Source organism: Clupea harengus, chromosome 22, assembly GCF_900700415.2.
Source record: "Clupea harengus chromosome 22, Ch_v2.0.2, whole genome shotgun sequence".
Lineage (NCBI taxonomy): Eukaryota > Metazoa > Chordata > Actinopteri > Clupeiformes > Clupeidae > Clupea > Clupea harengus.
This window is the reverse complement of record NC_045173.1, coordinates 4425342-4923326: the sequence shown is the minus strand read 5'-3', so window position 1 is coordinate 4923326 and position 497985 is coordinate 4425342. Positions and strand designations below refer to the sequence as shown.

At 43.8% G+C, this 497985-nt stretch overlaps 23 protein-coding genes, 1 long non-coding RNA gene and 1 other non-coding gene across 42 annotated transcripts; 17 read left to right on the top strand and 8 right to left on the bottom strand.

Moving 5' to 3' along the window:
• Positions 1-6812: 6812 nt before the first annotated feature.
• usp53b (ubiquitin specific peptidase 53b) lies at positions 6813-23001 on the top strand. Its single transcript, XM_042703092.1, has 18 exons — positions 6813-7661; positions 8207-8299; positions 8572-8706; positions 9229-9342; positions 9549-9631; positions 9853-9958; positions 11197-11343; positions 11624-11773; positions 12179-12347; positions 15149-15274; positions 15628-15756; positions 17567-17814; positions 17893-18323; positions 18517-18581; positions 20696-20762; positions 20939-21783; positions 22103-22196; positions 22415-23001. Exons 1-17 carry the CDS (start codon positions 7518-7520, stop codon positions 22177-22179), a joined length of 3129 nt encoding a protein of 1042 aa, XP_042559026.1. The 5' UTR covers positions 6813-7517; the 3' UTR covers positions 22180-22196; positions 22415-23001.
• A 137-nt stretch (positions 23002-23138) lies between these two features.
• On the bottom strand, positions 23139-25363 carry LOC105903930 (fatty acid-binding protein, intestinal-like). The gene is made up of 4 exons (XM_012831730.3): positions 25165-25363; positions 24419-24591; positions 23700-23807; positions 23139-23550 (listed from the first exon to the last, which is right to left on the bottom strand). The coding sequence occupies exons 1-4, from the start codon at positions 25229-25231 to the stop codon at positions 23500-23502; spliced, it is 399 nt and encodes a 132-aa protein (XP_012687184.2). The 5' UTR covers positions 25232-25363; the 3' UTR covers positions 23139-23499.
• Positions 25364-27187: 1824 nt separating this feature from the next.
• LOC122128629 lies at positions 27188-37814 on the top strand. The gene is made up of 2 exons (XR_006151515.1): positions 27188-27512; positions 37242-37814. It is a non-coding gene; the product is annotated as an uncharacterized LOC122128629 (long non-coding RNA).
• A 470-nt stretch (positions 37815-38284) lies between these two features.
• Positions 38285-40307, bottom strand: LOC105903929 (fatty acid-binding protein, intestinal-like). The gene is made up of 4 exons (XM_012831729.3): positions 40169-40307; positions 39438-39610; positions 38753-38860; positions 38285-38603 (listed from the first exon to the last, which is right to left on the bottom strand). Exons 1-4 carry the CDS (start codon positions 40233-40235, stop codon positions 38553-38555), a joined length of 399 nt encoding a protein of 132 aa, XP_012687183.2. The 5' UTR covers positions 40236-40307; the 3' UTR covers positions 38285-38552.
• A 3181-nt stretch (positions 40308-43488) lies between these two features.
• gucy1b1 (guanylate cyclase 1 soluble subunit beta 1) lies at positions 43489-61316 on the bottom strand. Its single transcript, XM_012831750.3, has 13 exons — positions 61155-61316; positions 60686-60759; positions 56435-56535; positions 56167-56285; positions 55735-55932; positions 54169-54399; positions 53391-53507; positions 52778-52908; positions 51296-51493; positions 48208-48445; positions 47255-47395; positions 45301-45455; positions 43489-45038 (listed from the first exon to the last, which is right to left on the bottom strand). Exons 1-13 carry the CDS (start codon positions 61155-61157, stop codon positions 44906-44908), a joined length of 1839 nt encoding a protein of 612 aa, XP_012687204.1. The 5' UTR covers positions 61158-61316; the 3' UTR covers positions 43489-44905.
• A 978-nt stretch (positions 61317-62294) lies between these two features.
• Positions 62295-69665, bottom strand: gucy1a1 (guanylate cyclase 1 soluble subunit alpha 1). Of its 2 annotated transcripts, none has more exons than XM_031559675.1 (8): positions 69167-69665; positions 68880-68941; positions 68320-68414; positions 67524-68230; positions 66215-66700; positions 64233-64376; positions 63162-63316; positions 62295-62855 (listed from the first exon to the last, which is right to left on the bottom strand). In XM_031559675.1, the coding sequence occupies exons 1-8, from the start codon at positions 69398-69400 to the stop codon at positions 62678-62680; spliced, it is 2061 nt and encodes a 686-aa protein (XP_031415535.1). In that variant the 5' UTR covers positions 69401-69665; the 3' UTR covers positions 62295-62677. The 2 variants fall into 2 exon arrangements, with proteins under 2 accessions (XP_031415535.1, XP_031415536.1); XM_031559676.1 differs by having other exon boundaries at positions 68320-68378.
• Positions 69666-79884: 10219 nt separating this feature from the next.
• On the top strand, positions 79885-87509 carry map9 (microtubule-associated protein 9). Its single transcript, XM_031560180.2, is given in 15 exon segments — positions 79885-80044; positions 80513-80587; positions 81918-82002; positions 82090-82812; positions 83581-83777; positions 84065-84170; positions 84400-84464; positions 85095-85165; positions 85428-85590; positions 85833-85922; positions 86012-86156; positions 86159-86172; positions 86299-86444; positions 86795-86930; positions 87044-87509. Coding segments are annotated over 14 exon segments (2136 nt in total). The 5' UTR covers positions 79885-80044; the 3' UTR covers positions 87164-87509.
• A 541-nt stretch (positions 87510-88050) lies between these two features.
• Positions 88051-91214, bottom strand: npy2r (neuropeptide Y receptor Y2). The gene is made up of 2 exons (XM_031560181.2): positions 90938-91214; positions 88051-90564 (listed from the first exon to the last, which is right to left on the bottom strand). The coding sequence occupies exon 2, from the start codon at positions 90541-90543 to the stop codon at positions 89443-89445; it is 1101 nt and encodes a 366-aa protein (XP_031416041.1). The 5' UTR covers positions 90544-90564; positions 90938-91214; the 3' UTR covers positions 88051-89442.
• Positions 91215-99152: 7938 nt separating this feature from the next.
• Positions 99153-101510, bottom strand: si:dkey-30k22.5 (lecithin retinol acyltransferase family protein). The gene is made up of 2 exons (XM_012831702.2): positions 100866-101510; positions 99153-99570 (listed from the first exon to the last, which is right to left on the bottom strand). Exons 1-2 carry the CDS (start codon positions 101421-101423, stop codon positions 99415-99417), a joined length of 714 nt encoding a protein of 237 aa, XP_012687156.1. The 5' UTR covers positions 101424-101510; the 3' UTR covers positions 99153-99414.
• Positions 101511-103434: 1924 nt separating this feature from the next.
• On the bottom strand, positions 103435-114309 carry lrata (lecithin retinol acyltransferase a). Of its 3 annotated transcripts, none has more exons than XR_006151531.1 (4): positions 114150-114309; positions 113399-113498; positions 112491-112546; positions 104237-104350 (listed from the first exon to the last, which is right to left on the bottom strand). XR_006151531.1 is itself a non-coding variant. In XM_012831778.3 (2 exons), the coding sequence occupies exons 1-2, from the start codon at positions 105201-105203 to the stop codon at positions 104198-104200; spliced, it is 675 nt and encodes a 224-aa protein (XP_012687232.1). In that variant the 5' UTR covers positions 105204-105949; the 3' UTR covers positions 103435-104197. The 3 variants fall into 3 exon arrangements, 1 of the variants encoding a protein (XP_012687232.1); XR_004162883.2 differs by lacking the exon at positions 104237-104350 and adding an exon at positions 109273-110927 and having other exon boundaries at positions 114150-114303; XM_012831778.3 differs by lacking the exons at positions 112491-112546; positions 113399-113498; positions 114150-114309 and adding an exon at positions 104682-105949 and having other exon boundaries at positions 103435-104350.
• On the top strand, positions 114275-117288 carry fgg (fibrinogen gamma chain). Its single transcript, XM_012831822.3, has 9 exons — positions 114275-114432; positions 114527-114574; positions 114724-114907; positions 114992-115076; positions 115201-115331; positions 115683-115816; positions 116100-116284; positions 116616-116893; positions 116980-117288. Exons 1-9 carry the CDS (start codon positions 114370-114372, stop codon positions 117153-117155), a joined length of 1284 nt encoding a protein of 427 aa, XP_012687276.1. The 5' UTR covers positions 114275-114369; the 3' UTR covers positions 117156-117288.
• A 3462-nt stretch (positions 117289-120750) lies between these two features.
• plrg1 (pleiotropic regulator 1) lies at positions 120751-124771 on the top strand. The gene is made up of 15 exons (XM_012831858.3): positions 120751-120888; positions 121139-121245; positions 121417-121544; positions 121725-121778; positions 121902-121995; positions 122137-122227; positions 122480-122581; positions 122681-122773; positions 122933-123082; positions 123174-123275; positions 123554-123656; positions 123752-123860; positions 123952-124091; positions 124214-124407; positions 124520-124771. The coding sequence occupies exons 1-15, from the start codon at positions 120880-120882 to the stop codon at positions 124577-124579; spliced, it is 1536 nt and encodes a 511-aa protein (XP_012687312.1). The 5' UTR covers positions 120751-120879; the 3' UTR covers positions 124580-124771.
• Positions 124772-124873: 102 nt separating this feature from the next.
• LOC105903901 lies at positions 124874-127498 on the bottom strand. The gene is made up of 4 exons (XM_031560314.2): positions 127330-127498; positions 126701-126901; positions 126076-126275; positions 124874-125717 (listed from the first exon to the last, which is right to left on the bottom strand). Exons 1-4 carry the CDS (start codon positions 127464-127466, stop codon positions 125545-125547), a joined length of 711 nt encoding a protein of 236 aa, XP_031416174.1. The 5' UTR covers positions 127467-127498; the 3' UTR covers positions 124874-125544.
• Positions 127499-128258: 760 nt separating this feature from the next.
• dchs2 (dachsous cadherin-related 2) lies at positions 128259-159076 on the top strand. The gene is made up of 20 exons (XM_031559493.2): positions 128259-130337; positions 135190-135381; positions 135479-135710; positions 137703-137939; positions 139697-140728; positions 140958-141145; positions 141344-141443; positions 141547-141698; positions 141838-142672; positions 142931-143170; positions 144902-145036; positions 146231-146443; positions 146640-147518; positions 148584-148697; positions 149693-149904; positions 150288-150439; positions 152113-152243; positions 152608-152894; positions 153257-153398; positions 155143-159076. Exons 1-20 carry the CDS (start codon positions 128580-128582, stop codon positions 157725-157727), a joined length of 9816 nt encoding a protein of 3271 aa, XP_031415353.1. The 5' UTR covers positions 128259-128579; the 3' UTR covers positions 157728-159076.
• A 20388-nt stretch (positions 159077-179464) lies between these two features.
• sfrp2 (secreted frizzled-related protein 2) lies at positions 179465-183683 on the top strand. Its single transcript, XM_012831779.2, has 3 exons — positions 179465-180070; positions 180448-180528; positions 181045-183683. Exons 1-3 carry the CDS (start codon positions 179572-179574, stop codon positions 181347-181349), a joined length of 885 nt encoding a protein of 294 aa, XP_012687233.2. The 5' UTR covers positions 179465-179571; the 3' UTR covers positions 181350-183683.
• Positions 183684-190102: 6419 nt separating this feature from the next.
• ncapd3 (non-SMC condensin II complex, subunit D3) lies at positions 190103-203810 on the top strand. 2 transcript variants are annotated; one of them, XM_042703059.1, is made up of 35 exons: positions 190103-190205; positions 190668-190822; positions 190992-191154; positions 191492-191670; positions 191970-192164; positions 192392-192453; positions 192634-192718; positions 192849-192985; positions 193195-193267; positions 193522-193647; positions 194283-194544; positions 194878-194922; positions 195081-195155; positions 195267-195340; positions 195473-195607; positions 195860-196074; positions 196307-196498; positions 196818-196915; positions 197503-197603; positions 197834-197947; positions 198106-198220; positions 198438-198533; positions 199443-199681; positions 199943-200022; positions 200162-200299; positions 200517-200650; positions 201107-201291; positions 201470-201580; positions 202177-202350; positions 202541-202641; positions 202946-203007; positions 203107-203148; positions 203277-203339; positions 203431-203482; positions 203617-203810. In XM_042703059.1, exons 1-35 carry the CDS (start codon positions 190157-190159, stop codon positions 203678-203680), a joined length of 4191 nt encoding a protein of 1396 aa, XP_042558993.1. In that variant the 5' UTR covers positions 190103-190156; the 3' UTR covers positions 203681-203810. The 2 variants fall into 2 exon arrangements, with proteins under 2 accessions (XP_042558993.1, XP_031416172.2); XM_031560312.2 differs by having other exon boundaries at positions 203104-203148.
• Positions 203811-207556: 3746 nt separating this feature from the next.
• arfip1 (ADP-ribosylation factor interacting protein 1 (arfaptin 1)) lies at positions 207557-223903 on the top strand. Of its 2 annotated transcripts, XM_031559568.2 has the most exons (10): positions 207557-207732; positions 210117-210694; positions 215673-215771; positions 216777-216879; positions 217625-217726; positions 218530-218642; positions 219144-219365; positions 220820-220977; positions 221216-221390; positions 221706-223903. In XM_031559568.2, the coding sequence occupies exons 2-10, from the start codon at positions 210119-210121 to the stop codon at positions 221859-221861; spliced, it is 1704 nt and encodes a 567-aa protein (XP_031415428.1). In that variant the 5' UTR covers positions 207557-207732; positions 210117-210118; the 3' UTR covers positions 221862-223903. The 2 variants fall into 2 exon arrangements, with proteins under 2 accessions (XP_031415428.1, XP_031415429.1); XM_031559569.2 differs by lacking the exon at positions 217625-217726 and having other exon boundaries at positions 207560-207732.
• An 856-nt stretch (positions 223904-224759) lies between these two features.
• fhdc1 (FH2 domain containing 1) lies at positions 224760-247526 on the top strand. The gene is made up of 12 exons (XM_042703051.1): positions 224760-225113; positions 234975-235701; positions 237026-237087; positions 238210-238312; positions 240230-240315; positions 240490-240590; positions 241970-242040; positions 242502-242609; positions 243411-243481; positions 244054-244171; positions 244352-244516; positions 244678-247526. The coding sequence occupies exons 2-12, from the start codon at positions 235270-235272 to the stop codon at positions 246826-246828; spliced, it is 3468 nt and encodes a 1155-aa protein (XP_042558985.1). The 5' UTR covers positions 224760-225113; positions 234975-235269; the 3' UTR covers positions 246829-247526.
• Positions 247527-251750: 4224 nt separating this feature from the next.
• trim2a (tripartite motif containing 2a) lies at positions 251751-279978 on the top strand. 5 transcript variants are annotated; one of them, XM_031560492.2, is made up of 13 exons: positions 251751-252047; positions 253924-253994; positions 273134-273315; positions 273991-274228; positions 274557-274708; positions 274861-275041; positions 276489-277218; positions 277720-277823; positions 277993-278160; positions 278369-278537; positions 278647-278717; positions 278838-278978; positions 279269-279978. In XM_031560492.2, the coding sequence occupies exons 3-13, from the start codon at positions 273179-273181 to the stop codon at positions 279419-279421; spliced, it is 2244 nt and encodes a 747-aa protein (XP_031416352.1). In that variant the 5' UTR covers positions 251751-252047; positions 253924-253994; positions 273134-273178; the 3' UTR covers positions 279422-279978. The 5 variants fall into 5 exon arrangements, with proteins under 5 accessions (XP_031416352.1, XP_031416354.1, XP_031416351.1 ...); XM_031560494.2 differs by lacking the exons at positions 251751-252047; positions 253924-253994 and adding an exon at positions 254025-255726; XM_031560491.2 differs by lacking the exons at positions 251751-252047; positions 253924-253994 and adding an exon at positions 260126-260954.
• A 2932-nt stretch (positions 279979-282910) lies between these two features.
• mnd1 (meiotic nuclear divisions 1 homolog (S. cerevisiae)) lies at positions 282911-298600 on the top strand. Its single transcript, XM_012831694.3, has 8 exons — positions 282911-283064; positions 284264-284329; positions 286980-287037; positions 288990-289138; positions 290612-290686; positions 291836-291950; positions 294617-294661; positions 297048-298600. Exons 1-8 carry the CDS (start codon positions 283062-283064, stop codon positions 297152-297154), a joined length of 618 nt encoding a protein of 205 aa, XP_012687148.2. The 5' UTR covers positions 282911-283061; the 3' UTR covers positions 297155-298600.
• On the top strand, positions 283759-283831 carry trnav-aac. Its single transcript has one exon. It is a non-coding gene; the product is annotated as a tRNA-Val (tRNA).
• A 283-nt stretch (positions 298601-298883) lies between the features above and the next one.
• Positions 298884-336971, top strand: tmem131l (transmembrane 131 like). Its single transcript, XM_012831854.3, has 34 exons — positions 298884-299159; positions 299886-299956; positions 303131-303174; positions 316090-316161; positions 319627-319750; positions 320588-320704; positions 320841-320945; positions 323300-323377; positions 324489-324642; positions 326477-326532; positions 326616-326721; positions 326875-326968; positions 327159-327306; positions 327516-327686; positions 327891-327960; positions 328645-328768; positions 328896-328965; positions 329165-329274; positions 329402-329471; positions 329633-329763; positions 329964-330106; positions 330283-330469; positions 330598-330783; positions 331017-331163; positions 331347-331929; positions 332098-332228; positions 333277-333434; positions 333949-334149; positions 334474-334552; positions 334837-334949; positions 335370-335502; positions 335651-335727; positions 335840-335976; positions 336439-336971. The coding sequence occupies exons 1-34, from the start codon at positions 299036-299038 to the stop codon at positions 336739-336741; spliced, it is 4617 nt and encodes a 1538-aa protein (XP_012687308.2). The 5' UTR covers positions 298884-299035; the 3' UTR covers positions 336742-336971.
• Positions 336972-338556: 1585 nt separating this feature from the next.
• tlr2 (toll-like receptor 2) lies at positions 338557-341377 on the top strand. Its single transcript, XM_012831691.2, has one exon. It carries the CDS (start codon positions 338690-338692, stop codon positions 341033-341035), a length of 2346 nt encoding a protein of 781 aa, XP_012687145.2. The 5' UTR covers positions 338557-338689; the 3' UTR covers positions 341036-341377.
• Positions 341378-342772: 1395 nt separating this feature from the next.
• On the top strand, positions 342773-351561 carry tmem154 (transmembrane protein 154). Its single transcript, XM_031560258.2, has 9 exons — positions 342773-342945; positions 343828-343890; positions 344243-344296; positions 344494-344538; positions 346044-346235; positions 348236-348290; positions 349140-349216; positions 349657-349713; positions 350529-351561. The coding sequence occupies exons 1-8, from the start codon at positions 342837-342839 to the stop codon at positions 349689-349691; spliced, it is 630 nt and encodes a 209-aa protein (XP_031416118.1). The 5' UTR covers positions 342773-342836; the 3' UTR covers positions 349692-349713; positions 350529-351561.
• Positions 351562-353541: 1980 nt separating this feature from the next.
• On the top strand, positions 353542-486940 carry fbxw7 (F-box and WD repeat domain containing 7). Of its 9 annotated transcripts, none has more exons than XM_031559324.2 (13): positions 353543-353698; positions 379562-379633; positions 409652-410554; positions 466359-466441; positions 467738-467879; positions 469756-469890; positions 471504-471627; positions 471851-472008; positions 472501-472614; positions 479920-480101; positions 481157-481382; positions 482383-482593; positions 484133-486940. In XM_031559324.2, the coding sequence occupies exons 3-13, from the start codon at positions 409721-409723 to the stop codon at positions 484399-484401; spliced, it is 2478 nt and encodes an 825-aa protein (XP_031415184.1). In that variant the 5' UTR covers positions 353543-353698; positions 379562-379633; positions 409652-409720; the 3' UTR covers positions 484402-486940. The 9 variants fall into 9 exon arrangements, with proteins under 9 accessions (XP_031415185.1, XP_031415184.1, XP_031415182.1 ...); XM_031559322.2 differs by having other exon boundaries at positions 353543-354047; XM_031559326.2 differs by having other exon boundaries at positions 353547-354047; positions 471872-472008.
• The last annotated feature ends 11045 nt before the right edge of the window (positions 486941-497985 follow it).

The window sequence follows — 497985 nt, the reverse complement described above, 5'->3', positions numbered from 1 at the left end:
TTTTTTTATTTTGTTTAACAATGTTGAATATATCTCTTTCACAGATATCTCTTTCGCATGACACACAATATAATATGTAGCCAATGCAAATAACTTTCAATTTCAAATATTGTCCCGATCACTTTAACTGAAAGTATACTATTAAACTATACTATACTATACTATACTATTAAACTATCTGTTATTTATAGTGTGTTGTCTAGATACAAAACAGTATATTATATTATGTGTATTATTTATGTATTTTAGTGTGTTACCAAGTATTTTAATGTGTTACCAACTGCCCAAGAGCTGTATTACATTTGCAACAACCTTGTGATATTTGTAATCTATTGGAAAGTAATGCCATAAACTGATTATATATATATATATATATATATATATATATATATTGCTGTACTTGCATTACCTCTTTGTCAGCATAGATTTGAACTGAGCATGTATACAACTTCTACAACATCTACAAAAGCATAAATAATGTTTGTAGTTGTGAAGGTGACTTTCTTGAATCAATCAGCTAGACGTCTGGGGTTCTGCTCTTTCCTTGTTGAGCCTCTGGGGAACACAGCATAGGCCTCAGTCTTTAGCCATGTGATTCCGACATGCTCTCAACTTTTATTGTGTTGTTTCCATGCAGATCGGTCAATTTCCACGGTTCAGATATGATTGCTGTGACTCTGTGGGGATGTGTGCACAGAGTATGTGGAGTATGTGGGAAGAAGCTAAATACCTCTCTCTGCATCCTACATAAAGTGCAGAATAGAACATCTACGTGTCGCAACTATGGCAATCCTGGTGAAAATAGCATGAATTTAAGGCTGACCTATGCTACCTCTCTGAGTATAGTTTGGTTTACCAAACTCTGATCTCAGTATGGTAATCCCATATTCTATGTCTCAAAAGCAAAAGCAGAAACAGTATAGCCTTCAGACCAGAGATGCACACCTTAGAGTCACAAAGAACAGCTACACAGTAATACGTGATTTTAACTATGAAAAGGGAAGCTAGAAAGAAGAGACAAGCGGTGGGGAAGAAGAAACCAGGAGAGAGTGGGAAAGAGAAACCAGGAGAGAGTGGGAAAGAGAAACCAGGAGAGAGTGGGAAAGAGAAACTAGGAGAGAGTGGGGAAGAGAAACCAGGAGAGAGTGGGGAAGAGAAACCAGGAGATAGTGGGGAAGAGAAACCAGGAGAGAGTGGGGAATAAGCAGAAACACAGAGGGGAATGTGTATGCATTAGAGGTGGGAGTGTAGTATGGCTATATCAGCGGCAAGTATCACAATATTTATCTAGTTAATATTATGACTTCAATTTTATTTTGGTACATACATCTATTCTGATGACATTGTCTCTAAAGTCCACAAGATGGCACAACCTCGTTCTTCTGTTGCGTCACAGCGTGAATTGGAAAGGGAAAAGAAATGTATTGTGCCAAGACAGCTGCAGAGACTCCCAGTATAAGAAACATAATACATGGGAGGAATAAATCGCAATGTATCACAAAATCGAATGCCAATATTTGTGGTATTGTAAAATGTAAAGAATCTCAATAATATCGTATTGTTGCGTGTGACTGTATCGTATCGGCGCCTTTGTGGAAATTCCCACCCCTAGTATCCACATAGCACTAAGTAGTGAATACTTATAGAGGTAGAGAAGATGATTACAACTCCATATATGAGGATATGTCCATAGTCAGTGCTACAACTATTACTCCTGCTACCACTAAATGATAATAATATTGATCATTTGAGCATTAGAACATGACCGGGAATGTGATCATGAATCTTAACTGTGATGGACAGGTTGAAGCAATGTCCACCACTTAGGTAGGTTGGAATTACTCCTACTGCTACTGCTACTACAACTACAACAATTACTACTACTACTACTACTATTATTATTATTATTATTATTATTGCAGTCACTGATTTGCCGAAAGTGGCAGAAAATATTTAATTTTGGGCAATTTTCAAAATTCTGTCACGAGATTCACTCATTTGCAAAATATTTATCTTCGGTTGATGTTACACATTCTTGTTGTTCTGAAGCTTCCCAATAACCCAGACAGTATTCGGTTTTAAAACCTGGTCTGGGAAAACTGGCAAACGCATTCTGATGTCACTCAAACAATTAATCAATTACACATTTACCGCAGCAGCTGCAGCTCCGATCTGCCATGTGGCTGTTCTGCAACAGACCTGCACTTGTTTCATTAGCTAAGTCGGCAGCCATGTCTACAGAGCTGAACGGCTTGAAAGATTAGTGGTTTTAGTGGACACTAACCTATTAACCCACTTACAGTGCTTGTGTTTTTTTCTGAGAGACTAGCCCAGGGTCCCTTCTTACAATTAGTCTGATTGCAGACTAAGATTCCGCCACTCTCTTTCTTTCACTTATGGAAAGAGGATTACTTCACCTGAGCAACAAACAGTGTATACACATTGTACTGATTATGTGACGGACACGTTGTACTGATTATGTGACAGGTCTCCAAATATGCACGCAGTGCGTTTGTATATGCATACGATGGCAAGGATTTGTGGCAATTACTTTGGATCCATTCCATTACCTTGGAATTGGTACCATGGGTTTCAGCTCCATACATTAAACTGAGCAGAGATTGAATGCATCATAAGAAACCTGTTGTGATGAAAAACATTTCCAAAATAACAGAAATCAATCAATTCCTAAAAACATACAGCTGAACTGATTAGAGATGGGTTGTTTGTGTGATGGCATGGACTTTGGTATTGTAATGAGACCTCTGTTCATCCTCTACTGTGTAGAATTATCGACAACAGGTTCATAGATTTCATGACCGCAGCTCCCTGCTAACTAATTCCAAGACAAATTGATTACATTTGATGATGATTTAACACAGATTGTACCTGGTGTATGCCTTGTAATGAAATTAGCAAATCCATGGAACACTTTATTGTCACATGAAGACATACATAGATGCAATATTTATTTGTATACCCTGGTGATGAAATGTACTCTTGACAGCTGTTTTATTTTTTATTTGTCATGCAAAATAAAACCATTAATAAATATAGCTGCAAACGGCAATGAGGGGGCCAGCAGGCTAGAGTTTGTGGCCTCAGCCAGCTGGTCAGTCCTGAACATTTATTTTGGTTCCCAGTTTAATTTGACTGCTGATTCCCTGTTATGGCAGTAGGGATGAGAAAATGGTGTGGGCCAAATCACCTCGATAAGGTGTTGGAGTTTTACATACCTGTAAATGTGATTATTTATTACGTAGTTATTTCTTTGTTATTTAGCATACAGAGAAATTCTATGTTTATGTTTCAGGGTCTGTCTCGTCATCTGTGTATTGTTTGATTTTTGTGTCTACCCCTTTTTTAGAAATGGTGCTGGCCACCTCTTATATATTTTGATTGTTCTGTCCAGGGAAAAGTTTAGTCTTCTTGTCTTGTCAGGTATGTGCATCTATGTATTGTCCTCTGGTAAATGAGAGGTGTAGCAGGTATTTTATGGAGATTGGAACTGCTGATGATTGTCCTATGCTCATATAGAGGCTTAGCAGGTTATATGTTCAGTGAGACTGCTGATTATTGTAGGGCCAATGATTTTCCGTTTCAAAAAAATGCATTTTCCGTTTCACATTTGGTGAATTCCGTTTTTTTTCCCGTTTCAGCTCATTTTGTTCACTCTGAGGTAGATTGATGGCTTAAAATTAGTGAATAACATGTGCCCTTCTTAGATTGTTGTTTGCCAGCCATCAACAGAACAGAAGACTAAACATTTTTTGTTTTAAATGCGATTGGGAAGACGAGCGCGTGAATGTGACTGAATGTGACTTTAGCGGAGGTGTGTGGGTCAACGGTTGAAAAGGGGGCGTGGCCGGAGCGGAGTTCAGGGCAGACGTGACATTTTCTCAGTGGTTTTGTTCTTTAATTAATGTTTGTTCATCTTTGCAATCGTTGTTGTGTTTATTTGAAAGAAATATAGCCTTGCAGCCCAAAATACAGGGGAATTTGGGCGATTTGTATGAACAAAATGACGTTTCCGTTTCAAAGGTGCAATTCCGTTTCAAAGTGTTCATTCCGCGAATTCCGTCCGTTTTCCGTTATCGCGGAAAATCATTGGCCCTATTATTGTCTTCTGCATATTGAGAGGCCTAGCAGGTTTCCTGGATATTTTTGAGAAATGATTAAATCAATATATCTTTGAACCCTCACTCTGTCTGTGAGCTTTTTGGGCCTCACCCACATTTTGAAACCCGAGGCTCGGTCCGTCACACTCAGATATGTTTGGTGGCTTCGCTGTCAGTTTCGAGTGGTTGTGACAAATGCTTTAGAAAATCAAAAATCCACATGATAACTTTTGTGAGGCTTGGCCTGAAGAACATACATGCCAATTTTGGTGATGATTTGACAAATATGTGTCCAGTGAAGACCTTTTATACCATATACGATACCGACCATACCATAATATTGTGGAAAATCCAATACGGCAGGTGTCGTAGGGTGCCTTGAACTCTGGTTGATCCAAGGAATCAAGCAGTATCTCATTCTTGAAAATTGGGCATATGGTTCAAGTTACATACATAAACGCATCTCCTACTTTGACCCATTGGTGGCGCAACAATGATTGAGGCGCAGATATGAAGCTTGGTGAAAAGAATCAGGGGACTGTCTCCAATCAGTATGCCAAATTTCAAAACTTACCATACTGTTATCGGGGCTGCAATAGACACACTAGCCAGGAGAAGAAAGTAAAGATAAATAAGAAAAGGTAGAAACACAATGGGGGCCTACCACAGGTGTACAGAGATGGCATCTTGAACAGAGGTGTACAGAGATGGCATTTTCTGCATCTGTTCAACCAACCAAATGATCGGTATTTGTATCTGTATTCGGAGAGAAGGCCGGAAGTGGGCATGGTTTATACCATAAGTCACGTTAAATTGAGCAAAATTGTCACACTTCACTTCACCAGACCCAACTACCCAATGCTTAAACGAGATTAAACACAATTATGAATCTTTAATCACAAATGAACAGGAGCAGTGAAACAGTGTGAACCATGAACACTGACTGACAAAGAACTGAACAAAACCAAGGATTTAAAATACACACAAAATAACACATTAGGCAGTAATGAGGGGGCGTGAAGAGGCACCAGGGATGACTGAAGCACATGGAATACAGGAAGTAAACAGAGGAGCACATGGTTAATCAAGGAAGTAAATACAAGGAACAGAAAAATCAAGATCAGATGCCGAGCTGGAGTTGTTGGACTAGTCAGTAATAACGTATTAGCTGTCTTGCTATGTCTTGTGTTGCGCTTGCTTGATGTTTGGCTGTGTTAGGAAAAGTTGTTGACTCGCTAGTTTTTCATCAAAAACATCCCTGTCAATGTTGTTTATGAAAGGATGTGATGTACGCTGTAATCTTATCCCTGTCTCACAGAGATTTGTACTTTTTCCAGATGCCCAAAGTCATCAACCTCAGTCCCGTCTCAGTTGATCAGTCTTCGTCAATCTCACGCCAAATAAGCCTTGGAAGTTTGCAACCTTGCAACTCAGCTAGCTTGTAATAAATGACAGATTCCAATGTATATTATCCACAATATGTGCTATTATCATATCGCCAAAAACCTTTTAATACACATACTCCACAGTCAAACGCTTAGAAAACCATGTACGCAGGCAGTATTTCAGCAAAACAAAAAGTTGTCTTTTTTTCTTATTCTTTTGGTCATGTTTGGCATTCATCTATGATGTCACAATAAATACAACTATGCACAGTCATATTTCTGTAAAATCTTGTATTTATTTCATCATTGTCCCAGCGGCGGATAAAGAAAGTGGCCCATGGGTGGATTTGGGAGCATCCCTAGTGCCTTACAAAGCTTCGCTGTTTGGCCCCTAATGAACACAAAATAATCCTATGAAACAAAAGGCAATCAAAAATGTCATACCCAACACACTGGCTGTGTCAAACTCAGTAGAAACGTCACGCTGGCACATACAATAGAGGGGAGCTAACTGTTGGAGGGGAGGCTCTGATAGAAATGGTAGTATTCCACTAACTAGAATATATTCCATTGGTCTAGTCGGGATCTAGTTTAGCAGAAAGTAAATGAATGAACAACTGCCTCCAAATCCTTGGGTGAGAGGATTTTGAGTTTTGCATTAGTTCTGAACTAGAAGAGACTGGAAGACACACAATAGAACTTTTTTGTCAAATTGTAAATCTGAATCAAAGATGTAAAAGCTCACACAGCCTTAGTGTTAATACTCATTGCTTGTCTGAGGTGTTTCTTGACACTTTTGATATTCTGTATGGTAATGTAAGGTTTGTTTTTTTGTTTTAGTGTGGTTGCACGATAACATAATTTAAGACCAGTTAAGACACAAAAACAAAGCTATTCATATTAAACTCTTAAGGGAGTTAAAACAACACCATACGACATAGGATGAACACTCTTGTATCATATATCTCCTCCTGACCCTTAATCGCTAATTAACATTGAGTTGAACCCTGTAATTCCAAACGGAACCTGATGCAATGGTTGAACCTGATCCTGCACCCTGTAAAGACAAATTACTAGGGATCAGAAGTATTTGTAGGAGAACTTTGAGTTAGTTTGTAATTAATAAACATCTGTGGGTTTTGTACAAAAGATTTGCATTGTTCTAATGTTTACCGTTTATCTTTTTATGAATGTTTCATCTTGAATATCCTATCCTATTGAGGGACTTATTGTGTCTCTTTTGTTACTCTGACCTTGTGTACCTTCACTTGACCCACAAAGACAGAGAACAAGAAAGAACGTATAACAGATAACTTGTGACCTGTTGACCTATATGCACAAAGCACAGACCTTTCACTTCAAATTTTGGCTAATTTAAGGTGACTTTCTGTGCCATAGCTATTGATTTCTCTTAATTTACCCCTTCTCATTTCTTCTCCACAGGCTTTCCTTGTTATCAGATAGTGAAGTGCTCCACTCTCAAGCTCCTTTATGGATGATCCTGGGAAGGACCTCAATTGATCTCTTGGACAGACAAAGGAATTGAAATGGATCCATCTTGCAGCCACACTACTGTAGCACGGACTCTGCAGAGCCTTTTCACACAGATGTTCTCCCTCGGGCAGTGGAGAGGGGGGATGGTGATCAAAATGGAAGCTTCTGGAATGATAGCGCAAAGCCACTCAGTCTGGGGCGGAATGGCACCTACTCTGTAGGACTTCCATGGGGACTCTCACCTGCCCACAGCGATGCTTGCTGCTCTTTGCCGTTCTGTTTTCTTCCTTTACCTCTGTGAAAATTCATGTAACACATATGCACGCTCATGTAAAACATATGCACGTTTAAGGACTTCCTCTGGATCTTTCTGGACCAGTTTTTGTTGAGTTTCCCTCATCCACTGGACCCAAGTGTGTGGACACTCATGCTGCCCATGGACCACGGCCAGGCCAACCAGTACCTTTCGCTGTAACTCTTCCTGTGACTCATTCCTCGAGGGGTGCGGGGTACAAACCCAATGGCATGGGTGAAACTCTTCAAGAAGCAGGGTGGCAGTCTGGGGAAGACGTACCAGCCTGGCAGCATGCTCTCCCTGGCCCTCACCAAAGGCCTGCTGAATGAGCCGGGCCAGAACAGCTGTTTCCTCAACAGTGCTGTACAGGTCTGTCCCACTTAATCACGTCTCTGCTCTTATTTATCATTTTGTGGGTGGACAAGACCTTAGATATGTTTGCTTGTGAATGAACTGATGAACCTTTCAAATATATGGGTTACAACCTTTACTCATAGATAAAAGTTGATATCTATTACTGCCATAAATCCAGTAAAAAGAACAAAATGGGCTGTGTGATCGTAAAAGCAGATGTTGTAGATGTAAATACATGTCAAATATAATAGCAAGAAATGAAATTCCATGTTATTTGAGGTTTTAGTAGATAAAAAAGAAAGTAGCTGTAATGAATCAGTGCTTTTTTGCAACATGGTTAGTTTCTCACAAAATTGCTCAGGGTTAGTTTAGTAATATTGTTGCTGGTTGAAGATCTGTTTTGGTGTTTGATTCATTCAGTACTGTTACATTTAATGGACAGGATACTGCATGCATGTTGTTTCAAAGTAATCACAGAGTTCAGTTCATAAATGTACTCATCACCAAGTGATTGACCATCACAGAGGCAGTGATTGAGTTCCAATGGTTGTTCTGTACAGGTGTTATGGCAACTGGACATCTTTAGGAGAAGTCTGAGGCAGCTATCAGGGCATTTCTGTCTAGGTGATGCCTGCATTTTCTGTGCTCTTAAGGTGAGTGCTTTAATGCCACTATCCTAATTGTTTACTGTAGTTAAAACCCACTCCTACAAAATCAATATAAGAGTTAAAGGATACCTTGTTGGTGGGACATAGGAGGCTAGGTGAAGCTCAGGGGTGGATAGTGGTGTACTTCATTTTTGCTTACTTAATTGATGCTCAATTAGTGTACGATTTGCTCAGAGTATTCCAGTGTTTCTAATCGCAGGTAGTAAAATGCTACACTACACTGAACCTGTGTGTCGCCCCCTTGTCTGTTCCCACAGAGTATTTTCAGTCAGTTCCAGCAGAGTCGTGAGCGGGCGTTGCCGTCGGATACGCTGCGCCACGCCCTGGCTGAGACGTTTAAGGACGAGCAACGCTTTCAGCTGGGCCTGATGGATGATGCCGCCGAGTGCTTTGTACGTTTCCGGGGCTGTTGTGACCTCATTGCAGTGTTTATTTACAAAGCTCTGGGCAGGGCAGGGCAAGGCAGGGGAGGGCAGGGGAAGGCAAGGGAGGGCAGGGCAGGGCAGGGCAGGGCAGGGCAGGGCAGGGGAGGGCAGGGGAAGGCAAGGGAGGGCAGGGCAGGGCAGGGCAGGGCAGGGCAGGGGAGGGGACGGGACGGGACGGGACGGGACGGGACGGGATGGGGGAGAGGTCAGGACAGTGAGTGTCTTCCTGTGATGAGTGTCGGCAAAGTCACGGCAGAACAATCTTGAGGTGCATGTAAAGCTGGAGTGACTCCTCACCGATTATTTTTTCAATCCTGGGTTATAGTGATGGGTGAGACGCCAGCTCCAAAACACACACATTCTCCTGATGTTAATGTGCATGATAGGGGAACTAACACTAAAAACTAGTTTGGGACAGAATGAAAACATTGTGTCTACATTGCCGCACTGTCTCATAATTTCCTGAGAAATTCGTTTTTGTGGTTACAGGAAAACATTCTTGAGCGAATCCATCTGCACATTGTGGCAAACACCGCTACTGAGGTCTGCACCTCCAAATCCTGCATCACGCATCAGAAGTTTGCTATGACGTTGTACGAGCAGGTGCCACAGATGCTCTCATTCATTCAGTATTCATGTGCTGTACACTTGATTTCTGCTTCCTGCTTTGACACCTTTACGTGTCGTTGCTTTATAATCACCCGTTGATAGGATGAGAGTCTCATAAAGGCACAGAGTGTTTTTAGAAACAGCTCTCCGACTCCGACTGACTCACTGTCAAACATCTGTGTAATTGTTGTCATCCCCAGTTTGTGTGTCGAAGCTGTGGCGCCTCTTCCGACCCTCTTCCTTTCACAGAGTTGGTTCATTATGTCTCCACAACAGCACTCTGGTAAGTGGGCCTGCTTTCAGCTGGGAATTTGCATAAATTGCTGTCAGAATGCTCTTCCTCCTCCAGTATTTTTTCCCTGCTGATGAAGGAATGTTATGGCAAAGCAGTAATTTACTGGACCTTCTAAGCCGCATTTACACGTACTCACAGAGGATATTTAAGGTATGCATGTGGACGTTACAAGCCCATAACTGTTCCTGTGATATTTCTGTTGCTCTCAGCCAACAGGTGGAGAAAATCCTGGAGAAGAGTGACAGACTGAGAGCAGATATGTTTGGGGAACTCTTGCAGGCAGCGAACACTATGGGTGACCTCCGAAACTGTCCTGTGAGTGAGGACGTGTCAAATACTCTTGGCTTGTTTCATATCTGTGTGGAACTGGCTGGTTGAATTAATTGAGGCCTGAAGAACTTTTGTGTCAGGAGTGTGCAATCTGCGTTTGGCATTTCTGGAGACTAAAATGGTCAAGCAGTGACTAAAGCTGACGCAACAATGTTGTTAGTCACCAGTTAAAGTGGCCTGTGGCATACTTCAGCAGGGTTGCTTACATGACACTTTTTGTTGTAGAAGGAAAAGTCAGCATGTCATGTTAGAGTTTATACTAGGTACTTGGTCTATTTACATGTCTCTTACATGAATGTGGGACTTTGCTGGTGTGGTGATATTGGTTGGTCTGGTGTGTGCCGTGACATTGTGCTGTGTGCATTCTGTGCATCTGAGCAAGGAATTTCACGCAGGGTTTGAAAAAAAATGTGGACAGTTGCATTAAAAGAACTGAGACAGTTGTACAGTATAAAATGCACACAAACATTAAAAAGCATCTTTTATCTAATCCTTTAGAATTTGAACAGAATCTCCAGACTGCTCCTTTAAAGGCACTGCCATTGAGAAGAACCTTTATTTAATTCTGCTTATTTCTGCTTTAGGTGGCTATGAATATAATATCAATATATGAATATCTTTTTTGGTGCTGACGAGTCTGGGAGACTGCCTCTGTCTCTCATATTAGGGAAGAAACAGTCCGAGCAACTAACCAAGAGTCAGCAAACCAGCACATCTTCCTGATCTTCCTATCAACCATGCACCCAAGCCAGTATATGCACTGAGGGAGGGGCTTTGGGGACAGCCCTGAAGGGAGCAAGTGTTTTCTGGCAACCAGTATTGCTGATTGTAGCTTTGAGTTGATTTCTTCTCAAATCTAGTGATTTCATCTTATTTAGTTTTGATTAATTTCAAGACTGTTTATCTGTCTTCTTGGACTATTATCTGCCATAGTGGTACGTTGATAAACTTGAGAAGACTTTTCTGATTTGACATGGTTGTCTTTACAAAGGCAGGGTTTATTCACAATGTTTCCATATAGTTCTCAAAGGGTATTTAAGAGGAACCTAATGCTCCAGTGAAGATCAATAAATAATTTGGGGCTGTGTGCAAAATCAGTATTTTGTGGTGTGTTAGGGACATGACGGCAAACAGATCACACTGCTTTAAGTAGCTTTTTAGTATGTATCTGGGTGTGGATAAATTGTCCAGATGACTGACGGGTTTTTCCCCCTTTTTTGCAGAGCAACTGTGGCCAAAGTATAAAGATTCGCCGTGTGCTCATGAACTGCCCAGAAATAGTCACTATCGGGTTTGTGTGGGATGCCGAGCAGTCTGACCTCACAGAAGATGTCATCAGGTCACTGGGTCCACACCTAAACCTCTCGGGGGTAAGGGACACCGTCTGGCCCACAAGCCACACTCCGTACACCAGTCTCACATAGAACAGAAATCATGCACAACAGACTGTGATTTGCATGAGTGATGTTGTGCTGTCAGTGAATTGTTGGTATTTTAAATGGCTTTATGGAAGTACTTTAAATGGAGTTATGCCATAAAAGCAATGATGTAAAAATAAACCGACTGCAATGTACACATATCACTCCATAGAGTACACTGTGTCTGTGTTTTTGTCTTGTTCCTCATACACCCCGTGTCTCTTTGGCTCAGCTTTTCTACCGGGTCACGGATGAGAATGCCAAAAGGTGTGACCTTCACCTGGTGGGAATGATCTGCTACTCCAGTCGCCACTATTCCGCTTTTGCCTATCACAGCAAGTCTTCCAAATGGGTGTTTTTCGATGATGCTACAGTAAAAGAGGTTTGTTTTTACAAAGACAAGTTGAATTATTTAAATGCCTATATACTATATATTATATTTGCTTTTTGCGTTGTTCTATTAGCATTAAAAATGCCAATTACATTTTAAAATTTTAAACATTAAATGTTGGTATGTTATTCTTTGATAAAGAGCCTAAAACACATGGTCTTGGTTCAATAGAAGAACTCTTTTATGTTTATGCTTATATAGAGAAGAATGGTGGGATTTCTGCTGGTAGAGGATTTAAAGGGGATAAATCCTGCCATTAATAACAGGGATACCACATGGATGATTTTATGTACTATACTAGAGCCCAGTTGGGAAAATAACAAGTATATCCTTCCTTTTGCTGTCATTATTTTGTGTTCTGCATTTAAGCATTCCTAAAATGCCTTCTCCCTTCAGATTGGATCCAAGTGGAAAGATGTAGCCTCCAAATGCATGCGGGGCCACTTCCAGCCTCTCCTGCTGTTCTATGCCAACCCAGAGGGGAGTCCCATCTCCAATGAGGATGCCCCCAGACAGACCACCATGTGGTCCCGCTTTAAGTCTCCCATCAATGGGGAAGTTTCAGGTGAGGTTACTTCTGCTGGAAGTCCAAGTAACTTTTTGAAAACTGCAGCAAAAACCAGACCAGAGTGTTCATCTGTAATGTCAGTGATTTTGAATAGTGACATGATTAAAATGAGTGCACCACAGTGATTGTTCTGAAATTCCCATCGCCGGTTTCTATAAATATCACAACTCAAGCGAAGACTTGAGGCGAGGGAGGTAGACAGTCACAGAATCCACCTCTTTCATCCCCGAGTGCCAGAAATACTCTTTAAAAACCCTGTTGCAATGGAGTAGCTATTTTAATCGCACCAGGTACCATTTTATTAATATCCACAATTCACTTGTTTGAACTCTGACCTTGCTTAAATCCCATTTCTCTGGAACTATAAAGGCCTTCCAGATATAGTGTGCCAGGAATGGCACAGAGGCGCCGCGTCACATCACTCGGCAGAGTGGCAGAGTGTTATATAAAAGCATAAAAAGTCTGCCGTTGTCAGAGCGCAAATCTGTATGTTACAAACACTCTGGCTTTGGGTCCAAATCCCTCAGTCAGAGTTGGAGTGCTCCAGAGAGTGCCGGGTCGGTCCACACACACACAGACCTGAAGTCGGATGAGGACAGACACTCTGCTGTCGCATGGAGATTACCGCCTACGCCCCCACACTCCTCTCTTTCTCCTTCTCTCTTTTTTCTCTTCCCCTCACACTCTCTCCCCTGCTCTATCACCATCTCTCTCTCTCCCCTGCTCTATCCCCCTCTCTCTCTCTGTGTCCGTGTCTTTAACTGTGCTGTAATCCCTGAGTGCAGCCTGTTGGGCTGTCTGACGCTGGACATTACCTACATGTTTATCTTCCACTCAGTTTCGCCTCGTTTTGCTCAAGCTCATGGATTTCCATGGATACTTTTCCTCAAGTCTCTTATGCGCAAACCTCTAGTGGAATGGGACTCAGTTATTATTACCACATGAATCTCTGTAAGTAGCGCCGGCAGTATTTCTACATTCACAGTTTTGCAATTTTGCTATGGGGCTCCACTTGTATTGAACCTGTGTTTAGTCTTGGTGGTGAACTTGCCTTTAAATGTGCACACAGGGGCTTAGAGCTCAGTGCTCTCCTGAAGTGCCTTAAAGGAGTATGTGGTTTGAAGTGGCTGCCAGTTTGTTAGTCATGCTTTGCTGAGCACCGTGGTTTTTTTTCTTTCCGTAAAGTGCTTTTGCGCTCCTTTGGCAGTGCTTTTGCTGAGAATAAAGTTGGCCATTTGGAAGTACTGTAATGGGTGTGTTGGATGCCAACATTTTATGGAATTTTCAACCCTCTCACCGTCCTTAAGTGCCCTCTCAAGAAAAGATGGTACCACCAAGCTGAGGTGCCTGCTATGACAAAGATGCATTTTTGATGCACCTTTCTAAAGATTGAATCAATGCAAGAAAAATGCTCACAAATCGTATCAGGACTATCATTTAGTAATAAACACTCCTTTTTGCTATCAATGAAGTTGGGTTTTGGCTACAGTCCACTGTCCAGTGCTAGAAAATGCAATCGTCTGCTCTTTTCAAGCAGTCATTGGGCTATAATCATTGTGTCACTCTAATACAGTTTCTGGGAAAATAGCTGATGTAAGCATTCCGAGTTTCACCTTTGTGATCTTCACTCTGAAGCCTGTTGAGGAAGCCAAGAGTGTGTTGGGGACACACCTCTCAGTGTGCTGTTTGGAGAGGAGTGCCCTGGATTGGATTACTACAGATCATTTCCCTGATGGATAATGCCACACAATCATTTTCCCTTTCATCTCTGGGCGTAATCCCCCTCAGGTTCCCAGAGCACGGCCTGGCCTACGCTGCTCAGCATCTGGGCCAGCAAGCGCCGCAGCTGCCCTATATAACTCAGCACAGCACACGACGGCAGCCCACTGACTTAACAGATTTTAGAACACGACACAACACACACGACAGCAGCCCACTGACTTAACAGATTTTAGAACACAACACAACACACACGACAGCAGCCCACTGACTTAACAGATTTTAGAACACGACACAACACAACACACGACAGCAGCCCACTGACTTAACAGATTTTAGAACACAACACACACGACAGCAGCCCACTGACTTAACAGATTTTAGAACACGACACAACACAACACAACACAACAGCCCACTGACTTAACAGATTTTAGAACACAACACAACACACACGACAGCAGCCCACTGACTTAACAGATTTTAGAACACGACACAACACAACACAACAGCCCACTGACTTAACAGATTTTAGAACACAACACAACACACACGACAGCAGCCCACTGACTTAACAGATTTTAGAACACGACACAACACAACACAACAGCCCACTGACTTAACAGATTTTAAAACACGACACAACACACACAACAGCAGCCCACTGATTTAACAGATTTTAGAACACAACACACACAACAACAACAGCCCACTGACTTTGACAATGAAGTATAACACAACAACTGCTGCTGCACAGAGTCTACAGTATATCTTCATCCAGCATACAATTAATGTAATTCATAATGCAACTCTGGACTGCAGTCTTCTTACTAAATAGTTTCAGTACAGCACTCAAATACAGTAAACTGTCTGGCTGATGATATTTTGTTAACCGACAAATAAAAAAAGGACTGATGACTCAGGTCAGCGTAGCCAATGTAAAAAAAACTTCACTGAATGTTCTTTTCAGGCTGAGGACGTATTTGATGACTTATATACTAGAAATGTCGTATGTGTTGCACATTTTGTTGTGTTACGCTGTTTTGTTAAGTCCTGCTGGTGTGTGTGTTGTTCCGCAGTGACGGACGGTCCTCATTCGGGGTCGAAGAAGCTTGACGGAGCGAGGGACAGTGCTCCTCTGCGCACTGGACAGAGCTCCCATAAGTCCACACAGCAGACGGCACCTAACTCAGGCTACAGTAGACGTAAGGAACAGGAAAGACTATGTAACACTGACAACTCCAACCAGCTAATCCATATTTTCGGCATCCAAATTTGCTATTCAGATAATTATATGAAAAATCAAGTGCTATGCTCTCACAAAAACAGTCCTACGTTGTAAATGGCTAATTTATGTATTGTGTTTAATATAACCATTTGGTATGATGTAAAACACTTTATGGGATGGATTCACCAGAATACAATAAACTGTCCAAAATATTGTGTTGGTGTTTTATCCTGCATTTAACCACAGTTTTATATCAATGAACATGCTCCATAAATGACCTTCTCATGGTACTGATGTTTCCATATTTTGCGCTCCTTTTGCATGCTGTAGTCAAAGCTGCCCCTGGCAGTCCAAGCCGATTGCGTGAGTCTTCCAGGGAGAGTGCACAGCGAGGAGGGGAGGTGCAGAAGAAGGAGAGCGAGAGGGCCCATCGGAGACCAGACTCTTTGCAGCACCGAGGTACTGCCAAACTTCCAACCAGTCTGCTGCCAAACTCTATTGATTATGTATGGCTGTGCTCACATTGATTCAGGCAGTCATATTGTTTTTGAGTGTTTCTTAGGTCGCTTAGTCCCACTGTCTAGACAGACAAGAGAAAGTTTGAATTTTCCATACATTCCGAATAAGGGGCTAATCTAGGTAGAGCTTAAGTTTATTGGAAGATTGATTTGTTGGACTTTGACTTTACGGTACATAATTCAATGAAGCCTCAAATTCTAACGTTTTGAGACGGTAATTCTAGCGTTATGAAACAGTAATTCTAACGTTTTGAGACGGTAATTCTAGCGTTATGAGATGGTAATTTTAGTGTTATGAGACAGTAATTCTAGCGTTATGAGATGGTAATTTTCTTTTTTTATGATCATTGTGAGGCTGGCTTTAATCTCTTCTTTTTGAACACTGGCACAAAGCATCATTTTGCTAAATGGAAAATGTTCACTTGCTTGTGGAATATGCGGAAGAGTGACACTGTTAAATTGTGTTGATCTGTGGTAAAAACAGGATTAATGAATGAATGCATCTACAGTACCATTACCATCTCTGCTTAAAATAATCGGATTTAGAAAATTTAGGAAAAAAAGGTTCTGCCTCTTTGCTTTTTTTGTTTTGTTTTGTTTTGTTTTCAATTTTCGACTCATCTTCATATGTGGGTACCAAGTTTCTATGTGTTAAGAGCCTAAAATAAAAACAACGTGATGGCTTGTACAGCTCATGTTTGACCAGAGGCAACTCCTCAGCTTACACAATGTTTGTAAACACACATTTCTTGGCATTCCTCTCCAAATGAAAAATGTCTTTGTGATGTTATGCCCATGGGCAGAAGATGAAAGGCCTTCTCAGCCGGCTTGGGCCATGGGAATGATGTTAACTGTTTTGACTCCTTATCCATAGAACCATTGTATTCTCAACATCCCATTTTGTAACACTCTTTATGCAGAACTTTTTCACATCATGAAATATTTTTAGACATTATTGCAACCCCCATTAATATCTACACAAGTGCATCCTTCATAGAATTACAAAGTGTAACAGTTAAATATTTAGGCAAATGTGTCCTGAGCCAAAACAGTACCGTTTTATGTGAGCTTTGACAAAACCATTTTCGTTCCCTAAATGCCCTCGATGTTGCACTGGTGGCTTATACTCTCTCATGCGAGTGGGCGATTCTGGATGCGTCACAATTTCATTTTATCCTTTTTTTTTGCGTTTTAGGGAAAAGAGGGCACTGGCTTTAACAGAAGGGCAAAGTAAGGGCGACTGGTAGTCAGGAAATGCGTTACAGCGCTGGCACATCTCCAGAGGCCAAGAGCACCATCTGCCTCCAAAGCAGAGGAGAGCGGGCACAAGGCAAAAATAGACCCATGGAGAAGGGCTTCCACTCTGCCTTTACAATGTTGTCTTCTGCTGCACTTTGCAAGGGTTAGCCCATTTAATGTAGGACCTGCCAGTGCAGTGGGCACAGCGAACAGCATGTCCGTCTCTGCTTATTCACTATGCAGAAAACTTACCTCAGTTATGGACATGTACACCGATATGATGTATTGGAACTGTGGCAGTTACTACAGAATGGGACAACAAAAAACACCAGGTAAAACGTTTATTAGATCGGAGCTTTTAAGGAGGGTCACATATTTCAAAGGATGTGGTGGTATTTAGGGTGATGTTATTATTTACGGTGATATGTATGCGAAAGTTATTATAGTTACACTTTTTGTCGATTGCACTGTTCAGGTACCTTAAATAAAGACTTTTTTTTGTCTCCTGTCAGATATGACATATCCTAGGGCCACGTCACCCCCAGAAAATGGCCTGCGGTCTCACCCAGACCAGCGGATGCGTTCGTCTCAAGGCCGGGGCTCCGTGCGGCAGGACCGCTCCTCCCTCCATCCCCAGCGCTCGCCCCAGGAGTCCCGCCCTCACTCCCACCCCACTGCCCACAGCGGTGCCACTCGGAGGCAGGAGACCCGCGAGACGGACCCGCAGCAGGAGCGAGGAGGAGGAGGAGGAGGAGGAGGAGGAGGCGGGGGCAGCGGTGGTGGTGGTGGTGGTGGTGGTGGTGGTGGTGGTGGTGGTGGTGGTGGAGGAGGTGGAGGAGGAGGAGGAGGAGGAGGGGGGAAGCCGCGTGCTCCGTCCTGGCGACCGGTGCGCGAGGTCCTGAATGTGGACAGTGTGTTCAGTGAGTTGGAGCTGCGGCAGCAGGGCAGCCCGCGTTGCACCCGCTCCCAGGGCCAGCAGAGGGCACCACTGCCCGAGCGCAAGCAGAAGGGCCTGATGACCATCTACGAGGACGAAGGCCGCCACGACAGCGAGAGCCGCAGCTCCCAGGACTCACAGCAGCACGCCGCACGCTCCAAGGGGGGCACCAACGCGCCCCTGCGTGCCGACAACTGGACCATCCAGCGCACGGAGTCGGGCTATGAGAGCAGTGACCGACTTAGCAGCGGCTCCACCAACCCAGACTCGCCAGGCGTGGAGAACTTGGCTGGAAAGGAGCTGAAGCTGGCGCAGGACACGCCTCCGCTCAGGTAGGCACTCCAGTCACTGGGGAGCATGGTGGCATGGTGAGCATGGTGGCATGGTGGCATGGTGGCATCCTTGGATCCTGTTAAGAGAACAGCACTGGTCATTGCCAAAGTACACTGAGATTAATGAGGATTAATCATGAACTCAAATGCATCAGTTTACTGAGAAACTGCCTACTTGTTTGTTTGTCCCTAGGGGTCAGGTTCACCACAACAGAGGCGAGATGACGAATGACCCCACTCCTTCTCCACTGTACCATAGTAAGTGACCCCTCATTCTCCCCTCTACCATAGTAAGTGACCCCTCATTCTCCCCTGTAGCATAGTAAGTGACCCCTCATTCTCCACTCCATAGTAAGTGACCCCTCATTCTCCCCTGTACCATAGTAAGTGACCCCTCATTCTCCCCTGTAGCATAGTAAGTGACCCCTCATTCTCCACTGTACCATAGTAAGTGACCCCACTCGTTCTCCACTCTACCATAGTAAGTGACCCCTCATTCTCCACTGTACCATAGTAAGTGACCCCTCATTCTCCACTGTACCATAGTAAGTGACCCCACTCGTTCTCCACTCCATAGTAAGTGACCCCACTCGTTCTCCACTCCATAGTAAGTGACCCCTCATTCTCCCCTGTAGCATAGTAAGTGACCCCTCATTCTCCACGCCATAGTAAGTGACCCCTCATTCTCCCCTGTACCATAGTAAGTGACCCCTCATTCTCCCCTCTACCATAGTAAGTGACCCCTCATCCTCCCCTCTACCATAGTAAGTGACCCCACTCCTTCTCCACTCCATAGTAAGTGACCCCTCATTCTCCCCTCCATAGTAAGTGACCCCTCATTCTCCCCTCTACCATAGTAAGTGACCCCTCATTCTCCACTCCATAGTAAGTGACCCCTCATTCTCCACTCCATAGTAAGTGACCCCTCATTCTCCCCTGTAGCATAGTAAGTGACCCCACTCCTTCCCCACTCCATAGTAAGTGACCACTCCTTCCCCACTCCATAGTAAGTGCTCCGTCAGTCTGAGTCACAGTGTTAGATGCCGGGAAGCTGCACCGTGCTCTGAGTCCCAGGCCTCATCCTGTTTGTGTTTATGAGAAACCTGACTGACATCTTTATGGATGCTGCTATAACATTACAGGAGGGTGCTTAATTACTTGGCCTCTGACATGTGGAGGTCTCCATGGGGTCAGGTGTTTCCAGTAACTGTTTGAAAACATTGTTACGAGATGGAGATTTAAACCAGGTTTAACCACCTGGGCTAGTGGTTCATAAGAAGGTGTTAATGAGGGCCTTGAGAGGATAGATATCTTAGAGCATTCAAAATAGCTGGTGAACTGCCCACAGAATTTCAAATTACATGCTTTTTGCAGATATTTAGATTTTTATTTATATTTCATTTTCATATTTTGGTAAAATAAGTGAATAACTGCTGGGGTGAAAACTACAGAATGTTTTGACCCAAGTTTAGAGCAAAGGGGTTTCAAAGAGCAAAAAGCTGATTACAAGTCCCTGTATGCCATTTTATCCCCTTACTCAATAGTAGAAGATTATGTTCCAGCGAGCAGGAAGCAATGGGGCCGCTGGGAGGCAGACCTCTGTCATGTCTGTGCTGATTTACGAGAGCGGTGAGCTGGCCATGCACAAAGCCCAGCTAGCTCCGCTGTCTAATCTGCATTTACTATTTAAAAGCCAACTGCCGTTTCTAAGAAGTAAGCACCAGAGATAGTCAGTTTCGCAGGAATTGCGTTGTAAGGGAGACACTGGAAGTCTCATCAGGTGAGGTTTATACAATCACAGGGATATTTTTACAGATGAAGCATATCACTTTGGAAACACCTCATGTTACCTTAAGCTTTTTCTCTGCTTTGTCTTAAAATGTTTCACTTTAATCTGGAATGTAGAACTGCCAACATTCTCCAGGCCCATTGACAACCCAGAAGCTAATGTGTCTGATCATCTCTCACAGCTTTTATCCTTGTGTGGACCTGTAGGTCAACAGGAAAGGGAAAATAACTTTTCTATTTATAAAGTGGTGGAATTTAGCATGCAAGCAGCCTCCTGGTGAACTGGGCTGGGTGGCTGCCTCTCCCTCCCTCCTCCTGGGTCTGGCTGTCCTGTCTCTACTCCTCTACTGCCCTCCAGTGGCCACATGCTGAAATGATAATTACCGACACTATCACATGCTGCATTTCAAAATGGAGGCTGTATCATCTCAAATGAAAATCTGAGATGGATGATACAGTAACTTAGTTTGAGAGCGCAGCTAGTTACAAGGTCTCATGAAATGATGGCATTTAGTAATCTTTGTTCTTACTTCTGCTCTCACGTCACTTTTTCATTACATTGTGTTTCATTTGACCTCTCACAGGTAAACATCTGCTGAAATCTCAGGGAAAGAATTCAGATCATCTGGTGAAATGCAGTCCTAGTTCCAGGTAATGCATGGGACCTTGGAAGCCTATCAAATCCACAACATAATATTAAATCAATAATTCATAGAAGTTATGTTAAAGTTACTGTAGTCTATGTAAGGATGCAGTGCAGTTGTTTCCTTGAAGAGGATGGTGCTCTACTCTAACTTGTTTACTTTGTCTGTCTTTGTTCCTTGCAGAAGGAAGCTCAGATATTCCTCCAGCAGCTCAAAGAAAGGTGGCACCTCAGAACGGGATCCCATGCCCTCCAACTCTAGACATGAACAGGAGGATTTGTCCCTCCGGGGCCACCGTTCAGACAGCCCGCCACCTAGACACCTGGGTAAAGTGAGCAGTTCCGAGTGCAACAGCTCGGACGAACTGACCAACCCGCTCTCCGAGCAGGAGGACAGCGCGTACCGCTCCAGCACCAGTGAGACTGCTCTGGCCGAATCCCCCCGGCCCCCCTACGCGCCCGCCACCCAGCTCCCGTCCCCCCGACAGGAGTCTCCACTGGCGACACCCCCCATCCGCGCCAAGCATGCTGCAGCTGCTGCGCGCCAAGGGGAGGGGCGCACACCCCCATTCCGACCGCGTCTGCTGCAGGAGCCCTCTCAGACGAGCCCGCGACCCTTGACCCGCAGCGCTCCCGCCTCCGCCTCCACCTCTGTCTCCCACCGGAGGACGGAGCCCGGCGGCACCCGCACGCCCTCCTCAGACGTCAGCTCAAAGTCAGGCTCGGACCAGGAGCGCAGCGATGGAGGTGCAGGGGAGGGGGAGGAGAGGGGCCGCGGCTCGGAACGCAGCAGCAGCGGCGGAGGCAGTGGCGGCCCTCAGGGGACGGGGGTCACGCTGACCACGTATTTCTCGGTGGATAACTGCATGACGGACATGTACCGGCTCAAGTACCACCACCAGAGGCCCCTGCTGCTGTCTGTGGCCGAGCCCAGGCCCGTGGGGAGAGGAGGAGGAGAGCACCGGGAGGTGGGCCACCCCAACGAGACGCAGGGCGCCTCAGAGCCCAGCAGGAGCAGAGCTGACCTGGGTTAGAGCTGCCAGCACTCACAGCACATCAGACCTCCACCCTGAGGAGAGCCGTAGGCCTACATGTATTCTGTTATCCTTAGGTGACCATCAGAGGCCTAGTGCCCCAGTACCCTCACATGGCCCCCTCTTCAAGTCCTTTCCCCTAGACCCTAATCTCAGAGGATCTGGACTATATAGCTGCTCCGCAGACTAGATCTTGTCCTGACCTTAAAAGCTTGTTGCTTTTGTATTGAAATGCAATGTAATGTTAATGGCTCCATACTGGCACAGCAGCAGATATTTCACTGTTCTGACTTGGCCGTGTCTTACAATTTTAGGCTATGCAAGCAGTAAGCCCACAGCAAAATGGAACCCAGTGACTCCAAAAGGACTGGATGAGCATGGCTTTTTGTGATGAATGTTGCAGTATTGGTAAGTGGTTTTGTTTGGTCAAAAGTCAAAATAATGTGACCTCTAAATGTATAAAGGCGGGATAGATGAGAAACCATCAACGATATTTGTCTTTTAGTCTCACTTAAGCATATTCATGAAGAGTTCAACAAATTTCACTTTCACAACGTGTAGTTGCATATTCAAGCACACTTCTTGTGACACGTGTGTGTGTGTGTTTCTTCCTCTTTTCTCTTCAGGGTCTAATATGGAGGGGAAGTCTTGAGATGGATGCCAAAGAACACTTGTGGGAAATAGATCCTAAAACCTCAGATAAAAGGAACATTGCCAAATCGTTAACCTGGTTATTGTGTACATATAAACAAACTATGTAAGCCATAAATGTAGTGGAAGCTGAATGATCCCTCCTCTGTTCAGCTCTGGTGTGGAGTCGTTCCCTCAGACGGCCACCAGAGGTCAGTATGCACCTTTACTTCTTGCACCTATACTCCTCTTCGCTTGCTAACATGGTTGGCTAATTTCTATGCTTTAACTCAAGTGGTACAAATAATGTATGAAATACCTTTGCATAAGGCTTGTCTAAAAGATGAGTCTAAATATTATTTGTTCCCTCAAGCTTTACTGTTATGTTGTATTTTCTTTCAATGTGGAGTTTGTACATACTTGTCAGATGTTTATTTATGGAGTGCCTTTCCAAGTTTTTTCATGAATAGATATTATTCATGAGTCATGAACAATGTTGTAAAATGATGTCCACTTCTATATTTTTGGAGATGCCTATGCATTTATTTTTATTCTTTGTTTAATAAACTTCATTCAAACATGATGCGTTTCACTTACTGTCTTTGTTTTATCCATATTCTACACAATATCATCTGTGTCATGACTTGCATGACTTCACAAGAATTTATATTTTATATTATTTTCTACCAACCAAGTAAGTCATGAGACTTTCAAAAATGTGGAAGCGTTTAACGAAAAAAAAAAGTATGCTTCATGTTTCAATGAGGAACAATGATGAGGTGGTGACTCATCAGAGTATTAAAAAACACACAATTACTGAACTAATCGCTTTTATTTAATTTCATATCAAGTGTAAATAGATGGTTTTAAGTGCTGTGTGTTGTGAACAGTGCATCACTGAATGAAGGACGTATGGCAGCCTGTCATACCAGTAAAATCATATCTCAGCCATTGGTGTGCATCACAGTCTTTTTGGAATAGTTGAAGAACTAGAGAAAGTTCCCTCAGTGCCACCTTGTGTAAGGTCATCCAAGGGGAGATGCTGTGTGTCTGAAAGACGGCTGGATCATCTGGATTTCCTTTAACCTCTTTTGAAGATCCTCTTGGCCTCCACACCCTCGTAGCTGTAGCTCTACAAAAAAGATAGACCACTTAAGTAATAATTTACTTAATTTCACAAATTCCTTCTCCAACTGAATTAAATGCAGGTGTTTGTGTTAGTGACATAGACTTTCATAAATCAAGTAAGCCAAATAAGTTGTTTTATTTCTTTTGACTCACCTGAACAAGCTCGTCTCCAACAATAACCCTTGTCGTTGTCAGGACATTGTTGTTGTCTTTCCTGTTGAAGGTGCCCTTCATGGTGTCTCCCTCCATGGCCCAGGATCCCTACCACACATATACCTGCCATTAATGCTCTAATACTCCCTACCACACATATACCTGCCATTAATGCTCTAATGCTCCCTACCACACATATACCTGCCATTAATGCTCTAATACTCTGTCTAAGTGCAGCTCTCAGCAGATAATGTAGCTGACTTAAAAGTGTTTACTTACTATGTGTATGACTGGTTGAGGCCTCCACAATAGGGATCATGATTAGCTGTTATCTCATAGGCAGACTAATTGCATAATACTTTCTCATAGACCTTCACTACATTTTGCACATGCTATTGTTGCACATTATTACTCCACACCCTTTTGTCATGTCAACCTTTGTCAGCTGTGGCATGTTCAATAGAGGATATCATTTATGCAGGTTTAGAATGTTGAGTGTGTGTTTTACTTAAATGCTAAATGTGTTTTAATCTGTGTCATAATGTCTCTATTTCACACTATTTTAGTAAAATATGTATTTGTAAAACTGTATAATACTGAGGTTATACACACAGCACATCCCTGAACTAAGACGTAATAGACTCAAGTAAGTTCAGCAATGTGATACCATGAATTGAATGTGGATGACTGTAAAAAAGACAATCCTTGGTAATGCTTACAGCGAGCTCTGTTCCGTCAGTTGGGGAGTACTCAAATTTGACCCCCAGAGTGAAGTCAATCTCCAGGGTCCTAAAGGCACTGGATTCCTTGATGCTGAACTTGTCTCCTGTCTGCTCGATGATGATCTTCAGGTTGTCATGGGCAGCCAGCTTCCTCTTGACCATGTTGATACCTGTTGATAAAGCAATGCAGGTGCTATTAAGATCATGCCTCAGCAGTGTTGCCTCACTGCTTTTAGCCACTGGCAAAGGTTTGAGTAATACATGAGAAATGATCACACCTCAGAGTACAATGCTGAGAAGCGAAGGCTTGTCTTGTCTTGTGTGTTCTTGCCTACATGACTTGCCATGAGCAAGCATTTGCAATGTAAACCTGAGCCAGACTATAGTCGCTTTTACGCTGTATTTGTAGTTAATGGAAATTGTACTGTTGCTATTTCCACAGACAGAATAAATAATCCATATAATAACAGACCTTGAAGAAAATACAGTCAGGATCAGATTGGTGGATCTATTTAACATGTCATTCCTTTCCCTGCAACATGTATTCATTTGTCATGTATTTATGATATTTCTGCCTGGACTCTGAACTTCCTACACAGTGCCCTGCACTCACATTCATTAATAGTTCTTTTTCAACCAATGAAAACAAAAGGAGGTTTTTTTCAGTGTTTGCTCTTTGGCTGCCCCAAATCCCAGATTCCAGGCAAAGAAATTTCCCAAAAAATCCAAACACAAGTCCATACCCATCTTTTCCATGAATTTGTCAAAGTTGTCGCTGCGGTCCACTTTCCAGGTGCCGTTGAAAGTCATGTTTGCTGTCTGTGCGGCTCAGGTGGTGATGTGAGTGTTGCTGTTGGGTGCGTCCTCTGGGAGTGCCTTGCTGCAGGGCAGAGCCTTCCCTTTTAAACTGTTCCAGGAGTGGGCCCACTTCCTTATCTCTCCCTTCACTCTCGTCATGCTGATGTGGACGTTTAAAGCTCGCATTGAATAAATCAGGGCTACGTCACACAGTAGCATGCAATGCTTCTGCTGTTACAATGCGTGGATGGGATAGCTGCACTGATCCACTCTTTGGGACTCTATGGGGGGGGGGGGGGGGGGGGGGCGGTGTTAGTTGTGCACCAGTTGTTTACAGTTTGCAGTTGTGCACCAACATCAGTACAATCAAGTTTCAAGTTTCAAGTTTCATGTGCTTTATTTGTCACATACACGAATGTAGTGAAATGTAAAAGGGTCTCCACTGTGCAAAAATAAAATAAAAATATAGCTGCAGGCAGCAATGGCGGGTTCCTCCAAAGATTGCGAACCAGGGAAAAATGTATATTCTGCACAATTTGTCACTGTATAGAAAAATCCATGCTGCAGACTTACCAATGGGATATTCAATTTGAAATGCAATACTGTCAAGATCCACAAGGGCCTTGGCTTCAAGCTAAGGGGTGAGTGGGGGCTTGGTCAGAACACAATGTCATGAAATAGTGTGTGTGCGTCTCGAGAAGCTTGCGCGTGTGTCAGTGTCTGTGAGAATTGGCACGGGAGCGAAGGAGCAGAGAGGGAGACATTACACTGGAAATCGTGGTAGCAATTAGCCAAGCATGCATGTTTCAAATATTCACCAAAAATCTACTTTTCATCTTACAGTCAACTTTTTTTCAGATTTGTGTACTAAACATTCTCAAGTGTCTTCATATGAACTTGTGATTGAATCAGAGTATCACTTTTTGAATGAAAAATGTGTAAAGCATTATTTTAGCGTTAGCGATTAATGCAATCTGCTTCATATCAATCATTTTTGAAGATATGAAGTTGCCTTTGCACATGGGGACATGTTGTAGTGTCTTCCACGTGCATACCAAGTTTGGCGTTGATATCTGAAAGATTTGCTGAGATATGACTTCACTTCCTGTTTGATGGCTTTTCTGCTGAAATTCAGTGGCTGTACCGGACAAACGGTTGTGAGGATCAAAATTCTGTTGGATAAATGTTGTGAGGCTTGGTCTGAAGATCATCTCTGGTGATTTTGAAGAAGATTTGACAAAAATTGTAGGAGTGGAGGCCTTTCAAAGGTTTTTGATAAAACCGGAAATTGCGGAAAATCTATATAACCGGAAATTGTCGGCATAGGGTATCCAATGGTACCTCATTTTTGAAAATCGGTCAAACGGTTAAAAAGTTACAGTGTTAACAAAAGTCCAACTTTGACCCGTTGGTGGCGCTAGTGTGGTCTAGTGGGAGACATGAAACTTGGTGTGAGTGAAGAAGGGACTGTCCTTAATGAGTGTGCCAAATTTCAGAAAAAGTTACCATACGGTTCTAGGGACTGCCATTGACTCCCATTGCACTAGAATAATAATAATAATACCTACAATAACAATAGGTTTCCTCCTGACGGAGGAACCCTAATAAGGAAAGAGTGCTGAATTTAAAGGAGGAGGAGAAAAAAAATTTAGATCAAGTGTCTCACTGCCTGTGGGTAAAACCTCCTTCTTAGTCTCTCAGTCCTTGAATTTAGACTGCTTAGGCGTCTACCGGACGACAACAGGGTAAAGAGTCTGGCATTGGGGTGTGAGTCATCCCTCATGATATTTCTTTCCCTCGAGGAGGAGAGCACCGGGAGGTGGGCCACCCCAACGAGACGCAGGGCGCCTCAGAGCCCAGCAGGAGCAGAGCTGACCTGGGTTAGAGCTGCCAGCACTCACAGCACATCAGACCTCCACCCTGAGGAGAGCCGTAGGCCTACATGTATTCTGTTATCCTTAGGTGACCATCAGAGGCCTAGTGCCCCAGTACCCTCACATGGCCCCCTCTTCAAGTCCTTTCCCCTAGACCCTAATCTCAGAGGATCTGGACTATATAGCTGCTCCGCAGACTAGATCTTGTCCTGACCTTAAAAGCTTGTTGCTTTTGTAGTGAAATGCAATGTAATGTTAATGGCTCCATACTGGCACAGCAGCAGATATTTCACTGTTCTGACTTGGCCGTGTCTTACAATTTTAGGCTATGCAAGCAGTAAGCCCACAGCAAAATGGAACCCAGTGACTCCAAAAGGACTGGATGAGCATGGCTTTTTGTGATGAATGTTGCAGTATTGGTAAGTGGTCTTGTTTGGTCAAAAGTCAAAATAATGTGACCTCTAAATGCAGGGGCGGTTTTTCCTACAGGCGGTATAGGCGGTCGCCTAGGGCGCCACTCAGAGGGGGGCGCAAAAAACTGCGCCCAGCAAAAGAGAGAAAAAAAAAAACAAGAATTGTGTTTTTTTTTTTGCTGGACAGAGTTTTTTTTGCGCCCCCTTCTATATCTCCAACCAATATTTTGACATAAAAAAAAATCTAACATTAGGGTAAAATGAGCCAAAAATCGAAAACGGAAGGGGTACGTACGTACTTGGTGTTGAGTTCCGTTCTGCTAGCAACGATAACCCACAATAACCCCAGGAAGTAAAACGAAACGAGGAAGTAAAATGAGTTTGTTGTATCAAATGAAAGGTTTTTACAACAAACAACCCTGTTAATCGACTGGGTAATATAAAAACCTTTTATATGCAACGAGTTTTATTGTTCCATTTGTCCTAATGATCGGGAAAATAGTTAAAAGCGTGTTTGAAAGTTATAGTAGCCTATTTGTCATTATAAAGTCCTAATCTGTCTACTCGCTAGATCAGACTTTATAATGGTATTTTGTTAACTGTGCATTATATTAACTTGCTTTAAAACAAGGTAAGATATAGTGAGTTAATTTTAAGCGTACAGGATACTTTGATAATGACTAAGATGTAGCTGAAAATTGACAATTAATATTACTTTCATAGTAACATCAAAATGGGTTAAAAACGATTCACTGATGTTACAAAAGTATGATTTTCTTGTTTAAATATAGGGAACACTGACTAAACAGGCATCATTGCAAATATTGTAGTAAGAAACAGTAAAACACACAACAATCTGCTGATAAAAGGATTATGTCTTCAATAAAGTTGGTTGAACATGTTCAGAACACTGTAAAGAAAGGGTAAAAAATGTTTAGCAGTAATTAATCTGGCCATTCACTGTGAAAAAACACTTGACACACAGATCACACAGGTGAAAAGGGATTATCTCCAATGCCAGGGTATTGCCATGTGACACGTATCAAACTTTGCTGATGAAACTAAAGATTGTGTCTCAATGAAAGGGGGGTGGAATATGTTCAGGACACTCCAAACATTAAATAAAATGTGTGAAGTAGTTGAGATTTACGTCCCTGAATGCTCCACAATACTCTAAACATAGGTGATCAGACAGGCGATAATGCATTGTCTTCAATGGTAGGGCCATGTGACATGTATCACTCTTTGCTGAAAAAACTAAAGATTGTGTCTCAATGAAAGGGGGGTGGAATATGTTCAGGACACTCCAAACATTAAATAAAATGTGTGAAGTAGTTGAGATTTACGTCCCTGAATGCTCCACAATACTTTAAACATAGGTGATCAGACAGGCGAAAATGCATTATCTTCAATGGCAGGGCCATGTGACATGTATCACTCTTTGCTGAAAAAACTAAAGATTGTGTCTCAATGAAAGGGGGGTGGAATATGTTCAGGACACTCCAAACATTAAATAAAATGTGTGAAGTAGTTGAGATTTACGTCCCTGAATGCTCCACAATACTTTAAACATAGGTGATCAGACAGGCGAAAATGCATTATCTTCAATGGCAGGGCCATGTGACATGTATCACTCTTTGCTGAAAAAACTGAAGATTGTGTCTCAATGAAAGGGGGGTGGAATATGTTCAGGACACTCCAAACATTAAATAAAATGTGTGAAGTAGTTGAGATTTACGTCCCTGAGTTCTCCACAATACTTTAAACGTACGTGTCACATGGCCCTGCCATTGAACATAATGCATTTTCGCCTGTCTGATCACCTATGTTTAAAGTATTGTGGAGCATTCAGGGACGTAAATCTCAACTACTTCACACATTTTATTTAATGTTTGGAGTGTCCTGAACATATTCCACCCCCCTTTCATTGAGACACAATCTTTAGTTTTTTCAGCAAAGAGTGATACATGTCACATGGCCCTGCCATTATAGATAATGCATTTTCGCCTGTCTGATCACCTATGTTTAAAGTATTGTGGAGCCTTCAGGGACGTAAATCTCAACTACTTCACACATTTTATTTAATGTTTGGAGTGTCCTGAACATATTCCACCCCCCTTTCATTGAGACACAATCTTTAGTTTTTTCAGCAAAGAGTGATACATGTCACATGGCCCTGCCATTGAAGATAATGCATTTTCGCCTGTGTGTAAGCCTATGTTTAAAGTATTGTGGAGCCTTCAGGGACGTAAATCTCAACTACTTCACACATTTTATTCAATGTTTGGAGTGTCCTGAACATATTCCACCCCCCTTTTATTGAGACACAATCTTTAGTTTAATCAGCAAAGTGTAATACGTATCACATGGCCCTGCCATTTAAGGTAATGCATTTTCGCCTGTGTGTAGGCCTATGTTTAAAGTATTGTGGAGCCTTCAGGGACGTAAATCTCAACTACTTCACACATTTTATTTAATGTTTGGAGTGTCCTGAACATATTCCACCCCCCTTTCATTGAGACACAATCTTTAGTTTTTTCAGCAAAGAGTGATACATGTCACATGGCCCTGCCATTGAACATAATGCATTTTCGCCTGTGTGTAGGCCTATGTTTAAAGTATTATGGAGCATCCAGGGACGTAAATCTCAACTACTTCACACATTTTATTTAATGTTTGGAGTGTCCTGAACATATTCCACCCCCCTTTCATTGAGACACAATCTTTAGTTTTTTCAGCAAAGAGCGATACATGTCACATGGCCCTGCCATTGAAGATAATGCATTTTCGCCTGTCTGATCACCTATGTTTAAAGTATTGTGGAGCCTTCAGGGACGTAAATCTCAACTACTTCACACATTTTATTTAATGTTTGGAGTGTCCTGAACATATTCCACCCCACTTTTATTGAGACACAATCTTTAGTTTCATCAGCAAAGTGTGATACGTGTCACATGGCAATACCCTGGCATTGGAGATAATCCCTTTTCACCTCTGTGATCTGTGTGTCAAGTGTTTTTTCACAGTGAATGACCAGAATAATGACTGCTAAACATATTTTACCCTTTCTTTACAGTTCTGAACAAGTTCAACCAACTTTAATGAAGGCATAATCCTTTTATCAGCATATTGGGGTGTGTTTTACTTTTTCTTAATACAATATTGTCTGTTTAGTCATTGTTCATTATATTAAAACAAGAAAACCATACTTTTGTAACATCAGTGAATCGTTTTTAACCCATTTTGATGTTACTATGAAATTAATATCTCTGATAGTTTAAGAAAACACGGGGCTAATACGGGACTTTTATTTTGAAAAATCGTAACCGGAAGTCGCTCGAGCTCATTTGCCTATAGTTGCTCACTGAACGCTGCTTTGGTGTTGTCAGAACATGTTAGCACAGTGAGGCGTTTTGTTAGAGTGTGTGTGTTCAAGAAACTTTGAAGAACAAAATAATGAAGTGGTTAAAGCCATCCGGGGCGCAATTTAAGAAGAAAAGTAAGGAAGAAGAAGAGAAACGTGCCAAGGAGAAAGGTAAATCCTTAAATCCTGTTCTAGCCTAGAATGAATTCCAGATAAGAAAACGTTCACGAATGCGTGAATTGCCCCCGGCACTTTAGTGGAGTTAAGAAGAAAAGATGTACCTTATCATTGAAAGTTTTCATACTCCCTGTCACATAGTTCTTTAAGGATTTTACAGAGGCGGGTATATAAAAATTATATGTCCATTTATTCTACATTATACAAAAGACGACATGATAAAAATAGGGGCGCATATATAAAGCCAATAGCCAGTGCAACAACACTACACATATCTTACTCGTTGCATAGCACACCCATTAAGGAAGCCAAACACGGCAACTTGTCAACAAGTGAGGAATACTGGTAAAAATCCAAGTGTTGTATTGTCAACTTTAGCGAATGGATTGTATGTAATCTTGCTAGTTAGCTAACGCTAGCTAGCCAGTGACTTGTGACGTTCATTGTTATTGCCATTCAGTCGAAACATCAGTTCAGCTGTACCGCAATTTGCGTCATTTTGCGTCAAAAAAATGTGAGTAATCATAACAACGTTAGTTTTGGTGGAGCGAGCTAGCCAGTCCAGTCCAACATTAGACATGATTCAACTAATGAAGAGCTATGCATCTTGGAATAAAAAAATGTCAGGCTGTCCAAATACACCAAAATGCTTAATAACTACATAATAGCTAAATTTAACAAATGATGATAATGCATACTTTTGTTATATCATTTTAGATTCACTTTTAGAAGACTAAGAAAACATTATTTGCAGGCGATTGGGAAGATGACGTGGAGGTGTGTGTGTGTCCATAAACAGTTGAACAGGGGGCGTGGCCGGAGCGTAGTCCAGCACAGGCGTGACATTTTCTCAGTGATTTGTTCTTGAATTAATGTTTGTTCATCGTTGCGATCGTTGTTGTGTTTGTGTGAAAGAAATGCAGTCTTACAGGGCAAAATAGCGTTTGAAAGTTGCAATTCCGTTTTCGTGGGGAAAAATAAATAAATAATTGGGGGGGGGGGGGGGGGCGCCAGGAGTGAAGCTCGCCTAGAGCGCCAAATGTGCTAGGGCCGCCCCTGTCTAAATGTATAAAGGCGGCAGAGATGAGAAACCATCAACGATATTTGTTGGAAATGTTGGAAATTCTCTTTATTTGGAATAACCAGTGTTGTATAGTAACGAAGTAGAAATACTTCGTTACTGTACTTAAGTAGTTTTTTTGGATATCTGTACTTTACTTTACTACTTATATTTCTGTTTATTTTTACTTTTACTTCGCTACATTTTGCAAAGAAAACGGATACTTTTACTCCGATACAAAATAATCATGAGAGTGACGAGACCAACGACGGGGACTGTGGTAGAACACAGGCTGCAAGCAGGTTTGGCGAATCAGTGGTCCTAGCGCACGTTAATGCGTTATTGACCGTTACCATGGAAACACCAATGAGCGTGAACCACACAGGCCAAAGTTAACATTGAGCGGTGGGGCACTTTCAGATGTGCCCCACGAAATCTGCCTGGCAACTAGACTGGAATAATGCGAAAACCGCGAGACCTGTACCCCGTGACTAAGAGAAAACATACAGTCAGATCAAAATCAGACAGATCAATGCCAGTAACGTTACTGCTAGTTAGCTATCGCTAGTTTTCGATTTGCTCAAGCAAAGAACCACCCCGCCAACTTCCTATTTAAGTGATCTGCATTGGTGAGTCAAACCTTTTTTTTTTTTTTTGAGCTGATGGATGTATCAATGCAATCTGCAAGGACATCGTCTATTTACAAAGTTTTGTTCATTTAGCAGCATGTTTTGTTGCTGTTATTTGTTTAAGTTGTGCCTTTCGCTTCATATTGTATGCCACACGTGTGCCACAAGCTTAATACATTAGTTAAGTTATTTGAGCTATGTGTCTGTCTAATATTTTTACTTTGTTGCTATCATTTTACTTTAATGCTGTATTATAGGCAACATCTTTGTGTTGCACTGAAGCATGTGAAATAGGATAGGATTTAGCATTTTGAAATAGGATTTCTGCTCCCTGCTGGCACTCAAAATGCAGCCCATAACATATCTTACTGGTCTACTGCTTAAAATAATCAGCTACCTCTAGTTTTTTGACGGTGACATGAAGTCATACAAAATTGCCTCACCAGAAATTTCAGGCTGAAATCGCCACTGCTCCAGATCAAGGCAAAATGGACTGCAATATGCAGTGGAAGGATATATTCAAAACATTAAGATCAACAACGAAGGGGACACAACAATAATCGAAGCAAAAGCACACAGAAACACCACGACCTCTTCATTAAATGCCACCAGCACAACCTTGTAGACTAGTCATGTTCTTTCACCGCTGGGTAAGATCTGTATATAATATTTCAAGCTAGCTAATAACCTACAAAGATTATTTATTCTTATTCTTTATTCCATCTCTGGCGAAGTATCTAGCTAGTTAGCTAGGATGGTGTCAATCTACAGTAACGTAGCAGTGTGGAGCAAAATAGCTGCTAGTAACGTTATTGTTCAAGGGATGTGTGTGCATGTTGCTGAAAGTATTTCACAGTCACTGTACAGATAACTTGCTTGTAAAACTGATGATCCTGATGTAATGCTATGGCTTTGTATCAGATCGCCAGGTTATTGCTCTCAGGTTGTGCCTTATGCATACCTTGGGATACTCAGGAGCCCATTCACAAAATGTTACAAAGATTAAAATTAAAAAAATTCATAATGGCTTTTTGGGACGTTTTGTTTGAAGATGAACAAAACATTTTTCAGTTTCAAGTAATGACTGGGTTGTTACTTTCGGTGCTGCTTTAGTATCGCCTATTGTGTTAAAATTGTGTTCAAATAAGGCCCAGTTTATAAGTATGCTCATTCTAGTCGGAATAAACTTCTAATTCTCAAAATTCTGACCCTTTGCTTTTTTATTAACAGCATTTACTTGTACTTTTACTTTCAATACTTAAGTACATTTAATATCAGAAAATTACTTTTGATACTTAAGTACAGTAAAGATCAGATACTTTAAGACTTTTACTCAAGTAGTATTCTAAAAGGTTACTTTTACTTTTACTTGAGTAATTTTCCAGGAAGGTATCTTTACTTTTACTCAAGTATGGCTTTTGGGTACTTTATACACCACTGGGAATAACCCCTTGAGATGTACCATCTCGTTTTCGAGGGGGTCCACAACACGACAGTAAACATACATTACATGAACATAAAACAACATAAAAACAACAATAAGACAGGACACACAAAAAAAACACACAACAAACGATCAGCAGAATTGCAGCAAGACATCAGATACATACCAAATCACACGACTGCGCTCCAAGCGGAGCACAACAACAGATCATCAGCTCAGGAGCATAATAATGTTAATGATAGTAATAAATATATATATAGTAATAAGTACATATATATAGTAATACATATAAATATATATATATATATATATATATATATATATATATATATATATATATATATAGTCAGCAGTCACATCCCCCAACACTATGTTAGATAAAAATAAAATAAATAGATATATATAAAATAAATAGATATATATAAGAAGAAATTAATTGAAACAATTGCAGCAGTTTGCATAATAAGAAGAAAGAGTATTTTTAAAGACAGGTAATGATGAAATTGACTGAATATTTCCCGGTAGATTGTTCCAGTCTGATGGTGCTTTAAACTTAAAAGCCTTTTTACCAACAGATTTACTGACTGTGGGAGTAGAAAAAAAGATTTGAGAGGCATGTCTTAAATTGTAATGAGATGAGACTGGTACAAATAAATGCTTTAAGTAAAGAGGGTAGTTGAAATGAATACATTTAAAAATAAAGTGATACCAATGCAACTGTCTTCTTATATTGGGAGAGAGAAAGTGAAGTGTTTCATACATTGTACAGTGGTGGGTTGTGAAAGGACAGCCAAGGATAAACCTACACAATTTATTGTACACAGTATTAAGTGGATGAAGATTTGTTTTTGAGGCCACCATATAAACAACATCTGCATAGTCAAGAATTGGTAATATAAGTTGTGAAGCAAGTCTCTTCCTAACAGCAATCGACAAACAGTTTTTAGATCTATAGAGGACACTAAGGCTGAAATTCAGTTTCTTTACGGTGTGATCAATGTGATACTTAAATGATAGTCCACAGTCTAACCAAAGTCCAAGATATTTTATGTGTTCAACTTTTTTCAGTGGTGTACCATCGAGACAGGTGATCATATATGAAGAAGATTTTAACTTAGTTTTAATATTTTGTTGAGTGCCAAAGATCATGGTGTGAGATTTAGTTTTGTTAAGTAACAGTTTATTTGCTGGCAGCCAGTGTTGTAGAGAATTAAAGCCAGATTGCAAGGCAGATTGAATTTGAAATGTGTCTGTTTGCGATATATATAACACAGTGTCATCCGCATAGAGCTGGACACAACAATCAGAACAGAATGAGGAGAGGTCATTGATAAAAATAGAGAACAGGAGTGGACCAAGAGTTGAGCCTTGTGGCACACCATATTGTTGTATGGTTGTGTCAGATTTAGAACCTTGAATGACAACACATTTCTACACAGTTTTCTATTATGGAGATAGGAATTAAACCAGAGCAATGCATTGCGAGACAGACCATTAGAATAGAGCTTGTCCAAAAGGAGGTAGTGATCAACCAAATCAAAAGCCTTTGTCAGATCAATAAAGATGGCACCTGTTAGTTTAGAATCATTTGAAGCACAAAAAATATCATTAGTTAATTTTAGCAAAGCTGTAGAGGTAGAGTGGTTTGATCGAAAGCCTGATTGATAGGGGGACAAGATATTGTTCCTGTTAAGATAACTTGACAATTGATTATAAATTAATTTTTCAAATACTTTGGCAATAGAACATATAATTGAAATAGGTAGCCTGGATACCAGACCGAACTTAGCCCCGCCCACACATTTTTTGGTTGGGAAGTTCGGTCTGGCATTACTCCATTGAGGAGAAATTATCTGCGGCTCGATATCGGCCGTACCAATCAAATTGTTAAGGCGGGCTTTATACGATGATGGACAGATGATCAACAGTAACGTAACCAACCACGTCACCAACACACGAGTTGAATTCGTTTTCAACAAACATGGCTGCCGCTGCAGAGCTGAAATGCATAGATTCGAGTCCATTTAGACATTGACAGTGCATTCATTTTGAAAGAGGAACAGAGAAACGCGATCAAGGCATTTGTCAATCGAAAAGATGTTTTTGCCTTCCTTCCTACGGGATCCGGTAAAAGTGTAATGTATCAGCTGCCCCTGGTCACATACTACGTTGTTCTGATTGGTTGTAGGTAACCAATTGAGCGAAGAGGCATTTTTTCTCCTGGTTCTGTTTAAACACGCCCCATAATCACAGCCCAATGGAGCGATATCAGACTCATATTCTGACTAGAATTATGAGTATGACATCGTCAGGCTAGGTAATACGTGAACATTTCCAAATGTCACAAGTGGCTAAAGACAGGTTAAAAAGATCACAAAGAGGGAACATAAGGACATGAGATGAAAGCCTAAGAAATTTCGATTCAATGCCATCCAGGCCGGGCCCACTACTAATCTTTAGCTCATTAATTGCATCCTGGACTTCAGCTGGTGTAATTTTTCTGAATGAGAAAACGCAACTATTACGGGGAGGGCTTACAATTTTGAAAGCATCGCTAGACGAAGGGTTAGATATAAGAGCAGAACAGACAGATGAAAAATGGTTATTGAATGCCTGAGCAATCAAGAATAGATCCTTTAGTATGATATTGTTGTTCCTTATCTGATTAAGGGGAGGTTTATCTGAAACATTAGTTACCGATTTTATTGTTTTCCAGATTGCTTAGGGTTTTTGAAGTCATGATCAAGAGATTTTTTTGAAATAATTAGATTTAGCATTTCTGGTCATAGTTTTGCTTTTATTTCTCAGGTGTCTGTACTGTTCCCAGTCAACTGGATCCTTGGTCTTACGAAATTTGGCCCGAGTTATCTCTTTGTCTGAAAGGTCAGAGGATACCCAGGGCAGATGCCTTCCTTTAACTTTGACTGTTTTAATTTGTCTTTTAGTCTCACTCAAGCAGATTCATGAAGATTTCAACAAATTTCACCTTCACAATGTGTAGTTCAAGCACACTTCTTGTGACACGTGTGTGTGTGTGTATTTCTTCCTCTTTTCTCTTCAGGGTCTAATATGGAGGGGAAGTCTTGAGATGGATGCCAAAGAACACTTGTGGGAAATAGATCCTAAAACCTCAGATAAAAGGAACATTGCCAAATCGTTAACCTGGTTATTGTGTACATATAAACAAACTAGTATGTAAGCCATAAATGTAGTGGAAGCTGAATGATCCCTCCTCTGTTCAGCTCTGGTGTGGAGTCGCTCCCTCAGACGGCCACCAGAGGTCAGTATGCACCTTTACTTCTTGCACCTATACTCCTCTTCGCTTGCTAACATGGTTGGCCAATTTCTATGCTTTAACTCAAGTGGTACAAATAATGTATGAAATACCTTTGCATAAGGCTTGTCTAAAAGATGAGTCTAAATATTATTTGTTCCCTCAAGCTTTACTGTTATGTTGTAGTTTGTACATACTTGTCAGATGTTTATTTATGGAGTGCCTTTCCAAGTTTTTTCATGAATAGATATTATTCATGAGTCATGAACAATGTTGTAAAATGATGTCCACTTCTATATTTTTGGAGATGCCTATGCATTTATTTTTATTCTTTGTTTAATAAACTTCATTCAAACATGATGCGTTTCACTTACTGTCTTTTTTTTATCCATATTCTACACAATATCATCTGTGTCATGACTTGCATGAATTCACAAGAATTTATATTTTATATTATTTTCTACCAACCAAGTAAGTCATGAGACATTCAAAAATGTGGAAGCGTTTAACGAAAAAAAACAATATGCTTCATGTTTCAATGAGGAACAATGATGAGGTGGTGACTCATCAGAGGGGTTACAGTAAGACATTCATGTGTGGGTTTGGTTGGAAATTCCTCTTTACGCTCAAACATGACAACTAATACTTCAAAGTCATCACAAATATAGAATACCAATGAGCCGGAGCCGAGGAGTTTTCTGTATAGAAGTGCATGTTTGGACCATTCTGCAGAAGTGCATTACCTTTACAACAACACGCATGATAACTGGATGACTTATTGCTCCTTGTTGAGTTTATTTCAATGAGTATTAAAAAACACACAATTTCTGAACTTTTTACGCTTTTATTTCATTTCATATCAAAACAGTGCAAATGGATGGTTTTAAGTGCTGTGTGTTGTGAACAGTGCATAACTGAATGAAGGACGTATGGCAGCCTGTCATACCAGTAAAATCATATCTCAGCCATTGGTGTGCATCACAGTCTTTTTGGAATAGTTGAAGAACTAGAGAAAGTTCCCTCAGTGCCACCTTGTGTAAGGTCATCCAAGGGGAGATGCTGTGTGTCTGAAAGACGGCTGGATCAACTGGATTTCCTTTAACCTCTTTTGAAGATCCTCTTGGCCTCCACACCCTCGTAGCTGTAGCTCTACAAAAAAGATAGACCACTTAAGTAATAATTTACTTAATTTCACAAATTCCTTCTCCAACTGAATTAAATGCAGGTGTTTGTGGCAGTGACATAGACCTCCATAAATCAAGTAAGCCAAATAAGTTGTTTTATTTCTTTTGACTCACCTGAACAAGCTCATCTCCAACAATAACCCTTGTCGTTGTCAGGACATTGTTGTTGTCTTTCCTGTTGAAGGTGCCCTTCATGGTGTCTCCCTCCACGGCCCAGGATCCCTACCACACATATACCTGCCATTAATGCTCTAATACTCTCTACGACACATATACCTGCCATTAATGCTCTAATACTCTGTCTAAGTGCAGCTCTCAGCAGACGATTTGAGCTGGCTTAGAAGTGTTTACTTACTACAGTATGTCTATGACTGGGTGAGGCCTTCACAATAGGGAACATTGATAGCTGTTATCTCATAGGCAGACTAATTGCATAATACTTTCTCATAGACCTTCACTACATTTTGCACATGCTATTGTTGCACATTATTACTCCACACCCTTTTGTCATGTCAACCTTTGTCAGCTGTGGCATGTTCAATAGAGGATATCATTTATGCAGGTTTAGAATGTTGAGTGTGTGTTTTACTTAAATGCTTAATGTGTTTTAATCTGTGTCATAATGTCTCTATTTCACACTATTTTAGTAAATGTGTATTTGTAAAACTGTATAATACTCAGGTTATTCACACAGCACATCCCTGAACTAAGACCTAATAGACTCAAGTAAGTTCAGCAATGTGATACCATGAATTGAATGTGGATGACTGTAAAAAAGACAATCCTTGGTAATGCTTACAGCGAGCTCTGTTCCGTCAGCTAGGGAGTACTCAAATTTGACCCCCAGAGTGAAGTCCAAGTCCAGGGTCCTAAAGGCACTGGACTCCTTGATGCTGAACTTGTCTCCCGTCTGTTCGATGATGATCTTCAGGTTGTCATGGGCAGCCAGCTTCCTCTTGACCATGTTGACACCTGTTGATAAAGCAATGCAGGTGCCATTAAGATCATGCCTCAGCCATGTTGCCTCACTGCTTTTAGCCACTGGCAAAGGTTTGAGTAATAAATGAAAAATGATCACACCTCAGAGTGCAATGCTGAGAAGCGAAAGCTTGTCTTGTCATGTGTTTACTTGCCTACATGACTTGCCATGAGCAAGCATTTGCAATGTAAACCTGAGCCAGACTATAGTCGCTTTTACGCTGTATTTGTAGTTAATGGAAATTGTACTATTGTTATTTCAGACAGAATAAATAATTCATATAATAACAAAACTTGAAGAAAATACAGTCAGGATCAGAATGGTGGATCTAATTAACATGTCATTCATTTCCACGCAACTTGTATTAATTTGTCATGTATTTATGATATTTCTGCCTGCACTCTGAACTTCTTTCACAGTGCCCTGGACTCACATTAATTAATAGTTCTTTTTCAACCAATGAAAACAAAAGGAGGTTTTTTTCAGTGTTTGCTCTTTGGCTGCCCCAAATCCCAGATTCCAGGCAAAGAAATTTCCCAAAAAGTCCATACCCATCTTTTCCATGAACTTCTCATAGTTGTCGCTGCGGTCCACTTTCCAGGTGCCGTTGAAAGTCATGTTTGCTGTCTGTGCGGCTCAGGTGGTGATGTGAGTGTGGCTGTTGGGTGCGTCCTCTGGGAGTGCCTTGCTGCAGGGCAGAGCCTTCCCTTTTAAACTGTTCCAGGAGTGGGCCCACTTCCTTATCTCTCTCTTTATGGTCATGCTGATGTGGACGTTTAAAGCTCACATTGAATAAATCATTGCTACGTCACACAGCAGCATGCAATGCTGCTGCAGTTACAGTGCGTGGATGGGATAGTTGCACTGATCCACTCTGTGGGAAACAAATGCTCACTTGTGTGGAGCTCAAAGAATGACTGTTTGCTATTCATTTCTCACCAGCGGCCAAAAGCCCCTTTGGTGTGTGTGTTTGCGTGTGTGTGTGTTTGCGTGTTTGCGTGTGTGTGTGTGTGGTGGGTGGGGCTGGGACCTGACGTTAGCTGAGGTTTGTAGTTGTGCACCAACATCAGTACAATCATAATAACTATAACTATAAAGTACAGAAATGATGCAGGTGCTACTAAGAGGAGTTGTTACACTGATAGCACTGTTAGCAGTGTTCTAAATATAGCCTAAGGCCCTATGTACATAGTAGGATGAGATTCAATTGTTTAGAAGGTATGTATGTGAACTCCTAAATAGAGGTCAGAGTTAAACTCATTGACAGAGGTGCATTGAGGAACTGTGCAATGGGTGAATGTAATGAGAGCAGCACATGTGGTTTTCCAACTTCTGTTGCCGAAATAGAATGTTAAGGCGAGTCCGACCTCTCCTCTCACAGGTCAAGTTGCCAGGTAATTGTTCTCAGATGTGGAAAGGATGTTTGTCTGCGTGGCCTAAACCTTGACACAGAAGAAAGGTCATGCTCTAGGAAAGATCTCAGGATCTGTTAAACTCTTTAGTAATCACCCGCCCAGTGAAACTTTTATTAAAACCATATATTTGGCCTACATACCACAACAAATAACTTTTATGGTATATTGTTCTACTTATCACAGGACTCACTATTTTTAGATCAACCAGTCTTATCAGTGAGCATATAATCATCAGTGAGTAAAAGCATCAGATCATAGTAAATGTGTTTTGGTTTACTTACGGACTGCTGTGACATTTTTACTGCAGGTGTGATCTGGGTTATAGGTAGACCTGCACCAGTGCATACTGGTGACCATTCTGCTGAGAATAGACACGTATCAGATCACTATACTGTGGTTTCACCCACAGCTTAAACTCAGCCCTTGGCATATATGCACATGTAAATCTAAAGCCACCATGTCCAGACTGTGTATGTTCTCGGGTTCACCAAAGTGTCACTCAGAAGTGTTTCACATGCAGTCTAAGACCCAGGAACCAACAGAGGTGCTCTCATCAGAGCCACATAATTTATGATTAGTGCTGACCAGTGAACTCTAAAGATGTCCTGATAAGACTTATCAGCATGAGTTGTACATGACTGCACTAGTGACCTTGAATGGGGAGACTTGAAATCCTGATTGCATGATGATACTGATATGTTCCATTTCGACTTCAACCCTGGTTGTTTGACCATCCAATAAAAGAGACCTTTGTAGTTTACAAGCTATAGATCTTTGTACAGCTTAGTACTCAGAGGGCAGCAACAAGAAATAGCAGTGAAATGCTTAGATCAAGACACAAAACAGCCAGCAGTCAACCCCATCAGCAGAAGTATGACCCAGCATGTTCCACGCTTGTTCAAACGGAAAGCAGGAGAACTACCTGTGCAAAAATGCCCATGATCCTCTCCTACACCTTACAGGAGCTACAGCTCTTGCTCTGAAACTGACCATATTCCTTATTCTCAAATGGTTTATAGCTACAAAATGCAGCTTGTTATTCACACAAGAATGTCCAATGCTTGCTGCTCTACTGATCTGAATATTTATGCATGGGATTGTCACTTTCATTCACAAGCCATATATCCCTAATGGAATCCTTTCAACTCCATATCTCTGCCCAATCTTACAAGATAACAACAAGCAGTTTATGGTTATGATGGTTTAATGTTTCACTGTACTTACTACACCACTGCACTACCAATAAATCACACATCACACACCTAAACCACAAGATGGCTCTCTCCTCTCATAGTTTGTCAATGGAACAGTACCTCAATCTTACTCCACTACATAGCCCATGTCTTTATCGCCACTTACAGATCTGACATTATCTAAATTATCATATTAATTATCATTTTAAATATATGAATGATCTTGAGGTCATGTAAAAGACTATTTTCATGATAAAGATTTTGTGGCTAGTCAACTATCGTTTTTATCCAATAAACTGTTCAGCGACGCAATCAGTCCCTACTATCCCAACATCCATTTGAGATGTAGACCCAATCACTATACTGATTAACAGACTTGGCATCCAAATAAGTGCATGAGATGCACGGTGAGATCAGCTGTAGTATCACTGCTGCTAGTAGGAGTTGTAATTAGTGTGCAACTGAGGGTACATGAGGGGTTTGTGTTACACAGCGCATAAAACTGCTGGCAAAGCCTGATCAAGGAATGATCATTAATCATAGTTTGGGGTAAAGCTGTCAGAAATTATGTTAGTTCCAAAGGAAGCAGTTTTCCTTCTCTGTGGAGACTCAAGGCTATTAGGTGTGCTGTGACATCATCATCTGCTTCACGGTGTCACACCCTAGGCCTTCATCGGACAGTCATGTTACTTGCACTTTTTTAAACTGAGGTCTGATGGCAGATTATTATCAGTTTGCATCCCCACACATCATTCGGAACAGTTTTATGCAATTTATCAGAAATTCTTTTGAAAGCAAAAACCAAAATTCATAAATTAACATCCAGCTTCCACAATGTGTCAGAGATGTGAAGGTTTTCATTCAGGACAGTTTGTTCACAGATCAGCAATGGGGTTATTTGAGTCAATAATCAGGAATCGAGGAAAGTGGCTTTATAAGGGCAACACACAGATTTGGCCCGGGGTGTTGGGAAGTGACTCCAGGCCAAGGATAATATTTTGTGTTGTGAGGTTGCTTGCTGCTTAGCTTAGTAAATGTCTTTAAATAAGAATGTAATCAGTATTAACTGTAGATCATGGATTTACGTGTGTATGTATGTATGTATGTATGTATGTATGTATGTATGTATGTATGTACTGTATGTGCAGTATACTGTTCTTGGAAACACCTTGGAAAATGGAAACACCGTCTTGGACAAATTTCACGCTATTACATTTTTTACTTGTTTAGAGATAGAGATAGAAAAAGAAAGAACGAAAGTCATAAGAAGCGCCATCGATTGCTTTATTAGTTTTCATGTTTCACACTAACATAACACGGGAATGGATACCTTGCATAACTTCTCATACCTCAGAAGATGCCTTGCCAATTCTGAAATGCAAGTGAAAAGCAAAATATAGCACCTCCTAAAAATAACGTCAAAGCATACCTGGCAATGTTACTAAAGATCAGATCAAATCTAAATAGGCCTATATTCTTTCAGACACTTCATTAAAAAGGAAGAGGAACCTGAAGGTAATACTTTGTGAGGCACTTGGCACATTTCCCCATCAGGAACACAACACAGTATAGGAGCACATTTCAGAAAAATCACAACCACAGTCTCATTTGGTTCATAAATAACTTAAGAATAACTTAGATAGCTGTTGCCAATTGTGATCTTTGAAGTGGTACAAATGTGTGAGAAAAATAGAGCCTATATTTCTCTGTTGAAGATACATGATCTGCACCTACTCTCTTGCATCAAGATCATCTGGTCACAAAGGTAACTTGACATAATACAGGTCAGAGCTTCAAACAAAAGAGGACGTGAAAACAGATTAAAAACTAAATTTAATAAAACCATAAAACCTAAAATACTACTTAAATATATACCGGTATGCAAGCTATTGACGATGGCACAAACTCATATGATTGGTCTTCTGTCAGAATACGGTTATAATAATTAGAATCAAACAAAGGATAATTGCAAATTTCTGTTTTAGGAATAGAGCTACTTAAATATGAACTCAAAGTGAGATTACGTATATTATCATATATATATAATACTATAAATTACGACAGCAATTATGGTCCACATTTTGGAAAGTGTACATACATACAAAAAATAAATAAGTTCTGCTTTGCTTAAATACAGCCCTGTGTTCAAAAGCACATTTTAAAAGGCTTATCTTACTTTTTGAAGCTTATGATAATATTTATACATATATAAATGTGAATGTCAGCTGAATAACATTGGATCTTTTTAATCACCAACAATACTGTGTTACCTTACCTTGCCTGAGAGCCTCCATTGTCTAGCAGTCTAAATCGATAACTTTAAAAGGAGGCATCCAAAGGCTTAAGGAATAATAATATAAATAATCACAGTTTGTGAACTCTAGAATATTGAGTTGTCAACCAAGAGCAAATACAAATCATGTTATTTTAAGATCTGTTTTGGTGTCTTAAGCCAACTGCCTCCTATAGTGAATGTTTAAGCGGGGAAAAAACCAATACAACATACAACAGGATTCATACAAAAACCATACATGAAAATGCACACTATATGACTTATGTTAATAACATGTAATTAATGATTCGTTTCACTGGATTGTGTGCAAGGTAAATATGAGGTGGCTGCGCAATTAGGGACGAAACTCAAACATTTGAAAAGGGGAGTGACTGGTGCTGTAGGACACTAGACGTTTGTTTCCGGTGTCTTCCGTGACAGGAACCATACTTTCATTGGTTCCTTTTTACCCTTCATAGCGATTGGCCCTCTATACTCCAGATGGAACTGGGGATCTGCATTTTCAGCTGACTGCAAACACCTGCAACACAACAGCACCCCCATATCTATTAGAATTGTACTGCTACAAACATCAAGATGAACAAAACCCCATTGCCATTTATGTGGTAGATACTTTCAAGACTCAAGAGAAAGATTCAGATTTTATTTACATTTGAATTGAACTGGTGCAAACAATGCAGGACTAAGTGCTAAAATTGCTATATTTAGATATTTCTCCTCTCAATCTTTGAGAGAATAACAAACAATACTTGGTGTAGCACTGGTGTAAAGTCACTTTTCACCTGTAAGTGTACTCAGATACATTGATCTTGCCCCTATCTCCAGTGGTCTCAGTGCGACTCGTCAGGTTAACAGTGTTTCCAAACAGGCAGTAGCGGGGCATCCTCTGGCCAATGACCCCTGTGACCACCTCCCCTGTGTGGATCCCTATGGTTATCTGGAGGAAAAAAAACATCATCTTCATCATTTCATTGTTTACTTATATCCCTGAACAGATGTCATGATATCATAACAACAGAACCTCATGGATGAATTAGTTATGGTAATTCTCCAGTGCCCAGCATTGCTGTGAAGAGTTTTGTCATGAAAACTCTGCTCAGTTGCATCAGAGTCTAAGCAGTTGCAGAAGTGTCTCCATGTCTACCAGGCCTGTACATGAACTCATGCTTACCAGTGCCCTGAATGGAAATGTTTACAAAGAGAAAAAAAAAACGTTTAAAATACTTCAAAAGCCTGGAACGTCTTTGGAAAGTCACTAACTAATACTGAAACCCTTACATTATAAATTAGAGATATGGAATTACAAATATACTTTGTATCATTAAATAATAGTGCCATATTAAATCTGTTATTGTGGCATGTTGACATTTCTACACTTGCTTTCATTTCGCAGATTGTTTTATCTTTAGGGACATGTTATTTTACGCTCTTATTAGGAAGCCTCTCCACCCTTATATTACGGATTGTGTCCCCAAGTGTCATTTGCTAGTGGCATGATATTTATATATAGTTCATGCAAAGACAGAGCCATGTGTTTACTGTAGCAAGGCGCTCGCCTGAAACTACTCATGCCTGCCTGTGAAAAGGCACGCTCACATTTACATGTTGTGCCTAACCTCTAGGGAAGAAACACAGTAAACAGCCCATTTAGAGACGCTGGTATTTCAGACACATTTCATGGGATACACCACTGTAGGACCTAATACGTGATACATTTATCTGTGCATTGTATCCAGGTGAGAAAACACAGTGCTGTTTCAGCTCTGTTTAACTCTCAGGATGGTACGGCACTAGATGTTCATGTGAGTTTATTTTTACATATGAAGGACTTCAGGCTGTACTTCTGCCAAGCTACGGTCTCACGTGCGAGTGTGTGTGTGCGTGTGTGTGTTTCTGAGTGTGCGCATGCGTGCGTGTGTGTGCGCGTGTGTGTGTTTGTGTGCGTGCGTGCGTGCGTGCGTGCGTGCGTGCGTGCGTGCGTGCATGCGTGCGTGTGTGTCCGTGTGTCATCAGACCAATGAACAGCCTCTTTGTTTAGCCAACCCCCATTTTCCAATTCCACATCTTCGTGGGTCACTGATACAATAACAACGACAACCAGTCTGTTTATACAAATGACCAACTGTGGAGTATCACCCTTACAACAGCTTGCAGACTGTGAGATGTCCTCAGTGCCTATTTCAAGCAACACATGTATGCATCAGCTCAGACACTTTTGTTCATAAAATTTATAAAAATGAATATAATCTATTGAAATAAATGCCTTTAAAGAACACAGAAATGCCTGTTCATGAGTCTGAAATGCATGAATGGTGACATTACCCCTTGAACGACACTATCTTCTTTCCACTGACAGTTTTGTTGCAAAGTGGGTGGCATGTGAGTTTTCCCAAGCGCTGATTTGTCTGCCCAAACAAGGTTGGACTTGAGGGAAGTGGCATGTTTGTGGGTATATCAGCCCTGGGTTGACGTCCAAAAGCAGGGGCTGATAGACGGATTTGCCTACACAGAAGCAGCTGTTCACCTAGCTTTCAAGAGATCGTCTCAAAACTCACATTTCACCAGTTTTGGAACTACTCAAGGCTGTATATCAACTGAAGTGCAAAAGGGGCTATGCATATGAAGGCATAAATCATGTAGTCTAAAAACCTGAGTGAAAATGTGAATTGATTCAATGGGCAGAATTTTAAATGGACGGTACAACAAAAAAGTGAAGCACACATTTCTTATTCTTACCTGTACAGGTTCTTCATCCACCTTCACCTGGCCAGCGATCTCCATCATGTCCAGGGCCAGGTGGCAGATGGACTGGGCATGGTGGGTGCAGGGCTCTGGGAGCCCACTAACTGTCATGTACTTATCGCCCACTGTCTCCACCTGTCAGGGCACAAGGGGAACAAGGTTGGAAGCCATTTTAAGTGTTGAGGAATGCAGGTTACTGGAGGTGGAGGAGAGTCCTTGGTTCCCTCAAATCACACTGTGGATTGGAATGCTAACTACTCATTTAAATGTGAATCTCTAAAAGTTCCATATTGTTTTTTTTTTTTAATGACAGATAATATCCATACCCTTTCAAACAAAAAAACCTGAACAGAATCTACTGTGCATACAAATATTATGATCTACAAATTTTACTTTTACTCTCTCTAAAATTTGTGAAAAACACTTGGCGCAGAGCGTGAAGTGACCTATTCCTGCACGAGAGAAAGGAATCACATCGATGCGGGCGATGTCTGTTTTGGAACCAAAGACATTTGGCCACTGGCTAACACAGCAGTTATAGGGCATGTTTCTGAAGTCCTGTTGAGCTGAAGACAAGTGAATACACCACATGACAAAACACTTAAACAGCCATGTCTCCACTGCGATGGCCATGTCCATACAGAGACTATAAAATTCTCAGACCACCTAGCTGTTGGAACGGTAAAAGTAAATATTACTTTCTTTGGTTAGCCAGTTTTGGGATTCTTGCCTTGTGCTCAGTGTGGTTAGCACAGCTTCTGAAACGGCATTCTTGTTTAAAGGCCTAAAGACTACATTTTCAAGATGACATGAGTTTCCTTGATGATTCATCTGTCTTTGCAGCATAAGCACTGATCATAAGTTAAAATGAACTGACATTTATGATAAAAACACAATAAGTAAACATTGATACACAAGTGATTTACATCATAAGAAATGTTTCTAACCTTGTAGACATATGGGTTCCTCTTTGTGTCAGTAAGAATATCAAATCTAGTGTACAAGTCGTTGAGCAGGTTGACAATTTTGATAGCTCCCTCAGCCGAAGCGTGCTTGCTGCAGAAAGCGTTGAATCCCACGATGCCGCTGAAGAGGATGGTGACGTTGTCGTAACGCTTGGCAGGCACAGGTCTCTTGTGACGCAGCTCATTTGCCACTGATGGTGGCAACACAGAATATAACAGTCTGCGGAAAAAAAATCACAAAGCAGATAATGAAATCAACCTATTTAATACAATTCGAGTGCTTGAACGCGTCCTATGTGGGTCTGTATTAAATGGGCATGTATTTGCACAAAAGGCAGTCCTCTTTTTAGTCCATTTTCACACAATACTTTCACAGATTTAGCAACCCAACACCTATGGATATAAACATCACCCTCAAAAATAAATCAATTTTCTTCAAATATGAATGAAGCACAAATGTGTTCAGAGCATTCCAGTGTGCCTCCTTTCACAAGTGAGGGAAGTTTAGCAGGGAGAAATCCATGGCCCCGAAGGACATGTTCCTCAGAGTCTTATCTCCTGAAGCAGAACTCGGGAGTGTCAAGAGATGTTGTCATGGTAACCACCCAAATGTATTACCTTGGGGTTCAACGTGAGACATGTTAAATAATATATCACGTTTCACAACCCAATGTTTTAAAAATGCAACCTATCTGCAATTTCTGGAGGGCAGAAGCACTGAGCACACCTCCACAGCGACCGTGAAACACGTGCAGACAACCTTTCCCCTCCCCCCTCCTCCCCTCTTTTCAAGAACAGGCTTATGCTTCGGGGCTGTTAATGGTTTGGTTTGGACCAAGACCATTATGTAACTATGGAAAGCAAACAGTCTCTTTGCATCTCAACCCCGAAATGTCTCACAAACGCCTCTTTGCTCTTGTCCTTGTGCTCCTTTCCTCTTCTCTGTCTGACATATTTACATATGAAGGCTGTGGCCAGACGGCCACAATGACTCTGTACTCCATTTGCTTCAAAAATGTGACTTGAAAGTGTTTTCCTCTTCCTTTATGAATTATATGGAAATTTCCATCAGCCTTGGAACTAGGAAATAACATTTCGGTGTTGTGAATTATATGCTGGGAGAGAGCCTGCGCAGGCAAACAGGCCTGGCTGCACAGATAAGCGTGAAACCATTCATCCAGTTCCAGCCACTGCACTTTTCTCAGCAAGTTATCATCAGATGCTGAGCCTCCAGAGGTGCGGGGAAGCGGCGCGCAGCGGTGTGCAGTGTGCTTGTAAAAAAATTGCTGAGGGGACGACTTACATATTCATGAAATGCTGTGATTGTTAGTCGTCTCAGCCGAGCCCTTCTTGGACCTCCGCAGCAAGGCTGACAGAAGCATTAATGATTAGAGACCTCGCTGGGTGCCCACACACACACACACACACACACACACACACACACACACACACACACACATATGAAAACACACAGACATACTCGCGCACACACAGATCCTCATGAGAGGCAGGGTAGAAGCAGGGCAAAACAGCTGCTCTTGTAGCAATTCCATACACCCTATGACTACCAGGTGGAGGCTAAACAGTCGAGCCTCTCCAAGGGGTGACATAATACATCTACTGACAATTAATAGGAGAATAGGGTGTTTGCTGCTAATATGATGGGTCGTTCAGCACAAACCATAGGTGTCTGGATGAGCAGATGCTGTCTCCTGCAGCAGAGTTATCAACGCTCTAAATCTGCCAGCTGAGTTTTGATGCTTCTGCAACTGAGGCAAATCCAAAGGAAAACCTCTTCTCTTGTTTTTTCAAGGCTGTGCTTGCTAATAACACGAGTCCTAGCATAATACCAATTAGTTTTCTGCCGAAAACCAGATCTTCTGCAGAAGTGGCAGCTGGCATTTGAAAATTGGGTGAAAAGGGGGAAAGGTTGTGGATAATTTATCTCACAACAATAATAGAATAGTGCAGTCACATCTTCCTATCTCATCCCTTAGATGTCTAGTACATGGCAAAGGTTGATCACAAAACGTCATTAAAATGACTGACTGGCAAACAATTAATCTAAGTAATCCACTGATCTAATCATCTAAATACCATGCGCAGTCACTGAAAACAATCTTGCAACCCAACTTATTTACATATTTGTATATCACTTAATTTTCCTGCACTTAAAGTTATTCTAGTGTGCTATGTTTGAAGCCCGAGTCCCACCCCCACACACACACAAGCCTTACAGTTCACTTCACCTCTGCCCATAACAAAAAACTAATGAGATCTTCCTTTGCTCTCCTCGCCATCGCTGCCACAGAGCCAGGCCAATTAGAGATGACGGCTCTCTCAGCAGCCAGGGTCTTCAGCCTGGACTCCATCCACCGCCGCAAACTTTTTACAGAGGGAACCCCTGCCCCTCTCTGCCCTCACAAACAGCTGCCCGTGTTTGCTGTCTGGATGTATGAGAGCCAGGAGGCCTGCTGGAGTACTGACCTCAACTTTGATTCAGACAAACATGTCCTGCTGAGGCAGACACGCTCCCCTCTGACAGCTAGCGGCTACAGAGTTTATTATTACAGTGGTGGAACAGAGGTGGCCATTTTATACGTGGACCTTCAACTTCAGTGAATGATGTATGAGTCTAAGGCACACCATGAGTGAAGACTAGAGGCAGTCAGCCAATTGGGTGACATGTCCATAACCTGTCAGGTGATAGCCAGCAACAATCTGACCTTTCAAAAAGCAGGCACTACACTAATGTGATTAGGCGGAGTGGTACAACTGAATGTTCAGTCACAATCTCAGGTGAAGCTTGCGAACAACATGGTGTAATGTCAACTGAGTTTCCTTTCAAACCTAGTCTGCCTCTGAGGACCAGAACAAATAGAATATCTGCTATCATATCTAAACAGAATATCTGCTATCATATCTAAACAGAATATCTGCTATCATATCTAAACAGAATATCTGCTGTTGATCAAAACTGAAGTTGCCAAGAGGATGTTGTTCAACTGAACTAGGGTGGGCTATTGGATGGGACAGTAGAATGAGTGTGAGCCTGTGCCCCATCACAGACCTGTCTGTCTTCTTCTTCTCATCCTCCAGGGCACGGAGCGTGTGCTGTAGGCGGTCGGTGAGGATCTCCAGCTCCTGCGTTAGCTTGTACTCCTCTCGGAACTGCTCCCCCAGCAGCACCAGGTCCCGTGTGGCGTCATGCAGCGGGATGTCACTCAGGTACAGGCCCCGCCTCGTCAGGTCATCCAGGTTCATGACACTAGTCAAACAAGTAGGAGTGAGAATGAGTGACAATATGGTAAACAGCTGGTCCTCTTCACGTGACCTGTGAAATATCTCATACGTCATTTCTCTTTCCAAGCCATGTGGGAGGAGACATACTGATAAAAGCCCAGAACACACACATTAAAATGTATATCTGTACAGTATTGTGAATGTTATAATATAATTTGGATAATGTGTCTGTTAAGTAGCTCACTATAAATATTCAATTCAATTCAATTTTATTTATATAGCACCGAAACAATACAATTGTCTCAAGCTGCTTTACAGAGCCCAGGGCCTGAACCCCCCTACAGTGATGACAGGGGCAAGGAAAAACTCGGAAGATAACTTGAGCAGAACCTCAGCCCATAAGGGGGGGGGGGGGTGAACATGTAACCCCATACAAACCACTACAACAGGTAAGAATGGTCTCTTTAACCAATACAATGTGGCAGAAAGTAATCCATTTCTCACACAATGGACTGCTTTAATTCTGTCTGGAAAACTACAAGAGAAATCCAGCTGTGGGTTTGACTGTGCTAATGTTGTTTTCCCATGCAGAGAAACACGCAGTGCGTTCATGCTTGACTGTATGAGGCTGAGGCGGGTAGCTCAGACTGCACTCGTGTTATACAATTACTCCACTGCGCCTGCGGTTACTAAATGAGAACCCATCATTTGAATTAGCACTTCACAGAACCCCACAGTCAGCCCACAAAGCCTGAGGGGAAGACAGCAGGTATGGAGTCCCAATCCCCATGCAGCTCCTTAGACTGAGTCTCAGTGAATGTGCTCATCACAAGCCTGGTTTGTAGTACATTCATTTTCATGTCTTTATTCAAAGTGGGATGTCTAGCAGAGTGTGCGTTTTTAAGCATGTCAGCATGTTAATGGTACATGTAACTCTTTACGTGTATATCTTTACATTTTCTATATTCCAATCCACTCAGAAACCACCATAAAGCCATATTTTCTGAGGTGTAACGTGTCACTTTGTGCAGTAAGCACTCAAATAATTGGCCCTGTGGGAATAAATGGAGTTTGGTTCAGTTCAGTCATGGGCCCTCTGTTTCTCTTCATTGCATTTCAGACATTATTACATTTTGCTGCTGTTCACTGTTCTGCTGGGGATGACTCTTTGAAAAAAGAATGAAGTAATAATGTAAGAAGTAATAATGAAAGCAATCACAATAATGATGATGACTTTGATACCTATAATTATCATCGTCATCCTGTTAATGATGATGAAAATGATGATGATGATGATGGTCATTCTCACCTTGGGGAGCAGAGGAAGAGGATGTTCTCGGTCTCGGGGAGGGAGATCATCTGGCCCTTCAGCCGGAGGCAGCTGCTCTCGATGTCCGTCAGCTCGTCACTCTCTACCGTCTCCATGTTTAGCAGCCCTTCCTGTATCCAGGCATATCCACAGTATAACATATATATAACACAGTACCCCCACACACACACTCACACACACACACACACACACACACACACACACAGTACCCACACACACACAGTACCCACACACACACGCACACACACACACACACACACACACACACACACACACACACACACACACACACACACACAAACACAAACACAGTACCCACACACACACACACACACTCACACGCACACACACACGCACACGCACACGCAGATATTATAGCCTGTAGCAATAGGGCTACAGACCATCAAAAACATACAACTCAAAAAGTAAGCAATGTAAACATAATGTAATGTAAATGGCCAAAGCAGTCAATGCTAAAATAAAGATTTTTTTATTGTTATAATAATGCTGTGTTTTTGTGGCTGCTGCTTCTCTGTAGTACCTTGTTCTAGAATGTCTTGTTTTTGCAGTACAGAGACTTTGGTAGACTCACCTTGCTGCGAAGCACGAACACAGTATTAATGTGGGAAAGGATTCCATGGAAGCCGAAGTCAATGTGGGGACGCACCAAGGAGAAAACTGAAGACAGGTTACACACACCGGGCTGGAGCTGAGGGAAGAGAAAAACAAATAGAACTTTTCAACAGAGTGTCTATGCAGCTCACGTTCTATGTTTAGAAAACTCCTCCAAAGGCAAAAAATCTTTGCTTCTCAAGGGTGTATTTGGAAGAATATCTTTAAATTCAGCAAAATGACAAAGCTTGATGAATAACGACCAGAGTTAACAAACCATAATGTAGAACAGAAGCAGGAGCAAGCAAATATGCATTTCATCACCCACGCTGTCTACCATTTTGACACATTTTAAGTAATACACACAATACTTGGCAAATCTAGTACATTTTCACTTGAAAGATGGAAACAAATTATTATCATAAGGCAGTATTCTGGACAAATATACTTCAAACATCTTTTGCGTTATGGAACTAAAAGTGTTAAGAAGGCTATGGTGCTTGAAACACGTAATCCTCTGATACAAAGTTAGAGGAGGTTCCAAACTGAAGGCCTCAGCTTTGTGCCATTTGTGACCATGTTTATAAATAAACTCTGAAACTTTAAAGCCCCCTTCCTATCTTTTTAAAAAGCCAATGCAGACACTGGTTTTTCTCGCTTTCACTGAGAATCTCTTTGAAGGTACCACAAACATCTAAGCATGTCACATCTGAGCATAGCCACATTTCCATACGTGTGATGGCTCAGGAGGGAATTACCTGTGGCAGGACTCTAAAGATAGCGTTGCCACACTGTGTGAGCGTGAGGTCCCTGTCAAACATCAGGTGAAAGGGAAACGCTTTGCAGAAGGTGTAGGGACTGATCCGTGTCTCCTGCGTGCCGTTCTCCTCAAAGCCATCGAGGTCTTCGTAGAAGGCCTCTTCCTCCGACTCCTTCTCCTCGATCAGGAACTTGACGTGGTCACACTCCTCCCCCTTGTGCTGAATGACCTGGTTGTGGGGACAGATGACAGATGACATACGTGAGGACTCCCATAAAAGCGGGACACATGAACAGAGAGAGAGCTATACAGATGGATGGGCTGGATCTTCTCATCCAAGAGATGTGAATTGACAACTGATTCACAACTTAGACTTGTTTTTAAGTGTTATTCATATTTAGAAAAGTCAAATAACACAATCTTTTACCATGTTATACACTGCCTGTGCTAATTACTACATGTACTGTTCTGTATTGTACTGCATGGTTCTAAGTGCATGTATATCATGGTTGTGTGTGCTTATTTCTGTGTGCATAATTCAATGCAATGGTACCATTTCTGTGGTACCACAGAACAAGGAGAAATCACTGTGCATGTGTGATATTTGTATTCACGGCCATGATTGTAAACAAATTTTAAGTTAGGCGAATTGATTTGATTATTTCACTCTCTGACTGTCAAAATAACACCTTCAAAAATAATGTTATCAGACAGGGGAGTGGTTTGAAGTGCGAATCGTGGCGAGACTGGTAAATGCAGCTTTTTTCCCAGGTTACTGAGCTCATGTTGCTGACGTCAACCAACTGTCTCCTCGCCCTGCTGTCACCATGGCAACGCTGGCTAACATTTCGAGAAATCAAGTGTCACATTTGAAAGGGCTGACAATTCATCTCTTTCATTTTGTGCTCGGCTTACAATGAAAAAACAAGTGTGGTGCAGTGTGGTGTTCCAGAGATGTGATTAGGGCTTGATGGGGAAGGAACCTTTCATGGAAAAGAGAAACAGAGCACAGTAACACTCTTACATTGAACATTCTCTCTTACTTGTATACTTGAGGGAGAAAAACACGTCAGTTTGTGTTAGCCACTGTGTTAGCCACAGAAAATATTTCACTACTGGTGAACTTCTACATGTTGAAATATTCAGTGTTTCTCCAGTAATTGTTAAATAAATTGCATGTATTGTTAAGGAGGGAACAATTAAGGTCAAATTTTTCAAATGATTTATCCAGTGATAAAAAATAAACAAATTTTCCTTCCAAAAGCCAACTGTTCATTTATGAATTAATGACTTATTAATGCCCCATATAATTATCCAAGCTGATTAGCCTGCTCTCATCTAATGACAAACTGACCAAAGAAAGACGTACAGAAAGACCTCGCACCTACATCTAAAAATACATGTTGTGAGTCACAGCAACTGTCTGGGGCCAATTTCAGATTAGTCCAATGTCAGAGTCAACACCCTGGCGCAACACAACCTTCTCACTCAGCCTGCAGGCCACGAGGGAGACGGATGGGAGAGAGAGAGAGAGAGAGAGAGAGAGAGAGAGGCAGTGCCTCACCTTCATCTCGATTTCTGTGCCATGGATCTGCTGAGCGACCGTCTTGATGATGCCGATGACGATGTCCTGCAGGCCCTCTCTCTCCGAGTAGTAGTGCAGGACGAGGTTGTTCCCTTTCTCGCCATCAGTGCATCGGAAAGATGGCGCCCGCATGCCCGGATAAATGGTGCCCAGGTGGTCGTGCAGAGCATCTAGATTCTGTCGACCATGAAAAGAGAGGTCAGCAAGACGTTCTGTTGTGATGTTTTTGTCCTTTCATCCTCCTGCGGTGCTTTGTTTCTACTGTGCTCCAGTGCAAGAAACGCTGTTTATAGGTTATGTAAAATGATATTGTGTCAATGGTACTGGATCCAGGTCACCTGAGAAGGGAACTGCCTGAATTTTCACATTTATTTTTTTAATTGATATGAAATGAAAGCCGCAGCCTCTTACCTGCAAGAATTCTCGAACATTGGACCCTAACACACGTAGGATGGTGTCATATCCGGATTCTTGGCAGAACTCAAAAAACATTTTTCCAAACATTTGCAGAATTTGACCTGCCTCTACCTCTGTGGGAGTAGGGAAATGTATTTCAATTTGCAACATTTGACAAGATCACATCCCTCTCAATTTATTTATACTAACCCTTCAAAGTTTGCACCAAGTACAACAAACAGTGACAACAAAATAATATTAACAAGCCAAAAATAGCACTTACTGAGAACCTTGCTTGCAGCAGCAACCAGATCATAGGTCTTGGAATCTTCATAAATTATTCTGACCAGGAACTGGCCTTCAACGTCAAGCTGAGCTTCTCTCCTGCTCACAAGGAAAACTGAGAATTACCCATTTGTCTTTTATGGGCAACCAACATCTGTCAAAGACACACAGAGGAAGGTGGAGGCATACAGGTACATACAAGAGGGGCTCTTGTACTGCTCTTCAGTGACCCACCACTCCCAAAAAGCTCATGAGATCCTTTTGAGTATACTAAGTGCACGTTTTTCCATTTCTTACAAGACCCACAAGCAACCTTTAATAACATCAGAGCTACAACTTCCTTCCAGTCATGTTTTTTATTATACTATACAGCATACATCATAAATTTAAATACAGCATACATCATATGTATTAGTATACAGCATATATTTCAATGTTTAGTCTATATTTGACTATATATCTGATATTTCAGTATGATGTCCTGTTTCAGAGATAGGTTGAGAGTCAGCTCAACTCTGTCCTTGGTGAATTATGCTCTGTGAACATATTCAGACCAGTGATCCTGCTGTAAGTAGGATTTGCCTTTGCATATTTGCATTTCCCACAGAACATGGGTAAGATAACAAAAGCAGGTGTTTGTCTGTCAGATGTTGTTTATCTGACTCCACAGTATCTGAGGCTTTCACACCTGCACTTTGCCCCTGTCTAATAAGTGAGCCAGACACTAACTAGCATCTCTTCTCTGGTGCACATTTAGTACCAGAAAGAGGAGAGGTGACATTCAGCTTTATTGTCCAGATCTGCTGTAGCAACAGTCTCCCTCTTGATCACTAAATACGTATTTACTCTTAGTGTGACTAAACATTATAGTCCATTCACTCCAATCGTTCTGTTTTATTTGCACATATTGCTGGAACATTCGTCTTCTGCTAAGCTTCTGGAGACTGGGAGTCATCTTGCCAGTATTTTGATATATCCACAGGGCTATCCACTCACAGATATACCCACTCATCTCCCCATCACCTTTTGTACTCATGCAACCCCATGTCATCACACCCCCACCCCTGTGCTTTCACTGTTGGGACTACTGCATTTACTGTGACAGTTCTGGCCAGGTTCATGCTGGACCCCATTAGTGCTGAACAAATGTATCTTGGTCTCATGTGACCAAAGGATGTGCTCCCAACATCCATCAGGTTTCTTTTCATGTTCTTCTGTTTTCTTTCTTGGATGCTATTCATAGAGGTTGACATTATGCCTTTGTCTTTTACCCTGTCTGACAGAAACTCCAATTTCCACTGATAACTAAGTAGCAGAGCACTGTCCGTGGTGTCATCTTAGGAGGACAGCCACCGTGCTTCTGATTAGTGGTATTATGGCTCGTTCTATACCTCCTGATTACTGGATTGACGCTCCTGATTTTTAGTTGGTCACTGATCTTCCTGTATACTTTTCCATCTTTGTGAACAGTCAATCAGATTTTTCAATTTGGCAATTATTTTGCATGTGGAGCCATGATGCAGATGGACACGGCCCAGAGGTCATTTTAGAACTATGTTCATGCAATTAGGCTAATAGGAAATCACATGGGTACTCTTGTTTCAATGATCAAAGTTCTTCTAACTAGTGCGTCAGTTATCACAAATGTATTCACTTTTGTTGCATTGAGTTTCTACTTTAAGATCTGTATTTCCAAAGCAGTCTCTAAAGTATTTGTTTTTTTCATAAGAAGAAATATTTAACTTGTCAACAATGCAATTTCTGAGAGATTATGCAATTTTGAATCATTCAATATTTTAGAGATATATCAACCATGGGTGGGAGCCTGATGTACAACAGCCTGGATGCAAGGCAGGTAGAGTGGTAGAGAGCGTTGGAGTCATGGGATCGAGGCAACTGAGAAAGGCACATAACAACGCATTACCCTCAAAGGGCAGATATTAAAACCTCTACCTTAGGGCAGCTATCCAGACAACATGGGAAAATGTTATTGAACGTTCAAGGACCACCCTAATGTACAGTCACAGACATTAGGCATACGAGGGTATAACATCAACTGTTCAGTTGATGGTTGACAAATTGTTCCTTTAAATTAATTCTCTTGGGCACATCAGCGTCAGATGGAGCAAGGTCATGGCCAAGCACTAGTATGTCTGATCTGCTCTACTGACCGGCTGATAGTCCAAAATCATTCATGTGAGCATATCTAACCTGAACAGAACAAACATAATGTCTGAACGGAACAGACATAATATCTGAACAGAGCCTGTCTGAGCCTCTCCACAAAGGATACATATGCTTGACACGATTTTTTTTAACTTCCTAGCTGTTTCTCAGAAACACAGCAGAGGCACAGGTGTAGTGAGGTTATTAGGAGTGGAGGAGTCTTTGGTACTGCCATTACAGATCAGTCCGTGGTGTCTGTCTTGAACAGGCAAGGGGTTTCTCCCATGCCTTTAGCTCCTCACATGGGCCTCATTCATGGCCTTCACAAATACAAAAGATACACATATGTTCTGTCAGCTCTGATCGTGTCTTTGGTAAAACTACAAGAGCCAGGAGATTCTTGCATGTTTTTTCTAAATGGTTTTAGAAAGTACAGCATGACATTCCCCCATCACATGTACAGTAGTTGTGAAGGGTTTTGTCAGAGCAGTGATGTTTCATGTTGACCGTTCCGTCCCCTGGCAGTGGAGCAGGAAAAGGCAAAAATCCAAAATGTTCTTGTTCACCTGGTTCCTAATTTTCTATTTGGCAGATAAGGAAATGAACACACTGAATCCTGGACGAATTTGTTCCTCAAAGCACTGTCTAGTCACTTTCTCCTCAATGACCCTCCATCTGTTGGCCTCTGACCCATTCAACAAGCATCTTTAGCACTAAATACACATTTTTAACATACAAGATTTGTCCAGGAGTCCAGAGTTTTGCACACACACACACACACACACACACATCTTCCCCCATGCAGAGGGTTCACAAGGCTAATTGTACAGTGTAACAGCTCAGATGTCTCTCAAGATGTCTGCAGGAAGTCCCTGAATAGCAAGTGCAGAGGTCAAGTCTTGGAGGGTTTGTCTTTTCCAGAATGAACAAACTAACAGCAGACATGCCAACACTCCTCATTCACAGAACTCACTAACCAATAGTCTGTACCTATTCTTTTCCAAACACGGTATGGCTAATGTGATGGTATATGTGTGGTAGACAGAACAGGGTTAAGCTGGGAAAACAATCTTAATTTGCTATCCTGGCACCGAACAACATTCTCTCCTCGTCATTTCTACCAGTACAACACCTGAACAAATATCACAATGTGAAGCAACAAATGTAAACCAGAAAAAAAAGGTCCAAACAGTCTCAAAATAGAAGCAGCGTGAATAATTGCACCATTAATCATGTCCATTCCGTGGTTCCCAGATAACTTTTGTGATAACATGAAGTTCAAATAGTTCTGGTTAGGTGAGATTGCACAGGCTCTACAAAAACATGTTTAGATAAAGACAGCTGTGACTTAAAAGGATGAAATGAAAGTCAAGTCTGGGAGACAGGAGACCGGGGAAAGTCAAATAAACTCCACTCACTCAATGTTTGTGAGTTGGGGGAAGGGATGGACCCTAATTGTTTATACATAGTTGTGACTGTGGCACCTGGTAGACTCTATAATATAGTCATGGCATCTTCAAATCTATTTAAAACACACCAGTTATCAGTTGGAGCACAAATCAAGGAAGAGTTAAATGTACATCTTAAGAGGGAACTATAACAGATTGGTTAAAAATCATGCACAAATTGCGTCTTTACAGAAGAATTTGAAGATCAAATCAGTGATGAATACTTCTAATTAGTTGCTGTGCAGACAGTTATCTCAAGAGTATTATTTCTGATTTAATCCTACCTTTAATCACACTGTTAAAATGCCTTATATGTCATCCACTTAAAGTTTATTCACTTCAAGTGAAAATGTCATTTCTCATTGAAGTTTTATCATCTCTTGATTGCAAAACTCCATCCTCCCATGATTTTGCAAGTTTACCATGATCGTGGTAACAAGCGTCCACTTTCCCAGTGAAGATTAGATCAATGACACATCTACAGTCCCGTTAGCACAACTGATGTATGCTACAGGCCAATTCATACTAGCACAGACATTAATGTTTGAAGTGAAAAAATTGAAAGGAAAAAAATGTGCAATCAATAAATGAATAACTCGTCACCTATCATAAAAAGGTAGGCCACCAAAACTCACTTGATGTCTTCCCACACGTCTGGTCCATAATTTCTCAGGACCAGAAGTTCCAAGGCATGGTTTACAAAACCGTACTGCAAATGAATCACATCAGTATGTTGAAATTAATCATCATTTCAATCACCTATTCAATTTTGAATAGATCAAATACGCCCATGTGAATGAATGCAAGTGCAACTGGAATCATGGCTATCCGACGGCTCAGTCTCAGTGATTGCCAAACACATCGTTCGTTCAGCTGTATTTGGCTACGATGTTGAATTAAAACACATTTACAACGCATTACGTTATGCATTTACATTGGACGAAACCATCATTTAAGACTTAAGACATTTTTCCTGATACTCTGCAGAATCATTTTCTCTACTGACGTAACCGAAGCTAAATAGACTAGTCTTCCGCATTTACAAACACAAAATTGCATCTGAATAAGAAGAAATGGCCTCTTGAAAGCGATATTCGTACATACCATGATTTAGAAACGACAAATTGCTCTTTTCCGTGAAACTCTCCGGTATTATTTCTCAGCCCTAAATACTGTTATTGCTATAACTAGAGGTTGTTATGTAGGAAACCACCATTCCTGAAAATATTTCTCATGAGATTGACAACAAAAGCGTCCAATAGAATGTCAGCGTTCTGAACAGCGAGCCACTCAGAAAACGAGAAAGGAAGGCATGGCTGAAATGATGCACATTGATACTGCATGTGGCCTTATCTATAAAAATAACACCTAACAAATCCCAAATGTTTGCATATCTGTATTAATATGATATATGTGTTTAATGTTTTATTTTGAACCAATTGTAATCAACCTTTTTAACTTAATGATGTTTTTATTTGCAAGCCAGTACGCTTTATAAAGTATGGATATAAATCACAGATTCCTTCTCCATATTATTTAGGCCCATGTGGTTTATAGATTAATATCATGGATCCTGGGTTGTGGTATTTGGCTCGATGTACATAACCAAGTTATTGAAATATTCAGTCAAACTGAAATTTTCTTGGTCTTTTCGTGGATTTACACACCATCAGAGTTGTTAGCTGAAATTAATGGTCTCAATTTGAAGACCCAAAATCTGTCTAAACTGTTTAAACTGTGCATAATACCCCCCCCCCCCCCCCCCCCCCGGCACATCAGATGGCCTCTGCATCTCCATGGCCTCTAGGCTATCCAGTCCCAAACCTTGTCCCGTTTAAAGCAGAAAATGCAACAATGTCTGAACTCATTATGCAGTCTTGTGGGATTACCTTACATAGTTGGCATCAAACTTAGATGAAATCACAATTAAATCTCTGGTTAAAGCTTTTGATAAATCACATTTCACTACATTTGTTGTATGTGACAAATAAAACACTTGAACTTGAACTTGAAATCCACCTTTTATGTTCTGTATTGATTATCTATCAATGACAGTTGTAGGCACACATTGTAGTTCTGTAATTAAACAATAATGGAATGCCAATGTGCAAATATGACTCAGTTCTCCTGTTTCACAATAGTAGAGGTTTGCACTTTTCTCTGTCATTGACAGAAGTGATGTTGAGAAGCCTCTGAAGAATGTGGCTATAGTGCCATGTGCAAGCGTAAAAAGAAACACCACCATTTGAGTAGTCATATATTTATTACAGCTCAGTTGAAATACAAAATGTCAAAGTCATGAATGGTTTAATTTTGGAACAATCGCATTATGCAAATCCATTACGGTCTAACTAAAATGCGGAGCTGTTACTGCTGTAGCCTCATATTAATCCACTGTGTGCTATAAAAAGAAGTGTCTATAATCTAATTATTACTACATATTTAGTTGCAAGGTAAATGAAACAGTGCACTGTGAAAAAAGAGCAAGTCATTTTGACAATCTTAGGTAATGCTATTGCTGGGATGGCTGCTATATCTGCATCAATGGGATGTGAATGGCGAATACACAGCTTCTGGCACCAGCACAGTGTTCTTTAAGTTCGTCGTCCCAATACTGTTTATGTGTGTTACACGATAGTGTCTGAATGGCCAGCCAGCGGCCCATCTGTGTTCGAGTCGCTGCTGCTCCTTTGATCGAAAGCCTCGAGGAAGTAACAAACACCAGGGATCTCAGAGGGGAAGTTAGGCGGAAGCTCCTCTCTGCTCCGTGGTATGAACGTGAACTCTGGCCGATCTTTTAACAACCTGGAGAGGAAGAGCACATGTGCAGTGCGTTCACTCTTCTGTGTTAACATCTCCACTCTCAGAGGTAAGTGCAGTTAGAAGAGAAATATTGTGTTACTCAATGACATGAAAACTATCAGTGGTCAAAACATTACTGTGGGACAAAAACAGCACCTATGAGGAACAGAGATTCAGAAATGGAAGAACACATGTACCAAGAGCTTTGCAAAAAACGGTCCCTGTGAACATTAACAACATTTTTTTTTTATTTCTGCAGTTTGCCTGTTGGTGTGCATTTAGAGGATTATGTTAGAGACTTTACCACACCTGTATGTGGTTGGACTGAGGTTTATCCTTCGCGTCTGGCTGCAAGACTCAAATTTGTTTGCAAGAGTCACATTGTTACCAAACAGGCAGTAGCGAGGCATTTGTACACCAACCACACCAGCCAAGACAGATCCTGAATGGATGCCAATGCGCATCTGATGAGAAAAACACAAGACATTGCTTAGAGCTTTGATCACACTCCTCTCTCCTCCTAGAAAACACATTGATATTCCAATGATCACATTACTGGATACCAGAATATGTTTGCAAACTGTACAGATCAATTGTATTCCATGAGCTGGACAGTATAACCTAGAGCAACGTTTTTTTTTTTATACCAGTATTTGTGTCTTTTGCTTTTATGGTAACAAAGTTAAAAATACACATTTTCACAAGCTTACACCGAATCTGCCCCGAGCTATTTGGCCAAGGAACACATATTTCCCAAAATATTTTTTATAAAAATTGCATTAACATTTACAAAAACACATTTCAGCTCTTTAATCTTTCCAGCCATCTGATATCACAGTAGAGAAACATGACTAATGTAAAACAATTTATTCATTATTTATTAGTAATGGTATCATAACTCCCTTTCCCAACACATCATGAGAACCTGCTATCAGGAACAACAGCCTGTTCATTTCAGACTCTGCTGTTCCTGCCAAGTCTGGGTTTGTAGCATTTCTGAGGAGTCTGTTGTGTATCTCATTACAAATGCAATCATCTGAGCTCTCTTGACCATGTCGACCACATTGTTAATAGGGAATTTTAAATGTCACCAGCTGGATGTCTTTCTTGAGCACTTTAGGTAAGAAGACTCCACCGTAGAACTGGACGATACACATTGTAATGCTGTAAACATTACATTAGCACTGGTTTCACAACTGGTTCTGAGGAAGATGTGTCCCTTGATAAGAAACACTGGCCTGCCCGGGAGCTTGCAGTCAAATTGCAGACAAATCAAACTCCTTTCATATTCAAATTGACTACCCCTCTGAGGACATGAGCTTATGGCCGCACTTTCAGCAGTGGAAAAAGGACACTGAAAGACCAGTGAGCACGACTGACCCTAATGACATCTCCTGTGGGGGTTGTGACTTCATCTGAAAGTTCCATCATCTTCAGAGCCATAAGAGCAATCTGAACGGCATGGGTCTCACTCTCCTTATGCAAGCCGCCGGCCACGCAGTAAGCATCTCCAATGGTCTCCACCTGTAAAACCCCAGAAAGAAAGACACGGCACAGCTCTGAAGTGGTCATACAATATGTTCTGCCCATCTGAACTAAAACAATGGACAACAACAGAACAGCACACTCCTTTTGTTGCAAATTGATGTTCTGATTAATCCGGAGGGGTTCATCATACAAAAATGATTTGATAATTATAATTATCAATAATAATTATAATTATCTGATAATTTTGGTTCAAATTACACCATGTACATTGGTGCGATATTATCATTGATTTACTGGAGATCACCTTTATCAAATGTATAAATACTATTCTTAAAATGTGTAAGAATTCATTTAAAATTGTAAATTACATTACAAAAAAAACACTGTACTGTGTGCAAAATGAGTTAATTAATGAGTTAATTAAAAAGCCTCGTGCTTGGGGAAAAGTGATGATTTACCAAAGGCTAACTACATTTCTCTTGCACTTATTAGAGATGTATTTACTTTCCATTGGGTTGAGAAGAGCACCTGACAGTTGTCTGGTTAAGATGAAGTGAGATCTATTTTTGGCCAGAGACGTCCTGGAGAATGTACACAAAGCGGGGTCCTAAACTAAACTCTGACTTCACCGTGCTTTACGAGAGCTCTCGTCTCTCATGTGTTTGGGATGTTTCACTTAGGAGACACAGTGATTACATTAGCCAGCCTCCTGGCAGAACACAAGCAGCTTTTGCTCAAAGTCCACAGAAAATGACGGATAGCCTTCTAAGCTTTTAACACATGGTCTAAGATAAAGTTAAAGGAAAGAGAACCTGAAGTCTTTTTTTTCACTTGAAGTTTGTGGAACAGAGTTTTTTCCCTACACCGTGAACTCAGATGCCTTCATTTGAGCTTTCATTAGAGGCTCTCGTCAAAAGCAGTTACCACCCACTAGGACAGACCATCACTTTTGTTTCCATTTCAAATTTAACATGGATCAGTTCTAATGATCTCTACAGAGCTGAGATATGCATTGCTCAACTCAACTTACTAATTGACAATATATTATAATTTCACAGTAAAAATGAAGAAAAAAGAAAACATTTTCCTTGTTTCCTTGTCAACGTGTTTGGATTGGTCCTTCTAAAAATCACTTAACTGGACAGCCTTGTAACTGTGATTAAGGAAGCTATACTGATTAGCCCAATATGAAGTCTCAAGCTAAGTGGACTAATTTCCTTTTGCACAGCAATGAACACACACACACACACACACACACACACACACACACACACACACACACACACACACACACAGACACAGACACAGACACACACACACACACACACACACACACACACACACAGACACACACACACACACACACACACACACACACAAACACAAACACAAACACACACACACACACACACACAATCTCAGCTGGCAGATGAAACTGAAAACTCCCCTACACTCACTAAAGTGTTGTAAGGCCAAAGGAAAGAATGAATGGTTGCAATCTGCTGGACTTGGGTGGATAATGAGGAGGTTATCTAGGGAATAATCACTGAACATGCATGCAAGTGCTCAACAGGATTCATAGAATTTCTGCAATATATTCTTAATATATATTTTTAAACATTTTTCCATTAAAGCAAATTGTAGCACCTTGTTACAAATGCATGGTTGGAACAGGTGTTAGTGAACAGTTCTTTTTCCCTGTAAACATGCCATTTCACTACCATCAGTGACCATAGCCAGCCAATGTCCAGTGAGCTGCCTAACAGGGACCCAACTTATATATATCTAGCTCACCACAGTGGACCTACCTTATATATATCCAGCTCAAACAGTGGACCTACCTTATATATATCCAGCTCAAACAGTGGACCTACCTTATATACATCCAGCTCGCCACAGTGGTGGTCAAAGCGTGTGTACAGCTCCCCTAACATGGCAACAACCTGCATGGGCGTGCAGCGTGAGCATATGGCAGTGAAGCCCACAATGTCGGAGAACAGCATGGTGACGTTGTCAAACTTCTTGGCTGGGACTGGAAGGCCCTGCCACAGCCGCTGTGCCACATTCCCAGGGAAGATGGTGGAGAGCAGCTCGACGGTGCGCCTCTTCTCCTCCTCCAGGGCCTGGTGCGCCAGCTCCAAAGCAGCCATGGCCTTGCCCAGCCGCTTCTTCAGGCCATCCTGGGCCTTGGTCTGCTCCCCCACCAGCACCACGTCACGCAGGGCATTGTGGATGGGGATGTCAGACAGGTACAGGCCGTGACCCATCAGCTCATCCAGCTTGTCGACGCATGGAGAGCCCAGGAAGAGGATGGCATTCATCTCAGACATGAAAATCATCTGGCCCTTCAGATCCATAAGCTAGAGGGCAGATGAGGGACAAGACAAAACAAGAAAAACATGTTGGACTGCATGACAGATACACATTATGTGCTAGAATGCTAGAAAAGTCTGGACTGACAAACTTTCTTGTATGTAAAAGTATCGTTTGAGGAGGAGAAGCCCATTGCACTTTGCCTCTATCCAGCAGCAGCCTCTACGACTGCTTCAGCCTCCATGTGGAGTTGATCCCGGACCTCACTGCCTTTTGTTATTAATAATAATTATGTAATTTGTGGTCCTTCCTATAGTCAACTCTGATCCCATAAGCATATGATCCATAAGCCGTGTTAAGCACGGATTACCCAAGGTGACATGAAAAACATTTACATATTGCAGACAATATTAATTAATGACTTAAATCTAATGTATCATTATATTTGCCACAATCTGAAATTAAAATGAAAGGAAAATTCAAATTGTATGTTAAATTCTTCTTCTTTTAATACAAATAATAATAATAATTATAGTGGTTTTAATTCAAAGATTACTGTAAATAAGCTTTGTGCACATCGTTTTATCATTTCTGTATGCATAGGTCAACATCAAACTCATTACAGCAGCCTTAAAAGGGTGAACTTCTCCCTGTGACATTTCCACCTCATATCTCATCACCGGCTTCCAGGCACAGAAATCCCTTTAATTAGCCAGTGATTCTGATTAACACTGAGACATGCTGTTTCTCTGAGAACCTCTCATGGCAACCATCTGCCATTAAATCCAGACAACCTTTCATCCCTCGCTGTCTTTGATCCCCCAAATCGCTCATGAGCCAGCTCCAAAAAGACACACACCCAGTACATACCTTTGCAGGACGCTCCACTGTCCACACTCCCGGCTTCATCCGCAAAATAAACATGGTGTTGAGCATGGTGAGGATCCCCTGAAAGGTGCAGCAGATCTCTGGGCTGATGATGGCAAAGTAATCTTCAAACCTCGCTCTCCTCGTGGCGTCCCGGCGGGGAAGCCTGCGCCGGAGCCCGTCACCGATCTGAACCATCCCCATGTCCTGGTCCACCATGACGTGGAAGGGAAAGGTGGCGTAGAGCAGCGAGAGCGAGATGTCTCCGCTGGACAGCGTCCGCATGGGGCTGGGGGTCAGGCTCTTAGCGTCCAGCATCACCACCGAGTAGAGCAGGTGGGGCTGTTGGCTGGCCTCCAGGGCGTTCTCCTTGGCCCCGGGGTCCATCCTCACTTCCACTTCCATGCGGTAGAGCACCCCAGCAGCTGCCTTGATGATGCCTGGGAAGAAGAGCTCTGTGGTGGGATGGGGATTGAAGTAGTAGACGGTGAGCAGCCCTGGGTCTTTATCCAAGCAGAGCACGGAGGCTTCGTTGATGTGTCTCCTGGCCTCAGGGGTGGGGGGTGTGCTTTGCTTTAGAAGCACATTGAAGCTGTTCAGGAAGTCATGTAGGGCTCCCCCCACTACTCCTAAAATATGACCATCCTCTTCATAGCAGGCTCTAAATACCTCAATGCCCAAGGATACTTTCAACGTATCCATATCAATACCTGGAATTTTTGACAAAAATCTATATTGACAAAGTGTTTCTCAAAAGAATCACACAAATTCATGCTAAAAATGTGTCCTTTCAGGGTACCTGTTTTGACACAGAAGTTCTTCATGATATCCTCTAGGTGCTCTGGCTTTTCCAATCTCCTATTTTGACAAAAATCAGTGTAAGAAACACCTGGGCTGTTGACCAAAGAAAGACAAAAATCACAAACAACACCCTCAATGCATTACCAAATAACTCAGACCATGCAACAGAAGGACAACTTAACAAACCTGGCATAAAGTCAAGAATTGCACATAAAAGGATATATTGACCACGGTGTTTGTTTTTCTAGTGGATTTATTTCACAATCTCTGAAAAAAATGTTCTTCATTTGGTTAGTGGGTATATTAATGAAACAGAATCACGAACAAGCAAATGGCCTAAAGGTCTGCAAAGGATTGATATTTGAATATCCACATTTTGTTGGATATTCACTGACTACTGGCAAAATACTATATACTGCTCTCATATACAAGGAAAAGGAAGTAATTGTGGAATACGTATAGGGCATTCTATTTACAACTCATTATTAATGTACCTAATGTCCAAAACACAACAACCCATCAAAGGTGATACTGAAAATTAAAGGTTTCATAACTTACCAGGGCACATCTGACTTGTGTTGCTGTACCACTCTCATGAAAGCATTTTGTAATCTCTGTAACTGCAAATATCAAATAAACATGTTCAGTGTAGGTATGAATATTTTGTATATAATATGTATATTGTAATATATCCATATTGTTTCTCGAGAGGGTGACTGCTTTAAATTCAGACAGTGTTCCAAATACAGACAGATGGCATTATCTTCCATCAGAATCTGGATGAGAATGCACGTTACAGATCAAAAATGATGAATAAATAGTTCACATAGCCTTGTGGTATTTACCTCCGGACATACTAATTTTCGAATGCTTTCTCCGAGTGTGTGAAGATTAACTTTACTCTTGCTTGTTTTCCGTTGAGGATGCATATGTCCATGCACATCTTTAGAAATGGGCACTTCGTTTGTGGAACGACCGCTTGAGCAATCCTCAAAATTCCGAGGCTCTTCATTTTTAACGATCATAGAGAACGGGCACTCTCCAGAAATTTTAAGTTCCTTTAATTTTGCGCAAAACATCCTTGGTGTATTAATCCTCTCTGCGCAAAAGGCAAACGATTATATATACATAGTGAAGCCGAAACCCTTGCCCTAAATGCAACTAACTCCATTCCCACATGGCAACATTCCCGAACTGAAGAAGCAAAATGATAGATCGTGGAAAAGGTATCGGACACCTGCGCTGTCCTTGTTATTTCAAACCATCAACAACTGAGCCGGCAGAACCTACAGTATTCATAGTTTAATTCCACCCAATCGTTGGCGTAAGTGGACTTTCCACCTGGCCAATCGATGTGCGAGGAGGCAGGGCTCTGAAAAAAATATACCCGATCTGTATGAAATGCCGTGTGCTCCGTGCGTGCGGCGAACCGTGAAAGAGTTGGATGTTGATTTGAGCGGAATGCTGTTACGCACGAAGAGGTTTGAGTGTTCAGCAAACTCATGGCTCTTAATGGTTATTCAAATATCATAGCTTACAACGAATGACTGAGGTAGATTTATTACAACGATGGTGAGTGCGTTAATTATAGTGTTGAGGATTTACGAGACAAGTCACAAAACACTAGACCCCACTATCATAGTCTGGAGGTAGATGTCACGTTCTTTGCTTCTGAAATGATATAGCGAATCTATAACACGTAGCCCTTCTGAAATGAAGCACGCTCCCAATCAGAGAATGCACTACATCTGTGTTGTCAAACACAAAGTTATGTAAGAGACCTCATTCCGCAAACGAGAGTGCACTAAATCCTGTCTTTGTTTTGCCATATTGCATTAATGACTCAATCAGCTGATAAACCACACACACAACTGAACCGAAATTTAGAACATTCCTATGAGAAATATTTGATTGCAAGTCTTTTATACATAAATGGTGCAGTGGTTACCTTAAACTAAATAATTTTAAATCGATGGGGAACAACAATAACGGGGAAATATAGAAACAGCGCCTTTATGTATATATATACATATATATGCAAAATATATATGCTGGTATGACAGCTATATATATATATATATATATATATATATATATATTTATGTTTTAACCTACTGCTTTTCTCAGGTGCACAGAGGAGCAAAACAAGCGCATTGATTTTTAAGAAAGTCGATATAGACCTGTGGTTGCGCAAACATAGTGGTATTGAATTCTTCATAAAACATCCTCCATTGTCGTCAACAAAAGAGTTTTGTGTGAGAAAACTCTGATTAGATTAAGTGACAAGAGAACAAACTCCTCAATACCTGCTTATCATTAGGTTATGCTGTCAGAATCTTGGGTAATTCTGCATTTTCAAAGCTAGTGGTACTACTTAGAGGTTGTAATTGTGTGCCTTTTCAATCAGGAGTAAATATCTTTTAATTTTATTTTGCACATGTCAATGTTTGTTTCTAATGTCCATTTCTGTAGAATCTCATTGCTAAGAATCTCCACTGTAAGATGTCAGGTCCTGCTACCAACGGCAACATGGTTAAATATCTTCTCAAGGGTTCTTCACCAAAATCAAGATTCTCAATTCCATGCTATCAATAACTGGCCAATCTATCTATCTTTTTGGCAATCTTTTTTATCTTTCCAGGGATGGTGGAGGGCAGACATTGATGAACTTGGACTCATCAACAGTCTCTATTCTTGTGAATATCCTAAATTGTCCAATTGGAATGGACAATGGTCTTTTGTATGTCTGAAATCTCCATCCACATGTGACTCTGTGATAAATGTTTGATTGGTCATAGGAAAACTCTAATGACTAATGATCAGTGATTCTTTACTGTATTTGTCAAGAGTTGTCACCAGCTACATTGCTTGGATTCCTGGCCCTCTTAAATCACTCTCTCTCCCTCTGTCTAGGTCCCTCACACACACAGACACACACACACACACACACACACACACACACACACACACACACACACACACACACACACACACATACACAAAGCAATTATACTGCTCGGATGGCCAGCAAGTTGTAAGCGCAATCCTTTGATGCTCGTTTGATGCCACCATCTCCCCTGATCCACATCCACCCTAACCCCATAACGCTCACACTCCTGCTGCTGAGAGACTTATTACTCTTAAACTACTCAAATCACCACTGCATGCTGAGAAGTATCATGTTGTGTAGTGATTTGCATGCCATTTTCGGAGCAATCAGAGCACTATTGCATTGTAGGGTTGGGAGTAATGACATAATACTCTATAATGTAGGTCAATGCACAAGCGCACCATAGAACGTAGTACGGCGTAGTAGAGCGTGGCGTTACATAACTCTGGGTATATTAGCAGCCATTAAGCAATCAAATCAACCCCATATATACACACATTACTAAATTGGTTTGATGCATGCTTGGTTAGCCCACAGTGGCTCTGGTGCCATAGTGATAGTGACAGAGAGGTAGTGGAGCCAGCAGGTGACTATAGTGATTAATAATGCATGATACACAATGGTGTCTTGAGACGCACTGCAGGCCAGAACCTCTAGTTTGGTCCTAAATTGTTCTCTGCTTAAACACTCCATAATTCAGAGGGTCTTGGAGCTGACTTGGAATTCATGGGCAGAAGGCACTATTCTGAGCCATGGTAACCGGCAGCTCAAGCTCTGAGTGCATTTCAGCTCAGGGGGTGAGTCGCTGGGCAGGGCTTGGCCCTGGCAGAGTGGTGCTCTGCTCATAGGGATCGGTAGTGCTGTAGAACACAGTGACCACAAAAGCCTTTCACTTTTATTCTCATGTTTCTTTTTTCCAGTGCAACAGAGAGAGAGAGAGAGAGAGAGAGAGAGAGAGAGATAGATGTTTTTCTCTTCTCTTTTTCTGACCCTGAGTATTTTGTCCTTAGCATGGTTCCTATTAGCTCAGTGCTGCTTGCACTGATAATGAGCCTCTACAGCAGCAGAACTGAAGAGGATATATTCCTGCCAGCTCAGATGGACTGGTGTCTGTGTTTGTGTGTGTGTCTGTCTGTCTGTCTGTGTGTGTGTGTGTGTGTGTGAGTGTGTGTGTGTGTGTGTGTGTGTGTAGGTGTGTGTGTGTGTGTGTGTGTGTGTGTGTGTGTGTGTGTCTGTCTGTCTGTGTGTGTGTGTGTGTGTGTGTGTGTGTGTGTGTGTGTGTGTGTGTGTGTGTGTGTGTGTGTGTGTGTGTGTTTGTGTGTGTGTGTTGGGGGGGTTGGGTGCTGTGCTGCTCAGAGATGAATTGTCAGTTGTTAAGCACAAAAAGGAACACACTTTTAACAAACTAACAAATTATGACATGGGAACATACTGTCACTAAGCACATGAAGCTATTGGATACGGATGCTTCAGTTATGGATGCTGTTGTTTACATCGAGGAACACAGACATATTTATTAAGGGTCATCACATCATGTGTACAGGCCATGCATCGCCTGGAGTGTGTCTGTGTGTGTGTTTGGGAAGAGGATCAGCACCGCCTACTGCCATAGCAACACACCATCCGAGAGAAGTGATTAGCGTTGTTCAGTACACGTGCACTATTATTATTAGAAATATCCAGACCATAGTCGTGTTGCATTTCAAAGTCCCTATATTTCACTGCAAAGTCCGTATATTATTATATTACTATATAACTATATTTCACTGCAAAGTCCCTATATTATTATATTACTATATTAGTATATTTCACTGCAAAATGGCCCCAATTCAAGCTGATGCATAACACCATCATACAAATGATGCAACTGCCTGGAGTCTACATTTTTTTTTCAAGGATATGGCCTTTTTCTCTTGTTATTCACAGTGATCGATTTTCCAAACACCAAAATATTTACATGTGTAATATTGAGTGGCATGATACAAGTTTGAAGCTACAATGGTTAAGTGGGGGGAAATCCACAGATACCTTGTCACTATGAACTATTGGCAAGTGAATTGCAGGACTTGGCATGAGATGATTGTGAGTGGCTCTTCAGCATTCTCATGTAAACACAACAAACACATTTTATGGCTTAAATAATGCACAGGTTGGGAGTAAGGGACCTTTCAAAGCCCTCTGCTGCTTCTATTCCAGGGTAGCCTAACCACACCGACTAGAGGGGTACCAGAGGGGTGCGTTGTGCCAGATATTTAATGGCTGGCCTGTTTTCCCTTATTACGATTTTCTTTTAAAGTAACAGCAGATATGATTAATTCAGTGGGATTTTTTTATAAATGAAATTCCAATTATAAAGTAATGCAACTGTGCAAACCTCGTCTCCACATGTGATCAGTCTCTGGGGCATGAAATTCTCTGCTCTGACCATTGCCTTCACCAGCACTCTTGGCATACAAACACTTTCCATCTTAACTGTTTGCAGAGTTGGAGTGGTTAAAGTTGCTATCAGTAATGTAAGCAGTTATCACTAATGCACTACATAGGACTGCATGCCTTCTCTTCAGTGTGTTGTGTCCAGACAAAACGACAACCCTACAGACTGGCCAGCAGGGCGGCCTAACATCCTGATTGATTAACACAGCTGAACCGTCCTGGTTGATTAACACAGCTGAACCATCCTGATTGATTAACACAGCTGAAACTCCTGGTTGATTAACACAGCTGAACCATCCTGATTGATTAACACAGCTGAAACTCCTGGTTGATTAACACAGCTGAACCATCCTGATTGATTAACACAGCTGAACCATCCTGATTGATTAACACAGCTGAACCATCCTGGTTGATTAGCACAGCTGAACCATCCTGATTGATTAGCACAGCTGAACCATCCTGATTGATTAACACAGCTGAACCATCCTGGTTGATTAGCACAGCTGAACCATCCTGATTGATTAACACAGCTGAAACTCCTGTTTGATTAACACAGCTGAACCATCCTGATTGATTAACACAGCTGAACCATCCTGGTTGATTAGCACAGCTGAACCATCCTGATTGATTAACACAGCTGAAACTCCTGGTTGATTAACACAGCTGAACCATCCTGATTGATTAACACAGCTGAACCAAGTTGACATTTTGAATTGCTGATTGCAGAGCCCAAGACAATCCCAGTTATTTACCAGTGCATCTTTTTTTGTAATAGGTATTGAACTTTGAAACAGTGGTTCAGTAAGAATGAGATAACCCACATGAAAAACTGATTTTTGTGAGCTTGACTTAGCTTTTGGGACAAAAGCCTGATATTTGAGAGAGTGATGCTGCAAAGGCACCATCTGTTTCTCATCTAAGGGGATTGTGAGGATCCCACCATGATGAAATGAGATCTTAGCACTCAAAAGAAAAATATAAATCAAGGACTTAAAAATCAGCTCTGCAGTGATAAGGTGGTTTCTGTTCTGCTGAGATACGAGCGAAGTCTCTCCACATCATGTTTTTGTTCTCTGGCTAAGCATACTACACTTAACACATACTGTAAGGCAGAGCAGCTGTGCATTTGATCATCCTTGCACATTAGCAAAACTAGATCCATCAGTTACACAAATTAGTGTAATCCTAAGGTTTACTTCACTGAACATTTCAGCCTCTGAGGCAACTTGAGTCTCTGCCTTCTGTGCTTTCATTTGTTAAGGGTTGGCTCTGTGGCAGATTGCTCTCTTGCTCTGCCCTCGACACTGAGTCCCAATAAGGCACAACGCTTTTAAACCTAGGAGGAGGAAATTTATCACCATTACGTCTCCCTACACAAAGCCAGTTCTTCTCTTATTTATACAAGCTGCCTCGCAAGTGCACATTTCAGGTCTTAAAAGGTATCTCAGATAAACAATGGTAGTTCCCACGGTTGTCTGCAATATAACCTTTTAATTCTCTTGCAATATCCATATTAGCACCCCTACTACCTTTGCACAGGCAACTGAATGCCGCTGATAGCAACCTGGAATCCTGCACTTTAAGAAGGCGGATAAGAAAATGATTGGTCATTTATGTCCTGTGTGCACAGCTGTCCTCAGAAGCACACATCCAGGGAATGTTTGTCCAGCGATTTGTAGGGCAGCATCTGGCTGTGACCTACAGTCGACAGAGAGAGGAGGTTTTTTTTCTCTTCTCCCCCTCAGGGAATTCCTATTTAGAGTCCAGGTCCCTTGTGAGCTGAAGAGGAGAACAAAAGCACAGAGGAATCACTTCAGAAGATGCATTAAGCCTCTGTGAAGGTGGCTCCATCAGATATCAAAGTACGGGTTCAAAGGTCTGCTTCAGCAAGAGTCTAAGAAGGTTACAAGCAGACACTGTTTCTCTCGACTGAAAAATGGTTACACTTTCAAATGCACAAATTCATGGTTTCATATAAATTCTGAGCCCAGTACTGTAATGATTTGATTAATTATAACCCTACAATCATGATTTAATAAGATCATGATTCTTCCATACTTTGGATTTGTATGATACATTAGCATTTCCGCTTATTTTTTGCTTGACTTAAAAATGTGTAAGCCATCAAAACACCAAGCAACAATGAAAAATCGGAAAACCCAGACAACTACTATTAAACTCTAAACGATCTTTGTGATTTGGAACAGATCTGCTTAGTGGTTAGATAAAAAAAAAAAAACATAACAACAAACAATATTTGTTCTTATCAAGGTTCTCATCCTTAACACGTGTCAGATGTGGAGACTGAGGGAAAAAAGCAAGCATCGACTGTCGGACCACTTGCATGAGGTAGAGGGTGCTTCACATGATAGCCTTCCTACATGACAGGTCACAGTATAATTGACATAGGTGGAGAGTGACGATGCTGCTGATGTCATTCTGCAATAGAAAAGGCTTGAGGTTGTTGTTGGGAATACAGCAGAAGTTGACTAGCTCTGTTTATAATGAGCCTCCACCTGCGAGGCAGAAACTGTGCGGTATTGTTAGGTGCGACTGTAGTCATTGGTGTTGGCGCTTTTTCTGCCAAGAGGAGTGTTGATATTCTAGTCAATCCCTCAGCATCCATCTCCATCTGGTTAGTGTGCAGCATTGTGACGGGCCAAGTCTCAGTGGTTTTAGGGAATTACCATACGCAAATATCAGATCTTCTGCTGTCCTCATTGTATTTCAGAGAGGAGAGGTTTCATTTAATTACAGTCAGTGCACTTGTGTGTGAATACAGTAAATATGTGCAGGCAGTGCTTTGAAGCTGAAACTGTGGTGTGAAAGAGATTCTTATAAATGAATGTCTTATTATTCTACTCATATGTTTCTTAGAATTAGAAGTAGGGTTAAGCATATCTGTGTGTTCCTGAGTTGTGCCTTTTCTGTGTTTTCTGTGTGTGTCTCAATGCTCCTCAGTGATAGGGGTTGGGGTGTCTCTTTATGTCTTGAAGGCCATAGGGCCACTCTAACTCCTGAGTGCATCTGGACCCAGGGTGAGCCACATGTTTTGAGCTCTGTGCGGAAAACACTCCTTTCCTATCACCGATTCAATACTTTAAAGCCAGCTTTGTTCCCTGGCTAGTAAGAGACACTAGAGACGCTTGAGCAGCTGCCTGTGAATCTTGCCTCTCTCCGACTGCGCAGCGGAATAAAACCTGTATTCTGATTGAGCACCATCTCCCTGACTGAGGACTCCATTTCTGTGGTATAAAATATTATCATGAGTAGAATAAATGAGGCACATAGCAAGGCTCCAGGAAAAAATCTTTTGATAAACTGGCCACATTACCCAACTGCAGCCCCACCATTTAAGCACTAAGGATGCTGTATAATCCCATGTTTCCGCAATAATTATCGTTTATGGTTTTCTATTTCAGTGACAAAGACCAGTCCGGCATCCTTGGCAGTCAACCATACGGATGTCAAACCATGCTATAACTGATACAAACCAGTGACATGGCTCAAAGGCAGCACAACTCATAATGCATACAAGAGCACAGATGCAACACTTCCTCTTCTGAAGTGTGTCTGCGCTTGTTACATTTCGCAGCTGCTCCACTAAAACCTCCAGTCATCAGGAATGCACAGAAATAGCTATGCTAGAGTGACCTTGACCTCAATTATCCATTGGAGTAATTAAACACATTGTTTCTTTTTGCAAGGTTAAGGCAAGTTGTCTCAATTTACTCCATGCAGACAGCCTTGTCATTCCCACCCCTATAATCCATATCAACATTATGCATAGTGCCAAATGAGAAATGTCCCATTCCAACTCCCTTTCATACACAGTACTTCAAACTCTTATGCTCTGATGGAAGTTTTCTTCGATTGTCTCCATTAGTGTACCCTCAACAGTCGTCCAATCAGTACCCATGAATTTGAATTTACCATTTTATAAGTCGCTTTGGATAAAAGTGGCTGTTGACTTGAGCCTAAAGCTAAACCTTTAACTGTAGCTTACATTTTTTTTTAATACCTCCTGTTAAACTGTATTTTAAACCATTCACATCTGACTCAAGATGAAGTGAGCCTTCTCCATTCTGTGCATCTAACTAGTGCTTTGGCTACACAATTACATACAGTATCAGGCCTTCCCTCATGTACTAGATAAGATAAATGAGTTGTGAATTGCCGGATATTCAGTAAAATAAGGTAATTGAATGTTCGTTATTGTATGCATACACAGTACATACATGAAGCGTTCAGGCCTTGTCAAGTTTTCCACATTTTGTTATGTTTTATACTCATCTTTTATTTCTCATCAATCTACACAAAATACTGAAAATGGAGTGTTTTATAAATGTATTAAAAATAAGATATTGAATTATCCCATTTACACAAAGGTTCTTGCCTTAGTACTTGCTTAAAGCACCTTTGGCAGCAATGACAGCCTGACATTTTCTTGTGAATAATCCTACAAGCTTGGCACACCATCCTTTTGGAAGTTTCTTCCAGTCTTCTAGGCAGAATCATTCAAGCTCAACCAGGTCGGGTGGGGAGTGTCTGTGCACAGCCATGTCCAGGTCTCTCCAGAGATGCTTTGTTGGGTTCAGGTCTGTAGTCCATAATAATCTATAATCTATATCTATAATCTATAATAATAATACGTTTTTTTTTGGAAGGTTTATATTTCAACAACGTCTTGTTGAAATGTAAACCTTCGTCCCAGTCTGAGATCCTAAGAACTTTGGAAAAGGTTTACACTCAAGATTGCTCTTTCCCTCTATCCTGACTAGTCTCCCCATTCCTGTCGCAGAACATCCTCACAGCATGATGCTGCGGCCTGCTGTACTTTGACTGTACGGATGGTATTAATGAGGCGATGCTCAGTGCCTGGTTTCCTCCACCCACGCCGTTAGGAAATGTGGCCAAATAGTGCAGTATTCATTTAATCAGACAAGAGGATTTTGCTTCTCATGGTCTGAGAGTCATTCAGGTGATTTTTGGCAAACTCCCATCAGGCTGTCATGTGCCTGATGACGATGCAAGTGCCTGTTGATGATGCTAGTGCCAGTTGATGATGCCAGTGCCAGGCAAAATGAAGTGCACTGGCACCACATGAAGTAGGAGGAGGACAGAGTCTGGATGCAGGCTGATTCCAGTGGAGAGCAGGGGCAAGAAGAGGAGGAGCAGGGGCAAGAAGAGGAGGCTACTGCCAGTCACCAGAGGAGATTGAGGTTCGTGTGCGGGAGGCCTGCCCGACATGAAATCATTTACAAGTTTCACGGCGTTGCTCTGAAGAAACGGATTTAGACATGGAACTCCCACGTCTGTGAAGGGACACACTCCAGTGTTCATCCATCCTTGTTTGCGCTTAGAATCTTACTCATATCATGAAATTAGTTATTAAATTAGCTTTAGGTCAGGTGTAACGGTAGCCAGAGGGCACACTGTGGTGCAGTGAATAAACTGAGTGGACTGAGTGCCTTCAATACATTTAGTCTGATATATCTTAATCAAATACTTGTAATACACTGGTCTATAATGGAGACTTGTGTCATGTCAGATTCATGGAGATTGGTGTCAATACAGTGATTTATTTTGAACACTGACTTTCATCCATTTGGCAGGTAACCAGAGTCTACTTAAGAATGGCTTGAGATCTTGCATAACCTCTCCACTATATTTTCTGGTTGACAACTGATGGGTACTGATGCTAGAATAATTACAAGGAGTCCATCTCAGGCCACCCCATGGTTCCCCTGCTGCCAAGACCTGTAAGTGCAAAGGCCAGTCAGGAGTGGCTGGGGGAAAGTCTTTGCCGTGATAATAAACAGTAACCTTACCTTTTGTCTACAAGCCCTGAGCTCAAGTATGACACAAATATCACTGCACTGCTGGTACTATGTGGTCAACTGCCAGACAATAAGCCGAAGCATTTCATATACAAGCCACTGAAAAACTGACTACTGAAGAAATGTGATTGCACCTTTCACAATTTGGTCATACACTCCCCCTGGTGGTCAATTATCTTGGAGTAGTTGTCAAGGAAGTCACTGGTTTGTGTGGCCGTCGAAAGATAATCGAGAGGCTACACTGAAATGCTGTCTCAGTTGGGTGTTTACCATGGTTTTTACACCATACAATCAAAAGAAGCTTGGTTCATACTTAAATTACACAATCTTGAATGGAAGTCGAGAGACTGTGACACCACGCAGTCGCAGATTACCAGCTTCCGTTTCCGTTGTCTCTTAGTTACCGTTGTAAACACTCTAAACTATAAACAGACTAGCGTGGTCTTAACTTCGATGTAGAATATCGGAGAATTCTCCTTACCAGTTTGGTTAATTTGGACATTTCTGGGCTGACCAACCGGAGATCTCCTCACTGCGTTCTTTGCTTATAAATTCTCAAGGTACCCAGCAATAATTAGTTCATAAACATTACGCCGCTGCTCTCTATGCTAGCTAGCCTAACGTTATTTAGTTAGCCTATGCAAAATGTTTTTGAACACCTCTTGGGTTGCTTATGTTAGATTTCCAGTGTTTTCGCTATGACGTCAACTTTTTTGAAGTAGGAGAATGAACATTTCATTCACTGCATATGTTTTTGTTATAACCCCAACGTGGATGTTTTAGCAAAAGAGAAATTAGTTGGATTAACGTTACCCAATTCTCCACCGAGGGTACCATTATTTGCCCTCGTATAGACTACTTTCGTTTTGCGCATCATGGATATATCTGCTGTCATGCATGATAAGGCTGGTTGGGTTAAAAGGGGTCTCAAAGATCACCAAGTCTGGTGTCACTCCTAACGTTTATCTCTTGGTGAAAGTTGTAGATGACTGTTGTACGGTTATATGTGATTGTCCCTCTTCATCTAGATGTCAGATGATGAGCCTTTCAGAACGCTTGCTTACAAAAAGAGTCCCAAAGCTTCAAGGAGAACCACCTTCCAGGTAATTTGTCCTGGAGCGCATAGTAACGTGCAATTACATATTCACATTTGTAGTAAGCCTAGTGGTTATAGTTAGAAGCTTACTGTAGTTACGGTAATACCTCATACCAAAACTATGATTATATTTATAAAGTATACAGTATCTCAAACAAATTAACCAGTTAGACAGCTGGTGTTTTAAAAGGTGAGTTTTTAAACGTTTTTAAGGTACCCAGGCTGTCACTGGAATGGGGAGTCCAAGGTAGGTCATTCCACCACCAAAGTACCATGAACGAAAAGAGTCTTGACTGTGATCTCTTGCTGCCGGGAAAGACAACAGACGCTCATCAGAGTAGCAAAGTGGTGGAGGGAGAATAAAGTTAAATCATGGCATTTCAATAGGCTGGTGCCAATCCAGTGACTGTCCCATAGGCGAGATGCCGCCAACCATCCATGCACACATGAATACAGCATTTGTGATCCGCATTATGTTTAGAGAAGAAAGTCTCTAACATCTTCATTTTCAATATCAATGGACATTATTAACAGTATTACTTGACAATGGCACATTCTTTTGGACATCAGCCACTGTTTTACCCATCATTGTTTCTGGAAGAACGACAGCAGCGGGCAGGATGAGCTCTTTGACCATTGTAAAGGGCTTTTTGGACTTGGTCACAAGTAGCGACACTGCACATGCTGCCTCCAAAGCTTTGGTTGAGACCGATGTCACTTTCTTGAGATTTTCTGGGCCACCTTCAAATAGAAAATAGAAAAACTGTGCTGGTTTACTCACACGTGTGAGTTCCTCTGAAGGACGCTTGTAGTCTTTGCCCTCTCTCCACAGAAAGAGATGGTAATTAAGACTCTTGTCATTAGCAAGACCTCAGTGGTGGAATGACATCCCTAGTCCTATCCGATCAGGTGACAGCCATGGTACATCCAGAGCGTGCAAAGACTTAACTCTTTAGATGTCATTCTGTATTTGATACAAGCCCTACAATTTGTATGTTATTGTAGTTAATTTTACTATGAGCCTATACATCATTGTTAAGTATCTTTCTGTATTGTGCATACGTTGTTGTCGAATCAAAATTGAGTCAAATATTTGTTTCGCTTCATGCCAAACCTGAGGAGATAAAGTCTCCTGGATGTCAACTTAGAAACCTGATGTTATTATAAAAAATAGAGAAGAGACCATGCTGCATTTTTGGCAACCTCCTTCAGAAAAATTTTCATGTGGTGAAAATTGTAACCTATTGAATGGGTTAAAACAGAGTGCATATTGTACTACAGTGCTCATAATATTTGCCATCAGAAATGTTAACAAGTTGCCATTCATTGTCTTCTAGGATGAGTTGGAGGCAGCTGTGTCTGCAAGGTCAAGGAAGCACAACACTGGGAGCCACTCTTACGCAGACGACTTTGAGGATGATGGTATGCAATTTGTATTAGTCTTTTAAAATCCTGCTAAAATGAGCTAACATGTATTTGATGTAATGCCTTCCAATGATTTCCTCACAGATGTACTAACAGAAATACTGAACAGACGAAAGAAAAAGTTGGAATTATTCCGGAAAGGGAAGAAGCAAGTTAAGGTTCAGGATTTTCAGCTGTCTGATGAAGAGGATAATGCAAAGCCCAAAAGGGTATCCTTCTTGAAATCTAAAAAGACAAGCTCTCCTTTGGAGAGCAGGTATGTTGAAAAGGATGACACTGAAAAGGGTGAGACTGAAAAAGGTGACACTGAAAAGGGGGAGACTGTTAACAGCATCAACAGTGCACTGAATGAATCTTCACAGTCAACTTTGTCTAGTGGCAAATCAGAAAGAGGTCAAGGCCATTCAGTTTTGACCCCGGAATCTAAAGGGAGCATTTCTGACTCATCACAGCTCTGGCAAGCTCGGTCAGAAACCTCTGTCTCCCAGAGGGGCCAATCAGAATCTTCTGTGGAAAAGAGAGATCTGTCAGAATCTTCTTCACCCCAAAGGAACCAATCAGAATCTCCGCAATCCCAGAAACACTTCTTACCCCGGAATGGGAGATCAGATTCATCAGCATCAGTTCTTTTCCACTCTGAAAACAGACAGAGAGATTCTTCGTCACCTCACTTGTCTGAAGAAGGTCAGAGAGTCTCGCCTCACTCAACAGAGAGTAGTGAGCATGGCAAAACAGTTACTTCAGGATCACAGGAGCCACATCTTCCCCAGCCAAGGGAGCGAGGTGTGAAAGAGAAATCCACAACAGGTCAGTGATTGCACATCATTGTTGTGTTTCATCATGCAGTGCACTGAGCGCTCCATCTCCGCCTATTAGATTTAATATCATAGCTACAGCTTTCATAGCGATAGTGCACAGTGTAAATCATTCACAGAAGCCATAGATCATTCACTAAAATTAATGATTTATCACAACAAGACATAGCCTACTGTAATAAAACAGATTTTCACAGATTTAAATTCATGCTGAGTTTTTTTGCAGAAATAACAATAAGCATATACAATTAATAGAGAGCTAGCTATGCACATATAGCAACAACATTAATCGTTGACTGCTTAGTGTACCAACCAGTAGGATGGAAGGTCATCTTTGACAGGTATCTAGCGGTAGTGCCCCTGGGATAATGGACTCCTATTTTAACTTTGTAAGATTTTGATTTATTTTAGATTAGTATGTAGTACCAATTTTCTCTGTCGACTGAATGGGACTGAATGTCACTATGTTCTGTACCATACTGTTCAGACTTGGACCAGAGAACATCTTGTATGCAGGTCATGGATCAGTCAAATGATTAATGGAGCCACCATTTTAGTAAAGAGCGGTGGGGAAACCCAGCATACGCAATGATCAAGTCAGTCAATAAGTCACAATTAGATTTAAAAGATACAGTGACAAACCCATTCTTCAACCAAGCTCATTTTCCAAAGTAGATAAAAAAACACAAAGCACAAGAGCACAACGAATCACAGAAACAGTGACACATGTTCTCAGTCCCCTGCATTTCCCCCCACAAAGACACTCTCGCTGAAGAAGGACCTCCCAAACCCAAGCCACGTCAGAGGATGCTGAGGGTGGGCAGTCCTGTGGAAGAGAGGCCGGCGGCAGAGCCTCTCCCCAGCCCTGCGCTCTCCCCCTCTGCATCTATCAGGAGGGATGACACCGCCTCCTCTTCCTCTTCAGGGAACAGAGGCCCTTCCAGCCACAGTCCTCAGGTCAGTAACCGCCCCTCACTCACACAAACACACACACACACACTTTTAGAGAATGTGACTGACAGCTTGTGACCAGACCACTGACAGCTTGCTCACCTGTGAAATTGAGGGTGTGTGCTCATATTGTGTGTGTAACATGCCTTGAATATTAACTTGAGCGCACTGTGACCGATTTGTTTTGGCATACTACTCATGAATACTTATTTTTACTGTTGAAGTTGGTGAGAGACAAATAAGTGACAGAAGTTGTACAGTTAAGTTGTAGAACTGTACGTTTTTGCCGCCAGGTTGTAGAAAGAGATCCAACGGCATCTTCGAAGCTGAGCAGGTACTCATCATCTACTGGTGATGGGATGTCTTTACAGAAATCTATTGAAGGCTCTTCGTGCAATAGTAAGAGATATTGGGTTTCATTATTGTTTGATGTTTAGGGTAGACACTCCAGGTTCTGCAAGGGGCTATTGAAAAATTACTTAATTACTTTTAACTATACATTTAAATCAAAATTAATTTTCTCTGAGTTTCCCTCTTTATATCACAGTTGAAGGAGAGACCAATTAGAAGTATAAACATATGACATATGTCACATTTTTGTGTACTGAATTGTAATTTCCTAATACAGGTGGTTTGGAAAAGTCAGAACAAGGCAAAGATGAAACATATTCAGTGTGTTTCGAAGAATTTGAAGTAAGTATAAGATCAACTTCCATCCTGTCACATCTCTGCCTACTCAGCAGGAACAATACTTAATACTAAATAATTATACTTGTATCTAGTACATCTGTAATATAGACACACCATGCACGCACCAGTAAAACGTTTCTTGCAATTGACTACCATATCATTCATACCAATGCCTGAGCTTAACCAAGTATATTGTATATACTTTATTGTTAGTGCCAGTGGCAAAATGGGACCTTATTGAATAAATAGTGGCTATAGTGGCTCACTGGCATATGAGGTTACTTCCTCCTACTTGGACATGACTAGAGTTGATCTGCTGTCCTGCTCTAGATGTTTCACACTACAGTGAATAGAATACATATTGTGGCATGGCAACACCATTCTACTGTATTGGATTGCATGAAATGGATAGTTGCACCCTTCATTAATTGGTAACTTGTGGTCAGATCAATACAAGCCAGACACACACAACAGAATTATTGCAAAGCTGTCTTCTTGTGTCAGATTATATCCTGAGTGTCAATGTTTATGCATTTTAACCTCTATTTGGGTTACAACACTGCAAAGAAAATAATAGGAGGTGTATTGTGTTATCATGTTATGAAGTTATCAATATTGTGTTACTTCATGTAGGAGTCTGAAGATCGTCCAGATGGTGCTGCAAGCAGACAGAGTAACGCCTCAGGGAAAACAGATGTCATCAGGTAAACATTCTCCTCTAAGACAGCTGGGAATGATTTTGTATTCATTATCATAAGGCAGAGTCTTCCTAGGTTACTGTAGTGTTGTCGCAGAGTGTGTTCTGTAGGTCCTCCAGAAATCACTCCCAAATTTTTCTGACTCAAAATTCATAATAATTATTTATCCATCTTTTCTGAAATGGACATGATTAAGGCTAAATTCTTCACAGTAAAGCTTTATTGTTATTCTTATCATTTGAGCTTCTGTACATTCTCCCAAATCCAGACCCTCAAGCGCCAGGTCATCCAGCTCTAAGAAGTCTGGTAGACTGAGCTCCTGCAGAACTAAATCTAAATACCTGGGTTCTCTCACGGTTCTGGATCAGCAGCTGCCAGAGAAAGACTCCCAGCCACAGGCTGCTGACTCCCTCAGGGCGGCCATTTACCAGGTATCAAACACTGCACTAAAGACTGTCTTGGGACATCAGGGGAAGTTTTCAAGCTATAAAAAAAATAGGACCATCAAAAACTAACCCTGGAGGTGCAATTATTTTATATACACACAATTATTTTTTTTGGACTGAACCAGTTGGATTTGATGTGGTAGATTGCCCTGTGTGAGAATAATGCACCATATGCTAATGCTCTGCACCTCATCGCTTTGTGCCTTAATGTCTCTGGAAATGAACAGGAATGGCTTCGGAAGAAACAGGAGAAATTACGAGCAGAGTTGAGGACCAAAAGGCGTGAGGAGAAACTAAAGGAGGAAAAAAAGAGAGAGGTATGGAGGAGCATGTCATATGAGCACCATCCAGGAGAGCAGTGGTGGATAAACCCATCTGTCTTTAAACAGTTGTCTTGTGCTCTTAGGAGGAGCTTTCCAAAACAGAAGGTGGCAAGGCCTCGTATGAAGCTTGGAAGGAGAAGAAAAGAGAAACATTCAAAATGAAGATCAGAGAAAAGCAAGAGGCAATGACAAAACAGGACAGGGAAATGAATGAAAAAAAGAGAAAGAAGAAACGGCAAAGAAGGTGACCTGAGTTCTGAACTTGGTGCCGACATGTGAATATTTTACCCTGGGTTTAGTGAAATTCAGGGCAGCTAATGACTTTGTATGGAAACCCATTTTCACTGTCACTCAATGGCTTATTTTCCAGGTTTTTGAGAAATGGAAACAAGACCAAGAGGAGGTTTTGAAAGGGAGGATCAGAAAACAAACTCAGACTGAAAATAAACTAAAGCAGGAGAAGCAGATGGAGAAAGAAGACAGGAAGAAAGATGCCTCTGCTGCTTTCTCCAAATGGTAGGAGCCAATTAAAGACATATGGCATGTTTAATAAACACTGAATATGCTTTAAAAACACATAGACAGACAGGGAAACCCTTCTCCTTTATGTTATCTTGTTGGTTAATATAGCTGGGTTGAAATTTATGCAGATGATTACTGTTCCCAAATCCTCAGATTGCAAAGTTCTTTCTAGAAACTTTCAGTTACAGCGGTATTATTTCCATGCTACTTGGAGGCACTCTAATGTCTACCAGCTACCGAAAGTCACGCAGAAGAGAACAAACTCTTGGCCTTGTTCTCATGGGTTAGTGTGGGCTAAGGTATTACACATGAATTCACTTTTTCATTCCTGCATGACATTCTAGGAGTGAGACCAAAAAGGATGTCATCCAACAACAAGTGAAGACAGAAAGAAGTAAAGAGAAGATAAAGCAAGAGGAGGAGCGGTATGAAAAAGAGGAGAGGGACGAGATGGCTTTGGAGATGTATGACAAATGGATGGTATGTATATTGATCAATCCAAGCCTTCCCTCTGGACCCTTGATGCTGCATATTACTGGCAAACTCTTATTTTTAGCACACTTTAACGATTTGCTGTAACTGCACTTCCCCAGAAAAGAAAAGAGTTCCAACAAAAAAGAGAGAAGAATGAACAAAGGATACAAGCCATTCTTCAGTGTGAGCCTCGACTTCCCTGGAGCCCCCCAAACAAAACTGTGCCTTCTGGGAAATGACCCTCCTAGTGCAACCACCCACCATCTCCAGCACATTTAATCCTCTGTGCACACTAAAGACTTCCTGGGATTAGAGTAGACCTCATGGTGTGTGAAGCATCTTGACCCTGGGAAAATGCCATTGAGTTCCTTAAGTAGATAATGTTCTGTCTGTTGAGGTCTGAAATGTAGTGTAACCGGCCATAGTTAATGAGAGCTACTGTCATGCCAGCTGCTGGGAAAGCCTAACAAAGTTTTTTTTTAAAACCTTTTTGTTTATACATTGTCATTTGATAGGCACTTAAGCAATATTTATTGTATTTGTTTACAAAAAATATCAAACTAAAGGATATCATGAATTTCCTGACAACGCTTCCATTTCAGAAAATCTCTATATAACACACCCACAAAAAAATTGCCCCAAATGATTACAATTTGATTATGAAGTTAATCAAAGTTTTAAGTTAAAACTAACCAGTATCCAGAGATGCAACCTGTATCACATATTGAAATTCACATGAAACACGCTAACACTATCCCAAACCCTAGGTTTACAGATGCTTTAGGATCCATACAGTCAGTGTGATGTCAGGGTATCGTAACACAGCAGTCGTGTTTCCTGGTTTCGCCTCGCTGAGAAGGTGCCACAAGAGGGTAGTACAGGACAGCGGTGTGATGAGGTGCGTGGCAGAAACCCCAGACCTCCCTTCAGGAGAGTGTGGGCGTCACCTTAAACACCCTTGCTTTGTTAGTTTTGGTATTGATGCCTTCTTCAAATAAAACCCACTGATCTTTGGCCCTCAGTGGCAAAATGGAAGCTAATTGGACGGTGGAGGGTAATTACTCTCCTGGTGAATGCCCTCGTCAGCGTAATGAATGTTTAGGTGCTGCCCCAGTGGACATATCAGTCCAGCAGACAAGAAATCAATGCTGCTCTGTGTCTGTCATGTGTAATGTCTTCTCAGGATTTCAGAAACATAAGAAATGGGGATAAAAGAGGAATGAATCGAAATGAATTGAATCAGGTATTGTCACCACTTCATTGGTCTGTTTTTTTTTCTGTGGTGACCGTCTTCTTAATTGAATTGAAGAGCCAGCTGACCATTTCCATTTATTGATTATGGGGTCCTTAATTCCTAATAGCACCAATTACATTTTAGATTGCTGCGGTTTCTGTCACAATGCATGAGAACGTCCCTCTGGTGCAGTCTGTTGGCAAACAGCCCCATGTGATTTGAAGGAGAATCATTCTTAATACTTGTACGACAAAGTGAGGTACAGGAAATACTACTAGTCTTGACATGCCTTTGAGAAATGTTTACATCCAGACCAGGTCTCTTGGGGACAATATTTATAGCTGTAGCCTACGGTCAATATCATCTTGCTGCTTAAGGAACAATTACTGTCTTTAGAAAGAGGCCAGGGTAATCTTTTAAGAGAAGCCATCACATGCCTCTTGTATAAGTAAAAGTTCTGCAGCTGCAGGTCATATTGAAAGAGAAAATACACTACTTAAATGACATGGCTTGCAACAGGCAGGGGGACATCCTTTGCAGTGGCACTCATCATACACGACTTACAATATAACTCTTTGTAGAAGGCAGTCCTTACACACACCTCACCAATTTTAACGTCAAATATTTGCAGGAAAGCTACGTGCACATTATACAAAGTCTAACTGATTTCCTAAAAATATTCAGATACACAATAATAGAATAATTAATGTCCATTATAGATTATCTTTTCATCAAGCCTTTTGACAATACATCAATTGAAAGGAATTGAACCTCTCCATTTAGAGGGTTACATTGTGGTCAACACTTCACAAGTAATAAGGTTGCCTCCTTCACCAAACTGCATCAAACAGAAGACTTAATTTACTTTTTTTTTTTTTTTTAAACCTACATGTGTGTTATCCCACAGCATGAATACAATGACTATACAGGGTGTTACTCAATAGTAACAATGGAGGGAAATAAGGTATCAGGTACGTAATTACGCACATCCTCTCTATTTGTCTACCAGAAAATGACGACTGGTATATTATTTAAGATGAATACAATGCCTATAATGCATATCTAACTATATATGTAGATATGAATAGCTGTAAAGACACGCCTAAATCCTTTAACACTAGCCTATTGTAAAGATTTAGACCAGAGGGACCAAGACTCGTGGCTAGTCTGTTTCACACCTGGCAAAACACGCATGCATACATTACACCATTTTTGTGTCCGTTTGCAACCTGGAGTCATGGCCTTTTAAGACCAAATTTGAATCTCATGTACACATACCTTATCTTAAACATTTGTTACGTGTGTATGCATTAAGTTATTGCCCTTGGCCTCCTTGTCCATTCTTCTGACCTGTCCCCTGTTGGTCCCAGCTCCATCAGCTCTCCAGATACACTTGCACACAGCGGTGAAAGCACTACGGTAATTCCGGTTCATCCAGCCGTACAGTATCGGGTTGGCGAAAGTAGAGCACATGGCAGTAATGTGGAAGACTGTGTAGAGGAGCTTGAAGTCTCTCATATCAAGAATGCTGTTGTGGAAGTCAACGACCAGTTGAAAAGAATGAAGAGGCAGCCAACTGACAGCAAATACCACCACCACGGCCACCAACATCTTTGTAGTTTTCTTGCGTCGTCTATGGCGGTCGTTACGGCCTCCAGCACCTGGACTAACATGCCTGCGCAACTTGATCCAGATACGAGCGTATGCGAAGGAGATGATGGAGAGTGGAAGGCCGTACTGAAGTAAAAAGGTGGCAACACTGTACACTGTCCCATCAACGCCGCTACCTGGCCACTTCTCCGTGCACACTTGGATAGACTGCTCTGGTGTCACATCAAAGGACACATACTCGCGAAAGATTGCGAGTGGACTGGCCAGGACTGCACTGGCAGCCCAGGTCAAAACTATGACCACCGCGCACATGTCCCGTGACATTTTAGTCTCCAGGTGATGGACAATGCTACGATAGCGGTCCATCGCAATAACATTCAGTGTTATGGTAGAGACGTGCACAGCAAGGCCTTGGGCATACGGCAGTATGAAGCACAGTGCCCACCCAAACTTCCACTCGCCGTGAAGCGTGTACATGAGTGTGAAGGGCAGGCACAAGGTGTTCACCAGCAGGTCTGCCACAGCCAAGTTCACTATGAAAAAGTTTGTCACTGTATGCAAGTTTTTAAATGTATACACGACATGGATTACAAGAGAGTTACCTATTACCCCAAAGAGAATTATGGTGCTGTAGGCAAATATTAAAACTACTTGAACTCCGATGAGTTTGGTACTGTCTTCCAGAAGAAAGTGGTCGTCTTGCACGTCTTGCGTCGTTGACAAGTTGGAGGTATTAATTTGTGGCCCGAAAACTTCATCCTGAGAAACATCCATTCCCAGAATGGACTATACTGCCTAAAACCAGAAATTAGAAGCAGAAATTATGAAAAAATAGTTCGTTTGCACGGGGTTCACACGGGGTTCGCAGGAGGAATTACATTGGGATGGATGCACGTTCTGCCATCCAGTGTGTCTGCCAGTGTATTCAGAACAGTTGGTAGAGCAATTATTAATCTTCATTAAATTAGACCATCGTTTAACTAACACATGATATACACCTTTAACTGTAATCCGCATTTAAAGTGAAATCAAATGGAAGCTGAAATCATATTTCTTTAAATCAACACTATCCCAACGTTCTATTATTATTTCAAGCAACTGGCATGCTGAAGACTCAATGTATTCACTGCCATAGACTTGGTTTGTTAAATATCAAAGTAGCTCTTACCTGGTTTCCAAAAATAAGGGCATTCCACGGACTTTGCGTTTATTTTCAGTTAAGTTTAGCGCACTGTCCCAGCATTCATGATTACATGTTATATGTCTGCTAGTACCAGATTCAATCTAGAGAGGTATAGGCATAATTTTCCTGTCATCACCTGTTTCCCACTCGCAGTCTGTTTACTGTACACCCAGCGCGTCTACCCAATATGTGTGCGCAACGAAAGCCAAAGCACTGCGCAATGGGCTTGCGAGAACGTGGTGGGGAAACTGGTGATGACTAGCCAGTGAGAGAGAAGGCTCTCTTCCTCTGAGATTTTCTGTTGCTGGTTTTCGAAAGACGTGTGAATGAATAAAACACGTATAGAGTGAGTTGTATTTTCTTCCTTCCAGGCTATTAAAACCATCCTGGAATCCAGAGTTGATGTAGCCGAGAGATATTCAACTGCTGAAAAGATATATTGGGTAATGGTAACGTTTTAAGACATATTATACCATTGCCTTTATTATTCATCACTGGATTGTAATTTATTCATTTTATTGTATCAGAACAAATGCACTGGTAAAAATAATTTCGGTTAACATAGATGAAGGGGCAGTTTTTGGAGGCATAAAGGTAAAAAAACGTAAAGAGCGTAATGTTCTACTATTATGTCGATAGTATATAGAGTTTACGCATAGGTCATAGGAGAGGTCTCAACTTTCAACCGTAACCATGTTTGAAAATGCAATTAGATTAAGGACTATAAGAGATTATGGCACAAAAGGAACCATGCCACTGATCTATATCAAGCGGTAATGATGATCATTGTGCTGTGAGCTAATTGTATTGCCATTAAGACACAGATCACATGGTGTCACTAAATCAAATAAATGTTAGCTAAGATTTCTTGAGTGAAAAAGCAGCATGTTGAAGTCATTGTTGTGAAACCCATCTGGCTATGTAATTCCGCGGCCAACCTTGACTTAATGAATGGAAGTCTCCTGTTTTGTTAGCTTCACTGTGAAGTAATTATTGTTCCTGTAGGGCAAATCCATTTCCCTCTGCTCAAATCCCTTCATACACACAGGGTTGATGACCTTGTCACAAAGAGAAGGTCAGTCTACTCTATCTTCGCCCCATTCAGCTTTCCTTACATTTGAGGGTTGCTTTAAGATCTTTTGGGAACTTAAACCCTTACCTCACCACTGAAGCTTGTTTTGTAGAATTGTTGGACATTTTGGGGGGATTTTAGACTTATCCATGTATAACATCAAAACTAGTTTATGAGATGAAAATGGTAAGCAATAATAAAAATCTGATGTCGTTGACAAACCCATTCCCATACCCACATACCCCAGACCAGTTTGAGGAAAACCCCAACTGCTGGAGTAATCAAATGTAAAATCCTGGCAGTCCTCATATGTGTGGGTGCATGGGTAATACAACAGTGAATGCATGTAACAAGGTGGCTGCAGCTGAAGGTCTGGGTCTGTTGTGTTGTAGATCTGTCAATAAAAGCTTTTTTTAGAGGCAATCAAACCCGGAACCGGCTGCTGTCTGTTACAGGTACAAACTGACTCAATTTGTTAGCACTAATCAGATGAAACACTTTTAGACGAAACCAAAGCGCTGTAGCAACAGACAGCTGATTATTGATTTTTCTTCTCTCCTCATTTTTAATTAAGCCTTTAATGTATTGCCACATCAGTCAGTGCAGGCTCATAACACTCACTGTCATTTATTTTTATGAGAAGCACCATACTTGGGCGATGGAAAGTCCATCAGTTATTAAGTGCACAAACATCAATAACCCCAATGATGTGGAACCTCTCTGTAACGCTCAATCACTGTTAGATTAGCTGGACTTAATTTACAGCTCTTGTTTGCCTGTTTACACCCAAATGTATTTGTGTGTTAATTTGATTTGAAGGGCATATGTAATAGAAATGTCATGTTTTATTCATAATGTCATATTGGTTGTGTGTTTGTGGAGGACATTTAGGCACAGATGTGGCTATTCTCAAACACAGAGAAGAACAATGTGAAAGTCAATGAAAAAAACAAAAGGAGGTCACACAATGGATTTGATCTGTTTAACTTTTCCGTTAACCTTTCTCCTTGGCCTCTCCCTGACTTGTGTCATATATATGTTACACAAGTGCTGAAAAAGCGTATAAAAGTATGTATGCCAAACTGTCCTTGAGTTACACTGAGGATTCGATGGTCTGCTCTTACCGCTTAGAATGCCTTCCTTGCATTTCCTCCAAGAACAAGTGTAGAGTGAAAGTCTGCCTGTGCTCCAATTCTCCAGAGTGGAAAAGAAAGCAAACAAATAATCACTGACATCAAACAAATGGTTTCATCACGGAGAGAGCACAGCATCTGAAACTGTCTATTTTTTTCCAAGAAATCAACCAATATATTGTGAATATGTTACTGTGAGAGTGGATTTAACACACAATAAAATACAAGACTGAGCTTGGCTGCTTGTTTAGTTCAGTCACTTTAGCCTGAACAACCCCACAGCAGTATATTGACTTCTCTTAGAACAGCCTGTGATGTCAACTTGTGGAAGAAGTATTTTTCGGGCCAGTTTAATGCCCAGTGCAGCACACAATATCTTGCCCAATTGATTTTCCTGTCTCCTGCCTAAAAGAAAGGATGAGGATTTGTGTTGATTGGTATGCCACTGGGGAAGATGTTAGGTCGTCTACTAAAGGGCTGGTCGCTTGAGTGTTGTGTTGTGGCCAAAGAAACCTAAATAGCCTTGTATAAGTTGGTTTATGTTCTATGTCGGGAAAGTACCTGGCCAGAGCAGACGGGTCCAAGGATGTTTCACTCCATTGCTTAAGCCATATTTCTCTTTCATTACATTACTAAACCTGCAAGTCTTTTAAAGACACAAGTGTCACAGTGAACATAAAGTGTCAATAGTCAATGCATTGTAAAATAGCTCCTTTTGATTTGGTGTGTCTCCCACTACAAAGAATGCCTCCAGACATATGGCGATTGCAAAGACAATCAAAATTTGTGCATTCAATTTCCTTTGAGATGCGTGGCTGTAGGGTAGTGTCATGCTGGTGCATACTAAAGAGGTTTTAGCCAAAAGATCCTAAAACTACATTTTCATCCTCAGACGACCTTACACTGACGTATTATCCTGAGAACCAACCCATAGACATGTGTCCTCTGTAGTTGACATTTGTTTTTCATGCATACCCTCTCACTCTTTTGAGCTATTCTGTTCATTTTTCTTGGTTCCAGGAGGATATATTATATCTCAGGGCATGTGCTGGTGCATAATTTTACTGCCCATGGCTTCCATCGGGACCTCAAACCCTCAGTTAACACACTTCACACCCGAAAACCCTCACTTCACACTCACTTTACACCCCAAACCCTCACTTCACACTCACTTTACACCCCAAACCCTCAGTTCACACTCACTTCACACCCCAAACCCTCACTTCACACTCACTTCACACCCCAAACCCTCACTTCACACTCACTTTACACCCCAAACCCTCACTTCACACTCACTTCACACCTCAAACCCTCACTTCACACTCACTTCACACCTCAAACCCTCACTTCACACTCACTTCACACCTCAAACCCTCAGTTCACACTCACTTTACACCCCAAACCCTCCAAGATAACCTGGGTCCATACTATTTGAGCTCATTTGTAAAGAAAACATCCACTCTTCAAAAGAGACCATGGGTTTCAGCCAGGGACCAGGAAAAGTATTATCCACCACAAGATTCCACCACAAAACAGAACATATTTTTTTCACATTCATTACTCAGCCTTCCATGTTGAGAAGTGTCAGAAAAAGACCCATTCCCACGTTAAAGGGCATTCTTTCCCAGAAGAATGAAAATAGTCTGTGGTCTCCAAGCCATTTCATCGCAACCCCATTTGTGGTCTGCCTTTCAAGATCTGGCTCAAGCATGTTTATTTATTATTCTGTTGATGACTTTTTTGCATGTTGATGGAAATTGAAGTGCAGTGGCTGTATCTTCCTCAGTACTCTAGTGTATTACTGCTAATGAGCCCCGAGGACTAGGGCCAGCTGGGGTGGTTTCAAGGAAATTAACTGCATAAATTAACTGAGATTACGCATGTGGTGAATCGAATGAAATGTCATCTCTTGTTCATCTCTACGGATAGTGCTTGAGCTAGTGCTGTCATGGTGCTATAGCAACAACATCAGAATGCACAGTTCCGTAATGGGAGGGAATTTAACAGGAGAGATGAGACCAATACAAAATATAAACAGAGGTGAGTAACTGTTAACCTTGGCAGCTTTTATCCGTGTCTTGAACACATTTGAACCTGGACCATTGCTCCCTAGATGTACAGCATGTGTCGTGTAAAGGGCAGCAAGCCTTTATTTTACTCTTATCTTCATACGGAGGAGCACTGATGAGATGCACAGTCTGTCTGACTCTATACCACTGCCATTCATCACAATCAAATTCCATTACAGCCAGAGAGCACTGAGCCCACCCATTTAATAGAGTCACATGAACTAGCGCTAGCCGGCCATCCATTCTGCTCATCCATAATGCAGGTGGATTGCATCCACAAGAAGCAAGAGAAACACTCCTGAAGACCAAACATGAATTTTGATGGTTTCTCAACCGTCACAGATGGCTCTATGGCTCCGAATGAGTCCTAATGAATGAGTGTCAGTGGGCCACCAAGGAGTTTGGTTATTGCTACTGTACAGAAGCTTTCACTGCATGGCAGTGGCTTCACTCTTGAATTGTAGAGTTAATTAGCAGATCCTGACCGACCTCATTGGCCTGGCATGGGTTTATTAGTATCAGAGCTATGTTATGAGGAATAAGTGTGGGGATATATGTACATTCTGGGAATATGTACTGATGCCTTTTCATACTACCACTTTATATTATGGCACTTTATAATAACAATAGACATTATAATAATTAATTCTGCCTTATTCAATAATCATTCTAATGTATAGGATTTGCATAAAATTGGCTGATATCCATTCAGTTATTCCGTTTTAGAATTCTACCCATGTGTCTGTAAACCTGTTTTGGTCAGCAGTGGCGCAACTCTCCAAGTTGATTTGTTGCCACAGTATGCTGTATAGTAGTCAGAGAGGCTACTTCTCACCATTATTCAGTTTTTATTGCAGCTCTTTAATCGAAAACTGTGATTGATTCAGTTCAGTGTCAGTTCAGCAGATTCCTCAAGGCCATTCATTCCATAGAATATCAGCCTAGTGAAAGGTAGATTTACTCCTGTCTTCTGCTGTTTACGAATGAAGGACCAAATAAATCCCAATAGAACATCCCTGCACTCCACACAATGGCTCAAAGGAGTTTTGTTATAAATAGTAGTAAGCATGGTAAGGCAATGGAAATGAGAGGTAATCGGTAATTACAGGTTATGGGCACAGACACAGCACAAAATATGATATTCCAATATCCGAAAACTCCTCATGACAAGCTGATGGTCTTGGGCCGTAAGTGTGTGAGCAATGAACATGGATGGCAGAGAGTTCTGTCTATTTCTTTTCATTACAGCTCAATGCATACCATCCAGAGTTTCCAAACAAATTAGAAAAGTCCCACTGATTCACACTACAGGCTACTGTTATTAGATTCTGTGAAAATGATTACATTCAGACTGAACTATGAAACTTTCTATTTGTTGGTAAATTAAGGGTTGCTTTATTGGTCTTACTTTTTTATAACCTCACTACTCTTTATTGAACTTCCTGTAAACACTTCACGAGGGGTTGAGTCAAGGGGCAACATCAATAATTCCCAAAGTAATGCGGTTTCCAGGCAGCACCGCCTGCTGTGACTATGTGGGCAGCGATGGAGTTGTGTCATTAACTTACAAAAAAAGCTTGAAATCCAGCTGTGAACATCCCATGCCCAGTTCAACCTCAGAGAGGAATCTGGAGACACATCGCATGTAGTGAAAGGGTCAGGTGTTTACCAGTGCAAGTCAATGCAAGAGACTCATGTTTGTGGCCAAAGAACAATGTTAGTCTTTTGAACCAAATTTTGGATATTGCAAATGACGGTATAATGACTATCTGAAATGTGTTAGATAAAACACTTGATATTGATTTGACATTATCATAACATCATTTATAACATTGACATAATGGTGTGGCTTTCAAGTCTTTGCCCTTGCGTTATGGAATCGCAGAACAAGAACACAGTCATCCGTTCATATTAAAGTACTAAAGTTTCTAGAGTCAATTCATAATTCATACAGTATGTAGATATTTTGGCTGTATAGAGTCTGGTCATGTACTGTTTAAAATGAATGGAGCATTGTGTTTTGTAGAAGTATACTTGTTCTTATTGTGTGACCAGTGTCTGAAAGGCCCAGTGTTTGCAGTTATATATATTTGTTTTGGTGAAGAGGGATAGTGGCTTTTCTTGTGCCAATTATGCTCAGTTGCATTGTGGGAATAAAGCAATTAGCACTGAATCCCAGTGCAAATTCTTGTTTCCCTCAAAAACTGTTTTCACAAGACCCTGTCCCTTGTATAATGTGCTCATCAACAATCATGACACCTGTTTGAACCAAGATGTGACAACTGCTCTACAGTGGCCTGTCAAGATGTAAGATGCATCACAGTGTAAATACACCCCACAGAACAGTTGGCTGACTGCCCCTACAAATGAATGTCCATTTAAAAGGCAAGTCATTTGTCATCAATTTTGTCAATTGAATACTAAGGTTGAAAATGCAAACCCCATCAGTTACTGTTTCTCTATGTTTATACGAAGGATTTTAGTAAGCCTATCCTCTAACCAAATGTCAAATTGGTCTCATCTTCCCATTATCTTTGTGTTATCAAATACTCTTTGGCTGTGGAATAATATACTATCTCTTTTCAGAAAGACAATTTTACCATGTCGTAATTCCCTAAGTCCCACAGTTAATTTTACCCACAAGGAGTCACACTCTGACACACCACACACACACACACACACACACACACACAGACACACACACAAACACACACACACACACACACACACACACACACAAACAAATCTCTGTTTGCTCAGTATGACACTGCCTCTTGGGTTATAGATCTCAAGTCGACAATGGCAGATGCCCTGAAAGCAACTGAAATCTGGCTCTGGCTGAGTATGGCATGTTCATGTCATCTGCTCGTCTGAAAGGATAGAGAGCTTGCTTTCCTGTGCCAACTTTTATACAAAAATAATGTCACATATGTTCTTATGAAGACCATGTATTCTTTTTTAAGTAACCATAATACCAGTATACTTGAACAGAATCTATCTGTGGCCTCTGCAGATATGCAGTGTATTCAGTTTAATTGATCCCTGCCTGTGTGTTGAAGAAAAGTCCAGGTAGAGGGGAGAATTCTGTGTCAAAAAGCAAAAAATATACACTGAATGAAAAGCTGGAGTGAAGCAGTTTTGTGCCTGAATCGCACATCAAGGCTGTTATCCTATTCCATGTCTGTAACTGGATTAGTGTGGATATGGCTGGCGTGTGTTTTCATTATCGAGAGCAGCTGGGGTGTCAACCTGCTGGCCAGCACTCAGTTATGACTGCGGAGTGTCTGCTGAATGTTCAGTTAGCATGTAAATTGTTTGTGACAGGTCAGCGGTCAGCCGATCGGCAGCCACTGTTCTGGCTTTCTGCAGGTGATCTGGTTGTGTGACAGAGAGCAACAGGAACTTCACCTCCATAAAATATGGGTATGGAGGTAGCAGCGTCCTGGTTCAGGTGTGGCATGAACTTAAGATCCCATCTTCAGCATGAACCACCATGTCACATGAGCTACCATGTGGCTGTTGATTGGCCAGTGAAGTAGGTGCATGGTCTGGGTTGTATTCACATGCTCCAAGTGCTTCAACTCCTGTGTACAACATAAATGTGTCTGTTTGCATGGCCACCATAAGAGATCCTTACAGATCTTTTGAGAGTAGTGTTTTGGTTCGGGTTGTTGTTACACATTTAAAGTACATGCATTCTGTTATAGCAAATTTTTTTATTCAATATAATGCGTGACTAAATCATTTTTTTATACTGCACCCCAGTCCACTAAATACAAAAAAGTTAAGTGACATACATTTTAAAACACAAATTTCAACTTATAAATTCACAGTAAGATTTGCTATCCACAGCGATAATTGTCATGCTCCATTTATACCTAACTGATTACACACAAATGTAATGATAATGACATAAATGATCTCTAAAATAAAAAATGTTGAAAGCTTTCAAATAACCTTAAATAAAATGTCCTTATTGCCCATAATGTGCTTCTTTGAAACATTCAGCGCTTTAAAAAAAACATGTGCCATATATCCATCGCAAAATACACATTCTACCCACATCTTTTTCCTTGTGTTATGTTGAAAATACCCTTATCAAACCAAAAGGCATAAAATGGCAAGTGAAAGGCAAGAGTATGCTGATCTGATAACCACCCATCTGAAAAGGGCAAAGCTGCCAGATGGCTACGATGCCATCCAGATGAGGAAGGGGATGAGGATGGTGGGCAGGGCTGTGAGTGGCGTGACAGAGCCCAGGTAGCACATAATGCCCACGCCGCTGAGGGCTGACAGGAGGGCACACTTCCTGCTGCAGAAGACCTTCCTCACCGCCTTACAGAACTGGGAGAGACACACCGAAGGGTTAGCATACACACCAGTGAGAATGAAACGCATGAAAGACTCACACATAGGAAACTATGACAGGAAGATGCATTCAAGAGTAAACACAATGCAGAAAATACAAGACTTGATGAAAGATGGAAACTGTTTTAAAACAGGTTGTTAATTACAGCATTGGATTCGATTTTTTAGAACTAATTTTTCGACTTTCTTTTCCTCATTTTACTTTCAGATTTTTTCATCATCAGCCTGAATTATTTAGTAGAAATGTAGGAATTTCTTGACTGTTTTGAGTATGTTTACTGTTGACGGAATTGTTTCGAAGTTACAGCATTGCACACTAGATGGTGCTGCTCTCATTATCAATGGTTATTGGCTTCACAGTCACCCATGGAATGAAACTTGTTTATGACATCTGATGTATTAAAAGCATGATTTAGGAGAATGCTGAATGCCTGGGGAATTATATTAAAGGAGTCTTTAGTTGTTGACAGATTTACACATCTTGGTATGTGCAGAAGGTTGCAATTTACATCTTCAAATTTTCTTGGGGGTTATTATGGATTTGTTACTAGCTTTGCTGTTTTCAAATATCTACTGTAAAGGTCAATATGACCTTTTGTCATGACAGCTGTTCATTACTTGAATTCCTTCTTTTGGAAAACACAATATACACACCTCACATAGATGTATGAGATCTACACACATATCTATAGCCCATGTAATTCTTGATTTATCCTTAATTTCTCTTAAAAAAAAAAGTCTACCACCAATGCCAGTTCAGTGATGTAGCATTTAACAGAAAAATACACCTGTTTACTCACTTCTTAGTGTAATCTAAATACTTTCATGGGTGCCATTACAAAGATTGCCTACACGTGAAATAGCCCTGTGTTAGGTCATGACTGAATGTAGTCTGTATTTTTGGCATCCTCTCAAGAATGTTTTGAAAAGTAATGCAACAGCTCAGTGGAGGAGCACCTGGCATCTTAAGATCCCTCACATGTGAGTGTGACCTTTCAACCTTCTGGCCTGAGCTGATGCGGCCTTAACTTCACACAGAGTTAAGAGCCGTTGAAAAGTGAAGTGTGAACATGAATACTATGAAATCGTTGAAACTGATTCACTCTCTAGGTCTGACTGATAAATCTGACACTTATTTGAACAATTTTTTCTGACATACTTTTTCCAAAAATTCCAACTCTGCCTCAGACGTTTTCCTCAGACAGCCAACCCCCTTCCCAATTCTGATTTTGCCAAACGCTTTCTCCCTCCCAACCTTCCCTATGCTCTACCTGGTAGGTCTGAAAGCTGATGGCCATGCCATAGCGGCAGTACATGACGTAGTGCTCGCAGTTGAACCACAGCAGGCTGTAGGCCACAGAGCCCAGCAGCTTCTCCGCCCGGCGACCCACCTCCTCTCCATCCAGGGGAGGCTGGCTGCACACATGGTCCATGTGGTTGACCAGAATCTTTGAGCCATAGGCAAAGTCTTCCACAGTATCCACACGCACACTTGCCCTCTTAGCAAGCACCCCCATGATGAGGCGGTCGTTAGTCACCATCTCAGCGATAATGTCCTGGTTGGTGGAGAACAAGGGCACAATGTCTGGGATCAGGTGTGCCACCCTGTTATTGCCTAGATAGATGCCAAAGTGAGTGAACAGGGTCCTGGGCACCTCTAGGAGGTCACCACGTTTGTACAGGGACAGGTCGTACATGCGCCTCCTGCGGTCCTCGTCCTTGTCCTTGTCCTCCCTCTGCTTCTTCTCTTCCTCTTGATCCCTCTGGTCCTCGTGGTCTTCCACATTTGTAGCAATGAAGAACATGGTGAGGAGGTGGAGGAGGGCCATGTTTGTGTGCAGGAGCTGAGTAGACCCTTGCTCCTGTTTTATGGAGGTACTGCTGGGAGGGGCCAGGAAGGGATTTAACAACTGCCAGGGTCCTATAGAACATGTATGTGGGAATAAAGAGCTTTTCTCATCACATGTTAACGGTGAGAGTTCATTTCACAATACAAATTCAAGCCTCTTTGTCCATACATTAATATGGCCATTAAGTGCCTTTGAAAGTAGGTTTTCAGTTAGAATCAGTTGTATAATGCTTACTTGCTTTATGTGTGAAATGACCAATTCTCTTTTTAAAAATGACCTCCTTTCTGATTTCATTGCCAAGGTCATGAAATAATTGACCTCATTAGTGTCTAGCTAAATAAAACAGACGTCATTATAGAGCAAGCAGTGTGCAACACCCTGATATTTAACAGAACACTATCATATCAAAAACAACACAGTTCTAAAAGCCCAATAGAAAGAAATGAACACAGAGTTGAGGGCCAGGAATTAAGTTCCACTACATTTAAATGAGTGCTTAGTTGAATGCCATTGTGAAAAAGTTACACCGGAACATCACAGCCACACGCAGTGCACATCAGTCCATGATTCACATACATGCATATGTTGTACCAGTATGCATGGTTTATATGGAAGACTCCTATGGTTTAGGATTTTTTTTTTTACCTTCTAATCAAGGTTTTTTGCTCTGTAAGCGGCAGAGCGGCAGCAAGGAGTGAAGGGTTTATTTTGGCAGTAGTATTCCCTATGGTCATGGCATGGTGCATGGTTTGTAACATGGCTCATCAATGATGGATGTAATGTGCAGCAAACCTCTGTAGTGACTGCAGGACACATTCTATTAAGAGGCCGATCACATGAAATGAACAGAAATGCTGTGTGGACCTCTACAGATGCTTCAGCAGACACAACACTAGAGAGGGACCCATCCTCTTCAAATGGATGACAGATCCTCAACAGGCCTTAGGCAATCCAGATAGCCTCCCTTATTGGGTGCTTGGCTTGTTGTCTTATTGAGTGGTGGTACAAGAGTCTGCTGAATGCACCCAAGAGACACCCCCCCCACTAGAGGGGAACTTGGCAAGCTGCTGTCTTCTAAGTCCCACCTACTTTGAACAGAAGGTTCCTGTTGAATGACACTCAAAATGACAAGTCAGAGATCAGTCTTGGTCAATTCAGTGTAATGTCTATTGATGGTGTGGATTGTGTGTGTCTAAAATACTTCCTCACTGTATCAGCACACTTCAATTACCTTTTAGCAGAACAAGCATCTGACCCTTAAACTGGCATAGATAGAACAAACATTTAGAGAATTACCTCTATGCAAAAAAATTGTATATCAGTGTTAATTTGGCAAGCGCTGGCCACTGAATTCATCCAATCATCCATTCTGTCATGTTCCCATCTTTTGTCTCATTTTATTATGTTATAAATAGAAAAGGCAGTCCATTTATATGGGAGGGGCTGTCATGCAGAAGCACTGCGAATAGATCGCTTAGCTTTCATCAGTGCCAGCTGTAGTTGGTATTTGCAAGGCAGGGCTGTTGGCTTTCTAGTTTTAGACAAAAGCTCCCTACTGTAGTTTTAATGGATACTTTTATGAAAAATCACATTCAGTACTTTTTTCTCCTCACTTTTCTCAGTCTGTTTATGGTCACCAGTTATGCTATTGGGGCATTTACAGACTTCTAACCCTAATTCACAGAGAGACCACCTGAATACATCAACATTTAACAGAGCTGTGGAAATGTTCTGCCTTTTAAAGCAAATTTAGAAGTCTCACCAGTCAGGGTCAGCCAGAGCAATGTGTACCTACCGTATGTAGGTTAGGGGAAAGAGACTACTAGTTCTTCCCTTTTCACTTTCTCAAATGTAATAAGTTATGGCCAGTCTGCATCCAATTCTACAGTTTTTTCTTATCACCACCATTCCATCAAAGGAGGGAATTGGCTAATTGGTTAATATTCCTACAATATTTTTTTCATCTAAAATCCAAACCATGTGTGCAACATTATTGTTATTCCTTTATTAGAATATATCGAAATATCTTTCATTTTCAAGTCAATTCCATTCTCTCATTCAGTAAAAAAATAGAGTATCTACATATACCGGAATACAAAGACTACAGGCTACAATTGCACTTTGTTTAGACATCCATTTTCAGCAGTGCCAAAGAGGATTTCACTGAGAACTGTGTACACATGCATGTGTTCCGGTCATTCAGGCACTTCACCTGCATGACAAGGGCAGCTGGAAATCAGCTATGTTCGAAACAAATATAACTTTGATGGCCCAGATGCAGGATGTTATTGACAGGCATGCATGTGACAGCAGTAAGCATAATAGCCATTTGGTCTTGTCCAATTATTAGGGAAAGGTCATAAAAAAAGAATGAACATAGAATGGAACCAGACATATACCTATCAATTTAAAATAAGGCATCGTGATTATACAGCTTTGTACATTCTTACTATAGTCTCAATCAGCCTAAGCATTCTTAAACATTCTTAAACAAATGTATTCATAACTACAATACAGTGATAACAAATTGCTCAAAGATCCAAAGCTTGCATGTGCAAAATTAACAGGCTAAAGGACTGGCTTTAAGAAATACAATTTACTATGTTCATATAACCTCTCTGGGATAATACAATATCTGGAATTGAACCCAGGTGTAAATCATGTGTTGTGGTACAATTCAGCCACTTCAGTACTTCAGTGGACACCCTAGTAAAAGTGTTCATGTGTGGGGTCCTTATGGACGTCCATGTCCATCAGCCTGCCATCCACAGTGTGAAAGGAATAAGTATTGTTGGCAATGTTGTTGAAGGTGTCAGGCCAAAGCAAACAATGGACAATGTTCCTAGCAAGATGGCCAGCAGGACACTCCTCTGGTCACGGACGATTGTTTTCAGAGTTTCACAAAACTGATGAAAAGACAAGGAAGAATAAGACACGCAACAGTTTTAAATGCACCAGTATGATAAATAACACTCTACTTGGAGTGTCACCACTTATTCATAATTACCTTGTATTATTTTATACATATGTACTTTACCATAAGCAACAATAAATAAGAATAATTGTTTTTTGTTTGTTTGTTTTGTTTTTATAATAATGCTCTTCTTTTAAAATAAAAATTCAAAACTGCGAAATCTGTTCAGAATCAAATGTACGTTTTCTCAAGTCAACAACAAAATAAATGCATGTCAACTAATACAAAATAAATTGAATGCAAAAGTTAAATTAGGCCTATACCTTATCTGTTTGCTGACTAACGGGTGAGCCGTATCTGCAATACGTTGCAAAGTGTTCACAATTATTCCAGAGCAGGCTGTAGAGAATATCTCCCACCAATTTTTCGGCTCTCCGTGCGACTTCGTCTTGACTCAGTGCCTGCATTTTCACTTTGCTGTCCATGGTGTTGACAAGAATACTTGCGCCGTACGCGAAATCTTCCACTGTGTCGACGCGTATGGTTGCTTTCTTGTAGATACAACCCAGGATTAGTCTGTTATTCGTCACGACTTTCTTTATTTTCTTCTCGTTCATGGTGAGTATGGGCATAATGTCAGGCATGAGATGCGCAACTTTGTTGTCACCCAGGTAGATACCGCAATGGATGAAAAGAGTGCGCTGCACCTCCAACAAGTCCCCCCGCTTGAGGGTGGGGGAAGTGCAGCAACCTTTCTCTTCCTCCTCCGGCCATAAGTTTCTAAATAAGTTGAAATTGGATAGAAGGAATAGCTTCTCAAAAACTATCGTCAGTGAGTCAAGCATTTTGGTTTTCTTATAATTTGCAGGGATGTATGAAGCGCATTTATATGCCTGCAAATCTTGCTCTGGCACGTGTCGTGTAAGGTGGGGGTAATTGTACTGCCAGCTAATCCTAAGGAAATGATTGGCTGCGAATGGGTTTCTCACGGGATGCCTGAAAGAATTTTAACCATCAAAATACGACATAGCCTACTCAGACAAACATGTTTAAAATGTACAGTATATGCCTTACTTTTATATATTATTGATCGATTACCTTTCGCCTTGAAATGAGCTTCATACTAATGTATTCCTCCAAAACAATCAATTATAACAACTGTGGCAGTAATTACAACCATGCGAGAATATACGTAAATCTGAGGGGAAAAAATGTCACACTACCTATACATTTTCACTGATTTGCACAATGTTAATAATGACAACATAAAGTATGCATTAGTTATTAGTTGTAAGACCTTGCATCAGACCTCGTGACAGTGTCCCATTATGGAAATTTGATCAAGGCCACATGTACATTGTGCATACTGAGACACTAGTCACTGTGCCAATGTGGCTCACATCACAGCACGCCATCTTTTCAATGAACTGACCAACTGTACACTTCCTCTTCACTTTCTCTACACTTATTCCAAGAATGCTCTCCATATGAATGCCCATACAACCTGTATAGTAAGCTAGGCAAAAGCAGAATGGATGGTATTTGAGCAAAAATGTGTGTGAGAGAGAGAGAAAGAGCAACTTTCAAGATGGCAGAGGCATCTTGGTAATCAAATTCCCAAATTATTCATCTGATTGACATGTTTTTTTACCATTCACAGACAAAATCTAGTGTCTCTTCCGAATACAAACCAGTTTTAAGTACATAGAGAATGATGTACACATCAACTGTTGTTAGTAGGTATCGGTATATACAATATTGCTGCAATGTCTGTGCATTATCGCAAATATTCTACTGTTAGCACTGAATGAACCTAACAGTTGTTGTAAGGATTTGCTATAGATGGAATTCTATAACCTAGCTTTAGTCACTAGGTGGCTAGCTTGCCAATAGACAACAGAACAGATCTTACATAGGCTAGCAGAAAAATACTGGGTAGCACTATTTGGATAGTCTGCCTACAGATTCTTTACTGATGGTTTGTTGAAATTCAAGTTCAGTCTTTCTAATTGTTCACTGAACACCCCCTTAACCAAACCCAACCCTAACCTCAATTATAAATTGTAGTTTATAGTGTAGTCATTTTAGTTGTGAGTTTGAACATATAGTTTGTTTATAATCTGAGCATCTGTAGATAGTCTATAGGGCACCATCCAAATAAAATGTGACCAAATATTGATCTGAAATACAGCAATCTGAAAATGTCACTCTATGACAGTTGTTAACACTGCAACCATTATCAGAGAAATTAGCTATCTAAAAATGCCTTTTCTGGCATACTTAGCAGAGGAGGGTGCCTCATAAAACCCCATAATCAGTTCTTCTTCCTTATTCACTAGAATTGGACAAGCTAAGTTGCTTCAAGCCATTAGCTTCATGCTAGCCTCACATGAAGTACAGTATATCACACATCATTTGGAATGGCTTCTTGATGAATGGGAGAGTGAGCAGGAGAGAGAGATAGAGCAAGTGATGAGGAGGATTTCACTCGCCTTGTAAATATTAATCTACACTATAGTTTACTGTTTTCACAACTCAAGAATCCTTGAGTTGATCTTTGCGCTGATTATGTCCAGACTAGCGCCTGTTCATTTTGGCCCCTGCCCCCAAACTATACAGCAGTGGGCCGTGCTGCAGCAATCTATCATTTACGGTTTCAGAGGATTACTTCTGGACATGAATCAAAATGTTGTTCATTGTGACCCAATTCACAGGGAGGGTCACATAGGTCTAAGGCCGATTTAGGCTACTCCGCTCAACTCTCAGAAGGCCAGATTACTCACTGTGATCCTGAAATGTTATTGTGTGGCCATTCAGTGTCCAAAAAAACTAAACTGAAAGAAGGTGGGCTGTAAGCTTCTTTGGGTTTAATTGGTTGTGGGACAGAGGACAAAGAGGAGCATCAGTATCGCCACAGACTCCTGTGCCCCTTCATGTCTGAAGAGCATGCCAGTTATGTCATGCTGGAAAACAAACATTTTAGTCAGGGGAAAACTAGAGCAGTTCACTCATTAATCTAGCGTGTCTGGGACAGAAGAGGATTAAGGTATGGATTCCACTATTCCCGGCTTCAAATTCCTTGCATTGATTTCTTTAGAGATTGTTCCCAAATGAATAATGGAATGTGAGAAGAAAGTCTCTCTTATAAGAAATTAATGTTTTTTTTTCTCCCATACAAAAAAAAAGCCATGTATTGCACTTCTTGTTCCTGTTTTTCATTGAAGTCATTTGTGAATTTCAAATATATAATATACCTGCAATTTTATTAATTATGGATTAGACATAAGATAGTTTAAAAGGTGACTCATATAATCCATCACTGTTTGTTTGTAAGTTCATGTTAACCCTCCTATTATGTTTGGGTTCAATTTGACCCCATTCAATGTTTAACGTCTCTAAATAAATGTTTGACATCATTTTTTTTGCTTCATATTTAATGACTTTTCCTAATTTAATGGGGACAACTGGGTAAAGACAAAATTAACATGATGATATGTTTTCAATGTCCTGTACACATACTTTACGCATAGGTGTTGTTTGGGGTCAATTTGACCCCAGGCTGTTTTAATTGTATAAAATATACAAGAAATATCCACTTTTTTCATCGCATTGTTACTTTTCTTGATAAAAGAAATAGTATTTTACTCCAAATGTTATAGATAGCAACAATATGTACTTAGAAATAATATGAAGCCATAAAAACACCAGAAGGATATCTCTTTCCAATTTTAGGTCAATCAGTGAGATTTTATGGGGATCTGCATATTTCTCCATAGTCGCGTAACATGTATTCTGGATGTATAAAGAGGGTGGGTGGGGGTATTGTTTTATTTTTAAGGGCTATTTAGGTAGTCAACAAACAAACCTAAAGTACCTGACACAAAAACTTGGGTAAAAAAAAAAGAATTATAATAATTTTTTGGAGGTTTAAATTGCTGGGGTCAAATTGACCCCAAGCATAATAGATGTGGGTAAAATTTGAACATAATAGGAGGGTTAAGGGCATTGCATCAAACAGATGGTTCCCCTTTCAGGACTTTACAACTGTTTACCTGCAGGGAGTGTCTATTACTCACCTGACAAATTAATAAAACTGAGGTATTGACTGAAGAATATTCACACCCTATAGGTTTAAAACTGTATTGTGGTGTGTGTGTGTGTGTGTGTGTGTGTGTGTGTGTGTGTGTGTGTGTGTGTGTGTGTGAGACCAATGATCATAGTTTATAATGACCATTTTAGAAATACACTTTTTTAATCCAGTTGGTGATTTTGGAATGGAACCTGTTGAGGTCAGCTGGCGGGCAGCTGGCTCATCACCAGATGTGAGAGTGGAACCAGAGGACTGTCAGGCAGGACAGGAGTCACGTCCAGGGCATTGCAGAGGCCTGCTGAACTCTCACTGTCCCTCTGCTTTTATAGTCATGTCTTAAGATATAGGAGTTCACACCAGATATCAGACGAGTCTCTGCTCGGAATACAGTGGAGGTCCCATCAGACCACCAGAAGTTGTGTTATAGCAACAGATATTTAGGTGGTGTTGTGGACAGTTAGACATTTCCTCACTAGTTCAACCATATCCTGATTTAACATACTGGTATTATTGATATCTTTTTAAATAATAGAATACAACTTGCCGATGTAGAACTTGCAGAGATTCTGAAATATTTTACTAACGGGGGCTACAAACCAATACAAGAAAATTAAGAAAATTTTTTCATCAATTTCAGAATTGAAGATGAAATAAAGATGTTTTCTTAATTTGCTTGTGTTTGTCTATTTGCATCTGTTTTCTTAAGTTGCAGTGGGATGAGCTCTTCCAGCCACCATACATTTACCTACAATAGCTACAACAAAACGAAGACATAAAGAGGCATCACAAGGTACAAAGCAGAAAAAGTCAAGTAGTCACGACACTTGAAATCAAACATATTTTAATCAACAAAAAATAAACCTAAAATGAATGAAAATGTTGAAACTAGCAAATGTTTTGAGTTTTGTTTTAAACAAACAAATTTACAAATAACAATGATTCTGCAGAATCACGTTAAGCTCATAAATACCTGAATGCACTGATTGTGTGTGAGTGAGTGAGCTATTTGCCAAAGCTAAATCTGTCTGTAAGAAGTTTAGTGAGGTCACTGCCGCACGTTTCTCTCCTCTACCATGGTCGTAGCAGGGAGCTCAATGGCTTTGGCCAACCTGTAAACTCAGACCCTCGTGGAAACAGAGCTGAGGGCGACCAGTTAACCTCTCTCACCTCCACAGATGTAGGCCAGCAAAAAGGCGTCCTGACTTGAGTGCTGGTCTTTGAATGCTGGGTTCTGATCTTTCATATTTCAATTCAATTTCAATGTGTACCAGCCTGTAATGGGCATCCATGTCCCAGTCTCATCGCCATAGACATCTGTGGGCAGGTAGTTTATATAGCTTCTCCTTTACTGACATTGCAGCAGCTAGGCTCTGTTGAGCTCAGATTTTACAATGAGACTGAGATTTCATTTTGTCAGCAAAAACATGTCTGGAAATTCCCAACGACACATAGCTGACCCCAGCATGCCTTATCAAGTGTTTGTGAGTCTGGAGAGTGAGCAGCGTGCTCTGAAGGACTGGAGTGGCGTCCTCCATCTGGTCACAGGCAGTTCAACTACGGTTCATTGCTGTTTAGGTTCACACACTCAACAGTTCACATTCAGGTCATACAAGTTATAATATCTGTTGCAACCAACTCTCACTCTATGAAACAGTTCACAACAAGGCAAGATTTATGGCAGTATATGCATCATAGATCATCAACATTAGTATTACTACAACTGTCATGTTTGCACTGGACTGGAGTCCAAAGGCTATAACCGAGGTGTTATAAAATAATGAAACCAGTATTTCATGTGAAAACATAAAGAATGTGGCACTACAATGAGCTTTGCATGGACTACCAGACTGTCTTTCTTGACTGACTTTAGGATAGTTACCTTTAGGATAGTAACATTGCCTTTCCTACCATCTTCATTGTGATCCTATTTATGTTGGATGTTACGAAATGGGGTTACTGGTAATCTTGACAGCAACATACAGTATATAATTTAGGAAGTCCAAGGACCAAGTTCGTAAAACTCTCACTGACCTACTAAACTGATGCCCTTTTTCTGCCTAGGAGAACTGTGAGTGTTCATTGTGCACTATTGATTTCACTTATCAGTATTAAGGTCAAAGTGTGGGATTTGCAACAAAATTAATTTCACAATAGTCACCTAAATAAATTCATATTTTGACAATTGGCATATATTACTTTCCTTATATGTACACACATATCGCTCCATAGTGTATGCTTTGATACATCCTATATATAGAATGAGATTGTCATAATGAAGTGTGCAGTATGTGTATATTTCAGTGTGGTAAGCGTTTGCAGCATTCTCCAGACTCCTCATGAACTCTACATGGTCAAGTGGCCTCTTGGTGGTCTAGGATGAACCGCGCGTGTCAAACAGAGGACACATGAGGACATTAGAGCTGCTAATGTTTATACTCTGTGGTCATTGAAGACTCAATGCTGGTTCCGCTTCAAATATCTGTTAAAAAAAAACCATTTAAACTATTTATAAACGATTACCCTGGCTAATTGGCTAGAAATAAACAGATCTGAATGAAAGGCAATGTTTGGGTTTGCACTTAAGATGGTTGGTTTGTGTTGGCTCTGTTTGTGTCTATTACATCTGTTGTTCAAGGCAATGATGAAAATGAGCACATTTTGATCCGTCATTTAAGAGTTATATCTTAAATAGTTGCTGTTTGACCAGCTGCTCTAACATACTGTGTTTTAATCCTGCTATTAACCCTAACCAGAATATTTACTCTAACTTCCGCCACTGCCTTTTCCAAGTTAAATTACTTTTGAATTGCTCCATTATAAAAAAGAGACAGAGTTACACCGAGGTCACAGTGAACTAGACCACTTCCCCATAGGATACTGTGGTTGATTGGACACTACAGAAGCAGTCTCACTGACAGCTTACAACTGTCTTCATGAAATAACATGATTATCAGAACACCTATTTATCTAAATATCTTTCAGCTTATCTTTTTGTGTTGCTCAAAAAAACACTGAAACATTTAGAGAAAAAAAAAAAAAATATGGACACTGGGGCTGCAACCCAAGGTCACACTGGTGTACCAAGATTGGATCTTGTGTTTACTGTCTTCTGAGTAACATGAGCTGGTTACAAGGTCAGCCTCGCTCTCCATTCTGCCTGCCCTATTCAGTCCCCTTGAATGCTCATCTGTGCAGGGGAGATGTGGGCTGCACAAAAGCACAAATCTGTAGGCCTATTGAGCTGGTCCTCTGAGTGCCTCAGGAATTCACAAGCATCTTTAAAGCTTTCCTTTCCAGAAAACAGCTTACTGAATAAAAAAGACACTATTCTGACAACAAGAAAAAGGAAGTTTCTTTAGTGGTTGATGCAGCAATCTGTCTTTATTCCAGTAAAGTGCAGTAACGAAGCACGTGGAACATACTCCATATTCAGCGGGTCAGATCTGAACAACTAGCATCTCCAACTCTAGCCATATATGCTGTTTAAGACTCCTAGGCTTTTAATGTACAGTATATGAGCTAAGCTTCTAATGCAAACAGGTCTGGCAACCTTTTGCTGTTCTGTATGATAATCAGGTTTATCTGACCTGCTGCCTGAGATGGTTCTCAATGGCCTGCCCTACCCCATTCTTATACTATGATTAATTGCAGTCACTCACACATCAGTTTGCTTCCTGACCCCAGGTGTCTGAGAAATACCAGTGTGGGGACCTTTCCTTTGTTACCATGATAAGATTACCATTTTGGATATTATGCTGGCCAACTTTTGGTGGTTACAGCAGCTGCTTGATCAGGAATCTGATGTTCACTCACAGGACATACTGTAACTTCTTATCACATGCTCTTCCCCTGCGTCTGACATAATAAACAGAGACCCTACCAAGACGCAATAATGACTCCTCTGTCGTTATGAAAACTATTGATTTAAAGGGAAAATGTTTGTGGAAATGTAGGAACAAAAAATCCTCTTTCACATATGTCCTGTCTTCCTACATCCATCAAAAGAAGATCAGCAATCACTGCTTTCAGACTTACAACTCACCCAATATGCCTTCCACCCAAACACATTCCATGTTATGTTATTAATAGATGTTGGCCCTAAAAGAAAGATATTTTTAGATAAATGACAAATGTAAACTGACAATTACATATGAAAATAAATGGATTATCTTGCATTACACTGACACATCATTATACTACATATGTACCGCATAAACCATAATGTGCTATTTTACAATGGCCTAAAATATTATAGGGTCTGCTTTTCCTATTTATACAGACCAGTTCTAGGTTTAGCATGGACCACAGAACAAACAAGGCATTGAGGAATGATATATGTCCCTTACTAAGTATTGAATTGGACTAACTTCATCTGAAACTATATGGTAGTTATAGTTTTTACTATATATGGTAGTTATGATTAGGCAATTAGTCATTTGTGTCATGTGAGTCTGTCATTTGTGTGGTTGAGTCCCTGTTTTCTTTCATTGCCTACTCATGGGGAGTCAAAGGTGGCATGTGGAGCCTCTAGTGACCTCTTAATGCAACTACAGCTGTAGTGATGTACTTCTTCAACAGTGATAACCTGCAGTTCAGTATCCCCAGATATTTAAATTAAGCATTACAAAGTATATACCTTCAAGCCACGTCAGGTGATGTATCCAGATGACACCCCCCTTATAAAAAAACCCTAACCCATGCAAACAATAGAATGCAGAGTGTGCCCACTGCTGGCATATTCAGCATGTAAGGTGTCATTTTATGCGTGCTCATAGCTTTCCATCAGTCAATAATGCAGAGTCATTGTTCTTGTTCCAAGTGACACATCAACTAAAATGATGGTCCAAGCCTTGAATTGGTTCCAGTAAGCATATCCTTGCATCAAAAACTACTACGTTTGAATTGTTTCCAGTACAGGAATGTTATTGATCCTGGTATCGTGACACTGACCTCTGTGACGATAGTCCACATGGGTACAGAATAGGTCTGCTCTTTTTCTAAACATCGTGGGTGGGTGGCTGGGGGGTGATTCATGTCCTGACTCATGTCCCTTCAAATAATGACGGAATAAGGATGAAGTAATGATTAACTGGAGATCACTACCAATGTATACTTAGTGCTTAGTTTTAGTGTTTACCTATAGTGCTATCCATTTTATCTCATCTAGAAATGAAAGTCATACCTTTGGAAAAACTATCAATATGTATCAATAATGAAATGCATTTTGATCATATTATTCTATTCCATTATGGCTGAAATTATGTGGGAGTTAATACAAAAGATATAGTGAAATGAACGATAAATTGACACCCGTGGATTATCAGGGATATCATGGATATCATGGAAAAATATCCCTTAGATACTGTTGGGTATGGGAAATACTGGCAAATTTGAAAGCTAGATTTTGAACACCTGTTGAAGAGGTGTATAAGAGATTTGAAATGCAAAAAGCCATGACAGTTCTTTTTACAGCATTACAAATGTAATATTTCTTCAGCCATTTTAGCCAGCTAATGACTCTTTATCGGATAGGCCCCTTGTAGCATGTTTAGGTCCTAAAAAGAAACCTTTCCCAAGCTAATTGTAGGATCTATACAAGAAGCTATATGACATATCCACCTGTATATACATATGGTGCATATAGTAGAAATTTCATTCAAATTAAAAGTACACAAGTTCATATGATATTGCATAATCCTACCTGATGATACATCTGTCTTGTTTTCTTGTTTTTTTTAAAGGTTCTGATGACTCATATGCTGTCACTCAGTGAGAGAGACAGCTCTGTGTGGGAGGTTTATGTTTACTCAAACCCCTGTTATCTCCATCTCCACAGAGGACCCTGATCGGATAAATATTCCTACAGGAGTTCAGATAGTCAGATCCTGTCCAAGGGCCAGACAAGAGTGACAGAGAGCAACATGGCTCCCCCTCTACTGCGCACGTTTGCTTCGGCACTGCTTCTAACCTCTCTAGCTTATGCGGTAAGTTATTATGATAATGGCATCTCACATTGTCTGTGTGGGCTCAGCTGACCAGAGTTGTGGATCTAACACAGGTTTTTGCTCTTTCTTTAAGCAACTCCGTGGGGACTCTTCAGCAGACTGTGTTCAAAGTGATGAATTTGTAAGTATGATAGAGTATGATGATAGAGTGAAGATTTGTTGTTTTGCTGTCGCATTCTAATTTTCCAATGACTAGTTACGGTTCTTCAGAAAAATTTGCCATACAGAGTTGGAAAGACAATCACTTGTCACTTCTCATTGTCCTCACAGGGAAAATACTGCCCAACTACATGTGGAATAGCAGATTACCTTCACAAGTATAAACCAGCAGTGGAGGAAGATCTGCGATATATGGAGGAAATACTGGAAGACATTTCCAACACTACCAAGGGGGCCCAAGAGAAGGTCAACTACATGAAAGACCAGGCAACATCAGCCCAGAAAACCTCATCAGGCAGGGAGACATTAATACCTTTCAGTCAAGCTGTTGTAGAGTACAGATTGCCATAGATTGTCAATGTATACTTTTAATCTACAGACCTCTACGTAAAGAAGTCAAACAGCATGTTGGATGATATTCTACGCTACCAGAAGACCATTGTGTCCCAGGAAGAACAGCTATAGTAGGCTTTTTCCTCTATGCTTTTAATTGTTTATATCATAATATCAGTTACTAAAGATGTGATCATAGCGTCAGCATATATGTTTTTTTCTTTTCTTTAATATGGTTGTTTTTATTCCATCCAGTGCACTTCAACAAATTATAGAGTCCAATTCCAAGGACCTGCTGACTCTGAGGCAGATGTCCGTTCAGATTGAGCAGAAATGCATGGAGCCCTGCAAGGAGAAGGTGGAGATACAGACCATCACAGGCAAAGGTGTGACACAGACACAACATCAATCACTACCATGTGACACAGACACAACATCAATCACTACCATGTGACACAGACACAACATCAATCACTACCATGTGACACAGACACAACATCAATCCCTACCATGTGACACAGACACAACATCAATCCCTACCATGTGACACAGACACAACATCAATCACTACCATGTGACACAGACACAACATCAATCACTACCATGTGACACAGACACAACATCAATCACTACCATGTTTTTCGGCAAACATTGCCTTAACAAGCCATGTTAGAATACCAAGCGTTGACATCCTCTGTACAATGACGTATGTCAAATGTTCACTTTTAATTCCACAGACTGTCAAGACGTGGCCAACAGAGGGGCCAAGGTCAGTGGCCTGTACTTTGTGAAACCAGAGCAGGCAGAAGAGGAGTTCCTGGTATACTGTGAGATTGACAGCTTTGGCCGTGGGTGGACTGTACTCCAAAGGGTATGTTTACTGGGTTGACTGAAATCTCGCTTGACTAAGACAAAATCAATAGTGATGGGTCCTGAGGTCAAGGTAGTGTGATGTAACAGGATTCCTGTTCCATTCTTTGCTAAATTGCTCAATTTGAATTGCTTAATTTGAATAGCTTAATTTGAATAGCTTAATTTGTATCTAGAGCTCTAAAAAGTAGTGCCGTCATGTAAATATTTAAAATTTCATAAAATTTAAACTTTAGCCATTTTAACAACTTTAAAACGTACTCTCTATTCTGTGTGGTCTTCAGAGACGTGATGGCAGTGTGGACTTCAACAGAGATTGGGTCCCATACAAGGAAGGTTTTGGATACCTCTCTCCAGATGACAGCACAGAGTTTTGGCTTGGGCTTGAGAAGATGCACAAGTTGTCTGTGCAGTCAAACATTCCTTATGTGCTGAGAATAGAGATGATGGACTGGAATGGAGTGAAAAAGTAATTACTGATTTCAGTGTCTATTGGTGTAGGCTTCAGTCTAAACAGCCTGTTTTTAACATCAGAATGGTGTGTGATGGCTTGATTTGGATTTTAACTTCATTTGTCTCCAAACGGACACAGTATTTGTTTACCTTAGCAGAGTAAACAGTGAATTTTGCTCTTCTAAAAATAAGGTCAAGTTAGGCAGTTGAACGTTAAATATTACTCTGATAATGTAGTTTTCTGTCCAAACCAGCTTAGGATATGAAATATGGAATTTGAATTAAGAAATAAGAATGAAAATTCCTTTAGAATAATGCGTTAATAAATATGAACTCTTGCTCTGCAGGTATGCTGACTACTCCTCGTTCCGATTGGGTGCCGAGCAGGACATGTATCGCCTGACCTACGCCTACTTCAGTGGCGGAGATGCTGGGAATGGCTTTGATGGCTTTGACTTTGGTGATGACCCCAGCGACAAGTTCTACACATCCCACAATGGCATGCAGTTCAGCACGCCGGACAAAGACAATGACAAGTATGATGGAAACTGCGCTAAGCAGGACGGGTCAGGCTGGTGGATGAACCGTTGTCACGCTGCTCATCTCAATGGAAAATACTACCAGGGTAAGACTCTTTTAGGTGATTAACAGTCAAGAGTGACAGTGATTTACATATGCTTGAAATAATGTTTCTTCTTGGCTCTGTTACAGGCGGGCATTACACAGAGAAGGATGCTGGCGAAAATGGTTATGATAATGGCATTATCTGGGCAACATGGCAGAGCCGCTGGTACTCAATGAAGGAGACAACCATGAAGATTATCCCCATCAACAGACTGCATGCTGGAGGCCAGCAATCTGGAGCCAAGACTGTTGGAGATATGTGAAGGCCATCTTGAGAGACCTCCACTTCAACATTCCTTGTGTTGCACACTGTTGTTCTCTCTACGGTCATGTCAGTCCCGAGCTTGCCTTCTGTACTAATATGACCAATGAATAAATGTTTTCTGTTTTCTTAAAGCAAAATGTTTTGTGGTATGTGATGAGTTAGTGGAAGAGGTCAGTGAAAATATCCTTAAATTGCCATTGTGCCTACAATCACATTGACAAAATATCAGGACATATATATATCATATATCAGGTCAATCACTTGTCAGATCCGAGAATTGTCTGGTTTAGACATGAGTAAACCAGGGAAAAATGTGAAATCACCTGAGACTACATCCAATGTCAACTCATCCTTAAGGTCGGATAATGGCCAAAGATGCAAGAAAATGGTTTGCAACCTCCATAGGTGTTGACATTTGGAATGTTTATGATGGTCTTCATTAAAAGTATCTTCTGATTCTGTAAAAGAGTATGTGTTCTCACTTAAGTACTTCATAATGAAACACTCAACACTGGTTCTTTTGTGGCTACAGGACTGGCAGACATAAAGCATTCATAAAGTTTAGACCACAAGCAACATTAGTTTAAAATTTTCCAAATAATTACCAAAATGTATAAGCACTACCAGTACAATTGTGGTAATGGGTTTATGTGTTACCAAGATGAAGACTACCAAAAAGGTATGATAATAATAATAATTCTGTATATATATATATCACTGATCCAGCATAAGATCACAAAGTCCTTTACAACCCACCCCAACAATAAAGATAGAGGCTAAAATCAGGGTAAAAGAACAAAATAAATAGTATTGGCTTTATTCACCTTTTAGTAATTATTGTAGTTAGTTTAACATAAACCAACACATGAAACATGGGAAATAAGATAGCTGGAACACACCAAATTCACAGAAGACCCAGAATTCCAATTATTTATTTTTCCTGTCTCTCCTGTCCATACTTGTTTTCTCCATATATCCTCTCAAATAAATCACCACCACAGTCCTTACAGACCCAGACTTTGGCTGTGCCCTTTTTGTTTATGTGTGTGCATGTTTGAGTTGAGAACATGTGGGACCTGAGATTGTTTGCCTCTGCTGAGCTGGTCAGTTGTATTAGTTCAACTAAAAGTCAATATTGTCTTGCTATTTGTAGATAGAACATCCATTTCAGGTCGTCTGCTGCAGACAGACAGATGTGATGATCTGGGAAGATGTTTCATCATCTTTGAGCTAAAAGATTACACTTGAGTCAGCAAATGAAGTGATTTAATGGAGAGAGGGATTACATGTTCTTTGTTAAAAGTGAAGACAGAAATAATGTCACTGTTTGAAGGACTTTTCCTTTGCATTCAGCTGTACAATACACTGAACACAGTACATATGTGTGACATCCAGTGTTCTGTTATGATATGTTTACAAACTATGAGCTATATTTCTGATATAACAGAAAAGGCAATGAATTACCCCAGAGGTACTGATGTGGATAAAATGAAAGATTGAATATGAAGGACTGATCAGTCAAGCCATGAGCTAAATAATCAACATTACCTCAGGTATTTTTCACAGGACCCACCACTCAGTGACATAGTATGTGGGAACAATACTTAAATCAGACTCAGGTGCTTGTCTGGCTAATGCTCCCTGTCTGTCTGCGCTCTTCTATGCGCGGCAACATTAGCAGCACGACACCTCCAGGGGGGTATTCCAAGTACGTGGTTTAGTGACAAACCTGAGTAAGTTCACTCAGAATAAATGGTAAACATCCTTATAGAAGACCCTAAAAGAACAGCCCTATGTCATCTATTAGGAGGTTTACCACCTACCCTGCGTTAATTTATCACTATAACTATAACCACCATACCAATACTTAACAACGACAACAACAATGACAAAGAAGGCTTTGAGAGCATTTCACCAGGTGGTCAATAACACCATCCTTTGTCAATGTTTCGTTGCCAAGGACACCTCCAGACGGGTCAACAGCAGTGGCGTCATGCCCATTCAAGCTGGAGATGTTACATTTGGATTTAAACATTTTTTGTATTCTTTTATTTATCATTTATTTATTTTATTATTTTTTTGATTATGTAGGTATACTCATTTTACATTAAACGCTTTCTTCTTGTTGTGTCATAGCTCATACCTCAAAAAGTCACACACACACTTCCCTTTAGGGTTTCTTCCTAAAGTTACAGGATGAAATCAGTCTGCAACAGCAGGTATGCACGTCCCATGTACACAGAACTTAGTTGTGCATAAATGCATGAGGAGATCGATAACTGGTGTGTTGCTGAAGTGGTTAGAAGAGCATCAATCCCTTGTGTAAGAATGAAATGTAATTAGTAAATCTCTACATTGAGGTGAGGTCATAGGTCACTACTGCTCAGTCTGAGCTTTTATTTGCATGCAAGGTGCATGGAATCTTGCATGCGCACGTTTTTTTTTACGTTTGAATTTTGTGCGTATCCAGCTTTCCAGCTTTGTATATATGCTACGTTTTAGTATGAATTCTACAAAAGGCTTTGTACATGAGCCCCCTGGTGTACACTGCCCCTCTCATATAGAAAAAGCAGTTCTACTGTCCCTTAACCTGCAAAGAGTTAACTTCAACTTATTTATTCTCTAACAAACAACACGTGCATGATTTTAAAACCTGATCGTGTCTCCACGTCATTGAAGTCACACATTTATTTCCAGTTTTCAGCCTGTTGTTGGAGCCTGAGTGTTGCCAAGTTCATTCATATAAATGGCAGTGCACTATTAATCAGTGTAGGACCTCATTGGCCAGTACTTTTCTTTTCAGCTGAATATGAAGAAAAAAAAACACTGCACAAATTAACTAAAGATGATTTAAAAAAAGCCTGTGTCTGTGTGTAGCATTTTCTATTTGCTATTTCTAATATGTAGAAGAAGACAAAATACAGGTTAATATATTAATATAATGTGCATTGATGATAATGCTACTACTAAATGGTAAACAATATTCTTTTTAAGAAAGCACTGAGGGTCCAGTGTCGCAGGGCTCATGTGGCTCATGCACATAACAGCACCGCTGCTCTAAAAAAAAACAATAATTATGTTATTGTACTCTTCCATGGTTCAGGATACAGTTTCCACTTCAATTTAACCAGCCTATTAGAAAAGTAATGGAAAAGGTTGTTCATTTTTCATTCAATAATTATTAGGCCCAGCCTGTGGACGCAATTTTGTGTGTGTGTAGGTAATGAAAGGTCAAGGACTTTTCATTGGGTCCTTGAAATGTTGTCAATAAAAAATGGTAACTCTGTGTGCGTGTGCGTGCGTGTGTGTGTGTGTGTGTGCGTGTGCGTGTGCGTGTGCGTGTGTGTGTGCGTGTGCGCGCGTGTATGTGTGTGTGTATACATATATAAGGGGGATGATGGTTTATCCCTTTACTCCCTTTGTATTATGAAAATTACTTTGAGGTGTACAAATGACCACCTACAAAACATTCCTGAACTATACTGTACATACAGCCTATGTCGCCTAAAATGGCCTTTTCTCTGTTTATTTGCTTTCCCTCCAGTACACTAGATGGCGCAACGGCAAATGGCGCTGACCTACATCTTACAATGGGATACCACGATACACTTCTACTTCCTGGGCATTAAACGTTGGTTTGATTGTCGTCGTCTGTGTCTGTTTTTCTTAAAACTGGTGTTTTTTTACATTGTTTAATTTCTTCACGCACCCCCCACATCACAATGGCAGAGGTATGTCAAGTTTTATTTAATTTACTTTGGAGTGAGCCTGCTTTAGTCAAACAAGCTAACTGTTCTTTCCTCGCTTAGTTCAGTTAACCGAGAGCTAGCTAGCTGTTCCGCGTAGTAGCTTGTAGTTTAGGAGTAGTCAAAGTCCTTAATGCTTCTGGTTTGTCGTAAATGTTGTGCTTGGTATCATTGGATAAGATGGCCACTCATTCAAAATTGTCAACTAACACAAGATGTCTTTTTTTTTTTTTAGGATGTGCAGAAACATTCGGTCCATACTCTGGTTTTCAGATCCCTCAAGAGGACTCATGATATGTTTGTTTCAGACCATGCGAAGCCAGTTGCACTGGACGAGACAAGGTATGTTGCATTAAAATTTTGCTAACTTTGAAGTTTTTTATGGAATGGTAATAGGTATTGTTTTCAAAATCGATACATTTGATTACATATTTCATATGCGGATGCCTAGTTTGTCATGCTTCTATTTAGTAAAAATGATGATGGTGGTGATGTTTTCTATCCTTGTCCTAGTCATAAAGTTAAAATGGCTGCAAAGTTGAGAGCTGAGTACAGTTCCATTCTTCACATGCCGGTGTTAAAAGAGGGAAGAGACAAAGACCACATGTTAGATCCATACAGCATGGGCTATTCTGATCCTGGTGAGTGTTCATTACCTCTCTTTATTGTTTTGAAGAAATCCAAGATGGCTAGTAGTTTATGCACAGTGCCAGCCCATATAACTCAGAATACTACAGTGTCAGTAAAACCCTGTTTGTGTGTGGGACCAAACTAATGTTTTCTTTCCTTTCTGATTTTTTTGTTAACTTTTCATCTTGCAGGCTCCAACCCAGAGTATTTAATAACAGGAACACATCCTTATCCATCTGGACCAGGTATGTGTTTGTCCTCAATCTAATAGTCAGGTGACTAGGTTTGTGGGCCAGAGTTGTTTGTCTGTTCTTTCCTCCTGTTCTCCTAATGTTTCTTTCCATTTTGTCTGTTAATTGTTTTCTTAGGGATAGCCCTGAGTGCAGACACACAGATGCTCAAGATGCCATCGGAGGGAGGAGCTCACTCTTTGGCACTGACCTTGCCCCCCTCCCAAGCCAGGTATGCCCACTGCCCTTTTTTTTTTATCTGTAAGGAGCTTTTTGGAGGCCTTCTTGCGTTTACCTGTACAATAGTTTCCCTTGTAGGGTTGCTTGTTGTAAGCATTTATCTTTTGTGTTTGCGATTTGGTCTTCCCCTCAGGCAAGATGCCAGTCGCACTGCAGCCAGTGTGGGAGAGATTCACAGGCACGCTGGAGGGCCAGAGAGATCGATGCCACCTCAGCATAGCATGGTCAGCCACACTTAAGCTTTTTGAACCCTCAAACATGAGCTGTAGAGCCATATGCATTGATCAGTGTTCTGCTCCAATACTTTTGCTGTGTTCTAATGTATTTATATATCTATACTTATCTATAAGTAGGCGTGGTGCATCATTATGATATGTCTTGTGTGTTGGAGCTGTATAGTAAGTCAGTAGACATAAAGTGGAATTCATTTTGTTGCGTTGCAATAACTTCCTACATTAAAAAATCATTCATTCCAGTCTCTGTTGGAAGCCGGAGGGACCAAGAGTACCACTATGGTGCCAAGGAAGGCTCCAACCATGCCCAAGCCACAGTGGCATCCCCCCTGGAAGCTGTATCGGGTAAGGACGTGCATAACCCCCCACCACCACTGCTCTATTTATTTATTTATTTATTTTGTCAAGAAAACTTTAGTAATTAATGTGTTTTACCAACTTCAGGTCATCAGCGGTCATCTTGGTTGGGTTCGTTCCATTGCTGTTGAGCCTGGCAACCAGTGGTTTGTAACCGGATCAGCAGACAGGACCATAAAGGTTGGATCATTGTTTCATTGTTGTATTTCCAATTCAACCTGTATCCTGTTAAATGTTATCTGGCATATTTGCTCGTCAGTATTTGTATGACTACACATTACAAACCCTGCAATCCGAAAACTGTAATTAAGATTGGCTAACTCCGGTTGGTGTGATTAGATTTGGGACCTTGCGAGTGGGAAGCTGAAGCTGTCTCTGACTGGCCACATCAGCACGGTGAGGGGGGTGGCGGTCAGCACACGCAGCCCCTACCTCTTCTCCTGTGGAGAGGACAAGCAGGTCAAATGTTGGGACCTGGAGTACAACAAGGTACTGACACTAACTGCTCAACAGATATATATTCTGATTCTTCATGCCATGAGACCTCATGTTTGATTGGGAATATGTTTGTTTATGTCAGGTCATCAGGCACTACCACGGTCATCTCAGTGCGGTGTATGACCTGGACCTGCACCCAACCATTGATGTTCTGGTGACCTGCAGTCGTGACTCCACAGCAAGAGTAAGACTTCCCCTATCTCTTGTTTCTCAAAATGATGTATTTAAAAGTCCCAAAAAAATCCATTCATGGCCAGGCTGTCTGATTCTGTGTTTTTTGAGACTAAGCAATGGCGTTGACTGCTTATTTCGCTTTTAACAAGTTTAAAAACATAATTTTCACTGGAGGGGTCTTTAGCTTGGACTGTGTAAATGCTTTATAGAATGGTCATCATTGTTGTGCCACGTAGCAATGAACATTTTCACAGTTTGAATTATTTCTTCTGTCTTTATTGTGTTCAGGTGTGGGATATCAGAACCAAGGCCAACGTTCATACCCTGACTGGTCACACCAATACAGTGGCAACAGTGAAATGCCAGAGTGCAGAGCCTCAGATTATCACAGGTAGTGTCTACTTCTTCTGTCTTTCCTGTTATGTTTTATCACCACACACCACTCATCCGTGCCCTGTCATGACCATCACAATGTCAATGCCACAGGAAGCCATGACACCACCATCAGGCTCTGGGATCTCATTGCCGGGAAGACGAGAGCCACGCTGACCAATCATAAGAAATCTGTGCGTGCAGTAGTGCTGCATCCACGACAGTGAGTCACTCTTTCATCCGATATTAAAACCACTCTTCACTTCTGTGATGTACATTCAAGAATATAACCTTCTTGTTGATTTCTCCTGCAGATACACGTTTGCCTCTGGCTCTCCTGACAACCTAAAGCAGTGGAAGTTCCCAGATGGAAATTTCATTCAGAACCTTTCAGGCCACAATGCCATCATTAACACACTGGCTGTCAACTCGGATGGTGTGCTGGTGTCAGGCGGTAAGGAATACTCACTTGTGAATATAACAAGGTAGCTGTGTCTGTATATCAGTAACTGCAGTAGTGTCTATGAGCGGGCCCAGTAGCAGCTCACCCTCTGGATCTCCTCTTCTTCACTATAGCTGATAACGGCACCATCCACATGTGGGACTGGAGGACCGGCTACAACTTCCAGCGCATCCATGCAGCCGTGCAGCCTGGCTCCCTGGACAGCGAGTCGGGAATCTTCGCTTGCACATTCGACAACTCCGAGAGCCGATTTATCACAGCAGAGGCCGACAAGACCATCAAGGTGTATAAAGAAGACGATACAGCGGTAGGCTACTCTTTCATCACTATTCTCTCTATTCTTTCTATATCACTAAATGCTCAGGTCAGTTACGTGTGTTGGTAATATTAAAATGAATGTATTCATTTCCTGTTTTCAGACTGAAGAATCACATCCTGTCAATTGGAAACCAGAGATCATCAAGAGGAAGAGGTTTTAAAGGAGGAAGGGTGTTTATTTTTTATCAGTTTCTTTTCTCCAATAGTTTCATTTCCAATTATGCCTGACGCTGTGTTTGTATGAAAACTATAATTTTCACAGATAAGTCTCCCAGATATAAAATGACACAAAATATCCCAGTTACATTTTGAATGGGTTGTATCTCAATAAAGAATTCAAATTTTTTTCGTAATTGGAAGTTTGAGCTTGTTTTTGTCTTGGAAACTCTCTACCACACACACACTAATCCAGAAACCACTTGCACTCTTCAGTATAGGACGGCAGTCCCACAAAGCAGCCCTCCTGAACAGCCAAGAACTTTCCAGAATGTTTGTTCTTGATGACCACTGCCCTCTCATGACTCTGGTCAGTTTCGTCCACCATGAGGAGCCATTCTTCTGCTCCGTAAGGATTTGCTTTGGTGTACAAGTAGTCCCCATTGGCGTCAAATCCTGCAAGTCACAGTAAAAGTAAACATTGTTTTTTTTTCACCCACAAAAAGTCAAACTGGAGCAAGGAATGAGTCGGTATTAAAACATTTTTTAATAAAAACTGTCGTGATATAAGATCGGCACCTTCAGACAGGAATGGTACCTGCAGCCCAGGCCGTGCAGTATGTTACAAGCACATAAATGAAGGCATACTCTTTTCTACTCCCATTTTCTACTCACACACACACCGATGAACATTGGTGTTCCCTTGCCCAAAGTAATTTGGTCCTGATAAGCTTTTTATATAGTAAGCATCAAGAAAAATGGAACTGTTCACAGGCCAGCATGCCATGCCTTTTCATCCTTGATTGATCTATGTGTTTTACATTATGCCACATTCTGCAGTAGAATGTCAGGGTGTTCATGTGTGAAGACCAACAGAAGGTGGCTCTTTAAGGAAGGCAACAACTCTCAATGCAAAGGTCAGTCTACCAGAAATGTGGTGACAGAACATGAAGCATTGCAGGAACATCGTTTAACATGGCCAGAACATATAACATGGTTTACCAAGGTATCCATTGGTTACCACATTGCGATAGTGCTTGCAGCCACTGCCTTTGATCTCCTCCCAGAAGCCGTTGTCTCCGGGGCTGTAGTGGAGTTCCACTGTGTTTCGAGTATCACTTACTGGGTGGAATTTTTGTTCCCCTGTGGTTGGATTTTAAGGGAACATATTTCGCTTTTACTAATCGTTTACTCCATAGTTTCTGAAAGCACAGCTGAGTAGGTGTAGTGGCAAACATATATTGTGTCTTGCATAGTCACATAGTCACAACAACATAGCATGGCTGAAATGTTTAAAGACATTTTCATTGTTGCTGTAAAAGATTTGATGTTTCTGCACATGTAGAACCTGTACTAAAACTACGTTAAATTATAAATGCTTTTATTTTGTCCAGTATTGGTACTGCTACCTGACAGCCACCCAAACCGTACACAAAATGGAGCGGATGATGGTGATCAAAACGTAAAATAAGGAGCAATAACAGTGGTTTCTGAACACTACCTGATTCTCGAAGATATAGTTGTGTAAGAGCGTGGCGAAATCCACGTCCTAGTTTTCGCTTAAGTCTCTTTCTGTCTGGAGTGTTGTCCGGAACACAGGTAGGTTCCTGAATGGTCAAGATGTTTCCAGCCACAAACAAGATTTCTTCTTCCAAAGACTTCACACACTTCTCAAAGTGCTCATCACTCTTGTCCACATTCCTGATGGATCAACAGTGCATTTAGGGATCAAATACAGAAAGCTCAGTCTGGGCATTGATTTTGTTGGCTGCTTTTGTATAAATATGGCATCCAGATGTATAATGCTAATTTGAACTGAGGCCTGCAGTAATGGATGTTAAATTAGTTTGACAGTTTGACTTTGCCAGTGTCTCATCATATCTGATCTTGTATTTTACTTTGGCAGGCTTCAATTTAGTGTGGCGGTATAACAGTACTCTTTTGTTTCCATGTCATTCCATGTTGCTCCTTATATAAATTCAGTTTAATCTACTGAATGGCTGAGGGGCTAAGTGTGTCACATGGAAAGGAGCCAGTGAGTAAAAGCTCTTCATGAGTCCTCCCTCTGAATGAAGGACGATATGAAGAATTCTTGTTTTTTTCTGACATCCATTGAGGCAACTCACCTGAAGTCAACCCAGAGCTGGCCAGCAGTGAGGAGCCCCAGCCACTCACTGGCCTCCCAGTTTTTGGTCACCATGATGGGGACGATGAGCTTCTGTCGCACGTCAGCATAGTTCAACTCTTTCTTGCAGCTTCGTGAGGCCTGGTAAGCAGGGGTCATGAAGGGACACACAACGGCTGCTTCCTCCACACCAGCAGCCATGCTGTGCACACACACACACACACACACACACACACACACATACATACACACACACACACACACACACACACACACAGAATCCGTCAGATTTTGTACCCACTGAACAAGTCTGCTTTCAATAATTCAGTTGCATGAAAGAACATCTAGTAAGCATTATGGCATTATACACTTCCAATGGGTCATTTAAAAGTCCTTGTATCTGATTAACCCTGCAGGTCTCTAGAACCACCACAGTGGTTGATCCACACATTCACGCTGTCATTATAGGATGTCAACATCTCTAATGCAGACTTTGTATATGGATGTTTAGTTTATACATTTTCCTTAATTTCTGTATGTAAGTCTCTGACTAAAGAATATTTATTTTTGTACTAGAAGGACTGTCATAAAACAACACCTTTCAATGCAAGTCTGAGCATCACAACTCACCAGTCATTGATATTGCCTGAGACCCCTCCTTCAATATCCATCCACACCTGGAAGCCATTCTCCATAAGCCTGTCATATACCTTCTTCACCAGTGTCTGGTCATCCCACTGGTAAGAAAGCATGATATGACTGGGCATTGTGATAACCCTAGGTATGCAATAATACCACAAACTGCAGTTAAACTGAGGTACAGAATGTATCAACCCAAAATATGTTGTTATGGGAAAAAATATGAGCAACATCGGGTACAGACACAAGCCAGGCGGAAGTCACACAGGACTGTTTGCTTGAGGCAGATTCTCAGATTTCACCTGTTGCTAGGTTGCAATTTACTCCATCAGCCAATGGGGTGCTTCACTATTGTTCATACTAGTTAAGCACCTTGCTGTTAGAAGCCAGATAGGCATAAAATCAGGAGTGCAGTTAAAAATTCGCCGATTGTATTTTTGTACTCATTGCGACTCTCTTTAGCTGGGGTTATCTTGTATTAAGCTACAACAGATAGGCCTGTATGGGTCCCCAGTGAGTCAGCCTGAGCAAAAACATGTCTCACACACGTACACCACTAGGAGGAGATGTAGACTAATTTCAGAACTGATAGCCTTGGTCATCACTATTACATTATAATTAATTTGGTTCATAGCTCATTTGGCTAGTTCGTTTCGATTTGAGTATACACTATAAGTAATAATGTAATTGACCTTACATGCTCATAAAAAAACACACAAAACGTTTAGACCTCTCTCAAACCATGACGGTGATGGTGACAACAATGCCTCCGTTTAAAAGTAAGCTACCTGTGGAAAACCTCAGTAGACATGTCCCACTGTAAATGTTTCTTTCATTTGTTTCAATAGTAATTAAATTAAACAATAAGTATTTTCTCACCTGCTGTCTGTAATAGCATGTCTGTCACGTGACTTGGACACTTGGCACTCGAGCCCTGGGACAAGAAGCGTGACAGAAGGCACACGGCGCTTAACCCGAGAGATTGCTATCTTCGTCTAGTGGCATACAAAAGTCCGACTGACATCTTGCCGAAGTGACACCGAGGGTTTGAGCAGAAACACTTTTGGATACATTTAAAAACCCATTGTGAATTATGTTGAAGATGTGGGGGTTAATAGAAAAACAACTTTGACAATGTTCTGCGCTCTAAAGTGCAGTGTGGTGGTGCGGTCGAACGCACCTTTCAGCGCGGCAATAAACGGAAGGAAAATGCAGTATAAGGTGCGAAATGCAAGGCATCTATGAAGAACGTATTCAAGATGTGGTCGTCGAAAGTTATCAGCTGCGTGGGGATTTTTTGTCACCTATTTGCAGTTTGCCTCCTCTGCGGGCAGTCCTGTGCACAGGTGTACAACCTCAGTCTCGCCGTTGAAGAGGGGCTACCAGCTAGAACAATCGTTGGTGACATAAGAGCTGGACTGCCTCAGAGCACTCAAACCAGTGGATTTTTCATATCCGAAAGCAGAGAGTCCTACGTTTTTAGAGACCTAGAAATAGATGGAGATACGGGAATAATTTCAACAGCTGTGGTCCTGGATAGAGAGAAAAGAGACAGGTATGATTTTGTTGCTGCTACTCTGACAGGGGAAGTAATTAAAGTAACCATAGTGGTCAAGGATGTAAATGACCACTTTCCAGTGTTTCCTTCTCCTACTGTGCTTTTGAATGTGTCTGAATTAAGCCCACCTGGAACTCGCTTTGAATTTGAGGGGGCACGAGACCAGGATGAGGGTGACCTAGGGACTCAGGGGTACCGGATTACGGACAGTGTAATGCAAGAGCTCTTCAAGGTGGAGGTGCGCAGTGGAGGAGGCAGTGTGGACCTCATCCTTTTGGACAAATTAGACAGAGAATCAAGAGACTTTTACAACCTCACCATCGAGGCTTTTGATGGCGGAATTCCCCAGAAAACAGGAAGATTGCAAGTGCATATTAATGTAATGGATGAAAATGATAACCCACCTGTGTTCAACCAGACAGAATACCGAGTGCTCGTTTGGGAAAATGCCCCGCTCTTTACCCCTGTATGTCAGGTATATGCCACAGATCTTGATTTAGGGGCGAATGCCCTGGTCACCTATGAGATCAACCGGCGTCAAAGTGACCCCAATGAGTATTTCATCATTGATGAGAATACAGGAGTGATCAGTGTAAACAGACCTTTAGATCACGAGATGCAAACTTTCTTTGAGCTGATTGTTAGGGCTTTGGATGGCGGGGCTCAACCAGAATCCAGCAGTACTTTTGTGGGCATTAGGGTCCTGGACATCAATGATAACAGTCCCAGCATCAGTGTCCTGTTTCTCAGTGGATCCGGAGAGCCAGAGGTTTCTGAAGATGCAAGCCCAGGGGAGTATGTTGCCCGGATATCAGTCACTGACCCTGACTTAGGGGAGGGCAACATGGTGTATGTTGATCTTCAAGGAGGAGATGGCAAGTTCATCCTGAAGCAAACTGATGACTTTCTGTATGCCCTGTGTGTGGCAGGGCAGCTGGACAGGGAGGAGGTTGACCTTTATGAGCTGAAGGTCATAGCTGCTGACTTTGGTGTGCCCCCCCTGCAGACCGAGAAGACTGTTTTGGTCAGAGTGTCTGACGTGAACGATAACGCTCCTGTGTTTGAGCTGGAGTACTATGTGGCCCATATTGTAGAAGATGCTAATCCAGGTAGCACCCTCATACAGGTAAGGGCCCACGATGCAGACGAGGCCCTCAACTCAGACCTTCTCTACAGCATTCTTGAGTCCAAGTGGGATAACCTCATCAGAATTGAGCCCCAGTCTGGCCTCATCACTACAACAACAAGTCTGGACCGTGAGAAAGAGGCAGAGGTGCATTTCCTGGTTGTGGCAGTGGATGGAGGATCTCCACCTATGTCATCCACTGCAACAGTCACCATCTACATTGAAGACGTCAATGACAACAAGCCAGTGTTCGACCAGCAGCTGTATAATGTCTCCATTCAGGAACACATCGCTGTTGGGAGCTGCTTCTTACAGGTATGTTGCTAACATTCAGGAAAAAAAGAATTCAGTTCAGTTCAATTCAGTTCTCCTTTTATATTTAAAAAAATCCTCACAAATATTTCCAGTATCTAGATACATCACTGCTGCACCTCATGTGAATGTTTTCAAGAAGTCCTCTTTAGATTGAAATCAAAAGACTGCACACATCATGTCTCCTTACTCTGTAATGCATAATATTTGTTACTCATGTGAGGTTTCAAATGGGGTGCTAAGTCACAGCTCACAAAGCAAGATGACATAGACCATTAGGGAAATGAATGAGAGGCCGTCAGGAACAGAGGGTGCGGTTATTATGGGTTGTATGTTTATGACCTAGCATGCAGCAGGCTGAGGCCTACTTCTTCTAACAGAGATCTCACGAGCACATCGTCCACCTCTCACGAGAGGAACAGTGCCAGGCTTTCTCTGGTGGCACAAAGGCACCAGTGTTGGGTGGATGAGACAGGCCAGGACACAATCTGTCCCTTAGGCAGCAGCTTAGTATTGTGTTTATGTAGTCTGACTACTCTGAATCCTGGTACTACCTCGCTCTTGCCTGGTACAAAGGGACAGCCTTGACAATGAAGGCAAAACCCAGACAGCATATATTTTTCGAATGAGATAATACAATATTATTTGGTCTGCATTATTACTCAATGGATATTCACCATTGTGTTGTTAGTTAATCTGTTGAATGACTGTCAAAGTTAACCTGAAATGCATTTAAGGGGATGTCCTACTTGCCGTTGCTGACCTTCTTTGGCAGTTCAACATGTAAACTGATAAAAGCAGAATATGAACAAATAATTTAGTTGTTTAAGTGTTAGTTGCCGAGTTACACTACACAGTAAAACCAGTTGAGTGGAAATTGTGCCAAATATATCATTCTTATAAATATATAAGTCTGCACTGATAATCAGAAATGTCTTGAGCCAATACTACATTTGAGAGATGTCCCACCATGTTATTGCCTTGCCACTGGCTGCTCTCTTTGTCCATGAATGGATGAATGGTTTCACACAATGATATTAATCAGCAAAGCAGTCTCTTCAGACTAATTGGGAAATAACTATTACCAAATACTCACTGAACCCTGCCCAGGCTACAGCCACCCGATAATGTAAGACTCCAACCATCACTTCCTATTTAATCAGTTTCATCAGTGCTGAGATGCTAGGACCAGGCCCACCGTGTGTCTTGCTCAGACCCAGGGACAAGATGATCTCCAAAATACCCCAAATCAAACCCCCAAACATCCCCCAAATTCAATGTGAATTTCAGTGGAAATATTTGATTTTGAAAGCTACTTTCATTAGATAGATAGATAGATGGATACTTTATTAATCCCGAGGGAAATTTAGGTCATCCAGTAGCTTATACACATACACAAATACACTTATACACTTATACACCTCACCGACATACATACATAAATCACATATACATACACATTAGTAGTACACAGGGCATCACAACTGCTGGTAGGAGGCGTTTTTCAGCCATTAAATGTGAGTTCTGTCTTATGTCTACATTGAATGAGTGCTGCAATGAGTGCTTGTACTTATTTGTGACCTTTCCTCGTGGTGTAGCACTGTAATGCGCCCAGATCATTCTAGACCTCTGGCAAAAGGTTTTGCCCTGCAAATACAGAATGAGAGTATGTGTCTTATTTCAACAGGTGATAAATCCTAGGCTAAGACTTTGACCAGCAACCTCACCCTCACAAGGTCCATAAACTTGAGTATGATATCACTTTTATGGCAGGATGTTTAAGGGTACTATTAACTGCACTGCTTAGAAATGTGTCATGTGGAAAGTGCGGAGAAAGGCAGATAAGGTCGGGATATGTGGGTAAAATGTTAGAGTTCCCTCAGATCTTAAGCGCAGCAAATAACCATAAACTTTGATGTAAGAAGCCAAAAGGTCCTTTATCAGTTCCTAACTGCTCTACCACTTTGTTAGTCACTCTGATGGAATGCCTCACATGTAAAGCAAATATCGATTTTTATTATAGTAAATATTCTGGATAAAAACATTTGTTTCACACTTCACACAAAACAGCTGTGTTTAAAAAGAGCTGTGTTTAGGGTTTGAATTGTCATGTGTGTATTATAATCATACTTCCTTGTAAGCTGCATGATGGCATTTAGACATCCTCATGGTCTCTTCTTCAGTAAGCAGACATCTCCATTTGTGGGATAAGCATGAGTATTTTTAGCACTGGTTGCCAATACATTGCCAGATTACCCACTACCAGAGCTTCGCCCACAGGTTCACTGCAACAATGACTACCCATGTGTTATTAGATATAGTATAGCCTTCCTTTTCAGACAATTAGCACAAATCACTGAAAATGTCAAAGCATATTATAGCCAAAAGGAAAACGTCATTTTAAGACTTCAAGTAGAACATAGTAATTCCACATGGAGCTGGAAGGCTCCAAAATGGAGCCTTGAATTAAACAGAACCTGGTTCTCTATAGAATCTTTTTATTCACTTTAGGTCTTGAACATGAATAATGTGATTTTATATATAGAAAAAGTTAAGGAAGCAACTGAATTGTCAATGGTGGCAATGGGCAATCAAACACCGTTTTAAAGACTGATTTAGTCTGATGATCTGACTGAAGTTAGGTTTTTGTCACGTGTACAGGGGCTGTTCATTTATGGTTGCAGCTTAAATACTACGAAAATAGACTTTGGAACTCCCTAGCTCTATCCATTTTTCAAGGTGTTGTGTGCCTTGATACCTTTCCCCTTTAATGACAGTTCTGTTTTTTCACACTAAAGTTGAAAAAAGGATGCACAGTTACAGACTAGAGTCCATTTCATGCAAAATATCTGACATTAATCTCGTCCGGTGTTATTATAGAGTGAGTTATGTTGACAGTCCATGTAGGACAGATGGGAACCCAAAAGTGACGGGTCACAAACACGCACATGCACACACACAAACAAAGACACAATGCTGTAAACCCAGGTGTATCATTAACCAGCTAATGCTGTGGTAATAGGATCCACTGTCTGATAATGGGAATAGGGGGGATTACTGCTGCTGTATTCCAATGGTTTATGGGAAAACAAAGACCCAATTAGGCTGCTTTGCCACGCAAGAAGGACATCCTTTAAGAGGGAAGAGGTTATTTGTGCAGCTGTTTTCAATGAGTTGTTTACTGCCACCATATGCACTTTTTGGAGTGGTGACTTTAGACAGTTTCATCTGCGCTTCCTTTTGTCCTATGCAGTTTCAGACTAGTTCCATCTATACATGGGGTTTTGTCTCGGTGCCCCTAATAAACTACTGATGAATAAGTCGTGCTGTACTCAAAAACCAAAGAGACACATCTTCTCATCTTCTATGGCCACAGATTGTTGTGTTAGTAATTATTTCCCATCACCACACTCTGTTTAAGGTCTCTCCCTAATCTGAGGGGCAGATGTGCCCTGAATCACTTCAGGGCCAGGCACACAGAATACCTGTCCTAATCCCTGAGCTACACTAAGTGATTCCACCTGGACTGCCAAGCTCCAGGACCAGGACACAATAGCCAATGTCTTAATAGGATGACAAATTAAGCAGACCTGGCAACAAACAAAGTACATCGAGGCAAACACAAGGCAAAGGTCAATTAGTGTTGACATTGTTCTCCTGAACATTTCTGAAGGTGTCTGTTAGGTGAAAATTCACACTCAAGTTATCTCAGGACTCCGGAGTTGTAGATCAGTATATTTATTCGATAACAATTGCAATCAGGCTCACTCACAGCACAAGGATGAAAGTGAAGCAATTTCACTTACATCGCACAAGGTTTATATACTTAAGATTGATCTAATTCTGACGCCATATATGTTTGTAGCTGCTCGCATGAAGTTCAAGTAACTTATGCTTGCCTACAGAGTGCTTGATGGTTCTGCTCCCACCTACCTAAATGCTCTTGTAAGGGCAAATGTTACACCCAGGATGCTGCGCTCTTCTAGTGAGCGTCGTCTGGCACTGCCGTCTGTGCAAGTACGGCAGTCCAGACTATTCTCATTTGTAGTTCCACGTTGGTGGAATGAACTACCTAGCACTACCAGAGCAGGGGCGTCCCTCTCTACCTTTAAGAAGCTTTTGAAGACCCAACTCTTCAGAGAGCACTTCCCGTCCTAACTGGCACTTCGACTAGTGCGTAACCTGCAATTACAGCAGTTACATTTCTGTACTTCCTTTTCTTTTTATTTCATTTTGTTATAATTCTTATGTAAAGTAGTATTTATTGTTACACCAGGTTCTATTGCTCGTAGCTTGACTATTCTCTCCCTTGTACGTCGCTTTGGACAAAAGCGTCTGCTAAATGACTAAATGTAAATGTAAATGTAAATGTAAATGTTTTAACATGTCAGTCAAAATAGCCATGCTTGACTAAAAGTCCTTGACTGATCTTCCTGTCTTCCAAGGATGTCAGTTTTACCCAGGGTCGAATAAGCACAGTTCGACCCTTCCTATCACCTCTGAGCTCACCCAAACATAGACAAGAGGTTCCTTCACTTGCGCATGTAGATCTAAGTGGCGCCAGCACCTAATCATCAAAGTTACACACACACAGAAAAGTCATGTTCTTGCTTACATAAGCACATGATTCATAAAAGGTCATTGTTAATACAAGGCACTTGATTAATATATTCTTAAGTCACTAACAGTGTTTCGAAATTATCTCCATCAGTGTCAATTTTGACTACAAATTAATTTTGATGACTGAAGTGTGAATGTCTTTACCATATCTGCCAAGACAGACTTTTGAATAATGATGTTATATTACATAATTCTTCACACATACATTGTGAATGTGTGTTCATGTCTCCCTCAGGTTACTGCTGTGGACGCAGATGGCAGTGAGTTTGGGCTGGTGCGATACTCCCTCTCCGACGGCTTTGACAGGGAGGACCAGCGGCCTCTCTTCCACATCAACCCTCAGACGGGGGAAATCTGTGTTGATCAGGATATAGACCGTGACGCAGGACTCATCACCTACGACCTCCAGGTCAAAGCTGAAGATCAGGTGAGATAAGAGGGAGTGATGAATAATGAAGGCTGTTTGTGATAATCCAGTAGTACCCCTTCTCTGTTCTAATGGGTGAATGTCTGTGATTGAGCAGGGCGGTCTCAGTGCCCAGGCATATGTCCATCTTGAGGTGGAGGACCTGAATGATAACGTGCCCGTGTTTAACCCTGAGAGATACATCACAAGCATCAGCGGACACACTCAGCCTGGAACAGAAATCCTAAATGTCATCGCCACTGACCGGGACTCCGGCCTCTATGGGCAAATCACATATGAGCTCCAGGCTGGAGACTCCTCCTCTCTGTTCTCTGTGGACAGGACATCAGGTGAGCAGGACAGCATCTTCAGTTTTACCTCTCTCGTCCAGGCGTCATGGCTGTCATCAGCCTTGATTCAGTTTCAGTTGAACTACAGGGGGATCTACAGTATATAAGTATATAATATATAGATGAGATATAAGTAATAAGTATATAGGTAAATACTATAAAAATGAGAGATCTACTCTGAGCGGGATGAGCGCCAAACAGTACACACTTTCATTATAGAATGAACAGCAGACAAGCTCTTAATATGGGCATAATAATGATCTTATTATATCTTGTTATAATCATTATTTATTATCCCCGCATCCCTGTGCAAATGATAGAAAAAAGTGCAAGTGTAAAAGATCCAGATTTGTATAAATAACCTTCAGTGGATGTTTGCTGTTCATGACTGGAGTTTAATCTGTAGCTCTTGGTGTTTGCACAGGAGATTTAGCAAGAGGGCCTAGTCCCCCGGCATGAGGGGTGTCACTTTGTGTTTGTTAAATCCCCTCACCCTCAGTCCCAGTCCCAAACCATTAAGTGTTGTGATGGGGCTAATTGGGTAGCACAGATAGACCTTCCTCGTAAGAAAGAGGGCACTGCCTGTGGTAGAGTTTCCTCTCTCACTGGGTCTATCTGCCCTTAATGCATGTAGCTGATGTAAACATTACCCTGACCTTAATTGTGCACATAATGATGTTCTGTTCTTTTATGTTAAGCTAATGGTGTCTACATAAGCAGCCGCTGCCTGTCACTGCCTGATTATACTTATGATATTATACACATAATTATAATGATCTTAGTGTCCATTCACTCTTCAAATGGTGTGTCCTATCTCTTCCTCATGTTTCTCTTTTTATGTGCCATCATTGTTTACAGTCACATGCAGCGGAATGTGACCACACAGTCTTTCTTAAGCCGGTGACTCATTTAAAAAACAGTAGTAAAGCCATTTATGCTTATAAAGACTCTCTCACACACACACACTTGCACGTGGTGTGTGGTGGTGTATAAGCTTCCTGCGGTGGCCATAATCATTCTGGTCATCCCTCAGCAGGGGTCTGTCAGACTTACGGCGTTGTCCCTTAAACCCCCCGAACACCTCCGCCTCGTCCTGCCATACTGCTACTCACATTACACAGGGCTACGGATATGGCCCATGCCGTGCTACCAGTAGGAAAGGGTGGAACAAAATCTGTGTGGTTTGGAAAATAGATAGTTAAAAGCTTGAATGTAGCTGGATCTGTACTTGTATTTTTTTATTTTAATAAAGTTATTAATATTCATTTTACTACTAATTTAATTATTAATTATTTTTATGAAGATTTATTTTAAAGTGTGCAGGAAGATCGTAGCATAGCAACAAGCCAACTTGCTTGCCCATGTTTGCTTCTTGAGATGCAGCTCATTGGCTCGTCTTCTAAACTAGTATTCTACGCTAATATTGTGTATCAGCCATCTGTTGCATAGGACCTAATGGAGGCTTTGGAAACCAGTGGAACTTAAAATCTGTGAGATTTAGAGGTAAATGGAGGTGAGAAGTTTGCAGGGCCCATGCCATCTGTTTCCGTCTGGCTTTGGAATGGTCAAACAGTCAGACTGGGTTTCTACAGACCTACAGCATATGGATATCCACAATGCATGATAATCTGAATCTGAGAGTTTACACATTTATCAACTTTTTGTTAACCTGTTGCTTCTTTACAAATCAAATTATGAAATAATCAGCTTTTTATGACATGTCAGTTGCACAGTGATATGCAATCCAGTTCTCTGATTGCTAAATGTACATTGTGAGTATGTCAAGTCTTAACAATTATACCAAGTTATCACATAGCCACTGAAGAGATATTCCCATCTCTCTCTCTCTCTCTCTCTCTCTCTCTCTCTCTCTCTCTCTCTACATGCATGTGCGATTGTGTGTGTGTTTGAGCCTACATGCGTACAGGCATGTAATGATGTATATGTACTCTATATTTAGTGTTCACTGTTGGTGTCTGTGTCCACGTGCAGGTGCGGTGTACCTGACCTCTGCTCTGGGCCACCTGGGCAGTGCCAGTGTGAAGTTCTCCATTTCAGCTCAGGATGGCGAGGGCCGGGCGTCTGCTCAGCCTGCCAACGTTACAGTCCACATCCTCCACAGCGCCCAGGCCCCTGCCATGTTCCAGCGCTCTCACTACTCCTTCTCTGTGTCGGAGGACGCACCCGTGGGCACCACTATGGGCATGGTCCAAGCCCTCAACCCTGCCAGTGAGTGTATCTGCCTGACAGGCAGTGCTGACATATATGCACCACAGCTGATACTGTTTGAAATAATAAGAAATATTTGATTATTGCTTATCTACTGTATTCAGATGCCTTTTATGAAATAATGGCAAGCGGTAAAAATGGGCAGTTGGGATATCAACTCAGGCATACACAGTATTCAATCAGAACAGTTCAGGCATTGCATGTTGACCCCTTTAATGACCTTTCACCTTTTTCACATCGGGCTTGAAGGAAAGTGCCCTCCATTTTGTGGAAGTTTGGTCATTGGTAACCCAGCTCACCCTTTACAGCTTCCTCTAAAAAACTGCTATTGCCTGCTGAAAAAAACACTGGGGCCAGTTGAATAGGGGAGAGGGACAAGTATGATAAAGTACACTCAAAACATAGTATGTTCTTACAATTCACAAAGATACTTAGTGCTAAGGTAGTAGAGGACTGCAACATGGAAGACCAGCTATATGTGTGTCACAGGGCAGGACAGGACTAACAAAGGGGATTAGTTTGCTAGGCTTGGCTGGCAAGTCACTACCTCTGGGCATCTTTCAGGGCATCCCTGAATGACACAGAGAAGCTTAGAGAGACTTGGAAACCTTTTTGGAACACACTGTTACATGTCTATCTGATTGTAAAAAAAAATCTGCGATATTTAGTCTCTCAATTTTTGCTTGAAATCGTGCTGTTTTCATGTGTTTGTGTCAGAGGAGTTAAGTACGTGTAAAAGGCAATTAAGAGATTTTCCATTAGCATTGGCACTGGGACTTTGACAGTTGCTTACGTGGCCATAAAGAGATAAGAGAGAGTAGACAAGAAAACAAAGGCAACTGCCAATTTAAATTTGTTTGTGTCTGAAAATACTTAAATAAAAATGCAGGACAATACTCCAAATTCGAATTAAATGGAAAATTAGTCAATAGATTGTTACCATCGAGTCCTATACTGGTGGTGTCTTTCAGGCAGTAGACAGTCAATTGAGGTTGTCATGCCGATTAACAGATAAATCCTACAAACATCAAGAATGGGCCTCTTTGCCTGTGTGTGTGTGTGTGTGTGTGTGTGTGTGTGTGTGTGTGTGTGTGTGTGTGTGTGTGTGTGTGTGTGTGTGTGTGTGTGTGTGTGTGTGTGTGTGTGTGTGTGTGTGTGTGTGTGTGTGTGTGTGTGTGTGCGCATGTGGTTTGGGGGGGCAGGGTCCTAATCACCCAAGCTGTGCTGAGCCCCCTAAGTATAGTTCGCACACAAGCATAAAACAAGTGGATTAGGAGGAGCAAGACTTCATTTAAGATGAGACATTGCAGATTGTGACTTTGGTTAGAAAGTCTTGAAGATATAATGGATTTTCATGAGCTCATTGTCTGTAAATACATTGTAGTTTTTCTTCCAGCTGTGTCATACTATTCTCATTCTATTCATAGTAGCCTCTTTCATTGCTTTCATGAATTTGTCCACATTTTCCGACCCTGAACAATTTAAGCAATGTATAGAAGACACCCAAAACAAGGGAACAATATGTGGAATATACATTCATTTATGTTAAAGATATACATAATCTTCAGCAGCAGTGGGGAATCCTATATATATACAGTATATGTTAAAAGGACAATGTGCGTGTGGGTATGTGTGAATACTGTACAAACTTCTCTATCTGTTGAATGTAAAAGAACAGAAATATTAGATGGATGGATGCATGGATATACTGGCCATCAGAGCCTTGTGGAGACTCATGCATATGTCTCCATTTCCAGATTCTGTGGAGTCCCTATCATACAGGATATCCTCTGGGGACCCCCAGGGCCTGTTCTCCGTGGACGCTCAGACGGGCGTCATCACCACGAGACAGCCGCTGGACCATGAGTCCCTCCCCTACGCCATTCTCATCGTCCAGGTACACACCGGCACCTCTCCGATGTACAGCAGCACCCATGTCAATATTACCATCACTGATGTCAACGACAACCCCCCCACATTCGCACGGCCTTTTGACACCATCACCATTTCCCAGAACACCCTTCCCGGCACGCTGCTTTTCATTGCACACGCTCACGACGGTGACAGTGGCTCCAACGGAAGGATCCGGTACTCCCTGCGATCAGGGGAGAAACTTTTCTCCATGGACTCTGTCCTAGGCACGCTGTGGCTCAATGCCAGCCTCTCACGTAACCAGCAGGCATCGCACACAGTAGAGATATTGGCAGAGGACGAGGGCTCACCAGTGTTGTCCTCACGCTTGACTTTAATTGTAGATGTTGATCAGTCATCTGCTGCTGAAGACACATTAGCCTTTGAGACGCTGGTGTACCAGGTGGAGATTGGGGAGAATGCCCAGAGGGACACCCGGGTCATCCAGGTGCGAGCCCACATGAGCCCCCAGGGGAGAGCAGCCACGGCCCCCTCCAGCCCCAGCCTCTCGTACACCCTGGAGTCCCTCTCTGGCTCCCCTCCCTTCCTCATTCACCCGGAGAGTGGCTGGATGTTTCTCTCAGACAGCCTGGACTACGAGGTCCAACCCGTATACCGGTTCCGGGTGCGGGCCTCGGCGAGCGATGGTGAGACGGAGGTCAGCGCCATGGCTACAGTAGTCGTCATGGTACTGGATGAGAACGACAACGCGCCAGTTTTCAGCCGGAGGGACTACTTTTTCACCGTGCAGGAGGGGCCCGCTCCACTGGGTCTGATCGGCACGGTGAAGGCAACAGACCGAGACTCAGGAAAGAACGCCCAGCTGTCCTACATCCTGTTGTCAGATGGGAAACACTTCCGCATCAACTCCAAAACAGGCATGTCTCACTTTATACGATTATTGTAATAAACCACATTGTGGCAGGTAGATGACCAGTTAATATTCTTATATTCATAATATTTGTGAAACAACGACGTGAGATCTACTTGATGAACATTCTCACTACTATGGCATTTAACCACTTTCTCTTCCTTTCTACTCAGAGCATTGATGTGTGTTCTCTTTTCTTGCTCTCTTTCTCTTTCTCTGCCTTTCTCCTGGAGTAGGTGAGATCATAAACTGGGTGGCTTTGGACAGGGAGCAGCAGACCCAGCATACTCTTAAGGTGATGGTGACGGACCAGGGACACCCACGCCTCAATGCCACAGCGACCATCCACATCCTGGTGACAGACATCAACGACAACCCTCCTCAGTTCACACATCTGCCCTCTGGAAAAGAGCTCAATCTCCAGGTCTGTAAAATCAACCTTTCATGTTTCACTTGTACATCCTTTTGGCTTATTGAAGTAGTACAATGGAAACGCCTCCATGTTTCGTATTTGGATAGGCATTTCCCTCCTGCTGTCATGTTTCATTTTACGATTTCAGCACTGTTGTCATGAGATATGAGAGAGGATGGAATACATGAACTGAGTGCTCCTGTCTCACAGGTGTGGGCTGGTTTACCAGTTGGCTCGGTGATAACCAGCATGTTTGCCAAGGACCTGGACGCAGGGGAGAATGGAACAGTCAGGTTCTCTCTGGAAACGGGTACATACATTTAACACAGAAACAAATCGCTCATTTAAAAGCCAAGGAGATTAGTGTTGTTAAGTTCAGGATTTACTGACCTGTGAGCTGTGTGGTTTTGCAGACACGGACCACTTTGAGATTGACCAGCGCAGTGGAGACATTAGGACATCCACCCAGTTCTCCCAGAGTCCTCAGACACACTACACATTGGCCGTGGTGGCCAGGGACGGAGGCCCAACCCCCCTGGAGGAGAAAGCTGTAATTCACCTGCAGGTGCAAACACAATGCATGTTAAAATAACTGGAAATACTGATCATTGTTAGTAAAAGACTGTATCTGTGATTTTAGATTTGAAACTATTGGTTCATATTTAGTCCTCATGATGAAGTTTCAATTACCTTGACCTTCCCAGATTCTCAACATTGGGAAAGTGAAAGCCCGCTCTGAATCGGGCATCAAACACTTCTCGGTGCGAGAGGACGCCAAGGTGGGCACCGTCATTGGCTGTCTGGGGCTGTCCAGGGCACCCGCCGGGCAAGTGCGCTACTCTATCGCGGAGGGGGACGGCAGTCTGCACTTTGGAGTGGACGTGTCATCTGGAGATCTGTACGTGGCTCAGCCTCTGGACTATGAGGCCACCCAGCGCTACACCCTCTCTGTGCAGGCGTTGGCACTGCCAGCCGTCAACACCTCCATGCTGGTGGTGGTGGTGGTCAGGGACATGAATGACCACGCTCCCTGGTTCCCGGGTGCCGACGCCGTCCTGTCGTTTGGAGTCAAAGAAGATGTGGCCGTGGGGACTGCGGTGTATGCCTTTAACGCGCGGGATGCAGACGGGAGCGTGCGTTACAGTGCCCTCCGTTACTCTGTCACCTATGACATCTCATCCGGTGAGGAGGAGCTGCCGTTTCAAGTCGATCCCCACACAGGAGTCCTCACGACCACCGCACGGTTGGACCGCGAACGCTCTCCTATGTACATTGTCACCGTGACCGCCACTGACCAGCCGGAGAAGACAGACAATCAAAAGCAGGCTTCCATCACTGCCCAGGTGTTCCTGCTGGACGTCAATGACAACAGTCCTGCCTTTGTTTCTATGGACACCATCCATGTGGCGGAGGACACGGAAGTTGGGAGTTTTGTGCATCATGTCATCGCCAGGGATACAGACGAGGGGAAAAATGGGCAGGTGACCTACAGCTTGCTGTCTGAGAATGAAGACAGTCTTTTCTCACTGGACAAGACAGGTATGCTCCCCTATCCTCTCTCCTGTGCATGACAGCAGTAAATGTCTACTGAGGAATACTGAGGAATTTGTCACAGACTGGCTGTTCCAAGAGAACTGACTGCTTCTGCCTCCCCCAAACAACAAAACTATATGTAGTGTGACTGTATGTTGGCGCCTACTGTATTATAACAGCTAAGAGAAAACTGGGCTTTCTGTGCTACTGATATTAGTATGGGAAATGTATGATATATAATATAATTGCCTTGTTTGTATTCAGGCCTCCTACATTTGGCCTCCTCTCTGGACTATGAGAGCAGGTGTGTGCACACTCTGAGCGTGCTGGCCTCGGACCAGGGCCACCCGCCGCTCTCCTCCACCCAAACCCTCACGGTGTCTGTGGGCGACGTCAACGACCAGGCCCCCCAGTTCCAGCAGAGCGTCTACAATGCCAGCGTGTCTGAGAACCGAGAGCCTGGAGAACATGTCATCACTGTCTCTGCCTTTGATGGAGACTCAGGTACCTACCATTACCACCCTGCTGTTTCTACCTGAGGGTGATTAACACCGCCACTAGATGGCAGTACTATGTTTACTTATTTTGAGGGGTTGTGCTATGGGGAATTGCACAGCAGTCTTAGTAAAGGAAAGGCAGAGGCCTCCTGAATGACACAGTATGTGACGCAAACACAGACTTTGGATTATCTGATGAATCTGTTTTCTTCATGTATGTCTCTCAACGGCTTATTAGTACTGTTAGCTTCACAGGCCAATGACAGACACCTGTGGAATACTAAGATCAGGATGAGTCCGGCATTGATGATTTTCACTGCAGCTGCCGCTATCTAGACACTCAAACTTGACTGTAACTCTGGTGGATAATTTGCAGGTCAAGGCTTTCTTTAAATAATTCCCGATGGCAGTAGAGAACCATATAGGCCCCTTCAGTCATGTAATATTTATTTGCTTTACAGTATTTCACATTACCCCTTACATCGAGCTGAATTACGCCGTGTTGACCTTAATTACATAGATAAATCAACATGCTGGCGTGATCATTTTCACACGTTGCACGCCTCCAGCCCAATCTCTGTGCCTGTCCAAATACTAACAATTCTATAACGCTCTTGTGGAAATTCCTCTGCCAGTGTATCGGTGTCTCTCTCCGCTAGTGAGCCTGACATTCTTTGAGTGTGAATTGTCCAAGAACAGCAATCAAGTGCTCTCCTTTGAAAGCTCTTGCGATGATTCCGTAACCAAAACCATCTGTGCTAATAACGCTGTTTTTTTTTTCTTCTTTTGGGCCCATCTCCTGACACAGTCTTAGGCCGTTCATTTGAAATTTGACATAGATGTCCACTGAAGCCGCTCACATGCTGACATTTGGTCCAGGATTTTTCCATTTTGTTCAGCGCTGTCCTTTGAAAAAAGGTTTTCTTGTGCATTGTACTCATCAGACTTGCAGCAGAATTCCTTGGCCTGAGCCTCTGGAAAGCAATTGTGGGGCTCTAGTTTAAGGAAACCTTCTGCAGGAGGGAGAGTGGAAGAGAAATGTGTTTGTCACCCCCATTTGTATTAATGATGTATACGAATTTGATTATGAATCAGAATGAGATAACATTGTTTATTTTTGGAGAGACTTACTTGGCAGTGCATGTGTGTGTCTCTGTCTTCTCAAAAGAAAGAGACGGAGAGCGAGTATGCTTGAGTTTGTGTTCATTCTGCCTGGTCTATACCATTGCCCCCCCCCACCCCAATGTTTTTTTTGTAGTTTTTTTTTTTTTTAAACATGTCAGATCATATCTTTGGGTGATTTTACCCGTTAGCACTGTTTTCAATTTACGGATGAGATAAGACTCAGAAACAGCACTTTGTAGGACAGGGTCATAAACAGTGCCCTGACCTAATGAAGTGTGAAAAAGGAGACTTTGGAATGGAATTTTTGGTAATGTGTTGCCCTAGGAAGAGAAAATAGCCTTTTTGTCTGGTTATTATCAATCAGTTCACAAAATAGTCTCCTTCATTGTACTGAAACCTGTTTGATTTGGAGTGAGATTTGAATCCCTACATGTGATGAATTTGCCTCATGAGAAATCTGAAATCTCTAAACATTATTTATATGTTTTCCTATTGTCCTTGTAAACATGTATTATCTTCTTCTCCTATCTGTGTGTGTGTGTCTGTGTGTGTGTGTGTGTGTGCATGTGTGTGTGTGTGTGTGTGTGTTTGTGTGTATGTGAATATCTTACAGCTGAAAATGCTGCCATTTACTACAGTCTGTTGCCTGGCCCTGGCTATGACCTTTTCAGCATCAACTCTCACACGGGAGAGATCTGTACTTCTGCACATCTCGACCGCGAGCTTCATCAGACCTTCACCCTGAGAGGTGAGTGCATGTGGCTGTTGTCCAGAAAACCCTGACCATGTCATCTTCAGCTTAAAAAGGCTTGGGGGACTATAGTGTGTCAGTGGAAGTGAGCTCTCCGTGCTTGGGGGACTATCAAATTTAACATACCAAACCCAGAAACTCAGAAATCACTCACTGACTATGCACACGCACACGCACACACGCACACACGCATACACAAACACACACGCTAATGCACACATACACACTCATTCAAGTAGACTTGAGTTACCTTCGACTCTCTCTCTCTCTCTCTCTCTCTCTCTCTCTCTCTCTCTCTCTCTCTCTCTCTATCTGAGGTCACTCTCTTGCCCGCTCACATCTGGTTTCACCGTCTGGCTCTGTAAAGCAGATTGCAGATTTTTCAACAGTCCTGCCATGCAACTCAGGGCAATAAATAATAGAAGGCTGATACACTCTCTGACTGCAACCTTATTGACGAGCAAGATTTATGGATCAGGGTCTTTTTAAGAGCCGTCAGAGATGTTTGTGTGATCCGTTGAACCACTGAATTTTTTTTTACTACATATGCTGGTACATAGACGTTTTCATTTTTTGCTCCTACAAGTTCTAAACGCTCTAAAGCATGCATTTGTATTAAGTGCAATTATCAAATGCTTTCAGATGTAGCAGATGACAATGTTTGTGCTGTCAACAATGACGAGAACAATTACAGCTAATGACAGACTACAATAACTGGAAATCTTGATACAATTTTATGTCTGGCAAGAGTTATTGGAAGATGGATTGGCTTATTGAGTGCTTGAACAAGTGTCTGACTCATTTTCAGCTGATAGGGGTTGGAAAAGGAAGCAGAGCCTGATGAGGTCCTTTCTGTTGGGTTGTGTTTGAAGTTTTGAAGCCCAAGTAACACTTGCATAATACCAATAAGCAAGTATTGATTTGATTCTGTTTGCAATTATGTGCTCAGTTTCATAGATGTCTCAAAAAAGACATTGTATCACCAATCTGTGCCAGCATTTTAAAGACTTGACTTTACGGGATCCTAGCAATAGTGAACAGGTGTTTACAGTTTAATCCTTGTAATGCTTGCAAGCTGCTATCATGCAGATCTGATGGTTAAATATGACGGTTAGAAAATGAAATCACACCGGATCTCCCGATGTTCTCTTTTCCCTCTCGTGTGTCTGTTCCCCTGCGGCGGGCTCACAGTCCAGGGTCGAGACAGTGGGCTTCACTCCCTGTCAGGCACCGCCACCGTCCTGTGTTCTGTTCTGGATGAGAACGATAACGAGCCGGAGTTCACGCAGCCCTCAGTGCACATCAGCATCCCAGAGAACCTCCCTCCCGGAGTGGTCCACACGGCCCAGGCCTCCGACCCCGACAGCGGCCTGAACGGCTCCATCACATACTCACTTCACCACGGTGGGTGGCTCACAATTGCATTTGGAAGACTAATCCTAACTCATTTCATGCTAATATCATATTTCCCCCTGTTTTTGACATTGCATATTTTTATCATCTCTGTATAGACTTTACTCTCCCTGTTCATTGTATTTTTGTGTAATCTCCAACCATTACTATACTGTGATTTATCTGTTACTTTCCATTTCATGTGAAGATGCCACTGGTGGTTTTGAGATCAATCCAACCACCGGAGCTGTGAGTATAGTACAGGCCCTGGACAGGGAGGAGCATGAGAATTACACCCTGCTCATCACTGCCACAGACCAGGGTCCCACTGCCCGAAGCTCCACCACCCAGCTCCTCATCACACTGCTGGATGAGAATGACCACAGTCCAGCCTTCACCCGCAAGAGCTACCGCGCCACCGTCAGCGAGGCTCTTCCCGTGGGCTCAGAGGTCCTCCGTCTGATCGCGCGGGACCCTGACCTGGGCCCCAACGGCGAGGTGACCTTCTCTCTGGCCGAGGACTCTCTGGGGGCCTTCTCAGTGGACTCCTCCACAGGGGTGGTCCGCACCAGCAGGCCGCTGGACCGCGAGACGCGCTCGCAGTACAGTTTCCGCGCCGTGGCAACGGACGGTTGCAGCCAGGGACCTCGCAGCTCAGTCGCCATGGTGACCGTGCAGGTCGAGGACGTCAACGACAACCCGCCTGCCTGCCTCAGTGAGCCCATCCGCGGGTCGGTCACAGCGGGGACGGCCAAGGGGAAGACTGTGGCCGTAGTTGTGGCTGAGGATCCAGATCAGGGATCTAATGGCACAGTCGTGTTTAGCTTGACGGAGGGAGGTGAAGGAGAGGACAGCGGGGGAGGAGGAGCGTTTGAAATTGGGAGGTCCTCTGGGGAGGTGCGGCTCATGACCCCGCTCCCTGATGGAGCCTCTGGAACGAGGGTGCTGCGTGTGCAGGCTGCAGATCAGGGCCAACCCCCTCTCACCTCCACCTGCCTGGTGCTCCTGCATCTGAACGCAGAAGAGGATGGGCTCCGCTTCACCCAACCCATCTATGAGGTGGCCATTCCTGAGGACAGCAAAACTGGTAATACCCTGCAGTCTTTAGTTGAAATGCAGATTAATGCATAAATGCAGAATTTAGCTATTTACTGGTTGCTGTAAAATCAGTGGTGTAATTGTACAAAACACAACAATAACAATGGGCCTCATTCTCAAACGCAGTAAGAAGAATTTAAGAAAGAAATTTCTTCTGAACTCCACTTCCGGTGTTTTAGGAACAAATTTGGCATTCATGAAAGTTTTCTCATCTGGGATTTGTTCTGAACTTCAGAAGAATTTCAGAATGCGAAATAGCAGTCGTAAATTTTCTTAAATGCAATTCCTCAAAAAAACACAAGATGACCCACGGGGCCGCTCCGTGTTAGAAGTGTTAAGGGCTGAATTTGTGAGAAATCGTTGGTGATTGCGTTCACATCAACTCTACAGACATCCTCGGATTTAAATAATTATAATAATAATAAGTACGAGAATATTTGTATCATTAACAATTACGTTTCACATTTATAGTCATGATTTTTACGAGGCATCGTGATGTCATAAAATAAATAAAAGCACTACACGACACGAACACTGCATATGTAAGTGAATAAATAAATAAGCACTAAACTCAATTGCGTTGATATAGCCATAGTGGAATAGAATGGACACATCTACATCCTGCAACAGTACCTCTGCACCGGTGAAGTTAGATCTGCGTTTACTCGACCGGTGCCCGCTTTCAGCTTTGACATGACTCGCTTTCGAGTTGCTTTCACGTGGATTCGGTCGATTCCGACTGCACACGTCACTACTGTTGCGTGCCCTTATAAGGAGCTGGCAGGGCGTGTATGTATGCAAATCCAGGTGCACGAGAACGCGCTTTCAATTTAAGAAACCTCATTCGAGCGAGCACAGCTGAGAACACTTCGGCTGCGTAAGAACACATTTTCAGGCGTTCATGAATCTGGCGGTAATCTTTTTCTTACGTTGGTTTTCCGAAGTCCGTAAGAAACATTTCAGAAAAAAATTCAGAATATGTTCGAGAATGAGGCCCACTGTGCTTATAACTACTGAGTTTTAGTGGACCTGGCTGGTGTGTTGTTTTGTTCAGGTTCCTGGGTGGCGAATGTGGTGGCCCACGATGAGAATCCAGATGGAGGAGCCATAATCTATAGCATCTTCAATGGCAATGAGAATGAGGCCTTTGTCATAAATCCTCTCACAGGTAAAAACACTATACAGTCTTAACTCTCTCCCCCCACCCCCCGGTCCCTCTCTCTCTCCCTCTCTCTGTCTCTGTCTCTGTCTCTGCCTGCCAGTCTGTCTCTCATGTTGTTACCCCTAAACGTCACTTGCAAAACATCCACCCACCATTTCCATGCTCTGTCGTGGGTAATAGCAGGACTTAACCATCCTTCAGATCACTTTCCCAAAAAGGCATTTTTTCCTTCACTAGTAATTAGCATAGAAAGCCTGACCAAATCCCTTTGGACGGCTTGCGTTCCAGGCATCTTAAAAGCCGCAGCTTGTGACAGGGAGAGGTCACTGTCAGCCTGTCCAGCTGCCATCTTTGAGAGCTTTGGGTTCTGAGGGGTATTATTCTCTAGCAAACATGGCAGGCTCTTGCCAACTAGGACCTTCCATTGATGTTTTTTTTCAATACACTCAAGATGTCAATACGCTAATTTGCCATAAACATTTGAAATTCCGCTGCTTGGAAATAACAGTTATAACTTATAACTGTTAATGCCTTTTTACATTTTTGTTTCATTTTTTTGGGGTGGAGACAGACCAGCCCAAAATGCTTGTGCACAATGTACATGTAATATAACTTGACCCTATCAGCAGGTATTACAAGTTTCCACGAGAGTACACGTAATGCATGCAGAATACCGTATGTATTTCAACCTGAGTATCCCTGTCCTGTCTATCCTGTCCTGAGTATCACTGTCCTGTCTATCCTGTCCTGAGTATCACTGTCCTGTCTATCCTGTCCTGTCTCTTTTGTGGGATTGCTGTAAACTACAAGAGTGCAGTCAGGGGGCATAAATGAAACTCTCAACCAAAAGTTTAAAGAGAGTTCAAAGTTCAAAGACTTTTTCCTGAGAATCGAAGGACCTCTATAGAAATATTGGTGCTGTTTGTAAGGCATCAGTGAACTGTCTTATTCAAAACGGTGTCATAAATTGACTGATTTCATCAATACTGTTCTTATTGCAGGTGATATAACAGTGAAGGACCAGAGTTGCCTTGATTATGAGAATGACAAGAGAGTTTATCTGGTGGTGCTGGCAGAAAACGGCCAGCAGACCACCTATGCTCGGGTTACTGTCAATCTCCAGGATGTGAACGACAACATGCCCACATTCAAACAGACATATTACAGAACGGCAGTCTGGGAAGGCCAAATCCATAACACATATGTCATGCAGGTAAGAACAGTGAAGATCACCACGCGTTCATATGTATGGACTCGACTCGAGTAAATAATGCACTGTCCATTGGATTAAAATAGGGCTTTCACAGTGGAGCTATCTGAGATGTGCCCTCTCTGTACAATATGTCATCATAGTAATTCATGCAGACTTCAGAATTAAATTAACCCTTGTCTAAATAAGTACCAAAGCTATGATGGAGAATGTGACCAAGGCTGTCTGGGGCTGGAGTGAGTCCGTAAGAGCGAGAGCGATATTAAATGTCATGTGGTGAGAGATGTGCCTGGTCACTGTCCAGCCTCAGAGAGATAATATGTGAAGACACATTCAGTAATGCATATGATGCAGGCTGTTCCATTGCAATCTGCCATGTGTTATAGGCATTTGCCACTGATGCTGATAGCGGTGTGAACGGGCAACTTGACTATTCCATTGTGTCCGGAAACCACAATGATGCGTTCATCATCGACTCAATGAGGGGAATTCTGGCTACTAACACAGTCCTGGACCGGGAGATCGTCTCATCTTACAAGTATGCCTAACCTCCATACCAACAAACCACATTGTTAAGGAACTGGAAACCATACAGTCATTTATTTCACCCATGTCACTCCGTTTTTATAGACATCAGAGCAGCAAATCCATAAGCCACCCAAATGTGCTGCCATCTATGCTTGGTCATTACGTCTGGAGCCTTTTCATCTTGTTTATGAGTCAATATAACAGAATCACACCCAAATCTTATGCCCGATAAAAGTGGTGCTTTTGTTTTTTTAATGAACATGATGTATTAGTAATAGTGACACATTGCAACTGAATGAGGGTCCTCTAAAAGGCTTGTATGAGATTGAACACCAGCCCGTGGAGCAAACACATATGTGCATATCTGCCTGGTCCGGGCCTTTTGGCAGGCTCAGACCTAGTTTGGCCCTTTTGGCAGGCTCAGACCCAGTTTGGCCCTTTTGGCCGGCTCAGACCTAGTTTGGGCCTTTTGGCAGGCTCAGACCTAGTTTGGCCCTTTTGGCCGGCTCAGACCTAGTTTGGGCCTTTTGGCAGGCTCAGACCTAGTTTGGCCCTTTTGGCAGGCTCAGACTGAGGTATTTTAGAGGCTCCCAGTGTAAGCTTGTGTCTGATTGAATATGGTGTTTGTGTTGTAAGCTTGTGTCTGATTGAGTATGGTGTTTGTGTTGTAAGCTTGTGTCTGATTGAATATGGTGTTTGTGTTGTAAGCTTGTGTCTGATTGAGTATGGTGTTTGTGTTGTAAGCTTGTGTCTGATTGAGTATGGTGTTTGTGTTGTAAGCTTGTGTCTGATTGAATATGGTGTTTGTGTTGTAAGCTTGTGTCTGATTGAATATGGTGTTTGTGTTGTAAGCTTGTGTCTGATTGAGTATGGTGTTTGTGTTGTAAGCTTGTGTCTGATTGAGTATGGTGTTTGTGTTGTAAGCTTGTGTCTGATTGAGTATGGTGTTTGTGTTGTAAGCTTGTGTCTGATTGAGTATGGTGTTTGTGTTGTAAGCTTGTGTCTGATTGAGTATGGTGTTTGTGTTGTAAGCTTGTGTCTGATTGAGTATGGTGTTTGTGTTGTAAGCTTGTGTCTGATTGAGTATGGTGTTTGTGTTGTAAGCTTGTGTCTGATTGAATATGGTGTTTGTGTTGTAAGCTTGTGTCTGATTGAGTATGGTGTTTGTGTTGTAAGCTTGTGTCTGATTGAATATGGTGTTTGTGTTGTAAGCTTGTGTCTGATTGAATATGGTGTTTGTGTTGTAAGCTTGTGTCTGATTGAGTATGGTGTTTGTGTTGTAAGCTTGTGTCTGATTGAGTATGGTGTTTGTGTTGTAAGCTTGTGTCTGATTGAGTATGGTGTTTGTGTTGTAAGCTTGTGTCTGATTGAGTATGGTGTTTGTGTTGTAAGCTTGTGTCTGATTGAGTATGGTGTTTGTGTTGTAAGCTTGTGTCTGATTGAGTATGGTGTTTGTGTTGTAAGCTTGTGTCTGATTGAGTATGGTGTTTGTGTTGTAAGCTTGTGTCTGATTGAGTATGGTGTTTGTGTTGTAAGCTTGTGTCTGATTGAGTATGGTGTTTGTGTTGTAAGCTTGTGTCTGATTGAGTATGGTGTTTGTGTTGTAAGCTTGTGTCTGATTGAGTATGGTGTTTGTGTTGTAAGCTTGTGTCTGATTGAGTATGGTGTTTGTGTTGACTGCAGGTTGGTGCTGCAGGCGGTGGACAGGGGCAGCCCCCCTCTCACGGGCACCAGCACAGTGAGGGTTCAGGTGGTGGACGTGAACGACAACAGCCCTGCCATCCCACCCATGGAGCCAGTGGTGATCGCTGAGAGTGAGAGCCCAGGCATCAGTCTCCACATCAGCAGTATAGTGCAGATATATGATTGTGGAGTCATTATGTAGCGTCTACTACATTTGAATGCAGTTGTGCGGTTATTGATGCCAGGTGTTCGTTCTCATAATGAGCATAAAGTCTTTACCTCCGATCTCCATGATCAAAGCATACGTTTAAATCAAGGTTTTTTCTTTTGTTCGTGTTTTGGGCAAATTTCCCAGTATGTGCTTAAGATAAAGAATTTACCAACAATAAATAGCTATAAAACTTTACTAATGATCATTCCAATTCACTGTAAAATCCATCACTTGAGAGAGTTTTTCGATGAATTATTGATTTGTTTTGTTGTTTGTCCCATCAGATCTGCCCCCAGGCTATGTTGTAACCCAGGTTACTGCCAACGACGTTGACCTTAGTTCCACTGTGACTTACCAGTTTTTGGGAGACGTTGCAACCAATGGGAGCTTTGCCATTGACCGCTACACTGGGATCATAACCCTGACTCGTACTCTTGATCATGAAGAGGGCACTGAGTACATCCTGAGTGTGCAGGCCTCAGACTCCATCCACCACACAGAGGCCAACATACAGGTCCATGTGCTAGACGTCAATGACAATGCTCCAATTTTCTCTCAGGAATCATATCAGGTACAGTCTAAGACATGGAGTGGACTCAATTGAATGACACGGATCTGTGTTTGTTACGTGTGTGCAGTACCACTCATTTCAATAGGAATAGGTCTGCTATTGGTGACAGTTAATTGGTAGTGAATGTGTTCAACTGGTATTTAACAAACAAAATGAAATTAGGAAGTAGTAGTCATAGTATATGCTTATATCTGCTTTCCCCCTTAAACTAACCTAGAAGTTAAAACGCAAGTATCTTAGCAGTAGGATTGTTTGACCACAGGATTCTTAACTGTCAGTGTAATGACAAATGTAACCAAGTTCAGTGATGTCTTTAGTTGTGATGTGAAACTTGGTGCTGATATTTGGCCTGTCATTTGTAGGTGACATTGCCAGAACTGACATCCTCCAATACGTTTGTCCTGGCGGTGTCTGCCACAGACAGAGACTCCGGTCTCAACGGAAAGATTTCCTACAGACTTCTGTCCTCTCCTCTGAAAGGTTTCTACATTGACACAAAAAATGGTAATGATTCCTTTTCCGTTGCCTAATTGTTTGAATGTAAAATTAACAACATATGCTAAATTTAGCTGCAAATTGTAATCATGAGTATTGTAAGGATGGCATGCAAGTATAAGTTCCTATCTTTGGTGTTTTTATATTTTTTAAAGAACTATACTAGAACTATAGAGGTAAAACACTGGTGTTTTTTAGTTCTTTGAGAAATACAGATACTTGTGTGTGTATAGATGAATATGAAAGTGAAGAAACATTTTGTGTTGCACATCTTCCTGCACGGTGGTATTTTTCTGAATCAGTCATTAGCAGCCTTGAAACGTTCACCTCTGTCTGTAATAAAAAGGCCTCTTTGGCCCTGCGTGTTGAGATATCATGGCACTCCCACCAGTGGACAGCTTTGATATATTGTACAGTTGTTGTCACTACACCGGCACCAAACACTCAGCCATCTCAGCAGAAAGTGAAAAATTAATTGCAAAGGGCCTTCCAAGGTTCACATCTGAAGCCTCTCACTGAGAGCTTCTCTTATTACTCTCCTTTTATTTTCTTGTATTTTCTCTGGCCTCCGCCGTCATTCCAGTTGCCCCGCGCCAAGGCGAGTAGCCAAAAGATAATCCATGCCCGGTTCTGTCAGGCTTTTAAAGAAGTATGCATATTAATTTTAATACCAGTAGTAGCCATCAGTCTGGTGTGTCTGCGTGTGCGGCTTGTGTTTCATGGATTCATATATCTGAGAGCTTCCGCAGTGCAGAAACCAAACCAAGCTGTGGCTGAGGGATTACAAGTGGAGGTGATGAATTGTAACTGATAACAAAAGATCTGTTGTGGAGTGATATCGCTGGTTATCTGTCTTTTATAAAAAATATTTTACGTAACGCAAACATCTCTTCGAAGACAGTACAAGATGGATTGAGGCCGACAGAACAAAGTCTTGGGTCCAGGGCATAGAAAGCTGTCGGCCATTTTCCTCAATGAAGCTTGATTTGCAACATCTGTTTGTTTTAGGGCCAAAACCAAATAGCTGAAAAAATGGGAACGCCATGTTTTGTGTTAGAGTGACAAATGGGAAGTGAAACTTGGACTAGAATCAACCGGAGAATTGAGCACTGAAAAGCCTTGTGTCGATAAAACTTAAATCTGCAATTAGACATTGCCTTGCTCTGTTCAATTAGCACATACTCTTGGGCTTATGTGCGTCCCTTATGAATGATGTGTGTCTTAATGAAATACAATACAGCAAGCACAAGATCCAAACCTAATACAGTATTCATTTTCAAATGATGGGTACTGGATTTTTCCAATTATATGGAAAAATACTACCTTTACAAGACCTCCCAGTTTCAGTTTTTAAAAGAAGCCACACATTTGAATGTAAATTGCTTATGAGAAATAAACTGTAAATAAACTGTATCTTGAAAAAATTAAAGATGCAGCCCACAATTTAGTTTTGGTTTTACGAAGTTGATATTTATGCTCAACAGACAATCAAATTATTGGCTGGGATTTTTTATGGCTCAGTCATGTTTGTTTCCCATTTACAGAGCCAGGGCTGTGTACAAACTGTTTTTTTTTCTCAAGCGCAAACACTGAATAGACAGCTAAGATGACCATGAGGAGCAATTACCTGAATGTGACAAAAAGTGTATGGGATTAGAATCTTGAACTGCACCTTTCACTTAATATATATGATCAATGGGGGTTCATTGTTTATCAAAAATTAAATAAATGTCTTTTTCTCTCTGCCTTCTAGGCTCTGTGTTTACGAACAAACCTTTGAAGTACGTGTCTAATGGCAACATGATCCAGCTCCTGGTTGAGGCCCGGGACAGTGGAGACCCCACCCTCTCTAGTGTGACCTCTGTGGATATACAGGTGCAGGATGCCAATGACCATGCCCCTTACTTCCTGCAAAACACCTATCAGGTGACATCACCTGAGGACACGCCCCTGGGCAGCACCCTCTTGACCCTTACAGCTGATGACGAGGACTATTCCGGAGAGAACACCTTCCTTGAGTACACCATTACTGGAGGCAATGAAGAGAGACGCTTTTGCATGGAGGTCATCACGGTTCATTTGGAGGATCAGCCGAGGACTGTGGCCCACTTGGTCCTTTGTGAGTCAGTGGACCGTGAGACCACAGAGGCTTACTCTCTGACCGTGACTGTGTCTGACAGGGGAGTGCCCCCACTCAATAGCTCAGCCACTGTGGCTGTGACCATCCTTGATGTAAACGACCACTCTCCTGTTTTTGGTAGCTCGGAGTACCATGCCCAGGTCCGTGAGAACAGTCTACCTGACACTGTTCTTGTTCAGGTGTTGGCTCATGACCCTGATCAGGGGGTTAATGGAATGGTCAAGTATGACATAATCTCTGGAAATAGTAGAGGTCATTTGAGGCTGGATCCCTTGAATGGGGTGTTAGAGGTCAACCATACTTTGGACTATGAGGAGGAGTCCAAATACACCTTGACCATACAGGCATCGGACGGAGGTCAAGGCAACAGAAGAGTTTCTTTTGCAGTCATTTTCATTTCTGTGCTGGATGAGAATGACAACTCGCCATACTTCAGCTATCCCACTGTAAACTGCTCTGTGCTAGAGAACCAGCCAGCCTTCACCCCAGTGTGCATGGTCCATGCGGTCGATCAGGACGCTGGGCCGTTTGGTAGGCTCACCTACTCCATCTTGTCCTCTTGCTTCATGGACTATGGTAGTGGTAACCCCGACAGGAAGGAGGCCTTCGCCATTGACCCTCTGACTGGAGACATCTACACCAGGCAGACCTTTGATTACGAGAGGGAGAGCGAGTACTGTTTTGTTGTGGAGGCCAGAGACAAAGGTGATCAGCTGGCAACAGTCAGGGTGCAAGTAGACATTGAAGGGATGGATGAGTTCAGTCCAGTGTTCACCCAAAAGCAGTATCGCTTCCTCTTGCCGGAGAACTCTCGACTAGGACAGACTCTGGGCCAGATTGTGGCCATGGATCATGACGGGGGCTTAGATGGAGCTGTTGAGTACTCCCTGGTCGAACTATCTCCTTTCTTTAGTGTGAATAAAACAACAGGTGCCATCTATATTTCTGGCCCAGTGTACAGAAGGAGAGGTAGCTCTGCCACAGAAGGCATAGTTCAGCTTCGGGTGTTGGCCAGCAGTCCAAAGTTTGAGTCCAGGTTCAGCTCATGTGTGGTCACTGTAAACATCTCCAACTCAGCAGAGGCTCTTACAGGGATGTCTTTGAGTGTGCAGACGCTCAGCCTCAGCGCCACACTGACTATTTTCCTCCTGCTACTGATAAGCTTTGTTGCCCTTGTCCTGCGGTACAAGACCAAAGAAGCTGCACTCAAGAAAGCAGCCTCTATTGCCGCCAACCTGAACCACGGAACTGGCACATTTGGACGGAAGGGTAGATCCCATCAAAATGGTATAAACCTACATGAAATGCGATGCCAAATGCGCGCAAAGCTGGACATCTCCCACCCCTTGCAGATGTCTGACCCGAGTCTACGGGGATCAGCTGAGGGTGAGACTGCAGAGGACCAGGAGATCAAAATGATCAATCAGTACCCCTGCCGCCAGAGATCAGGGTCGGCCCTCAGCGACCAGGGATCCCAGGCGCTAGACTCGGGCCTCGCCAGGGATTCAGACCAGCTGTCCTGCCACTCAGAGGAAAGGGAGCCTCCTACTGTCAGCGCATCATTTCCTGTCAGTCTGGGGGCAGGTATGGCCAGCGCTGAGAGCCTTCATCATTTCAAGGAGGAGGGCGGCGGTGAGGGGATGTTGCCCCGTGTGCTAAATATTAGGGATTTGGAGGATAGGTGTTACATCCCTCTGAACGACAGTCAGGCAGCCGAGGGCTCGTTGGCATCACTGATCTGCCCGGAGGAGCAGCTGAGGGGCAGCTACAGCTGGGACTACCTGCTCGGCTGGGAACCCCGCTTCCAGCCCATGGCGTCCGTGTTCAGTGACATCGGTTCACTGCCCGACGAGGAGGCCATCAGCCACAGCTCAGCGTCGGAACTGGCTAGCCTGATGCGCCCGCCACCACTCATCACTGCAGTGGCACAGCCGGGCATACGGGCTGTTCCTCCGAGGATGCCTCATAAAATGGCAACCCTGGGGAGGCGACCATCTTACCCCAAATATGCCTACTCTCCACTGGGCCGCAACACAGGACTGACTCCCTCAGCCATGACGCCCAGTTTCTCCCCCTCTCTGTCCCTGCTCACCATGAGGACACCCAATGCCTCCCCGGTGGTCTCTGAGACGGGGCTGGGGGTACGCACCAGCACCCTACCTGGTAGTTTCATCTGTGAGGGGGAAATACAGGTCTAACCTTCTGGGAGCACATGTAATTGAGGGCAGTTTTAATCTGAAATGAAAATGGCTCATCTGAAAAAGATGTGTGTCTCTGTCTGGAATGTCACTTAGAAGTGCATTTTCAGTGGTGAAGTCATATTTTTATGTCAGATGTCTTGAAATAAGAAGGATGTTTAATGTTCATATATTGGACCAGATGATGTCCTAAATTGCAGAGATCCAAGGAGTCTATGAAATCTCTACATAGTTTATTTTATATGGAATTGTAGTTTTTATGTTACCAGTGTGCTTTACCAGGGTGTGCTTTGTGACTGTGATCACAGCAGGTCGGCACTGCCAAATGATGTCTATTATGTCTCTGATCGGATCTATTCTTAAGGAAATCCAGCTGAACGTCACGTGAACCTAAAAGGATAAAAACACCAATTGTACAACTAAGCTCAAACATTAAGGCCAGCTTCCCCTGTCTTTGATGACTGTTCCAGTATAGAGATATGATCTACTAAACACTCTCATTCATTCGTCTTGTCTATTTGGTCTAATCACTTCATCACTCACTTCCATTATGAAAAACAATACAGAGGTTAGACGGAGATCTGTCCAATATTGCATTGTGTGGTTCACCATCTCAAGGGAAATCACTTAACGTGAAATTCATGTGAAGAACCATCTGTAAACAGTATTATATTTATTTCAGTTTGAAGGATTCTACGGTCTCTCAAACAGCATCATGTCCGTGCCACAGCTGACTGCGCTTTCCTTGGATCTCATCAGAGGTGTATTTAGGCACCTTTTTCTTGTTGTATATATTGAATGAACCACTTTGAAACTCACACAAATCTCAAATTCATAATGCTTGAGTATCATAAAATTGCTGATCAAGAAACACTATGCAAGTTAAAAACAATGAGGGTAAATTTCTCTCTATAGAGTAATGGGTGAAGATTAGAATCTTTTTGCGGCTACCAGTCACCAAAGATATCTGCAGAAAGAACTTTTTTTGTGTCTTTCCCTCCCTGCTTGATTTATTTAGTTATGGACTAACAATAATAAACACACGAAACATACAAACACTACAATGTATGTATGTACCTGTACTTCAGTATATTGTTAACATAAACTTCATTTTGTGTCAGTTTCAGCAGTTTTGCAAAGCTGTGCTGTGAGATTTTTTTTTTTTTTTTTTTTGGAAACTTTTTGGCACTTTATTGTACAGTGAGTATTATCTGAAATTGATTTTTATATTGTTAATATTAATGTCAGTTTGATAAATGGTTAATTGTTTGCTAATCCTAAATTGATGATGGGATGAATTATGGTAAATGTGTTGGACACATAATTGTGATAATAAATGGATGATCTCAGTTTGGTTGTTATTCTTCACAATGGTCACCACTACAAAAATCATGTTGTTGGTGTGTATATTTAGTCAGCTGCTCAGGATTTTGGACTTTGTAAGCTATTGTCTGATATTAAATCATTATATTATATTATATTATATTAAATCAGATAAATGCTTAGAGTGCCTTCAGCCTCTGTGAAAACGTATAGATTTATAACCTCTTTAAACAAATTATTTCTTTGAGGGGTTGTTGAAAGTCACCACCATCATAGTAGTCATGACAACCCAAACAGTTCCACACCCCCGATAATTAAAGAATGTGTCTGTACCTGGTTATCAGTAGGCTTTTTTCAATTAGCAGAAACTTTGTCTTTAATGTTTCTTTGGAAAATAAGTCAGCAAAACATTTAGCTTCCCTCAACCCTTCTTCTGTTCCATCTCCCACACATCATGGACCCCTTTGTGGTGCCCTTTCAACTCTGATGGGTTCCTGATGCCAATCAATCGTTAAAATCATTCGCCAATCTGCTCCAAATTGCGGAGTGAAGGAGACTGCCTCCCCCGCACACACACACACACACACACTCACTGTGGTACAGAAATAAAATGTTGGGCAAGTTTTTCCAGAGCATTGATGTTGGTAGTGTCACTTGGTCTGCTGCTCTTTTGCCTCTTGCAGATGAGAAACATGTCACAGAATTAATTCCCATTTGAAACCATTGCAAAGTGGGTTAGAGGAGAATCCACAGTACAGCTCTGAATTAACAAGCTTTATCTGAACACTGGCCTCGGGTGTCCTATTATATATCAACCTGAGGTCTGGTGAGGCGTCCGCTCCTGAGGAGCTGTTTTAAAGCCCTGTTTTATTCCTCAAGACTGCTTTAAGCATTCTGGCAGAGAAGGAGCGGAAACATCGCGATGCAGTAAAAGGATATGACACAGTTTGGATGTCACACTGGTCAGTGTGTTTCAAATGGTCTGCCATAACACCTCATCTTGTCCTTAAGGACAGCAGTTGCGCTGCATTTTAAGGGCTTGGCCTGTCTGAAAGTACAGTGATGCAAGTGTCAAGTGAACACATCGCTGTGTGTTATACTGTCTTTTCAGGTGCAGTTGGCCTATCCAAGTGTCTATACTGGCAACAGCCTGTTCTCAGGCAGCCACTGTTTTGTGATAGTTTCCAGTACAATTTCCCCTGTATTCATCTGCTATAGAGTATTTTACAGTGGACTTGCCCTCCAGCAGAAAGATTCTTTTTAAATGTTTTATTAAGGTTCATAAATATCTTAAGTTAATGAATTGTGCTCTTGGTGATGGACACTACAGATCACATCATGTGTGATGCTGTTCATGCGCCACTGTCACAGCAGTGAACTAGTGTTCTGAGCAATCTGCTCCATCGACCCTGTGTTAAACCAGTCTTATGTGGTTCACATACCCTCAAATATTGTACTGCTTGGCGAGTCGTACAATATGGAATTTTGCTTTTAAGGGTTGAAAAGGGTTTTGAAAGGTTGGATTTGTATTTAATACAATTGAGACCAGAGATACACGATGCCTGTTCCATTATGGTTTTTTCTCTTTTTGAAACAATTCCAGGGCTCGTATTGCATGGGATGTTGAATGTTATAATGTACCAGTTACGGACAGGTCTGAAGGTTTCAGTATAATGAACTCTGATATCTCCCCCATTGCCCCCTGTGATGTAAGCAGTAAGCAAGTGTTTTTGCTTAAGGGGCATTAATATAAGATCAGGCTCCATTCAGTCTGGTGTTAATTCTTTTAACTTAGAGCAATCATTCTTTCATAACTGATTAATGTTTTGTGCATGAAGGGAGCTTTGACTAATTTCAGAAATTCATATTACATCATGTACTTTCAGTTAAGAGTTGGAAAGAAATATGTGTAAGTAAATATTGCCTTTTGTGGTAACATTTAACAAAAAAAGTCATCAATCCAGTATCATAAACTGTAACTTTTTTTCTAAATTAAGCTCTCTGTTTGACCAGATAAGGCCACGTTTCATTAAAACTGGCAAGGAAATCTAGTCATGTCATCTGCAAGGGAGGATCCCGAGAAACACTGTAATGAAAAATGATCACTTGCGCTGAGCGCTCACTGTAACTACTTTTTGAGAATACATGGAGTGTTACCTTAAGCAAAATGACATCTCATTTCCATGGGACATATTTCAGCCTGGATGTAGCTGTTTGGTCCACAGTAAAACTATCTCCAACCAGGCAGTCTTTTTTTAGTCTTGGAAGTCTTGGATTATTGTGTGTGTGTACGTGTGTGTGTGTGTGTGTGTGTGTGTGTGTGTGTGTGTGTGTGTGTGTGTGTGTACGTACGTGTGTGTGTGTGTGTGTGAGTGTGTGTACGTACGTGTGTGTGTGTGTGTGTGCATGAGAGAGAAGGACATCTGTATTCCCAGTCCTACTTTGCTAAATGTATGTAATATGTAGTATGTAATACCGCCTTCATACTCCGTCCTTCTGCACTGTTTCCCTTCACCCCATTTCAGGCTTCATGATACTTTATGACTCGAGGTTAAAGGCTGATTCGATGATACTTTATGACTCGAGGTTAAAGGCTGATTCGATGACTGTAAAACTGTCGTTGGAAAGCCGACAGTACAAGTGGAAGATATGTTACATGTATCTGTGTGTCACCTCATAACTGTACACAAATGTCCTCTAAGGCTGAAGCAGAAATACATTTACATTAAAACATTAAATCATTAAAACGTTGTATTCTAGACTATCAAGGCAACTGACTGGAATAGATGTTACCATATATTGCAAAGGATGAGAAGGATTTCAAATAACAGATATGTATGAAATACCTAGGATTTAATTTTTTTTCCAAAAAGTTTCCAAAATCTTCACAGAATGTACTTAATCTGTTCTGGGACAAAAGCTGTTTTAAACTTTGACAGTTCGTGTCAGCCAAGTGTTGAGTTAAATATCTCCAATGGCAGAAAAACCTCCCGAATGTAAAGAGAATGTTTTTGTTGGGTGCTGGATGTCCAGCATAACTTGAGAACTGTAAAGCTGCATCTGGGAATTGTTCATTCTTTTCAGATCTTCAAAATGTTCTGTCCATTATCTGCTCTCACATCTTTCATTTTGTAATAAAGCAAACAATCATTTTTTTGCCAAACTATTCATAGAATATTCCAGAAACCAAAAATTAAATTTGGTCTAATTACATAAACCTGTGCTCAGGTTGATTTTGGTTCAGAGTATTATTTAAAATGAAACTGTTGGAAGGTTACCTCAAGCTTCAGAGTAAATGCAAAGAAGTACAAACAAAATTGCATTCAACACATTTTATTTCAAGGCATATATTCTAGCAACTCACCACCCAGTAACGTGTGTTTATTACCTTATCACTTGTGTGAGTGAATGTTATAAAATAATTCCCAAAGTGTGATTTCATCTACTTGCCCTTGTTAAAGACTTCGGTCCGATTTATTTTTTGGGCGGCATAGAGGGATTGGCCTGTCTTCGGTGAGAGATCAATGGGTGGCTTGAGTGAACCTTATGTCATGATTTGAAAAATAAATATGAACATTACAGACCATATAAAATAAACAGTAACAGAGCAGGCTTCTTAGCGAGGGTTTTGTTTTTGTTTTCTGAGGACTGTAGAGCAGCCTGAGTGGTGCGTGGGAGCCAGCCAGAGCATGAGAGAGTGTTTAAAGAGCTCCGCTCAGACATGCATTACCCTCTCGCATTTGGGGATAAGACAAAAATGATCCAAATTTCATTACACACAGAAAACCCATGCACAATGAGAAGAAGAAATACTGTCTAACCACACCAGTGTAGAGGATGGGTGCTGGGAGGTCTGCAGGCCTGGACCCGGTGTAGAGGATGGGTGCTGGGAGGTCTGCAGGCCTGGACCCGGTGTAGAGGATGGGTGCTGGGAGGTCTGCAGGCCTGGACCCGGTGTTTTCAGGGAGAAGGTAGAACAATGGAGTAGGAAAGGAAGGCTCTTGCGCTCAAGAAATGTCACATCTGTGTGTGATTTCCAAGTGGTCCAAGGCATTAAATGCAGATAAATGACAGAGCCGCTCTAGATTTCACTGCTTGGGCAGTAATCTGTTCACCGTCTCTCAGCGCTACCGTACAAAGCTAAATAAATGCTGGCCACCCTTCCATAAATCACTTCTCTTGAAGCCTCATTCGGGGACCTTTAACATATGGGCTGTGAGTTAGGATGTTTGCCTCAAGTCTTTGTGTTTTCTCTCTGAGCTTGGTTGAGGCCTTGCGTTTGGCAAGTGGAGTGAGTGTGCTTGAAAGCAGACCTGGAAGACTTTCATATGTGGCGTGAGTAATGGACATGAAGCGGGCTGTGGAATAAAGTCGGCGGAAACTCTAGCCTGCTTTCTATACAGCAATGCTGTAGTTTTAGGGGAAAACTAACTTTTGAAATGAAAATGAGATTTTGCCCAAAACATTTAAAACATCAAATGCAACCTTTTGTAGACTAAACTTGGACAGGCACTCCAATGGGCTGCCCTCTAAATCTCTAAAATCTAATTAGTCTTTTGGATCAGTGTGTTATTGAGTATGCTGGTTTTTTTTTTATTTTTTTACCAAGGAACCATTTATCCGTGTCAGTAACAAACTATACCCTTGGCTCAGCTTTACAAAGTATTTCTTTTTTTACAAAGTTATGATGGAAAATCATGCTGTCTGCTGCGTGGTGAATGTACTGAATCCCAACACATTTCCATTGTAAGTATTAAATGGGTGTACAGTACATGAAGGCGTAAAGGTTGGGTGGGTGTGTGTGTGTGTGTGGGGGTGTACTCTGTAAATCTGTGTTAGTGGTTACATGGAACGCTACTTCAAACAGCAGAGGCAGTGCACTTCTCTCGGAGACTGCGGTTCGAATCAACGGCCTTATCAAAACCATGTGGAACATCCTTTCTATGATTTTCAGATGTTGAGCAAGCGTTCTCGGAAACTTGGGTTCAGCACGCCATGAATGCCTGGGCCTTATCACAGAAAATAGACTCCACTGAGCCCGGACGGACTGCTTTGTGTTTGAAAACGCTTAAACAGTTTGATCATTAAATACAATGGAAAATGAGTTCGACTCTTTTCTTCAGTGCATCTGCTGGCCTGTTCCCACAATTTACAGTTGATGCCACAACCTGTGAAACCTTGAAATGTCAGTATGTGGGCAGTCCAAATAGCTGTCATAAGATAGTGTCTTGTTAACTCTGAACGTATTAAGGCGTAATGTTTCAGCATGGTGATGCAGCATCAGGTGTTGAGCAGAACAGAAACACTGATGACGATGAATTTTTGTTTTGTTCTCTTCTGCCTGCTGACATGGAATGGTAGTAATTGTATTATAACTGCTGAACTCCATTCGGTAATGAGCTCAGTATTTGGTGCCTAATACCAGCTGTACCACGCAATGGTAAAATGGCTATTTCTTGTGGGTTTTAAATATAGCATGTAAGAACCTTCTCGTTGGACTTACATCCATCTCCAAGACCACAAAACAGATTTTGCCCAAAACCAGAAGGACAGTGGGGAGCATATCTGGACAGGGGGTGGGCAGTGAAGCAAGGAAGCTGTATGGATGTTTGGAAAAGCCTGAAGCATCATTTTTTTAGTGCTAACATACCACTGATGTGTTTGTTGGCTGTGTATGTAAAACAAAAGCCCAAACAGACAAAGGAGTCTTATAAAGTATAAAGTAAAGAATCCATGCAGCAGTTCCTTACAGTTCCAAATAGTGAGATAAAGACATCTTGCTCTCCTGCTGTCTCAGATAAACTGTATGCTTTTCATTTTAGTTTTGTAGTATCATTCAGCTTATGTGCATGATTTAGATAAAGCGAAACAATATTGTAAAGGATTAAGCTAAAATGTCTTCACTGTGTGATCACACGGCTGTGTAACTGTCTATTACAGTTGGAAAACAAATAAAGACTGATAGTGGATAACAACTACTGTTGCTCATATGTGGTTACTTCTAATGTGTTAGCATTAACAATTAGCCACTCTCATCCAGTGGTATGTGTGGGTTTGCCTCCTCATTATGACCCCAGGCTTCCTAGTACAGGCTAGGCAAATGGATTAGTCATGGTCCCCAACAAACCCCCACCTTTTTGAGAGGACATTTGGTGCCAGGAGTCCACATACTAACTTCTCCACTATCTCCCCCTTGGAATCTGGCCACCACCAAGGCGAGGGGTATGGGGCAGTTGTCATTTGGGAGGCCTCCAAGCTCAGTGCTGGTTAATTCCCATGACTGATGGGCCCTAGGCAGGATTCTCAGGCCAGTGCATGTGGTGGATATCCCAGCAGGAGACGTCTCATCCTGCGGGGTTGCATGTCAATTGGCTGAACAGGACACAGTGATTTACACTCAACCAGGTTAAAATGGCTTCCCTTGTAATCCACGTGGGTGGGTAGGTGGGTGGGGGTTGCACTGACAGAATGGGGTGGACAGGTCCAGAGTTTCCACTCCATCCATTTTGCTCCCAAACTATCTATCTCAAAGGTCATGGTCATCATGTGACTCAGGTCAAGTTGTTACCTCTACTCTCTGGCTCCCTCTGAGAATAAGTAGCCTCCAGCAATGAACATGACAGCTGGTACATATCATTTGGTTGGTTGCAACAATACTCTTCATTCACAATCTTTTGTTAGTGCAAGGTCTCATGCTTGCATTCACTTAGTTGCTGTTGACAGCTAGATATTTGTAATTTCTTATTTCTTGTGCGTGTGACGTGGCCTGTGGTACAAATAAGAGGCCCCTAAGATAGTGCCATTTATTGTGTAACATCACACCCTGGCCACGGTATTTTAAAATAAGGAATGTAGCTGAAGATAGCCACTGGTGTGGGTTAAATGCATCTGGAAAGCTGCGGTGGAATGGAGTTCAGTCAGCCCAGGTGCTACCCATGAGCTTAGACCAAGCACAACGAACCATAGAAACCCTTGGGTTAGCAACTGCTAATAAGCTCCACAAGCCCTCCAGGAGCCTTTGATGGCCCTATTAGAGCCCAGCTTCACCAGGAGGTTTTCTTTCAAGCCGAGGGAGAGGGGTATGAAAGCACACGGGGCCTCGGTCAGTCGGGCACAGATGGTGGGCGTCCGCCACCGCTTTTCCAAGCCTCTGCTTCCTGAGTACTAATGTGGCCCAAGTGCTCCTCGCAGAACAGGTTTCATCCTCCCGGGGCATCTGGAAGCATGGCAGCACATCTGGCCTGGATTCATTACTGATGCAAGTGTGGCATGGCCCTCCACAGAGGCCCCAAGTGCCCTGTGCTGTGTGCTGTGTGCTGTGTGCTGTGTGTGACACGAGGATAGAGCTGCTGCTGGGGGGGGCACTACTGTTAGCATGTTCTTCTACCTGAAGCGCCTCACCCTGCCATTTGGACAAGACTCATGGCCAATTAGAAAACTGTGTTTAATTTAATTAGAAAATAGTGAAATGGGGATTCATAGACATTGTATACTTGTGTCATATAACCATGTAACCTCCACATTCCCAGCCCGCTCAGGAAACTACAGTTGTTTTTTGTTATGGATGGCAGTAAGCTTTTCGCATTTCTGATATAACATTCCCTTAATGGTCATACAATGATTTTACATTGCACATTGCAAGATCACTATGTTTTTTTTTGACACAAAGCATTACTGTAAATATGAATGTCTGCTCTATTCTATGTCTTAAATACAGCAATCCTAAATGTTTACAGTGTGCAAATGACATGTGAATAAATACAAACTGCATTGCATGAACTATGATACATCAACTTAAGGTCAAATTGGACAATTTGGAAAAGCCACTCTGTGAGCTAGACTATTGATAGCAGATGCTAGCTTTAGCCATTTCAATCGTAATAGCTTTGGACAGTAAACAAAGGTAACTAAATATACTTCATTTTCCATTTACAAAAGGAAAGAATCCCACATTGGACTAAGTTGAAGCCTTATAATTTGACACTACAGCTTGTTAAAACATAGTGATTTATTGATACAGAGATGTATGCCCTCTAAATGACCTTTTGCACATGTTCATGATATTTCTCTCAATTTCTGTCAACCATGAATTGTTGAAATGTTGTCATGTAAAGCAGGTTGTGTCTGGAATCAATAAAGCCAACAAGTTCTGGCTTTTTCTACCTTCTTGGGCAAGGACCCTGAACGGAACTGTTAGGATTTTCTTTTTGCCATACCTATGTAGTGCTCTGAAATCCTGAGCAGCCTGAACCACCTCAGTCTCAGGTTTCTCGAGCAGTGTGCTCAACCATACTTTAATACTTTGTTTATGAAGTGAGGCACCCTCTTCCCTTTAAGTGGCAAGAGAGGCCTGGTTTGTTTAACAGATTGTCACATTCTCTCAGGAATATGAAATTCAATGCATTATGTTGATGCCTACTGAGTTTGTCAATTATTTTTTAAATTCATATTTCATTGAAGTCCCGGTGAGCTTGTTGCAGAATTCTGATCTATTTGAGTCACAGTTTGGAGTGTTTTGAATGCGGTCATGCCCAGTGTATTGAGAGAGATTTTGTTTTAAATACAATCCTTACATGTTAAACTACAATCGTTAGTATGCATGATGAACACTACACAGCTCACTATTAAGACTGCTATCCTAGTGTTCTATTTAGTGTGCTCCCCTCTCTGGCTCTGTCTCTTCTCAGATGTTGTCATTCTGGGACGCGAGTGTCCCCAGATTGTGTAGGACAGAGGGATTACTAATTGAGCCTTAAATTAAATTAATTGATTTGAGTCACCATTCCCTAAACAATATGTCCATTACACAAATATTTGCACACACACACACACACACACACACACACACACACACACACACACACTCACGGAGAGAAAGGGAAAGCGAGCGAGAGAGTTGCATGCCCAAAGCAAACATGCCCTGCATGCTTCGTACGGTAATGAAAGCAATGAATGATGTTCTACATGCTGCCAAAAAGTGAGCCCTGCTCCTCACTAACAGCCAGGCGTCAGAGAGAAGGAAAAGTAATGACTAATAACACAATTTGGAGCAATTCTCTGTTGAAAATGAGGGGGTTTATGTTTATTCAGCATGCGGTTTCTGCAGAGAGACAGACAGGTACCGTACATAATTCCCAGCATGCCAGAGTTCCCCCTTGTAAAACATAATTGTCTAATGATTAATGGAATGGATATGGCTACTTACACTATGATGACAGATGTGCTTATATAAACTATGTTTTCATACGTGAATGATTTGGCAATTGTAACAATAAATATGTTTTGTTTTTAATAATCTACAGTCAAGTTTCTCAATATGTCTGTCAATATCCATTGAATTATGCTCTTTTTTAATGTAACTTTTATGTAACCATACAGTATGTATGTGACTGCAATCATGTAACCATACCGTCAGCCAATTAAAGCCAACAATCTTAACCACTTTCAACAAAATGACTAGACAAATGATGCAAGGGGGCGTGTGGTCTGTTTTAAACAGGTAGAATAAACAGCTGCCAAGCAAGTAGAGACAGTTTTGATACTTGTGTGTTGTGTACCTGGAGACACAGTGTATAATTACACCTAATTTCACCTCTCAGACTGTGATGTACGGTGCCCCGCTTCATAAACCTTGCAAAATCCTGCTGTTTTTTTTTTGTTGTTGCTGCTGTTTGTTTTTAAAGACAAAATCCATATATGAACAGGGCATATACACAGTATTGCTGTTCCATTAGCAATGTGTACATGTGAGGTGTTTTACTCTTTAAGGAGATTGCTCTCCTTCGCTATGGAATCCCCTTCAGCGTGCACTGTAAAACCACTCCTGTCGTTTAGGGCCAACTTTCTGTGTTTAAGTAAGGCTTGGTAGGATTTTTCTCCTGTTCAATTAAAGTTCACGTTGGACCTGGTTTGTCCTCCAGCTTGGCACGACTCAGCAGGCAAAATAGGCTCTGCCTAGGGCCAGTTCCATCCAGCCCATGTGGTGTGCCATTATAAACTGTACACACACACACACTCATTCATACACACACACTCATTTATACGCACACAAACACAGCACACTAACCTACACATGGTAACCCCACATTTATAACCATGGTAACAACAACACTGATCTTTACCACTATCTAGAGTGAACTTGTCCTTTATGACCTCTTTCTTTGCAATGCTTACATATATTGTTGCACAATTTGGCTTCTGGAATATTCATTTGTACACTCACTGAGGAGGGCCACACTATAATAACTTGTCCACTGACTCAGTCCAATGTGTTAAAACCCTGATTCATTTTCACAGACAGCATTAAAGCGGGTGTTTGGCAGACTCGGAGAAGCTTTTAAATCTCTCTCTCCGTTTCAAGCCCATTCCAACATTCTGTTTTTTGGCCACAGGTACGTCGTTCTGTCTGGACCTATTAAAAAGAAAAAGTGTTAAGTTGGATGTGAAGCTGTAATAAAAATGCTAGTCTCTCCATGGCTTTGACCAAAGGAATGTTATACTGTATGTTGTGAGCCGCTCGTCGAAAGCAGTTAGCAGGTCATGATTGCTTCTGGACACTCTAGAGTAGAGAAATACCCCTCTCCTGCTGTGGGCCACCTTTCACTGTGGGTAGAGCACGGTTACTGCTAAAGAGAGCGCAAGTCATTCTAAGTGAACTTTCTTATTTTTTGTAATGCAGTAGGGGACATAAAACTCCTTGGCACCAAACTGTGCAAAGGCAAACTTCCAAGTTTGAGCCCAGACAGTGAGATCATAAGCAGCCTTCACTGCATGCACACAGAGAGGAAGCGAGAGAGAGAGGAAGAGAAAGAGAGAGAGAGAGATTCTGTACACTATAAATTAGGGATGTTTCCGAATCCGAATACGTTATTTGGGAAAGCAACAAACAATACCATGGAAACACATATTCTACCCCAAGTTGCTCTTTATTATTTGAGGGGAACAAATCGGTTCCATGATTGACATGTCTGTGTATTATGTTTCTTCAAATCCATTCATATCTTTGTGGATGGCCAAAAGCTAAAATGTGTCTTCGCAACATAGGACTTTGATTTCACAAACTAGTCGTTTTATGTACTACACATTACTACATATTATTGAAAAGTGGTCATATTCTATATATTTCCAAACAAAGAACAGAAGATTGTACTGGCTTGGTTATTGAGTACGCTACAGTTGCGATACAGGGTGGCTGGCCTTTCATTGAGTTCAGCAGTAGGTTACAGAATATATAGGTAGGCTAGTCATGTACTATGAGTGTAAGTCATCCTTGCTCACTTTTGATGAGGCTCGTCCGGAAATAATAGTCTGGCTACGCCGTTGGTATGAGGATCTAGAAATATGTTTCATAATTAATTATGTGCCTAGATTATATCAATTGCAATGCCAATGAATATTAGGTTATCAAATACATTTCTCTGATGTGACGTGTCTTCCGGTATAAACTACATTCACTTCTGGCTTACAAATATCGAATACAGATACAGAACATTTGGTTGGTTCAAGTTCAACAGATACAGATACAGATAATCTACTATAAATGTACACACGATCCCTCGTATCATATTTTCTCAGGTAAATGCCCCTCCTGAGGAGCAGTAGCAAAGGGCAAAAACTGTCAACAAATTGCTGGTGCTCTGGCGTGCCAGGGGAATTACCCCGCTGCCTCTGCTTCTACACGCTGATGCACCCAGTCCCAGCCACGGAGGAATCATCCATCAAACACTGTCAAAATAATTAGACAGGCAGTTCCACTCAAACTCTTCAACATGCTACAGCATGGGCACGGGCTCAGGAAAAGTCTCGTAGCATAGCTGGTTTGACAAAGTCACCACAATTAACAAAATACATTGACAGCAAAACATGCTAGCATCCAGCACAGAGGTTGATTTTACCAGGTTGTGAGCTCATTATTGGTCAAGGAAAGCTCCTCATGGGGGCAGTTTGGACAGAGAACTTTTGAGTTTGACATAGACATTCTAAATCTGAGATGGTTCCGTCCCTGACCTCAGACAAGGTGTGGGCGGCCGCAACATTCCTTCTACAGGGAGACCTGGATCTCCTGGGTCAGACTTGGGATGGGCATGCCACTGGTCCTGCCAGTCCGGCAATCAGACTAACTTAGAGGTGAGAGTCCAACCTTTCAAATGCTGTGGGACAGTGGACTGTGGGTCTATATCAGAGAGAGGTCCATCAATAACAGCCACAATCAGAATGGTTTCTATAACAGGCTTTTGAACAAATGCCAAGTTCCCTGCCCACAAGCCATTCTACATTATCTTTGTTCTTTCGTGTTTTGTTTTGTTTTTGTCCACAGGAATGGGAATTTTTCAGCTTGCTCAGAAATAGTGTTTTTGGCACTCATCAGAATCAGGCTAAATCAGGCTAAACTCCTTCTATTTACATTGAGCGCTCTGCTGAGGTCCTTCCATGTGTGCTGTGTAGATAACCATCTCACCTCATGCCTCTACATGCATGCAATTAAGAGCAGTGGTATTTAGACTCAATTATCGCACATTAAAATCATCACTGTCAACACACTGATTGATACCCAATTTCTAAACAATATGTCTGTTCTTGGATAAATACAATTTGCAAAACTCAACTATATCACAAATCAATCTTAGGAATCAGGAGTAATTTGCTCTTTCAATAATAAATGGGTTTTGCAAGCCTGCATTTGTAGTCATATTTTCATAGTAATCGTGTGGTCATTTTCAGAGTGCATCTGTATTTCACTATTAAACCACATGTGAGACAGCGTTTGAGAAATATGGTTGAGGGAAGACAAGGCAATCTGTTTAATCTCATGTTACACAGAGTCATTGAGTTGAGGACTGGGACCCCCACCCCCCACCCCAGAGAGAATCCCTGGAGCTGCCATGCAGGCTTTATATACCCACAATCCCATGTCAACCACTCCCAGGGTCACCTTGGGTTCCCCTTCTGGTCTAGACACAAGAGGATGATATTGGTTTATGCCATTTTTCACTCTTGTTCCAGCTGCAACAGGTCTAGTGATCCTGTTTCATAGCACAACCTGTCAGACACTGAAATGTTTTATAGCACTTTGGCCACAATCATCTGGAAATTTCCCCTTCTATTTCTTTGCATACAATGAAAACTGTTGTTCTATGGATATTTGACCATATTAGTTGCCTCCTCTCTCTTTCTCTCTCTCTCTCTCTCTCTCTCTCTCTCTCTCTGTTTGTATGTGTGTGTGTGTGTGTGTGTGTGTGTGTGTGTAAGTGAAAGTGAGTGCATATTGTGTACACACATCGATTGTTTTGCCATGTTGTGGATAGGATACACACAACTCTTACAATATATCTTGAGCTGCATTATTTTTTACCAAACCAAACTATGGGTAAAATTCTGTGTGGTTATGACCTAGTGTCATGATTAGCAATAGACTTCTGTGATTACGAGAGACATGAATCTGTAGCTTCTGCTTTTATAGTCACTAATGGTGATTTGGTTTGCTGGTCCTAGTGTTGATGTCCTTCAGTGGTGGCCTCAGGCCTCAGAGACTGACTGGCTGCCTGCTCTGTTCTCATGTGTCTCCCACCTCCCACCCGTTTGACTGACAGGGCTCATGTCATGTCACGTCTCTCTAAACTTAGATGATGGGATGGTACCACAGGGCTCAGGATCAGGCACATGCACAATCCCCCACTTACACACACACACACACACACACACACACACATAAGCCATTCTCCATACGAGCAGGGGTCAGGTCAACAAACACACACACACACACACACACACACACACACACACACACACACACACACACACACACAGACACACACACACACACACACACACACACACACTCACACTCACACTCACACACACACAGACACACACACACACACACACACACACACACACACACACACACACACACACACACACAGACATACACACGTGCACAGACGTCTGTAACAGCATGGTACCACCACTTTGGCCTGGGTCATAAAGGTCTAAAGCCTCCTCAGCATGGGGGCCTTCACCCCTGTCTGGCCTCAGATGCTGCGAGACGCAAGGGTGAAAGGTCACGGTCATTGGGAAGCACCCACAGGCTGCAGACGGGCAGCCGCTGTGGAGGTGTCGCATTCTGGCCCTGGAGTTCTCAGCACCGCAACTTTACGCCTGTGAGACGCCTGTGTGGATCTTTAACTGCACAACTGTCTGAAAGTTTTACCTTCACCCCACAGACAAACTTTGAAGAGGACTGAGGAAGTTGTCAGAACTCCTAAGCATTAAAGGAGGTCTTAGAGTCTGAAAGCACTTATAGGGAAAACAGATTGGGCTTGTGTGGGGATTGGTTGGTATCATCAACAACACCAGCTACCTTACTGAGTTTGTTGATATCATGTAGTTCTTAAAAATGTCTCTCTTATGTAAATCTCTATCGGCTCTCTGCTCTCTGTCATTGATTCTAGCCCTCTTCTTGGCAAACACATATTATACTCCTGGTATCCTACTTATTCTGACTCTTTGCTTGAGGTCTGGTCCCCCTTGTGTATTTCTAAAAATATTTCAAAAACGTAGAATCAAAAAGTTATTTTCATTTTTTGCTTTTATTATTAGAATTGCATCTATTTTATTTTTGTCTGTTTATCTTCAGAAAGCTTAGATCTGCTAAGGTCTCTAGAGGGACTGAATAAAGATAGCAGCACTGGCAACTCTGGCAGGTGCATATCATTTCAGCTGGTGTAAGCACATCTAACCATAATGAGAGAGTGTGTGTGTGTGTGTGTGTGTGTGTGTGTGTGTGTGTGTGTGTGTGTGTGTGTGTGCACATGCACGTGTGGTCAATCCACTAATGTTTGACTCATATGGCTAGTGTTTTAGCATTGTTATGAACTGACTGGCCTAGCCACACCAAGTCTACTACAGCCCAATACTTTCCAAGAGGCAGTTAATATACATACATATGTTACACAACATATGCCTAATCTATATGACTCCTGAACTTTAATCACGTTGATCAAGTTTGCAATGCCATTGAATTTCTCTGCCCAAATGTCCAAGAGCTGAAGCGGGGATTGACTCTAACAAGCTCATTAGCGTCAGTAGTTATTGTGCAGTTCACTGTGCCCACTGAGGAGAACACTTTGGTTCTCTGTGGGAGGGCAGAGGGGCCCTCACATTATGACCGCAGCCTTGAATAGACTTTGGCTTTACTGATCTCAGTAAACATCAGCTTAATTGAAACAAATCCATTTGTGTCCGCAGTGAGGCATCCATCAACTCTGGGCAGTTTTAATGACTGTAAATTAATTGTCTTTTCACAAATGACATTAAAATCAGCTGAAGAACCAGCATTATTTTTTTTATAGATGGTTATCAAGGAAGAATATGATTGCAAAACAAGATAATTAAGGTAGCTATCCATTCTGGTGATAGGAGATGTCAAAATAACTGCAGCTCAAATGCATGTCTGTCAGTCTTCTCTTGTGTGTGCCTCACATTGACTGTGCAAGAACGTTCGCCTAGCACACAGCTCCTTCCATTGTTCAGAAAACCCCAGGCAGAAAACATCATTTATGAGCCTTTACATGTTTATGAGCCTTAAACTCAACACAACTTCAGATTGTATACTCCCATCTACTTAATTTTAACGCACATTTATAAATTATTATAGATGTAACAAACACCAATGAAGATAGAGCAAAACGTAAGAAAGCAAGTCACAATGTGTTGTCCTGTGTCCTTCTGTGTGTAACACCAAATAAAACATAGAAAACAAGGAGTTAATCATGCAGTTTATGTGGCCAGGCCTCTGTTAAAGTGTCAAACCACTTGATCGCTCCTCTGTCATCGCTGTTTCCAGTTGTGAATGTCGAACGCACTGATGAAAAGCACTATCTGCCCTCACGTCCAAACCGATGGCCCTCATAGCAGTCTTTTTCAAAAACTTAACCAGCTTATTTCCACAACAGTGTTTCCTGTCCCCCCAGCCTTTCCATGTTTCACCTCTGTTCCTGTAAAACCACGATTAATGATCTGAATTTGTTCCCTCTGTTGAGCTGTGAAACCTAATCTATCATTCCAAAGCACTGCTCTGTAAACAGTCGAATAATGACTGTGTGACACTGTAATCACTCACACAGCTTACAAGTCTTCCCCTCATTTAGCGTCAAAGAAAGGGAATAGCACTTTGATGTGAGGAGCATAAAATCCTGGCCCAGCTTTTTTTCTAACCAGCTCAGCTCAGCTCAGCTCAGCTCAGCGGGCCGAGAGAGAGCCCTTGTTCGCAGCACGGGCGGCTTTGCTGACGCTCAAGGAGCTTGACTCCTCAAAGGCATCCCGTGGGGTTTGCGTTTCGCCCCCAGCCGGAGGAAACATGCATCCTCTAACCGATTGTGACAGTGCTGTGACCTGTGATTCTCCATCAAAAATGGAAGAGTGGAGGGGTAGTGAGGGGAAGAGGGGAAGAGGACGGGAAGAAAGGATGAGAGGGAGATGCAGGGGCAGAGGCTGCAAGCTGTGCCTCGTTCTCTTGCTGAGGGAATAATGAGAACCTGGTGTACGGCGAGTCTGATATTCAACAACATGGACGCGATACAGAGCAGCCTGTGCAACCATGCAAGATAACCTACTTCACATTTAGATTTGTAGTTGTGACTGCCAGTTGCTGGATGCTTCATACCTTCGACTGTGTATAGACACACATCAAGAGAACTCCTATGTTGTCAACTTGAGGTGTGTGTCTAGTAACAAAAGAAAAGCCATCCCACTTTAAGCCATGCTCATTTCTGGTTTGAATTTACAGAGCCATTGCATGACATCAGATGTTTTGATTTCATCTTCAGAGTCTCTGCTCTCTTGCACAGCTTTGCAAGCAGCTTTAAGCTCCACCTGCCAAGTGTTCTGGATAGTGAATCTCCAAACATCCTCTGCAGCCCTGGAGTGCTGAGAACGTGATGAGTAACAGTAGTCATAACTTTACAGTATTTGCCATTGCCATAGCCATTGCGCTGATCTGTGAAAAACTATGCCACTGCCTGTGTACAGTTTGGCGTGAGGGCCAGTCATTAAATGTGATAACCATCACTTAGTGGAGGTAAAGTAATGGGGTAAATCAATACTAATACCAAAAAATGATTCCTTTAGCTAATCTTACAAACTCACAGACCTTTCTCATTCAAGTTGGATACATTTTACCCCAGCGATGTCATTTCCTGCTGCTGGCATGATTTAAGTCTGACACAGCAGTCATTTCTCATGCTTGAAAGGAACAAGATGATGGATGACCTACACACACACAGAGCCCCATTCACCTGAAAAAAGCATGCCCCTTCTCTGACAGGCCCTGCAGCCAGCAGCCCTGGGAAGCCTCGGTAGACACCTAGGTAATGTGAGTGAGCTGAAGGGGAGACAGAGGATGAGGTTAGAGAGTGCAAGGGAGCAAAGTTGCTCAGGAGTAATCCCCCCCCCCCCCCTGTATGCATCTGCAAAAATGCATAGGAGCTGTGGCATTACTTTACTGCAGGAAACCACCATTTGACTAGACGTCTCGCTGCAGGAGCCCATAAGAGCCTGCAGGGAGGGAAACCCAGTGGCTAACCTGAGGTTAATGAGGGCCTGGCACTCATAGGGGATTCCTTAGCGCAGCCTGCATAGAATGCAAGACATCACACAGGTACCAGAGGTACCCTAATAAAAGACTGTAGAATTTGGACTTTAGTTTGGTGCACTGTCAATGACTGAGTAAGAATAAATCAAAATCACCCGACTACTGGCTCAGATCCTTGGACGGCAACTGAACTGATCCGTTTCTACACGTCATGATTAAATATATTTGAAATACCAAATTAGAAATTAGCTGGCCAAACATTTGGATTAGCTGTTTACTTTATTTTGATGGATGCATCTATAAACATCACTCTAACGTGAAACATCACTCTAACGTGAAACATAATAAATATTCCATTTAGTATTCCAGTATTTGTAAACACTTATTGTTATTTAAACATTTACCATTTCACACAAGGACCACATTCCAAACTCATGACTTTCTGAACATGATGTTCCACAAAGCCTTCCTCTGACATTTTATCACTGGCCATGAACAATTTCAATTTCATATTTAAGAGCCAGGTAACTGCTAACCTTTTGGTAATAAAATCCTCCTCGCTTCAATTGAATTACTCTCCCACCTTTTCGATCTCCTGATTTATTTGAACAGTGCGGCTGAGCCAGGTGGCCTGTGCACTCTGCGGGACGGGGGTTAGAGGAGAGGAAGAGAGAGCGGAATATGAGATGGCATCACCCCAGGAAGACACCGCCAGCACTTCCTCTGCAGGACAGCGGTGCCGGAGAGCACGGGGATCACGTTTGTCATTTTTTCCATGAGAAAGCAGGGCATGTTTCACCCTGAGTTTGTTTTTGTTGGCCGGCTGATGGCTAAAACTTTATGGACTCTGTAAAATTCTTGACATTCTGTGAATAAGGGGGGGGGTCAAGGAATTGTGCCTAGGAAGTGATGGGTTTCTCAGAGAAGTGTTGTCTTTATCATGAGCTGTGGGACTTGTCTACCTTGGAACTCTGTGCTGGTGTTCTACTACATTGTTTGACACTTTGTTTTATTGGTAATATACCAATTTTCCTGTGCATGAAAATGTTGCACATACTGCACAACAGTATCTTACAATATAGGATTGTCATTTTAAGAGTTACCCTCGTAAAAGTCTCAAAACACTCTTCCTTAAAGCTGCAGTCCATGATTCAGTTTCAGGAAACCAAACAAAATACACCCCTCCATTCCGTGCTCCTGAAGCACCGTGTTGATTGGCTGGGATTGTTTATGGCTCGATCTGAGCCACTATTTTTGTTTACAGAGTCAGGTCTATGCACGTAAACCCAACGTTGTTTTTTTTTTGCGCAAACACTGAATAGACAGCTAGATGACTATGAAGTGCAATTTGAAGAATTTGACAAAAAGTGCATGGGATTAGGATCGAGGACTGCAGCTTTACACAAAGTAACAGTAATTTAGACATGCTGAATGACAGATGTCACCCTTTCTCTGTCTCAAAAGAAGAGGCGATGGCTTCACAGGACACTTCTATTGTGAGTAAGCCAGTGATGGCACATTTACTTCACAAAAAAAGCCTAATGGTCTCAGCTTCTGAGCCACGTTGCACACACAAGCCACCAGCATTTGCCCACAACACAGGTCAGATTTAGGTTGCTGACCCAGAATTAAGTAGACCTTGTGAGCATGAGTGATGTCAACTAAACTAATTCTACTGAATACTCTGTGTGACCTCCATGCCTGGATGGAAAAAAGAGGCTGATTGTCAGTCCTGACAAGAACCACTCTGCAGCTGGTAGGCCTGAACAGGAACCTAAAGAAGGTGATGAATAGGACAGGAACCAGCCCCTCAGCACAAGGCAGGGATTGAGTTTCACTATACGCTGCCGTCTAAGCCTCTCACACACACACACACACACACACACACACACTGACCTGCACACAAAAAGGGTACTTCAACATTCGACAAACTGATTGAGAAGCCTTGAAAATGTACTCTAATGATGACAAATGAGATCTTTCAGAGTTGGAAGTGAGTGACATTTATTAAAATGACAAAACATATACATGAGTGTGGGTTTTGCAAAGGTGAAGACGTACAGATTTTGGCATAGTGATACTGCGGCTATTTTGTGGTCAAGAGGGTATAGCATGCAGACATGACTAAATGTCAAGAAGTTTGAATAACTACTTCTGTAAGTAAAAAAGAAAAAAAATGTGTGGTTTTATTATTATTATTATTATTACAGCATTATGAGTTCTGCATTACAACATTATAATTAGTTTTAAGTTTCTTTCACGCTAATACAATTGGTGTGCGCATTTAAAGTCGTCAAGGTAACGTTATATTTGGTAGTGTTTGAAAGATGTGGTAATAGTAATGCAAGTAAGGCAATTTTATACAAATCATAAATGTTCTCATGGTAAAGTGTAGCTTAAGGTTAACAATGGATGATCAAATCCAAAACAAAGTTCCTAAAAAATGTATTTTATGCACTTGTCTCCAAGAGTAGACACATCCTCTCCTATTTGTCCACAATCAAAGTCGCATTGAAACGTGAAAGTTAAATCAATGCTTGGCCGTCAAAATTAGACAACTGCGCTCGACTGTTGAGCTAGTGGTAATTGACCTTACTTGCTGTTTAACAAATGAATGGCAAATAACTTGTCTAGTATTGTTTGACATTTAACGGAGCAGTTCTAAAGTTGAATTTACCTGATACCTCGGGATGAAACCAGATCCAACTTGACCAATGGTCTGGTTCTCTCTCGACTCCTCCCCGATTCTCCTTGGAGAAAACCACAGGTTAAAACTCAAACAATTCATTTTCATTGAATCACTCCTTATGTTTTGAGAAAAAAACAGGACCAAGTCGAACTGTTCATCTGACGATAAAACACCAAAAAGGAAAACTTGGTGTTTTATGTTTTAAATTCGAAGGCTTGCATATTTGATACCAACCTGCAACAATGAAGAACATAATACTGCCATTGATCTTGGCTTTGACATTACCCGCCTGCATGGAAGCAATTCACGGGATATACGCTTTCGGACAGCCCGAGCTATTTCAAAAGAAGAGCAATTGCAAACCCATACCTGCAAACCTGTTTCTATGCCATGACATTGAGTACACCGATATGCGGCTCCCAAATCTTCTGGGACACGAAACCATGAATGAGGTTCTGCAACAAGCAGGGTCTTGGATTCCTCTGGTACAGAAGCAGTGCCACCCGGACACAAGGAAGTTTCTTTGCTCTCTGTTCGCTCCGGTGTGTTTGGATGATTTGGACGAACCAATTCAGCCATGCAGATCATTGTGCGAAAGTGTGAAACAGGGTTGCGCTCCGGTCATGGCTGCGTTCGGGTTTCCATGGCCGGACATGCTCGATTGCGACCGCTTCCCACTCGACAACGATCTGTGCATACCTCCAGCAAGTGCTGATAATTTGATGCCGGTCACCAAAGAAGGTAGCGTACATACTCTCTCAAATGTTAATTATATACGATTGGCCTTGTTAAAAAGCAGTAACTCACAGGCCGCGTACCCAATGTGATGTACAATGCAGCGTTGCATCTTACTGAAATGAGCAGGTACTCATTTATTTTAACTTGAGATTAGTCGTCTGTTCTATCTATATTGTGACTTCTCTGTCAGAGGAAGGACACATAATCCACTCTTTTTTGGCATTTCTTTTTGGGGAATTTGGAAACATGAGTTTGCCATTTGTTGACTCAGCCAATGACATCTAAGTAAAATGAAGCCCGAAACATCCACCAATCTGTTGTCCACCTGTTGCCGAACTAAACGGTGGTGTAATCTATTTAACACTGCTCTGTTCTTTCAGTGCCCAGAGTGTGTGATGCCTGCAAAGAAAAATCAGAGAACGACAACGAAATTGTGGACAACCTTTGCAAGAATGACTTTGGTAAGTTCGAGTTTACCATCATATAAGATAGAGCAAACTGAAGCACAATGAGGATGAATTACCTTAAATGTATTTCTAGTGATATCTTAGTGATATATTTTCTTACTAGCTAAACTGCACATGAGTGATGGAAGGGTACCATACTCAGGGGAATAAAACATATTCTCTTCTCCAGTTAAAATGAAGGGCCTAGGTCAACTTAGGGTGCCTGTTATTCAGTGATTACCCCTACAGTGAAGCATCAGTATCTATTATTTATTATGTAAATGTTCTATCATCAGGTCATGTGCATAACTGTACATATCTGTGCAAAGCTAACTCTACATAGCTGTGAAATGTCTGACATTCCAAATAGATTTGGAAAAGACACTACTTGTAAAAAAAAAACTATCACATATCTTTTACCAGTGCACTGTTTCCCTGCGCTGTGCAGCATCGGATTGTGCCCCGTCCAGAGTTCTTTTCACCGTTCACTCCAATATTAGGACCTTTCACCTGTTTCTCTCCTCACTGCAGCTTTGAAGATCAAGGTCAAAGAGATCTCCTACATCAACGGCGACACCAAGATTGTGCCCGAGACCAAAAGCAAAACCATTTACAAGCTGAACGGCGTGACGGAGCGCGACCTGAAAAAGACGGTGCTGTGGCTGAAGGACGGCCTACAGTGTGTCTGCGACGAGATGAGCGACATCAACGCCGCTTACCTGGTCATGGGCCAGAAGCTGGACGGCAACCTGGTCATCACCTCTCTCAAGCGCTGGCAGCGCGGTCAGCGGGAGTTCAAGAGGATCTCGCGCAGCATTCGCAAGCTGCAGTGCTAGGGGTCAGCCACCCCCCCCCCCCCCCCTGCTACACCCCTGACCCCACTGACCTCTGGGCTGCTGTGAAACAACCCCTTCCAATTTAGCACTCCAGCGGAACTCCCAGAGTAAGGCTCTGTATAGGAATCTTTCAGGGAAAGAACAAAAATTCTTGCCGGTCATTCTCAGTGATCTCTTTGATAGGCATTCAGTGCTTTTATACATTTCATACATTTCTGTTATAGAGGCTGCAACATGTCCTCTCTATGTGGTAACTCCCTCCCAGTGTGACCATGTATAGGTGTGCCACATTTCCTAAATGGTAATTAGCATTTGGCTCTGCAACTCACCTACAACCTTCACTGAACTGTTCTCAGACCTGTAAAGCTTAGGTGGGTATTCACAAAGCACAGCTAAACCAACCAGTAGCACTCGACTTATCGCCAGCTTTTCCAAGTTTGGTATCCAACACATCAATTATTCCATGGATAAGGCCCTCACATTACTTGATAGCAAAATTGATATCAACATAAATGCAAGTGGTTTCAAATTATTTCGTGAAATTCTTGTCCATGGTTAAGAGTGGAAAACAATATAAATGCTTTTTGGGGGCCAAGCAGGGAAGCTGCATAGACACCCATTGTGTTTCTACCTTTTCTTATTATTCACCTTTATCTTCTTCTTTCTTCTTCTGCCACTGGCATCTATGGCATCCCTTAGAACCATATTGTAAAATGTTTTGAAATTTGGCTCACTTACTGGGGACAGTCTCATGAATCTTTTCACCGTTTAATTTGTGCGCCTCGAGTGTTCTAGCACCACCGACAGGTCGTTTATGTACGTTACTTTTGAATCTAATGGGCAATTTTTTTAAATGTGGTGCCGTTGGATTCCTTGGATCATGCTGATTTCCACCATATTGGATTTTGTGAAAAAGTTTTTAAAAAGTTTTTCACAGGTCACAAATGTTGTCCAATATACACCAAATTTACTACAGGCGATCTCCAGACCAAGCCTCACAAAAGCTGTTATATGGATTTTTATTTTTCAAAACCGTTTGTCTGTTACAGCCAATCAAAATTAGTGGCGAAGCAGCCAAACCTGGAAGTGAGGTAATATCTCAGCAAACTGTTTAATGTGTTGACACCAAACTTGGTATGTGGCCTTATGAAAGTGGTTGTTGTGTTTGGGGATTTCTTGGGACATCCCAAAGACAGGACATGACAAACTACCATGTCGGCCAAAATTATGTGGCTGCCACATTGGGTTTAATCTGAAAACTTAAAAAGTGGCCACAAACCTTGTTAAATTTGGCAAAGATGATCTTCAGACAAAACCCACGGAAGTTATCTGACGGATTTTTTTTTTCAAAACCATTCGTACAGCCTATTGGATTGGGCGGTGAAGACGCCAAACAGGAAGTGATCTTTCAGCAATCTTTGGTCAATTGACATGAAACTTGTTGTGAGTGCTCACAGCCATGCCCTTAACATAATGACATCAAGTTTCCATGGCAACTCTGGCCTGCTGTTCTGCTTGGCTTCCTCATCGCTGCTTGCAGGTATATTTTACAAATCTTTTTTGTGAGAGATAGCTGGCTATATTCTCAGTTTTCTAAAATACCTGTAGCTCTCCCCTAGCTCGCCCCTTGTGATTTTAGGACTTGATCCAAGTGCTGTGTGATGTTTCAGTTCCTACCCTAAGTAGGTCTAGAATCCTGTGTGATTTGAGTGGAAATGCATGAATCATTCGCTTTTTTTTGTATGTCCTGTTTTGCTTTGTTTTCTTGTGATTGTTTTGCCTTCTGTATACTTGAGCCTCAGTACTGCACTGCTACAGTATTTGTGTCTTTAATCTGTGTTCTGATGTTTGTCTCTTATCTTGACTATTAAGGGTCCCTATACTGCTGACGCAATTTGGTTCTGGAATGTTGGAAGTGCGTAGTTATGGCTATTTTACAGGGCCGTTATTTCCCATCCATTGGACACCCCATAGTTCACGTCCAAGTTCCTTATTCATCCGGCCACAGACACATGCCTGTGTTCTGTGTCATGCGTACAGTGGTGTAGGTCATGTTTAGTAACTGTCTGTGCATTTGGCTCATTGTAATGTTGGTCACTGCCAAAATGCTGCATATTTGTGGTATGCTATTTTCTAACAATATGTACTACTCTGTAAATACCTAGATAAAGCAGTTTATTCTTGTACATAGTTTTCAGAGACAGCAAATCGAAAGTCCAAAAATATTTGCGGGCCACCCTGAAGCTCAGAACTTATTGTTCAAGCTGGTGAGTCATTGCTTTGTATGTGTTATGTTACTTTTTATTATGGTGCATTAAAATAATGTTAAAGCAATACATTTATTTTCTTGCATTAATGAAAATATTTGATGTCATGTAGTCGACTTTTAACCATTAGATGCAACTAATCAATGCATCATATAAGAAATGTTAAAGATACAATAGAATTAAATCAGTACAACATTGAAAATATGTTCGTAACAATGATGAATAATTAAACCTCTCTAAATACTTTGTCAGCAGGAATTACTTGATGTGTAGAATAACCTCTATTTGTGGCGTGTTGATTCTCTTAAGGAAGTTTGTTTTGAGGTTGTATCAGTCATGAAAAGCGGTTACATTTACACCAGCATTTCCTTATATTCCCCCACTTCCAATACAGCCAAAGGCATCTGGGCCTCTTTTTAGAGCAGACTTTATAGCAATGCATGTCTTTGTAATGTATAGACCTTAAGTATTATTATCCATGAGGGGGATATTTAACACCCCACTTTCATTAGTCATATAATGTGGCCACTATAAGTGTTGTCAGTTCCTCAGTGTTGCAGTCTTGTGCTATGCTAAGTGAACAGCACAGAAATCCCCAAACACACTGCTCCCTCCATATGCTTGCTCTCATTGGTTTCCTCAGGTCCATATTGGGCTAGGGATATGTGCGTGTCCTTAAGAACAAAACATGCAATGTTGTTTCTATCCTTGAGCTATTTGCCCATTTAATCCGTACCATAGGGAGAGACCCTCTGTAAAGTGGGACCAGAGTTTTTGAGAAATGGCTTGGCCAGCAGACAGCTATGAACTGGATTTCCCAATATGCTTAACTAGCCAGTCTTCCCACCCTCACAGACTTTTTTTTTTTTACAAGGTCCACACTTCCAGGAATTGTTTATTTACACATGTCCAATGTTCTGGTTAGAAACATGAATAAGAACATAAAGCATAGAATTATGCAGAAGAATACTTTTACTAATGAAGAATGAAATATATATAAAGAAATACGAGATCAAAAATAAAGGGCAGGTTCTATTGGAATCAGGAAATAAAACTAAAATAAAATAAAAGTCCTTGCCAAAACGATCAAGATTGGCTGAAAACAGGCATACCAGTGTAACAACCAAAAGCATTTCTAAAAGTTATGAAACAGGAATATAATAAAATAACCAAGCACAATAAAAAGTTGGCCGTCTAGATCACAGCCAAATTATGCCTTGAACTAGAGTCAGCCATCTTCAAATAAAAAGCACAAAACACTAATGGTCTATGGCAGTTCTGGAATTGTTCCAAAAAAGTGTTTCACCTGCATTTTACGATTACAGTGGCCCTGATTCAGAACTCAATGGGATCCCTGGTCTTATCTTGGGCCCGATTCTTTTTTTCTGTCTAAGATGTGGTGCTTTGACCAAACTGGGTTGTGTCGAGTTAAAAACGTATACAGATTAGTGGGACTGGAAGTGGGCGCTGGGAATGAAAGTGGTCTTGCTTAGTCACTGGCATTCCAACCACAACATAATGTCTACTTTTAACTAGTATTAAAATGTTTTCTCCTATTCAGATGTCAAGATTAAGAACGCGACTAGAGTTTAGTTTTGGTGTAAACAAATGTGTTAGTATGCAGTGTCCACTACATATTCACATGAAAAAGACATATTGGAAGGACAATCAGAACAGTGACAAAAGATGAAAGGATAAAAAACAATGCATGTAATCGATCTGCTACTAGATTCATAGGACATCAAATGCTAAAAACCCAGTATATTACTGCTTATTTCCTGCTGCTTCCTCAGGTACCTGTGTACAAATACTGACACAGAGAGAAATGCCAATTAATTAAACTGTATATGTTGAAGAAAACAAATACAATCAGTTTTAAAGAGTGTAAATAGTTTATTCAGATGAAAGTATATAGAAAAGAAAAGGTAAGGTGGACAAAACAAGACATTTATATCAGAAAGCCAGGATAGAAAGCAGTACAGGGCAACACTGATCATTTAATTTTGCGAAGTGGGTTCTTGCGCAGAGGGGACTGGATATTCCACTGCCTTGGGGTCCTGCAGAAACCAAAACAGGAGTCAAGGACATCACCTCTTCCAGACACCAAGCAACAGTATACATGTGAGTGAAACAAAAGGCTCGAAAACATCAGAGAAGGGTAAGGGTGTGTGTGTGTGTGTGTGTGTGTGTGTGTGTGTGTGTGTGTGTGGAGAGGGATCCTTACTCTTCCCCCTGAGTCCTCCTCTTGCGGTCTCCCTGCAGGTAAGACAGCAAAATCAAGGCCATTTATTCATTCACATTTAACTATTTCACTCATAAGTATTACAACTCTGATACCTCCATTATTTTGGGAGAAAATAAAGTAAAAATAAGTTTTACTGACAGGTCCACCAAACGTCAATTTGCGCTTGCTCACTGAGAAGAAAAGTGATACAAACAGGAGTCTGTTAGAGTGCGGAAAGACAAAAAGAAAAAAACAAAGAAAGAACATTTCTGTCCAAAAAAGATAGAGTCACTGTAAGGTGAAAATTCACTCAAGTTTTCTCAGGACTCCGGAGTTGTAGATCAGTATATTTATTACAGACAATTGCAATCAGGCTCACTCACAGCACAAGGATGAAAGTGAAGCAATTTCACTAACATCGCACAAGGTTTATATACTTAAGATTGAGCTAACTCTGACGCCATAAACGTCAGCAAGAATAGCCACGCTCGACTAAAAGTCCCTTTGTGTCATCCCAACTACGCTTTCTGAAATGCAAGGATGTCAGATTTACCGAAGGTCGAAAGAAGCACAGTTCGACCCGTCTTATCACCTCTGACCCAAACATGCTCTTACACAGTATGCAGACTAAGTGGCACCTAATAATCTAAGTTACACACACACAGAAACACAGAAAAGCCATGTTCCTGCTATATAAGCACATGATTCATACAAGGTAATTATTAATACAAGGCACTTGATTAATACATTCATACTTGATCAGTATCAGTAAGTTAGTGTCATATTTCCCTATCACATACATAGACAGAGAGAGACAGAGAAAGAGAGAGAGAGATATTTCTGTCCAACTCACCTTGTGGAGCGTTAATGGTTCCTCCAAAATGTCTGTGCTGCACGCTGATGAAAACAGAAATGAAAACACCACATTTCAATACTAATTTAGAACTGAGATCTTTTGCCAAATAGCCCATTGCATGTGTGCATGTCCACCTCACCTGCTGAAACAGATGTGTCTACTGACAGCTGTGCATCACTGGTCTCTCTACCTTCAGATAGCCTGTGAGAACACACACATACACCCATATGGGTCCAGATTGAACCAAAGCATATACAGTTTTTGGAATGCCACTAGCACAAAAATCACAATCCTAAATACATCTGAAAATGGCAATGCTGGGGGCCAAGGTCCAAGGGCATGCTGCAGTGTTTATGGCAAATCGAGACAAATCGTTTGAACTCAGATCATAAGAGGTAATGTGGCAGACAGAATGTATTCAAATTCTGCATTGACTCTGAGGATATAGCGGTTCTCCTCTCCAGTTAAAGGTCTGTTCTGATTAGATAAACAGGTGATGAGGTACCTTGGCAGCCCAGTGGGGTTTGAGCTGGATGGAACAGAGGCAGGAGCGCGGCCAGGAGTGAAGCCTTGATCAGATGGTGCAGAGGCACGTGGGCCACGGCGACTTTTACGCTACGGCAGACAGAAGAAAGGAGAAACAGACAGAAAACTAAAAGAAATTAAGCATGTTGCCATCAATGCGGTGGATTTCTACATCTTTCCTCCACCCACATGTAGTCGCTACTGCTACAGCTAACACACATCACCAAGGACCCTCAACTAAAGGAGAATAGGAGAAGAGGAACTGGAAGAGAAGATGTACAGTGGCAGGATGAGGGGTGGTCTTGGTGAAGGTGAGGCGCTGCAGCTGGTGCTCCAGGGCGTCCCCCCCCTGCTGTTTCTGGTACTGCTTCAGGCCAAACTCCAGCTCCTCAGCCAGCTGCATGTCGGCCGCAAACACCTCCTTCAGCTCAGCCTGGTAGTCCTCTGTGATCAGCTACAAATACACACACACACGTGGAGGAGTTCAGCAAACAAGCCTCGCAGGATCTCCTTGCTGATTTTTGGGTAGTGTTGAAGCGCTGTGTGTGAGCATGTTGGTGTAGCACACGCACAGGTCACACAGCACCACAACCACGTTGCTGTGAACAGTCATGTGCTTTCCCTCCTCCAGCACACGGGCAAAGGCTGGCAGGCAGCGATGGGCCAGCTGCTCATCTACAAAAATGTAATCTAAAAAGAAAAACTTCCCAAATGATGGTGTCCTGCCCTTCTGAAATCAATCATGATCTGGTGTTACATTCACGTGCAAATTACCCAATCTACCAACACAAGAAATTGGTTGGGTAATGCTAGATTTTGTGTTGCAGTGAACCACAAGTGTACTGACATTGTATAAAAACTAAGTGTCCCAGAATGTCTTGTTGAAAAATTCATCTTGGGGTTCCCTGAGACCTTGGCTCCTACTTTATAGTTATTTTTATGAGCAACTGCAGGAGAGAAACGTAAAGACATACGCACACATGCAGGCAGGCAGGCAGGCAGGCAGGCAGGCAGGCAGGCAGGCAGGCAGGCAGGCAGGCAGGCATTCATACACCACAACCACAGTTCTTACCGGCTGTAACGGCTGTGTGAGCGTGCACCACAAATTACATGGCAGCACTGTAGAGCCCTCTGCTGGCAAAAAATGGAAGTGTGTGTGTGTGTGTGTGTGTGTGTGTGTGTGTGTGTGTGTGTGTGTGTGTGTGTGTGTGTGTGTGTGTGTGTGTGTGTGTGCATGGCTGTATCAACCCCTGAGGACACAGAGGTCAAGTCTTCTGTCTTTTTTCTGCAGGTTTCAGATATTCATTTAATGAGTGTAAAGCTGACGATGACTAAGATCTGTGATTAATGCAGTTACATCAGGTGGATTTTAAAGATGTAGCTCTTTACACACACACACACACACAACCTACAGGATATGGGATGCACTCCTAGTTACAATCTAATGCTCTGCCTCAAAATATCGAAAAATCACTAAGTGCTTTATTTATCAACAAATATCCGAACAGCACATTTTAGGAAATAAGGGGATGCCACATTGAAAATTGTACTACGCTTAAATGCAACGATGGATGGATTACCTTTTTCATAAACATGACCCAACCAAAGCCTATTATCAAATAATACTACTAATGGTAGTTATTTAGACTTTTTTTTATTATTTAAAAACATCAGCAGGAGAGAGAAAGAAACTGAGGAGAGAGTCAGGAGGACAGAAGAGGGAAAGAACAGGGGAAGGGCCTTCCAAAGTGAGGAAAGGAAAAGAAGAAGAGAGAGAGAAAGGCCTCCCCCTCCTCCCTTCCTCCCTCTCCTCCAGGCCACAAATACATTTATTTATCATTTATACCAATTTCCTTTATGTTATCTGATGTTACACTTCCTTGCTACCTCTAAAATTCTCTCTCTCTCTCTCTCTGGGTCAGCTAAGTTGGTCAGTTGGAAGATGCGGAAGAACAAAATCTTGGGGGTTGGCTCATTAGATCCCTTAGAGGTGAAAGGTCGCATCAAGATTGAATATGCATATTATTACTTGGTGAATGATGTTATGTCTTTTTCAAGAGTTTGGAGGAAGGGGAGGTGGCTGTGGGATGTTGGAGATGAGCAAATTATTTTAGTATAATGGCAATAATGGAAGGGGTTTGAAGACTTGTCCTTATTTTTAATGAGATGGTGTAAGGCTAAGCCTTGTTGATTAGCTTTTTAACATGGTATGTGTTTTATTAGTTGCCCGTTAATGCCAATTGTATCATTTGCAGTGCTGCCCCCTAGAATGATTTAGAAATATGTTAAAATGAATTAGTTGGAATTCGACAGTATTAGTTTTCTAAATGTGCATACACGTTTCACCTTGGTATTTTACGGCCTTGTGTTTATATGTCTGTTTGTGTGGGTCGCGGGGTGTTTGGTCTGACCTGGCTGTAGCTCCACAGCCGTGGTGAGGAAGGAGAGCACGAGAGCGAAGACCCGCTCCATCCACTTGCAGTGCAGTGACACTTTACCCAGAATGTACTCACCTGGTGGGGCAATAACGTCAGCATCCAGTCACGCACGTAACAGTACTAAAATATTGATTATGGGGAATTATAGAAAATCAGTCTGATATTCTGCATGGATTTAACACCATAGTATGTTTATCAATCTCATCTGCTGATTTGACACGCTCAATAAAAAATAAAATAAAATAATAATAATTAAAGAGTTAAAGAAAATTAAACTATCGAATCATCGTTTTTTATTAATATGAAGTAAGACACAAACTGTCTTCTTAAATCGCATGGCGCACAACCCACCATCTTTACTGGAGATGGCACTTCCTGTCTGCCTCGCGTAACCAATGAGATATATTGTTGACGTTGTGCGCACCAATAAAACTACGGCTTTTTGACAGGGGCCCTTCACCCGTTTTCTTACCTCTGTTTGGCGCGTATATTTGAAGATGGAGCTGAACGCCCTGGAATTGTTGAAATTAACAGATGTATCAAAAGGTTTGTTCATCCTCTTATAACTCCGTTGATTATCGAAATAGAATCGGCAATCTACCTGGCATTTAGGATATAAAGATAGCAACGTTAATTAAACCATTGCTTGTTCTAATTTGCAGGCTAGCCAGTATAGCTATGTTATGGTAGTTAGCGATAATTAAGTTGTTAAGCTTATACGCTAAGTAATTATTTAAGACAAATGTGAGCGCTGGCTACAGCGGGTATGACGAGCTGATGTGTGTAATTTACATAGATTGTTTTGAAAACAATAGATTATACTCCCAGTAATCAAGTGTGTTTCACAGGAGGTTGAGCACCTTCACGAAAATCACCTTCCGAGTGTAGCATTGTAGCTTGACCTTCGGAGCTAGTTGGCTAACGTAGCCATATAACTTACATAGCTAGCGTTGTTACGTGTTTTAACAGTAATTACCAGTACAATAAAAGTGTTAACCTTTTGTGCAGCTTGGGTGGACGCGGTATGGGAAGCGGAATTCTGTGAGACAGAACAACTGGACGCTGTTATTGTGGAAAAAATAACAGAAGGAGGAACAAATGTTTTCAAAACTGTACACACTGAACTGCTGCCGTTTGCAAACGACACAACAGGAAATACACAGGTAGTTTGTTTCGCGGTCTCCACTTGATTCTTAAAAACGTACAACCTTTAAAAACTATTGGTAAACTCAGGTTTGTGTCGGGTGATGCCCCGAACTAATATGAAAACTATTGCAAGAGATTTTCTCCGTGTGACCCACACGTCTCTTACAGCACTGATTCATTTTTCAGAATGTCTGGATCTTGTTGAAAGAAAATGACATCTCCGTCAAAACTCTTGTGGCAGTCATGTCCCATTTCATCCTTGAGGGAAAGTCAACAAACTCTAACTTGGAGGAGAGGCTGCATGCGCTGCAAGCAGCTTCGCTTTACCTACTGCTGTTGAGGATTCCAGGTAAGATCACCCCTTTCCCCGAGATTTCTTGATTTTCTTTCCTAAACAACACAAATACGTGTCCTATATGTACAATGAGCATTACTAAATGTACGCTCCCCACGGTCATGGAAAAATAATAAAAGTTTAAAGATTTCCAGGCCAGGAAAAGTCATGAAATTTAACTAATTAATTAATTGGAAAAGTAATGAAATTGGATTTCCTTTGTATGTAGGTAATGAATTTAATGATGTTATTGTACTCTTCCATGGATGTTTCATTGTACATATTTCTACAGTGTGATACAGTTTCCACTTGAGTTGCTGTATGTTGACATGTTTGTATGTCATGTCCTCAGGTAGTGTAGCCAATCAAGTTTTTCACCAAATTCTGTTTGAGAGCTCCCTTGGACTCATCCAGAAATGTTGGCCAAAAGACTCGTCTGGAAAGAAACGCAAGAAAGACCCCCCAAGTAACTCCCAAGGCAAACCAAAGGGACGGAAACGTGCCAAGCCTCAGAAAAAGAACCAAAAAAAGGTGTTTCTGCACATTCATAGATGTGTGCCGGTGTATCACATGTCTGTGATACTGTTTGAATGGAATAGATGTCTTTTTTTTTTTTTTTTAGTTTCTCATAAACACACTATATGAAACCAGAGCAGTTTGCTAGTAATTTCTGAATACCTGAAGGCTTTGCAGCCTTACAAATTTAAGATTGTAATGGATTTAACAGGAAAGACACCTTATTCTTTCTCAGCTCCATCTCTGAGTAACACACAAGGCCTGACGTTCTCTTCTGTTCTGTACGCTAACCCTCAAATGTCTGACTTTGCCAGATGGATGATGATGATGATGATGAGGATGATGATGAGAAGGATGACGACCCAAATGTTGACATGGAGACCTCATTCTCTACTCGAGAGCTGTTGTGTATACGAAATGAAATTGAATCTGTGGTCAAAACTTTGCTCCACCTCCTGAAGAGCGGTTCTCTCCAACACAGGCCCCAATGTGTTAATGAGTGTGTGCGGGTGAGTAGCTTGTTTCCAACTGCAAAATGCCAATAATAAATAGTTTTAAAATTGTTTCAGAATAGACATGAACTCTTTATTATAAGAAAAGTCTTGTTGCAACTTCCAGCCTGAATTTTAATCCAAAATGAGATCTAAGATGCTGACAGATGTCAAGGATTTGATAAATTGTTTTATTTATTTATTGATTTTATTTATTAATATTTTATTATTTATTTTGTATTTAGATTTTGACTGAGCTCACTCACTTTGAGCCAACCATTGAAGAGATCTTGTTTTCAAATTCAGTGTAAGTTTAACATGACTAATATGCTAATTCTGTCACTATATATGGGAGGTGTAAAGTGCAGTGTGTGTGTGTGTGTGTGTGTGTGTGTGCATGGTATGGTGATGTGGTATTGGTGTTGTGTTATATTAGAGAGAGTGACACACATCCACTTATAATTTTCCAATACACATTGGTGTTCAGGACCATTGACAGAATGAAGACCCTGCCGGAGCTGGCCTATCATGGATTGTGGATACTCTGCTCCAGTCGTGGAGCTGGGGACACGGTGCCTGAACAGTTCTTTTTCTCTATACAATTTGCCTTCCATCCAAAGTAAATGGTAAATGTGTATCTACAAATACATGTGTGCTGACTGAGTACTTTGTGTACTGACTGCTGGGGGTCTGTGTTTTTAGTGTCTGAGGTCTGTGTTCCGGCGGCTGCTGTTCGTGATTCTCATGATGAGCAAAGATGACATGCAGTCCAAGCCCACCCTGCTGTTGCCATCGCATGCCGTTGTTGCCGCGCGGAACCAGGCCATACGGTTTGTCAGGTGAGCGTGGCGTGGCGTGGCGTGGCGTGGCGTGGCGTGGCGTGGCGTGGCGTGGCATGGCATGGCGTGTTCGTGTTCGTGTGATGTGTTTGTCACTGGTGTGTGCAACGATGATGACGACCGATTGCACCTCAGCCTCCCCTCAACAATGCTATTGTTGTGAGCTTTGTTTTGCTGATGTGTACTGACAGAGCAGTATTGTGTTTCAGTCACGTTGTTGATGAGCTGAAGGATGCTGCCATGCCTGTGCTCTACATCTTGGCTCAGCACATTTGCGACAAGGTAACGTTGACTCGAACTCAAACTAAAGGCATGCCTCAGTCTGTCTTGGCTGAAAGGTTTTGGTGTTAAGATGTTGTCTTTTCATGAACAAAAAGGCTCTGATTTACTCATTTAGACCAGCTGATCTCAGCCTTCACAGAGACTTTCAAGGGCTATACCGGGCCTGGGTTTAGTGGAGTTTGTCGACTCAACTGAAGGACACCAGCATAACATAATATGGCCTTAACATTTATCATCATCTCTGCTGGCTGCAGATGGTGGAGAAAGTGGACTACCGTACCAAAGGGGCCCAGGCTGTGGGGCAGCTGGTGGCTAAGATGTCCCTGGCAAGGCGGGCAAACTTCATCCGGTGGCTGTACAGCTACTCTCTGAAACCACAGGTTAGTGCCCTCAAGTAGACCTCTTGCATGTACAGGGTTGGATCTGATTTAATGATGCCACATAGCATTGAGCTCCAGCACAGAGGCTCACAGTGTTCTTCCCAGCTCTGCTCCTGCATGTTTGAAAATCTCTGATCTATGATGGGCTCTGTCACAGCTCAGAAAACGTGAAAAGCTTTGTGAGATGGATCACACGGACTGTGGTATATATTGTCAGGCTATGGCATGTAGTGGACTTTGACAGGTCCATTTTGTATTTGATAACCTTCTGTAAGGCTAAGACCAACAGTTCTTCGCCTTATTTCTACTAGAGATCTAGACCACCAACCTGTAGTCACGTAGGCCTGAATTCTTTTTTTTTTCACAACTGGGATAATGGTGGATTTGAAGTGTGGGAACAGAGCAGAGACCTAAAAATAGCTAAAGATCTGTAGAAACGTCTTGACATGTCTTGGCAATACAACTTTGTTCAACATTTGACCTTGTACAATTAAATGAGTTCCCAAAATGCCGAAGGAATATCTGTCAAATAAATTAAACAACAGTATTAAAAAAAAAAAAAAATAAGTGTGACATCCAGTGTTCCGCTGAGAGTCTGAGCATTTGCTGACTCTTGTTGCCATGTTCACAATCAGATGGCGTATCGGATGTTTGCTCTGGACGTTGTCATGGTGCTGCTGGAGGTGGTGGAGGAGCGGCCTGAGCATCAGGAGCTGCCTCTGGAGGCGGGGCAGGCAGAGTTACTGACGCGGCGCTTCCTGGTGCAGACGCTGGTGTTCGGCCGCAGCTCTGACGTGTCGCCCACCGTCCGCGCCCATGCCCTGCACTGCCTCTCCCGCTGTCTGGACCTCCAGTCACAAAACACCACCAGATATGTGCAGGAGCTCTTCCAAGCTAGTGAGTCTGTGCATATGAGCTCCCACACCCAGACTACAGTGTTTACTTGTCTTCTGGCTGTTCTTGATGTTTGTTACTGTTTCAAGCGATTCCCAGACGGATACTAAAAAAACATTACGTATTATACTGCAGTAGGCAAGTGCCTGAGAGTAAATCTTTCATTAGTTCTTTCTTACCTCAACCGCTGATATTGTCTTAGAAGTTAAAAATATATTTAAAAGCTCTATCAGATGTGGGGGACACACAGCATTTTCAGTATTATCAGTGTATCAGTGTTTTCATTGTATTATCAGTGTGTGGCCTCCTTTTTACTCTTGGTGGTGCTGCTCTTAGGTGCTGTGGAGTCCAGGAACCTCCTGGAGATGGAAGGCAGTGAAGGTGAGCTGGGAAATGAGTTTGTAAATTCATGAGACATAATGACACTGTTGTAATTCTAATTGACATAGTTATTTGGCGGGGTTGGCAGAGTGTAGTAACATAAATGGCAAATAACTAAGAATGTGGGGGTTTGTTTGGTTGTTGTTTTCCTTCCCTAGGTGCTGGGACCACCTACCATGGCCTCTCTACCTTCAGGACGATTCAGCACACAAACGCCAACACATCAGACGAGTGTAGGTTCTGCCTTGTTTTCTTTGTGGTGTCATGAATTTAAAATGTCACAGGCTGACAGACAGGTGACCAATGTTTTTTTTTTTTTAACATTTATTTCTTTGTTCCCACAGCTCAGGACACAATAGAGCTGTTAAAGCAGCGTGTGTCAGATGCCAAGAGCAGCGTCAGAAAGGCTGCTTTGGAGGTGATGGCCTGGCTGTCATGACCACACACATCGTTTTCTTCCTTGGTTGTCCAATCTATCTATCTATCTATCTGTCTATCTTTAAACTGTACTTGTTAAGTATATCTATTATTTGTGTGTGTGTGTTCCCAGGCCATTACAGGCTTACTGAAGCACAACGTGATCGTCTGCAGTAAGGGGCACCTGACCCTGCTGTCCGAGCGCTGCAGAGACTCCTCTGTCCAGGTGAAGAAGAAGGCCATGCAGTGTCTGACCGATCTGCTCATTGTAAGTCCTCCATTCTCTTACCGTCAGCTGCTCTTGGCCACTCTTGTTTCCAGCACTGCATCCTTGTTCTGTTGTGTTATTTTGTTACAGTGTTCATTGCCTTTTCCACATTGTTATACTTGGCCATTCATTTGCCGCAGATGTAAATTAGCCCTTAGCAATAATCTGTGGTCATACTGCATTGTCCCTGTAAAATAAACGTATTAAAAAAAAAAGGAAATGAACAAAAACTGTCTGTGTGTATGCCTCCAGTCGTGTCCAGACCGGAGCCTGGTGCAGGTGGCATGGCTGCGTGGTGTGGTGGTGTCTGTGATGGACGCAGAGACGTCTGTGCAGGAGAAAGCTCTGGAGCTGCTGGACCTGCTCATCCTGCAGCACATTAAGGACCCACGCCACTACGCCGACACGGCCCAGAGGCTGGCCTGGGACCTGCTGGGGCTCATGTGCGATCAGTGTGCGGACCTCGGGTGGGTGTGATACACGCACACACGCAATAAACTCACACACTCAAGTAAGAATGTCTATCCATATTGGTGTGTTACATCATCTCTATGGTAAATTAGTTATGGCGACGGAATCTTTGTTCTTATTTTGGCTATTAAAACGATGCTTTCATTACAAAACAACGAGTTGTTGGAAATTGCATACAGCTGCAAATATAATAACCCCTGCCCTCTAATCCTTTCCCCCTTTCACCAGCTGTTACTTCCGTAAAGCCTTCCGCATCTGGTCCAGACAGAAGAAGTTTTCCACAGCGTTTGTAAACACGCTTATCAAGCACACGGAGACGGAGCACGCCCCTGTGGCCTGGATGCTGCTGTCCCAAGTGACCAGAGCGGCCCCTGGCCTCGACTACGAGACCATCCTGAACAAATGGGACAACATGCTCCAGTAAGGGCTGCACTTCACGCGTGCTGAACTGCTGATGTTGCACTGTACCACCTTACAGTATTGTGTTCCAGCTGACTGAGAGGACTAGATTGTCCTATTCTGCTGATTACTGAAGCTGTGAATACAAAAATAGGACATTTGATGGTGACATTGTACCACCCAGGGGCAAATCTGCTGATCACAGCTGCCCCCAAACTCCCAAACTTAGTTGTGTCTTTCACCCATCGTTTCATGTTTAAACGGTTGCTGTCGCCATGTTCTTAGATGTGTCTTCCATCCATCATTTCATGTTTAAACGTTTGCTGTCTGTTCTTCCCAGGATGAAGGAGGTGAGGGTGGACACCACTTGCCACATCCTGTCTGTGATTGGTGACATTGCCGAGCACATTAATGACATCACCAGAGAAACGATTGTGGGTTAGTCACTCTTTGTGTGTGCCACTACTTTTTGTGTTTCTTCTCTGTTTATGTGTGAGTACCTCATATAGACTATGGCTGCGGTCCTACTTTTATTTGTTTAAGAAGGTTCCTCACTGAGTGAAATGACCTGGAAGAATCTAAGTGGCATTGTGTGAGCTTGTGTCTAAATGCTTAGGAAAGGTGCTGCAATGTTTCCTTCCTTATCTCCTTTAGCATAGGATACACGGGACCATCCTTTATGAAAGGAAAAGAGATAATGCCGTCCCACAATTAATTGCGGCAACAACATTTAAAGACCTGCGTCAATAACATCCCCCGTCACATAATTCCGTAGCCTAGTGTCATTGCAGTCGGATTCTCTTAGCACTGTAGTTGTCTCTTCCTTATTTCCATTCACATCCTTCCTTGACCTCATGACGTTTTCCATCGACGTCAAGGAAAAGTGGTTAATAAAGGTCATTTTTGACTAAGACCGCAGCCCAGGTTTTGGTGTTTGTGGTAAAGACACACACTGACCTTTGACCATATGTATGCCTTCCTATCTATTGTGTTCACGCGACTGTCGCCATGTTGTTCCTCTCCAGAAGAGGTGATGGGGCTGCTGAGGAGCTGTGCGATGCCCTCCGACATCACTCATGCTGGGGTGGAGGCGCTGTGCAGGCTGGGCCGTGCGGAACACAAAGAGGTGCGCTTGCGTCTCCACATGAGGACAACAACGCTCACTCAGTCACCACATAGAGAACGATTTTAGTTCCAGGCCCAACCAAGCTTTTCTACTTAAATACATGTGTTCAAAGCTGTGTGCACTCCAAGTCAGATATTTGCACCTAAACAAATGGAAAGGATAAAATGATCCAGTTAGATTTTAAGATGTGTGTCTCTCTCTCTCTCTCTCTCTCTCTCGCCCCCCCCTAGGTGCCTGAGTTCCAGGACTTCATGAATAAGCATTGTGGTGAGCTAGTGACCATCTGTCAAAACTATTTATCCAACGCCGTCAAAGCAGCAGAGGACATTGATACGCAGATGGTGGTAAGGCCCTGTGTTTTAGTTTGGAGATCATTGATTCATTGAGTTAACCAGTAACACATCAGACTGATTATCCTTATTTTCCCAAAAATCTGCGTTTTAGAAGCGCTTTAAGTTGTTTTCCAGCGTGTTTGTTGATCTGTTTGCTCTGGCCCCTCCAGGTGAGGCACTTGTACATGCTGGGTAAAGCATCACTGCACTGCCCTGAGAAAGTGGGGGAGCGGGTCTTCGCTCTTGTGCTCTCCTTCCTCACCACGGCTGTGGAGATACAGCCAGGTCAGAGCAAACACCCCGCCACACACACACACACACACACACACACACACACGCTTGATCTGGTACATGCAGTTGATGGAAAGCAGAGGGTTGATTTGCAAATCTGTATGGATATTTAAGAATTAGTGCAAGTGTGTTTGTAGTGCAAAGTTTTGTAAGTGTGCCTTTTCTCATTGTTTAACTAAGACGTTGTGATTTTTCCACTGTCTCCCAGCAGAAGGCTTTACAGAGCTGCCCGGCAGTCAGCCCCTGTCTCAGTTCAAGCTTACCCACATGCCATCTGTGGTGCAAGCTCATGCAGTTGTCACCTTAGGTAAGGGGGGGGGGGGGGGGTGTGTGTGTGTGTGTTTCTCTCCTCATAAGGTCAAAAGCATAACAGTGTAGTAAGGGCCAAGGTCTCAAGATGAGATTTAATGTTCATTTCATTTTTTTCATTATGTTCACATTAAGTTAATGTTTGGTGTCATGTATGTTGATTTCATGTTCGTTCTTTCAACAGTTTCTATCTATCACACTAACAAAACAAACTTGGAACCAATAACTAATACAAACTTTGCAGCCCGGTCTGAACATTTAGCTATAGCTATGTGTGCTGGACATGTGGGCTGGACATTTCCAGTAGCCAAAGTTAATGAAACGACTCGTGCCCGTGCATTATGAACAGAATGGGAAATACGCCCATTGTAACACAGTAATCCTGAATACCCATCCATGACCAAACATATATGTACCATATGATAATGGAACAGGCTGACTGGCTGCAAGTCTTCAATTGAAATGGGAAGTTAATCTCTCATCGTGCACATTTGCATTTTTTTTTTTCCATTCTTTCCAATTCCACTGAAGGTGAAAGGAAATTAAACTGTGTAGTCTTTGCGGTTATAGCCTGTCATCTTTGCTACCTTCTGAAATAGGCAGTTAATCAAAGGTGAGGGGTCTAAAAGAATAGTTTCTAGACCCCTATGTCCATTTAATCTAAAAAACAATCTTAGAATTTGGGGGGGGGGATTGATTTCATAAAACCAGTTGGGTAAAAGCAATGGGTGAGCTGTTTCAGACTATTTTCTCTGATTCTGACACTGGTAACACCTTCATGAATGTCGCCCCATATTCTTTACACACAGTCCCATAGTGCTTCACGTTAGATACAAATGTTGTAGATCAGTCTTTGACTGACCGCTCTTTCCCCTTCGCGTGTGCGTGTGTGTGCGTGTGTGTAAAGGCCAGCTGTGTCTGCAGCATGAGCAGCTGGCCCATCGCTGCCTGCCAGCCTTTGCTCGTGTGCTGGAGGAGGGCCAGCACATGACCGTCCGCAGCAACGTGGTCGTGGTGCTGTGTGACCTGTGCGTGCGCTACACCAACATGGCAACGCTCTACGTCCCCAACATCTCCGCCTGCCTTGCCGACCCCGTGCCCGACGTGCGGGAAAAGACCCTCATCATGCTCACCAATCTGTTGCAGGTACACAACACACACACACACACACTTTTTAAGTTCTGTAGAAATACTTTGGTTCTGAGATAAAGGTTCTACAAAGATGGGGGGTTAGTTTGTAAAGATTCAAGTAGTGGCCCCAAATTTTTGGCAGCTTCTCAAGAGCTTTGAAACCAATGGACTGAAGCTGTAATTTAAGTTAACTGTTAGTTAATTATGGAGTGTGCATGTCTGTATGTGTTTGAGAGAGACATGTTATTGAATGACTTCTATATGCACTGCCTACAGGAGGAGTTTCTTAAGTGGAAGGACTCTCTCTTCTTCCGGTATGCAGTGGTTTTGGCTGATCCTGTCCGTGAGATTGCGAGGTACAATGTACACAAATACATTATTTCAGAGGCAAAGAACTATATTGTTTTCCATAAAGCACTGTCTTCATCCTTCTCAATAGAATAGAAAAATAATTTGTTGAATGTTTCTTGATTTCTCCTCTCCCCTTCTTTATAGGCTTTGTGAGTACTGTTTGGTGGATCGGCTCCTGAAGAAGAACCCACAGATGTTCTATCAGCACTTCGTTGAGTGCATCGTCCACTTTAACTCCTATGACAAGCACAGCAAGTACAACCAATTCCCCCAGACTGAAAGGTAGCCTACACATCCTGCATTACTTCATGTCTCATTGCTATCAAAACGCATCCAATAGATAGAAGTGTCATAGATTTATTGAATTTGTTTTCTATCGGCTGTGTTTGAAATGTTGCTGTGCTAGGGTTAGTTAGGGTTTGAGTTCTTTGACTGCTGTGGTGTATCTATCATAGCTGTCATCAGGTGAAAATGAATGCTGGTGTGTTTGTTGTTTAAGTGAGCGGTCCCGGTTCTCTCTCCGGGGTCAGTTGAACCAAGGCAAGCGATTCAAGATCTACAAGTTCCTGCTGAAGAACTTCACTGATGAGCAGCGCTTCAACACCACCAACAGAATCAGCAAGGAGATCCTGGGTAACAACCTTAGCGTGTAAAACACACGTACACATTAAAGTAGCATAACGGATCATTTGCTAATCGCTAACGATATGCTAGCGCTAAAACTAACGAAATCTCTTGAAATGTGCTGACTTTGACATTATGACATTATCAACAACTGTCCTAACAGTCAAACATCAAACAAGTGCAAGACAAAGCAAGACGGCAAATAAGCTACTTACTAGTTCGGCAGACAGTAAAAACCGGGCGGCTTCAGGCAAACCTACATAACCTAGTCATTTGCCTACGGACCCTGGTGTGGCAATGGCACGGAGGCGATTCTCCATATTAAAAGTCATTGTAGCGCCCCAATTTTTTTTAAAGCTGTTATTTTAAGGTAAAACTGCGTATCCTAACCCTAATCCTGAAGTACAATTACTTACTTAAAAACACGTTTTATGTTCATTCCTGAACCCACCTTCCTTTCTCCAGCTGGTTTCGTGGACCAGACGTTGCCCTTGGACGAGGACGGCGCTGCGTTGCTGTCGGATACATTTGACGTTTTGAGTTTGAAGGAGCTGAAGCTGTCTGCCGCCAGCGCAGCAGAAGGTGCAGACGAGCCTCAGGACGAGCAGGCCATTCTAGTCAAGACCATGCAGAAGAAGCTCATCTCACATGTAAGGGCCACTTGGACCTCAGGATGCCCTCTAGGTGTTCAATTTCACTGGGTTGTGTAACGTTCATATGCTTATCCCATTGGGAATTCCACTGACGGGGAGTATTTCACATGGTGCTGGGGCATCGGTATAAGACTGATCTTTTGGGCTCTACTCTTCTGTTCTTTGTGCTTTTCAGGCCCAGAAGAAGAACTTAATGGAGAACGTCATCCCCATCGTCCTGGGGCTTAAGAACATGCTGGAAGAGAAGCGTTCACCTGTGCTGGGCAACCTCATGAGCTATCTACAGGTTAGAAAGGAACAAACCATTTTGAAGGGCCACTGATTTTGTACCTGTGGATTAACATCTGAAGCACGCAAGCAACAAAAGAAAAAGATACATCACTTCCAGTTGTAGTCCTCATGAAGTAGGGGTGGGACGAAATATATTGAAATATCGAGATATATACAGTATATGAATTTATTTTTATGTATTTACTCATGTGTTTTATATTTTATAACCCAGAACAGTTCGGAACTCATTTATTCACATAATCATTCTGGTTCTTCAGACAGTCACTACCTTTCAGGTTCCTAATAGAGTGGTAACGGTGAAGAAACACAATTATAACTGGCAGCAACTTACACATTCCATTAAAATAGACCTTTTACAGTTGCTGGAATTGGACTTGAAATTGTTTGAAATGATTTTTCACCCGTGTTGTGATGTATATCGTTATCGTAGGGAAAATATTGTGATATTGGATGGTGAGTGAACCTGTGATTCCGATCACTAGTGATTTCAAGTATGTGTGCAGCAGTCCCGCTGCAGGGACACAGTATGTTGGCAGGCTTGTTAGCTGAACTCCTCCACGTGTGTGTGTGTGTGTGTGTGTGTATTTGTAGCTGATCACAGAGGACTACCGGGCTGAGCTGAAGGAGGTGTTTGCGGCTGACATGCAGCTGGCTGAGGAGCTGGAGTTTGGCCTGAAGCAGTACCAGAAACAGCAGGGGGGGGACGCCCTGGAGCACCAGCTGCAGCGCCTCACCTTCACCAAGACCACCCCTCATCCTGCCACTGTACATCTTCTCTTCCAGTTCCTCTTCTCCTATTCTCCTTTAGTTGAGGGTCCTTGGTGATGTGTGTTAGCTGTAGCAGTAGCGACTACATGTGGGTGGAGGAAAGATGTAGAAATCCACTGCATTGATGGCAACATGCTTAATTTCTTTTCTTTTTCTGTCTGTTTCTCCTTTCTTCTGTCTGCCGTAGCGTAAAAGTCGCCGTGGCCCACGTGCCTCTGCACCATCTGATCAAGGCTTCACTCCTGGCCGCGCTGTTCCATCCAGCTCAAACCCCACTGGGCTGCCAAGGTACCTCATCACCTGTTTATCTAATCAGAACAGACCTTTAACTGGAGAGGAGAACCGCTATATCCTCAGAGTCAATGCAGAATTTGAATACATTCTGTCTGCCACATTACCTCTTATGATCTGAGTTCAAACGATTTGTCTCGATTTGCCATAAACACTGCAGCATGCCCTTGGACCTTGGCCCCCAGCATTGCCATTTTCAGATGTATTTAGGATTGTGATTTTTGTGCTAGTGGCATTCCAAAAACTGTATATGCTTTGGTTCAATCTGGACCCATATGGGTGTATGTGTGTGTTCACACAGGCACTCTGAAGGGAGAGAGACCAGTGATGCACAGCTGTCAGTAGACACATCTGTTTCAGCAGGTGAGGTGGACATGCACACATTCAATTATAAGGCAAAAGATCTAAATTCTTATTTAGTATTGACATGTGGTGTTTTCATTTCTGTTTTCATCACAGTAGAGCTGAACAGGAATATTGGAAGAGCCATCAGCACTCCACAAGGTGAGTTGGACAGAAATATATCTCTCTCTCTCTCTCTCTGTGATTCTTTTTCGGACAGATATGTTCTTTCTTTGTTTTTGTCTTTCCGCACTCTGACAGACTCCTGTTTGTATCACTTTTCTTCTCAGTGGGCATGCACGACTTGACGTTTGGTGGAGCGTTCAGTGCCATCAGATATCACAAGAGCAAAGGTAAAACGTTATCCCTTTCTGTCTTTATTTTCTCCCAAAATAATGGGGGTATCAGAATTAAATGTGAATGATTTTGCTGTCTTACCTGCAGAGACACCGCAAGAGGAGGAGAAAGATGTCTTTCATGTGACTCTGGGGGAAGAGTAAGGATGCCTCACCATACACACACACACACACCCTTACCCTTCTCTGATGTGTTTGAGCCATTTGTTTCACTCACATGTTGCTTGGTGTCTGGAAGAGGTGATGTCCTTGACTCCTTTTTTGGTTTCTGCAGGACCCCAAGGCAGTGGAATATCCAGTCCCCTCTGCGCAAGAACCCACTTCGCAAAATTAAATGAACAGTGTTGCTCTGTACTGCTTTCTATTCTGGCTTTCTGATATAAATGTCTTGTTTTGTCCACCTTACCTTTTCTTTTCTATATACTTTCATCTGAATAAACTATTTACACTCTTTAAAACACTTTAAAACTGTAGTATTTGTTTTCTTCAACATATACAGTTTAATGAATTAGCATGCCTCTCTGTGTCAGTATTTGTATAAAAGCACCTGAGGAAGCAGCTGGAAATAAGCAGTAATATACTGTGTTTCTAGCTTTTGATGTCATATGAACGATCGGAATCGGAGTATGTAGTGAACACCGCATAGTGGCACATCTGTTTACACCAAAAGTATAACTTCGATATGTTCTTAATGTGGACCTGTTGGGAGGCACTTTTCTGACTGCAATGGATATTGTGAATGCACACATTTAAAAGCAGTTATTTCATTTGCATGAACGTATAAGCGCATGCGTTCTACTGTTGTGTGAGCAGGCTACAATGCGCACAGGAGTCAGTCATGACCTCAGGTGACAAGTCCCCAAGCCGCTGGGACAGTCATCATGCAGGGGCTCCACACTATTCACCAGGCCATGGATGTCTAGCAATCAGGGGTGTCGCTAGGGCTATTTTGAGGGGGAATTAGCAATATTTCTCATTTAAAAAACAACAACTGCGTCTGGAATACAGGATAGGCGCTAGAAACAATAGGAAGGTTTATTGATAATATAGTGTTTATATTGGCCATGCCACGTGCTAGGCCAAAAGTGGTAAATCAAATCGTTTATTCTATGCTTATTGATGAAGACTGCAGATTGACACCATCGCCAAACTCCAAGCCTCTCAATATGCTTACATCTAACTCTGTTTTAACGCCAATACAGAGTTGAAGGGCGGAGCTTGTACAACTTTGAATAATAGTTACTGGGCATATAAGTACTTTCACATCTAGCCGATTCGAATGGGCCACACTTCAAAATGGATAGTTTTGGGAGCTAATCTGAGCAGTCCCTATAGCCTACTGTAGAGCAGAACGTCGAAGCAATTACATTTTCAGGCCGGCTGCTGGGAGGAGGGTTTGCCAACACAGTTAAAGTGCTCCGCCCTTGTTAGAACCACAGGTGTTAAATGCCCAGTAACAAAGGTTATTTGTTTTACAATGGTTCTGTGAACAAAGGTCATTTTATATCTTCTGGCTGACGACAGGATAGATTTTGAAGAGTATGCCCAGTGCAACCTTGAGATGGGTCCACTACCCCCTTACTTAGGAATGGAACACAATTCCACCTCAACTTCCCGAGAACATAAGGGATTAAACAACTGGACTAGCATAATCTCTTAGTTCATAGAACAGTGGTTTTGTGAGAACCTTCGTTCTGTACATCTGTAAATCTGGCCTTAATGGCATCTCCCATGGTGTCCCCACTAGAAGTGACTGCAGAGTTCCGTGCCTGGAACACCTGTGCCACTTCGGTGCAAACAGTAGGAACTGGAGACCAGCATCCCTAAACCTAGTCCTGGGCTGCAGGAATCAGCAGAAAGGGAGGGAATCCATAAAGCCTCATCCTCAACTACTCATGGCTAATGCATCCAGGCCGAGTGGACCTGGAGGGTTGAACATTGAAAACCACAGCGGGCACTGTGCATTTTCTGAAGAGGCAAGCAGGTCTACCTATGTGATCCCCATACATTTCCCACAGGCAGCACACTCTCTTGGGGTGTAATCTCCAGTCCCCTTCTGGAGGGCCATCCTGGACAGCATGTACGCTGCTGTGTGTAGAACACCCAGAATATGTACTGACGTGGCCACAGCAGAATGCAGTGAGCTAGAGGGTGGATGTGGGGAGAACCCAAGACCAGTCCCAGCACATTTGCTGATGTTGTTTATATCTTGGAAATAGGCTAATCACCATCTATTCATTGTTTCTTGTATGCTATGGTTCATGATTGCTTTTACAACATTGAAGACCTGAAGATTAGGGACAAATGAGAAATCAGGCTATGTCAAAAGTGCGAGGGAGATGTGTGACACTCACCAATCAGCTGATTCTGTTTTTTAAATCTGTGATGGTGAATATCTATGATGGTGAATGGTATATCTCATTTGGAAAGTACTGCACAGCAGCAATCGAGTTATTTCTTATTGAGAGAACTTCACAAAGACGTTCATTGAGGCCCTAAAAGAGGCAAATACTAGTAGGATCAACAACCCCACTAGGCTGTTATCATCTATGGCGCTATGCGCTCTAGGCTGAATGTATTCAGTGGAGTCAGCAGGTGTTTCCTTGATTATTGTACCTGATGAGGCTGAACATTGTTGTCCATCTCCTGCTTATTCTGCCGATGACATTACAGGCTTCATCGCATCTGGGCGTTTTGTACAGCAGTGCAAGAGCTTTTGTGGCAAAAGGTTGTTGATCGTGGCTTGTTCCGAGCCACTTTGTTTCCCATTTAGAGTTAGGACTGTATACAAACACTGGAGTTTTTTTGAGTGAACACACAGAATGGACAGCTAGAGGACCGTGAGGAGAAATTCCCTGAATTGGATTGGAATCGCGGATTCTTCCTTTTAAATTGTCACCTGCTTGCCTCTGAACCACACCCTCAACATATGACACCACAACCTGTTTACATGAACCCACTTCAACAGCCACCGTTCCACAGCATTCCCTCTGCCTCACCAACACGTACATCAAAACCAAAAACATGTTACTTGTACTACTATAAGGAATATATCTGTCACAAAGATGACATCAAGGAGCTAGACCCCAGAGTCATGCAGGGTGTCTTCTCAACATACTTTGTCACACAAAACACTTGTGAGATAGTGATGACTAGTGGATTGGAGTGGAAATACAGTGATCAAATTTCTATTTTCTGTTGCCGCTGTAATACCATACATGAAAGTAAAATATGTAGTTTTTGTTGCCAAAATGAATGTTTATAGACTAATCATAGTGATGCAAGGGAAATGGATATTTCACAATATGGCTGTGTATTCTATTTATTTTGGTTTGTTGTTTCAGGCCTATAAGTTGGATGTTGCACAAAAAGTTGCTTCATATCTTCATGAATTAGTGATATCTGCGGGATGTTTATGTTAATTTACACTTTTACATGCAGGTGTAATTAATGGAAAAAAATTCAAAGAATTTTTTTAAGATTGTGGCTTTGTAAGGTTTGCATAGACGTTGACCTATGGCTTTCTCCTTTGTGATATGTAATCAGTATACTCTCAAGGGAGCAAGGAAGGTTTTTGTCTTAAAAGACATTTTTGAGTTACAGTTGAGTAATACTCCATGGCATTTGCATGGTATTGTAGGCCACCAAAAAGAGGACTTGATCACTAGGGTCCAGCCTTCATTATGTTTATAGTCTGGTCCCCTCTGATTTCAACTTGGTCAAGGACTACCTGTCACCAAGCACAATGACCAACCACATGCATGCCTGTCCACAAATGAGCACTCATGTATTTGAGATGTAGGTGAAAGAGACAGGCAGGCAAGGGGGAAAGAAATACCAATGATGCAGTAGTAGGCTATTAATCAGATACAAAGCACAAGTCTTGTCCCTCAGAGAAAATAATGAAAAAAGTGCATTATATTCCTGCATATATCACCTGTTTTGGCATGAGGTAGACTATGTCATCCGAACTTTAAGCACTTCTCTAACTAGCTACGCAAAACATGCATTATAGCCCACAAAAAGCTCCCAGAATTCCTCTGAAAAACTGTTTAAAGATCCTAACCGCACACATTCTCTGGAGTTTACTTTTCAGAGAACGGCTGTATCTATTCCCTCGTCAGGGACACAGGCAACATTCATAACCGTCCACAGAAATGTTATCTGGCGTCCATTATCTGTCTTCCGGGGCATGCGCCCTTGGTCCTGTTGCATTGGCGAGCTTCCCTGTCTCGTCTTGGGATCCGTCCCCTTCCGGGTCTGTGTTTCAGTGACTTCCAATGGGCACTGATCAACGCTTTGCTGTTGAATAAATTGGACAAACTACTCTACGAAATAAAATTGCACATCGGAGCGGGCTGCGATTTCGTGTCCTGGACACCAGCCACAGGTAAAAAAAAATACACGAACCCTTTAATGCATCAGTCATGAACAGTGTTCGAAAGAAGAGCGCGATGGATTTAGCTAGAAGCGCCAACCAAGGTGCTGCTGTTGCTGAGCTGTGTGGTGCGGGCTGACAACATGGGGACAGTAGCTTGAAGGGAGCATGAAACTTAGCTTGCCTATAATGTTAGCCTCCAAAATACTTGCCACGTTTAACGTCGGCTTAAACGAGAGACTGTCAAAGTGCCCCACTTGGAACGTCATCCAGATAACCTTCCCGCTGGCTAGTCAACATGTAAAGTATTATTTTGCCAGAATCGTAGTGTATAGCTACACAGTTGCCGCTCTGGACACTTGTGATCTCTGTTACTGTTGTTGAATGAATCCACCTATAACACAGTTGCAACGTCGCTATCTCAGATGGTTGTTTGAGTTAGCCTACTCTGAGACAAATTCTACACTTCTATCATAGGCTTTTAAAGGGGTCCTATACAGTGACACTACTGTCAACAGGTATCGGGGCCGACATCCTGTCAACTGAAATGTAGGCTATTATTTGGAAGCCTTAAATCGCGTTGTCGCTGTTATGTTTAGTGTGGCAGTCGTTTTTTTTTTCTACAGTTACGGTAGAATATTGTTTACGTGTCCCTGACATTTGGTCTAATGTTTCCTGCTTTATCCTTAAAGGAACCGCATGACTGGGCATTGTATTATACTTCAGTGCTGGATGGATAGGAGGCAGGATTACTCAGTGGAAAAGCATACATGCAGAAGTGTGACGTGTTTGCACACGCTAGTCAGTTGCCTGTTAAGGACACTCCTGCCCTATCATCCTAGTAACTTGGAACGCTTTCGTGCGACAACGGCCCTCTGGTATCATTTAACCATTGTTATGTCCTGATACTCTCCTTTCACAACTTGACAAAACATTGAGGAGGGCCTCATGGGAATTTGATAGTATCGGTTATCAAACGTAAGGACCATCATTGGCCGAAAAACGCTTCTTATTAACATTCAAGCTCTGTTGCCCATTGCAGGAAACAGTTGTGCTCAGCTGATCCTCTGTTGCATCAACCAGGAACAAGCAGAAAACTCCTCTTTAGAAAATTGGATGAGATCTGTGATAAGTCTGTTTGTTGCACATTTATGGCCTCTGACCTACATTGTTCTTCCAGTCTGGCTGGGTAAAGGTACTTCAACTATAGAATCTAACCATCCCCCCTCTTGTAGCTTGACCCTCCAGTACATCAAGTTTTACTTGAATTTGGACACTGTTTTTTCTATGTTGATCCTCTGTCTGCCATTTGTTATTTGCCCTTTCAGACAGAGATGTGCTGTTAGAGTGTCTGCTTAACATCAATGCTTCTCAAGTTATTCAGACAGTTACAATCAACCAAATGATCATTCAGACTATTGACAAGTGTGTCTCAGAGAGAAGTGAGAGAACGGGAAATAGAATTAATGTAGCCATATTCCCATGATATGAACTGTATAAAATGAGTTGTCTACAGCACTAATGACGTTGTTTATCCTGTGCATAAAACTAATAATACAGTAAACAGCTTTCACTAAGGGAATATCAAAATGAGGGCAGACGATGGCAATGGAAATTGATGTGTCTTAGTTCAATGCAAAAGATTTTGCAGGGAAACAAGGGATCAGTTGTTGTTTATGCAAAATAATGCTACGTGTTAAATCACTATGGGCAGGTATAATGACTTGAGTATACAGCTCTCTGTAGCTGTAGTCCCATTCATGCTTTAGAATGAAAAATACAACTTTTGAAAGACTAGTTTTGTGTGTATTTGGTTCTATCTATTGGTATTTTTTCAACAGATTAAATAATTAAAGCAAAATAACATAATATTTAAAGGTTGCCACAACAGTTCTTCCAGTTCTAAAACAAAATGATGTTTACTTCATCAACAGAAAATACGAAATGCATCAGCAGCACTGAGCTATTGGCATTATTCTTATGATGGAGCAAGAGACCCTGGACCACCGAGTTGCTGGATAACTCGTTGTCAATGAAAGTCAATGAAAAGAGATGTTTAAAGTTGCCTCACCCTCTCAACATATCTCAGAGACCTATTTAGATGAGGCATTACCATGTAGCTAACAACCTAATGGAGCCTAATGTGACTTTAATTTCATGCGAGCATCACACCGTTATTTTACCAAAACATTCTTAAAAAGCAAACTAGTTTGATCAAATAGCACCAATATCAGTAGCGTCTTACTCAATAGCCACGGCTATTGCAACAGCCAGTTTTATTTATAATCTGCTTTACCATCCTCCCAGGGTACTCCACCACTGTTCAGACATGCAACCCGGGTCCCTAACCATCTGAGCTCAAGCTAATTCATGCCATCATACGTGTTTGCTTTCAGGGATGTCAGAGATTAGTGTTGAGACAGAGCCCAGCCAAGCTGAGGGCCCAGGGTCTCAGGTGGAGCATGAGGTGGGGGATCAGGGCCAAGCCGAGGGCCCAGGGTCTCAAGTGGAGCATGAGATGGGGTCTCAGGTCCAAGCCGAGGGCCCAGTGTGCCAGGTCCAAGCCGAGGGCCCAGGGTCTCAAGTGGAGCATGAGGTGGGGGATCAGGGCCAAGCCGAGGGCCCAGGGTCTCAGGTCCAAGCCGAGGGCCCAGTGTCCCAGGTCCAAGCCGAGGGCCCAGGGTCTCAAGTGGAGCATGAGGTGGGGGATCAGGGCCAAGCTGAGGAGGCCCAGAGGTACCCTGAAGACGCTCAGGACACACATGAAGGAGACCTGCGGGGCACAGACAGCCCCGGGGCTGACCAGTATGATGATGTTGTGTATGATGTGGATCTGAGTGACAGTGGTGAGGATGCACAGGGTGACGCTTCTCTAAACCACAAGAGAGAGGCTCACTCGGACACAGACGCCTCCCTAAAGGACAGTGAGGCTGCTCCCACTGGTAATGAGGCTTCGATGGATGCAAAGTTAAAGGTGACAATTATCCTTTGCCAACCCAGCTGCAATCATTCTCTTCCACTCTGCCTGCTTCATGTTGCTTCGCTGCTTGTATGGTCAAGGGAGCTTTAAAAAAAAGCGATGTGTTCCACGCAGTAAGCAACATGAATCGAGATCTATGAAAATTCCTCCCGTTTTAATTCATGGGCTACAGTGGTGTATTTGGTGTCTATCAGTGGGGTGGTAGTGTGTAATCTTGTGATAGTGGTGGCAGGTTCAAACTGTGTCTTGGTGTCTTTTGCTAGAAATCAGTGTGTCTATCCTCTCATAGTTTTCCCAGTGTCTGTGCAAAGCAGCCATGTTTTGTGAATGTGGGGCTCATGCTTTTCCTAGACTGCTTTGGTCTGCATTTTTCTGTCTTGTACCTCTCTTGATTGAAAATAGGTTCACTTGTGTTTAGTTAAATGTATTGAGTTTTGAATACGGTGAATATGTGTGTTTTGTCTGCTATCGCCATAATTTAGAGTTAAAGGGAAAATCTCTTGCGTCACCATTGGCCTTGGGCAAAGTCAAGGCGTTGTTATGCTTGACACATTGATCAACGAGCCATAACCTTTTATACTTGTGCTAGAGGCACGTTTGACGTGATACACTTTTCTCCTAAACAATAGGCGTCACTACCAAGAAAAATACCATCTAAACTGCTAGAAGCAGCAATAAGAAGAAGTTATGTGCCAGATTAAAGCACATTAAAGTGTATTAAGACAATGTTCATTTGTGTATTAAATTGGACAGATCCTAAAAGATTCTGGTTAGTGTTTGTGTTTATTGCTAGCAAAATTAGCTTGTTAGCTAACATTAATTGTAGGTTAGCACGAGGTGAAGGATGAGGTGTTTTGGGGGTTGTAGTGCATTTTGTACGAAAGCTCAACTGATGTGTGTTTGTAAAGCACACTGTATGCCGAGTTTTGAAACAAAGGCGAACAATAGCCATCCATGTTCCGGACGCGACAGTTGTGCCACACGCGCCAGGTTACAAAAATGTGGAGGTGCGCAACCAGTCGAAACGACACCAAGGACGCAAAGACAGCCACGGCAAGCATAAACCTAGCTTTAGTTGTTTAAGTGGCCTGTGGTATGGGTCTCCAAGCAGTGATAACAACACCCCCTTTTGTTTTCAGTTGTTATGACCACCATTGTGAACATGCTTGAATCTGTTGACATGAGAATTTAACATTACAGCTGCATTTTTGTGCTATGGCTGTTTCAATAGTGTCTTCCTTTGTTACGTAGAGTTCCTCTTGACAAATTCATTATGGTTAGTTCTCCATTTCATTAGAGGAACACCGTTTGTCATTTACTTTGAGTTCTAGGCTCAGTTGTATGCACTTGAAAACACAGGTTACCTATATATTCAATGGCTTTTTATCGCTATAGCAACAGCAATTTAACGTCAGTCCACTGTATGGTATGATTGTCTAGTGTATTATTTTATAAAGAGTAGAAGAATGTGAAAAGAACAGGAGATGCTTGACATGGTGGTTTGGAGGTGTAGAGAATCAGAAGGCCTGGCATTCTTTGTCCTTGTCCTGTTGTGTTGGTTTAGGAAGGGTGGACAGAGAACGTAATGTTTCAGATCATGTGCTCTGGGTGGCTGATCACATGGCCCTTCTCCACATAGCTGCTTGGTGAGAGTGTAACCAGGGTAGTGGCCTAATCCCCAGGGGGTTCATAGAACTCCACCCACAGATCACACCCTAACTCTGACTCTTCCACAGAACCTGACCTGAATATGATATCATAAAGCCTTCTTTCTTTCAATATATTGCCATGTTGTTATAGAAGTTCTCCATTCTCCAGAAGTATTTTCCATTCAGGTCACCTCTCAGGCTGGGTCTTTGGACTTAAATATGACAAGTAAAAACACAGTTAGGGCCAAGAGGATTACACAGAGGAACATCATGGTCTGTAGCGGGAGGTGCATGCCCAGGGAGGGCCAGATGTGCTGTGCTGAGTCCTCCTACTCTGTCTGTCTGTTGTGTCACCTGAGGCCTGACGCACCTGTCTGCATGTGGGCGTCTGGTGGCTTTAAAACATTCATGTTGTGTGTTACCGGATATCTGGTGCCGTTTTCACCCCAGACCGGCTTCACAGACCTTGCCAAGCAAATCCTGTGTGTCAAGATGACTCCTAGGAGTTATCCCTTCAAGGATGAACGCCGGCTTGTGAGACTTGGTTTGGAGGAAGTGTGTGCTGTATGTGAAGTTGGCAAGATCAGAATCAGAATCAGAATCAGAATCATCTTTATTGGCCAAGTACATTTCCACATACAAGGAATTTTTCCTGGGTTTAATTGCTCTCAATGTACTTAAACTGAAAAATATGCATGCAACAGTTTAGATTATTCTAAGATATATTGTTGTGTGCTGTATGTTTAAAAAAAAATATATACAGCCCACATATAAACTAGTTGTGATCTTCTGTTAAAGGAAAATGTATGAAGGTGTTTTCTGTGCATAACCATAGAACTAACCAATTCTACTTTCTTCATTCTTATTGCGATTCTCAGTCCATGTGGTATAATATTGATGATGATATCAATTGTGAACCCCAGTAGAACGGTGGAGCTCTCGTTTGAGTGCCATGTGAAGGGAGATCTGGTCTGCTGGGTATTACAAACACAGCTGCCCCTGCTGGCTGAGTCCCTTGACTCCTATTAGTGGACGGTTGCCTTCTCTCCAGGGACGTGCCACTCTTAAAGCCTCTTAATCAGCCTGACATACCCTCTGGTGTCAACCTGCGGTTTCATCTCTGTGTCAGACGTGCGTTCATACAGTCCAGTACCCCACTCGTATAGCAAAACATAGCCTCAATTAGTAGTTCAAACTGGGATGAGAAACCTCTGTGTGGTCAAATTGTCAACCACAGTGTTCAGAGACAGAAATACAGTGAACCAGTCTTCCGTTGCTGAACATGGTAATGCTATTAAGAGCTTTATGCCAGGATATGAGCCATCATACGCTTGATATTGACTCCTCATAAAAAAATGAATTGCAGGGTTTTGTTTGTATTTTATCAAGCCATGGAAATGTTTACACTGTGACGTGACATTTTCAGCTGTATTTGTGCACAAACTAAACAGTGCATTTGTACACGTATACTTTAGGTTTCCAAGATGGCATGTGTTTTGAGGGTTTCATGGCTTTTAGCATGTACTTTGTGTTGTCTTATTTTTAGCTCATGTAGGCAGCGCTGGTGATTTGTGGGGAGGAGTGTGAAAGTGTATAACTTTGAGAGGCACTGCAGGCGTCAGTGCTGTAGTCATATGATGACCGTGGGCTCAGTGCACTTAGATGCAGTACCTGTTGCACATGTCGGAGCATAGTCTTACATAGTCAACCTCACCAAGGAGCTTGTTTGTATTCTCAGGTAACTGTGTACTACACGTACTCTTCAGTGTTGAATCTGATATTGTTTTCTCTGATTCTTCTTTTGAGTATGCATTGTGTGATGTTATACCTAAGATAACTTGGCATGCTCTGTGAGACAGACTGGATTGTCTTGAAGGCCAGCAGAAATCATTACCATGGAGACTAGAACTTGAGATGACATATCTCCATGGTTATTCTAATAAACTGGGGTTATTTTATTTCAAGCTTGTGTTTACAGATCAACTTAATTACACAGCTATTCAAATCACAGTTGATGAAATATAGTTTTGAAGTAAATACATGTATTATTTTGGGGATGGCTGTGTTCTCTTTGAACAGCCATGTTGACTAATATTGTATAGATCTATTTAAAAGATACAACCTTAGAGATACTAAATAAACAAAGGAATTGTTCCAAATGGTGTTCTTTGTTGTTTTATAGCAACAAAATAAGTATTCCAACCCTAGATTTGACCTGATCCTAACCATTGATAAAACTGCTGATAGGCTGCACTATATTAGGCTAGGCTATAATTATAAATGATTGGAATAAAGAATGAAATATCTTTGGAATAAGGCAATCCTGCATCCTTAAATATAACTCATTTTGCATGTAGCTGCTTGGTTGGGTCTTCTCGCTGGGGTAACGGGGCACATCCCTGGCTGTCTGTAATGCTGTGGTTGGTTGGGTCTTCTCGCTGGGGTAACGGGGCACATCCCTGGCTGTCTGTAATGCTGTGGTTGGGTTGGTTGAGTCTTCTCGCTGGGGTAACTGGGCACATCCCTGGCTGTCTGTAATGCTGTGGTTGGTTGGGTCTTCTCGCTGGGGTAACTGGGCACATCCCTGGCTGTCTGTAATGCTGTGGTTGGTTGGGTCTTCTCGCTGGGGTAACTGGGCACATCCCTGGCTGTCTGTAATGCTGTGGTTGGTTGGGTCTTCTCGCTGGGGTAACTGGGCACATCCCTGGCTGTCTGTAATGCTGTGGTTGGGTTGGTTGGGTCTTCTCGCTGGGGTAACTGGGCACATCCCTGGCTGTCTGTAATGCTGTGGTTGGGTTGGTTGGGTCTTCTCGCTGGGGTAACTGGGCACATCCCTGGCTGTCTGTAATGCTGTGGTTGGTTGGGTCTTCTCGCTGGGGTAACTGGGCACATCCCTGGCTGTCTGTAATGCTGTGGTTGGTTGGGTCTTCTCGCTGGGGTAACTGGGCACATCCCTGGCTGTCTGTAATGCTGTGGTTGGTTGGGTCTTCTCGCTGGGGTAACTGGGCACATCCCTGGCTGTCTGTAATGCTGTGGTTGGGTTGGTTGGGTCTTCTCGCTGGGGTAACTGGGCACATCCCTGGCTGTCTGTAATGCTGTGGTTGGGTTGGTTGGGTCTTCTCGCTGGGGTAACTGGGCACATCCCTGGCTGTCTGTAATGCTGTGGTTGGGTTGGTTGGGTCTTCTCGCTGGGGTAACTGGGCACATCCCTGGCTGTCTGTAATGCTGTGGTTGGGTTGGTTGGGTCTTCTCGCTGGGGTAACGGGGCACATCCCTGGCTGTCTGTAATGCTGTGGTTGGTTGGTTGGTTTCCCTCTCTGCAGGAGACCATGGCAGAGGAGCCGCACAGAAGCTCAGCAGCTGAGATCGCAGTGACCAGCAACGGTGAAGCGGACAGCAGTCACGATGATGTGTTTCAGAGGGTAGGGCTGAAACACTGGAGCCACACTCCACTCACAAAGGCACACATGGATTTGCCTAGATCATTTGAATGTTTACAATATCAGTCCTGATTTGTAAGGTGTCTAAGCACTAGCATTTAGATCATTGGATTAGTTCTGTCTGCATTGCTGTAAAGGTTTAGTTTAGCAGGCCCTAGAAGGAAGACACCCCTACACACACACTTGTATAACTTTTTGACGACAGTGAAAAGGTTGTTAAAATCAGCACTTTGCCCCGTCACAGTTCCAGTATATGGAAGTGCTGTGTTTGGCACACTCTCCCAGGACAATTTCCTCTAATCAACTCCGTTGGAACATTTTCGAGAGCAATGAAAATCACTTCCATTGCTGACAACAAAAAAAAGCACACATATTTCATTATCTTCACTTAGGAAAATGAGCTCACTACATTTGTCTGTCTGATTATTATATTTATTACATTGAGCTGGGTGGTGTCTTTTCTTTGGATCCCACTCCACTGAAATCAGTGTTATTTGAAAGCATCCTATAACTTTAGATGCTTTCCTTTAGGAGTGTTTTTTGAAGAAATGAAAATAAAACTGTGTTCTAGGTTAGCCAGGTGCAGTACAGAAAGAAGAGGGGTAGAAAAGACTTCAATATGTGATGTTGGTAGCATGTGATGAAGGTGTATACTCCATCACCTGCATGCTATGGTTGGTTATTAATCTGATGTGATGAAGGTCTATACTCCATCACATGCATGCTATGGTTGGTTATTCATCTTGACCTCATACCACACTCTGCTGGCGAAAGATTCTAAAGCAAGTCAGAGATTCAAATGAGAATTCATTTTTGGGGGGGGGTGATATTCAGATTCAAGAATGATGCTAATTTTGTCAGAAACTGAAAGGTCTATGAAATTCTATTATATATTCATCAAATCAAAATTTCAAATTCAATCCGCTGTAAGCGATACACATGTGTCATAGCATTGCATTGAACTGCCTGTCCCTTCTGACCCTGTAGGACCCAGGAATGAGCGGTTTCCCAAGCATGGCCCAGGCCCACGTCACATCTGACAGCTATGGCTCAACCTCAGAGGGCATTGTTGAAGTTGGGCCATATAAAGGTACAGATCCCCTTATCCATCGGTCCCCCGACTTGCACAGGGCCAGCGTACAGTGCGTTGTCTATAATGCTCTCCTTTGTGATATACTTCTAGCACGCTATTGTGTTTTGTGGTAAATCAAATTGTGCTGATGTATTGTTGAAAATCATGGCCATTGTGTGATGTATGTAAGCCCTCATTGACGTGGCTCACATCTGTCTTTGTTCTCCTGTCTGCTCTGCTCAAGAGTTGCCAGCTCATCCGTACGTCTTTGCATGCACTCTGTTACCATGAGAGTGAATCAAACGAGAGCCCAGCATTTCAATTTGAAAAGAGAGGTGCCAAGCTGCGCTCATGAATCGCCTGTGATCTTCATTTGATTCCTATTCCTTTTCATGTTGAGCCTCTTGAATGACAATCTAAATCTCTAATAAATGAACCTGGAGGGAAACCTGATTGAAAAAAAGGACATCCACATCATGTAATATTTACAGGCTGATTTTCTTTCTTTCAGGATACTAGCACAGCAAGTGGATCATGCTCCAGAGATATTGTTGTTCAAATACATGCCAGATAGATTAGTCAATCTAATTAAGACTTGTATGATTCTGCTCCCTAGGATCCCTGTTACAGGCTTGACATTACCACACTTTCATTATCCTTCAGTCCATCCACATCGAAATGTAGAATCAGTTAAACCTGTTACTGTATGCACACATCAATATACTAAGATGAAAATCTCTTAATCAACACTGACTATTCCCAGGATCGGCCAGTCAGCCTACGACCCCCACAGTCGACCCGAGCTCAGTGGCGGCTAGCCGTCTGGCCCGAGTGGCCAGTGACAGTCAGGTGGAGCTGGAGAAAGGTACTGGTGATCAGGGACTGAACACCCAGGCCACAGCTCACAGCTCACAAACTAATTGTGGGACAATGCTTAAGCCTCTCCGTCATACAAGTCTACCTCTATCATGGAACGACATCAGTTATCTGCCCTGGCCTAGCAATTCAGTTATTCTGCAGCTATTCAGATAACTCTGTATTACTGTGAAGAAGATGAGGATGCATGCCTCTAGTCATAAGATTGAACTATGTCAACCACCTCCAGTTTGTGAGATATTTTCACTTACTTGGAGCCAAAAAATCTATGAATAATTACCATATATACACAGGCCATGACAGATGTTTTGTGTTCCAGATAGCAGGCAAATTGGGCGTTATGACGTGGATATTAAGTTTTACCCAAATTTACTTTCCTTTGAAAATGGCGCCTGTCCCCTGCTTCTTTTCCTTGATTTCCCTCTTCATTTGGAGCTTCATCGTCGTATGTAGCCCTCAGGCTAAGCTTCCTGTGGCACATGCTCAGTTGCAATGCTGATAACTGGCTCTATATCACCACTGTGTTCTGCAATGTGGTGGTTCATGCTAACACAGCACTCAGGTTAGCACTGACAGTGGTGTTAATCCATATTCTTCTTGCAGCCCTCCTCCCTCTGTTCTTCCCCCTGCAGATGTTCTGTCTTCTGCCGCCTCTGGAATGCTGCAAAATCGTTTCCTAGCCCAGCTGTTCTCTCCGGAGTCATGCTGACACATCACTCCTATTCTGTGACGCCTGGTGTTGTTCTAAAGACATCTGTCACGTCTTTTAGCAGTGTTCTAAATGTCCACCAGGTGCAGCAGGAGGACAGTCAACCAGTGGGGCGTTGGTCCTCGCAGATGACCTGAAGAACCCGGCCATGGAGAAGCTGGACCTGGTGAGAAAGTGGAGCATCAACACCTACAAGGTGAGTGAAGGTCTCCAGTTGGTGGAGTCACAGTCTTGATCTCATTTCTTCCTGTGAAAATCATACACAGCTGAAGAAGGTCTCTAAACATCTGTCTTCAGTCCAGTAGCTGATTTTCATCAATGGCTCATCAATGACATGTCATCCAATTAAGAACTCAGTGGGGTTTACTTTTGCTAGTGTCTCATGTTCTCGTCACTTATGGGACTTCCATCATACAGATACCCACACACAGATACATACACACCCACACAGATGCATACACACACCCATACACAGATGCATACACACACCCATACACAGATGCATATACACACCCACACACAGATGCATACACACAACCATACACAGAGAGAGAGAGGCCGTGTTAGAATCATAAATTGGCTTTTCATAAGTCTCATGTTTTCTGAAGTTATGTTTCGTATGTGCTCATACTAACAGCACAGAATGCAATAGAATGGTCACATATCACTGGCTGTCCATTTCTCCTGTATCCCACAGTGCACTAAACAGATCCTGTCTGAGAAGCTGGGACGTGGGTCCCGGACAGTGGATCTGGAGCTGGAGTCGCAGATTGACATTCTCCGCGACAACAAGCGCAAATACGAGCAAGTGATCAAGCTAGCTCAGACACTGGCCGGCCAGCTCACTATGATGATGCAGACCCAAAGACAGCTGGGAGACGCCTTTGCTGATCTCAGTCTGAAATCACCTGAACTTCATGTGAGTCACAGTTATGGCTTATCCTCACCCATTAGTTCAGTAGTGTTTTTGAATGTGCCTCACTTTGCACACTAGGTGGCAGTGTTTGTGTGTGTAAATGATTTCATACAGAAAAAGAGGCACATCAGCAGAGCTATCTCTGACAGCAGGAACACCACATTCCTTTCCTTTTCCTAATTAGTAAGAATCACCTGAGAAATGACTGGACAATTTTGGTGGTTGCAGTTCAAGTCCCAGTGGGTTCTCCCCTGAGAGTCCAACCATCATTATTTGCTTGCATTATTGCCCCTGTATGTGTGTTTTAAGATTCATTGGTGGCTGTTCATAAATCGCACTGATTCTGTTTGTTTTAATATGTGATCACATATTGTAGGCTGTTAGTCATAGGGAAGTATGTATACCCAAACAAGCTCCATGGGAGAATGATGACTGTTACTGTTATGCTGGTATGATATTTTTACCAGAGACATTTACTGTTAGTGTATGCATGCAATGCATGCATATTTCAATTAATTGTCAACAGTAAATGGATGAGTTTGCTCTTGCAGTTTAGCTCAGTCATTAAAATAACTGAAGTCATGTTACAAATGGTTTGTACTTTTGAGTGTTAGAGTTATTCGCTGCTTCTTAATTGCATTTAGTTTCTTCCCTCTACACCCTTAGTCAGAATGATGAACGGTCGTGAGAAATGAATCCATAGTGTTATAGTAGAGTAGAGTGTCAGGGCTTCACAGCAGGGCGTAGATCAGAGGGCAGGTGCAGACACAGAGGGATGTCCTTACCAACGGTTTTAATCGACAGCAGCAATACAAAAAGAAATACTGTTCAGAAAAATCTGTGTTTATTGTTTCAATAAAGTTCTTGAAAGCTGACAAAAGCAGTGGTTCTAGGCAAAAACATACAAGGCAACGAATGAGGCACAGAAAAGTCACACGGTACAAAAACAGCCGCCTGTGCAAGCTGCCTGCCATAGTGAAATGTAGACGAAGGGGCGGAGGCAGGATTCAGGCAAGCAACAACCAATCAGCCCCGTAGGCAAACCAGGAAGTTACCTAGTCTAAGGATGGGAGCATCACTTGTAAACAAAGACACATGGTGCAGACATGCCCTTTAACTCACACAGACAATCCAACACATGTACGAAAACAAACTAGGAAGAGGTACTGGGCTGAACCTTGACAAGGGAGTATTTGCCTGCAGTCCTGTCTAAGCACCAGTGTATCCGTGACATTGAAAGGTTACCTGCATGCTCATTAATAACCCACAAGCAGGCTGTACTGATGAGAGCAGAGAGTACACTCTCTCGTGTACATGGCCTCCATGTCGGCTTTAAATAGAGAATTCTTCACATATCCCTGCATTGCAGGCTAATATTAATATGCTAATGCTACTAATACTGCTTGGTTATTCATCACAAAGGTGAGGAAAAGATGAATAATAATTTGTCCTTTCAGGAGGAGTTCAGCTATAATGCTGACACCCAAAAACTCCTGTCCAAAAATGGCGAGACTCTCTTAGGAGCAATCAACTTCTTCATCTCTTCTGTGAAGACACTAGTGGACAAGACCATTGAGGATACCCTGATTAACATCAAACAGTATGAAGCAGCCAGGTAAGAGATTCAGTACCCCATCTTGTGCAGCATTGTGTGCCCCCCCCCCCCCCCCCCCCCCCCCCCAGTGCTGACAGCCTAATGGGATGTTTAGTATGGCCAGTTTAGAAAAGGTTTGGCTTTGAATAATGTGCTGTACAGCATGTAATTGACATTACAACCAGTAGTATTCATTATGCCTTTCCCTGTATGTAATGTGTGCTTTCCTGAAGTTTGAAATGGATATGTTGCACTGCAGAGTTGAGTATGATGCATACCGCACTGACTTGGAGGAGCTGAACCTGGGACCACGGGACGGCAACACACTGCCCAAGATCGAACAGTCCCAACAGCAGTTCCAGATCCACCGCGAGAAATATGAGCAGATGCGCAATGATGTGTCAGTCAAACTGAAGTTTCTGGAGGAGAATAAGGTATGAGGATGCCCATGCTGTTGCAACCAGTTCAGCTGCTAAAGGCAGAGTTAAAAAAAAAACTTTGAAGCTTTTTGGGAAGGTTCTCTTTAAAAATTGAGGTGTGTAGAATAGACATAGAACAGTAAGGTAGACAAGAATTTGGAAACTAAATGCATTTTTACAGATAAGTCTGAATGAAATGGCTTAAAGAGGTTGTGTATTTGGAGAGCTGGTTTATGGATAGAGGAGAATTTGTATTTGAATGAAAAGGATTAACAGGGTTGTGTGGCTTGAATGAGGCTAGCCCTTAACCAGTACCTTTCTCTCCCTCAGGTCAAAGTACTGCACAATCAGCTCATTCTCTTCCATAATGCTATAGCGGCATATTATGCAGGCAATCAACAGCAACTAGAACAGACCCTCAAACAGTTCCACATCAAGTTGAAAATGCCCGGCGGGGATTCCCCTTCTTGGCTGGAAGAGCACTGATGGATGGTTCAGCCGTTCGTGGTGTGAACCACAGAGGGAGGAAGGCATCAGCAACTGAAGATGGGAAGTAACATGCACTCCTTCACAAGCAAACTGTCGATCCCAAATAAAGGGCAGTTTGCTAATCCTTTTCCTCTCTGACTATGACCTTAAATCAGTTTGGCAAAAAAGAAAAATTTACAAAAAAAAACAAAGGTTATTTTTCTCTCCTTGTCTCTATTGCTCACTTTTCAAACTAAAGATTTTTATTGTGTCCTTGTATCTGAGAAGATGTTTTTTTTTTTTACTCTTTAATGGAAAAAAAACCCTAAATCACTTGACTCAAGGGACATGCACTTTTATGGTGTGATATGACAAATCTGACTTAAAAAAAACTGGGCTAAGGGAATGACCTTTGACCCCAGCTCAATGAATGTAGGGACTGAAGTATGGCCTGGAGTCTGAATCTGCTCTGAAAGAATTTGCAAGGATCTGCACACTTTTTTAAAAATCCCTTTCCTCTAAACCCTGCTCTCACACCAGCATGGACAGGTAATAGTAACTAGGACAGTACCAACAGGTAGACTATACAAATATTCAGAATACTTGGTTAGATGGTGCTATATAGGCCAACTGGGGAACCGTATGATATATATCTCATCAATCAGGAAGATTGGAACAGTTTTACAATGTACCCATTGGGTGTTCAGTTAGGAAAGTGAGGGAAGGTTGAATGTCAGGAAGAGTGATGGTTAGGACAAGGAGGCTGTTATAGTGCAGAACCTATTTGGTATGGGCTCCACAAAGGGTAGGGGGGAAAGAGTTGATCTTCACACTGGTTATATAGATGATACAGATCTGGGTGTTTTGATTGGGTATATTGTTACTTCTTAAAGAAGGAAGGACCAGCCTTATTGTGTTACTTGACATGAAATTACTTTATGTGCCTTTTTAATGTTGCATGCAAGACCAGCTTGTGGTGGTCATCGTATTAGAGATGAAAACACCCAGAAGACGACCATACTGCCTGGCCGTGGATTATCTAACAGGCCAAAAATACATACCCACATCCTAGCCTGAGACAGCACAATCTATTATTCACTCATTGATAGCCTTCTAAAGTTCATCTTCAAGTAAATACAGTTACTATGAATTAAATCGAGCTTTGTACCCATACACTGTTATTAAGGATAACAAAACTCTTGAATATTTAAACCAAAAGACATCTGATTTTTGTACATAGGAAGCCTCTGCTGATGAACCTTGTGTTTGTTTGGAATTCTACCCTGTACTTTGTGTTAGCTGTTGTCCTTTACCAGGAGAATTTGGTGCACAGCTGCTGTACCACAGAATGATGTGCCTGAACACTTACAAGCACATTCTTCAGCGTTTATGTCAAATAGTTTATCATTCCTTTGAGCTTTAATTTGGACTGCTCTTTAAAGGGACATTTGTGAAGAGCACAAATCTTTTTCCTTTCAATCTGTTATGCTATAACCAAGACCAGAAAGTAATCACTGTTTAAAGCTAAAACAGCCTCAGAAACAGTTTTTCACGAAACTACTTTATATTACAAGAAGTTTTGTTAGTTTCACTTAAACACATCTTCTGTCCAAAAATATAACTCCAAGTTGTTTGCAGTGGAATCCCGTTCCTGAACACGAGCATAGTCCCAAGTGGCCAGGCAATGTCCTGCAGCACTAGAGGTCCCTCACAAGTTTTGTATCTGTATTGCATTTCTCATCAGAGGGGTATACCTGTACAATGATTCTGTGTTTGCTAACACAAACATGTAAGCATAGGTAGATATACATACAGTATATATAAATATCTCTATATTTGTACGTTGCTGTATTTTAATCTTGTATAAATGATCTCTGTCATGGGCATTGTTCTGAAGACCTCACCATTTGGCGTACTCCTCTGTGAAGGTGGAACATCATTTAACAGATACACTGTTAATATGATGCATGTTCAGTGATGGGCTTTCGAGTGTAAGAAACCCTCTTAATGTTGTGTAACATCTTTGGAGAAAAAAAATTAAACTATTTTTTCTTCTTAAACTCGTGTGTTTGTTTTTCTGGAAGTTAGAGTGCATCTTTTCCCAGTCTGCTGTTCCTACGAGAAATTGGAATTATCTAAGACAATATGGCTAAGACATCTGAGGATCATTGCCAAGGTTGCCCCTAGGGAATTAACATGGCCAAAACAAAGAAAATGTTATCAAGCAGCATCACAAGTTGGATTTTCATTGTCTGACCCATTAAACCAAATCACCTTAATATGCCAACACCTGAATAATAAAATCCGTGTAGCTCAGGCAAAAGCTGATCAACAAATTTATACAATGTTCTCAAGACATGAAGTTCCAGCCGGTTACCACAGACGCATGACAGCCTGGCCTTGTTCATTGGCATTTCCTATTCGTTTGCTTACTTCCACTAAAGGAATTAAATTCCAAATTGGAGTTGTCTTAATTTAATCATCGTGCCTTAAACCTCTCGCTCATATGTAAATGTCTGAATGCGAGTGCAATTAGGCTAATTTTGTGGATTCAGCGTTTATGCGTCACCACTAGCAACGTGCATGTGTTGTATTCATCCCTTTGAAAAACATGGCCACTCACATCTATGAAGAATGCCTGAGAAAATAGTATTGCATTATATGTGTCCATCATGTGTACTATTAAATTGTACGTTAACTTAAGATTAACTTATCATTTATCCTACTTATTTTAGCATTTTCCATAGAACCCCATCTCAATGGTCTGTAGTGTATGTGTAAACCTTAGTCTTACAATACTGTATGGACCATGGTCATAGCAAATCATCTTTGAAATAGAAGGCCAAGAGGCCTCTCTATTTAGACCTTCCTTGCATGTTTTGGTATGGTGATACTTCTTTATATTTAAAAAATCACTTGCACAGAAGGCTGCTGTTTTCTAACATTAAAAAAATTGTCAACACTGAACGTTGGAGAGTTCTATTTCAGTGTCGTGCGTATCGTAGTCTACACGGATGGGCGGGAGGGTCGACTTCACCTGAGTGCCACTTTTGCATGCGCATGCGTCAGAAGCGATCGCTGCTAGTGCTGCTGCTGCGGCCGCCCTTTAAAGTATCCTGCAGGTCTCTGAAGGAACCGCAGACTACGGATAGAGTGTGATGTCCAGACTACCCTGAGGATGCAGACATGCCCCTCTCTGAAACGCATTAGTTGTATCCCCCAATTTAGACCAGGACAGAAGTAATTCCTACTAGCCTCACATCGGTCACGGTGAGTAGACTCATTCAGTCGTACTTGGTGGTTTACCTAATGTGTGTCCGAGCAAATTACAATGTCACTGTACAAGTGTGAAATGACATCATGTCACATGCTGTTAGCGGGGCTTTCTCTCTCTCGTTCTCTCTCTCTATGTCTGTGATTGCTTTAAGTTTTTACCAAAGGTCTAGCCTACATGTTGCATGTATCATTTATATATTATGGGTAAGGCGTTTCATAAAAACCTAGTGGTGAGGTTCCTCGGTAACGTGTGGGGAACACGTATTAACCTATTGCCTGTCAGTTTAAGTACGCAATCTTGGTAGATGATTGTGTTAGATGGATTGTTGTGTGTACAAAATCTCTGGGGAAAAATGTTTGCGTGATGGTAGAATAGGCAACATGCGTCTGTGTCCTAATGTTCAATACAGACATGTCTGCTGTCCTGAGTCCATGAGTTGTCCTGTTATCGATTGCAACTCATTAAATAGTAATCCTCCTCGGTACCATCTCGAATACTCAACTTCTCCATGGAATCCTCCAGTGTAAAAAGAAATGTGGTCCCTCAGCACAGTTACCCTACACATAAATCAGCAGTAGATTTGAAATACTACAAGATAAATCATGACATTTGGACCACAACGGAACTGATTGAATGAACGTGATGCTGAGTACTGGATTAAAGGGACTGTTATGCTACTATCTGTGTTTTGGTAACAGACTGGACCATTTCAGACTGAATGGTTAGTTTCTCAATTCAAGGAATATAGTAAAGCCAAATTCAAATTCATTCTGTGAGCGTTGTGGCATATGTCATGCACTGTGTCTGCACAACAGTGTATCATTTCACTTGTATTATAGGGTTCAGCATTGTCCCTATGACATGTTAAAAACCCTTGTGACCTGAGGCAATATGCCCCCATGTCAAGCTTTGTAACCCTGCCAGTCTTGGTTTGTTTTAATCCCACAAAGCCTGTTTCCTGAGCCTTCCAATGCTATTTCTCATGCTGAGATGAATTAGAGGCAATCCATTCAAGTGTTGGGAACAAAGACAGAAAAAAAGTTCCTCCTGGGTTTGGTCAAAAGGGGAAGGATGGTATCTGTGTCGCCCCGGGAACATGGAATTAGTGAGAAACCCCATTTCAGTGACCCTCCCTGTTTCAGTGGAATATTATTATTTGAAATGATATATCCTCAGAGCAAAGTGTCTTAGGGTGTTGATAATACTACTGTTAAAGATACTATCACACATCCTCTTTGACATGTTTATATTTTTGACATTTATTTTACCTCACAGAACAAGTAGTGCTGAACCATGTAGTTTCACATGCTTGGATTGCCAGGCATCATATTTGAAGGATTACGCAGGCTTGAAAAGGTCATGCATTAAGTCTGTATTGACTGATAAATCTCATGGAGACATACCGTTTAAAAATCATTATGGTATACACTCAAGTGTACATTTTCCCAGTCAGACCCAGCATAGTTTGATGCACTGTCATGGGAGTGGCCATGTTTTTCATCTTATTCATTAACAGCAGGTGTTTTGACCATCTGTGTACTTCCTCCCTACTGTCACTATGGTGATGAAATAGTGTCTCTCCAAGGCTTTAGCCCAGTATTTGTGTATTTGCCTTGGGTGTGTGGGTGAGACTGATAATGATGCTGTAGTGACTATAATGGCTCTATAACTTCTGTTTAAATAATCAATGGTTTGATTTATAGCCCTTATTTTAGACATGTGAAGTCTGGTCAGATATTGGTGATAATTATTTTATGTGTAACTTATATCAGTGTGTTGCAAGTTACTTGAATGGAGCTTACGTATCATTCTCCCTCTTTTAGCATAATTCCTATTTCTGTACATACTCTCTGTTGTGTTGAACATAATCTATTTGACATAGACCATCTCTCATTTCTTGCACATGGGGATAGTTTTCTCCACACAACAACAAACTGTTTGTATTATATTGTCATGCATATTTTATTAGAACCATTATGTGGCATACACCATGAGACTGTTCACCCTATTTCTATCTAGGTGGTGGCGGTCATAGCTGCTTTGGGTCAAATAGTGAGCCTTTAGTCTGAACGTCTAGACAGAGAGTGACACTGTTGTTGTCTCTTTCTTCGGCTTTGAGTCTTTGAATGATGTGGCTTATCGTTCTTTTTAGCTAGACAATAATTCTTGGACTGCTTAAGTGTCATACGTAAATCTGCCCATGACCTGGCGGCTGACAAGTGGCAGTTCAGAAAATAAAAATGTATTTGAATTGGTGGTTAATACTAGAGCCTTGGTCTTTTGACTATGCAATTTTCACTGTCAGATGTTTTCAATCTTATTTTTGTCTTCATAAAGACAGTCACTGTTAAACTCCATTACACAGAGACTATTCATTTAATTATTTATAACATTATATTGATAGAGAAAGGAGAATTCTACCACATCTGTTGTCTGTGTTCAAAACTATTATCCTAGCAATTAAAATCCATGAATACTTAAGATTTTCAGCACTCCCGGATGTGAGAAGAGGGAAAGAACCTCTTAGGCTGAAGGTTATACATTAACAGTGTTCATAATGCTAATGAAAATCACAGGCTCCAAAAAACTCAGTTAGTATGCAAGCCAATGTACAGACCTCAGTTAGTATGCAAGCCAATGCACAGACCTCAGTTAGTATGCAATCCGATGTACAGACCTCAGTTAGTATGCAACCCAATTTACAGACCTCCGTTAGTTGCAGATTTGTTGTCTATTTTTTCCCTGACCCATTAGTGAGGAGAGAGGTTGAGGTCAATGGGAAAAGTAAGTGTCCATAATGTATTTGCATTAACATTTGAATTTTTCTAGCATTTTTTCTATCCAAGTATGATATTGAAGACTATGAGGTACAAAGCTCAGTAATGCAGAATGATCTTCATACTCATTAAGTAATCAAATGGTCATCAGAACCATATTACTCATGTATTGTCTTTAAACCCCTGTAGGCTTTTCTGGGTTGGAGCTGACTGAACTTGTTGTAAATGGAAGCTTAATTTCATCTTTGAAATGACCATTTTCATCACATCGACCTAATTTATTAATTTATAAATGGGGTTTAGTGTCAATCTCTCATGTTGTAAAATGTTGCCAACAACTAAACAAATACCAAACACAAAGGCCAAGAACAGTCCAGTAAGAACTAACCCAGAAATGCAGAATGTTCTGCGGTTCTATTGTGATCTACCATGTTTGGCCACACACGTCTGCTGCATCCGCCCTGTTAGCCACTCTGTGTGTCCCTCAGAGGTACCCATCCTAATCACGGCAGGTCAGTGCTGAACACCACGCCGGGATTAGCCACCGCACTCACTCACGCTGGCTGCTCTACACCGTTTCTAAAATGCTGCATCAGGGGAAAAAACACACTGCACTGTTTTCCAACATAAGAACCCTATAACGCTTGCCAACAACATAGAGGTAAACAAGACCAAAATGTTCTGGCATGGGTGAGAACCTCAAAGCTGATATCCAGCCAGTATGTTGATTTTATGAGAGAATATACCTTTACATGAAAATACGTTAATGTTAAGTAACATGTAGATCAAACAGAAGTCCCTAGCTGTACTTGGACAGTATCAGTCAGGTACTGTGAGGAAATATGAATGAAAAGATTAGTGCAATGTGATGTCTCTGTTGAGGAGTGTGTGTTCATGTGATGTCTCTGTTGAGGAGTGTGTGTTCATGTGATGTTGAGGAGTGTGTGTTCATGTGATGTCTCTGTTGAGGAGTGTGTGTTCATGTGATGTCTCTGTTGAAGAGTGTGTGTGTGTTCATGTGATGTTGAGGAGTGTGTGTTCATGTGATGTCTCTGTTGAGGAGTGTGTGTTCATATGATGTTGAGGAGTGTGTGTTCATGTGATGTCTCTGTTGAGGAGTGTGTGTTCATGTGATGTTGAGGAGTGTGTGTTCATGTGATGTCTCTGTTGAGGAGTGTGTGTTCATGTGATGTCTCTGTTGAGGAGTGTGTGTTCATGTGATGTCTCTGTTGAGGAGTGTGTGTTCATGTGATGTCTCTGTTGAGGAGTGTGTGTTCATGTGATGTTGAGGAGTGTGTGTTCATGTGATGTCTCTGTTGAGGAGTGTGTGTTCATGTGATGTCTCTGTTGAGGAGTGTGTGTTCATGTGATGTCTCTGTTGAGGAGTGTGTGTTCATGTGATGTCTCTGTTGAGGAGTGTGTGTTCATGTGATGTCTCTGTTGAGGAGTGTGTGTTCCCTCCTGTGTTCTTCCTGCTCCCTCGTGCTGCACCCATCCCTTTGCACCTTCCCTTTCTTTTTTCCCTTCCCATGTTCATTGCTCCCATCTACTAGTATTGGGTCTGTATGTAGGGCAGGTCTCTCTGGGCTCTGGATGTGTCCTCCAGCTGTAGACTGAATCAGGTGTGGACATCCTCATAGTTATTATTACCTGTGACGGTAGCATGACGCCATTATAGTTATTATGACCTGTGATGGTAGCATGACGTCATTAAAGTTATTATGACCTGTGACGGTAGCATGACATCATTATAGTTATTATGACCTGTGAAGGTAGCATGACATCATTATAGTTATTATGACCTGTGAAGGTAGCATGACATCATTATAGTTATTATGACCTGTGAAGGTAGCATGACATTGCACATTGGGCTGAATTAGAATAATGATATGCAGAGATAACCTCAGTGTTGCATGAGAGTGTGGGAATATGATACAAAATGATGGAGTCCAACATCAAATGTAAAACATTTATTTTGAAAAGAATATTCTACGAATGCAATGCAAATAAATACGTTCGAGCTGGTGGTTTAAAAAAAAAAAGGTAAACAAATGACAAATAGCATCATTAAACAGTTCTTGTTTATTTACTGTTGTTGAGATTTGCTCACTTGAATATATCGTAATTGTATTGATATGGTCTTGTAAATATATTGATATGGTCATGTATATGATGATAAATGCAATTTCCAGATGGTTATGCTAATGTGACTTAAAGTTCAGATGGGTGGTGTTTGTTTAGCTCTAATCTTGTTTTGCAAAGCAGGCTGTTTCCCTCAGGGGTTAGACCCAAGTGCAAGGCCTCTATGGCGTCACTGCATGCTCTTGCATTTCCATACCTGTTGTTCCCCACTGGCCCCTGTTGATGCAGTGGAGCTGAGGGAAACTGCATCATACATGCGCCCATCTAGGAAAATATGGGGCCTTTCTAAGAGCATCTAACAACTACTTGTCCTAAACAAACTACCAATGAGTTACATCCAAATTGGATGACATTCTTCTCAGCTTCTCTCAGTGAGTATGTCTTAGCTATATCTCAGCTTTGTTTAGGTGAAGCTATTTCATCTCACAACAATTTGTGGTTACCCCCCCCCCATTTCATTCATTTTGGATGATATCTTTACATAATTTGTAGAATGAATTATCCTATGTCCAATGCTATTCCCAAGGGCTATTGTGAGTGTGCAGACTGCCTAGTGTCTCTACAGCTGACTCAGTAAGATTTGTAGGTTAAACTCATGAGAGCCAGAGGCAAGTGTGCAGCTGGGTTACTACTCCTGCCCAGATGCCAACCTCTGTCTCTCACCAATATGATTTTTGGCTCCAGTTTGAAATTATATATCATTATACTGAGCTTTCTGTTCTGAAATACTTTAAGTTTAACTCTGTGCCGTTTGGCTTTTTCCTACTGACCTATTAATCACTGGGCATGTGTGGTCTAGATTCTAATCTCAGTGGGCACATTGTCTCAGATTGTTCAGTATTACTAACTACACGGGACACGGCAATGAGGACACGACACGCTCCTGTGGGAGGGAATGGAGGAAAGGAGAGGGAGCTCTCTCGATAAGAGTCCCTCATGACAGATGGCAGGCAGGAATAGACACATTCAGCAAAGCGTAAACTCAGCAAAAGTCAAACCAGAGGAGGTCCCATAGGAGGCATGTCAGAGCGGAGAGGATTTGCACCTACAGCAAGGCCGGAGGGAAAGACCCTTCTTAAGCAAGCAGATATAAAATCAAATTCAGTTTTTTCTCTTACATGAATCTGTTACGTTTCTGTGCCGTGAGAGGTTATGACCTGTTCTATTCATGTGGGATCCATCCAGCACTTTGGAAGTCTCTTGGCAGGGACAGCAACATCTGTGTTGATGGTTAACTTTATCTGCTGCACCAACTTAAGATGTAAAAAGCAAAGTTAGACACTCTTAAGTTAGCTTATTAGGTAATCAACTGTACCCTTTAATGAATCACTTAGATACACGTAACTGAAATGATACTCAGACTCAAACGTCACCTGGTGGATGAGTCCACTTGGTTGTTCTGGAGAGTTCTGCACTATGTGACGTGCCTTTGGTCTGCCTTTGGCCTTGCTTGGTCAGCTATGTGACGTGAGCTGAAAATGTTCTCACATTTAAAATGCAGATGAGCCTTCATGGAAGGCACATATTCATAATTAATTCTCTGAAAATTTTGCATTTGGGGACTTGAATATTGCAGCAGGACAGTAGGTTATGCAAGAGGTGATGTGTCACTCTGCTGGTCTCCTCAGTGTCACTGACGTTTCATCCATTTTGAATGCGTGTTTGGGTTGGGTTGGGTTGGTCCTGAAAGAACTTCAGACTCTTGTCATATGTAGCAGCTGAGGGCATGCACACATGCAGTCTCACTGAATGGAACCCTTTTAGACATTAAAACCTGAATTTCTCAAAGTATTTGATTAAGCCTTATTTGTTTCCTATCCAGAATTTTATTATTTGGACTTCCACAAATAAAAAGGCTCTTTTGTTAGTGTTGCAAAAGTCTTTGTTTACGTCTGCCAGCTGGTCAGTGAAGCCGGCTGATTCCTGAGCAAGCTAATGACTGCATAGTGTATGTGCCCAGTGACTGGATTCCCGTATATAGAGTCAAAACATCTGAGTGTCTTATCTTCCAAACCAATTAGACCACTGTGTTGTAAAATATAGAAACTCCAAATCTCAAATATGAGTGTCACTCAAGTAAAACGTGTTGGTGCAGTTAGCTCAAAAAGTTGTAATCCTGCTTTGTGAAATGCCCGCCTGGTCGTGTTACTGGCATCACCCAGACTTTGAATCTGAGTCCATTTGACCTCTGTGTCCTCTGGAATAGTTATAGTTTGTTTGCTCTCAGCATTGTTTGGCATTCTGTTGCTCACAGCCACATTTGAGACGTGCACTGGGTGATTGTTTGATGGCTTGGTCTGCACCTGCCTCAACACATTATTTCATGTAAGAGATCCTTGCCTGGATGACTGATGCTTTTGGTTGCCACAGCAGCCGAGAGCTGAAATTGCACTGACAGTTAGACACAGTAAATCCCTTTATTTAAATGTAATTCGATCACATCAGTTGAATGGTTTCTCAAGCTAAGTTGACAATTGAGATTCATAACAGTTTTGACAGAAATGTGTTTGGGGTCCTTCAGAAGTGTTTCCAAGAACAGTATGATGATGATGAATAAAATATGAGGAGCTCATATAAGAATGCTAATGGATAATCCTGAGCACAGTAACCTGGCTCTGTTACGTCCTGGTTTTCCCACAGTTGGCTCCCACAGTTTAAAGAGGACTCTCCTTTGTTATTTGGGGGTCTGTGTGTCTCGTTGACCTATTGTTCATTGACACAGTGTTTAAGAGAGGAAGATGGAGAAGGGAGGAGCTTTTAGATCCAGCAGGTTAGGGCAGAGGGCACCACCCGACACCCCCCAAAAACAGCTGCTCTTTGTCAGTGCAGGGAAAGACTGTCTGTCCGTAGACAACCTGGATGTTCCACCCACATGTGTGTGTGTGTGTTTGTGTGTGTGTGTGTGTGTGTGTGTGTGTGTGTGAGTTGTGTGCAGACACCCTGGGGGCTGTAGGGAAATGGGTTGGGCAGTCCTATCAGTTAGAGTAATGGTGCATAAGTGTAGCCTTTCCAACAAATGGACCATTCACCGGAACTCACAGAAGCCCTGTCTGTTCCCTACTACAGTTTGATGGAGCATCATTCACTTCCTGTTCATATCCTCAAGGTAGTTAGTGTTATGTTTCCCTTTGGTTACCTATCCTGCCTCTATTGACCAGTGTTGAGTGTGTGTGTGTGTGTGTGTGTGTGTGTGTGTGTGTGTGTGTGTGTGTGTGTGTGTGTGTGTGTGTGTGTGTGTGTGTGTGAGTGTGTGTCCCATTGTGTTGTGATTCAGTGTGTGCAGCCAGATCCTTACTGAAGTTTATACTACTCACATGCATTATTAAAATGTATATGATCTACATTGTGTGTGTGTGTGTGTGTGTGTGTGTGTGTGTGTGTGTGTGTGTGTGTGTGTGTGTGTGTGTGTGTGTGTGTGTGTGTGTGTGTGTGTGTTTTGCAACAGTTGTGTTTGCTGCACGGTGCAGAATCTGAAACGGTGACATTGCAGCAAAGACACCAGAGAGGAGAGAGGGAGTGTTTAACTCTATCCTCTCCACTGTGTTACATAACTATAACCCTTTCTATTGAGCTGTGTGTGTGTGTGTGTGTGTGTGTGTGTGTGTGTGTGTGTGTGTGTGTGTGTGTGTGTGTGTGTGTGTGTGTGTTTTGAAATATTGAAATAGCGAGAGCAAAATGACTAATATCAGCAATATTGAAACTCAGTTGTGTCTTTATTCACATGTTTTTATTACATCACAAAGGAAAGAGAAGCAATATTGTCTTCTGACATGCTGGTCCTCGGCATACTGTAAAGATGACCAGAATTTATCAGAATGGCAACACATCCCATATCGTCCGGTAGCAGTTAGGCTGGGTGAAGATGATTCAGCTGTGAGTTAGGGTTCCACTGGTCTGCTGGGACTATGAATTTAACATGAGACTGACCCAAAGGGGGTAATGCTAGCTCAGTCTAGCTCTGACATGCTAGTATGGAACTGGAATCTTCCTGTGACGACAGGGGCTTTAATAAATAAACAATTTGCTGGGATCGGGTGAACCTGTCGCTAAGTGAAGCCAGTGCCTCTGACGTGAGTGGACTCAACCAACAGTGCTCTCAGGTGTGTTCGTGCTCTCAGGTGTGAGTGCATATTCATTACTGGACCATACTGTGGATGTCTGTCACACTCACCATCAGCTGGGGGCCGTTTTACTCTGCACTTGACATAGGGACACATCAAAGTGTTAAACCAGATATTTTACTTCTGACGTCTAGCCTGGTCACATGTATAGTATCTGTTTGGAGTTCTTAAAAAGTCTTTCTAGATGCAATCAGTGGCGTTTCATTCCATTTTTAAGTTTAAATAGCGTAAGACAGTTTTCTGAGTTTGTAATGTAGTAATATGGCCAAAGACCAGTAAATAGTCCATTTACTCTGTAGTTTACCAACTTTGATTTTCCCAGGGTTTTATAAGGCTGCTTTGTGTATTAAAATGAGTGACAAGAGAGGGACTAGAGTATACCGTTTAAACAAATCTCTCAGGTGATGTTACATGGCAGTCTCCTTCAGGTATACGGATCACTTGAACCTATAAGGCATGAACCAGCTTTGTATGAATAATATGAATAATGAATGTATAATAATGATCTCTATATGATGTTTAGGTTAAACAAACCAGAGACTTTGCTCATGTGTTAAAAGTGAACATTTAAGTGGTTGATGATGGATGAATGATTTGTAGATATTATGAATAATATTTTTTGCCTGGTAGTTTGAAGTAATCTGTTATCCGAAGATTTCTTTGAACTAATTAACTCCCAAACTAGAACAATGGACTCCTCCATGTTGTTTCTGTGTAATGCTTTTGAAGTCCTGAGGACTCAGAGTATCACCCGGTACCTGTGTGTGACTGAACCTTTGTATTCTACTTCTTAATTCTGTTTTCCTCCTCCTAGCCCAATGTTGGTGACCTTTGACCCCTCCCCTGGGTTTGGAAGCCTGGACAGTCCCACATGGCCTAATGGATAGGCAGCTGTGATGTCAGACTGAAGACTGGGACTCTGATGTTGTGACAGGAATGTGGGACACCTTCATAGCTCTGCCCTTTCCCACAAGGAACCTCCTGCATCACATAGGCCATTCGTCTTTGAATAGTGTTGAATGAGAATGAGGAGCTGACGATTTAGAAAGTCAGCTGATCCTGGTCTCCAAGAAGCAGGACGTTACCACTCTCCAGCGGCCGCTCCTGTGATGCACGTCTCGAGCACCATGAGCTTGGCCAGTGAGACAGCGAGGCTCGGTGCGGACCCTGTGCCTGGACAGGCCCCCGTCTCTGAGACGACTCCATGCGGTGGAGCCGCCACTCCGGACTCCGGGCCTCCAGCCGCCCCTCCGCCCCCACCCCCTCCTCCCCCTCTCCCGCCGCTTGGCACGCAGACCCACGGCTCGCGGAAGAAGCGGCGGGTGCGCAGCTTCTACTGGAAGACCATCCCCGAGGAGAAGGTGCGGGGGAAGCCCAACATCTGGACGATGGCCGTGCGGCAGCAGCAGTACCAGATCGACGTGCGCACCGTGGAGGAGCTGTTCGGCCAGCAGGAGGAGAGCGCCGGGCGCGGTCCCACCGCCAGTGGAGCCCCACGCCGCGGACGCTCCAGAGCCTCCTTCAAGGAGAGCAAGGATGAGGTGAGGAGGGTGGGCACAGAACAGCTATACTGCTGATTAGGTCGCCTGGGTTACAAAACTTTCGTAAGGTTGTGGACTTGAGGGAATTGTACAATATTACCAGTAGGGAACATTTAGCCGAGACTGGATATCATTTTATCCAGCTTCACCATGTGGTGATCCAGGAGTGAGAAACTCAAATTGGCTACAGTAAAAGGCTATTATGCAAATTCTTGGACTGAATCAATAGTTTTATGACAACATTACAAAGCGTGTTGTAAAAAAGAGATTCCCAGAATGCTTAAACAATAGGCTCCTGTTACTGGAGAGCAGAATGAGCCCATAGGGAGTCATATCACAGAATCTGCACACAGCTCTGCTAGAACACGGGTGGAATATTTAGCCATCTAGAAATCTATATCTAATCTAAATCTATCAAAATGTATTATAATTTTGTTAATGTTTGTTAAATTGTTCAAATTTAGTTTTTTTTATACCTGAAAAATGGCATGTTGCTTAATAACTTGCATTGTAAAAAAAAAAACCTGTTGTGAGATTTTACAACAACCAATTTTACATCCAGTGCTTTGATTGTTTGCAATTGCTGCTTTGATTTGCACTGGAGAGTTTTAACACTTTGATCTTCTACTGATATATAATATCTCAGTACTTTTATCTGATACAAAGGTATGACAGTTTTCTTTCTAAAGCATGACATTTTTCCTGCGAGCTTGCTGCTGTTCCTGACGTGCTCATGTGGTAGTGTGTCTGTCCATCATGAGACAGATCAGAACCGAATGTACCTGTGCACTTAGAGTTAAGAGCCGCTGCACCATTGTTCCCCCAAGGCGGGGTGTCCAACACGTGGGGCCCTGTCTGAAATTACAGACTCTCAGGCCATTCAGTGGTCACATGACCCCAGGGGGTGGGGGATGATGGCAGCTTGATCACAGGCATGTCATACGATCACCTGAACACCGCTTTACATAAAGTTATGTTATGTATTCATTGTCACTTAATTTTTTTGTGGTCATTGTTATATATCTCTAAGGAGTTAACACTATATCAGTTAATGTGGATTTTATGTTTATATTTGTTCGATAAGATCAAATAAATAACCGTATTCTGTGATAAAACTGTCTTTTAGAGTACTGACTGTTCTTGTGGATGTACTTCACAGTAGTGCAGCTCTAAAACACTCCATCTTGCCATCCTGTACACGCATACACCACTTAATTGATCATTGGATTTCAGCAGATAATCTAAAGTGTGGCAGCACTGCAGCTAATCAATAAGATGCCTTATCCTAAATCACACGCCTTCTTCTCATCCCTGCTGTTCTTAGGTCAGCATCCTGGACTCCAAGAGAGGCATGAACGTGGGAATTTTCCTCAAGCAGTTTAAGAAGTAAGTGCCTGAGATTGGCGTGTATAAAAAGCTGGTGCAGCACATGAGCTCCCCCAGAGGGCCCGCGGATGGAAACGTGATGCGGCGTGTGAAACCCTGTCTGCTTGTGGAACAGTGGAGTGCTGATTTGGCCCTGTGAAGAATAATGATTACATGCCTGATTTGTGATCATCCTCTAGACAAGAGAGAGCAAGGTTAGAGGTGGGATTGAAGGTTATCCCTGAGGTCCTATTGCTGTCCGTTGGCTTCAGGATTGCATTTGCGTCTTTGACTGCTGAATTGTCATTTACATTACATTTAGTCATTTAGCAGACGCTTTTGATCCAAAGCGACGTGCAAGGGATGTACAATTGTCAAGTATCAAGTTAAATGTACAAATGTTTGTGTTGGAGTGTGTGATTTCCTGTGTGCATGCCTGTGTGCATATGTTACAATACATTATACAGTGGTTGCTGCAAAGTGAGTCCATTAGCTGAGAGGGCTATGCAGCGGTATAGAGTGGATTGTCAGAGTAGTCCCATGCAGACCTTAATCTTACTGTCACAGTAGGAAACACCAGCTCGTCCCAAGGATTACCTTTCTCCTCCTGTTTGACACTTAACAGGAGCTGGAGAGGAAATGGAGTTAATGGAGTTAATAAATACAGGGAAGGAAATGTTGAATCTATCCCAGTCCTCCTTCCCCTTGCTCCTCAGGATTGGTTCAGAGTACACAGTGAAGTTGTATTCGAGCGTGGCCTTTTCATTTGCATGCATGTGCAGAAAGCCTGTCTAGCTCTGGATTTGCATTTCATTTTTCAAAATTTCCATCTACTTTCCCTGTTGTGTCATACGTTGTACACATCGTGTACACATCCAGTGAAGCTCTGTTTGAATAGTCACCCTCCTTATCCACTATGCTTTAGTGATAATGCTATGGTGTGATGTCATATCCTCTTTTACTCCTGTTATTGTAGATCTTCCATACACGTCACCATGTTTGAATGCTTAATAAACTATTTATTTATCCATTGAAGCATACTATGTCTTCTATGGTGGAGTAGATGGTAGGTCATGTGGCTTCTGTTATGATGGCCTGTACTAGACCTGAACTAATGACTGGCCACTGATGCAACCCTCTTAGGCCCAACCATGCCATTGTTGACGACATACGCCTTGGCAACAGCCAGCCTTATGGAGCAGAGCCTCTGAAGGAGCTGCTGAAGCTGCTGCCGGAGTCAGAGGAGGTGAGGATGTTTGTGGCTGGGTTTGGTTTGGGTGTGTCTGAAAGTGGCATGAGTCTGTGTGGTAGTGTGTGTGTGTGTGTGTGTGTGTGTGTGTGTGTGTGTGTGTGTGTGTGTGTCAGACAGAGAGAAAGAGGGGGAGGGGAACTGATCCATTAGTGTCAGAGTGCCAGTATCCATGTGGATAACAGTGATTCCTTAATGAAACTCTCTCCCTAGAGCCTCTCACTCAAATGTGAACATCTGTTAAACTGCCGTGTAAGTTACTCTGGACAGGCAAAATTGCAGGATAAATCAGTATATATATATATCTTAAAGCAACACTATGCAACAATTGCCACATTTTGAGGTATGGTTTTACAGCCAACAAGCTTTGGTATCATTCTAAAGCTAATTTAGACATTATATGGTCATGTGAAGGACATAACAACACACCTGTGGTTTACACACATACACACACAAACCTCCCAGGCTATGCACACACACACACACACACACACACACACACACACACACACACACACACACACACACACACACACACACACACACACACACACAAACCTCCCAGGCTATGCACTATGACGTTCTATGATTTGGGACGGAACACTCTGCTAAAATGAATGAAATGAAAAGCTTTCACAGCACAATATCATTACTATCAATCAATCAAACTATATTGATCAAAGACACCAGTAGGGATTACTATCAATCAATCAAACTATATTGATCAAAGACACCAGTAGGGATACTATCAATCAATCAAACTATATTGATCAAAGACACCAGTGAGGATGCTATCAATCAATCAAACTATATTGATCAAAGACACCAGTAGGGATTACTATCAATCAATCAAACTATATTGATCAAAGACACCAGTAGGGATTACTATCAATCAATCAAACTATATTGATCAAAGACACCAGTAGGGATACTATCAATCAATCAAACTATATTGATCAAAGACACCAGTGAGGATGCTATCAATCAATCAAACTATATTGATCAAAGACACCAGTGAGGATGCTATCAATCAATCAATCAAACTATATTGCTCAAAGACACCAGTAGGGATGCTATCAATCAATCAAACTATATTGATCAAAGACACCAGTAGGGATGCTATCAATCAATCAAACTATATTGCTCAAAGACACCAGTAGGAATTACTATCAATCAATCAAACTATATTGATCAAAGACACCAGTAGGGATTACTATCAATCAATCAAACTATATTGATCAAAGACACCAGTAGGGATACTATCAATCAATCAAACTATATTGATCAAAGACACCAGTAGGGATTACTATCAATCAATCAAACTATATTGATCAAAGACACCAGTAGGGATTACTATCAATCAATCAAACTATATTGATCAAAGACACCAGTAGGGATTACTGTCAATCAATCAAACTATATTGATCAAAGACACCAGTAGGGATTACTATCAATCAATCAAACTATATTGATCAAAGACACCAGTAGGGATTACTATCAATCAATCAAACTATATTGATCAAAGACACCAGTAGGGATTACTATCAATCAATCAAACTATATTGATCAAAGACACCAGTAGGGATTACTATCAATCAATCAAACTATATTGATCAAAGACACCAGTAGGGATGCTATCAATCAATCAAACTATATTGATCAAAGACACCAGTAGGGATGCTATCAATCAATCAAACTATATTGATCAAAGACACCAGTAGGGATGCTATCAATCAATCAAACTATATTGATCAAAGACACCAGTTAGGATGCTATCAAGCTTTCATCGGTGCCTACTATGCTGTTATTGGTCATTTGCATGCCTTTTAAGTAGATAGGTCACTAGCATGCTCCTTACTGTTGCTTTAAACTGTGAATCATGGACAATAAAGATGTGTCTCTACATGTTTAAAGGTGAAGAAACTCCAGTCATTCAAAGGGGACCCAGAGAAACTGACACTAGTGGACTCCTTCATGTACCTTCTGATTGAATTGCCACGGTAGGCCATCTTAGTACTAGAGATATTGTTTTGACAGGCAACAAATGTAATGTTTTGAATATCATATGCTAGCATAATCCTGAATGGAATGTTATCACATAGTTTACATGTCCTATGCTGTAGTTTCCTCCAGTTGAGTATTGACCTTTGTCCTTTGACCTTTTTCTGTTCAAGTTTTGAGGTCCGAATCGAGGCCATGGTTTTGAAAGAGGAGTTCTTCCCCTTATGTGCTGTCATGAGCCGTGAAATCAATGTTGTTCGTATGGCTACTGAAGGTAATGTTTACTAACACAAACACACACACACACACACACATGCTACCCAGGTCTTCACATAACATGACCAGGAAAGAGTACCCAGTCACTATGCAGGAACATAAATGTAACAGACAGATGAGCAGGCAGATTAATGGCTCAGTGACGTACGTCATGTAATATTCCCTAGATAAACACAGACAGGAATCTGAATTACCTGTTGAATGATTTAGCAACAAATAAAACAATGCAGCGAACATTGTTGGATGGCTGTGTGTGTGTGTGTGTGTTTGTGTGTGTGTGTGTGCGTGTGCGTGTGCGTGTGCGTGTGCGTGTGTGTGTGTGTTGTGAATGCCCTGGAGTACGGTAGTGAGAGGTGACAAACGACTGACTCCTGACAGAATTCACTCGCATGTGTAAACACAAATTAGGGTAAGCCTACCCAACCATAAGGGTTTGGATCATTTTCCTTACCTTCTCATAAAATCTGCATCCTTTAGCCACTGGGCGCTGAATGAACCCCTGAGAATGATTACTGGTGCACTTTAACATATTCACACACACAGACACTTTCACTGATAAGCTTACCAGTGTCAGCATATTTTGAGTTTAAGAAGCTGACCAATTGATGTTCAAGAGAGCTTGTCCTCAGGGCTCAGTTCTGCACTCGCTCACGTGCCACTGCGCCAGTTTTGCTGATTCACTCCCTCTAAATTAGCTTCGCCTCAGAACTCAGCACTCTGTGACCCATTCACACTTCCCCATGATTGAAACATTTGTCCCTCACTGTACTTGGCAAAGAGAAGAATAGCTTTCATCACCCCAGCCCATCTTTAGCGTTTTAATGGCTTTCCTGCCTGCATTGTCATTTGAAGCAATTTTTTTTTAGTTCAGACACAGTAATGAATCCAGTTTTAATGAACACCTCGAATCACTTTTATTAATGGACATTAACAAAAGATATTGTGCTGTTCAGTCTTCAGTAAATCTGGCCAATCAAGACCTCTACCATTGGCGTTTGCTGTAGATTGGCCCGTGTTATAAAACATCAGTGAAGCAGTAGTATTTTAACTTTGCATGCAATGCAAATTTGATGTCAGTATATTTGTTATGGTGGTGAGCGACATGACTTAATCTGATGTCAGTATATTTGTTATGGGGGTGGGCCACATGACTATATTATGATGTCAGTATATTTGTTATGGGGGTGAGCGACATGACTATATTATGATGTCAGTATATTTGTTATGGGGGTGAGCGACATGACTATATTATGATGTCAGTATATTTGTTATGGGGGTGAGCGACATGACTATATTATGATGTCAGTATATTTCTTATGGGGGTGAGCGACATGAATAATTTATGCTGGTGCTGCTTGTTTCATGGCCTTATCTCAGAACTGATGACCTGTGAGGAGTTACATGCGATCCTACACTTGGTGCTACAAGCTGGAAATATCATGAATGCTGTAAGTAGCTACTGTAATCCCTGTTTCTCCCTCTCTCTTGCTTTGTTCTCCTCTTCTTCATTTCCTCAATGTCTTTCACTTCACTCTCTGTCTCCACCTCTCTACCCTCCCTCCATCTTTGCTTCTTGCCTTCTAATCCCTTATCTCTCCGTCCTCTTGACTGACGCAATAGCTGGAGAGTGCTATGACAGTTTTATAGTGTTGGCAAGACAAAGAAAGGGGGCGACAGTGGTTCAGGAGGTAGAGGAGTCGTTCAGCAATCAGAGGTTAATCTAGTTCGATCCCGACTCCTCCTGGACAAGTGTCCTTGAGCACGACGCTGAACCCTCGACCGCTCCCGATGTGCGGGTTGGCGCCTTGCATGCGCCGGTGTGTGAATGTCTGAGGCATTAACGTGTAAAGTGCTTTGAGCGCTCTATGATTGAGTGCTCCATCTACCCATGTGCTGTTGTTCACTGCAGGGGGGATATGCAGGCAATGCGGTCGGGTTCAAGCTCTCCTCTCTGTTGTCTCTGGCTGACACAAAGGCCAACAAACCAGGCATGAACCTGCTGCACTTCGTTGCTCTGGTGAGTGAGATGGTGGGGAGGACAGAAGATGAGAAAAACACACACACACACACATGCACACACGCACACACACACACACACACACACGCACACACAGACACACACACACACACACACACAGACGCAACCACACAAACACACACACACACACCACACACACACAGACACAACCACACAAACACACATACACATACATACAAACACGCACATACAAACAAACACACACACACACACACACACACACACACACACACCACACACACAGGCACAACCACACAAACACACACACACACACACACGCACACACACACACACACACACACACACACACACACACACACACACATCACACACACAGGCACAACCACACAAACACACACACACACACCACACACACACACACCACACACACACAGACACAACCACACAAACACACATACAAACACACACATACAAACAAACACACACACACACACATACACGCACACACAGGCACAACCACACAACCACACACCCACACACACACACACACGCACGCACACACACAGACACAACCACACAAACACACATACAAACACATACAAACACACACACACACACACACACACACACACACACACATACAAACAAACACACACACACACACACACACACACACACACACACACACATACAAACACACACACCCACACACACACACACAGTTGTTAAACACTAAGTGAAAACAAGTAATTGATAGTAGAGGAAAGTGTCACTTGTCAGGCATTTCAATCCTCCTCTCCTTCTCTCTTCAACACACAGGAAGCACAGAAGAAAGATGAAAGTCTGCTGAAGTTCCCAGAGAAACTGCAACATGTCCAGAGTGCTGTCAGGTACAGGTTTCTATCCCTACTGCCCCTCCATCAGTGCAGACCCAGGAGATTAGTGGTCATAATCAGGACATAACACAATTAAATGTAATTGTTATAAAGCACACATCGTATTTGAGATCATTGAATACTGCATATTAATTGAGTACCATATGCAAATTGAATTTGAGAATTGAATACTGTATATTAATTGAGTACTATATGCAAATTGAATTTGAGAATTGAATACTGTATACTAATTGAGTACAATATGCAAATTGTATTTGAGAGTTGAATACTGTATATTAATTGAGTACCATATGCAAATGCTTTGTTACCAAAGCAGCACCTTCTTGTCTTGTGTAAAGCCTGGATTGGAGGTTTTCATGTCTGACACTTTACCAAATTTCATTTCAAAAGTGCATATTTGTGCTGAGTCTCTCCAAGCTTTTCTCAGTCTCATCTATACATAACATGACAAAGTTCAGTTTAGTGAGTCCCTTGACCTGCTGCCTGTCACAACGCCCTTGTCTTCTTCTCAGTGACCGCTATTCCAATCTGACGGTTCCACGGTACCTGTTTCTTTGACTTCACAGGATCTCTGTAGAGAACATTGAGACAGAGTTCTCTTCACTCTATGTCAAGACACGCTCCCTGGAGGAGAAGATTCAGAATGATCCAGAACTTCTACAGCAACTGGAGCCCTTTTTACAGGTTATTTACAGTGGTTTGTTTTTTGAAAGGGGCTTTTGAGGAGTTTATTCAGTCCTATTGTGAAATACTGAACTCCATAAAATATTTCATGGTACTTAAAAACAGTGCTGTGCATTGTTTATCAAGATAATCTGTCAGTCAGCACAGAATCTACCTAACTTCACATCATATCTATATCAGAACTCAACCAGGACACTGCAGGACCTCAAAAGACGCAGACTGGACCTACGCAAAGAGGGCAATACACTCATTGACTTCTTCTGTGAAGACAAAGACAGCTTTAAACTTGATGAGTGTTTCAGGATATTCCAGGATTTCTGTCTTAAGTTCAAAAAAGCAGTGAAGGTATTTACCTCCTATTAAATGAAATAGTCCAGATGTGCTTTATTGCACCAACATTATTTAATTAAATACAGTGTTAGTTTTCACTACATTTTAAAATGCACTTAATTCTAAATGTCATTTGGCACGTTTCTAATAGTTATAATATTTCACGTACTCCTAAGGATAACTCAGATCGGGAGCTGAAGGAGCTGGCAAGGCAGCGGCGGCTACGGGAGCTGGAGGAGCGACGCTTCGCCTGGACGGCCGGTGGTGCCGCGGGAGCTCAATCCAGCGCCGGGGGCTTCGGCCGCAGCAGCAGCGAGACCGACGTGGACACCCTCACCAAGGAGGGCCTCCTGGACTTTCTGCTCCATTCCAGGCCCCACAGCCCCGTGGGGCGCTCAGCGAGTGCTCGTCGCCACCGCCAACATAATGCAACCGACAATAACCTCCGAGGTTACCTGGAGCTGTTTTCTGGCGTGAGTCCCAACGTTACTGACTACACCAAGTTCAACAGTCTGCCGCGCTCTAGCCGTGCTCATCAGCGCAGGACAATGGCCTGGCTATCAAATCAGGATGACAACCGTGAGCTTGAGTCCCACAACCATCTGCTCCAAGAGAGGCAGGTTACCTCCCCTGAGACAGAGCCCATTAGCCCTCTGGCCAGGTACTCAACGGACTACAGTGCAAAGGAAGATCCCTGTGACAACAATCGCAACCAGTACACAAGCCTCTCTGAAGGCGGGGTCTCCCCTCATAACATGAATATTTATCAGAAGACGCCTGGACAGAATAGGGGGCACATGCATGTCAGTGTGGAGAGGCGCACCCTGGTGGCTGGTCTCCAGCCATTCGACATGACTTGCCCAAACAACAACAATAACAAGCAGCTGAACAGTTACAGAGACATACTAGTCACTGATCTGGCGGAGGAGGTAAGGATCACACCCCAGAGCCTTGTCCTGGACACCCCACCATCCAGCAAAAGCTCGGAGGATGTGCCAAAGCCTGAAGCAGCGTGGGAGAGCAAAACAACCTTTCTACAGCAGGAGGAAGAAGATGACAGCACTGTCTCCTCCACAACGTGTGACACACCCCTCCCTCTGGACCCCTCCATGTCTGCTAATAAACCAGCGGTTCATGTGTTGGACTGCACTGAGGCCGACTGCTCAGTGATGCTGGACTTCTCAGAGTTGGAAAGCTCCTCAATCATACGCGAGGGGCTGGGATTCGACCCCAGAACGCCCGGAAACTTCCGGTTTCCCAGAGATCCTAGCTCGCTGTCCTCTAACGATCAGTCCATGTCCACTGAGGACCCACCTGCGCCCAGATTATGTAGCGCAGCCTCTTGGACCCAGTCTGGCACTACTGACGAGCTTGACCCTGACAGTGTGGACCCAGCCGAAGGCAGAAAGGTGGGTGAGAAAGCTGTGCAGACGTGCAGCCCCAAACCCTCCCACAAAACCAAAGCTTCATCCAAAGTCTCTACACCCCAGACCCTTAGCCTGGGTCGCTCTCCCAGGACCCTGACTTCCTCCGAGAACCAAACCATGCGTAAGGTGGTACCTATCAATAAGGTGAGCCGCTCATTAACTACCATGAAGAAGGTCGAGAAACAATCAGGACATGAGATCTGCGAACTCAGACGCCCGCTCCGTGACCAGAGCACCCCAGTCAGACGGGCCGTTGAGAGGAACTCTCGACCAACACGCCATTCAAGCCTCCCGCCAGAGGACTCCGGTGGAGGGCGGAGAAGTACGCCCAGTGGCAGCCTCACTAGGTGGGCCAGGGAGCCAACCCCACGCAGGTCTGCCTCCCACAAACCCACCGCCAAGCCCTTGAGGAACGTCCCCAAGGCGGCACCGGAGGAGAAGATGTGCCGCTCGGCGCTGAGGGCGCTGGCACAGGCCCAGGCAGCCTCCGAGGGTGGCGCCACCCAGACACTCACCAGCGGCTCCAAAGCCACTTTACCCTTACCCAGCTTCGCCCGCAACACTATATCGTTCTCCTCCAGGACAAAGAAAGAGGTGCCCACACCGTCCAGCCCAGCAACCCCAGTTAAGAGTGCTACTCTAGGCCGGACTGGCTCTCAGAAGGCGGTGGGTAGTGCCAAGGGTGAGGTGTTGGGAGGGGGGCATCCTTCACAGGTGGAGGAAAAGTCTGAGGGCTCCCTGAGACGGGTGCAGAGTGTGAGGGCCTCGAGTCGGAGTACCAAGCGCAGCGACACCCCGCCACCGACCATCCGTGAACACTCACGCAAGAGCAGCAGCTTCTCTGAGAAATCCATCCAGTCTTCCATCTCCAGCAAGACTTTTAAGCCCTCATGGAAGTGAAATGGTTAGGCACCTGGAAAATCATATCAAAGTTTCTTCAAAGTTTACTGTTGGTTTCATCTGACTACTGTATGTCTTAAGTCTTACCACTGAATATTTCTTGGAATCCCTGTGTGGTGCTGTAGTATCTGCAGGTCCATTAGGGGTGCAACCTTATGACATATCATCACATCTCGGAAGGCCTTTACCTACTGCCTTGATTAGTTTGGTTTCAAGGGGTTCATATCATCTTTAGTCGTACCTTAGAGAGGTAATTTTCTGTAGTTGAAGATCAATTGTCTGTTACTTATTTTGGCAAGACAAGGCTATGTTTTCAGAGAACCACTTAGTTTTCCCGTAGGCACCAACAGAGGTCTTCAAAACACGTACGTGAACACTGTAAAATATCTGTCATCAGTGTCTTGTTGACTTTTGCATGGCATATAAAGTAGCAAGAAAAAGAAGCTTTTAATTGTGTCTGTCAGACTTTGCTAATACAGGTACTGTAAAAGACTGTGTTACTGATAGTACTTTCATGTCTTACTGCTGCTAATTTGCTCTTTCACTTGACATTGAGTTGGCACTGTACTTTTCAGGGTTCGAGCTTTTCAAGAGATGCCTTGCTAATCTATGTTTTGCAAAGATATTTTTGGTCTACCTGTCTGAATCTGTCTTTTATGTTCCTTTGGGGGAACTACTTCTGAAGATTCCACCATGGTCCACCATGTCTGTAGTGAAATCCCCCCAAATTATTTTATCATATAAATATTATATAAGCATATTGACTGGTGTATGGAATCAGTTAAAGGTGAAATATGTAGTTTTTGTTGTAAAAGGAAAAACTAATATGCCTCCAGACTTAAAACAACTATAATGCTGTAGGCTCGATGTAAATGCAGTTTGTCCAGTATTTTTGTGCATTCTGTTTCTTTGTCTCAAGCCTTCTCACTGCATTGTTCACATTTCAAAGGACAAAGGAACAGGATAAATAGAATGTAGAGATACGTGTGAAATAATGTTGATTCCCTGGCCTTGCAGAGTTGCATTGTAATAGTCAATCAGTCAATAGTCATCACAAAATCTGCACATTACACCTTTAAAATGACTGGATATCTCTGGAGCTCTGTAGCAGTACCTCTTCAGCATATTTTTTCTGTGTTGTCTTGTATTTATGTATGGATTGTACTATATGTATAAATTAGCTTTAGATTGCATCCATTGTTTCAATGGAGAAGACTGATGCACAAAGTCTTTTTCAGCTATATATTAGCACTTGTGTTTTGGAAAAGACAAGGAAATGTAGCCTACTTTTGGACTGGCGCAACACACAAAATGACTTATTTGTTCCTAAGTAAGCACCTTGGCATGAAAGTCCACGTCAGTGTGTGTTTAACAGCTTGACCATTGTGATTGTAGTTAGAGGATATTGTAGTCTCATCAGACATGCTGTTCAAATTGATAATCATCAATGCTGACAAAATACTGTAGATTTCTCAGGCCTGGGAAATGCTTGCTACACCTCCCCTGCCTATATGAAAGCGTTGTGCCATATGGATTTGAAACACACATAGTGCTTTATCATTCACCCTGCCCAGTGGCTAACAGGTCTGGTTGCATTTGTGGCCAGTTGTTCATGTCAGAACCACTGATGTAAATAAGAACACATCTTTCATACCATACATTGAAAAATGAACCATACATCAGAAGCGCTCTGAACTGTAAATACTGCAAAATTATTATTTGTGATCACAGATTTGTACATCACAAGCATTTATAATGGGTCCATGACTGGCTAACTGTAAAGTTAGTCTACCAGATCATTAATCTCTGTTTTCATCAGTTTTTTTGGTTTTTACATTAAAAGAATGTATCGATCAGGTCAGCTGATTGTGAAGCCATGTAATGAGGTTGATAAGTCTCTTCGTAACCTCCTTCCTTCTGCCCATCTAGTCCTTCGATTCCCCCCTCTTCCCCCCGTTCTTCACAGTGCAAGTGTGACATGACCTGGTCTACAGAGAACCCATGTATCAGTGCAGTCAGGTCGAGGCTGCTCCTCAGACAGTCTAGAAAAGCTCTTCCCCATTCACCAGTCTTCCCTATGAGAGCAGAATGCCTACAGAATAAGGGAAGGGCTTTAAAGGTACTGCTTTAAATGCTTTGCCCCCCAGAAACACCAGCACTACAACACAATGCCACCTGCTGTTCTCTCTGGTAGGAACTGTCTCCAACTATGGCCAGGTTTGCGTCAGAGTCCATGTCCAACAGTGGGATCTCTCAGTCTCTTCTTTTAAACTCTACTACACATACCATGAATACACCATGACAACTGGGGTTAGCATCCTTCAAGATATTTTGAATGTGATATGCATCAGGTAGTATCAGGCCCTCTATGGGAGCACTTGGCTATACATCTTAGGACTCAACTGGCCTTCTAGTCGTTTGTCACAAAGTTGGTTGATCTTTTTTCTGTTTCATGAGTGGATTGACACAATCATGTGGTTTGGCTGGGTAAAATGATCGTATAACAAACTGTCTGAAAATAAATCAGTTAACTATAGTCTTACACCCTCTGAGACCCTCTAAGTTTGAACTTAAAATGTAAATGTATGTGTTTGTTCAATTGCAATTGAAACCGCTGTTGATTGTGTTGTTTCCACCCCTTCTACGTCATTTTCAGAATGTATTATTTTTTATTATTCTGATTTATTAAGTCCAATTTCAATCATTACTGTCTTTGAGATCAGTCAAGCACTTTGACAATGGAACAGCAGTTTAGTGCTAACGTTAAGTCTTGTGTGGTTTGTGTGTAATGGTCAGTAATCAGAATGTGTCTTAAACTGGCTTAAATATTTTTTTTCTAGACAGCAACCTCATCAGATCAACATCAGATCTCTACACAGTTGCACGCTGCAGACTCATTTGTGCTGTGTTCAAAAATGAATAAACCTTTCCTGAGAAACATTTTTCTGTCTTACCATGAACAAAACAGTGTAACATGTGTATATGTACATAAGGCACGGTCATAACAATTCATTATTTACTGAGTATTTCAAATCATTTTTAAGTTTACATATCGTGGACTCCCTATAGGTTTTCATGATGCTGTGCTCTGCTCTGCACAACAACAAGCTCTTTCTGTCTGAGGCTCAGACACTGATGCCACTCTCTGGTTGTAACCAAAGTAAAACAGCACCATGTCTACATCAATTATCTCTATGAGTACAGCAATGTTACTGTAGCATGAAGTAAGGAACTAAGGAAACACTACAAGGAAACATGTTTTATTAGGTTGTCGGCTATAACAATGGACAGTAGACCTAATACACAATATGCATGAAGTAATGCCTGACTCATACCACAAATGTAAAGAAAGAGAATAAGCAAATGTTTCAAACCTTTGTTCATAGTAGGGCATAATGGGAAACAGAAACACTGCATTCAGGAAGCAGAAATGTCAAGGACATAATGGGGACATCGACCTCGAACTATACACCATACAGTGGCTTACATTAGCTAAAACTGTCATGAAAATGCCATAACACCAAACAAATAAGTACTGTATACAGTATGGTGGACTGTCACTTGATTCATCACCTGTGCTGTGCACCATTCCGTTGTTTTATATGGTTCCGCTCTGCTTCCAGGTTCGCTTCGTCCCGTCGCGATTTATTTTCCGATAAAGACCAGTGGACTATATATTATCCCTTACATATAATACAGTTATGGTCCATGTATTCAGAATCTTTTTGTCTGTACATGAAGTAAAAAATAACTGATTTTTATGTCACACTCCATAATGAATAGAAAGAATAGCGTAGTAGTGTACTCTCAGTTTGCCTTAGCTGAAAGTTGAGACCGGCACCCTGTGATATGATACTGCGGTGCAGTCCCTTTAACTTCATGTTATACATGTTTCTCACCACATAGGGGCAGCAACACACCGGCAATCACTAGTAGGCCTGTTTCACACATTGTTCTTGGTAAATTACTGGAATAACCTTTCAGGCACCGCTAGTGATGTTTCAATATTCATACATGCAGTGCAGCTACATTCAGGGACATTTCGCTCTGGCGCCTTTTCACACTTGGCATTGCCGGAAAAGATGGGGCAAGGGACAGTCCAGCAGATGGCGGCAGATGGATTCACGTGCTTGTCCCTGCAATGTTACTGCTGTCATTCACAACACAGCCATACAGGCAGATTTCCCTGAATATTGAGCCCTGTTCCCATTCATACAGTACATGACCTCATGAAGGCAATGTTCAGGAACTTTTCAGGGACAAATTGCATGTGTGAAACATTCTTATATGAAATGACTAATTTGTACATTATATGATCAAATATAATCACATTATTTACACAGCATTAATGCAATCTGCATTATATGTTGTACACTCTCTATAGTTCCTAAATAGTTTCATATACTGATTAAGGTGCACCATGACATAAATAGTTCTACATGGTTCAGTGTTATCTTGGTGCTGCATCTTGAACCTCTATCTCAGCCCTTTTAAAAGGAGCAGGATTGAAGACTAATCTCTGCTGGCCACACACTACATGAGTTCATTGCTGTCAGTAATGATAGTTCCTTCTTACCTCATTAGACCTCATTATTGTCACTATACCAAGATGGTAAGTGGAGGTTTCATGAAAGAAAATCTTCATTGCTCTAATGACTACATGCCATAGGATAACCTGGTTTGATAGTGCAGACTGAAATACACTCAAATACTTGAAAATGAGGACAAGTAAACATCCCTGTGTTTAGGGTTGTGCAGATATTTGGAGCAATTGTGGGACCTGTTTCCGTCTGAGGCCGTAAAGAGTTTTACATTTGCTCAGTCTCACTGATCTGTGGATAAACTTTCTCTGCTCGTGGCTGTAGGATTAGCTCCTAATCCCTCTTAATCTCTCAGCAGAGGAGTGTGCTCGGAGCGCGGAGATAGTAGATGTCTCAGCCAGGTCAGCCGACCAAGGTGAGGAACCAGCAGCCGACGCTGGGAAGACAGAGGAAGTTTGGAAACTATGGCTACTTTTTTCAATGCATTGCGCGCTGTATACAACTTGTAGCAATTATAGACGGATTGATCCATCTGTTTTCAACAGCCAGTCATTGATCACGAGCAGGTTCCTTTGTTGTTGAGGCTGTGAGATGTACAGGACATGTCGCAGCACAACCAGGGCAAGCAGGGAGCAGCAACAGTCTGAATGAAAATAAGAGACACACTTTACACGACAGGTGAGTCTGACATAATTTAAGTGTAATGACACCTGTGGCAAATGATTTACTTCCTCTCTCTTCTACATGAAAACTCACACATACACAAGTGTCAGTGTCTCCTCCGCTCTGTTTTTTACCTCTTTTAAAACTGTTGAGTCAAGTCTTGAGTCTTTCATTGCTACGCTTGTCTTCCATGGTTGGACTGTCAGGCACCCTGTAGTGGCCTGTCATATCAGATTACTGAGTCAGACTCTGTCATGCATTTATAAAGTGCTTCCATCCTCATTTATTTAAGAAATTGTACACCTCAGAAGGCAATTATGTAATTTCATTTTTGGACATGTTTTCTGAACCGTTATTTATCAAGTTCCTTTTACTGAGATACAAAGATGTGAAGCTTACAGATGTAAAATCAATGTATTATATTTTCTGTAGTGTATATCCTATTATAGACAATTGTTGTGATGTTTTATCCGACTAAAAGAATGCTGTTAACCATAGGCGAGCGACACTGATCCACTCATTATGTAATACTGTATATTGCATTCATCTGACGTATATATAATATTTATATTAACTTCATCAATTCATAAATCAGCAGTACATGCAGAGTGTGCTGTCATTGTAGCTTCACTTGATTATAACTAAATTGAGCCACAGAGGTGATGAATGAATGAATGAATGAATGAATGAATGAATGAATGTGATGAATGTTAGCACAACTTAGACAAAGATGGCAGAGGAGGTTTGAGAGAGTTAGAGAGTGCCTTCTTACTCATCATTATAGAGAGATTGAGTCGAGGCTTTCCCTTTTATATGAGAAGAGTGAAACCACTGTCATTAAAGGTGACAGGAACAGAACGCTCTCATACTACCCTGAATAAGGGGTTTAGGCTGTTTGAAGTTCGGAGTCTGGTTAAGCACTTTAGTCCATACATACATAGAGTACAACCCATTATCCATATATTGGTTAGCAGCAATGCTAAGTGGTGTTCATTTAAGGACGAGTTAGCGGTGGGTTTTACTCCACCTGGCCAGTGGATTAACGAGTGGAGGTCAGAAGTGGCCGCAATGATTAGATTTAAGAGGCTCAGTCCAGGGGGCTGCTGAACGTTTTCCCTTGAAAAATCTCTGAGGAATTGTGCTTTAGGATCCCCAAAGGGTGTGTGTGTGTGCTTTAGGATCCCCAAAGTGTGAGTGTGGGTGTGTGTGTGTGTGTGTGCTTCATGATCCCCAAAGTGTGCGTGTGTGTGTGCTTTATGATCCCCAAAGTGTGCGTGTGTGTGTGCTTTATGATCCCCAAAGGGTGAGTGTGTGTGTGCTTTATGAACCCCAAAGTGTGCGTGTGTGTGTGCTTTATGATCCCCAAAGGATGAGTGTGTGTGTGTGTGTGCTTTATGATCCCCAAAGGATGAGTGTGTGTGTGTGTGTGTGCTTTAGGATCCCCAAAGTGGGTGTGTGGGTGTGTGTGTGCTTTAGGATCCCCAAAGGGTGAGTGTGTGTGTGCTTTAGGATCCCCATAGTGTGTGTGTGGGTGTGGGTGTGGGTGTGGGTGTGGGTGTGCTTTAGGATCCCCAAAGGGTGAGTGTGTGTGTGCTTTAGGATCCCCAAAGTGGGAGTGTGTGTGTGCTTTTTTACAAGAGTGTTTTTGTATCCTGGTTCTACACGATAAGTGGATTAACTGTTGAAGTTGATCAGTGGTATTAATTTATACATATATAGTACAAGGATACAAAATACTACAAATATCATTACTGTACATGATCAACGTCAATGGACCACATGAGGTCACAGATGTAAACAGTTATTTGAGTCAGGTGTGGGGTCCAGCAAAAGCCCCATGTATCTTATTTATTTCCTGTGTGCTTTATCCTGCTTTTGTCTTGAATTACAGATCAACACTGACTTCCCTGAGACAGATTCCTTAATTCACATTTGGAAGACAAAATAAGGATTAATCATGGGGTAAGGAAAAGTATTTTTTTTCATCAACCGCATTTAACACTGATGATGATTGTGTAAGGCATGTGTCAAGCATCAATAACAAATCATTATTTATTTATATCCTCACAGCCTGTTTGTCTTCTGTACCACTGAATAATCCTAATGAAACGAATCATTAAATGCCAACATTTAACATCAATACTTTTGTCCCATAGTCCACATTTCAAGCTTTCGGCGACACTTTAAGCAAGTTCTAATAGCACTGATCAAAGCCGCTATTTGTATAAAGAGTTACTTTAAAGAGGGATTTCTCTCTCAGCTGAGAAGCACTGAGGAGTCTGGAGTTGAAAGGGAAAACTGTACTCATAAGTGACACTCATAATACAGTCAACCAAATCGTTTTTTCTTACAAAACTCAAAGCGAGACTTCTCGCAATACAGTTATCATGGAGCAAGGAAGAAAGAGAGGAGAGGACCAATCTAAGTTGAACGCACGGTGTAGTGTTGTGTGGGGATGTATGCCAAGAGTAAAGATGGCAGGTGGACTTTGCGGGCCCACGGTGCCTCTTGGGTATGGCATCTACAAACATAACTAAAAGGTGATGTCACGTTGTAAAAAGTGATGCCGGTTATCTGGTCAACAGAAAGTATTTTCAGCTCTTCAAAATGTCTAGTATTAGTATTGTGTACATGGATTTCTGTTGACGGAGAGATTGAGAGCGCAACAAAAGGGAGAGGCCCAATCAAAAGTTTGCTTTCAGATTCCTTTCTCAAAGACTTCAATGTAGCCTATCTGAGGGCTGGAATGATGTTCACTCTAGTGAGCTGAATCAGAGGGGTACACACCCACCCCCTTTTTCCTTTCGTTTTTTTTTATTATTTCTGAAAAGCCTTTCATGGGCTGATGCATAATGTATAGTTGCTTTGGGAACAGCCTCCCCAAGGAAAGGGAGGGATGAGGGAGGGTTCCCTTGGTAACGTGGGCCATGCAAAGCGTCTGATGCCCAAGAGAGGCGGGTGGAATGGAAATGAGGGTGTACGTTGGTCAGTGAGATTTGATTTCAAATATTTGTATCTCATCCAAGTACTACAGAGGTGTCTGAAAAGCACTCCTATGTACTGATGTTATTCGAAATCTTTCACCTATAAAAGCTGAAATAATGGCTTATCAGCAAAAACATGAATAGGGCCTGTACAATAACACAGTATGTATTCTATATTTTATCAATCTGGTCACAGGTTCACCTTTCGTTTGAGAGAGTTTGAATTGGGGTCAGGGTCTACATTTTACATGAGAATAATTCCATAAATAGTAGTTGCTTTATAATGCATAAGGCAAAACAAGACATTCTATTTTAGTCATACACGTGCAAAACAATTTGCCACAAAAAGTGAAGTGAACTTTGCCGTCAAACAATGTGAACTACACAACTGAGTTACTTATGGATACTTTTTGCTGAGATCACAAAAACCTAAATAATTGATAATGTTTTGAAAGAGGATTGCACTAATGCATGTCTATCCCGCTGGGGGACCCTCGTTGTGTAAATGCTTCGTGTGACTGCGGTAAAACCGTGGTGAAGGGGAAAGTATGCTAGTATGCTCGTTGCACGGATGAAAGAAACAGCTGCCCCACCTAGTCCCCGGCACGGGTTTCTTGGCTGCACATCTCGACGAGAACGCACTGCGAATACAGCGAAATTAATTAGGACATCTGCTGCCATACGTAAACACAGAAAGGACACTAGTGTGAGTAAGTACCGGTAGTTCATTCTGTTGCCTTCCCTAAGACTCGTCTGGGAGTTTGAAAACATTTGTGAATTAAGGGTATGACTGAACTGAGTAGACCTATCTATTGCACGATTTGAGTAACTGGTCATTTGTTTGTGTGTTAAATTACAATCTAAACTGACTCTTTTGATGACGTCCCGCTGTGGATTTTGTCGCACATGCTTAGATTAATGAAGAGGTAATGCTGTCATGTAACATCACGTGTTACGAGACGTCTCTAAAAAGATGTTAAAGTGGAAATCAAAGATGATAAAAGGCGTTGGTGAGTGCACGCAGGCACGGATCTTTTTTTTCGGCATCCTTGTTGTGAACATACATGCCAGTGTTGAAGATCATAGACAAATCAGTACGCAGCAGTGACCTAAACTATACTAGAAGGTTCATCCTGTCTTAGACCAGATATCTCTATAAATTCATCGTAGTTTAGTAATGACTGACACATCAGAGACACACGGTAGGCCAGTTCAGGCAGCTAGTCTATGAATGTTGCTTCTGTTGCCATGAATGCTTCATCTATGCTGGACAACGTTGTGATGCATCTAAACCTCTAAACTGTGTAAATGTATTTTAGACTTGTAATTTAGACTTTACATTGTTGTATATACTAATTTTTAGATAATGCCCTAGTGAACAAGAGAATGTATGCTAGGCAGTCACCAAAGAGAAACTTTTTAGGAATAGTGTAGGATGAGGAGACAAAAGCACTGTCTATGTCCAATCCTCCAACTCGTCCTCTGTAGGAAATTTAGTAATTGCTTCCACTGGAAAGAGTTGGTGGGCCTGCTGTAGCACTAATGTGAGTTGTATCAAAAACTCCTCTCTTGTTCTGTCACCTTGAACCTGAGGCCTGAAATGGCTTCTCATGTCCCAAGACATAGTTTTGATGCATCATTAAGCCCATCACTAGGCTAGTCGTTTTTAGATTCATATATTGTTAAATTGTGTGTTTGTAAAGTGATGTGTTAAGTGTAAGCCTGTATTGAAAGTGGTGAGAATTATGAATTATGTGTAGATCCTGCTTTTGGTATATGCCTATGCTTAGCCTTTGCATCGGGGTAGAGATAGAAAGATTCATCACTTGACAGATGGATTGAGAGTGTTGTGATGCTATTAAGATATTCAGACTTGTAGAAAGTTTAAATACAACATTTTTAAAATCTGTAAAAAAAAATAAAAAAAAAAAGTTTTTCACATCTTCTGATTTTCAGAGTGCCAGGACAGAGCTGTAGCAGAATAGTGTGTGTATTAGGGGTGGGAATCTCTTGGCACCTCACGATTCGATTCGATTCCGATTCAGAGGTCAACGATTCGATTCTAAACCGATTATCGATTCTAAACCGATTATCGATTCTAACCCGATTATCGATTATCAATTCTAAACCGATAAAACGATTATCGATGCATCGCGATTTTTAAAACATTTGAGTTTGCTACTCAGAGTCTCAAATCACTTCCTACTTTGTGTTTGATAATTAAAGAAGATCAACAGAGGAATTACCTTCTCTATTTTCTTATTAGAGAAAAAGTTTTTCCTTGTCACAATTATGACTTTATATGAACAATGCAATAATCGATGCAGCTTGCATTTCAACACAAAATGAAAGTGTAAAAAAAAAAAAAAAAAAAAATATTTTTAAATTTTTTTATTTTTTTTTATTAAAAAATCGATTATGAACTTTTCTGAATCGAGACAGAATCGTTCTAGAGAGAATCGAGAGAAATCGAAGAATCGATTTTTTTCCCCACCCCTAGTGTGTATGCATTAAATGTCAGCTTGAGAAAGTTTTGCTCCTATTCTCATGTGCAAATGGGGTGTATATGTGGTGCAGCAGGAGAGAGTTATTGCATAAGACTCTCCCATTGGACATGAGCCCATTTTAATTCATTGAGTAACGTCAGGCTGATGAAAGCAGAAGTTAAAGTGCTGTCAGGGACGCAGGCTCTGTTTCCTCTGCAGTGCTGGGTTATGTGGGATAATTGTTACTGCAGTGCAGTGTTGCCCCCTAGACTGTACCAATTATTATTTTAAGGATTTAGTGGAATGTAATGCAGGGCTGAGCGGCAACAAAGGTTCTTTATGGGCCTCCCTGTGATCTGCCTGGCAGGTACCACAGAAGTGCAGTGCACCAAACACTCTCCTGACTGAGGGCTACATAGAGGTGGAAATAAATGTAGGGTATAAGAACGAAAGGGTTGTTTGGAAGTGTCTGCTGATTCTTAACCGTCTACTAATTATGGTGGAATTCTAGAGAGAATTCAGACACCCTTGTAATTAGTTGAGATCAGTATGCTGTATAGATTGTGTGCAGTTTGTAAGCTATCGTGTATCATTATTGATGGGGCTCTAGCTTGGCAACGGACACTCTCCCGTGACCCTGTTGCCCCTAAGGGTGTCGAGTGTTGGAGTGTCATGACCTATGATGCTTTCCTGGATCGATGGGCACGATGATGCTTTCCTGGATCAATGGGCATGAGGCATGGGCCTGGCATCACTGAGGGTTGGCGTGTGTGATAATAAGCTGTGAACAACATGTAGACCCGACTCTTTTAGTATTAGGCTGTGTAAAGCTGACAACCTCTTCATTTGTTCACACATGGGAATGATGCATTTTCTCTCTCTCCCTCTTTCAGTCTTCCTCTCTCTCACTCCCTCACACAGAAACACACACAAACACACACATAGACACACACTCACACACACACACACCCACACATAAACACACACTCACACAAATAATCCTGAATTTAGTTATTCCTGCTCCCACCAGTAGAGGTTGTCGAACTGTAAAAAACACTTACTAGAAACACTTCCATCAAAATGACTGCTCACGTGTGTTGTGATTTCTCATCAACTTTAAACATATCTTTATGTGCATTTGAAAGTAATGATGGTAGGCTACTATTCATTCTAATATATCTATCTGTGTTTTTAATATATCTTCACAGTTAAAATTCCCACTTGTGATAATAACAATGTGCTGAAGTTAAATTAAATATGAAATACTACTAGCCAGATATTTACTCTGAAATGCATGTACTTTGCTGTCATACACAATGTCTCTGATCACAAGCCAATGTCAACAAGGATGATCAAAAATGAAAGCTAAAAGTCAAGAGGTATTATTGTTTCTGTTTACACCCAGGTCAGGCTGTTAGTTTGTGTCTGCCAAGTCAATTCAACAGCAGTCACGAATAGCCAAACATATACCAATATATCCATGGTGACATGTAGACTAAACATTAGGAACAGAACAGTAGGAGCAGAAACATAGCCTTGTTGGCATTGGTTTTCAAGATGTTGTCTCTGGACATCTTGCAATGTTAAGGGCCATGGTCATCATGACATGCAATACTATTTCAACCTTTGTCATTTCATGGTTTCCTTGCTGTCTGGCAGATTATATTCTTTGCTGCATGTTCATGTTCTATGAATGAAAATGGAAATCATGTTGACGTTGTGCTGTAGTTTGAAGCTTCATGGACTCTCATAGACCAGAATGATTGAACCACAGAGCCAAGAAGTAACTGCATCCCTCAGTGGCATCCTGTTTTGGTACAAAATGGCAATAGGTGCCAAGTCGTTCTTTTATCGGTCTTCCTCAGCCTTGACAACCCAGTGTGAAAGCAGAAGAATCCATCACCTTGTCAGGGCTCCACTGTGCACTGAAAGCTATTTTTGTAGATTTCCTGTCTCTCTCTCTCTCTCTCTCTCTCTCTCTCTCTCTCTCTCTCTCCATCTCTTTCTTTCTCTCTCTCTCTCTCTCTCTCTCTCTCTCTGTGTGTGTGTGTGTGTTTATGTGTGTGAGTTTATTGTTTGGTTCACATGTGTCAAGAGAAGACCCTCACTTTGAGCATACAATTATACCTCCACCACACATACACATTGTGTTTCATAGAAGCGGAGACAATAAGAGCACCATTGATTCCACTGATTTGTGTAAGATAGGAGGCAGTATATGCCAGTTTCTTTCAGGTTGGATGGTCAGATTGCCTCATAGTTGTTTCTTGCTCTTTTTTTACGTCCAGAAATGGCTTTGGGCAAGGTGAACTGTTCATATTTTACTAGAAACTGTCCTTTTTCCTGACATGTATGCCTGTCGTTCTGCCTTTTTGTCAGAATTGGAGAGATGAGAGGTCTAAGCCTCAACAGGCTGCATCCTGGGTGATAGTAGCTCCTCACACAGTCAGCTCAGTGTGACTCAGCGATTCCCAGTGGCTGCTGGGACAATCAGCTGGTCCATGTGTGACAGGCCCAGAGGCCAGAGCACTGGACCAATGAACAGGACATGACTTGCATGACTTGTCTCTGCAAAGAAGCCCAAATAAAATCACACTCCGTTAGGCCTTAGGCATGTTGACTACCAGTTAAGTTAACAAAATAAACTATGGCACATTTTATGTCAAGCTTTTCTCTGTGTAATAGGCCTACTTCCTGGCATTAGAAACTGTCTCATTGTTTTTCCTGCTTTTCTGAAGGACAGGGAATTAATCATTTGGAGGTGATGTACACAGTCCTATTGTTCTGTAGGACTAGGATACTTTATTTCTCTGGCCAGATCAGCACTGAGGTGAACTTCTTCGGTTCTTGCTGTCATGAAATGATTAGCATGGCATCACAATAGTGCCAGTGTACATGGAGTTAAGGTTTTGGGATGATTTTAAAGAACATTTCTGCTGTAGTGCTCAAATATTTGTGAGCAATAGAGAGATACATTTATAAACATGTTTTTAATGTGGTAGTGTGTCAATGTAGGCTATGACTTGAGTGAATAGACAGGATGTGAATGGAACAAAGGGAATCAGATAAATGTGGAAGTTATTAGTATTTATGTTATTGTAATAATTATATGATTTGAGACTAAGCCATCAGATAGATTTCATTTCACTAGAGACTTAAACGCAGCAAATCCATCGCTTCTGACCTCTTGCCCTGCTTTAGGGTTAAAAGCCACAGTAAATCCCCGCCTACAAGCTGTATGGATTTTACTGATTGGTCGCCGTACTATAATGACAGGACGACCCTCCCCCTTGTGTTCGAGTAGACTACTGACAGCTCGAGCAATCCGACGTTTGTGTTTGCTACTACGCACATTGTCTAGAATGGAAACGATTGATTTTAACAGCTTGTCCTGACGGTCCTACCCACCACACGCAACCCGGAAAGCTAGAAAGTGCAGCCATGGAGTTCACGTAAGTGTTTTTACTTTTTTCGTTGGGATGGGAAGAGGGAGCATCTCTGGCGGGTTTTTTTCCACAGCTGATAGATAGATGGATGAATGATGGCTTGCAGCCTAGACTACACTCTTAACTGTCAAGAGGATGTCCTCCAGCGAAGTAATGTTAATGCTTCAGCGATCATCATGTGTCGTGTATAGTGTGTGAACTTGTAACGAAGCTCCCGAATCAACAGGAAATCACAACAGTTTAGCTGAAGTTCTACAGCACCCTTTACAAAAATGCGTCAGTCTTTTCCCAGACATGCAACAAGGTTTCGGTGCTTACAACATAACAGTTCCTCAGATGAAAAAACAATAACAGCCGATCCCAAAGGAATGGTTAATAACCATGCCAACCGTTTACGTATAAGGATGTAGCATGCAAAACTGGATTCTTTAGAGTGGGTTCAGTTAAATGAATATCACAACTGTTGAGTTGCCCATTTCAACATGAAGGGTAGGCTACATGCAGGCTACCATTTTGGAGTGTTATTTTGCTGACTAGTTTATATTCCGTAATTAATCATACTGATAAAAGATACTTTAATGTTTTTTTCAGTAATTTGAAATGTTTGTAGCAAAGAAGCTTGGATACCTCGTTGTGTAGGCTAATGTGTTTTTGTGACAGATGTAGGCCTATTTAAAATACACGCTCAACGCTTTAAAATACACGCTGTGCATGAATTAGCTGTTCATTAGTGAATTAGTGATTACACCGCCATCATTTAATGTTTATCATTAGGCCTACCTAGCCGACATGCCACCTGTTTGCCTTGCTTCTTAAAGGCACAAACTCTAACTAACTCACCGAAATGCAGTCATCTAAACTTATATTCGATACATGATTCAGTACAAAACAGAATGGCATACATTTGACTAGTTTGCTATAGCCTAAGTGGAATAATTCCACTGTTACCGAATTTAGGTGAATACATTGTGTGTTCAGACTTGAATATTGTACTCCAACTCTGTGGTGTAGCCTAATATGAGATTATCTTTGTGGACAGACTACAACTGACGTCCACACAGGGAGACAGTCCCCTAAGATATGGAGAGAGCAGACTGTGTGTGTGTGTGGGAGTGTGTGAGAAAGAGGGAGGGGGAGAGAGAGAGAGATGCTATGTGTGACCGAGAGGCAGAGTTTGTGTGTGTGTCTGTGCGTGTGTGTGTGTGTGTGCTTTTATTGATTGCAGATGCATGCGATATCTTAGGGGAGCCCTGTACTGTGTCTTGAATCACACAAGCATTTCAAGATATCCTTGTCAAGCCTTTTACACATGGTGTAAACATCATGCCAAGCATCTGCAATTAGTCCTCACAGCATTTACACTGTATCTGTGCCTCTTTATGTAACATTTATTAGCATGTCTCTACCAGTATAGTTTTACATCACCTTTAATCTCAAAATTCTCTCATGTATACAGAAGATATCTGTGGACTACGTTGAAATTATACTCTGGACAGTGTGGAGCAACAGCTCACTCATCTCTCAACATTCCATCATCACTTCAGAGGAAAAAAGATGAGACTGTCCTCGTTTTTCATTGGCATGCAGTATTTTTAGCACCCACCAAATGAGCTTGGGCTCCGTCCTCATGTCGAGGCCTCTTCACTTGAGAGGCCTCTGTGGTCTCCAGGGGGTGAGAGAGACAGGGCTCAGTGTCAATTGATGCAAGAACAGAAGAGACCCTTAACGAATTAAACTTAAAAGAATGAAAAGAAGCGTATCAATCTCCATAGCACGGTTGCAGGACAAATGTAATGCAAAACTGCTTTGTACACTTAACAGTACAAAGGTTTTCTAGTGTTCACAGCACATTACCACAACTGTAAAAATGCCACATGTTCTGTGTTAACAAGCCTAATGTCAGGGTATATTCTTTGGTTGTGGTTTAGAAGTAGAGTAGTTAAATAGACATAATTTATCCATTAGCATTATCACATTACATAATTGGATAAACTGGCTTCCACCATAAACAGACTCTCAGGAATTGTTTTAGTTGCTGCATGAAGAATGTAATACACATCTAAACGGCTGTGTAGTGTTTTTATTGAAGACATTATATTGCAACAATTTAATTTCAAAGACCACAAAAATATAACTAGCAGCTAAGTAAAGCCACTGAAGCCCCCCTGTGTTGGCACAGGCAAGATGTTTTGAATGAAGATTTTGCAAATGCCATCTCTGTTGGTCAGTATTTGACATAATAGGCCCCAGCAACAGTAGCCGGACAGCTGGGAGAAAATGAACACAGTTTCTTAAGATGAGGTCACCAGAGCAGTCGATACCATCGCCACCATCTTTGTGTTCCTACACTCTCCATTCATCTGAATGGTTCATCTGTCCATGTGCAACAATGGCTTGATGATGACTACATTTGTTAGTGGTGGCCTGACTTGGGTCTTTGCTCTGCAGTCTTCTGTAATTAACTTTCTGTAGTTATCAAATCTTTAGCTCACAGTTTGTACTATATTATATGTGATTCTATAAGGGAATAAATGCATCTCATTTATACAGTGTATGCTGGTAATGTGATGTCTTAGGTCATTATATCCTCTGGAAGGCCTTTGTACAAGATTGTGGAACCACACATGTTCTGGAGGTTAGGGGCTTGGGGGAGGGGTACCACAGGGCAGTCTGCCGCTGGAGTCCTCAATCACTGGAAATATAGATCCATGCTGATGAGGTGTGTGTGTATGTGTGTGTGTTTGTGAGTGTTAATTAAAGGTTTACTAACATATCCAAGTGGAAAACGTACAGATACATTAGTCTGTTAACTGAGGGAGTATTTAATTTTTACTTACTGATATTGTGTGTACCTCCATTCATGTGACGACCTGGAGATGGTGAATATTATGGTGGCATACTTGCTCAGTTGGAGACATTTCTGCTTGAACAGCAGCCACCCCCACCAACCTGCAGACAGACATAAAAATCACTGGCTTGGCTAATTTGATGGACATGTAATAGGCCTATGCTTGGATGACTGGGTCTGCTTCTAATGCTACATAAATTGGCTTTAATGGTATCCTGACATTTCCTGGATATGAAAGTGATTTATGCAGGCAGGTTTACCACCATGCCCAACTCTACACTATCCTCTTTGGTTGGATTTAACCTTATACCTGTATTTATTTCTAGTCTAAATGTAAGGGTTTGTATCTAACAGTAGAGTCATTCAACCACCATTGTATCAGTATTTCCCATGCCCATGTGTTTATAGGGTGAAAATGATTTATGGTGATATGTAGAGGAACTAAATATCTGCCTCTAAAAAACGTATGTACTTTGCACTGTATTTGTGTGTCCCCCTTTAAGTGAATTAGTTCATGTTTGTCTTCTCAGTGCAAACTCTAGACCAGGTGTCTGTTATGTTGTCCATTGGAGCTGATGGGGACCTCTGTAATGGTGCTGATGGAGTGATAGCTCCTGCTGTTTGTGAGGGGGGAAGTGCACAGCAATCACATCCTCCCTGCCTGCACCTACATGGACTGGTGACACACAATTATTCCTTCACTTCTGAAGGACCTCAGTCAGATTCCCTTTGGTTTGTGCAACGGTAGCTTGGAAATGCTAGCAAATGTAGGCAGTGCTGTATGGGATCTGGTCAACATTAAAGCACCTATTATGCTTTTTCAATTTTTACCCTTTCCTTTAGTGTGTTACAATGATCATTGTAAATGAGCATAAGATATATTCTTTAAGCTGTAGATCTCATGTAACCTGATATGTTTCATAGTGTGACAATTACATTCCAGTTCAAGTGCCCCAGGTGTCCCAGTGTCTCATAAAAACCCTGGCCTCTGATCCTCCCCCTTGGTGTCAGTGCAATTCTTGCAGTGTGTGTTTTGTGTGAGCGTGGGTTTGTGTGAGAGGAATTTATTCATGTGTCTGGATCTAAATATGTGTGAGGTGAGGTCATCATGTGCAACATGAGGTCATCGCATATGTGTGTGTGTGTGTGTGTGTGTGTCTGTGTGTGTGTGTGTGTGTGTGTGTGTGTGTGTGTGTGTGTGTGTGTGTGTGTGTGTGTGTGTGTGTGTGTGTGTGTGTGTGTGTGTGTGTGTGTGTGTCAGAGGCTGCTAAAATGACCCCGGGCTGAGCTGTTTGCAGCCTCTGGGGCATATGGTCCCTCATAAGGAGGCCATTAAGAAGGCTGTCAGGATTCCACCCCCCCATCCAGGGCCTCTCTCGGCCTCTGGAAACATCCAGCAGTCTGACTGCATGTGTGCAGCCTCCGTGACATGGAACACAGTTGCATGCGAGCTGTCTGCCACGTTTGATAGCGCCTGTGTGACATTTTAGCAGTGCACTGATGTCTCTCATGGTACAGCCCTCCCCCCAGCCCAGACACCTGATGTCTCTCATGGTACAGCCCTCCCCCCGGCCCAGACACCTGATGTCTCTCATGGTACAGCCCCTGGTTTTAACAGTGGTCAGTGGGTGGCAGTGGTCATCATTGTCGCTGTTGTCAACCAGTTGACCCAGTGACCGTGGCCAAGGCCTGGACGAAGTAAAATAGCTGACCTCAGTGCTCTAGAAATTACTCTGGTGTTGGGGAGTAAGCCGAGCATAGCAATACAGGACGGTAAAGTAAACACAACCGGGCAAGACAACTGCAGGCATTTGGATTAATATAGAGAGGGGTCAGTACACATGTTATGTTATATCAGAATACCTTGAAACACAAGTTAAAACACATCTACAGCAAGTGGAGTACACTGGGGTAAGCAATTAGAGACAAGTGCTTTCGGTGGGAGGATGTTTTTTCAGTGACCTGCATCAGTTTGCCTGTCTGCCTGTTATATGAGAGTTAGTGTATGTTTGCAAAAAAACAGTCCGCTCGTCAGCTTTTCTCACAGTGAAACTGCAAGGTGTTCAAAGGCATGTTTTGATGGGACAGCAAAACAGAGCAACAGATTTGTTTTGTGTCAAAGTGTCAAAACGGTTCTTGTTTGAGATCAAAAACCAGCATATCTTGATAGTCAGATGTGTGTAGATGAACATGTGTGTAGATTTGTGCTTCATAGTGAACTTTCAACCCATGGACAAGTCACTTTGCAGTGTTTTCCTGCCATTCATCTGAATGCCTGTTATTGTTGAGTGCAGTAATTGAAGTGAAGCTCCACCATCGCCCATGGGGTGATTATACAAATGTGGGCTGGAAAGCAGCCTGTTTAGGCTTAAAAGCAGTTTCTCTGAAGCTCACCGCGTCCTTCTTATTTTCATTCTTCCTTTCTTCCTTTCTCTCTGTGTCCCTCTACTTGATTGGCTAGATAGAGGCTACAGATGTAGTCTTCGTGTAATTCCCTCTAACTGTCTGAGCGGTGATGTAATACTCAATCTGGCGTCTGGAGTGAGGAGGGGGGCTGGTGCTCTGCCCGAGGCCCTCAGGGACAGTGCTCTCACTGGAGGTCTGTTTGTCTGGATTCATCAGTAGAGGGAGAAAAGTGACCTTGGTTCGGAGATCATTTGCGCATATCTGAACTGTGAGGTCATAGGATGTTGTGCTTTAATCTGTTCTGTGAATTGCTTTCCTAATGCCCCACAGATTTGGCTTTTCAGCAATCCTTTTGCGCAAAGTGGGAAAAACACCTCCTCACTAAGCCTGGGCACGCTTGATCAATCATCACTGTGCATGTTTGTAAAACGGCAGGCTTGTCACCCAATTTGTGCAGGGGACAGACGGAGGAAGTGATTAATGAGGACAGTGTGCACATTAACACAAATCAATCTCTAATCACAGCAGATAATCTCAAATCATTTGAGAAAAGCCCTGTACAGCTTTTTTGTGTGTATGTTAAAGGGACATAAATGGTCTTCTTTGGATTGTGGAGCCCTTTCAGAGGTCCTGTATTTTCCTTTTTTATTTACAAATCTGAATTCTTCTGGTACAGGTGCTTCATCCAAATGTTATACTGTGAGGGATTTAGTTTTTATAACGTCAGTTGAAAAGGGACTGCTGTACTGTCTTGTGGAACATTTTCAATATGACCCATTTTGTGCTCACCTGCTACAGTCTATGAAATGTTCATGAGACATGGAGGGACATGCCAAAATAAATGTGCCTACAATTCAGCCACTAATTGATATTCCATGCCATTTTCTGAGGAGATTTGCATAAGTGCGTGTCTTCTCATGCGGTGACATTCAGCTGTGTTTGCACAATCAGAAACCTGTTCCTGGCTCATGTTAAATTCAGTGTTCATTGCCCCTGGTGCTTGGCCAGGGTCTGGTTATGTGAGTTTCAGCTCCAGTGTGAGCTGCCACAACAGGAAGAATACCATGATGGCACTGACACTGCCAGCCAGAGGGGTTTGTCTTCGCTAATGTGACAATAAATTGTCAATAAATTATGTTGTCTGGTTGTGAGTGCTGGTGGATGTGACATCTGTTTTGTTGTGAAACTTCTTTCGGATAATCATTTGTTTTGTTTCTCTGTTTTTTAGTCTCTCAATCTTTCTGTTGCAGTGTGATGATAATATTAGTGGTTTCTTTGTTGTTTCTGATGTGTTATATCCTGTGTTCTAATGACTGTAGTGGGTTATTAGTGGTCTGGTTAGAGCTAATGATGGATTAATGCTTGTGAAAGACAAGAAGAGAATAAGGAGAAAGGCCCTTGCCACAGACACAACTAGGCCAGCCAGCATGGTTGGCTAAGTAGCTAGTGTGTGACCCAACTGCCCAAAGGCTAAACAGTTTGCACGTCTTACATTGAGGGCAATGTGTTTCAACAAGTGAAGAATAGTAAACCCAGACTATGGATTTGCCAGCACTCGGTCATGCCACATAAGCTAGGGGAAGTGTACACACTATAGGCCTACAGCGAAACAGCGAATACATCCATGAACATAACACAGTAGCCTGTGTGACACAGGCAATGACAAAGATCACTGTAACATTAATACGTTAATAATAACCCAATAATGTAGCCTACTGATACTCTAATGATAGTGAGTGATAGTAGAGTCATTTCACCTATTTTCTGTCTTATTGATACTGTGTGATTTAAATGATTTAAATCAGGGGTTTTCAACTGGTTTTGTCCCAGGGACCACCATTCTGACTAGAAAGTATTTTGCGGCCCACTGATTTGCCTGCACGCACGTGCGTTTTTGTAACCGCCGCCGCCACGCCCCCTCCCCCTGCACAGATATTCTGTCTATAACACTTAAATATGTGAAATTATCAGGGTACATCGCTAGCCACCACCACGGCCCCTCCCCCTGCACAGATATTCTGCCTATAACACTTAAATATGTGCAGTTATCAAGGTAGATCGCTAACCGCCGTCCGCCTGTAGCACTTGTCAGTGTAATTTCTTCGATATTTTTCACGATATTCAAGAGTAATCTGGAAATGTGTTGAAATATCAAAGCAAATTTATAAAAATTTAAAAATGTAATGGTGAACTGATCAACATAGGCTCATGTCGCGGACCCCCTGCAATGCCGTTGCGGACCACCAGGGGGCCACGGACCCCCGGTTGAAAACCCTTGATTTAAATGATTCAAAAAAATATATATTTAAAAAAATGTGTTTTAAATGGTCTTTTATTGTTGTTGTTTTTATGGACCCCAGGAAGACTAGCAACCATTTGTGGGAGCTAATGGGGATCCAGGTAAAGTGAAATAAAAAATGAATGATTGCAATTTTAAGAAAGCATGTTGCACAATATTAGTATATAGCAAACGTATTTTACATGTCAAATATTGTAGAATATACACCGGTAAATAGGGTTAGCCTACAAAATTAGCGGTCTGGTGGTTTGCGTGAACAGGATGGTCTGGGAGGAAGCCAAATTCCCAGCCTGAATTATTGTTCCAGTCTGCCACTAGTTGTATGCCTCTCTCTCTATCTCCTTCTGTTGTGTCTAGGCTCTTCACGTTTTTAATGTAGATTGTGTTGCACATAGTTTGGCTATGTGTTAAGGGAAGGGGGCTCAGTGTGTCTCTGTTTTTTTTTGCTCTGGCATCAGTGCAGTGAGTCAGCAAGACGATGCTAGCTGACAGCATCAGCCCCCATCCCGTCTCTCCTGCATCATCTCCCTGTCTAATCCTGTTCTCTTCTCCTACTGGCTGGCCCCTAAGCTACGCAAGCTGCTGCCCGCCCTCTCGCTCCAAATCTCATCGCTTTGCTGCTCCTGCTCCTGCTCCTGGTGCTGCCGCTGCATCTCCGTCCCAGAATGCACTGCAGATCTGCTGTAATGAGTTAGCACTGACAGGGAGGGGTGAGGGGGAGAGAGACTGGCTACTAGACGGAGAGAGATAGCAAGTGAGTAGGGGAGGTTTGAAGAAGAGGAGGGGGGGGGGGAGTTTGATGAGCTTCACTTGGCTGGGAACCCAGACACGCCGAGTCATTAAATCCCCCTCTCTCCTCCTGATATGTGTGCTCCTCTGCTCTCTGGCGTAGCAGAGTGCAAATCAGCTGGTGCCTTTAATGATGACCTGTGCTGGGGCTTGTCCTGCTGAGGAAATGTAGGATGCTGTTTTCCAAGGAGGACTGGGAGCTGGTAGGGCTCTGTTGAATGCCTGTGCATCGCGCGGGGGGGGGGCACAGTCTCGTCTTGGTGCGTGCATCTATGTTATTGCTGTGTTTCCTGAGCCAATATCCGTTCTGTGGAGGGAGTTTGTTTTTTTAAATGTTTTCACAAGTAATAATTTGAAAATGCTGCTTGTTGATACTGTACGGATGATATATGTGCATACTGTGACTTGTATATATTTAGATGACTCATGTTGCGATTGTATGCATTTAGTTTATCGCCCTGGATGCTCTATGTCTCTTACTATTCATAAAGAACTTGTAACGATCAATATGGTTCTGTGACGACTGACATTTTTAGTTGAGAATGAAGGTGGAGTGTGATGATTTTTTTTTTTTAAGATCCCCTAGCTGCCTTACGTAAATATTATGTAATCAGTCCTGCGTCTGAATGAGAAATATGGTGGTGGCACAGTAACAGCCTGCTCATCCTAGGGAGGATGGGGTTCATCTCTCATCTGCTTCTCTTTAACACAATGTTTTTACTTTTTAAACTAGTAGGTAGGTGCATGTAAGTGCATGTGTTTATTCTGGACCTTGGGTTTACTACTGTGCCTTTGGTATCCTAGGAGACTCAAACCAGAGTTCAGCACATGCCAGAGCCAGGGCTTTTCATATGGTTTTAGTTTTTGTCAGTGAGTCCAACAAAACCTCCTGCAATGCTCACAACCACCTGTTGAGGCAGTGCACCCCAAATTATGTAATAGCTTGGTCCTTGACATCACTGCCATGAGGCATAGCAAGCAACATTTCGGGGGGTGCCAATTGTGTATTCCCTATCCTTAACTTGTTTCAGTATGCCAGTAAACTTTCTCTTGAAACTGTTGATTTGTTTGTTCCCCTGATACCCATTGACTAGCAACTATCAACACATATTTTGTTGAAGGTAAATCAGAATAGTATTTATCAGAATATAGCCATAATGCATTGAGTATGTATTTTTCCGTAAAGTCAAACTGTATGTGATATGCACTCCAAGTCTTCCAGTGAGAGCAGCCAGAGGGGCCAGGGCCTTGTCACGTGACGCTGCCGGTCTAGAGGTCACACGAGGGATGAACCCTCTGTTGTTATGGCAACGGTGCCTTCGCTTATTGAGGGATCTTGCAGAACATCAGACTAGGCTGAGCATTGAGCCTTGGGGATTTTCCTGCAGCGCTGCCTGTGTCCTGCTTCTCTGCCTCGCAGTGACCTACGCAGGCAGGCTGACACACATCGCCTACACAGCTGCTGTGCTGCAGATGCCAAACGTCCTCCCGCGCATGCTGGACCCATTCCTAAGCATGCGGCAGGAGTGGGAAGGTTGTGGAAAGACTTTTGCACTGAGCTCTTTATGAGTGTTCTTGTTATGAGTCTCCATCTTTAGTCTTTTACGCAGCCTTTAGGATGAAGTAGTAGCACAGCAATGATGGAGGGGTAGCACAACACAAAGACGAGCTGCAAAACACTGCAAGCTTTTCTCACATCTAGTCTCACGAGTGTTGATCAGTAGAAGGCTTGTTACTACCAAATGATTGATGATCATGATTACAGACCTTATTATTGGTACACTCATGCATTCACAGCAGCAGTCCTTAGCAATCAATTGTTCAACAGATCTTACATGGATGAAATGCTTTTTAGGATGGTTTGTATGTTGGTTATGTTTAACAGTCTTTGGTGCTGGGATGGTAAATAAAACATAGCATACTTTAATACCTTGCTGTGCAAGTTCCAAGTAGGACATGTATGAAAGTGTTACATTATTTATTTTGTTGCTTAGAATAGAACACTGCGCCGTGGCTGCCGTCGTATCACAAAATGTCTTCCCACACCTGGAGCTCAGGTTTTGGGCCATTCGTAGAACACTGTACATGGTCAGTGGAAGTCTACTGAGTGGGATGTTTTTTGATAATGTTATGCACATGCTGGGGCGGGGTTCATGTCATCAAATATTTATCACTGATAGTGCTGGTTCAGAATCATCATGAGAGGCCAGCTAAAAGCTGTCGTTTATTTGATTATATTGTTTGCTTTTGGGGGGGAGGGGGGGGGGGTGTAATCCTTCTCTGAGAAGAGAAATTCACTGAGACTTTATTTCATTCAAACTGACTGACTCTTTATAAATATGAAATGAATCTCAGGAGTAAAGTTACATTGTAGATAGAACCTTACACAGCCAGTTGAAGGTGATCACTGTGTTTATAGTAAGTTAAGGACACACCAGCCAGACATAAAGCTAAACGTGCCCAAAGCAGCCAGCTAGAGGGAGCTCAGGAGTAAAGCACATTGTAAATAGGACCTTACACAGCCAGTTGAAGGTGATCACTGTGTTTTATAGTAAGTTAAGGACACACCAGCCAGACATAAAGCTAAACGTGCCCAAAGCAGCCAGCTAGAGGGAGCTGGAGGCCACTGTTCCCTTGTCCAAAAGGAGAAATGGGCCAGATAATCCCCAGTCTTCAAGAGTTTCATTTAGGACCAGACTCATTTCATCATTCTATTTAACCATCTTGCTATAGCCTTACAGTACTCTTGGGTGACATTGATATATTTGTGGTACCTTTTTGTGGTAGGTACTGGGGCACTTGCATGACTGATAAGGAGGATACAGTTTGTTTGAGCTGTTGCTATCAGCTAACTCAGCCAACTTGTACAAACATCAACACCAAGACCTAAGCTGACTGCATTGTAAAGTTGTACAAACATCAACACCAAGACCTAAGCTGACTGCATTGTAAAGTTGTACAAACATCAACACCAAGACCTAAGCTGACTGCATTGTAAAGTTGTACAAACATCAATACACAGACTTAAGCTGACTGCATTGTAAAGTTGGATCAGAATGCATGGCCAGGTCAGAGTGAGCTGCTTCACTTTGATCATATTGAATTTGAGCTCCAATTTCAAACATAAGCTCTAGCTTCTCAGACATCTGCCTTGAGGGGCTCAGATATCTGAAACGCCTGATCATTTTGTGGTACACACAGGCTTTCTCAGGGTCTTCACATGCTCCTAGCAAAATAACAGTATGCAGGCCTTTCTTCCCCTTTTTGGGAGCACTCAATGGACATGACCGCTCTGGTATTTTCTGGACCCAATTGCTGGAAGGCAAAGCTTGTGTGCTTGTGCCATGGCCTGAATCTGACCTCCCCAAACTCCTCATTTTCTCCCCTCTCTCCCTGGGCACACAAAACTACAGTGGCCTCCGTGTTTCTTTGAAAAGCTGCGGAGTGAAAGAGGGCATTCTAGAGTGCTAGTCAATGTCTGTGAAAGGTCAAAAAAAACAATAGCGGCTAACTCAACATTTAAATTCGTCAGGTAATATGCATTTAAAAGAATTCTGAAATATTCCAGCTGTCTGTTACACACTTTGAAGCATTTATATTGTTATAAGACAATGGGATGTTTATATTGTTATATGATGGTGGGTGAGTGAGTGGAGTGAGTGAGTGAATGTGAGATTGTGTGTTGTATGATGAACTATAGTACCTTGCTTTTGTGTTTTTTCCTTTTTTACAGCATACTGAACACGGAGTGCATTTAGGGGAAAATATTGAGTGTATAGTAAGTATAAAGGAAATGTCAGACGTGTCTTTAACATTTCCTGCTTTGTTGTGGTCTGTGTGCAGGGTGTGGGCTGAGAGACTGTGGGACTCCTGTGTCAGGGCTTTAGGATGGCCAGTGAAGGTGCTACTACCCTCCCCAGCCCAGTCGTACGTCAAATTGACAAGCAGTTCCTGATCTGCAGCATATGCCTGGATCGCTACGACAACCCCAAAGTCCTCCCCTGTCTGCACACCTTCTGTGAAAGGTAGCCCACCCATCATGCTCTGCTCTGCTCTGCTCTCTGCTCAGTGAACTGGATCACAGTTGGATCCCAGTTGCACCTCTAGAATGTTCTCTGACTGACTTGTTTTTTTATACTTGTTATGTGATAAAATATCTCTTTTAATGAAGATAAGAGACCAAAGATTTATTCAAAATGCATTGTTCATGTGGTTAGGACAGAATATGCACATAATCATAAACATACATCGGTCACACTTTATTTGGATAGTCCCCTGTTGACTGTCTACAGATGCTCAGAAACTCTGTCACTCTGTAAAACACTGTTAACTACAATTTATGGTTAAAGTTAGGGGTTGGGTTTGGTTAAGGTGATACAATAACAAAGACTGAACTTGAATTTCACCATTGGTAAAGTCTCTGTAGATGGACTAATCCAAATAAAGTGTTACCCATAAATCATTATCTTTTCCTGATTGTGTTACCATGGTTGTGTTCAATAGAATTCCCAGCATTCCAACAGGGTAAAGGAAGGAGGCTAAGTTCAGATAAAAGTGACTGCATCTTCCTCAAGAGATATTTGTCTGTCACTGTATTCAACATGGTTATTGTTATAGTAATTTCTGAAGCCTAATTTTTCCAAATGAAATCTATTCTTTATTCTCTAGTAACTCGTCCTGTGTGTATGTTCTGTCTTCAGGTGTCTGCAGAACTACATCCCGGCTCACAGTCTGACGCTGTCGTGCCCTGTGTGCCGTCAGACGTCCATCCTGCCTGAGAAGGGCGTGTCTGCGCTGCAGAGCAACTTCTTCATCACCAACCTGATGGACGTCCTGCAGCGCAGCCCCGACAGCAGCAGCGACGAGAGCAGCGTGCTCGACAACATCAGCGCCGTGGCAACCGGACAGCCCCTCTCCTGCCCCAACCATGCAGGCAACGTAAGACAACCCCCCACCCTCCCCCCCCAACCCACCCCACCCTCCCACTCCGTCCCTATGTCAAACTGTTGAAGCCCCATCTGTTTTTTCAATTCCCTCAATATACTGGATTCCAGACACACCATATCTAAACCTTAGAAAGGGTGGAATTCTCTGACCTAAGTTAGCTAATGTGAGTAGAACTACAGCACATCTGCTGCTCAGCTGTCCATACTGGGTAGAGCAATAAAAAGGTCACACAACTTTCTGACAACAGAAAGACACACTAGACCCCCTTGCCTCAACTTGTTTGGTAAACGGTTGCCTGTTGCCTGTTTGTGGTTGCCAGGTAATGGATTTCTACTGCAGCCCGTGCGAGACGGCTATGTGTGAGGAGTGCACGAGCGGCGAGCACGCGGAGCACCCCACCGTCCCCCTCAAGGACGTGCTGGAGCAGCACAAGGCCTCGCTGCAGGACCAGCTGGACGCCGTGAAGACCAGGTTAGACTCCGGGTCATGCAAACATCACAGGGCTGCCGGGTGAAGGAGGACCCTTAGTGAGCGAATGTACTGAGGCCTTACTGTTGGCTCTCCTTCCTCTCCTTGTCCCCCATCACTCTCCCTCTCATTCCATTCCCCTCTCTCGTCTACAGGCTTCCAGAGATCGACACGGCCCTGCAGGTTCTCTCAGACATCCTGCAGAAGTTGACCCACCAGAAAGCCTCTATAGAGGAGGACGTTCACGCTACATTTGACGAGCTGCAAAAGACACTGAACGTGCGCAAGAGCGTGCTTCTCATGGAGCTGGAGGTCAACTATGGGCTCAAACAGAAGGTTAGTGGGAACAGTCTAACTATGGGCTCGAACAGAAGGTTAGTGGGAACAGTCTAACTATGGGCTCAAACAGAAGGTTAGTGGGAACAGTCTAACCTTAAAGACGAGTGTGGCTGTATGTAGAGACACAGTTAGTGGGTATGATCAGCAGCCATCCACCTACATAATGACATTAGTTTCCACGGTAACTCTGGCCTGCTGCGCTGCTTTGCCCCCACATTGCTGCTTGCAACTATGTTTAAAAATGACCTTGTCATGGCAGTTACAGAAATTGGTGTTCCTCAACTAAGTGAAGTTCAGCACTAAGCTCTCTTGTGAAATGGTATTTAAGGACCCGAAAGGTTAAGATAAGGATGATAATAAGGCCTATAACAACCCTTTTCATTTAAAAGAAAAATATGATATGTGATTTGTGGTCATCGTCTTTGAGTGAACCTAATCCACACGATCATCTTGAATAAAGAATGGGCTTATGTTTCAGGAACCGTTTAATGTTGCACACAGACTTGTCTCAGGCTTATATGTTGACAGTATCTACTCCTCAACCGGCTGTGGTTTGTGAACCTGTCAGATAAATCATCTGCAGTCATGGTTTTTCTACAGCGCTTGTTTATCTGCGCCACACCAGCCATTTTGGCTCCTCGTGTGTCTGGCTCAGCTGTCCTGCTAAACAATCAAAGTGATAGTGAAGCTGGGAGCTGAGGCCAATGTTACGTAATGTGCCATCCCCAGCCACTCACTGTCCCAGTGTTGAGTCCTGGCAGCATTCTCCCAGTCACATGGTGATGAATCACCCGAGAGACGGTGTGCCAGCCAACCAGTGCTCCTGAGCTCCTCTTATCTCTTATCTGCACCCTTTATATGGCGAGTAAACAGTGACGTTGTTTGTCTGTGCGGGTGCCTATGCCTCTGAGTGTGTCTGTGTCGCGCTGCTATTCAATACAGTACCAAGCGCTAGGCTAACAGGGTCAGGTAGCACTATGGCGTCAGTGGAGGAGGAGGATGAATGTAAACAGATTGAGGTGAGTGGTCAGATATTTGGCATTTTAACTGGTCATTATGGGAAATGGTGAGTTACTGAGCTGCCCTGTTGACCTGACACAGATTAAAGACATAAAGTTGAGAGTATGAAATGCTGTGTGAATGTTTTAGGCTTCTGCGACCTGAAGCTGATCAGTGTTTAGCCAGATCCATAGTTAAAATGTTATCTATTATGTAGAGAGACTACAGTGGGTTAAAGTACAGAAGGCCCAGCGCTATAAATGTTTCCTCCAGCCCCCTACTGCTGAACAGAAAGCATGATTGTGAATTGTAACGTTGTTAACCTGAACATCAGTCTGCTGAAGTTTGTGTCAGTGTCCCACATGCTGTATATCTTCTAAGGCTGCTTAACAGAGTGGTAAATTCAGTGGTCGTGTGTGTTTTTGTGTGTGCCGTGTGGCTTCAGGTGCTGCAGGCCCAGTTGGACTCGCTGCTGTCGGGGCAGGATGGCATCAGCAGCAGCTGCACGTTCACCCAACAGGCGCTGAGCCACGGCTCCGAGGCCGAGGTGCTGCTCGTCAAGAAGCAGATGAGCGAGCGCCTGCGTGAGCTGGCCAATCAGGAGCTGCCGCTGCAGCCCGAGGAGAACAACCAGCTGGACTTCCTGGTGGAGACAGAGGGCCTGAAGAAGTCCATCCATAACATGGGCGCCATCGTGACTACCAATGCGGTCGCTGCGGAAACGGTCGCCACCGGTGATGGCCTGCGGCAGTGTGTGGTGGGGCGACCTGCCTCCATCACCGTGACGACCAAGGACAAGGATGGGGAGCTGTGTCAGATGGGCAACGCGTGCGTCACAGCAGAGCTGGCCTCTTTGGATGGAGGCTTAGCCGACAGTGGGGAGGTGGTGGACCACAAGAACGGCACTTATGAGTTCCTGTACACGGCGCCGCACGAGGGCCGCTACACACTCTCGCTGCGCCTCTACGACCAGCACATCAAGGGCAGCCCCTTCACCACCCGCGCCACCAAGTCCACCGACCTCCTGCTCAATGCGGTGGACGGCACTAAGAAGCGGCTGAAGTCGCCGGGCAGCGGGCACGTGAAGCAGCGTGCCATCAAACGCCCCGCCAGCATGTACAGCACGGGCAAGAGGAAAGAGAACCCCATTGAGGATGACCTCATGTTCCGCATCGGTAAGGCCAGAGTCTCTGCCATAGCTACTTTCAGACCAGGGATTTGCAAATTATGGTTTTCTGTATGTATAGTGTGTGGGGTGGTTATTGTTGATAATTTTAGTTTTGTTTATTTATGTTTTAGATTTTTGTTTTGTGTGTGTGTGTGTGTGTACGTGCGTGTACGTGCCCAAGCCTGATTTGTCACTGTTGGAACTTGAGGCATTGATTGAAAGAAGGACTTCAGTCAAGGCACTATTGTGTTATTGGAAAAAGGCAGGAAAATAACACTTACTTAATCAGTTTAAGGATTTGTTTAAGAGAAATGTCACTTATCAAGAACTTTTCAGCAGTTTATCGTCAAGTTACTTCAAGAAAATTCAATACAGTCCTTCCCAATATGATACTTTTTTCAACAATCCCCTTGTGAGTCATAGATGTTTAGAAGTCCCTTTAATGGTATAGAGAGCTAAATATCTCTCTGTGGCTGGTGATGTTGAAATTGAAATGTGTGTTTTCCAGGCACAAAGGGAAGAAATAAAGGTGAATTCACCAACCTGCAGGGAGTGGCAGCATCCTCACTGGGCAAAGTCTTAATAGCAGACAGCAACAATCAGTGTGTTCAGGTACAATCATTCTTTAGTAAGCTTACCTCGTATAATTTCCATTCAGAGGGTTCAGTACATTTGCCAACATTTTTGTATGCTTGTTAGAAAAAAGTTATTATGTTGTAATGATATTAATTCTTTATTCATTCTTATTCCACATTTGAATTTAATAATGGCTTTCTGTTAGATATTTTCAAATGATGGACAGTTTAAAAGTCGTTTTGGAGTTCGAGGGCGGTCACCAGGGCAACTGCAGCGACCCACAGGTGTTGCAGTTCACCCAAACGGTGATATCATCATTGCTGACTATGACAACAAGTGGGTCAGCATCTTCTCAAGTGAGGGGAAATTCAAGGTAGGTTTAGCAGGCAGATTATACCTCCAAACGACATACAGCTGGTTAAATCTTTATGCATATTTTCATTGACGGGCAACTGGCAATGAGCAAAGCAACATGCAGCAAGTCTCCATTTATATCCTAGTGTTTTGTATATAGGTGATATAATGTAACAGTAATTGTAGAAGGGATGTCAGCTCTCTTGACTCTTTGAATGCTTCTCCAGGTGAAAATTGGCTCAGGAAAGCTGATGGGACCTAAGGGTGTGTCTGTGGACCGCAACGGCCACATCATCGTCGTGGACAACAAGGCCTGCTGTGTTTTCATCTTCCAGACTAACGGCAAACTGGTCACCAAGTTTGGAACCCGTGGCAATGGAGACAAACAGTTTGCAGGTATTGTCTGTGAATATATGTGTGGATGTCTCCTTCTGGTCCAGAAGGCAATGAGTAATGGATAACCATATTATCGTAACTAAATAGTAAGATCATTTTTCTTCTGTAGGCCCTCATTTTGCTGCAGTGAATCAGAACAATGAAATCATTGTAACTGACTTCCACAACCATTCTGTAAAGGTAAGAAGCACCTGTCAGACCAGACCCATGATAATGCCTGTGTTACCGTAACAGATATCAGACCAGACCCATGATAATATCTGTGTCTAGTCATTTGATTACTTCCCCTTATGTCTGCAGGTCTTTAATCCAGAGGGAGAGTTTCGGTTGAAGTTCGGGTCCAACGGTGAGGGAAATGGCCAGTTCAATGCCCCTACAGGGGTGGCAGTGGACATCAATGGCAACATCATAGTGGCAGACTGGGGCAACAGCCGGATACAGGTGAGATAGTTGCTCATGTAAAGTTAATTGATTTAGATGGAGAGTGCACACTCCTGGCCACAATGGGAGCTAGTGGATACATTGCATTACATAGGAGACTGGAACACTACAAATATGTCTGCAAGGAAGATGTTTATACTTTCGTGTTGTTCACAAAAGGTAGAAAAAAAGTAGTACAACCAACATGAAAATGTGCATTACATTTTCTGAGATTTTTCATAAACCAGTTGGTACCTGTTTTATCATTTCAACATTCCCCTTTTTGCGTCTAACGGACCTCCCTGATGCAGGTGTTTGATGGCAGCGGCTCCTTCCTCTCCTACATCAACACGTCGGCGGACCCTCTGTACGGCCCTCAGGGTCTGGCCCTTACGTCTGACGGCCATGTTGTGGTGGCAGACTCTGGGAATCATTGTTTCAAAGTGTACCGCTACCTGCAGTGACGGATCCCCTGCAATGCCCCCCCCCACACACCATCATTCCTTTCCTGTGTATTTGCACTCAGCCAGGAGGACACCTACCCCTTCTCACCCATCTCATCAGTGACCCCAAACCACCATCTCAGTAGAGTGTAGGAACTGTCCTGAGAAAGGTGCCTGGCCTGATGCAAACTGACTGGAAAAATGTACGAGGTTGAAAACGTGTGATTGCATTAGACACTCAAAATATATGCTACGTGCACTATTGTAGACTCTATCAGGAAAGAGCAGAGCATTCAACACAGTCTGTCACAACCCAGTAAGCTTTGTAGGTGCACTACAGTAGGGCATCACCCCTATTTTCTGGCTATTTTTAGGACCCAAAGAACATCATTTGCTAAGTGTTACAGACCTCCTTCCTTTTATTACTAATAATATTAATTTAATTTGTATCTTCCAGACAACAAAGAGGATTATGGATTTATTTTTCAGTTTGGTGACCTCATTTACTAGGACAAAAGTGGTAATGAAACTAAACAACTAGATTATTCAATAGTGCACACCTAAAATGGACAGTGGATGTGTATAATTTGTAGTTAAATTAATATTTGATAGTGATAGTAATAAATTAAATACTGGATGTAAAAATAAGTGATATGTTGGTGTCTTTGGTGACAGAAGAAAAATCAAACAGGTCCGAAAATCAGCATAGAAATATGAGGGCCATTTGCAGTTTTGCTGGTCAATTTTGTTTTGTTCATGACCGCTCTAAATGTACCATGCGTATGGGTGGAGTCCTTCACGATCATGTTTCATTTTTCTAACACTGGAAGAGCAATGGCAAACATTTTTTTTCTTTCACTAGCCCTGCCTCATAAATCTAATTTCAGAGAAAAAACAGCATGTTAAGGATGCTGGTGTTCTATTGCATGGAAGCCACACAGCTGCACCGGGGTAAATCTCTCACGTGTTTCAGGTGGTCACAGCTGCGCGGGGGTAAACCTCTCACACATGTTTCAGGTGGTCAAATGGCCAGTAATGTGCACATTGATTTAATTGAAATGGACCTGGGATAAATGTCATATTTCTGTTGGAAGAAAAGGTTGGTGTGTGAGTGTGCATGTGTGGTTCCGTGGTTGTGCAAATAAGACCATTTGAAATGCAACTGCAATATGCAGCCATCAAGTAGGGCACTTAGTGTAGCTCTTTGTAAGATGCAATGAGCACAAGGTTTTGGGGTGTCGAGGGATTGTTTTTTTTTTGGTTCTTTTCCAAGATGCTGTTTAATATGTATAATGTTTGTGATCGAATTTGATTGAAATAAGCAATAGGGGATTGTTTCATGACTTTATGTGTCATAAACAATGAGCTATGGCAAGTCGGCATGGCTGACGGAAGAAAACTGTATTCTTTTATTCTTCTGTGGGACAGCAAAAAGGGACAAGCTATTACTTCTGCTTTTGAAACTGGTATCAGACACATGTTATCAAGCTAAACAGGGTGCAACATGAGGAAATTATTTTGGGTCCATTCAGTCTGATTCATCTAAGTCTATGAATACTTCCTATCACAGGAAACAATAATGTGAAAAGGTTTGAATATTATTTTTGAATGTGTACGTTGCATGTGTATATTGGTTTCCTGCACAGTAGGCATTTTGTTTTCTTGTTATATTATTTAATCTCATTGTGTACATACGGTGACTATGATGCCAAATGAAAAAGTGCCCATAGAGATGTTAATTACTGCTTTCCCAGTCTTCACTTTTCAAGTGTGTGTTTCACGTGGAAACCAGAATTTTTTTTTAATATTAAGATGAGTCTGTGTTGTTTGTATTTCATCCTTTGTGTTATCTTTTAAGACTTTTTCAAACAACTGTATGTTATCTATGGTAGAATCAACTTGAATGTTGCACACCCATATGCTCTTTGAAACAGCCTTAAAATAATAGGCCTACATTTTTCACACATTCCAACTTCAGAGTAGTTGTTACTGACACGCTTGACACCACTGTAAACCCCAGTTGTATTGAGTCCTCACAGACACACGTAGGCTATCGGTCATAATCCCCTCTAGCCATATTGTGTTTGCAGTGTATGATCACAACTACCTTACAGTTTGACCAATAATTGCTTTGTCTCCCTAACACTCTGCACAGAAATAAATAATGCAGTCTTTAAAGGCATATCTTTTTTCATCTGTGTGTTTGTTACTTAATTAGTTTATTAAAGTATAACTCGTACAGTGTTATAACCTTACTGTCTCAATTCGCCAGAACTGGTATGCTGTGTTTCAGCATCAGGGGATTTCTTATCGACTATATCTCTTGTCCGGATACTCATAACATAATGTTGTTGCTATTTTACCGCACTGTAATAGAATAATGCCAGTATCAAGTCATATTTTTGGAGAGTGATTTAAGCCTGGTTGCCTTCACGGGGTGCATGTCCAGGCATGGATAACCCCAGTTGTATTGAGCTTCAGCCAGCCGTTTGATGTGAGCAAGATGTCCTTCTGGGGTAGAGTGGCAGTAAATTTCTCCCCTGGCAGACTGCTGGCCTTGTGGTTTAGGATTAGCCTCAGCGTTGCAAAAGAGCTGAGCATGAGGGGCAGCCAAGGGGCTTGTTGAGGGCCACCAGGACAAGTGGCACTACAGCAGCCCTGCCCATCTGTGGACCTATGAACCAGGACAAGTGGCAAGTCAGAGAAAACTAGTGGAGTTTAAGACCACAGTATTCTGATAATGGTATTATATTGTAAGTTGGTCCAACCTGGGTAGCTATAATCAAGCTATCAACCCATCTGGTGGTTGGTTACCCTGTAAATGTCCCTCAAGCACTCACTAAGATGTATCCTTATGATGCGATAAGGTACTGGTCACAACCTCAACCTATTCTCAAACCTTAAATGGGTAAGAAGGCTGGCTTGCTGGCTTGGGTGGGCCAATTTTAGCAAGCAGAATAGGTGCTACAGGGAAATGCAGACCGCAGGGAAAAGACACCGTATATCCTGTTGGCAGATCTGAGCATGAACTACCATGATTAGATTTTGTAGTAACATACTCCCACACATGCTTTAGTTTAAAAGGAAAACATTTGATCCAACAGAATGATTTTGCAATGTTTACATCTGATATAGAGAATAGGTGAATAGTTAAAATAGTTGCTGACTAGTACGCTGTTTTATTAACTTTTGATGATGCAGAATTTCACTAGGTCCCATGGAAGCGCAAGATTAGTTTCGGCAGTTTATTTCAAGTTAGTATCTGCTATAAAATTCAGTGGTGTAGGCTATCTCCGTGCAATCTCCATCGGTTCGATTGTGAAGGCTGTCATATCAACAACGGTGTGCAAGCCAAATGTAGTACACGGTGGAGATGATCACACTGACTGTGATATCTATATCTCACCACGGGGAATAATACAACCATGCTACAAGCTGACCTGTAGTTGCTGGAGATGCACTGATCCTTTCTGTGCTATATTACATAAATATCACCTGTAGTGTCACTTGCAGCGATAGTGACAGAAGAGGGCGCCAGAGATTAGAAAAGGAATGGAATGGTGCATGCGCACTTTGGAAGACGGCTCGCTGACACCGCGGGAAACATTAAATGATTTCAAGTAGACCAAGTTAGGTAGAACGCTGAGTCTTGGAAGTTGAAATGGCAAGTAATCTTAACCAAATTTCTGAGTGATCAAAAAGTGTATGCATTTTATGCAACAGTTATTAGTCACAATAGGGAAATGTTTCAGTAGGAGATAACTAGCTAGTAATCTATGTTGTTCTGAGCACAGCTATCAATAGCGTTTGATAACATGTCTGTAGTTCTATGCTAAGTCTATTTAGCTGTCTAACTAATTGCTATCTGGAATGGCTCACAGTTAACTAGCTGCCAGTTAGGCAAACTGACTGGACAAATTGTCCTGTAGCTATCTAGCCAGGAATATATAAAGTGAAAGCTTAGTAGGATATACTAGCTAGCTGAACCCCTTTGGGAGTCATGTTAGCAAAAAGCTACTTATTTTGAATGACGTCAATAACGTTACCATTTTCTCGTCTCCTACGGTGTTAGAAAATAAACGTAGCTTACTAACTTAGCTATCTCTATTTCTAAAGCCTTAACATTCATAAAACAAGGCATATGGCGTTGCAGAAGTTAGCTAAAGATAGCATTAGGTAGCCTATATCGGGGCTCTGGGTATAGCTGCTGAACGAATGTTAAGGTTGTTGCTTCGGTCGGCTGTCAACTGGTTCCTATAGCTTGACTAGTTAACGTTCAGTTCTGTTACAAAACCCTAAACGAATAGTAATGAATTTTGAGTGGTGGTAAAAATGTCAATAAACACTAGATTGCTTCAGTTTCCGTAGTGTAGTGGTTATCACGTTCGCCTAACACGCGAAAGGTCCCCGGTTCGAGACCGGGCGGAAACATGTTTTTTATTTATTTATTTATTTATTTTAAATTGAAATTATTGCTGTTCAGTGCAGTAACTGTAGTTGGGGAAATGTGAACGAAAGTGGGCAAAACAAGCAGAACATAGCAATAACAGGATAATGACATGCAATTAGAGGTGCGCCTGGTGTAGTTGTGGTGGGTTTTTCAATTGCAAATGCAATTAATTGACCTGTGCTGTGATCTGTTTTAGGTGAAAAATCTTGCAAAGAAAGTTCATGATCAAACGGGCATTCCATTTACCAAACAACACATTTGTAGGCACATTTAAAGCCTAGACACTGAAAACACAGACTTTGATACTGAAAAGTGAACATTTGCACCCCATAGTGGAGAAAGATGGCATAGGTCTGTCCTGGTAGTGTTGCCCGTTACTGCTGTTTTTGTAAATGTTCACCTTCATTTCTCAGTCAAAGAAGAAGGGTCTGAGCCTGGAGGAGAAGCGCAGTCGCATGATGGAGATCTTCTTTGAGACTGTGAGTTCTGTGCCTTTGCATTGCTTTATTGAACATTTACTTGTGGATGTAGTAGGACCTAAGTAGGTGTTGTATGCGCCCCAGCCACCCCACTTGCAGTACTTTTTGCAGTATTTTTACATTTAATGGCTACATTTAAATTGATTCCTTGAAACAAGGATAATCGCTCCCACCCCAACCCCTAGTCTGTGGGTGGTTGGGGTGGCATGTGCATGAAATGAAAGCTAGTTGATGTTACAGTCTCCTTAATTTAACTTATAACTAATTATAATAGGTATTAACTTTCAGGTTGCCTATGCAGCTTCGTATTAACACAAGTTCATATTCACACATATAAACATGAATTCGTGTTAATACATGCTAGCAGCTGCATAACTGTTAAGATGGCTTCCTGAGATAGAGAGGTTAACTGGCATGAGACCTCACATGTTTTACACACTCGCAGAGGTTTGCGCTCCGTAGCATCCCATTAAATAGGCTACAGTTAGGGAAAAATACATGACACCGTCACTTTATCGCTATGGAAGACTGAGTGGGAATAAAGTTTTTTCTATCCCATGTTGTTTTTACGTGGTACATTAATGGGATGTGAAAGAGGAGGGGAGAAAGACCCATTCACACTTTACCTGAGTTACTATGAGCATTACTAACTACCAAGCAAAGAAATGCATTCCCACGTGTAGGCCGCACCTGAGTATTAACCACAGGGCTGCAGAGATTTTACAAAATCAAGTTGATCATGTCGAAACTGCGGTTAATAGTCAGGAAATTACGGTAACTACAAATCGTTGTGTTTTCATAAGCATAGGATGAGCCCTTCATAACTACATAGGAGTGGGTTATCTTCAACGGAGGCCGCCATGTTGCACCGCCATGTTTCACCGCCATGTTGCTACAGTAGCCCAGAGCGGACAACACTGGGTCTAGAGAGGGTTTTCTGCCTTTTGACGTTGAAGTGGCAGCTTGAATGTGATTGATTGAAAGATGAGAAGAAGAAAGAAGAGGACTCCGTGGTTGCTGGTGCTGGCTAACCATTTTCTGTTGTGAGAAATTTGAGAACCCAAATTATGACAAATGGAGGATCATACTTATTATTCAGCACAAAAAAAAAGAAAGGGAGCGTGAAGCCTTGTTATGAAAGAAACGAAAACATGAAGCAAAACAACATGGCAGGAAACAAGGATAAACATTGGTGTGGCCATTCCAAGATGGAAATCGGTGATGAGGGACAAATGTTTTAAACGTTTTCTTGCTAGACAGGTAATTTAGCCTACCAATCTAAATACAATTAAGTTTGATAGCTTTAGTGAAAAACATGGCCATGGGCATAGTTACTGACTAACAAACTTCACTATTTACAGTCCATGAAAGCCATGGCCTTTAGTTTTACACACTAAATGACTCCATACAATACAAATACAATACAATTTAGAGTATCTATCTAAAGTCACCTCATCACTTGACATTTTTTTGACTACTCGATGCAGTTGTAGACAATGACATCATTTTGGAAGTAGCTACTGGCATCTGACGGACACATACATTCTCCTACACGCTTGGAAAGAAAGGGGTGAGGGAGGGATATTCAGTTGGTGGCAATCTGCAACCTCACTGCTAGATGCCAGTAACATCTAAACACTGTACCTTTAAAATCCAAATAAAAGACTGTAGAACTGTGCAGTTGTATGCTCAAAACAAACTTGACGAATCAACAAGATAACTGGGAAGAACCTTTGAGCCACACAAAACAACAGCATTTTGAATGTAATGATCACCATTCTTAACCCCTCCTCATACAGTTCATCTTATGTTTACGGTATAATTACAAGTTTACATGATTACCATGTAGGTCAACCATGATTACCATGTAGGTCAATCTAGTTATCACGTTTGTCCAGAACCAATGGCTCTACTTCTAGTGTTACCCCTCAGGAAAGTCAGCTGATCATAACAGGTTGTACTTCATTCTGGAAGGCACACCGTGCACAGAGGCAACATAGGTGTGTTCTGTTTACTCTGCAGATGTCAGTTCTGTTCACAGAACAAGCTTAGGATGAGGGGATTGGTTGGGTTGGGTTTGGGATGGCCCCCTGGGATACGAACCCTGGCACCCAAAGACAGAAACAGCATGATCAATGTACTAAAACACCGGTTGTAAGATACAGGACAACCACCAACATTGTTTCTTCAACATAGAATCAGAAAATGTGATGCTGTTGATAAACTAAAGCAATGATCTAACGCAATGACCAAAATGCTGTTATTCCCAGACCTCAGTGATCCCCTGTGTCTTCATGGTTTAGTACTTCCTGACTCGTTTTTACATTTTATGCGGTATTAAATGTAACACCCAGTGAGCTCCTTTCTTAGCTTTGCATAACCATTACATTATCAGGTCTCTCTAACCTTTTTGAGGTCTCTTATTGAGCTTTTACAAACTGCCAACCCCCCAAGTTTCTAATCGTTTCCAGCACTTTGCAGCTGACGGTAACAGCAATGATTATTTCAATGTGGAACTCATGGACATTCACAGAAGGTTCAGTATTTAACTGTTGCTGTTTATATGCTACGTCAGGAGTGTACCTACCGGGACAAATGCATTTTTTTTTTTTTTTACAGTAATTTTGTCTGTTCTTTATCCCTTTTATAGAAAGATGTTTTTCAGCTGAAGGACATTGAGAAGATGGCCCCCAAAATGAAAGGAATCAGTGAGTATCAGATCTGCGATGAGGTTCTCACACTAGGTATCCAGAGGGTTCATGTCGTTTAAGCTGTGGAAGTATTCATCAGCCATGTCTAATGTGTCCATGAGGAGGCCCCGTTAAGGGTGAAACTGCTCCAGGAGTACAATACCAACCTTAAGAGACCAAGTGAACATAGGTTTTGATCAGCAGTACATTTGAGCAAACTGTTTGGAGCTTTAACAGAGGTAACATATGAGCTGGAATGATGTTTCCTCTTAATTCAATTTCCTCGTGTAAATATGACCTTGTCTTGGCAGAACAGTTTATTTCTTTCCACTTAACAAAAATACACAAACTCAGCCTTTATTGGGAATGAAGTGCCCCCTGACCCTTTAAAAGGCCTGCCTCACACGTGTGTAATTTGCCTGTTTAGGAACAAGCATTCCAGGCATGTTTAACATGTTTGCACATAATTTTCTTCCCATGAACACCGGAGCCCACGCCATCCCATAATAAACTCTGATTGGCTGACAGCCGCAATAGCAAAGGCACATGGGCCACAGTGCCATAGCAACCAAGTTCTCCAGGGTGTGATTACGTCTTTATATAGCCTGTAGTAGGGAGACAGTGAGCATAGCCAATGATAAAACTTGAAGAATTTCAATTCACTTAAGCAAAATTAGCCTCCAAGTTTGTGGCCTAGCAGCACTTTGCCATTGTTATCGTAAACACCACATGTTTACTGCGAAGAGAAACCTACCATGTAAACACAAATGGGTGAAACGGCATCAGGACGCAGTCATGAGAGGATCGAGGCTGAAAAAAACAACAGTGGCTCTGTGTGTGTGTGTGGAGCTGAACCTAGGCAGGGTCCATGCCTTGCACGTCATCTTAATTGTGAGAAATCCGATCCGGGTGCTTGTGGCAGGCGATTAAAAGCACATGTTCTAGGCCCAGGTTCCTCTGTGGTGGTGATTTAGTGACAGAGGGGAGTATTTGGGGGTGTTTTTAGAGGTTGAAGGGCCATTAGTGGGTTTCTTACTGAAATCTGTCAGACCGTGAGTATATTATCAAATTGAATTGCTGTAGACTAGGTACAGGTCTGTTTGCTTCTAACACAACAAAAAAAACAATTAAAACACGAGCATATGATGGAAGTTGATCAGCAAACAAATACTATTTTAAATAAACATGGAAAAAAACTGGAAAAGTTTAACTTTAAGTTAAGTGCCATTAAAAAATATCTGTAGGCTGATATCTAAAACGCTAGTTGTAAGTTACCAACAAAATGATATGAGTCCTAAAAACACCTAGTACATTTGAGTTACCCTTCACTCTTGAGATGACTGCATTCGGACAAGAATAGAGATGCACTTCGGCTGCAACTCAGTCCTATTTGCTTGTGGCTGTCTGATGGCCCTGAGGTCTGTGTCCAAGACAAGAGCGCCAGTGTTATTTTCTCCACCAAGCACTAAACTTCATTACTGCAGTTCAGAAGCTCTCTGCAGCAGCCATGTTGCATAACTCATCGCACTTCAGATGTCAGCCATGCACAATTAGCCAATGCAGTTAGGTTGTTGTGTGAAATCTATCTCAGATGTGTAGTAGGGGAAATGACTTGCCGCTGAGCACGCATGATTTGTGTGCTTCTTTCTCTTTCTCTGCGGACACGACTGCTTGTGGTAGTGTCTGTCATGTTGAAATGCTCTGTGTTGAAAACACTGTGTTAACCTGTTATGTACTGCTGCACTTCTGTCTTTTTTTTAATTTTATTTTTAAATGTCTGTTTACACAAATTTGCTTCACACAACTTGTGTTAGTTTGTGTTTTTAATCTGCTGTAAGTCACCAATGGTGTGTGTGAGTCATTATTTGGTACAGGGATGTTTTTTTTCATTTGTGAAAGCGTTCCTTTCAAATTGGATTGAGAATCCATTTTGTCCACTTTTTTATAAAAGCATGTGTATGTCTTCTAAGCACCCATGTCGGTGAAGGACGTATTGCAGAGCTTGGTGGATGACAACATGGTGGACTGTGAGAGAGTGGGTACCTCTAACTACTACTGGGCGTTCCCTAGCAAAGCTGTGCATGCCCGCAAGCTAAGGATTGAAGAACTGGAAAAACAGGTGATGCCATCTCATCTCCCCGTCTGACACAGAATTCCAAAGAATTACTGAGAAATGTGTGTGGAGGGTTGGTTGTGTATATAATATATGTATCTCAATCTGTGTGTGCGTAATCAGATTTGTACATGTATAAACATCTAAATGCATAATGAGATTGGCAAGTGTATTGAGATTTGTACATGTGTAGACAAATCTGTTAATGCGTACATAGATCTGTGAATGTGTAGCCAAATCTGTTAAACAGATGGGGCCCCCCTTATGTGCCGCGGTTCTGCTTAAGGTTTCTTCCTGATTAACAGGGAGTTTTCCCTTGCCCCTGTCGCCATTGTGCTTGCTCTACGGGGGTTCAGGCTCTGGGCTCTGTGAAGTGCCATGAAACAATTTTATTGTTTTGGTGCTATATAGATAAAATGTAATTTAATTAATGCACTGGCACTGAATGGGGTGCTACGTCAGAGACTGGAAGATCAAGACAGGTAAAACACTGATTGTACATAAAGTAATTACAAAGATTTTCTACAGTTTCTATACAGTTTTTGAGGTAAACAGAGGCAAATGTTGTCTTTCCATATTGTCCGACCCTTATTATAACATTTACGAGCCTGTCAGTTGCGAAAACAAGCAGTTTACTACTTACGTGCTGGCTTGCCCTCATAGGATTCCATTGTATAGCTGTTTTGCGGTTGCGGTTTTAGCGTTCTAACTCAGAACTGGACCGTTTCAATCGTTAATTGTCCCTAGTAAACATTTGGATCCAAAAAGAACAGGGCCCAGGTTGAAAAATCCTGAAATGTCCCAGGCAAGTTGACAGGATTGGTTCCTTAGGTTTATGACATATGAAACCCAGGCTGTCTGATTGGCTGTCCGTGTTTTTATTGGTACACTACAGTTCCAAGGTGGATATACTCAGTCATGGCGTGGATTGCTTATTACGCTCATGATATGTCGTGTTTCATATCAAAAACCATATGGACCTTTTAACAAGGTTAAAGACTTGATTTTCACCTGAGGGGGTCTTTAAAGAACAGCTTAAGATGTCATTTACGAATGACGTAGCATTAAGAAGGCTTTGGGAAACACATCCCATGCTATTTTTCTAGCCACATTGCAGATTGTCTGAATGTCAGAATTGTCTGTTTATCCAATTGGAGGAGCTCATCCATGTTCTGAATGATTTTATGTAGAAGTCCATTTCAGATTTTATATGAAGAGCCAACATAAAAAATGGATAGAGAATGTTATCCAGGTTGGGGTTTGGTGAATTAAGGGGCAATTACTATGACACGAGCAGGCGCTCTTCTCTCTGTTTCCATGACAACGGCAGTGATGGCTGGTGGATTAGGGATGTGTGGGTTCCAGGACTTGTTGCATGGATTTGTATGGGATTTGCTAACTTTGATCCATTTGATTCATACCTTCTTACGTAACGACAGCAGTATTATGGTATGTTAACTTGTATTTTATCTGCCACAGCATCAAGAAGGGAAACAACGGAAAATAGCCCTGCAGCAAGCTGTGGACGTAGCTAAAGTGGGACGCCAAGGCACAGTGAGTGCTTTCAAAGCTAAGAGGATGCTCAGTGATAAGGACCGGGTGGGGAGGCTCCTGACAGAAAGGTTCTGTGTGCTGCAGGAAGGGGATGCTGTTATCAATATTTAAAATTTAAAAAAAAATGTATCGAAGGCAGGCTGTTTGACGCTTGTGACTATTTCTATGTGTAAGACTGCATGTCCTGTAATGTTTGCTCAATAGAGGCGGAGATTGAATTTCCCATTTACTGACATTTTCCTAGTAAGCATTAAGCAGAAGTGGACAGCACTGGCTCCCCCTGTCTGTTGTGTATGTGTGGGAGAGTTGGGTCAGAAGTGTCCTGAGTCACCAGGTGGCCTTGGATTTGAGGAGTGTCAGCAGTTGACCAGAAATGGGAGGCCTTAATCAGTTGGCTTCCCTTCTTTTGTAAAATGACCACACAAAGACATTGCAGTTACATTTCAAATTTCAGTAACAGGAAACTTTATCTATCTGCACTGCTCTGTTAGATGACTCATGCCTTATGCTTTTCATTTTCTACCATCATTGGTTGATTGTCCTTTCAATCAGCTTCCACCAACCCCTAGGAGCCCCTTTGCCCTTGTTAAATAGATCACTGAAAAGATTGTTTGATAAATCAGTAGCTCTTGAAAAAGCCAGTACTTGATGTCCGTATGTATAGTGTGATTTTTAGGGCACATTTTGTGGAAATTGGTGTAGCATGGACTGGGTCTGTGTACATGGACAAATGACTTTGGTCTCGTCACATTTCAAATGCCCTTCATTTCTTTTCAACCGTGCACAACAGTCACTGTACTTGGCAGCTCATTCTGCCTTTGATCTGTGATCTGGACAGGTGATCCTCCGTAAGAGGTTGTCAGTTAAGAAATAATATGATGGTGGCAAACTAATAATCCATCTTCTTTTGACGTTTCCCCATTAGTCATCAGAATGCCAAACCAGCTTCTGCCTTAAACTCACAACCCTTCACTTGTTCTGGTTATGCTGATGCACTTCCAAATAACCCTCTGTTTTGTCTTTCTTTTTTCTCTCGAATTTGTGTGTGTGTGTGTGTGCGTGTGCGTGTGCGTGCGTGCGTGTGTGCGCGTGTGTGCGCGTGTGTGTGCGTGTGCGTGTGTGTGCGTGTGTGTGTGTGTGTGTGTAAAGGAGGACAGGGCTGCACTTCTTCGGGAACTAAAGGACCTGAAAGAGCAGAAGCTCCAGCTGAAGGCTGAGCTGGAGAAGTACAAGGAGTGTGACCCAGGAGTAGTGGATGAGATGCGTGAGTGACTCCCTATCTAACTGCCCTCTCTGGAGATTCACTTCTATACACCTGGTCATTTCTCTCCTCTGCCTCTGAGCACATGGGATCTGTTCAGGCAGCACAGCAGAAAGGCATTCGATGTTGGACCACACATGCAAAGACACACAAGTGCTTGGGTTTTATTGGACCAACTGCATGCCCTTGAGGTTCTAGTCAGCAGCAGGCCTGTCGTGTAGGTTTGCTCCGAAGCAGACGCTCTACTACAGTTTCATTGCTCAGTCAGTATGTCCTGTCTTTGCTGAGCGTAAGCCCTCCGCCTGCCACTGACCTTGGAGAGGGTGCCACCCGAACAGGCCAGATTAACAGTTTGTCGCAGCTCAGCCCCTCTCACGGCTGATTTACTGACTAGTATTTTTATCACAGTCATGCCAAGCAGGTCATGGGGGCCGTAAGCAAGGGAGAGCCCTTGTGAATGTGTCCATTTGTGTTTTGTTTACTTGGAACTTAAGGGCAGTTAACCCCATAGGGTAAATTGTTCCATCACAGTGAGTTTTCTTCTGTTAAAGTGGCTTGTTCCAGTTGTGCCATGGCTTAATTGCGGTGGTCCACTTGTCCAGTTCTCAAAGGAGAAGTACTTGCTTTCATTTCTCCTAGGTGGTTTCAGTGTATAACTATGATGAATTCGGTCAGAATGTGCCCCTGCAGCTTAAGTAGTAAAGAGTGAAAAAAACTGCACCTCTGGTCCTAATGGAGTTGTTTACTCTGGCCATTCCTGTAGTGTGTTATGGTTTGGGGAGTGTGAGGCCATGTGTTTGCAACTGTTTGTAGGTCACATAAATGTTAATTTTAGCTGGTGGGACACTCTTGAGGGTCTTCCTGTTGCATAGGAAGATCTAGTTTCTCACACACTACTAGGAAACCTGCAGCCCAAAGCTCACAGCAGACACCAGTGTGTGTGTGTGTGTGTGTGTGTGTGTGTATGTATGTATGTATATATATATATAATATAAATAATGTGCGTGTGCAAGCATGCATGCATGTTTCTGCCTGTTCTGTCTCAGCCTGAGGTGATTCACACACAGCTCAATGCAGTATCCCACTGTGCGCACCATTGCCCCAGCCCGCTGTGGCCTTGCTGGGCCCAGCGCTGTGACTGATTCAGAGGAACAGCGTCTCGACAGCTATCAGCACGAGTGGGATCCCCCCATGTGTGTGGAAAGGGGCCAAGATCGACTTTTCATCACCTTCACTCCCATCCAGCAGCTGCTGCCTACCACAGCACACACTCATGCCGACAGCTTTGGAGATAATCTTCTCCGGTTCACAAACTTGACCAACTGCTAAGCGCAGGTCAGGCAGACGCAGGACACAGGAAGTCACAAGTTGGCATTGAGTGTTTGCTATTTTATAGATGTTATGGTGAGGCTTGACCCACCTTGCCTCTGGATAACACACAGAAGACAATGCCTGGGCCTAGCAAAGCTATTGTCTCAAGGGGTTGCCCGGGTTTTACACCAGGAACATTTTAAGGCCTGAGTTAAGTCATTGTACATGGCAATGCAGAGGGGACCTGTACATTCTTGTCTCCTCTGAAAGTCCTGTTAAGCAGCACATGAAATGGATGACTGATGCAGATACTGTATGCATGTCAGCTCTTGTGCTCTATTCATAAAACATCAGTAAGAGTTACTCAAGCTTGGATTGGAGCTGTTTGTTGAAAGGCTGAGTCATGGCTCAGTTTGTCAAGTTACTGTATGTACCCTACTATGTTCTTTTCTGTCTTCTAATTGCTGTGGCTAATCGTGGAGTTTCTGTTGAGTTTAGATTTAGCATGGATTGTTTCACAGGTTGTATTATATTTGTATCCACAGCATTTAGCCTATTTTATAGATCAGGTGCTGATCAATGGGGTCTGTGGTCTCTCTCAGTATATGTCATGCCAGTGTTGTCCATGGCAGATTGCCTGTGAGTGTTTAGACCAATACTGAGGCATTGGGGACCATTCGAAACACTCCAATGGAGCATTTGGGTGAGATGTTGATGGCACGCCACTCTGAATCACCCAATCTACCCCGCTTTAAATAAAGAGCACTGCCCTCCTCATCCCTCCACAAACAAACTGATGCCAAGTTGGGTACCCGCTAAAAGCCCCGGGATTTGGATTGCTCTGCCCTTCGGCCAAGCAGGAGTGCTCTGGCAGGAGGCTGGGTGTTGAGTTTCACTGAGGGAGCAGATTGTGCTGCCATCTTTCCACCTCAGGCTGTTTCAAGAGCTTAATGGATGAGGAGCTGTGATTAAGTCTGCTTTGCAGTGGAAGTGGCTGATGGCTCTGTTTGATGAGCTGCTTGTTGCTCTTGAAAAGGAGATGTATTCAGGCACACTGACTCTACCTGTCTGAAACAGTTATGCATCTGTCTGGGTAGCAACTTAAAATAGTTATAATCATACTAACTAATACCCGGAAGGGTTCTGTGAATGGATGTTATATAGCGGTCCTATTTCTGACCAGATACTATTCAAATGTTAAAATACACCCAATTATTTTAAAAAAATTGGTGAATGACCAGTGTACATGCTATGCAGAGTGCATAATATTCTTAATGAACCATTGAAGATTATGTTAAGCTGTGATCGTCATCCTGGTCTCCAGATGAAGCTTTGTTAATTTTGTCTGTTCTCCACAGGCAAGGAAAACATCACTGCCAAAGAGGCTGTATCCAGGTGGACAGGTAAGCTTCACATCCCATGACGTGAGTAGATCAGGCATTAATGACCTTGCTGATCGCTCCCTCTGATAAAGATGCCTGAACCACATAATACTGTACACATTTTATGTTAATCAGCAGTTCCTGAGAGGCTCAATGGAACCGCAGTGTGTTGCTTGTGTGCAATAGCCACCACCTTCAAGGCTTTGTTAACCGCACTTTGCAGAATTATTTTGCCTCGACACTGATTCAATACCTGCCGTTTTGCCCTTTGATCTCCCTGGAACCTTACCGCCACTCCACCACTGAATGAACTGACATACTGAAGGTGGTGGTGGTATCTGGGTCAGAATATTCGGTAGCACCACAACACAACTGACAATGATGGCAGTCTCATCAGGCCATCTGCTCAATCTGCACTGTAGTCAGGGAATCAGTCAAAACTAAATCCCTCACCATGATCTATGAGTCTGTGCAGGAAGTTAATAAATCATTTTTATGGCCAGGCTCTGAATGCTGTGCATTTTGATATAAGGCCTCTGTAATGCATTCTGGTGGATTGCAGAGCTTCTTCTGTGGGCGGAAATGAAACGGTGGGGGGAGCAGGCTGCCAGTATGTTAAAGATATGGCAGTGGAATGATTGGTGATTGAAATGGAAGTGGTAAAGACAGAAGAGAGACTGGAGAAGTTACTGGCACCTTCTAATCAGTCAGGCCAACTATATGTGCGGTAATATTGTGGTCATCCACTCCATACTTTATGTATATATCCATTAATGATATAATAGCTTGGAACACAAGAGGGTGTGTGTGTTATGATGGACTATTTAAGCACAAGAGAAAAGAAATCTGTTTTCAGATGTACCGCAAATAATGGCTACACACCAAGTTTCTTGATGTTGTATAACAATGTAACTGTCAACAAAGAAATGGATGCCACATGAAAGCAAGATGGTCCATACATCTGCATGTAACAGCACATTTAGAATTCTTCAGCCAGTTTGAACTGGTTTGTCTGTCTATGCACACACTAGTATGGAAAACAGAAAATGGACAATGGCATAGCCCTCACTTTCATGTCGAGAGCAGCTCAAGTTTATAGCCTCCTGTTTTTGACCCAAGCTTTCAGCATTCTCAACACAGATGTCTGGACCGTGTGACATGTGTGCAAGTGACTCTAAGGTGATTATGACAGTGAGTGGCCCCGAGGACACGGGAGTGAAGAGTGTTAAGCACTGACCAAAGCACCATTTATGTTTAAGATATCTGGTTTCAACGCAAAGCCTGACTGTAAACACGGGCCCACACACACAAGCTTTCTCACGGTGAAACATTAGATAAATAAATGCATGCTCACCCCTCATGAATTCACGAAATGGACTTATGTGCGGGGTGCAGTTGGAACATACCCAAGGAGGCAGTGACTTTTTATTGGTCAACTTCATACCTGGCATTCTATTGGTTGGTGAATTTTTATAGGGTAATTTCGCAACAATCCGAGAGAGAGAGAGAGAGAGAGAGAGCAGAAATCTGTGAGAAGTTTTGCGAGCGCACAGAAGCAGCCTGAGTGCAAGACAAACTCAGACTGAAACATGGGTGATTTGTGCAAACAACAGTATATCTGAGTGGAGACAGTTTTGAGCAGGAACAAGAGCAACGTTGCTTGTGAGCAGGGGCTATTTGAGGGAAAACATCCCAAAATCTGAACGTGAATTGAATAAATAATGCTCTCAAATTGAAAGACTGTGCTCTTGATTAAAGATAGGAAAAAAACTCATACCTGTAATGGTTGTAAAATATGCCACTTATCCCAGGCCGGTCACCAGGGAGGTGGAACTTCACAGCTGGAATGACCTTGAAATACATTATTTGCACTTTACATTAAGGTTGCTGTACAGAACCATTAATGCTTTGTCCATGACACGACGGAAATTGGGAAAATGCTAGCTCCGACTTGTACAAAATTATTTTAATGCATGATCAGGTCTGATTTTTTGCTGGGAATCTGCCCCATTTATACCGACTTGACATCACAACAACCACAGTCATAGCGACATTTGCAATAATTGATATTGGCCTACTAATCTAATCAAGCTTAATTAATATGAACATGATCAGCTATATTAAAAGGTTAATGTACTTCTAAGGTCGTGCAGGTGAGTCGACAGATGTTGCTGTGGGCATCCATTGTTTTCCGAGTTGATCAGGTGATCACACGTCTTACAGAAGTAGAAAGTATCCAAATTGGGTTTACCGAGTTTACCGTTGTCTTCAACGCAGCATAAGTTATGCTATGTTATTTAATTGTCTGCTATATTTGTATGTTGTACATTGTGCACTGCTATACAAAGTTTGATTTGTATCGTCTGTTCAGAGTAAAGTGTTTTGTCATGTTTGTGTTATTCTCTAGATAATGTATTCGCCATTAAATCGTGGGCCAAGAGAAAGTTTTCCTTTGAGGACAGCCGAATTGACAAAGCCTTTGGAATACCTGAAGACTTTGACTACATGGATTAACCACTACTCATCTTCTCTCCACAACTGTGAGCCGTCCACCTGAGGTCTCAGAGGAAACCTAGAGAGATCATCACTCAATACAGGCAAACCACTAACTTCATGATGCTGTCACACAGGTCCTTTACCCTTATTTTCCGAGTTGCCTCATTAGATGATGCCATGCCATCCGATGTGTGAAATGGAAGCTCACATGTGTAACTGGAGAAGGTGCTATGCTAACCCCTGGCTGCACCCTCCCTCTCTGATCCACTCTCAGATGGGGCCTGACTTTTGGGACACCTGTTGGTGTGAAAAGCGAGCCCATGCCACTGCTGATGGAAATGAGGTTCATTGCTGGACTAGTGGAGATGTTGGGAAACAGGGACCCAATTATTATTATTATTTTTGAATGTTCATCAAAATGTACAGAGGAATACCCAAATAACAAAACGTTTAATCGTTTAAAAAGGATAGACATGTTTGGAGATTAAAAAATAAAAATGTGTCTGAAATTGAGCATATATGTGTGTAAGTAATTGCAGTCATGGATCCTTGAGAAATCATTTAGCATTAGGTGTGTGCTTTCTATGATGCATCATGAAGCATATTTCAAACAGTTATGGATGCTGAGGTGCCAAGCAAAATGTGATGTTTTTGTCATTACTTCAATTTTGGACCATTATGAGGGGGGAAAAAATTCTAATTACTGAAAGTACATGCACCTTTAACATTTACCAATTTGCCTACAATAAACCTTTTTTCCCTTTTCTTTCTGAAAGACCACAGTTGGATAGTCAGACATACAATCCGCAACCAAGGCTTTCCTTTCTATTTCTGTTCCCTGTGTATCTTTGGACTCCAACTTTTCTAATCATGCCATCAAATGTGACATGTGTCCACATCCAGTGCCTCTTCTCATAGATCTTCCGCCAATGTCAAACAGATCTTCTAAGTTACTTTTCATGTTGTTTTCATACCATGGTAAAATGCAGTTTACTTAGGAAAGATGAAGAGATTCCTTTGTGATAAACCCATGAAGACGTCCATATGCTGTGCAAGTGCCAACCTGTTTATCCTGTTGAGCCATACCTTGGCGATCAGCCTGAAGGTGGAGCCCTAAATTGTCCATGGTATGCTGATTTTGACAATTAAGTAATGTTGGTTTATCATTTTAGTCTTTCAGTTCATAAAGCAATAATGTTGTCGTAATGTTTCATTTGCCCTTTTCAGGTAACGTTGTATGTCTGTATTTAGCCTACGTATACATTAATTGCAAACAGGTGAAAGGTTTGTCAGTTCCTGCAGATACCTGACATATGGCGGCTTTTAAAAAATGACAGCTAGTTGTTCTGATCAGTGCGTATATTTATACCAAGGTTACTGTAATCATAAGGAGCGTCTTCATAAGCTCTGATGCCTACACCTGCTTATAGGAGACATGACAATAAAAATGTACCTTCACAAGAAGAACAAACAGCTTTTTTAGGCTGTCTGGCTGGCTTGAGAGTTGTATTTTTTTTTGTATTTAAGTTGGGTAAGGAGAATTGGTTACTTGAATAAGTGACAAGCACACCATTTAACCAAAACAAAATTAAATAAGTTGACCATTATGAGTTGCCTTTGGGTACAAGACAAAGACTTCCAAAATATTTCTTCTCTGGCCCAATGCCTTGGACAGGTAAATATTTTCATATTTTAATCTTGGCACTTGTGAAGTCTGTGTCTTCCCATGTTTTAGCGTCAGCATATAGGCAGACGATCAGTCCGACGTTAGAGTCGGCGCCGACTCCACTGAGCTAGGAGAAGGGCGAGGTACGAGGGTGTGTGAGGGGTAAATGAGAGAAAGAGAAAGCAGCTTGCTACTAGCGGACACACGGTAGGCTGCTAGCTGAACGTAGCAGCATGGCGGGGCAAAGGGACTTCCAACAAGGCAGCCACTGCCACAGAAAAACGTGGATTAATATACTACTTGGGATCCTACAGCTGTTGTTGTCCTGCCTTCAGCACGGAGGTGCCCAACTGCCAGGTCTGACTCGGAGCAATTTTGTTTTTCAGATAGACCTTTTGCGAAAATGTCGGAGAGAACTGAAAGCTTGAAATCTGACATGTACGAGTCGAGCTGCGAAAACTGGAAAGCTGCTCTGTTTCCATAACAGTACCTACGTTGAATTTAAAGTTATGGATTTAAAATCGATTGTAATTACTATTTTATCACAAGTTTGATGATATGACTTACTTGGTACTTCAGTAGAAGCAATGATAAATGTAGCTTTAATTTCGGGCTGACCGTTTTTGTTGAGTTTCCTGTGTTACATACACAGCATATTTCAGGGCATTCGCGTCTCTGAGCGGTCAATCTTAACTGTTGTTGTAGAGAAATGTCATTGTCTTTCTCAACAACAAAATTGTAAACATGGAAAGTCGGCTGAGGTACTGGGTATGTCGTTAGTTTAAGTCCCATATTTATTCTGTATGGGTAACTGACGGTAGTAATTTGCTAGCAAAGCTAGCGTTCTCGTAATGGGTCTAGATAGGTGATAGCTACACGCCTTTGTCATCCTTGAGCAGCCCGAGCCACACGTAAACGTGCTCCATCAGACTTGCAGACCATGTGCATTGATAAACTCCCCGTTTGTATAAACCACATTTTAATTTCCCATTGTGATAGACCTAATGATGAACGGTGTTTAGGCTATTGTGTTGTACCATGTGTTTACACTGCGTTCTTTCTTCCTTGCTTGATTCAAATAAGCCCTTACTTCGGTGTCCAGCGTGGTGGAGGTGTTGCAGGCAGATGATGTGGACTTTTTAGTTCCTACACAGGTATGTGGCATAATCAAAGGTCCTAACTTACTGTGCTTTTCTAATTTAAAAGCTATGGATCTAAAAAACAAACAAAACACGTTCACGCCTCAGATGCGCACTGACATCACCAGCCTCATTGTTGACTACTGCCTTTCCCACAGCACGTGTAGAATGAGAGTAAAGAGCAACATTTGTATCCATGTTGGCTGAAGCAAAAAGTGATCTGATTTAAGTAGTATGTCCAATGTGTGAAATGATGCGTGGTTTCAATTGTTGAGAAAGTTTTAGGCAAAAGATTTTATTTGTTTTGGTCGTGATTGTGAGGAATGCAGCTAGTCCGAGGCGGGAAGAGGGTATGTCCACATGGACTGTTCAGTTAAGCATTAGTTACATTGCATTCAGAAAGTATTTGGACCCTTTCAGTTTAACATTTTGTCATGTTGCAGCCTTATGACAACCCTCAATACCCCATGATGACAAAAGTGTTTATTTTTGTATTACTAATTTAATAAAAAGTGTATTTAAAAGAAAAAAATGAAAATCAAACTGACAAGTATTAAGACCCTTTACTCTGTATTAGTTGAAGCCCCTTTGGCGGCCTCGAGTCTTCCTTGGTTTCATTAGACCAGAGAATCTTGTTTCTCACAGTCCTTTAGGTGCTTTTTTGCTAGGAAGAGTCCTGGTTGTTCCAAACTTCTTCCATTTAATGATTTTGGAGGCCACTGTGCTCTTATAAACCCTCAATGCAGAACTTTTTTGTAGCCTTCCCCAGATCTATACCTTGACACAATCCAGGCAGTTCCTTCAACCTCATGATTTAGTTTTTTGCTCTGATCAACTGTCAGCTGTGAAACCTTATATAGACAGGTGTGTGCCTTTTCAAATCATGTTGAATTTAGCACAGGTGGACTCCAATCAAGGAGTAGAAACACAAATGATGATCAAGAGTAATGTCATAGCAAAGGGATACTTCTGAAAATGTGCATACAAATTCTAAAATAAGTTTGGCATAAGGCTGCAACATTACAAAATGTGAAAAAAGTGAAGTGGTCTGAATACTTTATGACTGCACTGTACATTGGGGACAGTGCTGAGAGACTAGTGTTTGTGCTTGCATTCAATACAGGCCACTTTGTTGTAAACGAATCGGGAGATGTTATTTTGAAGAATGTTCTATTTATTTACTGCGTTCTTTGTTATATCATGCATCCTGTGGTTGTGAGCTTATTCAGTGTCAGTCGATGCTGACCAATGCCTGTAAAAAAAAAAAAACAGTTTTTGTATAGTCATTGATGTTGACCGATACACCTGGCCATTGGAGAATGCCATGATGGGGCTGCTATATGTCTAAAAGTATGATTACTGAAGCCCTGAGGCAGGCATAAACTAATCTGCTCCTTCTGCATACAGGAACACAGGTGTGCGATCAAACAAGATACTTTCCTAAAAGTTTCTCAAATGTGTTTCAGTCCAGCCAGTAAAGGGTCCATAAATTTGAAACACAGTTGACTTTATTCTGATGATCATGTAAGGTGACGGAAATGTCTGTTTACGGCATACCAACAACTTTGGTATCTGTCTATTCAGGTCAGATATGTTTGACATCTCACTCAGGGTAACAAACATTACCCTGAGGCAGATAAGTTAACAGGTGGCATAGTGTGGCACTGAGACATGCATGATCCAGAGGTGCAATGATGTTATCTACCGTCTTTGATGAAGGGTATGTGACTACTGGTCTTAGAAACAGAACTTTGTAATGAACACAGGTCCTCCCCCTTGTTTGACTTGAAAGGAGGAGGGACAGTCTGTAGTACTTTAGATGGTGAAATCTATGTACATGTACAATTTGTTTGGTGGTCACAGCTTGGTAACATCCAGTCAAAGGTCCACAATTCTGGTGAAAGTTTGTTGATATTTTAGCTCAACAGCCAATCAACTGCCACCCCTCCCTTCCGTGCTCCTGAAGCAATGTGTTGATTGGCTGGAATTGTTTACGTCTCGTTCAGAGACACTGTGTTTGTTTCCCATTTTACAAAGCCAGGACTGTGTACAAACCAGAGTTGTTGTTTTTTTTAGTGCACACACTGAACAGAAAGCTAGATGACCGTGAGAAGCAATTACCTGAATGTGACAAAATGTGTTGGATTAGAATCGTGGACTGTACCTCAGTCACAATACATGGCTGTCATCTGATGTGACATTTAGTAATCCATAGGCAGTGATATTGTAAATCTCCTCATCTGAAAGGGCCCCGTGCTGCTGCAGTATTGTTTTGATCCAGCTAAGTGGCTGATTTCACTTGTGTGATCAACTGTTCAGTTGAGCTCCTTTTGGATTGGATTAAATATGTTTTGAAGCCGTGTATGTACGGGGACATCTTGACATCACATACACAATGTGAAAAGAATTTAGTGAAAAGTTCTTAGGCCAACCGTAGGCCATCTCAAGATTGACCCAAAATAGATCTTGGTTAAATTGACAGTAAGAATGAATACGTGTTCAGGTAGATTCCATTCAGAGTGACCTAATGGCACATTGGGTTGTGTTGTTCTTGATGTAGCATATGGGGACGGCCTATGCATAGCATAAGGCGTTATGTTAATAGCGTATGAAACACCAGCAGTGAAATTACAGCTCTCCAATTTACAGCCATCTCAACACTCAGACTCATTGCATGTTTGTAAGTAATTTATTTAAATCCCAGGACTCCCACATACCCTGCACTGACAGCACACAGGCACAGAGTAAAAGGCTTCTGATGCTTCTCACCAAACCACATTTTTATGGAGGCATGGTATAGCCATTGGGCATACGATTGTTTACATAGGAGCCCAGTCGTCCTACCCTAGGAGAGAGCTTTAGTAAAAGGTAGTTATTGTGAAAAGCACTTACTTGGCAAGTAAGTACGTACTTTCACCCTAGGCTATGCACTGAGCCATCAACTGCTATTATTTTAATTTAGATATTATAATCTGGCTGAATGCCTTTTGTTTTGTTTCAAGTCTGTGTTTGCCTCAATTGTCAGCATAGTAGATGATTGTTTAGTAAAGTCTATTCAAGAGTCATGTGTGCATTTGAAGCTCTGTGATGTTCACTGGTGAACGTTATCCATGTGCAGCAGCTGCACACAAGTATTCATTGCAGTTGGCGTTTTCCTAACCTGTGGTTTATGTGTGTTGTTTTCCCCAGGCGGAGGAAGAGCACAGCAAAGAGAGTCTCCCACAGGAAGAGAGGTAAGATCTCATTATCCTCTCTGCTCTGGCTGCTCTGGAGCTGTTAACAGCTGATCCTGAGCCAGCCCCAGAAGAATCAGGCCCGAGCTGCTGTGGGCGAGCTCTGATCTGCAGTCAGCTGCTTTAGAATGCACAGTAGGCAGACCATGTTAAGTGTTCACGTGGGAAGCATCTTTGTATTGGAGCATTTTTACATTTTACATGGCTCTAAGGTATTCCGCATGTGAAGAGTGGGGATGAATGAATGTTAAACAGGGAAAACATGTAAAACATACAAGCATAGCTGAGCCCAGTGGAAGGATACCACAGTGGCATATTGCGTTGTGGTTGATGGAAGACATGCAAGACAGGTGTGCATGAGGTTGTTTTTTTTTTCTCCTCTGGAAAAAAAACGGTAAGAAAGGAGTGACAAATAAAGGTCATAACACTTAAGAGCTTTTCTAAAGGCCTTTTCACTCAGTGATGTATGCCATTATGGCTTGTATTTTGGTATGTAGGCTTTCATTGTATGGATTACATACATTTATAATAACATACATATAATGTCAGTGCCATTGGGCTCGCTGTTCGGATAAGAGGTTGTAATATGCAGATGATTTTGTGGTGATGAAAAGGAGACATCAGATGTCTGTGGGAAGCTCATTTGCCCACAATTAGGTGTATGGAACGTTCGTGTGAACGTTTGTGTGCAATCCACGGTAGTTCTACTCTTCTGCATTGCCATATGCTGTGTGTTTGTGAGAGGGAGGAAATCTACGTGTGTGAGTGAGAGAGAGGGGGGGGAGGGGGGGGCACAGAGAGGTTTACTGCACAGTTCTACATTCCAGACTAATGACTCATTTTAGAACTCCTTGAAAGAATATGGAGAGGAGGTCTGACAGGCCAGGGAAATGGTTCACTCGTAGGAAGCAGTTTTCCCATCAAAAAAGGACTCTCATTCATACTTCCCTAAGCTGCTGTTCATTAGCACCTACAAGTCCTCATTAAAAGAGACTCTGCATGGTTGGCTGGTGGCTATGAAGCTTTCAAAAAGATACAGTAGCGTTGCAGTACTATAACGTGTCAGATTCTGAAACATTTACATTTACATTTAGTCATTTAGCAGACGCTTTTGTCAAAGCGACGTACAATGGAGAGAACAGTCAAGCTAAGAGCAATAAAGAACATGGTGTAACAAGAAATACTACTTTACATAAGAATTAGAAAAACGACCTAGAAAGGAAAAAGAAGTGCAGGAATGTAACTGCTGAAGTGCAAGTTAAGCGCTAGTCAAGGTGCCAGTTAGGAAGGGAGGTGCTCTCTGAAGAGTTGGGTCTTCAAAAGCTTCTTGAAGGTAGAGAGGGACGCCCCTGCTCTGGTAGTGTTAGGCAGTTTGTTCCACCAACGTGGAACTACAAATGAGAATAGTTTGGATTGCCGTGCTTGCACAGACGGCTGTGCCAAACGACGCTCACTAGACGAGCGCAGCGTCCTGGGTGTGACATTTGCCCTTACAAGAGCATTTAGGTAGGTGGGAGCAGAACCAGCAAGCAAACATCCATCTAATGTCATCTTTGATGTGTAGAGGTGATACAGCTGAAATACACTTGAGTGGTCAGTACAGCATAGCATGCACGACTTCTTTTAAGGCAAGAAATGTAATCTTAAAGGTCCAATCCGCAATTCTAATCCCATGTAATTTGATTGGCTGTTGTTCCAATATTAACCTTTAACCTTTTTGTGAAACCGAATTACAGACTGCATATATCAGCAATACATCTCTCGCAAAAGCATACTTTTTCAACCCTACAATTATAACTTGTAACTACCTTTACTGTACATTTGTCATCATATATTGGCAAGTTATATTAGTATTCTGTAATTGCATACTCACTACACATTTGTTGATCAGTTTGTGGGGTAAAACTACCTGTATGAAGTCACCAAAAGAGGTTAGGCCCCAGTGTTTGACAAGGGAGGATGAAATCTACTGTATGATTGCGAACCCTTTGTTATTGTAGTTTTGCTATTTTGTATGTTGGTTGAAGCGGGTAGTTGGATACTTTGCGATTTTGTTTCGGGGGGAAGCTGTACAGATTCTTATTCTGTGTTTATTTGAAGCTGTTCCCCATCTAAGGGTTACCAGACCAGAGTCACTGGAGCCACTGGTTTGTGTCTACTTATTTAAAGTGGACTGACAGGGGGATGTGGTGAAAGGCTCGTGTCCTCGTGTGTGTCTTCTCTTCTGTCTCCTGATGGGAGACAGTATGCCTCTGTGTTTCGTTCGCAGCACCTAAAAAGGACTGTAGTCTCATGGTGAAAGATCATCACTGTTCTTTAGGCTGTTGGGTGTGCAGCACTTTTGAGAGGTGGCAAACACCCTTGTATGTCAGTCACTGAATCAGAATACCATAGTGATCACCCAAAGCTAGCAACTGATTAGCTGTCGGAGACTAATGAACCGAGCACATGTAGGCGGCATGGGCCACAAGGCCATTATCCCATAATCGCCCTCATTTTGGGGTCCTCAGGGCTAATTGTAGTGGACGGCTTGAGTGTGCCTGGGCTCCTGTCAGGATTAGACAGTGTGGAGTATGGCTGTAGAGCTGGCCAGCCCCGAGGGGTTATCAGCTCTTTCACTGACTGCCACCACTCCCCCCGCACTCCAAGGATACGCTCCACTATGGGGGAAGGACTGGGACAAAGCAGCTCTCAGCATTGCTCTCTGCTAATGTCTCTGAGAAGACATATGTATAGAAAATGTATGGGCTGCATTCAAATGTACTTAAATGGAGTGTGATATTGTGTTTACCCTGTAGTATGTAGAGTTTTGATAACATAAATGATCAAAGTATAGAAATAAATCTTATACATTTGTGTGTATACATATGTGTGCTAATTAAGGGCAATGTCTGTGCGTAGAGTATATAGACTGTTCTGAGTCACGAATGTTCTTCCACTTGGTAAACAACAGAAAGTAGTCTAGCCGGTTCTTAACCACATCTGCCCTCCACACATTAGCTTGGCTGACACATGCAGACCTAGATCTTTGTCCTCCCACCCCTGTTATCTTCTGCAAGCAGCTGTGTGGTGAGTGAGAAGTGTGGCTCTCTGGTTGTTTATGTGTTGGGCAAAAAGAAGTGGTTAGTTTAGAGCAGTGAGAGTTGTACATAGCTGGGTGAAATAGAAAGCTGGGATCATGTGTGGCACTGTACTTTTAAAATGGAAGCCTACAGCATTTTGTCAAAATAAACACTAAAAAGTCAAATGTAACTTAACTGTTTGTTAGTGTAGAATGTCAAAACTTCGAGTCTTAAGTGCATCTTTAGGAGTCCTAAGTGCTGATCTCATGGGTCGTCAATCAGTCTTTTCCATGAATCGCTGTGGCACTACAAAGTTAAAAGCCCCAGTGAGCTCAGAAAGCTCACATAAAAGATGCAGTGAACATAGCTTTTGAACATATCATAACCTTGAGTCTGAACTGTTTTGCTGTTTTGGGCTGCAGCTTGCTTGCATGTTTTCAGACGTTGGTGATGGTATTCTATTCCGCAGAGAGGAAATAAATAAACAAATTCTGTAGTGACATTAGTTTGCAGTATTCTATCCACAGAGTTTGTCTCAATATTCAGAATGAGAGATTTTAAGTTGATATATTTGAAAATATTGAAAAAAATGACCAGTAAAGCCTGCCTAACATGGTTAAATCATGTGCTGAAAACCGACTTTGAAGGCAGGGTTCATTTAAAGTGAGGTGAGTGAGGAAATGTTTGAAGTATTCAACGAAAAACCCTGCATGGATCCATAACCACTAGGATATTTGCATTATTGAATGGGCCAAAACCTCACAGAGATGTCAACATACTGCTGAGTGGTGCATTTTTTTGCACGCCAGTTAAAAACAGACTCACGGCTGGAGCATAAACACCCGGTCTCTCTCTCACACACACACACACACACACACACACACACACACACCCCTCTAGGTCTTGACCAAACAGATGAGGGTACCTGAGTGAGCTGCCCAGTTGGAGTACACTGCCTTACTGTGTTGCCTCATTCTCCCACACGCCTGAGATGCCACAGATCTCAGGCCATGTGTTATGAAACTAACACAGCCTCCTCTCAAACGGCACATCCTGTTCTATATATTCACTTCACTGCACTGCATATGGAATAACAGTAACCTCTTTGAAATGGCATAGAAACATTTTGGGCAAAAACTTGAAACAAGGATCGAGGGGAAATCTATTTTTAGTTTTTGTTTTTTAGTATTCAAAATACAGTTTAATTCACATGTCAGTGATTCCATCATGCTGTGAAGTCACAGGAACGTAATAGATCGGCCATGCCCATCACAAGTGCTATAAAATGCAAACAGGCTGGAATACCAGGTGAAAAAAAATCAGCCACAACTCTGTATTAACATTTTACTGCAGGTGATATTCTGAGAAACTCCACTTTCTCTTTGTGTTGAAGCACAGTGCACTTATTTATTATAAGTTCCCAGACCCAGATGCTTCATATTGCCACCAACTACTGTTTGTCTTTTAAAATGCCATATTATTGACAAGAAAAGAGTTGATCAATAAGACCAGCCCGCTTCTTGCCTCTAAACTGCAGCCTGCCAATAGTAATTTTAATGGAGTGCCACCAGCGGGTGTGTGTGTGTCTGTGTGTGTCTGTGTGTGTCTGTGTGTGTCTGTGTGTGTGTGTGTGTGTGTGTGTGTGTGTGTGTGTGTGTGTGTGTGTGTGTGTGTGTGTGTGTCTGGCCTAAGACGGGTGAAATCCCCTCCGACCTCTGACCCCGGCTGTGACCCAGTGAGGGGTGCAGGGTGACATGATAATATCTGACAGCTTAGGAATCGACGTGCACTTCCAGCGGTGAAGGATCAGCTGTGAGCACTGCTGTTATGTAACAGCACACAATGACTTCCCTCAGATTGACCTCGTCCAGCGGGGAGAGCAGAGTTTACAGGCCCAACAAACCACCAGACTTCCTCTCCCACCCTGTTTATTTATCTATTTACAACCAGTTGAAGTAAAGGAATAGTTTAGGCGCTCACAATGGGCTTTTACAGGACAATTAGTTATTAAACTTGTTTTGGTATCTAATATCTCAAAAAAAAATAACCTCAAAAAAAGGTCACCTGTACAGCTACTCAGAAGTACTGTCACTCTGTTTTGCCAACAAGATGAAGCTTCTCAGTTCATATGGACATACTAGCTTTGTATGCATGCTTGATATGACAGGCTGCACTTAGTTGAAGACAACTTTGCAGAAATTCTTTTGGATCATGTGTTTTAGAATGTTTCTTTTTCCTGTTTGTATTTGAGTTTAGTGGGAGGTCATGTGATGGTAAGTTGGTGCATTACTCTTGCTCCTACTGTCACTTTCAAGAGATGTTCAGCTTCTCCATCAGAGGAAGTGATGTCACCAAGGGGAAGTGACACAAGCCCTGGAGGATCATGAATATTATTAGCAGTATTGGATTTAGTCAACAGACAGCACGTTGTTACAAGAAATACTGCACAGTGCATGTTGGTGGTCTGTTTCCAGTTTCTGCTTTCACAATTGGTGCATTTCTTAAAAAATGTAACTAAGAACTTTTTCCTGTTTCCTGAGTGGGCGCCATTGTTAACATGAAGGGTGTTTGACCTGATACACTTACAGCAGGCTGGCCTCCCTGTTGCCTTCCTTAGGTTCACCTAGTTCCCCTTTTTAATGGTTCTTTTTTTTTTTCATAGAGATTATAGCAAGCCCATATGTACTTCAATCTTTCCACCCATCTTTGGACCAAATGCTTCCCTGCTGTAAGACATTTATCCCCTTTCACCACATCACTCTATAATCCTGAGCTCATATAAAAATGTCTTCTCCCTATCAGCGGTAGGTAGGTAGTGGGTGGACCGAGCTCTCTTCTTACACTCCACTTGGACAGGAGCCACCGCTGCTCGGTGTGTTCATGTCAGAGTCTCTGCACCACACCAGGAGCCCCACCACACACTACAGGGCAAGAAGGGACACAGGAGTGCAGAGTTCATAAGGGGAACCTGCATGATTGTTTGGCTCTGAGTTGACTGGGTGGCAGCAGCAGCAGCAGCAGCAGCAGCAGCAGCAGCAGCAGCAGCCCTGTCCCCTCCCATAGCTCCGGGGCTGCCGAGGCTGCTATGTGCAGTGTGTGAGCTCACTGCTGCGCTGACTCAGTCCCTAAATGCACCGCAGAAAGGAACAGTCTCACACATGCCCTATCTATCACGCCGATGGCTGCAGTGTGTTTTGTTGTCAGAGCAAGAAGAACACCCTGTACTGTGCCTGCCTATTTGATGAGATCAGTGTTTGATAAGGAGGCTGTGCAGTGTGTGTGTGTGTGTGTGTGTGTGTGTCCTTTGTGATGTATGTGTTCAAAGTTTACAAGCATTGCATGCACCTTGACTTTGGCCTGCTCTTGATGTTAGGCGCTCTCTCTCTCTCTCTCTCTCTCTCTCTCTGTCTCTATCCATCCATCCATCTCTATCTGTCACTCTGTCTCCAGCTCATATTCATGTGTGTCATTGTCATCCTCAATTCCTCCGGTCTACTCCTCTTTGCTTTCAGAATCTGCAGTTTTCCTTCTCTTACACCCCCTACACACACACACACACACACACACACATCCTTTCTCAATCTCTGCCTATAGATCCCTATAGTATAGTGGAAAGCAGGCAGATGAACCCTCGGAGTGTTCATTTTCACACCTCCCGCTGTCCTACGCCCACATATCCATCTCTCCCTGCCTGCTGCCAAGAGCTGCTCTTACTCACCCAGCCGCAAATAGCAGCTCCAGCCTCGCTGCCTGCCTGCCTCCCTGCCTGCCTGCCTGCCTGCCTGCCTGCCTGCCTGCCTCCCTGCCTCCTGGGCTGGTCTGCTGGAGTGTGCACTGCACTCAAAGTGCAAACAAGTGGCCCCATGTTGCAGCCCTGCCTTCTGTGCTGTTTGAACATGCACAGCACCGGCCTCGTGGAAACCTGCCAGCAAACGTGGACTTTTTCTTTGTTGTCGCTCTGCATGAAAGGCAACATTGATAACATAAGGAATGTTCTGTTTGCCAAATAATTGTCTGTGCACTTGAATTGATTTTTAGACTTCAAATACTTGAGTGTGCGCTGTCTCCGGGTGACCTTGAGAGAGAGCCTGCTTACTTTCCACTAGTGGTGCCTTTTCTTTGAATGCATGCATTGATACACCCCCCTTTACCTGAGGGCTCCTTAAGGTTGGACCACGACACATGATGTCATGGTGCTGTGTCAGGAGTGGAGGTTGTGACTGTCCTCTGCACGCTAATACTCTGAGAATGGTGAGTGTGGTGCATGCAGCCCCCCCCCCCCCCCCCCCCCCCTGTGTTTGCACTAAGCCATTATGTCAACTGGATTTTGATAATGTTGGGTAACAGTCCAAAAAGATAACATATGCCAGTGTTATTGGGCATCTTGTCTGCGCTTTCATGGTGAGCAGGCTGCCATTGATCATTTACTCTTTGGAGTGGACGGAGGAAATGAGGTGGCTATTATGAAAGCAAGGATCAGCAGTGGATGATGATGCTAGTTGCAAGGCTTCTGTTTGCCTTGTAGAACAGACATCAAACAACCCAATGATGCTGCTTCTCCTTGCGCAGTAGTAGGTCTTGATTCGAATACAAAGCACTGTGAGTGAGAATAGGCAATGAATGAATGCAGATTACCAGTGCATAAAGGTTTCTTCACTCACTATTCCCTGAGACCTTACTAGTCTTTTATTCTGCAGTAGCCTTTTGTCTCAAGTACAGCTTCCTCTGTCAGGGAGAGGGAATATCTAATGAGCTGAATAGTGTTGTTGAAGCTTTCGAAATTGCCATTTGTAAATACACAGGCTTGTTATGGAAGGCCCATTTGAGGGCATTCTTGAATAACTTTCCAAATAAAGACCTGTTGATCACGGATTGGTCAGCCAGTAAGAAAGCTCGACTGGAGCTCATGTTTCTGTCCGACACATCATGATCTCTTGTCACCAGGCTGTTACCTCTGAGCAACTCTTTGCTTTGGAAGTGTGTAAACATCCCTCCTCTGGCATCCTTCAAAGCATGGGATTGGTTGTTTTGCTGTGTGCTAATGGATGCTGGATTTGAAGCAGATAAAGCATGAAACTGCTGGAAAGTATGTAGAGCATCTTGAACCACTTCACTGACTCCCTGGGCTGTGGTGCCATTCTGGGTTCTGTTCCAGTCTTAACGTTGAATGAGACCATTGTTGTGGACCCTGTGGATGGCTTACTTGCACAGACTGGATCTCTTATTTTCTTATTGAGCTCTCCGTGGCATATTTACTCCGTGCGCTTCGACACGAACATTGTTTTTTTACGGCTGAGGTTTGTGAGAGCAGCTGGAGAATGAAACGAAACAAAAGAGGGCTATGAATTTGGGGCGAGTTGGTACGAGCGAAGGCCCCCCCCCCCTGCTTCCCCTTGGGACTTGGAGTTTTAGAAGCCTTCATCGTTTTCCAGGAAGAGTGAGTCAGGAGGGAGTGGAGGTTTAAAAGCAGCAAGCCCGGCCCACCCTGGGCGTCACGCTCGATTCGTCTCAGTGTAGCGTGAGGACGTCATCTCCACTGCATGCACTCAGAAAGCCAAGAACCGTCAGATTGGCAGCTGATGGTTGGTTAAAGCAGCAGCATGACGCCATCACCTCACATTACACACAGCACACAAAGACATCAGGCTTACACCAGGACTGGCAGAAGAACACAGACTGCACAGATGATCCAATAGGGCACATTCCCACTGGGATCAAAAACTATGGAGGTTCATTCCCACTACTGAGGTTTCCCCACCCACCCTTCTGTTTGAACTTGATTCAGCATCACCCTTATTCCCCTCTGCTCTGAACCCCTATGAGCAAACTCAGAATAGGGCATCTCACCTCACAATTATGATCTGAATTGCGAGACCCTTTTTCATTGTGTCTGGAGCCTTGAGGCAGAGGCAGTGTCTGGACCATTTCTAAACTCTGATTCCCCCCCCCCCCCCCCCCTCCGGTTAGGCGGCTGAAATGTGATGGACCTGATTAGCTGAGATCAGAGCGCAGATTGGACAGCCAAGCAGCACGAGTGGCCGCGCCGAGCACCGCCACTCCCTACAATATTCAAATTACTCTCCACTTCCTGTTTTATACCCATGCAGGAAATGACCACTCCGCGCTAATCGAACCATGTCGTCTTCTTTTTTTTTTTGTCTCTGTGATCTCAGAGCAGAATTGTTTTTAGGCTTTAGGCAAGCTGCCTGTAGGGCACATGAGAAGAGAAAATCGCCAGGGTTTAAAATCAGTAAAGACCAAACTATAGACTTAGTATAGACTATAAAAAGGAACGGTAAATATCTATAGTTGGATTGTCATTTGCTGTGCTATCATTATCTCATATTTTTGGGGCAGTTGGGCAGAATCGAACAAAATATAGGTTGTCAGCATGGCCGAGATTTGAACCCGGGTCAACTGCTTAAAAGGGAGCAAGGCTAGTCACTACATCACAAAGACATGTAACATCCTCCATTCATTTTCAATGGGAAAATAAGCTATTAAAAACGGCAACAAAACCAGTGGACCTAGCAAGAGTTCAAGCACACTACAAAGAATTTTGACAGACCTGTTAGTGCTGCAATGAAATTGATATTGTGAACAACACGGGAGTTAAAAAGGTGCCAAATATGACGACTAATAACAACACTTAAGAAGAACAATATGGGTTGAACTGATTCAAGGAGTGCCACATGACTAGGTGATGAGGCTTTATTGGTGCGTGTGCAGCTAGAGCAAAAATCCCAGCTATTGGCCTGAGGATGTGGAGGGTTGCTCCAACATGTCCCCTGTACTTTTAGTGCTTGTGAAATTGTGCAATGCTAACATTGTATTGAGCAACAAAATGAACCATTAATACAGTCACTGCATTAGTATTAGTGTCTACTGGCCAGTGAACATAAACTTGTCATACACACCTGTGATTGAGATGCACACTTGTGCTCCATGGATAGGTCAGTCACTACACTAGAAATACTATTGCCCAGTTCAGGCACCAAGTTATAAGGAATATAGAAAGGAAATGACTTGCTTTGTTGGGTTTATGCATAGGCAAGCAGTTTCTTGAGTGTCGGACACTGTGGCTGTTTTGGTTTCTGTCTCAGATATATGACATGTGTTTAACACAAAGCTTCTTCCATTTTGAACCGTCTAACCCCTCATAGAATATTGAGTTCAGGGTTTTAAAAGCTACTCAACAGCTCGAACGGGTTTTATAACTGGCTAGTGTAATTGAGAGGTTGTGAGCTTTTGAGGTTGGCATTGAAGCAGTAGAGTGCAGTGGTAATTTGCCATGTTATTTCTGAAAGATGCCTGGGATGACTGTCTACTGCACGGTTCAATTTCACCTTTCTGAATGGATGTGCCCTCTGCAGATCAATGCATTTTTATTGAAACGAATCGGATAAATAAATGAAGTAAACTCTACATGAGAGATAAGTACAATTCCCAGATCATTCACCTGGCTAATCGGACTGATAATTCAGATGGGTGCAGAGGAGTTTGAACCTTCCTGTGAAAACCCATATGGTTGTGTATGTGCTCCACTATTGGTGCTCATGAAAGGATGAAGGAATTTGCTTCCATACTTCACACAGGGCTGTCCTTGCCTTTCTCTCCCAGTGGTGGCAGAGTGCAGATGGTTCAGCACTGATTTTCCTCCATCACGCTGCCAGTGTCGAGGCACCCATATCCCACTTGCCTGTGGTCGCAGCAGATGACATGGTTGGGATGTGAGCTTTTCCACCCGCCGGGAAAACTGATCCCCATCAGCCTGCCTCTGCTGTTTGTGAGAGGGCCAATGCCCGTCCAGCCAGGACAGGGACTGTAACGCCTACCTGACCTGAGGCTTACTGTGGTCAATGACAAATTCCCCTCTGCCGCAACACAGAGTGGTCCTTCTGTATGACCTTGGCATGGTTTCCAGCTCATTCTTGCACATTGAGTCGGCTGTCATTCGGCTCATGGCTCTGTGCTGCATGCTGTGGCAGCAGGATGAAGTGTGGACACAGAACTGCAGCACTGTCTCTAGTCTCTGAGTGACTGGGAACCCGCCACTGCCCGAAGCTTTGGTTTATTTGCTTTAACCCCAGGAAGGACTCGACTGCCCAGTGCTGTCTGTCTTGCTCTGTGCTGGTCTAGTCACCATGGCTTGTTCCCTAGTTCCAAGGTATGTGGGCTTGGCCGTCAAGGATACCAGCTGTTGAAAGTCTGGATAAGTCTCTGACAGTGTGTGGTGGTTAAGGATAGCGCTATGCAGAGATCTCTCTTCACATTCAGTTCCGTCTTGGCCCAGGTTAAATAAATAGCAGTGGCCAACAGGCAGTTCATGATCACTTAAAGGGAACAGAGCACGTGATGCTGCTCTGAATGTTGGAAGCAGTGTGATGGTCTTTGTATACTGTCTTGAGATGACACAGACTCCGTCCTTTTCATGCCATCGCCGTGCCATTACTCCTCCCAGTGCAGTGCAGCAGACTCCTTGTTCTGTGGACACTCCTGTTTCGTCTCCAAGGTGTTGACTAATCTTATCTCCCTCCCGCTGCAGAACAGCTGCAGCAACCCTCTGACAACAGAGCCTTAAACGCGCGCACACACACACACACACACACACACACACACACACACACACACACACACACAGTTACTTAGGATGGGTATGTCCTTCTATCAATAAAAGCTGCAGCTGCTGCTCCCACATGGCTACCGCTTTGACAGTATTTAAAACACACACACACACACACACACACACACACTCTCACTCACTCTCTCACCACACACAGAAGCACACACGCTGTCGTACAACAGTCCTACAAACCAAGAAACTAAAATAGTATTTAAATGATGTGATTTAACATTGGAGATTATTAAATCTAAATCTAGAATTGCTAAAACAGTCAACAAAGAAACTTATGATGTTACCCCTTGAAGCCAGGTAGTCAGTTATGCTTTAACAGGTGACAAAACTGAAGTAGAACCAGTCTAAACAGTTTCTGATTGATGATGTGTAGCTTCAAATGGAATACCCATATTCCCATACCCCCATACCATATGCCTCTCATCATGAACCTGGGTCTCCTCGTGGGTTTGAAATGGATTGGACAAACACAACTAAATGCAGTTGTGTTGACGTGATATTTCTCACACTCTTCCTTGATATGCATATAAGTACACTTTTCTCCACGAAGGCGATTAACACACATTGACACACATTAAAGGCCCACTAAGTCTATGGCACCAGAGGTGGCCACACATTGACACGCATTAAAGGCCCACTAAGTCTATGGCACCAGAGGTGGCCACACTGCTAGCACAGGGTGTTGGTTTTCAGATGGCCTTGGCTCAAGGCTTTTATCAACATACACGTGTGTGTCAGCTGAGCCTATGATGTCATTACTGTAGTGACAGCCGCAGCCTTATCAGTGCACAGGTAAAGGAGACTTTGTGTTTGAGGTCATAGTCCAGCAGGAGAGAGGGTTGCTAATGCACTGCCTTCCACAGGAAGCCTGTATTAAGCCCTTCAACATCAGACTCGCTCATCCTTTTACATTATTCATTCCAGACAAATGTCTTCCATCTAAAACAAACCTCATTTTAATAGCCACTGCATTTATTAACATGCCATTAGCTTCTATAGATTATGGCACGAAATGATGTATGGAAATGATTGTGTTACATGAGGATCAGATTTCATACAGGATCACTCCTAGACAACCTTTTTGCCCTCAAGTTGATATGTTTACTGTGAAACAGTAACAACAAGAGTTTTATGAGAGATTGCTGAGTCTAAACTAACATCTAACTATCTGTTTCTCTTCCCTTTCTGTTTCTCTGTCTCTTTCTCGGTCACTCGCAGCTCTTCATTTTATCTGCGGGAGAGTGGAAGACCCCTCCGATTTCAGCCTCCAACTCTAGAGTTTGGGACTCAGTAAGTGATGCACCTCACTCTCGCAATCTTGCACACATACACCCTCCAACACTGAAATATAAAAATTAGGCTTGTCAAAACATAACTTTAATTTAGATTAATTGCAGAAAAAATGTACGCAGATTAATCCCACTCTATCATGCCCCTTGACCACATACTGTGCACCACTGTGTTGCGGTAATGGCTTGTGTTTCTCCCACTGTGTTGCGGTAATGGCTTGTGTTTCTCCCACTGTGTTGCGATAATGGCTTGTGTTTCTCCCACTGTGTGTTTCTCCCACTTTTGATGTGGAGCTGACATCAATGTCTTGGGCCAACTGGTTAGTTGGATAGTAGGTCTACAGCCTCATCTTGGAATTATTTGTATTATTATTATATTATTTGATCAGTGCTTTAATTGTTGGTGTAGTCTGAAATTACCTAAGTTAGTTAGCTCACTAGTTTTAGACTAGTTATTAGATGGGTTAATCAGGAATAAAGAAAATGTGTTCTTCATAAATGGAGTTCATTGTTTGCCAGTAATGTGTGGTGAACATCACACTGCTAAGGCTTGTTTACTTTGTCACTTCACGTCAATGGCAAATTTGATGGATTTTTAAATGCTAATTGCGATTAATTTAGATTAATTATTCACAAAGCATGTCATTTTGGTTATCGCTTGACAGCCCTAATTCAATATTTTTTACAATCATTGTAATGCAAATGATATGGAATGTTTGGAATTTCGTTCAAATGATCATGTTTACAAGCATTTTCCATGTTAAAATGACCCTTAAACTGTCCTTCATTGACATAACACTAATGATGTCAAGCTTATGCCATTGTTTGGCTAGCATTATGACAGATGAGGTGTTTAAACAATCAACATGAGCTCTGTTAGTGGTGATACGTGTGCAACTCCGAGATCAGTTGGCTAAGGGCTGCATAGAATCTTAGGGATCTTTTAAAGCACACTTCACAGCAGATGGGATTGCCAAATATGGCAGTCTGTCTTTTCTCATGGGCTGTGCGGAGAGGATCAGGGAAAGGTTACGAACTCCACTGTTTTCCTGTGGGCTCCAAAAACAACCAGAAATAGCAGGGGCTCTGTTATATTTGGAAGAGAGTTTGCTACTAGACACTGCCTGTACGGTACTGACATGACGCACACATCGGACTTTGTTTAGTAACGTTTCCTTAATCCCATGTTCTCTACATTGGGACCTGGTAGTTGATTACTGTCGTGGAGTTTCTCTTATTCCATGGAACTTCTATCTTAGAGAAGACCAGAGCACACAGCAGCAAAGAGATTTTCTGATATTTATTCCTCTTGCAAGCTGGGTGTTGGTTAATGTTTGAGAAGTGAGACACCTAGCACAGAAGACACACACAGCTTTTACTCTAATCAGTGATAACACAATTCATTTTTCAGTGGAAAGTTACTGTTGGACAGGGAGCCCTGCTGGCACAATACAGACATGAACATAGCTTGTCTTCTTAAAAAACCGAAAGGGTTTTGACCCAGATAGGGGGAATTGGGGGTGAAACACCTGGCTGCAGCGGTGAGAGAGCCGGATCCTACCTACCTTCCTTCATCTGCGGAATGTCTCAGAACTCACACTCTTAACATCTACATACATGCACACCTGGGGTTTTGTGTGAACAACAGAAAGCATTCAAGCAAAGGTTCTGCTGTTTATTAAGGTCCCATTGGACAGGGATTCTGTTAGTAGTGAAAGTTTTATTCCCCAGAGCTTTTCGCCTGCTTTGTTAGAGAACAGTATGACTAATTGTGACACCTAGGGTTATCACAGGTGACAAAAACACCTAATCTTCATCTCTTGTCCTTTGCCTTCATGCAAATATTCTCCACTTGTCATTGGCTAGGTATATGGTTCTTCTGAACCTGTTTGCATGCGTGCTATCAGTTTGAAATCAATCATTGCAGTGATAAATGAAGTTTCGAACAAATCTATCGACTATACCAAACACAGATGACCACAAATGCTGCAGCACCCATTTTCATGCAACCACTGCTTGGCCTAAAATAGTACATCCTTAACAGGAACTGAAGATCTTGACTTTTGGACTGTATTTATCGTTCAAATGATTGCCAAGCGAGATCATTCCACATGGCACTAGACTCGTGGAAACTAGGCTGATGTTAGAGGATTGACCCAAAGCAGAAGTGGATTGGCTAATGGGACCCGGAGCAGAAGTGGATTGGCTAATGGAACTCCGGACCATGAAGAGTCTGTGCAGAGGGCCGCTTTCTCTCTCCCAGCCTCAAATGAAGCCGTAAATCTGTCATCTCACAGACTGCACAGCCCTATTTGGAGCACTCTCTTCTCTTCTCTCTCGCCCTCTCTCCCCCCCCCTCTCTCTCTCTCCTTCTCTCTCTCCCTCTCTCCCCCTCTCTCTCTCTCTCCCCCCCCCTCTCCTTCTCTCTCTCTGTCTCTCTCTCTCTGTGTGTGTATGTACTCCTTCCACCCAGAGCCAGCACAGAGAACAAACAGGCCTCTATTTACCTTATCTCTAATGACATCAGTTAATTTGTCCTCTCAGCCACATGCTCCTGCCTGTTTACCAGCCAGAAGTGGGAACGGGGGACATGACATGAGTGTGCTCCTTGGCCATACTTATCTTCCTCTGTGGCTTCCTTGGTAGTGATCTGCTTTTATCCCTGAGAAAAATCTTTGTTTTTGTCCCAACAATGATAAAGGTTTGTGTTTTCCCTGAGGAACTTCTGTGTGAGGTTTGGTTGGACGGCCATTGCAAATGAACACATGGTTTTACTTGGAGGCTGACCTGCTTGGCCTGCAGTCACAGCACCATCCAGCACGCTTCTGAACCGCGTGGAGCACCGCTGTCAGAATCTGATACGGGTTCTGTGGGCACTTTTATAGCGAGTGGCTCTCATATCGACAGTCAGACACCTCTTTTATGGCTCTCTTTGACCTCCGCAACATCAAAAAATAAAGAGCCGAGCTACTGTTGGTGAACCCGGACCCAAATGTCATCGGACAGCTTTTTTTAGCACCTTGCGCTTTGTTATGCTGTGGCCTCAGTTTGCAGCGTGACCTTTTGTTTTCCTTTCATGTTCTAGCTCAGGGTCTGAGCTCAGAGAGCCCACGACTCCCTTTCTGTGGTCTCCTGGATGCAGGGCTATTTGCAGTGGGAGTTGTTGAAAGTGGGCAGGTTACGTGAAATGTAGTCACTCATCACTGAAGCTTCTCACATACGTGTTTTGAAAATGTGAGCAAGACCCTCGCAACACGCAGTGATGATGAATGTTCTGTGCTATGCTAGCTGATGAGTCCACTTCAGGAGGCGTCACATTTACATTCCAGTGCTAATGTGGTATACATGTGTCACGTTAGCTTGCTAAATCGACGGAATCTGGAGCTATTCTGGGTAGACTTGTGGCTAGATTTTCTAGGCTGATGCATTTGATTTAAACCTCTTCCTTTCGTATGTGTTTCCGTAGGCCGCTGGGGCTGCCAAGAGCTGAAACTGTATACATACACAACCCCAGCCCGGAGCTCCCCGTGACTCTGTTGTCAATATTTACATCTAGTAGACATTTTCACATGCCTTTCTTTTCTCGAAGGGTGAGTATGTGCCCGCCTCTCTCTGTGTATCTCGCCTCAGTGCTCTCTCTCTCTCTCTCTCTCTCTCTGTATCTTGCCTTAGTGCTCTCTCTCTCTCTCTCTCTCTCTCTCTCTCTCTCTCTCTCTCTCTCTGTATCTCGCCTTAGTGCTCTCTCTCTCTCTGTGTATCTCGCCTTAATGCTCTCTCTCTCTCTCTCTCTCTCTCTCTCTCTCTCTCTCTCTCTCTCTCTCTCTCTCTCTGTGTGTATCTCGCCTTAGTGCTCTCTCTCTCTCTGTGTATCTCGCCTTAATGCTCTCTCTCTCTCTCTCTCTCTCTCTCTCTCTCTCTCTCTCTCTCTCTCTCTCTCTGTGTGTATCTCGCCTTAGTGCTCTCTCTGTCTCTGTCTCTCTCTCTCTCTCTCTCTCTCTCTGTATCTCGCCTTAGTGCTCTCTCCTCCCCTTGTCTTTTTGTATCTGACTTTCACCAACTTCCTCTTTTCATTTTCACTCTCTCTTTTTCTTCTCTTCCTCACACAAAACAGCAGAACTGACACCAGCCATCCCTTTTTGAGACTGCAACAGTGTGCATGCCTTTTGAAAACAGAGCTCCTCTTTCCACAGCTATTGACTTCCTTTTAACACACTCTGTGCAGGATGTACCAAACACCAACCAGCTGATCTCTCCAGTCCCACTGATGAAGATATTGACTATTTAGACACAACTGAACATACTCTATACTCTATACTCTATTCTCTACTCTCTACTCTATGAAGCTGGTCTTTCTCATACTGTTGGTAATGTGAGTGCTGATGTGATGATGCCTCTCTCTCTCTCTGTCTGTCTGTCTGTCGTGGCAGGTGATTCCACCCCGAGGGAAGACTTCATTTAAACTCATTTTCCTTCCAACAGAGGAGGGAAATGTAGAGAATTCCTTATTTATTAATACATCTACCCATGGGGTCTTATCATACCAGGTGAATTAACATTGCAGTTAATTGCTTTGAATTATTATGAAGTCTCCTGTACTACCCATACAACTGTACTGCATTTTTTTTGTCTTCATGTCCGGATGAAGGCATTGTAGTGAGGACTCCCTTTCCAATGTTTCAGGTTTTTGGTGTTGGTGTCCCGTGGGGCTCTCATCGAGATGAACACCTAAAAGATAGTGTGTTAATATCCCCTCATATAAAGAGCATTAAGCTGACACAAACTCAGGTAAGGCTGTTGTTTCAGATCACTCATAGATGTGATGTTCTCTGTATGTCTGATATGCATGATGGCTCTTGTATTTCTCCTCACCATGCAACAGCTTTTAAACCCACTCCCCCCCCCCCCCCCCCCCCCCCCCACACTCATATTCACACATTAACAGCCCAAGGCACTGACGTATACCACAGTCTCCGGTTCACACACATGCACATACAAACACAGATAACACACTCACGCATGCTCATTACAGCTTTGACTTGAGGAAATGAGGTTTAGTACATGTAGTCCCTCCTTGTCACTCCTACACGTCTAAACCACCTACACATGTTATGCATGCACACACACACGAACACACACACACACACACACACGACAAACACACTCACACACACACAAGCAAATGTGTAAATGGGGCTAGGTGGTAATGCACTTCCCCAACAGGAAATGAGTGGCAGTTGCTAAATGTCAGCCGTTTGAAGCAAAGCTGCAGACCCATATATCGTGTCGCCTCTTTCTCCCCAGAACAGAATGTACCCACTCATGGCTGTGTTGCACAGTTAGGACACATGTACTCACCTTCCTCAGTCCCCAGAACAGAATGTACCCACTCATGGCTGTGTTGCACAGTTAGGACACATGTACTCACCTTCCTCCCCAGAACAGAATGTACCCACTCATGGCTGTGTTGCACAGTTAGGACACATGTACTCACCTTCCTCCCCAGAACAGAATGTAGCCACTCATGGCTGTGTTGCACAGTTAGGACACATGTACTCACCTTCCTCCCCAGAACAGAATGTAGCCACTCATGGCTGTGTTGCACAGTTAGGACACATGTACTCACCTTCCTCCCCAGAACAGAATGTAGCCACTCATGGCTGTGTTGCACAGTTAGGACACATGTACTCATCTTCAGAGCCTGAGAAAATAATTTGGGTGTATTCAGATGTATGGATTCTATTGCTATATTTAGAGCCATAATATCAGCTGACTCTAAACCAGCCAGAGGAGGGGTTGTGTGAGAAACGGTAGTGCTTGCACTTTTGTGCATTGTGGTCAGACTTCACTGAGCTTGTGAGTGTATAAAGTGCTTAAATATAGACACTTCCCCAGCCCCGTTCACAATGAACTTTGGTGGTGTTTAAAGTCAGTCGCTGCTACAGCAGCACCAGCTGTACTGCTTGATATGGGCTGACGCATCCACACAGATGCTCATCTGGCCAGGAGCAGTTCTACAGCAAGTGCACTGGTGGAAACTTTGTGTAAATATTTGCCGCATATCTCAAATCCTATGTAGCCTACAGAGACTTGCCTGCAGCTTTTTTTTTTGCCCTGAGCGATCCAGTCCCAACTCTGACCATAATCATTCCATAATAAGTGTAATTAATTGCATGTTAATTACTGGCAATGCTACACATTGCAGTAGCGAAAGCAGCTAAACTCATTGTTCATACACCATGAGAGAAAAGACAAAATAAGGGGACTTCTACTGCGGCCGCTCCTACCGATCACTAGGGAAGTGGCTACAAACACAGTCTCTCAGACTCTCTCCAGGTCCATGTGCTGGTGAACATGTCTTCTGTATGACAATGCTGCTAGCTAAAGGTTTCACCAGCCCTGGAAATGAAATTCTGAGAAGGTTTAGCCATCCCACCTAGATGTTCACTTCTATTGTTCTGTAATGATCAGAAAGATCTCCTGGAAGGAGGCTTGCTCTCTGTGTGAGCTAAAAAGAACAGTCAGTTTCGTTCCTGTTCTGCTTTTGGTTACATGACTTCCTCTGCAGAGTGTATTCAAATGAGGCATGCACTTAGGCCTTTGTTTCATATTTGGAGCTTGGTATCAATTTACATCAGTCAGTTAGTCTGACATGTGAGTGAATGTTTTAGGGTATTCTGGCTAAAGGCTTGACAGAAAGATTAACAGAAAGATATGGCACCTGGTTGAATTTTAAGAGATTTTCGACCCAGTTTGCCATAAATGTGTTTTATGGTGCTTCTTTAGTCTGATTTTATGACCCCTGATGACTGCATACACTGCCTACCTCTGGTTGAATTCATTTCCACAGTAGTTGTGGAGGTCATGGGAGCTACCCTCACATAAATGGATGTGTTGAAGTGGTATATGCCTCTGCACTCCACATTACAGTTCTCAAATAGAACAGCTCCCCACACCGCACAACACCAAACACATATTCGACAGCCACTAAAACTCCCTTTTGCATATTCCACAGTTTTGTAAAACTGCAGTGTACCAGTCAGTGTAAGGGAGACTCCTGCCTATGGGAGAGCATCACGTATCTAATGCTGTTTCATCACATCAGTTCATGTTCTTTTTGTGCTTTTTCTTTCTCCCCGTAGGAAGATGCCTCTAATATAACTATTCTGGGACTTCATCTAGATTGCAGTTTACCCAAACATGTGTACAGCCATCCCCAGGTTTGTATCTCTGACCGATGTATTCAATGATGCACAATATCTCTCCTTTTCAGCATAGAATCACAGACATGACCAGCTTTTACACTTTATTACGTATGTCAAAATCATTCATGCTAGAGAATAATAGGCTATTTAGCATATTGTTAATATTATTAAAGGTCCAGTCCGTGTTTCTGGCAAATATTTGAGCTCAACAGCCAATCAAATGACACCCCTCCCTCCAGTGCTTCTGAAGTAATGTGCTGATTGATTAGAGTAGTGTATGGTTTGGTCTGAGCCACTGTGTGTGTTTACCCTCCACAGGCCCAGGGCTGTACAAGCAACCAGAGTTTTTTTTTTTTTTAGAACACACACACAAAACAGACAGCTGGAGGACTGTGATGAGCAATTGGCTGAATTTCACAAAACGTCTATTGGAGTACAATCACGGACTGTACCTTTTTAATCTTAAAACATGTAGATAACATCCCCGTTGCTACCTTTCAGATAGCTGCTTGTGATAGGAAGTCATCTGAGAGAGCAATGGTCACACCATACAAAATGCCATCACCCTTTTCCCATGATCAGATCTCCAGTCTTATAATGTGACACACTACATTTATGCAGATGTCATCACTGCCCAGCTGTAACAGTCTGACAGCTTAGAACATAGATTTCACAAGATCCCCCCCCCCGGTCCATTGCATAAAAGACAGGGGAAGTAGCCTCTGTGTGCAATTAGCAGCAGGCTACACACTGCCAAGCGTGATCCATCAGTGCTAGTGAGGATGTCTGCTAACCTGACTGGATGAGGTCGCCCAGGCTTCCTCTCGGCGCTCTGGCTCCTGTCAGTCAGTCAGTCAGGCAGGCAGGCAGGCAGGCCTCTGCTCTGTCATTAGGCTGCACACTCACACCCACATGTCTGTTTACACGTAGTCATTTCACAAACATGCTCACGCTCGAAACCCCTGACCGTGGAATTCCATGCACATCATTGACATCACACAATTCGAGGGGAAGGAGGTGTACACAAACAGTACACTGTGTGTGTCACGGCTTATTTTTGTTAGTAATGATCCCCTGTATGACCTGATGACCAGGCTGATGGCGGACAATGCGTGTGTTTCCACAGGGCTCGTGTTTGGTGAGTGAGGAGGAGGAGGACAGATTCTCCCTGCTGATCAGCCTGTCGGAGCGCGGGGAGCAGCAGGCTCACCTGGACAAGCTGAAGCCCTACGTCATCGAGAACCTCATGGTGCTCTTCCTCGCGCCCAGCAGCACTGCAGGTACTCGTCCGGCGCCGGCCCAGTGGGCCACAGTGTGGCGGGAGAACAGTGGCGTTTGCATACAGTGTGCCTGCAGAAACAATAGTCTGCTTTTAGTGCGTGAACAATCATTTGCACACTTTGTTGCAGTCACCTGGAATCTATCCTTTATTCATCACGGTAAATCAAGATGTGATTGACTTTTAGAGGGGTTTTTACATGGTAGGTTCATTAACGAGGTTCATTGAGATCTTAAGAATATGTGTGAGTTGAAGTGTCATCGTATGTAAGCTGCTAGTAAAATGCAGCACACCAACATAGAATTTACTCTAAGCTATTATGTAACAGTTCACTGGACAATATAAAACTATATTCATATCTGGAATTTGACAATGAAAATAGTAATGAAAAGTTTTGTATACTTGTGCCCCCTTCTGTTACTGTGTGTGTGTGTGTGTGTGTGTGTGTGTGCGTGCGTGCGTGTGCGCGTACGTGTGTGTGTGTGTGTGTGTGTGTGTGGGAGGTTGGTTTAAAAAAAGTCTTATGTAGCTGAACTCGGCAGACAAAACCACTGAAAATACTTTTACTTTCTCTTTGAAAAAGTACTCTTATGTGAAAGATTAGCTGAGGTGATCGTACTGGCCATGTGAACTAGGCTCGTGAGCGTCCTCAGAAGTGAGTGTGTATTGGGCTAATGAGCGACCTCAGAAGTGAGTGTGTATTGGGCTCATGAGCGACCTCAGAAGTGAGTGTGTATTGGGCTCATGTGAACTGGGCTCGTGAGTGACCTCAGAAGTGAGTGTGCACTGGGCTCTTGTGTGACCTCAGAAGTGAGTGTGCACTGGGCTCGTGAGTGACCTCAGAAGTGAGTGTGTACTGGGCTCTTGTGTGTCCTCAGAAGTGAGTGTGCACTGGGCTCTTGTGTGTCCTCAGAAGTGAGTGTGCACTGGGCTCTTGTGTGTCCTCAGAAGTGAGTGTGCACTGGGCTCTTGTGTGACCTCAGAAGTGAGTGTGCACTGGGCTCGTGAGCGACCTCAGAAGTGAGTGTGCACTGCTTCCCCTGAGGCGCTGGAGGAGACTGTCCCACAGGCTCCACTTGAGTAGATGCAGGCGCGCGCTCACCTGCAGCCTGGCTGTGCTGCATTAGCTGACAGCTCAGCACTTCTCCTGGCGGGACCACTGCAATGCTGTACTCCCTACGAGCCCAGGCCAGCAGAACCCCCTGCAGCTGGGCCTCCCCTGGAACGCCTCCTGCCTGGAGCCCAACCAGCGCTAGCCTAGCATGGATGATGTCATCCCAGTTACTGTAGCCTGTGAAAACAGAAGACGGATGACTCAGGAACATTTGCGTCTCAGCAAATGTGTGCAACTGCATATTAGTTAGAAGAAAGAAATATGACGCAGATGGCAAACGACCAGCAAATTGGTGTTTTATGGTTCAACATAATCAAGTGCATAGCTCTTTTACTCTGTTCTTTGTCTTCTGATGCAATATGTTTAACTGTTGCATGAAGTATACTAATGGTATTCGCTACTATACTCATATACTCTATACTCATCTGCTCAAGGGCTACATGTCTAGATCTGTTTCACTGTTTTGCCTGAATGTCTGAGGGGGGTTTCGGCTCCCCCATAGATCACTGATTTGGCACATAGGAAAATGTTGTGATGTCAGAAAGTGCTACGTGTTCTGACACGTTGATATGATGATATGACCGCTTTAGGCAGTGGAGTGTGCCATCTATAGACGACTAGAAGTACTGCAGCTCTCCTCTGATTCTCTAAAGTTAAGCAAACGTTTTTTAAAAGGGAATGAAAACCACATTTGAGGTTATGTCTTTTTCTGTTTTTACAGCTCCAAGAATACATGTTCATATGCTGAATTCCGGATCCAAAAAGCTGTTTGTGAAGGTAGATCTGTGTGTGAGATATGAAATAGCATAGTAATGAAAATTGTTATGAATGTCATAACACATCTTTCTGTTTTCCTGTAGGACATCAAGCTCTTATCAAAAATAGAAAGTTCTCTCGAATTCAACCAAGTTCTACTGAGGGACACTGCAACAAACTTCACACATGTATCATCACTGTCCTGTAAAAGTGAGTGTTTTTAAAAAAAATGTATTCTTGCTTAATGACTACTTAACAGACTACTTTCAATGGCTTCTGAAAACAAGTCCTTTCAGAAATGCCTCATGATGTTGCCAGTGTTGCTCCCTAAGCTCTGTGTCCCTGTCCTGTGTCCTGTGCCAGGCTCCTCTCCAGCTCCGAGCAGGACGTGCTCCAGGCAGATCAGCCTGCAGCTCCTGGGTAACTCCTCCATCAGGGGCCTGCCTCACCTGCACAGGTCAGTGTCCACAACCACTTCATTTGGGAGCTACCTTTATTGGCATGTGTTAGGTTAATAAATGTCAATGGAAGTGTCAAGATTAAAATCTCCTTCTTTTGCACTCTTTCCTTCTATTCTTCCATGTTTTCTCTCTCTCTCTCTCTCTCTCTCTCTCTTCCTCTCCCTCTCCCTCTCCCTCTCCCTGAAGGTCTGGTGTTGACCTGGCGAGCCTGTTTCAGCTGAGGCAGCGGCTGAGAGGCAGCGACCCCGCTGACCTCTGGTTCACCAACCTCCTTGGCTTCCCTCTCACCATTACAGACGTCTCCATTCCTCAGGAAACACAGGGCCTGCTCAAGGTAGTGCCTTCATGTCACCATCTCCTCCATTTCGAAAGGTTCCATAAAAGGGTTAGGGTTCACAGCATTGTTAAATAACCATGGAGGTGCTTTGTGAACCCTTCTACGCTGGTGATTATGTGTGATTTAGGTGTTTTGTGAACCCTTCTACGCGGGTGATTATGTGTGAGTGAGGTGATTTTGAGTAGTGGTGCTGTGGGTGTCCTTAGGTGGTGAACTTCGACCGGCCCGTCACAGTGCCCTCTGGGTGCTGGAGGCTCTTCTCCATGCAGCTCCTCAACACAACCCTGCCCGTCAACCTCATTGCCACGGCAACGCTGCAGTCCAGGGCAGCTCTCACCCTGGTGGTACCACTGCACATCCGCTCCACTGCATCACAGGTAGAGATTCTTCTCTCATTCTCTCTCTCTCTCTCTCTCTCTCATTCTCTCTCTTTCTGTCTTGCTCTCCTCCTATCTTTCTTTCCTTCATGTATCTCCCTCCACTATTGTGTTTATCGGTTTGCTTTGCTAAATAATGTCTGAACTGTTGTGGTGTTTCTGTGTCATGGGTGTATGAGAGCCTCCTCTCTTCTCTCTCTGCAGCTGGGTGAGGTCTTGTTTGAGACGGGTGCAGAGTGTGCCCGCCCCTGTCCCCTCCAGCTGTCCAGAGCAGGTAAGGGCATCACCGGGGTTAACGGGACCTCTATGTGTTACTGTGTAGTTCTTGGTGTTTGTGCTGTGTGTATTTCTGAGGCCAGTGCTGACACCTCTGTTGACGTGTGATTGGACAGTGTTAGAGTAAAATTACTCTGTCGTGTTGTTTTGGAGAGGAACCACCATACGAAGCAATTTGTTGTAACAAGGTTGAGTTTTACTGGTAGGTACTGACACAATACAACTTGCCCAACAGACAGTCAAGTACAATCAAGCAAGCCGGAGAATTCGCATTCTAGAGTCTAAACAGAGGATGCTTGCACTTTTAAGGCCTAATTCTGTGATGTCACTTCTGGCCCCCTGCGCCGCCCATCTAACGATCTTAAGATTGTGAAATACTGTCTCGTCCACTCTGCACAGTTATAACACATGATTCTTGTGGTATTTCCCATTTACAGAACGTATGCTTTTAATCTGCTGACACATGTATGTCTGGAAACTTTCCCTTATTTGTGCCCCAGACTTGACCACTTAAGATTTATCCTTTTGCTGCCCTTTGTCACAGCCCTCTGTCCCAGTTTTAACTTGCTCTCTCGTCTGGCTTTACATTTTCCACGTGAATTTAACTTGCTGTCTGACTGATTTTTTCCATTTGATATACTTCATTTGATACATTTGATAATTCAAATTTATCTTACAACAGGCCGAGTTGATTGGCAGCGAACGCTCCTTCCCTCGTCTACTTCTGCCCTGTGGAGTGTGGACAGCAGCCTGGCCGCCGCCGTCTGCCCCCGCTGGCAGAACCGCAAAGACCAGCTGCCCTGCAGGTGGCGCCACTAACCACACAACTACACACACACACTGGCACACATATCTGCTAAACAGATTTCTTATAATATTTACGCACTCACACATTGACGGAGTGTGTGTTTATCTTTTGTGTCGTGTCTAAAGATGGCCCAGGCTTCCTGTGCAGACCAACACCCCGCTGGATTTTGGGGCCACGTCTGTCAATGAGAGCAAAGTAAGCAACACTATACACAAACTCCATACAGACTTACCGGTACGTGCCCCTACGTTAAGTGTTTTCTCAGTATTTTGAAGCATAGTCCTGCCTAGAATCACACGTGGTCGGTAGATTTATTTTCCAGTGGGGTTTGTTTCCTCTTTGACGTGAGTAAATCTGAAGGGGAGTGTTGCTAACTCAAAGGTATCTCTCTCAGGTGAAGAGCTTGACCCTGAAGAATCCCTCGGGTTCTGTTGTTTCCGTGGAGATCAGAGCCCTCTCCTCCTACCCTGCCCCCCTGGAGGCCTTGGATCTCCTCACTAAAAGGTACTGAAGCCTCCCACTCCAGCCATTAGTTCATCATGCTCTATTGCATTGTTACCGGAGCACTAGTTGCCATATGGTGGAAGACACCAACTCTGCTTATGTACCTGCTGATTTGTCTTTTGACCAGGTTTAACATCAGCCCTTTGTCTGTGAACATCACCACCACAGAGTTCTGCCTCCTGCCCACTGACTCCGAGGTAAGGGTGAAGGGCAGTGCCTGTGCATGCTTGTGAGAGGACGTGATCATGTCATCCTGTGATCTTGTTCTGATGTCAAGTACACAGAGATGTTAGTGCATGCGTATGTGCAGAGTGAAGTGAGGTCTGAGTATGTCTGTCTTTATCCTTCCGCCTGACAGGACGCTGAGGGTTTGCGGTTGGGGTCAGACGGGAGCCTGCGACTGCTGCTGCAGCCCTGGGAGAGTAGGACGGTGTCCGTGGCCTACACCCCCGCTGAGCAGAGGCCTGTCACCTCCATCCTGCTCATCAGGTAGCACCACGCCTGGAGGCCTCACCACACCTAGTCACTCACTCACTCATGGGCGTAGAGGGACACCATCAGAAACAAGCCAGTGTCATTGGGATCATGTCAGTGTGGGGGAGGGGGTGGCACACTGAGTGCTCTGTTAATTGTGTGTGTGTGTGTGTGTGTCTGTGTGTGTGTGTGTGTGTGTGTGTGTTGTTTAATAGGAACAACTTGACCATTTTTGACATGGTGACGGTGAAGGGCCTCGGGTCCACAGAGCTGCTGCGTGTGGGGGGGAAGCTGCCGGGCCCCGGGGCTTCCTTACGCTTCAACGTCCCCCAGTCCACACTCATGGAGTGCAGAGATGGTGAGGGTCCACCAGCTGCCCACTGGGAAATGATTTAAATTTCTTTAATCTCAATTAAAAATGTTCATGATGGTGCGCATGATGCAGTCTATATAGATTCCTAATTTGCAACAGTGTTGTCCTGTTTTGTGCACAGTGGAGTTCTAATACATTGTGTGATTCTATGTTTCTCTTAGGTATGCGCACAAACAAACCCTTGTTTGCGATTCGTAAGAGCTTCAAGGTAGAGAACGCAGGCGAACTGCCTCTGACCGTGATGTCCATGAACATTAACGGTTATAAGTGCCAGGGCTTCGGCTTTGAAGTCCTACAGTGTCAATCCTTCACTCTGGACTACAATTCCTCCTCAGAAATCACCATAGCGTACGTATCCCCTGCCTCTATAGACCTGGGCTTGTAATATGCATGAGACCATTTCACTAAAATGCCAATGGAAGTCCTCTCTTTTTCAAGGTGTCTCTGTATTCTCCCTGTCTCCCCTGTGCGTGCAGGTTTACTCCTGACTTCACGTCCTCCTGGGTGATCAGGGACCTGACTCTGGTGACGGCGCGCGGCTCCTCCTTCCCCTTCACGCTCAACGTGACGCTGCCACACCACATGCTGCCCCTCTGCGCTCAGGTGGTGCCCGGGCCCAGCTGGGAGGAGTCCTTCTGGGTGGTCACCCTCGTCTTCACCTGGTCAGCACCATCCCTCATCCCTGATACAGCTGTTCGTCCGGCCCTGTCTGGCTGTCATAGTCTCCTATAGTTTGTCTGTTCTTCCCAGCCATCGGCCCAGCAGAGTATCTTAGCTCTACTAAGACTGATTATCAATGAAATGATTGTACTTTGTAATGATTTGCTATTAATCTTCATTAACTGTCTGACTGTATGGTATTCATTTGTATTTCATTTTCATTGTCCCCATCCAGCTTCTCCTTAGCTGGTGTGTGTTTGATGGCGATCCACCAGGCCCAGTACATCCTAAGTGACTTCTCCTCCTCAAGCCAGCGCAGCAACCACAACCCTCTGTCACGAGAGAACGGCGTCATCGCCACCATCTCCTCCAACGGTGTCAGGTAAGCACTCCAGAGTCTGAGCTCCTGTGCATTTCAACCCACTTATTTGAGTTAACCTTAACATGAAAAAGAGAACAGTGAACCCAATCGTACATAGATATAATAACATCTTACAGGCAGATGTAAATATAATCAATGTTCTGTTTATTACATGCATTTTAATGACGCTGTTTTTCCTCCCAGTAAACTGAAGGGGAGCTGCAGAACATACACAGACCCGTGCCAAACCTCTGACAAAGGGAAGGGCCGGGGCTCTCTGGCTGTGGCCAACGGGCCAACCAGGAGCCAGTCCTCCACCAAGAAGAGTTCCGGAGGCCCGGCCCAGCCCCAGAAGAAACATAAAGTGTCTGTTCTCTACGGAAAGTACAAAGTGAGCGCGGCGAGCACCAACTTCAACTCGGCCGCCGCCCCTCCCTCCCCCACCCCGTCCCCTCGCCCCATCTCTCCGAGCCCCCCCGTGGACGAGGAGCGGCCGGAAGAGCAGGTGTCCGACCAGATCATGGACACCCGCAACAACAACAACAACAGCATCCTCATCAGCCACGACGTGCTGGACGAGAGGCCGGGCCCGGTCGAGAAGGTGCCGCCCTTCAAGGAGCCCAGGGAGAAAGAGCCAGTTATGTTTCCCATGGAAACGCACGTCATCTTCCCTGAGAACCCCTGCCCCGCCCCAGCATTCAAAGCCAACCCGCCCACGGACGTGGCCCCAGAGAAAGAGGCCGCTGTCAAGAGGAGCATGGAAAAAAGGGACAACACAGAGTCGGAGGTGAGGCACACCACCCTTTACTGTGTGGACAGGTTAGCTGAGTACATGTGGCTGTTTGCATACATGTCAAATTAGCTGGGAAAGGGGAAGTAGAGGATCAAGTAATCTATTGTAATCTGAAAGCAAGTTCTTATAAATTGGCAACTTTCTATGTGACTGTTTTCCCAGCCAAGAGATGGCCATGGCAGCCAGCGGAAGAGAACAGAGACGAGCGATGCAGGTCCTCCAGCAGCCAACAGCAAGAATGTAAAGAGAGGCTCGGGGAAGAGTCGCAGGAAAGCCACTGACCCCGCCACTGGGTGAGTGAAGGCTGGGGACATACAGCACTCAAACACACAGTAGGCTGGGGACATACAACACACACACACACACAGTAGACTGGGGACATACACACACACACACACACACACACACACACAGTAGACTGGGGACATACACAAACACACAGTAGACTGGGGACATACATACACACACACACACACACACACAGTAGACTGGGGACATACACAAACACACAGTAGACTGGGGACATATACACACACACACACACAGTAGACTGGGGACATACACAAACACACAGTAGACTGGGGACATACACACACACACACACAGTAGACTGGGGACAAACAGCACACACACACACAGTAGATGTGTAGACTGGGGACATACACACACACACACACACACACACACACACACACACACACACACACAGTAGACTGGGGACAAACAGCACACAAACACACAGTAGACTGGGGACACACACAAACACACAGTAGACTGGGGACAAACAGCACACACACACACAGTAGACTGAGGACATACAGCACACACACACACAGTAGACTGGGGACATACACCACACACACACACACACAGTAGACTGGGGACATACACACACACACACACACACACACACACACACACACACACACAGTAGACTGGGGACATACAGCACACACACACACAGTAGACTGGGGACATACACCACACACACACACACACACACACACACACACACACACAGTAGACTGGGGACATACAACACACAAACACACAGTAGATGTGTAGACTGGGGACAAACAGCACACAAACCCACAGTAGATTGCTGCAGAGATGGATAGCCTTGTATAATCAGACATATTCACTAGGTATAATCCCAGCTACAAATGAGCTGGGGGCAGTAGACTATAACATGCCTTGTTAAGTGCATATGTCCCATATGTCATCTGGCCAGCCTATAAAGCTGCTTTTTTTTTTTTGGTGTTCTTGGGAGCAGCTGTTTTGTTGGCTTCATAAAGGTAATGTCCAATCTCTAATGTGTCATCTTCTCTGGCCCATGGACAGGGTTCCTGAAGTGAGTGTAGTGATGCTGTCGGAGAGGGAGAGGGAGCCGGAGCAGCGAGACCCACGCGCCGTCCTCAGGCTCCGGAACCCCTGCCCCAGTGTGAAACCAGACCTCCCTGTGCTCGGACCCAGCCTGGACAGCTCTCTCAAGCAGAACGGTGCGTCAGACGAGGCTGTTTCACAATCGCTCTCAGTTCTGTTCTGTGCTGCATTGAGCCATTATTTCTCATTTCCTCTGTGCTTTCCCTTGGTGATACCTTATCTCTACAAATCTGAACGTGTGATGGCAAGTAACTGGTTAGTAGATATCTGTGATAGTTTCATCCCCAGGAGGAACAGGTACTGTACTGAACACAAAGCATGTGATGGCCTATGGTTTTTCTGCTGCTTCAAAATCCTTGTTCAGTCATTCATTACTGTCACTCTTCAGATAGTTTCTACAGGTTGACTGCCCATCACACTTGAATCAACCTGACCTCTGAATGCTTTAGCCTTAATCATACAGCTTAGTTTCTACACAGAGCCAAATATGGAACACGGTGTAAATACAGCCTGGGAGGATTTACTGCCATTTTGAGAAGGTCCCCCACAAAGTGCAGGACATACTGTGTTCCTGTGGGAAAAGACCTGGTGATTGATGGCGTGTGTTTCCCGTCCTCTGTGTGTGGGCAGGCGTGTGCCTGGCTCGGCCCAGGAGGAAGTGCCCTGAGCGGCGGCCGCAGTGGGAGTCGGGCTCCGACAGCTCCTCGGGCAGCTCCTCGGGCAGCGTGCGGGCAAGCAGGGGCAGCTGGGGCAGCTGGAGCAGCACCAGCAGCATGGAGGGGGACAGGGATGCCAACACACGGCAACACTGTGCCAACCCTGCCCGGAAGAGTGAGTATACCCGCCCTCCTCCCCTCACACACACACACACACACACACACACACCGTACACCACAACAACACAAAAGTTGGGAAATGAAGCCTCCAACAGTATTGGCCAATACCTGAAAGAAGGAACTGACATGCTTATTTGATTTCAATTCAACTGGCACACTGACAAACAGGAAGAAACTAAACACCAGACAGACAAATAGTAGTCATCACATTAGTTGGAAGTTGTTTTGAGCTATGGGCTCCTGACATTAAATGAACATGGCACAGTGCTGTCTGAGCTGAACTGACTGAGCATGTCCTCTCCTGTCTTTTTCACTGCAGGGGACAACATGCAAAACTGTATTCACCCAGCAGATCGAGAAAGCCATCAGATTATCAATCCCAGTTGTACAACTCAGAGGTGAGAGACTACAACATAAAACCAGACATCTTGTCCTTTCTTGTCCTGTTCCTTCACGTTCTTATTTCTTGTTGTGAGAAACAAATGGCAGCAATAGATCATATCCTCGTGTCTTCTGATTCTAAACTTTCATTGAGTTCATTGAACGTCTCCATAGTCTTTTCATCAGTACTCCCAACTAGCTTCTTAGCAAATCCCTCCAAGGTCATAGTGAGATCCTGAGCTGATGTGGTGCTAGTACAGTGTGCTGTGTGCAGCTGACCTCACCTCTGTATGTGTTCCAGCATGAACTGTCTGTACCGGAAGGAAGTGTGCCAAAGCCCAGACCCTACTCCTCCTGTGCCAAGTTTTGCGCCAAGCTTTGCCGCCGTGGCAGCTGGTGCGGAAAGGAATATGGGTAAGATGGCATGGCTGCAATTGTATTTATTTGTATTTATGTTTCTTTTAAGTTATGTTTCTAATGTGCATCTGGTCATATTATTGTTACCTCTGCCATTCTTCTGAAGCATTCCCAGTAGAACTACATATTCTGTGTAGCACAATGCTGTAAATGATGCTCACATACGACTGTAAAGGCTGTAGACTGCGTGTCTGTTGACATTAAATATGGCAGATCATGGCGTGCAGAGCAGTCTCCAGGGTTCCTGCTCTAGAATGTTCCTGGAGCAAAGGAGAGAGCCTCATGACAAACCAAGTGTTGATCAGCTTGGTTTTGTTTCTTCACTATGCTTGATATAAACTGTGTCTACAATATGCTCCCACAAAGCTTTATGGACCAAAGTGGACTATAAGTGCTCCTTTTGTGTTGTGTCCCCAGACGTCCCCAGCTCATACGTGCCAGAGGAGACATGGTCTGCTCCCTCAGTCCCTTTGACCAATGAGTTCAGGTACAACATGACTGAGTCATTGCCTTTTGTACCTCAAAGCCCAGCCACTTCTCCCTACAATGGGTAAGTTCCCTTTTTTCTGTGCTCTTTTATGGTTTGGTCTTTCTTTATTACGTTCATACAAAACCCAACACAGCCCAAAGCTGTCTGCTGACTATAAACAACCTTCCTCAGCTTGATTTAACAATATGTTACATTTTTCTTTTCTAAGTTTTCCATGGAATGGCATGACCAACCAAAGCCACAGCACTTACCCCTACAGCAGCCAGAGCAGCTACATGGCAGCGGGTGGGTGAACGAACGAACGCCTCTAGAGCTGCTCTCATCTTCTCCACGCCTAGAGCTTCATCCTCCAGACATGCGTTCCTCACATTTACATGTATGTCTTTTGGCCACACAGGGAACGCCCACTTCAAGAGCACTTTCCCATGTCACGAGAGCCAATCCGTGGCCTTTAGCCATCAGCCTGCGTGGAGGGAGGACGCTGGCCAGGAGGCACCCACCTCTTGGGACATGGCCGGATGTGTGGGCAGCAAGGTGAGGCCTTCACACTCACTCACCCACAAGTTTACAACATGTGTTGAAGCTCTTTGTGTCGCTGAGTGGGTGTGTGCCTATAAATCTTCGCACCAGTGAATAAATAGTCAACATAATCAGTCATTTAATTTGGGGGGAACAAAGGTTGTAGATGTGATATAAACGCCTGTGATAGTCTTGTTGGACATTTTCCCATGAGAGTAAAGTAACATACACACATTATGCTTTTTCCATCTTTTTTGACACTGTGTGTCTGCACTGTATTTACTTAAATGTACTTACTGCATGCCTACTATGATTGTGTGAGTTCTGTTCATTACGCATGACTGCGCCCAATGCCTCGGTAATCACTTCTATTTTAAGAGCACAGGATGAAAACGTAACTGATGTTTCCTGTCACAGACAGTGGCATGTCTTGCAACCTTGTTTTTGTTTAAATCTGTCTCTCGCTCCCCCTCTCAGCCATACTTCTCAGGCACACGCAGTCTCTCCCCCATGTCCAGCCTGTTCGGCTCCATCTGGACCCCTCAGAGCGAGCCCTACCAGAGCCACTTCCACCAGGAGCGCTCGGCGCCCGTCTCCCCCCACACCGTCTCCCCCCACGCCACCTTCAGCCGGGAGCCTGGAGGCAGCTGCCCACCCAAGCAGTACTCCAGCTTTAACCCCTTCGGCCCCCACATGAACCTGGACATCTGGAACTCCTCATCCAGCCGCAGCTCCAACTCCCAGCTGTCCAATGACTCGGGCTATTGCGGCGACATCTGAAAAATGAGGAAAAAGAACAATGATGCTAAACTTGTGATGACGGCAAAGACAACAGACGAATGTGCTTTTATCAATAATGGGGAAAATGTGAATATTCTCTTTTTCTGTTTTTCTGTTAACTTTCTTTCTCAAACATTCAATGTCGTGAGAAGGTAAACATATGTTGTATATTTTTCTAGATGTTTTGCAGTTTGGATCAAAAAATAAAAAAAAAAAGGTTTTGTACTTGATGTTGTTGCCTCTGATTTGATTTATTTTCTCCTTGCCCATCATTCTGCCTTAACAGTAGCATGTTCACTGTCTTCTTTTGGGGACAATACATTATCTTCTTGTTTGTGTTTACATCTGTAAAAGGACCTCATTTTGAGCTGCCTTTCAAAGCAGCTGAGTACAAATGGGATAGAGGTGTACACATGCAGGTATGTGTTTTCAAACAAACATGTGGTCTGAATACGTTCAAATCTTCATGTTGGTACTGTCTTCAGTAGGACATTGACAATTTGTAGGCTATGCAAATATGCAATGTAGAAGTGGTGTTGAGCAAAACGGCACTCATTTGAATAGGTTCCTCTTTTGAAGTGATAGACACTTGGAGGACAGGGAGCGTTCTCTCATAAGTACTGAGGATCACATCAAAATCATAAGGTGAATATTCAACGATTACTATTTTGACTATTTTCCATGATACAGGAGAAATTTCCATGCATTTTTTGTTATACAGTAAAAGAAATATGCATGTTAAATAGAAAAATCTTCATTTTAACATGTAATGTGTGCTTCAATTACAACATTTAGCTACATTTTAGCATTTTACTTACTTATTTACTTACTCTTGCATCGCATACAGAAGTGTGTGTGTCCTCTCAAGCATGTTGCTCATTTGCGTCGTCAGGTCAATTTCAAACCAAACCACCAAACATTGGGCCACAATTTTCCGATTCTGATTAACTGTAGTTTTATTCAATATATCAAGCAGAGACAGGACCGGACGTTTATTCTTTCTAAAAAGGTTCTAATTCTGGGGTGCTGATGTTTATGCAATTTCCTAATGAAAATAAAACTTTAAAGAGAACAGATTTGATTTGTTTCCGGGTCAACCTTGTACACCTGCATTAAGAAGCACATATACAACAGAAGTGAGTACAACCCTGGGCAATTTCACTTATTTTGACAGACTCCATGCCGAGGAGGATGGAGTCTGTCAAAATAAAGGTGGAAAACATTAAAAAAAAATTATTTGAATATCAGTAATAACAGGTGTACGAACGCTTGTTTGCATTGACTTTGTACTGTGGGGCCTGTATTTTCAACACTAAATCTATACTGTTCGTTTTTTAATTTGACATAAGGGCAAATACCATACTGTTCAACTTAGAAGTCATGCAATTACTCTATGTGATACAATTTTGAATCATTTGACACTTAAGGGGTATTGTGCAGGACTCACTTCTGTTGCATACTGTATGTATTACTTGTGTTGAGTTGTGTCTGAGCCTACCAGCAAATCCACATGGCAGCTTTCCACTGCGTTGTGATTATTATGCTGGGTAACATGTTATTTGGATAGTCCGCCTTGTTGAATTTCAAGTTCAGTATTTCTAATTGTTCACTGAACTTTAACCATAAATTGTAGTTCAAAGTTTAACTGATTCTGTTTGTTTATAATCTGAGCATCTGTAGATAGTATATAGGGGACCATCCAAATAAAGTTTGTTTATAATGTGAGCATCTGTAGATAGTCTATAGGGGACCATCCGCATAAAGTGTGTTTATAATCTGAGCATCTGTAGATAGTCTATAGGGGACCATCCAAATAAAGAGTCACCATATGCTGTCCCATCTCTGATTACATGATTAATGTGCATTGACGATATTAAGGGTTCAGAGAAATTGGCTATAGAGAACTAATCCATATTTGCGTTTTCAGATCTGTCTGGAGGAGAACACAATGTTGGTCTTTCTCCCCCTTCTGATGCTTAGTTGGGGTGCGCATGGTGGTCTCCCTCATCCAAGGCCAAAGTGCGATCGCTGCGATGAAAACTTTGCTTGTGACTGCTCTTCTTCAAATCTACAGGAAGTCCCTGCCGTCTCCACCTCAGTCAAAAGTCTGGACCTCTCCTTTAATGAAATCAAGACTATAGGACAGGATGACCTCTGTGATTACAGTAATCTAGAGGTACTGATTCTGAGGAGTAATGTTATTTCCTCAATCGCCGAACAAGGTTTCTCAACTCTCAACAAATTAGAGGTGTTGGACCTGTCAGATAATCGATTAAATGATTTGTCCGAGATGTGGTTTAAGAGACTCTCCTCCCTTAAACATCTAAATCTTTTGGGTAATAAGTACGAAACATTTGGGAAAGGGTCTCTCCTCCACTCAATGGTAAAGCTTAGTACTCTCATAGTTGGGAACCCGTTTCTTGCCTCAGTTTCTGAAGATAGCTTTATTGGGCCCAACCATCTTCAGAGCTTTGTGTTCTATGGTAGCGGTTTGAAGAACTACCAACCAGGGAGCTTCAGTCGAATCAATTCCATTGATGAAGTGACTGTTAGCATCGATGGCCCATTTCAGAGAGACACAGCCCTTACAACAGACATCTTGAGAGATCTTTCACGCCCTGACACCAAAATCATCTTGTCAGATTTGAGAATCAGCAGGGAGCAGTTGATGCCTTTTCAAGTGGTCTTTCAGAAGGGTGTCAAAAGCATCCTCTTGAGAAATTTAAGCTGTAGCACTGATACCATAGTTTCCCTGTTAGGCATGACTCAGCATTCAATGCTGACCTCTATTGGACTGGAGGATTGTGAGTTCAATGGAGAGCTAACTGTTTCAGTGGAATTCCCAAAACTTGACTTTGTTAATGAGATTTATGTAAAAAATGTAAAACTGGCTAAGTTCTATATCTTCCCTGCATTACACACCATCACCCAACTGGTACAAATCCTAACACACCTGACAAGAGTGGCCGTAATTGAAAGCAATGTCTTTGCAATGCCCCATGAAACAACATTTCTTCTGTACAACCTTGAATACATGGATATGAGCAGAAATCAATTGACCGATTTAACCCTGCGCGAAGCTCTCTGTGATGGGCTGCGAAGTGCGTGCTTGCCGTCTATTACAGTATTTAATATTAGCAGCAATTACATTCGTTCCTTTCAAACCCTGAGTCACCTCTTCGAGGGAATGAAAATGCTGGCTGCCCTTGACCTGAGTCTGAACGTCTTCCACACTATGCCCGAGGCCTGTGCCTGGCCCCAGTCTCTCCGCTATCTGAATCTCTCTTCATGTCAGTTAAGAAGAGTAACAGCCTGTCTCCCTCGGACTTTGCATGTCCTGGATTTGAGCTATAATGACCTGACTGTATTTGAACACAACATGCCAAACTTGACTGAGGTTCATCTATCTGGAAACAGACTCAAGACCTTACCAGAAGGAAGACTCTTTGCACACTTGGAGGTGCTCTACATCAAGGGAAACCCCTTCATATCCTTCAGTCAAAACCAGATTAGTAACTACGGCAGCCTTAGGATCTTGGAGGCTGGCGCAGACACCTATGTGTGCTCTTGTGAATTTGTGAGCTTCTTCAAGCATGAACTCAGTCATTTAGTGAAGCTAGACAGGAAGCAGGCGTACATCTGCAGCTCACCGTTTGCACTGAGGGGGGTTGAAGTGACCGACGCCCACCTTTCTGTCTTTGAGTGCCATGCTTCTTTGGCCTTCTCCACCCTGTGTGCGTTTGTGCTTGTGGTTGTCATCAGTGCTGTGGTGATGTGTCACAAGCTCCACGTCGTTTGGTACCTACAAATGACATGGGCGTGGATACAGGCCAAAAGGAGGCCTGCAGCCCGTAAGGATCAGGTGTGCTACGATGCCTTTGTGTCCTACAGTGAGAGAGATGTGGAGTGGGTGGAGGAGCTGCTGGTGCCTGAACTGGAGGGGGCCGAGCCACCGTTCCGACTCTGCTTGCACAAACGCGACTTCCTGCCTGGAGGCTGGATCGCAGACAGCATCATGGCCGCCATGGAGAAGAGCCACAGGACTCTATTCATAGTTACCGAGCACTTCGTCCAGAGCGACTGGTGCCGCTTTGAGTTGGAGTACTCACACTTCCGGCTGTTTGATGCAGCCATACTCATTGTCCTTGAACCCATCCCTGACTCAACGATTCCCAAAAGGTTCTGCAAGCTGCGAAAGATCATGAACTCAAGAACCTATCTGGAATGGCCAGAGGAGGACAGCGAAAGACCCAGATTCTGGCAGTCTCTCAAAGACACTTTACATATGCCTTAGTTGTTCATATCTAGCAAACATTTTGTAACATCTGAGTCATCATCAAAGTAAATGTTAACTTTAAATATAATTTGTATATATCAAAATTGTCATAATCTTTGTACAATTTCTGTGTGATTCTGTGGGTTTAGTAATGTGTTTACCTGAGTTGAATGTGCGTGTGTGGGAGGAAGGGGTCTTGGTTCGTTTTTTTCTGTTGTAACTGTGTGTCACAGTCTGAAATCCAGCCTTTTAGATCGTTATTGATTGAATGACTGTTAATTGACTAAAAATGAAGTGTGACGTGTTGTTAATTAATTATTAATTACATGAACCTGTAAAATATAGATGAGTTTTGAAAAATGTTGTGTAAATGCTCATTTATTTGCTATTTTCTTCTCTGAAAGAATGGAATACTAGGTTTTGTAATAGTAAACTTCATATCAAAATCATCTTCATGTCTTACTCATGTCAGAAAAATAATTAAGAATGAAAGAGTCAGAATTAACAAAAGCAGTAAATACACTTTCTGAAAATCTCACACATACACATTCCACATTGAAACAAAACCATGACAGTATGAGGCTTCATTGGTTGGACAACCAGCAGGTTGTAGATCAAGTGTATACTGTGTGTGAGTATGAAATGGATGATGTCAAATGGGATTCTCTCTGGTGCAGTCTACATAGAGAAAATAAAACCATAGCGATGCTATTTGCCTGTATAAATACATGCTGATCTACACTTTGTGTGTGGATTAACTTCAGCCTGCACGATTATGCATGCATGATTAAAATAACAGCCTCTTGTGCCTCTACAATACAGTCCAGTCAATATGTATAATATGCAGGTATTCATTAATTACTCAATATGAGTTTGAGAAATGTAGCACCTGAAAATGACAACATTTTCGAAAGTCTTATTTCTTATTTTTTTTTCATGAAGAACAGTATGGTGTATTAATGCAACATACTGTGCATATGCTCATTGCTCAGCATGTTGGCACATAGTCAAATCCAGCCATTTTACCAGTCATTTTTATCTTCTTGTTGCTTTTAGTTTTCTCAAAGCTAAGGAGTGAGACCAGTTATTACAGCTAATTGCATCAATTTAGATTTCTGCTAAATGTGCAAAATATCGTTTCACTCATCACTCATCCTCAGTACGTTTTTTTCTGTTTGTGTGGTGTATTCATGTGGCACCACTAAGTAATGAACCTTTGTGTGTTAATTGCATACACGTATATACTTTGTGTGTGAATTGCATACACGTATATAGTTTGTGTGTTAATTGCATACACGTACGTATATACGTTGGCCTATTCAAATGTTGCATTTGACTAACATGAGTACTGGGCAAATAATCTTCATAATCCAACTTAATGCTTTTAATGCTGTGGTCAATCAACAAAATCATAGTTGTGAAGAATTGTTCTCTTTTCTTTTGTGTTGCTTTCTGTTGAACTCCCTCTAATAACCCCACAGAGACTATCTCTGTCAGATACAGAAATACCTCCCACAAACCCTATTCCACCTATTCAATGTGCCCTAAGGTTTTTGGTTCCTCTGCATACCTTTCAAGAGGAATTTGTTTTCACAGCTAGCTGGAGAATGACTGGACTTGTGGCTACAAGCTCTCTGTTGATTGCATCACACCTGAGAGAGAGAGAGTGAGAGAGAAAGAGAGAGAGAGAGAGAGAGAGCAAAGAAGGGAGGGAAGTTTGTTCATCCCCTCCCAAGAGCTGTGTAGGTATGTCAAAGCTGAACCAGGAAACAGGAAATCATGAAAAAAGAAAGAAGCTGTGTGGCGATGGCAGTTCTTCATGTCTACAGCAAGTGTGTGTAACGACCAACAGCACCAAGACCACTGGGAAATGACTCCGGCACGGACACTTCTGCTCCTGGCACTGACAGCCAGCTTGGCTGGGAGAGGTGAGTGTGCCAACAAAAATCAACTCTCTTTAATGCTTCTGTGGCGAGTCTTTCTCCTTTTATGTTCTCCTTTCTCTTCTTCTTCTTCTTCTTCTTTTTATAGTTCTTCTTATTCTTCTTCTTATTATTATTTGCCAACCATGAAGAAATCGATTATTGATCTGAACTACAAAAAGAAACATGAAACAAACCATAAAAAGAGAAATGAAAGGGGCTGCTACTCTCTCAGTCTGAGCCACACCAGTTTTCAGTTCTCTGTTAAAAAGAGTTAACACATCGTATGACACATGATCAAGTAATTGCATGAGGAAAGGTTACAAAATTGGTCATCGATGAGCTGTCTTGTTCTATGGAGAAACTCCCTTGCGAAATTTGATTTTGAAATAATGATATCTATGTCGGCCTGTTTTTTATTTAGTCGCTGTTATATCATTAGAATTCACATGGATAAACTCTCGTCCTTTGAAAGTACATGTGTCTGAACATCTTTTCATGTCTATTAGCATCTATATCGTTTCTGTGTTGTTACACTCTTTCTGTGAAAACAATCATATGTTTATAACTTTCTGTCTTAAGACATGTCTTCCAAAAAGAGGATATTCGTGAAGTGTGATGTGTCCACAGAACTACAAATACATTTGAATGCTAAGTGCCCAATGTGTTTCTGGAAATGTTGCCGCTAGACTGAAACTAGTCAGGACAGATAACATCTTTCAGCAGAATTGTCACAGGCCCAGGCACAATGGTAGAACAGGTCAGCAAACCAGCTTGTGTTGACTAACCATATTGCTTCCCCTATCTAAATGCAGTGCCCTTAGTAGTCATATAGCTTACTTTGTGAGAAACTCTTTCAAACTGCACACTCTGCAAATTTGATTACAGTGCATTGTCAGGAACTAGAGGATGAATCCACAGTGGATGACGTGGCTGATGAGGGCCAAACCGGTAAGACTCTTATATCTCATGCCTTCAAATATCTGACCCCTCGGTCCTGCATGTCCAACATTAGAACTGAGCTAGTGATGAAAAGTTTAGTTTACTCAGATTTCTTGTTTTTCACAACACAATAAAATGTTCTTTGGTGCTTTTATGAGCATGTCTATTCCTTCCTTCTTTGTGTCTTTGAAATATAACTTGATAGAAATGTAGATGAGTGACTACTGTTTGTTTTGTTATCTAAAGTAAACCTATTCTGGATAAATACAGTACCCTGGTAAAGACATAGACACTTGTATGAGGACTGCCTTCTAGATTTCAAACCATCTTGAACCTATCTTGTCATCTTGCACTCATCCAGAGGCTCCAGAAACAGAGAGGACGCAGCAACCTGCCACAACCGTGGATGATTTAGGTATGCAAGAACATTCATGGTTGTCTGCAGAAGAATAGACCAAAGAGCTCCTATCTGGTAGCTTAGCCAGCAGCACACACTAACATCTATAGTCTAAGATGAAAACAACCACTGGGTCAAAAATGATGTTCATGTCATGGTACAAGATCCTTTAGTGAATGTCTGAATGCAGTTGATAAGTTTGTTTTGTTTTTCAGGTGAAGATGAGGAAACCATAGAGTCGTCATCTGGATGGCAGCAAGGTATGTATGGCAACACCTCAAAAATAAGCATCTTTTACTTTCACAGAAGCGATTGGGTTTATGCATCCCCCCCCCCCCCCCAAAAAAAACATATCTCAAACTTCTGTTATATTTCCTTACAGGGTCAGATGACAGTAGCTAGTAGTTCCTAGTGACCTATCAGTGTGTTAATTCATTTTGTCCAAAAACCTCACAACAAAATCTGTGAAAATCAAAAATCCTCATGACCTACGTGTGTCTCATGGCCTATGTGCTCTAGAGCATGTCATGAATTCCTTTTAACTCACTCTCGCCCTAAATAAAACATTTGAAAAAAAAACATAGGTGCTGTTAGTAGCTATTCGTAGAATCTAGTAAGTTATCAATGAATGTAGTAGATATACATAATACATTCTCTGCATATAATCAATGCCCTTGCTGTCTGCATTGCACTCATAGAGTGGCTGCATGCCACTGGAGATTGATTATCTCTGCTGGCATCTGGCATAACATCACTATTTGCAGAAAACGGTCCCATGCACTCTCCCATGGTAGCCCTTCCCATGAAGTACTGGAGCCTGCACATAGAGGTGGCTCACCTGACACAGCAAAGCAGAGTCAGACTTGTTTGCTGGTTTGCTGACACCCAAAGAACATCTTCCCTGACATGGCTGTTCCTCTCAAAGAGTCTAGAGGAGCTGAAGCTCTGGCTCTTTCCTTTGGAGGCTATCACAGATCAGCAGAATTGGAGCAGGGGTTAATGAGCTCTATTTTGAGTGTGTGCATCACAGGCCAGCTGTACTACTTTTCTCTACTTTCTAGTACTCTATTTTGTATCACTGCTGTTGAATGCAAGTATGTTACTTGTCATAGTTGAAGTGTTACATATGGTTGAACAAGTGAAGGGGGAGGCAATATTTTATTTATTTATTTGAAAGCTGTGAGGTAGCTTCACTTTCTCAATTACAGTTCCACAGCCGACTCTTTAACACTGACATTGAGTGACTCACTCTTCCTCGTCCTGCTTGCCTGACCATCTTTATAGGCCAATTGTTTGTCTCTTCCAGTGACTGCCTGAAGGACGCTTGTTGAAGACAGACTGACAGACTGATTTTAACAGTCATTCTGCATGTGTGTGACAGGATTCACATAACATTTACCTCTCCCTCTAGTATTTCAGGTTGTAGGCTCCTAAAAAACATCGTATCTAATGGTGGGGATGGGCTCCTATCCATTCAAACTTTGGGCCACAATGGCCTTGTTGCTCTCTATCCATGGTGTTAATCACCCCAAACAACATCTACATGATTCCAGGGAGGATCAGTCTAATTACTTTCATAGTCTTTGACAATGTCATGGCCACTGCTAGTGAGAAGATAAGGGCAATGGGAAGCTAAGGAAATCAATCACTTTTCATGTTTTGTGTGTAACTCTATATGCTCTATGACCAGTAGGAAACGTTGAGTTAGTGTGAATGATCACTGAGAAGGTTTTGATGTGCTCTACCGGCTCTCCATTGCTCCTAGGATCTGAAAGAGAATTTGAGCCAGCGGAACCTACGGAAGAGGACAGTGGCGATCGCACAGAGATGACACTAGTAGAGAGTCTGAGCCCGACCATCATCATCATTCCCCTGGTGCTGGTGCTGATCATCATCTGCATGGTGGTGGCAGGAGTGATGATATCCCGCCGATTGAGAAGCAAAGCTTCTGGTTCCGGTAAGAGGCTGATTGGCGACAGAGTTTACAGTGTTCGCTCCAGGCCACGACTTGCATCGGTTGTTGAACTCAAGTATCAACAGCCTTTCACTAGGATTAAGGACTGTGCTGTCAAACAAGGATTATAGAGTTTATATCTAACGGTAAAATAAGGTCATTAGCCAACAGCCTTGCAAACACCCTCAGCACAGCAGGCACAGATGAAAGCAAGCTTGCTAATTATGTATTTGGGTTATATATTTGGTCATGTTGTGCTGTAAAAGCTGTTCTTGCATTTTCATGGGAGACATAGTGACGGGTTTGGTCCTGCCCGGTAGTTCAACTGGTAGAGCAAGGTGCTAACAAGAACAAGGTCATGTTCGGTACTCAGGGTGCAGACACACTCATGGGAATGGAACTCTGCACAATGCTCTAAGTTACTATGGATGAAACTTAGCTAAAGCTAAATCAGTAAATGTACTGGAGATGACAGGTCATATCACCATATACCATTGAAATGGATTTGAGGATGTTCTAGAAACTCAACCTGCAAAAATGCCTTCAAACCTACATAATGTAATGATGAACTTTAAAACCAAAATAGGCATATAGATGGGAGCAAAAATATAATATATCAATAGCTTGGATGAAGGAGTACAGGGGCCCCACATTGAGCACTGTGTAGCTTAAGTCAGTCGGTTGTGGTGCAGCAGCAGGTTGGTCTCCAAAGAGCACAGGATGTCAGTACCCCTGCTACAGCTGAAGGAGGACCTGGCAGACTTACACAGAATGGTGGACATCAGGCAGCTGGTGAACAGCAGGGATAAATCAAGCAGACTAAGAAGGAAACATGTGATGGACAGAAACCAAAGGTTAGATGGCCAGTGGCTTCTGAAGACAAGGAATGGGGTTGCATCAATGATGATTTTTTAAAGGAATTTTGGAAGGACTGAAGGGTACAGCGGAGAGTAATTTGAAACGCATCAGTGACACCATCTATAAGTACGGCATGGGGAGGTATGGAGTTTGTCAGAATGCTAGGAAGGAAAAGCAAAGTCAAGCCAAGTCAAGATTAGAGGTTGAAATAGACACTCATTGCAGCTGAAGAAGCAATGGAAACGAGCAGATGATGAACAGAGAGAAGGTATTAGTGTACTGCAGGCAGAGGGGTAGATGATGAACAGAGAGAAGGTAATAGTCTACTGCAGGCAGAGGTGAAGAGTAGACTGACTACGCTAACAAGGGCAGAGCTCCTCAGACAAAGAACAACATGTTGTTATTGTTGTCGTTGCTGTCGTTGTTATTGTTAAGTATAGTTAAGTGTTGATAAGATGGTTGTAGTGCGCCCTGCTGTGTTGTAATACTTAGTCTAGGTTGTTTGGTAGGTGTACTTGCATATGACAGTGAGAGGCTTGGCCGCTGTGGGAAGTCCCAAACCAATAGCACAAGCAACGTTTCCTGTGTATAACTAAAACAGTCAAATGGATTCCCACTAATTCAATATTACATTTTCTTTTCGCATTTATACTCAGTTGGATAGTTCGGGCATTTTTCTCTTAGATTGAAATTTTCATCTTTGTCATCAATTTATGTTTTGATGAGAATAGATGAATTCATTTGTGGCTTTTTGAATGTATAGCCTTTATTCATTCACAGTCGATTCAATGGATTCTTGAGTGGCAGAGGGTAGCTTGGTTATAGACAGACTTGGTTTATCTGTTTTTGATGGGAGCAGTGAAAATGGCTAAGTACAAAAGGGCCATGAGCTCTAACCAACTTGGTATTTCTCTCACCTGGTATTTCTTGAGATTTCTCTCCACAGACCTAGCCTGCAGGCCTACAGGCCTAATCAAATAGAGGTTTCTTGTGTGCGTATTGTTGCCGTTGCCATGGTTCCAAAATGATTTAATTACATGCAACAGACATTTGATGTTTGATGTTATCTCATGTGTACTTCTGAAAGAAATATAATCAGTGGATCAGATTTGCACCACATGAAGTCTTACATTTTATTCTTCCAGTTTCGGTGCAACATGATGCATACCTCGATGCGTGTGAGGGGGAAAAGGTGCCAATGTAAGTATCATACATAGTTACAAAGCAAAGCTCATAACTTAAGCCAACCACATTTCTTATAAAGCCATATGAAAAACGGTGGCTTTAATGTCAAATGTTGAAATGGTTGGAGAAGCTGGTGGGTCAAGCTACTAATCATTCCAATATTTAATATATGTTGACTCAAACAGGCCTGTCGATGATGATGTCTCACTGCCAATGCACACTGTATTAAAACACCTTATGGACGGCTATGTTCAAATGCGTTTTTCTAGAAAATGACTATGCTACTAATACTAACACTAATGCGAGTGTCCCCTCTATTCTGGTGTTAAAGCTGAAGGACCTGGGCCTTTGTTTGTGACAGGATGGGTCCCTTGGGTTTAAACATGTCCACATCTCTGTTTTTATGACTCATCTTTCTCATGAATTTCTTAATGTCCAGTTTACAAGCTCTCTTTCCTGGTCTCTAAATACCACCTAGATAGTGCAGAGGGTCAAACAGTGACTCCATACAAAAACACACAAATAGTTTTAGAGAATGCACATGGCAAATGACAACTATATATTGATCTATCTACCATACTTGCATCATCTTCCAAAGCAAGAACTAGAACATATTCTATTTGGTGGCCACCCCCGCAGTGTAGCAGCTCACGACCATAAACAGGAAGTGTGTTCCGGTTGCCTAGTTCTCTCTCTGCCACCATGTGTCTGTTGCAAAAGTGTTGTGAAAACCCCATGTTCTTTAGTGGTAACCTCAAGTCTTAGAGAAGATATGAATCTAGCCCATGGACTAGGGTTAGTGTGCATCTCCACACTCAAATTGATAAAGAATACTGCTGTAAACACTTGTTTGTTTTTACCCAGGCCAATGTTTGAAGATGATGTTCCCTCTGTGCTGGAGCTGGAGATGGAGGACTTGGAGAAATGGATGGTGAAAGATGGTGTGTTATTTACAATGATTATGTCCAAACTATCCTTTAAATTACAGTAGAGTTGTTTAAATGCTGGTTTGAAGATCTTTTACCTCAAATGTTTTAAGTTTTATCATTGGCTGTTTCAAAACACAAAAATCAGCCAAAGATTTTAACCAGAATGCAGAGAAAATGTATCTTGGGTCAAAAGGCTGTTCAAATATGTGGACATAAGAAACTTATCACAGTAGGCATTAGGAGAAAGGGTGATAAGACTGATTCAGATGCAGAACAGACCAATTTGCAAATCAACCAATAGATGGCACCATTGTACTTTATATTATTTGTGCCTGTTTACTTGTACTGGGGAAAATCTGCATATTGTCCATTAATACTTCGTACAACTACAATACCTGTAACATCATTTTGTTTACAGTTAACTTTTTTTCTTTACATTTTTGTTTCATCAGGTGGTGGCAGCAATTTGACCTCAGGGCCAGCATAGCTGGAGAGAATGGGGAGAATCGGTGAGGAGTTTATAGTATTGGCACAAATGTCAGTTACATGCAGAGTATGGCATCACAATCTAGGTTAATGATTGGTTTTGCCTTTTAACATTATGACAAGACATGACATGTGACAGCCACGCCCCAAACATGACCGTTCGTTTCCAGGAACTCACTCACTGACGTGATCCAATCTGTACTTTCTGATGCAAAATTTGATTAAATGTAAGTTTAGCAAAAACCTGTGCGCACATGTGTAGGGTATCAATGGTTTACTTGGCCTAAGCTTTCAATAATGTTTCCAATGTTCACAAACAAATCTTTCTTACTGTTCTTACTGTTGCCTTCAGCTTCCCATGGAACACAGAATAGTGGTAACTTGCTCCTTCCAAGCTCGAGTGCATAGCAGAAGACCCAGCATCTGTTAGCTATTATGAGAGGCATGCGTGGCAGAGTTGCCCAGTTCAGTCTAGAGCGGCCTGCTAGCTGGAAGTGGAAGATGAGGGATAGGGAGGGCAGTGAATAGTGTGTAGGCGTACACCATGCCAGTTTCCCAAGGTTTTCTGTCCATGGTGTTCCAAGGGGTTCCTAGGGGGAAACCCACTCAATGGGCTACTGTGACCATTACAAGTCCAGATGAAATGATACAAACATAAACAGCAGGAATAATAGGTTTTTATTTTTTTTATTTAGAACATCAGGGTTTAAGGTAGGTTAGAATTCTCTTTAAAAACACAGACCTCTTGACTGTATCTGCATGTCTTGTCTTGTTGTGATGATCTTGCTCATATGTCTGTGTTTCTGCTCCCTCCCTGCCGCTCTCACCTATGTTCCAGGGGAAAGAAGGGATGGAGCTTGTGCCTATCTATCAACCTCCTAGACCAGCTCTGTGGACACGTAGCACCCAGGCAATACCCCTTATAAAAACACCAAAACACCAAACACAGGGACCCCAGTCAACAGGCACCAGCTCACGTGGAGCCCTTTGCACCAATGTACAGCAGGGTGTGTACCTCTTGGAGAGTGTGATGTGACAATAACCCTCCCTCATCAATGTAGTCTAATTGTGTCCTGGTCACATTTCCTCTGAACACGTTCATTTTTGTTAGGCTCACAATTGTCTCTGTGACATATTATTTCATTCAAATTCTATGCAAATGAATTTTTACTCACCACTGATAATCTACTGTACATTAGTGTGGTGGAAAGTTTCAAAGGCTGAACAGGGAAGGACTGGAAGCAAATGCAACAGATGTCGTGACTGCTACTGTGTGAGGCGCCTGTGCCATAGCACAAATACACCTAACCACTACATCACTGTCTGAGACCTATTTGGACATACATGTTTGAGCAATGATCTAAGAACAAGGCTTTGCTCTTCCATGCATGTACATATGACTGTGATTAACAAAGAACTATTGGTGTGAAGTCTATTCTGCAGCTAGTTGGCAATGAATAAGCAAAAGTCTTTGCAAACAACATATCTCCCAAGTAAACAGGACACCTGGAGTTCCTGTTTCACCGTTTCATTGGGTTTTTAGTTCATTGTGTCAGCATCACCTGTTTGCAAACTGTAACTGCATTGTATTCATACTCTTATTTAAGGAGATGAAAAAATCCAGCTCAAAACCTTATTTATGCTGATAGAATCCAAGCATGAACAGATAAATATTTGGTTTAGCTGGAGCCAATTGATGTAAATACTGAGAAAATATAAAGTATTCTAACATGTGTGGTTTTTTATTGCTTAACAGGGTGTTTTTTTCTTTGTTTTTGGTTGCACTTTTGTATTTGAATACCCTGTATTGCATAATGTTATCACATATGGAGGTCTGCTTTCGAAATTTAAATTAAATGAGTGAAAATATGTATTTGAACCTTTTTTCGCTGAAGATTTCATACTTTCAGTGTGTGTAAGTTCACTCAAAGGGACATAGAGCCACATGTGGTAATTCAGTCTATAGAGGCTGCCCTCACAGGCGTGGTCAAAGCTGGAGTGCTCAGAGTTCTGTACAATAAAGCTTAGCGAAGCCAGGCATTTTGCAGCCAACTGGGCATGTGAATTCCTCATATTGTCGAGTGTCTTTATCATATTGCTGTTGTTTGAGGCTGATGTTCCTGAAACTGGTCTGCTCATGTGTGACTTGCACACACGCTCTCCCTCAACATCCAGATCAACTCAATACTGCCACTGGCCAATGTGGGGAGCTAATGTGACACTTTAACCCATGTGATCACACGTAAAGCTCACATATAGCCTTTCTCTCTTATTTCTGAGTGAGACATTCCTGCTACATCCTCAGAAGACTTTATGCGTGATTTTTAACAAATGTACTACAAGATATTAAAATTATATTTCATCAAAACATCTACAGCCAATTTAAATGACCCAATGTTCAAGTTTTGCTGTTATATGTTTAAACATATTACATTCCAGCAGAGCAGAGTATACAGTTATTATTAATTTTTACATTACCACTTAACACCTGCCCAGGTTGTATGAGTACATTCTGCAAGGTGCCTTAACCCATCAGTTGACACTGAAAGCCCAAGACTCAATTGCTGCACAGACCCTTTGTCTGGTCATCATTCCCTCCACGGCACATCACGGCCATTTGGACGGCAGGAGTGGCTATAGCTGTGGGTGAGGCCGTGTGGTTGTGAGTGAAGAGGTTGCTCGTTCTATGCTTTCAGATTTCTGCATCTTTGTTTGAATCTATATATTTGTCAACAGCTTTTAGGTAATTAAGGTAATTATGATCACCAACATGGTAAAGAATTACAAATTAAAAACCGGTTCAGTTACATCAGATTGATCCACTAGGTACATTGTTCTGCAGTAGATAACTGCTATGTGGGCATTGCACAGAAAACTCTGAACAATCACAAAGTCCAGGATTTGTGCATTCTGTAAACCAGAAAAGGCCAGACAAGGGTTCACGGACTACATGTGAGAATGGGGCTGTTAAAGATAGCATGAGGAATACCCAGCCCAATGGGAGTAATTGGCCTTACAGCCAAGCTCAGTTAAATTCTTGCAGATCATAAATGATAGAGGTTGCAACAGATGGAAGCCATTTGTTTGTTTTCTTCCTGAACAGTGGTCTGGATTGCCTTGCTGTGACTTGCTAATGTGAATAATGTGTGAGAGGATCTCTGTGCTAATTTAACAGGTCATGACAGAATACTTGTCAGCATCTTCCTATAGTGGCTCCAGCCTTGTCTAACCTTAGACAGCAGGACTAAACATGCCTCAAGATTAATGTTTTGGTATATAGCTAAATACATTCCACACGAAATTGTGCTGGGATTATATAGGCCTGTTATTAAAATACATTGTTATTGCATATGAATAAAAGCTGCATAAAGCATGGGCTTTATCTGAAAATGCATAATAATAATTAAACTCATACACAAGAGTGGATATATCATGTGCAAATACAATACTCTGTGAGTGCTGGTCTGGAAAGCTCTCACTTTCACTCAGAGCCACGTTTGGCTTGGTGCCAGTGTCAATTTCATGCTTCTCAAAAATCATTCTTTGTTCTCAGTGGTAGCATTATACTCGAATCTCTGAGTCTGCAATACAGAGATACATATACAACATGGAATAGCCAAAATGGTAGGGCACTACAGCCAAACAAACTAAATAATAAGGAGAACTGAAGACATCAGGTCTACAGTCAAGACAGCTGGTATATGATTGAAATTCGTCATATGACTAGAATCGTTATGAATATTGCATGATCTCATATAGAGTACACCTAATCAGATGGCTGGTTGCCCAATCTTTAAGCAATCGTCCCTCGTCCGTCTCAAAATGATACTTAGATGATATTTTGTTACACTGTGGTGACAGGGATGAAAGGGGCAGTGCTTACACTTCATCATCTTCCTGCGACACGTATTCCTCTATGTGGGTAAGAAGAGTTATCTGTGGCAGTGGAACGAGCGTTACGGATTGAGACAGAGCAGAGGTTATGCTACCAACTGTGTCTGTTGTGAGGTAAGAGCGTGGGGCTTTCTGTTGTGGACGACTTCACGTTCCTAAGCTGCTGGGTGTCAGTCAGACTCCACGGGATCCATTAGTAAGGTACCAAGTTAGATAATTGGAAGCCATCCCTAGAGATAGCTCTTTGAAAGATTAGCTAGTCAGTTGGCTAACGTAGTACGGTTACCCAGCTAGGCTACTGCTGGAGAAATACGACTCCCAAAGAGAGAGAGAAAGAGAGAGAGACACCGGCACCCACAGCTGCGAGCTCTGCTTCATTTGGGCTTATCTTACCTGAGAGGAGGAAATACAAATCGATGGTGGAGGGACCTTGTCATCAGACGTCACATTTCGTGTTTCTGAGGTAAACAACTGCCGTGTTTTGTGGCTTGGCTGTATGTTGGTGTTGTTGTAAAAGCTAACTAGATGGCTAATAAGGTTCCTTGTGGCTCGGGGTCTGAAGCTGCTCTTGGTTGGTGCGAAGCTGTGCCTAGGGTGACATGAGTGCAAGCTAGTTAGCTATTTAGCTAGCGAGCTGACAATTTGGCTGAGGGACTGTCCTGCATTCACACCGTTGTTGTATGGTTGGTCAATCAACACGTTGTGTAATATCAGACTACCTTCTCCCGTCCAAAACGATGTGCATGAATGAGGGAGAATGACAGGTTTGCGCGAGACTGATGTAAGTTACAAAGCTGCTAAGCTAGCAGCTACCTAGCTAACAAACAGTCACATTGAGTGTAACTTAGTAGCTACCTGTCTAGCTAAAATGGTTAGCAGATTTTAACCAGCTATAATGTTGGCTAGCTAAGTTGCATTGGCCAACCCTTAATCAACATAACCACATTAACCATAAGAGTTATTCAGCATTACTTAGTTACATATACTCTGCTTAATAACTAGATCACACAGAGATTCAATATTTGCATTTAAGCAAAGAAGAAACTATAACTATGATTTGATTAGCTACCAAGCTGGCATAAGTCATAATAGCAATTCTAGCTAGCGAGCTATGCTAGGTGGCTAGCTTGAGATCTTAGGAGAAAGTTGGTCAGGTAGCTAACCTTAGTCTCATAGTTTTGAATTGTCACATAAAACCACCGTGTCGTATCATTTTTTAATGATATTACCTCTTTGCATTACATTGAAAAATTCCATGAACATTATTAATATAAGCAAGTTTAACAATTTCTTACAACGCTCTTTAGTGACCCACCGTTCTATAGCTAGCATAGCTTAGAAACTTCGGTGGCTAGCAAGGGTAGTAGCTGCATGAGATAATGTTTAAGTTACCCAGGTGCCCAACAAACTCCCTTCGTAAGTAATACTTCGATTGTATAGGTATTCAGACAGTCCCAGTACTATACGGCTGTGTTATTTTACGCGTTGAGGAATGACATGAATTGACTTTGGTTTGAAAGTTTGCATGAAAATGCAGCTGACTAAATCATCGTGAAACTGACTGAAGCACATGTTAGCCACACAACGTAAGTTAAGACAGGTAACGTTACTTGAGACATAGAAACATTGCTTAGGTTTGGAACATTCATTTAACTTTACATAGTTTCAAGCGATTCAAAGTTTATGTTCAATGATTTGCACATAGACATCGCCAGTTCCTCCGAGCGCTTCCTCGGTGGTCCTATTTAAGTACGAGAGACGTCAAATGTGATCCCAAGATTTTGGTATGAAGCACTTGTCGATGAAAAAGTGAACGTTAGGATTGGGAAGCCAAGCTCTGGCAATAGGCCTGTTGCCCACACATTGTTTGCATAAGGGAACTGTCCAACAAATGTTGGAAGTGTGTCTAGGCGGTGTTTGGGGAAACACTTTCAAATATTTTGCATTGTTGTAATTTTCTTGTGTAGTTTTCTGTTATGGTGGCCATTATGGAACGACCCTCACTGTTTTGAAAAGGTTAAAAAGCTTGTGGTTCATTAAAGAACCGCAGTCCTATAGTAATACAATACCACTAACTAAAATAAAGACTTGGATGGTTTCATATTAGCACACTTATGTAAGACTCCGGAGTTTGATATCAGTTGGCCATCTAATACCACTACCAGATATGCTATAAGGTCGACTTAGGCAACGTATTTCATAACTGCAGACTTGAGTTCTCACAGGAGAAAACTGCACCTCACTTACTACCTACAATGTGCCACAAACACTCCCTCCAGCCATTGTGCGGCCCTTCCACATTGTCATTTGTTCATGAAAGTATGTCTTGCTCTTGACACAGCTGTTGCTCTTTCGTGGCTTTCTTCCCCACATTGCAAACTTACTTTAAAGCTTGTGAGATTTCCATTCCGTCTTGCCTACTCGCCTATTCAAATCACGATTGGGGAGGAAGTGGTCAGCACCCTTCTGCTATAAAAATCTGCTGCAAAAAGATGACTGTATGACAGGTGTTGTAGCATTCTGTGAATGACATGAGGTTTCATATTGCGTGCTTTGTGTGAATATTTTTTTTATCTTTGTATCCTTTAATGTGCTTTTGACATGTGTGGTTTTGCTCCACATTGTTATGGTGTGCTCCAACACTCATGTGGGTGTAAGATTACAAATCAAGTTGCTGATACATTTATCATTACCACTATGTGAGGTTGCCTCTAAACATAGGTTAATTGTAGCATTCCCTGTTGCTATACTTAGAATGCAGCTTGCAGTTGTGTTATGTTATGAATTAGTCAACACATTTTAGAATATGAAAATTAGCTGGAACCAGTTGCATTTTCGCACTTGCTTGGGCTCTGAACTTGAGCAGAATGGTGTGATCACTGCCTGACTAAATAGGAGGAGTTCAATGGGTGGAGAGCTGCCACCACTTTCTAATTTTTTTCCGTCATAATCAGATAGGCAGTTCTGTCCTATCAGCCGGTCACACAAATGAGATATGTCCCTCTGTCTGCCGATCAAATATAATGGCAATGCCTTGTGTGATGACCTCGATGAGAAATCAAACACTTGTCTGTAGAGGTGCTTTCAGAGGGAAGATGTCAGATCTACGAGAGCACATTAGTGCACTTCTCAGCTCCTAAGAGGGTGGATGTGTATGTTTAGGGAGGTGCCCTGTGCAGAAGCAGATGCGCCTTTACTCCGGTGGATACTAGTGGTTTCTGTCACATGGTCTCGGTCTTGGGGAGAGGCAGCTGTCACATGACACTCTCATCTGATTGTGAATGTTGGTCTAGGAAAGCTCTGGCTTTCATGTGACCTCACAGCTATCATTAGGCTCGCTCCCCACCCTGTGCTGCTGCTAGACCTTCAGTTGGACGGGCTGCAGCCCTGAGAGATGTCACTCGGTCAACTAACTGTGCTTCAGCTTGAATGTGAGCACAACATGTGTACTATGCCTATCTGGCAAAGACTATTTTTGGTCCCTTATGTGTACCTGATATCAGTTGTGCTGGACTGTAAATAAAATACCGTTAATCAGCAACTGTATTAGGCTTAGTGATACCGTGACTGAAGGGTTTATGCATGAGGGTAGCTCTTTTGGAGCTTCATCGAGTGTCCTCATGTCTGCTTCATTTAAATAAATCTTCCCATTGCACCCTTTTCCATTTTCTTGATCACTTCCTAAAACTTGTCTTCTGATCTTAAATTGGTTGAGAACTCAGCTTGTTTTTCTTGAGCTCTAAATTTGCTCTACATAAGCATTTGCTAAAGCATCTATTAAATGAGCGTCAATTTAAGTGGTAAAACTCTTGGTCCTCCGCATTACAATTGCCAGTGATTTTCCTTTATTGTGTCAAGGATCCCCGTCTTATTCTAAGGCAAGCTGATGATCATCTAAAAGCTCCATTCCTTGCCCTCATTTCATGTTTCGGTTCTAATCAACTCCTCAAAGAGGCTACCAGAGGGGCGGCTTGTTTTTGCAGGGCAGCTTAGATCTCCGCTTCAGCCTCGGTGCTCCAGTGTTGTGTAAGATCTGGTGTGTGTTTCTTCTAGGCATTCTCAGAACTATTGGGAAATGGTTACAACTGCAGTGCCCCTGCCACTCTGTTTTTGTTAAGGGTTGTTGTAACACAGAAACACTTTCACCAAAGCACAGATGGTTCTTTTCAAAGAGCGATTCACTTGATTTCACCTGTAGCCGTGGTACTGTTTGGTCTCAGTCTGGACATGGTTTGCTGGCTTTGAAGTTGGCATTTTACAAAACTGTAACCATATGTATTGTACAAGCATCTAGAGGAAAGCTAGATGACCGATCCCTGGATGTTATTGATGGTGTGTTTCCATGTGTAGTAAAGGGTTGTAAATAACACCAGTGACTCACGGTACAAATTTCCAAATTCCAGTCGGAAAATGATGACATCAGGAGAAAGTTGAGACTTATGGGATTGCCGGGGGCATCTCATTGTATTGCACAATGGCCAGGTGTGTTTGTGAGTTACAGGTGGTGTCCTTTTGTGGTGTGATCCAAGCATGTCCATTCATTCCACATCAGCCTCTTTATTCCCAATTCCTTTGGAAAAACACCGAGCGAGGGATCCCTGAGGGAATCTTCTATCTGCCAGGCTGTTTGAAGAATTCAGTGATCTGCTGCGTCTGTGGTGTGAAGCTCTTGGTGCAACACCTACATTCAGTGAGAGTATCTTTCATGCATGCCAAAGGGCAGGAGCAAGGCAAGTTTTACACTGATCTGCCATTCCTGAGATATCTCTAGGCTTTTAGCATCTGGGCATGGAGATGGTCTTTTGTTCATATGGTAGGTCATGGGGTTGTTGATGTTGTTGGTTCATTAATATTTTCCCATGACTTCTGGGCTGCCATTGTGGTGATTTACGTCATGAAGACTAATAGGATTCCTACATGCTTCCCTCCAGGGAGATCCTCATATACCAGCGGCTACGTTCAGCCCGTTGCTGAAAAGGGGAGTACAAGGATCACCCAGCAGGGTGCCGTAGATATGGCTTCAGCTCTCTGTTTGGGAATATCTTTTCATGTCCCTCAAACTGAGACGTTTTTCTTCCCCAGACGATAATTTAATCTAGATTCATTAGGCTAACTGATGGAATGAGTAGAGGTGCTTAGATAAAATGTTAAGCACAGTCTGATATGTGGATGATTATGTTTAGTGTAGATAAGACTGAAAAAAAGGTTCGGCCCAAAGAGACCCAGCTGTGGACAGAGACACCTGTGTTTTGCACACTGAAAGTTTTCTGAAGGGATTCCACAAGAGTTGAAGAGATTTGAATAGGTCAGTGGCATGCCTCAAGAGGAGAGCCTCTACACTGTCCCATGGCTTTCAGAGTGGCCAGTGTCTCCTTTCACTGCTCTCTCTCTCTGTCACAGTGAGCGGCTGCCTGTGAACCGGCTGTACTTGCGTGTGGGAAGCCTGTCCTGCCTGTTCTCAGGCACGGCTTGCCCCTGTGCCCTCTGCTTGCGTTCCACTGGGAGCCAGAAGGGATGTGCTCAGTTCCTGACCAGCAGACAGACAGACAGACAGACAGACAGACAGACAGACAGACAGACAGACAGACAGACAGACAGACAGACAGACAGACAGACAGACAGACAGACAGACAGACAGACAGACAGACAGACAGACAGACAGACAGACAGACAGACAGACAGACAGACAGACAGACAGACAGACAGACAGACAGACAGACAGACAGACAGACAGACAGACAGACGCCACCCCAGATCTACAGAGGAGGACTGCAAGGATTCCCTTTTCCTCCCCTCCCCCACCTTTAGTCTGTCTTGCTCTTCTGCTCTTTCACACCCCTTGCTCAAACACAATCGGTCTCTCCCTCTCCTACTCACGCACACACACACACACACACACAAATAGATGTAGACGCACACATAGCACTGCAGGATGCTGGCCCTACAAAAAGAGCGCCCCCCAGCAGAGCTCTGTTCCCGTGGAAACAGTGTTTTCTGAATGGAGGTCCTCTGGGCTGGTCAGCTTTGGTGCAACCATCACAGTACTGCTGTAGTGGGCTAGGTAAGAGGCACATCCTCACTATGTCAGCAAATAACGTCCTGGCGAAGCTTTCCTGACCGCATGATGCACAAGGGCATCCCCTTGATATTTGAAAGACAATCAGCGTGGCCCACTCTTTAATAGGCAGTTGTGATTTTGCCTCAGCCTTGCATCCCTTTTTTGAGAAGGAACGCTGTTTTTATACAAATGTCAGTGCTCTGGCCCACATTTCTCTCACCCTGTGGACTCTGAATTATGTCAGATTGTAAACAAAACTCAAGCCATAAAGGATTGCCCCTCTGACTGACTGTCTGTGTGTCTTTGTGCCCCGGTCCTCTGTGTTCGCTCATCTTAGGTATGTATGAGTGGGGGTCCTCTCTTAAGGAGGAGCTCCTCTCTGTGCGCTAAGGGCTGCCAAACCAAGCAGGTCGATGGTGGCGTGCTCACGCTCTACTCTACTCTAACATGACTGCCAGTCCCAATGTCGGACTTCTAATGATGTCTTGCTCTTTGATTTTTTTTTTTTTCCTAGCAATTCAGAATGTGCATTGGTACTGTACACTTTCAGTGACAGATGTTGAAGTCATCAGTAAGTTACATAAGGGCAAACACAGATGTTAACTGCATCTTTTGTGAAAATGTGTTGAGTTATTCCACACTCATCAACTGTCATTGCATTGCATGAATTGCATTACCTGCCGAAGAAATTACTCTGTAGACGGCCTCCTCCAGGATTCCTTGTGTCACTGTAGCTGTCGCTGAGTGAAGTCTTCTAAATGCCCTGGGCTCCCTTCGTGTAATGAACTGCCCATTTCTCACGGCTGTGTTCAAGGGTATCGAGGGTGTATTTCTGTGGTTCTAGTTGATCATTAAGACTCCTGGATACAGGTGAAAACATAATGTGCCTGGGTGAACTTATGCAAAACAGTTTGATCTCCTTGTGGCATGTCCATGAATAAAGTTGTCTCGAGCAAAGAAAAAGGCACAAAATATTAAGCACATCGCTTTCCACTGATTTACATGAGGTGATGAATTTCTGTCATACAGTTGAATATACTTATCCACAGTCTTTATATCCGTTTCACAATCTTTTGCCTGACGTACTCTTGTTATTTTACTTTCAACACTTTGTCTGACTCACGTTGTCTAACTGAGGGAATCAGAAGGGAAGAACAAGTGGTGACTTATTATTCAGGAAGTGTAATGCCTGTGTACCACAAACAGATATGACCAGTCCTTACATGTTTTGAACACGCCTTGTATTCTGTACTCAAGATGTAATGGACAGGAGTCCTGTGGAACTAGTGTAGAACCTTTCAAAGACCCAAGGCTGCATGTGGCATTGATGTAAATTGAAGATTTTTCGAAGCCATGCTATTGGTCGTCTGGCATTTATGTGTTGCAGTTGTTTTACCCTGAAATAACAGCTTATGTGGCCTCCCAGTGAGGTGCTATGGAGCAGGCCTGTGTGCCCGGGCCCGTGGGGATGAAGCTGCAGGCCTGTGTCCGAGGGCCCGTGGGGATGAAGCTGCAGGCCTGTGTCCGAGGGCCCGTGGGGATGAAGCTGCAGGCCTGTGTCCGAGGGCCCGTGGGGATGAAGCTGCAGTGCTGATGGAGCAGGCCTGTGTCCCCGGGCCCGTGGGGATGAAGCTGCAGGCCTGTGTCCGAGGGCCCGTGGGGATGAAGCTGCAGTGCTGATGGTCGTGTGCTGGGGCGGCTGGCTCGGCAGCTGGCAGCTCAGTCGAAATGCCTTAAGTTCTATTAGCAGGGATAATCCCCGGGGAGAGTCCAGCAGCGGCCATAGAGACAACAGAGCCTGTCCCTTTCAGACACACACACACACACACACACACACACACACACTCGTGTGCACACAGCCTTCCACATTCGGTCTTCTCTTTCCCCCAGCTCCCTATCTTCACCCACTCCGTTTACCTCCGTCTTTGTTCTCTCACCACTATCTCTCTGTCTCTCTCCATCCCTTCCCCATTAGTATCTAGACCCTGTGTATCCTCCTTGTGCTTCCTTGTAAAGCTGCCTTACTTTCTCCCCAACACATGGCAACCATCTGCTTCCCAGATTATACACTAAAGGAAAGGTAGCTTGCCCAGGCTTTCATTACATTCTTAAGCTCTTCCTCCAACAGCGCGCAATAAAGCCCCTCTCCGAAACTGTTTTCTCTCTGGGGTAAGAGACGGGGAAACAGTGCTTAATGACGTTTGTATTCCACAGCAAGCAGACATCCAAAAATACGCTGCGCATTTACACAGGGAACATTGCCAAATAACATCATCACAGTCTGGCTGTGTGAAATATAGGCCTCAAGCCTGAGACCAGGAAGCGACAGGAAACTGGTGAAAACAGTGGGAGAATAGTGAGAATGTGGGAATGGGTTGAGGCGATAGGGGGGCTCCGTCTCCCCCTGCCTGTGTGTGTGTGTGTGTGTGTGTGTGTCTGTAAGAGCTACTTTACACTCTTGTTTTTTCCCCCTCAAAGGCTCAGGACTTCAAAGGGGAGCAGCTCTGCAGTGCGGGAGATAACACGTTGTACTGCCGAGCTGCGCTAAGCTCCCCACAGATCCCTTGCCTCCGGGCCCTGACCTGCTCCCGCTCCTCCATGAAGGACCCTGGCTCTGGGGTTTGCCTCCATCCGGTCCAGGCCCCCTCTTTATAGCCCAGGTAGCCAGAGGAATGGCTTCCAGATGTTCTGTGTCTCTCTCCATGCTGCAGCTGAGGCTTCTCCCCCTTCTGTCTGTCTGTCTGTGTGTGTGTGTGTGTGTGTGTGTGTGTGTGTGTGTGTGTCGGCCTGCTGGCAGAGGGTGGCCCCTGTCCTGCTGAAGTGGACCGATTTCTATGTCTTCCTCCTAGTGTTTGGGTTGTTTCCCAGTGGCTTTATCTCAGCTGAGCAAGCAAGCCTGCTCTTTGCTGGCCAATAAAGATGGCTCAATTTTTCAGCATTCTCCCTCCATTGACTCAGACAGCACGTGAGATTTCTCCTTACCTGACGCCCATATATCTCCTCTACCATTTGGCACTTTCATTTGTCCAGGAGTCACTTCCCTGGACTAACAGCTGCATGCGGATTGAAAACTGGACATGGTTCGTTTGCACAAAGTCAATGAGACCTTTTGTGTTTTGTGGACACGGGTGTTCCCAGCCCCCTAGTTACAGAAGGGGAAAACAAACTAAAGCACCGTTCCTCTTCTTCCTACATATGGTACCTGACTACACACACTGAAATAAATGAATGCTCTTGTCAGCATACCAATGTATCGTATGGCTGGATCTTGTTTTACTGACATGGCAAATTGGATAAAATCCAACAATGATGCTTCCTCCTATTCTGTGTTTGACATGTTACTGGAAAGTGAAATGTCCGGTCTGCTGTTTTCTAATTCTGTTGTCGATGACACCTGTAAGCAGTTACCATGGTTACCAGACCAGCACATTTCCCCTGTTGGGAAGTCGCTTTTCATTTCCTTCTTTTTAATCACCTCTTTGGGGGATATCCAAGCACACTCATCAGCAGACCCTGTCTGTGCTTCAGGTCACGGTGCTTCAGAAAGCCCCACATTGATACATTTTTTTTATTTTACTGGTGCTATTGGGTAGCCTTGTGGAATTTATGAAAACACATCATTCGGTTGTCGCCGAAAATCCTCAGAACTCCATCGTTTGAGTTATTTATAAGTGTATCTATCTGTTTGTTTATTTCCTTTTTTTTGCTAAGGAGAAGAGCAGCTCACAGACGAGGTTGATTATTCACTGTTCGACAGGTGTGGTAAGAATTAGCAACACTCTGCAAGACAAACGTGTCAAGAGCATTCAGCAGGGCAGCCAGGCCTACGGGCCTCCCCCTCAGACACAGACTGATCTGCAGCCCAGTGAACCTGAGCACGGTCCCTGGTGAGCACCGCTCCCCTCCTCCTCCTCCTCCTCCTCCTCCTCCTCCTCTCTTTTCCTGTTTCCATTCCTGCTGTTGGTAATGGGGTCAGAGAAGAAGGAACCCAGTAGTGAGGGAACACTTCACATGATTTTTGAACGTTGCTCCAATTCCCACACCAGCATTCATGGTGACATCACAGCGCTTTTTTGTACCAAAGGATGTCCTGAGCGGTGGAGAGGGCCATCTGTGCAGCTGCAGGGGTCATTACTATAACCTTTAGTTACTTCAGGAACTTCATCAGGATGATCCCAATGTTTATGGACGTCATTTCATGAATGTCCATTAAACAGAACCATTGCCTCAAAACTGCGCAATTTCAGGCCTGTGTGAACCCCATTCAGGAGGCTAACCACACTGAGGCAGAGTTTACTTAAGTGTTCCTGAGCCACTATAGAAAGTTGGAGAATAATGTAAAAAACATCCCTGCTTCTCCCTCTTTATGTCTTTTGTAGATGCACATAAAAGTCTGGATGCTCTACTGAGGCCAAGTTACAGGCTGCAGGGACAGTATGCACACACACACACACACACACACACAACGGTGAACTTTCTCATAGACACAAAAGTCCCTTTTTTCCTTCAGATTAAATGAACAAATAGGATTATTGACTTTGACATACTGGGTGCTTTGTTGGACCCGATGGGTATGACTTTTTTCCTTCTGAATCCCCCTTTGTTTCCCCTGCAGAAGGGATCGATAGCCATTGACTTGCTATCAGCACAATAAAGCATGGTATCATGTGGTGGCCAGGGAGTGTCTGTCCCTATCTGTCTAGTTGTGTGTGCACACTCGGGCTCCGTCCGGGCTACCTTTCAAAGTCCCACCTTATCTTCTAAAAGAAGCCATTATCCTTCTCGAGAGAGGTGATACGTGCCGGCAGGGCCTACCCTCAATACCTCCCATTCACTGCCTCCCCGCTGGATGAAGAGGCATGCACTGCTGCACATCCAGTTATAACTCATCGATTTCTGTGAGCGAGAACTGAGAGCTGGGCCTTTATTGTACCACATAGACGGCCCCTTGTGTTTCCTGTGATGACCATCCAGAGTTCAAGGGCTAATTAGGCGGTCAGGACCCATTCCCAGGCAGTCCTCGAGGCAGAGCAGCCTCCCATTACACTGCCGTGGAGGTTTTGCCTTGTGACTCTCTTGCATGGACTACAGGCCTATACAGAAACAGTTACTTACTGTATAGCGGTTTGTGTGTGTGTGTGTGTGTGTGTGTGTGTGTGTGTGGTGGTGGGGTTAGGGTAAACGATGTTGCACTAGGGGAAGATCATGCAAGTGAATTTGTAGGGTGACTGATAACTTCAGATGCTCAGAGGTCTACTACAGGCTGATTTTAATCAGGAGATTCATTCAGTCAACTCAAATCAACTAACCACTGTTGTGTGGCCAGGTTTGGTGTTCAAAACACATTAGTACACAAAGACAAGTAGAATTGCTCTTGGGAACATCCACGGGCCAGCGGGTAATGATTGCATATTGTAAGACGATTTATCAGAATTTCTGACTGCAGGTTTGTTCCAGACAGCACCTAGCCCAGTGCTTCTGCTCTCTCTTTGACGTATTCACTGACACGGCAGAACTCCCTCCTGCTCAATAGCTGGCCTGCTGCTGATAATTAGACCAGCAGAGATGGTGGATGGCTTTATTGAAGCTGAAAGAAGCTTCTCTCTCTCCCATCTTCCCTGCTAGGAGGCTGACGGTGCTCTTCTTTTGGGTTGTTTTATCTGTCCTGTGCTGGGTGGTGGCAGCTGTCAGCAGTGCCCAGGGCAGGTGGCTGTGCCCCAGACTAAACTATTAACCTGCCCAGCAGGACCAGTCCTCCTGACTCAGCAGGTCTCTGGTGCCGAGGCAAGACAGCCTCATGAAAAGCCCAAGGACCGGAGGCAAAGAAAGCAACCTGGATTGCTTCCCTTGTCAAACCTGTACTAAGGGCGGGCGGTATATTGGGAAAAAAATATTAGATATATATCTCAATGCTATTTTATACAAGATGTAAGAAGTGACCATATTTCTGATATCGACGATGCGCAATGTAAGTTACACAGGTTGCCATCTGTGTTTTAAAACTGACAGCATTTTAACCGTGAAGAACGGTGCAGCACACACACACACAAACCTCCGGTGACTAGCTATGGCGTTGTTTTTGCCCCTCATTCTTTTACATTTACATTTAGTCATTTAGCAGACGCTTTTGTCCAAAGCGACGTACAAGGGAGAGAATAGTCAAGCTACAAGGGAGAGAATAATCATTCTTGTGGGTGACTTTATGCACGCACAAAATTATGTTTTGACGGTTGCGAGTTAACAGAGAATCTTTTTCTGTGATCATGTCAGCTAAACTAGTTTCTTTTCACGTGTGGCTGCTAAGCAGAACAGTTACAATATTAGAATATTTTAGTTTGTCGTTGCAAAACAAAATTGCTATTGCCTACACAAGGTCAGACGGGTAGTCTTTTGATATTCTCTATTCATGCTGAATTTAGTTGCCCCCCCTGCATATCCAAATGCCCACTTCAGGATGACGTCCTGTTAATGCCACTGCTTATCAATATTTTGAAGTAACGTGATCATACAAGGTCACACCAGTGGGGGACCTTCAAGGCCTGGCTGCTAAGCTAAAATGAAATAAAGAAAAAAAAACCTTCATAAAATATTCATAATATTTTGCCCCACCCATCCACATATGCTGGGTGTGCATTTTTTTTTTTTCAGTTGAACACAACTATTTATATAGGATTTAGATAAGATAGCATGGGGTGTTTTTTTAATTTTTTTTTTTCTTAAATTATACTTGTTACATTTCTGATTATATCTTACCGTATCGTATATTGCCATTTCCCCTCAGCATATTGAGGTTTCAGACCTTTGTTTATTCATCCATGTTTTTTGGGATCAGTCTCAATTGGTCTAGTTGCCTATAAAATACCTCAAGGGCAAATGGCTGCATAATGTCACTTTAACAGAACAGACTAGATAATGGAGTGTAGGGAAATACACTCGGTGTGGCCTGCATATGGGAATGCATATTTCTCACCTGGAAGTAACAGCATAGTAACTCTGCCAGGAAAAGCATGATTTGGGTCTCTCTCTCTCTCCCTCCCCTTTCACTTATGAATCTCATTAATGTATCCGGTAAAAACAACATGGGGATATATAACACATTTTCATTCACACACTCAGTCTTCTATAACTATAAATGTACTGGTGTCGTGTATTCCCACCGTCTGTAGCCTATTTAACAAATGCTATGGAGTGCAAAGAGGGGTGTAAAACATGCAAGGTCTAGTTAACCTTGATATGAACTAACCTAACTATCTCTAGCTTAGGTAGCTAACAGTTTGTAGTTGCTAGCGTGTGTAATATGAACTCATGAAGCTGCTAGGCAGCTGAGGCATGCAGGTTTCTACCTTATCCTATTATAGTTTTAGAAGTTCAATGGAGGAGACTGTAAGATCAGCTAGATAACTAGCTATCATTTCATGAAAATGGAACTGTGCTAAAAAAATGGAGGGTTATTTAAAAGTTTCTCTAGCTAGTTAGCTAGCATAGCAACTAGACAATCATAGCAACCAAGAATCACTGTTTGCTAGACTGACATAACCTTGAATAAACTGTGGCTTATACACAGGGTTGGTTTTATAAAATTACATAAAATACTGTAAATGTGTTGACTTTAAGTAGCTTTTAAGTAGCCTATGCCATGCCAAGTATAAATGGCCTGTAAGCACTTTTTTACTGCTGGAACTTGCGGGCTGTTTTACAGGGCCAGGCACCTTTAGGTGTTTTCCCACTGTAGGAACTCAGAATTGACGTTAAAGAGCAAAGCTCCATCACTTGTAGGTTCATAGTTTCTGCACCATAATGGGAACAGAAAGGGCAGATTAGGGGGCGTTCCTCTAAACGTTTGCGGCACCTTGGACCTATGCGCCTTATTATGCTGCTCTCCAGACTGAATCCTGGGCTTGAAAACGCATATTCTTGTAAATGAGTGGAGACTTTTGAAAACACAGCTCTTATGTTGCCATGTGGACAGGTGAAAACAGAGCTTTTTGAAAACGGTGATACCATGGCCCCAAATGTATCCAATCACCTTTAATTCTTTGTGAAGCTTCAGACTGAGCTCTGGCCTCTAAAGCTTCCACCACATCTTCAGTGGCAACCATGTTCTATTTCCACAAGGGGGACATCATCTATTGGAAACATCAGCGGCCAAAGCCTTTTCTGTGTTTGTTTGATATAAAGTGATGCGAAATGCTAACAACTTTCAGCTACGTTTACTTCACTTTGCCCAAACCACATTTGGCTGGTGTTGAAAAATAAACGATTTATAGGATTCATCTTGTAGTCTCAGAGTGTCATTGCTTTGATAATGATCTTTTTCAGCATTGGTTATGCAAGAAATGTGATTTGAAAATAACCTAGCCAGCAATAACGTTTTTGCTATAAATGTGATTTTATAATAACCTAGCTAGCAACAGCATTTTCACTCGTTTCGTGTTTCCGTATGGACGCAGATGAGCTCTTAAAGCAACGTGTGACACAAAATCTTTTTGACAATTTTGTTTTCAAACCACTCCATTGTCATATGCAAGACATCTGCACAGTGCAGTGGGGAAAAACTGGGTGGAGGCCGGGTGACCGCGGGGTGGAACCTCTTGTTAGCATCACCTGTTTCCTGTGTCACAGCAGTCCGCCCAGCTTTTGCCTTTTCAGAGTTTCCACTTCTGTGTTGACACAGATATGACAATATGATAATATGAACACAATATGATGCTTCCAGGAACTCAACATGAATTTCCCTTTGTCCGCTCTAATGCACTGAGTCACTGGGAGCTAAGTGGTTAGAATAGATCAGTGGCCAATCCAGACTTTGGGTTTTGGTTTTCTACTGGCTGCTGGTGCATTTTTTTTGAGTGCCTGACTTAACTAGGAGGTGTCTGGTAATCTGTGACACTGGCCCTGCGATACAGGCTCCAAGATCTGAACTAAGACGGAGGTTCCTACTTATTCCCTCAGATAGCTTTAATGTGGGGATACTGCTAATCTCCTCTCTGTGGCCTGATGAAGCAGGCAGTGTCTGCAGCTCTCTCTGAATCCTCTCCACAGCCTGAATGTTTTTCATACCTGAAACTTGCTTGGCTAAAAAAAAAAGCGTTGTCTGGGTTCTGTGGACCTGACAGGCTGGGGTTTCTGGACTTAACAGCCTGTGCAGTCGTGGGACAGTTGGGCCATGGAGATATCAGCCCTGCTCATTCCCACAGTTCTCTCTTCCCCTCCCGGACGAGTCCTGACAATGAGGCCCAGTGTGGGAGCTTGCTCTCCCTCTTCTTTTTTTTTCTCTCTCTCCTTGATGGACCGACCATGTAGCTACCTTCCCTGAAGCGCTGAAAGGAAGCCCCTGTTCTGCTGTGGGCCACAGGGTGCTACTGTGGGGCCTCTGTGAGATGGTGTACAGGGTGGCAGACGCGCACCTCTCAAAGTCAACCAAGAAAGGCTGATTTGAAGGATGGGACAGACGGAGATTTGTGGTCTGTGTGTATATAGATCGTAAATATGTCTTTTTGTGGAAGTTTGATGACGTGCATACTCTGCTTGTTTGTAGTGAACTCAGATGCTCACACCCTGTGACCCATCATTAGAGATTTACAGAGGGTAGAAGTGTGTGTGTGTGTGTGTGTGTGTGTGTGTGTGTGTGTGTGTGTGTGTGTGTGTGTGCGTGCGTGTGCAGCTGTATGTTTACCTCTGGCAATGTCTGTAATCAGACGGCTGCCTACCCCTCCTTCTGTGGCCTCCGGTCTCTTGCTGAAGTGAGCTGCACAGGAGGCTTCTGATACAGGCTGTATGCTCTGTGCACTTGACACAACAGCTTCGTCATTGTCAAATAAATCCAAAGATGCATATTGGTGAAGAGTTGTATATTCATGCATATTGGTGAAGAGTTGTATATTCATGTAGGGGAGGAGGCGTCCCTGGTCTGTGTCCGCTGCTGGGTAAGCCAAGAGACAAAACTCTTTGATGAGCATGTTTGTTTATCTGTTGTGTGTGTGTGTGTGTGGGTGTGTGTTTTGGAAATGTTTACAGAATAGTGTGTTTTTGGATGAATGGAAAAGAGTGTGTGTGTGTGTGCTCCCGGCATTGAAACCCATGCCCCAAATGGTAGAAAAATAGTGTTTAAGTTTGTTGCCTCTTTCATTCCTGGTCTTTTTATGGTTTTAACTCACTAGACACACCGTCTTGGATTTCAGCCTAGTCTGAAATGCTTCTCCACACCAGTGGAAATGTAATCTGCACTTTTTCAGTTTGGCTCCCTCCATCTCTCCCTCTCCCTCCCTCCCTCCCTCCCTCCCTCTCTGCGTCTTTCTCTTCCCCTCTCGTCTCAGGAATGGGTTTGGGGAGTAGATGAATAGTCGCTGATGGATTTAAAGACAATGGCGCTCTTGCTGGCGGGGCAGCTTTGCCTGGTTTGGGCCCGGCTGCGCCCTCACCCCTCACCGCCTCGGCTCTGTCTAGTCCAGAGTGGCTCTGCCAGCCTGGCGCCACGGCTCCCTCTCCACCACGCCACACCACAGCGGCACGGGGACACTCGCTACCTTAACTATGGAACCCTTGTTTTTAAACCGTAAATTCTCTGATCCTCGCTGCTGATTACAAAGTGAGTTATGCAATGAGCTTGATGTGTCCGTGGATGTGTGCTTAACTGGTGGTCTCCATAATGATGGTGAGGGTTGGCACAGAGAAGCTACACTTCATCTCTTGTGCAGGATTTGTGCTTCTCTTGTCTCCTGGTGTGGGAGTATGGTCATGGAAACGGCTTCTTGCGGTAAACGGTCAATCAAGTTTAGGAGTTCTGAGTAGTGTAGTGTGTGTCTGTGTGTTACGGCCCACCACAACGAACACATTTACATTTTCATATTCTTTCCTTTATTTAAATAGACAAAAAACAAGGAAAACCAATGCCTTGGGTTTCAATGTTGGCAATATATCAGAGGAAACAGCAGGACACAACAAGATAGTGTGTGTGTGTGTGTAGAAATGCATGTGAGCGAGAGAGCCAGGGAGGGAAGCATGGGTAGCTCCCTGTATGCTAGGCACACCTAAGCAGGTGTGACCAATTAATCAATAATCTGCCTCTGCAGGACAAGTGGGGGCCCAGGGGCTCATAACTGTGTGTGTGTGTGTGTGTGTCTGTGAACCAAAGGAAGAGAGCTGGGGGGGAAGGGGACTTGGAGAACTTGGCAGTGCACATTGGGGTCTGTTTGTTCATTGTGTCTCCCCTAATGAAGACAAATGCCTTTTTGAGCTTGTCGGCCCATCTGGCTACCGATGAGTTCCAGGGAAAGAGAGATGAAGAGAGGGAAAGTGAGTGAGAGAGAAAAGGGGGGGGGGGGGGGGGAAAGAAAAGCAAGTTAGGGGCCACGATGGCTGGAGCCGGGCCAGTGTCTCAGTGCTTTCTTTCCCTGGTGAAGAGGGCAGGGCACCAGATGATTGTCCGCTGTCCGCGTTCCTCTGTCCTGGAGGTCATCCTGTCACCTTTAGGTCATCTTCAGTGGCCTTCTCTCTGTAGGGCCGGTCCCTTACCTCTCTCCCCCACTATCTGAGCCCCTCAGCCCCGTCTCCCTCACACACTCCAGATGTCTCTTCTCCTGCTGCGTCCCGTCTTCATATGTACCTCATATCTCCTGCCGCCCATCCATCTGTTTGTGTGTCTCGTCACATCTGTCATTTCATCTCTTCCATCCCATAATATCCCGTAGTTGTTGTCTTGTCACTTCCCTTCCTCTGGGCTTTGAAACAGCAGTGTCCTCCTGGCTCCATATTTTAGTAGTGAAGTGAAGTGTTTTTTTTGTGATGTTCTTGTAAGGGGGAGAGAGGGGCTCAGCCTAAAAGCCTGGAAGAGGAACCTCTGCCTGCCAGCCTGCTGCTTAAATCTGCTTGTTGGGCTGGTCCACTCAAAAGAGCTATTGTCAAGGTTTGTCTCTGTGGTAAAGATTTTTTCACAGTGAAATTCTTTAGCGCTTATCACATTTGGATGAAACGACGCAGAGAGGAATGAGAGACCGAAATCTGCTTTCATTTACATTCTGGTAAAGCTGGTGAATGTTTTAGAGTACAGTACAGCATTGTTAACACTTAATTAAATAGCTTTGTTACTGCTGTTTGGATCCATTTAAAATACTTGATGTAATGGCATGGTTGAAAAACCTTGCAGTCCAGGTATATGATTTGTATAGACTCTCAGAATTAGTGTTTTCTGCACGTGAATGTCCACCCAGAAACAGAGAAAAGATGCTTCCCCTCTCTGCACAGACACTCTACAATGAGTTTCCTTGAAAGGAGGGCAGGGGGTAGACTGAGCGTGCTCCTTCACAGAATGTTTTGCTCCTCCTGGGGGAGATTCTTGTGCTCTCCACTCCCCGTTCCTGCTCAGGTTGGGACTGTATGTGAGGCTGTGTTTGAATGTTCGCTGATCCACAGGCCACGCTCCAAACCCAGACATCAGCCCTGTCTGCTCCCTTTGTCCTGGCCGTGCAGCTGGAAAAAAAAAGAAGAAGCAGCCAGTAAAAGTTGAGAGTTTTCTGAATGGAGTCAAATCGAGAAGTGAAGTGTGTGTGTGTGTGTGTGTGTGTGTGTGTGTGTGTGTGTGTCCCCGTCCATGTCCATGAAAAGCATATCATCTCGTCCGCCCCCACCCTGTCCTGTTTGTCTTTTATGAGTTTGGCATTGGCTGCATTTCTTCTCTGTGTCCTCTGTAACTCGAGCGGCTCCCAGACCAGCCCGTCTTTATGGGTCCCCCAGTGCGGGTGAAACGTGAGCCTGCCGTCGGAGCTGTGCGTTAGGCCTCCGCTCCGCTCCGCGCTGTGGCAGGCAGGGCGAGGTGTCGTCAGGTTTTGAACCTGCTTGGCGTGAAGAGCTTCAGAGCAAAGGGGGTCTGGGCGTGGAAGGAGGAGAGGAAATGGGAGAGCATTCCTGCGGTGTAGACACATTCTGCCCTGCAAAGGCTGATCCAGGGTCAGGTTCATTGTTTAGCTAGGGTTAGGAGGCAGGGAGGGGACTGCTGGTCCCAGAACTGCTGTTGAAAAGAGAGGTGCAACTATAATGATTTATGTGGTGTGTCCATCACAATGACCTTTTTCTCCTGTCCCCGTCCTGAGCAATGCTGGAACATTCTCTGTTCACTCTCCGAGAGTGAAGGTTTGTGTAATTTATGTAGAGGTATGGAGGTGAAATTGGAACTTTTTCTTTGTTTTGTTACAGATTTTGAGATGTGTGAAGAATGTTGGAACACTTGATGACCTAAACGACCTAAGTTGTTTCCATCTGACTCCGTGTGTGTGTGTGCCTGATCCCTTGTCTAGTTAGGCAGTCTAATGTGAGCTCGGGGGATGAGTATTGTAACATAAGTGTCTGCACTGATCTTGTGAGGCTTCATTCTCCCTCCATTATTCAGGTTGGGAAGCGTTTACCTGCCTCTTCACTCGTGTCGGGTTCTTGTGGACATGCCTACAGATCTCGTTTGCCACAAAAGAGAACAGTGGGTCACGGGGTCAGGAGGCTCGATTGGGAACTCTTTGATGTGAGAGAGCAGCTTGTTTAAAGATAATGCTAGCTGTTAAGGCGGTGAATAGAAAATAGACCTATTTTGAATAACACTTGACTAGACTAGACAAACGTTCTTTTAGAGGAAAGGAGGAGCCTTTTCTCCAGACCTCATGTGTCACCACAGAGACGACACAACCTGGTTGGAATCCCCTCACTTCCCTTCAAAAACCATGTCATTGACTGTGACAGGAATGTTTACGAGATGACAGAAATGTTTTATGTAAAAGTGGTCCTTGTTGTATCCTGTTATCGTCCTTGGGGTCTTAGATTCCTTCACAGTTCAAGTTTCCTTACATTGACAAACAGGAAGGGCTCAGGGCCGAAATGCAGAGGCCTGGCCTACAGCAGGACCTGTGTAAACCCACGCCCCGTGGTGCCTGGCATTGATGAGAGTCGATGCAACTCTAGTCCTCTACTGGATGCTCCTGTTGCCATTCACCCGCTTTGAGTTTTGAGACTGGTGGCACTTGAGTTATTGTGGTTTTTATACAAACTTTGTCAGTTTCCCCTTCTATTGCTTTGGAGCATTGAATACATATGCATGTGTACTAGCGTGTTTGTTGATGTATATTTTTTTTCCTTTTGTGTATTTGTTGATGTGTTATTTTTGTAGAAGTTAATAGTCTGTAGAGCGACAAGTCACCGTGACAAAATAAATGCCTCATGTTTGTGTGACAGATTTTCAATCCGTCAGGGTAATTTGTTGAAGGACAGAAATGGTGCTACACCAGCTGTGTTCTGCTTGGTCTAAGTGTGTTTTAGATTAGGATTAGGCTTGTGTGAATGTCCTGATGGTGGAAAGGCACCCCTGTAATCTCTTCTGGGAATGGTCCTCGTTACTGTAGTTGGGATGGGATGGGATGGGATGGTAAGGAAGAAGCAATCTGAGGCCATGCTAGAGAAAAGTCTGATTCCAGCATCCAGCCACCTCCTCCTGAGAACCTTTTTCTGCTTGTCGGCCAGATTGTCTAAGCAACTAAAGTCTTTCCACAGAGAACTAACTGATCACTGATGATTTCAGTAGAAAGCATTTGAGGCACTAATAATGAAAAGCGTGCGAACAGCCTCATTTTTACATCTCTGATAAATAACTAATAAACTAATAAATGACTAATTAGAAAAAAAGCTTCACAGTAGTGAAGGATATTTGGTGATGGCGCGACATCAATGTCAGCAGTATTCTGTTCACTCACACTTGCTGCTGGATTTAAAACGGCCCTTCCTCCGCAGTTAATCTGCAAGGACGCTGCACAAGGTAGCTGTGCAGTAATCAGAGGCTGCCTGTCACAGTCTCAGGCCATATGTCCTCCTCCACCCTCCCCTCTCTGTCCCTGCTCTTCTCTCCTAGCCTTGGAGAGAGACAGGGAGTGTGTGTGTGTGTGTGTGTGTGTGTGTGTGTGTGTGTGTGTGTACATGAGCTGCCTGAGCCAGGTGCGTTCCATCTGGAGGTGTGTCAGTCCGATGAGGATCCCCATCCCTCAGATATGCTGGGATTAGCCCACACAGACTGCACGCTGGGGGGTGCGATTAGAGCTGTTGCTAAGCATGTGTTAAGGCGAGATGCTGTAAACTATCTTTTTTTCTGTCTTTTTTTCTGTCTTTTCTCTCTCTCTCTGTGTCTCTGCTCTCTCAGAGGAATTGTTTCCCTACTACTCCCCTGTGCTCTGAGAGAGAGTTTTTGTGAAGGTGCTGAGATGGCTAATGACTCTGCATAGGGAGACAGAAGCTCAGGAACAATGGCCCTCATTCTCGAACATTTTCTGAAGTTTCTTCTGAAATGTTTCTTACGGGCTTCGGAAAAACAACGTAAGCAAAAGACATCCGCCAAATTCATGCACGCTTGAAAATGTGGTCCTACGCAGCAGAAGTTTTCTGGGCTGTGCTCCCCCGGAAGAGTTTTCTTAAATTGAAAGCGCGTTATCGTGCTCCTGAATTTGCATACATACACGCCCTGCCAGCTCCTTATAAGGGCACGCAACCGTAGTGACGTGTGCAGTCGGAATCGACCGAATCTACACGAAAGCAACTCGTAAACGAGTCATGTCAAAGCGGAAAGCATCACCGTCGAGTAAACGCAGATCTAACTTCAACTATATATGTCTATGACTTGAACGGTGCAGAGATGGACTGTTGCAGGATGTAGATGTGTCCATTCTACTCCACTATAGCTATATCAACGTGATTGAGTTTAGTGCTTATTTATTTATTCACTTACATTTGCAGTGTTCGTGTACATTACATTTAGTCATTTAGCAGACACTTTTGTCCAAAGCGACGTACAAGGGAGAACAGTCAAGCTACGAGCAATAGAGACCTAGTGTAACAATAAATACTACTTTACATAAGAAATAGAAAAACGAAATAGGAAATAAAAACGAAGTGCAGGAATGTAACTGCTATAAGTGCAAGTTAAGCACTAGTCGAAGTGCCAGTTAGGAAGGGAGGTGCTCTCTGAAGAGTTGGGTCTTCAAAAGCTTCTTAAAGGTAGAGAGGGATGCGCCTGCTCTGGTAGTGCTAGGCAGTTCGTTCCACCAACGTGGAACTACTTGAAAATTCTGGATTGCCGTACTTGCACAGACGGCAGTGCCAAACGACGCTCACTAGACGAGCGCAGCATTCCGGTGTAGTCCTTTTATTTATTTTATGACATCACGGTGCCTCGTAGAATCATGACTATAGGCCTACATGTGAAACGTAATTGTTAATGATACTTTAATCCGAGGATCTGTAGAGTTGATGTGAACGCAATCACCAACGATTTCTCACAAATTAATTAACACGGAGAGTTTTCTTAAATGCGATTCCTCAAAAAACCCACGGGGCCATCTTGTGGTTTTTTAAGGAATCGCATTTGAGAAAACTCTGGCCGAGTTACGACTGCTATTTCGAGTTCGGAAAGTCTTCTGAAGTTCAGAGCAAATCCCAGATGAGAAAACTTTCATGAATGCCAAATGTTGTCCTAAATCCAATTCCTCTTAAATTCCTCTTAAATTCCTCTTAAATTCTTCTTAACTGCGTTCGAGAATGAGGCCCAATGATTCTACTCAGCCTGTCTTCCTCGCCACTGTTTTGAGTGCTCTGAGGCTCACAGATGAACCTGCCTAACCCTCAATAGACTCCACATCCCGCCGTCTATCCTGACTGAGGGTTCAGCCTCTCTGAGGCCTCTGATGAAAGTGAAGCATGTTTCTCGAAAGTAATGAGCTGAGTTCTGGTCAAAGTCCCATTCTGTAGACTTTCTTTGGAATTGGCTTTCAGAGTAAGATGTCTTGGCGGGTGTATTGTGCTAATGGGATGAGATTTTTGTCATGTAGGCTAGTCCCTCTAGATTTTGGCATTGAGCCTAAACTGATTTTACTCACACACACATTATTGAGGTATTTCCTCTCATTTCCAACTGGTTTGACAAGTGCGTCACCTCCAATGAGCCTGAGCCCATTGCAGTTAATGGAACGCCTGAAGTATCTCATTTGCACAATTTGATTATGCTGAAGTCAGCTCTGAATCAGCCTGTGACGGTTCACAACAACAAATGTACTTAAAATCTGTCTAGCCTAATTCTGACCAAACTCTCCAGGCCACTGAAATGGAACATGTTGTTATGACTTGCGAAGAATAACATTTCTGGGGAAAAAAAATGGTTTTATCATTGATATCTGCACTGTTTGGTTTGGAGTTGGGTTTGCCACGATCTTCCATGTAGATGGACCGACAATGTCACATTTCCTTCAAGAATATTGTTTCTGGCTTGCTACTACGAGGTCATCCTTGCTCGTACTCTTTGATGGTCATTTTCAGATGCGGGGGGGGGGGGGTGGAGATCATTTGATTAATGATATGACTATGTCTGGAAAAAGTGTCAGAGGTTGAATGTATCTTTCTGGATGATGGATGAAGGAGTGTTTTTGTCCTCTTCTCCAGTAAGCTTCCCTTTCCTGCCTGCACATCCTCTGGGCCCACGTGTTCTTATCGTCTGCGTGCGGAGGGAGGACCAGCCGCTCCTGTTTCTCCTCGTTCTGTCTGTATGTTTCTAAAATGTCTGCTGACATCTCCCAGCTGCCAGACCTCTCCCTTACATGATGGAGGTATCACAAGTGTTTTTTTTTTCTGCTATACCTTTGTTCCACTCAGACTGCACTGTAAAACACTAGCTGTCAAGGGCAGCAAGACTCTCCTTTGTCATATAACCGAATGGAATAGTATACCTCTTCATACCCTGCCTTAGTTGGAGGGCCCAGGGGGGGGGGGGGGGGGGGGGGGGGGGCAGTGGACCAGAGAAGAGAAGGAGAGCTGGGGAGCCAGTCATCCATGCTCTCTTCTCCTTCCTGCTTCTAAAAACCAGCTTTAAAGAAGTTTCGAAGCGTTGACCAGTAAGATGCCGTTTAGGTTTTGACAGGAGCATCCATCAGAGACCCGAGGCTGAGGGAAGGGGGGCACCCCTGGAGGGCAGGCCTACATGTCTGAATCACAGATCCACATGTTTAAGAGCTTAGTTTCGTCAATGCTGTTTTTCCTGTCACTGGCGGACTAAACCATAGGTGACCTACAGGCTGAGTTGAGGCTGCATGCTACGCATTATAAGAACTGGTGTGTTCAGTGTCTCTCACCACAAAGCACAAACACATCAGGATTTCAACACTTGATGCATTCGCTGTTTCTTGCTCAAACTGTGATATCAATACAACACCTAACCTTTTATAGAATGTGGGAGTGACTTGTCATTTTGTATGCAGCGGATTAACATTTTTGCAAGTTCCGGTTTAAAGAAAATCGATATGAGTGAATGAATGGGGTTTTGAAAAAATTGACACCCGCTGTAATAACTGCTGTTCAATAAAATACACGTGTATGTCATTCTATATATTTTGGACCCATTACATATCTAAAATATGTCTGTTGCTATCCCTCTACTAACCACTACAAACTACAAAACAAGTCGCTCAGCTAATGCATTATCAATTTCACAAGGTCAGAAGAATCTAACCATAGTTAGGCCTAGCTGCCAGGGATCAAAAGTGTTCTTACAACGACCACGCAGTCATATTGTCAAACTGGTCCTAAACTGCTTGCACATTAATTTCTTGGGTCCATTTGTGGACAGGATGCCACACCAGTGTTTATGAGGTCAACCTGACACGGGAAGGGAAGAGGACTAGAAGACTCATTGATACCATCACCGTGACTACAAAGGCCCATTTTAGACTAGTCAGCTAATTAGTCCTGCTCCTAACACTGACCTGTCTGCTGCTGTTAGCAGCTCATCATCTTGCATGAGCTATTTTGCCCGCATTTGTCATGTGTGCAAATTGTCAAATCTGATGCTGCTCGCTTTCTGGCCTGATCACATAATGAATAGTGATGCGTGTCCTGACTCAGGATTAAGAACGCTATCGTGACTGTGAGTGGTCTTCATAGGTCTCGGAGATGGCAAGTTAGCGCTTTTATTAAACCGTTACAGTTTTTCATGGAACCTATGCTTATTTGAGGGCAGATGTACATTGCTTGTGTTTCTGACACTATTTCTGTTCACTACATTAGTCGTGTGTGTGTGTGTGTGTGTGTGTGTGTGTGTGTGTGTGTGTGTGTGTGTGTGTGTGTGTAGTGATTCTCCTGTGTTGGGGCTTGATGGAGGGCATCAGCTATCGGGGAATGCTGGAACGGATGTTCTCAGAAACATTTCAATTTGGAACTAATAGGCCACATGTTGTCTCTGGCCAGCATGTGGGGTTGGTTGGCTGCGGCTGTTTTGACAGCGCTGGGATGGTTATCATCTGTTTGGGCTCGACTGAAGCATCAGAGACGGAAGAGAACTGAGAAGGCGGAATGATCACACTGAGTGTGTGTCAAGAGAGGAAGTGCCTCAGGCTCCCATAATTACCAGCCCAAACTGTGTCTGCGTACGAGTGTGTGTGTGTGTGCGTGCGTGCCTGCCCGCCCTGGTGGTCTCTGTGTGAGAGAATGGAGAGACCCTGGAGACGCACTGAGTTTGGGACTGAAGGTGATGAAATGGAGAGAATGAAACGGTGGAAACTGGACCACATCAGTGTTTTTAGTGTTTTGCACGTATTCAACATGTGCTCTATTCCCCCAACTCACTCAGTTACTCACTCATGATTCTTCCCCTTCCTAGCATTCTTGATCTCACCATCACTGGCACACAGTTACTGACACACACACACACACACACACACACACACACACACACACACACACACACACTTGCATACATTCCTTTCACACGCATCTCTGTCTTCGCACCTCCCCTCCTCCAGATGGCCCCTTGGCATGTTTGCTCTCCGATGACCTCTCCCGATTGTCTGGCACATGCACTAACTAACAGTCTCCCTTTCTCTCTCTCTCTCTCCTCCTCGTCTCTTCCCCAGTGCCCAGACTGCTACAGCCGTGGACTTCACCAGTAGAGGAGCCACAGTGCCCTGAGGGGGACCAATAGACTCGTGAGTACTTCCCTCTCCTTTGCTCCATCCATATTAACCATTTTTGATCTTCAAATACCTGACCGTGTCCATGAGCGGTTCCTTGGTTATTCACGGCTGGCCGTAGGAGTACGGTTAAGGGAAAGGTAACCTTTTCTTGTGAGTGTGTGTGTGTGTGTGTGTGTGTGTGTGTGTGTGTGTGTAGACTAATTGTATAATACTCGTCTCAGAGGGGGGTGGTGACAGAATGTCCATGGCTTCCATAGGCTTGCATGCGAAATTCATGACTTTCTCAATGTTATACCTTAAAATAACATAACATAAAATAACATAACAGCTTCAAAATCATTTTTGTGGTACACTGACGGAGAATGGCGTCTGTGGGGTACAGGGTGCGAGACCTCTAGCGAGAACTACCTCATGCTTAATGGGACCACCTCACGCAACAACAAATAGGCCAATGCGCTAGCTATAATAGGAAACTGATGCAGTATTCTCTGTATAGACATCATGGCAGAGGCGATGAAAAAAAAAAAAACACGAGGAAGTTGTTGTCGGAGGATAGGAAGAGAAAAAGAGAGAGTAAGAGACCGAATAAATACCTGAGCAAGTCAGATGCCGAGATGGCCTTCTTTCAGTTGGACTAGTCAGTAATAACTTATTAGCTGTCAGTAATAACTTATTAGCTGTCTTGCACTTGCTTGATGTTTGGCTGTGTTCGGAAAGTTGTCAACTCGCTATTTTTCATCATAAACATCTTTATTGGTGTCATCCCTGTCTCCCAGAGATGTGTAGATTTTCCAGATGCCCAAAGTCATCGACCTGTCCGGTCTCAGGCTAGCATCCAAATAAATTCACATCTCGTCAAAGTTTGATCAGTCTTCGTCAATGTCACGCCAATAAACCTTGGAAGTTTGCAACTTTGTTAACCTAACTCGTCTAGCTTGTAATACATTACACTGTCCAATGTATATTAAGCATGTCGCAACATTTTATTTTATTACACATACTCCATATTCAAACGCTTAGAAAACAATGTATATGGGCTGAAAAGGCGAGCAGTATTTCAGCAAAATGTATACATTTTTTTGTTGTTGTTATTTATTGATTATATTTGCGTTCATCTCCGATGTCGCAATAAATAAAACATATTTGTGTAAAATCTTGTGACATTACTCTACCTTGTCAGTCAACATGCTTCTTTGGCTTCCGCTGGAAGTCTTTGCCAGTTCTATAACCCTTCAGCTTGTCAACAAATACACGTGTACGCTGTCCATTAGGGGGTCTCGAAGCAGGATTTGTATTTACGACAGTGGTGTAAAAGTGAGCTACACTCCGCAACTTTAGGGGGAGCTCAGTAGCAAAAAAATACCTATTCTCCCAGAATGGGGCTTTAAATAACTTAACCATGTTTCTATAATCTCTGTATAATGGTTTTACACCGTAGCAGTCACATACTACAAAATATATTCCCATCAACATGATGACATGAGTCACTTTAGAGATTTATTTTGACACAGTTTTTCTGACTGACTGAATGCATCCCACTGGGATTTCATTTCTTATTAGTATTAAACCTGACAGCACAACTCTTTGCTATAACCATTACTGGGGACCTGTTGATATGTGGCTAAACTGCTACGTAGCTGCTAATGTTGCTAGACTACTGTTTCCCTGTAGAAGTATAGGATAGGGGATGGTAGTATTCGAGTAGTAATGCTGCAAACAGTTATCCGGATATTTGATTATCCCTGCACACCTAGTCCACACCATCACATATCACACCACACTGCACTGCTAGACAGATGATGGGCTGCTAGTTAAGGCTTCCTCATTCCCAACCATTGGATTTGTTGGGTGGTGTTGATGCTCAATTAAACTTTCCCTTTTTAATGAAGAGATTTATCACCAGCCCATTCCCCTTAGTACTCAGCTTAGGGACAGCTTTGCTGTTTACGTGTCGAGGCCACTTGTTGCCCACAGTGTACAGGTCCAGTATACTCTATCTCCATGACGATCCTATTGTGTTTTCAGACAAAGCAAGTATTCCCCTCCCCTCTTTCTCTCCATATAAAACCACGGCTCTTAAAGTAGTGTGTATTTAAGAGATGCTCTACTCCCCTCTATGTCGAGTTGCTATAAAACAACTGCTATGAAAGATGGAGGTGAGCAGAGTAAAGGAGTGACACCTGTGAGGAGGGGCTCCAGTTCAGCCAATGCATTGTGTTGTGTTAGGTGTCAAAACCAGGAAGTCAACTTTCACACTTCCTGTTCTGCCCTCATCCTCCACCAGCTTCAGGGTACAGATACAGTGGATGGGTGTAAAATTCATCAATGGAGCGGATGGGTGCCTCTCAGCTGTGTAGCAGTCAGTCTGGGGTGTGTGTGTGTGTGTGTGACACTTGGAGTGGATCCATTGCCCTCTCCTGCTGGGTTAAGGCTGTAAAGAAATGAACATGTAGTGTAGTGTTTGTCTGTGGGAGTGGCTGACGCAAGCGTATTGTAGCTCTTGGCAGCATCCTGCCTCCTGAGTATCCTTGCTGTGGATTACATCTGAAATATTTAGGAGGGTGAACTCAGACAGTGTATTAGGGGGAAATCGCTTACATTCCTGTGTGGTGTGTTTGTGTCTGTGAGTGAGATTAAGTGTGGTGTTTAGCTGGGGACATTGTCGTTTTATTGTCATCCTACCTTTTTCTTGTCGTCTGAAAATAAGCTCTGTTTCATGTGAGGAGCAGATTCTGTCCTGTGTGTGTGTGTGTGTGTGTGTGTGTGGGGGGGAGAGATGGGTGCTATGCGCATGTCTGTGTGTATGTAGTATGCATACGTGTGTGTTTGTGCCTTGTGCTTTGGGGAATTCTTTGTGTGCTCAGACGGCAGTGCTGCTCCTTGAATAATTCATCCCTTGTCACGCTTTTGTGAATTAAAGTGATCTGGTGTGAAGGTGGCTTCTTCTCCATTGATGAATTTTTAAAGGGATGCCCTACGATCAGCCGGGCTCCCTGTTTATATTGCCTCTATGAAAAAGTGAGTTGCTGCACCATCCAGAGAAAGAGAGAGAGAGAGAGAGACAGACAGAGAGAGAGGCGAGAGAGGCCTTCCCTATATGACATCTTAACTCCAAATATGAATAATACAAAAGGCTGAATGCCCAGCGGTGGAACTGCTCAGTGTGCTTCTCTCAAGCCTGGGCTCTGGTCAGGACAGATGTGCATGAGCCTAACAGGTCCATCTCAAATGTGCTGGCTGGGAAGGAAGCTCCACTAATTCTGCAAGAGTGGAGAGAGCAGCTCAGAGGAAGTCATCGGTCCTTGAACACGGGAGAAGGAGAGGAACTGGTGATCACATTTATTATTAGAGGGTGTGCCAGAGAGACTGTGTGTGTGTGTGTGTGTGTGTGTGTGTGTGTGTGTTTTTATGTTTATGTTTCAGTTTAAGTGTGTATGTGTGTGAGAGAGAGGGGTAGTAGCCTACTTATACAAGGCCAGTCTGGGTTTTTAATGTGCTGTTGATGCTGCTACTGTCTGTGTCTCTGTGATATATTGTTCTTTATTTGTAGGCTGGGTGTGCAGCATATGGGAATGTGTGGGTTTGTGAGAGAAGGAGGGACATCATTCACTTGATTTGTGTTGGAGCGCACTTGCTTGTCTTGTGTGTGTGTGTGTGTGCGTGCGAATGAAACTCCACATTCTCCAGCATGGTCTGTGGTGTGTGTTGAATTGGGTGTGTGGCTGTTTTTGATGTTGACCACAGAGCTGGAGCTGGTCTCCCCAGAGGAGCTGCAGTTCATTACTTTTCAAGAAGCCTGTGATGGTGCTCCTCAGACACAGGCACAGATTCAGTTATGGCCAATATTATCTGCCAGAAGATTTGTTTTAAGGGGTATTTGGCTAGGTAGGTAGGTTTTTTTAATAAAAAATCTCCATATATATTGTACTGGCATATATATATATGTTGGCACTCTGAGATTCTTCTGAATGAAGAGTGCATTACAAATAAAATGAATTATTATTATTATTATTATTATTATTATTACTGTGAGGAACAGATACACACATTCCCAGGCTCTTCACTATGTAGCTTTGTGCGCCATGTCCGAATCTCTGCGAAAGAAGAAAGAATAAGCGCAGAAAGAAGAGCAGCATTTGACATTGCCATATACATCACTGAGATGCGTCATGAAGCAAGCTGGCTAGTGTTAAAGTTCTTTGATCATCTTTGATCAGCTGTGTTTTGGTCATGGCAAGCCAAGTCTGTTGGTTGTTAGCTAGTTTTTAGACCCTCCATATAGTAATTGGCTGTTGTGAGCGTGAGCACTCATCTATGCATCTGATTGGGCCCTTGGTGTCTGTAACCTGTAACTCTCTGCAGCCATGTTCCCAAACTCCATACGGGAGGAGAGTCTTCTGTATCACAGCTGGCCAGATGTGCGCTCCATGTCAGCTCATGACGGAGCCCCCAGCCAGGGGAGGGAGTCTGCAGCCCTCCTCCTCGGCCTGCTCAGCCCCAGTGGAGGTGGTGTGCACATTGTGCTTCGTCTCTCTCTTTTATCAGCACTCCCTCTGCCTTCCCATTGTTCATGCCCTTTGTCTTTCTCTCCTTCTCTTTTCCTCCCACACTTCTCGTCTCATTGTTAGTGATCACATGTTTGCTTTCTTTCTCTGTGGTCTGTGGCTATACTCAGGGGGGTGCGTTTTAATGAGCCTGTCTTCCTCCGTGTGAGGGTCTGTGTGTGTGTGTGTGTGTGTGTGTGTGTGTGTGTGTGTGTGTGTGTGTGTGTGTGTGTGTGTGTGTGTGTGTGTGTGTTTGCGAGACACAGAATGAGTGTCAATGTGATGTGATGTAATGTAGTGTAATCTCATGTATTCAGGGGATGCTGGGTTTGGCCTCAGTTTGCCCTGCGTTGTCCCCCCCCCCCCCCCCCCCAGAGCATGTGCCCCTGAGTCACACCTAAAGGGACACCACCCTTCTGCAGGGGTGGGAATTGCCACAGAGGAGAAGATTTGAGTTCGACTTAAGATATTATTCTGATTCTTCACATTGTACAATTATAAGCAAGTATTGCGATTTGATTCTGCCATTTATTTCTCCCACATATAACGTTTCTTATACTGGGAGTCTCTGCAGCCATCATGGCGCAGTCAATGTGTCATCAACTCCGACTTCCTTTTCAATTTACGCAAGAGAAGAATTAGGTCTTGTGCCATATCACTTCAGAAGCAATGTTATTAAATAAATATAGCCATACTTGGCACTGCTGTATCGATATAATATTGTGCTTCTACCGTTTTGTGTACCGTGGTGTCAAATGCTCTTCTGGGAGCATTCAACTAGGTGCGCTCTCCTTCGTCCCTTTTCATGAGCCGTCTTCTCTCTTGTGCTCTCTGCATCTCTTGTGTGTAGTTATCTGCAGTGGTGTTTTGTTATGTGGTGTGTACGAGTGTGAAAAGGGTGTGGTGGCCTTCTCACCCATTGAATGAAAATGAGTTCTGGTGTTTTCGGAGTCTGTTCATTCACGCTTCGGAAGCACTCTTTTAAAAACAGGAAATGGCCAGTGCAGTTGCTCCAATTCCCACCCTGTTTTTAGGGTGGAGTGACTTTTAACGTCATATGTCACCAGGACACAGGCCTTCATCCTGCCATTCTGCCAGTTGGGTAGAGCATTAAAGGACTACTTTGGGTGAACACCATCTAAACTACACACACAAAAATAAAGTACATCTAGCAACATGCTTTTCTTCAAGTTTTTACATTGCACTTTGGTTTGCAGTCTTGCTGTTTTAAAGATATAGATTTGCTATTTGCATACCCTCAGATTAGGGTGGTTTATTTAGCTGTTCTGTTGGACCACATTTAGACTGATTATTTGTCCCTCATAACTAAAATGATATTCCGAAGGGATACCCCTCATGCACATTTCCAGTGCGTTGACCTGTTCTCCATGGCCACTAGAGGGGGCTCTGGATTGCTATGAAGAGAATTGATGTCCCAGAATGTTGACCAGTGAAGGGAGGGAACCTTACCCTTACTCATAACATCATTTTGTTTGAATATACTGGTTAAAAGTCTCGTTGATGGCAACCTTAAATCTTTGCTTTCGTCTTAAAAAATGGGGAACTAAATGTGATGCTGTTTTTTTTGAGAGGGCAATTGGAGACCTGCTTTGGAGCGTCTGTGTCTTCTCTGAGCTGCCATGCATGTGTGACCTTACCAGCCAGAGGCCATTTTCAAGCCTGTCCTACAAACTAATGCCCCGAATGAGATTAGGGAGGTAAATAGTCAATAAAAGGGGGTAATGGTCTGTAAAGTCATTTCACTTTTCTCTTTGTTAATTGGCGGTTCAAGATTTAACGATTGCCGCCCACGTTCAGTGTGGTGAAGGATGAGGGTAATTGAACAGTCTGTGAATGAATCAGGATTTCACTCTGTCTGTGGTTCAGCTGTTTCCCAGCTAGCCGTCTGCTCGGCATGTTGCAAGTGAATGATGAAGGCATTGGAGATCATCATTAGAAAAACACTCCACTGCTGATTTCACCCCTACCTAAGTTCATGAAGTCTGTCAGGTTCAGGCTTACTGATCTGAGATCTGAGATCAGGCCTCATGTCATTTCTGCCCTCACCTGATTCTGGTCTCAGTTTTCTGTTGCTGTTGGTTTGCACAGGACACCGATAATTCTCAACACCTTTGAAATGAAACTATGCATGGCTAGTTACCTGCTTTTGGGGACTTCTGTTCTTTGACCGAACACACACACACACACACACACACACACACACACACACACACACACACACACACACACACTATTTCCCGGACCGACAGACAGAGACATCATTGCTGTTACTTCCCCCAGTCTGTGTGTTGCCGAGGCCTTATTTCTGTTTATGGGGGTTTTATTACAGATGTGTGCCCTGTTCTTAAAGAGCTGCACTGCAGGAGCCTCCAGGGGGGTTATCCCCCTCCTCTGCCAGTCTACTGGAGATAGTGAATAAAAGCTGCCAGCAGCAGCTAATTAAGATAAGTGCTTTACCGTGAGGACCGTATGAAGATGGGTTTCTTCTACTGCACAGGGCAGAACATTCTCAGGGAATTGATGGTCTGTGTCATGACTTTCATGCCCATGACGGAGCACCATTTCTTGTGATTTCACAGAAGCATTCTGTACACGTCCATATGTGCCAGTCCCACTGTGTTTTTGGAGCAAATGTGTTGTAGCGATGCTACAGTGTTCTCAAAGCACATCACGGGCTGCTGTTTATGAGGGAGTTCTCTGTCTCTGGCCAGGCAGTAAACTCAGGCTAATGAACCGGTTCTACTCCCTGCTCCATATGGCTAAGGTGGAGGCCTGTCTTCCTGTTTTTGGCTCCCATGCCCATCTTCCCATGCCAGCCTCTCAGTCTGACCCCTGCAAGCGACCCATTCATAAAATGCTGCCAGTGCGAGTGGGTTACATAGCAGTCGGACGGCCCAGAATGATATCTGATCTCACTGCTGGTTGTTGTGGTTAGGACAAGTTTTTCCATGCTTTCTTTCAAAATTCAGAAAAATCAAGATTGCCTCTTGTATAATTTCTCTTTTAGAATTCCAACTATGTTGCATGTAAATTGAAGCAATAGTCTGAGAGCCGGGACTTCAGTGTTGCAAGCAGATGAAACGATGACCGTGGTTACATGGATTCGAAATCGCATTATCCGTTTCATGTAAGCACCTTAGTCGGATCGTAGTTGGACCGCACATAGTCGGACTAACACCCCTGGATAACTCGATCCGATCCAGTTGATAGTTCGACTATTGCGGCATGTAACGGTGAATTGGATAAGGAACTGGACTTTGCGTCTTTGCGCATGCTCCCTCTCTCCCTGCCAGGTCGTGACCCGGAAGACGAAAGAGGGATAAGTTGTCTCAACTGTTCATACTAATGACACGTTTTTTTTATGAATATCCTGCAGACTGTCTCACAAGCTTATTCTTGTTGATTATGAACAAACATAACAGAAGAGGTCCGAAGATATGAGCACCTTTACAACCCCTCCTTAAACACGTATAAGGACGTTCCACATTTTATTTGCTTAAAACAACAACAGTACTGTCAAATCAGCTGTCACTCGGCTATTACCTGACCAAGGTTCCATGGCAATGTTCCGAAAGCCCATTTTTCCGACAGCCCGCTGTTCCGAAATTGTGAGTACAGCAACGTGAACCACTATTGCCCACATGCACATCCCAATGAATCACACAATCATAAACATATAAATGCCTTTATTTCACAAGCATTAACTTGAATTCAGAATATTATTATACACACATGCATTTGCATCGCGATGATACAAAAATATTTGTATGATTGCCAACGCATGCATGCTTTGTCAGTGCTTGACAAGATCTGCGTAATGTCCTGCGACAATCTGCCGGTGATTTCCTTCGCATGAGTGGTAGCCTACCCCATATTCAAAACCAGAGTAGGCTAAGTTAACAAATATTGCCTAGGAAAAGTTATATGCGTGATAGCCCGGTGAGCGTCTCCGCTCTGCTGTGCAAACGAAATGCTGTGTGTGTTTTGTGCCACTTAAAATATTTCTAAATTTTGCCAGGGGGACTATTTTTCGGAATATTGAGATTTCGGAATATCGGGCTTTCGGAACACTGGGCCGTCTCCCCTGACCAATACCTGTCAAACTCGGTGATACTATTCACAACTAATTTGTCCTTCATTCTATCAAATATGATGAAATTTGGTACTGTGCCCGTGAGGCAAGCGTGAGTTGAGTTTTGTTCGGTTATCTGGCGCTGCCCTCTAAAGACAGAGACGTGACAGGTGGATCGAGATATTTTCCCGTAAATACCTTTTACCTAAATACCTTTTATAGACAACATCGATCATACACTCCCATTGCACTCAAACAACCACACTCAAACGAGGAGATATTGTATCAATTAGCCTATTATGTATTGTATTAATTGCACAGAGTTCCAGTGGCGCGTGCAGCCGTACGCACTGTGCGTACCTTCTGCTACGCGAGAAGAAAAAAATATATATCATGAACGCATATTTATTACAATGGGGAAACTATAAAATCGGAGTACAGACAACTAATGCCCAGCGTTGACGATGCAGATACAGAGCTGGAAACAGCTAAATGAGTTACAGCCAAAACGCAGTGAACTTTATCAAGCCCTGGAAAGTTCGGCAAATTTCTACCCAAACATTCATTGCGTCCTGAAGGTCTTGTTGACAATGCCCGTTTCCACAGCGTCTGCTGAGCGGTCATTCAGTACAATGAGGCTTCTTAAGACATATCTACGAAAAGACTGACTGGACTTGCTCTCATAAATATTCACACAGATTTGGAAATCGACAGCGAAGAAGTACTAAAATAATTTGATGCAACTGGCAGAAGGGCAATGCGTTTAGGCTGTAACCCATTATTTGCGCGCGTGTGTGAATGTGCGTGCGTTTCTCTCGCCTTTTATCTTTCACCTTTTGAATAATGTAACTTATAAACACATCGGCCCAGCAGAAACAAACAAACAAACAAACAAACAAACAAACAAACAAACAACCCAAGAGGCAACACGCATTTCTGGACCGATGAACAGACGTGATTCATGCTCAATCAACTGTTGTTATTATTGGTAGTGGTGAAGAGGTCAAGCGGAAAGGGCTGTATCACCACTAGTTGTAATGAAAACAGCGCCACCTATCGTATCGGATATGACATGCTTTCGGCCAATGATTCGATTTATTCACTGCCATGTATATTGGGATAATAGCACTTGCCCCAAAAGATAGCATAGTCTAAGCAAAGATTCGAATTATACCATCATGTAAACACACTGAATGAGCATGGTGTCATTATCTCAGAGGGTAGATTTCCCCAGCTGTGCTCCCGTCTTCACCCCCAGTAGAGTCAGAAGAACACGTGGTGTTTTGGAACTCAGACGTTTTGGATCAAAGCTCAGTGATAACTCGGCCCATGCCTGGAACTTTAACAATGGCTGTTGTGTGAAACGAGACTCTGGTTGTAACAATGGGCTGAGTTTGGGAAGCTGCCACCTTTGGTTGTTTCCTCTCGACACTTCTTGGAATGCACAAATGTGCTCTCTGTTGAATTGAGGAGGTGACTCAAGACAGAAGATGGCCTCTCCGTAGTGGCTGGGGAGAGAAAAGACTACATTTAACCCTGCCACTTCTCATGGTAATCTTAGCAAAACTCCAACTAAGAACCTCCTGTATGAAAGTTCTTTCTTGCTCAGTCAGTTCTGATTACTTGTGTGTTTGACCCATCAGTTCACCTGTGGAACTGCCAAAGAGTGCAGGAAAGGTACAGACAATACAGATTTTATTCAATTAGATCAAAATATTTGGACTAGATTAAACCCTTAACACTAGCAATTTTACCTAGATTTATATCATTGTAAGACCATGCTGGGTTAGTTAAGTGAGGAGCTAAACCTTTTCAAGATTCCTGTGAATCTGTTAACAATCTGCCCTTGTTCAAAGGAATCCTTCCAACTCTGCCACTTCCTTTACCAGAACGACGTCATGGGGTGTGTGCAGTAAAGTGTAATGCTTTCCAGGAATGCTAATAGATCCCAGAACTGCAGTGGTGCAACAGCTTTCCTAGAGCTGAGAGGCCAGGCTGCATGATGTGGCCCTCAAAAGGAATGCATGCTGTGGTAATGTGTGAATCTGGCATTGATGACGATGAATATAAGAACGACTGAACTGTTGAATGGTTTTGTTTGAACAGTTCTCAGGTTTTTACTGTTTTGAAGGTATTTTTTGAAGGTATGAGTTCCTTTTTATAACATCATCGAATACATTTTGATGGCATACAATCCATGTTAAAGAGATTTTGACATGTCTATCGTAACTGACTGCTGATAGCTGCGCAGAAAGCCAATTGTCAGTTAGCTAGCTTGCTTTTATCAGTACTGTCCATGGAGGGTATTATACAGAGCTGGAGAGAGTGACGAGTTACTACCCCTGTACTTTTCACTAGACATTGCTGTGCAAAGTACGGAGATGGGTGCGGACATGTGCATTTGCGCATCTAGTTTCATGTTGGTCATATCTGGAACCAAAAGTGTGAAAAGAGCCAGTTGTCTGAGCTTTGTGACTGATGACCACATTAACCAATAACCCTTACTGGTTAATGTTTACACGTGTGCATGATTGAACATTTGTTTTGAATAGGCTAGCCAATGCTAAGTGGCCTAAGTAGTACTACTGCGCTGGTGATGGGATTTAGAAAGCAAGGCTGTTCTATGTTAGTTTGCTAGTTTTATTGTAGTCTGTAGTACTTCTTTAAATGTTGCCTTCATGGATACTTTGAGGTGCGGTGCATGCATCACAGGAAAGACATAACCAGTTTGTAGCACCACCTTGAAGGATGGTGTCTGGTTGGGAGTTCTTGTATTCTGTGCTAACGTGTGATTTTGAAATCAGTTAGTGCAACTAGATCAGCATGATTTCTCCTTGACCTCTTCGAGTTTGCCTCTTCTTCTCCTGGTTATCAGTCCAACCCGATCACATATTCACTGTCTGTTGGAAGAAAAATGCACAGTTCTGCACTGAACCTTTTTAAGGCTCTTGATCGATTGTGGAGCGGGGAGCTGACATTGTGAAAAGGATCATTCATAAATAATGAACAGCATCACCCTTTCACCCTGGCTCTCATTACATCTGCAGGAAAAGAGATTCAAAGGATCTAATCCTGTTGTCTATTTCCATTCCATTTCTGAACATGTGCCTTGGAGTCAAGTAAGGTACGCCATCAAAAGGCATGATGCCTCTTTCTCTGTTGTCTATTCAGCATCTAAACTTGAAGAGAGAACGCATGAGGCTTTATGTGGTTTAATGTAGATGGGCGGTATGGAGGGTGTCTGCCCTCACAGTGCAATTCCGTTTCCTTGTCTCAAGCTTGGTTGAGAACTATCAAAGTGTCACCTCGTGATGGGTGACGAAGTGTGTACACTTTTTGACTAATAGTTGGCTATATGTACAGTTGTTTGCATCACATCTTTGTCCTCTGAGAACCTTGAACAGAAAATGATATGAATGGACCAGCACAGACCAGGTTGTTCCAATTTAGTCATTTTGAGGCATTAGTTTGACCTGCCAGGACAAGCCTTGGGTTGACAAGGGCGTGTAAAAACAGTATGTTCTTTTAAGAACTAAAACGGGCATCAAAAGCATTGAAAAAGTATTTGTTAAAGAGGAATGTTTCAGTTGCTTGCCACTAGTTGGCAAATCACGATGCTCAAGACAAAAAAATGGCAGTCTGTAATTCCCAGCCCTTTACACCTCATTATAGTTTGACAAGTGGGTCACACTCCAGTCAGTTTTGATTCTAAGAATGTCTCACAAACCCCCCAAAGGAGGGGGTCATTCAGATGTTGAGGACACTTCTAATCCCTCTTCTGATTGGAACAGAAATCAGCCGTGAATCAAAATCACACACGTCTGGTCCCATAATCATCAAGCTTCTCAGAGCTGGCTACTGGATTGATGATCAGCCTCTGTTACACGCTGTTCTTTTGGATTGTATCTTCATGCAGCTTAAGTTAAAGTGTTTTTTAAATCTGTCACTGCGGCCCTAGATTACAGAACTAACGTGATAATTATTGGGAATAAAAGCTGTGTATTAGTCTTACTTCACCCTCGCAATCGTCTCGTCTCTGTCTCACACTGAGAAGATGAGAATGGAAAAGAATGTGAACTGAATCAGATTTTGGCTCTGATTTTAATTCCTGTCTGGCACTCAGCCTCTCTTGAGCTCACCATGCCCCCTTTCCTGCTATGATCTGTGATCTCTGGATAAGGAAGGATTTGGCTCTGATTCCTGCCCAGGATTTCCTGCATAACCTTTTTGCTCTACTGTCAGTTATCGTGTGTGTTGTTCTCTCCCCTTCCCTCTGCTCCCATCAGGTCTAATTTACAAAAACACACGCCTGCATTGTAGGCCAGTGGGTTAAGTGTCCACATGTTTAGTATCCACAGTTGGCTGAGGTGAAATGGCAAAAAAAACTAAAACATATCTCGATATGCTGATGAGAAATGGCGATAGGCAATACGATATGATATAATCAAAAATGTAATAAAGTGTAACGTTTAAAGGACCAATATGTAATACATTTCCTGTACTTGATCACAAAATGAACATGTTATGTCATCAGAGATCAGAGAAACATGCTAAACTAAAATGTTGGCTTCTCCGACAACAATGCTACAGCCAGTATATTCTCCTTTTAAAATGTCCGTTCTGTAGCAGAATGTCTGTTTGTGTTGTAGCCTGTGTCATTCCAAACTTGGCCAATTTCTCCAGTACCACTTTGACACCCTGGGTTGCCAGATAAGAACACAAACACAGCGTGCGACCACCAAGGGAGTAAGCTAACGGACTGGACCAACAGAGATAATGTTTGATTCTACCCAACAAAAAACGCCACGGCATTCTTCTAAAAAGCTACATGACTAGAGACGTAATAAAATGCATGTTAATATTGGAGATCCGTTTTAAAGATGGAGATGGCTAAGAGCCCAGAACTATTTTAAGACGGATGCCGAGTTGGCTAGCAGTTTCTAAGTTTTGAATTTCAGCTAAGGTTAGCTAACCTTAACTAAGTTATCATGGCTACTAGTAGAGATGGGCATTTTAAGTAATTTCAACATTCCAGTCCTTGCATTCATACTCTGTGGTCCATGTGCTGCTGGGTTATCAAGGCAGCGAGAATTTGAGACACAGTGATCCCAAGTAGTAGCCTGACGATGTCATACTCATAATTCTAGTCAGAATATGAGTCTGATACCGCTCCGTTGGACTGTGATTATGGGGCGTGTTTCAACCGAACCAGGAAAAAAAATGCCTCTTCGCTCAATTGGATATATCTAGAACCAATCAGAGCAACGTAGTATGACCATAATGTAGACCATGGGGCCAGCTCATACATTAAACTTTTACCGGATCCCGTAGGAAGGACGGCAAAAACATCTTTCCGATCGACAAATGCCTTGATCGCGTTTCTCTGTTCCTCTTTCAAAATGAATGTGCTGTCAATGTCTTCTAAAACAGACTTGAATTTCCACATTTCAGCTCTCCAACGGCAGCCATGTTTGTTGAAAACGAATTCACCCCAAAAGCTCTTTGGTGACGTGGTTGATTACGTTAGGGTTGATCATCTGTCCATCATCGTATAAAGCCCGCCCTGACAATTTGATTGGTCTATCTATCTCCTCACAGATTTTTGTGAGGAGATCATTTCTCCCCAACGGAGCGACACCAGACCGAACTTCCCGACCAAAAATGTTGTGGGCGTGGCTAAGTTCGTCTGGCATCCAGGCTACCCAAGTAGAGTTGCTTAACTTGTCATGCTAACACATGCTAATGTACTGCTATCAGTCACACTGGAGGAATCTCTCAATAGCATAGAATAATAATAAGTCCATTAGACTGCTGTGCAGTACGAGTGAGAGACTGCCATGTTCACACTGTGCGACTCGCTATGTCTGTGTAGCAGTTTTAGGCTTCTATAGTCAACAAAGTTTCAATAATCAGCATCGGTTCAGAACTTATGGCAAACCAGACCTGGTTTCGATATGCCTCGCACATGCAACAGCCATCTTGCACGTGTTGTCTTTTTTTGTGTCTGTGGGCGTTGGGGATGTCTCACGGATTTCAATCACTGACCTCACACATTTCAGTCATGTTAACTGGACTGGTATGCAGGACCTGCACTCTTTCCTTCTCTCTCTGTTGCTTTCCCTCTAGATCCTCTGCCTCGTCGTCACTTGCAGTTGGTAATGTTGAGCTTGTCTTGCTCTCATTCGTGTAGGTGGTTCAGTGTCCTGAGCCTCGTACCCCGAGTGAGCTTCAAGTCTGGGGAGGAGGGGATGGGACAACGCTCTTCAGTGTTTTGAATTTGGAATGCAGTACCGATTGGAAACGCTTGGTGTCTACATATAGCTCCTTTTTAAGTATTAGTATTTATTTGTAATATCAAAAAAGTTAACAAAGCATGCTTTCCTTTATCTAAGTATGTCGAATGTGGAATATATTTCCATACCACCCAGCCCTGTTAGTCCTTGTTTTGTTATATTATTTCAAATGCTAGCTCATCCATTTTGCTTTCAGTTGATGTTTTTTTTCTTGTAGTTTGTGCTTGGGAACTTGTCATCTGTTTGCAATGAAAGGGGTAGAATAGAATAGAATTCCAGGTAATAAATTGACCATGCAAAGCTGTCGTTTTTGTTTGTTCTTGCACCTCTCCACCAACTGACCAACTCTTTTTCTTCTCTCATCTTACTCCCCATCTAACACTTTCTCTACTTTCTGCCTCGTTCTCTCTGTTTCTCACTCAATCTCCTTCTCCTTGGACAGAATACCGAGGAGCTGGCAGCCACAAAGTCTCTTCTCTCTGGCCTATTTATTGGACTTTCCTCAGTAGAGTAGAGATCAGTGATTTGGGTAAATTGCCTTACCTTGACTGCTGAGGCAGTCAGTGCCTCCTCCCTTGACTCCCCACCCCCCGCCTCATCCACTCACACTAACTGCAGTCGATTTCCAGCCTGTCTGTGTGTGATGCTTGGCTGCGTATACCTGACCAGATGAATACTGAGCAGAAAGAGAGAGAGGGGGAAAGCAAAGGTGTGTGTGTGTGTGTGTGTGTGTGTGTGTGTGTGTGTGGGGATAGACCCTGCAGAACAGCTTGGTTCACTCTGTTCCGGTAATGGAGCGTAGATTGTAATCTCACAAGTTATTTCAAATCCCAAGTTCCTGACTCGCTGCTTAACTATATAAAAGTCCACTTGCAGCCAGAAAGTCTGGAGTTTAGCTTACTGCTGGTTCTCCCGTGTGGATGGATGTCTGTTGTGAGGCCTGTCCTAATCTGACCTCTCATCAGAGATGTCTCTGTGGCCTGAACTCTCTGTCTGACCCTTCATCAGCCGACATCAACATTCTGATTCCGATGTGCATGCCAATTGGCACATTGTCTGCCTTGTAGGGCCTTCATCAGCAACTAATCAGTTGAAGCGCTAGCGCCAAGGTGCACAAGAGTGAGTGAACTGCTTTGAAAGGATTAAGAAGAACCCCATCCCTTTTACATCAGACAGGGCTTTTTAGAACACATGAACACTTCTCTCTCACTCTGCCTTTGCCATATTAATCCGTGTATTAGCAGTCTTGCTGCATGTTTCAAGCTTTTACTACTACTAAGTCTGGAGAATTTGTCCCCCACTCATCAGTGCTCAAATGGATTGTGTAACCCTCTTTAAGCAGACTGAAAATCAGTCTGTGTTTGCTAAAGACTGCGCTGAAGCAGTTTAACAGCAGCATGTTTTGATTTTCATCTTTTTTTTGTTGTAGATGGATGGTTCTCACAAATCTGCAGCGTGGAATAATAAAGGCTGTCGCTCCGTCATCAGTCTTGCGCACGCATGCACGTGCACTGTCCCTGACTAGCTGTCATTCCCGAGGCTATGTATGGCGTCAGCAGTGTTGAATTTGTACCTGTCGGGGCTGTGGTCCTCTGCCGACTGATGTCGTGAGGGGAGCAGACTGTGTGGGTGGGTGTGTGCATGTATGTGTCCTGTTGAGAATGAGAGAGGGAGACGGATGCATGTTGAACTACCAGCGGCAAACATTTTTCTTGCTGAAAGGAGGGTGTGTGTACTTGTGTCAGTGGAGTGGATGGTGTTCATAAAGGAATGGGCAGCAGCCTCAATAAGGGCAGCAGCGGTAGTGGTAGCAGCAGCGGCGGTGCTCAGATGAGAGGCGAACAGCAGGCAGCCCGGCTGTGGACCATTGCCATCAGGCCAGGGGGGAGGAGCCTAAACGGGAGGCTTGAGAATAGAGCTGTGTGCTCCTGTTGCTGTTGGGAGATATAGAGGAAGGGAGGGAGAGAGGGAGGGAGAGGAAAGGGAGAAAAGAGAATCCCAGAGAACGGAGGGAGCATCTGTAGCAGCAGACTGTAGAGGTGGAGGGAGGTGAGCTAGGAGGGGAGGGTGGCACACTCTGTGAGCACAGCGTGCTCCCTGTCTGCTCTGCTCTGCTCTGCTCTGCTCTGGACGAGTGCAGTGTGTTCATGCCACAGGAGAGGACACGAGCAGCTGCAGACAGGACACACACGGCTTTGCGTCCTGCATGAGGGGGCTGTGAGAGGCATCAGGTGTTTCTGGAGGTCTCCCTTCCTCCCTCCCACAGATGAACACACAGAGAGTGGAGCCGCGCCAGGACAGGTGTCTGGGAGTGTGACTTTGATCTGGACTTCCTCTTCCTCTTGACTCCTTGCTTGTTCTTGGTCTCCCTGTTTTCGGGGCACTTTTTTTCAACCCGTGTCTGCCCCGATGAGCAAGTCAATGTGTGGCTGTGGTTGCAGCTTCATCTCGTCTCTGATGAAGAGGCTGGGCCGCTCGGCCTGCTGCTCCGACCTGCTGTCCTGCAGCAACACCTCTGAGCACCTGCAGCGGCTGGCCAGTGGCTGCCCCACTAAGGTAACACTACTCTTGGGGTGCCCCCACACAGCAGGATCATCTGTGGACAGCTTTCTTTCACACGGAATACTTCTGATTCAGCAGAGGTCTCTAGGAGGATTGTCCTCCTCCCACGGCATGTTTAGGGCAGTTTCAGACTTTCACCCTGGTCTCTCTTGTCACTGCATGCCACATCTTTTAAGGGTGACTTTAAAGGGTGTAGTGAATACCCTGACACCGCTAAATGTGGTGTATCACGGATGATCTGTCAGTGTGACCCATGCAAGTTAAACATGAGTAGTTCAGACTAATTGATGTATAGATGCAAGTGGTGCAGAGGAAAGAAAGGTCTCTATGAATGAATGAATGTGTTTGTGTGAATGTGTGTCTGTATGAATGTGTGTTTGTGTGAATGTGTGTTTGTGTGAATGTGTGTCTCTATGAATGTGTTTGTGTGAATGTGTGTCTGTATGAATGTGTTTGTGTGAATGTATGTCTGTGAATGTATGTCTGTGTGAATGTGTTTGTGTGAATGTGTGTTTTGTGTTAAATGTGTGTTTGTATGAATGTGTGTTTGTGTGTCCTCTTGAGTAGCTGGCCTGACCTTGCGGCGGTTGGCTCTGTGTTATTTCAACATTAGCAGGCCTTTGAGACTAAAGCAGTACTCTGCAGTAATTGATTTTTGTAATGGAAGCAGGTTATTTAATGGCTGTCCCACTCCCTGCTTTGGTGACCACAGACTCCTCTTTTGTGGCGGTCAGAAACAGACATAGCCATTTAGGCGTCCAGGGCTGCTGCTGTTTGACAGGAACAATGACAGCGGAAGGGCACTTTCATCATCCAATGTGATCGATGGGAAGCTGGGTGTGGGTGGTAATGGGGTCACAGATCCTTATCTGTCTTCACCTGTCAAGGGGTTGTGTTGATTGGCAGGCTGCTGCTGGCTCCTCCTTGTTTTGATTTTAATGACTGAGTATAAATGGGTGAGTTTATAGGAAGTGCTCAGATGTTGTTTTCATTTTGCACGAGGTTGTACATGATTTGTGTTTGGATTTTTTTTTACCAACAACTCTGAGAATTGAGGCTTAGAGTGATCTGTGCATGAAATAATATCTCTGTTGGAGATATCTCCGGAAATGAGATGTCTTGGGAGGAGATGAGGAGAGAGAGGGAGGGCAACTGTTTGACAGAAAGATGGAAGAGATGCAGATCAATAGAAACCAGATCTGACTTCCTGAATGTATTTAGAATGCAGAATGCCTGCAGCCAATGGAACTCCAGCCATGCTGCAGTTTAGGCAAGACCCAAGAGAGAATCATCTTCCTGCAGGTCAGAAGTGCTGTATTCTGATGTATTCGACAGAGGCTTCTAAGACAGGTCATGTCTGAAGGTCTCGCATTCCTTCTGCAGACCTTGTCTCGAAGCCCAATCTTTTCAAAGTGTCCTCGATTTAATAGCGCCTGTCTCTTAAATGAAGACCCAGGGCACTCGGAAGCATTAGCCTTGTATTTATAGGATTAGTCTTCTAAAGCAGGACTTGACTCTGATACTGCAGCTCATGACCGCTGCTGGAAATTATAATTATAGAGATTATCTTTTCCTTTTATTAGCTTCTCATGTGCCAAAGCTGGGCATTACTTGTCTGGCAGTCTATTCTCTCAGTTTTGGCTGCTTGCACTTCTCTTATCACAGTTCTACGGCATCTGAGGTTCTCTCACACGGCCCTTTAGACTGGCAGGAAGCTTGCCTCTGTTGGACACGAGAGGAAACGCCATTTCACAGTGTGAAGAGTGGAGGTTTTATGGATGGCTTTGCACTCATTTAAATGGAGGCTGCTATTGAATTGTCTGTTCTTCTTGCTCCCCCCAAAGTGTATTAAAGTGGCATATTTATGATTTATGGGGAGTTGCCATTTGGTGGAAGTTATGTCCGCTGTCTGTTTCTCTCAGAAACGTCCGAATCGATTTCCTCTCCATCAGATCCGTAACGTTGTTCTCCTTTCTTCCGTTCTCCGGAAAATGGTGTGGTTCCTCGCTGGCTTCCAGGATCTCCAGGTGGTGTGTGGTTAGTGCTGCTGTATGTAGGCCATCATATAGCCTCTGGTCTGTTTTTAACCAGTTGCACGTAAACAACATTCCATGTTTTGTTCATACATGGAATGCATGCTGGGAGGATCACGTCCTTGACTCAGAGGAAACTGAGGTTCATCCGCCTTTTGAGATGCAATACTTTTGTGACCCAAGATGCACTGAGTTGTCGATACAATTGAATGTACCTGTTAGATGGCGTTTTCCAATCAAATTGGCATTACTGGTACTGGTGATACAGTTATCCCCTTAGAATTGGCCTCCAGCCATATCCTAGGTTTTGAAGAGGAGGACCCACTCCTCGCCATGGTTGTGACTTGATAAGTCTGAGACGAGTGGTCATTTGAGTGGGTTAATTCGCATTCGGTTAGTCGGCGTAATCAGCTACCTGTGCCCAATTATTAGAATAGATCTCTTCACCTTTTGGGTTCAAGCTGAGCTGGGCGCACCTCATGTACTCTCCAGCAGGGGGGAAATGAAGGAGCCAATCAGCGGCCAACCTGTTTCAGTCACGGATCTTCTGCTTGTTCACATCTGCTAAGCCACTGACTCGCTTGTTTCTTTTGGTCCGAGTGCAAGGGCTGCAGGAGAAATAGACTCAAAAAGTAATGTGAAATAAATAAAAAAATATAAACAAAGCAGACTAGTGCGACTCAGCCAGGCCCACAGAGTGCAGCTATTAAGGCTGAGTGCAAATGGGCTGGAGATTACGGACACTAAATACCCATAGCCCTGATGGCCATTCATTATGCTGCTGGATGTTTAATGGACTTTTAGTGGCGATGATGAACACGTGCCTGCTTGATGGCTGTGGAGAATGAGGGGAGAAGCAGTCAATCCTAACCACCCGGTGCTCCCGTCTTTGGTTGAGATCCTTTAGGCAGATGCAGACCTAAAGTCAGAAGAAGAGTGGGTTTGCGTGGGCTTGTTTTTAGTAACCGACTCCATGACATCAGTGTGTGTGTGTGTGTAAGTAGTTGTTTGCAGCCTTACCCACTCAGCAAGAGGTGGGCAGCGGTGGGCAGCGGTGGGAGGTGTTTTCCTAGCGCGCGCGCGTGTGTGTGTGTGTGTCCACTACTCCTCTCTGGCCTCCTGCAGCAGTGCCCCCCCCCCCCCTCACCCCCCACACCCCTGCAGCTGTGCCTTTTGTCTGGGGCATTCAGGCACTTGACACTAGAGCTATTGGGTGCAGCCGGGGTCCAGCTGTCTTTATCAGCTGCTGCACTCAGTGCCATGCGGACCTGGCCAGCTACAGCTACAACATCAGCAAACCTTTATGCTTTAATCCTGGAGCCTCATTCAGGGGCTGAAGAGGACCCATTTCATCAGTAAAAGCTCACACTGATTGGTAGCTAAGGAGAACTAAACAAGACCTTTTGTTGTTTTCCATAGTATGGAGGGCCGTTCCTTCAGCTGTTGAAGTGCATGGATTGTTGTATCCATTTAGATGTTTTTGATGTTTGGCACACATTTTTCAAAACTAATATTCAGTACGGCACAAGAGTGACCACCTGTTGTTGTGGTAATCAGGAGAGACGAGGTTAGCATGATGGGTGGTGTGTGATTTTAATGCAGCAGTCTGTGTATCTCACACAACTGGAACTCAAAGACATGCACTGCCGTAGCAGTTGAATTCGCTCTGATAACATGTATTTTGTAAGGTGTACATAACGTTAAATGCCTCTGGAAACGTGCGGCAGACAACTCTGTGTTCTGTGGCCAGTTCTCCCTGGTGTGGGAGTCTGTTTCATGAATCGCCTCACAGTCTGGTCTTAATGGAAACCGCACAGAGTGAGTGTCATAGCAAATTCGGGCTGTGTGTTTTTTTTTTTTTTGCTGACTGCAGTGACTGCATAGTCCAGGCCACTTTCAATTACGCTGATTAGGAAAAGAAGAAAGCTGTAATCTACCCTCACTGGGGGAAAAGAACAGAGAGCTTTTAGTGCCTCTGATTGGGTGGAAACGGCTGCATCTTTGGGTTCCGTACGGGACTGTGAACCATGGTTTGTGTGTGTGTGTGTGTGTGTGTGTGTGTGTGTGTGTGTGTGTGTCCTTGTCTGTCCTTGTTGTGTGCACAGAGGGCCGGTTCCCAGCCGTCCTCTCTACTGATGCTCCTCTGGCTCCTAACATGCCCCTCTGAATAGGCCCTGGGAACATGAGGAAGGCTTGTCAAGGACGCAGACCTGACACTGTCTCTCCTCCACATGAGATCAGATGAAACCAGAGAGAGAACAAAAGAAGGCTTCCAGCAGGATCAGCGTATCCAGATGGGCCAGATGGCTTATGAGATTTTCTGATTCCAGAGCCATCTGAATGCAAGCATCCTGTTTGTTCAGCCCAGATTGACTGTTATTCCCTTGCATTTGATTTGGGTTTCATTTTTATGAAATAACCACCCCACTGTGTTGGAGTATAGTAGGGCATGGCAGTGATTGCTACACTGCACGACTCGAAGGACAAGAGGCAGGAATCTGATTTCTCATTTCCTCCTTAATAGAGCTGCTGAAACATGTTTAACATTTCTATTTTAAATCGCTCTGGGATCCACTCCCCCCCCCCCCCCCCCCCTACCATCCTGTCTGCTGCCCTGGCAGGCAAATTCCCAGGGTGCCTTTGCGTGTGTGCCCATCTTTTCATGTGCGCGACAATGATCGTTTCCACAACAGTAACAACATGCAGGGATCATGCGTCGCTCGTGGCTAATTACGGAGGCTTTGTTCTCCTGTAAGCTGCACGGCAAATTGCGCTATTCATAGCCTTCCGCTCACCACTCCAGCCGATATGAACTACAACTCCCAGGGGACAGCTGGACTGCAATTGGAGATGGGTCTAATGCCTCCCTGAAATGCTCTCTCCACACACAAGACACACACTTGAAAATACACACTCTCCTGAAGGTTGTGATGTGCTAACTGAACAGAAACGGACACAAAATGCGGCCTCTCTTTTTCAACAGTGTCAGAGTTGCTCTTGTTGTCGTCCCAGTGGCAGAGTATGAGAGGCTGCTAGGCAGGTGGTGTGGAGCCAGAGACCCACTTCTGCTTCTGCCCCCGACCCTTCTCTGTTTTGGGCTGGAACGCAGTCAATAATACCCACACATTCCTTTTTATATAGCTTAGATATAGGTTATGTTTGTGGTTCCTGCTTAACTACAAAAACCTTCAAAACCGTTGGATGCCTTTACAGCATGATATTCACAAATATGGAACTTGCTAGCCAGCCACTCAAAAAGAACTAGATTGATAGCTAGCTATGCTCTGCTCTTCTATTTGAACACTTGCCAGTTTTAAGTGTTTTGTGTTGTCATGGCATAGTTATTTACGTGATATTTGTCGACTGTAGTCTAAGACCAGTTTAGCCCCCTTGTATGTCCTGTGATCCTTTTGGGCATGAGAGAAGGCCATGATTTTTTTTCTTTGCAACAGCGATATAAAAGTGAATTACACCAGGATGTCAGAGACTGCCAAAATATAACAAACAAAAAAGAGAAGCACAAAAACACAAAACACATTATATTATGGGGCTTTAACTTCAGTGAGACTAAGAGAGGGAGCGAGAGTGAAACTGAGATTTAGACAGAGAGACAGAGAGACAGAGAGACAGAGAGACAGAGAGAGAGAGAGAGTGTGTGTGTGTGTGTGTGCTCCCAGAACGTTGCCTTCCTCTTGGCCTTAGATACAGATAAATGACCTGCCATAGAGGTGTACAGCGTGGTAATAAGTAAAGCAATGACACGCAGCGTATCACACTGGTATGTGGATTCGCCCCAGAGTGCACTCCCCCCCCGCCCACCTCAGCCTCTCCATCTTCTCTCTCCCTGGCCATGTGTGGCTGGACAGGTGCCAGAGCTCAACTGGAAAGTCTGATGTTTTATAGCCTCTCATAATGGAAGTGGGTCTCAGCCACAGGAAACGACTCGCTCTGCAATTTTCCTCGCCTGTCTCTCAACTCGACCGCAGTGCCATCCTTCACACAAATAAACTGATACAGAACAGTAAGCTCCGTATTGTAGTATCCGTTGTGTATTACAGCCCTAGTCAGGCAGAGTTCTATCTGGTGGCAGTTAAGTAGTGGTGTGCTCCCAATGTTGCTATCTGCTGATTTAGTAAATAATTCCTGTCATGAGGGATTATCCTGCCGACACTGCTCACATGACATTCCGCTGTCTCCAAGGAAGACGTCGACACATTGTTCGTGTCAGTCAGCATTGCATGTTCAACTGGGGTTTTTTTCTTTGGAGGTCACCATGGTGGTTTAAATTGGGCGTTCCAGTTCCGTTTCTCCCCTGCTGACGTGCAACGACATCGAGGAGCTTCATGTGTTCAGAGCTCACACAACTGAACTGAACACTTCAGTTCAGTCTGTGGATCTGTTTGTCTCTCTTTCAACTGCTCTCTGCAGAAAAACAAATGATCCACTAGAATGATTGTTCACTTACTGAGATTGCCAGCTCCATCGTTGGTGATCTGAAAAGGACACACAAGGTTTTTTAGATAAAGACTCTCCACTGATACATGTGATGGGTGGTTGGCAAGCATGCTGTGTGTCATGGTGCAGACAACCAATCAATGATCAACCATCCAGAGGAGTAAGATCAGCACAATGCTGCTTAATGCTGTCTATTAGTGCATGTCAGGGGTTACATTTTTTTTTTTCTGCCAAGCCTGGTTTATTAATGTTGAGTGTGTGAGTGTGTCTGTGTGTTGGTTCTTGATTTACACTGTACATCACTTCTGTACATTGGACATGGCTATAAACTCATTGTACATGGACATAGCTATAAACTCATTGATAACAGAGGTTTTTATTTATTTTTATAGGTTTTTTTTTTATAGACATAAATTACATTTTGTGTGAACATGTAAGAAAACACATCTGCCTTTGTTTGCTACACCAAAGTGTAGATCCCACTTAGCTTAGCCCAAATATTCAATATTAGTACAGGAGTGCATCTGCAAAGCTACAAGGACAGCTTTTATCACATGGAGTTGTCCTTGGCAACAGCTTCACTCGCTCTATAGCTGCCTTTATTTATTTCTGTCACACATTTGATCAAAGACTGTATATTCAAGTCTATTCAAACTCATAGTTAGCTATTAACATTGGCCAGATAACATAGTTAGCTATCTGTGCGTACCTCCTGAGTTTAATCCGCTTGCTAGCAGGTTATGATGGTGATCTCAAACTATACGAACATGAAGAATGTAGTAGAAAAATAACATGGTACTTAAGCAGGATAAATGTCAACAAAAGTTTTACCTCTCATATCCTAATATGTATTTGAAAAACCTGGAGAGATCAGGGAACGCAGTTGGGGTGAGTTTGCCCAAAGTTCAAAAGGAAATGTAACCTACGCGGTGGCAGGAGCAGTTCGGGGCTATAGAAGAGGGGTCCGGGGCTTCAGCCTAGTAGCTCTGTCTGTCTTAGTAGCGGCCCTGAAGTGAATTGAGGGTTCATGCAGAGGAGGAAAGACTTACTTGTCTGGCCTGAACCCTTATTGGAGGGATGATCTTCAGATTAGCTGTCGGATGAGAAGGTGACTGACATGTTGGCATTGGGTCCTGATACATTACTGTGTTGATTGCTTTTGTGTTGAGCCCTCTGTTCATGTGTAGGCTGCAGTGGATGCTGATGGTATTGATCGGTGCTATTAGGAAATGTTCCCAGACTTGGCTCCTTTACTCTAGCCTTAGAGAGCCCACACATAGATCGCCATAGACCAAGACCATAGACTTGTTGAACGTGTCACTTTTGTCTTGCAACTGTTGTGGGGATGAGCGTGCTTGACAGTGATGGGCGGATAGCCCCACTTTGCATCACTGTCAAATAGGCTTGTGGAAGTAGTTCAGTTTAAACCTTCAAATGTGTCACACTTCCAATCTGTACACTACATAAACTGTCTTCCATCAAACTGTGCCATCATGCACACACTTCTCCTGTGGATCTCTGACACAGATACAAGTGCTTGCAGTGGTTCAGTAATGTTCTGGGTTTAAATAGTGGAGCAGTGGTTCAGTAATGTTCTGGGTTTAAATAGTGGAGCAGTGGTTCATTAATGCTCTGTGTTTAAATAGTGGAGCGGTAGCTAAATGAATTATGCCAAGTGGAGGAACCACTCACAGGGCTTTGTCTATACAGGCACGTGCATTTGTGTGCTGTGAGAAGATGGCCCATCTGTTTTACATTTCTCTCTCTCTCTGTCTGTCTGTCTGTGTCTGTCTGTCTGTCTGTCTGTCTCTGTGTCTTTCTTTCTTTCTCTGTCTCTCTGTCTTTCTTTCTTTCTCTGTCTCTCTGTCTTTCTTTCTTTCTTTCTTTCTTTCTCTCTCTCTATCTATCTAGTGTTCTCTCTCTGTCTGTCTGTCTGTCTGTCTCCATTGCTTCTTAATGCATTGTGAAGTATACTCAAGAATTTCAGTCACTCTTCTTCAGCCACCACAGCATAACAACCATGAGACCAACAAACAGCAGACCACTTATCCAGAGGGCGTTTTTATCGTGGCTGGTGACTTTAACCATGTCAACCTCAAGAGGGTGCTGCCCAGCTTTGATCAACACGTAAAGTGTGCAACTCGAGGAAAAAATATTCTGGACTGTGTGTATTCTAATATTAAAAAGGGATACAGGGCCTCACCCCTCGCACACCTGGGCCAGTCTGATCACCTGTCACTATCCCTGATTCCAGCATATCGCCCCATCATTAAAAAACAAGAAGCTACCATCAAAACTGTTAGGAAGTGGCCTGAAGATGCATCTCTACAGCTCCAGGACTGCTTTGAACGAACAAACTGGACCTTGTTTTTTAATCAGGATGTGAATGAGTATGCCTTTGCTGTCCTCTGTTACATCAGGACCTGCGTTGAAAATATCACCACCAACACCCGCATCAGGATTCCCCCTAACAGGAAACCCTGGATGACTGGGGAGGTCCAGGCCCTTCTGAGGGAGCGCAACACAGCTTTCAAATCAGGTGACAGAGCACAGTACAGCATAGCCAGGCACAACTTGAAAAAAGGCATCAAGCAGGCCAAAGCCATGTACAGGGAGAAGATTGAGGGCCACTTCACCAACAGAGACCCAACACAAGTGTGGCAAGGCATACAACAGATCACCAACTACAGGGGAAGCCGCAACCCACCCACAAACACCAATGCCTCCTTAGCAGAGGAGCTCAACCACTTCTATGCCCGCTTCGAGACATCTGGGCTAGATAATGGAGCTGCTCCCCCACCTGCTGGCACAGACCACACAGCCATGATAACAGCAGAGGAGGTAAGACACATCCTCAGGTCTGTGAACACAAGGAAGGCAGAGGGACCAGATGCCATTCCAGGAAGAGTGCTCAAAGAATGCGCATACCAGCTCGCAGATGTCTTTACGGACATTTTTAATATGTCTTTAGCCAAAGCGGTCGTACCAACCTGTTTTAAAACAGCAACTATTGTTCCTGTGCCCAAGCAAAGCAACATCAGCACTTTAAATGATTATAGACCTGTGGCGCTCACTCCCATCATCGCCAAGTGCTTTGAGAGGCTGGTGGCGAAGCGCGTTAAGGCTGCCCTCCCTCGCTCCCTCGACCAGCATCAGTATGCTTACAGGGAAAACAGGTCCACTGAGGATGCTATCGTCACAGCCCTCCATACAACGCTGACACACCTGGACAAGAAGGAGACATATGTGAGACTCCTCTTCATAGACTACAGCTCAGCTTTTAATACCATCGTCCCCAACCGGCTGATCACCAAACTCCTTGATCTGGGCCTCAGCTACAGCCTGTGTATGTGGATTAAGGATTTCCTAACAGATCGCCCCCAGACAGTGAGACTGGGTCCTCACCAATCCTCGAGCCTGTCCCTCAGCACCGGAGCTCCACAAGGCTGTGTATTGAGTCCCCTGCTCTACTCCGTCTACACATATGACTGCACCAACACCCATACTTCAAATACAGTAATCAAATTTGCAGATGACACGACTGTGGTAGGACAAATCACCAACGGAAATGAAAGTGCCTACAGAGACGAAGTTGACAGACTGACAGGATGGTGTAAGCAAAACAACCTGACCCTGAATGTCAAAAAGACAAAAGAAATCATAGTTGACTTCAGACGGCAAAAGGCAAACCCTCAACCCCTCATCATCAATGGTGAGGAAGTGGAGAGGACCTCCTGCTTTAAGTTCCTGGGGGCTATGCTCTCAGAGGACCTGAAATGGATGAGTAACACAACCGCCACAGTCAAGAAAGCACAGCAGCGGCTCTACTTCTTGAGAATACTGAAGAGAAACAACCTGTCTTCCGAGCTGCTTAAGTCTTTTTACCACTGTTGCATTGAAAGTGTCCTCACATACTGTATCACTGCATGGTATGTCAACTGCACAGACAAGGACAGGAAATCCCTCAGTCAGGTCATAAGGTCTTCGGAGAGAATAATTGGACTTCCACTGCCTCCCCTGGACGACATCTTTAGGACACGCTGCCTCCGCCGAGCATGTGGCATTTTGAAGGATGAGACTCACCCCGCAAACCATCTCTTCACCCTGCTACCCTCTGGCAGGCGCTACCGGGCCACTACAGCCCGCACCTCCAGACTGCAGAACAGTTTCATCCCCAGGGCCATCACAGAACTAAACAATCACACAACCCTCATACCCTCCACCCAGCACAACTGCACTTTTTTTAGTGGTTGCACAAACAAATTTCGTTGTGTATCCAATGCACAATGACAAATAAAGTCTATTCTATTCTATTCTATGAGGTTCTATCTCTGGTTTCTTCAGCTTAAAATAGCCAAACTGCACTGGAGAATGATTCCATTACTTCTTGATGACCAAGTCATAGCACTTAAGCATTTTCAAACCCTTTCTGTTTGTTTTGTTGTTGTTTCCTTGTCCTTCATGTTCTTCATGCCCTTCATCCTCAGAGGTCTCTGTTGTGTCTGCATTTTGCCTTGACCCATCGGGATTTCAAACTGAGGTGTTGAACTTCTCTCCGTAACGGTCGGGCAAAATCCCTGACGTGAGCAGTCTGCAAAGTAAGGTCCAGGTGGGGGTGCTCCATCATGAGTTGTTTGGGTGTGTGGTGATGGAGTGTGTACGATGCAGACACAGCCCTGTGATTAGTTTAACCTTGCGTAATCAGAGGCTTCCCTGCATTACAAATCAGCAACACTGCTGCCACTTCAATCATGCCTGGCTTCCCTGCAAATAATGGGTTAGGGTTCGCACGCAGAAACCCTGCCATGTGGAAATGCACTGCACTACAAGAGGCATGGCTTTTCACTGTGTGACATGAAGAGAATGTCATCATTGCATTGGTCTTGTTGAACTACCATCCCGAAAAACAGTGACAAGGGATTATATTACACGCAATTTAATGATAAAATCACACCATACCACACCAAAATTGAATAAGCATCTTTGCTTTGGTTGGCTCACTTGGACTAGAGCCTAGCTTGTTGAGTGGTAAGCTACAGGTAGAGGACAACAAGATAGTCATGTTGGCTTCTCCGCTTCTCCCAAATGGCCTTTACCCCTCTGTCCAGCTCACTGGCGTACCTATTGATGGGGCAACCGGTGCAGTGCACAGGGGCCCATATAGGAAAGCCATTTTTATTTTTTTATAAATTTTTTATTCGTTTTTTTTTTCTGAATTACTATTATAAGTGTGTTCTCTCGTGCATCAACCGTTTTATGCGGTCAGATCATTTCTTCAAGATAATTTTTTAAAGACATCTTGTTTTTTTGTTTTGTTTTTTTAGTTAAGTAACAATCCCGGATATGATCACTTGTACCAAGGCTGATACTGTCCTTGTGTTTGTGCTCTTCTGGTGCTTTATGTACCAAGACCACACCTCTCACAGCATGGAAACACCCTGCTCTCCGGGACAGGTAACCCTTCCCACCTGCACAGAGGTGCAGAGCAGGTTTAGAAGAAAGATCTCCGGGCTAAAATGCTCCATGGCCTTACTGTTTCTTTGAGGTGGTATTCCCCCTTGTGGCCAGAAGATGCAATTACAGAAATGGGTAGAGCGCAAAAGAACACAGTTGATTTGATCAACTCACGCTTACTATTATGAATGTCACCTGACTCATTTCCCAATGTATATTGTCATAATAATGCACTGGCTATTAAAAGAAACAATATTTACAATATTTATCAAACAATATTTACACTACATGCAGTTCTCTACCAAGCTGTAATGTTGGTACATGTTAGGTTTATAGTGCTGAAGTCTCAGAACATGAACACGAGTGGATTGAGGGCCCTGACCTGTATCAAATGGTGTTAAATGCTAAATGGTGCTGAAGACCAGTATAAATGAAGACCATTGTTATTTTATTCATTATAAAAGTTAATAAAAGATGCTGAGGTCGTTAAAAGGCTAATGCTGTTCTGCATGTCCAGCCTCGCTACATTAGGGATGCATAACCACGGACAGCTTTTCAACCTTTTTTTTTTGTCTTCTCTTTCTCTCCCTTTCCAGAATGCCAAGCCCTTCCCCTCCTCAGACAGCCTAGTGAAGGTGCAGGAGGTAGCAAGCTGGCTTTTGGAAATGAACCAGGATCTGCTGTCGGGGGGCAGCAGGCGGAGAGGGGGGCCGCGGCCACGGCCAGGGCCGGGGGGTCGAGGTAACGGCTCCTCGGCCCGCACAGCGGTGGCAGCGGCCTCAGGGACGGCCTCGGCCCACCAGCCGGGCCAGGGGGCTGAGGAGGAAGAGGAGAACATGAACCGTGTGGTCGAGGACGAAGAGCAGGATCAACCCAGAGACGCTGCAGAAGACCAGCAGGTCCGCGAGGGGGAGGAGGTAGAGGAGGGTGAGGAGGAGGAGGAGGAGGAAGAGGATGAGGAGGAGGAAGAAGAAGAAGAGGAGGGTGAGGAGGAGGAAGAAGAGGAGGAAGAGATGTGGCCCTCGGGAGAGATGGGCAGCGGTGAGGACCATGGCGAGGGCGCCCCCCGCAGGCAGTGCAGCGCGGTGAATGGAGGAGAGCAGGGAGCGTGCTGGGCCCTGGAGCAGGGCAGACGCCGACGGCAGGACCAGGAGGACGAGGAGGAGGAGGAAGAGGAAGAGGAGAACAACAACAGCAGCAGCAGCCTCGGGGAAGGAGGAGCTGGGCGGCACAGAGGAGAGGAGGAAAGGACAGAACGGGGGGAGGAGGGGGGGAGAGGAGCCCAGCGCGAGAGGCGAGAGGAGGAGGAGGAAGGAGAGGAAGAGATGGACCAGGACAGTGACGAGTTTGAGAACTCGGAGGAGAGTGAGAGAGAGGAGGAGGAAGAGGAGGAGGAGGAGGAGGAGGGCCTAAGGAACAGCGTTTCAGGCTCTATTGACAACGTGGATGCCTCATCAGGACGACCTCATCAGAACGCGGCCTCGCCCTTCAAGAAGAAGGTAAGCACTGATCTAGATTCCTAGCTGAAGGTGCCCAGGTAAAGGTACACTGTTTGATTTAGTGACAGCCTGTCAACCTGTCAAAGAACAGAATTAGAATGCCCTGTCTGAAATGACCTTAAAATAAGCATATCTGCAAGTTCTTCTCTTAGATTAAGTGCAAAGGTTACCTGTAGAGTTATTATAGTTCTATAGCTATTCTGGTCAACTGAAAAGTTCCTTACATCCTGTATAATGAAACTGCCAATCCTAATCTCAGTGATTTGTTATTGGAAATGAAGACTTTCACCAGTACCACTGTTCAAACTGTTTATGTAGGCCAATAATTAGTTGGATATCATTTACACTTCCCAGCCTCTTTTAGACGGGTGAAATGTTTTATTTCCTTTGAGAAGAAATGAGAAAACATGTTGTCTTTGGCTCTTTAATCACTGGGGTATTATCCATTTATCATCCAAGATGTTTCCACTCTGTAACAAGAGAGATGTGCACACAAACCTTTAACTACTGAAGTGTACATTTACCCCAAAATAGTTGTCCATGTTTTGTTCAACTGCTCCCTCTGCTGGTACCAAGATATTATTGCAAACAAAATGAATGGGTTTTCAGAGCTATGAAAGTGAACTTACATTTACATTTAGTAATTTTGTCCAAAGCGACGTACAAGGGAGAGAACAGTCAAGCTACGAGCAATAGAGACCTAGTGTAACAATAAATACTATTTTACATAAGAAATAGAAAAAAAAAGTGCAGGAATGTAACTGATGTAAGTGCAGTTAAGTACTAGTAGAAGTGCAAGTTAAGAAAGGAGGTGCTCTCTGAAGAGTTGGGTCTTCAAGAGCTTCTTAAAAGTAGAGAGGGACGCCCCTGCTCTGGTAGTGCTAGGCAGCTCGTTCCACCAACGTGGAACTACGAATGAGAATAGTCTAGGTTCCCGTACTTGGACAGACGGTAGTGCTAAACGGCGCTCATTTGACGAGCGCAGCATCCTGGGGCAACATTTGCCCTTACAAGAGCATTTAAGTAGGTGGGAGCAAAACCAGCAATCACTCTGTAAGCAAGCATAAGTGACTTGAACTTGATGCGAGCAGCTACAGGCAGCCAGTGTTGCTCAATGAGTAGCGGGGTGACGTGTGCCCTCTTCGGTTGGTTGAACACCAGACGCGCCGCCGCGTTCTGGATCATCTGTAGTGGTTTCACCACGCATGCCGGCAGGCCCGTTAGGAGGGCGTTGCAGTAGTCAAGACGGGAACTCGCCAAGGTTTGAATAATTCAAATTCCAACCATTATCACACCTGACTCCCCCTGTACCTGCCAGTCCCATAAAGAGCAGTGTGTTATGACCTCAGAGTGTTCTAGACGTCGCTCGTGGTTGGGTCCGCACCCCATGGTGACTCCATAAGGCAGCTGATCCATGCACTTGCATAGTGTAAGCATGCATCAGCTGAATGTCTGCCATCTGTTATAACAGAGTAATTCGATTTCCAGTTATAGCTCTATGAACAGAACTCCTTGAAGCTCCGAGCGGTCAGGGCACGGTGACTGTGGTGTGGACGAGTGGGTCGGTCGCTGACTGACGTGGCCATGCATGGCGAGCCCCTCACTATAGGCTGAGGCTGTGACCGGTGGCTGACATTTCAGACAAATGCTGTGGGTATATTTGATCCACGGTGCTCTTGTTCTCGCCGGTGGCACCCTGCTGGAAGTGACACAGACCAGGAAGGTGTTGAATTCGGAGCAACTGGAGGCGGCCAGGCTATTTCAGTGACGAGTCGTTTGCGTAGAGGACCTTAACGAAGTTTCTGTGGGAGGCTGCTGCTTGAGATTGGAAGGTGATTACAGTGAGGGTGGCAGTAATTATGCTTTTTTGTGGTTTGTTTGGTTCTTAGTGTTGACTTTGTGAAGGACATGGTTGTCTAACCCGCCTCCCCCCCCCCTCCCAATCAAGTCTGTCTGATCCCTATCGGACTTGTGTCCTTCCTCTATCACAGTCATTCTCAACTTAGCCATGAGGAGGATAATTAACGATGGAAAGTGACAAACACACGTTCCGCATAATGACCTCGGACCAAAGTGGCCCTTCTCCACATGCCGTGAATCACAGGACCACCCGGGTCATAGAGAGAGAGAGAGAGAGAGAGAGAGAGAGAGAGAGAGAGAGAGAGAGAGAGAGAGAGAGAGAGAGAGAGAGAGAGAGAGAGAGAGAGAGAGAGAGAGAGAGAGGTGATTTTATTGCATTTGTGATGGAGACGCAACAGATGTGCCCTCCTCCATGTACCTAGTAAAGGACCTGTGTGTGTGTGTGTGTGTGTGCGCTCCCCCCCCCCCACACACACACAAACACACCATGTACATCGGGGGCCCTCTCTCTTTTTGGGACTGTCCTCGTGTGGCCGCCCTGATGGCAGGTTTGGAATGTGACTCTTTTGCTGAGCCATGTGGCTCTGCTGCCTTTCCTGTGAACATGTGTGTGTGTGTGTGTGTCTGTGTGTGTGTGTGTGTGTCTGTGTCTGTGTGTGTGTGTCTGTGCTAGTCTGCCATTACCGTGTGTGTGTGTATGTATGTATGTATGTATGTGTGCGCGCATATTTTTCCCCCTCTGTCTTTGTGATACAGGCAACAGAGCAGGGAGAGGGAGAGGGAGAGGGGGAGGAGGAGGAGGGAGTGAGAGAGGGGAGAGAGAGGGAGTGAGAGAAAGGGAGGGACGATGCCAGAGCCAAATCATTTCTATCCTTTGCGCTCCACTCACACAGCAGTGGAGCAGGCAGTGGTTCCCTTCTCAACGCAGCCCTCCAGTTCAGAAGTGAGAACAGGGTGAAGCCTAACCACGCGCTCACACACACACACACACATCCTGCCAACTATGGGGAACCGGACCATGAAGAAGGTAGCTCTGCTGCTGGTGAGTGTGGAGGGGAGGGAAGTGACAGGGGGGATGTTTCAGGTGGCAGATGTCAGCGAGTCTGATGTGGCTCTTCTGCAAGCATGGGTTTGCCCTCGCAGTGTGAGTGGTGGCAGTCATTTCCTAGGAATTGAGGTTGAGTCTGATTGAGGTGTGGCTTTCCCATCTGAGCGGGTGTCTGCTTTGGTGATGTCTGATTGTCTGTGTCTGTCACATGTGCTGTTTGTGGATGTGAGTGTTTGGGATGATTACACTTATCTGGCAGGTTTGTTCCTCAGCTTCATACTTTCTCATCTGTCTATGGGATAGGCGAACACTTAAGTCAGCCAGTTAGACAGAGGTCTTTGAACTAGAGAAGTCTTTGAACGTCTGTGTGACGGTATCTGTCTGTGTATTGAGGAAAAGGTGACGCTAATTCTGTGCAGTGATTTTTCATTTCCTGTAGCCATTCACAGTGGTGTGGTGCCTTTCTGTGGGACACAGTGAACATCAGCATTATACATTCTGTATTTCAGTGTTCAGAAGGGTTCCACTGGCAACCCCTTTTCCTCTCAGACCTGAATTACACCTTTTGTTCAGACACTGGGCACTGACCGGTGAAGAGGACGATGGTTCATGGCTTATGTTTGTACAGTCATTTCAACTACATGAGGTGATGGTCGCTCAGCTCATTTGAGCTACTTGCAATTATAAACCTTAAGGAGCTGTTGCCCCTGTGCCTTGCTGTACAGATTCCTAGATTCATAGTGGCCTATTTTGGCCAGTAGCTTAGGGAATCAAAATGATTCAAATAAATGGCCGTAGGAGGATTCCACTCAATCTGTGAGCTAAATGGGAGACCCATGGTGGTTGTTTTTAGCTCAGTCTTGATGTCTGTGAAATAACAGCACAAAGGTTTACTTGGATGACTGATGAAAGCCATCAAACCTCCAAAAGGTAAGTCCTGCCCTCGGACTGTCAGGCTTGACCCTTTGACCTCTGCCACGTTCATTCACTGACTCCTCAACCCCGCCACAGTGACTGTGTCTCTCAGTGCTTTCACATCTCAGCAACAGACAGATATGGATGAGGTGACCCTGTTTGTCGTGGTTTACGTGCGGAGACTAACTGGGTCACTAACTTCTCAGAAAGTCTTTGAAACTGTTACCAGACATTTTTTTTCCTCAGTTGTGGGGTGAAATGGATCTAGTTTTCATCATAACAATAAACAACAAACAGTTGACTATTTTTTTTGTTATAACGTCACGCTGCCCAAATGTGTGGACCAGGGCTTGACCGCCCAGTTTAACCTATTTTTTTTCAGCATGCCATGGCCGTCTGCTTTCATTTGTGTGGTGGCCTCCAAGGTTCAGATGCAGTTCTGTGAGTTGTCATTGAGGAGAGTTTCCCAGCCGTGCCACGCTGCTCTTTGAAGAGCACCTATTGAAGAATGACTGGCTAACATCTCCCCATCATCAGGATTCACCAGCAGTAGCTGCAGGCAGTGCAGTACAAGGGTTTGTTGTTGATGTGTGTTGTAGTCTGGCCCACCAGGTTGTCATTTCTGTGTCGTGGTGGTGAGACGTCCTGCTTGTGTTCTTCCAACGATGTTGGAAACATTTGAAAAGAGAAAGAGTTTTCAGGGAAGTTTGTGTTGGTTTAAAGAAGACACCAAAGAATTGATAGAAGTTTGCTCGACTAAAAAAGAAAAAAGTGCTTTTTAAATGTTTCATAGGGGGATCGGGGGATTGATGCTATGCAGAATTTAGATGTGGATGAAAGGATTGGAGGAAAACTCTTTTCCTGAAAAAAACACCTTTGGGAACCAGCTTCAACTGTGAAACCTCTAGCAATCCCACTTTTGAAGGACCCTTTCTATTTGCTAATCCATCGCTTGAAGTTCCAGAGGCTCCTACCGGTATTATTTTCTGTCCTTTGAAGAAACCATGTTGTGTTTCTGAAATCCTTGAGCTTGCTTTCTAGAGTTCTAGTGCCTTCCCTCATGCCTACTATGGCATGAACTCCTCCTTTCACTCTTTCAACACAAGCTCTCCCCATTGATAATGCAGATTTTCTGGCTTCAGGACGTCTGTGCCATGACAGTCATGTGTGTGTGAAATGCAGTGTAACACTATTCCTCTCGTGGGTAATGGAGCTCCTGCACAACATGTACCCACCATGGGGTCTGTTCTCTCCCACTAGTAGAAATACCATGGGGTAGACATAGGCTGACATGGACACAGGCTGACATGGACACAGGCTGACATGGACATAGGCTGACATGGACATAGGCTGACATAGACATAGGCTGACAGACATAGACATAGACATAGGCTGACATGGACATAGGTTGGCATGGACATAGGCTGGCATGGACATAGGCTGACATAGACACAGGCTGACATAGACACAGGCTGACATAGACATAGACATAGACATAGGCTGGCATAGACATAGGCTGACAGACATAGGCTGGCATAGACATAGGCTGACATAGACATAGGCTGGCATAGACATAGGCTGACATAGACATAGGCTGGCATAGACATAGCCTGACATAGACATAGACATAAGCTGACATAGACATAAGCTGACATAGACATAAGCTAACATAGACATAGGCTGACATAGACATAGACATAGGCTGACAGACATAGACATAGGCTAACATAGACATAGGCTGGCATAGACATAGACATAGGCTGACATAGACATAGACATAGGCTGACATAGGCTGGCCACATATTTTCTTTCTGTGACCCCACCACACCCTGTCAAAGAATACCCTCGAAAACATGTGTTATGGCTTAGGGATGCCATTGACTAGACTTTACAGTGTGTGTGTGTGTGTGTGTGTGTAGGGTTATGCCCTTTAACAGCCATAATCTGGCAGACAATAGGAGGACACATTTAGCTGCTTTGAACACAGGAACAAATGTGGTGGTGATCAGCAGCACCTCCCTCTGATGAAGCTCTCCGGCCTCTCTGACATGCCTGTGCACGTGTGGCTCTCTGTGTGGGAGCACTGCCGCATATCTCTTTGGCGTTGAATGCTTGAATGGCTGTGTTGGCTAACAAAGAGAAGAGGGGTGCATGTATATACATTGTGTTTGTGCACATACGAGTATGTTGGCCACATTGTTTAGGTCCATTTTGGACCTGGAGCCGCTCCAGACAATGTGCCGACACATCAATGCCAAGGCCCTTCCGGCCACAGGATGCCTGGTGTGGATGCTCTGCTCTGCTGGGTCTTTTTATAGGCCGGCCCGGCAGGCGGCTACACCTGTGACTAGGAGAAGGCCTGCAACCTGCAGCCAGGCTGAGTGGCAGTGGACTAAAGGTCCTGTCCAGGTTTCTCCGCTGAATAGAAAAGGGCTAGTCATGGAATTGGATCAGTCCTCAGGGTGTCGTCTTGTCCTCTGAACTGACTTTCTCAGGCAAGTTTTGGTGAAATAATTGAAAAGGCATGTTTTCTGATCTGAAATGGAGAGGCACAACCCTCAAGGTTACTGCTGAGCGGCTGGTATGATAGCAGGTCTGTGTCGACACGGTTTGTGATGAGGTTGCTTGCAATCTTCAGCTATCCTCAGAGAATGATTAGCTTGCTGAAGAAATTAGCTTTATCTGGCTTATGGACAAAAATATACAAACACTTTACACATAACCTACGCTGTGTCTCTCTCTCTCTCTCTCTCTCTCTCTCTCTCTCTCTCTCTCTCTCTCTCTCTCTCTCTCTCTCTCTCTCTCTCTCTCTCCCTCCATCACACATACACACTAACTAAAGTGGGGTATACAAGTTGCTTTACAATCAAAGCGAAAGATTTATTGATGAGCACACCATTTTCTAATTAGAAAATTAATTGTTTTTCTAATTGTTTTGGTAAGTTTATTCAGCTTGTGTCCCATAGGGATTTAAGGAGCAGTCCTTCACATTCTGGTTGTGTGGTATTGATGAGATAAGTCTTAACCTGTGAGTAGTACTGAGTGGCCTTGAGCTTTAGAGAGCTCTTTTTATTGCTTTTTTGTCTGCAAGACTATTAGTATTTAGGGATGCTTCAGTATCAAAAGTAACACGTCCCATCCAAGTGTTGGCCATCAAGATGTTGCGAGTTCTGTTTAGTGTTTGGCGCTCCTCTCCATCAGCGGCTAATTAAGACACGGAGGGCGTGCTGTGAGCACTCTGTGGTCAATCGTTGTCTCTAATCAGCCACTGATGCACTGAGGAGCAGGAAGCGTCATGCCCACTGGGCCTACAGGAAGAGGAAGTCACCATTCTGGATTTCTGCACAGTGGGTGAGAATAGGAAGTGTTGTGGGGGCAGAGAGGTCACTAATCCCCCCCCTCTTGTTGATCACAGAACGGGCATTAGCTCTAATGAAAGACACCGCGCTTGCCTCACTCTTCTCTTGCCTCACTCTTCTCTCGTGGCAGCAGTAGCAGCAGTAGCAGCAGTCGCAGCCGTAGCAGAGCCACGGAGACAAACACCTGTCTGCCTCCCCTGGTCGTGGGCTGCCATGTGTCGCCGTTGCACCGTCGGAGCTCTCGCCTGCTGATAAGCAGCGCTCTCATTAGCTGCAGAATTAGCAGCCCGCGCGGTTCGGAGTCATTTGATCGCTAAGTGGCTTAAAGGCAGCGATAACATGTAGTATTAGAGAGGAGAGTATGATTCTGCCACATCCACTGCCACTTTGCATGGCACTTCCAACTGAGGCTAGCTGATTGTCGCTCCACGACATAAGAGGGCTGCTCTGCCTTTGATTTTTTTTTTTTGCCACGGTGTGATTTCTCGGCATTAGGGGCTCTCCACTCTCTAATAGCCCAGTGCTCTTAAAGGCCCTCACGGCAATGGTTGTCCACTTTTTCTTTTTGCTGCCGATGGCCAATAATTCAGTGTGCTCCTCATGCTGACGGCCTCCTTCTGACCAGGGGTGCCCTCATGGTATGATGAGTGCGCCACTGGCAGAGAGAGTAAGACCGAGCCTCGCTGCATCTCTTGCACATCTGCTATATAGGCAGCGTGTAACATCACTTCACAGGCTGATGGATGAATCTTTCATCGTGGCTTAATTAAGAATGCCCTTTTCTGAGGCGGCGCGGGTCCTCTGGAGCCTCCAGGCCCAGCTTCAAGGCGGAGTGTCCTCCTGCCGCCGCAGCCAACTCCCCGGCCCAGCTGGCTGCTTGTGGCTCGGGCCGCTTGGGGTCCCTGATGTTTGATAAAACACAGCGCTTCTGAGAGAAGAGGTGAATTCACTGTGTACAGAAAAGACAGATAGACAGAAGCCAAAAGTATCTTTACCTATACACATAAAACTGATGTTGATTAATCTGTTTAGCATCTTCAGCAAGCTGTGAATCTGGTTTGTGCTGTTTTTTTTGGCTGTGCCACTGTGATCGATCTGAATTACTACACTGAGTGGTACATACTGTTTAGGGAACAGCTGTGGACGTGTGTGCTGGTCTGCTTGGGGCAGCCCGGCACTCAAGGCGTCTCCGGCTGTCTGGAATCCTAAGTGCTCAAAGTGGACCATGGAGGAATGTCTCTGGCATCCTTATACTTACACTGTGAACGCAAATTTAAAGCCCTTGTCTTGCCCTCGGCCTTACCCTTGGTTCCATTCAGACTTAAAATTTAAAAAGTAAATAAATGCTATTGTTAGTGCCTCATTTTATCAACTTGAATATCAACTAATAATTGCTAAAGTGTGGAATTTCCTTTCCCCAATAGACTGTGAGAAGGTGGTACATGCTTTTGTATCTTCCAGACTGGATTACTGCGATGCACTCTTTTCAAGTAATAACCAGGCATCACCCTCTAAGCTACAAGTAGTCCAGCCAGCGTCAGCCAGACATTTAAATAGGACCCAGCAGTTTGAGCACATCACCTTGCATAATTGCGTGGCATAATTGTTTGCTCTGCTACCGTAATGGATTGAGGTTTGTATTTGTCTGAGACTTCTCTTAATTTGAGGCACTGGAATGAATGTAGCGAGTCTGAAATGCATCATCATCTTCTCTTTAAACACTCCCCTGCCATTCATTAATTCACCTTGCTCTGCATCCCACGTTGCCAGAGTAACAGGGATGACCAGTCTCCTTCAGTTAGTTCTGTTACATGCGGTGTGTTAGATGCCCTTACATCGTTTTTTGTCCCTTTTTTTTGTGTGTTTTTAAATGTGATAGGGGACAGATTACTAGTTACTCAGTTAGGAATGTAATAAGTAGCGTAACTGTTTTATTTAGGCTGCTTGGTCAAAGTAATGGAACTTATTACATTTGATAACTTTTGATCACTTTTTGAAGGGCAGGCGAGAGGCGGTTCACATTCAAACAGGAGAACCAATCAAAAACAACCCTCAACATTTGAGCTCATACTGCCTGTCTAGATGGCAAATAGATGCAAAGCAACATGACAAATGTTATATTCCACATATAAACTTTAAAGCTTTTTATGAAAAAGAATATATTCGGATGTAGCCCTTTTGAAATTTTGATTAGCAATTGTAATTCAATTACATATTTTTTCTTAGTAACTATAATGGATTGCAGTTACATTTATTTTGTAATTGAATGACATAACTCTGTAACATGTAACTAGTTACTCTCCAACCCCGTTTATGTAATACCTGAATGCATTGGTTCTTAATTCAGTTCTTCCTTTGTGTGTGTCTGTGTGCTGTGCATGTGTGTTTGTCTACACGTGTGAGAACAGTGAACAACAGTGTGTCGTGTACATGCATTGTCGGACTCTGGGGATCTTTACCGTACTCTGCCAGAATATTGTAGTCATCACAGGTGGGAGAGGCGAACAGACACACATCCTGACACATTGTCATTATGGTGCAGCCACGTGCCCCCACCAACACACTCATCCAACACCGCCCACACAAACACACATCTGCCCATTCGTGCGGAAGCTCTCCACACCCTCCTGCTCTGAGACACGGTTAGATCCCCCCTCACCCAGCGTGTGCTCAGACACCAGGGAGCTCCTCTCTCTCTGTGCAGCAGGGGCAGGTGTGCTCCCTGGCTGCTGCTGCTGCCTCCTCCTCCTCCTCCTCCTCCTCCTCCTCCTCACTGCTCCAACAGCACTGTGACGCTGGCGTGCCCGTGCCCACTGCAGCTCCTCGCCCAGCCACGTGGCGCCTCCTCTGCTGTGTGGGTGTGATGATTGTGTCTCGCCGCGCCTCCTCTGCCTCGGTGTACTCATCCAGCCCAGCTCACACTCTCCTTCAGACACACTTTTAGAAGAATGCCCCCTATACTCAGCTGTTGCTATGCAACCTTGGGGAGGAAGACTGGAGTGAGGAGGCTGAGGTGAAGGAGAACAAAAATGCATTGAGCCACGGATCGCTTATAGATACATAATAATAATATATAAATAAATATGTTTTCTTTCGATGGAATCTTATGTTAAGACATCTAATTCTCTCAGTTGAACGCACTTTCTTGATTCAAATTCTGAATCAGGACCCCAATGTAATAAAGATTAGTTACTTCCTATTACCCCCCCCCCCCCCCCCCCCAAAAAAAAAGTTCTCTATACATCCACTAGAGGGCACCAGTGACCCAGCAGGTTATCTAGTTTGTGTCCTCATCCACCTCATCTGGAATGACCTCACCTCCCTTTCTGCTCCTGTTTCTCCTCCATTAGTCCCCCAAACAAACTGACCCTGCATCAGTTAGTGCAGACGTTAAGTACTGATGCTGGGGCTGGAGGGCTGGATGGGTGGCTGCTGCCACTGCAGCTGTTCCTTCCGCCCGGGAGCTCAATCCCAGGCTTCCCCTTTAACGAGCCATTTCCCATCTGCTGCTGGGCCTCTGCCAACCTGCAGACGGTGGCCACCAGAATGTGCCAAACCACCCAAGGGGTGAGATGACAGGCGTGGGCGCCCTGAACATATGAAGGGTCTCTCTCTCGACTGCAGATCGGCATGGCGTAGTTATGGATGGCGCCCAGTTAGTTTTTCTCTGCCTTTGGTCACCCGTGCATGAGGGGTATATTTAGGAAAATATGCAGGGAAATTCCTCACTGTCCATTGCATCTGTTTTGCTCACCATTGGGCTGTGCTGGGCAGCTTTATGGTAGACTACCATGGATTAGACTGGCACATGTCTGCCTGCCCCATTGTCTAGTGCAGACTGTTTGGCGTTTATGTGTGTGGGGGGCATGCAAGTGTGTGTTGGTGCAAGGGTTAAGGCAATTATTAGATGGAGCCAGAGCTGTGCGTTTTTAAGTCTCGCCCCACTAAGGCATCTTTATTCTGTCTGTCCAACTATCCACTGTGGAAGAAGAACAGCCACTCATTTTCGGTTGCCGCAGTGATGTTCAGGCCCTAAGAAAACCTTATTTAGGAATATTTCTCCCCTAAGCGACCCCACCATGAAAGATTCATTGCCACTTGAAATTTTAATCTCTCTCACTCTGGTTACACTTGCAAATGAGTTGTCGCAGAGCTTTGTGTTGTGTGTCAGTAGATATGTGTGGGTTTGTGTGCTTGAGAGCATCTTTGTTCTGTTGGGGGAGTATGTGGCCGTCGGTACTTGTGTGTGTGTGTGTGTGTGTGTGTGTGTGTGTGTGTGAGCGAGCAAGTCTTGAGGAAAAGAGAGGAAATGGTAGAGAGATGTTTATGTAAAAGCTAACACACTAGTTGCTTGCATAGCATGGTTTTCCTCAAAAACTGCAATCCAGTTGTGAGCCAGCTAACTCCATAGTTAGATCATGGACAAGAGGCCAAACTATTTAATTTGGGTCTCATTAACAAGAACACACAGCTTAAAACCAAGTGTAGGTGGCCTGCATTTTCCAGACACATTTTGTTTCCAGAGCTATTCCATTACTCAGCTCAAGTTTTCCTCCAGCAGGAGTTAAGAGCTGATCTTTGAACGCTCAGATTTAGCCCCAATCTTCTCACTATGATGGATCTATGTCTTCTGTGCCTAGTGGAACTGTCTTTCATACACTTATATATGATCCACACCTGTCAATCTGTTGGTGTGGCCTATATCACAACAGAGTGTGGGGGAGACGAGTCCTGTTGAGCAATAGGCCAAGCAGGATACAGCCAGTCCTTCCTGGAGCAGCACCAAGCAGCCCAGAGCAAAGTTGGATCGTCAGAGAGGGGCCCGGACCGCCAGCAGCGGAAGCCCAATCACTCACCCGGCCGGGGAGGTCTAATGGGGAGCCCAGTTCTTTGTAAACAACATCAAACTGTGTGTGTGTGTGTGTGTGTGTGTGTGTGTGTGTGGTCTGGGCTTAGTTAAAGTTCCAGAGCAATACATCAGAGTGTGGTCTTTGGAGGCTTTTATGTTGCGTGCGCTCTATTTGTGTACTGGGGTCGTCCGAGCAATTGGCAGAACATCTCCAGATGTGTACACAAGTAATTATGTTGTCATGGCCACAGATTTGCAGACTTGCATTTGTTTACAGTGAGCTCGTGTCAGTGTTTAGCAGTGTGTATGGGTATTTCTTGAATAGCTGACTAGGTTGGTTACAGGAAGTTTTCCTATTTGTCTCTAGAACGTAGTGGGTAGATGTATGTGTATATTTATGCAATATGTACTGTATTGCACTATTGCTGCAATTTGAGGGAGAGAAGGGATTGCTTTCTATGTTGTACTGTTCATTGACCATAGCCAATGCATCTCAACTGGCCGGGCATTGCATGATGGCAGTATCACATTGATAGGTTTGATACACATGTAGTATTATCGTAGGGAATTAAAGTAAAGTCTTTACTGTTAACTGCACTTTCATCAACCTGAACACACACTGCCCGGAGCTCGTGGTTTCCTGTCAGGTAGAGAGTTTTTACTGAATGTGTTGTGCTGATGGGCCTGATCTTTGACCTCTGGTCTTCAGGACTTTCACCACTTAGAACATGCCCCACGAACTCCTGGGAGAAACGGTTCGTTCCCTGGAGAAAGTGTGTGCAAGAATAACGTGAGTGGGTGAGTTTGGGAGTGTGTGTGTGCGCCTTGTGGTTCATGAGATGTGACAGAAATGTTGCGCTATCCTCTCTTTTGCTTAAGATTCTGTCAGAGTTGGCTATGCCCCTCTTTTTGTTATGTGAATTCATTTTGCTCTTGAAGTGGGTGCTGAAATGCCAGCTCAACCATGTTAAACCGTCGGCCTGTCACCCCGTGTTTCAGGAACATCCCGACATTGTGACGTCCTAATCTTATTGTGTATTTCAGTGCTCAGATAACCGGTGATGTGGGGTGTACTTTAAACAAAAAGGAAGTCTACATAAAGAGTCAGTGTGGCATGCAGGAGAGGAGATTCCTTGAGACATAAGGCTCTGGCTGGCATGCCATGGACCCAAGGTTAAATCCCCAGCATATCTGGCATTCCCTCCAATTAAGCAGGTCTGATCGTGTTATCAGACCGAGGCTCAGTTATGCTCGTACAGCACATAGTCCGGTGACCTGAGATTAGCCAGGAAGATCGGTTACTCCTGCCTCTCCAAGCGGTGAGCACTAAACTGAGTGAACCCCTTTAGAGCTCCCTCTTAGGAATTCAATTATCTTGATATCTTGAGTTCTATAAAATATCCTACATTCTAACATTCTTCTTACTTAACTGCATTCTGCATACTTCAACCACATTTAAGTAGCAGAAGATTGTTTGATAGGTCTGCAGTAGGAATGGGTGATCTAATATTGTGGTTGTCACTGCTAATATGCCTGTGAAATGACAGCTCAAATGATCTCCTACACTCATAAACTAATGAGAATCTTTCACACTATTCTGATGCCTGCTGGAGTGACCTTATTGGCTGTCCTCATGCCTCATGGAAGGCACATGGCAGATGAGACTCAGTCTTCTACTCACAAGTGACTTTTGCATTTTTCAACCAATGCAATTCTGAAATGATCATTTCCCGCCATTTAGGCTAATCACAAACGTACTTTTATTCCTACCGATTCATTTAATTTTCCATGTTTTTGATTGGAAAAAGACCTGGAGCTCAAGACTGACTGGAATGTCACGGTGCACGTGAGCCACTTCCATGGCGTTCAACATCTCTCTCTTGCCCCGCTCTCTCTCTCTCTCTCTCTCTCTCTCTGGCTCGCTGGCTCGCTCACTAGCATTTGCTCCCTCTATATAAAGACGCCCCATGCTCAGCATGTTTCTCTCATGGACGCAGGAGATAGACGCACAACCTCCGAGTGGAACTCAGGCAGTGGCCCTGATGGCAGAGGACTGGAGGGGGCGGGGGGGGGGTGAGGTGTGGGAGAGAGCCCATCCATACAGACACACAGTCACAGGGAGCCTGGTTGAAGCAGTCCTGTCATGCATTCTGACACCTGTCCCTTGGGCCATTGGCTTAGCCCTAAATAAACCCCAGGCTGGCTCTTAGATGTACGGAGGGCATGGCAGGAATGCGATGGAAATCTGACCACAGCTTCTGTTATATGAATATTGGTGGTGTGACTAGTCAATTGTGGGAGAGTTTTTGTCAAAAAATATCTTGGGAGACTACCAGCTATTTGCCCTTTGCTATTCAAATTGAGTGTAATGCACAGGTGTAATGTATATATGTACAGCATTGTCTGGGTTTTAACCATCTACCAAAAAAACTGTGATCTGGCTGCTCTACTGCAGTGGCCTGAAAGGAAAGGTCATTATGGTCATCATCTCTACTGGCCTAGCACCAGATTGTACACTTGTACCAGTCAAGTGTACTCTACCCTACCCCCCGAGTAGTTAAGAGGAGGGGTCAGGGTGCCTCTAAAGAGGAAGCTGCAGGGGTGACATGTGCATCCACATTCCTGTTGTTTGGAGCTGGGTCCATGTGTGACTCGGCATGGGGGGCAGAGAAAGGACTACTACCACCACCACCACCACCACCACCACCCCGCCCCTCCACTGGCATGGCAGCAGCTGTTTAGCCCGGCACGCAGTGGTGACATCACGGTCCTGGATATTTTAAAGGGGCGAGCATGGCTGGGGAGGTTAGCTTGCAGTGGACGCACAAAGCAGAACACCACAGAGAAGTGACAGCTACCACTGGTGCCCAGAGGTCTGCGAGAACGGCCCCCCTCCCAACTCTTACTCTGAACAAGTGGTCTGGTGCTTCTGCACTCTGAACCAACCTCCGTCCAAGTTATTCGGTGGGATATGTCCTACTAGTCTCGTACTGGCAATGCTCCGGCATTGCCCTATTCCCCGCTTTGCGTCCAGCCGAAAGAAGATGCCTAAAGCCTCCGGCAAAGAGAAGGCCCCCAAGGCACCTTTGGAATGTCCGACTTTGGGCTCGGAGGTGGCCAAAGAGCCTGTACCTCCACAGAAAGTGCTCAAGATCTTTAGAATTAACATCATCGCCCACGGACTCCCTTTCTGTCGCCGGCAGGTGAGTCTTGACCTTGGGATGTGTGCTGACTATTGCGCTGGGCTGTGAGCAACTGAGTTGGTACTTAGCCTCATTTCTTTAGCCATTTAATAACGTGAGCACTGTGCTTGGACACTTTGAGAGTTTTGACTTTTTTTATTTTGAACGAAAACACAATACAACATAGTCACAAAGTCTTAAAAGTAGAAGTGACTCATGTCAGGTAAAAAAAAAAGGTAGATTAAGAAGAGATAGAAGTCATTACAGTCCTGTACACGAAGACCACAAGATGTACTGTACTCGTCATTTCATCAGAGGTTCGTCCAATGGACATGCAAAGGACAAATTTAGCAATGTTCTCCGGTGTGAATTTAAAGTGTTGATTTAGTGTAATTTTCAATATCAATTGCAAAGGCATGTAGCGTGGAGTGTTGTTGTGACCCGTCTTTGCCAGCTAAACTGTTAATATACTGAAAGGGTAAACCGGCTTTATGCCAAGCAATATGTTTTTTTATCATTTGATGACTGCTTTATATTTTGAGTCTTTTATATAACATCTTTTGAGCCTTTTCCTCCCTTAAAATGGTCCCTTTGATATGGAGAAGAAAATTGTGGATGTGGATAGAAACTATTTGTATCTGACATGCACAGTTAAACCTCCCTCATGCTACAGTACCTTTAGCTGGGAGAAGGACCCCGCTAGGTATGGGCAGGAGATGCAGATTTTCTGCGCATGCGCTCATGGTCCAGACCTCCCAATGCGGCCTCTCAGACCCCAACCTGTGACCTTAAAAAGGCTACATGCAAACTTCCTATTTATAGTGCCTGCATAGAGAAAGGGACACGGCGAAATGTATTGATCAAAGCGAGAAACGGGTGTCATGCTCTCCTATGGGGCCCTACAGAATGGTCCCAGAATTGACAAAAGGGAGTGTGGTGGAAGCAGAAGTGGCTGGGAAAAGGCCCTTTCTTGTCAATGTCAAGCGCACTGATGTTAGCGTTTCGTGTGGGACTTGAATGCAATGTTACACCTCGACAACTGGTCCTAGGCTTATGGTGATACCAGCATCCTGAACATAGGCTATAATAAGCTGTTTAATGTATTGGAAAAAAAACAGGGTGTTGTTCAATGTCAAGCGTTTTGGTGCATCGTGGCAGGTGGCCTGAGTGAAGCAATTGCTGGAATCGTTTTTCCATTTCGAGAAATTCTGCTAGTCTCCAAGGGACACTGTTTGCCTAAGCAAGTGCTTTATATAGTGTTGTGTATTTGCGACAGCAACTGCAAAAGGTGTGTACTGGTCCACACATCCCTGAGCAAGAGTGTGGTGAGGCCTTGCCAAATTAAATGAAGACTCTGCTCACCTTATATAGTAGTTAGCCCTATCAGGATGAGGACGTGCTGCAGCTCTGTTTTATTGTAAGCTTCAGTGATATTACCAAGCATCTTACTGTGTATGTTGCATCCAAGTTGAGTAGCTGTGACGGGGAAACCTTCACTGTACCTGTACCCATCAATGTAGGTGCTATGATACAGTGACAAAAGGGAATTGGGCTACTAATAAGAAAACACTGTATGGTGACCAGTTTGTGTGGTAGAAGAGCAGCTGCACCTCTTGCTAGGCTTTCCATTTCATATCAAAGCAATTAAAGGGGGCCAGCTGGAAGGCAGACACCAGAATGATAATTTAGTCTTCATCAAATCAAATCAAATCAAACTTTATTTGTACGGCGCATTTCATACAAGGAAGTAACACAATGCGCCTCACAGTAGGAAAGAAAAGGGGGGGGGGGGGGTTACACTTGTATAAAACACACAGATTTTCAAGAGATAAATGAATAAAATAAAATAAACGTACTAACCGCACTGCCACCGTAAAGGACTACTCAGCACGGTCATCGTCAAACTAAGCTGCTGGGGGGGGGGGGGGGGGGGGTTACAAACACTTGTAAAGAGACACAGATAAGTAAATAAATAAATAAATGTTACATTAATGTTAAATAAATACATTTTACAAGTTACAAAACACTTATAAAAAGACACAGATTTTGCCAGAGATAAATGAACAGGAAATTACGTACTAACCGCACTGGCACCATAAAGCACTGCTCAGCACAGTTATCGTCAAACTAAGAGACAGCTGCTGGGGGGGGGGGGGGTACAAATACGTGAAAAGAGACAGAAATAAGTAAATAAATAAATGTTCCATAAATGTTAAATACATTTTACAGTGAGTGATAAGCGAGATCAAAGAGGTATGTCTTAAGTGCATGTTTAAAGGTTTCAACCGTTTCGGCCATTCTTAGGTATTCTGGCAGAGTGTTCCAAAGGTTGGGGGCATAGAAACTAAAAGCTGCTTCCCCATGTCTCTTTGTCCTGGCTTTTGGAACTGTTAGAAGTTCAGTGCCGGAGGACCTCAGGGATCTACTGGGTGTGTACCTTGAGAGCATGTCTGTTATATATTCAGGTGCATGACTATGGAGTGATTTATAGACTAGTTCATTACTGATGTTTACAAAAGCCATGGTTGTTGTACGTGCTAACGACCTGCTGAGTGTGTCATGGCCGATGACTAGATAGGACAAGTCAATAATTCCCTCACAGTCAGAACATTTTGTAACATGTCAAACTTCGCTGTATGTTTATCAGAGAGATCTCTTCTCTGTAAAACCCTTTATATCGTGTGTTTTCTTTTAGACTCATCAGAAAACCCAAACCCAAAAAATTACTAATATTTTTTCGGTCAATTATTGTAATCATGTATGGATACCATCAGGTATATATGAACAGGGAATTTATTCACCTAGCACACCCCTCTCAAAAGAATGTGTTTTCCTTCTATCAGTAATGTGCACATCAGTGAAGATGGTATTTGTAAGGGACTGTACAAAATGTTTCTGTCAAGGTTTCTTTGTTCTGAAGTATGTTTTTGTTTTTAACTTGTTTTGAAATGATAACCTGCTGTGAAAAGCAACATGAGAGAAACGCCCTACATTCTCCCCAGATTCCTGAAAAGCTGTGAGACTTTAGGTCCCCAGGGTTTCCCTGCTTGGGATGGTGCGTGGCTATGGCCTTCCTTGTAGCAGCAGTTGAAGCAGTTGGCATCGGTGAATGAAATAGCTGAGATTTCTTTTGAGTCATAGTGGGCCAGTAGGACTGGGTTCTCCACAGCTGTTGCGCAGCAAGTTCATTCCTCAAAGTCCATTGAGCTTACTGGACACATGTTTGTCATTTCTCTCACCAGGCACGGATGCACTTGTAAGAGTACTTTGAAGGTGTTCAGACTTTTTATTTTTTTGAACATATTACTGCAGGACACATTAAATGGTTTTAAAGGGCTGACATGTTGAATCTCCTGGATCTAGGTGTTTCTCTCATTCTAATAAGAGGTCTTTATACCATCATAGGTCTGTGCTTGTGATAATGTGGCCCATCTTCTACATGCTGCACTTATAATACCCAATCTTTTGATTTATAAATAGCATGGGTTTAGTTTCCAATTAAAATGTGCCAAGATGTCGTCCCTTCTCGATTCCCATGCTTGAACAAGCATCCAGCTGTTGCTGAGATGGTTATCGGCGACTCTAGCTTTCGCAGCAGGGCACTTGAGAGCAGATATTGGTTTCCGTTCCCACCCCCACCCTTTCGTGCCATTTGGGTAAAGTGATCTGGACCTGCCCATCTCAGCTATGCCACATCCCTGTCCGCTGTAGCATGTGCCAGTTGCTGCCCACGCATAATGTTTCTTCTCGTGAAGGAGCCCTTGTTCAGGCATGGGAATTGTGAAAGGCTCAGATTTGAACACCTAAATTAGATGAAATCTCTGAGAATACTCATGTTACGACTTTCTGAACCTGTTTTTTTGTTGTGCACATGTGTAACTGCATGCTGCTCTGGTGGCCTTTTGGTGTGTTTGTGTGAGGTGAGTGTGGGGGGGGGGGGGAGCTCTGTGCAATGTGACACTCCACCAAGCCCTGGCCTTTGGAGCTGCCTAAGGTGGGTGCAGATTGCATCCCAGCAGTCATATGTCTTCCCGAGACAGAAAACACCCTCTCACTTTACAACTCATCCCCATTTCCAAAGGGTTTGGATCAAAATGAGCAGACTATTTTTAAGACCCCACTTGAAGCCCCCGCTCCCCCTCACCTGCCTGTGGAGTGCACCAACAACTCTTCCTTGCTCCTACCCCACACCACCTCCCTCCCTTCCTTGCTCCTACCCCACACCACCTCCCTCCCTTCCTTGCTCCTACCCCACACCACCTCCCTCTCTTGCTCCTACCCCACACCACCTCCCTCTTGCTCCTACCCCACACCACCTCCCTCTCTTGCTCCTACCCCACACCACCTCCCTCTTGCTCCTACCCCACACCACCTCCCTCTCTTGCTCCTACCCCACACCACCTCCCTCTCTTGCTCCTACCCCACACCACCTCCCTCCCTTCCTTGCTCCTACCCCACACCACCTCCCTCTCTTGCTCCTACCCCACACCACCTCCCTTCCTTCCTTGCTCCTACCCCACACCACCTCCCTCCCTTCCTTGCTCCTACCCCACACCACCTCCCTCCCTTCCTTGCTCCTACCCCACACCACCTCCCTCCCTTCCTTGCTCCTACCCCACACCACCTCCCTCTCTTGCTCCTACCCCACACCACCTCCCTCTCTTGCTCCTACCCCACACCACCTCCCTCTCTTGCTCCTACCCCACACCACCTCCCTCTTGCTCCTACCCCACACCACCTCCCTCTCTTGCTCCTACCCCACACCACCTCCCTCTTGCTCCTACCCCACACCACCTCCCTCTCTTGCTCCTACCCCACACCACCTCCCTCTCTTGCTCCTACCCCACACCACCTCCCTCCCTTCCTTGCTCCTACCCCACACCACCTCCCTCTCTTGCTCCTACCCCACACCACCTCCCTTCCTTCCTTGCTCCTACCCCACACCACCTCCCTCCCTTCCTTGCTCCTACCCCACACCACCTCCCTCCCTTCCTTGCTCCTACCCCACACCACCTCCCTCCCTTCCTTGCTCCTACCCCACACCACCTCCCTCTCTTGCTCCTACCCCACACCACCTCCCTCTCTTGCTCCTACCCCACACCACCTCCCTCTCTTGCTCCTACCCCACACCACCTCCCTCTCTTGCTCCTACCCCACACCACCTCCCTCTTGCTCCTACCCCACACCACCTCCCTCTCTTGCTCCTACCCCACACCACCTCCCTCTTGCTCCTACCCCACACCACCTCCCTCTCTTGCTCCTACCCCACACCACCTCCCTCCCTTCCTTGCTCCTACCCCACACCACCTCCCTCTCTTGCTCCTACCCCACACCACCTCCCTCTCTTGCTCCTACCCCACACCACCTCTCTTCCTTGCTCCTACCCCACACCACCTCCCTCTCTTGCTCCTACCCCACACCACCTCCCTTCCTTCCTTGCTCCTACCCCACACCACCTCCCTCTCTTGCTCCTACCCCACACCACCTCCCTCTTGCTCCTACCCCACACCACCTCCCTCTCTTGCTCCTACCCCACACCACCTCCCTCTTGCTCCTACCCCACACCACCTCCCTCCCTTGCTCTCTCATTTCCTCCTGTGTTCCTGCTCTCTGGAAACAAGCAGGTCATGATGGATAGATGAGAGCTTATGGGCTACTGTCCTCAATTTTCTCCAACCAGTACAACCCTAAAGAGCCTTTGGCAGTAATGATGCCCTTTTCATAATTTGCATTCTAAGATATCTCACTTTCCTTTTGTGTCTTCACGGCTGAGACACCTATGGGTAGCACAGTTGACCTGATCCCTTTGATATCGCAGACATACAACAATGAAAATTAACTTTGTTTTAATCCATACTCGCTCTTAAAATAGCCTGCTAGTCCTCTCACCTGTCAGTCACCTTGCTGCACAGAGCGTTGTTTGTGTGTTGGTTCTAATGATGAGAGTCCTCGCTTAGAGGCCCCGGACAGCTGATGTATCCTCCTGCCTCCTCCTGCCGCCTCCGCCCTCTTCCCCCTCTGCCCTGCACTGAGGGCTGTTGGCCTCCTGTGAGACTTGATGGGATTCCATTGCCCTTGGGCTGCAAATAACCAAGAGGGAGAAGGCATCTGCTCAAAGCTATTCTGAGCAGACCCATTCTGGGGCAGGAGAGAATGACAGTCAACCACTTCTCTGCTTTCGCAGTGCCTGTGATGTGACACAGTAATGCCTAAATGCTGTCTTTTTTTTTTTTATTTGTATCATCACATGATCAAGTTGCCCTGAAGCAACTCACAATTCTAGAAGTGTGCATCACATAAACTACGTAAACAAATTGTTAAGCATGCTCTCACACAATCTCTCTCAAGTCCTTTGGAGACATATGAGCAACATTTAAATGTATGGAAAGTTGCAAATCAGCATCAAAGGCATCGCTGATAAGCCAGCAGACCTGGTCGGCATGCCAAGCGTTAGACTGTTGGGTGAGTCAAATTGGTCTCGGCCTGCAAGAGCGCCAGCAGGAGGTCCATGATCCTGTGTGAGCCTGAGGATGCTCAGTGCAGGGTCTGGTCACCGCCATGCTGCCTGTGTGACCACCTGCCGCAGGGCTGCCGAGAGGTGCTGACATTTCCCACTGGGCCAGGAGGCTTTCTCCTTCCTTCGGAATGTGTCACAGGCCCGCAGGCATCGCCTTGTTCCCAGAGAGGGTAACTGAAGATGGGCTAACAGGGCTCAAAGTATCAGCTTGTGATCTGCAAAGCAACAGCTCAGAAAGACACTGTACAGAGAGAGAGAGACATTTGAATGTCTTGTGTTTGCTAAAGAGGTTTTTCAGGCCAAACCTAGCCGACAGACTAATTGTTAATGTTAAGCATTAGGCATGCTACTGACTACAGGATGGCCAAACTTGCTTGCCTTTTTCCCTAAATAGATTCACCTCTTGAGGTCTAAAGTGGTATTACCACAGAGGGCAGGCCACAGCTATCTGTTTAGCTTGCTAACTTCAGCAGATATAGCCATACACTACATTTACGCTTTTGACCTTAGCTAAAAAATGTTATTAGTTTATATGTTATTGGTATTTATACTTCATTTGGAATGGAAAATGCAAGTTATAACATTAACTTTGTGGTAAAATAACAAATGTTGTCAACTTGGGCCCCAGCAGCAAGTCCAATTAGCTAGCTGTTAGTTAGTGATCACCATTCAGCCTAAAATTGCTGGAATTTGGGTCCATATCGCCGAGCCAGCCCTAATTGATGGACATGAGTTATTAATTTCAGCAGAATAGTTGAGTGAAAACAGCACACTTTAACGTATGGCATTCAGCAGTGAAGTGAAGTGTCCAGTCTTGTTCTCTTCAGAAAGATAGTATGTTTAGTCCAGCACCTCATACCAGCCCATCTCTGTGTCAGTCCGCTTATAAAAAAGCACCACTGATGTTTTCTGTCAGGAAGCAGAGGGGCTTAGACTGGTCCAATCAGTTGTAGGTATTTGTACTCTTGTTTTGTAACCAGGTTTCCAGGCGGCCAACCCTACAATAACAAGGCCAACCAAGCTCTCCATCACGTTCTGTTTATTTATCCATTGACCGTAACTAGGTGACCACTGTGACGGCACACCAGATACCTTGCAGTTTAGCTCATTAGAAATTCAGATATTAGATGAATCCACCTTCCTCATTGATCTTCCGTGTCTGTGGTCGATTTGAGTAGGGCTCCAGTAGCCTGGTGTTTTTGTTTTGTAATTGCATTGCTCCCTCATCTATACACACACATGCACACCTACACACAGCTGTCGCCAGTTCGCCCCTGTTCTGGGCACGCATCCCAGTCTGGTAATGTGAGTCGCTAAACGTTGTGTCTGGTCCTCCGTTCCCAACAGCGGGAACAGCTATCCACCACCACCACCACCACCCCCTGAATACTTGGGTCTCCTTCGCTGTCCTCCATGCTTGGTTTGAATTGGGACGTCAGTGGAGCAGAGGGAGGCACAGTGCGAGTGGTTGGATGGCTGTCTGTAATTGATGCGCCTGTCTGCATGGTTTGTTTAATCTGAGGGCTAAACCCCTCCGCCTGTGCTCCATGTGTGGTCTGGCTGGCACAAACACATGACCCCCTGCACACTGCACCTCCCCCCCACCCCATCACTGGGGCATTACTCAGCCGAGTGCTATGGATGCAAGACATTGCAACGGTCATAAGGTCTAGGGAGCTGGAACGCGATGCCCTCGGCCACCTGTAATGATTCAAGATTCAGGGCATGAGACTCCTTCGCCTTGTTCTTCTCCTAACTATGGTTATAATTACTCAACCACAGGCCGAAGAGTACGAATACCCTGCTCTTAGTACGCAGAAGAGCTTGTCTGTTTTTCGTAAGTTGTGTTGATCCAATCTAAATGGGTTCTCCAGAGCGCTCTCTTGATTTGTGATTACATGACTGCCTTTGTAGGTTAGTAAGATTGAATTTTCTTCCTTATGACTTTCAATGGGTCTCCAACGGTGCTTGTTTGGAGCAGCTGAAATGTCAATCGGGTGCCACATGTATGCCAGGAGGCTGTGCGGAGTACAAATGCCACATCAACAGCTGCTCCCATCTTGAGGCACAACTTGCGCCTTCACCAGTCAACATTTGTAGTACTAGTTAAATGCCCTCTGCACCCCAAAGAATACATTCCAGTGTATAAGGTCACGTCTTGGCACCAAATGCCAGTCTTGCCCATGCCTGGCATTTGTGTTTTGCTTAGGCCCGTGTAGCATTTATGAAAAGGGCAACATAAATGGTGCAGATGTCCAAACAAGACGTGCTCTCCATGTCAAACGTGAGACCTGGGATCCTGTGGCTTCGAAACCAGCCCCAGGCATGTAGAAAAGAGGAACACATTGGCATCAGAATGATGTGCAAACTCTAGATATCCCTGGTCACTCGCTTAGTGAGGATGGAATGCACAGGAGACATGACTTTTGAAAAACTCTTGGTTGGTTTTTAGCAGATTTTTTTGGGTCCAAACTAGTACGGCACAGAGAATCCCGGCTTCTTTGAAAGCACTTCCTCCTCTAGAGATAGAAGAGGTCCTTCTGCCCGACAGCGACAGGCCCTTCAGGGTACGCATCTGCATAACAGTACATTAAAGTGCCTCTTCACTTGCTCTGCAGCTGCGTATCTCAGTGGGGTTTGCAGTGCTGTCGTGTTCGCATCATACTTGTGGGATTTGAGGTGTGTGAATCGTCATTGTGTGCTCGAACTTTGTGTGTCTCCTTATGCAAGTAGAAAGCGTGTGTGTGTGTGTGTGTGTGTGTGTGTGTGTGTGTGTGTGTGTGTGTGTGTGTGTGTGTGTGTGTGTGGAGTTGTTCCTGGCATTATGCCCGTCAGAGGTGGGCTTTCTACTCTTCTGCACAGAATGGGGCCCTTATCTATTCCTCTGATCCACACATAAGCACACATCCACTCACACCTTGAAGCCCAACTGATGAAAAAAATAACATTTAGCATTCAGTGTGAAAGGAGTGGTTGGATAATCACAGCAGCGCTCCTTTTATGAAGCAGATCAAAGCGAACAGGCAGCCCCCTCTCAAGTGCCATTGAGGGTTCCTGTAGGTTTTTGTTCTCTTCACACTTATGCCAGTTAAGGCCCAGTAGAAGGTCTCTGAACGCTGGAGTAAAATCCCTCTTCAAAGGGAGATTTAGGTCCATTATACACAAGTGCAAAACCTCCAGAGGATGCTAGTGAGAGAACCTGCATAAACACATCAAGAATTTGCTGAAGATTTGTTATTGGGCCCCCAGTCCCCAGCCTGGGCTTACCTTACCTACCATGTTTGGAATGCGCTGGTCCAGTCTGGACCACGGGGGAAACCTGACTCTGGCTGGCCAGATTGATCAGGAGGCTGCATCATGTGGGACGTGGCATGCTGGCATTCTCCTCACCTATTTATAAAACTGGCTGAGGAGTCTGGCATGTTGGCATGTTGAATAGCATTCCTCACTCACCTCATTACCTGAGGTTTGCAGCACCTTTACGCACGCACACACACGCACACACACGCACACACACACACACACACACACACACACACACACACACACACACAACCATGGATGTTTTCCACGTGCATCTCTCTTGTCACTGGCGAGTGGATGTCCGCTCTGTGGGTAGGACTAAATACGGTGAGGAACACGAAGGTCATTATTAAGGCTGTTTCTACAGTTGAGCCTTATACTTTTAACTGTGCATAACATCAGCAGGGCAGTACAGGGGGAAGACAGATGGTTGAGTTTTTGTATGTGATGACATTCACACATGTATCCTCTGAATGTATCCTAGTGACTCAGCAGGCTATACATAGTGTCCTGTTTTCCTGCCTCTGTAATACTGCTCAGACCAGATTTGCATCTGTCCCTCCAAGGTAAGCCTGCTAGTTCGCTTCGGACCAAACCCAGAACTCTAGTCAGAACTCGACCAATCCCTAAAATGCACCTTTGGACCTAGAATGGACCAGACTGTGATCCTATCTGAGAGCTTCTGAAGATTTTTGGTGATCATTATGCCCTGCAGATAAAGTGCTGAATGTCGTCTGTGCTGTAATTCCCATTCATCAGACTGACCATGGTTAGCAGAGATGCCTCTAGGGGCTCCATTAGACAGTGTGTAGCCAGCTTCCTCCTGAGCAATCCTTCTTGCAGACCTTCCCCTTCATGGAACAGAACCATTCCTGACTAAAGATGGGTCGCCTGTGTTTGCATCCTGGCCTAACTGTGTATGCACTGCTACAGTGGTTCAACCCGTCATTTAGTTTAGAGTCAGATGGATGACTTTGGGCAGAGGAAGCGTCCTGCTTGGCCTGCTCCTGTACTTTATCAGGCAGTCCCAGAATGGCCTGGACAGCGGAGTTATGTGAGCAGAAAACCAAGCAAGCGGGCAGATGCTCTTTTATTAGCTTGTAAAGGACCAAAGCTGGGCAGAGGTTTTCTTGGTTGTTCTCAATCTTTAGTGTCGTCTTCTGCTCACGGTGCCTTTCCAGCTCTTATGTATGAAGGTGTATGATGATGACTGCTATTACATTGACTTACCTGTGTCAGATGTGTGACTCGGGGCACTGTTTCGCTGCATCATATGCTCTTGTATGATGGCATCATCCTGGTGTGTGAGCCATCTGTCCTTCGGCTCATGGCAGGTTTTTATCTCGTTGGGATGACCATAACTCAGTTTCCATTTAGCCCATTGCTAAATTAGCACATTCCTTAGCGCTTTTAGAAGCAACGCTCGGGCATCACGTGGGGTGTGTTCCCCTGTTTATCTTAGCGGTACTTTTGCACAGTTCTTAATATTCCTGTTCTTGACTAAAAGTAAATCTTGTTTTGAAAGATGTATTTGGAGATATCTGCACAGAACCGTCTGTGTTGAACATCTGTGCACTTGAAGAAGTTTCAGTGACATTTTCTTCTCATTCTGTGCCCACAAAGAGATAGAATCCTTTCCTTGCTGAGCAGGTTTATCATCCTCTTATGCTTAATGGGGTTTGAAGTAGTTTACTTTTGGCAGTGATTTTTAATTAAGAAATTGTAATTGGGAATTGATTGGGCCTACCCCTGCCAGGGTATGCTGTTCTTGTCCCCCATAAGGAGAAGCTTCAGGGAAACTTTGATTGATTTCACAATGATCCTGCTGGATGCAAGAACAAGAGTTTTACATTTTTAATTGCATATGAACTGATTATCAACCCTAGCAAATGAGATTCAGACGTTTTTACTAGTTCAAATCATGTATTCGTGTTTTACAATGATGGACACCCTTTGGTCTTTAGATAGGACACATTTTGCATTGAAGATCAAGATATTGCAGTCAGCTTTGCTATTGGTGGAGTGAAAAGCAAGTGAAGACTAGCTTGTCAGTGAAAAACCTAATAAAACTTGACAAAATATGGAATGGACCATTCATAACTTCTATGTTCTATGAGATGTGCCTGAGGGATGGTATGAAATATATTTGTATCATTAATCTCCACTTTTCAATAAAGATCTCGAACAGAAAGGGATATCTATAAGATTACGGTATTTTCGTAATAGGCTGATAGGCCGAACTGATCCTGACTAAATGACCCCAAAGTTGTTGCCGTTACTGGCAAGTAAGCAAAATCCGGAAGGAATGTACAACCCCGTTTTCATCTGCTTAGCTTCTGTTAATTAGGTCTAAAGTTTTTGTCAGACTTCTGCGTTAATTTTGCATGAAGTATATTTTAAAGCACTTGGAGCAATGGGGAAACTTTGAGGCTAATTATTCCAAAGTTTCGGCTCACATACCCAAATCCCTGATGTAAGGATCACCATTGCTTTTGCTTTTCATGCCCTCAGACATCCAGAATATCTTACTGAGGCAGTACATGTTTGTTGTCCTTTCTAGTCCAACATGAGAGAGAAGGGAGCAGAACAGAACAAGAGGATGGAGACATCCCTTCTCCCTTCTTGGGTAATGTTTAGACACAGCAGGGTGGCTAATCCCTCCAGCAGTCACAGTGTGAGGATGGCGAAGTTGAGCTCTTTGTTTTTGTGACAGCAGATATGCGCTTTCCTATCATCCCCCTCTGCTTTGAGATCCTGTTCTCCTTCTTGTTTCACAAAAACACACCACCCACCCGGTAGCATCCCCTGTCCACCCAGCCCTTTGTCCAGCAGTGCTGAAAGAGATGGATGTTGAGTAAGCACGGTTGTTGTTTGTTGTTGTTGTTTTTATTGAGGAGCGGGCATATGAGTGGTCACCATAGAACTCAAATAGATTTATTCCAGATAAAAGACAGACTTAGAACTCCAAGCCTCACATGTATAAAACAAAAAAGGTTTTCTGTCCTTTGCGGTGTAAATACACACCACTTGATCTCCAGCAGCTGTAGCAAGAGGAGCAGCCCTGCAGAAAGCTGTGGGATGGCCAGAGTCAGGCAATAAAACATTGTGACGTTTTTACTGCCCACACCTCGGTGGCTCTATTCTCCATAACCAGGTGTCAGAGGGCTGCCCTGTGGGTGATGTATTGGCCAGGACAGGGCCACGCACAACGGTCAGCCAGAAAAACCTCAGGGACTCCGACACCAGTCCGGGACGAGGCAGTGATATGGCAGCCTTCATTTATCTTGACTGCTGCTGTTATGGTTTGTCAGGGCCCTGGCCCCGTCTCCTAGTGTGGCCCAGCTGCCTCCTCCCCATGACGGGACAAGGGCACAGAGTCGCCCAAGAGCCTGTGCCCACAGCAGCACCACACTGGGAGACAGGCAGGGAGAGGCTGCAGCTTTGGAAAGGCATCAGACTGGTACTGCCTCCTCTTAACAGTGTTGGAGGTACGGAGTGAGGGAACAGCTAGTTAGAAACTTCAGTTGCTGTAGATTGGTATATATGCGCCAGCAGTGGTTATGCTTCTTGTGAGTATTTCGGTTAAGCAATTGCGCGCATGCACACAGCACACGGATCTCTCTCTCTCTCTCTCTCTCTCTCTCTCTCTCTCTCTCTCTCTCTCTCACACTCTCTCTCACTCTGTCTCTCATATATCTATCTACTTATCTCTGTATATCTATCTATATATCTATCCATCTCTCTCTCTCTCTCACATTCACTCATTCATTTTTTTTTCCACACCCACTAACAGACTCACTTGCTCAGTCAGACACTTGCTCAGGACCCAGTCTGCATTCAGATCCCCCCATCAGCATGCCAGGTGCCCTGCCTCGTTGTTTATCTCGCTTCGCTCTGTCGATTTCCATCTCTCCTTGTCTTCAGTCACACCCATCCAAAGAAGGAGAGCAGGAGGACTATCCTGAATACTGATTACACTTAGCATACTCACTGATTACACTTCACACACTCACTGATTACACTTCACATACTCACTGATTACACTTCACATACTCTCTGATTACACTTCACATACTCATCGTTTTCCCCTTTCCAGAAGTCCTACCCAAAGAGTCTGGATCCATTATTAGAACTTTCCAGTCTGCCATCCCACGTCACTCCCGCCCATTTTCTTTTCTTTCTGGCCTCTCGTATGATGAACAGCTCATTCCACGATGCTGTCCCCCATATTGAATTTACAGCTGTCCTGCAATGATACGACACCCCTTAATAAGTAATGGGATAGCTGTTTTGGGTTAGGGAGTAAAGTCTGAAGGGCACCAAGTTAGTGACAAGCTCACTTGCCCTGTGGTGTAATAGGGCCCTTGGCTTAACCGGTGACCTTTTTCAGTCAGCCAAGATTCATTTTTCATCTAAAACCAGCGTCAAGACTGCAGTAATACGGTTGACACCCCAAATATTCCTTTATTTGGAAGCATATTTACATGATTAAAAATCGTCAGGACATAAATAGTTTCCTTATGTTGTGCCATTCAGTGTGCTCATGCGAAAGCCCACGGAGTTAATTTGCAATCAGTCTGTCTGAGCATTATTAAAGGCCCCCCCCCCCCCCCCCCCCCCCCCCCCCCGCACATGAATAGTCACCCTGATGGCACTGAAAGGTGTTTATGGGCACAGTGAGTCATCGCTCCCAAAGAAAATGGAGGTCTAACAGCGGAGGCAGCCATTATCTCAATGAAACCGTAGAGACGGCCCAGTGCTCTCTTTCTGAGATGCGTTTACTGTCTCTGTTGATGGCGCAGGCAGACAGGCAGGGGTCGCGGTGACTAATGACTCTCCTTTTTCTTCTCTCTTCCATGTTTCTACGACTGGCTCTGTGGGGTTCTTCTCATTCAGGTAAGAAGACAACTTTCTTATTGCACAAACAAATTTAGTAATTAGTAATTTAACAAACACACAAACACTGTTTTTTTTTTATTGGCTTTTATCACACACCATAAACTGAAGGGCACTCTTGTTACCAGTTCAGAACCGTGCACTGCCTATGCTTCAACAGTAGGTGGCAGTGCACACCAGTTGGAAGTTTAATCCATTAGACAGCAGTTGAGCACCCCACCCCATTCCACACTCCAGCATCTCCAAACCTGCCAGCTCATAGCGACACTAACCTATCCACCGTCTTAACCGTCTTTGCCCTCTAACATTTGTCTAACTTGCTGATTAACGATTCTCTAAACAGGCCCTTTTAATGAGCAGTGGATTACGAGTAGTTGTGTTGGTGTGCTCAGCAGAGCATGTGATTGGACTCAAATCTGACTTGCCAGTGGGCATCCCCTCGGGCCATCGTTTGGTTTGGCCTGATTCCAGACCTGGGCACTACACTCAGGCGTGAGTTTACAACAGTCGTTTTTCCTCAAGAGAGGAATGGCCTGCTGAAATCTCTGAGCAGAAGTGCAATGCATGACTGTGCGTAGGCAGGTGTGTGCACACACGCAACCCCACATGCACACAGCTGCTGTCGCCAATCATCTGATGCCGTCATAAAGCAGATAGTATTGATAACTGCATTGCAGTGGTAAAAGTGTGTATATTCGTCCCACGTGGTGCTGTGGCAGAGCTGAAGAAGTGGGGAACTGGCCTTTTCATGGTATGAATTCACAATGGTGAATCTTCAAATGAAAGCGATCTGCACTAATGGCTGCTATTCTCGAGATGATTTAAATCATTTTTATTTTAGGAGTATCCGTTCAATACCACTCAGTTTCTGTACCTCGAGAACCTTTCTGAAGTACTTCAGTCATGCTCTCTCAGAGGATTCCTTCATAGGACTGTTTTTACAAACTGAATTGCATATTGCTGTTCCTCTAAAGAGTGTAACACTCTCCCTAAATTCTGTTGAGTATCATTCCAGTAGGTTCTGCTGTGATGCCGCAGGTATTGACTGGTGATGCATATTATACGTGATTGAGGGCAAAACAAGAGCGCGTGGCATCGTCTGCAGATGCTGAGTTATGGCGGCTGAACTGTTGTGTTTGCCCTGCTCTCCTCAGCTGCAGGTGGAGAGGCCATCTGATCACAGGACAGTATCATCACAGAGAGGCAAGACATGACCCATCCACACACACAAGGGCAGATAAAACAGAGAGGGCCATGCCTGCCGGGTTGGGGCTCACTACCAACTGAGGCATTCTGTGGGCAGGCCGTAGGAGGGGTGTCATCCAGCACACAGTCTGGCGCTAAATGAAAACAAAACTCCCTGTCCAAAGCGGAAGGGCCAGAAGATGCCGGCTGCTTCCATCCCTGTCTTAATGGGAAGGTTAGAGGCGCTGCGGAGTGCCTCCGGTGGGGCTTGTCCTTCAGGAATCTGGGCCAGTTTTCAGTTAGAGGCAGACAGGACAGAGCCCATCCCTCTGAGCTAACCCTCCCCCCCCAATCCCCATCCTCCTCTGGCCCGCTCGCCTGTAAAAATATCACCTGATGGATTAAAATCAGCACCAGCCAAATTGAATGGGCAAGTTCAGCACAAGAGCAGCAAGACAGTTTTATATTCTCTTAGATATAAGAAGGCCCATTTTTCTTTCTCCACGCAGTTATTGCGCCAAGCCTCCGCCAAGCCTCTTTGCCCAGCCAGCAAACAGGCATCCTTTTGGTTGTTAGATTTCTTGGTCATGAATTGTGAACCAAGCTGACATTTGTGAAATCAGATGAAAACTTATCAGCAGGTAACTTGTGTGTGTGTGTGTGTGTTTGTTCATGAGCAGGCATATAGGTCAGAGTGTGTTTGTGTTGATCTTGATGAAGGATCTCCATTATTATCTAACACTTGAGCATATATGTTATTTTTAGGTGGCCTCTATTAAGCTCCACCACATCTATTGCTGCAAGGCTTCCTTCCTGAAAAAGATGATGTTGGTGCCTTCCTTCATTAGACTGACAGGTGTTTTCAGGGCAGGTGTGGCATTTAAGGTTGTGAAAGTTTAAAAGCACAACTTTAAACTTGACGCCTGTTTGATTACCACATTTGAAGGCTCCTCTGACTTTGAACTGTCTGCATGAAGCCATATTTTAAGAGCAGGGATTCTTTATACGTTTCTAAAGTTGTTGGTAGTTTTGTGGGCAATTCAGCCCAGGCCTTTGAGAAGAGACTGGTCATCATGGGATGTTTAGACATGGGATAACTTCTCTGTTGTCTCAAGCAACAGAAACAACATCTCTATTGTCTCAAGCAACAGAAACAACATCTCTATTGCCTTTGACCTTGGCTGGCTCCTCAGCCTTTGACCTTGGCCGGCTCCTCAGCAATTGTTTATTGACTCTGATGACCATGTCAGTACAGCCATCTCATCTCAGATCCACTGATGTTTGGAATAGCTTTTCTTTTTTAGTTTGAAGGAAGCATGATTTGGGTGGTGAGGTTAGCCCGTGAAGGTGAATGAACACAAAGGCAGAATTTTGGAGGTGTGTGGGGGTGAGTGGAAGCCTCTTAAGGATGCCTCAAAGGAGGGATAAAAAGGTGGAGGAACAGCAGTATTTCCTTCCTGGTGGAGAACATGCAACATTTCACTGCAGGAGAGGCCATAAAATATACACATCGTCGTGCAGGAAATGAAGTTGGTAGTTTTTTTCAGTGATGTAGCCTGACATTTTAACTGTAGAGAGTCAAAGCCCTCAGAGGAATCTACCCAAACCCATACCACCCACAAACAACTTCCATCTGGCGTTCATTAAAACCTGAGTTTTGCTTGTAAGAGACTGCTCTCACAATAAACACTCCTGTCTTATAAAAAGAAATGCGACGCTTCAAGGATATTTCTGCTCTGTTTGTCTCCGCAATCATGGTTCCTCCACTAGTGTGCTTGCCCACTTTCAATTCACTTCCAAATTGGAGATGAGAGAAAAGCAAGGTAGCGTGAGATAGAAAAATCCTGTAAGAGCCACACAACTCCACAGAAAGTCATTAGACTTACCACTTTGTGCCCTGTGCCTGGTTTCAGAAGGATAGTGTTAGCAATACCGAACCTTCAGTTATTTAGCCTTTTAATTTAGTCTTGATGGACAAATGGATGGCTTGCCCACGAGGACAGATGAGCTCTCTTCTGCAGTCTGCAAACCAATTAAATCAGCAGGTAAAGATGAATGGTGTCTGCCTGGTAAGGTAGATGAGCAGCCATGCATAAAAATGAACCTTATCTTTGCTAATAGCTAGCATTGCTTCCTGGTTTTATAGAGCTTTTCTAGTCTTCGTGCTTGTATGAACTGCTGTTCAAAGTTTGGTTTATTCGGCTCACTTTCCATTACATAATCCCCAGCAGAAATCGTGGCTCTGATTATCAACGTATGACCCGCTAACGGCGATGTGGGGTGGAGATCAATATCTACACCTCCTTAGAGGACGCTGGGAGTGTGTCAGACTTCCCTAAATAATTAAAAAACTAAATAAAAAATCGATGCGTGTCTGCCAGCCTTTCCTCTCCAGACAGGGATTCAGCCACCCACAGCTGTGGGATTACTGGAGCTTCCAGACAGGCTGTTTGGCCGGCAGGCCAGAGGCAGTGGGATGTTGTTCCTCGGTCGGTCGGCGCAGGCTATGTGAGGGAAATGTGTCCTGATGAGGAGCAGAGGGAGGGAGGGCAGGGCATGTCTGCTAAGTGTGATTTATTTAGAAACGTCCCAAACACAGTGCAGATGCTCATCTCATCCCACTCCCATGGGCGGCAGTCTGATGATGTGATGACCGGATTGTCATTGACATGTACACACACACACACACACACACACACACACACACACACACACACACACACACACACACACACACACACTCACACACTGTCCCCACATTCCCTCATTAGCCCCCTAATGTATTACTCTTTGTGGGTTGGTGTGCAGTCACTGGATGCGGTAGCAGGAGCTGTAGGTAATGATGGCCGCCTGTTTGACAGGAAGCAATGAATCACTGCTGCTGCTGCCAAGTGCGTTCATTTTTAATAAGGTGATAGTACAGTCCTCCTTCAGGTTTGTGCTCCTTGGGTATCAGTGACCAGAGATATTGATCTGGGTTGACGTGGTCTTTCATTTGACATGCCCTGCAGAAGGCCGCAAGGCTGCAGGCAGTATAGAGGGTTCTCTTGTGTGTGTGTCAGACATTCACCCGAAGCCAACCTCATTGATCACATCTAATTGAGTGCTATGGTCCTCCCCAAGTTAATTCATTATCAGTTTTACATAGTATATAGTATATTCAGTTGTACATGGTGCAAACTTAGGGCCCTATGAAATGTTGTATTTTAGTTTTTTGCCAATTCCATCTCCTGTCTGTGATGGCTGAAGAGCTAGAGTTTTGTGGAGCAGAGTGCCACTTGAGTGATGTTTACGGAGGTGCTCTGCTGGCCGTGTGTGAGTGGCTGTGCCTCCTCCTCTCTGTTGTGTTTCTGAGAGCAGGACTGCTCTGTTATGTTAGTGTAAACAGCTGCAGGGCGCTTCCAGGGCCTCCCCTGAGCCCTTGTGCTGTGTATCCCAGCACCACACCACAGCACAGCACAGCACAGCAGGCAGAAGGACTGAGGCAGCAACAACCGGCCTCGGCTCCAGAGACGCTACGTCAGTATTAGTAGGTCCCCTGTCACTGCTGCGCGTAGAACCTGTACTCTTCGAAACTGACAAACGCAAGACACACCGGTGTAATTCCTTTTGATGAATTTGTGCTCTCTGGGTGGGTGGTGGTGGAGCAGCGTGTTGGGCGGGGGGGCTGGGGGGGCTCTTCAGATGGGAAAGGGGGCTGGAGAGGAAGGCAGCCGCTGCAATCTCGCCATCTTAGCCTGGCAGCGTAAACAGGAAGCGATCACACACAAACAAACACACCACAAGAGGAGTAAACAGACCCAGAGCGAAAGCACTCCCCAAATCAAGCACAGGTGTCTGGAATGTTCCACAGATGAACTCTTTTGGGGGTGCCCTCTGGAAAGGAAAGCTAGAGGAGTGATGCCAGGAAAGGGGGGGGGGGGGGGGGTTAGTTTCTAGTGCCAGTCAGACTAGACAGCAACAGTATTATTTCATCAGATAGTAAGGATTTTGGGGCATCCTTGTAAACAGTTTATACCTCCACAAAGGTTGTCATAACCCTAGGGGAAGATAGTCTGCATCACAGTGGTAGTCCTGTGACATTCTTTTCTTCTACTTTGGCTTTAAAGGCACCACACATCCCCCCCCCCCCCCTTCCAGAAGCTGTTTAATCTCTGATTGGTCTTTGCTATGCCCCATGAGCGAGAGCGTGCACTCATCACTCGGGTCAGCCTGGGAAGCCAAATAAATGAAGCTTCTTCCGCCAGCTCAAAGAGAGACTAATAAATATACACTGGACTTCTGAAAAGAGTGCGGTGCATAAAGAATTTAGCCGCGGCTGCAGGAGATTAGGGGTGCGTTTTAATTAAAACTGGGGTTTCCGCCCGGACCCCCAGAGCCTCTGGGTTCTATAAAGACGCCTCTGAATGGCTGGGCTTCTGAGGGCCCTCTGACGGACGGCTAAAAGAGAGGCAGCGCCCCTGCGCTACCTCTCCTGCAGACTCATTAGAAATCAGAGACTAAAAGAGAGGCAGCGCCCCTGCGCTCCGTCTCCCGCAGACTCATTAGAAATCAGAGGCTAAAAGAGAGGCAGCGCCTCATCTCCCGCACACTCATTAGAAATCAGAGGCTAAAAGAGAGGCAGCGCCCCTGCGCTCCGTCTCCCGCACACTCATTAGAAATCAGAGGCTAAAAGAGGGGGCAGCGCCTCATCTCCCGCACACTCATTAGAAATCAGAGGCTAAAAGAGAGGCAGCGCCCCTGCGCTCCATCTCCCGCACACTCATTAGAAATCAGAGGCCAGGCAAACGTTAGCTCTGAGTCATACTCCGCACAGAAACTGAAAGTGAGTGTGCTCGCATGGCTGGCTTTTTGATTGTCTCAGCAATTTATTTTCTGAAGAGATGGGGAATAATTTTGTCCTTGTGATTCCCACTGAGTCCTCCCCCTCAACGCCACCACGCTCCCCTGCCGGAGGTGTTAATGAGTGAGAGAAGAAAGACCTGGCAATGTCTTTTGTGTACATGAGAGAGTGAAAAAGGACAGGCAGACATTCAGCTGTCTTAAGGTTGATGATCATTTGTACCCAATGTCCCTGTTCTCCTCCACGGGTCGACCTTACAGAAGGCCCCCAGCTCTAAGGGAAATTCCTTTCCCCCTCTGAGCCTGTGAGGTCACCTTCCACGAATGTCAGTGTTTGAGGTACATGGAAGTTGTCACGGATGAGATATATTCTGGAGTGCCTCGGTCAGCTTTGTGGAAGTTGCTATTTCTCTTTAATGTTGTTTGTTTTTGTTGACGGGGGCCATCGGTTCTCTTTCTGCCATATGTGTATTACCTGTGGTTTGTCTGGTATTGTTCCCATGCTCTCTGTCCTGGACGAAGTTGCCATCTTCTTCCCTGCTGCCTGCCTGCCTGAGCGTTATCTGAGCACTCCTTGAAGTGGCCGGATGGCTGGTAGCTAACGCTCAAGTCGCCTCATGGCTGCAGTTCCTGAATAGCAAACAGCTCGCATCAGTACGTACTGTATCAGAGACAGATGGCGGACTTGAAATAAAGTCTGTACGAAGTCTGTAGTCCATGGTGACTGTTGTATTTCCATGATGGAGACTGTGACTTAACACATCATCGCACTGAGAAGCGGCACACAGATTTAGGAGCATTTAGGACACTGGCAACAAAGAGTGTTTGAAAAATACATAGTTTGTGTTTTTATCTTTCACCTCACCTGGCCTGGATTTTCATTCACCGTACTTCTTTAGCCACATACATGTGGCTTTCCCAAATAACACCGGTTGAATATGGCTAGAAAGAGAGATATGTGGATGTGATATTGATCTGGGGGCCATCCATGGTGGATCTAACCATAGACACTTGTCTTCTTCTGAAGCATCAGCGCCACTCACTCACTCACTCACTCACTCACTCACTCACTCACTCACTCACTCACTCACTCACTCACTCACTCACTCACTGCCCAGCAAGACCTTGCAGTGTTTCCAGGCAACCATTCAAAGATGGGGTGGTAGATAGAGGTCTCCGCGCTTGTATTGCCACCCTTTCACCCAGCATCGTGTGCCTGAGCAGGGATCACACAGGGATCACACAGGGACACAACTTCCACACATGCCAAAGTCAAATCTCAAATCACCTCTCAGCCTCCACCCTAGACCGCTGTGGCTTCTAGCTCTGACCTCCCAGAGCCCGAGATTCGCTCTGCCATCAGGGAAAGAGATGCTAGTGAGAGGTGTGAGACGAACTTTCACTATTATTGTCCCTAGTGTTTCTGTGGGTGGGTGGGTGTGTGTATGTGGTTGTGGAGTAAAAAAGGCTTAAGTTGGCCAGCAGCAGCTCTCTTACACAAACTCTCTTCAGAAAGAAGAATCCTGCTGTTCTCCAGGCATGTGCTTTTCCTACTCTAGCGTGTGCGTCTCAGTCCACCCCCCTGGTTTTGTTGTGTTCAGGGGCGGAGGGGTTGTCTATGCAGAGGCCTTGTTTGCTTCCTGAATGGCTAATCTGCCAGGTTCATGCCTCGAGCAGTCTACTAAGAGGGGGTCCTTGTTCCAAGTCCTGCCAGGGCGGTCCTTGTGTGACAGTGCAGCTTGTGGGTCTAATTTCCATACAGCTGGCCCCTACTCTGGGCTCCAGAGACAACAACTCAGACCCCCAGCTCAGGCGCTGCTCCAGCAACCCCCCTGAACCTGGCCAATGGGCTCCAGAGCTGGAGCTGCACAGCCAATCACAGGGTGTGTTATGGGGGCGCTCTTTGTGAGATCATGTGGCATGCCCCCGTGGAGGAGTCGGTCAAGGCTGACTGATACACCGGTGCTTTATCTGAAGGGCCTGAGCGAAGCATTCTGGCTTTGATTGCTGTGGGACTTGGTAGCAATCTGTGTGGCTCCTGATGAAACTGGGATGGGCCTCAGTGATTTGCTGCAATAGAAAGCAATCGCTCCCGGTAGCTTCTGTGAGGATGTTTTCTGGGGCTGTATTTATACTGTGTGAGGACCGCTTACACAGACTAACTGTTTTAACTGTCAAGGCTAAAACATTGAGCTTCAGGAAAGTGAAAGTGATGAAGACCTACAGTTCTATGGCTATAATGTTTTGAGTTGTTACCCTTCTCTCTTGTTTCTCTCTCTCTCTCTCTCTCTCTCTCTCTCTCTCTCTCTCTCTTTCTCTGTCTCTCTCCCTTTCCATTTCTTTCTCTCTCTCTCTCTCTCTCTCTCTCTCTCTTTCTCTGTCTCTCTCCCTTTCCATTTCTTTCTCTCTCTCTCTCTCTCTCTCTCTCTCTCTCTCTCTCTCTCTCCCTCTCTTCACCCTTTCCACCTGACTCGCCCCCTGAAGGCCCACGCTGCCTGTGAAGGATGGTGTGGCTACCGGGAGGAAACCACAGAGTGCTCCCTCAGAACATGGCCTGGCGTTGTGGCCTGCACACAAGACTAGCAGTCTGCTGAGGAATGTCTATTTTTGGGAAGCCATTCCAGCCTCACGGTGCGCCTGGGCTCCCTGTATCTCATTTACTGAGGAACATGGCCAGCTGGCGCACAAGGTGCAGAAAGGGTGTTCATCTCTCTCTCTCCCCATGCTGCGGGGGGAGGGAGGAAAAAGCTACTGTCGGTAGGAAATTATCCTAAAACACTGGCGCCTGTATTTATAATGTGTCTGAGGACTGGAATGTTGATCTCCGTATGGTTCAGCCCTGTAGTTTAGAATGACTAAGGTGAAGACATGGAGGCCTGGAATACTGCTCCTACATGGAGAGGAGGTGCAGGGAGGGTTTGTCCTTGTGGGAGTGAGTGTGTTTCCCGTGAGTCAGAGCCTGGTTTTGCCTTAGTCACTGGGTTTGAGTGTAGACACGCCTGGATTTCTTTCTCTACTGAAACAAACAAAAACAGTTGAGTTCTTTTTTTTGGTTGTTTACACACTTGTCCTTTTAGTTCTCATTATCAGCTTTCTTGATTACTTGCCAAGTATACTGAGATTTTGCTCTGCCTGGATTCAAATGATTAACACCTGCAGAGCTAGTGTCTAATTAGAGTGATGAGATTTAGCACAAGGCCTGAACTCAGTTATTACCATTCGCAATTCTTTTGCATGATTCCCAAGTCCAATGTCATGCCTATTTCTGATTCCATATAACTGCAGCCAGGGCAAAGCAGATAGTGAACTCATCTTCAGTGTGTAAGAAACTGTCATATAGTCCATGACGCAGAGGCCATGAGAGATATGTCCATATGCTGTGGCTTCACTAATGCGTGCGAGAGGTGGCCTTATTTGAAAACTGTGTGATCAGCATCTCATTTCCTCCTTCCCTCTGGGAATGACCTGTGCACCAGTGCTCACAGACTCCACCACAAGCAGGGATGCATCTGTGCAGAGTCACATGTACCTATGCCAGGACTGAGCCACCACAGGGATCTCTCTTTCGCTCTCTCTCTCTCTCTCTCTCTCTCCCCTCTCTCTCTCTCTCTCTCTCTCTCTCGATCTCTCTCTCTCTCCCTCCCCCTCTCTCTCTCTCTCTCGATCTTGCTCTCTCTCCCTCCCCCTCTCTCTCTCTCGATCTCTCTCTCTCTCTCTCCCCTCTCTCTCTCTCTCTCTCTCTCTCTCTCTCCACCTCCTCTCCCCACCCTGCAATCTCTCTGCAGAGGTCACTGCTAAATCTGGCCCTGACTTGAGCGTATTCAGCGATGAGGCATGTCCCCATGGCTACCCCAGGCTTATAAAAAAGCTGAAAGCCGCAGAAAGTTACTAAACAAAACCCAAACCAAAATGGTGCAATATCAGCTGTGAGCTGCACAGCAGACGGGTCCCCAGCAGTAGCCCAGGCTCCCCACCGTGTTAATATACAGTGACGTGGAGTATCATTAGAAAGCCCAGAGTGGCTTATTTATAGAGCAGCCTGGACCCGGTTGGTGCACCAAGGCAACACATGTCAGTCAGTAGCAACGGGTTGATTTCACTTGTTTTGTGTGAATGGACAAATTCATTCATTGAACATTTACTTGTTTTTGTCATAGTCGTTTACTATTGCCTTTCTTTTAAACTATGGCCAGCATGGCTTTGCAAAACCCCTGATGTGTGTTCAGCATCTCGTCAGTGTCCTCCGTTGGTTTGTTGTAGTTTTGTCCTGCGATCTGCTGCCAGTTTTAAAGATAGCACACAGGCATTTTCTGTTATTTTGTCAAACTCCTCTTTGACTAATGATCAACAGTTCATGTAGAACCCAGGTTCTTGCTTTGGAGAAGTATGCAAAGTTTCCAAGTTCCTAAGGCACTTTGTGTGGTGGAGCAGCACGTAATGATATGAATCTTTCTCAACAGTCGGAAAGAGTGCACCAGGTGGAACATCACAAAGACACGTACGGGTATCAAAAGGTATTTGTACGGGTGGGATTATAATGTGAACAACCTTTATGTCCTCTGGTGACATATGAATCTACATTTTGCAGTTCTTGGTGGCGAGATCAAACACGTGGTTCCAGCCATTACTCCCAAACCTGACATTTCCAGAGTGGAATGGCACATTTGGAATGGCTGCGACACGGCATTTTGTCGTGCTTAGTAGTCAATACAGAGTCCTTGACCTTTAAAATGGAGAATTAGGCTTAACAGATAAGAGCAGTTGGGAATCTGAAAGACTGACAGGTGATTGAGAGAAACCAGAGCGTTTTCAGTCTAGGCACGTTTTTTTGAAGAGTAGGGAACAAAATAGCGCCCTTACAACAGTGTGAGCATTTCATTATCTCCCAGCAATTGTGGGGCTTTTTCGGAGCGACTACTTTTTGCTTTTCTGTTCCTATTTTGTCTTTTGCACCTGTCTACTGCGAAATGAACAGTGCAGTTCTCTGGTCACTTATTCAACAGCATGTCCATGAGGGAGAAATGAAGTTTCACACGGGCCTCTTCAGAGAATAATGACCCTCTTGGAACTAAGGCTCAGGGGCACCACTATCAAAGGAAAAATAAGGGTCTATCTTGGGTATAGAAATGGCCAAACGATTTCATGTCAGTCTCTAAAACGCCTTGTGCAAATTGTGTTTTTGGACGTGTGTGTGTGTGTGTGTGTGTGGTGGAGAGAGCGGGTGGGTGTGTGTGTGTGTGTGTGTGTGTGTGGTGGAGAGAGCGGGTGTGTGTGTGTGTGTGTGTGTGTGTGTGGTGGAGAGAGCGGGTGTGTATGTGTGGTGGAGAGAGCGGGGGGGTGTGTGTGGGTGTGTGTGGTGGAGAGAGTGTGTGTGTGTGTGTGTGTGTGTGTGGTGTGGTGTGGTGTGGAGTGGAGAGAGCGGGTGTGTGTGTGTGTGTGTGTGGTGGAGAGAGCGGGTGTGCTCAGGTGAAGTGATGTGTGCTGAAGTGGGTACAAGCCCACGTGTCCCTAAGGACATCCGTTTAGAAAGCAGGTGGCACGTCACACCCCACCCCACAGCTCTTCAACTATACATGAGCTCTTAACTTCCTACTTCCACTTTCATCTATGTATAATTGATGACTGCTAGATTGCCCTGTTGAATAATGCAGTTGGGGGAGTGTTCGTGTAGATTCTGCTTCTTGTTGTCCTTGGCGCTGATGATCAACCTCTCCACCCAACTGAAAACTGTGTTAAAACTTTGGAAACTTTTTTTTGGCTACCATGTTTATCAAGCTGTTCATATAATAAAAAGCCTTTTAACGAACTTCCTGAAAAGAAGAGCATATATGTTCATGGCACAGGGTTCCTGCTCGAGTGTCGAGTGCTTGTTTCCTGTGCCGGATGTCCTTGTTCTCTTGTCCACACACACACACACACACACACACACACACACACACATACACATGTGAGGTCCCTGCTTCTAGGTGGAGGTTAACCCTGCACTGCATCCAGAGGCCCTCGCAATATGATGGGACTTCCCCCCCCAGACCCCCTGCTGCTCGCTCACTTGGATCAAGCTGTCCAAATCGGATATTAACCATACTGTGTGTGTGTGTGTGTGTGTGTGTGTGTGTGTGTGTGTGTGTGTGTGTGTGTATGTCAATATAGTAGGTTCTTATGGTTCCCCCCACCCCACCCTTCAGTCTTCAGTATGGTCCCCCCTCCCACAGTTGAGCACTCCATCACTGCAAGGACTGTCTTCATCACATTCCTCCAGCTGGTTCCCATATCCCGGGGAGTCTGCATGTTTACCTCCCCAAATTAGGCAAGCAGAACATAGTCCGTCGGCCTCTGCACACTCAGGCTGCTTGGCTCTGTGCTTGCAGGGGAGCTGAAGGCTTCAGGTTCAGCCCCCACAGGCAGTCAGTTTTAGCCATCCTGAACACGGATGTTCCCTGTTTTTATCTCTCTCCCTCCACTTTGCCTTCTTATCTAGTTCTGTCTGTCTCCCACACAGACAGACACACTTTCTTTGTCCATCCCTCTCATACTTTCCACACCCACTCAAAGCAGTGATATTATAATAGAATGCACTACTCCTCTCTCTCTCTCTCTCTCTCTCTCTCTCTCTCTCTCTCTCTCTCTCTCTCTCTCTCTCTCCTGCCAGCAGGGATCGTTTCTGGCTTGACTGACGTGTCAGCACTCTTGCACTCCCGTTCTCGTCCTCTCATTTTACAGCGTCTCCTTTCTCTTTATTCCACCCTATTATTTTCCACTCCTCTGCTCCTGTAGTGTCATCCTCTCTTCCTCCCTGTTTTATGCAGCCCTAGCATATATATATATATATCATGCAGTCAGGTCGGGCATCCCTGCAGCAGCCATGCAAAGGAGTGACCCAGAGAATGAATGGGGTTTGTGCCTGATGGACGTCGCAGCTCTTTAATGAAACCGGTATCAGTCCATCTGCTCTCCTCCCCTAAGACACTACCCAGCCTGTATCCAGCTCATCACTTCATTTCTTCTTCCCTCTCCAGGTGCTAGGAGAGTGAGAGAGATGTACATGCTTTGGACTGTTACAGAAAGGTTTATATAATCAATTTTGTGATGCAATGGCAATGTTGAGAATGTATAATTCATGTAGGAGTTGGCTTGAGAAATACTGTGGACTATGGAGTGAATGAGTGAAAGTTGTTGTTTTCAGGCCAGGTCAAACTTGTTGACTAGCAAAACACGGTGAAGGACTCTGGGCTGTAGTGTGAAACTTTCGCCTGCCCTGGGCAAGCCTGAAGGGGCCCGTGTCCATGGCGCTGATTCTGCATGCCTTGGGCGTGTGGGCCAGGCCTCCAGACCAGAGTGGCTAAGCACAGAACACAAAGGTTAAGTGTCCTCCACACACCATGTCTCCCTGGGGTTATGATGAGGCCTGTTAATGACCTGTTTATGACAGGGTTCTCCCAACATGGGCTACCTCGGCATCTCGTTGAGGGGGGAGTAATTTTGCTCTGGGCTGTTTTTCCTAGCCGGCTTCACCAGCCCTGAGGCTTGACACGTAACCAAGTGGAAGAGGTTGCACTTACGATTTGTCTGTTTGTACCCTTGAAGGGAGTCCAAGGCTGCTTCTCTCCAGATTAATTCCTCTTTTCATTTGGCCTGTGTGTACTCAATTACAGTGATTTCAGTTGTCTGTAGAGTGTTATATGCACACCAGAGTTTCCATTAGCCACTAATTGCTGCTTTTTGCCTGGTAAAATTGATTAAAAAACAATCGATTTAAAAACCTTTTTAAATATCTGCTGATATTGCTCATACATAGGCTATATCTAAACAGGACAGTTGAGTTTTTACAGCAAAACAGCCTACAGTACTTTTCCCCCAAAAAGGGTGTGACTTCTCCTTTAGCAGCCGCCCCTCTCATTGATGCCAAGCGTGCATGTCGAGATGTAGTGGCACTGGTGACGGCGCTCCAGGGTTATGGGGGTGTAACTTTCCCAAACCAGTTGCAAAGTGCTTATTTATGAGTTCAGTGAGCTGTACCTCCACTGGGCTACACTGGCTAAAATTGCCTGTGTTCTGCCCGTGTGGAGCGTGCCAGCAGAGAGGGGCTTCACTCTGCAGGATGGAATCAAGGCGGTGCTGTGAAGTTGCCTGGTGGAGGAGAGAGTGACGCAGCTGATGCACATCGCAAGCTGCAAAGACACATTTGACGTGTTTGATTTGAAGTCAGCAGCCGAGGACTTTGCAATGAAATAAAGGAGAACATAAAATGTTACGCAGTAGCTTAGAGGCTACATTTGATGCCTACATTTTAGCTGCTAATGTTTCACTCTATCGTTACTGTTCGTTTTCCTTAGCCTAATCGTTACTGTTCATTAAATAGTCAAAATGACTTGAAGTCGGTGTCATTCTTTTTCGTCAACCTAGGTGTACGTTATATTTATGTTTGTAACAGACTGTTATTGAAAGTTGACCAGTGAGTTTTAAATGTGTCCAGTCAAATAAATTCTTAAAATCCTAGCTGCAAGCCTAGCTGATGCATACGGATTGGAACAAGGTTCAGGGCTGAGGATGGACCATAGGTGTGTCACTGCCAAGGCAACCTATATGAACTGTGTGTTAGGCTTGCACTGAAGTGAACTTGAAGAGGCAGGAGGGCGGGTGTGGTCCCTGGAGAGCATTTAAAACTGCAACTGGTGCACCCATGCAGGAAGGCAGCAAGGTGCTGCTCTCTGAGCACGTGTTTCAACAACCAAACAATTGGGAATACAAGAGTGTGGACGGATGGGGGAAATCCAAACGCATGTGTGTATACACACACACACACACACACACACACACACACACACACACACACACACACACAGAGGGAGTTTTTGAGCTTGTTATTGCGTCTTATAAAACATACATCGATTTCATTGCTGTTGGGTTACATCAGCTACCATTGACGACCAAATAGGATTTATGTTCTTTTTCTCTGTTTTTGGTCCCTCTTGAGTTGTTTGTTTCATGGGTACTCATGGTGTGTTCATGTCTGTTCACTGCGCTCAAATGATTGTGACACCACACCAGACATGCATATTATCTTTTAAATACCCAATGTCAAATTAAGGCCAAAAAAGCTACACTTCCTGGAGTTCAGGAACGACTATGAGAAGAATCAGTGTGACTAGAATGAACACTAAATAACCCCAAAAATACCCCCCTGATCTCTAGCATCACTAAGATAATCCAGTTTTTATTGAAAGGGCCTCCCTCATTCCCATTATATGTTCATTCAAAAACACAGTGCTCAGACATTCCAACCATCCTCTACTCTTACTGACTACTGGAGAAGAGATTGCTCATCCCTGTGTGGGAGAATTGATCAACATCCTGTGTTCCAAATGTCCACGCCGGCACACAGCACCCAGCCAAGCGGTGAGGATAGCCACCTCCATTTCCTGTACCTTAGAACATCCGTCAAGCTCACCTGCCCCCCCCTCCATGGATCATAGTCCAATCTAAAGGAGAAAAGGAGCAGGGAGTCAGTAAAGGGGGGGGGAAAAGGCGACTGGATATTCCCTTTCCACCAAATTACTTTTCCAACTCCCATCTGAACTCGTCTCCGAGAACACTAAACTAAAGCACACCCTCATCTGTCCTCATCTCATCCCAACCAACTGTCTCCCGATGCACTCCAGATCCACCACAGGGTCTCACAGGACCTCATATCCTTGGAGATTTCATTGCATGTCACAGAATGCGGAAGACGGTGAAAGTGTAGGGTCTGTGTTTTTACGTTGTTTTGCAAATTCAGAAAGACCAGAAAAGAACAGCAGAAGTGTATAATAAGCAGTGTAATTTTGGTGGTTAGCACGAAGGCTTGCTTTCTTTTTCATCATATTTCTGGGAGACCTGTCTCCGAGAGGAACAGAGTTGTCCTCTAATCCCCTGTGTTGCCCAGCGACCCTCTGTCTCCAGCCTCCCAGCGCCTCCTTCCCTCCCCTCATCTGCCCCCACATCCATGAGAATGCATATTACTGTATTGTTAGCGGAGCAGCGGGGCTGTAATTTGAGGCTATTTTTAACGGAGTGTGGCGCTCGTCTTCTGCTGAGCGTGAGTGTGTGGGCGCCTGTGTGCGCTGCGGTCCCGCATTCCGAACGCGACGGAGCAGCCACTCAGCGAAGTGCGTCACTGAAACGCAGCGGGAAAGGTCAGCGCATAATAAGATTGGCCTCAACCGGGAGGAAACGACCGGCCCTGCCATGGTGGCACCATCTACCTCTCTCTCTCTCTCTCTCTCTCTCGTCTCAAGATGGAGATGTGAGCACTCAGCCGTTCTTACACGCGGCTCACATGGACGTCCTGAGTCAGCACATCCAGCTCAAAGACATCTGTAATGGGAGTGATTGGTAATGATAGCCATTCCTACTACGCTCTTGCCTTTTGAGCCAGAGGCAAGAGAGTTGAAAGCGCACAGATGTTTTTCATGCATGACTGCCCTGGGAGTACTGCTGTGTAAGGAGAGTTTGGTCTGTAGGGCTGTAGGTTATGTGAACGGCTATCAGGGGTTAATCACCTGCCCCTGATCTGGGGTCAGACGACATACAATAATCTAACAGCTGCTTTCAGCAGAAAATAAGCACATTCAAATCCCAACCCATGTGTTGTGCTGTAAACCTGCTGTATAGATTTAAGATAATTGAAAGAGTTTGTGTGTTTCTGAGCAATTTTATCACTGACCAAGGCTAACCTTGTCAGGCCATATCCTCTTGTGATTTAGCCTCATACTAGAATAATGAGAGATGATGGATTTTTACAATTAAGTATTTTTCATTGCAACTTCGCCCAGCATTTTAATAACACGTTTAATGTTGGTGTTGATTAAATTGGCCCCTTTGGTAATGCTGGCATCAAGGCTGACCTGATTGGTCTCACCGATCCGGCTGTTTACTCTGTAGCATGCCCGGCGTTTAACTTCCTCTGGGACTTTCCTTTCGTCTATCCTTGATGGTTGAATCTTTATGGTTCAGAAATCGCTCCGGGTGAAATGCATAAAGGCACGGGGGCAGGCGTGTATTCCTCTGAATTTGTCCCTGTAAAGGTCTCTGTGCTTTTGAAGGAAATAGCCTCTCATAGCGTGGCAGAGGGTTGGGAAAGGGGAGACACTTTGACCCTCTTTCAGATTCTGTCTTTCACCTGCTCCCTGCGCACAGATTGCATTTGTTTGGCTCGCTGGAGGTCGTTCACCTTTTGTTGTTTCCTCGGCAGGAGTATAAAAAAACCACAGACCCTAGAACTCCCATCTTTGCCCAGGACAGAGGCCTTGGGGTCCCTGATGTCAGTGCAGCACTGTGCTCCTGAGGCCCCTGATGTCAGTGCAGCACAGTGCTCCTGAGGTCTTGGGGTCCCTGATGTCAGTGCAGCACTGTGCTCCTGAGGTCTTGGGGTCCCTGATGTCAGTGCAGCACTGTGCTCCTGAGGCCCCTGATGTCAGTGCAGCACTGTGCTCCTGAGGCCCCTGATGTCAGTGCAGCACTGTGCTCCTGAGATCTTGGGGTCCCTGATGTCAGTGCAGCACTGTGCTCCTGAGGCCCCTGATGTCAGTGCAGCACTGTGCTCCTGAGGCCCCTGATGTCAGTGCAGCACTGTGCTCCTGAGGCCTTGAACCTCCCAGCCCACTCTTTTATGGATTGTTAAGTTTGTGGATTCAGTGGCCTAGTACTGTTTTCTCTCTAATTGCCAGTCAGCGGTGAGCAACAACATGTATCAGCCTACTGCTCTGTTAAATATAATATGGTAAGGAATTGTCATATCTGCCCCATTTATTGTCATTTCAGACTTAGTCAGCTGCTTCAGTGAAGGGAGGCCATGGTGATATTCTGTGGAGATGAAAGAGCTTCCCAGTGTTGTCATAAAATGTGACCTTCCCAGACTCTACGCAGAGATATAAAACATCTCCTAATTAAATTCAGCTGCAGTGAGCAACAAATAAATGCCAGAATTAGTTTTGTGGCTTATTACAGCTTTATCATGTTTGGATTAGTGTGGGAGTGCAATTGTGTTCAGTTCAGTGATGCATTGTCCCCACAGACCCTACAAACCTACACTAAATGGAACTTGGAGCATTAAGAAGTGAAAGACAGTTGGTCCAATCGTTGGTTTGATAGTGAGATAAGACAGTTGGTCCAATCGTTGGTTTGATAGTAAGATACGCTGGGTGTCCATTATTTCCTAAACCATAAAAAAAATCGACTACCTTAATACACAGGCAATTTGAGACTTTCTCTCTGCTTCTCTCTTAAATGTGTCTGTGAAAGCACTAGCCTGTGGTGTTTAATGGCTCATTTGTTCTGGACGAAGAGCCTGTGGCTCTCCCTCTTATAAACTCCTTCAATCAGCCAAGTGATTTCACGTATTGTATTCTGTAAAAAAAAAAATAATAATAAGAAAAACTAATCAGTACATTTCACTCTCTTTTTTTGGTTGTTTTGATAACATGACCGATGAGTTGGCTTAGGTTGCCCCATTTGTGCCTGCCCTCGAAAAGAGACCATGCAACGTTTCAAAGGCACCAATGAGACCATGCAACGTTTCAAAGGCACCAAAGAGACCATGCAACGTTTCAAAGGCACCAGGTCCCAATACTGTTCTCTGCCCTCCGAGTAGTGATGCAGATTGCCAACTGCCATCTGAGTTATTGTGGAAAAGAGGGGTGAATTCCGAGTGTTAATCGGGACCGCGTGTGAGCAGATGGCATCTTTGTGCCTCGGGGCGTCTGCGGTCCGCGGGTGCATTCATTAAGGTGAATGTCATCTGCCGGATTGGAATGCGGAGCGCCATGCTTCACCCGCTCGTCGGCCATTCATGTATCAAAAGGCCACGGTGCTCCGCCATCTTTGTCTTGGCGACGAGACAATGACGAGGCCGGATTTAGAAATGCCTCACTGGCTCCGAGGAATTCCCTTCTTCGAGTTCAGTGCCCCATGTTGGGCCACTATTCAGTTCAAGATCACTTGCTTGTGGCATGTTGGCCGAGGCCTTTCCGCGCGCTCACATCTGTCATGTTTCTGAAACCCCTTGGCATGTCCTTTTTGATTTCAGCTGCAATGATGTGAAAGGGCTGAGTAATTTAGGCTTTTATAATATTAATGGGAAATGAAAAGGAGTGATCATTTTCTTTGAAATCATCAATTTTCTCTTGAAAGGGGCTTTCATCGCAGATTGAACAGCTTTATGTCAAACATGTTTGGAGGGTTTTCTCTTGACTCAATCTGCCGAAATGAGCCTTGTGTAGCTGTGAACATGAGGTCTTACACAAGGGAACACTGCACGTTTTCCCCCTCTCAAAGGCAATCTCATTAGTGCCACGCCACAACACACAACAGTTGCAGGCCATCCATCATATCACAGGCAAGCCCCTGTCAGTTTGACAAGCTCCTCTGTCATTTCAGCAGTAGTGGAAAAAAATATATAAGCTGGTATGAAATGAGTCCTTCCTTGAAGAGACACCTGTTTTAAGGGGAGCCTTGTGTCCTGGCTCTGAGGGGTTTGGGGAAGCTTGTCAGCCGGGAACTTGTTAATTCACAACCATGGAGCAGAAGGCTTCCCACAAAAGAAGTGTCTGGGCGGGGGGGGGGGGGCTTTTCAAAAAGCAGCGCCGGTCCCTCTACTCACATGCCTCACATTCCTATCTGCTGTGTAAAGTTTAGGGCCTCTGTTCTGAGCAGGAGTTTGGGAGGGAGAGGTGTCTGTACACAAAACTATGGGGCCTGCAAAAGCTTCTCACAACCTTAATACACTCACTACATGCAGGCGTCATGGAGATGGGAGTATGGAGCCCAAGTTCAAGTCCTCGGTCGGTCCGTCTGGAGCCACTAATACCCACCAATTGATCACAGAGAATGTCAGATGTCATCTTACAAAAAGTACTGCTGTTCACTTGAATAGCAATGTTTTTAGAATCTGGACTGTTTTTTTTAAATTAATTTTCTATACAGAGAAGAAGCTAAAGGCATCCAAGAAGCTGTGTAGACTTTCTTACAAACAACTATTAAAGAAAACAAAACAATTGATTTGAGCTCCACCTGATCAGTCAGGTCCGTCTCTGAAAATGTCTTTCCAAGGCTTGACGGTCATCTCACATCTGAACATCTTATTGCAGCCAGTGTGCGCCCACCCTCCCCCAGGTTCATTTCCACAGATTGAAGACTCTCTGGTCTGGAGTGCTTTTGGCAGATGGAGAGGTTTGCTCAGCCATTTGTCAAGGAATGGCCGGCGAACTTCTGACAGGCGCAATTTTGTTTCGCCCAATGCCACTCCTCAGTAACTCACACCGCACTGCTGCCCCTCAGAGGGAAAAGACTGTGGCAAAGAGTGGGCAGCCATTTTATGCTGTTTCGTGTCAAGACACTCAGGCTTGCCAGTGCTGAACAGTGCAGAGTAGAAATACTTCCTGACTGGAAGTGTTTGAGCACAGGAGATAAATTATGCAACTGTTGTCTTTGCTTTAGCAGAGCATCCCACAACCCTGTAGGACATCTGTCCTGATGCTGCCTGTTGTTATGTTGGGAATTAGAAGTCCTTGCATGCCCAAATCCTTTTGATGCTCACAGCCAAAATGCACTGCTGTTAGTGGTTTAAAAATGCTGGGAAACTGTTTGTGATTAGTTTTGGAATGTGTAGTACAAAATGGCAGAATACTTCTATTGTTGTGTAACCGTCACAAAGTCATGGACACATTTTTATTTGAATTAAGATCAGCTTTGACGGAACTGCTGAAGACAGGCCATTACAGTCAGCCAGAAATAATATATTTAAAAAATCTGGAATGGCTGCATTTTGTAGTGTCATATTTTTTGTTTCTGACTGTTTATTGAAGGTTGCCTCTTTGGTTCTCAAATCATTGCTGTATCCATTTTCTATTTATGAAAATAACATATTCCCTGAGCGGCTGTCTCCAATCCCTTTCCCCTGGAAATGTCTGAACGTGTCGGGTAAGCCGAAGGACGGCTGGTGGTTTTCACTCAATTGCAGGTGTGCTCATGCACAATGCTGCAAGGCCCCCCATTCCCCTTTGTCCAAACTGATCAAAGTAAACAAAGAGCTCTCTTTGTACAGTGCTTTTGTTTTTGTTTTCCTTTGTGGGCTGTATTTGAATGAGGTGGTCTGAGCTACTGGTCACAACAGGTTTGTACTCTGATAAGCAAATAACTGTGACAAAGGCACAAAATATTGATTTGTGGCACCATAAACCATACAAAAAGAGCCCAGAATGATTGTTGTGGTGTTTATCTAACTGGCTATTTAGTTATGATTTTGAACTGAAACCATCATTTGAAGTCTATTCATGTCTGCTAGCATCTACTTTTATGTCAGTGATTGGCACCATCCTTACAGATCTGCACCCGAGACTCACATTATTTGTATAGCACACAATTTGTTTACTTTACTTGGATCCATATCTCTTTAAAGCAGCATTTATATTATTTTTGGTGTACGTAACGGTGCAATCTACGCTGAAGTTTGTTATTCTTGTTTTGTTGTGGTGATGGTAATATGCTCCAATGTATGAGTGCGCCCCAGTTATGGCGTGAACAGTACCATCTAGGGTGCAGAATTCCACCTGCTCAGTGATTAGGAAGAGAGGCGTAGAGGGGGTGCCGTCCCCACAGAGTGAACGGCAACAAGTGAATTGCATTCAACATACTGAACTCTTTACCGTTCTCCGGCAATACCGCCATAAATGTACGGCCGCTACTTCCCTGGTGAAATGGACGCGCTGCGCACACGGTTAAATCTCGGACTGCACCATTTCACTCTCCTCCGCCGGGGACGATGTAATCCGATCCCTGCGCGTGAGCCAGTGTAGGAGAAGAACCAAAGAGGGCAGGGTCCTGCGCTTCTCTCGCCTCTCTCCACCCCTCCCCTTCGCTATCTTTTTTTTTCTCCCTCTGTCTGTCTCCCTGAATGCGCAGCTTTCCCATTTTCGTCGGCATCTTTCCCCTCATATCCTACCCTACCGATGTCCTTTGAGGGCAGTTAGTCGAGTGAGAAGCGGGCAGCGAGGGTTTGATTTGTAACAGATCCACATATGGTGAATACGTGGTGTAGCTATCTGCACAGGATTCTCCTCTTTGCACGTCCGTCCGGTGACGTGGTCGAGCATGTCCACATCAGAGACTGTGTCGGATCTACCTGAAAGTACACTCCGTGCGCGTTGTCAGAGAGTACCTACCAGGCAGACCTAGTTGAGCTTCAGCAATTTACAGTGAAGGAAACCAACCACACCGGATTACAACGATGGGGTTCTACGGTACTTTAAAGATGATCTTCTATAAAGTGAGTAGGATTTCAAAATCACACTTTTGACAGTTCGTGGTCTATTTTCGGTCGTGATTGACAGTTTTGAGGATGTAAAAAAATGGTTGTGAGGGCACCAGCAGACCTGCGGCAACGCAACATCTGCAAATTCCAATGGCACTGCAGGAATATTAATGCTGTCGGACTCGACTCCTCTGACTGTTTGTAATACACGATGCCGTGTTATCTTTTGGATGAATTACCATTAAGCCTCCTGATTGCGTGCCACTGATCCTGCAGTTTATTGGGAATGATTTTGATTCGCTAAAATACTGCCAGTTCCCTTTCCCTCTTGCGCTTATGCATACATGTCAACGGAGATGTGTTTGTGGTAACACGGACGTCGTTATTGCAAATCTTACATAGTGCTGTTTAAAGCGGTGTGCCCATTGCACAAATGCAGTTGCACCGGCACCTCACGGATTCAAGGAAGCCTCAGCTCAGCTTCCTCCAATGTCCTCATACACAGCTGAAATCACAGATGGAGTCGCCACGGCGTCTTAATTTTTCCCACGCTAAGCGTAGTGATATAGTTGAAAGCGTCTCGTACGAATTAGTGTGCCAAAGAAAACTAATTTGTGATCAACCGTTTACATTAGGCTATTATTTGAGGATCACAGTAGACATGAAGGCTCGTTAGTGTAATGCGTCTCGAACTGAAGTAGTCTAACCTCATTAGCTCCTTCATACCTAGTTGTGACGTGTTTTTAAATTTGAATCAGTTTCGAGAAAACGGCTACTTTTGTAGACTCATTTTGGGCCCTTGTATGAAATTGTATCCGTATACGGCTATTTATTTATTTATTAATCCGTGCATTCATGTATTTGTCAAAATTGCCGGTTGAAGGATGCCATCCCTCTCGTGTTTCCTAGCTGTATGAGATAATGGGTTACTGTGTCAAGCCCTTTTATAGGGCAACGTAAAGGGAACCCTTCCATGCAAATTAGTTTATATTGTGAATTGTACGGGCGCAAGTGATGCGCCTGAGGGAAAGAACGGACTTCGGGGGGAGAGAGAGCGTGTTCTAACGCATTAAAACACAAGTTTCGCAAGCTACTGTGCTTCAAAGTAATGATGACATTGACAACTGCCTTTTAGTGAACCGTTTTATCATTCGGATCTCAAGGAATCAAGGCCTGTAATTAGACGATACCCCGTTGCACATGATGGGTATGAAACAAGCAATAATATGACACTGCCATGTTGACAGCAGTGTCATATGGACAATATATACCTGAGCCACATCAATATGCAATGTTGATGTTGACTTGAGCTTGCTAATGTAGCTTAAATCTGTTTCTTAGAAACAGTTTTTGGTAACTTGATTATGTGTGTTGTGCAAAAAGCAGGTTTTCTCCTAGTAATCAGGAGGCACCATACCCAACCAGCTATTTGCAGATGGGCTGTGATTTAGTCAAAGACTGGCATTTCAGATAATAACAGATGTGCATGTTATTTTCTCATCTGGATGCAAAATGACTACGATGTTGAGTGTATTTCGGTCGTGTGCTCGCCTCTAAATGGATGATTCCTCATGATGACCACTAGACCCGAGAATTCGACAAGCAGTAGAAATTACCTTACCTTTCCTAAAAAAAAAGTGTAAATTTGTACTGCCCTAACCTTGCCTATTGTTTAACTATGGACAGGGAGTCAGTGAGTGTTAGTGATGGTAACCGGTGGTTTACAAACACTATGTTCTCACCTCAACTTGGGTTACCTTTACCCACCGGGTCCAGCTATACCCACATTGCTTGCAACAGGGCTGGCAACAAGATTGAATTTAGAATTTAGCTGAGATTGGAAATGTTTTCTCGCCCAACCAATTTTTCCACCACCTGATGCATCTTATTACCCTGCTATGCTATGTCATTTCTCAGTTAGGCCTGTGGACATGGTCCACGTCATTTTAGATGATTCCTTTTGAATCCAAGCTTTTTTCAGTGCTTCTCCACCATGCCATTGATCTTCAGTGCTTCTTTATGATTTTCATTGATTTCTTTCATAATTGACTCTCTGGTGCCTGTGGATCTTGATCTGTCTCCCTCTCTTCCCATTGGCTTTAATGTAGTGAGGCTCTCAGAAGGGGGTCTGCATCAGACACAGCTTTGCTCCACTCACCCAGGCTGGGCCTGCCCACTGATCATGGGAGCTGAGAGGCTGAGAGACCTGAGAGACTGGGTTCTAAAGCCCACATGGAACCCCCTGACGTCCTCTTATGAGTCACCTTTCATTAGGCGCCATAGCTGGGGTGTCTGTGCATCTGGTCCATGTTGACCATGTTAAATATTTTATCATATGATTGATTATAAGCTCTTGCTAGTGAATGCATCCATCAGTTTCTGCTATTGCAAGAGAGCTGTGCACGAGCTTGTTTGTTGGTGTGGGGTTTGCGTGCACCTAGGAACATCATTTTCCAGAATTGGAATTGTCTCACAGATTCACATATCCTAGGGCACTGCCTGTTCCCTGTGAACGGTACTAAAGAGTGATCATGAATCAAGCAGTGTGTGCGGCCCCTCTTTCAGTCTTTCCCTGAAAGCCTGTTTATTTCAGCATAGGCTCCATTTGAAGCATTGTCCTCACCGAAAATAGTTTTATTCAAATGTGTTTTTTTGGTCTTGGTCTGTGAGTGTGGACACTGAGGCCTTGTTTAACAAGACTGGATGTCTCCGTAACCAGGGTGCTGCTATGCACGGAAGCACGAGAGAGAGATTGCTTGTGTGTTTGTAAGTGAGAGAAAAAGGAACAGAAGGAGGACAGTAAAGAATGGGGTTGCTCTATTTTTTTCTCCCTCAGCTGCAGTATAAATCAAGCTGCTCTCATGGCTGCGAAAAGATGCCCCTCGTTATCACACCCCCATCATGTTGGTGGGTGGGTGGGTGGGTTCGCGTGTGTGTGTGTGTGTGTGTGTGTGTGTGTGTGTGTGTGTGTGTGTGTGCGTGTGCGTGTGCGTGTGCGTGTGCGTGTGCGTGTGCGTGTGCGTGTGCGTGTGCGTGTGCGTGTGCGTGTGCGTGCGTGCGTGCGCGCGCGTGCGTGCGTGCCAGAGCCACTGTCCAATCAGAGACCCACCCTCATTGTGGAGCTGAGCATCAGGCCACCCAGAGTCCTGTCCCCTCTCCTCTCCTCTCCTCTCCTGGCACCAGGCTCTCATGCTGCTGCAGCACACAGAATCCCAACCTGCACAGAGCAACGTGACCTTTTATCTCCATGTATGAGCAGTGAAAGGCTCCGCTCCCCACTGTAATCATATTGATTCACACCGCACGCTCCACAGCGACAGTGGCGACACAGTCACAAGCCTCATGTTGAATACATCATAATGAAAATCCCCACCAGCATAGCCCTGGTACTTACTTGTCTGTGGTCTAAGATGAATGGCGGTGATTTCCTTCTGTTTTCCATGGAGTAAGAACTGATTCAAACGGTTAAAGAAGAGGAGGTTTCTACTGTATGGTTTGGTGTTGAGAGTCCTCAGCCTGTTATTGCGTCGAGTTAAATGCTGTCTATGTCCTTTCTCTTGCAGATGAAGAGAAAGTTGGACCATGGTCCCGAGGTCCGACCCTTCCCTGCAGGGAAGAAACCCTACAAAGGCCCGGAGTACCCAAGGTAAGACAACAAAACATTCACGGGTGCAGAAATGGAATGGATTACATAGCCCTAAAATTGGAAGCATTTGTTTGGCCCGGGTTGTTTAATGGCCGTGTAGTGAAATATGGATGTTTAGTCTGGTTGCAGCACCTAGTGCCTCAGCATCAGAGAGAATGGTTGTGTTGTGTTAGTCATTCTGAGTGCAAATGATAGCCGCCGCTCCTTACGCTTCAAGCTGAGCAGGCTGATCCAGGCCCCTTCTTCAAGTGGCTGGCATCTCAAGTGCTCACTGCAGCTCGATCCTGGCCACCAGGATCTGTATCCTCCACGGCTTTTCGCTCGAGTGGCCCGTTGGCTGCGGCCAGCTGGTAATTGTGCAGCCTTGGCTCCCCTCTCCCTCTGAAATCCCATTAAAGATGAATCCATTATGAAACAGACCTCGCCTGCTCCCATGAAGATTGTCGCTAAGCAGGATGGATCCATCTCTGAAATTGTGCCGTTGAATGTTTTCATTTTTTTATTTTATTTTTTTCCTCTCTTGACATAGCAATGATACACCCTTTGAAGTTGTCTGCAGTTTGAAGGTTTAAGCTCAGGGGCGCGCAGCCTGCTGACACCGAGTGCGATTCTTTTGGCATTATGCTCACTTTGAAGTCTCCAAGTGAACGGATCAAGCAGCGCACCAGTGTAGCAAAGAAAATATGCAAAAAGTGTGTGTGCACCCGCAGGGTAGAACCTATTTGGTGGCCAAGGCAATCAAGCACAATCCAGGGAGAGGTGTAGTGAATCTCAGGGGTGAGCGTGAAATGTCACTTGAAACACACAGAGTTGGCGCTCAGTATGTGGATCGCCTTTGCGTGGTGGATAAAGAACTGCGTTGTCTGACCCCGGCGTTGGTGGCAGGGCTGTGTGGGGGGGCGCGGGCGCGGGCGCTCAGACGGGCCAGTCGTGAGCTCTTGGCTCCGATTCAGGCTGCTCAGCTCATTAGTCTCGGATGCAGAGCGTTTCCCACCGCCCAGGCTTTTGTAGTGGCGGTACAGTTGTGATTAAATGCGGGATCAGATATCCACACAGGCTGCCGCAGCAACTCCGCTAGCTCATCCCACTTCGAGCGACCGCTAATGATTCCCACACGCACATCTCTGAAGGCTCAGCACCCAAACAAACTCCTCTGTCAGGAAATGCTTTCACTGGTCCTGCCTGGTCTTTGATGCCCATAGACTGGAGTTATTTCTGTGCAGCACCCAGAGAAAACAACTTGGCGTGATGCACAGGTGGAAGTAGCGTTGTGTTTTTTGTCTTGTCTCCTCGCAGCCCCACAGGGCTTGTCCCGTACTCTGGCACTCCCACCACGTTCGGGGCCATCCGGGCGGCCAACGGCCAGGGCCAGCAGCGGCGGCGCATCACCTCCATCCAGCCCCCCAGCGGCCTGCAGGAATGGCTCCGCACATTTCAGGTGAGCACCCCACGTTACCGTCACCCCTCGCTCCTCACGGCTCACACCAGCCAGAGGGGCGCCCCTCACACGGCTGAACCACCAAGCAGCCGGCACCTTCTCACACAGTTTCATCAGATGCTTTCCCCACAGCACAGAGAAGGCCCTTTTCCTCCAAAGGAAAGTGAGCTGTTCTGGCTCATTAGTGCTCATGTGCTGCCCTTGTCCCTGTGCATCCATAGCACAGCTGTGCTCTGCTTCAACCCGTCTTGACGGGAAGGGTGTGGTTTGGACTCAAACTAAATGTTTTTTCACACATCTTTGTTTAGTAAATCCCCATAGTTGGCAAGCACTTGTTCCTGGTATTTCACATGAACAGTAACAGTATGCCATACAAAAGGCCAGTGATTTATCAGCCAGTAGAACACAGCTCTTTGCGTCTGTTTTCCTGCTGTCTCCTTTCATAGTGGCTAATGATGAAGATGAATCAGCCTTATTCATTTAAGACACGGTGATGCTGACGTTATTGCCATACAGTTGTGTGAAGGGGTCCTTTGTCAACGCTGCTTATACTCTCAACACGATTCAGTGGTTTTAATCAGTCACCTGTTCTCATTCTTTTCACCATCTGTTCAAAACAGCATGCACATAGTCAACTACTCTTAAGTGAATCATGTATTGCCTCTGAAATGAGCACTATGGTGAAGAACTGAACCTGTTTTCTTATGTTGTTGAGCATCATTACATTTACAGATAGTTTGTTTAGAGGATATTAGCACACACCTGTTTAACTATTACTTCCATTGCACACATTGAGTCACATAAGGAGCGAGCATTGACCATATCAGACCATGTCTGTCCACTGCTGGTAGTCAATGCTGCAAGGTCTTTGAAGAGAGGACTGGTGACTGGTGTAGTATGCAGGAACAAGCTTCAGCACTATACACTGGTGCCTTTGGAAATGAAATGATTCTAAACCCACTCTGATCCTTGTTGCATAACTCTAAATGCATGGCTTGAGCTACAGAACCAGCACCCAAATGGTGTTAATCCTGTAAAATAGGTGCCGTGCACCATTGACGGGCTCCCACATGTTGACCTGCCATATTTAAATATGGCATAGCCAACACAAAGACTTAATCCTCTGCTTGCATCCCAGGCATTCATATCCCACTCCTAACTTGCAAGTCCCTAATTGTATTTGGACTGATTGGGGAAATGTTCAAGAGAGCCAAGTTTGAAGCATCAAATGATGTGCAGTAAAGCCTCAACTGTTAGGAGCCATAGCTGAGTTGACTAGAAACATGAATCGAGATGGAAACATCTGTTAGAGTAGTTTATGAGCGATCACCCAAAGGATTCCTCATTGCAGATAGTCTGCTCAGTGCAGCTCCGTAGCCATGGGTAACCCACCCCCGGATCTGCTCTCCGAAACCCTTTGAACTTTGGACTTCTCCCACAGTAGCAGCCTGCTCCAGGGGCTGAGAAGCCAGGGCACTAAATTACAGGTGATTTCAATGGGCAGAGTTTTCCTTTCCGTCATAAACATGCCCTGTAATCATGATTTCTCATCAGGCAGCTTTTCCACAGGAAAATGACTTGGAGTGAGCGCCTCAGCAAAGCCACTTCTCTGTGCTCTGGGGTTGTTTTTGAAAGAGCTGAACACATCATGGAAATGTTATTTTTAACAAAGAAAAAAACATGGAAGAACTGGAGGCTTTCATTGATATGCTGTCCACAAACATCTACCTAAGGCTAATCTTGGTCCAGTGAAGCCTAAGAGACACACATAAAGCCAATTTACACACACACTCACAGGTGTTCTAGTTCTATGGTTCCTTGACAATTCTGTGTGTACGTGTGTGTGTGTGTGTGTGTGTGTTTGTGTGTGTTTCAGAGCTGGAGTGGTCCAGAGAAGCTGCTGGCATTGGATGAGTTGATAGACAGCTGTGAGCCCACACAGGTGAAGCACATGATGCAGGTGATCGAGCCGCAGTTCCAGCGTGACTTCATCTCACTCCTGCCCAAAGAGGTGAGGACCAGATCCCCAGAGATCACCAGCAGCCAACACCCCATGCCTGTCATGGCAGACCGCTCTTCTGTCTGCCCTCATGTATCGACACCATTTCCAACAGACAGGAGGCATGGGTTTATTACTAGTCTTATTTGTCCATATTCTAAAAATGATTCGATGGTACAAACAAGGACACACCAATTTACACCTTATTACTAGTGTACCTTTATTGACGTTTTTAAACTATTAAGCAGTTTGTAATTTGTGGAGTAAACAATGTTAATTGTAATTAATGTTCATTACTTAGCCAAGGTAGCATTAGGCAGCTTTAGTTAGCTAAATGTAGCCAAAAGAAATCTGGACAAGTCTATCTATTTTACTAGTCCGACATATTTTGTATTTGCCATGGAGTAACAGACAATTATTAATGTCAAACCCTGTTGAGCTATTAGGGGTCTTGAAGTAATAAATTAGTTTCACATTATGACTGGGATGAAAGGCAATAGGAAGACGAGTCCCCTCCGTTCGGTAAATGCTTCAAAATCCCATGCCCTCCAACTGGCTTATCACACAGAAGTCTGTTGACTCTTCACTGTTTTGAATTTTGTAATTAGTGCCCATAAATTCATGCAGATGAACCTCTCCTTCAGCGCAGATTCCCTTAATCCCTTCAGCGTGGTTGGAGATGCCATTCACTGCTGTTTTATCAGTCAGAGAGCAGAGCAGGGCAGACAGGCTGGGGAGATGTGCCTCCCGTGGCACAGGAACTCCCCGCACACTCTTTAGCAGCCGAGAGACTGGTGGCAGCACTTGGGTCTCTTATCACAGTGTCTCACACTTGGCAGATGCAAAGGATGGCTGGATGTGACGGCTGAAATAAGGGGAAGGAGGGGGGTGTGTGTGTGTGTGAGGAAAGGTGACTTCCGTCTCCTCATACGCAGTGACACTCAGTCAACACACTGACAGAGGTTGGAGACAAAGAGGGGGGTAGAGAGGGAATGTGATGGCACAATGGAGGCACCTGCAGCACCCCCCCCCCCCCCCTACCCCCCCAACCCCATACGGAGTCCCAGCTGCCTGCTTGCTCTTTGGCCTGAGACATGAGATGATGAGAGACACTTCTTTTTCAGAAAAGTTCTCTCTTCTCCCAGCCTTTGTCTGTCTCTCTCTCTTCTGTTTACTCTTGTACTGATTCTTTACAGTTTGGATTTTGTATTTTGACAGCCATCACCTCCAGGCAATTACTGTAGATTTGCCTGTTATGGTGGCAGGCTGAAAACGCCCTGTTTCCTGAGACTCTGCCAACTGTAGCCTGTCTTCCATAAGCGTAGCCGATCGCTAAGTGCCATCAGCTCATGTGCTTTATGACGGGCCCATCTTTCACTCGTTCCTCTCTCAAATTTCACCGGATTACGGCTCAGTCTTTTTTAGAAAGGCAGGATCAAACCAGATAACAGTAAGATTGAATAGGAACCCCCAACTGAGAGAGTATGTACTACAAATACACCCACTCTGTGATCCTGTGCCAATGCGTAGACTAACCACGCTCTCTTTCTCTCTCTCTCTCTCTGTCTCTCTCTTTCTTTCTCTCTCTCTCTCTCTCTCTCTCTCTCTCTCTCTACCTCTCCCAGCTGGCGTTGTATGTGCTGTCGTTCCTGGAGCCGAAGGACCTGCTGCAGGCAGCACAGACGTGTCGCTACTGGCGCATCCTGGCAGAGGACAACCTGCTGTGGAGGGAGAAGTGCAGGGAGGAGGGTAAGTGTCTGAGTCACACCCAGTTATCCATGCATAGAACAAAGCTCAACCAGTAACACCTAATGGCAGAGGTTTGATTATGCTATACATACGCCATCTCTGTTAGGATATGACATGACATGGTCATTTTTGATTTGTCAACAGTCTCAGGCTATGGCTAACAGGATATTAAGGATTGTTTACGGTGAACACTGCTTTTTTTTTTTTTTTTTGCATCTGTCAGCTTTCACTTTCGTTCTCCTAGGTATTGATGAGCCTCTGCACATCAAACGGCGGAAAGTGATCAAACCCGGTTTCACGCACAGTCCCTGGAAGAGTGCTTACATCAGGCAGCACAGAATAGACACCAACTGGAGGAGAGGAGACCTCCGATCACCCAAGGTAACCTCACCCCTCCTAGTAGTGACCACAGGAAAGTCACTTTTGTGTGGCACATATGTGTAGTTTCACTCCCCATTAAGCTGTTAAGAGTGAGGATGTGAGTCCTGGCTGTCATCAGTCTTCTGCTCCTGCTCCTCCTCCTCCTGCTCCTGCTCCTGCTCCTGCTCCTCCTCCTCCTCTTCCTCCTGCTCCTGCTCCTGCTGCTGCTCCTGCTGTGTGTAGCTTGGCAGCAGCAGCAGCAGCAGCACAGAGGCTGTGCTCTTCCCAGCCACCACCCCCGATGTGAGCGCACTTCCCAAACACGCTGTCATATCTGCTGAGCCAGCGTTCCTCTGACCCAATATCCCAGCCCCCCCCAGCGTCACACTCCAGCTGCTCAGGGGGGGGGAGGTCCCCCTCTCTCTCCCCCCGCGGTGCCCTTTGATGCATGCTGAAGAGGCATCATTATGGAGCCTCATGTTTGCGCTCTTCACCTGTGCCCCACCCCTGCAGGTGCTGAAGGGCCACGACGATCACGTGATCACCTGTCTCCAGTTCTGTGGGAACCGCATCGTCAGTGGCTCCGATGACAACACGCTCAAAGTGTGGTCAGCAGTCACCGGAAAGGTAAGCCTGAAGGCGTTTTCAACCATTAACCCCCTTCACTCTCTCTGACGCATTCAAATCTTCACACACAGATCTGTGACCCCATAGAAGCAATACAGCTCCCAATTGGTTTAGCGTGAATACATTTTGTGGCTTGGACTCGACTGTGCAGGAATCGTCACCTTTTCAGTGTTATTGGACGTTGAGCCCCTTAAAGGTTGTGCAGTAGACACTCCTGTGTTCTAGCATCAGAGTGCGTATCCAGGGGATGTGTGACAAGCAGGTTGATTTCAGCTGGTATGGATCTTCTGGCATGGCCATCGATCACTGATGTGACGGTGTGAACTGAAGGAAGGAAATGAATGTCTGTCCCTTCTACTCCTCCACTTCCTCCTCATAGAGAAGCTGTGTACTCACACCATCAGCTGCCAGCCTTGGGGTGTGTGTCCTTCATCTCCCATTGATTTTTCAGTTTTAAATGGGGTGTTGGTGGGGTGGGGGGTTGCTGGAGGTATCACTCAGTGTGGAGGACACACCCCTTCCCTGCTGCAGGAATAGCAGCCACCACCAGCCATCATCTCCATAGTCATCTGGGACATTGTTGTGTTGTCAATTATTTATGACTGACATGAGTCACTGTCATGTTAACTCTGTGGTTTGAATTCACCTCTAAAGGGCTTCTTGAGCCCCCCTCCCCCGGCCCCCCCCTGCCAACCCCGCCATCTTCCTGCAGAAAGAGAGACTGAGTGTGTGTGTGTGTGTGTGTGTGTGTGTGTGTGTTAAATGGAGTGAAAGGGCTGTTGCCAGCAGGCTTCTTTAAGTATTCATTGGTGAAGCCGATGCAGTGACACGGACCCCGTGTGACTTTTATGAGCTCCCTTTGAAAGCGAGCCATGTGGTTGGACGGGAAGGACACAGTTAATCACCCTCTCTTCGCCCCAACCCCCCATTTTCAGTCCTCCATTTTCACCACGGCTCTAATCAAAATTCCTCTTTTTATGTCCTTCCAGACGGCCCTCTCCCCTTTCCCCTGCTTTTAATGTGCGGGTAAAGTGTGTGTGTGTGTGTGTGTGTGTGTGTGTGTGTGTGTGTGTGGGGGGGGTGGGGGGGGTGGGATGTGTCCCCGCATCATGTGCCTATTTGGGTGCTAATTTAGGACTGAATGGCGATCAACATGGTCTAAGGTTGTCTGGTTTTGATACACACACACACACACACACACACACACACACACACACACACACACACACACACACACGCACGTAAGAAAAAAGAGCCATTGATTGGCGGTGAGCCTGGTGTGGGGGATTAGTCTGATTGTGGTGCGGCCCAGTGGAAATGACTACTGCGTGTCTGATGAGAGGGACAGCAGATGGCTGTTGTGCTCCGCGCTCCGTGACGAGGGTCGTAACCAGGGGGCTGGCACGGTGCCAGGAGCGTCTGACGGCACACCTAGCTGCCCTCTAAAGGGAATGCCTCTGCTTCTCTTTGTTCCACTCATTTAAGCTAAGGCCATCTGCAGTGCAGGGACTTCTGCACTAAACCGCTAAAGTAGCACCAACCTCACCAGCTAGTATACCTTAATTCAGTTTGGGCTGCTAGGTTTTTCCCTTTCTGCTCTATCGCTCAGGCAGGCACTCTCTCTGTATCTGTCTGGTTATGTAAAGAGGAAATAGAAGTAAAGGTTCCCCAAAAATCACAGTACTCCTTCAGCTGTGCAAGCAAAGTGCATCTGAGGCTGAATCTACGTGTTTATATATCTATGTCTATCCATCTATCCGTCTGTGTGCTGTCTGTCTTTCTCTCACTCTGTGTGTGTGCTACTAATGAGCATCTCACACTGTCTACAAGCGTTTCTCTTCGTGTGCCTCTGTTGGTTCTGTGGGAGTGTTTCTTTCTGCTGTACAGTCTCACTGCTCACAGGAGCCCAACCTGATTCTTTTCTATTCACATGTCCAGGCCGAAGCCTGATCAATACAAACTGTGAGAGAGAGGGAGAGAGAGCCTACAGAAGTTTTGGCTCGTTTGAAACATTGAAGGCCGTTTCGACCGTTTCATCCGTTCTGCTTGCCTCTCCTGAGCGTTGTGCGCAGGCTGAGTGCACGCACGCGCACTGTTAATTTGAGATCGTCCTTCAGGTGGGTTTTGCAAGGTCTCCATTCTCCTGCTCAGTTTGATTTCTGGCTGCGTTATTGGGAAGATAAGCAGCCTGGGTGTCGTGGAGGGCTTTCTCTCTCCGGCTCCTCTCCCGGAGCCGTGGCCAGATCTCTGGCTTCATCAGTCTCTCTGAGGAACCCACTGGAGTACTGGGCGGGGGGGGACTGAAGAGGCTCCGTAATGAATTGAAATGAGATTACAGATTATCAGTGGAGAAAATGGCTGCTCTCTACCCTGGTGCTATACAGTCCGCCAGTTTCGACGGCCACATGCTCCTTTTTTTCCGCCATTTCTGCCCTTCCTCCTCATAAGCAGGCCGCTTCTCCAAGCACCCATCTGTCAGGAGCAGCAGGGCTCCCCGCTTGGCAGGTAGACGGCACACGCAAGTCAAAGGTGCGAGGCGCACCTGAGGCTCCTCTTGGCTCTCAACCTGCTCACAACACCACGGCTCTCCAGAAACTGTTGCAGGCTAGAACATCAACCTGCCTGAAGCAGGGAAATATTTGACATAATGTACAATACCGTTGCAGGCTGTATGCAGTGTGTTCCTGTACACTCTGTAGCTCCTTAAACCCACGCCTGACATATTTGGGGGCAGAGAATGTTGTGTGTGTGTGTGTGACTGCTGCAGTTGCCTCACCAGCCTTAGTGCCGGCAGGCAGTCATGGTTGTGTTTCTAGAGGGAGGCATGAGGGTATGAGACTTTCACTCTTCTCCATGACGAGTCAGATTATGGACTATGTGCTCTTCCAGCACTGGCACATGGAGGCTGTTGATCGTCTGATGTGAGTGAGCGAGCGAGCGAGGCCCCTTGCTGGGAGTAATGGGGAAATGATAGCAAGGGCAGATTAGCTTCAGACGTATGATCTCAGCGCCTGAATCCCGGCCCTTTCAAGCTAACAGATAACGCCAGAGCAGGGAGGACCCAGCCGGGGCGCATTTCACCGATCTAGGTGTCGTCCCAATGGCTCTACGCCTCACCTCAGAAGGTGTCACTCCTAATAAACATCTGCGCACGCTGTGGAAGGATACCCTGGACAAGGCACTCCCCAACTGAGCCAGGATAGGGGGGAGCTGTCAGCCTCCATCTCTTTCTTTATATCCACCTCTCTGATTTACTGCCTCACTCACTCTCCTCTCCTCTCCTCTCCTCCCTCTGTGATGGTGCCCACATGTCTCACTCTCCTCTCCTCTCCTCTCCTCTCCTCTCCTCCCCTCCCTCTGTGATGGTGCCCACATGCCTCACTCTCCTCTCCTCTCCTCTCCTCTCCTCTCCTCTCCTCTCCTCTCCTCTGTGATGGTGCCCACATGTCTCACTCTCCTCTCCTCTCCTCTCCTCTCCTCTCCTCTGTGATGGTGCCCACATGCCTCACTCTCCTCTCCTCTCCTCTCCTCTGTGATGGTGCCCACATGTCTCACTCTCCTCTCCTCTCCTCTCCTCTCCTCTCCTCTGTGATGGTGCCCACATGTCTCACTCTCCTCTCCTCTCCTCTCCTCTCCTCTCCTCTGTGATGGTGCCCACATGCCTCACTCTCCTCTCCTCTCCTCTCCTCTGTGATGGTGCCCACATGTCTCACTCTCCTCTCCTCTCCTCTCCTCTCCTCTCCTCTGTGATGCTGCCCACATGTCTCACTCTCCTCTCCTCTCCTCTCCTCTCCTCTGTGATGCTGCCCACATGTCTCACTCTCCTCTCCTCTCCTCTCCTCTCCTCTGTGATGCTGCCCACATGTCTCACTCTCCTCTCCTCTCCTCTCCTCTCCTCTCCTCTGTGATGCTGCCCACATGTCTCCGGTGCACTGGAGCGGAGAGGAGAGGCTCCCCTGGTGCCTGTCACTGAGCGGCACCCTGTGAGGTCACACAGCTGCTAAAAGGCAGATCAGGAATCCCTGAGCGATCGGAGCTGTCACTTTAGATTCTTGCTATCACACTTTAAAGAAGTCATCCATTACTAATGCGTCATGAGATGATTATGCTATTAATGTGGCATATAATATTAAAGAGCTGTTGTAAGGGGCACTCATTTCCGAGTAGTTTCATGTATGTTTAGGCCCGTTGTTCATTTTCATAGAGCACTTGAGCAACATGGCTTCAGACACGAGATGTCTTTTGGTTGTTGACTCTGTTAAGGGAGATGAAGAATTTCTCACAAATTGGACACTCCTCTTCCTCGAGGTCATCCTCCATTGATATTTACTGTTAGGCATGAAATCGCCTCACAGCCAACACCAAATTACAGCCGTCAGGAATGTGGAGGTCAGTGGCTGAGGAAGACTGGCGCTGAAGATCACGCCCTCTCAGAGCTCAGTCACACTGCAGCTTCAGATGGGAGCTCTGGGAACGAGACAGAAAAATAAAACAACATACAATCGTGGCCTCTGATTTATTACCGCTTGTCCTTGAAGTCTCTGGGTCGTGCATTTTTGTTGTTTGTTTTCTCTCTCTATCTCTCTCTCCACTCATCCTTTCTCCAGTATGACTCAGGCTGCATCCTGGCTGAAAACCAACACCTCTCCATGCTTACTGCCGCATGCCAGAAGCTCAGACCATCCCCCTCTCTTGTGTCTGATGTTAAGTAGTCCAAAGTCAGTGACAAATATCACCAAAGAGCCCTGTTTTGCAGCCTCCTCAATACGCTCTGTGTGAACACAGTGTAATTACCCTTAGTGATCATCGCTCACAATGATGGAGCGCTTTCTTACGCAGCTGCTGTTTAACCTCTACTGCACTCCTGCCAAATAACTCTTGCAATATCACACTACATTTCCCATGATTCTCTGTATTGTTCTGCTTAGTCCCAAAAAGCCAATTTGAGGATGCCCACTGGTCCCAGATGGGCTGGCACAGCTCTGGCTCATTGTGTTGAGTGTGAGCAGGCCAGAGCAGCTGCTCCACGCAGATTGCTCAGCAGCTGAGCGCTCACAGGCACAAATCATACACGCCACGCCAGCCCATCAAAGGGCATCGCAAAGGTACACGCCACAAATGAGCGGTTGCAGAATGGGAAATCAGCCGTGATGTGCCATACAGGAGGTTTGTCTAGGTTCCAGACCATGGGAACATCTAGAAGTGGCAGCCACAACAGCTCCTTGGTCTTTGAGTTGTGGGGGAACTGTATTCTTTTGAACACTTCCCTCAGCAACCTCTTATTGCTGTCAGGCAAGTGCCTGTTTTTCACCCTGGATCCAATACAGACACACACAAAAATGCAAGAAATGTAATGAAAATAGAGCCCAGGATAATGCCACCATCTCTGCCTTCAGAGGACTCCAACAGCTATTTAAAAGAATGTTAATCTTCAGTTTGCCGGCTGCCAGGGGCAGATAAACAGACACCTAAGCCATTTCATTTCAAAGGTCCTCTTTCCAGACTAGCTGAGTGGGCTCTAATCGGCCAGGAACAGTCGAAGGCTTTGTGGACACGGCTGGGCTATCCAAGTGCTATGGTTCGCTCTCATGTCGAGAGATTCATCGCCCTGGTAACACACACTCATTACGGAACAGAAATGCTCATGTTTAATTCAGCCGTGGCCTCATCAATATTCTGCCAACGTTCCCACTGCACCCCGTCTTCTGGGGGATTTCAAGATGGGTACGGCGGATACATCACAGTGATCGTACCACGAGCCTTTGCCACTGAGAGGGAGGGAGATGTCTGGTGGAAAGAAAATGGATGAGAAAACCATGATTATTTTTTTCCTTCTCTATGATTGTCCATTGATGTCACAAAGTCATTAGCACTCTCACTTCACTAAGCCCCTCGTTTATCCTCTTGGCCACTCTGGTAATGGCGTTTAATTGCCTCCAATTTGTTAGCAGCCTCAGCCTTTTGTTCCCCTTCCTGCTGACCAGGCTCTGGCTGCTGTGACTGGGGCTACGGTGTGTAGAGACGCGGAGGTCATGTAGTGCTGTAGAGAGTTAACAGAGCGTCACTGTTTATCACCCCGTAAAAACAGCCCATGGCCACCTCATGCCTCCACCACCGGGCTGCTGTGAGGACCATCGGCAGGTTTATGGCCCCTGTCGTAGAGGTTGGCCGCCCCCAGCCTGCTCAGCGGAGCCACAGATCATAACACCCACAGAAGGCCCAGGAGAACAGTCTCCATCCAGTCCTAATTAAGTGCAGCGTCAAAGTGCTAATTAAATTTACCTAATACCGTCCCCTCTCTCAAACAGATCGGGAGATTTTCATGATCAATAGCTAATCTGTCATCTGAAATGAGACGATGAGTTATGGCTGCATTAGTAAAGTTTCCTCTGAAGCAGAAGGAATTAGCCGCTTTCGTCAAGACTAGATAAGGAAAAAGGGAATTGGGTAGGTCAAAGAAAGGTCAAAATGATATTTGTTCCTCCACCATATTATAGAGGGTGGAGTTCTCCTTCTTTCTAAAGGTTATTTCCATTTATTTTGTGTGCCCTTTCCTTCAAGGTTCCCGCCCAGTTTAAAATGAGCTAAATCGCTACCTTAAGACAGATCAAATGTGTACATCCTCTCATCACAAGCTCATTATTAAGGGTCAAACCAAAGGTCCTCTTCAGGATTGGGCACTGCCTCTGTGAGTTGGTATACCATAACCCCATGGAATAGACTTCTGATTGTTCAAAGCTTGAGATTACATGTTATCCCTGTAGGTCACAGATGCATTGAATAGAAGGATCCTCCTCGAAATGCATTCTTTTCTGCTACCTGAGCACTGTGGAGGCCATGATTCTACTTATGTTATGGTTGCTGCACTTACATATGTTCATTTGTACATGGAATTGCAACATTTTGTCTTTCCTGAAGCCCCTTACAAATGTAGTAATTTGATATTTTCCATGTAGTATGGTCCAAAAACCTGGAAGGTCAAATGAAACTCATTAAGAATCTAAAGATTGTGTCACAAAAGGGAAATGGGTCTAGAAACAGATCCAACAAATCCAATGGCCAGTGAAGGATTCCCTCAGCTTAATGTGGTCTTGGTATGCAGTAGATAGATAGATAGATGGATACTTTATTAATCCCGAGGGAAATTTAGGATGCGTCCAACTGCCAAATCCAATCTGAAGCTGAGACCAGAACAGCTGCTACTTGTTAATGTGTAGTTTCAACATTTGTATTGATTTCATAGAAAGTGTTTTCTGTACGTGTCCATGAATCTAATGGCTGCCATCTCTGTTGTTGTGTTTTCAGTGTTTGCGGACGTTGGTGGGCCACACAGGTGGCGTGTGGTCGTCCCAGATGAGGGACAACATCATCATCAGCGGCTCGACGGACCGCACGCTGAAGGTGTGGAACGCCGAGACGGGGGAATGTATCCACACGCTGTACGGACACACCTCCACTGTGCGCTGCATGCACCTGCACGAGAAAAGGTACCGTCGCCAAGGCCATACTGGCCATACTACTCCCCCACTAGCATACTAGCATACTCTCATACTCATACACTCAAGCTCTTAGAGCTCTTTGTTTGCTCGTCTTATGACGGCCATGATCTACGGCTCACTGACTTAAATGTTTTTTTTAACAAAACTCATCTGAAGAGAACCCTACATAAGGCAAGTGAAAATCAGCTGTTTTATTACAGAATTGAAATAAATGTTTTATTTGCTGGTTCAGAGGTCACAGCAAAGCAGTTTTGCCATTATATGATTCTTCAGGGCGTTTAAGATATCAAGTGGCCTTTGACGGAGAGCATTCAGATAAGTTCATCAAATGTGCATTGTGACCTACAGCACCACAGCTAACATGCACTGAAAGTGACACGGGGCACATCTGGAAAAGGCTGATGTTCACATATCAGTGCACAACAATGTGCTCTCTGGGGTGTAATGCTTGGTGCACAGACCCCTGTGGAGGCCTCCTGTCAGCCTCAGTGCGCCCGTGCCCGCTCCCGTGCCCGCGCCCGTGCCCGGCCCTGGTGTTCTTTCTGCCCAGGGCCGTGCAGGGTCAGTGCAGCTCCTGATTACTCACTGTGCGGAAAGGCCTGGTGCACCACCGAGAAACAGACTGCCCTGGAAGATTCTAGATGGGAGGTGGGGCGAGTGAAGGAGGCAGGGTAGCGGAAGGTTCCAGAGCATGATGCCTCTGCTGTCTCGCTTGCTCCACCCTACACTAGAAGAGGCGTTCTGTCTCAGCTGAAATGTACTAAACTGTTATTTATTGATGGTGGACTTGTATACAATCTGGCGTTGAGATGAAAAGGTTGTGGCTCACGTAGTTGGATTTCCTCAGGGGGAAATGGAGATGGATCTCTTCTGGCAGGACTCGAGTGATATTTGTCTCAATAGGCGTGCTTGCAGAATAGAGTAAATCCCATTGATAAATGGCATACCCACCTAAAGGTGAAGTTCCTATACAGAACAGTCTGCAGTCGGTGCATATAAAGACCTTAACTTCATCTTCCCCTCCTCCCTCTGCCTGTCCCCAGGGTGGTGAGTGGGTCCCGGGACGCCACGCTGCGTGTGTGGGACATCGAGACGGGTCAGTGCCTGCACGTGCTCATGGGCCACGTGGCGGCGGTGCGCTGTGTGCAGTACGACGGGCGCAGGGTGGTGAGCGGCGCCTACGACTTCATGGTCAAGGTGTGGGACCCTGAAACCGAGACCTGCCTGCACACGCTGCAGGGCCACACCAACAGAGTCTACTCCTTACAGGTAGGCAACTTGGCCACACGCACACACACACACACACACACACACACACACACACACACACACACACGCATATGCTCAATAATACACATAGGAATAAATCAATGCCAATATCAAGGTCCAGACTCCAGATGTATTGGAATCATCAGCAACCCTAATGCGTTTACACAGAAAGAAAACTAGTATGACTCATGCAGGGCAGTAACCCCTGTCTGGCTTTCCATAAGCCATTTTAGAGAGAAGATAATGTAACATCTTGTTCTGTCTTGCTAGCCTTATACTGCCAACCATTATTGTTTAGAAATATCCTTACTAGCTTCCAATATCAGACGGATATACATAATGAGTATATACACAATGAGTCAGAAAATGTTTCACTGTCTGTCATTTATTCATCAGTGAATGTCACCATAAAGTAAGCATGAGGACGCCCAGAGGGAGGGGGTGGACCTTAGAACAGTGTTTGCACTTTAAGCACACTTTGCTATGCATGATTTATACCAATTGTGGGATTTGAGATGCAACAAGTCTTGCATAACTGGCATCCAAGCACATATTTCTTGTGATTCACTAAACAACATGACTGGCCAGCAGCAACCAGCATCATAGTCAAATCTGTAAGACGTCGCCCAGGGATCTGGCTGCAGTGCTGCTGGTAGTGTGTGTTTGTGTGTGGGGGGGGGAGTGTATTAAAGGTTAATGCATTCCCCAGCCTGTCCTCTGTGCCTGTCCTCCCAGTGATTACACTGCAGTTTAGCTCAGGCCTCACTCCTCTCTGAGGGCACAGAGAGATGCATGCCCAGATAGATGGATCTGCACAATGCTGCCATAGAGATAAAGTTTATCACCAGATCTCTTTGGGTCATGTCGCCTTCACTGGGGAGACCAAAAAAAGGTGTAGTTTTGGTTGGAGTGTAACACCTGTGGTTGCTGTTTTAGTCGACTCAAAGGTGTTGCGTGTGAATGTGACTCAGACCTGAGACTGTGTCTTTTCCCCCCGTAGTTTGACGGTGTCCACGTGGTGAGCGGCTCGTTGGACACGTCTATCCGCGTGTGGGACGTGGAGACGGGGAACTGCATCCACACGCTCACCGGGCACCAGTCCCTCACCAGCGGCATGGAGCTCAAGGACAACATCCTGGTGTCTGGCAACGCCGACTCCACCGTCAAGATCTGGGACATCAAGACGGGCCAGTGCCTCCAGACACTTCAAGGTGACCCACGTCAATTCATTTCCCCAACACTGACCCCCACACTCATAAAAGTAGCCAGTGGTCTAGTGGCATTTCCTAAAGAGGTGCTGAGGAACCGTGGAAAGATTGCAGTACAATGCTATGGTGTTAGAAGTCACAGGTCTGCAAGCGTTGTGTTCATAACTTTAGTTTGAAATGCCTTAGTCTAGCGTTCTACTCGTGGCTATTGGAAGGCAGAGCAGAACAGAGGCATCCACAGCTGAGGTCCCTCAGTGCTCGTCATGTCCTTTAGCTGTGTTCTGTGTTGTGTGACCGCTCTCGCCCACTGATGCAGTCATCCACAACAGCTCCGGCTCTTTTATCTGGACGCCGTAATTGTGTCTCAGAGGCCCGCTAAACAGACGGGAGTCAAAAGAGCGCACAGTTCCATAAACAAAGAAAATCGAATGGTTTGCAGCGCTAAGAAAACAATTCCTGCCCGCCAATGGCCGCGGAGCGCAACACATCGCTATCATGTAGCTCTTCATCTCCAGCGCCCCTCTCTCTCTTTCCCCAGAACAGTTGTGAGTCTCGTCCTGTAACCATGCAGACAGGGGGGTGTGTGTACGCCAGCTCACTCTCGTCTGGATGGCCTTATTAAACACCCTATGGCTGCTATCTGCGCTCACCCGGCTGGCGCGGGAGAACAAAGGGATCCCCACTCTTGGCATCAGAGAGATGTGGAGGCGCAGGGCTTGAAGGATGATGAAAAGCAGAGAGGGGGTTGGGTGAAGACGTGTCATGTCGGGGAGCCCTGCGAGGCAGATGCACACGGGGGGGGGGGGGGGGGGGGTTGGGGTGTAGACGGGGGGTGTATGTAGTCTTTTTTTTGTAGGTCAGCTAATTGGGTCATTGGGCATTTCCCTTCTATTCATGATGACATTTAGATAGAACAATAGACAGGGAAACAGGATAGTTAACATTAAAGGCAATGGCCCTGGCTCTTTCTAATGGTGATGAGGACAGAGAGGGAGGTTTCTCCAGTCCTTTGTCCCATTAACATGAGGCAGTACACAACAAAGGAGAGTGAAGATGAGCAGTCTTCAAAAGGCGGCATATATATACCTCCACACATACACAGATTGAGTGACTTGTTCCTCATTAGTGGCTGTTGCTTTGAAATGGAAATGACATGCTGTTCATGGATAGCTTTTATCGGATAATTATCTACTGTTGAAGTATCAGACAAATATTAGTGGTTCTATACTAATTAGCATTTGTCTTTTGTTCTGAAATGTTTATTTTTTCTAATTGCCTGAGAATCTTTCCATTTGCGTGTAGTCTTTGTTTACATGTGGTAATTCCAGTTTAATCTAATATTACTTATTGAATAGGACATTTAGTTGTTTGTGTTGATATAAACATATAAGATATTTTTTGCTCACACAAATATGACTGACATTGTAAATGAAAGATGTGAAATAGCAATGGAAAAACTAATGCTTTTTGTTGAAGCTCAGCGTGTGATCCCACTAACTCTCCTGGTGTGTGTGTGTGTGTGTGTGTGTCTGGTTCCTGCAGGTCCCCACAAGCACCAGAGCGCCGTCACGTGCCTCCAGTTCAACAAGAACTTTGTGATCACCAGCTCGGACGACGGCACGGTGAAGCTGTGGGACCTGAAGACGGGCGAGTTCATCCGCAACTTGGTGACGCTGGAGAGCGGCGGCAGCGGCGGCGTGGTGTGGCGCATCCGTGCCTCCAACACCAAGCTGGTGTGCGCCGTGGGCAGCCGCAACGGCACGGAGGAGACCAAGCTGCTCGTGCTGGACTTTGACGTGGACATGAAGTGAAATAGGTTTTTAAAGACGGAGGGGATGATGAAGATATGGAGGAGGAGGAGGAGGAGGGGAGAACACGAGGGGGAGGGGGAGAGGGAGAGAGAGCGAGAGAGGGAGAGAAGGGTTTACGGTGGATGGCTGGGCCCCCTTGTGGAGCTCCATGCCAGGATCCATCGCTTGCTCTTTTAATTCAAACAGCAACAAAAAAAAAATGTATCTCTCCAACCACCTCCAGCCCTCCCCATCTGCTGGGTGGTGGTGGTGGTGGTGGTGGTGGTGGAGGCTGGCACTGCAGTCTCTCCATCAATCCTCTCTCTCTCTCCTCGACTGGTTGGGGGAGGTGTCGAGACCTCTGCTCTGGGTGGAAGACGAGAGGAGAGCGAGGATCAAGTGGAGGAGGGGCTGAGGTGGAGAGGACTGAACTCTCTGCAGTCTCCTCCCCCACCCTCCAGATGTGTGTCTGCAGCAGGACGCTGGCTTGCCTGCAGCGTGACAGAGACTGGTCTGCACTTGCCTGCAGCGTGACAAGAGACTGGTCCGCACTTGCCAGCGATCCTGTACAAAACCCACCTGACTTTAGCCCCCTCCACGTCCCTCACCTGAACAGAGCCCACACTGTTCAGAGCAGGCCATGAGCGAGCCAACGCCAGGCAGCCGTACACACACACACACACACACACACACACACACACACACACACACACACACACACACACACGTCCTCACAGAGACCTCCGATTGAGTTCTACACAGAGTGCTGCTTATGGAGCCACCCCCCCACAGGGTGACAGGGTTTGGGGACAGTTGCACAGGGCGAAGAGAAGAGAAGAGAAGCCTGGTGGCCTCGGCCCTGGGGCAGGTGCTCTTCACTTTCGATTCTTTTTTGCTTGTTTCCTTTTTCTTTCTTCTTTTCACCGTTTCGTTTCCTGTCTTTCAGTTTTTTCACAAACAAAAGGCGGACTGTGAATTCTTTTAGCACGCTCACTGAATTTCCTGTCCCCTCTCGTTTTGCCTGCTGTTGCCAATAGCAACACATCCCAGTATTAAGCTGTTCTTTGCTCTCCACGTTACATTCTCTTTATTTGTTGGATTTAATTTTTTTCATGTTTTTTTTTTCTTTCTTCTCTCCTTCCATCTCTTTCTCTCCGTTCCGAACACAGCTCACTGGATGTCTAGCCTCCAGCAGAGTGTGTCCGCCCATTGGCCTTTATGTAGGAGAGCCAGGACAAATGGTCACCCCAGTGCAGGTGCTTAAAGCTGACGATGTGGGGAGAGGTGGGAGTTGTGTGTGTGTACGTGGGTGTGTGTGTGTGTGTATGTGTGCATTTGAGTGGTGGTGGTGGCGGTAATCGAGCTAGCGTCACCTCAGAGCTCCTTGGAAGCGCTCTTTTTTTCCCCAGTACTGTTTCTCCCAGTGGCCAAACGGATTTCATGCTGCTAGAGAGAGAAAAACAAGGTGGAACTTTTAACTTGCTGTGACGTTTTAGTCCCAGACTCAATTCCAAAAATTGACTCTATAGTTTGGATGGAGGAGAAAAAAAATGATGCGCAATGGAAATTACAACCGACATTTTTTGTGTTTTTTTTTTTTTTGGTTTAGTTTTTTTTGTTTTGTTTTGTTTTTGCCACTGAAACTTGAGCCAAATGTGCCTCAACGAGGCTGAGAAGAGGTAAAGTCATGAACAGACAAAGACAGGTTTGCCTGAGGAGACAGGATACGATTGACATGAGCAAATTAATATGTGTGTGTGTGTGTGTGTGTGTGTGTGTGTGTGCGTGCGTGCGTGTGTGCGTGTGTGTGTATGCCGTTTGGGGTCTTGGAAAATTGTAAACACATTCCTTTGGACAAAGCTCTGTTAGCCTGTACTCTCTCAAAATGTATGTGTTTGATGGGGATTACTAAAAGAATAACCCAGTCATGGGGTTTTAAAGTGAATGAGAACTGTCCATGTAGCTGTCTTTTGAGCTTGACGTCTGTGTTTCGTTCACTCGAATGTTTTTTGCAACAGATTTCAGAGGCATCACCGTTAAACCAACTGACAGGTCTATGTGGTGACAAGGCAGAGTTGTAGTGTTTGACATGTTACAGTACCAGAGCCTCTCGTGCGCTCTGAACAAGAAGAGGGGACAAGAAACAGCATCACAGGCAAATTAATTCAAGGTGAACATAGCCAAACGATTAGTCTCATTCTCCAAGTCACACAACTCAAGCTGAACTGTGAAAGTGGTATAACACTGTATATTATAAAACAATCTTGTTCTCTCTCTTATCTGTTTTTTCCTTTTTATTTCAGTTTAATTTATGATCTGGTTTTAAAAAATCAGATGTTGGAGGTGTTTTTATTTTTCATTCTGTTCATGTAACTGCCTGGCATAACAGACAGAAAAAAAACTTAAAGGGATTGTGTATTGTTTGATTCACTTAGAATTTTTATTTTCTTATAACTTAAGTGCAATAAAATGTGTTTTTTCTTTTTCATTTCAAGCCTTTTGGTTGTGTGTGCTTGTCAGTGTGGAAGTGTCATTCGTGTTAAATAAAGCTTCAACCATCTACGGCATTCACTTTAAATGGATTAGTAACGCACACACAACACAGCTGACCAAGAAACGGATCAAACCTTCATATGCAGTGAGGAATGGAAGTAGTCGGGAACATGAAAAGCTGCCACCCAGCCCTATGTGAGTGGCCACATGAGGAGGTGAAGAGCTGCCACCCAGCCCTATGTGAGCGGCCACATGAGGAGGTGATGAGCTGCTTAGCCATAGCCCTCACACCTGCCGCTAGCAGCCACACCTCTGTACCACACATAATGGTTGTGAGTTTTGGACAAGATGCAAGTCCTCTATTCTCTTGTGGTAAATGCACACTACCCTCACATTCACCTGCACTAAATGCACTCCGTAGTGAATTAGAGACGGGATTCATAAGCACTCAAAGACTGCATTTACCAAAGGTGCTCTAATTGTCACCCAGGACCATGAAGGTCGTCTGCGGAGATGTTTGTCAATTGCTCCATCCAGCCCACGCTATGAAGGGCGTGTTCACCGCAATCAGCGCAAACATTCAGTTAATTAGAGAGTAGAAGCCTCTGGTACTAATGGAAGACCTACACAATGCTACAAGGCTACTGAAAGCTCTGTTGCCTAGCAATGGCCGGGTTTCATCGCCACTCTGTGCAGCTGAGGTAGAGCACAACATGGCATCAGAGATGCTCAAAATTCACATCCACAAGGGTATATGCTCCCATCCAGGAGATGGCTTTGATTAATGGCAAGACCGACTCTGTTTTGGCTTTCACACTGATAGTAGTTAAGTGCAAAATTGTCTTGCATGTAAGTTCTGCTAAAGCAATTCTGGTTACCTCGCTGGTTTCATTTAAGGCTGTGTTAATGCGATCAGAGACGTGTTGGGCAGTTCATTAAGAATCTGAGTCACATGGCTGGAAGTGCCACCCATCCATCTCTGTCTCCAGCCCGCGTCCACACCACAGATGCGACACCTCCCCGTCGTCCTCACAATTAGCCCCGGAGAAGTGGTGCGTGTCAGGATATGGAGTGTGCATCTCCGCTCTGACTTGATTTATCTACAGAGTGAATTTTTCCAAAGCAGTTAATTTTTTAACACCGCAGAGTGATGAATGGACCCCCTTCTGCTTCCGTATTTGCCATTAATCTGAGTTACAAAGTCTCCTCTCTTTTTTGGGGCTGCTCTGCCAGACTCCACCATTCCATCTGCATGCAGCTCATACCCTGCCATTCCCCAGGTCTCATGGAATTGTCTTGATTAATCCGCTCTTTTTCAAAGGAAACGAAGACAGTTATGAAGCTAATATATTGACAGAACCATAGAAAAATGTTCAGCTTTACAACTAGCTTTTCCAGGAAGTGTCTTAATGCAATGAACTTTTTTATTTTTGCCAAAAGGCCTTTCTTTAGACAGCATACATGCCCACACTCCACCTTTGAGTAATGTAGCCGCAAAACAAGTCCAAAGGGGGCATTTGACCAAACATAGAGGAAGGCTTTGACCAAACATAGAAGAAGTCTTTGTAATATGAAGGTGTGGAAAGGTTGTAATGGGGCGTTCATGAGCAACTGGGAAGAGGGAAAGTTCTGACCCCCCCGAGTGAGAGAATACACCTGAACGCCTGTCAAACTGGGAACATCACCTGAACGCCTGTCAAACTGGGAACATCCCACTATGAAAGATAAAAAATCGACTTGCTCTGCGCACCAGTTCATTAATTGTTGAATTACGTTGTACTCATTAGCACAGGTGATTGTGATGTTAAATGATACTTAGCAGTTTACTTTTGGTGTAACTAATCTGGTTAGCTTCCCTAATTAACGTACCTAAATGTCAATACCATTGTCCGCTTGTTTTCATTATGGGAACGCTCTCAACTCGGAAGTGAGACGTTCCAAAATGGAAATTTTCCCAATTTCCAGGTGATAAGAGCACTGGGTATCCTGAATGTCATGCAGATGGCTGTGATTGGAGGAGGTTGTGTTGTGGCACTGGGAGTAGAGTGGTGAGTTGCTGGCCTTTTCCTCCCCCTCCGACTCACTTTCTTCTCAGCTCCTCTTTTCTCCTCACCTTACTTGATCCCTCCCTAGAGAGGCCATGACACTGGCTGACATTCAAGGGACTTGCACGAAATGCTGCCCTCAATCATTCCCCCTAGAGCATTTTATCTATCTGTATTACCTGATTCAGATCCACCATTCCCAGAACAAGAGACATCCCTCAACATTACTGGCATAACAGCAGGGCACGGGCAAAAGGATCAGCGGCAACAGGCACAGGCACAAAAAGACTGATGCAATCTCTTACTGAAAGGCAACCCAGGCCAACTTCCTGGAAAAAGGTTTAAACCTGCTCCTATGGAAAACGTATTTTTTTTTTTTTTAAAGAAATTCTTTTCAGCTGTCTTGGACTGAGTTAGATAATGACAGTTTTGATCATTCAGATCAGTGTCACCCTCTCATCTTAGTAAGTATTAGAGATTCCCACAGATAGATTGTGTGTTATTCTCTAAATGGGTATCTTGATGGGACTCACAGAAACGGATCAGCAGATTCACCTTTGCTGTCTGGGTCTCAGTGACTGCTCATCAACTCTCCCAACCATTCTGTTAAGAAATTGACTAGAATGCCAGACTCAGGACCATTCTAATTGTGCTGTAGAAAATTGCCACTGGAAATGAGATCATGGAATCATCTGTCACGACGGAGGATCAAATCTGATGGCGAGCCTAGACATGAGACGAGTCAGAGGGGTGATTATAAGGATGGTTGCGTCTGACGTCTCTGACACTCTCTCAGTCAGGCCAACACACCAACCAGAAAGCTCTCTGCACTTACTGCTATATCTAGTCTTATAGCCAGTGCCAATGCCCCTTGAACTCAGTGGCACCAAGGACTATCTGTGCCTCTTGACCAACGTGTGTGGGTACACAGGAATAACATGGGCAGATGTATGTCTCTGGATGTGGGCAGCCTGAGTCACGCTGACCTGATTTGGACTAATCCTGTAAGTGGGGCACCGGTGTGCACTGGCAGGCTGAGGCTCTTCCCAGTGAGGGAGCAATCCATGCCACTCTGCCCCCGTCCTGCCCTGCTGCACCCTTTGTGGTGTTTTGGCCTGGCATCTCCCCTCGGTTGCCAGCTCCGAAAGGCCATCGCAGTGGTCCAGAACGCCTGTTGTTTGCCGTTTCGGCCTCTGGGCTTTTGGGGTGATCCATTGAGGAAAAAAACAGTAGGACTGAAACGACTGGGTCAGTGGCTCTGGTGGTTTTCAACAGACCCCAGTGGTCAGCTCTGCTCTAATTGGATATGATGTATGAAGCCGTAAGCGACACTGCACTGTTAACAGTGCTAAATGCAGCCAGACCCCCTCAAGTGCAACAAGAAGTGTGGTGGAGAATGTCTTTCAGAGTCAAAGTGCTGTACAAATAGCACTTGGTCATTTCTCAGGCAGCGTGAGCAGGGAAATGAATTGGATGCCTGTATTGCATTGCAAGGCTGATGCAGACCATTTCAAGTAGAACCTCCCAGTAGAGTGGTCCTTAATGCAGCATTTCCCCAGCTCTCTACTCTCCAGGCTTTTTAAGAATTATGTGGCAGTCATTCAAGATTTGTATTTAAGCTTAGAAGACGTGGAATTGGTTGCATTAATGTGCTGTAAGGTATAAAAATGTTCCTTTTACATTGCCATTCACAAATCTACCACAAATTACTGTAGGAAACCAAACACATGGATTGACAGTGACTTTTTTTTCAACAAAATTCAATCACAACGTTTGAACTCCAGTCATTTTAACGTCGCTGACATATGTTTTTATATTTATAACAATTGGATTCCAAGGAAACATGTTCATTTCAAGATCATTTCACATTTATTTCTGTGCATCTGTTTTGTCTTTTATGTACTGTATATGTTTTCATCATACGTAAATCATAAATCCACTGCATTTATCTGTGCATGTGTATGTGTATGTGTGTGTGTGTGTGTTAACAACCACCTGATGGTGAGAGAGAGAGAGAGAGAGAGAAGGAAAGGAAGAGTCTCCTCTCTGATCGCATGATGTAGGCAATTACCAAGAAGAATGGCTGCAGTAGCAGGTCAGTAATTACACCCTCCTCCATCTGCGGTGTGCACAGGGTGCTGCAGAAATGGGGATGTGATTATGTCTGCATTATGGAAGCTCACCCCTGGGAGGCCCAGCCCTGGCCTGCTCTGGAGGAGAGGAGCACACAGACCACTGGGCCAGGAGCTCAGGCCTGCTCTGGAGGAGCACAAACCACTGGGCCAGGAGCTCAGGCCTGCTCTGGAGGAGCACAGACCACTGGGCCAGGAGCTCAGGCCTGCTCTGGAGGAGCACAGACCACTGGGCCAGGAGCTCAGGCCTGCTCTGGAGGAGCACAGACCACTGGGCCAGGAGCTCAGACTGCAGCTGCAGTGGGGCCTACTTACTGCCCCATTCTATGCAGTTAGAGCACGGAGCTGCAGTGGGGCCTACTTACTGCCCCATTCTATGCAGTTAGAGCACGGAGCTGCAGTGGGGCCTACTTACTGCACCATTCTATGCAGTTAGAGCACGGAGCTGCAGTGGGGCCTACTTACTGCCCCATTCTATGCAGTTAGAGCACGGAGCTGCAGTGGGGCCTACTTACTGCACCATTCTATGCAGTTAGAGCACGGAGCTGCAGTGGGGCCTACTTACTGCCCCATTCTATGCAGTTAGAGCACGGAGCTGCAGACCGCCCCTACAGAGGGCGACTCTATGCATTGTAATGGGACGCAGCGGGCAGTGTGTGAGTAATTATTGTGGCTGGTTATTAAGTGCTTAATTATGTTTGCTGACAGGTCAGCCAAGCCACTCTATCTCTTCAAGAGGCAGAGTCAGGGAGGGGTCAAAGGTGACAGGGTGACGTTTATGTGGCGCTGAATGGAGAAGAGCCCCCTGGTGACCCCACGTCACTCATCGCCATTAGTCATGTCTTACATGCTGGACTGATGTGGGCGTTATGCCGTGCTGGGTCTGTTACATATGGATGGAGGGGCTTGGTCCTTTCTTCAGTGTGTCTGACAGATAATGAAGTCACTGGATTGCCACACGTGATTGCCACATATAACAGCCCCCGATATCAGTCACTGGAAAATAAATGGTATCTAATTAGAAACATAGACCAACTGTTTTCCCCTAATTAAAGAAGGCAGTTCATAAATTGGGTAACACATCTTCTTTGTTATTTTAAGAGGATTTGATATTAGGTACAAATGGGAAAAAGATACGTTTAAATTCATTTCCATTTTTGTCTGCATACTATTATCCCAAATGTACCTGAGGGATTTAAACTGTTCCATCAAGACAGTTCTTCATTTTCCACACAAAAGCTATTGAAGGAGTTTGCTTTGTAAATAGAGACACGTAGGAGCTCTCTGTGGAGATCTGAAGCCTCCGGTTATTACAGGCACATTTATGTGCTCTAAAAAGATAGTTTTAACCTTGGGATTGTCTAGGACCAAATAAGTCAACCTAGTTAAACATAGGTTCTGCCACCGTTTTTAGCAGGACTCGTTGAACTTGTTGAAATGTGCTTGTACACAGTACACAGTAGTATATACATCACAGGGCTGTTTCTTCTATTTACAATCGTTCATAAAAACCTGTGACATGAAGGATGGAGCCTCCCTGCTTTGATGCCCTTCTCTCTGCCTGTACTTGTATGTATAATTGATGCCTCTTGCTTTGGGTCAGAGCAGAGGCTTTATCACAAAGGTACACTTCAGCTGAAAAGAGGTGAGCCATTGCCTGGAGCCATGAGGAGACCTTGCATGGTAATGAGCCTGCCAACGCACTGGTCTGATCAAAGCACTCCCAGAATGAGGGTGAAACCACACGGCCTGGTGTGAAAACAGTCGTCCTGATGATTGCCTGTAATAAAAAAAAATTATTAAAGCGGAAACGCTGACTGTCATTAAAAAAGAAGGTTGCTTCCAAACCCACATGAAACTGGACTTCCAGAGGTGAGTTGGAGCAGTGGGGGGGAACATGGTTCTGCTGAACGTGGGTTTGACGGTGGGGAGGAGCTGGAGGTTTAAGCTGGGCATGAGTAATGGATGGGGCTTTTGGGGTGAGGCGGCCTGGGAATCTGAAACGGAGATGAAGGCTGGTTGTTGAGGCTCGTTAGGCGGCCTGGCAGTGATGGTCTGAGCTGGGTATTACTGTCTGTCTGACAGGCCAGCCACTCTACCAGGGGCTTCTGGACTGGAGTGAATAATGCTCACTCTCCACAACCTCACAGGAGTCTCTGTTCCGCCTCCGCCCGGCTCAGCCCTGAGGGCCCTTGGGAGAGGGGATTTGAGTTAGTCATGATAACAGAGCTGAGAACGCCTCATATCAGAACACCGCCTGAACCATGTCCTCTGCTAGCTACTGTTACCCGCTGATTACTTTCAAGAGAAACAGCAGGAACAGCATGTACTTTAATAGAACATACTTGCCTAACCATTTCACAGCATGGGTCCCTGTTAGAGGGAGGGAGGGAGGGAGGCCGCTCACATTCAGGCTGATTCACATTCTGGTTTCATTAGTCCAGAAAAATCGACATGAAACTTGAAATCCTCACGAACGCATAAACATGGCAGCTTTGCGTACACACGCTCCTGTTTTTTTTATTTAAGCATCCCTTCCGGCAACACATTAGTTAGCCGGCTTATTTTCTCAGAAATGCCTCCCTGGCTAGCAGCGGTGTCGGATGAGAGGCATTTGTTTTAGGAATCTGCAAGTGCCCTCCTCACTCCCTCCCAAGGCCCGTCTGAGAATGAAATCTCCAGATGAAATAACGTCTGCCTGATCGGATGCAAATTGAATTAGAGGAGGGGGGGGGGGGCTGTGCTCGCTCCGATTCCGGGCCAGCTTATTAGTCGCCATCCATTCTGTGTTGTTGGAGGTAATCAGGCATCAGGCATGCTGATGTGATGTCTCTCTGTCTCCATTGCCCAAACCCTCACACTATGATGGACGTAAACACACACACGGACGCCATTGCCCAAACCCTCACACTATGATGGCCGTAAACACAAACACGGACGCCATTGCCCAAACCCTCACACTATGATGGACGTAAACACACACACAGACGCCATTGCCCAAACCCTCACACTATGATGGCCGTGGACGTAAACACAAACACAGACTCCATTGCCCAAACCCTCACACTATGATGGCCGTGGACGTAAACACAAACACAGACGCCATTGCCCAAACCCTCACACTATGATGGCCGTGGCCGTAAACACAAACACAGACGCCATTCCCCTCGTGCCGCTGGCAGAGACCTGTGGAGCGCTCCGCCCCGTGGCACCGGAGCAGCCATGGAATATTTAGAGCCCACAGTAAATAATGGATGGAACCAAACAATGGATGGAGACCCAGCCAGGTGTGAAATGTGTGGCTGAGGAGAGGCGCTCGGGGCTGGGGCCGCGCCGCTGATGGAGGGGGGGGATTACGGATGGATTACGGTGGATTAACCACCTCAGACCCACTGACCCTCACCGCCACTTAACCACATGTCACCACACCACACACCACACAAACACTCATTCACATGTACAACCCCCCCCCACACACACACACACACACACACAAATGATGATGATAAGATGGCTTCTCTCATTTACTGCCTGTTAAGAGAAAATGAGTAGATGGTGTGAATCGGATAGTTTGTTTGAGTAATGGCTGGTCTATATAAGGAAGAGAGCTGCTATCTGGATCAGGTTAGTATGAGCAGAGCTCTGTTTGTTCCAGCTGTATTCTAATTCCCCCTCCTCTCTCAGCTACTTCCTCCTCATTTTCTCAGTCGTTCCTCTGCTTCGTACCTGCTCTTTGAAGCCATCCCTCTGTCTCCTGCTCTCTCACTCCCTCTCTCTTTCTCTCCAACTCATTACACGAAATACTACCGAGACTAGTACTATTATTGGCTGTAAACCACCCTGCGGGCTTAGTGTGGGGATGGAAAATTACACAGGTCAACTCAAAGATCAACTGTGTGTGTGTGTGTGTGTGTGTGTGTGTGTGTGTGTGTGTGTGTGTGTGTGTGTGTGTGTGTGTGTGTGTGTGTGCGTGTGCGTGTGCGTGTGCGTGTGTGTGTGTGCGCTTGTGCATTTGCAGTATTTGTGTGTGTGCTGTAGTGTGAGCGGTGGAGGCAGACACATGAGTGCTGATACACATCTGATCTTTGGTGCTCCAACAAAACGCTCTCCCCTCCTCCCTCCCTCCCTCTCCCTCCCTCCCTGGCCTGCTCCAGCCCCAGACAGTGCCAGCGGAGCGGCGAGGCCTGGAGACAAGACAAGGTTATCTGTGCTGAAGGCTGAAGCCCTGGCACTAGCGTGTAGCAGCTCACCCAGGTCATCTGTGCTGCGCTGCCGTTGTGCACTCTTGTAATGTAATGTGCCGTGTGGTCACTGCGCTGGTGAGATAACACTCACTGTCACTGGGTTCCCCCTTTTTACACACCTGTGCGCACAGCAGTTATAAGATAAGAGGTTTGTTGGAGCCCTCGGCGTGACCTGCTTCCCTTAAAGCCTGCGTGACTTGTTGTGGTCGAAGGCTGAATGCACCGCGGTCCTGTCATTCAGTGGACTGTGAATGTGTGTCCAGCCGTGGCAGCGCTCTCTGTCTCGGCTCGGGTGGCGGGGACTAAATTAAAGATGCCCATCTGTACATGATCCAGTGACACAAGGGCAAACAAACACACTCTGTTCCTCATTTTGGGGCTTCCTGTGCGCTGGGTTGGCTGGCGGGGGGTGGGGGTGGGGGGGGGGGGTTATGGTGTGAGCACGCTGGGAAACAACGGGGCTCTTGTGTGGCGTCCCCGGGGACCGCAAGCAGCTCATTTATCTCATCGGGAGCATTAACACATCAAACCCAGCCCCTGCGCTGCTGGGCTGATGGGGGGGCTTCCCAACTCTTTTTGGCCACACAGACAACCTGACCCAAGCGTGACCCCCTCTCACCCCCACCCCCACCCTCCCCACGTTAACCATCTCTCACCCCCACCCCCCCCACGTTAACCATCTCTCACCCCCACCCCCACCCTCCCCACGTTAACCATCTCTCACCCGCACCCTCCCCACGTTAACCATCTCTCACCCCCACCCTCCCCACGTTAACCATCTCTCACCCCCACCCTCCCCACGTTAACCATCTCTCACCCCCACCCTCCCCACGTTAACCATCTCTCACCCCCACCCTCCCCACGTTAACCATCTCTCGCTGTCCATCTCTTTAAATCTCTTTAAACCATTTTAGAAAGCCTTCCCCTAATTTGTTACTTCCAGCAGTGAAAATCAGGAGATGACTTATAATAAAAATACCAAAATAGGACAAATTAGATTTTATAACTTGTCTTGGGCTCACTGCAAAGGCCTAACACCTCCCTTATTTAGTTTTTGAGTAGTCCTTCAGGTACTGGTAGTGTTTCAGTAAGGTTTATACATGTTTTTGAGTAGTCCTTCAGGTACTGGTTGTGTTTCAGTAAGGTTTATGCATGTTTTTGAGTAGTCCTTCAGGTACTGGTAGTGTTTCAGTAAGGTTTATACATGTTTTTGAGTAGTCCTTCAGTTACTGGTTGTGTTTCAGTAAGGTCTATGCCTGAGACTTTCCCTGCTGTATTTCTCCTCCGCTCCGCTGCAGCTCCCGTTGCTGAAAGCGCACCATGGCCCGTGTGCTGTGGAGGGCAGCTCCTGTGCAGGTTATTTCTGTCCCCATGTGTCAGTGGGTTTGGCTCTCCAAACTTACGCAACACGAGCGTGTACTCTGCCTCGTCTTCCTCCGCCAAGCCTCTCATTTTGAGGTCGGGCCATGAAAGATGCAGGCCTCGCAGTGACGTCCTCCCGCAGGAACAACACCCTGAGGTTGCCTGGCCAGCGCCAGCTGTCGATCGTCGGCTCCGCCGCTCAAATCGGACGGGCGCGGTTTGGCTCTCCGCACGCTGCCAGCCAGTCTGAGTCACGGCCCAGCGGCCACGCCTGACGTCTGGCTGTCTGTCTGTCTGTCTGTCTCAGTGATCTGCCCAGTGCCAGGGGGTGGCAGGAGGAGGGGAGGAGGGGCAGGGAGACAAACAGCCCCGTACCTCCACTCCCATCCGCTCCCATGACACCTCGTCTCCATCGGTCACGAGCGGCTCAGAGAGGTTGCAGCTCCGACCACGGGCCGCCACCGTCACAGAACGTCCTGTTCCCGCCCTGGGTGTTCGCACACGTAATTGCAGGCGCAATAACCTCTGCCAGCCTCTGGAACGGGGGCAATAAGCCATGATTGCTGGGTGTGGTGGGATCCCCGTGGCCTTCTCCGCTTCATCTAACAGAGCAGGGCAGGGCTGGCCCGACCAACGACGACTGCCAGGGCAGAGGGTGGAGGCGTTCCAGAACAGTGTGAGAAAAAAACTCATCACTGATGCCAAACAAAGACGCAGGGTGTTTTGGCATGCTTGGCAGACTCCGAGAGTATCAACAGTGGATATGCATCTGCAGGCTTCACGGAGACTGCTGCAGAGTCCCCGACCGCGGGAAAAAGGATTAGAGAGAGGGGGTGTGAGAAAGTGAGAACTCCTTTTGTAGACCCTCTCTATTTTTCTCCTTAATATTCTACACTTACTAAGCAACACCTCCTCCTTTTGGAAGCAGTTTACCTGATCTCAGTCCAAATCTTAATAAATCCTCTTCTCTATCTATGAAAACTGTGAGGTGAGAGTGATGAGAGTGATGTTGAGTCACAGACACTCTCTGAATGGTCTGATTTATTCCTGTAAGAGCGTTCCATCCAACCTACCCTTGATCATGCAGCAGTGTCTGAACGGCCATTTGCTCTCAGGACAATGAACTGGGATGTTTGTTGTTCATGGTGTTCAACTGGTCTGCCCATAGCAAAAGATCATGGTAGCTAGGTCTTCCCTCATCCAGAAATACAGTTATCAAATCAAGTAAAAGATGTGTATGCTGCTCTCTCTCTCTCTCTCTTTCTTTCTCTCTCTCTCTCTCTCTCTCTCTCTCTCTCCTGCTCTCTCACTAAAGGTCAGACTAATTCC

Coding starts and splice junctions, on each gene's coding strand:
- usp53b (XM_042703092.1), top strand. CDS start 7,518: ATGGCATGGGTGAAACTCTTCAAGAAGCAGGGTGGCAGTCTGGGGAAG. Junction 11,344..11,623: donor CACACCTAAACCTCTCGGGG/GTAAGGGACACC, acceptor TCTTTGGCTCAG/CTTTTCTACCGGGTCACGGA. Junction 17,815..17,892: donor GAGGAGGAGGAGGAGGAGGA/GGAGGCGGGGGC, acceptor GGAGGTGGAGGA/GGAGGAGGAGGAGGAGGGGG.
- LOC105903930 (XM_012831730.3), bottom strand. CDS start 25,231: ATGACTTTCAACGGCACCTGGAAAGTGGACCGCAGCGACAACTTTGAC. Junction 24,592..25,164: donor CAAATTCATGGAAAAGATGG/GTATGGACTTGT, acceptor CTTTATCAACAG/GTATCAACATGGTCAAGAGG. Junction 23,808..24,418: donor CTGACGGAACAGAGCTCGCT/GTAAGCATTACC, acceptor TATGTGTGGTAG/GGATCCTGGGCCATGGAGGG.
- LOC105903929 (XM_012831729.3), bottom strand. CDS start 40,235: ATGACTTTCAACGGCACCTGGAAAGTGGACCGCAGCGACAACTATGAG. Junction 38,861..39,437: donor CTGACGGAACAGAGCTCGCT/GTAAGCATTACC, acceptor TATGTGTGGTAG/GGATCCTGGGCCGTGGAGGG. Junction 38,604..38,752: donor TTGGAGATGAGCTTGTTCAG/GTGAGTCAAAAG, acceptor TCTTTTTTGTAG/AGCTACAGCTACGAGGGTGT.
- gucy1b1 (XM_012831750.3), bottom strand. Junction 56,536..60,685: donor GACGTGTGGGAAGACATCAA/GTGAGTTTTGGT, acceptor CCTTGTGAGCAG/GAGAGAAGCTCAGCTTGACG. Junction 56,286..56,434: donor TGCTGCAAGCAAGGTTCTCA/GTAAGTGCTATT, acceptor CTACTCCCACAG/AGGTAGAGGCAGGTCAAATT.
- gucy1a1 (XM_031559675.1), bottom strand. CDS start 69,400: ATGTTTTGCGCAAAATTAAAGGAACTTAAAATTTCTGGAGAGTGCCCG. Junction 68,942..69,166: donor GAAAATTAGTATGTCCGGAG/GTAAATACCACA, acceptor TGATATTTGCAG/TTACAGAGATTACAAAATGC. Junction 63,317..64,232: donor CCACAGGAGATGTCATTAGG/GTCAGTCGTGCT, acceptor TTTTCTCATCAG/ATGCGCATTGGCATCCATTC.
- npy2r (XM_031560181.2), bottom strand. CDS start 90,543: ATGGATGTTTCTCAGGATGAAGTTTTCGGGCCACAAATTAATACCTCC.
- si:dkey-30k22.5 (XM_012831702.2), bottom strand. CDS start 101,423: ATGGCCCTCCTCCACCTCCTCACCATGTTCTTCATTGCTACAAATGTG. Junction 99,571..100,865: donor TCAGCTTTCAGACCTACCAG/GTAGAGCATAGG, acceptor TGTCTCTCCCAG/TTCTGTAAGGCGGTGAGGAA.
- lrata (XM_012831778.3), bottom strand. CDS start 105,203: ATGCTTGACTCACTGACGATAGTTTTTGAGAAGCTATTCCTTCTATCC. Junction 104,351..104,681: donor TTAGTCAGCAAACAGATAAG/GTATAGGCCTAA, acceptor TCTTTTCATCAG/TTTTGTGAAACTCTGAAAAC.
- fgg (XM_012831822.3), top strand. CDS start 114,370: ATGGCTCCCCCTCTACTGCGCACGTTTGCTTCGGCACTGCTTCTAACC. Junction 114,433..114,526: donor TAACCTCTCTAGCTTATGCG/GTAAGTTATTAT, acceptor TCTTTCTTTAAG/CAACTCCGTGGGGACTCTTC. Junction 114,575..114,723: donor GTGTTCAAAGTGATGAATTT/GTAAGTATGATA, acceptor TTGTCCTCACAG/GGAAAATACTGCCCAACTAC.
- plrg1 (XM_012831858.3), top strand. Junction 121,545..121,724: donor CATGGGCTATTCTGATCCTG/GTGAGTGTTCAT, acceptor TTCATCTTGCAG/GCTCCAACCCAGAGTATTTA. Junction 124,092..124,213: donor TGGTGTGCTGGTGTCAGGCG/GTAAGGAATACT, acceptor TCTTCACTATAG/CTGATAACGGCACCATCCAC.
- LOC105903901 (XM_031560314.2), bottom strand. CDS start 127,466: ATGCCCAGTCATATCATGCTTTCTTACCAGTGGGATGACCAGACACTG. Junction 126,276..126,700: donor CAGCTCTGGGTTGACTTCAG/GTGAGTTGCCTC, acceptor TTGATCCATCAG/GAATGTGGACAAGAGTGATG. Junction 125,718..126,075: donor ACTATATCTTCGAGAATCAG/GTAGTGTTCAGA, acceptor ATCCAACCACAG/GGGAACAAAAATTCCACCCA.
- dchs2 (XM_031559493.2), top strand. CDS start 128,580: ATGAAGAACGTATTCAAGATGTGGTCGTCGAAAGTTATCAGCTGCGTG. Junction 141,444..141,546: donor CAGGTTCTCTCTGGAAACGG/GTACATACATTT, acceptor GTGGTTTTGCAG/ACACGGACCACTTTGAGATT. Junction 152,244..152,607: donor GCCAGTGGTGATCGCTGAGA/GTGAGAGCCCAG, acceptor TTGTCCCATCAG/ATCTGCCCCCAGGCTATGTT.
- sfrp2 (XM_012831779.2), top strand. CDS start 179,572: ATGAAGAACATAATACTGCCATTGATCTTGGCTTTGACATTACCCGCC. Junction 180,071..180,447: donor GATGCCGGTCACCAAAGAAG/GTAGCGTACATA, acceptor CTGTTCTTTCAG/TGCCCAGAGTGTGTGATGCC. Junction 180,529..181,044: donor CCTTTGCAAGAATGACTTTG/GTAAGTTCGAGT, acceptor TCCTCACTGCAG/CTTTGAAGATCAAGGTCAAA.
- ncapd3 (XM_031560312.2), top strand. CDS start 190,157: ATGGAGCTGAACGCCCTGGAATTGTTGAAATTAACAGATGTATCAAAA. Junction 190,823..190,991: donor ACACAACAGGAAATACACAG/GTAGTTTGTTTC, acceptor TTCATTTTTCAG/AATGTCTGGATCTTGTTGAA. Junction 196,075..196,306: donor GATCAGTGTGCGGACCTCGG/GTGGGTGTGATA, acceptor CCCTTTCACCAG/CTGTTACTTCCGTAAAGCCT.
- arfip1 (XM_031559568.2), top strand. CDS start 210,119: ATGTCAGAGATTAGTGTTGAGACAGAGCCCAGCCAAGCTGAGGGCCCA. Junction 215,772..216,776: donor ACGATGATGTGTTTCAGAGG/GTAGGGCTGAAA, acceptor CTGACCCTGTAG/GACCCAGGAATGAGCGGTTT. Junction 220,978..221,215: donor AAACAGTATGAAGCAGCCAG/GTAAGAGATTCA, acceptor GTTGCACTGCAG/AGTTGAGTATGATGCATACC.
- fhdc1 (XM_042703051.1), top strand. CDS start 235,270: ATGCACGTCTCGAGCACCATGAGCTTGGCCAGTGAGACAGCGAGGCTC. Junction 243,482..244,053: donor CATGTCCAGAGTGCTGTCAG/GTACAGGTTTCT, acceptor TTGACTTCACAG/GATCTCTGTAGAGAACATTG. Junction 244,172..244,351: donor AACTGGAGCCCTTTTTACAG/GTTATTTACAGT, acceptor TATCTATATCAG/AACTCAACCAGGACACTGCA.
- trim2a (XM_031560492.2), top strand. CDS start 273,179: ATGGCCAGTGAAGGTGCTACTACCCTCCCCAGCCCAGTCGTACGTCAA. Junction 274,229..274,556: donor GCCCCAACCATGCAGGCAAC/GTAAGACAACCC, acceptor TGTGGTTGCCAG/GTAATGGATTTCTACTGCAG. Junction 277,824..277,992: donor GCAACAATCAGTGTGTTCAG/GTACAATCATTC, acceptor GCTTTCTGTTAG/ATATTTTCAAATGATGGACA.
- mnd1 (XM_012831694.3), top strand. Junction 290,687..291,835: donor AAGTGGGACGCCAAGGCACA/GTGAGTGCTTTC, acceptor GTGTGTGTAAAG/GAGGACAGGGCTGCACTTCT. Junction 294,662..297,047: donor GGCTGTATCCAGGTGGACAG/GTAAGCTTCACA, acceptor GTTATTCTCTAG/ATAATGTATTCGCCATTAAA.
- tmem131l (XM_012831854.3), top strand. CDS start 299,036: ATGGCGGGGCAAAGGGACTTCCAACAAGGCAGCCACTGCCACAGAAAA. Junction 324,643..326,476: donor CGCGCCCAGCAGCACTGCAG/GTACTCGTCCGG, acceptor CTGTTTTTACAG/CTCCAAGAATACATGTTCAT. Junction 328,769..328,895: donor AAAGACCAGCTGCCCTGCAG/GTGGCGCCACTA, acceptor TCGTGTCTAAAG/ATGGCCCAGGCTTCCTGTGC.
- tlr2 (XM_012831691.2), top strand. CDS start 338,690: ATGTTGGTCTTTCTCCCCCTTCTGATGCTTAGTTGGGGTGCGCATGGT.
- tmem154 (XM_031560258.2), top strand. CDS start 342,837: ATGTCTACAGCAAGTGTGTGTAACGACCAACAGCACCAAGACCACTGG. Junction 343,891..344,242: donor GGCTGATGAGGGCCAAACCG/GTAAGACTCTTA, acceptor GCACTCATCCAG/AGGCTCCAGAAACAGAGAGG. Junction 349,217..349,656: donor GAAATGGATGGTGAAAGATG/GTGTGTTATTTA, acceptor TTGTTTCATCAG/GTGGTGGCAGCAATTTGACC.
- fbxw7 (XM_031559325.2), top strand. CDS start 409,721: ATGAACCAGGATCTGCTGTCGGGGGGCAGCAGGCGGAGAGGGGGGCCG. Junction 471,628..471,850: donor GGAGAAGTGCAGGGAGGAGG/GTAAGTGTCTGA, acceptor TGCATCTGTCAG/CTTTCACTTTCGTTCTCCTA. Junction 472,615..479,919: donor GGTCAGCAGTCACCGGAAAG/GTAAGCCTGAAG, acceptor TTGTGTTTTCAG/TGTTTGCGGACGTTGGTGGG.